This window comes from Athalia rosae, chromosome 4 (assembly GCF_917208135.1).
Source record: "Athalia rosae chromosome 4, iyAthRosa1.1, whole genome shotgun sequence".
Taxonomy (NCBI): Eukaryota; Metazoa; Arthropoda; class Insecta; order Hymenoptera; family Athaliidae; genus Athalia; species Athalia rosae.
Genome location: NC_064029.1, coordinates 15876853 through 16323479, shown reverse-complemented (window position 1 = coordinate 16323479; position 446627 = coordinate 15876853). Strand labels below are relative to the sequence as shown.

At 39.0% G+C, this 446627-nt stretch overlaps 23 protein-coding genes and 3 long non-coding RNA genes across 59 annotated transcripts; 17 read left to right on the top strand and 9 right to left on the bottom strand.

Annotated features, from left to right (window-relative positions):
- Positions 1 to 63973: 63973 nt before the first annotated feature.
- Positions 63974 to 82540, top strand: LOC105689999. The gene is made up of 15 exons (XM_048653635.1): positions 63974 to 64217; positions 65081 to 65245; positions 65642 to 65769; positions 65840 to 66077; positions 66149 to 66265; positions 68395 to 68624; positions 68902 to 69111; positions 69959 to 70172; positions 71122 to 71396; positions 71499 to 71826; positions 71929 to 72399; positions 73515 to 73645; positions 77802 to 77959; positions 80388 to 80647; positions 80746 to 82540. Exons 2-15 carry the CDS (start codon positions 65107 to 65109, stop codon positions 81249 to 81251), a joined length of 3405 nt encoding a protein of 1134 aa, XP_048509592.1. The 5' UTR covers positions 63974 to 64217; positions 65081 to 65106; the 3' UTR covers positions 81252 to 82540.
- A 126-nt stretch (positions 82541 to 82666) lies between these two features.
- Positions 82667 to 84447, top strand: LOC105689998 (major royal jelly protein 2-like). The gene is made up of 5 exons (XM_012407464.2): positions 82667 to 82994; positions 83099 to 83262; positions 83351 to 83572; positions 83641 to 84069; positions 84150 to 84447. The coding sequence occupies exons 1-5, from the start codon at positions 82781 to 82783 to the stop codon at positions 84399 to 84401; spliced, it is 1281 nt and encodes a 426-aa protein (XP_012262887.2). The 5' UTR covers positions 82667 to 82780; the 3' UTR covers positions 84402 to 84447.
- Positions 84448 to 85663: 1216 nt separating this feature from the next.
- On the top strand, positions 85664 to 169629 carry LOC105689997. The gene is made up of 8 exons (XM_048654177.1): positions 85664 to 86495; positions 104905 to 105782; positions 113541 to 113640; positions 115042 to 115204; positions 160569 to 160751; positions 163822 to 164017; positions 164095 to 164402; positions 164490 to 169629. The coding sequence occupies exons 2-8, from the start codon at positions 105497 to 105499 to the stop codon at positions 165066 to 165068; spliced, it is 1815 nt and encodes a 604-aa protein (XP_048510134.1). The 5' UTR covers positions 85664 to 86495; positions 104905 to 105496; the 3' UTR covers positions 165069 to 169629.
- On the bottom strand, positions 109093 to 111785 carry LOC105690046. Of its 2 annotated transcripts, XM_048654180.1 has the most exons (4): positions 110956 to 111785; positions 110450 to 110738; positions 109768 to 110201; positions 109093 to 109662 (listed from the first exon to the last, which is right to left on the bottom strand). In XM_048654180.1, exons 1-2 carry the CDS (start codon positions 111701 to 111703, stop codon positions 110470 to 110472), a joined length of 1017 nt encoding a protein of 338 aa, XP_048510137.1. In that variant the 5' UTR covers positions 111704 to 111785; the 3' UTR covers positions 109093 to 109662; positions 109768 to 110201; positions 110450 to 110469. The 2 variants fall into 2 exon arrangements, with proteins under 2 accessions (XP_048510137.1, XP_048510136.1); XM_048654179.1 differs by having other exon boundaries at positions 109768 to 110738.
- On the bottom strand, positions 111976 to 112850 carry LOC125500651. The gene is made up of 3 exons (XR_007278086.1): positions 112679 to 112850; positions 112439 to 112576; positions 111976 to 112348 (listed from the first exon to the last, which is right to left on the bottom strand). It is a non-coding gene; the product is annotated as an uncharacterized LOC125500651 (long non-coding RNA).
- On the bottom strand, positions 119330 to 156147 carry LOC125500650. Of its 5 annotated transcripts, none has more exons than XR_007278085.1 (4): positions 150779 to 150988; positions 132553 to 133778; positions 132305 to 132430; positions 119330 to 132059 (listed from the first exon to the last, which is right to left on the bottom strand). It is a non-coding gene; the product is annotated as an uncharacterized LOC125500650 (long non-coding RNA). The 5 variants fall into 5 exon arrangements; XR_007278082.1 differs by having other exon boundaries at positions 119330 to 124034; positions 131811 to 132059; positions 132305 to 133778; positions 150779 to 150978; XR_007278084.1 differs by having other exon boundaries at positions 119330 to 123491; positions 123627 to 132059; positions 132305 to 133778; positions 150779 to 150971.
- LOC105689996 lies at positions 169300 to 217662 on the bottom strand. Its single transcript, XM_048654178.1, has 6 exons — positions 217625 to 217662; positions 217180 to 217235; positions 171851 to 171939; positions 171513 to 171762; positions 171301 to 171414; positions 169300 to 171226 (listed from the first exon to the last, which is right to left on the bottom strand). The coding sequence occupies exons 3-6, from the start codon at positions 171937 to 171939 to the stop codon at positions 170588 to 170590; spliced, it is 1092 nt and encodes a 363-aa protein (XP_048510135.1). The 5' UTR covers positions 217180 to 217235; positions 217625 to 217662; the 3' UTR covers positions 169300 to 170587.
- An 829-nt stretch (positions 217663 to 218491) lies between these two features.
- Positions 218492 to 295158, top strand: LOC105690004 (broad-complex core protein). Of its 21 annotated transcripts, XR_007278077.1 has the most exons (10): positions 232390 to 233538; positions 236646 to 236847; positions 236993 to 237184; positions 238232 to 238814; positions 239816 to 239875; positions 277196 to 277459; positions 291909 to 291966; positions 293342 to 293449; positions 294659 to 294761; positions 295055 to 295158. XR_007278077.1 is itself a non-coding variant. In XM_048654171.1 (7 exons), the coding sequence occupies exons 2-6, from the start codon at positions 236662 to 236664 to the stop codon at positions 274707 to 274709; spliced, it is 1275 nt and encodes a 424-aa protein (XP_048510128.1). In that variant the 5' UTR covers positions 232370 to 233538; positions 236646 to 236661; the 3' UTR covers positions 274710 to 274722; positions 277196 to 277332. The 21 variants fall into 21 exon arrangements, 17 of the variants coding, with proteins under 17 accessions (XP_048510118.1, XP_048510121.1, XP_048510117.1 ...); XR_007278078.1 differs by lacking the exon at positions 291909 to 291966 and having other exon boundaries at positions 232391 to 233538; positions 295055 to 295154; XR_007278080.1 differs by lacking the exons at positions 277196 to 277459; positions 291909 to 291966 and having other exon boundaries at positions 232410 to 233538; positions 239828 to 239875; positions 295055 to 295148.
- Positions 295159 to 295632: 474 nt separating this feature from the next.
- LOC125500775 lies at positions 295633 to 298113 on the bottom strand. The gene is made up of 3 exons (XR_007278232.1): positions 297561 to 298113; positions 296658 to 296777; positions 295633 to 295778 (listed from the first exon to the last, which is right to left on the bottom strand). It is a non-coding gene; the product is annotated as an uncharacterized LOC125500775 (long non-coding RNA).
- A 13585-nt stretch (positions 298114 to 311698) lies between these two features.
- On the top strand, positions 311699 to 313160 carry LOC125500696. The gene has a single exon (XM_048654308.1). The coding sequence runs from the start codon at positions 311699 to 311701 to the stop codon at positions 312953 to 312955; it is 1257 nt and encodes a 418-aa protein (XP_048510265.1). The 3' UTR covers positions 312956 to 313160.
- A 1112-nt stretch (positions 313161 to 314272) lies between these two features.
- Positions 314273 to 315771, top strand: LOC125500695. Its single transcript, XM_048654307.1, has 2 exons — positions 314273 to 314906; positions 314981 to 315771. The coding sequence occupies exons 1-2, from the start codon at positions 314273 to 314275 to the stop codon at positions 315769 to 315771; spliced, it is 1425 nt and encodes a 474-aa protein (XP_048510264.1).
- A 449-nt stretch (positions 315772 to 316220) lies between these two features.
- LOC125500773 lies at positions 316221 to 319081 on the top strand. Its single transcript, XM_048654843.1, has 2 exons — positions 316221 to 318193; positions 318269 to 319081. Exons 1-2 carry the CDS (start codon positions 317086 to 317088, stop codon positions 319057 to 319059), a joined length of 1899 nt encoding a protein of 632 aa, XP_048510800.1. The 5' UTR covers positions 316221 to 317085; the 3' UTR covers positions 319060 to 319081.
- A 1017-nt stretch (positions 319082 to 320098) lies between these two features.
- LOC110117219 lies at positions 320099 to 322357 on the top strand. The gene is made up of 2 exons (XM_020854644.2): positions 320099 to 321253; positions 321324 to 322357. The coding sequence occupies exons 1-2, from the start codon at positions 320143 to 320145 to the stop codon at positions 322151 to 322153; spliced, it is 1941 nt and encodes a 646-aa protein (XP_020710303.2). The 5' UTR covers positions 320099 to 320142; the 3' UTR covers positions 322154 to 322357.
- Positions 322358 to 327657: 5300 nt separating this feature from the next.
- On the top strand, positions 327658 to 330179 carry LOC125500774. The gene is made up of 2 exons (XM_048654844.1): positions 327658 to 329271; positions 329349 to 330179. Exons 1-2 carry the CDS (start codon positions 328167 to 328169, stop codon positions 330128 to 330130), a joined length of 1887 nt encoding a protein of 628 aa, XP_048510801.1. The 5' UTR covers positions 327658 to 328166; the 3' UTR covers positions 330131 to 330179.
- Positions 330180 to 333874: 3695 nt separating this feature from the next.
- On the bottom strand, positions 333875 to 336585 carry LOC105690003 (syntenin-1-like). Its single transcript, XM_012407468.3, has 8 exons — positions 336333 to 336585; positions 335351 to 335416; positions 335007 to 335204; positions 334813 to 334926; positions 334488 to 334723; positions 334226 to 334379; positions 334010 to 334119; positions 333875 to 333933 (listed from the first exon to the last, which is right to left on the bottom strand). The coding sequence occupies exons 2-8, from the start codon at positions 335399 to 335401 to the stop codon at positions 333879 to 333881; spliced, it is 918 nt and encodes a 305-aa protein (XP_012262891.2). The 5' UTR covers positions 335402 to 335416; positions 336333 to 336585; the 3' UTR covers positions 333875 to 333878.
- On the bottom strand, positions 336333 to 392820 carry LOC105690041 (potassium voltage-gated channel subfamily H member 8). Of its 8 annotated transcripts, XM_048654840.1 has the most exons (18): positions 392670 to 392820; positions 392407 to 392573; positions 392101 to 392324; positions 378339 to 378449; positions 356413 to 356646; positions 354585 to 354716; positions 353231 to 353358; positions 351041 to 351269; positions 348418 to 348581; positions 346550 to 346763; positions 344258 to 344437; positions 343753 to 343961; positions 342374 to 342623; positions 341997 to 342265; positions 341712 to 341866; positions 341459 to 341624; positions 341015 to 341375; positions 336333 to 340923 (listed from the first exon to the last, which is right to left on the bottom strand). In XM_048654840.1, exons 4-18 carry the CDS (start codon positions 378412 to 378414, stop codon positions 340673 to 340675), a joined length of 3018 nt encoding a protein of 1005 aa, XP_048510797.1. In that variant the 5' UTR covers positions 378415 to 378449; positions 392101 to 392324; positions 392407 to 392573; positions 392670 to 392820; the 3' UTR covers positions 336333 to 340672. The 8 variants fall into 8 exon arrangements, with proteins under 8 accessions (XP_048510797.1, XP_020710306.1, XP_048510798.1 ...); XM_020854647.2 differs by having other exon boundaries at positions 392101 to 392573; XM_048654841.1 differs by lacking the exon at positions 392101 to 392324.
- Positions 392821 to 397640: 4820 nt separating this feature from the next.
- On the bottom strand, positions 397641 to 403185 carry LOC105690024 (protein kintoun). The gene is made up of 3 exons (XM_025746025.2): positions 400526 to 403185; positions 399301 to 399704; positions 397641 to 399167 (listed from the first exon to the last, which is right to left on the bottom strand). The coding sequence occupies exons 1-3, from the start codon at positions 402230 to 402232 to the stop codon at positions 398786 to 398788; spliced, it is 2493 nt and encodes an 830-aa protein (XP_025601810.2). The 5' UTR covers positions 402233 to 403185; the 3' UTR covers positions 397641 to 398785.
- Positions 403186 to 403197: 12 nt separating this feature from the next.
- Positions 403198 to 406702, top strand: LOC105690029 (uronyl 2-sulfotransferase-like). The gene is made up of 6 exons (XM_012407505.4): positions 403198 to 403769; positions 403866 to 404075; positions 405115 to 405275; positions 405345 to 405419; positions 406050 to 406210; positions 406294 to 406702. The coding sequence occupies exons 1-6, from the start codon at positions 403548 to 403550 to the stop codon at positions 406440 to 406442; spliced, it is 978 nt and encodes a 325-aa protein (XP_012262928.2). The 5' UTR covers positions 403198 to 403547; the 3' UTR covers positions 406443 to 406702.
- A 617-nt stretch (positions 406703 to 407319) lies between these two features.
- LOC105690031 lies at positions 407320 to 409461 on the top strand. The gene is made up of 5 exons (XM_048654306.1): positions 407320 to 407564; positions 407663 to 407726; positions 407801 to 408200; positions 408461 to 408780; positions 408892 to 409461. Exons 1-5 carry the CDS (start codon positions 407417 to 407419, stop codon positions 409289 to 409291), a joined length of 1332 nt encoding a protein of 443 aa, XP_048510263.1. The 5' UTR covers positions 407320 to 407416; the 3' UTR covers positions 409292 to 409461.
- A 642-nt stretch (positions 409462 to 410103) lies between these two features.
- Positions 410104 to 411719, top strand: LOC105690025. The gene is made up of 2 exons (XM_012407501.3): positions 410104 to 410263; positions 410370 to 411719. The coding sequence occupies exons 1-2, from the start codon at positions 410199 to 410201 to the stop codon at positions 411469 to 411471; spliced, it is 1167 nt and encodes a 388-aa protein (XP_012262924.2). The 5' UTR covers positions 410104 to 410198; the 3' UTR covers positions 411472 to 411719.
- Positions 411720 to 412628: 909 nt separating this feature from the next.
- Positions 412629 to 414251, top strand: LOC105690026. Its single transcript, XM_012407502.3, has 2 exons — positions 412629 to 412788; positions 412934 to 414251. The coding sequence occupies exons 1-2, from the start codon at positions 412724 to 412726 to the stop codon at positions 414027 to 414029; spliced, it is 1161 nt and encodes a 386-aa protein (XP_012262925.2). The 5' UTR covers positions 412629 to 412723; the 3' UTR covers positions 414030 to 414251.
- A 722-nt stretch (positions 414252 to 414973) lies between these two features.
- On the top strand, positions 414974 to 416476 carry LOC105690028. The gene is made up of 2 exons (XM_012407503.3): positions 414974 to 415143; positions 415263 to 416476. The coding sequence occupies exons 1-2, from the start codon at positions 415079 to 415081 to the stop codon at positions 416335 to 416337; spliced, it is 1140 nt and encodes a 379-aa protein (XP_012262926.2). The 5' UTR covers positions 414974 to 415078; the 3' UTR covers positions 416338 to 416476.
- Positions 416477 to 417497: 1021 nt separating this feature from the next.
- On the top strand, positions 417498 to 419177 carry LOC125500706. Of its 2 annotated transcripts, XM_048654386.1 has the most exons (3): positions 417498 to 417895; positions 417936 to 418357; positions 418509 to 419177. In XM_048654386.1, the coding sequence occupies exons 1-3, from the start codon at positions 417887 to 417889 to the stop codon at positions 419086 to 419088; spliced, it is 1011 nt and encodes a 336-aa protein (XP_048510343.1). In that variant the 5' UTR covers positions 417498 to 417886; the 3' UTR covers positions 419089 to 419177. The 2 variants fall into 2 exon arrangements, with proteins under 2 accessions (XP_048510343.1, XP_048510344.1); XM_048654387.1 differs by lacking the exon at positions 417498 to 417895 and having other exon boundaries at positions 417902 to 418357.
- A 306-nt stretch (positions 419178 to 419483) lies between these two features.
- LOC105690043 lies at positions 419484 to 421159 on the top strand. Its single transcript, XM_012407533.3, has 2 exons — positions 419484 to 419645; positions 419939 to 421159. The coding sequence occupies exons 1-2, from the start codon at positions 419581 to 419583 to the stop codon at positions 420951 to 420953; spliced, it is 1080 nt and encodes a 359-aa protein (XP_012262956.2). The 5' UTR covers positions 419484 to 419580; the 3' UTR covers positions 420954 to 421159.
- A 1282-nt stretch (positions 421160 to 422441) lies between these two features.
- LOC105690013 (hemolymph lipopolysaccharide-binding protein-like) lies at positions 422442 to 423327 on the top strand. Its single transcript, XM_012407484.4, has 2 exons — positions 422442 to 422618; positions 422763 to 423327. Exons 1-2 carry the CDS (start codon positions 422482 to 422484, stop codon positions 423178 to 423180), a joined length of 555 nt encoding a protein of 184 aa, XP_012262907.3. The 5' UTR covers positions 422442 to 422481; the 3' UTR covers positions 423181 to 423327.
- Positions 423328 to 424462: 1135 nt separating this feature from the next.
- On the bottom strand, positions 424463 to 445231 carry LOC105690033 (obg-like ATPase 1). The gene is made up of 11 exons (XM_012407511.3): positions 445076 to 445231; positions 442742 to 442923; positions 436315 to 436375; positions 434881 to 435008; positions 433157 to 433332; positions 430647 to 430724; positions 429903 to 430000; positions 428632 to 428772; positions 425500 to 425596; positions 425104 to 425226; positions 424463 to 425016 (listed from the first exon to the last, which is right to left on the bottom strand). Exons 2-11 carry the CDS (start codon positions 442920 to 442922, stop codon positions 424906 to 424908), a joined length of 1194 nt encoding a protein of 397 aa, XP_012262934.1. The 5' UTR covers position 442923; positions 445076 to 445231; the 3' UTR covers positions 424463 to 424905.
- Positions 445232 to 446627: the final 1396 nt, after the last annotated feature.

The following is a 446627-nucleotide window of genomic DNA, read 5'->3' as shown; positions in this document are numbered from 1 at the left end:
AAGCTTTGATCTTCAAAATGCTAATTTTTTCAACTTTCTGCCTCAACTTCTCGAGCAGTTATGAGGCTTCAAAATCGGTCGTTTTTCAGAGCGAAAATAAGGTGGTCCGCTAATTTTTGTAAGTAGTGTATAAACTCGAAAAAATAACTCACGCTTCACTCATCATCCGAATGCCTAAGCGATTAATTGAAGTCTAAAGTGAATAAAAATTTTCCAAAAGTTGTACAGTGCCCGAAATTTTTTAATCGTGTAAATGATGAAGGTCGCTTGATGGTTTTTTACCGATTTTGAATTACATACAATCAATCTTTAAACTACTTTACTTTTGGCCCGAAAATCGATTTTTTTTTTTTAGGTTTTTCAAGAGTAATCTCACATATAATCAGCTCAGGTATTCGAATCTGAAAGCTAAAATCATCTACTCATGCAATCGATCAAGTAATCATCAATTATTCGCTGTTAGGAACAAAAAAATTGTAAGACACATCGAGTGGTTTTAGTCGTAGACCCACTTTGCTTCGTCGCATCTATGCATGGAGCGAAATATTCGAATTTCTCAATTCTCCAGCAAACCCGAGCTTAGCTGGAGTCAGGTAGCCCCACGGGCGAGCGGTTTGTTTTGGGGCGTCACCTCTGCTCAGCCCCCAAGGTGACGTCTCACAACAAACCGCTCGGGATATTATCCGTTCGAGCCGGGATATTATCCGTGTTTGAGGATACGGACGGTGTATCGACCAATAGGAATTCACGGCGAACCCTCGTTTCGGTGTGAATATTATAATGTTCGGCAAAGTTCTGCGGCCACAACTTCGTCGATGGTAATCAACGTCCGACCCACTCGGTATCGCTGACAGTGTCGATAGGCAATTTCGAAATAAGAATCTCTACGAGAAAATCGTAAGGGGTACCCGTTGGAAAAATCTCAAATTTTAGCCAAAAATTTTTATTTTTTAAAATTGATCGTAAGGCACTTTTCTTATGTATTTTGACCTCAGGAACGCGAATCCGTTGTCCGAATTGAGCCATGATTTTTTCCCTTTGAGATATCATCAAATTTATATCAAAAAATGCGAAAAAATTGGGATAACTCGGTCAATTTTAGAGATAGATCAATTTGGCTTCCAGATTCGAATTTCTGAGATCGAAATACATGAGAATAGCATGGGAAACCCACGAAAATAAAATATTTATTTTCGACCCAAAAATCGATAAATTTGCACGGGTTCAAATCCCTTCGGGAATTTTTGGGGCAATTTTTTTTTTTTCTTGCGAATTGATCGTATGACACTGTTCTCATGTATTTTGACCTCAGGAATCCGATTCTGGAAGCAAAATTGATCTATCTCTGAAATTGACCGAGTGATCGCCAGTTTCCAGCTTTTCGGGATCGAGAATAAAAAATTCATTTTATCGTCTATTTTAATGTAGTTCGTATCCAGGAATTTGAATCTGAGAGAATGAGAATTGATCGTATAGCACTTTTCCCATGTATTTTGACCTCAGGAACACAAATCCGTTGTCCAAATTGAGCTACGATCTTTTCCCTCCGAGATATCCTCAAATTTAAGCCAAAAAATGCGAAAAAATTGGGATAACTCGGTCAATATTAGAGATAGATCAATTTAGCTTTCAGATTTGAATTTCTGAGATCGAAATACATGAGAAAAGCATGGGAAACCCAAGAAAATAAAATGTTGATTTTCGACCCAAAAATCGATAAAATGCGCGGGTTCAAATCCCTTTGGGGATTTTTGGGGCAAATTTTTTTTTTTCTTGCGAATTGATCCTATGACACTGTTCTCATGTATTTTGACCTCAGGAATCCGATTCTGAAAGAAAAATTGATCTATCTCTGAAATTGACCGAGTGATCGCCAATTTTCAGCTCTTCGGGATCGAGATTAAAAAATTCATTTTATCGTCTATTTTAATGTAATTCGTACGCAGGAATTTGACTAAGAATTGATCGTATGGCACTTCTCTAATGTATTTTGACCTCAGGAACACGAATCCGTTGTCCAAATTGAGCTACGATTTTTTCCCTTCGAGATATCCTCAAATTTAAGCTAAAAAATGCGAAAAAATTGGGATAACTCGGTCAATTTTAGAGATAGATCAATTTGGCTTCCAGATTCGGATTTCTGAGATCGAAATACATGAGAAAAGCATGGGAAACCCAAGAAAATAAAATGTTGATTTTCGACCCAAAAATCGATAAAATGCGCGGGTTCGAATCCCTTTGGGGATTTTTGGGGCAAATTTTTTTTTTTCTTGCGAATTGATCCTATGACACTGTTCTCATGTATTTTGACCTCAGGAATCCGATTCTGAAAGAAAAATTGATCTATCTCTGAAATTGACCGAGTGATCGCCAATTTTCAGCTCTTCGGGATCGAGAAGAAAAAATTCATTTTATCGTCTATTTTAATGTAATTCGTACGCAGGAATTTGAATAAGAATTGATCGTATAGCACTTCTCTAATGTATTTTGACCTCAGGAACACGAATCCGTTGTCCAAATTAAGCTACGATCTTTTCCCTCCGAGATATCCTCAAATTTAAGCCAAAAAATGCGAAAAAATTGGGATAACTCGGTCAATATTAGAGATAGATCAATTTAGCTTTCAGATTTGAATTTCTGAGATCGAAATACATGAGAAAAGCATGGGAAACCCAAGAAAATAGAATGTTGATTTTCGACCCAAAAATCGATAGAATGCGCGGGTTCAAATCCCTTTGGGGATTTTTGGGGCAAATTTTTTTTTTTCTTGCGAATTTATCGTATGACACTGTTCTCATGTATTTTGACCTCAGGATTCCGATTCTGAAAGAAAAATTGATCTATCTCTGAAATTGACCGAGTGATTGCCAATTTTCAGCACTTCGGGATCGAGATTAAAAAATTCATTTTATCGTCTATTTTAATGTAATTCGTACGCAGGAATTTGAATGAGAATTGATCGTATGGCACTTCTCTAATGTATTTTGACCTCAGGAACGGAAATCCGTTGTCCAAATTGAGCTACGATTTTTTCCCTCCGAGATATCCTCAAATTTAAGCCAAAAAATGCGAAAAAATTGGGATAACTCGGTCAATTTTAGAGATAGATCAATTTGGCTTCCAGATTCGGATTTCTGAGATCGAAATACATGAGAAAAGTATGGGAAACCCAAGAAAATAAAATGTTGATTTTCGACCCAAAAATCGATAAAATGCGCGGGTTCAAATCCCTTTGGGGATTTTTGGGGCAAATTTTTTTTTTTCTTGCGAATTGATCCTATGACACTGTTCTCATGTATTTTGACCTCAGGATTCCGATTCTGAAAGAAAAATTGATCTATCTCTGAAATTGACCGAGTGATCGCCAATTTTCAGCACTTCGGGATCGAGAAGAGAAAATTCATTTTATCGTCTATTTTAATGTAATTCGTACGCAGGAATTTGAATAAGAATTGATTGTATGGCACTTCTCTGATGTATTTTGACCTCAGGAACACGAATCCGTTGTCCAAATTGAGCTACGATCTTTTCCCTCCGAGATATCCTCAAATTTAAGCCAAAAAATGCGAAAAAATTGGGATAACTCGGTCAATATTAGAGATAGATCAATTTAGCTTTCAGATTTGAATTTCTGAGATCGAAATACATGAGAAAAGCATGGGAAACCCAAGAAAATAGAATGTTGATTTTCGACCCAAAAATCGATAGAATGCGCGGGTTCAAATCCCTTTGGGGATTTTTGGGGCAAATTTTTTTTTTTCTTGCGAATTTATCGTATGACACTGTTCTCATGTATTTTGACCTCAGGATTCCGATTCTGAAAGAAAAATTGATCTATCTCTGAAATTGACCGAGTGATCGCCAATTTTCAGCACTTCGGGATCGAGATTAAAAAATTCATTTTATCGTCTATTTTAATGTAATTCGTACGCAGGAATTTGAATAAGAATTGATCGTATGGCACTTCTCTAATGTATTTTGACCTCAGGAACACGAATCCGTTGTCCAAATTGAGCTACGATTTTTTCCCTCCGAGATATCCTCAAATTTAAGCCAAAAAATGCGAAAAAATTGGGATAACTCGGTCAATTTTAGAGATAGATCAATTTGGCTTCCAGATTCGGATTTCGGAGATCGAAATACATGAGAAAAGCATGGGAAACCCAAGGAAATAAAATGTTGATTTTCGACCCAAAAATCGATAAAATGCGCGGGTTCAAATCCCTTTGGGGATTTTTGGGGCAAATTTTTTTTTTTCTTGCAAATTGATCCTCTGACACTGTTCTCATGTATTTTGACCTCAGGATTCCGATTCTGAAAGAAAAATTGATCTATCTCTGAAATTGACCAAGTGATTGCCAATTTTCAGCACTTCGGGATCGAGATTAAAAAATTCATTTTATCGTCTATTTTAATGTAATTCGTACGCAGGAATTTGAATAAGAATTGATTGTATGGCACTTCTCTAATGTATTTTGACCTCAGGAACACGAATCCGTTGTCCAAATTAAGCTACGATCTTTTCCCTCCGAGATATCCTCAAATTTAAGCCAAAAAATGCGAAAAAATCGGGATAACTCGGTCAATTTTAGAGATAGATCAATTTGGCTTCCAGATTCGGATTTCTGAGATCGAAATACATGAGAAAATCATGGGAAACCCAAGAAAATAAAATGTTGATTTTCGACCCAAAAATCGATAGAATGCGCGGGTTCAAATCCCTTTGGGGATTTTTGGGCCGAATTTTTTTTTTTCTTGCGAATTGATCGTATGACACTCTTCTCATGTATTTTGACCTCAGGAATCCGATTCTGAAAGAAAAATTGATCTATCTCTGAAATTGACCGAGTGATCGCCAATTTTCAGCTCTTCGGGATCGAGATTAAAAAATTCATTTTATCGTCTATTTTAATGTAATTCGTACCCAGGAATTTGAATAAGAATTGATCGTATGGCACTTCTCTAATGTAATTTGACCTCAGGAACACGAATCCGTTGTCCAAATTGAGCTACGATTTTTTCCCTCCGAGATATCTTCAAATTTAAGCCAAAAAATGCGAAAAAATTGGGATAACTCGGTCAATATTAGAGATAGATCAATTTAGCTTTCAGATTTGAATTTCTGAGATCGAAATACATGAGAAAAGCATAGGAAACCCAAGAAAATAAAATGTTGATTTTCGACCCAAAAATCGATAAAATGCGCGGGTTCAAATCCCTTTGGGGATTTTTGGGCCGAATTTTTTTTTTTCGTGCGAATTGATCGTATGACACTGTTCTCATGTATTTTGACCTCAGGAACACGAATCCGTTGTCCAAATTGAGCTACGATTCTTTCCTTCTGAGATATCCTGAAATTCGAGCCAAATAATGCGAAAAAATTGGGATGACTCGGTCATTTTTGCAGATGGATGAATTTTTTTTCTCAGATTCGGATTTTTGAAATCCCTTCAGATTCGCTTAACTCGTGTAAAAAAAATGGTACGAAAAATTTGAAGAACTGTTTCGATGGGGACACTTCAACTTCCAAAATGACATCAGAAAAATTCAAATCCAACGACTGAGGTACCCGGTGCACCTTCTCAAAGTCAAAAGTTGACTTCACGTTTTCGACGTGACTTGAATCAGGAGGGTGTAACTAGTGAACACAGGTAGGTAATCCAAATCGGCAAAAAGCATCTGAAAGGTGAAGCTTTGATCTTCAAAATGCTAATTTTTTCAACTTTCTGCCTCAACTTCTCGAGCAGTTATGAGGCTTCAAAATCGGTCGTTTTTCAGAGCGAAAATAAGGTGGTCCGCTAATTTTTGTAAGTAGTGTATAAACTCGAAAAAATAACTCACGCTTCACTCATCATCCGAATGCCTAAGCGATTAATTGAAGTCTAAAGTGAATAAAAATTTTCCAAAAGTTGTACAGTGCCCGAAATTTTTTAATCGTGTAAATGATGAAGGTCGCTTGATGGTTTTTTACCGATTTTGAATTACATACAATCAATCTTTAAACTACTTTACTTTTGGCCCGAAAATCGATTTTTTTTTTTTAGGTTTTTCAAGAGTAATCTCACATATAATCAGCTCAGGTATTCGAATCTGAAAGCTAAAATCATTTACTCATGCAATCGATCAAGTAATCATCAATTATTCGCTGTTAGGAACAAAAAAATTGTAAGACACATCGAGTGGTTTTAGTCGTAGACCCACTTTGCTTCGTCGCATCTATGCATGGAGCGAAATATTCGAATTTCTCAATTCTCCAGCAAACCCGAGCTTAGCTGGAGTCAGGTAGCCCCACGGGCGAGCGGTTTGTTTTGGGGCGTCACCTCTGCTCAGCCCCCAAGGTGACGTCTCACAACAAACCGCTCGGGATATTATCCGTTCGAGCCGGGATATTATCCGTGTTTGAGGATACGGACGGTGTATCGACCAATAGGAATTCACGGCGAACCCTCGTTTCGGTGTGAATATTATAATGTTCGGCAAAGTTCTGCGGCCACAACTTCGTCGATGGTAATCAACGTCCGACCCACTCGGTATCGCTGACAGTGTCGATAGGCAATTTCGAAATAAGAATCTCTACGAGAAAATCGTAAGGGGTACCCGTTGGAAAAATCTCAAATTTTAGCCAAAAATTTTTATTTTTTAAAATTGATCGTAAGGCACTTTTCTTATGTATTTTGACCTCAGGAACGCGAATCCGTTGTCCGAATTGAGCCATGATTTTTTCCCTTTGAGATATCATCAAATTTATATCAAAAAATGCGAAAAAATTGGGATAACTCGGTCAATTTTAGAGATAGATCAATTTGGCTTCCAGATTCGAATTTCTGAGATCGAAATACATGAGAATAGCATGGGAAACCCACGAAAATAAAATATTTATTTTCGACCCAAAAATCGATAAATTTGCACGGGTTCAAATCCCTTCGGGAATTTTTGGGGCAATTTTTTTTTTTTCTTGCGAATTGATCGTATGACACTGTTCTCATGTATTTTGACCTCAGGAATCCGATTCTGGAAGCAAAATTGATCTATCTCTGAAATTGACCGAGTGATCGCCAGTTTCCAGCTTTTCGGGATCGAGAATAAAAAATTCATTTTATCGTCTATTTTAATGTAGTTCGTATCCAGGAATTTGAATCTGAGAGAATGAGAATTGATCGTATAGCACTTTTCCCATGTATTTTGACCTCAGGAACACAAATCCGTTGTCCAAATTGAGCTACGATCTTTTCCCTCCGAGATATCCTCAAATTTAAGCCAAAAAATGCGAAAAAATTGGGATAACTCGGTCAATATTAGAGATAGATCAATTTAGCTTTCAGATTTGAATTTCTGAGATCGAAATACATGAGAAAAGCATGGGAAACCCAAGAGAATAGAATGTTGATTTTCGACCCAAAAATCGATAGAATGCGCGGGTTCAAATCCCTTTGGGGATTTTTGGGGCAAATTTTTTTTTTTCTTGCGAATTGATCGTATGACACTGATCTCATGTATTTTGACCTCAGGAATCCGATTCTGAAATAAAAATTGATCTATCTCTGAAATTGACCGAGTGATCGCCAATTTTCAGCTCTTCGGGATCGAGAGAAAAAAATTCATTTTATCGTCTATTTTAATGTAATTCGTACGCAGGAATTTGAATAAGAATTGATCGTATAGCAATTCTCTAATGTATTTTGACCTCAGGAACACGAATCCGTTGTCCAAATCGAGCTACGATTTTTTCCCTCCGAGATATCCTCAAATTTAAGCCAAAAAATGCGAAAAAATTGGGATAACTCGGTCAATTTTAGAGATAGATCAATTCGGCTTTCAGATTCGAATTTCTTAGATCGAAATACATGAGAAAAGCATGGGAAACCCAAGAAAATAAAATGTTGATTTTCGACCCAAAAATCGATAAAATGCGCGGGTTCAAATCCCTTTGGGGATTTTTGGGGCAAATTTTTTTTTTTCTTGCGAATTGATCCTATGACACTGTTCTCATGTATTTTGACCTCAGGAATCCGATTCTGAAAGAAAAATTGATCTATCTCTGAAATTGACCGAGTGATCGCCAATTTTCAGCTCTTCGGGATCGAGATTAAAAAATTCATTTTATCGTCTATTTTAATGTAATTCGTACCCAGGAATTTGACTAAAAATTGATCGTATGGCACTTCTCTAATGTATTTTGACCTCAGGAACACGAATCCGTTGTCCAAATTGAGCCATGATTTTTTCCCTTTGAGATATCATCAAATTTATATCAAAAAATGCGAAAAAATTGGGATAACTCGGTCAATTTTAGAGATAGATCAATTTGGCTTCCAGATTCGAATTTCTGAGATCGAAATACATGAGAATAGCATGGGAAACCCACGAAAATAAAATATTTATTTTCGACCCAAAAATCGATAAATTTGCACGGGTTCAAATCCCTTCGGGAATTTTTGGGGCAATTTTTTTTTTTTCTTGCGAATTGATCGTATGACACTGTTCTCATGTATTTTGACCTCAGGAATCCGATTCTGGAAGCAAAATTGATCTATCTCTGAAATTGACCGAGTGATCGCCAGTTTCCAGCTTTTCGGGATCGAGAATAAAAAATTCATTTTATCGTCTATTTTAATGTAGTTCGTATCCAGGAATTTGAATCTGAGAGAATGAGAATTGATCGTATAGCACTTTTCCCATGTATTTTGACCTCAGGAACACAAATCCGTTGTCCAAATTGAGCTACGATCTTTTCCCTCCGAGATATCCTCAAATTTAAGCCAAAAAATGCGAAAAAATTGGGATAACTCGGTCAATATTAGAGATAGATCAATTTAGCTTTCAGATTTGAATTTCTGAGATCGAAATACATGAGAAAAGCATGGGAAACCCAAGAAAATAAAATGTTGATTTTCGACCCAAAAATCGATAGAATGCGCGGGTTCAAATCCCTTTGGGGATTTTTGGGGCAAATTTTTTTTTTTCTTGCGAATTGATCGTATGACACTGATCTCATGTATTTTGACCTCAGGAATCCGATTCTGAAATAAAAATTGATCTATCTCTGAAATTGACCGAGTGATCGCCAATTTTCAGCTCTTCGGGATCGAGAAGAAAAAATTCATTTTATCGTCTATTTTAATGTAATTCGTACGCAGGAATTTGAATAAGAATTGATCGTATAGCAATTCTCTAATGTATTTTGACCTCAGGAACACGAATCCGTTGTCCAAATCGAGCTACGATTTTTTCCCTCCGAGATATCCTCAAATTTAAGCCAAAAAATGCGAAAAAATTGGGATAACTCGGTCAATTTTAGAGATAGATCAATTCGGCTTTCAGATTCGAATTTCTTAGATCGAAATACATGAGAAAAGCATGAGAAACCCAAGAAAATAAAATGTTGATTTTCGACCCAAAAATCGATAAAATGCGCGGGTTCAAATCCCTTTGGGGATTTTTGGGGCAAATTTTTTTTTTTCTTGCGAATTGATCGTATGACACTGTTCTCATGTATTTTGACCTCAGGAATCCGATTCTGGAAGAAAAATTGATCTATCTCTGAAATTGACCGAGTGATCGCCAGTTTCCAGCTTTTCGGGATCGAGAATAAAAAATTCATTTTATCGTCTATTTTAATGTAGTTCGTATCCAGGAATTTGAATCTGAGAGAATGAGAATTGATCGTATAGCACTTCTCTAATGTATTTTGACCTCAGGAACACGATTCCGTTGTCCAAATTGAGCTACGATCTTTTTCCTCCGAGATATCCTCAAATTGAGGCCAAAAAATGCGAAAAAATTGGGATAACTCGGTCAATATTAGAGATAGATCAATTTAGCTTTCAGATTCGAATTTCCTAGATTGAAATACATGAGAAAAGCATGGGAAACCCAAGAAAATAAAATGTTGATTTTCGACCCAAAAATCGATAAAATGCGCGGGTTCAAATCCCTTTGGGGATTTTTGGGGCAAATTTTTTTTTTTCTTGCGAATTGATCCTATGACACTGTTCTCATGTATTTTGACCTCAGAAATCCGATTCTGAAAGAAAAATTGATCTATCTCTGAAATTGACCGAGTGATCGCCAATTTTCAGCTCTTCGGGATCGAGAAGATAAAATTCATTTTATCGTCTATTTTAATGTAATTCGTACCCAGGAATTTGAATAAGAATTGATCGTATAGCACTTTTCCCATGTATTTCGACCTCAGGAACACAAATCCGTTGTCCAAATTGAGCTACGATCTTTTCCCTCCGAGATATCCTCAAATTTAAGCCAAAAAATGCGAAAAAATTGGGATAACTCGGTCAATATTAGAGATAGATCAATTTAGCTTTCAGATTTGAATTTCTGAGATCGAAATACATGAGAAAAGCATGGAAAACCCAAGAAAATAAAATGTTGATTTTCGACCCAAAAATCGATAGAATGCGCGGGTTCAAATCCCTTTGGGGATTTTTGGGGCAAATTTTTTTTTTTCTTGCGAATTGATCGTATGACACTGATCTCATGTATTTTGACCTCAGGAATCCGATTCTGAAAGAAAAATTGATCTATCTCTGAAATTGACCGAGTGATCGCCAATTTTCAGCTCTTCGGGATCGAGATTAAAAAATTCATTTTATCGTCTATTTTAATGTAATTCGTACCCAGGAATTTGAATAAGAATTGATCGTATGGCACTTCTCTAATGTAATTTGACCTCAGGAACACGAATCCGTTGTCCAAATTGAGCTACGATTTTTTCCCTCCGAGATATCTTCAAATTTAAGCCAAAAAATGCGAAAAAATTGGGATAACTCGGTCAATATTAGAGATAGATCAATTTAGCTTTCAGATTTGAATTTCTGAGATCGAAATACATGAGAAAAGCATAGGAAACCCAAGAAAATAAAATGTTGATTTTCGACCCAAAAATCGATAAAATGCGCGGGTTCAAATCCCTTTGGGGATTTTTGGGGCAAATTTTTTTTTTTCTTGCGAATTGATCCTATGACACTGTTCTCATGTATTTTGACCTCAGGAATCCGATTCTGAAAGAAAAATTGATCTATCTCTGAAATTGACCGAGTGATCGCCAATTTTCAGCTCTTCGGGATCGAGATTAAAAAATTCATTTTATCGTCTATTTTAATGTAATTCGTACCCAGGAATTTGACTAAGAATTGATCGTATGGCACTTCTCTAATGTATTTTGACCTCAGGAACACGAATCCGTTGTCCAAATTGAGCCATGATTTTTTCCCTTTGAGATATCATCAAATTTATATCAAAAAATGCGAAAAAATTGGGATAACTCGGTCAATTTTAGAGATAGATCAATTTGGCTTCCAGATTCGAATTTCTGAGATCGAAATACATGAGAATAGCATGGGAAACCCACGAAAATAAAATATTTATTTTCGACCCAAAAATCGATAAATTTGCACGGGTTCAAATCCCTTCGGGAATTTTTGGGGCAATTTTTTTTTTTCTTGCGAATTGATCGTATGACACTGTTCTCATGTATTTTGACCTCAGGAATCCGATTCTGGAAGCAAAATTGATCTATCTCTGAAATTGACCGAGTGATCGCCAGTTTCCAGCTTTTCGGGATCGAGAATAAAAAATTCATTTTATCGTCTATTTTAATGTAGTTCGTATCCAGGAATTTGAATCTGAGAGAATGAGAATTGATCGTATAGCACTTTTCCCATGTATTTTGACCTCAGGAACACAAATCCGTTGTCCAAATTGAGCTACGATCTTTTCCCTCCGAGATATCCTCAAATTTAAGCCAAAAAATGCGAAAAAATTGGGATAACTCGGTCAATATTAGAGATAGATCAATTTAGCTTTCAGATTTGAATTTCTGAGATCGAAATACATGAGAAAAGCATGGGAAACCCAAGAAAATAAAATGTTGATTTTCGACCCAAAAATCGATAGAATGCGCGGGTTCAAATCCCTTTGGGGATTTTTGGGGCAAATTTTTTTTTTTCTTGCGAATTGATCGTATGACACTGATCTCATGTATTTTGACCTCAGGAATCCGATTCTGAAATAAAAATTGATCTATCTCTGAAATTGACCGAGTGATCGCCAATTTTCAGCTCTTCGGGATCGAGAAGAAAAAATTCATTTTATCGTCTATTTTAATGTAATTCGTACGCAGGAATTTGAATAAGAATTGATCGTATAGCAATTCTCTAATGTATTTTGACCTCAGGAACACGAATCCGTTGTCCAAATCGAGCTACGATTTTTTCCCTCCGAGATATCCTCAAATTTAAGCCAAAAAATGCGAAAAAATTGGGATAACTCGGTCAATTTTAGAGATAGATCAATTCGGCTTTCAGATTCGAATTTCTTAGATCGAAATACATGAGAAAAGCATGAGAAACCCAAGAAAATAAAATGTTGATTTTCGACCCAAAAATCGATAAAATGCGCGGGTTCAAATCCCTTTGGGGATTTTTGGGGCAAATTTTTTTTTTTCTTGCGAATTGATCGTATGACACTGTTCTCATGTATTTTGACCTCAGGAATCCGATTCTGGAAGAAAAATTGATCTATCTCTGAAATTGACCGAGTGATCGCCAGTTTCCAGCTTTTCGGGATCGAGAATAAAAAATTCATTTTATCGTCTATTTTAATGTAGTTCGTATCCAGGAATTTGAATCTGAGAGAATGAGAATTGATCGTATAGCACTTCTCTAATGTATTTTGACCTCAGGAACACGATTCCGTTGTCCAAATTGAGCTACGATCTTTTTCCTCCGAGATATCCTCAAATTGAGGCCAAAAAATGCGAAAAAATTGGGATAACTCGGTCAATATTAGAGATAGATCAATTTAGCTTTCAGATTCGAATTTCCTAGATTGAAATACATGAGAAAAGCATGGGAAACCCAAGAAAATAAAATGTTGATTTTCGACCCAAAAATCGATAAAATGCGCGGGTTCAAATCCCTTTGGGGATTTTTGGGGCAAATTTTTTTTTTTCTTGCGAATTGATCCTATGACACTGTTCTCATGTATTTTGACCTCAGAAATCCGATTCTGAAAGAAAAATTGATCTATCTCTGAAATTGACCGAGTGATCGCCAATTTTCAGCTCTTCGGGATCGAGAAGATAAAATTCATTTTATCGTCTATTTTAATGTAATTCGTACCCAGGAATTTGAATAAGAATTGATCGTATGGCACTTCTCTAATGTATTTTGACCTCAGGAACACGAATCCGTTGTCCAAATTGAGCTACGATTTTTTCCCTCCGAGATATCCTCAAATTGAGGCCAAAAAATGCGAAAAAATTGGGATAACTCGGTCAATTTTAGAGATAGATCAATTTGGCTTCCAGATTCGAATTTCTGAGATCGAAATACATGAGAAAAGCATGGGAAACCCAAGAAAATAAAATGTTGATTTTCGACCCAAAAATCGATAAATTTGCACGGGTTCAAATCCCTTCGGGAATTTTTGGGGCAATTTTTTTTTTTTCTTGCGAATTGATCGTATGACACTGTTCTCATGTATTTTGACCTCAGGAATCCGATTCTGGAAGCAAAATTGATCTATCTCTGAAATTGACCGAGTGATCGCCAGTTTCCAGCTTTTCGGGATCGAGAATAAAAAATTCATTTTATCGTCTATTTTAATGTAGTTCGTATCCAGGAATTTGAATCTGAGAGAATGAGAATTGATCGTATAGCACTTTTCCCATGTATTTTGACCTCAGGAACACAAATCCGTTGTCCAAATTGAGCTACGATCTTTTCCCTCCGAGATATCCTCAAATTTAAGCCAAAAAATGCGAAAAAATTGGGATAACTCGGTCAATATTAGAGATAGATCAATTTAGCTTTCAGATTTGAATTTCTGAGATCGAAATACATGAGAAAAGCATGGAAAACCCAAGAAAATAAAATGTTGATTTTCGACCCAAAAATCGATAGAATGCGCGGGTTCAAATCCCTTTGGGGATTTTTGGGGCAAATTTTTTTTTTTCTTGCGAATTGATCGTATGACACTGATCTCATGTATTTTGACCTCAGGAATCCGATTCTGAAAGAAAAATTGATCTATCTCTGAAATTGACCGAGTGATCGCCAATTTTCAGCTCTTCGGGATCGAGATTAAAAAATTCATTTTATCGTCTATTTTAATGTAATTCGTACCCAGGAATTTGACTAAGAATTGATCGTATGGCACTTTCCTAATGTAATTTGACCTCAGGAACACGAATCCGTTGTCCAAATTGAGCTACGATTTTTTCCCTCCGAGATATCTTCAAATTTAAGCCAAAAAATGCGAAAAAATTGGGATAACTCGGTCAATATTAGAGATAGATCAATTTAGCTTTCAGATTTGAATTTCTGAGATCGAAATACATGAGAAAAGCATAGGAAACCCAAGAAAATAAAATGTTGATTTTCGACCCAAAAATCGATAAAATGCGCGGGTTCAAATCCCTTTGGGGATTTTTGGGCCGAATTTTTTTTTTTCGTGCGAATTGATCGTATGACACTGTTCTCATGTATTTTGACCTCAGGAACACGAATCCGTTGTCCAAATTGAGCTACGATTCTTTCCTTCTGAGATATCCTGAAATTCGAGCCAAATAATGCGAAAAAATTGGGATGACTCGGTCATTTTTGCAGATGGATGAATTTTTTTTCTCAGATTCGGATTTTTGAAATCCCTTCAGATTCGCTTAACTCGTGTAAAAAAAATGGTACGAAAAATTTGAAGAACTGTTTCGATGGGGACACTTCAACTTCCAAAATGACATCAGAAAAATTCAAATCCAACGACTGAGGTACCCGGTGCACCTTCTCAAAGTCAAAAGTTGACTTCACGTTTTCGACGTGACTTGAATCAGGAGGGTGTAACTAGTGAACACAGGTAGGTAATCCAAATCGGCAAAAAGCATCTGAAAGGTGAAGCTTTGATCTTCAAAATGCTAATTTTTTCAACTTTCTGCCTCAACTTCTCGAGCAGTTATGAGGCTTCAAAATCGGTCGTTTTTCAGAGCGAAAATAAGGTGGTCCGCTAATTTTTGTAAGTAGTGTATAAACTCGAAAAAATAACTCACGCTTCACTCATCATCCGAATGCCTAAGCGATTAATTGAAGTCTAAAGTGAATAAAAATTTTCCAAAAGTTGTACAGTGCCCGAAATTTTTTAATCGTGTAAATGATGAAGGTCGCTTGATGGTTTTTTACCGATTTTGAATTACATACAATCAATCTTTAAACTACTTTACTTTTGGCCCGAAAATCGATTTTTTTTTTTTAGGTTTTTCAAGAGTAATCTCACATATAATCAGCTCAGGTATTCGAATCTGAAAGCTAAAATCATTTACTCATGCAATCGATCAAGTAATCATCAATTATTCGCTGTTAGGAACAAAAAAATTGTAAGACACATCGAGTGGTTTTAGTCGTCGACCCACTTTGCTTCGTCGCATCTATGCATGGAGCGAAATATTCGAATTTCTCAATTCTCCAGCAAACCCGAGCTTAGCTGGAGTCAGGTAGCCCCACGGGCGAGCGGTTTGTTTTGGGGCGTCACCTCTGCTCAGCCCCCAAGGTGACGTCTCACAACAAACCGCTCGGGATATTATCCGTTCGAGCCGGGATATTATCCGTGTTTGAGGATACGGACGGTGTATCGACCAATAGGAATTCACGGCGAACCCTCGTTTCGGTGTGAATATTATAATGTTCGGCAAAGTTCTGCGGCCACAACTTCGTCGATGGTAATCAACGTCCGACCCACTCGGTATCGCTGACAGTGTCGATAGGCAATTTCGAAATAAGAATCTCTACGAGAAAATCGTAAGGGGTACCCGTTGGAAAAATCTCAAATTTTAGCCAAAAATTTTTATTTTTTAAAATTGATCGTAAGGCACTTTTCTTATGTATTTTGACCTCAGGAACGCGAATCCGTTGTCCGAATTGAGCCATGATTTTTTCCCTTTGAGATATCATCAAATTTATATCAAAAAATGCGAAAAAATTGGGATAACTCGGTCAATTTTAGAGATAGATCAATTTGGCTTCCAGATTCGAATTTCTGAGATCGAAATACATGAGAATAGCATGGGAAACCCACGAAAATAAAATATTTATTTTCGACCCAAAAATCGATAAATTTGCACGGGTTCAAATCCCTTCGGGAATTTTTGGGGCAATTTTTTTTTTTTCTTGCGAATTGATCGTATGACACTGTTCTCATGTATTTTGACCTCAGGAATCCGATTCTGGAAGCAAAATTGATCTATCTCTGAAATTGACCGAGTGATCGCCAGTTTCCAGCTTTTCGGGATCGAGAATAAAAAATTCATTTTATCGTCTATTTTAATGTAGTTCGTATCCAGGAATTTGAATCTGAGAGAATGAGAATTGATCGTATAGCACTTTTCCCATGTATTTTGACCTCAGGAACACAAATCCGTTGTCCAAATTGAGCTACGATCTTTTCCCTCCGAGATATCCTCAAATTTAAGCCAAAAAATGCGAAAAAATTGGGATAACTCGGTCAATATTAGAGATAGATCAATTTAGCTTTCAGATTTGAATTTCTGAGATCGAAATACATGAGAAAAGCATGGGAAACCCAAGAGAATAGAATGTTGATTTTCGACCCAAAAATCGATAGAATGCGCGGGTTCAAATCCCTTTGGGGATTTTTGGGGCAAATTTTTTTTTTTCTTGCGAATTGATCGTATGACACTGATCTCATGTATTTTGACCTCAGGAATCCGATTCTGAAATAAAAATTGATCTATCTCTGAAATTGACCGAGTGATCGCCAATTTTCAGCTCTTCGGGATCGAGAAGAAAAAATTCATTTTATCGTCTATTTTAATGTAATTCGTACGCAGGAATTTGAATAAGAATTGATCGTATAGCAATTCTCTAATGTATTTTGACCTCAGGAACACGAATCCGTTGTCCAAATCGAGCTACGATTTTTTCCCTCCGAGATATCCTCAAATTTAAGCCAAAAAATGCGAAAAAATTGGGATAACTCGGTCAATTTTAGAGATAGATCAATTCGGCTTTCAGATTCGAATTTCTTAGATCGAAATACATGAGAAAAGCATGGGAAACCCAAGAAAATAAAATGTTGATTTTCGACCCAAAAATCGATAAAATGCGCGGGTTCAAATCCCTTTGGGGATTTTTGGGGCAAATTTTTTTTTTTCTTGCGAATTGATCCTATGACACTGTTCTCATGTATTTTGACCTCAGGAATCCGATTCTGAAAGAAAAATTGATCTATCTCTGAAATTGACCGAGTGATCGCCAATTTTCAGCTCTTCGGGATCGAGATTAAAAAATTCATTTTATCGTCTATTTTAATGTAATTCGTACCCAGGAATTTGACTAAGAATTGATCGTATGGCACTTCTCTAATGTATTTTGACCTCAGGAACACGAATCCGTTGTCCAAATTGAGCCATGATTTTTTCCCTTTGAGATATCATCAAATTTATATCAAAAAATGCGAAAAAATTGGGATAACTCGGTCAATTTTAGAGATAGATCAATTTGGCTTCCAGATTCGAATTTCTGAGATCGAAATACATGAGAATAGCATGGGAAACCCACGAAAATAAAATATTTATTTTCGACCCAAAAATCGATAAATTTGCACGGGTTCAAATCCCTTCGGGAATTTTTGGGGCAATTTTTTTTTTTTCTTGCGAATTGATCGTATGACACTGTTCTCATGTATTTTGACCTCAGGAATCCGATTCTGGAAGCAAAATTGATCTATCTCTGAAATTGACCGAGTGATCGCCAGTTTCCAGCTTTTCGGGATCGAGAATAAAAAATTCATTTTATCGTCTATTTTAATGTAGTTCGTATCCAGGAATTTGAATCTGAGAGAATGAAAATTGATCGTATAGCACTTTTCCCATGTATTTTGACCTCAGGAACACAAATCCGTTGTCCAAATTGAGCTACGATCTTTTCCCTCCGAGATATCCTCAAATTTAAGCCAAAAAATGCGAAAAAATTGGGATAACTCGGTCAATATTAGAGATAGATCAATTTAGCTTTCAGATTTGAATTTCTGAGATCGAAATACATGAGAAAAGCATGGGAAACCCAAGAAAATAAAATGTTGATTTTCGACCCAAAAATCGATAGAATGCGCGGGTTCAAATCCCTTTGGGGATTTTTGGGGCAAATTTTTTTTTTTCTTGCGAATTGATCGTATGACACTGATCTCATGTATTTTGACCTCAGGAATCCGATTCTGAAATAAAAATTGATCTATCTCTGAAATTGACCGAGTGATCGCCAATTTTCAGCTCTTCGGGATCGAGAAGAAAAAATTCATTTTATCGTCTATTTTAATGTAATTCGTACGCAGGAATTTGAATAAGAATTGATCGTATAGCAATTCTCTAATGTATTTTGACCTCAGGAACACGAATCCGTTGTCCAAATCGAGCTACGATTTTTTCCCTCCGAGATATCCTCAAATTTAAGCCAAAAAATGCGAAAAAATTGGGATAACTCGGTCAATTTTAGAGATAGATCAATTCGGCTTTCAGATTCGAATTTCTTAGATCGAAATACATGAGAAAAGCATGAGAAACCCAAGAAAATAAAATGTTGATTTTCGACCCAAAAATCGATAAAATGCGCGGGTTCAAATCCCTTTGGGGATTTTTGGGGCAAATTTTTTTTTTTCTTGCGAATTGATCGTATGACACTGTTCTCATGTATTTTGACCTCAGGAATCCGATTCTGGAAGAAAAATTGATCTATCTCTGAAATTGACCGAGTGATCGCCAGTTTCCAGCTTTTCGGGATCGAGAATAAAAAATTCATTTTATCGTCTATTTTAATGTAGTTCGTATCCAGGAATTTGAATCTGAGAGAATGAGAATTGATCGTATAGCACTTCTCTAATGTATTTTGACCTCAGGAACACGATTCCGTTGTCCAAATTGAGCTACGATCTTTTTCCTCCGAGATATCCTCAAATTGAGGCCAAAAAATGCGAAAAAATTGGGATAACTCGGTCAATATTAGAGATAGATCAATTTAGCTTTCAGATTCGAATTTCCTAGATTGAAATACATGAGAAAAGCATGGGAAACCCAAGAAAATAAAATGTTGATTTTCGACCCAAAAATCGATAAAATGCGCGGGTTCAAATCCCTTTGGGGATTTTTGGGGCAAATTTTTTTTTTTCTTGCGAATTGATCCTATGACACTGTTCTCATGTATTTTGACCTCAGAAATCCGATTCTGAAAGAAAAATTGATCTATCTCTGAAATTGACCGAGTGATCGCCAATTTTCAGCTCTTCGGGATCGAGAAGATAAAATTCATTTTATCGTCTATTTTAATGTAATTCGTACCCAGGAATTTGAATAAGAATTGATCGTATGGCACTTCTCTAATGTATTTTGACCTCAGGAACACGAATCCGTTGTCCAAATTGAGCTACGATTTTTTCCCTCCGAGATATCCTCAAATTGAGGCCAAAAAATGCGAAAAAATTGGGATAACTCGGTCAATTTTAGAGATAGATCAATTTAGCTTCCAGATTCGAATTTCTGAGATCGAAATACATGAGAAAAGCATGGGAAACCCAAGAAAATAAAATGTTGATTTTCGACCCAAAAATCGATAAAATGCGCGGGTTCAAATCCCTTTGGGGATTTTTGGGGCAAATTTTTTTTTTCCTTGCGAATTGATCCTATGACACTGTTCTCATGTATTTTGACCTCAGGAATCCGATTCTGAAAGAAAAATTGATCTATCTCTGAAATTGACCGAGTGATCGCCAATTTTCAGCTCTTCGGGATCGAGATTAAAAAATTCATTTTATCGTCTATTTTAATGTAATTCGTACCCAGGAATTTGACTAAGAATTGATCGTATGGCACTTTCCTAATGTATTTTGACCTCAGGAACACGAATCCGTTGTCCAAATTGAGCTACGATTTTTTCCCTCCGAGATATCCTCAAATTTAAGCCAAAAAATGCGAAAAAATTGGGATAACTCGGTCAATATTAGAGATAGATCAATTTAGCTTTCAGATTCGAATTTCTGAGATCGAAATACATGAGAAAAGCATAGGAAACCCAAGAAAATAAAATGTTGATTTTCGACCCAAAAATCGATAAAATGCGCGGGTTCAAATCCCTTTGGGGATTTTTGGGCCGAATTTTTTTTTTCTTGCGAATTGATCGTATGACACTGTTCTCATGTATTTTGACCTCAGGAATCCGATTCTGAAAGAAAAATTGATCTATCTCTGAAATTGACCGAGTGATCGCCAATTTTCAGCTCTTCGGGATCGAGATTAAAAAATTCATTTTATCGTCTATTTTAATGTAATTCGTACCCAGGAATTTGAATAAGAATTGATCGTATGGCACTTCTCTAATGTATTTTGACCTCAGGAACACGAATCCGTTGTCCAAATTGAGCTACGATTTTTTCCCTCCGAGATATCCTCAAATTGAGGCCAAAAAATGCGAAAAAATTGGGATAACTCGGTCAATTTTAGAGATAGATCAATTTAGCTTCCAGATTCGAATTTCTGAGATCGAAATACATGAGAAAAGCATGGGAAACCCAAGAAAATAAAATGTTGATTTTCGACCCAAAAATCGATAAAATGCGCGGGTTCAAATCCCTTTGGGGATTTTTGGGGCAAATTTTTTTTTTCCTTGCGAATTGATCCTATGACACTGTTCTCATGTATTTTGACCTCAGGAATCCGATTCTGAAAGAAAAATTGATCTATCTCTGAAATTGACCGAGTGATCGCCAATTTTCAGCTCTTCGGGATCGAGATTAAAAAATTCATTTTATCGTCTATTTTAATGTAATTCGTACCCAGGAATTTGACTAAGAATTGATCGTATGGCACTTTCCTAATGTAATTTGACCTCAGGAACACGAATCCGTTGTCCAAATTGAGCTACGATTTTTTCCCTCCGAGATATCTTCAAATTTAAGCCAAAAAATGCGAAAAAATTGGGATAACTCGGTCAATATTAGAGATAGATCAATTTAGCTTTCAGATTTGAATTTCTGAGATCGAAATACATGAGAAAAGCATAGGAAACCCAAGAAAATAAAATGTTGATTTTCGACCCAAAAATCGATAAAATGCGCGGGTTCAAATCCCTTTGGGGATTTTTGGGCCGAATTTTTTTTTTTCTTGCGAATTGATCGTATGACACTGTTCTCATGTATTTTGACCTCAGGAACACGAATCCGTTGTCCAAATTGAGCTACGATTCTTTCCTTCTGAGATATCCTGAAATTCGAGCCAAATAATGCGAAAAAATTGGGATGACTCGGTCATTTTTGCAGATGGATGAATTTTTTTTCTCAGATTCGGATTTTTGAAATCCCTTCAGATTCGCTTAACTCGTGTAAAAAAAATGGTACGAAAAATTTGAAGAACTGTTTCGATGGGGACACTTCAACTTCCAAAATGACATCAGAAAAATTCAAATCCAACGACTGAGGTACCCGGTGCACCTTCTCAAAGTCAAAAGTTGACTTCACGTTTTCGACGTGACTTGAATCAGGAGGGTGTAACTAGTGAACACAGGTAGGTAATCCAAATCGGCAAAAAGCATCTGAAAGGTGAAGCTTTGATCTTCAAAATGCTAATTTTTTCAACTTTCTGCCTCAACTTCTCGAGCAGTTATGAGGCTTCAAAATCGGTCGTTTTTCAGAGCGAAAATAAGGTGGTCCGCTAATTTTTGTAAGTAGTGTATAAACTCGAAAAAATAACTCACGCTTCACTCATCATCCGAATGCCTAAGCGATTAATTGAAGTCTAAAGTGAATAAAAATTTTCCAAAAGTTGTACAGTGCCCGAAATTTTTTAATCGTGTAAATGATGAAGGTCGCTTGATGGTTTTTTACCGATTTTGAATTACATACAATCAATCTTTAAACTACTTTACTTTTGGCCCGAAAATCGATTTTTTTTTTTTAGGTTTTTCAAGAGTAATCTCACATATAATCAGCTCAGGTATTCGAATCTGAAAGCTAAAATCATTTACTCATGCAATCGATCAAGTAATCATCAATTATTCGCTGTTAGGAACAAAAAAATTGTAAGACACATCGAGTGGTTTTAGTCGTAGACCCACTTTGCTTCGTCGCATCTATGCATGGAGCGAAATATTCGAATTTCTCAATTCTCCAGCAAACCCGAGCTTAGCTGGAGTCAGGTAGCCCCACGGGCGAGCGGTTTGTTTTGGGGCGTCACCTCTGCTCAGCCCCCAAGGTGACGTCTCACAACAAACCGCTCGGGATATTATCCGTTCGAGCCGGGATATTATCCGTGTTTGAGGATACGGACGGTGTATCGACCAATAGGAATTCACGGCGAACCCTCGTTTCGGTGTGAATATTATAATGTTCGGCAAAGTTCTGCGGCCACAACTTCGTCGATGGTAATCAACGTCCGACCCACTCGGTATCGCTGACAGTGTCGATAGGCAATTTCGAAATAAGAATCTCTACGAGAAAATCGTAAGGGGTACCCGTTGGAAAAATCTCAAATTTTAGCCAAAAATTTTTATTTTTTAAAATTGATCGTAAGGCACTTTTCTTATGTATTTTGACCTCAGGAACGCGAATCCGTTGTCCGAATTGAGCCATGATTTTTTCCCTTTGAGATATCATCAAATTTATATCAAAAAATGCGAAAAAATTGGGATAACTCGGTCAATTTTAGAGATAGATCAATTTGGCTTCCAGATTCGAATTTCTGAGATCGAAATACATGAGAATAGCATGGGAAACCCACGAAAATAAAATATTTATTTTCGACCCAAAAATCGATAAATTTGCACGGGTTCAAATCCCTTCGGGAATTTTTGGGGCAATTTTTTTTTTTTCTTGCGAATTGATCGTATGACACTGTTCTCATGTATTTTGACCTCAGGAATCCGATTCTGGAAGCAAAATTGATCTATCTCTGAAATTGACCGAGTGATCGCCAGTTTCCAGCTTTTCGGGATCGAGAATAAAAAATTCATTTTATCGTCTATTTTAATGTAGTTCGTATCCAGGAATTTGAATCTGAGAGAATGAGAATTGATCGTATAGCACTTTTCCCATGTATTTTGACCTCAGGAACACAAATCCGTTGTCCAAATTGAGCTACGATCTTTTCCCTCCGAGATATCCTCAAATTTAAGCCAAAAAATGCGAAAAAATTGGGATAACTCGGTCAATATTAGAGATAGATCAATTTAGCTTTCAGATTTGAATTTCTGAGATCGAAATACATGAGAAAAGCATGGGAAACCCAAGAGAATAGAATGTTGATTTTCGACCCAAAAATCGATAGAATGCGCGGGTTCAAATCCCTTTGGGGATTTTTGGGGCAAATTTTTTTTTTTCTTGCGAATTGATCGTATGACACTGATCTCATGTATTTTGACCTCAGGAATCCGATTCTGAAATAAAAATTGATCTATCTCTGAAATTGACCGAGTGATCGCCAATTTTCAGCTCTTCGGGATCGAGAAGAAAAAATTCATTTTATCGTCTATTTTAATGTAATTCGTACGCAGGAATTTGAATAAGAATTGATCGTATAGCAATTCTCTAATGTATTTTGACCTCAGGAACACGAATCCGTTGTCCAAATCGAGCTACGATTTTTTCCCTCCGAGATATCCTCAAATTTAAGCCAAAAAATGCGAAAAAATTGGGATAACTCGGTCAATTTTAGAGATAGATCAATTCGGCTTTCAGATTCGAATTTCTTAGATCGAAATACATGAGAAAAGCATGGGAAACCCAAGAAAATAAAATGTTGATTTTCGACCCAAAAATCGATAAAATGCGCGGGTTCAAATCCCTTTGGGGATTTTTGGGGCAAATTTTTTTTTTTCTTGCGAATTGATCCTATGACACTGTTCTCATGTATTTTGACCTCAGGAATCCGATTCTGAAAGAAAAATTGATCTATCTCTGAAATTGACCGAGTGATCGCCAATTTTCAGCTCTTCGGGATCGAGATTAAAAAATTCATTTTATCGTCTATTTTAATGTAATTCGTACCCAGGAATTTGACTAAGAATTGATCGTATGGCACTTCTCTAATGTATTTTGACCTCAGGAACACGAATCCGTTGTCCAAATTGAGCTACGATTTTTTCCCTTCGAGATATCCTCAAATTTAAGCTAAAAAATGCAAAAAAATTGGGATAACTCGGTCAATTTTAGAGATAGATCAATTTGGCTTCCAGATTCGGATTTCTGAGATCGAAATACATGAGAAAAGCATGGGAAACCCAAGAAAATAAAATGTTGATTTTCGACCCAAAAATCGATAAAATGCGCGGGTTCGAATCCCTTTGGGGATTTTTGGGGCAAATTTTTTTTTTTCTTGCGAATTGATCCTATGACACTGTTCTCATGTATTTTGACCTCAGGAATCCGATTCTGAAAGAAAAATTGATCTATCTCTGAAATTGACCGAGTGATCGCCAATTTTCAGCTCTTCGGGATCGAGAATTAAAAATTCATTTTATCGTCTATTTTAATGTAATTCGTACCCAGGAATTTGAATAAGAATCGATCGTATGGCACTTCTCTAATGTATTTTGACCTCAGGAACACGAATCCGTTGTCCAAATTGAGCTACGATCTTTTCCCTCCGAGATATCCTCTAATTTAAGCCAAAAAATGCGAAAAAATTGGGATAACTCGGTCAATATTAGAGATAGATCAATTTAGCTTTCAGATTTGAATTTCTGAGATCGAAATACATGAGAAAAGCATGGGAAACCCAAGAAAATAGAATGTTGATTTTCGACCCAAAAATCGATAGAATGCGCGGGTTCAAATCCCTTTGGGGATTTTTGGGGCAAATTTTTTTTTTTCTTGCGAATTTATCGTATGACACTGTTCTCATGTATTTTGACCTCAGGATTCCGATTCTGAAAGAAAAATTGATCTATCTCTGAAATTGACCGAGTGATTGCCAATTTTCAGCACTTCGGGATCGAGATTAAAAAATTCATTTTATCGTCTATTTTAATGTAATTCGTACGCAGGAATTTGAATGAGAATTGATCGTATGGCACTTCTCTAATGTATTTTGACCTCAGGAACGGAAATCCGTTGTCCAAATTGAGCTACGATTTTTTCCCTCCGAGATATCCTCAAATTTAAGCCAAAAAATGCGAAAAAATTGGGATAACTCGGTCAATTTTAGAGATAGATCAATTTGGCTTCCAGATTCGGATTTCTGAGATCGAAATACATGAGAAAAGTATGGGAAACCCAAGAAAATAAAATGTTGATTTTCGACCCAAAAATCGATAAAATGCGCGGGTTCAAATCCCTTTGGGGATTTTTGGGGCAAATTTTTTTTTTTCTTGCGAATTGATCCTATGACACTGTTCTCATGTATTTTGACCTCAGGATTCCGATTCTGAAAGAAAAATTGATCTATCTCTGAAATTGACCGAGTGATCGCCAATTTTCAGCACTTCGGGATCGAGAAGAGAAAATTCATTTTATCGTCTATTTTAATGTAATTCGTACGCAGGAATTTGAATAAGAATTGATTGTATGGCACTTCTCTGATGTATTTTGACCTCAGGAACACGAATCCGTTGTCCAAATTGAGCTACGATCTTTTCCCTCCGAGATATCCTCAAATTTAAGCCAAAAAATGCGAAAAAATTGGGATAACTCGGTCAATATTAGAGATAGATCAATTTAGCTTTCAGATTTGAATTTCTGAGATCGAAATACATGAGAAAAGCATGGGAAACCCAAGAAAATAGAATGTTGATTTTCGACCCAAAAATCGATAGAATGCGCGGGTTCAAATCCCTTTGGGGATTTTTGGGGCAAATTTTTTTTTTTCTTGCGAATTTATCGTATGACACTGTTTTCATGTATTTTGACCTCAGGATTCCGATTCTGAAAGAAAAATTGATCTATCTCTGAAATTGACCGAGTGATCGCCAATTTTCAGCACTTCGGGATCGAGATTAAAAAATTCATTTTATCGTCTATTTTAATGTAATTCGTACGCAGGAATTTGAATAAGAATTGATCGTATGGCACTTCTCTAATGTATTTTGACCTCAGGAACACGAATCCGTTGTCCAAATTGAGCTACGATTTTTTCCCTCCGAGATATCCTCAAATTTAAGCCAAAAAATGCGAAAAAATTGGGATAACTCGGTCAATTTTAGAGATAGATCAATTTGGCTTCCAGATTCGGATTTCGGAGATCGAAATACATGAGAAAAGCATGGGAAACCCAAGGAAATAAAATGTTGATTTTCGACCCAAAAATCGATAAAATGCGCGGGTTCAAATCCCTTTGGGGATTTTTGGGGCAAATTTTTTTTTTTCTTGCAAATTGATCCTCTGACACTGTTCTCATGTATTTTGACCTCAGGATTCCGATTCTGAAAGAAAAATTGATCTATCTCTGGAATTGACCAAGTGATTGCCAATTTTCAGCACTTCGGGATCGAGATTAAAAAATTCATTTTATCGTCTATTTTAATGTAATTCGTACGCAGGAATTTGAATAAGAATTGATTGTATGGCACTTCTCTAATGTATTTTGACCTCAGGAACACGAATCCGTTGTCCAAATTAAGCTACGATCTTTTCCCTCCGAGATATCCTCAAATTTAAGCCAAAAAATGCGAAAAAATTGGGATAACTCGGTCAATTTTAGAGATAGATCAATTTGGCTTCCAGATTCGGATTTCTGAGATCGAAATACATGAGAAAATCATGGGAAACCCAAGAAAATAAAATGTTGATTTTCGACCCAAAAATCGATAGAATGCGCGGGTTCAAATCCCTTTGGGGATTTTTGGGCCGAATTTTTTTTTTTCTTGCGAATTGATCGTATGACACTCTTCTCATGTATTTTGACCTCAGGAATCCGATTCTGAAAGAAAAATTGATCTATCTCTGAAATTGACCGAGTGATCGCCAATTTTCAGCTCTTCGGGATCGAGATTAAAAAATTCATTTTATCGTCTATTTTAATGTAATTCGTACCCAGGAATTTGAATAAGAATTGATCGTATGGCACTTCTCTAATGTAATTTGACCTCAGGAACACGAATCCGTTGTCCAAATTGAGCTACGATTTTTTCCCTCCGAGATATCTTCAAATTTAAGCCAAAAAATGCGAAAAAATTGGGATAACTCGGTCAATATTAGAGATAGATCAATTTAGCTTTCAGATTTGAATTTCTGAGATCGAAATACATGAGAAAAGCATAGGAAACCCAAGAAAATAAAATGTTGATTTTCGACCCAAAAATCGATAAAATGCGCGGGTTCAAATCCCTTTGGGGATTTTTGGGCCGAATTTTTTTTTTTCGTGCGAATTGATCGTATGACACTGTTCTCATGTATTTTGACCTCAGGAACACGAATCCGTTGTCCAAATTGAGCTACGATTCTTTCCTTCTGAGATATCCTGAAATTCGAGCCAAATAATGCGAAAAAATTGGGATGACTCGGTCATTTTTGCAGATGGATGAATTTTTTTTCTCAGATTCGGATTTTTGAAATCCCTTCAGATTCGCTTAACTCGTGTAAAAAAAAATGGTACGAAAAATTTGAAGAACTGTTCCGATGGGGACACTTCAACTTCCAAAATGACATCAGAAAAATTCAAATCCAACGACTGAGGTACCCGGTGCACCTTCTCAAAGTCAAAAGTTGACTTCACGTTTTCGACGTGACTTGAATCAGGAGGGTGTAACTAGTGAACACAGGTAGGTAATCCAAATCGGCAAAAAGCATCTGAAAGGTGAAGCTTTGATCTTCAAAATGCTAATTTTTTCAACTTTCTGCCTCAACTTCTCGAGCAGTTATGAGGCTTCAAAATCGGTCGTTTTTCAGAGCGAAAATAAGGTGGTCCGCTAATTTTTGTAAGTAGTGTATAAACTCGAAAAAATAACTCACGCTTCACTCATCATCCGAATGCCTAAGCGATTAATTGAAGTCTAAAGTGAATAAAAATTTTCCAAAAGTTGTACAGTGCCCGAAATTTTTTAATCGTGTAAATGATGAAGGTCGCTTGATGGTTTTTTACCGATTTTGAATTACATACAATCAATCTTTAAACTACTTTACTTTTGGCCCGAAAATCGATTTTTTTTTTTTAGGTTTTTCAAGAGTAATCTCACATATAATCAGCTCAGGTATTCGAATCTGAAAGCTAAAATCATTTACTCATGCAATCGATCAAGTAATCATCAATTATTCGCTGTTAGGAACAAAAAAATTGTAAGACACATCGAGTGGTTTTAGTCGTAGACCCACTTTGCTTCGTCGCATCTATGCATGGAGCGAAATATTCGAATTTCTCAATTCTCCAGCAAACCCGAGCTTAGCTGGAGTCAGGTAGCCCCACGGGCGAGCGGTTTGTTTTGGGGCGTCACCTCTGCTCAGCCCCCAAGGTGACGTCTCACAACAAACCGCTCGGGATATTATCCGTTCGAGCCGGGATATTATCCGTGTTTGAGGATACGGACGGTGTATCGACCAATAGGAATTCACGGCGAACCCTCGTTTCGGTGTGAATATTATAATGTTCGGCAAAGTTCTGCGGCCACAACTTCGTCGATGGTAATCAACGTCCGACCCACTCGGTATCGCTGACAGTGTCGATAGGCAATTTCGAAATAAGAATCTCTACGAGAAAATCGTAAGGGGTACCCGTTGGAAAAATCTCAAATTTTAGCCAAAAATTTTTATTTTTTAAAATTGATCGTAAGGCACTTTTCTTATGTATTTTGACCTCAGGAACGCGAATCCGTTGTCCGAATTGAGCCATGATTTTTTCCCTTTGAGATATCATCAAATTTATATCAAAAAATGCGAAAAAATTGGGATAACTCGGTCAATTTTAGAGATAGATCAATTTGGCTTCCAGATTCGAATTTCTGAGATCGAAATACATGAGAATAGCATGGGAAACCCACGAAAATAAAATATTTATTTTCGACCCAAAAATCGATAAATTTGCACGGGTTCAAATCCCTTCGGGAATTTTTGGGGCAATTTTTTTTTTTTCTTGCGAATTGATCGTATGACACTGTTCTCATGTATTTTGACCTCAGAATTCCGATTCTGGAAGCAAAATTGATCTATCTCTGAAATTGACCGAGTGATCGCCAGTTTCCAGCTTTTCGGGATCGAGAATAAAAAATTCATTTTATCGTCTATTTTAATGTAGTTCGTATCCAGGAATTTGAATCTGAGAGAATGAGAATTGATCGTATAGCACTTTTCCCATGTATTTTGACCTCAGGAACACAAATCCGTTGTCCAAATTGAGCTACGATCTTTTCCCTCCGAGATATCCTCAAATTTAAGCCAAAAAATGCGAAAAAATTGGGATAACTCGGTCAATATTAGAGATAGATCAATTTAGCTTTCAGATTTGAATTTCTGAGATCGAAATACATGAGAAAAGCATGGGAAACCCAAGAGAATAGAATGTTGATTTTCGACCCAAAAATCGATAGAATGCGCGGGTTCAAATCCCTTTGGGGATTTTTGGGGCAAATTTTTTTTTTTCTTGCGAATTGATCGTATGACACTGATCTCATGTATTTTGACCTCAGGAATCCGATTCTGAAATAAAAATTGATCTATCTCTGAAATTGACCGAGTGATCGCCAATTTTCAGCTCTTCGGGATCGAGAAGAAAAAATTCATTTTATCGTCTATTTTAATGTAATTCGTACGCAGGAATTTGAATAAGAATTGATCGTATAGCAATTCTCTAATGTATTTTGACCTCAGGAACACGAATCCGTTGTCCAAATCGAGCTACGATTTTTTCCCTCCGAGATATCCTCAAATTTAAGCCAAAAAATGCGAAAAAATTGGGATAACTCGGTCAATTTTAGAGATAGATCAATTCGGCTTTCAGATTCGAATTTCTTAGATCGAAATACATGAGAAAAGCATGGGAAACCCAAGAAAATAAAATGTTGATTTTCGACCCAAAAATCGATAAAATGCGCGGGTTCAAATCCCTTTGGGGATTTTTGGGGCAAATTTTTTTTTTTCTTGCGAATTGATCCTATGACACTGTTCTCATGTATTTTGACCTCAGGAATCCGATTCTGAAAGAAAAATTGATCTATCTCTGAAATTGACCGAGTGATCGCCAATTTTCAGCTCTTCGGGATCGAGATTAAAAAATTCATGTTATCGTCTATTTTAATGTAATTCGTACCCAGGAATTTGACTAAGAATTGATCGTATGGCACTTCTCTAATGTATTTTGACCTCAGGAACACGAATCCGTTGTCCAAATTGAGCCATGATTTTTTCCCTTTGAGATATCATCAAATTTATATCAAAAAATGCGAAAAAATTGGGATAACTCGGTCAATTTTAGAGATAGATCAATTTGGCTTCCAGATTCGAATTTCTGAGATCGAAATACATGAGAATAGCATGGGAAACCCACGAAAATAAAATATTTATTTTCGACCCAAAAATCGATAAATTTGCACGGGTTCAAATCCCTTCGGGAATTTTTGGGGCAATTTTTTTTTTTTCTTGCGAATTGATCGTATGACACTGTTCTCATGTATTTTGACCTCAGGAATCCGATTCTGGAAGCAAAATTGATCTATCTCTGAAATTGACCGAGTGATCGCCAGTTTCCAGCTTTTCGGGATCGAGAATAAAAAATTCATTTTATCGTCTATTTTAATGTAGTTCGTATCCAGGAATTTGAATCTGAGAGAATGAGAATTGATCGTATAGCACTTTTCCCATGTATTTTGACCTCAGGAACACAAATCCGTTGTCCAAATTGAGCTACGATCTTTTCCCTCCGAGATATCCTCAAATTTAAGCCAAAAAATGCGAAAAAATTGGGATAACTCGGTCAATATTAGAGATAGATCAATTTAGCTTTCAGATTTGAATTTCTGAGATCGAAATACATGAGAAAAGCATGGGAAACCCAAGAAAATAAAATGTTGATTTTCGACCCAAAAATCGATAGAATGCGCGGGTTCAAATCCCTTTGGGGATTTTTGGGGCAAATTTTTTTTTTTCTTGCGAATTGATCGTATGACACTGATCTCATGTATTTTGACCTCAGGAATCCGATTCTGAAATAAAAATTGATCTATCTCTGAAATTGACCGAGTGATCGCCAATTTTCAGCTCTTCGGGATCGAGAAGAAAAAATTCATTTTATCGTCTATTTTAATGTAATTCGTACGCAGGAATTTGAATAAGAATTGATCGTATAGCAATTCTCTAATGTATTTTGACCTCAGGAACACGAATCCGTTGTCCAAATCGAGCTACGATTTTTTCCCTCCGAGATATCCTCAAATTTAAGCCAAAAAATGCGAAAAAATTGGGATAACTCGGTCAATTTTAGAGATAGATCAATTCGGCTTTCAGATTCGAATTTCTTAGATCGAAATACATGAGAAAAGCATGAGAAACCCAAGAAAATAAAATGTTGATTTTCGACCCAAAAATCGATAAAATGCGCGGGTTCAAATCCCTTTGGGGATTTTTGGGGCAAATTTTTTTTTTTCTTGCGAATTGATCGTATGACACTGTTCTCATGTATTTTGACCTCAGGAATCCGATTCTGGAAGAAAAATTGATCTATCTCTGAAATTGACCGAGTGATCGCCAGTTTCCAGCTTTTCGGGATCGAGAATAAAAAATTCATTTTATCGTCTATTTTAATGTAGTTCGTATCCAGGAATTTGAATCTGAGAGAATGAGAATTGATCGTATAGCACTTCTCTAATGTATTTTGACCTCAGGAACACGATTCCGTTGTCCAAATTGAGCTACGATCTTTTTCCTCCGAGATATCCTCAAATTGAGGCCAAAAAATGCGAAAAAATTGGGATAACTCGGTCAATATTAGAGATAGATCAATTTAGCTTTCAGATTCGAATTTCCTAGATTGAAATACATGAGAAAAGCATGGGAAACCCAAGAAAATAAAATGTTGATTTTCGACCCAAAAATCGATAAAATGCGCGGGTTCAAATCCCTTTGGGGATTTTTGGGGCAAATTTTTTTTTTTCTTGCGAATTGATCCTATGACACTGTTCTCATGTATTTTGACCTCAGAAATCCGATTCTGAAAGAAAAATTGATCTATCTCTGAAATTGACCGAGTGATCGCCAATTTTCAGCTCTTCGGGATCGAGAAGATAAAATTCATTTTATCGTCTATTTTAATGTAATTCGTACCCAGGAATTTGAATAAGAATTGATCGTATGGCACTTCTCTAATGTATTTTGACCTCAGGAACACGAATCCGTTGTCCAAATTGAGCTACGATTTTTTCCCTCCGAGATATCCTCAAATTGAGGCCAAAAAATGCGAAAAAATTGGGATAACTCGGTCAATTTTAGAGATAGATCAATTTGGCTTCCAGATTCGAATTTCTGAGATCGAAATACATGAGAAAAGCATGGGAAACCCAAGAAAATAAAATGTTGATTTTCGACCCAAAAATCGATAAAATGCGCGGGTTCAAATCCCTTTGGGGATTTTTGGGCCGAATTTTTTTTTTCTTGCGAATTGATCGTATGACACTGTTCTCATGTATTTTGACCTCAGGAATCCGATTCTGAAAGAAAAATTGATCTATCTCTGAAATTGACCGAGTGATCGCCAATTTTCAGCTCTTCGGGATCGAGATTAAAAAATTCATTTTATCGTCTATTTTAATGTAATTCGTACCCAGGAATTTGAATAAGAATTGATCGTATGGCACTTCTTTAATGTATTTTGACCTCAGGAACACGAATCCGTTGTCCAAATTGAGCTACGATTTTTTCCCTCCGAGATATCCTCAAATTTAAGCCAAAAAATGCGAAAAAATTGGGATAACTCGGTCAATTTTAGAGATAGATCAATTTGGCTTCCAGATTCGGATTTCTGAGATCGAAATACATGAGAAAAGCATGAGAAACCCAAGAAAATAGAATGTTGATTTACGACCCAAAAATCGATAGAATGCGCGGGTTCAAATCCCTTTGGGGATTTTTGGGCCGAATTTTTTTTTTTCTTGCGAATTGATCGTATGACACTCTTCTCATGTATTTTGACCTCAGGAATCCGATTCTGGAAGAAAAATTGATCCATCTCTGAAATTGACCGAGTGATCGCCAATTTTCAGCTCTTCGGGATCGAGAAGATAAAATTCGTTTTATCGTCTATTTTAATGTAATTCGTACGCAGGAATTTGAATAAGAATTGATCGTATAGCACTTCTCTAATGTATTTTGACCTCAGGAACACGAATCCGTTGTCCAAATTGAGCTACGATCTTTTCCCTCCGAGATATCCTCAAATTTAAGCCAAAAAATGCGAAAAAATTGGGATTACTCGGTCAATTTTAGAGATAGATCAATTTGGCTTCCAGATTCGAATTTCTGAGATCGAAATGCATGAGAAAAGCATGGGAAACCCAAGAAAATAAAATGTTGATTTTCGACCCAAAAATCGATAAAATGCGCGGGTTCAAATCCCTTTGGGGATTTTTGGGCCGAATTTTTTTTTTCTTGCGAATTGATCGTATGACACTGTTCTCATGTATTTTGACCTCAGGAATCCGATTCTGAAAGAAAAATTGATCTATCTCTGAAATTGACCGAGTGATCGCCAATTTTCAGCTCTTCGGGATCGAGATTAAAAAATTCATTTTATCGTCTAATTTAATGTAATTCGTACCCAGGAATTTGAATAAGAATTGATCGTATGGCACTTCTTTAATGTATTTTGACCTCAGGAACACGAATCCGTTGTCCAAATTGAGCTACGATTTTTTCCCTCCGAGATATCCTCAAATTTAAGCCAAAAAATGCGAAAAAATTGGGATAACTCGGTCAATTTTAGAGATAGATCAATTTGGCTTCCAGATTCGGATTTCTGAGATCGAAATACATGAGAAAAGCATGGGAAACCCAAGAAAATAGAATGTTGATTTACGACCCAAAAATCGATAGAATGCGCGGGTTCAAATCCCTTTGGGGATTTTTGGGCCGAATTTTTTTTTTTCTTGCGAATTGATCGTATGACACTCTTCTCATGTATTTTGACCTCAGGAATCCGATTCTGGAAGAAAAATTGATCTATCTCTGAAATTGACCGAGTGATCGCCAATTTTCAGCTCTTCGGGATCGAGAAGATAAAATTCGTTTTATCGTCTATTTTAATGTAATTCGTACGCAGGAATTTGAATAAGAATTGATCGTATAGCACTTCTCTAATGTATTTTGACCTCAGGAACACGAATCCGTTGTCCAAATTGAGCTACGATCTTTTCCCTCCGAGATATCCTCAAATTTAAGCCAAAAAATGCGAAAAAATTGGGATTACTCGGTCAATTTTAGAGATAGATCAATTTGGCTTCCAGATTCGAATTTCTGAGATCGAAATGCATGAGAAAAGCATGGGAAACCCAAGAAAATAAAATGTTGATTTTTGACCCAAAAATCGATAAAATGCGCGGGTTCAAATCCCTTTGAGGATTTTTGGGGCAAATTTTTTTTTTTCTTGCGAATTGATCCTATGACACTGTTTTCATGTATTTTGACTTCAGAAATCCGATTCTAAAAGAAAAATTAATCTATCTCTGAAATTGACCGAGTGATCGCCAATTTTCAGCTCTTCGGGATCGAGAAGATAAAATTCGTTTTATCGTCTATTTTAATGTAATTCGTACGCAGGAATTTGAATAAGAATTGATCGTATAGCACTTCTCTAATGTATTTTGACCTCAGGAACACGAATCCGTTGTCCAAATTGAGCTACGATTTTTTCCCTCCGAGATATCCTCAAATTGAGGCCAAAAAATGCGAAAAAATTGGGATAACTCGGTCAATTTTAGAGATAGATCAATTTGGCTTCCAGATTCGAATTTCTGAGATCGAAATACATGAGAAAAGCATGGGAAACCCAAGAAAATAAAATGTTGATTTTCGACCCAAAAATCGATAAAATGCGCGGGTTCAAATCCCTTTGGGGATTTTTGGGGCAAATTTTTTTTTTTCTTGCGAATTGATCCTATGACACTGTTCTCATGTATTTTGACCTCAGGAATCCGATTCTGAAAGAAAAATTGATCTATCTCTGAAATTGACCGAGTGATCGCCAATTTTCAGCTCTTCGGGATCGAGATTAAAAAATTCATTTTATCGTCTATTTTAATGTAATTCGTACCCAGGAATTTGAATAAGAATTGATCGTATGGCACTTCTTTAATGTATTTTGACCTCAGGAACACGAATCCGTTGTCCAAATTGAGCTACGATTTTTTCCCTCCGAGATATCCTCAAATTTAAGCCAAAAAATGCGAAAAAATTGGGATAACTCGGTCAATTTTCGAGATAGATCAATTTGGCTTCCAGATTCGGATTTCTGAGATCGAAATACATGAGAAAAGCACGGGAAACCCAAGAAAATAGAATGTTGATTTTCGACCCAAAAATCGATAGAATGCGCGGGTTCAAATCCCTTTGGGGATTTTTGGGCCGAATTTTTTTTTTTCTTGCGAATTGATCGTATGACACTCTTCTCATGTATTTTGACCTCAGGAATCCGATTCTGAAAGAAAAATTGATCTATCTCTGAAATTGACCGAGTGATCGCCAATTTTCAGCTCTTCGGGATCGAGATTAAAAAATTCATTTTATCGTCTATTTTAATGTAATTCGTACCCAGGAATTTGAATAGGAATTGATCGTATGGCACTTCTCTAATGTAATTTGACCTCAGGAACACGAATCCGTTGTCCAAATTGAGCTACGATTTTTTCCCTCCGAGATATCCTCAAATTTAAGCGAAAAAATGCGAAAAAATTGGGATAACTCGGTCAATATTAGAGATAGATCAATTTAGCTTTCAGATTCGAATTTCTGAGATCGAAATACATGAGAAAAGCATAGGAAACCCAAGAAAATAAAATGTTGATTTTCGACCCAAAAATCGATAGAATGCGCGGGTTCAAATCCCTTTGGGGATTTTTGGGGCGAATTTTTTTTTTTCTTGCAAATTGATCGTATGACACTGTTCTCATGTATTTTGACCTCAGGAATCCGATTCTGAAAGAAAAATTGATCTATCTCTGAAATTGACCGAGTGATCGCCAATTTTCAGCTCTTCGGGATCGAGATTAAAAAATTCATTTTATCGTCTATTTTAATGTAATTCGTACCCAGGAATTTGAATAAGAATTGATCGTATGGCACTTCTCTAATGTATTTTGACCTCAGGAACACGAATCCGTTGTCCAAATTGAGCTACCATTTTTTCCCTCCGAGATATCCTCAAATTTAAGCCAAAAAATGCGCAAAAATTGGGATAACTCGGTCAATATTAGAGATAGATCAATTTAGCTTCCAGATTCGAATTTCTGACATCGAAATACATGAGAAAAGCATGGGAAACCCATGAAAATGAAATGTTGATTTTCGACCCAAAAATCGATAAAATGCGCGGGTTCAAATCCCTTTGGGGATTTTTGGGGCAAATTTTTTTTTTTCTTGCGAATTGATCCTATGACACTGTTCTCATGTATTTTGACCTCAGGAATCCGATTCTGAAAGAAAAATTGATCTATCTCTGAAATTGACCGAGTGATCGCCAATTTTCAGCTCTTCGGGATCGAGAAGATAAAATTCGTTTTATCGTCTATTTTAATGTAATTCGTACCCAGGAATTTGAATAAGAATTGATCGTATGGCACTTCTTTAATGTATTTTGACCTCAGGAACACGAATCCGTTGTCCAAATTGAGCTACGATTTTTTCCCTCCGAGATATCCTCAAATTTAAGCCAAAAAATGCGCAAAAATTGGGATAACTCGGTCAATTTTGGAGAGAGATCAATTTGGCTTCCAGATTCGGATTTCTGAGATCGAAATACATGAGAAAAGCATGGGAAACCCAAGAAAATAAAATGTTGATTTTCGACCCAAAAATCGATAAAATGCGCGGGTTCAAATCCCTTTGGGGATTTTTGGGCCGAATTTTTTTTTTTCTTGCGAATTGATCGTATGACACTGTTCTCATGTATTTTGACCTCAGGAATCCGATTCTGAAAGAAAAATTGATCTATCTCTGAAATTGACCGAGTGATCGCCAATTTTCAGCACTTCGGGATCGAGAAGAGAAAATTCATTTTATCGTCTATTTTAATGTAATTCGTACCCAGGAATTTGAATAAGAATTGATCGTATGGCACTTCTCTAATGTATTTTGACCTCAGGAACACGAATCCGTTGTCCAAATTGAGCTACCATTTTTTCCCTCCGAGATATCCTCTAATTTAAGCCAAAAAATGCGAAAAAATTGGGATAACTCGGTCAATATTAGAGATAGATCAATTTAGCTTCCAGATTCGAATTTCTGACATCGAAATACATGAGAAAAGCATGGGAAACCCATGAAAATGAAATGTTGATTTTCGACCCAAAAATCGATAAAATGCGCGGGTTCAAATCCCTTTGGGGATTTTTGGGGCAAATTTTTTTTTTTCTTGCGAATTGATCCTATGACACTGTTCTCATGTATTTTGACCTCAGGAATCCGATTCTGAAAGAAAAATTGATCTATCTCTGAAATTGACCGAGTGATCGCCAATTTTCAGCTCTTCGGGATCGAGAAGATAAAATTCGTTTTATCGTCTATTTTAATGTAATTCGTACGCAGGAATTTGAATAAGAATTGATCGTATAGCACTTCTCTGATGTATTTTGACCTCAGGAACACGAATCCGTTGTCCAAATTGAGCTACGATCTTTTCCCTCCGAAATATCCTCAAATTTAAGCCAAAAAATGCGAAAAAATTGGGATAACTCGGTCAATATTAGAGATAGATCAATTTAGCTTCCAGATTCGAATTTCTGACATCGAAATACATGAGAAAAGCATGGGAAACCCATGAAAATGAAATGTTGATTTTCGACCCAAAAATCGATAAAATGCGCGGGTTCAAATCCCTTTGGGGATTTTTGGGGCAAATTTTTTTTTTTCTTGCGAATTGATCCTATGACACTGTTCTCATGTATTTTGACCTCAGGAATCCGATTCTGAAAGAAAAATTGATCTATCTCTGAAATTGACCGAGTGATCGCCAATTTTCAGCTCTTCGGGATCGAGAAGATAAAATTCGTTTTATCGTCTATTTTAATGTAATTCGTACGCAGGAATTTGAATAAGAATTGATCGTATAGCACTTCTCTGATGTATTTTGACCTCAGGAACACGAATCCGTTGTCCAAATTGAGCTACGATCTTTTCCCTCCGAGATATCCTCAAATTGAGGCCAAAAAATGCGAAAAAATTGGGATAACTCGGTCAATTTTAGAGATAGATCAATTTGGCTTCCAGATTCGAATTTCTGAGATCGAAATACATGAGAAAAGCATGGGAAACCCAAGAAAATAAAATGTTGATTTTCGACCCAAAAATCGATAAAATGCGCGGGTTCAAATCCCTTTGGGGATTTTTGGGGCAAATTTTTTTTTTTCTTGCGAATTGATCCTATGACACTGTTCTCATGTATTTTGACCTCAGGAATCCGATTCTGAAAGAAAAATTGATCTATCTCTGAAATTGACCGAGTGATCGCCAATTTTCAGCTCTTCGGGATCGAGAAGATAAAATTCGTTTTATCGTCTATTTTAATGTAATTCGTACCCAGGAATTTGAATAAGAATTGATCGTATGGCACTTCTTTAATGTATTTTGACCTCAGGAACACGAATCCGTTGTCCAAATTGAGCTACGATTTTTTCCCTCCGAGATATCCTCAAATTTAAGCCGAAAAATGCGCAAAAATTGGGATAACTCGGTCAATTTTGGAGAGAGATCAATTTGGCTTCCAGATTCGGATTTCTGAGATCGAAATACATGAGAAAAGCATGGGAAACCCAAGAAAATAGAATGTTGATTTTCGACCCAAAAATCGATAGAATGCGCGGGTTCAAATCCCTTTGGGGATTTTTGGGGCAAATTTTTTTTTTTCTTGCGAATTTATCGTATGACACTGTTCTCATGTATTTTGACCTCAGGATTCCGATTCTGAATGAAAAATTGATCTATCTCTGAAATTGACCGAGTGATCGCCAATTTTCAGCTCTTCGGGATCGAGATTAAAAAATTCATTTTATCGTCTATTTTAATGTAATTCGTACCCAGGAATTTGAATAAGAATTGATCGTATGGCACTTCTTTAATGTATTTTGACCTCAGGAACACGAATCCGTTGTCCAAATTGAGCTACGATTTTTTCCCTCCGAGATATCCTCAAATTTAAGCGAAAAAATGCGAAAAAATTGGGATAACTCGGTCAATTTTCGAGATAGATCAATTTAGCTTTCAGATTCGAATTTCTGAGATCGAAATACATGAGAAAAGCATAGGAAACCCAAGAAAATAAAATGTTGATTTTCGACCCAAAAATCGATAGAATGCGCGGGTTCAAATCCCTTTGGGGATTTTTGGGGCGAATTTTTTTTTTTCTTGCGAATTGATCGTATGACACTGTTCTCATGTATTTTGACCTCAGGAATCCGATTCTGAAAGAAAAATTGATCTATCTCTGAAATTGACCGAGTGATCGCCAATTTTCAGCTCTTCGGGATCGAGATTAAAAAATTCATTTTATCGTCTATTTTAATGTAATTCGTACCCAGGAATTTGAATAAGAATTGATCGTATGGCACTTCTCTAATGTATTTTGACCTCAGGAACACGAATCCGTTGTCCAAATTGAGCTACCATTTTTTCCCTCCGAGATATCCTCTAATTTAAGCCAAAAAATGCGAAAAAATTTGGATAACTCGGTCAATATTAGAGATAGATCAATTTAGCTTCCAGATTCGAATTTCTGACATCGAAATACATGAGAAAAGCATGGGAAACCCATGAAAATGAAATGTTGATTTTCGACCCAAAAATCGATAAAATGCGCGGGTTCAAATCCCTTTGGGGATTTTTGGGGCAAATTTTTTTTTTTCTTGCGAATTGATCCTATGACACTGTTCTCATGTATTTTGACCTCAGGAATCCGATTCTGAAAGAAAAATTGATCTATCTCTGAAATTGACCGAGTGATCGCCAATTTTCAGCTCTTCGGGATCGAGAAGATAAAATTCGTTTTATCGTCTATTTTAATGTAATTCGTACGCAGGAATTTGAATAAGAATTGATCGTATAGCACTTCTCTGATGTATTTTGACCTCAGGAACACGAATCCGTTGTCCAAATTGAGCTACGATCTTTTCCCTCCGAGATATCCTCAAATTTAAGCCAAAAAATGCGCAAAAATTGGGATAACTCGGTCAATTTTGGAGAGAGATCAATTTGGCTTCCAGATTCGGATTTCTGAGATCGAAATACATGAGAAAAGCATGGGAAACCCAAGAAAATAGAATGTTGATTTTCGACCCAAAAATCGATAGAATGCGCGGGTTCAAATCCCTTTGGGGATTTTTGGGGCAAATTTTTTTTTTTCTTGCGAATTTATCGTATGACACTGTTCTCATGTATTTTGACCTCAGGATTCCGATTCTGAATGAAAAATTGATCTATCTCTGAAATTGACCGAGTGATCGCCAATTTTCAGCTCTTCGGGATCGAGATTAAAAAATTCATTTTATCGTCTATTTTAATGTAATTCGTACCCAGGAATTTGAATAAGAATTGATCGTATGGCACTTCTTTAATGTATTTTGACCTCAGGAACACGAATCCGTTGTCCAAATTGAGCTACGATTTTTTCCCTCCGAGATATCCTCAAATTTAAGCGAAAAAATGCGAAAAAATTGGGATAACTCGGTCAATTTTCGAGATAGATCAATTTAGCTTTCAGATTCGAATTTCTGAGATCGAAATACATGAGAAAAGCATAGGAAACCCAAGAAAATAAAATGTTGATTTTCGACCCAAAAATCGATAGAATGCGCGGGTTCAAATCCCTTTGGGGATTTTTGGGGCGAATTTTTTTTTTTCTTGCGAATTGATCGTATGACACTGTTCTCATGTATTTTGACCTCAGGAATCCGATTCTGAAAGAAAAATTGATCTATCTCTGAAATTGACCGAGTGATCGCCAATTTTCAGCTCTTCGGGATCGAGATTAAAAAATTCATTTTATCGTCTATTTTAATGTAATTCGTACCCAGGAATTTGAATAAGAATTGATCGTATGGCACTTCTCTAATGTATTTTGACCTCAGGAACACGAATCCGTTGTCCAAATTGAGCTACCATTTTTTCCCTCCGAGATATCCTCTAATTTAAGCCAAAAAATGCGAAAAAATTTGGATAACTCGGTCAATATTAGAGATAGATCAATTTAGCTTCCAGATTCGAATTTCTGACATCGAAATACATGAGAAAAGCATGGGAAACCCATGAAAATGAAATGTTGATTTTCGACCCAAAAATCGATAAAATGCGCGGGTTCAAATCCCTTTGGGGATTTTTGGGGCAAATTTTTTTTTTTCTTGCGAATTGATCCTATGACACTGTTCTCATGTATTTTGACCTCAGGAATCCGATTCTGAAAGAAAAATTGATCTATCTCTGAAATTGACCGAGTGATCGCCAATTTTCAGCTCTTCGGGATCGAGAAGATAAAATTCGTTTTATCGTCTATTTTAATGTAATTCGTACGCAGGAATTTGAATAAGAATTGATCGTATAGCACTTCTCTGATGTATTTTGACCTCAGGAACACGAATCCGTTGTCCAAATTGAGCTACGATCTTTTCCCTCCGAGATATCCTCAAATTTAAGCCAAAAAATGCGAAAAAATTGGGATAACTCGGTCAATTTTGGAGAGAGATCAATTTGGCTTCCAGATTCGGATTTCTGAGATCGAAATACATGAGAAAAGCATGGGAAACCCAAGAAAATAGAATGTTGATTTTCGACCCAAAAATCGATAGAATGCGCGGGTTCAAATCCCTTTGGGGATTTTTGGGGCAAATTTTTTTTTTTCTTGCGAATTTATCGTATGACACTGTTCTCATGTATTTTGACCTCAGGATTCCGATTCTGAATGAAAAATTGATCTATCTCTGAAATTGACCGAGTGATCGCCAATTTTCAGCTCTTCGGGATCGAGATTAAAAAATTCATTTTATCGTCTATTTTAATGTAATTCGTACCCAGGAATTTGAATAAGAATTGATCGTATGGCACTTCTTTAATGTATTTTGACCTCAGGAACACGAATCCGTTGTCCAAATTGAGCTACGATTTTTTCCCTCCGAGATATCCTCAAATTTAAGCGAAAAAATGCGAAAAAATTGGGATAACTCGGTCAATTTTCGAGATAGATCAATTTAGCTTTCAGATTCGAATTTCTGAGATCGAAATACATGAGAAAAGCATAGGAAACCCAAGAAAATAAAATGTTGATTTTCGACCCAAAAATCGATAGAATGCGCGGGTTCAAATCCCTTTGGGGATTTTTGGGGCGAATTTTTTTTTTTCTTGCGAATTGATCGTATGACACTGTTCTCATGTATTTTGACCTCAGGAATCCGATTCTGAAAGAAAAATTGATCTATCTCTGAAATTGACCGAGTGATCGCCAATTTTCAGCTCTTCGGGATCGAGATTAAAAAATTCATTTTATCGTCTATTTTAATGTAATTCGTACCCAGGAATTTGAATAAGAATTGATCGTATGGCACTTCTCTAATGTATTTTGACCTCAGGAACACGAATCCGTTGTCCAAATTGAGCTACCATTTTTTCCCTCCGAGATATCCTCTAATTTAAGCCAAAAAATGCGAAAAAATTTGGATAACTCGGTCAATATTAGAGATAGATCAATTTAGCTTCCAGATTCGAATTTCTGACATCGAAATACATGAGAAAAGCATGGGAAACCCATGAAAATGAAATGTTGATTTTCGACCCAAAAATCGATAAAATGCGCGGGTTCAAATCCCTTTGGGGATTTTTGGGGCAAATTTTTTTTTTTCTTGCGAATTGATCCTATGACACTGTTCTCATGTATTTTGACCTCAGGAATCCGATTCTGAAAGAAAAATTGATCTATCTCTGAAATTGACCGAGTGATCGCCAATTTTCAGCTCTTCGGGATCGAGAAGATAAAATTCGTTTTATCGTCTATTTTAATGTAATTCGTACGCAGGAATTTGAATAAGAATTGATCGTATAGCACTTCTCTGATGTATTTTGACCTCAGGAACACGAATCCGTTGTCCAAATTGAGCTACGATCTTTTCCCTCCGAGATATCCTCAAATTTAAGCCAAAAAATGCGAAAAAATTGGGATAACTCGGTCAATATTAGAGATAGATCAATTTAGCTTCCAGATTCGAATTTCTGACATCGAAATACATGAGAAAAGCATGGGAAACCCATGAAAATGAAATGTTGATTTTCGACCCAAAAATCGATAAAATGCGCGGGTTCAAATCCCTTTGGGGATTTTTGGGGCAAATTTTTTTTTTTCTTGCGAATTGATCCTATGACACTGTTCTCATGTATTTTGACCTCAGGAATCCGATTCTGAAAGAAAAATTGATCTATCTCTGAAATTGACCGAGTGATCGCCAATTTTCAGCTCTTCGGGATCGAGAAGATAAAATTCGTTTTATCGTCTATTTTAATGTAATTCGTACGCAGGAATTTGAATAAGAATTGATCGTATAGCACTTCTCTGATGTATTTTGACCTCAGGAACACGAATCCGTTGTCCAAATTGAGCTACGATCTTTTCCCTCCGAGATATCCTCAAATTGAGGCCAAAAAATGCGAAAAAATTGGGATAACTCGGTCAATTTTAGAGATAGATCAATTTGGCTTCCAGATTCGAATTTCTGAGATCGAAATACATGAGAAAAGCATGGGAAACCCAAGAAAATAAAATGTTGATTTTCGACCCAAAAATCGATAAAATGCGCGGGTTCAAATCCCTTTGGGGATTTTTGGGGCAAATTTTTTTTTTTCTTGCGAATTGATCCTATGACACTGTTCTCATGTATTTTGACCTCAGGAATCCGATTCTGAAAGAAAAATTGATCTATCTCTGAAATTGACCGAGTGATCGCCAATTTTCAGCTCTTCGGGATCGAGAAGATAAAATTCGTTTTATCGTCTATTTTAATGTAATTCGTACCCAGGAATTTGAATAAGAATTGATCGTATGGCACTTCTTTAATGTATTTTGACCTCAGGAACACGAATCCGTTGTCCAAATTGAGCTACGATTTTTTCCCTCCGAGATATCCTCAAATTTAAGCCAAAAAATGCGAAAAAATTGGGATAACTCGGTCAATATTAGAGATAGATCAATTTAGCTTTCAGATTTGAATTTCTGAGATCGAAATACATGAGAAAAGCATGGGAAACCCAAGAAAATAGAATGTTGATTTTCGACCCAAAAATCGATAGAATGCGCGGGTTCAAATCCCTTTGGGGATTTTTGGGGCAAATTTTTTTTTTTCTTGCGAATTGATCGTATGACACTGTTCTCATGTATTTTGACCTCAGGAATCCGATTCTGAAAGAAAAATTGATCTATCTCTGAAATTGACCGAGTGATCGCCAATTTTCAGCACTTCGGGATCAAGATTAAAAAATTCATTTTATCGTCTATTTTAATGTAATTCGTACGCAAAAATTTGAATGAGAATTTATCGTATGGCACTTCTCTAATGTATTTTGACCTCAGGAACACGAATCCGTTGTCCAAATTAAGCTACGATCTTTTCCCTCCGAGATATCCTCAAATTTAAGCCAAAAAATGCGAAAAAATTGGGATAACTCGGTCAATTTTAGAGATAGATCAATTTGGCTTCCAGATTCGGATTTCTGAGATCGAAATACATGAGAAAAGCATGGGAAACCCAAGAAAATAAAATGTTGATTTTCGACCCAAAAATCGATAAAATGCGCGGGTTCAAATCCCTTTGGGGATTTTTGGGCCGAATTTTTTTTTTTCTTGCGAATTGATCCTATGACACTGTTCTCATGTATTTTGACCTCAGGAATCCGATTCTGAAAGAAAAATTGATCTATCTCTGAAATTGACCGAGTGATCGCCAATTTTCAGCTCTTCGGGATCGAGAAGATAAAATTCATTTTATCGTCTATTTTAATGTAATTCGTACCCAGGAATTTAAATAAGAATTGATCGTATGGCACTTCTCTAATGTATTTTGACCTCAGGAACACGAATCCGTTGTCCAAATTGAGCTACGATTTTTTCGCTCCGAGATATCCTCAAATTGAGGCCAAAAAATGCGAAAAAATTGGGATAACTCGGTCAATTTTAGAGATAGATCAATTTGGCTTCCAGATTCGAATTTCTGAGATCGAAATACATGAGAAAAGCATGGGAAACCCAAGAAAATAAAATGTTGATTTTCGACCCAAAAATCGATAAAATGCGCGGGTTCAAATCCCTTTGGGGATTTTTGGGGCAAATTTTTTTTTTTCTTGCGAATTGATCCTATGACACTGTTCTCATGTATTTTGACCTCAGGAATCCGATTCTGAATGAAAAATTGATCTATCTCTGAAATTGACCGAGTGATCGCCAATTTTCAGCTCTTCGGGATCGAGAAGATAAAATTCGTTTTATCGTCTATTTTAATGTAATTCGTACGCAGGAATTTGAATAAGAATTGATCGTATAGCACTTCTCTAATGTATTTTGACCTCAGAAACACGAATCCGTTGTCCAAATTGAGCTACGATCTTTTCCCTCCGAGATATCCTCAAATTTAAGCCAAAAAATGCGAAAAAATTGGGATTACTCGGTCAATTTTAGAGATAGATCAATTTGGCTTCCAGATTTGAATTTCTGAGATCGAAATACATGAGAAAAGCATGGGAAACCCAAGAAAATAAAATGTTGATTTTTGACCCAAAAATCGATAAAATGCGCGGGTTCAAATCCCTTTGAGGATTTTTGGGGCAAATTTTTTTTTTCTTGCGAATTGATCCTATGACACTGTTCTCATGTATTTTGACCTCAGGAATCCGATTCTGAAAGAAAAATTGATCTATCTCTGAAATTGACCGAGTGATCGCCAATTTTCAGCTCTTCGGGATCGAGAAGATAAAATTCGTTTTATCGTCTATTTTAATGTAATTCGTACGCAGGAATTTGAATAAGGATTGATCGTATAGCACTTCTCTAATGTATTTTGACCTCAGAAACACGAATCCGTTGTCCAAATTGAGCTACGATTTTTTCCCTCCGAGATATCCTCAAATTTAAGCCCAAAAATGCGAAAAAATTGGGATAACTCGGTCAATTTTAGAGATAGATCAATTTGGCTTCCAGATTCGAATTTCTGAGATCGAAATACATGAGAAAAGCATGGGAAACCCAAGAAAATAAAATGTTGATTTTCGACCCAAAAATCGATAAAATGCGCGGGTTCAAATCCCTTTGGGGATTTTTAGGGCAAATTTTTTTTTTCTTGCGAATTGATCCTATGACACTGTTCTCATGTATTTTGACCTCAGGAATCCGATTCTGAAAGAAAAATTGATCTATCTCTGAAATTGACCGAGTGATCGCCAATTTTCAGCTCTTCGGGATCGAGAAGATAAAATTCGTTTTATCGTCTATTTTAATGTAATTCGTACGCAGGAATTTGAATAAGAATTGATCGTATGGCACTTCTTTAATGTATTTTAACCTCAGGAACACGAATCCGTTGTCCAAATTGAGCTACGATTTTTTCCCTCCGAGATATCCTCAAATTTAAGCCAAAAAATGCGAAAAAAAATGGGATAACTCGGTCAATTTTAGAGATAGATCAATTTGGCTTCCAGATTCGGATTTCTGAGATCGAAATACATGAGAAAAGCATGGGAAACCCAAGAAAATAGAATGTTGATTTTCGACCCAAAAATCGATAGAATGCGCGGGTTCAAATCCCTTTGGGGATTTTTGGGCCGAATTTTTTTTTTTCTTGCGAATTGATCGTATGACACTCTTCTCATGTATTTTGACCTCAGAAATCCGAATCTAAAAGAAAAATTGATCTATCTCTGAAATTGACCGAAAGATCGCCAATTTTCAGCTCTTCGGGATCGAGAAGATAAAATTCGTTTTATCGTCTATTTTAATGTAATTCGTACGCAGGAATTTGAATAAGAATTGATCGTATAGCACTTTTCTAATGTATTTTGACCTCAGGAACACGAATCCGTTGTCCAAATTGAGCTACGATTTTTTCCCTCCGAGATATCCTCAAATTGAGGCCAAAAAATGCGAAAAAATTGGGATAACTCGGTCAATTTTAGAGATAGATCAATTTGGCTTCCAGATTCGAATTTCTGAGATCGAAATACATGAGAAAAGCATGGGAAACCCAAGAAAATAAAATGTTGATTTTCGACCCAAAAATCGATAAAATGCGCGGGTTCAAATCCCTTTGGGGATTTTTGGGGCAAATTTTTTTTTTTCTTGCGAATTGATCCTATGACACTGTTCTCATGTATTTTGACCTCAGGAATCCGATTCTGAAAGAAAAATTGATCTATCTCTGAAATTGACCGAGTGATCGCCAATTTTCAGCTCTTCGGGATCGAGATTAAAAAATTCATATTATCGTCTATTTTAATGTAATTCGTACCCAGGAATTTGAATAAGAATTGATCGTATGGCACTTCTTTAATGTATTTTGACCTCAGGAACACGAATCCGTTGTCCAAATTGAGCTACGATTTTTTCCCTCCGAGATATCCTCAAATTGAGGCCAAAAAATGCGAAAAAATTGGGATAACTCGGTCAATTTTAGAGATAGATCAATTTGGCTTCCAGATTCGAATTTCTGAGATCGAAATACATGAGAAAAGCATGGGAAACCCAAGAAATAAAATGTTGATTTTCGACCCAAAAATCGATAAAATGCGCGGGTTCAAATCCCTTTGGGGATTTTTGGGGCAAATTTTTTTTTTTCTTGCGAATTGATCCTATGACACTGTTCTCATGTATTTTGACCTCAGGAATCCGATTCTGAAAGAAAAATTGATCTATCTCTGAAATTGACCGAGTGATCGCCAATTTTCAGCTCTTCGGGATCGAGATTAAAAAATTCATTTTATCGTCTATTTTAATGTAATTCGTACCCAGGAATTTGAATAAGAATCGATCGTATGGCACTTCTTTAATGTATTTTGACCTCAGGAACACGAATCCGTTGTCCAAATTGAGCTACGATTTTTTCCCTCCGAGATATCCTCAAATTTAAGCCAAAAAATGCGCAAAAATTGGGATAACTCGGTCAATTTTAGAGATAGATCAATTTGGCTTCCAGATTCGGATTTCTGAGATCGAAATACATGAGAAAAGCATGGGAAACCCAAGAAAATAGAATGTTGATTTTCGACCCAAAAATCGATAGAATGCGCGGGTTCAAATCCCTTTGGGGATTTTTGGGCCGAATTTTTTTTTTTCTTGCGAATTGATCGTATGACACTCTTTTCATGTATTTTGACCTCAGGAATCCGATTCTGAAAGAAAAATTGATCTATCTCTGAAATTGACCGAGTGATCGCCAATTTTCAGCTCTTCGGGATCGAGATTAAAAAATTCATTTTATCGTCTATTTTAATGTAATTCGTACCCAGGAATTTGAATAAGAATTGATCGTATGGCACTTCTTTAATGTATTTTGACCTCAGGAACACGAATCCGTTGTCCAAATTGAGCTACGATTTTTCCCTCCGAGATATCCTCAAATTTAAGCCAAAAAATGCGAAAAAATTGGGATAACTCGGTCAATATTAGAGATAGATCAATTTAGCTTTCAGATTCGAATTTCTGAGATCGAAATACATGAGAAAAGCATAGGAAACCCAAGAAAATAAAATGTTGATTTTCGACCCAAAAATCGATAAAATGCGCGGGTTCAAATCCCTTTGGGGATTTTTGGGCCGAATTTTTTTTTTTCTTGCGAATTGATCGTATGACACTGTTCTCATGTATTTTGACCTCAGGAATCCGATTCTGAAAGAAAAATTGATCTATCTCTGAAATTGACCGAGTGATCGCCAATTTTCAGCTCTTCGGGATCGAGAATTAAAAATTCATTTTATCGTCTATTTTAATGTAATTCGTACCCAGGAATTTGAATAAGAATCGATCGTATGGCACTTCTCTAATGTATTTTGACCTCAGGAACACGAATCCGTTGTCCAAATTGAGCTACGATCTTTTCCCTCCGAGATATCCTCTAATTTAAGCCAAAAAATGCGAAAAAATTGGGATAACTCGGTCAATATTAGAGATAGATCAATTTAGCTTCCAGATTCGAATTTCTGACATCGAAATACATGAGAAAAGCATGGGAAACCCATGAAAATGAAATGTTGATTTTCGACCCAAAAATCGATAAAATGCGCGGGTTCAAATCCCTTTGGGGATTTTTGGGGCAAATTTTTTTTTTGCGAATTGATCCTATGACACTGTTCTCATGTATTTTGACCTCAGGAATCCGATTCTGAAAGAAAAATTGATCTATCTCTGAAATTGACCGAGTGATCGCCAATTTTCAGCTCTTCGGGATCGAGAAGATAAAATTCGTTTTATCGTCTATTTTAATGTAATTCGTACGCAGGAATTTGAATAAGAATTGATCGTATAGCACATCTTTAATGTATTTTGACCTCAGGAACACGAATCCGTTGTCCAAATTGAGCTACGATCTTTTCCCTCCGAGATATCCTCAAATTTAAGCCCAAAAATGCGAAAAAATTGGGATAACTCGGTCAATTTTAGAGATAGATCAATTTGGCTTCCAGATTCGAATTTCTGAGATCGAAATACATGAGAAAAGCATGGGAAACCCAAGAAAATAAAATGTTGATTTTCGACCCAAAAATCGATAAAATGCGCGGGTTCAAATCCCTTTGGGGATTTTTGGGGCAAATTTTTTTTTTTCTTGCGAATTGATCCTATGACACTGTTCTCATGTATTTTGACTTCAGAAATCCGATTCTAAAAGAAAAATTGATCTATCTCTGAAATTGACCGAGTGATCGCCAATTTTCAGCTCTTCGGGATCGAGAAGATAAAATTCGTTTTATCGTCTATTTTAATGTAATTCGTACGCAGGAATTTGAATAAGAATTGATCGTATGGCACTTTTCTAATGTATTTTGACCTCAGGAACACGAATCCGTTGTCCAAATTGAGCTACGATTTTTTCCCTCCGAGATATCCTCAAATTGAGGCCAAAAAATGCGAAAAAATTGGGATAACTCGGTCAATTTTAGAGATAGATCAATTTGGCTTCCAGATACGAATTTCTGAGATCGAAATACATGAGAAAAGCATAGGAAACCCAAGAAAATAAAATGTTGATTTTCAACCCAAAAATCGATAAAATGCGCGGGTTCAAATCCCTTTGGGGATTTTTGGGGCAAATTTTTTTTTTTCTTGTGAATTGATCCTATGACACTGTTCTCATGTATTTTGACCTCAGGAATCCGATTCTGAAAGAAAAATTGATCTATCTCTGAAATTGACCGAGTGATCGCCAATTTTCAGCTCTTCGGGATCGAGATTAAAAAATTCATTTTATCGTCTATTTTAATGTAATTCGTACCCAGGAATTTGAATAAGAATTGATCGTATGGCACTTCTTTGATGTATTTTGACCTCAGGAACACGAATCCGTTGTCCAAATTGAGCTACGATTTTTTCCCTCCGAGATATCCTCAAATTTAAGCCAAAAAATGCGCAAAAATTGGGATGACTCGGTCAATTTTAGAGATAGATCAATTTGGCTTCCAGATTCGGATTTCTGAGATCGAAATACATGAGAAAAGCATGGGAAACCCAAGAAAATAGAATGTTGATTTTCGACCCAAAAATCGATAGAATGCGCGGGTTCAAATCCCTTTGGGGATTTTTGGGGCGAATTTTTTTTTTTCTTGCGAATTGATCGTATGACACTCTTCTCATGTATTTTGACCTCAGGAATCCGATTCTGAAAGAAAAATTGATCTATCTCCGAAATTGACCGAGTGATCGCCAATTTTCAGCTCTTCGGGATCGAGATTAAAAAATTCATTTTATCGTCTATTTTAATGTAATTCGTACCCAGGAATTTGACTAAGAATTAATCGTATGGCACTTTCCTAATGTATTTTGACCTCAGGAACACGAATCCGTTGTCCAAATTGAGCTACGATTTTTTCCCTCCGAGATATCCTCGAATTTAAGCCAAAAAATGCGAAAAAATTGGGATAACTCGGTCAATTTTCGAGATAGATCAATTTAGCTTTCAGATTCGAATTTCTGAGATCGAAATACATGAGAAAAGCATAGGAAACCCAAGAAAATAAAATGTTGATTTTCGACCCAAAAATCGATAGAATGCGCGGGTTCAAATCCCTTTGGGGATTTTTGGGGCGAATTTTTTTTTTTCTTGCGAATTGATCGTATGACACTGTTCTCATGTATTTTGACCTCAGAAATCCGATTCTGAAAGAAAAATTGATCTATCTCCGAAATTGACCGAGTGATCGCCAATTTTCAGCTCTTCGGGATCGAGATTAAAAAATTCATTTTATCGTCTATTTTAATGTAATTCGTACCCAGGAATTTGACTGAGAATTAATCGTATGGCACTTCTCTAATGTATTTTGACCTCAGGAACACGAATCCGTTGTCCAAATTGAGCTACGATTTTTTCCCTCCGAGATATCCTCAAATTTAAGCCAAAAAATGCGAAAAAATTGGGATAACTCGGTCAATATTAGAGATAGATCAATTTAGCTTTCAGATTCGAATTTCTGAGATCGAAATACATGAGAAAAGCATAGGAAACCCAAGAAAATAAAATGTTGATTTAGGACCCAAAAATCGATAAAATGCGCGGGTTCAAATCCCTTTGGGGATTTTTGGGCCGAATTTTTTTTTTTCTTGCGAATTGATCGTATGACACTGTTCTCATGTATTTTGACCTCAGGAATCCGATTCTGAAAGAAAAATTGATCTATCTCTGAAATTGACCGAGTGATCGCCAATTTTCAGCTCTTCGGGATCGAGATTAAAAAATTCATTTTATCGTCTATTTTAATGTAATTCGTACCCAGGAATTTGAATAAGAATTGATCGTATGGCACTTCTCTAATGTATTTTGACCTCAGGAACACGAATCCGTTGTCCAAATTGAGCTACGATTTTTTTCCTCCGAGATATCCTCAAATTTAAGCCAAAAAATGCGAAAAAATTGGGATAACTCGGTCAATTTTAGAGATAGATCAATTTGGCTTCCAGATTCGAATTTCTGAGATCGAAATACATGAGAAAAGCATGGGAAACCCAAGAAAATAAAATGTTGATTTTCGACCCAAAAATCGATAAAATGCGCGGGTTCAAATCCCTTTGGGGATTTTTGGGCCGAATTTTTTTTTTTCTTGCGAATTGATCGTATGACACTGTTCTCATGTATTTTGACCTCAGGAATCCGATTCTGAAAGAAAAATTGATCTATCTCTGAAATTGACCGAGTGATCGCCAATTTTCAGCTCTTCGGGATCGAGAAGAAAAAATTCATTTTATCGTCTATTTTAATGTAATTCGTACGCAGGAATTTGAATAAGAATTAATTGTATGGCACTTCTCTAATGTATTTTGACCTCAGGAACACGAATCCGTTGTCCAAATTGAGCTACGATTTTTTCCCTCCGAGATATCTTCAAATTTAAGCCAAAAAATGCGAAAAAATTGGGATAACTCGGTCAATATTAGAGATAGATCAATTTAGCTTTCAGATTCGAATTTCTGAGATCGAAATACATGAGAAAAGCATGGGAAACCCAAGAAAATAAAATGTTGATTTTCGACCCAAAAATCGATAGAATGCGCGGGTTCAAATCCCTTTGGGGATTTTTGGGCCGAATTTTTTTTTTTCTTGCGAATTGATCGTATGACACTGTTCTCATGTATTTTGACCTCAGGAATCCGATTCTGAAAGAAAAATTGATCTATCTCTGAAATTGACCGAGTGATCGCCAATTTTCAGCTCTTCGGGATCGAGATTAAAAAATTCATTTTATCGTCTATTTTAATGTAATTCGTACCCAGGAATTTGAATAAGAATTGATCGTATGGCACTTCTCTATTGTATTTTGACCTCAGGAACACGAATCCGTTGTCCAAATTGAGCTACGATTTTTTCCCTCCGAGATATCCTCAAATTTAAGCCAAGAAATGCGAAAAAATTGGGATAACTCGGTCAATATTAGAGATAGATCAATTTAGCTTTCAGATTCGAATTTCTGAGATCGAAATACATGAGAAAAGCATGGGAAACCCAAGAAAATAAAATGTTGATTTTCGACCCAAAAATCGATAAAATGCGCGGGTTCAAATCCCTTTGGGGATTTTTGGGGCAAATTTTTTTTTTTCTTGCGAATTGATCCTATGACACTGTTCTCATGTATTTTGACTTCAGAAATCCGATTCTAAAAGAAAAATTGATCTATCTCTGAAATTGACCGAGTGATCGCCAATTTTCAGCTCTTCGGGATCGAGAAGATAAAATTCGTTTTATCGTCTATTTTAATGTAATTCGTACGCAGGAATTTGAATAAGAATTGATCGTATGGCACTTCTCTAATGTATTCTGACCTCAGGAACACGAATCCGTTGTCCAAATTGAGCTACGATCTTTTCCCTCCGAGATATCCTCAAATTTAAGCCAAAAAATGCGAAAAAATTGGGATAACTCGGTCAATTTTAGAGATAGATCAATTTAGCTTCCAGATTCGGATTTCTGAGATCGAAATACATGAGAAAAGCATGGGAAACCCAAGAAAATAAAATGTTGATTTTCGACCCAAAAATCGATAAAATGCGCGGGTTCAAATCCCTTTGGGGATTTTTGGGGCAAATTTTTTTTTTTCTTGCGAATTGATCCTATGACACTGTTCTCATGTATTTTGACTTCAGAAATCCGATTCTAAAAGAAAAATTGATCTATCTCTGAAATTGACCGAGTGATCGCCAATTTTCAGCTCTTCGGGATCGAGAAGATAAAATTCGTTTTATCGTCTATTTTAATGTAATTCGTACGCAGGAATTTGAATCAGAATTGATCGTATAGCACTTTTCTAATGTATTTTGACCTCAGGAACACGAATCCGTTGTCCAAATTGAGCTACGATCTTTTCCCTCCGAGATATCCTCAAATTTAAGCCAAAAAATGCGAAAAAATTTGGATAACTCGGTCAATATTAGAGATAGATCAATTTAGCTTTCTGATTCGGATTTCTGAGATCGAAATACATGAGAAAAGCATGGGAAACCCAAGAAAATAAAATGTTGATTTTCGACCCAAAAATCGATAGAATGCGCGGGTTCAAATCCCCTTGGGGATTTTTGGGCCGAATTTTTTTTTTTCTTGCGAATTGATCGTATGACACTGTTCTCATGTATTTTGACCTCAGGAATCCGATTCTGAAAGAAAAATTGATCTATCTCTGAAATTGACCGAGTGATCGCCAATTTTCAGCTCTTCGGGATCGAGAAGATAAAATTCGTTTTATCGTCTATTTTAATGTAATTCGTACGCAGGAATTTGAATAAGAATTGATCGTATAGCACTTTTCTAATGTATTTTGACCTCAGGAACACGAATCCGTTGTCCAAATTGAGCTACGATTTTTTCCCTCCGAGATATCCTCAAATTGAGGCCAAAAAAATGCGAAAAAATTGGGATAACTCGGTCAATTTTAGAGATAGATCAATTTGGCTTCCAGATTCGAATTTCTGAGATCGAAATACATGAGAAAAGCATGGGAAACCCAAGAAAATAAAATGTTGATTTTCGACCCAAAAATCGATAAAATGCGCGGGTTCAAATCCCTTTGGGGATTTTTGGGGCAAATTTTTTTTTTTCTTGCGAATTGATCCTATGACACTGTTCTCATGTATTTTGACCTCAGGAATCCGATTCTGAAAGAAAAATTGATCTATCTCTGAAATTGACCGAGTGATCGCCAATTTTCAGCTCTTCGGGATCGAGATTAAAAAATTCATATTATCGTCTATTTTAATGTAATTCGTACCCAGGAATTTGAATATGAATTGATCGTATGGCACTTCCTAATTGTATTTTGACCTCAGGAACACGAATCCGTTGTCCAAATTGAGCTACGATCTTTTCCCTCCGAGATATCCCCAAATTTAAGCCAAAAAATGCGAAAAAAATTGGGATAACTCGGTCAATTTTAGAGATAGATCAATTTGGCTTCCAGATTCGGATTTCTGAGATCGAAATACATGAGAAAAGCATGGGAAACCCAAGAAAATAAAATGTTGATTTTCGACCCAAAAATCGATAAAATGCGCGGGTTCAAATCCCTTTGGGGATTATTGGGGCAAATTTTTTTTCTTCTTGCGAATTGATCCTATGACACTGTTCTCATGTATTTTGACTTCAGGAATCCGATTCTGAAAGAAAAATTGATCTATCTCTGAAATTGACCGAGTGATCGCCAATTTTCAGCTCTTCGGGATCGAGATTAAAAAATTCATTTTATCGTCTATTTTAATGTAATTCGTACCCAGGAATTTGAATATGAATTGATCGTATGGCACTTCCTAATTGTATTTTGACCTCAGGAACACGAATCCGTTGTCCAAATTGAGCTACGATCTTTTCCCTCCGAGATATCCCCAAATTTAAGCCAAAAAATGCGAAGAAATTGGGATAACTCGGTCAATTTTAGAGATAGATCAATTTGGCTTCCAGATTCGGATTTCTGAGATCGAAATACATGAGAAAAGCATGGGAAACCCAAGAAAATAAAATGTTGATTTTCGACCCAAAAATCGATAAAATGCGCGGGTTCAAATCCCTTTGGGGATTATTGGGGCAAATTTTTTTTTTTTCTTGCGAATTGATCCTATGACACTGTTCTCATGTATTTTGACCTCAGGAATCCGATTCTGAAAGAAAAATTGATCTATCTCTGAAATTGACCGAGTGATCGCCAATTTTCAGCTCTTCGGGATCGAGAAGATAAAATTCGTTTTATCGTCTATTTTAATGTAATTCGTACGCAGGAATTTGAATCAGAATTGATCGTATAGCACTTTTCTAATGTATTTTGACCTCAGGAACACGAATCCGTTGTCCAAATTGAGCTACGATCTTTTCCCTCCGAGATATCCTCAAATTTAAGCCAAAAAATGCGAAAAAATTTGGATAACTCGGTCAATATTAGAGATAGATCAATTTAGCTTTTAGATTCGGATTTCTGAGATCGAAATACATGAGAAAAGCATGGGAAACCCAAAAAAATGAAATGTTGATTTTCGACCCAAAAATCGATAAAATGCGCGGGTTCAAATCCCCTTGGGGATTTTTGGGCTGAATTTTTTTTTTTCGTGCGAATTGATCGTATGACACTGTTCTCATGTATTTTGACCTCAGGAATCCGATTCTGAAAGAAAAATTGATCTATCTCTGAAATTGACCGAGTGATCGCCAATTTTCAGCTCTTCGGGATCGAGATTAAAAAATTCATTTTATCGTCTATTTTAATGTAATTCGTACCCAGGAATTTGAATAAGAATTGATCGTATGGCACTTCTCTAATGTATTTTGACCTCAGGAACACGAATCCGTTGTCCAAATTGAGCTACGATCTTTTCCCTCCGAGATATCCTCAAATTTAAGCCAAAAAATGCGAAAAAATCTGGATAACTCGGTCAATATTAGAGATAGATCAATTTAGCTTTCTGATTCGGATTTCTGAGATCGAAATACATGAGAAAAGCATGGGAAACCCAAGAAAATAAAATGTTGATTTTCGACCCAAAAATCGATAAAATGCGCGGGTTCAAATCCCTTTGGGGATTATTGGGGCAAATTTTTTTTTTTCTCGCGAATTGATCCTATGACACTGTTCTCATGTATTTTGACCTCAGGAATCCGATTCTGAAAGAAAAATTGATCTATCTCTGAAATTGACCGAGTGATCGCCAATTGTCAGCTCTTCGGGATCGAGAAGATAAAATTCGTTTTATCCTCTATTTTAATGTAATTCGTACGCAGGAATTTGAATCAGAATTGATCGTATGGCACTTTTTTAATGTATTTTGACCTCAGGAACACGAATCCGTTGTCCAAATTGAGCTACGATCTTTCACCTCCGAGATATCCTCAAATTTAAGCCAAAAAATGCGAAAAAATTGGGATAACTCGGTCAATTTTAGAGATAGATCAATTTGGCTTTCAGATTCGAATTTCTGAGATCGAAATACATGAGAAAAGCATGGGAAACCCAAGAAAATAAAATGTTGATTTAGGACCCAAAAATCGATAAAATGCGCGGGTTCAAATCCCTTTGGGGATTTTTGGGCCGAATTTTTTTTTTTTCTTGCGAATTGATCCTATGACACTGTTCTCATGTATTTTGACCTCAGGAATCCGATTCTGAAAGAAAAATTGATCTATCTCTGAAATTGACCGAGTGATCGCCAATTTTCAGCTCTTCGGGATCGAGATTAAAAAATTCATTTTATCGTCTATTTTAATGTAATTCGTACCCAGGAATTTGAATAAGAATTGATCGTATGGCACTTCTCTAATGTATTTTGACCTCAGGAACACGAATCCGTTGTCCAAATTGAGCTACGATTTTTTTCCTCCGAGATATCCTCAAATTTAAGCCAAAAAATGCGAAAAAATTGGGATAACTCGGTCAATTTTAGAGATAGATCAATTTGGCTTCCAGATTCGAATTTCTGAGATCGAAATACATGAGAAAAGCATGGGAAACCCAAGAAAATAAAATGTTGATTTTCGACCCAAAAATCGATAAAATGCGCGGGTTCAAATCCCTTTGGGGATTTTTGGGCCGAATTTTTTTTTTTCTTGCGAATTGATCGTATGACACTGTTCTCATGTATTTTGACCTCAGGAATCCGATTCTGAAAGAAAAATTGATCTATCTCTGAAATTGACCGAGTGATCGCCAATTTTCAGCTCTTCGGGATCGAGATTAAAAAATTCATTTTATCGTCTATTTTAATGTAATTCGTACCCAGGAATTTGAATAAGAATTAATTGTATGGCACTTCTCTAATGTATTTTGACCTCAGGAACACGAATCCGTTGTCCAAATTGAGCTACGATTTTTTCCCTCCGAGATATCTTCAAATTTAAGCCAAAAAATGCGAAAAAATTGGGATAACTCGGTCAATATTAGAGATAGATCAATTTAGCTTTCAGATTCGAATTTCTGAGATCGAAATACATGAGAAAAGCATGGGAAACCCAAGAAAATAAAATGTTGATTTTCGACCCAAAAAATCGATAGAATGCGCGGGTTCAAATCCCTTTGGGGATTTTTGGGCCGAATTTTTTTTTTTCTTGCGAATTGATCGTATGACACTGTTCTCATGTATTTTGACCTCAGGAATCCGATTCTGAAAGAAAAATTGATCTATCTCTGAAATTGACCGAGTGATCGCCAATTTTCAGCTCTTCGGGATCGAGATTAAAAAATTCATTTTATCGTCTATTTTAATGTAATTCGTACCCAGGAATTTGAATATGAATTGATCGTATGGCACTTCCTAATTGTATTTTGACCTCAGGAACACGAATCCGTTGTCCAAATTGAGCTACGATCTTTTCCCTCCGAGATATCCCCAAATTTAAGCCAAAAAATGCGAAAAAATTGGGATAACTCGGTCAATTTTAGAGATAGATCAATTTGGCTTCCAGATTCGGATTTCTGAGATCGAAATACATGAGAAAAGCATGGGAAACCCAAGAAAATAAAATGTTGATTTTCGACCCAAAAATCGATAAAATGCGCGGGTTCAAATCCCTTTGGGGATTATTGGGGCAAATTTTTTTTTTTCTTGCGAATTGATCCTATGACACTGTTCTCATGTATTTTGACCTCAGGAATCCGATTCTGAAAGAAAAATTGATCTATCTCTGAAATTGACCGAGTGATCGCCAATTTTCAGCTCTTCGGGATCGAGAAGATAAAATTCGTTTTATCGTCTATTTTAATGTAATTCGTACGCAGGAATTTGAATCAGAATTGATCGTATAGCACTTTTCTAATGTATTTTGACCTCAGGAACACGAATCCGTTGTCCAAATTGAGCTACGATCTTTTCCCTCCGAGATATCCTCAAATTTAAGCCAAAAAATGCGAAAAAATTTGGATAACTCGGTCAATATTAGAGATAGATCAATTTAGCTTTTAGATTCGGATTTCTGAGATCGAAATACATGAGAAAAGCATGGGAAACCCAAAAAAATGAAATGTTGATTTTCGACCCAAAAATCGATAAAATGCGCGGGTTCAAATCCCCTTGGGGATTTTTGGGCTGAATTTTTTTTTTTCGTGCGAATTGATCGTATGACACTGTTCTCATGTATTTTGACCTCAGGAATCCGATTCTGAAAGAAAAATTGATCTATCTCTGAAATTGACCGAGTGATCGCCAATTTTCAGCTCTTCGGGATCGAGATTAAAAAATTCATTTTATCGTCTATTTTAATGTAATTCGTACGCAGGAATTTGAATAAGAATTGATCGTATGGCACTTCTTTAATGTATTTTGACCTCAGGAACACGAATCCGTTGTCCAAATTGAGCTACGATTCTTTCCCTCCGAGATATCCTCAAATTTAAGCCAAAAAATGCGAAAAAATTGGGATAACTCGGTCAATTTTAGAGATAGATCAATTTGGCTTCCAGATTCGGATTTCTGAGATCGAAATACATGAGAAAAGCATGGGAAACCCAAGAAAATAAAATGTTGATTTTCGACCCAAAAATCGATAAAATGCGCGGGTTCAAATCCCTTTGGGGATTATTGGGGCAAATTTTTTTTCTTCTTGCGAATTGATCCTATGACACTGTTCTCATGTATTTTGACTTCAGGAATCCGATTCTGAAAGAAAAATTGATCTATCTCTGAAATTGACCGAGTGATCGCCAATTTTCAGCTCTTCGGGATCGAGAAGATAAAATTCGTTTTATCGTCTATTTTAATGTAATTCGTACGCATGAATTTGAATAAGAATTGATCGTATAGCACTTTTCTAATGTATTTTGACCTCAGGAACACGAATCCGTTGTCCAAATTGAGCTACGATCTTTTCCCTCCGAGATATCCTCAAATTTAAGCCAAAAAATGCGAAAAAATCTGGATAACTCGGTCAATATTAGAGATAGATCAATTTAGCTTTCTGATTCGGATTTCTGAGATCGAAATACATGAGAAAAGCATGGGAAACCCAAGAAAATAAAATGTTGATTTTCGACCCAAAAATCGATAAAATGCGCGGGTTCAAATCCCTTTGGGGATTTTTGGGGCAAATTTTTTTTTTCCTTGCGAATTGATCGTATGACACTGTTCTCATGTATTTTGACCTCAGGAATCCAATTCTGAAAGAAAAATTGATCTATCTCTGAAATTGACCGAGTGATCGCCAATTTTCAGCTCTTCGGGATCGAGATTAAAAAATTCATTTTATCGTCTATTTTAATGTAATTCGTACGCAGGAATTTGAATAAGAATTGATCGTATGGCACTTTTTTAATGTATTTTGACCTCAGGAACACGAATCCGTTGTCCAAATTGAGCTACGATTCTTTCCCTCCGAGATATCCTCAAATTTAAGCCAAAAAATGCGAAAAAATTGGGATAACTCGGTCAATTTTAGAGATAGATCAATTTGGCTTCCAGATTCGGATTTCTGAGATCGAAATACATGAGAAAAGCATGGGAAACCCAAGAAAATAAAATGTTGATTTTCGACCCAAAAATCGATAAAATGCGCGGGTTCAAATCCCTTTGGGGATTATTGGGGCAAATTTTTTTTCTTCCTGCGAATTGATCCTATGACACTGTTCTCATGTATTTTGACCTCAGGAATCCGATTCTGAAAGAAAAATTGATCTATCTCTGAAATTGACCGAGTGATCGCCAATTTTCAGCTCTTTGGGATCGAGAAGATAAAATTCGTTTTATCGTCTATTTTAATGTAATTCGTACGCAGGAATTTGAATCAGAATTGATCGTATGGCACTTTTCTAATGTATTTTGACCTCAGGAACACGAATCCGTTGTCCAAATTGAGCTACGATTTTTTCCCTCCGAGATATCCTCAAATTTAAGCTAAAAAATGCGAAAAAATTGGGATAACTCGGTCAATTTTAGAGATAGATCAATTTGGCTCCCAGATTCAGATTTCTGAGATCGAAATACATGAGAAAAGCATGGGAAACCCAAGAAAATAAAATGTTGATTTTCGACCCAAAAATCGATAAAATGCGCGGGTTCAAATCCCTTTGGGGATTATTGGGGCAAATTTTTTTTTTTCTTGCGAATTGATCCTATGACACTGTTCTCATGTATTTTGACCTCAGGAATCCGATTCTGAAAGAAAAATTGATCTATCTCTGAAATTGACCGAGTGATCGCCAATTTTCAGCTCTTCGGGATCGAGAAGATAAAATTCGTTTTATCGTCTATTTTAATGTAATTCGTACGCAGGAATTTGAATCAGAATTGATCGTATAGCACTTTTCTAATGTATTTTGACCTCAGGAACACGAATCCGTTGTCCAAATTGAGCTACGATCTTTTCCCTCCGAGATATCCTCAAATTTAAGCCAAAAAATGCGAAAAAATTTGGATAACTCGGTCAATATTAGAGATAGATCAATTTAGCTTTTAGATTCGGATTTCTGAGATCGAAATACATGAGAAAAGCATGGGAAACCCAAAAAAATGAAATGTTGATTTTCGACCCAAAAATCGATAAAATGCGCGGGTTCAAATCCCCTTGGGGATTTTTGGGCTGAATTTTTTTTTTTCGTGCGAATTGATCGTATGACACTGTTCTCATGTATTTTGACCTCAGGAATCCGATTCTGAAAGAAAAATTGATCTATCTCTGAAATTGACCGAGTGATCGCCAATTTTCAGCTCTTCGGGATCGAGATTAAAAAATTCATTTTATCGTCTATTTTAATGTAATTCGTACGCAGGAATTTGAATAAGAATTGATCGTATGGCACTTCTTTAATGTATTTTGACCTCAGGAACACGAATCCGTTGTCCAAATTGAGCTACGATTCTTTCCCTCCGAGATATCCTCAAATTTAAGCCAAAAAATGCGAAAAAATTGGGATAACTCGGTCAATTTTAGAGATAGATCAATTTGGCTTCCAGATTCGGATTTCTGAGATCGAAATACATTAGAAAAGCATGGGAAACCCAAGAAAATAAAATGTTGATTTTCGACCCAAAAATCGATAAAATGCGCGGGTTCAAATCCCTTTGGGGATTATTGGGGCAAATTCTTTTTCTTCTTGCGAATTGATCCTATGACACTGTTCTCATGTATTTTGACTTCAGGAATCCGATTCTGAAAGAAAAATTGATCTATCTCTGAAATTGACCGAGTGATCGCCAATTTTCAGCTCTTCGGGATCGAGAAGATAAAATTCGTTTTATCGTCTATTTTAATGTAATTCGTACGCAGGAATTTGAATAAGAATTGATCGTATAGCACTTTTCTAATGTATTTTGACCTCAGGAACACGAATCCGTTGTCCAAATTGAGCTACGATCTTTTCCCTCCGAGATATCCTCAAATTTAAGCCAAAAAATGCGAAAAAATCTGGATAACTCGGTCAATATTAGAGATAGATCAATTTAGCTTTCTGATTCGGATTTCTGAGATCGAAATACATGAGAAAAGCATGGGAAACCCAAAAAAATGAAATGTTGATTTTCGACCCAAAAATCGATAGAATGCGCGGGTTCAAATCCCCTTGGGGATTTTTGGGCCGAATTTTTTTTTTTCTTGCGAATTGATCGTATGACACTGTTCTCATGTATTTTGACCTCAGGAACACGAATCCGTTGTCCAAATTGAGCTACGATTCTTTCCTTCTGAGATATCCTGAAATTCGAGCCAAAAAATGCGAAAAAATTGGGATGACTCGGTCATTTTTGCAGATGGATGAATTTTTTTTCTCAGATTCGGATTTTTGAGATCCCTTCAGATTCGCTTACCTCGTGTAAAAAAAATGGTACGAAAAATTTGAAAAACTGTTTTGATGGGGACACTTCAACTTCCAAAATGACATCAGAAAAATTCAAATCCAACTACTGAGACACCTGGTACACCCCCCGTCAAAGTCAAAAGTTGACTTTACGTTTTCGACGTGACTTGAATCAATAGGGTGTAACTAGTGAATACAGGTAGGTTATTCAAATCGGCAAAAATTATCTGAAAGGTGAAGCTTCGAGCTTCAAAATGCTATTCTTTGCAACTTTCTGCTTCAATTTCTCGAGCAGCTATGAGGCTTCGAAATCGCAGGTTTTTCAGAGCGAAAATAGGGTGGTCCGCCAATTTTTGAGCATGGTGTATATCAGACACGTTCAATACTCTACTTACATAGTATTGATGTCTCTCCATCTCATTTTTAATTGTTTCACTTTTATGTAGAAACTGCCTATAATTAATCGATATTTTTGAAAACAGTTACAGCTGATCGTTCTTTCGATTTTTTCAAGTCTGATATAGCTGGAAATAAAATCATTTTCAAGAAAAGTGCGGTCACGGTGAAAAATCTACGATTATTAGACGCTTTAACTCGATGTACAGTTTCTCGTAGCCAAGTATAATATCTGCTGCAAGCGAGCTATCCGTGCAACCGGAAGTAGACGTACGAACAATCGGAATCGGAAGTGATTCCGGTGCAGTGGCCGGAACCGTTGACGCATTGTTACGAAACAACTGTACGAATACCGGAGTAAATCTTGTCCATTTTTCACGGGTAAAAAACCGTTGATTTTCGGTCATTAAAAATACTCCAGAAAAACGATGACGGTATAGATTTACCTCGTAAAATTTTACCTATCAGTCTATCGCCTGTTTTTGCCTCGAAATGTTGACCTACAACTGTACGTGATCAGTTTTTAACAAAATCAAGTGAATTCCACGACTATAATCCGGCTGACAATTGCATCTCTTTTGTAGAATTGAATCCTCGTGTTGTTCGACGAATTGGCAGAAATTTTTTCAATTTTCTAAAGTTACAAATAATTTTCAAACGACGTGAAACGTATGTGAAAATAATCAAATCGCACGTGAAGTGAAGATTCTCCAGGGTGTGAGACAAGAAGGGTACAAACTTATTTATCTGTCATTTGAAATGACGCTTCGTAGGTTCGATAATTTTTATGTTCGGAGTTTACAGTGTCAGGAAATGTCTTTTACACCTCGATAGATTCAATTGTCAGATAAAAATCGGTCGATACTTAGCCACGGGAAAATTGAATCACTGTTCAAATCCAATGTCTAGGAATGAGTGAAAAAACGATTTCAATGGGGCTCGAATATCCCGGAGTCTTTTCAACTTTCTCGTTTTATACACGGGAGGAATTTGTTTCGTTTTTTTACCTCCTCTCGACTGGCTTTCAAATTGATTAATTTTATTGGCTCGGTCGCTTGGTATTACTTCCGATCAATTAGTCATTCCGAATTTGATAGCTGCTGATTGTGGCAGCAAGCCAACGCGGATTGTGCTGCATAAATCCGGGTGTAAAGAGCGAATGGATATTTTCTATTCCGTCGTAGGTATGCCGAGTAGGTACCCCCACGTACCGGGTGAACTCAATGAAACCGAAAATTTTCCTGCATTCCCAATTAAATATTATCTCACACGTAATTTTCCGTTGTTTTTTTCTTGCACTTTTGCACACGTTTCGCGAGCCACTAAAATTTTATTTCTATTCCATATTTATCTGTAGCGGACGATTTATTTGCAAGGGTAAAAAAGTTATACGCCATAAGATTTGTTACAGAACAAATGTATGAAGTAACTCAAAAGTAGACGAGAAAAGTCTAACGATATCGAGACGAACAAAAATAATCTATAACAATTATCTTCGTTTCGACGAACTCATCGACGTTGTTACGAATTTCCGCAACTTGTATTACCGGTTATTCGTCGAGTGCCATTACGAGCAACTTTATTATTCTCCTAGGTAGATATCGGGTTAAAATAATCAGGATGGGTTGCGCACCGAGTGGAATATCTGGGAAAGGAAGTCTTCGTCTGATGGCCACAAAGATCACATTTTCCAAGGAGCAGCTGGATACCCTGAACGTTCATTTTTCAAAATCTCTCGCTAATTCGATCCAAGAGAATGGTAGGCGAGCTTTTTTTCCCCCTCCTCTTTATCATTCGCATATTTCCCATCGATAACTCCGCACGATTCGCGATTATTCAATCACGGATTTTAAAAGCAACTTTTTTTCCGCCCTCTCACGCACCCGGTCTGCTCTGTTTCCTTTTGATTGAGTATCGGTATTTGTTAAATGACTCCGAGGTCGGTCAAGGGTACGAAATGTTTTTCACTTTTTTTTATTTTTTTTTTTTTCACAACTCCCACGAAGGGTTGGAAATGTATAAATATCGCAACGTTCGCCGATCCATCCGTCATCCGCAGTAAAATATCAACCCGAATACGCCTTACGAAATTCTTTACGGTGAATAAAATTTCCTCTGATTTTTTTTTTTCATCTCAATCACGTTATTCTCCCAGCCGATACCAAGGCTATCGAAGCAACGGTGGAAAGATTGGTACAACGTCTGTTGATCGGAGCAGGAAATATCGACAGTCGATTTTCGTCGATGTTTCTCATCTCCTTGAACGATCGAACTAGAATTAAGGTAATCCTTTCTCTTTCGTCGAACGGGGCGTTTGAAAACTACTGGAAAATTTTATTTCCTTTATTTTCAGCAATTAAAATTTGAGTACCTCATCCGACTCGACGCTCTTTCTTCGCCTGGGCTAACTTCGGAACAAATCGCGCCCGTCTGCGTAGAGGAAGACGCGTCGATGCCGGGATTCGCACGTGTCAATATACGGGGAACGGGGGCGGAATCGTGGGGGGAATTTCTCGGGCCGGGAGGTAGACTGCGTCGAGATTTGATAAAAGCGAAAATCGCCAACCTTCTGGCCGCAGCAACGAAACCCGGTGAGAAAATTATCCGAATTCGCCCCACGATTTCCCATTTTTTCTGCGAGCTCATAAATTTCTCATCACAGGGTCAACGAACGGCGCCGACGAGAGGCTCTGCTGGACCCCGGGGCAAGTGGTGGACCCCGAGGTCCTCGACAAAATTTTAAAACAGCCGGATCATTGCAGGGTGTTTTACGGACCAGGTAAAACGTAGACGATATTCTTGCGTAAAATTGCCCCTCGGTTCCTGAGCTCTTTTTTTTCTCTTCTTTTCTCATCCCTTTTTAGCGTTTCCTATTTCAAGGTGTTTTCAACGCTTCACGCAGTTATATATATTCACCGTTCGCTTACGTGCGATTCCTTGAAGGAGACTTCACAAGCAGATCATATTCTTTCGCAAGACACCGTAAATAAGAAACGTAACGAGTACCAGCTGCGTCATCCTTTCTCGTTAAAAACACCCCTTTTATATCCGTTATGTTTACCGACAGTAATATAATATTAGGTGTATCAGTTTTTACGTACAGAGAAATTCCAGACACAGGGTGACGTATTCAATTCGCGTGGTACGATTGAGAAAAATTAAGATATGCGGGTCAAAAGAGAAAAAAAGATTTTCACAAACCGTGCGAGAATTTCTTTCGAGTGGAAGACAAAAAATGGGGGGGGAGAATAAAAGCGAATGAAAAAAAAAAAATAATAAATAACATCCCGTAAGGTGGTTGGATTTTAACGTCTCACCCTGTGCATACAGCTGCGTTATTACGTAAGGGTACGAGTACGGCGCTCTATATTGCTTATTACCGGGTAAAGCAAGCCAATATTTCGGCCGCCCTGTTGTATTTTCGTTTTTTTTTTACTTCCTTACATCCAATTTTTTCACACGATTTTCTCACGGCGAAAGATCCACGTCGGAGGTGTTTTGCCGTGGAACAGACGCGCACACACTTTAATTGCGTTACATGCGTCGACTCGGTTATAACGTTGTTTAGACGACGACGACGACGTCGACGGCGTTGAATTCTGCAGCAGATCGTATATTATGCTAACGATGGAAGAAGCGGGAGATAAAGTTGGAAAAAAAAAAGTATCTCGCAAAACGTCGGTGGTAGTATAAATATAACGAGTAATTCGATACACCCGGTATAGGGTAGTCTCTTGTAAATCATTGCAACCGGCTATACGAAGAAGTTGGTTAATTGTACCTGACGGAGATTTAGAATTATGGTTCTTTGCAGCACGTGCGAAACAATAATTTGCTCTTTTCTTTATTCTGATGCCTTATTTATCCCGTACGTTATATACCTACGGTATACGTGTACACATAGCGGGTGAGAAATATTTCTTACGAAGAAAAAAAAAAACAAAAAATCCGCCTCTTTGTATCATGGGAAATATTCAAAGTGCAGCGTTAAAATTTTCTTTTCTTTTCTTCTTTGATTATTGTAAGAATAAATTCAGCTAGCCGAGTGGCTGCGAACATTTGATGAAAATCCGTCACTAATTGGATTCGATAAAGGGATAAAAATTGGAGATCGAAGTGACACGAGTATAATTCCTATTGAAATTCTCCGGATTCCGGATGAATGGTATGACGAAAAAAAAGAAAAAAAAAAAAAAAAAAAAAAAAAACCGAAGAAGGTGAAGAATGTTAGGGGAGGTTTGATAGAAACGGGAGAGTCATTAAAATTCATTTTAGTGTACCGTAGATCCCCCTTCCCCTGGTTGGAGTAACTTTTTTAATTTATCACCACCCTCAAGCACCGTCCACACCCTTCTCGGTTTTTCCGCCTGCAGTCGTTGTCTCTGAAGTTTCTTTATTTTGTTTCATTCTATTTTATTGTACTTTAGGGTGCTTCTTTTTTTCCCTCTCTTTTTTTTTTCCTTGACGTGATAAAATTTAGAATACAAAAAAAGCAACCGAAAAAACAAAAAACGAAAAATTCCGACGTATTTTACCGTGCAGTTGGATCATTAAATTTATTCACCGAAAATTATTCATATACACACAAACCATACGTATAAGAGACGTGACGTCGCTTTGATGTTGCGGAAACCTTTTTCCTCGGCAAAATTTGAAGAAGAACTTTTGACGTTTGATTGAAATGAAAGAATAATAAAGAAGACGGGGGGAAAAAAAAAATGTAATACAAAAAAGTGAAGTTACCTTACTCCACGTGTGCTAGAATCGGTGTATACGCTATACGTGTACATGTAACGTGTGTAACGAAAGAAAATTGGGGGAAAAAGGAAACACGCGGTAAAGTTAGTTGGTAAATGAAATTCAGGAATTTAAAGACCTTTGTAAACTCCCTTTTCGTTTTCCTTTCAGCATACTCGGATGCCATTTTGCCGGAGCCGAGGGATCATCGAGTTGCCCTTGTCGAAGACGCGACAGGAATTCTCTTGAGGATCGGTCTCAGCGGTTCGAAAAATCGGGAGGCAGAGGTCAGACTTTTGATCGGAGTTGCCGTTCCTTCTTGGTCTATTTTAGCCGACTACCCTCGAAGAATTCCCCTACACCATTGCGATGCTTTGCTACATCTTACGGCGGCGCAAACCGTAAGCCCTTCGCTTTATCATTCCTTAAATTTCTCGTTCCCCCCCTAACCCTCGCTAATTATCAGATGAAACGAAACCTCGAAACAGAGGAAAAAAGGGAGAGAAAGAAAAAACAATAAAAGATTCCTCACCCTTTTTCCAACGAGTCTTTTTAACCCGGGCAAATTTTCTAGTTTCGTTTGCTTCAATTCTACGCGTGTGAAACGTAATTTTGAATTTTTTGAAATAACAAAAATTCTCGAAATAACGGGTAACTCTGGATCCCTTTTGCTTCAAGGGCATGTACGTAGTCGCGGTGGGTCCTTATCCTGGCGCCCGTTGCGAGGATCGCGCGACACTTTGGAGGGTGCGTTTTCCAGCGGCTGAAAGTGTTATGCAACACCATTATCACGAAGATAGTGTTCCAGCTTCGACGACCGTAGTTCTTTGGGACATTCTCGATCAGTTGCGAAAAAGAAGACCTCTCAAAGTGCCCCTGAAAAACAAGGTAATGCAGCAGTTCACCGGGGATAATCCTGCGAAGTCTTGCGATTTTTACGACAGTCCTGTTTTCGATTGTTATCGAGATATGGAACGAAAAATGAAAAAAAAAAGAAAAGGGAAAACGCTTTTTAAATCAACGACGACCGGCCGACTGACTCGATTACTTTCAACTTATTCGGGGCGCGGTGTCGCGACAAAAAGCGAGCGAACTCAACTTGATCAAATCTCAAGGAATTAAAGAAAGAACGACAACGCCGACGGTTATTATAATAAGCTGTTGTGAACCGAGCGAAAAATGGCGTCAAAAGTTTCCCATTACGTATATAATGTACTTTACTTTACTTATTACTCTAAGGCATCTACGGACGGACTGCAGGTAGCTCGAGCAACAAAAAAAGGCCAAAAAGAGTTTATTATTTTTCGTCTTCCCCCCCCTTTTTTTTGTTTTGTTTTATCTGTTTTTCTTTGCGGTTGTGTCGAGGGCCCCGGCCCTGCGGAAGCACTTTATACCCCGGAGGGCGAACGAGCGGCGGGTGCTTCCACGGAGAAAAGGAGGGTCGGTTAAAATTTTTCGGCGTGAATTAAAGACGCCCGGTTTTTCGCACGTACAACCGCGCTCGAATACAGATAATGTAATTCCTTCCACATCACGTCATTTTTTTTAATGTAACTAGCATTGCACGCGTTCCACGTCGCGATCTTCCGTTGTCTCACGAATCTCAGTTTCATTTTCTGCCAAACTTTATACCCAACGCGATTTTCAATCATTAGAATTTTTTCTTCACATTTGATCGAAATCGGAAAATTTTGTCGGTCCGGAGACGGATAAAGAAATTTTTACCATTTTTCAGGACATGCTCAGAGTCGTTTCGAGACACACGTTGAAAACGATACACTGGTGGTCGTTGGAGAGGGCTGGACCGGATCCCCTGAGAAGTTGGGCACCCGGAACGCTCTCTCGTCACGTATTAACAATTTTGGACGAACTCGTCACATCTTTGAAATGCCAAAGTTTGCGATGTTATTTCTACCCAAGATGCAACGTCATGTTGCAGTGCGCCAAGGGTTCGTGAATTTTTTTCAACCTTAAAATCTCACTTCAAATTTCCAAAATCTTAGCCGGTTATTAAATAATTCCATTAGATGTACGGATGCATTATCAAAATCTCATCCAAGAGGTGTTCAAGAATTTAGATCGAAGAATTATAGTTTGTGGTTCTTACGCCAAGTAAACCGTGATCAAGTTTCTGACTCCGCATGTTATACATACGTGTATGTATATATATATATATGTATATCACAATGTGCTGAAGGGAAGAAGTTTGTCGGAGTGGATTAATTTTGACAGGATTATTATACGTGGAATATTCCTACCGAATAAGGTATTCTACCGCGGCGAATTTATTTCGCCTAGAAATATTATTTCCGTGGAGTAAACTTATGCGAGATATCCCGTTTGAATGTAAGAAAAATTGACTCGTGGTATCTGTTTTTTTTTCTTTTTTCTCTTCTTATTCCTATTTTTTTTCACACACGACTAGAATCGAACCTCGTAACATATTTCATGAGAATTGGAAATTTTTTTATATGATATTTCCTTCAGAGGATCGGCCGGAGATCCTCCGGATTACCGAAATGATTTATCATCCCAGGTAGGCGTGCGATTTTTTCATTTTTATCAGCATCACTTTCAGCGTAATATATTCGGCGCGAATTTATTTTTGGTGCAAAAAAAAAAAAAAAAAAAAAAAAAAAAAGAACAGAAAAAAATCGTCGGCGACGAGAAACTAGCGGCGGTTAAATGTCTGAATATATTTGCCACACACACACGCCACTCGAGGGAAGTTAGATTACTCTCGGAGACTTCGCGTTCGCTAGTTCAGAAAACGTGAATTTCTTCCGTTTACTTAACTTAGTTTACCCGCGCGAACGTTGCGCGTGTTTATGCATTTGCAATTTATGGTTTACGAGCGAACCGCGGGTGATCAACTACTCGGTACGATTGTGCAATCAGGTGGAATTCTTCATCACGAGGACTCGTATCTGTCGGATTCAAAACTGCTGGAATCTTATCTGGTCGCGTTGCATCAGAATTCGCTGAACGATACACCGGTGGAAATGGAACCGTCGGACATTTTGGAGAACGAGTTAATCGCGAGATGGAATCGCGTTATTACATCACTACCCCGTGGAACAATGGGCAGACATTGCGGCTACGGGGGAAAACAACTGGAATATCTCAGTCTGGTCGTCAGGGAAGTTCTCAAAGTGAAGAAAGTCATCCACAAGGTAAACTACGTACGAACATCCCTCTAATTATCCTCCGCCGATCGCTTCAACTCCTCCTCGATTACAAAAAAAAAGATCGAACGATATTTTTCTCACCGGCAGGGAGGCGACGATGACATTTTTCAAAATTTATCGAACTTCGAGAACGTCAACTGCAGTTTATCCGAGCCGACGGAAAATCTGATCCACCTCCTCACTCTGACGCTGAGACAGGCGAGGGATCAAATTTACGCGGCTACCGATCGGAGGCACCGCAAGGAAACGCGGCGCAAAATACTCGGTAGAAAATCGAACAACGCAGCGACCACTTACTTCGAAAATTCCGTCGACGTTCTCGTCGACATCGTGAGGAGGGACCGAGAAACCGCTTACCTCGATCTGGAGAACCACACGGTGCTCGCCAAGACGCTCGTCAAGTGGTTATACTTCGGTGAGAAAAAAATTGCCGGGGGTCTCTTCGCCCCTCGCGAGGAGACGAACGAATCGTTTCTTTCTTTCTTTTTTCTTCTTCATTTCCTCCCTTTTTTCCAAGGCATGGAGCACGACAAGAAAACTCTGGGCCCTATTCTCCGCCCCTATCTCGGCAACTTGTTCAACTCCTCCCACGAGAACGCCTGGCACGTGGAATCGTGGCGCAAACGGGACGAGATATTTAACACGGAAATGCGTTCGTTGTCACTGTTTTGCAAATTGGTCACCACGCAGGAGATATCGCCGGCGAACGGTGTGGTCGATTCATTCTCGAAGGGTTGGACGTGGGCTGAGAACGTCACGAAGATGATCGAACGTTCCGAAAATGGATTGAGGCTAGTCTTCCTCTCGGACAAGGTCGCCAGGTACAATCTCACCTTCGCGAACAACAAGGGACTGAACATGTACTCGACCTGGAGCAAAGCGCGGAACGTTAGCAACGCCGTGAAACGCACCACCCTCGCCAGGACCAACATGATCACCATGTCCAATCTACTGCCGAACGCTGATCCGGGAGAAAATCGCGTCCAAGGTAAAGGTGAAAAAAAAAACAAAAAAAAACAGGAGCTCACGATTTCCGGCGCATTTTCTTTCCAAAATCGAACTCAATTTTTTTCTTTTTCGCGGTGGTTGGTTTGGATATCGTGACAAACGTGTTACTGTAGAAGATGTGAAAATCTTTGACAAAGCTTAAGTTAGAAAAAAAAATCAAAAAAAAAAAAAAAAAAGAGTAAAAAGGTTTTGAAATTTCCGGGGAACATGCGCGTTTCTCCGCTTGGTGTGGGTGTGCGGTATCTGTGGAATTTTAGGATCTTGTGGCATAATCGCGTTCTCCAACACCGTGCGACGTGTCGGTCGTAAAATGACCCTGCAGGGCCACTATCCTCGGTACGCGGGCTCGTTATTTCTTTCGAAAGAGGTGTACATATATAGATATATATATATATATATATATATAAGAATGTATAGAGATAATATATACGCGTGCGATAAAACGAGCGCCTATGTATATATATAGGTATGTATTTCGAGAGGCCCTCGGAACTCTTGGATTCCGCGATCACCTCGTAGCCCTCGGTCCAACCCTCCCGCGCACTCTTACGTAGTACCCCGCACTACCCAACGCCGGAGTCCATACTCCTATCTATTCGATAAAGATTTACGCCCCGATATAACGCGTCTGAACATCGTCGAACATTACGCCGAAGAAATACCCTCCGCGTGACTACTCAACGCCGGAAATAACGCCGGAATTTTCACCCGAGTTCTCGCGAGAAGACGGAGAAGAAGAAGAAGAAAAAAAATCAAATTTCTCTTCGAAAGCATCGGTTTTCCAAAAATTTTCCGCAACATTCATTCGCTAAGGTTTCAGGGACACGTCGAGAGGGTGAAATAAAAAATGTGTTTCTCTTTCTTCCGATATTTTTCCGCCCTAATCAACGCGAAGACGTATTTTTTTTTCTCCCCGTCTCCGGATTCATTCGTCGTGTGTCTAATTTGATTTTCTTTTTGAGTTCGTTTTTTTTTTTGTTTTCTTCTTTCTTTCCTTTGGTGGTTTTTTTTCTCTTTTCGACGGCTTCGTTCTATCTCGTTACGTATTTACCGCGTGCGATATACTCGTTTCTGTTTTCTCATTGGACGATGCAGAATTGGCGGGTCACGTTGTCCTCCGAGAAATGAGTCCGTTGACGAGCGTCGTCTCCATGGGACGAAGACGAGGTCGTCAAAGGGGCCCGGGGGGCTTAGTTCCAGCTTTGGTAGCGCTCAACAAGTTCAGGGTAAGTCTTTATCTACGTTTATTGGGTACATTGGCTCGACATAATAATAACGGCGTCCCGATATTTCCCGAGTTATAGATGCTCTTCCGCTCCCTTCTTTCACTTCTTTCTTTCGTGAGATAGAAAAAAAAAACAAAAAACAAATAGATAAAAGAAAGTTGTCCGGCATAAAATTACCGCGGAAATGAGCGGCGTTTCTTCTCCTCTTTTTTCGCGTGCTGAATGAATATATATTTTTTTTTTGATAGTTCTGAGACGAGAAGAAATCCCGATGATCCGAACGACGTGTATCAGATCGTGTATGAATTATATACGGCCCGGCTACATATTTTTATATATTTCTCCCGTTTAGCTAACGTAAGGCAGATGTCCGCAAGCGCTGCTGCTTTCACTTCAAACGGTTTTCGTTGCCGGCAGAAAAACGTAAAGAATTAAAAATGAAAATGAAATAAAATAAATAAAACAGGTAAAGCTTAAAATAGTAAAAAAAACAAAAAGCTCCTTAATGAGATGTACCGAGCACTACCTGCTACAAGGAATTTCAAAGTAACCTCAGCGATACGCGACGCGATGGGCTATAATTACGTCGTCAGCCCTGCAGCATCTATGCGAATAGGTGTGCCTGTTCCAATTTCAACGGATAAATGTTACCTGAGTTACACGCGAATCATTGAGACGGTTAAACTATTTCTACGGGGTGATTCTGATCGTGCTTTTTTGCCTTCTCGAAGAAAAAAAAAGAAAATTCTCATATCTTCGGCCAAAATTTATTTCAAATTATTTTTTTCCCCAAACGATTCGTTTGATTACATTTTTTTTTTTTTTTATATCTTTCGATTTCTAATTCACCGACACGGATCACGAAACGGTCAAAGAAATTTTCAAATTCAGCTGGATTGGGGCGGAATGAAATTTCCGACGGAGGAGATCGGGGCGAATCGATCATGGCGAAGGGGTGCTGGCTCGTTAATTCGCATCCCCGATCGTTCGAAACGAATATAAAACAAATCATCTCTTCATCATTTCGAAACGAGGGAATCTACATCTCCACGATGTTAGTTTTGCGGCGTACAGAAACGAGCGTTTGACCCTACGTAAGATTGGGACATTATCTTAAACGTAACAGAACCCGACTGATTGTGAGTCAAGTTGTTCGTACAAGAAGTTTAGGGTCCGACCAAACGGTTCTGCTTAATTTCACCGAACTGTAATTTAAGTTCACGGTTATGTACCTCGGTTAGTCGCTGACCCAGATATTAACCTGATGACACTTATCACCAACTGATCCTCATAGTTGACACCACCTAATTACCGAATCGAGAAACTTCCCTGCGATATTTTTTTTTTCCGCTCCTTTTTGTCGATTGGAGGGTCGCGACCCCCGAAAAGTGATCGGATTCGAAACGATAGTTGAAAACACGGACATTTCATCGGAAAGTGAGAAGCTCTTGGCAATTTTTGGAAAAAAGAAAACTTCAAAACTCGAGCGTTTCTTTGGAGATAAAAATTTGCGAGGGTTATTTGACAACCCGAATATCCGCGGTGGGGTGTACAGTCGAATCCGTGGAGTGGAATTGCAAATTTTTGTAGCCCGTGTATCATTTTAAATACTCGCATAGTTTGCGTTTAATTTCACCAAGATATAATAAAGCGGTGCGACGCTCAGCTAGATTTTCTAAAGGGTTAAGATAAAAATAATTTATTCCTCTATCTTTATTGCTACATTATACTTATCCATCTAACGAGTGCGCTGAAATGTTCCGAGAATAGGATGTTGAGCTTTTAAAATGGCGTTTTAATTACCCAAGGTTCTAAATGTTGCCAGCCACCACTTTCACTTCCGCCTCGCGTTAATATCGCGCCTAATTTGCGCTTTATTTATCCTCGCGTACCTGTGCGGGAAAACTTCAACGATTATTTGACGGTCGAATTATACGTCACGAGAGCTTTTAAAGTTAGCGTAAATACGCATCGCTCGTTAAAACGATAATGAGTAAAAGAAAGGACATTGATAGATGGATGAATTCGAAATAAAATCGACAAGGTGCGATAACACGCGGATCATATGCGTCTCCTTCTTTTTGTTGATGAAAAATTGTTCGTTAGCCATTTTTACCGGCGCTTTGGTACAATAACTGTTCAGAGAACATCTACGACGATTACATTTTAACGAGGTGTAGACGTACGTAGGGATACCTATCTATCTCTGGTTACCTTTCGCATTTTACATTTTACCCCCTTTTAATCTGTGGGGTGTCGATTTGGGGTTGAATCGATTACTTTCGTTTCATACGGTTTTTTTTTTATCACCGTAATAATTTTAATTTTTTCGCTTTCATTCGCCGCGAGTAATTCTCAACAAAAAAAAAAAAAAAACGGACACGGAGTGAATACATTTTTTTTAATTCTTTTCAAGCGAAGGATTAAACCGAAAGCAAATTTTCTCCACCTCTTCGTTACGATTTCGCATCGAATTTTGAATAATTTAAAACCTGCGGGATTTCGCGATCGGCGGAAACGACGTAGAGTATGGAGAAAAAAACAAAAAATCAATCGGCTATCGTTTTCTCCGAAGGTTATTTTTGCGTCACCGAACATATTTTTTTCTCTCCTTTCGAAAGGCGGGGTGGTATATAAAAAAAAAATAAAAAATAAAATGAATTACGAGCGGAAATCTTCGTCCATCAAGCGACGTATACGACAAGCTCAGCGTTTCTTTCTTTCCCTATTGTTTTTCCACCTAGCTTTCCCATAGAAAAATTCACCCTCACGTTGACGCTCGTGTTGCAATGTTGCCCCTCCCAGCCCCCCCCCCCCCCCCCCTACCGCCACCCTTCATCGCGTTACATAGCTTTTGCGGTCGATACTAAAACAGCAACTATCCTACTTTCCAGGATACCTACCGTGTATTCCCACGGTTCGCTGAATTTTTCACTTATTCTGCCGTCTCAAAGGTCCTTCTAATCCGGCATCATTTTACGAACCGAGAATTACAATTTCAGGAACGAAAAAGTCGAGGGAAAAATTTCTTTTCTTCTCCCTCCCCCCTCCCTCCCTCCGAACGATCCCTCGGCGATTGACCCAATTTTGAGAAAAATTTCGACGCGAATCAGAGGTTGCGAAACTCAACCCTCTCTCGTTTTTCAAGCAGCCGGTTTATTGGTACCTATCGTATTCCCATCGGATCGCAAGTAACAATTACACGCATAGGATAGTTCATAACACGCGTCCGAAAAGGGGTACTTAAAACCATAAATATACAACACGGATAGCGGACGATATATTCATAAATTTTTTTTATCCGCCCTACGCGTCGCATTATTGGCGTCCCGAGTTGACGAATTAATGAATGCTGCCCGTGCAGTCGGGTTGTACAATCGCTGCACATGACACGGTCGAACGAGCAAATTCAAATTGCTATCTATACGGAATCTTGATGGATTTATTTTTTTCTATTTCTATTTATTATCAATTTTCATCGTTGCCCCGTTGATTACCTAGCACGCGGAGAATTTCATCCCGTGTACACGTGTACAGACGTAATTATTCAATTTATGGAGTTTTTTTTTTTTCTGCGAATTCGTTGAGGTGCGAATACATTTGCGCGAGGATAATTGAAAACCGTACGTACGTAAATATGTACACGTTGGATATCCAGCGGATCGTAATCATCGGAGAAAAATATTTTTCAACAAAGGAAATTCCCGTGACCGTGTACCAATATTATTTTTCAACCGTTGTACGTATACGTACGTATTACAATGTATGTGCAAGGGGCATTACGAAACACAACGGATCCGTCGAGTGCCTTGAAAAAAAAAAAAAAAAAAAAAAAACCGTTAAGATGTGCAAGAATTTCATCTCCGAACATCGAATATCAATGCCCCTCGCTATTTCAATTCCGATATAATACCGAAAGAACTTTGATGAAAAATATCTTTCGATTTATCCGCCGCCCACGCCGCTCTCTACACCGATGTGATACACGTGCACGGAGATTGCCAATATTCTTTCGAATTAATATTTACATCAACCGGAACGAGCGTCTCTTTCTCGTTCGCTTTCTTCGATTCTGACTGCGGAAAAAATTTCATCCGGGACGAGAAAAAAAAATAAAAGCCCGATCGTCTTCGGCCTTTTCTCATCTCGTTTCCAGGTCCTGCAGGAGGTAGCGGCCGTCTTACCTCACGACGAACGCATCGCGATGTTGGACGCTGTTCAACGCGTTGCGAGGGAGGCTTCGAGACGTTCGAGGAGAGCGAGCTGTCCGGATCCCTCGACTTCCGGTTCACCGAGACAAACTTATACCCCGAGGTGAGGAGGGGAGTTTGTTACCTCTTTTTTTTCAGTCTCCTCGATGTGACCGGACGTTACGTGCTCTCGTTCGTAGGTGTGAACTTAACCGGATGGAATTCGCCGGAACATTCGGCGTACACACCTATCCCGTCGTGGGTGTAAAATCCCCGGGGAATAATATCGCGGGAGGATTATGTAGCGAGCTTTCGGTTGACCCAATTATTACCGCAGGAATTATGGTCTTGTAACTGCAGATATAGCCGCTTGTAGAATACTGAAGATTACATCGTTCATTATCAAAGCGCATGTATGACGTAGTATCTATGTATATACACGTGCAGCTCGATTTTCACGATTTGTAGATAAAAGGAAAAGAAGAGGGCGAAAAGTTGAGTTTCGCGTCGCTTAAAATAGTGCCAAAAAAATGCCCGTTAATCGCGCGTCGATATTTTTTTCTCTCCTGGCATAAGACGCGATTTTGCCTTCTACGGGTTTTTCCACCTTTTTGTTCGGCACACTTTCTAGGGTTGCCAAAAATCCGAAACTGGATCTTCGGTCGCGCGTTAAAACGAATTCCATAAGTATGAGGAAAAATTTTTTTTTTCCACACAAGTGGTGAATGAAAATCGGGCATAACATTCGGTCAAGTTCGACGGCGTGCCGAAATTGAATTTTCAGCTTTGAATCGAAGCGCGGAGGCGGTAGGACGGATGCAACGGCGACGGCTTTGACGCAATTAAAAAAGTCGAGATTCGCGACTCAAATTTTTCTTTCAACGATGACAATTGCGTCGGTACGAGCATGCGGAAGGTGGTGTACGGTAGCGCGTTCGCTTTTATAAATTACCGAACCACTGTCTGCTTTTCAACTAGGAATTGACTGCGCCGACAATGAGCGTTGCATGAAGTTGGTACTCAAAACCGTTCGGGTACTCAACGCGATTGGAGCGTCGTCGCATCGCTCCCGTTAGCTACGTACCGACAGAATTATGGTGCACGTATACCCGCGCCACCGCCAGCAAAATCCATCAATTTACGAGGGTGGAAAATTTCTGCTTTTTTTTTTTTCTCCCTTCTTCTTTTTCCATCCTACGTTTTTTTTTTCTATTTTTGTAACCCGGTTATCGGAGCGATACGATACAACGTACGCGCGTCTGGAGCGATTGATAAAAGGAATGACCGACCGGAAGTGGGTATAAGCGATTGATTCGTTTCCTACGTCGTAAAGAATTTGGCCGGGGGATGTATATCCCCTGGTCGTTCGTTGCTCCGCTCGAATCGGATTAATTCTTACACCTTGTACACGCGAATCGAGAATAAAAGGGGATCAACGAGATAAGATCCGCTGCCCGATTAATTTCACCGCGTGGCCAGAAAAAAAAAGGGCTTTCGTTCCAACGGCGACGTGCAGCTTAATTTCGACAGAGTAGCTGCAGGGAGCGATGTAGATCTCGCGCGCGAATCGCTTCGTATTTCACTGTTGAGAATATCTGCTTTGACGATACACGTGAATTATAGGCTAATATGCGAAATGTCGTGTACGTCGCGAAGTCAAACGTGTCGGGTGGACTCGTTGGAAATTAGTTTGTTTCTATCCAATTACAAATGGTTCGACTGTTTCCTATAGGATTTAGTCAGATTTTCTGAACCACGACGCAAACTTCGAACTTGTCCTAACCGCCGTGTACGTATACACGTACATATAAAGTTGACTAATCCGATATCGTTGCAGAATATAATCTACGGTGACAATGAAAAAAGAAAAAAAAAAAAAATCATCTAGTATTGCAATCATTCGTCGTTTAAAATTTTGTCCTGTTATTTTTTTTTTTTTTCATCATATTCACACCATTATATTTTACTCACATGTTGAGAGTTTTTTTCTCTGCTCCAAAAACCGAAAGATCGGGGATGACTCGATTAACTTGGCTCTCAAATCCTGAGATCAAAATATTCAAGAATACCACAGGAAATGTTGGAAAAAATTTTTTCCTCATCGCGTTTCATTTTGCAAGTAAACTTTTTGGGAACAGGACTTAATTTTTAAAAATAGAATGCGCAATCCAGAGCTTACGTGTACCCAACGGGGACAATGAGTTTTTTTTCAATAATTTGCCGGAACAATAGAAATTCGGTTTAATAAATGTATTATTCAGAGTGGGGCGCGTTCGATATCGATCTGAAAAGCCCGATGGGGGTTGAACGCAGTTACGCGAATTCGGAAGTTTACGGACTTAGATACCTAATCTAGAGTGACTTTACCGGGTCGTAAACTAGTAATCTAATTGCTTACAGTGACTTCCTTTCGGTTATACGTATTAATAGGGATTCATGGCGATGCATAATTTCGTCATTTCTAAAATCGTTTTCCCTATTCCACGTTACCATATTATACCTTCATCAATGATGCGACCGAACTCTGCGTTCGATCATCCGAATCGATTCAGGTCGGAGTCGCATTTGGATTTGTTGCCGAATCCGCCCTTATCTCCGACGACTCGACAGCGGAGCATCATCGCCGAACATCAGAGGCAGCTTCACAGAGAAATGTTAGAAATGCACGACACAATGACGCGGGGTCTACGCCCCAGAGGGCATCTTCCTTCCTGGGATTCGGCATCCCTGGCCTCCTGGTCGTCGTCCGTCGGCTCCGTGGGAAGAAACAGACTGAGAATTAGCCGACCGTCGACGTGGGACAGCGTGAGAGGTAAGACGAAAAAAATAAAATAGTGAAAAAATAAGAAAAGTCGAGCGAAGTTCTTTGCGCATAAATTGGCGATCGATAAATAATATTTCGTATCTTAGGCCCGTCTCCGATCTGGGATAGCGTTAGCACGGACGGGAGTTTCGTAAAAACTCGATCGGAGGAGATGATAAGCCGAGAAGATTCACCGAAATGGAATACCTTGGAGCGCGGAAGTTGCTTGGGTGGTTTTCAAGGCGTTACAAATTTCGTTGAACAAGCTCGTTTACCGAGTTGGGAAAGCTTGGAGGCGACTCTGGACGAGAAGTTGTCAAAGTACGAGCCGTTCCCCGTGGAGCCGGATTCCCTGGAGATTCAGGAAAACAGAGACGTAGGAATCGACTATCTGCTGACCGCCAATCCGAGCAGGGAAATTCCGAGGGAAAATAATCGCGCTGACCAACGCAGAAATGATAAAATTCAAAGAAAAATAACGCCGTTAAAACGTAACGATGACGCGCCACTCAAACTCACCCTTGAAAAAGACGTTGCCGCAGCTATCGACCCCACTAAAAAAGGGAGAGACAAAAAAAATACCGCAAAAATGCACAGAGACAATTCCCGGTAGCATTCGCGGCGATAAATTTCATCAAACTTCTTTACCTGCATAATTTCTTCTTCTTCTTCTTCTTCTTCTCCCTCGAAAGTCTGATTATTATCCTTCTCTACGATTATAAAAAAAAAAGAGACGGACGCGTTTCCCATCGATTTCACACGTCTCTCTGGTTTTATCATCGTCGTTATAATTATTGTAATATATACGCAGGTGTATAAAACCGAGTATAAAACCCTCGGGATTTTATACGGGCGCATAAATGTTTTGCATAAATATATCGTCCCGTTCTTTTTTACGGTTTTTCTTTTTCGTTTCTTTGTTTGTTCTTTTTTTTTTTTTTTTATTTTGTTTATTTTTTTTTTTCGACGCTAATGCGGATTTACGAGTTTATGAAATATGAATTGCAGTTTCGAGCTGTTCTTTTTCGATTTATGACCGTAGCTCCGTTTGAAAATATTTCCTTACGATTTTTCACTCCCGAATTGACCGACCAACGAACCACTCAAATTACGCACTCGTTCACTATCTTCCCATTGAATTAAAAAAAAAAGAAACAAAAAAAATCCGTTCTCCGATTGACGGAAGACGGAAGAAAAAGAAAAACTCGGATCATATTGTGATACGTATAGGCACGCGATTTTGTGTTATGTCTGGGGTATAATTTCCAGTCGATCGAAGGCAAGTGATTATTCATATCTCATTGATCACCCTATAACAGTTATCACTTTTTGGCTATAACCATAATATACAGTATGCTGTAACAGTCAAGTTTCGAACAACTAAAGTAATATTCATAGACTCAAGTGCCGCCGCGGTGAACAAGTATTTACTAACGTCTATATGTTACATGTATGTACGTTAAACTCACGTGATCGAAATTACGCGTACGGTTGATCGAATCGGAAACAATGAAATTAGGTTGAAAAAATGGCGATCGTAATTTTCTTCGACCGTTGGAAATTGTTTTACTCGGGAAGGACGGAAATTCCAGCGATAATAGGATCGTCGATTCGTCGTTTATTTTCTCCTTCGACTCCCTACAGATTTTGAATTAAGCGAAAACGAATGATGTCGGTGGTCAGTGAATATCCCATCCGTGGAAAATTCGTTTTTCCGTATGGAACAAGTCACACCTAAATACGTTGCGTTGAATACGATTTGCATAAATTCTATAAACCGATCTACGAGTTAGCGCAAATCAACAGCTGATTCAACTGTACTTGTAAATTTAGTTCAAGACTGAATAAATAACGATATACTACGAACAAAAAAATCTTATTACTTTCGTCGTGAGGACAAATGCACTAATATCATGACCCCGTTAATTTTCTATCATAATCAACACCTGATCACTCATCGATTGCAATGACAATCATGGGTATATAAAATGTGTTCCCACACTGACACTTTCAGTAGCAAAAATTTTATCCAACCGCACACGCTAGTACCGATCATTCGTCTATTTTTTGTCTACTTAGTTTCCTCAAATTTATGCATGTATTTTCCTTTTTTCCACATTTTTGGAATATAAATTGAAAAACATGGCAATGAGGGGTATCGTTCTCCGAGGGATTTTTCTACTGCCGATTATTTTGAGTTTTTTCAATTTTCGCACCGCGGCCAAACTCCGCGTAATTCACAAATGGAAGTACATCGATTACCTGTGGGAAAGCGAGGGACAAAAACGAGCCTTTGTCCAGGAAAAAAAGTATGATTACAGGAAAATCATACCGACCGACAGTCAGGTTCTGCAAGGTGATGAAGGAAATTTTTGTATTCGGTTCAAAAATTGATCGGTCTTTAATTGAATTTTTGCCATTTTGTTTGTTTTTTTTTTTTTTTTCTCTCGTCTCCAACAGATGGTCGAACCGTGATAGCTACCCCGAAATATTTCGATAACCCAGCAAGTTTATCGACGGTATCATCGAAAACCGGAAATGGTGGTCCGCTTTTAATGCCCTACCCAAATTGGAATTGGCACAACGGAAGTTGCTCGGGTATATCGAGCGTTAGTAAATTAATGGTGAGTTTCCAGATGGAATCAGATGACAATGAGATACTTTTCTCGAGTATTTCATAACCAGGAATTTCACGCTATTGTATATTCGCAGTTGGACAAGTGCAACAGACTCTGGTTCATCGATACCGGTAAAATCGGCGACACCCACGTTTGCCCGCCTAGAATTCGAGCGTTTTCCTCAAAAAATGACGAACTCGTCAAGGACGTCCTTATTCCGTCTAAGTTTTCGAAGCAGATTGGGAGAACGGGTAAAGGAGGAAACTTCGAAATACAGGCTGTCGAAACCCACGGAGATTATTGCGATCAATTATGGGTTTGTTAATGTTTTTAATTTTCTATCGTATTCGAGATCAGGATCACCGATTTTTCCCCGATTCTCAGGTGTACTTTTCGGACGTGGAAAGCAACGTTCTGCTTATATTCAATGGGAAAAAAATCTGGAGGATCAGAAACTCGGTGTTCGCCGGTAACGACGAAGGATCGAACTTCGAGGTCGCTGGAGAGAGATTCTACCTAAAAAGAGGACTGTCAAAAAGTGCGATATCGCCGCCCGGATTTTTGAAAAATGATATTCTCCTGGTAGGCGCTTTTTCGTCTCAAAATGGATACGCCATAGAGCTCAAGGATCTACACGATTCCTGTACGGGCTCCGAACCCACTTATTACAAACTCACCTCTCTGAAAATGAACATCAGTCAAGGAATCGCTAAATATTGGTCCGAGAAAACCGGTGTATTCGTGGAAAGTTATGCTTCCGAATCCATGATCGCGTGTTGGAATATAGAAAATTATCTCGAGGCTTCTAATGTCGTGAGTGTACTTCGGGAGAATGATTTTCCAAAGATTCGAAAACGATTGAAATACTTTAACGATTTTTCGAACGATTTCAGGGAATCCTGGCCCAGAATTCGACGACGCTTCAATTTGTTACGAGCGTCAAGATCGTCAAGGATCCGTACCGTGACACCGAAAGGCTGGTGGTGCTTTCCAACAGGTTTCAAAAGTACATTCTGGGCACCATGAACTTCGACGAAATCAATTACAGAATATTATCCGGCGATTTCTCTACGCTGATCAAGGGAACCGTCTGCGAACCGAATTTACCGAGTATCGTAGAAAAAGGATTCACACCCGACAACTGAATTTCAAATTTTCAAAATAAATTCCGCGAACTCGGAGTAAAATTTTTATTTTTCTAGCTTTCGAAACCTTCCTTTTCGTACCGACTCTCCGAATTTTTTTCCTCCGCAGCAGATCCTTCATAGGTCAGTTTTTCGATACCTCATGTTTTGGGAGAACGTTTTTCCCTGCACAAGTTTTCACACTCGAAGGGTTGTAAGTTTGAAGTTTCTCTCCCCCCGCACGAGTCGTGCTGCTTTTTCACTATTTATATATACATATGTGCACGGTTATGTACACCGCGTGTACATGGATCCTCGCAACTCATGTATTTACACTTTATAGTCAAACAGGCCGGTCGCTCGCAGCGGTAGACGGAAACTCTACAGTAGGTTCATATGCACTTTCTCTATCAAATATACTCGTAACCTCAGGTTATTACACGACGTTCCTCGGATATCAAAAATATATAACAGCTGATATTAGCGTAATTTCAACCGGAGGTTCCTACGGATGTCGACAAAAAAACGAGAAAAAAACAGGAAAAAAAAAAAAAACAGGAAGAAAACTGAGGAGAAAATGAGATACGAAACGAGGTAAAAAAAAAAAGGATCGGTAGATACGAGTACAAGTGCGGGACAGGTACAACGGTAATGAAAGACATTTATTAGAACCGCCATACCTATGTACCTACCTACCCTAGATCTCGTATGATTGCAGCCTTAAGCTACTTTAGTTCAACTTTTTCAGTGTGTCCAGTTATAAAAGTGTCGTGAAAACTGCTACTTCATACGTCAGGGTCAGAGCTCATTATGACCAGCTTTACTTTTATCTCCGAGTTTAATATTTTCTTTTTTCAAATTTTCCACCTTCCTTTTTTCGCACGTTCCGTTGCGACGTTCGTATCTAATTCTTTGATCTATTTTATGTTTAGCAAAAATGAAGAAAAAAAAAAATTTATATATATATATTCTACAATCAAACGAATGACTCGAAAAAGCGGTGTTTTTGACTTTTCTTTGATTCTCGGGGCTGATTTGACACCGGCGGACCGTCACCACATTATCACATCCACATTCTGCGAAGTTGCAGGATGTGGAAAAAGAAAGAAGAAGAAAAAAACAGAAAAAACCTTTTTTTCATCCTTTTGGTTGACTCTTGTTTTTTTTTTTCTCTACGTTTTCCTTTTTCATCCCCGGTACGGGGTTGCTCGGTAGCGAGGGAAAATTGCGCGCGCAGTGGCGCCGACGTCGAGGCTCAGTCTCACAGCCTCCCTTTCGTGGTCCATATCCTCGCACAGCGAGAGGCGTGTCATCCGGGTTTTCAACTACGCTGCGTTCCGTCGCAAGTTGTATTATAACGTTTTGCGTTCGGTTTTCGGCGAAGATCTCAAACTCACGATATACACATGTATACCGACGTACGCTACGTTTGCGTTAAACGTTCGCCTACGTTGCGTTGAGTGACGTACACTTCAATTGACGTATCTCATCATGTATCGATAATATCTACCATTGTATCGAAGTGCGGGCGGATATATCGTCGCACCTGAATTTTATGGTGATACGAAAAACGAATTTTTTTCATTTAAACTAAAAAAAAAAAAGAAGAAAATATCTTCGTCTGCTTACATCCACCCCTTTAACCGGGACCGATGAATTCTTCTTTTTGTTTCAGTTAGTTTTTTTCAACGCACACGCGCGTAATCTCGCAACGTTTACCGGTGATACGACGTGTAGATAGAAACACGCAATTTATGTAAGAGAAAAGACTTGAAGAAGTGTATTAAAAAAAAAACAAAAAAAAAAATTAGAGTCTTTTTTCTTTTTCTCTTTTTAGGGGCGATTCGTTAATTGTATATATAGAACGCAATCGTCGTCCTCGTTATGGGGGATTTAATATTTGATGAAAAAGTTTTCATTTCAACCATTGTCTCGTCTCGCAAAAGTTACGAGATCGGTAAGGAGCTTCCGTATTATGGATAATTGGTTTTTTTATACAAGAGAGAAAAAGTAAAGAAACTGACTAAAATTGAACACCGATAAACGGAGGAAGGATCTTTGTCAACTGTATTAATCGTCGATGAAAAAAGGGGAAAAATCACCTGCGGAAACACGGTGAGATGATTACGTTATTTATAATGTCGTTAAGTTTATCCATCTGGTTTTTAAAAAGTTTATTAGCCATCTGCGTTACATCTGGATGTGTAAAATGGCAACGAGAAAGAAAAAAAAAAAAAAAACAAGGGAATCATTCCGTGCACAGAGAGTCGAGAAAATAATCGGAGAAAGGTAATCCCCTTCCCAGGGAGATCCAGGGTCAAAAAAGAGATGTGAAGCTTTTTTTTTTTTTTTTCTTTATTTCCATCTGGGAATTACCGCGCTACGATTTATGTAATGAAATAAAAGAGTCGCATTATATCCACCGGCAGCTATAGTTTATGATCCTATTTGAGATTCGCGTGTTTGTTCGATCCGGTGGGATAATTTCTACATGAATTTTTTTCTTTCTTTCTTTTTTTCCAATCGTTCGATCGAAACTTCGAATGATTTTGTCCAACGTTGTGTAAGAACGTTATCGATCTGTACAATTTTAAACTGTTTGAAATTTGAAAAGGAGAAGAAAAACGAGAAGTTTGAAACGAAGCGAACGAAGAGATAAATTAATTTACTCGAAACTCGATCTGTATCTATACGTTGAAATTCGTGATGGGAATTTCGTTAATTAGGTTTACTACAGAGAGCGTAATTTTCTTCGAAAGGTTCTCGGAAGTTGGAGCCCTCGATTCGTGGAGGGTTTTTTTTTTTTACAGATATATCGTACACAGTACACAGATGCAGCTGCGGTTTTATCGAATTTTAAAATCACAGTAGATTTTCGAAAATAAAAAGCGCGGAATAGTCACCGTCACATTCACGCATTCGTTATCTTTTTCGTGGTATTTATCATACAGGTATTACACACGCATGAAGAGAATGCGAAAAAAAAGGAGGAAAGCTAGAGAGAAAGAGAAAAAGAATAAATGAAAACGAACCGGAAATGGAAGGCGCTTTTATCAACGGTAGAAAATTATGCAGGGGTACTTTCTGGGGTGCCCATAAGCTCGTTATTATTATACCCCATACAATCGTTTCGCCTCGGCCTTGTGTCCTCGCAATGTTATAAACACAAAAAACGATTATATCGTACATCCCTTTGTTTTCGTCGTTCCATTATGTAGACCGTGTTTTAAAGCATTAAAAAGAGATGAGAGACGAAAAACGAGAAACTAAAAATATCAAACCTGATTCGTCGTAAGCCGCGAATTTCGGAATTTCATTTTCTTCGCAAGTTTCTCGAAGACTCGGAGGAAGAGAAAACGTGCAGGGGAAACGCTCGCCGCGATGGGGGGGAAAAAAATGAAAGGCAAAAAAAAAAAAACCAGATTCTATTCCGATTTAATGATTTTTCTTCGTCGATCGAGTGTACCTATGACGTTCGTATATTTGCACCTTCTTTCCGTTTCCCATTTATATTTGATTCGTAGCTCCTTGTTACCTATTTTTCTCAGCAGAGAATCGTTCACTTCGCGAAAACGCGGGAGGTTGATGCAAAAATTTCCATTCAATTCCGATTTGAATGACAAAGGCTCTTCCCCGCGTCCGCGTTTGTGTCTGCTGCAGTCTGCGAAATAGTTGAATCTAAATCCTCTCGGTTATCGACAGATTTTTCGCCCGTTCGAAAGAGAAAAAATAACAAAATAAATAAATAAATTCACACGCAACGACCGATACGCGGTTGTTGGATTTTCCTAATTATCAACGATCGAATATGGTAATTATACCGCAACACCTCCGCGCGTCAACCGATTCGGGCGAGCACAATAATGCCGCCCTCGTTATCATGTACGTCCAATTAATTTTGGGCCTCCCCCCCCCCCCGCCCCGAATGTATTATTCTTATTCGCATCTCGCCTCCCGCTGTAATAGATCCGAAGATTCGGGATAGCTCGGATTAATTAAATCGAGAATTAAATGGGTGGAATCGGGCGGAAAATCGATAACGAGTTAAAGGTAACGCGCTAAATATGTGTACAGATGGAATTCGCGTATATTCCGTACACATTTATGTATAGATAATAATCGTCGAGTGTGAGTATTTTAGAATTGATTTCATTTAATTCGTAACGAATTACGTGAATAGGTATTATGTGATGAAAAGGAGAATCGTGAAAAGAAATGAAAATTATAAAAGGAAATGAAAACGTCGTCTTAATGGAAACGATCTTGCAATCAACGCTCCGATAACGATTATTATACCAAGAAATGCGATGGAGTAAGTCCTCAAATATTTCCGTTACTCAGAACATTTTAGACTAATTTACGGAAAGAAAGATTCTCGGCTTTTATCTGCAGCGTGTATGTTACAGTGATATACGAGTTATCGGTGTAAATTGTGCATTCGAACCTTCTTCCACCTGCTAGTGCAGAACTTCTTATTTCCTTTTTATCGACTATCGATTATCGACGAATTTTCTCTTTCCAGTTTCCACATCAAATTACCGTGCATATGCTGTGAAAAAATCTCCATAACCATTTTATAATTGAACATTATTCACAGGCCTAGCAAATTGGCCGGCAATTTCAGATGCTCTTATTTACTTTGATGAAAAAAAAAAAATCGTTTCGTCCACTCGAAAGAACCCGATGGCTTATTGCCAGTCTACAGATGAATAAACCGTTCGAAATGATCTCTTCTATTCCGCATATATTTACCCTCTTTTGAAAACCCCTCGATTTTTCTATTCCTCACCCATTTCACTATTTCTTTTACCTTCTCGCGCACCTGAACAATACTTCCGACAAATCTCCAGGAATTGAAAATTTATATACATAAAGAAAGAAACATTTCAAAACACAGCTGTCCTTGCAAAATACACCTTCATATTTTCAGGCTAAAAAAAAAAAAATAAAATTCCCCCGTCAATTTATTCATATCCGATTTTTATTTATTTCCTTTTCGTTCGTCAGGTGTGGAGAAATTCACGTGGGTCGGCGGATAGGGAGCGATATGAAGAGAAGAAACGTGAGGATTTTCCTTTTTTTTTTTTTTTTGTCCGTTAGGTTTTTCGCGAGGGTTTCTGCTTTTTCGCATGTACGTACGTACATGTGTGTACTTTTATTTTATTTGTCTTGTTTTGTTTTTTTTTTTCATACGTTTTCGCGATTTTCCTCGGGGCTGGCGTACGAGTAATACGTGGGTGTAACTCCGGCGATGAAAAACGACCGCCTATAGCAGTCGTGATTTTTGTGTCGCGACGACGTCGACCTTCTTCCAACTGACGTGTAAAAAGCAACTTCGAGGCGCCTGCCTGATTTCCCGACGTCAATATACACGCCCGCCGCACAAGTAAATACCGACTCCTTTTCCGAAGACACGCGAAAAAAATAACGAGGTCCGGACTTTCCTCCAATCTTCGCGTTCGTTAATTTTCTTCAAAAATAATCCTTCGCTCTCTCTTTAGTGTAACACTCGTAAATCAAAAAGGCGAGCCGTTCCCCCGCAGGACACTAATTGGAAAAATGTATTTCCCGTAATAAAGGCGAGAAAAATCGGGGACTAAAAAAATTCTACAACTTTTTCGTCATTCGAAAAAAAAAAAATACAAATACAAATAGACTAGAAGAGAAATAGACTCTTCGTTTTGAAATTTTGAAATTTATCCGCTCCCAAATCACTCGAGTAATTATATCCGTTCGAAAGGGTGCGACGGACGGGAGATGCAGTTTCTCTTCACCCCGCAACTTTTTTACCCTCGTTTTTTTTTTTTTTCCGCATATTTCTTCGAAGGCGCGAGATTAGCGCCGGGTATACATATTCTCTAGTGGATGATCGATACGGCATAACCGGCACGGAGAAACATACTACTCTCTTGTTTTTCAGCCACTCGGTTGATCCTTTGCTCGCTCCATTCACTACCCTTAACACCATCTTGAACCTCTCGGCGAAGTGGGAGCAGCTTCGCTACTGCACTTCTGGTATACAGGGGGGTGGGGGGAGGGTGAGGGGGTTGGGGGCCGCGTTACATGTACGTGTGCATAAGTAGACGGCCGTATATAAAACGATAGCTCGAAGTCGACGCGGCGTTTTCGTTCTCCGGAGTTTTCGGCGTCGCGACGCACCCGGGTCCCGTTCGCCTTCCCCAAAGGCGAACCCCACCGGCCGAATTCAGTTTAGTAGCGGATAGGTTGCACGAAGGTCGGCGACGCTTTGTGCCAACGGCACGTTGTACAGGCGATTTAACGTGCGCAGCGTCTTTGGATCGGCGGATTTTCGATTCAGCGTAGCTTTATTTCGTGCGCCGAAACTCCCCGGGGGCAGACAAATACGCGAAACACGAGCGTTCGTTCTCCTGTTTTCAATCCCGATATTCGGATCGTCGATCTCTAATCCTTTCCAAATTTATACGCCTCTGTTTACGCGATATACGCGAAGGTTTGGAGTAAAGTGTCCGAAATTTTTTCTTTACTTCTATTTTTCCTCTTGCTTCGTCTCGCGAGGTTAAGTGGAATGTAAATCCTCGCCGATCCAAATCCGAAATCGACTCGTCCGAGGAGGGAAAAGTAGAGAGAGAGAGAGGAAATCCGGAGGACTTTCTTAAGGGAGGGAAAAAAGAATATCTCGCGCCCCGGATTCATATATGTATTATATTCGATCGGATTTATGTGTGCCGATCGGTCGTATGTATTGGCCATGTATTTCCGATTTCGATTTATTGCGGATAACGTGGAGGGGGGAGGTAGAAGAAATCAGAAATGGTGTCGAAATGCAACGCGAGGGTGTCGGGATCACATGCATTATGAATGCGTTCACTCCTGTAACTTCGACCCGAGGGAAACTCTGCGGCTTGTTCAAGGTTCAGGAATATATATTCAGGCATCGCTGTACACCCTGCGGTATATGGGGTGTATACATATACATGTATATATGTGTGTGTGTACATATATGTACACGTATCTTCTCCAAGGAGGATTATCCCAGAGGTTGCCTCCGAATAGATCAGCAGCGTCATTTACTAAACCTGAATAGTACGGGACGACGGGATGGCAAATTGCAGGATAAACTTGTACCACGTTTGGTTCGGTGAAAATTGTCAAATTGCGCCGAACTCGTCGCTGAAAATTTGGAATTTTATATTGCTTTTTTTTCAACAACGTCGATTCGATTGAATTTTCAGAATTAAAAGGATCGTCTCCCTCTTCTATTCTTTGACGATACGGAGGTTCGAATTCGTAGTAGGTAGTACGGATAGTCTGCGAGTTCATTTGACCACCTTTTTTGCAAAGCTTTATTTCCTTTCGCCCCCCCTGGTCCACCGGAGTTGCGAAAAGCCCATTTTTCAAGCGTTATCATATCTTCGGATCGGAGAAAGATATCTTAAAGTTTAAAAAACGAGATAAAAACGGCATTCTTCTGCTTTCCAACAAAAGAAAAGTTCAATGAAATTGATCGGCCCCCCCCCCCCTCCCCTCTTCAAAACGGTTTTACCACCGATCGTTCCATTCGAGCTTTTTTGTCCGCATCGATCCCCCGTGAAAAATGAAGCCAAAAAAAGGAGAAAAAAAAAAAAAATTTAACTCAACGGTGTTCGTTGGAACGGATTGAGACGTTGTCCGGAAGACGAGCTTTTCAAGCTCATCCTCCAACGACGACATCGTGACGGACAGCAATTAGAAACTAACTCAATTAGACGTGTACAGATTGATCAGGTATATTTTTTACGTCGATAAAAACAAAAAAAAAAAAAGGAGAAATAAAAATCGTTACCAGGAGCCGCGGCGTCACAGGATTTTGCAACATGTTCGTTCGGATTTTGCGATAAAACTTGATATATCGCGACATTTAGCCGCCGCTATTCCCTCGGAGTGCAGTAGCGGGTTACAAGCTTCGATTCTGAAAGCTTTCACTTTGTTAGCGAAGAAAGAGAAAATAGAATGGAAAAAAAATAAGAATCAATAAATAAAATAAAAATGAAAAGGAAATAAAGAGCGATCATGTGTGCCCCGGTATATACTTCGTATGTACTCGTTTGTGTACACACGTATTCTGTTCATGCATACGAACCGAGAACAGGGTGAAAAATGAGGGAGAGAAACTAAGAGGAAGCAAAAAAAAAAAAAAAAATGAACAAACGAACAAATAAAACGTTCGATAAATCTCCGGGTATTTTTAACACGAAATTTCCCGTGATAAGTAGGATTATACGAGGCACATATCTTCGTACTTTCGGTACAATAAATTCCGTTATCGGATTCATTTTTGGTATATTAGGGTACCGTGGGGTTATATACACGAGGATCTCGCAAGCGCGCGTGAGCTTATCTCCTTGATTTTGTTTCTCCGTTCGTTCGTTCGTTCGAGTTTTTGTTTCATTTTTTTTTCTTCCATCCGTTTCGATTCTTTCGTTCCTTTTTCTTCTTGTCTATTTTTTTATTTCAAGCCCTTTGCTCTCTAAATCTTGGCTTAATTATTCGGTAAAGTTAATTAACGTCGCGAAGCCCGCGGCGGTACACCGCGTACGTCGCCTTAAACAAACTTGTCTCATGGGGAAAACGGTCGCCTCTACTATTTTACATATATGCCCGAAGAGTTACACGCGAAACACGTATCGTACATACCTGTGAGTGTAACACGAGTAAGAATATTTCGAGTTGGAATTTTCGAGTTTCGAGGGCGCGGCGCGTGCGTGATACGCGGTCTCTGAATTCAACCCCCGTATTCTCTTGTCTCTTAAGATAAAATTGCCGCGAAACTTTACCACTCTGTTTTACAGGTAATACAACCATCTGCTTTTCGCTGGATCGAATTTTTCACTTTTCCACGACTACGCGTGTACGATAACTGGGAGAATACGTGGCGAAGTTAGACCGCGCGACGTACCTGGGCGAAAAAAAAATAAAAATAAAACAACATAATTTATATATTCGTTTATTCGCCGGGGCAAATATCGCCGAATATCCTTCTTTTTTTTCCTCCCATTTTTCTTCGTCCTCTTCTCTTTCGCGACGTGAATTTCAAATGCACGTACATCTCGTATCCAGATGTATTATGCATCGAGGAAAAAAAACCAGAAAAAAACAACAAAAAAAAAAAAAACGATGAACTAAAGCTCGAATGAAAAGTTGGGAAAATTTCTCTCCCTCCGATTTACAAAACTGTAATTGCAGATACGTAACTTTGTGTAAAATTAACGCAAAGTTTTTTTCCATTCTCTTCATTTCAGATATTGAAAAAAAAAAGAAAAATATCCGTTCTTTTTTTTTCAACGAACACAAAACTGACGCGACGGGTTCGGCTTACGTGTAGGTGCACGGTGTTATACATACGTCGTGACTCTTTTCGTTTTACAATTTTTGTTAATTTTATTTTCTCCATTTTTTTTTTTTTTCTTCCATTCTTCGTTTTCATTTTAATTCAAATATCGCGCACGGTCATCTCTGTGTACGCGGGGTGTAGGTATATTCAGGTATAATATAACAAAGAAAAACCGGTGTATTGCCTCACCGAATGAGAATCACATTCGCGTTGGATATGAATTCAAATTAGACGCGCCGGTCGGTCCGATGGGAAACTGGCACGCAACATTTTTAACCCCCTTCCTCCATAAGTGTATGTACGTATATGTATGTATTTTGCGGATCTGGTTCTATAATATCAACGGTTACCTAATTGAAATGGGAACTTCGCAATGCTCGGTATTATAATTACATTTTTATCATCCCTCTGCCCCCTCCCCCCCCGTGTTCACCGTGCAATTTTTCCGTTCCGTACAACGCAGGCGGTCAAATTAAATCCGAATCAATTTTCAGAATCAAAGAAAAATAAAATGAAATAAAATAAAATAAAATAGATAATCCAGCTGAAGCTTTCACGCTATAAAAATCTATCCCGTTCGTTGTCCCCGCGAATCGGAAAAGAATGGAAATAATATTTCCATATTCAAAACTGCAATTAGTGGAATCTTGATAACGGCGGCGATGCACCGACAATAGGGAATTTGATTGGAGGTCGATTCGTAGTTCGGACAACTGTTAGATTGTTCCGGTTGCAGGGAGTATGGGTACGCCTTAGACTCGACCGTACACATTTCCATAATTCATTATGGTCACCGTGGAGACTAGACGGAGAGAGAGAGAGAGAGAGAGAGAGAGAGGGCTGGAGAATTACTCTCCTCGGTATTACGTGTAGCAACAAATATGCTCGCAAGACAGGTTGCTACTTCTGTAAACCACCTCCGACCACCGTGTACCTACTTTCAAACATTGTCCAACACCGCGCATTGTGACGATGTACGAGTTGTAACCCCTTCCTTCTCTGCACAGAATTCAGCGCCCTTCTACCCGCACCCCCGGATTACGCCGCAGATCCCCGCAATCGAAACATTTTTAATAACATGCGTTTCGTTTACCGGAAAAATTTTCACTACAGTTTTTCATATACAAAAAAAAAAAATGAACGAACGAAAAAACAAACTTGCCGAACGAATACCATCTCTCTTTCCACTCGTCCGATATGAGCCTAGATTTTATTAGGAAAGTTTTTCTGTCGGGAGCGTATACCACGTTGCAAAACGAAAAAAAAAAAAAAAGAAAAAAAGTTCCACCCGAATCAAGGTGCGCTTTTTCGATTTTCATCAATCAGCGTTCCGATTGTATTCGCGTCTTTCGGCAGCCCGCGTAATTTTCGCTCTTTTTTTTATATCGTTCGTTCGTATCGACAACTGGAAAATCTATATGGAAATATTTTTCACTCTCCGGTCCTCGAAATCAGAGTTGAAAATCGAGGGTTGAAACTCCGAGGAGGTGGAGACACTTAGCTCCGGCTTGTGACGCTCGGTGTGCCGTACGGTGCTGCATGAAGGTGTCGTTTCAAGTTGGGACTCGAGACTCCGAAAGCTCGAACGCGCGCGCGTACGTAGGTGTGCCAGGTGGTAACAGAGGTGACGTTCCGTACACATAGCTGAAATGTAAAAAGGAATCGCGGGGCGGTACGGGCAAATATCCGTACATATGTGTGTGAGGCGGGCGTGTACGTAGGTAACTCGGTACCTGTACAGCCACTGATCCAGGGGGACCCCCTTAAGTGTCCTAATTTAAAGCAAAGTACACCATATTCCTTTATGAAGGCACTTCGTCTTTACCTTCAGGAGGCACCCAAAGCTCTTTCACCGTACGATGACGTTGTAAAACGTTATACCTATGTGTAATGAAACTACATCTATACATATACAGTATGTACGGGGTTCGGAAACTTTGTCAAGATAAACGCGTACCGGGTAACTCCCTACTTTTTTCTTGCAAAAAATAATTGGCGTTTTTTGAATATTTTTTGTTTTGCTTCCAACTATTTCCAAAGATCATTTTTCAAAAAAACTCGCATCTCCGGGATCGATGGAAATCTTTCTCTTTCTTTTTCTCCTGAATTCCGATCGCGAAAACTTTTTCAAATTTCGAAAAATCGATCGTCACTTTCCCGGAGCTGAAACAGAAAATATCCACCGGCATTGAGCTTGATTTCTCCGGACGTTTCGGTGACGCGAAGAAAGCTCCAACTTTTTCGCCCCGTGGGCGGAGGGATGCTAGTGGAATTTAAGCGTTCGCAGTCCACCCTTACGTACGTGTGCAGAAGCGTTTGGAAAATTGAGTGAGGCGGTATACGGCGAACGGAAGTTCAGGGACGATCTCGGGGTCGATCGTATCGAAAGAAAAGATCCTATTTGGCGAATATTATACGGAAATCGGGAGTCGCCTCATCTGATTCTCGCCCCCCGTATTCCCGTACACGTTACGCCGCGAAGGCCGAGCGAAGAAATACGCGCATCCGTGCAGGAGCTTAACGTTAGGGTTTTAGTAGGTATAAATATATATAGATATATATATATATATATATATATATATATATATATATATATATATATATATATGTGTACATAGGTACGGGGGTATCTCAGCGCACGGGTTTTCGCCGGTCGGTAGTTTCCGAGGGATTTCGAACGTCTACTCGATCGCTACACGATTCTTCCCTTCAGCCCCCGAGTCACCCCGCACTCGGTCCAAGCACCCCCGTTTCCTGCGCTCCTTAAACGTCTTATATATATATACATATGTAGAGTGTGTCCATGTTATATACATTTACGTATATAATATACTTCTCGCCGTTCGTCCGGACGGGAATTTGCCTGTTGGGAAATTGAATGTATCTTTCAGTTTCTGAGCGCGCCGTATAATTTTATTCGGTAATTACGATGAGCTTGCAAGCTCAAAGATCTCAAATTGTTAATACCGTCTAAGGTCGCTTCGTAAGACGCAAAGAATAATTTCAACAAACGAGACCATAATTTTATTCAGAACGAAACGAGAATGAAAAAAAAAAAAATTGAACAGAAGAAATTCTACGATCAGAGCTTTTTACGGAAGAGTTCGGAGGGAAGTTTTTATTTCCCATCCGAATCATGGATGAGAATGATGTCGAATTCTGATGGAAAAAAAGGAAAAAAATCGCCAGCCCACGTGATTCGGACAACCGTTTTACAGATGTTGTCCGCGTATAGGTGTATAATTATATCGCACACGTCGTAAATTGTTTACAGTGGTTTACTCCCTCGGGATAAAATACATATATATGTACGTATATGTAACCACTCCACGCAACCTTCGCAGGTATACAGATGAGATATTTGAATTATACTGCAGGAGGATATACTCTGGGGTGGTCTTGTTATACAATTTTAACGGGTTAGATCGATTCGTCAATTAATCTAAAGGGGATGATTTACACGGTTTCGTGTTTCGCATAGATTTCGCCCGGCCGAATAACATGACGTCCGTTCAACGTATAGTGAAATCCCGGCGATTCGATTATAACGAGAATACGCTTTTTTTTTCTCATCTTTACCTTTCGCCTTTTTTTTTTTTCTCTTTCTTTTTTTTCCGGCAAATAGAACGGGATAAAGAGACGTGTAAATACACTTAACGTAAGTTGGAACGTTTGGGTTTTGTTTAACACCCAAACAGTATGAGCGGGGATATGATTAAGACGGCTGGAAGATTCGGTTTAATTATTTTCTCCTTTGTTTAAACCCCCCCCCCGGTATAAATCTTTACCGCTTACTCGCAGAATAACGAATTTATAATTCCTCGATGCTCAAGTCCGACTAATTTCACTTAAAACGAGCTGCTCACTTCCTTCCGATACCAACCCAACCTTTGCACAGAGTACACGTTGTACATAGATGTTATTTTATGTACAGAACACGCTGTTCACGACACCCCCCTCCGCGGATATTAATTATCGCATTTAAATAATTAAGAATTATTATTCAGTAGCCGAAGGTAGTGCGGCTACTGTAATCCATATTACGAAGGGTGGTGATTCATCAATTTTATGATAATAAAAATTCTTCGATCCGAAATCACGTGGGGGATTATTATTTCCCTTTACATTTTCGATTTCTAGAAACATGAGATTCGAGTCTAACTTCCGGTCTAAACATCCTGAAATTCGCGGATATTTGATTGCGGATAGTTTGGACCGATGATATCCACGTTATTAACGAGCTATATATATATATATATATATATATATATATATATATATATATATACATGTATACAGGGTGTGCCGATTATTAAACATTCCGCTGCAGTTCAACCTGGCGTAGTTAATTAGAACAAACAGATGATATTGCCGGAGGGATTCCAGCTTGATGGTTTACAGAAGCATCCAAACCTCAGTAATTCCAACCCACAAACGCTCGAATTTTCATCATTTTGTTTTATCGTCTATTTAATTTTTTGATTCCGCATCGATTTTCGAAAATACATAATTCTCCAGACGAGATACAAATATTTCCGGATCGAACACAATATCGGTAACAATACCAACCCTGGGAATTTTTCTCATTTTTTACTACAACCCCCGTACGTTGGAATTCGTGCGGGAGAAATAATTGCGGTGAGACATCCACGTGAATGAATGGTGTGCAGCGGCAATTTTTTTGAGTGCTTTTTTCACGCTCTCGCCTGGGTCCTCGTTCCCCATATATATATACGTGCGTATAGTGAGATGGAATTAATATATCAAGGGTGTATATAGCGTTCTTAGAAGTATCCCTCCGGGACGTGATTAAAACCAAACCCCCCTCCTCCCCCTTCTAACACCGCGTCGGGTGGGACGTTTTCGTATTTTCTGTAGACGATAGGCGAAAGTTTTTCACCAAAGTTCACACGATAATTTTTGATTTTTGGTTCTTTTCGTTTCGCATTTTCCGAACGAAAAACGGTGTAAGATTTACGTCGTCAGTTTCGGGGCGTGAAAATATAGAAAAAAGAGACGGAAGAAAAAGAAGATGAAAAGACTCCGATAAATAGAAATTCGTAATTTTATTTCTACGTTTAAGCTGATTCGAATTGTTGAAAAGACGACGTTTGTAAGAGCGTCGTGACTTTGCTCCTCTTTACAATTCTCATTGTTCAGAATCTCTCGCTCGATTGACTTCGACTTGTTATCGTCATCTAATTCGTTTTTTTTTTTTTTTTTCAATTTCTCATCTCTGTTTTTCTCCCTCAACTGCAATATCTTTCCGGTCAAAGCTCGTCGCTTAAGCTTTCCATTTTTATGTTCTGTCCTTTTGTTCATCTTTTTGTTCGACATCTTCAGTTATTCATTACTTCTTCTTTTTTTTCTTTTTTTTTGTTCCAATGGAATCCAAAGCGGGACTAAAAGTTTACTTTGATCTCTCGCTATGCGTTATAATGTAAATGAAAAGTGAAGCAAGTTGTCGTTCAATTTTTCTTTCACTTTTCCTTTCTCTCTCTCGTTTTCTCTTAAAAATCTAACGGCGCACGAATGCGTTACTTTATTCACGGGTACACACCCCATCGGATATTGTATCTTCGAGAGTGCCGTGAAGAAAAGAAAAAAAAAAAATAAACAAATAAAAAAATCGAGAAAGAGGGAGGAAAAAAAATTCACGTCACATATACGTAACGTGAGAAAGCGAGTGTGGAAAATTAGGTGATAAAAAAAATTTCGCCCACGCCGTAAGGTATACGAAAATGGAAAAACATAAGGAAGAAAAAAAAAGCGTCGCGAGTGTCACTTTTATACTCGAGAAAGTTTACATACTTATATATTTTTTTCGTTTCAAATTTTTTCCCCACCCTTCTCTCCTCTTGGCATTTTGTGTATAATATTTTTTCTTCAACTCGTATGGTTTTTCGAAAAAAAAAAAAAATTGAGATTCTCGTTCGCGAGACGTAGAATCGGATGAAATTTCATACGCGATCCGAAGGGAATCCGGTAATTGATTAGGTACTTATTGGGTCGCTGCAGAGGCCGCGTTATAGTGTTTTTTTTTTTCTTCTTTTCTTTTTTTTGGAACTCAAGCGTCGCTCTCAATCTCCGGTTTTATCGACAACGGCGTATATAAATCTATAGATACCGCAGCAACCCTCTAAGAGGCTTGGGTTTCACTTTAGTAACTATAATGCCTGTTTTCTAAGATTAACAGCAAACATTTCACACCGGATATCGTTACTCCCTTCGATACTATGCCGTGTTCACATTTGTAAGAAAATACTTTTTTTTCACCCTACCCCTGAAACCTCCGCCCCTCAAACGGGGGGTCGTTGTTCGGAAAATTAGTTGAAGAAAATGGCAGAAAAGGATCGAGATAAAAATCGTTCGTTGAGACGTTCGATTTCCAGTCAAATTCGGTGAAAAATAGGGGTGAATTTTTCGATTTTCTTTTTCTTCTCTCTTCACATTTTGTATTTTTTTTTTTCTTTTTAATTTTAAGAGGCACGTCGCGAAACGTTGCCGAAATATCAATTAATAAACTTCACCTATACGTATTCTAGTGATTAATAAAGCACACGCCGCGGTTAGGCGGGAAACTTAATTTTAATTAGCAATTACTCAGGTTACCCTTTGACTGCAGTGAGGAGGCCGAGGGTGCTCGACAATTGAAATAATTATTTCTTAGATTCCATTAGAATTCATATTCCCCAGGTGGATATTATTGCGAAAATTTGTCAACATATCCCCATGCCCTCAGCGGGGTTCCTCCAAATTATTTCATCCTCGGCTTGATTACCTCCTTCCGTTTACCACGTACGCCACGTACCTCGGTTCCTCGGCCGAAAAAAAAACTTTTCCGAATCACGTGCGCGTGCGAAAAAAATTTATCGCCCGGCGGAAAAACGAAGAGAAAGGAAAATTTCTTCGTTATCTCGAAACGGATCGTTACGGATTTGTTTTTTTTCATCATCATCTCGTTTTTTCGTCATCTTCCCGTGTCGCGTGCGCATAAATATTGCGCGAACATCTGTGTACCGTGGATGTGCCGAGCTAACTGGTAGTTCATGACGTAAAACCGCGACACGTAATGGAAAACGGAACAAAAGATGTCACTTTATGGGCGGTCGCGAGTCCCTCGCTCTCTTCCTCTTTAGCTTTTCTCGCGCAGTAAAAGCATTGTTTTCCACCCTTCCGAGAACCCCTTTCCGGTAGCGGGGTAACTTTTCAACTCGGTAAACTCGGAGGTTTGTTCGGCAAAACCCAAGTGCTATCGATCACACAGAGTTTGACATACGAAGTTAAAACCAGCCCCCCGGCTGGTTCATTATTTCTACCGAAAATATTTCGATCGCTATTTATTATCGTTGAATTTATTTATCCTTTTTTTTTTTCTTTTTGGTGTCTCTCTCTCAGTTTCCACTCGCAATTTTCCAACCAACCGAGATCGACGGACGGTCGCTTCCTTTTCTTTTTTTTTTCCCCGTCAATTTTTCTACGCGCGGAACACCAAGTTTCGAATTTACGACACAGCGTTACCAAAAATTGCGCGGAGGGATCGATAACCGTAGAATTTTTTTTGGACGGGGGCGTTTCGCGTCCGCTCGTACATAAATATAAAGGGCGAATCGCGTCGCGGTCTCTACGAGACGAGGGTAGACAACGACGGGGGTAAAATAACGGTGACGGTAGCACAGCGAGGATGCGAGGAAGCTTTTGATATTGTCGCGGGTGGTTAGCCGCTCGGCGGGAAACATCGCTTACGGGGGATCGAACAGCGAACCGATTACACGTTCGGAGAAACGCGACCCACCCAAAGAGGACCGGGAGGGAATTCGGTGATTTTCGCCGCGCATAACTTTACCGTAGATAAAGCAACGATAATTAATTCAAGCGGGTGTAATGGATCGACAAAATTTCCGATTTCGCCGAGCTTTTACGTCCTTCTCCTTGACTCTGTCCGAGCGATTTTTTTTCTTCCGTCTCTCTTTTCGGTGACCATTTTTTTGTTCTTCGTTTTTTTTTTCTTTTTTTTTTTTTTCTTTTCTCGTTCGGCGCTTCCTAATTGTGGGTTCGTTAATACGTGTAGGGATGTCCGGAGTTTCATTAGGATGGATTCGTTAACTTCAATGGGCGTAAAAAGCTCTTGATTAATGCAGCAGATGCCACCCACCCGATGCTTTTTACGTACGTGCTTTGGAAGGAATTTCACGAATAATTAAAAGGCCAGATTATGCAAATTAAGACCTTTCAGCCGATGGCTACGGAGCTGCATGCAAAGGCGTCGGCCAATTTTTATCAACCCCCGGCCGACTACGCTCGCTAACTAACGCCTCGCGGCGGATATGATCTTTGGAATTTTTCACATTTTTTATATTCCGTACCACGGCTACCCCCGACCGACCTCCCTCCGTGTAGCTACACTTCAACCACTTCGGGCGCTAGCTCACCCCGCATCTAATCATTAAAAAGTTTTACGCTGGAAAAATTCCAAGTACGGGGCATTTCCACGTCGAATCAATCGTCTGCATTTTTTTTTCAAGCCGTTCGGTCCACACCCCGGTGACCAAAAAAAATGTTCGTTTCCGATTTAATCACATTTTTTTGAAATTGAATTTCATCCGGATCGGAGGGAACCGCTTTTTGGACATTTTGTATTTTGTAAAATTACGCGGAGGGGTAATTTTTTGGGTAAATTGAGATGCGGAAATATTTTCGGGATGATTAGAAATGATCGGCGTAGTGGTCGTTACGTAAATTCGAACGAATAATTTTCGGCCCTCCTTGTACGAGGTATTGTAAGTGCCGTTGGAATTGACGTGGAACTTGAATGAGACTAATGACAAACAACTCGAAAGACGCGGAGAGCTTTCGACAATGCGACTAATTTAGGAAAATTAATTTCGCGAAACGTACGTACTTACGTATCCCGTCGTATGAATACCCGACTGTGACGCGAGGACAGGCGAGAACAAATTGCTAATTACGTCAATTTAATCTCTTCGCTTCAATTCTTCACTTTCCGCCTCTCGTCACGTTTCCTGATTCGTTATATCCCCCCCCCCCCCCCCGCTAACCGAGAAACGCACGCGAAAAGGGTTACGTGTCAATTTCGAACGGAGAAAATCAACCCCCTGCGCCTCATCTCTCTCGTTCCGTAACCACAGTCATCTGTACCCCTGCCCTCCGGTATGTACGTGCGAAAACATACTAACGTATATGGTATTTTTATATACATAATTGAGTCGAGAGAAAATTAAAGCGTGTATACAAAAACCAGTTTTCCCAATTTTCGTGTTACATCAATCGACGCGCCAAAAAAAACAAAAAGGAAGTTAAATGACAAGGTGTGACGGTGGACAAAGTTCTTTTAGAAAATGGGCGAGAAAATCTCTGATTATCGAAAATCTGGTATAAAAAAAAAAAAAAAATCCTCAGAGCTTTCGACTCTCGGTGGTGTTTTTAATTACAATTTTCAAATGACACCGGGTAAACGGATCCGCGCGCCAATTTTCGCAGAGGTTCAAACGGGAGATTTGATTGCGGGTAGATTTTGGTAAGCATATCACGTGACTCGTAGAAGCGTCCCGGTGACACGTACTCGAATCCTCATCTCATCCCGGTGCGGAAACGTGCGGAGTTCGGACGGCCGAAGGGATCAATAATTTTGGTGACAATCGCCGCGCGATAATCCCGTCAAATCGGATCCCCGCATGTACGTATGTGCCGTACAAGGGTGGTCCGCAATGTAGACACCCGATCCGCGAACGGACGGCGGAAAAAATAATCGAAAGGACGTACAATGAGCGCGAATATTATTCGATTATGAGAAAAAAAGAATTCGACGCCCGGTCGGATCGCGTCAACTTTTTGACGGAGGGAAGCGTTTCGGATTTTCATCCGATCCGCGGACGTGCGGAATTTCCTTCCGAAGGTATTCCGTTCGATTTGAAGACGGGAGAGAGCAAGAAAAAAAAAAAAAAAAGGATCAACGTGCCACAATGTCGACATTCTGATCCCGATTATTTTCACACCGTATACGTTGTGCGCGATAAAAAAATATACGTGTGTTTCCTCGTAATATCGGGAAAGAACAGTGGAGTCCGATAGGAATAAAGAGAAAAAAGAAAGAAAGAAAAAAGAAAAGAGCAAAAAGAAAATGCAACAATGGCGGGGGTGCGGTGGGGGTTCTTCTCATCGTCGACGCATTTCAAAAGACTCTTTCATTCTCTTCTGTACATAGAAAGCAGATTTCATCTCGCTGTGTTACATGCCTACCATATATTTTTGTGTATATATATATATATAATTATTTTTCCTTATAGGTTTAGTTATGAGACTGGGTAAATCGGAGTAAATTGTATATACATATATATGATTCATCGGTCGCGTATGTGACGGTTCCTTGATAGCGTAATATATATATATATACATTACGGTATACAGCGATACGCGTACGGTGTACATATATACCTGTATAATAGTCGGGAAATCTGGTATATCTGGGGATAACAGCCAGGAACTTGAGTGATTGCGTGTTCACCCTACCGCGTTCTATGCCATATTGCCTGCAGGTGCCGTCGTAAAGCGAGAATTTCAAGACAAAGATGACAGTTTCGGTCTAGTTTGGAAAATGAGAATGTCATCTGAAAGCCTTTGCTTCTCAGACGTATTTCCAGATATCCAAGACACGAAACTTTATTCTACTTCTTTAATATTTTCAAAAAATCGTTCCTTCATCCCCATCGAGTTAACCTGCACTCGTATCAGGTTCTCGTTGCACGCGTTACGTCGGAGGGAAAATTTCAATCCGAATAAAAAAAAAAAAAAAAAAAAAAAACTTACGTACGACCTGGGAAAAGTGAGGAAGAAAATTTCAATCCTTTAATTGGTCGTTCGAATAATTTCTTCAACGCTGTTTTCTTCACCTACTTTTCTTTTTTTACGTCGACGTCTCCGTGATGGTGAATAAAATACGAGAGAACGCGACGAGGGATTTCAACAAAAATAAAATCCCGAAGCGTTTTTTCGAGTCGAGAAACGGAAAGCATGACAAGAAGATGAAAGTTGTACGAAAATGTACGAATTTTTCTTCTCTTTTTCTTTCGCAACTGTTCGTAGGATCTGGAAAGAAAAAAAGGCAAAAATTAATTCCGTTTCTATAAATTCGTTTTCTCTTCTTTGTTTCAGATTTCTGAAGAGCCTCCGTCGATTTTTTTTTTTTTGATTTTTTTTTCCTAATTAATTTGTTTGTTCGGTGAAACGAAATGCCGTACAGTGCGATGAATGAATATAAAATGTTAAATGTGTATTGAATAATGTTTTTCAATAATCCGAGCTAAAGAAATAATTAATTCACCTACACATCTTTATTTCTTCGATCGTCGGTGATGATTTTTTTACACCTTTTTTCATTCCTCTATTTTTCATTACCTCTTTTACAATAATCTAACCAGTGATAATTAGTTTTTGTTCTTCCCGTTTTTTGAAAAAATGTTCAGTGTTTGATTCGTACGATGTGAAAATTGGCAACAAAAAAAAAAAAGAAGAGGTAATTTCTTCAAGAGTTTTTCTAAATTTCGAAGAGAAAAACTAACAAAAAAATAAACGGTTGTGAATTTTTATAACTTCGTCAGAAGAAAAGAAGAGAAAAGTATAAAGAATAAATAAATGAAAATTAGTTGCAAACGTTGTTTTAAACAGTATAACATGCTGTACTAACGTGTAATCCGTCCGGAATCGAGAAATAGAAACTAAAAAAAAAAAAAGAGAAAAAGGAAAAATGCTGCTTCGACGTCTTTTGAGTAATTTCACAACGATCGAAATGGCGCAGCCTACGGAGGGGATGATTTTCTCGGCGTCTACATCGTCACCGTTGCCTTCGCCATCTCCAACGTCTCAAACACCGTCCCTTGTAACGGCGACCAACAACAATTCTGGTATCACCGCATACGCGGCTGATACCGTCATTTCATCGTTCAGTACAGCGATCACTGCAACCACTAGACCGGATCTTCACGTTTACAACGCTACTGGCTACGTGGCCGAACACGACGAACTCGATTACAGTACGTAAAAAATTCTCAAGATTTTCAATTCGATTTTAAATTAATTTTTTTAATTTTTTTTGTGTTGCATAAAAAACGGCACGACGATTTTTATTTTCATCTCTAACCGACCATGGCACGCTGTTAAAATTAAAAATTTGCTCAGTTTATTGATTTCAAGTTCCAATAGGTGATGGGAATGATTCTACAGCTAGTTACTTTTATTTATCAAAGAAACGGAAAACGAAATTTTTAAACTCCGCAATTTTTTAAACAGGAGACCGTTCGAGGAACGATCGCGAGAACTTCCTCAGAGCGAGGGAGAAGTTGGGTGAAAAATTTGTTTGGAGAAAAAGAAGGACAACGATCGAGAGAAAAGGGTTGAAGGAAAAGTGCGGATTGGCCGGGCTCGTAAATCAGTTTGAACGCGTATAGAGAAAGCTTATAGTCAATTTAGTTCTCGAGAATATATAAAGGATCGCCGGCGGCAATCGGTCGGATATATTCAACACGACCCTGTTCTAGGTTGTACGGGATTCTCGATGGATGATAAAAAAAAATTACTCCTACGTGCAGGGCCTGTCCGTTGTTCCATGTACGGCACGGAGGGAAATACCGTTGATCCCGATGCGCGTAACGATCACGATTTCCCCGACCGGATATCGGACGGGAATGAACGTTTTATACGCATACGTCAACCTTGGACGTTTTTTCGATCCATTGAACGTTGTTTTCCTACCTACCGATACCAGACATGCGGACGTAAGGAATTATTGTCATAGTTTTTTCTAAAAAATACTCTTCTCCTTTTTTGCCCCGAAAAGCAATCCGGATTTTTACGACCAGGCATATGATTCTCTGGAATGTAAAAAATAAGAAACAAGCTACTCGTTACTCTCGTTTATATCGTCGACGGAAATTTCGGGGCAACCGGCGCCTGCTGTTATCCGCGAAACGTCTCAAGGTTTTCGTCAAATTTCAACCGAGCAAGTTTTGAGAATTCCGGCAAATCTTTACCCTCGATCTCAAAAAGGACGACGGGTTTCTTATCGGTTGAAAGTTCTTCATATTTTCATCGCGTCTTTTTCTCTTATCTACCGCCCTTCAGGATCCTTCGAAAAATCCTTGCAGCGAAATCGGCGACGGAGAAGCGAGGAAGAACCGAGGACGTTATTTTTTTCCCTTAATTAAAAAAAAAAGATCGGAAAATCCACGCGATCGGCGGTTGCGAATTTCTTGTGTTTTTCGATACTATATTACACGTCCATAGTTCTCGAGGGCCCCTCGAACTTCGGAGTTAGCCCAGCGTAACAAATTTATTCCTAGCTCTTCCTCTGTACTCTTTACTCCTTTTATCCCCCCGAAATCTTCCCTCCTCCCGACGTTCCCTCTCCCTCCTAACTCCTTCCACTTCCATCATCCCCAGCCCACTTCCACCGGCGACGACCGTCTCTGGGCTCTTTTGTGCCTCGAGAGGAAATCTCTCCCTCTCTACATAGGTATCCTTGTCTGACCGCTCGCAGCCTACTCCACTGGCATACTAACGCGGTGACGCTGCCTGACTCCGCTTCGGCTTCTACTACTGACTTCGCGATCCGGTCGATAAGACGCTCGCCTCTACTACTGCGGCGAGGGCCGACAGAATTTTCGCCTCTACCACTGGAACTCGAACGGGTACGATTTTCGGTAATTTCTGGACGTGGATTTTTTTCGAAAAATTTGTTTTTCCAGTCAGAAAAATCCGGCGCACCGTACGCGCTTACAGGGACTTGGAACCAGAAGAACGTAACCCTCAAAGGGAGGGAAAATCAAACAAGGAAAAATTTATCGGAAATACGAAAGCGCGGTTTTTTGTTTTTCATTTCGTGAAATTAATCCTGATCCCGTATCCAGGATAAAATTGTATCACCGAAGAGAGAATGAAATTCTCTACCCGCTTCCCGTTTATTATGTTTTTGAAATTTATTTAATTCCGAGACATTTTTGTGCTCGCGTCTCTCACGTGAAACGCGCGGTCCCTTCCACTAACTAGACGGTAATAACGTAAAATTAATATGCAACGTAGCGACTGTCGTGTATTATGCATAAATTGAAGAGGTGCAGGAAATAAAATATATATCGTTTCCATCAGAGGAATGACGCGCCCGTTAACACAGCCATAATGTATATTCCCATGTACAGAATCCTGATCAAAGGGTTTATGGCGTGTGCTAGAAATGAGGTGCTTCGCATCCTTTGAATAGCTACTGTTAAGGATGACGCGGGGCGGTAGTGCTACGTAGAATAATTACTCTCAAGCTTTGTCGCCTCGTTCTAAATTCCAAGACAAATCCCCTCCGCAATGTGAAACACGTTTGCTCTGCTTCGCCCCTCAGGGGTTAAAGGCTAACTTCAGACTCCTTAGAATCTCTGGAACGACAGCTACTAATATTAACTAATACACACCAATTTCGAGATATCGTAATAACCGCTCTCCAGACCCGTACAAAAAGACGTCTGCGTCGCAAGGACGAACAGGACTTCCCACGAAATAATTGCCCGATCGATTTGATCCGAGACAATGCGGGACTTTTTCAGAAATTTTCCAAAATCGAAGCGTTCGAAGAAAGGATTTTTTTTTTCTTCATTCGTCGTTCGTTTCCGCAGATACATTGAAAATAATACCGTCGCTTCATTTTACTTCGTTTCCTTTTTCGTTCGACTCCCCGCACCTCGCGTTCACTTGGACAACCGTTTCAAGTTTCGTTGAACCGCCGGATTCACGAGAGACGGAAGTTTCCCCGATGTCCCGCTGCTCGTTCGTTGATCCGATTTTTTACCACCGCTCTGGATTCGGAATATTAACGAAGATTGAAAAGCCGATAATTACGGGGCGTTGGGATATCGAACTGGAAATTAGATAAGATCATCGATTTACGGGATAGGCGTTGCTCGGGCGATATTTCGACGTTGATTCGTCGGCGTTTATCAATCCAGATCTCGATCCGTTCGCGGAGGATAGATTCGTCAATTCCGGTAACGCGTCGAGCCTTTTACTTTCCGACGACGAATCTGAACGGACCATTTTCTGACGCTGTACGGAGTACGCGTCGTGTCATTGAAAAATTGGAGCGAAAAAATTTGTCGATCGAAACGTACGGGGTCTTTGAGTCTCTGGTCGGTGAGAATATCCTGGATTTTATTCCGCGCGATCACCGCCGAATCTATATCCATTTTTCTCAATTGGCAGGCGACGCTTTTTGCAAAAATTTCAAACTCGTCGTTCGGGCAAATTTTTTCTCTCGAGGATACGTTGCTTTCCCACTTCTCCGCCGAAGAGGTGCTCTGAGGATTATCCTGGAAAAGAGTTTTTAGAAAAGGACTTTAACTCCCGAAAGAAAGCAGAGAAAAAAAATCATACGCCGGTCACTTTTTTACTGCAGGTAGAACGCCTGCCAGATTCTTCATGATCCGTCTTCTTGTCGCAGATAATTGTGACGGAGGTAGACTTTTTCGAGTCAGTCGGTGACTCGCGATATATTTCACATCCGGTTTTAGTTTCATTTACGTCACGCTTGCATCGGACAACCTTGACTGCCGGACAACCTTTTACTTTTGATCTTAACGAATCTGTTTTACAGGGTGATATCGTAGAACTTTTCCTGTTGCAAGATGGACGACGGTAATCAGTCGACGAGGAATCAGCCGCTGAGGAGTCGCGAATATTCTTTCTAATCTGACCCTGTCTCTTTCCGCATCGTTCGGCGTTCTTCAACGCTTCCAAATTCGAGATCCGTTTTTTGTAATCCCTGCGGCAGGGTGCAGGGGGCGAATCCGATTCGACGAAATCCGAAGTATCCTCGTCTTCTTCGGAGTACTCGTCGTAGTCTTGGTAACACGAAGTTGCCGAGTCTTCGTTTCCCTAAATTCGTGTTTTTTTGGTTTTTTTTTTTTTGTGTTTGCATACGCTCGTTAATTTTTGGACAAATCAGAGGTTGGAATGACTTTTTTTTTTTCTGTCACTCACTTGGAGTTCCGCGGCTTCGTCGAAGTCCAAATGAGCGTAGAGAAAATCGTGCAGCGTTCGAAACCATTTCGGCTTCGGTTCGTATTTGTAGCCGGAATTTTTTGCCTTTAAAATCTTTTGCAATTCGTCGACGTAGTATCGTCTTATCTCTCTTATTTTTATCATAGTTTCGGTGAAGGTGACCTCCGGCATTTCCATGCCACGGTGAATTTCCGTGTAAGCCGAATGACGCGTCGAATTATCCATGTACGAAGGACTGTCCTTTTTCCACAGACAGGGGAATTTTTTGTACAAACAAACGAGCCTGAAAACATTATTTTCCGACCATTTATCCCCGACGCAAAGCTGCGGGGGTTGGTTAAAGAATCTCCTCCCATTGTACCGGCTCATTTCATCATCTTAAGAACTCCGGAGTTTTCTGGTATAATCTAAAACTAGCGAAGAACCTGCAGGATAATCTTTTCGCATACATCGTATATTATAGAAAATTCTTTTTCTTTCGCCGCCTTCCTTTCCACCCCTTCTTACGAACACTTTGTAAATTCTTCTTTCTAACCAAGATTATACACAACGAGGAAACGATATTTTTTATTAAAAAGAAGAAAAAAAAAGACCAAAAACAAACAGCTGCATTCGTACTCGAAGTTGAACATACATTTTCAGTTAATTTATCGATACTCACAATCGATAGTTTGCACTCCGCTAGAATTTGTTGCTTTTTTCGCTTCGCAGGGTCTGAGAGATAATTTCCTTCAACTTTTTCGCGCGTTGTTTTCCCATGGTTTTAAGAGAGGACGCGACCTCGGCCCCGAAATTATCGAATTCGGAAGATTCTCGATTTTTAAAATCCTCACCGATCACGCTCTGAGTAACGTATTTTCCCTTGTTGTACAATTTACCGGCCTCTCGCAGTTCCTTTTTGGCCTCGTTCAATATCGCGTCCGTACGATCCGAGGAGAATTTTCGCCCCACTGAATCATTTAGGGATATTCAAATGAAAGAAAATTAGATACTGACCTAAACAATCAGAGCGGCTTCTACCGACCCTAAGGGAAGAGAAAATTCACCCCGTAATTTTGATGCCAGGGACCCTTTCCCACCCTCCGCTATTCGACGACGGAAAACGGTATGGATTCCAAGGCGTTCCACGGAACGGAGAGAAAGAAAAAATATTTTTTACCCACTCACCCGAATCCTGACCTTCGATAGGATTGAAATAATTTTGAACCGGCGATTCCTCCGCCGTTTGATATCCGTCCGAATCGGTTTTGTCGTCTCCCGCCGAGGATTTCGTGTCGTTTTTAACGTTGTGACATTGACCGGCGTTATCCGAAGGTTTCGTTTCGTCGTCCAAAACGTAATATTTGACGGGTCTGGTGTCCGACGAGCAGGTATTGCAGGAGTGTGACGTTTTCGAAAAATTTTTCGAAGCTGCCGAGCATCCGCCGCTCGTGCATCCGGTTTCGATGGGGCAAATCTTTATGCTAGAATCTTCCAGAAGTTCTACGAAGTTATCGTCGAAAATTGTACCGTCCCCGAGGCAAACGACCTTGGGTGATTTCGAGCAGGGTTCAAAGTCAAGCGGGCCGTCGGTAGTTTCTTTGAAGAGGGGATCCTCCGGGCAGCAGCCGTAGCTTTTGAAATTCTTGGTATTCGTGGCCCGAGCGCAATCGATCGATTCGATAATTTTGTCCACCTCGTTTTCCGCCTCGATTTTTCCGACGTGGCTGGCCAGGCTGTTTCTCCCCCCGAAGGAAGCGATGCTGGTGAAACTGTTTCTCGGGGAATAGCTCGTCTCCAGTCTAGTCAGAGGACACGGTACGCCCAGATCTAGCATCGTCATCATGTCCCAGAACTCCGAATCGTTGTCACCTTTTTCGATCGACTGTAATTTTGATCCGTTCGCAGGAGCGTAGCCGGACTTCGATATGGTCATTTTTATATTTTTGAAACAGGGCGGCTTGTCCGTGGAACATCTTGGCCCTCGTAAATTTTTCTTGTAACATTTCTTGTCGCCGTTTATGCTCTGAAAAAATTTTCGTGCACTCAAAATTCGTGTTTTCGACACGCGGAATGACAGAGGATATCGAACGGGGAGGATTTAACTGAGAGAAAAAGTAGGAAGAAAAAATTTCCTAACTATTAACCAGACTCGTTGACCCGGAAAAATTCTCACCTCCGCTCTCAGATACTTTATCGAGACGTCCGACGAGGTCAGTTTGACGTCGAGTTGAAGCCGTTGTTCCGAATCGTCGAAATTTTGCCCGGCGCAATTTTCGTTTTCGCGGTGAGAATATTTCGCCGATTGAGCGGCCGAGTCTTGATTTTTCCTCGGTAGTTCGTAGGTGGTATTCATTTTCGTTGACCTCAGAACGGTCGGTGACCGTATGAAAAACGCTCGACTCTTTTTCGCCGCCTTTTTACGGGCGGGTCGGTCCATTTTTTTCATTGAACTTTTGGCAACCGGGTTCAGCGTCCTATCCGAATCGGATCTCGAGCCTAAGTTGGAATCGGAATTGCGATTTTCCGAACAGCGGACTTTCTCAAATTCGTACGACGACGCCGCGTCATCTTCGGAAGACTATTTTCGAAGGGAAAAAAGAAAAAAAAAAAGGATCAAGAGCGAACGAAAAATTAACGATACCTCGAGACGTCTTTTTGAGACACTGACCGAAAGATCGTTGATTTCTTCATCGGGATCGAAACGATCGTAAGAAAATTCGTTCATTGTTGAAAATCAATTGTATATATCGTTCCACGGAGGCATTCGTACTTCGTGAATTACTCAATTTTTTTGAACCGCGTGTATCTGGTGGATGAGAAAAATCGAATTGGTCAATTAGGTTATTAACCTGTCCTCAAAAAATCTCAATGAATTATTCTCTCGTTCGTTTCAGCTGATATTTCCTACGTTTTTCGATCATTATAACGATCGTTTTTCTCTCACAGTTGACGTCCTCCCAACAGAATATTCCCGTATCATTTTCATAAAGAATTTGTATCTCCTCTGTCACACGGAATAATTTTCAAACGATTTGACATCACGATACCTAACGTCAAACCAATTTCTTTTTTGTCTCTGAAATGACAGAAAAACAATTTGCCATCGCCGACCCCGAAATTTCACCCCGTATTCCGGGCGCTCTCGCAATCGAGGGTCGCTACGAAAGGCATGTGTGTTTTCTTTTTCGGCAAATTCTTCTTTTTTTTTTCTTCTTCATCTGTATTAAAAAAAAATAAAGAATTCTTCCCCCGGGGTTTGGGTCGGTCGCCGAAGGTCGTTTCTTAAGAGTCAACCGCACAATCATGCCGCAGGGAAACTAGGCAAAATCTTCTACTGGGGCTCACTAGAACTCCCGAAGGATATGCTTTTGTACCAACAGCTGTAGAAAGCTGAGTTTGCACAGGTCAATTCCTTCGGGAACGCTTGACCCCGGGATCGATAACGTCGCCGTACACCGTAGTCTTGCGTTCTTCTATGGGTGACCCTTTCAAGCGATGAGCATTAATTTCCATTCACCCTCGCGACGCCGTGACAAAGAAGAAGAAAAAATAAAACAAATGTAAAAAATAGAGTACGGGAAAAAAGCTCCCTTGAAAAAAAAAACGAAGGACAGAAACAGAAATAACGAGCTAGGGAACCTTTTACCAGCTCATTCTATCCCGCTTATAGTTTTTTTTTTTTTTTTTCTCTTCAAATTCTGCTTTTTTCATTCTATTCCATTTATTTGTCAACCTTTTCTTTTTTTTTTGATTCCTTCTTTTTGTTTCAGGTATATTGGCAGCCTTCTCCGACATGCAGACTGTGTTTCTAGCCTGCATTTGCACGCTGTTACCGCTGATAGTAGCATTGGGAATTGCATTCGGAGTCAGGTATGGTACTACAAGATTTTGCACTTTCCCGCATTCCCTGCGACAACGCCAATATATATATCGAAACGAGTCGGACGAATAGTTTTTCGAAAAACAATAACAAAAAAAATAAGTAAAAATAAATAAACAAATAATCAGAGCTTACGCAAAGCATAGAAAACGAGGCGGTGATCTTGTATTTGTATTTTTTGTTTTTCAAAATTTTTGAACATCTTACCGATCAAACGAAATGGCTGAAAAAAGGAGATCGGTTTTTTGGTTTCCTTTCCGATTGACGAGAAATAAACGCGGACATCCGCAGGAGTGGAAAAAAAGCAAGGGTGGTCATAAATTCGTTGACGTATCGGTCGAAATAATATCAACGTTACTCCGAGATGGCTACGACTGTATGACCAACCGTCCTACCGACCGATTCCCGTGCGGAAGGATTGACGTTGACAAATGTTGCAATTCAATGGGTAAAGCTCCCTCGACTTTCTCCTCGTCCTTTAGTCTTCAACTTCCAGAATTTTTCCTCGCGGAGATACATTTACCTTCACCTATATATATATGTACATATATATCAACGTTTCGGAATTCATTCTATTCCTTCTCACACCCGACTTCCTCAACACCTCGATCACTCATCCAAAGATACATTTCCCTGTGATCGATAGCGTCGCGCGACGCTCCGTTATTATGCGCCGTACGGTGTATACGTATTCGCACGTATACATGGGGAAAACGATGAATTTGCCCTCAAACCGACCTGCCCCGCGTTGGGATGGTTTTTTTTTTTAATTTTTTTTTTTGGAAAATTTTTTTGGTCACCATCCAACGGATTCCTTTCACCGGAAGTGTGCACAGATCGCCGAACGGGGAGAGGACGAGATTCAAATTTGCGCAGCGCTGTTTTCTTTTTTTTTTTTCTTTTCTTTCACTTTTTCTCGCATTTTTTGCACCTCGATGTAGAAGAGTTTTCGAACGTCGCCGGGTCGGATCAAAGTTCGTTCTTAAGTTTCGCGCGGGTTGCAACGTCCGCCTCTGGATATACATATATGTATCAGGTATGTACACAAGAGCTTGGGGTTCTGGCTTTTCTACTCTGCATTTAACTAGGTTTTCAAGGTAATTAGAGGCGCCTTGTTCCCGTTAAGTAACTGCCTCTCCCCCATCTCTGCCACTTTGTTATCGTTAGCCCTCTCTCTTCGGAAAACCCTGTTAACTTTTATACGAATTACTTCCCCTTCCGGTATATCGTTATAGAGGCGTTAAAATAACCATGCGTACGACCCGACTCTTTTGATACGACGATTCGTCGACGAAGATGAAAAATGAGCCGACGAAAAGAAAAGAAAAAAAAAATAAATAAAAGATAAATTCAAATTCCTCACGTATCATAACTACTCTGATTTATTTCAGGCACGTATGGAGAAAATATCGAAACAGACGTCACAGCTCCCGCGGGCTTCCTTGGTACAAAGGTGTTTGCTCGAGGGAAGACACCGTGGAATCTTTGCACCACAGACCGCATTCGGGAAGCGCAATTATTCAACCAGCCACAAGAGTACTTTCGGCGCAGGATGTGAGTTTTTTCCCCTCTCTCTCTCTCTCTCTCTTTCTCTCATCAAACCGGTGCGATCCCTTTTCTCTCTTTCTTTCTTTCTCTCGCCTCGTTTCGAACGATCGTTTCGATTCGAGGAAGGGAAAAAAAATTACGCTCCGCGTTAGAATCCCGTGCGAGGTGGTCGGTAAGATCGCCGCGCCTCGAGAAGGACTATTTCCCCGGGAATTTGGAAGCGGTAGGAGAAAGACAATGTCCGACGATGAAATTGGCTGAGTTGAGGAGGAGGCTCCCGGACCCCGAAGCGCAGATATACCTCGCCTCGGGTCTATTCAGAGATAACGAAATCTCAGCGCCATCTTATAGCGTACGTAGCCGCGGATTCCTTTCTCTTCGGTATGTATACATACGTATACCAAAGCGTCAAAGTTTCCTCGCGCCGCAATTGTTGTTTTTCTCTCCTCGACTTTTTATCGTCGGTGGAATGAATTAGCCGCAAAAGTTTCATCCTTTTGTATTCAGGGCTGAGAGGAGTGCGTCTCGGAATCGACGCTTTTTTGCGAAAATGAGAAAAAAAAAAGAAAAAAGGAAAAGGAAAACGCGGGGGGGATGAAAATTCCTCGGACACACCGGAGGTCGTCTAGCGTGCGAAATTTTCAATCTAGTTTCGCGAGAAGAAAAATCCTCCGGGGATTCGCGAATACATCGAAGTTTGAAGTTCGTTGCGGAAAAAGAATAGGGGGATTCGAAAATCCCGGAATACATTTTGTCCCCCCCAACGCCGTATAATTCTAGGTGGGGATGAAGTGGGAAGTTAGTTCCCTAGTTTCGTATGAAATTGGTTATACTTTAACGCGCGATAAAAGTTAGTTTCGATCGGTTTTTCGTTTCTCCCCGATACTCCGCGGGTAGCCGGGGGCCGGTCGTACAACGTTACTCCATTAACGCCCATACTGCAAAACAACCTCGCGGTCCCGCGCGATCCTCGACAAACTACAGTAAAAAACGAAATTTCCAACGATTCCCGAATAGAATTGAAAATAAGCAAAAATAAAAAAAATAAAGGATTTTCGAAAACCTGTCGGATAATTTTGAGCCACGCGTATCGGCGTACGAGCTTATATCCGCAACACCCTTCTCGTTCTCGCTTGGTTCAAATCTATGGGAAACAAAAAAGAGAAAAGAAAAAGTGAAAATACGAAAAAAAAAAAGAAAAAAAAACGCAAACGAGCCAGACTTAATTTGCTTTCCAATTCCCGGCTCTCGTAAATCATCTTAATCTTTGCTCCTCGGTAGCGGTTTTCCCTTCGTTTACAATTTGGGCGTGCGAGTCAGGTGGCTGCAAGGGGGGTACGGGATGTACACGGTTTGATATAATAATTACTCACGGTCGTAAGTAACCGTTTGCCTTCGGTTTAATCTAAGCCAACGGACGTTCGGACGGGTCCGCGTTTTCGTCCGCGGGATCGTTTATACCGCGGAGCCGTTCGGTCGTTCGGTCGTTCGGTCGTTCGGTCGTTCAGTCGGTCGGTCGGTCGGCCGGTTTTCCGTGGAATATGCGGAATGGGGGGATAAGGCGCGTAAGCCTCGAACCTCTGAGAAGGTCTTAATTTGCGGAATTGTGGTTAAGCCGGGAAAACGTATTTCGGGTTTGCCTAGCTTTACTACGGATTTGGTAGGAAAATTTTCAACCGTTGCTCCCGCCGGTCAAACTTTCGCGCAATTTTTTTTTGTTTTTTTCTCCATAACGTCACCTCGATACACCCGGCCGCCGCCCAACGACAGTTCTAACATTTTTACGCGACTGTAACTCCGATTGCCCGTATCCAGGCGAGACGAAAATATTTTCAAAAAAAGAACTCAGGTTTTGCTCAACGATTTTTCGATTCAACACTTGGAAAATTCGTACGCCATTTTTCATTGTTTCTACGTATACCACCACACGAGCCGCGATTCGACGAGCGATAGTTTCGCGCGTTCGTAACTATTGAAAAACACTGTTAAATTATTTCGCTAAATTGAATAAATTTTTTTCCCTCCCTTTTTGGAGAGGAATTTTTTTTTTTTGCTTTCTATTCTTTTTTGAATTAGGTATAGCGAGCCTTATTGTTGTCTCTACAATGTCCATTGTTCGAGTTTTGTATGCTTATGAATAACTTGATAATTGACATAGGAGCAAGAAAATTAAATACCTGTACTCTCCGAACAAAGAAACGAGCAAATGAACGCAGAATAGCAACGTCGGAGGAAGAAAAAAAAAAAAAAAAAAAAACATTCGCCAAAGTCTTCATCACGGATATTATCCTCCGAAATAAATCCTCGCGGATCTTATTCGCGTTTTTCCAAGATCCCTCCAAGATGGGGTTATAAAAAACGTTCAATTTTCTCATTTTACCTCCAAGGAAAATCGGTAAAATTGATTCGAAAAATATCAAAATTTGCAAAAACTAAAATCAAATAAGTCGAACAATTTTTGCCGCACGCATAGCGGTAAACGTTACACACGCAGAGGTATGTGTGTTACAAGTTCGCGTGACGTGTGTACAAGTTACACACACGTAAATATATGCGGGTGGAAAGCGTCTGCGAACAGGTTAAGCAAGTACATAGGGGGATGACAGCTGTCGATGGATAACGAAAAGGACTACGATCTTTACCAACAATTTTATATCCTCCTACCGCCTCAGGATCTCCAAAAGCGATGAAACTCAGCTCTTCGCTCGACTCTCCTAGGCACTTCTTTCCATCCCCCCTCCCAAGTTCGAAAAAAGAGAGATGAAAAAATGCAAGTAAAAAAGGAAGAAGCCACCGTCGGCGAGCTTGTAAACATACGGCCCCCGATATTTTCAATCCCATAGGGTTTATAAGCATACGTATATATCGTCGTTCTTTTACTGTCGTTCGATAAAACTTTTAGAGTACCTCGTAGTGTGCAGATTTTATATATATATACATACGTATCACACACACGTACGTGGATGCCCTAAGTACATACGAGATTTCAGGTGGAATTGAAGGAATTTGATTTCACTTTTCCGCGAACACGATGTGAATGCGAGGTACGGCTGCGCTATTGGCTTCTTCGTCTCGGAATACACGTGAGGCGTACGCACACCTACCTACGCGATATACGTTTGACATGTATATCTCCGATTTTTCATGCCGCGTGTGCGTCCAGGTGAAAATTTGAAAAAGAATTTTATCTCCGAGCTTCTCAAATTCGCGGTTGAATCGACGTTTCGCCGGTAGCCCTGCGTAGCTCTGAAGAAAAAAAAACAGAAATAAGGGATGAAAAAAAGCGCTAAAAATGAACAGATCAAACAAGGGCGATAAACGTTACCTGTGTCACAAGTGCCATTTGAATTTCAAACTTGTCCAATAAAACGTATACACACGTGTATAAATAAATGCGGACGACGACGGTATCGGATATCGTAATATTCGCTGCAATTTATCCCGGTTGTATGAAGGTATAAAAATTTTCTCCAACTAAAGAGACAAACAGCCCGGTATTTTGTTGGTACATATATACACGTACGTGCACGGTTGTACGTATGTGTAAATATTTCGCTTAAATTCTCAGCTTGCGTTACGGGAGATGAGGAATGTCGAGTAGTGTTTCTTCGCAGGTGCAGCACAATCGTCAGCAGTTCTTCTAATTAAACAATTAAGTAATACAACCTGGAAGTACACGTACCTTGTTGTGACACACGCGCATCGGCGTACGTGTACACCTATGTAAAATACACGTCGTTTCAACGTTTCTAACGAGAAAGAATATCTACGATATTTTCCTTTTTTTTTACCACGGATCGAACGATACTCAATAAATATACTCGTATAATTGCCTCGGCCAGTGGTTTTTTTCTTTCATTTATCTTTTTTTGTTTCATTTTCATTTCCCCGTTTTTTATCGTCCTGCTGCCGCTGCTGCTGCTGCAGAGGTGCAGCAACAGATAGTTCAAGCGTTAAAAGAAAGTGAGGTTTTGCGGTCGATTTATTAATATATAATCGGCAACTGCAGTAGGTTACACATTCACATGTGTATCTATACCTATACATATTTAAACCCGCATGTAAGTCTGGAGGCATATTATATATCAGAGGAAGTGAGTTTTAACCCAGTGAAAAATTACCAGACGGTTGTTTTGTCGTCGGATACTGACCTAATTTTAATTTAACGTATATAATCTCAATACATAGCTCGTTAGCGAAATGTATACCGTACGTGTGTACGTAAGTAGAAATTCGTCTTTTTTCGTTTCCGTTAACATAATTAGGATTATCATTATTTTTATCATTATCGTGGCAGGAACGAGACGCAGTTACACGCTCGGCTGTCCATTTTTTTTTGTGATTTTTAACTTTTGAGGGATTCGTATTTTCTCTTCTCAGTGTAATGGGAAATTTTTCCACCTCTCTTTTCGATGACAGTTTCCCTCAGATTTCTCGAATCCGGACAATCGAGAGACGGATCTTCGGAGAAATTATATTTCTGATACCGAGACATTTTTTTTTCCGACGACTCATACAAAGACGACGAGAACTCCGCCGAAGAGTGAGAAAGTGCTGCTTTTTATAAGAAATGAAAAAGCAAAGAAAAAACGAAAAAAATATAGAATTCCCTGGAAGTTATTTCCACGGTGTTACGGATCCGCGTCCAACCCTCTCTTAGCGGAATCCTTTCGCCCCTTTGGGCGTTCGAACGTCGTACGGAATATAGAAGAGAAAAAAAAAAAGAAAAAGGAAGAATCGGAGTAAGGAAGGGCGGGAAAGGGAGAAAAGATTCAACACCGTTCACTCGTTGACGACGAAAGGGTACTGATTTTCAAAATCCCCAAAAACATTTCACATGTTTTATATACCGGCTGCACCTTTTCACCGTACACGGTGTACATAAGGAGTACATGGGAAGTCATATTCATACATGGTGCACACCCCGGCACGGCGACTTTTGCGAAATTTCTATTCCGTTGACGCGGTGTGATCAGCGTTATATAACCCGTAGGAATTGCGTTTTGAATTTCAATTGATAAAAATTCAATTTATACGGTCGAACAACCCCCGCGTACTTTACTTCGCCATCACGTATGGATCATTTTTTGGTGCGAGGCGAGAAAAAACGAAAAGAGACAGACGAAAAAAAAAAAAAAAACTTCATTTCCCGAAGCCGCGAAAGAAATCAAACACTCTTTCTCTCGTTTCTTTCGTTTTTGTGCGCGCTTTTTTTTATTTTTTCTTGCTCCCCCAAAATTTATATCATATCTGTAACACTCTCTCGACGTACCTACCTACTTCGCGAGGGTCGAGTCAGTCGCAGCAGCTATTAAATACTTCACTGTCGGTCGCACCCTTCGCCGGATCTTCAGCCCGCAGGGTCCCAAAGCTCGCGGCGCAGAACCGCGCTTGTGTAAATAACAGCTTGGATCAAATGTGGAGCTTTCGACGCCGCGCAACTTCCTCAGCCGCGGGATACCGTCCCCACCGTATAAGAAAGAAGGGAGATGAAATAAAAAACAAAATCAATTGTGCGATTTTGAAAAAAACTCCTTGGTGTCCGACACGCGAATTTCGATTGTTCGAATTTGATGTCCTACTAGACACCAGATTCCAAACTTACCCCGCTCAGCGTTACCTTCGCAGGTTATTCCGTGTCAGAGGATTAAATTCGCGGGGATGAACGTGGACTGAAATAAAGGAGGGGGAGCCCGAGCTTTATCCGATATCGAAATCTAACTGGGCAGTAAATTCGACGCGTTCCGATGTTGCTCGTAAAACGGGTATAAGGAACGTGCGAATTTTCCGCACGTGTAGGAAACGTCAACCGGTGTTCAGCCGCGAAAACTTTCGCACCTTTTTTTCTTTCCCCGTTTTGCAGAAACGCCGAACGAAACCAGTTCTAATTGAGAGTGAAAGAAAATTCTACCAGCTGAGGTCCGACGAGACGCGGCAAAATCGTCTCGGTTACTCGCTGAATCCGCAAAATTTATCCGTCATATGCGGGAAAACTGGAAATGGATGGACGTCGGGCTGAATTGGCAAATTAAATTCGCGAACAAACGTCGCAGCTTCATCTACCTACGTATAGAACCGTGTACCGTACGTAGCAAATGGGAGCGCGGTGTGCGCTACTTCGACCTGCTTTATATAGAAATTCAGCGAACTAACTGCCGAGGATTACGTCGCGATTCCTCCCGGCGACCTTTGAACGTTCGTGGTTTCGAATCCTCGACAATCGCGATCCGGGTGACGCGACGTACGGTATAAAAAATTATTCGTCGCGCGAAAAAAAATTTCCTTCCGATATTTCCGATCCGAGTTCGACGAGATTTCGGGGCGATAATATAATTGGACGAAACGATCGACGGGGGATTAAAAATTCAACGATCCGTACGTTACGTGGTTCGCGTTGAACGGACGATTAGACCGCGAGTGTGAGTCAGACCTATCCATATTTGCGGAAGAATAAAATTACGCACACAGGACGGTACACGCACACGCGCGGATGTTACGAGATGGATTGGCGTCTCCGATGTACTCGTGACAAAAGAATCCATTCTCTCTTCGTTCCTTTTATTCTCAATCCGTTTTCGGTACAAAGAAATCTCCTGTCGTCTTTCCCTTTATTAAATTCGTTCCCGTTCGTTCGCGGTCCAATACAGAAATTCTGCGGTTTCGGTTCGTCTCGCCCTTAATAAGCGTCGGGAGGATATCTTCGATCGTTTTCATCCGTTATATGCTTCGCCTCGTTATCTAGAGCTCGTCACATATTTCCATTCCTCTAGAATCTTCTAGCGAGAAAAAAGAAATAATGCCACTTGACGTATGAAATTTTCTACAAAAAAGACTCACGCTAACGTCGACGGATCTGCTTCATTTTTCCCTATTTTTTTTTTCTTCAATTTATTCATTTCTACAGCTTGAATTTTGCATGTACGCTCACTACGGTATTTCACGTACAACGAATGATACGGGTAAAAAATATATTTTTTTTTCTCTCCTTTTCTCTTCTTTTCGTTTCTTTTCTTTCCTTTTTTTTTTTTTACAAGTGTTCGGTGGTGCGGTAAAATAGATCTGCAAGGGTGCGTAAAATGGTTGCGTATCAAAGCGTTTTCTTGTATACCTTATATCACTCTTTGTCCCGATCTATACGGCTATATATAGACACAGATATCAATTCACATGCTACACGGCTATTTTGCGGGGCTCGCAACAACCCTCGTACATATTTCTACACCACCTACGCCGAAGGGTGGGTGTAGCGGAGAAAAAATAAAAAACGAACGAGTTGTTCCGAAAAAAGTGCAGAGAATCAGAACAATTTTCACCCATATATGCACGTACGCAAATACGAATATGGTTGTTCGAATCGAGAGGGTCTTTTTTTTTCATTTTTCTTTCTTTCTCTCGTTGCAGTTGCATCGATTATTCTGCGGTGAGAACGAGAAAAAAAAGAAAAAAAAATAAAAAATAACAAATAAATGAATGAATAAAAAATTACTGCGCGTATACGCAATGTGTAATTTGACGTGATTAAATTGTTCGTTATTAAGTGCAACGATTTGTAACGGGGAATTGTTTTTTTTTTTTCCTTTTTTTTTTTCGCGGCGAAAAAAAAGTGCAGATTTAGTACTTCAACGTTTAATGTACGGTGCAACAGGACGGCGTACATCTTATCTCTCCAATAAACGAGTTTCACTCTGATAATTATGCCGGAAACAAGCTGTAAACATGCACATCTAATATCACTGAGTGCAGCAACGAAAAAGCTCGGAAAATCGCTCTTTTTATTTCTTTATTTTACGTTCGCTCAAAAACGATTCAATTACTAATGGCAGGTGAGGATTTTTTGAAACCAAAAAAAAGGATTGCAGGTCATGACAATTAGCTAATCTATCTCACCAGCCGTTTCGAAGAGGGGAATTTTAAATAAAAAAAAAAACCATCGATGGAATGAAAAAATAGGCTAGTCGACGTACGCGGAACACCCCGTACGCTGCATCGTTCGGGGCTGTCACTATAATACAACACGAGCTTCGTACGTTAATATAACTTGCATTATCATACTTGTTTGGAAGTCAGCTATTGTTGCTGTATTCGCATTTAACGCTGTAATATACTCACTCACCGTACATACGTACATAGAGATATACATATATATGTACACCTGTATGTACCTACGCGTATACGTATGTATGTTACATTATATGTATAACGTGCAGTTTTCGGTAGTCCAAACTGGCGGGTGCAGGGTCGATGTCCTCTCCGCAACTCCGAACCGTATCGCCCCATCGTGTGCATCGGCTGTCTTTCGAATGTTAATTACAGAAAATAACCAACTATTATAATCGAGTCATCAACCCGTAGGTACTGCACGGATGAAAATTAAACGAGCTGCGTAGATCTGTGAATTGATCAAAAAAAAAAAAAAAAAAACAATCACCTGCTTTTAAAATCGTTAATTTTTCATTAAACTCTAGCGAGAAAAGTGACGTCCTCGTCACAGCCACTCACGAACGGGTAGCGAGATTCTTCATTGAGCACCGCGCGAAATTGAAAACTAAAAAGAGAAAAAAAATTACGATCGAGTGTTCTAAAACGAACGCAGGAAAATATTGAAATTTCATTGTACGACGAGGTATGCACGGATAGGTGAGAGAGGTGCAGTAAATTCGTGAGGAGAATAACGAATCGTCGCGTCGGAGATGTTTCCTCTTCTACTTTACTTCTTTTTCCTTTTTCCTTTTTTTTTTTTTTGTTTTTTCTCTTCTGTCTTCCATCCATGCATTTTCGTCGGAGAAGAGATGCAAATTTGTCGCGTCCTTCGGGCCCACGCAGTGTTTGACTTTCTCTAAACAGAAAAGTAAGCTAAGCCCCGAAGATCGGTAAGAAGAAGACGAGAAGAAGACGGAGAAGAAGAGGGAGGAGAAGTTTCTCGCATCGGGACAAAGACGCATTAGGATATTTCTTCCGAACTGCGGTGCTCTGTAAATTTTGTCCATCAGGAATTTCTCACCGTACGTGAAACTCGTGCACTCGTGTGTGCAAGCTCGTGGTCTAGAGATACGGTCGACGATATTCGTGGTGTTAAAAAATTTTTTAGCGCGCAATGAAAATACGAGGGTTGAAATGTCAACACGAGAGCCAATGACGGTCTTTTTCTGGTTGTTTTTTTTTTCGTCGCTTTTTTTTTAATTTTTTTTTTCAAAGCACGTTTGTCCACGGACGTGTTAAGTGGTGGTGATCCGAAAGAGCCGCTTAACCGAAGCGACTAAATAATGCAATAACGTGCTGCCACTCCGATTTCTATTCAGTACGACTATAATATAATGAACAACGTCTGCTCTGTTCCAATCTTACCACACACGTGTCCTTGGGCGTATGAAAAATCGAGAATGAAAAATTGAAAATACACCCCGTGCAGCAGAATTATTGACATGAATTTTTTGTCGCCGATCCAAGAAACCGAAATAGAAATGAGAATAGATTTTTCTACTCCACGTACTTCGTTTTTTTCAGGCACAGAAAATAAAAGTTCAAATTAGTTAAATATCAAAGTATAGTTCACGTTATCACTCCGTTCGTTCGTGAGATTTGAAGTATGGATTATTGAGAATATTTATTGAAAAACAAAAATCTGTAGAAAGGTGTTTTTTTTTTTTCTCAATTCGAAAAGAATAATTTTTGAATTGGATAAGAACGAGTCACCGTAGTGTATAATTTCGCATCCGATGAAAAAAACAAGTTTTTTTAATCAATGGCGTTTATACGATGGTCTCGGGTGCATATCGGCGAGGTTTCGAATGACGATTAAATATTATATTATAATATGTCAATTTATTACGGTATATTTTTATATATCCTGAAAACAGAAATTTTTCTTTATTTTATTTGTCGTTGAGATGAGGTTTTTAAACTTTAACCGTATATTACGAGGGGGTCACGGCCGCCGTTCGGTGCATTAGGAATAACAAACAAATCGAAGTGTATTTTAAATAAATGTAAATTTTATACGAAATATAGACGTGCAGTACGAAAGCAGCGGGTGCGTATATATATACGTTGCGGATAACGACCTCAGCAGTCAAATTTTACTACAATTGAGCTATTTGCAATTATTGTAATGCGCGCCATGCGGACGACAATGAGCGAAATATGTTTATAAAGAATTCTGAAGAAAACGAGTTCATCGTTTTCTCTCCAAAAGTAGACACTCCGATTTCCGAATGATTTTTAACATCTCTCTTCTTCTTTTCCCAATTTCTTGTATTTTATGCCGCCGCGTTACGGTTCGCGCACATTTCACAAATATTTTCCAACCAATCGAATCACTTGTTTTGTTCTTTTCACTCGTTCCTCACTCCTTTTTTTCTCTCACACTTCAACGGTGAAAATTTGCGACAGCTTAAGTTTCCTCTCAACATTTAATTTGTCGATTTTCAACACTCCTACTGTATTACACCGAGCTTAGAATTTCAATCTTCTTATTTCAAGACTCACGTTTCACGTAGTTTCATATATCTCTGAAGTAAACTTTTAACGGAACCGGATATACACGTAGGTAACTCTCCTCGAGGAATAAAGCTATACAAGGTTTTCCGATTCCTAACGAACTGCAGACACGAAATATACCTACAAGCCACACTTTAAAACTTTTCACAATTAATTTCAATGGAGAAAAAGAGAGAAAACTTTTTTGCACGAAAAACCAAAATCTCAAATAGAATCGAAAAAGTCCGGTCGAACCGGAGTTGCGATGATTTCATTATCGAGAGACGTATAATGTTCAGGTGTAATAGGAAAATCGAAAAATTGCGATGCGAAAAAACGCGATGGAAACGGGGATAAAAAAAAAAAAAAAAAAAAAAATCAAGTAAATCAAAAGTATCGAGTACCGCAGCTGGAAAGCTCGTTCCACTGATCAAACTCGGACCACGCCATTCTCTTTGTTCGATTCCGCGATGCGCTGCGTACACTGTACGTTGAAATACTTTTTTACATCTGCAGCCTAGATTTTACGCTTTTTACTATTATGCAAAAACTAAAAAAAAAAAAATAGAAAAAAGCACCAAACACAAAATCAGAAAACGAACGGACGAACGTCACGGATGTGCATCCCTATCGTTCAGTTTTTAGTTTTTCATAAAAAATTCTCCGAACGGTGTCGAATTTTTTAGATTCAAAAGCAAGGGACGCAGAAGTTTCCGATTTCGTTCGACGCGATTTTTTATTCTCATTCGTCGAATAATGTAATTGGTATCAGGGGCGCGGTGTTACATTCGCTTCGGAATCAAAGGTGGAAAAAAAAAATATTTCTACGGACCGAATTTTTAATCCTCGCATGGACGTGGTTTTTAGGTGCGGTCATCAACCGCATAACACTTATATTGCACTGATTATTTTCATACGCCTTTCATAATTAGACCTCAATCGGCAGCAGGATATTTGCACTTTTTTCAGCTTTTATAGATTCATTTTATACACCGCCCACTGAATTTTGATAACGTAATGTACGCGAATTTTAATAAAGGCGTTTACAATGACGAGGGTAAAACGGAAATAGAAATATCATTCGACGCAACTGTACTGCGTCAATTTTTGAAAAAAAAGATGCCAATTTCATTTCACGCGTAAAATAGACGAACGATGCATCCGAAGCGAAATTTTTTTCGTTTCTCCCAACAAAAAAAAACAACCAACGACTGAACGAAATGAAAAATAAAAGAGAGACAATTGTTTGCACATGAAATTCTCGATGAATCACGTCCGAGGCGCGTCAGTTGCAGTGAAAGTGTTAAAATTTGTTTTTTTTTTTTTAATTTTATTTTGCAAAAATAATAACGGTAATAAATAAATGAATTGAAGAAAAAATCATCAACGGACACGTTCAAATCGTACGACTCGTGTCCGTGTAACTATTGCCACTCTCAATTATACGTGTGAGCGATGTAATTCGTTTTTCTCTCATTCCCTTCTTTTTTCCCATTTTTTTAAAGACGTATAAAAACGAACGATAGGCCGAGTGTTTTAATATTTTACGTTACATTCCCGACGTTGCACATATTCTTAATATTATTATGCACGTACTAAGGTACTACGTGTGTGTGTGTGCGCGCGTGTGTACACCACGTACGCATCTCGAGTCGTTGCAGAATCGTTTCTCGTATGTGTAGATGCAGTTTGAGCCGGGTTTTCTATAGTTATACGAAATAATTTCGCTGCAATTCTCGACACGCAAAGCTTACCATATAGAATTTCGTAAGTAGGACAGATGCATGCATGCCTCCGTACTTATACACTTGTACATAATATACATATGTATATATATATATATGTGTACATAATATATTTCGTTTATCCCGTCTCTATTCGGCGCATCGCGTCGCATCGCGTACCAACGTGTGCAATATAATACATGTACATATGCCAAAGTCAACCGCACCCCGCACCGTCGTCCTGTCGGGACGGTCCCTAGCCACAAAATATTCGCCAATTTTAAAACTCCCCTCCCCTCCCAGAAGGGAAAAAACAAAAAAGAAGAAAATTTTTAAGATAAAATCAATTTCGCTCGACTTTTGACGGTAGGGAAATGAGAAGAGTACGCGTCGTTGTGTAATCGATTTAATTGTATAATTTAAGTATTTTTTGTTTCTCTTCTTCGGTTTTCCGTCGATTTTTTAGAACGCGACGATTTTTCGGTTGGTTTGGTTGTTTTTTTTTTTTGTTTGGATTGTTTAAATTTGTTCTTTTTTGGCTTTTTTTTTTCTTTCTTTTCGTCGTTGTCGTCGTCGTTGTCGGCGAAGAATCGTAGAACTGCAGCACTAGACGTTTGAAGTATAGATAAACTGGCAAGTTCTCTATGCATTGCACAGTGGCGGCGGAAGGGGGCCCGCGCCTGGTCTTATAGCAGCTTGGTTTTTTTCAAAAGTTACACGTGGCCCCCACCCCGGTGTTTATCATCATCTCTTACTATCTCGAACGTACGAAGTGTCGTTTTCTCTTTCCTCGGTATTTCATCTCCCTCCGACTCGATGCTTCCGACTCGCTCGCGCTCCGGCTCGCCTGCAGCCCGGTTAAAACGCAGCGATGCAGAATTGCATGTATTTCCTTCCTCCTTTAACTCATTGGATAACATTAACGGTCTTGTTCCCTCTAGTCTCACCGCCGCTATATACATGCTAACCTGACTTTCGCATTGCTAGACTCGATCCATGCCAAGGCTGACCGGGTACATTAACCCCGACGCCCAACACGACGAGTTCGCCGCTGCTGCTGCTGCTGCTGCTGCTGCTGCAATTGCCTTAGACCGTTCTACTACCTCTGCCTCTGCCTCTGCCGCTGCTGTTGCCGTTTCGGTGCAGTGTGTGCTCAATTCCCGATTCTCAATTCCGACCGATACAAATATATAATATTAGATATACCCACGTAGCTTGCACACGCGAGCTTCGCAACGATTCGGGTTAAACCCACCGGACGAGCTCGCCGATCTTCGCCCATCCGAATCCGAAATGCGAAAAAACAATTTTTCATTTTTTACGTTTTTCCTTTTCCGGGTTTTCACCGATTCTGAAAATACCGATGTTCGAAAGAGGGGAAAATTTCATACTGCGCCCGATCGACGGTGGCCATAAAAAAATTTATCCAATTCGTTGATTTATTAATGTGTTTTTTTGGTTCCCTTCGATTATCGTGAAAATATCTGTCAACCGATGTCAAATATAGCTACCCCCGTATTGGATAGAATCTCAGCTACTTCGATCGAGCAGAATGTGGACGACGAAATTTGCGTGACATTTTATATAATCCAATCGAAAGAATCGCGCGATTATGTTGTCGTTCGATATCATAAAATTTTGATAATTCTCTTTCACATTTAGCGTCGATTCTCCCCCCCGGTGGGCCCCTCGCCACTCAAAAATTATTGATCGATTCAATTTATTCAACTGCACTTTTGACGGGTGCGTGTCAAATTCTTTGACACACGTCCACTCTGTACACGCTATGGAGCTAAAGAAATATGTATTTTCGAGGCACCATTCAAAACGCAGAGGACGTTGACACGCGTACGATAAACATTGGAAAATTTTTTTTCCAAAAAATTTTGCACGCGCCGCGGTGCAACGGGAATAATTGGAGCGCGAGGTATGTGCAAGGTACACAAAATAGTGCAGGTACGATTCGAGTTTACACGCTCGCGATTATTATTTGCCGCTTCTCATCTTGCGAGAAAAAGAGCGAGTCGAATAATCCAGCGCATATTGAAAAATCAAAAGAGAAGAGATGAAAAGAAAAAAAGAAAAAAAATTCTCTCATCTTTCGCACGCTTCGATCGGTATCCGTGTAACGTATACTCAACGAACGAGCGAATTAGAGAGAGAGATAAGAAAGAATAAAAAAGAAAAATGAGAAAAAAGAATAAGATGAAAGTATGTAGTTCCAGTAATTCTTTATCAGTTATTATTCTTATTAAGCTTGAAGATAAGAGCGTCTATTTGTATCGCATAGTCTCAACTGCAGCGAGATAAGTAGCGAGTTTAGACGCGATGTTGAGATGATTTTTCGCTAAATGCGTTGGAGTCTAAAATATGTTTTCTTACAGACGAAACACGCAATTTCCCGAACGCATTTTCTATTGGCTTACTGCCATTAACTGGAACTCTCAATTCGCTCTGGATATTTGGTTGTTTTAAATAGTTTTTCTGGTTTCTTTATTACTCCCGATGTATGAGACGCAGTATAAGTGCAATTTACACTCGAAAGAAATCAATTGCAATATAAATAACAATAAAAAAAGCGTTGACGGTATTTTCTTACACACTTGAGTTTAAAAACAGCGATCTAAACCCCCATCCGAATAGCTCGGAAGAAATATATAAAAATGGAAAAAAGATTGGCAAAGTTCCTCGGAGTGCAGTGCCGCTAACTCGTGTGAAATATGCATACACCTACACACGTAGATTTTCATTTTATTTAATTTTCTTTTTTGCATACGAAAAAAAAAAAATGCGTCTCCTATACCGAAAAGTCAAAAAGTATGTTTAAAAAATGGGAAATAAAATCAAATAAAACAATTAAAGAAAAAAAAGAAGTGTCATCAATTATTCGATCATTTGGAAAGTTACTCCTGACATCGAAAAGATCGAGGGGGGGAGGGGCAAGAAATGAAGAAAATAAAAAAAGGAATTGTAAAAGAATTCGTACGCGCGTTGATCTAATGTTAAATTGGGATTGATTGTATTTAAATCTGTTGACCTCCCTCGTTAAAAATGAAAGCCGAAATGAAAAGAGAAAAAGTTTTATAAATTAGCGATGCAACTTCCGTTTGCTTGACGAATTACGCGGGAATCACTATTATCATATAACGTGTACATGTGTTTCGAAATAAATTTTGCGCGCAAATACCTGCTTCTTACATTTGTCTGTTTTTGTATTTTATTTGATTTGATATGTATGATTTTTTTTTTTTTTTTTCCATTATGTTCACAATCATCAGGTGCACATATGTCGTATGTGCATAGAATATGTATGTTACCGTAAGCAAATATATATTTATTACAATTTGCATTTACCCACAAATCCGACGATCATTTTCGTACGTATAAATGAATATCGATTTCTCGCTTTCACTATATTACAATGACGTAAAGAAAAACTACGATGTTGATCGACAAATTTTTAAATTCGACTGCAGTCTTCTCTCTCCTTTCTTTGATTCTAATATTATTCGAAAATAAAGAGTGAAAAATTGAAGTTATAGAATGAAGAAAAGAAAAAAAAAAAAAAAACGACGTCGCGAGAAAAGAAAAAAATATTTTTATGATTTATTTAGTGTAAAATATTTCGGGTATAACGAGAAAAAAAAAATGAAATAAAATAAAATAAAACAATCAAAGGCGAGCAGAGTTTCAATTCCAAATTTATGTACATCGTTGCGAACTGCGTTCGTGCATAAAACTGGAATGAACGCGACTATGGAGTTATAAATGAAAGATAAATTGCTTATTCATATTTGTATGGAAATAAAAAATTCGTTATGGGAAAACAATCGCGCTGGATAGGTATAGTACATAATACCCACTATTTTCCGTGTCCATGTACACGATGAGGATTTTGAAAAAAAAATAATTTACATTCCGTACACGCGGCCGCACAGTTTCGAGCATTATGTGTATTACGACTTTGCGTTTGTACCGCACATAGTGCACGTATACCACGTTCTGAATATTCAATGTTCATTTACGAACGATATACATAAATAACCACCCCGTTTAAAATAATTATTCATTCAACCCTAGCGACGTCTTTTTTTGAACCTTGTTTTTTTTTTTTATAAAAAAAAAAAAATCTCGTCCAGCACCCAATTGCCGAAATTTTTTCTACGTCGAAAATAGGATGCGAAAATTTTCTCCCCGCAAAGATAGCAATTTTTATCAGCCACCCACGTTCATTTCGTTTAATTCTCTGATCGAACTGTACCAAAGTGTATATATAACGATGGCAGAAATGATGCAAGGCAGATGATGCTGCCAGCTGTGCAGCTCCTTAATAACAGTGACTCTCAAATAAGAAGAGAAGAAGAAAAAGAAGATACGAAAAATCGTAACGACGTTATTAATAAAATGGATACCGTATTTGCAGGGTGCGATGAATTTTCGCAAAGTATTCGAAGATCGATCCCAAATCCTCTGATTTCTGCTTGCGTCGGGGTATGTTCGATTCGAACGACGTTCGAACCCGCCATCGTGAGAGTTGCATCTCTCGCTTTTTGTCTCCCTCTCGTTTCGCTCGGTTCTTTTTTTTCCATCCTAATTTTTTCTTTCCGCTATTTGCATTGCGGCTAGTCCTGGCCAGACGCATCGAAACGAAACATCTGTGTCTATAATCAGCGAAAAAGAGCAAATGAGATAAGCGTCGCCTTTTAAATTTCACCAACTTGGCTTGCACAAACGTCACACGTTATTTTCTTAGACCTCGCGTGTTTTCTACCACACGAGAAAAATTTAATCAAAAATCATCCTATTTGCAAACGATAAAAAAAAAAATGAAGAATTTTTTGCAAATTTGCGAATACTCAAAGCTCGCAATTTACACAGGCGTTGGTATATAATTGATATACTTTACCTCTCTTCATTCCGTTGTTTCGTTTCCTGTTTGTCATATATATATATATTTTTTTTTTTTCTTCATTTGGCGCCGTCAGATTTGGCGTTGCAGAAGTTAGTACAGCGGAGAAATTCCGTTGTTGCTCTACTTACGGAAATAATGAAATATGGGTTAACGTTACGTATACACGGGGATATATAGCTACGTGTACGTGTATGTATAGGTTCGTAGCTCTCTCATTTCAAGGGAAGAAGAGCGACACCGACCATCTGTCTTGGAGCGACGGGGTTTCAGCCACAATTGCGGAGCTTTAGATTCCCACTGAAACGGGGTTCAACACATACGCGCGTACCATTTACGTTTTATAAATATACACGTGACGTGTGTACACGCCGGGGGAACATCCTAATGACGTGGAAATGCGTGAGAAATTTCTTCAAAAATTTTGCTTCGCACGTTACAATCGAGCGAGAAGACGCTACGCGCGACGTCGCTACGCAACGCGAGAGACATTTTCGTCTCCGTTATGACATGCGATATTAGAAAGTCAAAACCCAAAAACTACACTCAGCTGCCTACCTCCGCACCGACGTATATGAGTATTGAACAATATATGCGCGTAGCATAGACGTCATTATGCATTTTAGCCGGTGGTGCACTTCCCTGTGATGCGATGAAAAACTTTGAGTCGCACGAAATTCGCTCTGTGTTTTTTTTTTTTTTTTTTTTTTTCTCGTCCGTGCGGATGTAAAATTTTGTGTACATTTTCGACGGAGTGTCGGCGGAAAAAGAAGGAGAGAAAAAAAAAAAAAAACATAGAAGAAAATAAAGTGGGAAGAAAATCAGCCAAAATTATTACGCGACAATAATCATATTTAATTATTATCTCCGCATCAGCGGCAGGTGCATATCGTTTCATAAAACAGCGCAGGTGAGAGCTGGCGACGTAGAATAATTGTATTATAATTTTAATGATTATTGTTGTTATCGACGTAAGAGGAGAAAATCATACGAGCCAAGAAGAGAGCGGCGGTGTAACTCGTAATTTGCGATAAATTGTTAGAGTTCCAAAAAAAATTGGCAAATTATAACGAAAATCGATCGAGTGCATCGATTGCAACGGGAAATTGCCCATCGACGATCTGTAAAAAATATTTAGAAACCGGAGGCACATTCGATGCTTCCAAATCCAACACGTGTGATCGAGTATGTGTGTAACTTATGTAAAGGTAGTTAATGCGTATACCTTCCTCTATATACTCATGCTTAAAGTCCGGGCGACAGTCATCCGACATTTAAGTTCCATTTCAATCCTGATCCTCATCTCTATTCTTATTCTCATTCGTATTCTTATTCTGATCCTGCCGGTGCCGTAGAGTTTCGTCCTCATCTTTTCCATTGTCCCTTCTCCTCACCACCGAAGAAGCTCGAAGAAGCTCTCAAATCTTAAGTGTACGTATACGTTATACGACGTAGCCGGATCCCCGGTAATCTAGAAGAGAAAATAAAGAGAAAAAAAAAAATTAAACAAAATAAAATTCTACCTGCAACAGAAACGAAATGAGAATAAGAAATAAAGAAATAAAATATGCAATCTTATCGGCAAAAACGGGATGCAAAAAAAGAAGAAGAAGAATAAGAAGAAGAAGAAGAAGAAGAAGAGAGGAAAAAATAAAAAACGAAACATCGGGGCAACAGTAAAATCAAATGCATCTCCTTTCGGGTGTGGTCCGTATCGCGTAGGTATACATGCAATATATGTGTAGGGGTTTTGTACGTGTGGATAGAACTATGCGATGTATAAAGAAAGCGTGTCGAAGATATTCTTATCTCTCAGCGCCAGGCTGCGGAGATTTTTCTCTTACCTCTTCCAAGATGCTCTACGATATTTGAATTTATCGCAAAGCTCGCTGCAGTTACTATTCACAACGTACGTACATGGGACATTCCACGTCAAACGGGCCACTTATTTGCTAAATATTATTCGAACTTGACGAAACTTTTTTAGACGTCTTGGAGGGTCGCAGAAACTATGCTCGCACCATTCATTGAATACGTCAACCGAATTGAGCAACGAATTTTTCCCAACGGTTATCGTGAGTCAATGTTACTAACGAAAAGAAATAGCGCAGATAATAAAATTTGAGAGAAAAGATATTTTCTAGGGTAAATAAAATAATTTGACGGGGTGGAACCGAGCTTTTTCTATATTTTGCCAAATGAAAGAAAACAGAGGAGAAAAAAAAAGAAGTTATTATTTAGCTGCAGCTGTATGGATATGACAGAATTCCCGCGGGAAAAGGATGTATATTGCATGTACGTATACGCGGCTAGATATATAAAAGAAATTGTGGATGGTAAATCATATTTTTTGGCGGAGGGTGAAACTGGAATGAACTGTACAAAAAAATAACGAATCAGAGGGAGAGAGAAAAAATTTATAGAGCTCGAAAAAAAAGTAATAGAAAAAACTATCCTGGCCTTTGATAGAAGTGACGAATGATTACAGATATCACATATGTGTAACACGTATGCTTTTATGAAAATAAACGAACACGCGAAAACTGACGAAGAAAAAAATCAAAGGATTTAATTAAAACAAGTGGGATGTTATTAAACGAAAATTCTACGACCTGCGTCGGGGTGTTTTTATTATTTTCTTTATCTGGTAGAAATCGATCGATTCGAATTTCTTCTACTCTTCGATGTGATTGGAAATTATGCTCTCCTCTATGAACGGATGAGGTATGAAAATCTGGCACAGATTCGTTGAAAGATTTCCGTTCCACGTAGAAGAGAAGAAAAAAAAAAAAAGGAAGCATAGGAACTTGCAGGGGGTTACAGGAAGAAAAAAAGTACAATAGCTGCTGTTTTCTGCTCTGGATCACCCCGATACCTTATCATCATCATCATCATCATCATCATCATCATCATCGTCGTCGTAATCATTATCTCGTGTATCGGTTATCGTCCAACCCCGTTCGTCAATTTTTTATCTTCCCTTATCCATATTTCTTGGGCGTCCGGGCCACGTTACGTACGTAGTTTCTTCCCCGCTGATATTTCGTTTTCATCTGCTGCGTGCCGCGAATTTCAGCTGGCTATTTACCCTCCATCTATAAAAGTCTCCTAGATTTTACGCGTACGTCGTCGGACCCCGAATATGATGGCCGTGATAAACGAGGGCCGATTTCATTTCGCGGGATTTTTCATCCGACGAATTTTTCGACGTTCAACGATACCGCGCAGCGCTGATCCCCGAATAAATTGCGCGCTCCAAAACCATCGGAAAAAATGTCTACGCGACGTAACAAGATTTTTTTTTATTATTATTATTTTTTATTTTTTTTTTTTTCATCTCGATCGATCGATCACCGAACGTCTCAATAACGCCATTTTTTCGATCAAAGATCTTACGACGAGGCGATGGATTTCCTAAGATAAAAATTTTTTCTCATCCTTCGAGCGCGTTAAGATTTGTTTCTGTTGAAAATAAAAATTTCCGTCTACCCCGAGAATAATGAATGATTGTTTCGCGCTCGTACCTCCCGGTGCACCTTATCCTCCTTATAAATGACTACAAGGTAACAAGCCTCGCGTTAAAACGTCTCGTCAATCCTCACGTCAGATTCTTCCTCAACTTCAACGACGTCCTCCTCCTCCTCCTCTCATTCTTCTTCTTCTTTTCGGACTCGCGATTTTCGGATCCATCGCGGCGAGGCCCGGAGCAACCGAAATCCACGTAGTCCCTCCCGTTGCCGATGTACGATACAACGTCCGTTCTTCAACCGCGGGGTGGTTGACCCGCGAAAGGGTCGTTGCACCCGGGAGTCCTCTTTCATACCTCCCCTCGCCTCCCGATTTCCCTTCGCCGTCGGGTTCTCCTCTACACCTCCTCTAACAAACTCCTTCCAAAAGTTCTTGCGCCACTTCGTTCCTGTTCCTCCTGTACGTCGAGAGGCCGGCCGGCCGGCCGGCCGCCTGCCGCCGTTGCGGTCGTTTCTGCTCACTCTGTACAACGTGATTTTCTATACACCCGTAACACCGCCGCATCGCATGATCGTCTCTCCCTTCGACTTTTCGTACCTCCGGCACAACGCACGAACGTACACGGTGTTATCCTCGTGGATATACATATAATTGCGCACTTACATGTTACGAAGAGCGGACATCCTCGACGGCGAAGTACACGCCTCTCGTGGACCTTTCGCAACCCCAAAATATCACGACGTGCAACTTGGCCGCCTCCTTCGTTCGCCGACTCGACGACGAATAACGAGGGAAAAGTCGAAGATCGTTGAAAAAATAACGGAGGTCGTTGCGGCTAATCGAATTTGTGTAGGAATAATTTTTTTCTTTCCGTACGAACGGGACGCTCGGAAACGCGAAGTTGCGGAGGGATACCTGTATACATATACACAGTCGAGAGTAGAATGGGGAATTCAAATGTCAAAGCAGTGAAACTGCCCCCGTAACGGAACCGTGACAAATGGCCTGTACTTTTTCCACTTTTCTTTCTACCCCGATACTCCGACTCCGGAGGAATCGATGACGAAACGCGACAGACTCGAAACAAAACTCACGTATATCTCGAGTACCCGTTAATAAATATATGCATGATTAAAAGAAAAAATAGAAAAACATTTTTACGATTTATCATCCGGTACCAAAAATTACAAGTTCATCTCGAACGCCCTGAATCCTGATCATCGAATGAAATCGTCTGGAAAAAATTCGTCGACATTTTTTATCCGTCCTTTTAACTCTTCTACTTTTTCATATCCCTTACGTGCGTATTTATCGTCATTATATACATTATTTACAACCGGACGACACGCAGATTACTTCGCATCGCGCACACGCTTTTAAGAATACAATTCGTACGTAACGTATCTTTGACACGTTCGTTCGATTATTATCGTAACTTGAATGAACGAACACCCCAACGTATATGCTGTCGTAATTTTTACACTCATTCATTCGCGTCGTGTAACATCGACGTATCACGTGGTGTCGAAGGAGCTTTTCGAAGGAGAGAAAAATCTTCGTGCTTCTAATCGTTACAAATACGTACCGCGGACCTGATCCGATAAAAATTGAAGTTAGAAAAAAGAAAGCAGAGTCACAAGGTGTGACAATTTTTCTAGTGTTTCAGGATGTCCGAAGAAAAAAAAAATAAACAGTAACAAACGATCATGGGAGAGAAGAATTGCGATACATGAGATAACGTTATTTCAATTCTTTTGTGCCGAAAAATGTACGGCACTTATATTGCCCAGCGCATAATGAAAGTCGCGATGATGGGGTAGGGGGGGGAGGGAGTATCTACTCAAGCGTTCGAATTTTCATGGTGTACGGGCACCGCAACGTGTAATAAACTGTGACAGGACTGTGATCAATGTTTTTTGGTTCGTTGGTCAGGCCTACAAGAAAGGCCCTTCGTATTTCGCTGCAGTTCCTGCAATTCGTTTTTCCCTCTCTTTTTTTCCCCATCGTCCCACTCTTTCCTTTCCACCTCAATCCGGAGAGTTCGCCAAATCTTTTTTGCGGGGGGGGGGGGGGAGAGGGAAATTTCGCGCTACCGATATTTCGATCGCTTATTTCAAATTTCGATTCGCGATAACGCCCTCGTCGGACGAATCTCATTGGAAATTGGGAAAAAAGTCTCGTTGGCCATCGACGTCGTGTTGTCTACGAAAAACGGGCGGACGATAATTTTCGATCACAGGCGTTCGCGCGATATTAATTTTTCAGCATCGGCCAACGAGCGAGAGAGGAGAAATCGCGTGTACGTTATTATACCCGAGAGTGTGCGAGCTTTCGAAAGTGCAGCTTGATCGGTTAGCGATTATTTACACTTTCTGTAATCCGCACGATATATCCTTGCAACGTATCGATAATCGTCTCGAAATCGACCGACTCCCCCCGGGAAGTAATTCGGCTCGAAAAACGAGGGGAAAAAAAATAAAAATAAATATCAACTCGAACGAACTTCCGAAGCCCATGAGAATTAGGGAACGAGAATTCCGACGATCGATTCCGATCTATAATTCATCCGGCGAAACGAAGGGTGAAAAAATCCCAAGGAGTACACCGACGATATCTGCGTACCCTACGTAAAATCTATCGACTCCCCTCGTTCGAATTTAAAATCCCTGCACTTCCTCGATAGCGCGCATAATCGTTTAAAGGCTGTGAGTTTAGCCGGTGCCGGTGCCGGTGGTGGTGGTGCTGTTGCGTTGCACCGGCAGAACTGGTATATCAACTGGCTTTGGACGAGGTAAAAAGGCGTATAAAAATTAAGCGAAAAAAAAGCGAGAGAGAGATGAAGATGAAGAAGAGGAAGAAGAAGAAGAAGAAGAAGAAAAAGAACGGCGAAGGGAAACGGTAAACGTTACGTATACCGAATGGGTTATGTATATGTATAATACATAAATATATATATATACACGTAACGAACTCGGGGGAAATATGAAAGAAATTTATCATCAATTCTCGCTGCATCAACTGCACAGCCCAAAAGAATAAGGAGAAAGAGGAGGAGGAGGAGGAGGAGGAGGAGATTCGCGAGATCGGTCTTAGCTCCATCTTCCTAATTTGTTTCCTTGTAGGCAGCGGTTGTTCTTAATCTTTTTATTTCTCCTCCTTTTGATTCATTTCACTGCACACTTGTCTTTCATTTCATATTACACCGCGCTTGTGCATTTCGGTTCTTTTTCCCCCCTCTCTCTATCGCTCTCTCACTCAATTTTTTACTCTAATAACTAAAAAAAACTTTTCACGCTGCTCTCACATTGTTTTGAGAAGTAATTTTTACTTCCTGATCGCTGTTTTTTTTTCCCTTTCTTTCTTTTCTTTCGCTAAGATTCGAAGGATCTTAATTTCCATTTCTCGTATGTACGTATCCCCAATCTCATGTCATAGCTGTGCGTGAATTTTTTCTTCTCATTCAAATTCAATTTAATTGTAACGGCTGTTGGAATACAGAAGAAGTGAGGAAAAAATTGTAAGAAAGAAAAAAAAAAATCGAACGAAACGAAAAGAACGTAATTAGGGAAAAGAGAGAGAGAAAGAAAGAATAAGAATGAAAGGAAAGGAACGAAGTCCGTTAGATCGTATCTAGAATATCATTTAGAATTGTAAGAGGTGGCCGCATGTGCACACAACGAATGTAGGTACACGTACAATGAGTAATACTATGATCACAGTTAGGTCAAAAGGTAAATGAAAGATAAGTGCGATGACCCATCCGAGCTTATTTCCATATGTACGTATAATATTTATCGCGAGATGAGGACGACGACGATCGTTTCGTCGATCGATGTGTGTGCGCGTAACGTGAAATTAAAATGATTAAAAACGAAGAAATGAATCGAAAGAGTTGAGTGGAAAAATAAAATGATGTAGAATTTTGATCGAGTCCCCGAAAAACTTACACATTCGAAAAAAAAACTAAAAAGAAAGAACGCGCACACGTACGTACATGCAAACCATATATGCAACGTAAATTTGTCGTTGGGAGAATTCGTTTGACCTCATAGCAGCCGGATATATAAATCTATCTAAAAATTCAGAGTGTTTTAACCAAAGCCGGGTTAGCTAGATGTTATTGGACGTCGTCCACTTCAAAACCTGCAGCTGAAAAAGTTTTCAACCTAACCCAACACGATGGATGGTGTAGCGTATAACCAGCTTGAATGCTGTAACGGCACTTTGCATAAGTGTGCGTTCGTACGTATGCGGTACGTGTGTGAGATTTTTTCATTTCTTTTTTTTTTCTTTTTTTTTTTTGTTTTTTTTCTTTTTTCAAAGTGGAGGTGAAACCGCTGAAGACCAACGGAGAAAACAGCGCGACGTAGCACATACGCTGAATATTTTAGAATATTCGAAAAATATAATATTCATCTCACTCGAGGATTCTAAATTTTTTAACATCGAAATCGCTTCGCTTTTCTGGTTTCCAATTTTACGAGAGATCTTCAATTTGTCCCAAGTTTTTCCAAGGGACCTTCTTCCTCTTTTGTTCGAATCTAATATACGCGACGACGCTGCGGAGACACACAGAATAACGAAAAAACTGAAAACGGAAACAGGAGTCAAGGAGAGAAAATCATTACCGAGGTGGTCTAGGGTCTTTAACGGAGAAAAAGGATTTCGACCGCCATATTCTCTGCGAATACGATTCGGATGATATTCGCATGAAATTAACGGTGATTCCGATAAGAATCCGGTCTCCTAATTAATTGAGTGGTGGCATACGTGATTCGATATCGATACGTTGAATCGAATAATCGAGTGTTAAATATATTCTTAAACATCCTACGTCCAGTTATAGTTATTATGGCTCTTTCAGCTCCTTTTCGAGTGCCACGCGACTGAAAAGAGATGATTATCTCGCGATACCTTATGCATGTATGCTTCGGTAGCGGGCAACCGTGGCTAAATTTATTCATTTATTTATCTATTTATTTTTGTTTTTGATTTTTTTTTCTACAACCTAAATTGCTACCGTTTACGAACAATCGATTGCAAATAGTGAGAGAAGGGGAGCGAAACGATGAGAATTAATATTGATACGTCGTCGATGAAATTTTTGTAGATCGTACAGATAGAAGATATGAATGACAACTCTGAAAAATCGTACACAGGGTGGTCCAAAAATGAAATTCGACCGATTCTTAAATCTTCGTTAAAACTGAGCATTTTCTTTTTCGTAGGAACTGAAGAACGAGGTTTTTATTTCGTTGTCAAATTGAAGAAAAAAAAATGATAAAAAAGCGCGAAATTGATAGGCAATTGCGTCGAACGTTCGTTGTGGTCGTCTGGCGTTGAATTTTCGGGAATAATTCATTCCCAAGTTCGATTTCGACCACCGTGTACATTGCTTAGTCGAATTATTAATGAAAATAACCGCATGCGCGCCGTCGAATATGAATAAATGTAATATAATTAATATCTGCGTAATTCAGGTGCGCGGGATGTGAACAAAAAAAAAAAAATATACGTTTAAAAGAATCTCAACACACAAAACATGTACGATGCCCACTCGAGCTTTTCTTTTTACTCGAATTTCGAAAGTTTTTTTTTTCTCTTCTTTTTCTTCCTTCTTCTTAATATTTTTTTCATTTTTCACCGGAGAGCAGTCGTTTATTATCTTTCTCATTCCTTTTTTTATTCTTAACCGTGAACATGACCAGAATATGAGACGACCTTGACTCCGATTCTCTGAGAGTAAAATAATTTTGTACATAATGTACTCAATTATTTTGCGTATACATATATGTACACCTGTATGAACACACACAGAAGCACGTACATAGCACACAGCCACACAACGTATAATTACATATCTATAGAAAAGATTGAGTGTAATTTCGCCGTAGATTTGCACACCGAGCTTCTAGTGTCTGCGAGTAGATTAGGTACGGTTTAACGCAGTTCACGGTTCGCGGTAGCTTGAACACGATGGCTATTATCGCAGAGCGAATTAATACCGATTTAATTTTGCGAAAAAAAGAATAGAAAAGAGAACAAAAAAAAAAAGAACGAACCGAGAATGAAAAATGAGAAAAAAAAAAAAAAATAGTAAAAATGGAAGAGAGTTACGTAACGCCGTGTACAATATCACAATGGTTTACACGTATGATCCACACCTGCGTGGAATAAAAATAAATGTGTAACAAAATCACATTTCATCCGGTGATTCCGGGTAACTCACACTTCTTTTTCCGTACAACACACGTTGTACAACACGTACACGCGTTATTATAAACGTGATAAACTAACGCGGTGAAAATTTTCCATTGGCCGAACAAAACGTACGAATTTTCTTTTTTTTTTTTCTCATCAAAACCAAATTGGGAATTCACGACGAAAAGAAGTAAAACAGTTAAACGAAACAGAAAGAAAAAAAAAAAACGATTCACAATCCGTTACGGTTTTCCAAATTGACGGTTCCATTTTCACGGTCGCTTTTCAGTCTGCTACGAAATGGAAAATCAAATTTGACGGGTTTCGAAAAATTTGCACGTGCGCTACTCTCCTCGATAAAACATCACATCGTATCGATGAAATTTCGCAATGTTCGTGAATAATTTATTTATTTATTCAGTTTTTCCTTCGTCCGATTCTGTGCAGAAATATTGAACAACTGTCCAACTTATTCGTGAGAATTTTATTCATTTCCCACAAGTTGAATCGCCCTAATTTTTATTACGACTTTTCAATAAAAATCGCGTATCCACAGATCGCAGTGGGGTAGGTAAGGATATACGTGTAGCGGTAAATTGGATGAAAATAAAAAAAAAAAAATCGGAAGGAAAAAAAAAATGGAAAACTCAATAAATAAAACAAACGATCAATGAAGGAAATAAATTTCTTCTAATTAGCGCTTAATAACGGCAAATTAATCTGTCATATACGTACGAATAGCTAATTAGTTTACCTCTTTTTGTCATTCGATCTGGTTCCCCGTTTCGCAATACGATTATAAGTTCGATTTACGCCTCGTTCGAACTATATCACGTCGTATCTATTCGATGTGTTTTTAAAAAAAAAAAAATCTCCGATGATCGCATACCGTTAAAAAAGTATGGAGCCTAAAAGATCGTTGAAACAAAATGAGTAGTTTCTTTTTGCCTCATGCTTTTTGAATAAATTTTCTGTTTTCGCGGACGATAACCTCGGGTATCTCTGATCGTTAATCATGACTGGTATTCCACATGCCAAATCACATTCGTCCAATCAACGATCATCAATATATTAGACTAGTATTATCCCAGAATAATTTCTCATGATCGCTGTCAAAATTTTTTATAATGGACGACCACTCATCCTCCCGAATATTTTACACGTAATCTTCGTCGCATCGTCACGATTTAGGTACCTATAGTAGGTACGTACAGAGAAACTAATCACTGTAATTGTCATAAAATTTATACCTCACATATTTTTGACAACCTTACAGTCAACAACGCTTTTAATCTTTGACCAAATTACCACCTTACTTTTCCCCAATTTTTCATCTTTCCAGTCCAGATTCGAGCGACGAATTTCGGGGGAGAAAGGGGGTAGGCAATCGATGCAAAATTTCGTGATCAATCGTTCGACAAAATGGCGGAAGAAGAGAAAAAAAAAAATCGCACGAAAAGCTCCGAGCTTTTCGAGCCAGCTGCACCGACGAACTCCCTAATAACAAACGAAGTCGGTCAAGTTCAAGAGAAATCGTTAGACCTAGTTACGCTTTTAAAGATCCTCGGGGCCATCGCGGCAAATATAATAGGTAGGTTAATGTCACGGAAAGCGAGCGTTAGAAATCCACATGACGAGCTCGGAGAGGCCATCGAACTCTGGACATAATACGTACACTTATGTATACGCAAGTATTATACATAAAACGAGAGGAGAACCGCGAGTTAAACCGGGTCAACTAATGAGTTGATTTTTGAATACATTTAAAACCAAAAAAAAAAAAAAAAAAAAATTGCTCCTTTTTTTTCTTTTTCTCTGTTCACCGTAGGTATTTAAATTTGTCGCTGCCTCCTAATTGCGAAACGAAAATAAATAAATATATAAATAAATATATAAATAAATGAAATATACGATAATCAATTCAACCGAACGAGCTATTTGAGTTATGGAAAAATTTAAGACAAGTCGTATAGATATTGATGCACACTTCAATTTTGGGCTAAATGCGCCTTAAAGCGATTAGCATAGATCCTAAGTTATTTTAACATATCCGTGGGAGTTGGCGCGCGAACATATTCGCGAAACGTTGTAAGCTTAAATGGGTGGTACACACATACGTACAGAGGTGTACACTTATAAATACCTGCAAATTATGTTAATCTTACTGCAGTATATCGAGTGTACTTATAAGACTCAAGTACATACGTATTTACAGATATGTATAAAAGTAAATATATTTATGCTAATTTTTTTTCGAAGCCCGATGGCTCCTAGTATTGAAATATATATAGAAATATGTGCACACCCATATAATAGTTCTCTCGTAGGTCTTCCGGTCGATCAAACACCGTGTCGAGTTATCCTTGAAAAAAGTGTGCCGATTTCACATAACTTGTTAGTCGATTTCGATTCAAAAGAAAACGAGCAAAAAAAAATTGTTCAATTTCAAACAAAGATAATGTAGGTGCATGCTGGAAATAAAAAAAAAAAAAAAACTCTCCTTTTACCAAATTTTAATCCAATGTACCGATAATTATGATTCGGTTCTAAAAACCGAAGGTTATGAGTAAGACGCTTCAAAAATTATCCGATTCTCTATCACTCTCGATTTCGTTGTAACAATTTTTTTACTTTTTGTTTGGAAGAAACTTTCTAATTCTAACGGCTCCGCGCCGTTCGGCTAACCCGGCGAAATCGAGAGTGTAATTAATCATTTGAATTGAATTTCAATTTCTAGAACAATTTTATTTTTTCTCTCTTCCTTTTTTCGAACCCGAGCAGCTGAATTTTGTTTTATCTCTTCTCGTCCTTTTATTCTCCCAGAATTCAATTCCCCTTGTTCCTCCAAGGCCGCGAATTTTTGTCGACGCGGATCGAATTATAGGTGGCACATAACGCGATATGTACACGTATTTACGTGATCGGGATTGATCGATCGACTGTGTTTCGTAGGTAGATAAATTTGCTAAAGACCGGTAACCAGCGGGTGACGAATTGGAAGTAATCAAACTCGCAGCCGGATCTTTGTACCCCGAAAGACAAAAAGAAGTGAAATAAAAAGAGCGCGTAAAGTGGAGACGTACACAACGGACAAATGGCGATACAGTTGGTACATAGCATGTCCAGCGATGAGTGTGTATAAAAATGAGACGAGCCGGCACACGGCAAATGAAAAATTAATGTTACAACTGAAATCGGGGTTGCGGACATTGAACGAATGGAATTTTACGGATTGATCAGCGAAACCTGATTGGTCGTGAGGGGCAAAACGAAAAAAAAAGAAACACCAAAGTAGATATCAACCCAAGTGACATTACGGTCTTACCACGTTATTTGCTTAATCCAAAACTCATCTAGCCACGCACGCAATTTCGAATATGAGTTTGTCAATTTCCATTTACTCGAAAAAAAAATTTCTTCATTTATTTTTCTTTCTTTCAAGTTTTCTACTTTTTTTTCTCTTCTCATTTATTCATACGTTCGTTTCCTTTTTTTTTTTTTCCTCTTTCCCCCCCATTTCATCCGGTGTACGGTGAACGCGGTGACCGAATGGACCGCGGATAAAATGTGCCATAGGTGTATAGCTACCTTTTAGCAAAGGAATATATTGCGGGTGGGTGGGGATAGGTCATGGTCGGAATAGTTTATCAACGCTGGATGTTACGTGCGCGTGAATCATCATCGACGAATTAAACGATCCGCGTATTTTCGATTTACCGTTAGAAGTTTTTTTTTTTCTCTCATTTATTCGAAACTCGGTTAATTCTAAGGTTAACATCGTCGCACACTCGCGCGACCGTTTAACAGTGTTAAAATAGAAAGCCCCCCCCCGCAACAGACGAACACCTACTAAACGTATTTAAACTTTGAATGGCACGTCGTCGTACAGTGAGGCGACCTCGATTTAATATAAATCTTGACCTGCCTCAAGCCATTTCGTATTAACAAAAATATACCTACTCCCATCATCACTCGTTAGAGAATGTATACGAAATTTATGATTATAATTATCATTATTATCATCATCATTATAATCCTCATGGCCAGAACGAAATCGGGGACACACATAACATTACGAACGTTCTAACCGGTTGAATAAATTAAATTGAAAGAAAAAAGAAACGAGAGAAAAAAGAACAGAGAAAAAAAGAATCAACTCGAATTTGTTGAGCTGGATTCATAACGAATCTTATTCGGCATTTATCACGTGCAACGTGGATTGAAATTTTTATTTAATATTTATCTCCTCGATCCTAGAAAAATATATTATTTTTTTTTTTTTGTTCGTCGCAAGGAAATATACGAATCGTGCGTCGGCACGGTGACTCTATATCTTACGACACGAAGAAATTTTTGACTTTTTCATCACGTTCGCGTTTTGAATTTTGTTTGGTTTTTTTTTTTTTTCTTTCGTTTTTTATCGTTCATTATTGCCTTACTTTACTCCGGTGATATAGTTCACCTGGGGTATTCTAAACGTGAGACTCGAACTACGTCTAGGTTGCCTCGGTATATTACATATAATATTCATGGGTGTGTATACGGAGGTACATATGTATCTTCGAGAGACCATTTTTCGTCCCTGTAAAATTGCTGTCACGCCACTATACGTGACGCGGTTCAAGGATCGCCTTGTTCGATCGCCTTTGTATTTCTTATATATATATATAAGTGTGTTTAGAAAAATATATATGTATGTGCATACGTACATCGCGGTATATACTTAGAACGAACATATCCTATCCTGACCTGGTCCAGTTCACTGGACCCTGTTAACGAGAGATTTATTTCATTGTCTTCGAAAAATGAAGTGAAAAAAAAAAAATTGTTAAAAAAACAAAAATAAATAAATAAATAAGTAATGATAATGATGATAATGATAATTATATTCTGCGGTATTCCTTCCTGGAACTTTTAACCACGTATATTTCATACCGTCACGATGATATTTAGTAATAATTAGCGTGGCTGTCGATCTTTTTCTAACCATCATTATAATACGTTATTATATTTATCATAAAAGCTTCTCTACAGACCAGATACCGTGTACATACGAGAACAACAATTCCTGCGGGCGGTTTTTTAAAATCAACTTGTGGTCACTGACCTCGAAATTCGCGCTTTGTGTGCAACGTATATAACTATGTACGCAATTATTCTCTGTCTTTGAGAATTGCGGCTTTAACGCTTCCCACGTCCTCCTCTTTCCCTCTCCTTTTTTTCTCCCTCATCTTCTCCGTCTCTTCCCTTCTCCTCTCTGGAATTTTCGTGCACACTATCGCTCCTGCCTAGTATAAGGTACGCAACAAAATTACCATCCACCGGGGGGGTTGTCTTTTGCGCATACATATGCACGTCAAAAACTTCATTCTATTGCCACGCGAAACCGCAACGTTAACTGCAGCCATCAACGAAACTTACGGCCAAAAAGCATTTTGCACGATACAACTTCCGGTATCTTGTACATTACGTTCGTCTCTCGATTTTCGTTGAAATTGTATGGACAATTTTCCCGAACCTGTTCATTCGAATTCAACAGCGAAGGGATGAAAAATGCGACAGAAATCCGCGCAAATTTTACCGTTTCCGATCGGTTATTAGGTTGGTTCTTGATCTGCGAAATTTTTTTAATTTTCCGTTACACTTCACGGTGTCATGGGTGATAGAAGATGCAAAAATTGAATTACGAGATGCCTTTTTTTTTCTCACAGTTTTCCGCTTCTTCGGGGGTGCGAAAATTTCACTTTATCCAGAGGAACGAAAATCACCCTGCGTGAAAATCGATTTTCAATTTTCCCCATTGCGTTTTTTGTTGCCTATAATCTCAGTGGTACGAAAATCAGGTGGAACCGTTGCCTGCGCAACTCGCGATACCGTGTGTTACGTCACGTTGCGATTTTAGCCTCGGCGATGGTCCGGTCTATCTTGACCTTGGTGAATTTTATCTTCATCCTTTTTTCATTCTTTCCTTTTCTAGTCTGGCCTCGGAGTTCGTCTAGCATTCTAACGCGGTCGTATTTTTTTATACTTACAGCGTACATTATAAGGTAGGTAACATTATAAAGAGACCTTGACGTGGGTCGAATTACTGTACCTGAAATTTCCCCCCGCCCCCCTCCTCTTGTCATACATCACCTTACGTAATTACATTTACTATTACAGGCGCACGTTATTCACACTATTGTACAATAAATAAAATCTTTTGAAAAAATTCCAAATAATTTTCGCTCCAATTTACGATACTTCTTCATTTTTGCGTTTCCTCCCCCCGATCGTGGTAAAAAATATAAAACAAAAAAAAACAAAAAACTACCTTCATAAATCGTCGATCCAGTTGAAAAAAAATTTACGGACTTCGTCATGGTCAGCTGGATACAATATTCGAAAAAACTATTTCATTTTGCCTTTAGAATATTTTTCGTTCCTCTTTTATCAATCGTTTTTCCACATTCACCATTTTTTTTTTGGGTTTAACTCAATTCGATTCGATGGTTATTATTAAAGTTTACAATTATAATTCCTATCATCGCACACAAGGCGGAATATACCTAAGAGTGTGAAAAAAATTGCTTTTTATTTTTGATACGTGCGGTAAAAAAGCAAACGAAAAATACGAACGAAAATTTTCATTCTCAGCGACGATTTCGTTAAGAGCAGAAAATACCGCAAAAATGTTTCATAATTCAGCAAAATAATCATGATATTCGACTTAGATAATATCCGCGCGAGAGACTAGAACATAGAAAAAAGAAATAGTAGAAGAAGTAGAAAAAAAAAAGTAGGTAATGAACAATTTTTCTGGCGTGCCATTAGAAGAGAATGAAGGTTAACCGGCTGTGTCTATAGACTGTGGGTTACGTTGGGTATGGTTAGGTGTGTTTCGACTGTTAGATAATACGTAAAATAAGAAATAAACCAAAGATGCTAAGATTAACGATTACGTAAGAGTGGTAACGTCGAAAAAGGAAGACGCGATGCTTAGATGTTCGATTAGAATTCTCCGGTCCGCGCAGCACATCTCGAGCTACGAATTCGAATTGAAAAAGGTAAAAAACGGAGTGAGAACGAGAGAAAAAAACGAAAGAATCAAGACGAAATATAATTGACGCGACGGTTACGTGTGTTAGACTGAAAATGTCAAGGATAAAAACACCTTGATTTCGCACCGCCTATGCCTCTGATCCACATAATGCCCGTGATTGATTACTGTCTTATGTCAATCCGTCACGTTTTGACCGTCTGCCACCTCTAACGGTCTTTAAAAGATCATTGCCTTGAAACTTTGCTGACTAATCCCGGTAATTATCATTTACCGCGAACCCGATCGACGCGAGAAATCACTATTATATTTTCTCAGCATTTTTTTTTTTTCCTCATCTCGTGTTCGAAAAAAACAGAAACCCATTTCTGGTATCATATAGTTCGGACTATCCCAACCGGACGATGACGTGATACTTCTAATGAAACGCGACATCGAATATATTTGCAACGTACGATTTCCCTTTTTTTTTCTAGTGGAAATAAAGAAGTTTTTTAATCCATAAATCTATTCGATGATCGATACGCTGTATTTAGAGATTGAAAAAAAATGCCCTCTGATATAAACTGCAATTCTGCAGCGTCGGGGATCAGAGGTAAAAAAAATCAAACCTATCTTTGAAAAAAATAAATCAAAAAAGTAACGCCAAATTTCGAAATAGAGAGAATTCGCATCGCGACGTACCGTGTACGACGTACATATATATTCGTCAAACCGCGTTACTAACCTACGCTCACGTAGTCACGTGTTGTTTGCATTTTTATACGGCGTTTTTTTTTTTTTTTTCTTTTTTCTCTTCATTTTATTCATTTCGTTTTATTTCGGTATGCAGTTTTTTTTTTTGATTTTTTTTTTTTTTTATTTTCCTCTACTTGTTTTCAGTATGCTAATGACTACGGATAAATAACCTCCGGAGCGAAGACGCGATACGATTCTATCTCTATGATGGAAATTCTCTATGAATTTGTTGAATGTGTTTTACATAGAAATTTTGGACACACATCATCGGTGTGTGTCGCACCGCAAGTAAATTAAGTCCGATGAGCTCCGTACGAAAAGCTGCTGAATAAATTGTACGATGAAAGTTCTTTTTTTCTCTTTTTTTCCATTTTTCTAACTCTTGATTCGACATACGCGTAACCTTCTCCGGTGTCACTAACCCAGGCTTGCGGTTGCTATGCAGAAACGTTCTAACAGCCTGCGATTTACACTCGAATAATCCGAGCCGGAATTCTTTCTCTTTAAAAAGGCCGGATGAAGAGGGGAGAAGAAGCTCTAATCGCCACATCGTCAAACATGAGGCCAGAAAAATTCCGACTCGATAGCTACACAGAAATGCATGTACTTATCCGAATGACGTCTACGATCGGTTTTCGAATCTCCATTTTCAATGCCTCTACCTTTTTTTCCCCTCCATTGTTCTTTTCCTTCATTTTTCCAGGATCTTTGATCCGGTTGAAGAAAATTGAAGAAAATTTCGGAGCTTTTTTGAGCCTCGATTTGGCTGAGATTTCGTCGCTATCGGCTGAAAAAAAAGCTCGCGAGCTTTTCAGGGCAAGAACGGAGCATTTCGAAGACTTACTTTTTTCTTTCGATCGTTTTTGCCCACACCCGATCGGTTTCGGATGAAATTTTACGTATTTTATCGGGTGGGCGATCGTAACACGTTGTGTATATTTATTTGAGCTGCGGTTGAGTCATACTTGACGCCTGAATTTTCTATAATTACGCGTGAAATTCGTTAGCCTTGTAATGTCACTAACCTATGTTACCGTGCAACAGAGAGACCAGTCTAACAGCCGGCAAATCTAACCAGAGGCAACACCAGCCGCGACCACTTCGACTGGTTCCTTCGACCAATTCTCGTTCGTTCGCTCGCTCGTTCGTTCGTTTGCTTACGTTCTCTCCAAGCAATGTTATTCTAAACACATGAGCCAGACTTCCGTCTCGAATAACCTTGAACTAACGCGACATCAGACGGTTCGCATATTTCGTAGCGAGAGCTGAGACGAGCTTTTATAATATCGAACACCTTATCGTATACGCAGATTATAATTATCGTCAAATATGTTACGCGTGTTTACACACCTCGCGTTTTATAAGTGAGGAATGATTTTTATTCGTCGCGAGAAACCACCTACATATTATATTCCAAATTCTTTCGCATTCGAGTTGACAAAATTTAAGTTTTTTCACAAATCATTTCGATGACCTTTGCAATGTTATCTAATACTTTGGATGCTCGGCTTGAAGATTTTCTTTTTTCTTCAAAATCAACCCATTTTTTTTGTTCATTTCGCAGAGAAGAGGAAAATCTTCAATCTCCAGTCTGAGCTTGATGAAAAATTCATTTTCCCCCAAAAAAATGAATAAAATTATCCCAAACTCGAGGGTTTTCTCGTGACGTTCTTCAATTTATTTTGACATTGAATATTAACGCGGACGGTAAGATATACACAGGTAGACCTGGTGGCGCACATGAGATACATGACCTACCGTATTTCGAGGAACGTTTCTTTTAACTACCAAATTTTTTACCTCTTTATGCTTTTGGTTTTTAATTAGCTCAGATATGATGTTATTATATATTCAAACTAAAATTGTGCCAAGGTTAACTGCTATGACTTAAAACGAAAAAAAAAAGGAAAAGAAAAAGAAGCAATTTCGGTTACACATGCGAAAATGTATAGAAGGGGAAAAAATTGATTTGTACGAATTTTTTGGGGGAATCGGATAATAACGATACATCGCAATGAATCAAAGTTCCACGTTATTGTACGGAGTTGTCGCGGTTATAACGCGTTGGGAAAAGAATCTATCGCCGTTATATTGCGTGGAATGCATTCCGCGGAGTGCGAATAAGTATATAATGTAGTTTATATATCTATAGATAGATGTGTACGTATAGTCGGGCGGGAGGAGATAAGAATTGCAGGCTGTGTCTAGCCGGCGCAGGAAGTATTGCAGACGTGTTTAGATTACTTTGATAGTTTAATTCTGATACGCGATGTTTGCGCCACACAATATATGACTTGTATATCTGTATAGAAAATACGTACGCGTACGTACGCGCGACAATCCATACCTAGAGTGGCTATATCTCGACCGATGTGCAAGTGCAAATATATATTTTATTTTTTCATTTCATTTTATTTCATTTTGTTTTTTATTTTTTATTTTTATTTTTTTTTTTTTCGTTCATTACGGACGCGATTGTACACGTCCACACGCGAGTACCTCGTGTTAGGTAAATCGGAGCTGCACACACGTAGAACCATAAAGTCGATACAATAAGTGACGAAATACTTTTGACATTATTGTACGTCCTTACGGATTTATTTATCGCGATAATATGTCATCGTTGCTCTACCATCGCTCGTTATTGATATCCCATTTGGTGTTATTTAAAAAAAACTTTTCGTTCCTCCGTACCTTCCGGATTATTTTTATAAAGTCGTCCTTTCGGCGAACGGTCATGTTTATTCATAGGCGCGAGATATTTTTAATATCATTATCCGCCGAAATTCCTATTCCAGGTTCAAGATCTTCGGCAAATAACCGGTTCTCCGGTTTTTTACATTCTAAGTCAGATTTTTTAGGTGAATTTTTCATCACGGGCGCCACTCGGAATAACGAACTCAATCTGGTCTTCGGAGAGAAGGATGAGAGTTTATCCCTCCGATCGATTGAAAATCTGAAAAATTCGTACTTTTTTTTTTCTCGGTACAAAAAAACCGTGGGAATACAGTTCCACGATCGGCGGATCAAAAAACTGACTTCATTTTTTATTTATCAATATTCTTGTCACAAACTCAAAAAAAAATAATGTTAACGAGATATACGCTCTCTGAATAATACTAATCTCAGAGAACTCGAGTTGAAGAAGTTTACTTTCGAGTTGAATATTTCAATCCCGAAATAATATGTTACTACGATGCGGTTAGTAATAACTCTTGATGTCTCCACGGTTCATTTTCGAAACAATTAATTTTTGCCTAAAACTTTCAGCCGTTTAACAAAACTTTCCACGTCTCATCTTCGAGAGAGAAGTAGAATCGGCTTTGAACATTGAGAAAAATTTTCGGGAATCTTTAGAAATTGTCGCGATCGATCGATCTACTTTCGAGGTTCAAAAATCATGGGAGTTAGTCGAGCATCACATGCGGTTTATTGTGTAGAATTATTCGAGTTCCATCTTTAATGCGCGATACGTATAACGAGCGGTAATCGAAACTCGATAATCTTATCGGACGTCGCATTAAGGTTGACAGTAAGTGAGCATTACGGGTATGCGTGATCGGGAGTAACTTTTAGTTCTCCATGAACTTTATATGTATATAGACATATATTTACACACGTACACACGACAACGATATCGTATTTAATTTATTTATTTATTTATTTTTTTTTTCGTCTCTTCATGCACCGCATTTGGTCCTCGGTATTCGAAATTTTGCAAGGTGAAAGGCCTAAGAAATATAGGACAGCGCTACACCGAGCAGCATCACCATCGGCATCGGCATCGGGATCGGCATCGGCGGCACGATCAATTCGCGTGAGATTTCTTTGTGGGTAGCCAGAAACTACATGTAGTTCGCAAACCACGCGGCCGTCCGGCCGGCCTCTTACCTACCTCCTCTGTCTCCCGGTCCACCAGCCGACGTCATGACTCGCGGGCGTGTATATCGCGACTTGGCGTCGCGTCGCCCTGGCGTCTCTTCTTTTCAAAGGATATTAAATACGCGTTCCACCGTACACGTACGTTTTTGCCACGTATTGTATTCAACTCCGCGAGATAACGCGCTTACTGAGAATTTTTCTAATAGGAATTAACCGCGCGAAAATCACCCCCGTTTACCGGAAGCAACGCGACGTTGTACAGGAATGGAGGAACCTTTTTTGTCCTAGAACGACAAATTCCGTTATCATCGACATTTTCGCTATTGTACGGAAAATCATCTGCGATGATTAAAAATGAGGCGAAGGAACTGGATTACGAAAAGCTTGAAAAATTTCTTGGTCAAATATTTGACCGGTGAACGAAAGAATGTTTTTTATCTTCCGGAGAAAGTTTTTGATACACCTAACTAAAAATTGAAATTAAGTCGTGGGTTATGAGATTTCACTTTTTCAGATTGATCAATAAAACTCCGGAGAGTTCAATTATAATTGGACGAAACCAGTAATTTTCTCATTCGAATTTCAAGCTTCCTCAGAAATTAAAATATCGTTTCACTTCAACGTGATGTTACAAATAACTACGACAAGTAAATTTCAAATACATTTCTTTTTTCCCTATCCTCTTTGGTACGAATTTCTTTTTTACTGCAGGTCAATAAGATAGAATGAAAACCGTGTTCTAAAGATTTCTCTCCAGAAGTCCGGAGATCGTTTTGTACTCGGTTAGAAAAAAAGATGAAGAAATTTGAACACGATCATCACCGGAAGGTCAAAAAACTTGCTCGTTAATATCTGGACAAAAATCAAAGGAACGAACGAATCAAATAAACCAATTAAATCGAATTGGAATAAAGTAAAACACACGAGCGACACACAAAACCCCGCCGGACAAATCGGATACCGGTTCCGATATCATGTTTGCGGTTAGAAAAAAAAAAATCAAAAAATCCGGACGAAGCAGGAAATTTCATAATATAGTATAAAATTATTACAAATCTCTTGACATCCGACAATCACACCCGTTTCGCATAAAAATTAATCAAAAAATCAAAAAAATAATAACGAACGAACGAAACGATATAAGATACATCTAATGATCCGATGATTTTTTTTCCTTCAAAAAGTCCAGAGAATCGAAAAATAGAAAAGAGAAAAAGAATGAAACAGTACAATCGTCGAATCATGAGAATGATTTTTCGCTAACGCGTTGAAATTTTTCTCTACTCGATGAAATTTTTTCGGGCTTGGTATCAACGCGGTGGTAGAGGTGTTCTCCGATCGTTCGTGGATCTAACAGAGTTCTTCTCTCTGGACAGGAGCAACGTCCCTCGAATGCGCGGTCAGGGTCATCAGCCTCTGGCACGAAGTTTCGTACGTTTTATACACTTACGCGTAGATATAGGTATACGGTACACCTAGCCACGAAGCGCACGCGGGTCAGAAAAAAAAAGCAAAAAGAAAAAGGAAAAAGAAAAAAAAAAATACATTATTCCGGTTGCGTGTCATACGGGTAAAAGGATGCGGTGTATATGAAGTATATTATATAGTAGTATATATAGTTTATGTGTTGCGGATCTTATAGTTAGTCGCGCCTTAAAGACAATCAAAAAGTTGAACATTTTAAATAATGGAACTTCACGCCGGGCAACTTCCATATACGGTTCCTCTTTTCTTTTTATTCTTATCTTGCTTTTTGCAAACATCACTTCTCCACCTCTTCTTTTTCTCCGCTCAAACGTACGTACAACGATGCTACGGATGTAACAGATTCGCGTTGAAAATCTATAAGTCCCAAAGGTCGACAAAAAAAACAAAAAAAAAAAACAGACAAATCTCGAAGTTATCCCGCAGCATCGTTTTTAAGAACAGAAAAAGAGAGAAGTCGATCCGAATTACCGAAATTTCTTTTATTAAATGGTCAGTTGAAATGGCCGTAATGCACAGGTGATTCGACGGCAAAAAAAAATAAGCGGAATGAGAAAAAAAAAAAACCGATAATTCGGTGTCCCCGACGTGTTGGAAATGAGTTAGAATTACCACGTATTATATCGCTCGATGACTTGGCGTTAAAAGTTCCTCGCCTCGAACTTGGTTTCGATAACCTTGTATTCCAGATATACGTACGGAGTCAGTCAGTAGAACGAACGAGGCTATCGCGTCTAGCGTATCCGAGCGTTGTCTAACAACCGTCTAGAATTTGTCTAGCGACTGTCTGGCGCTAGACCTACAGACCGGTTCCACAGCGAGAAGTGAAAGGAATAACTTACGCCGCAAACACCGTTCAAACGCAACTTAACCAGACTCTGGTCAAGGTCTCTCTGTAGCTCGGATCGTCTCGCCACGCGAAATACACACCGAGTTCCTATTACCGCAACCTATTACAATATACCATACTTTGACTACTTCTATCATGGAACGACTATTTTTCGTTTTTTTCTTTTTCTCCCCGTTCTTTTTTCTTCTTATTCACGCTAACCAAATTGTCTTTCGTCTCGTGATTTCTGTTCTTATGTCACTGCACCTCTATTACATCTCTATGGAATTTTCTGAGCGTTCTTCCTTTTTTTTTTTTAATTTATCTTTTTACTTCGTCCACTTTTTCTAATGATTTTCGCTGCACGAATAAGGTGCAGGGTAGGAGAAGAAATATGTATATTTCTACGTCTCGTTTTCATCACTCATTTTCCACGTCTTTTCTTTCGATCCACGTGAATCGGGGTAACTTTTAACGAATGAAAAAAAAAAAAATGAGAACAGAAAGAGAGAGGGGATGAATTTTTCAGACAGTTTTTGGACTGAACTATTTTTTCCCCCTGATTTTTATTAATTTTTTGGGAGGCAACTGTACGTAACCAACGAACGAACTGAATTAATGGAAGTTTTTTTGTCGGTTACGCCCTTCTGGTTGCTACTCTTAGATTGGAATCATGAATTTTTTGATGTGATCTAGCAGGATGAAAATTCGGTGTCACGGTGTGTGCACCGGTGGAAAAATACAAAATTGCACCGCGAACGCGGGTGAAGGAAAAAAAAAGAAAAGAAAAAAAAGGAAGAATAAACGAATGAAAATAATTAATTAATTCAAAACAGCCGTGACTATCGACTCGTTAGCACTTAATGAAACTGTAAATTACCTCTGGTCATATTTAAAGCCGTGCATAGCGTGGAACAAATTGAATCAAGTAACATGCGCGCATGAGAATCGCGTCGTTGATCATCATCATCATCATCATCATCATCATCATCTTGACTATACATGGACCAATCTTTCTATTTTTCGTCATGCGGCTCAAGCTTTTATCCGAGATTAACGGACGCGGAAGGCAACGAGAATATTAAAAAAAGAATTCAAAAAAAAAAGAAAAACTTGAAAACATAGTTTAATTAAAAATAAATTTCAATATATGTACACCACACGTAGGTGTTACGTACTATCGTTCTGTTCGCTTAAGAAAAAAAAAAAATATCTATATATTTATGTATAAGTAATATATTTTTTAGAATACGTCTCACGTTATACGGTCCTTTGCTGTACTAATTAAAAAATAATTTCGATCAACGGGTCTATTCTGTAATAATGACGATGATAGATGAGAAATGAATTCCGTGTACATGGTAGAAAATAGAAGAAATTGAGTATTGTTAATTTTTTTTAGTTTCAATATCTTTCCGCATAGTTATTTATTTTGTTTCTTTCACTCCCGGTATTCTCCATCTCGGTTCGTCATCTACGCGCGCTTCGCAAATACCGTCAGAATTTTAAACGTCGAGCCGGACCACTCTCAACTTATTTATAACATGTATATACATGCGTACAATACGTATAGGTATTTGAACGGTTCAGAAGTAGGCGATACTTTCTGTTACCCACCTCTGTCTATCTTACCTGTACCGAAATTCAGGCTCACACATTATCATCTATAACGTACCCACACGCAAGCGATTCGAGAAAATGTCCAAGTATTAGATATCCAGACAGTCGTTGACCGCCGACAAGACGAAATACATTCTGCACATCTCGCGGCTTAGATTACATCATCTTCATCGGTCAACCATCATATTCGTGCACGGACTATACCCAGATGTCCGGTTGTATCGGGCTCAGGTATAACCGAACTGGGAGAAAAGGAATAATTTTTCAAAAATTCCATAGATCATGTCGTCGTCGTTTTTTTTCTTTTTCGCAACTTTACGAAGATATTCGTTCGGTTCACCTCTCCGTGAAATGGAAAATAGAAAAAAGAAAAAAAAAACGAAATAGAAAAAGCGATTAATATCGCGCTACCGACTGGAGTTCGAAAATTTTAGCTCATGAATAAAATAGCGATACGAATACACGCTGTGTAATAGACAGTTGAAATAAAGAGAATCGGGTAAACTTGCGAGTGGGGGCGAATGGAACGCGCGTAGTTTATGGAGAGAAATAAAAAGTAGAATGGAATAAAAACGTGAAACAATTTCTAGCTGTTTTATTTAGCTCGTAGTTTGTACACCACGTGTACATACGGTACGTAGATGCCGTAGAGACGTACACGGGAAGAATAAAAGTACACAGGGTTACGCGCATGTACGTAACTCCGTTGGTACGTACGTCGGTCCTGGATATCGGAACAAACAAAACTGTACCTTGGAGGAGGATGCGGTACATGTAATGTTCGGGATATTTGGAAAAACGCCATAAGAAACAGCTTCCGAACTGTGCTGTACCGTACCGTATTCGATTACGTTGGCGGCCAGACTTTGCTCCGTATACATGTTTGAGGAAAAAGGTAAAAGAAGAAAATTGAAAGAAGCCGAAGGAAGTATCGAACTATCCTGACGATATTAGCTGCACAGGACTCTCCTATAGATATAGACGTTACTCGATATGGCCGTCGAGTAAAGTTTCAGTTTAAATTGCCAATTTCTCTCTTTTCTCCTCCCCCACCCCGTTATCTGCCTTCCTCATTTTTACCCTCCACCCACATACACTGCCCCATATTATTACAGATTCGAAGATAACCCCCGTAGAAATTTGCCACGATCGATTTTCAAGTCAAAATCAATTCGCACCTCGCTCGGTTTCTTTTTTTTTTTTCTTCTATTCCTTTTTTCACTCATCCGTAGATTTTCGACGGTCATTAGAGACTGTCGTTGAAAATTGTTCGTTATTATTCAGAAACTAGCGCGGAAAAGGGTGAAATAGTTATAATTAAAACGGTGCGCTTTTATTTTCCACCAACCGCAGCGGGGATCCGTCGCCGACCGTATAGTTTCGTGCGGTAAAAGTTTTTAATTGAATTTCACTCGAATCGGCTAATTCTTTGGGTATACACGCACACGTATAACGAATACAATTTGAAATTTTGTCGGTATATCGAGCGAAAAGGCGAAGTCGCTGGCAAACAATGACACGAGTCCGTCGTTTTTTTTTTTTAGTTTTTTAGTTTTTTTTCTAGTTTTTTGATTCATTAACAGGTATTCGTGGAATAGAAACTCGCTAGGAGGCAAGAATATTCGCGAGATATCTCGGCTCGCTTTTGAGTTTATTTTATTCGAAAGTATTCTTACCTCAGTTTTCTTTCAAAAAATATGTACCGAGAAGCTTTCGTATATATACGTAAAATTTTCATACGCGAGTTTGTTACACATGCGTCTTCGTGGAACGTTTAAAGTTCGACGCGAAAATACGCGGGTGTATGAGTTAAAAGCTAGGGAGAGAAATTCCTCCAACTATTTCTCTTTCAGTTCGTTTTTTTTTTTTTTCTTTGTTCCTGAAAATTTTCTCTCTTGCTCCGTGTTCTAAAATGGTGTAAAGTCACTCGCTTCTTACGGTATGTATATATGTATATACCAGACCGTACTTTGAAAGAAACTTTGAATATCAAATACCTAGAGAAGCATCTGCTGGGATTTCTTAAGGGTAGGTAACCGACGCCCCGAGCAAAAACGAAGGCCAAAAAAAAAAAAAAAATCACGCTGATTCAATTCGGCTTTTGATAATGCAGAATTTATTCGGATATATGTATATAATGTACGTTAGTTTTCGAAAAGCTTTTTCGGTCGCCAAGCATACTGAAGAAAATAATCAACGAACCGAAACTGCAGAAATTCGGTTTTGACTGACCGTCAAATTTACGCATCAAACGAAATATTTGTACGCCCTTTCAACCCCAAGAACAAAATAAATATCGTAAACTTTAATTTTTTTTTAAATGTTCCCGAACGATTTTTCATTTATTTAATTCTTTTTATTCTCACTTCCTCACTCAATTATCTGAGCTTCGCCGTCGGTAGAAGACGGTGCGAACTTTTTAGTTATCTCGAATGGGGGAAAAAAGTAGAAAAAAAAAAAACTTTGCCACACCACGAGTTATAAATCACAACAGATACCGATGTACGTGACGGTACACCTACCTAGTACAATTCTTTTGCCGAAAGAATTGAGAAGTAGGTAAGATTTTTCGGCCGCATCGCGCGGCTCACGTCGCCTCCATTTTCTTCAATTATTTTTCTTTTCATTCTCGTTTTTTCTCCCGTACGATATTTGTATCCGACCTATTCTTCTTCATCTCCAGCCTCTTCGGACTCGTCAGACAATGGCTGATACGACGGCGAAGAAGCGATGCGACGGGGAAATAGGGGGGGTCAATAATTTTCTGCGCAAATATCGAAGTTTGTTAACTTAGGATGTGGAGTGTTTCGAGATATTTCGGCACCCTCGAGCGCCGTGTTCCTTCATCTTTTTATTTTCCATCACCTGCGTCCTTTTTTTACCTTGTTCCTTTTTTGTTCCGTACACCTTGTTTCTCCGACGCACAGGATCACGGTGGAAATTTTGAGTCGCTTTTCCGTCCTCTGATAAATTTAACTCTTTTTATTGTGCACTTTCAGCTGGTCAACGGTATCGACGGGAACAGATACATATGCGAAACCGAAGTAATGGAGGAAATCGTTCTCGGTAACAGTACGGATTACAACTCCCCCGGGAATCACGCGGTGAAAAATGCCAACGGTAACATCATAACTCTAACGCTGAAGAATAATCACCTGATCGTCGAGACGGAGGAAAGAGGGGTAAGCATTCGATGTAATTCTGAAAATTTCGAAATCCAAAATCCACCAAAAAAAAAAAAAAAAAAAGGGAGCCGCGAATCGAAAAGCAAACGCATCCTTTCGATAACCAAGTGGATCGGGAGGATAGCGATAGCGAAAAAGAAAGAAAAAAAAAAAAGGGGAAACGAATCTCGTATTCCCCGAAGCTAGAATTGAGTGCCTTATCTAACCTAATGTAATATCGAGCGTGTCAATTCACCTTTGACATCGGTCGGACAAGCTCGCACTTATTGAACTCCATTGAGCCGAGAAAGGTCAACGGTTACCAACCAATTTCGCGGGCTAACGTTCCGCCTTGGAGAGCAAAGTTATCTGTATCAACGCGCCGAAAATTCATTCCCTTAACCCGACCCTCTTCCGTTGGGATAACCCTTAAAAATGTCGAAACAATGAAACGTTGGGACGGTAGAGATTGAAATACTCCAACCCTCGGACGAAGGAAGGAAACGCCGTTTCTCAATCAATATCGTTTTCAATCGATACAACCGGGTGTACCTTATAAGTTGTCCGGAGCAATTAACCGCGGGAAGCCGAAGAAAATTTTCAGAAACTCCAAGAGTTGAACTCTCGAGCTTTTTTCAAAGTACATATATATATATAATATATACATGTATATATATAATCCGCGTGGCAAACCGCCAAAGTACCAGCGTCCTCTTAAAACTTGACCTTTACCTCTTCACCTTCCTTTTTCGTCGAATCGGAAAAAAATATCTCCACGGAAGAAGTGAGGGGTACGAAACCCTCCTAATCGTAAGTCTGGCGAAAAAAGAGGCATCGGTAATTGATTATTTTTTTTTTCTCTTCGCGCCCTTTCTTTTTTTTTTGGCTCGGAGCCGTTTCGGAAGGAGAAACGCGACGTGGCCGTTGGTGCCCAACAAGTTTGAAGTCTTCTTGTTGGCAGTTATCAAAAACCGTTATCACGGCGTCTTCTGCTGTATCGCGTCGTGCTTCTAATCTAATTCCAGAGTCGCTTTCGCCGGGGTCTTCCATCTCCCCCCTCCTTTTGTCCCATGCACGTGTCTACCACCCCCGTACCGCGTCCGTCCCCTCTTTTCCCCGCGCTGTGTGTGTGTGTACGCCCGCAAAAGCTGTGGTTAGGTTAGTCGAATGTTCCAGCGGGATGTTGCACTAATGAAAGCCCTCTCACCGCTACTCCGGCGGAGAGGTTAAAGTCAACCACCGTTTTCCCCGAGGTCTGAAAGCGGCGTAGCTCCACCTTTACCTAGTTTACTAAGATTTACATAACGATCCTACGACCCCGATACCCGCCGCGTCATCGGGCCCCCCCCCCCCCCCCCCCCCCCCGCTACGAAATCACTCCGGGGCATTCGTTAGCGAGGATTACGAAGGGCGTGAAACGTCTTCCGAGGAAAATGAAAAGAGAGAAAAAAAAAACAAAAAAAACACCCGACGTCCCGCGAGTATCGCGATATCGAATAATCGCCGACGATCGGCTCGGGTGTCGAGACTCCTCTCCATTTCGACAGCGACGAATTTCTCGACGCGTTGCGTCGACGCTCACCTCGTCCGGTTATTTCCTCGATGAATTTTCATCCCCCGCAGCTCGCGTGACGTGAGGTTTCCTCCGCCCGTCGGCGAATCTCGACTCCGTTTTCTTCCACTCGTTAATTCGAATGGACGTAATGAAAATCTCGTGGGTCTCCTCGGCTCGGCTACGATCTCACGCCCGTCGGTAGCGGTGGATACCCGTCCACACGGATCAACCGGACAGCACCATCGGGTTAATTAGGCCGATCAAATTAGCAGATTAATCTCGACGCTCGGAGCGATAAACCGGAACTACCCCCATCGCAACTGCGGTACAATGTATCAAACCGATCGTGTGATACGCATTTCGGACCGCGGGGATACTCGGAGGTTTCGGTATACCGAAAGTGAAAAGCTCGGTAGAGAATTTTTGGGAAAAAACGGGGAGCTTTCGCTCGTTGGTTTATTCCTCGAACCTCGAGCGCACCGCACACAATGGGCCGATAAAAGTTCTGCTAATTAGATATACGCGAACCACCCCGTAGAAAGTGCGGGAGTTTTGTCTCCCGTTACTCATCGCCGTAACCGAAGTTTCAACTAGATATTACACATCTCGTAATTATATGGTGCACAAGTTTTAATGAGGTTAATGAAGATGTTTTCTTCTATTTTAGTTGTTTCCGTTTGTGTATCTACGGTGTGGTAGTACCCGGTCGTTCGCGTAGCGTCGGTTGAAAGGGTGCAGATGGAACCCCGTTCAAGTACACGTCTGGTATATATGGTACCTCTATACGTGCGCTACGTACGAGTAGTTCTGAAATTTTACTACTTCACTCTATAAAGTGACACTTGCAGAGGTACGCGTACGGTACCTACGTAGAGAACGGCTCTACCGCTCTCGAGGCTTTCAACAATTCCGTTAATTCGATGACACTAGACTCCGCGTTCAAAGGAAATTCGATTAGCCTAGCCCCGCTCGCTGCCATTTCGCACACCTTATCGCGAGTCCGTTTGAAATTCTTCAGAGTTGGTAGTTCCATTCCGTTCCCGAAAGAAAAAACAACAAAAAAAAAAAAAAAACACGAATCAAATAAAGTGGAATGAAAATTAATCTTCGCTCCGGAAATATCGCTCTCACGTTTTTTGCGGTAACGCCGCCACGTATAGTCCGCGTACACGGTGATCAAAACTTAATGTTCCATACCCTTTTTTATCGAGCATACGTTCGCCGCGTAACGGAGGAGGAGGAGGGAGGAGCGGAGGGGTTGAACTTTTACCGTTTCGACGATAAGAAAAGTCGTCACGACGCATCATTATCGCTTACGACCTTCTAACGACCTCGAGATGCTCCGTATTCACCTCAACCTTTCCTTAACTCAGTCGTCGCAACTATTCGTGAAAAGGAGAAGAAGAAAACTCGACTCCCACGATTGTGGGGATTTTCGAGATGAGAAAAAAAATCATCCAACCACGCTCTATTCGCTTCTCATCGTTTTCATTTTTCATTTCCATTTCGGTTTTGCTTTTCTCGCGATTCCAGGTCACGATGGAGGACGCGAATAACCACAAATACGACGACGGCGGCTGTTCCTTCGTCGTCGAAGTTCAACCCGAGTATCAAAGCGACGAAGCGGACGCCACCAAGGGGTCCACCGACGACGTCAGACCCGATTTGACGGACCAACAAGCCCTCGTTCACCGGGAGGAAGTTCCCGACGACCGCGCCGAGGCCACAGGTAGATCGACGGGATGACCGGATTCCCTTTTTTTCCTTTGGAACGAGTTTTCGAACGATTTTTTTCTTAATTTTCAGGCTTCGACAACACGAAATTGTTCGGCAGCACGAACACGGGTCTGTCTCAATCGGATCTCTCGGTGTCCAGTCCGGGATCGGCGAACCCCAGTTATTGCTATGGAAACCAGTTGGAGTATCAGGCGGGTCATTTCGGCTACCCGGTTTACGCCGGCTACGAGACGGACGATCCTTCCAACAAGCTCGAACTAGAGGGCGGCTCGAAATGGGTGGAATTCGACAAATCCCCGGACACCGACGGGACCCTGATGCCCGACACCAAATCTTCAAGTTTCGAGAAGAACGGCGAATTCGACGAACAGCTGAGCGTAAGTCGGAAGAGGAATTCGATCGCTCGACAATTAACGGACGTTCGGAAAAAAAGAGAAAATTTTTTTCCCCCAATTTGTTTCCAGGTCCAGATTCCCGACAAACTGGAGAGCCTGCGAACGGAGTACTCCGGATGTTCGGCTAGTTCGTCGATGGAACATCAGGATTCAACGGACGCGAGTAATTCGACGGACACGGTAAAGTCGAATCCGAATCTCCAGGTGAACGGTTCGACGCCGAACAAATTAGAGATAATGGAGCAGAAGGCGTTGTCCCAAGAATTTTACAAATCGGAGGCAACGAAGCCCGTGATAACCGGCGCCATTTTGAAGGACGACACGGCGCAGGAGGATACTTTTCAAGAACAACAACGGAAATTAGGTAACGGTACCCTGACACCGGAGCACAAAAAGGAGAGAGAATTCCAGTGTAAATCGTTGACGGAGGGCAATTGTCCGACCACAACGTTCGTACCTTGTCACAGACGTTCCGGCAGCATACCGCCGAGATTGATTGAGGAAAATCTGGAACTCGACAGAAAGAAATCCCTCGATATCTACAGTCAGATAAAAACAACCACCAAGAGCATCCTGCCGGGTCTGAGTCCGAAGTTCGAAATATTGAAAAACGAGGTGAGTCCGATCGAGGAAAAAAGAGAAAGTTAATGTCAAGGCGTTGACTGATAAAATTATGACGACCGAACGGTGATTCGTAAGAACCGACAACGACAAAAAAAAAAAAACAAGGAATCCTACAACAAAGTGAAACAAAAAACTAGAAAGTATGTGAAAAATGAGAGAGAAGAAACAAAAAAAAAAAACTTACAGACGTAATACAAAATGGACCAACTTTATCGTGATCTAAATTTAACGGATTACCCATACCCAGGATTTCAGACTAGTCAAATTTTCTGAAAATTCATTCGAGTCCCGCCGAGGCGATACGAAGAAATAAAAACTACGATAAAAGCAAAAAAAAATAGCACAAAGTTTCCCCCGCAGGACCGACAATGCATGTTAATGACTGAACCGGAGCTTTTAATGCGCCCCAGCAAAGTCTCTCGCAGTTCCGACTGGCATCGGACACAACCGACGAAAAGTCGACCGTCTCTACACAGGTATGTGTACACTTACATCGTACATACCTGTATAAATTTTCGTTGCTCCACGAGAACAATTGCGAGCTAACGAACGTAAAACGCGAGTTGACGCCTTTCTAACGTCTCTATACTGAATACTGCACAAATTTTCGTTGTTATAAGTCACGTCTGCGAGCGTGTTTTTTTCGCTCAATTTTCAAAGTGAACGAAAGGGAGAAACAAAAACCTCCAACCAAAAGCCCGTGCGGTCCGATAAATTTCAAATTGTAGAAATGTACACGCGATATCAAATCTTACGAATAATTACGTTGTACGCCTCAACAGAAAAAAAATAAGAAGTTATCAACTAAACACCGGAGACGAATGGACAAAAGATAATAATCAAAAGACGAAGATGAAGAAGAAGGTTTTCATCTTGCTTCATTTTCAATTCTTCCTTTTACTTGCCGCAATTAACGATAATTATACACACGTACGATCGCGTGTACATTACACGAATACATGAAATGCACCGAGTTTTATCAGACAAGAATTTTATAGCACAAGAGGAAATAACAGGGGGGGGGGGGGGGGGGGAATGCGGTAAAAACTGGCGAAACTATACGATAATAAAATAATTAGGGGGTAAGAATAAATCGAAGAGGGGCAGGTGTCTGTCTGTCCAGGGTGTCCCATTCGAAGGAACGCATGAAAACATCGACGAATAAAGAACAAAAGGTCGCTCCAAGTCCAGGGTAAAGATGTAGAGGAGAAATAATGAGGCACAGAAATTGATGATTCCAATTCGGCGTAATTGCAAGCTTAGGCATTGCAGATGTTAAGAAATATTTCTAATTGCGATTCGTTAATTTTCTCACCTTGAACGTACCTCGATAATGACGCTGATATTATACAATTGAAACCGCGTTCGCATGGCCGAGAGTCGACAGGGCGTCGAAGATCGTCATTCCCTCCGTGGATCACCTCCGAGACGCTCCGAATACGACAATAATTTTCACTCACAGATTTTAATAACTCAGATTTTATTACACACGTCTCAACCACTCCGGCCTAATTCTTAGAGAGAACTGAGGAATCGACCGGTCGTCGAAACTTGTAGGTATACTGTTTACGTGATTGTTAGACGTGAAACGGAGCTAACGTTGGAAAATCCTCGTCTCGTGACCCGGCAGAGGTGAAACTATGTAAACATACGACGCGCTCCCTTCGTTCCGTATTGACGACCGTCGGACATAGGCGTTGTACCGGAGAAAAGAAAGTTTTTCGATGAAAAATTTATTCTCAATATCGACTCGATATCAATTTTTTGTTTTTTTTTTTTTTTTTCTTCCTCTCCACTCTTTTCGATTGGACTCTTTGGGTAAATCTCGAAATAATAATAAACTAACAGTATTAAGACTATCTAAGATAATTACTCGTAAGAAATTACTAGATGATACGGAAAAAAAGAAAAAAAACTCTCAAAAAACTCAAAAAATAAACCATGAAATCGATATTAATTGATTGATCGGGTCGTATTATAATTATATAGTATTATCACTACGTAAAACGCAGGCTTAAGATAAAACACGGCGTGGATTCTAGTGCCAAAATAGTTCCTTAAGATTAAAAATTAAAGAAAAAAAAAAAACAACTAATAACACGATAACATATATTATTGTAAAATACTACTATCATTGAATAGTTGCTGTTGTTATTAATTTCTATAATTATTGTCGTCGATTTTTGTTCTCTTCCTATTATCATAAATTATTATATATTAGTTAACTAAGTACGCGTTATGAAAAATTTCAAATTTTATACACTCTATATTATATCTATATACATGTTATATGATTACGTTGAATATTATTGTATAATATTAACATACTGTCGTTGTTATTGATATATATATATATATTTATGTGTATATACACCTCGTGTATATTTCTCTCGATTAACGATCGTTGAAAGTTATTTGATCCTGACTATAGAAAAATAGGACATTTCGTTGTAGATTTTGTTTCGAATGTCTTTATAATTAATACGAAATGTAATTATTTCTTTCCCCCATCTTCTTTTCATTTCGCGTGAAAAAGAGAGAAAAAAATGGCTGTTCAAATTCCTAGTTTGCAACGATGGTGATCATCCGTTCCTTATAAATTAGAGAAAGAAAAGCAGCAGATTCGTCATAAGACTTAGCTCAGATAATTGTACGTTAATAGAAAAAAGAAAAACGAAGAAAAAAAAAATTTATCGAGTTACGAAAAAATTCAAACCTTATCTTTTACCCTCCGCACCATTTTACGGGTTATCCTTTCCGTTGTAATATTTTTTCGATAAGTTTTTCCTTTTATTTCTTTTCAATTTTGTCACTTAAACTTTTCTTTTGCTTTCTTTTTACTTGATGATTATGGTTATTTGAAATGGTGGTAAACGTATAATAAAATGACACTACTAATGCGTATGTACATCTATCATAGTAGCCTGTAAAACTGAAAAAAGCAAAAATAACCCAAAAAAAAAGAAAAAAAAAGCACTAACTAGAAAAAAAATTGAATTTATCGTGTGTTTCGATCACTCACACATTATATAAGCTGTGAAATATCATTATATGTATATTATAAATTTAGTAAAATCTTTTTGTCTGTAATTAGGTGGAATCATAAGAATATGATAGTATAATGATAATCGTGGCGAGCGATTAAAAATACATATTATCCCTATTTATATTAATACAAATATAATCTGTGTGTGTCCGAGTGCAGTTCGAATAGTAGATTTTTATATGCAAAAAATCATGAGAATAATCATGCTCAATTTCATTTATACAAATTTTTTGTCTTCAAGATTTGAGATTAATTTTTGTTCTTCTTTTTAATTTACCGCTGTTTTGAAAATATGTCACTCAATTCACAATTACACACGCACATATGTACATAAAACTACATGCACATTGAATTATATTATCTACGTAATTATCGAATCATAATTTTCTTCTTTGGTTGAAAAGAAAAAATGAAAATTTAATTTTCATCATCGCCAACTCATCGAGAAATCTTGGATACTTTTAATGAAATCATAGACCTCGTCTAGAATAGTTGAGAAAAAATGTGATGCGAGGTTGGAAGAACGAGAACGAATTAATAGAGAAAAAAAAATATAAACTGAAAAAAAAATTAATGGATAAATAATCAAAATGTGAAGTTCAGATCGAACGTAAATTTTTTCCCCCATTAATTGCTTCAATTTTATGGGCGCGATGATAATTTGGATAAAAAAAGAGGAGGAATAAAAAAGCAGGGGTGTAAAAATAAAAAAGAAAAACAGAACAAATAAAAAGGATAAGAAAATTAAGAGAAAATTAGAAAATATAAAATTCACAAACCCCCTCGTATAATTTGACGAAAATTTTTCTTTCGTTGTCCACCATTTAAAGTACAGCAGAGTCGAAAATCAAATTAATGTGAAATATGAATAGTAATAGAGAAGTACCTATAAATCCCATAGACGGGTGTGGATAGTAGATAGCCGTAAAGGGGTAATATAATCTATCGACCTATAGTCGATATAGGCATGAACCTATAAACATCGTAAAACAATTATACTTCGAAAACTAGATAATATATATTACTAGTAATTATGTCATTTAATTGTTAGCCTGAAGGGGGCTGGCCGTACGCTAATTTATCATATTATGCTGTAATAATGAAACAATGCACGTATATACCTATATAAGATATTACATATACTAATTATATGGATATTGTAAGATGATCATTACGATTGATATTATTATTACTATTATTTTTACTGTCATTATTATTATTATTATTATTATTATTGTAATTCAAGTGGGTAAACGTGTAACTTGATACATAAATTATAATATAACATAACATAGTTCGTAATTAAATTTTAAGCAACAGAGCTTAACCGCTCTATCACTCAACCGTTCCATATGATGATCAATTAATTGCAATCTTAGTTAGTATGTTTAGTAAAGTGGGTTTAGTGTGAGTTACTACCTATGAAATTTTCCCCGTCAGAATCACGGGCTTAAATTTTTGCGGTAATTCACATTAACAATTAGTCTGTAAGCTCCAACATTTATACGAAGGAAAGAGAGAAAAGGGGGGGGGGGGGGGGGGGGGGAAACCAAAAACTGCATGAGGTAACGTTTCAATTAATCGTTAAAACTAACAGAAATATTACGATTATGTCGTATCCGCATATATTCTATGGATATGAATGAAAAGAAAATTTGAAAAACCCCACCAGGATTTTTACTATCAAAGAATTCTGTGCAGTAAGAATTCGGTGAATAAGATAAAAGCTGTGGAAGCTCTATCTTGTTGTAATCTAACAATTGGAATGTAATAATTTAATTTTTCGACATTTTTTTCGGACTAAAGTCGGGATGAAAATACCCCACATTTATTCCGTTACTATGAAAAATAGGGAATGAATGAGAAGATTGGGGTTAACTTTTGCTAGTGAGTTTTCCCAAATATGTCGAATAACTATACAAGCATAAATATATTATAAAATATAAATTTATAAAATTTACAGGCTTTTAGCTATAATGTTTTTCAATGTTTTGGAAAATTTGTAATTTTACGTTTGATTTTTATTTCAATTTTTCTATCGTTTTTTTCAGTCAATCGTCGTTCTATGAATTTTTTTTCTCTTTCATTTCATTCCTATCTTCGTTTCGAAGCAGGTAAAAAATGGAACGAAAAACGAAAGTAATATTGTTGTCGTGCTATATTATTACACTATTATAGTAATTGGGAAAAACGAAAAAACCATTGTAAAAAGACGAAAAAAAGAATTCTTAAAAAAAAGGAGATCATTAATTTCTGCTATTTGAAAACGGTACGGTGTCATATACATATGTCAATTTATTTTGCAAAATAAATGACTTAATATCATTCCCGTTGAAAAATATCCACTCACCTTCCCATTGATCATAAGCGTACACCGATTGTTCCTGGATGTGTAAAAAGAAACAGAAAAAAAAAAGGTGAGAAATTTATTATTCATGTAACTGGATTAAGAATGGCAAAACAATTTTTGAGTATATTTTTTTTTTTTTTGTTCATTTTATTGTCGAATCACTTTTGATTTGATATAACCAACCGATCTATCGTTCGTCGTACAATCGTCTAGATCTTCTACGATAGCCGAATGCAATATGCGGTATATTTCGAATTCGGCGTCGGCCCGTTTTCTGGGATTTTTAATCTTCCTTAATTTATTGGCGACTATCCGCCCGAAGAGATCCTCGTCGGACTCTTCGAGCGAATCGCGCTGGTAGTCCATCACGGTCGGCTGTTGCGGCGCATCTGCTTCCGTTTTACGAGTCTGATTTTTGTCGGCTGAAATCGTTCGATTTCTCTTCCTATTGTTCGATAATTCCGTCGATGTCGCCGTTACGCTTAGCGGGGAGTTCGCCCTATTTTCTTCCTCCTCCCGATCACCCTCGTCCTCCGCGTCCTCGTCGTATTTAACCTCGCTCACCGTTTCGGAGTATTCGGAAACCTGCTCAGACTCCGATTCTTCCGGTTCCGGCTCTATCTCCGTTTTTACGAACGTCGTAGGTGCACCTTCTATCCCGAACTTCCAAGGATCTTCGCTCTCTTCCTTTTTCTCGCACGCGTTGTCGTAGTAAGTTTCGTCCTTGTCCATAAAACAATCACCGGAAACGCTCGCTTGGTCCTCCCAACGCGTTTGATTTGACTCCTGGTTGGAAACGATCGATGAATCACACAGAGAAAAAAAGAGGGAAAATTGATTAGGAAAATTTTTTTTTGTACCCTGAACTGCCGGGAATTCGATGATTTTTTTTGCTTCTGACCGGACGATTTTTGACGATAATATCCTTCCACGAATTTAATATAATCCAAAAACCAAAGTCTCGATACGTGAACCTGTTGCAAAAAAAAAAAAAATGGTGAAACTCGTATTTGAGTTATTGCTGAAAACTTCAGCTTCGACAAATTTTTTTAATTCGGATCCTTTTCACTACCCTTCCATCTTCTTCTGTTTTCCTTGCTTTAGCTAATTCCGCCTGATACTGTGTCCTCAAAATGTTAAATTTCAATGTCACGTCCATTCCGGTGGTGTGAGGTCGAATTTGAGATAAGATTTTCGCTATTTCATCGAGTGCCTGTTGGCGCGCCTTCTTATTTCGATGGTCCACGTGTCTGGGATCGTAGAGGCACTCTCTTCTTTTGTACTCTTGCAGCATCTTTATTATTTCCGTTTGCGCCCAATTTCTGCGATGGAAAAAATTGCGAGAAACGTGAAGAATCCGAGGCGATACGGGGCGTCTAAAAATCTGGGAAACTTCATCGAACGTCCTACCTGCTCCCGAGAAGACCAACTTTTTCAGCCTGTTTCAGGGACTTCGGTGTTTTTCGCGTATACTTCGTTGAGTTCGTCTTTTCCGCCATCTGTTGGACCAAAATTCGATGGAAATCACAACGATAATTGTAACGACATTAATAATGACGAAATAAACGAGTCTCGGTCCAACAAAGTTCGCCCATTTTCTATCCAAGTCCAACATCCCTAAAAAATAAACCCTCGAACTAGGTACTCACGATGTAGGTCTCAAGTTCGCCTCTATCGGAATAAAATGGAGCCAAATATTCGCCGAAGCTCACTGTGACCGGCAAAAACTTGACGAAAAAAAAAAAAGACGAGAATATGCAACGAAAAAACAAATTCCAAATTACTGGCTTCGGCAATTTCAGATTCTATTTGATATCAAGCCGACCATTTCGTCGAACAACAACTGACCAAGTTTGTCACATTTTCCGACACTATGCGACGAATGTTGGCCAAAATATCGCGTCGATCTACGGAAAATTTTGGAACAATTTCGTTCAAGTTACGGCTACATCTGTTGGGTGGAATCGAAACGAGGAGACCCTCGCCATCCCTTACCAAGGTACGTGATTTCCGTCCCTCTACGCAGGGTAAGTCTTATAACGCGCCCTCGTCATCCCTTACCGCGGATCGATGTGGGGTAGGAATATGCCTATCGCGGAGTTGCCGACGACGGAGACAAAGGGATGACGATATTTTCGGGGGTCGAAAGTATCGCGTTTCGCTCAGCGGGGGTTGAAACTGAGGTTTCATTTTTCTCTACCCTTCGTTGTCGTTCGCGGGGTAGTTAGAGGGCCCGAGACATCTGACGGTGAATTTTTACAACCCCGTTAATTCGAAACCTACCCCCCTGCTGCCGACATCTGGTGGTGCGGAAATATTCGCTCGGCAAAATTTCCCCTGAATTATGCATGCGCGTTTTTAATTCGGTAATCAATATTGTAAAAACCGCCCCCAGATATCCTTGCGCCCACCTATTTTTACCTCCGGATATACAAAATGGGAGCGGCCGGACGGCTCCCCGGAAGAGAAATGGAACCGGAAAAAGAATCGCGTGTTTTGGCTGTACGATTCGCTCTCATCGGTGCCAATGAAAAAATTTCCACGAGATGCGATAGAGAAGATAAAAAGTCGGATGAACGAGAGAAATAGTTTGTGAAAAACGTACATTTTTTTTTATCTTTTTCTTTTTCCTTTTGTTAGTAAAAAAAAAAAAAAAAACAACGTTGCGGTAGGAAATTGATCGGACTACTCCGAAATAGTGTAAATCGTTGCAAGTACGATGGTAATGACAATCCTGTATCGGAGGTTGACAATAGTGCGATGACGTTATCGATCGGTAAATAAACGAAGAGTAACTCGAAACCGTGCGTACGACACGCGTAACGCGAGTAATAAATTTGCCGCCTAAACACCTTATCAATAACGATCGATGGTACCGAACATCGGTGTGTATGTACGTAAAAATGAGCACGTATGAGGTATGTACGAGTATCGCGAATTTTGCAGTATCGGGTAAAGCGGTAATAGGAGATCGTCGTACGGTTGCGCCGCGTTGTTGGAAACTAAAGTTTTTGCGATGAACGCGACGCGTTCCGTTTGCACGGGTTATTAAAATACAAACAAATCCAAAGGTAAAAATAGTTACGATTAATGGCTTGTTAAAAATCCAGAAATAATCGCGCTTCACTCGATCCGCATATCGTGACGCTGAAATTAGTCACGTGGTATGTAACGGCGTAACAAAAATGGTACGAAATTATACCCGTGATTTGTAAAATTTTCGCGCACGTCAAAAAATGGTCGAACATATGTTGACTCCGTTCTTTTTTTCTCCCTTTTTTATTTCCGGTAGCGTATGAGCCTTGCGGAAGACACGAGGATAATCCTATTTCCGGCTAATGATCTGTTAGAGACGGTGTTCCTAACGAACCTATACCCAGCTTTTATTTCCCGAATCTGACGGGGAGATGGTGAGAAAAAAATAGTCACGAGAATCCAGTGGGAGGAGAGAAAAATAGAAAAATAGCGATGAAATAGAAAAAAATAAAATAGCATGGTTAGCATGCTGTTGACACTGTACCACATTAACGGAACGTACATTTCTGATTTTTAAAAAACTTTTCTCAGCGGCGAAAAAAATGAGAAAACGGTGAGAGTGGAAATTCAATGGGCGATTTTCCAAAGTCCTCTGGAAGAGCGAGAGTTTTTTTTTTTTTTTTGGCAACGTTGAATATTCCGCCGTGACGTTAAATGCGGTAGAGCAGCGTGCGTGTAATATAGAAATGTGCGGAATCGTTGGGCGGGTGGTGGTGGTGGCGATTGGTCGACGAAGGGGGGAGGGCAGACGTCGCGGCGGAGGTAAAGGTACAGATACAACATTATGAAAACACGAATGTACTTTTAAATCAATACCTTACCCATCGCATTGTGGAATAGTAGTGGGGAGGGCCACCCCGGAATGGAATAACTCGCGTATAGGAGTAGCAGCAGCAGCAGCAGGAGCAGGAGCAGGAGCAGGAGCAGAAACAGGAGCAGGAGCCACGGGATCTATAGCCGCGGAGAGCGTCGGCGGAGGCTTCCGCCGTTAGTAGAATGAGGAGGACGAGTATGATAAAGAGAAAGAGGAAAAGAGAAAGGTGGAACGAGGAGGAAATAGGCTGCGGGAGGAGAGAAGAATAAAGAGGGGTGGAAAAGTGCGCGGGGGATGGATTTGAACGATGGAACACGGGGGGGAGAGAGGATGAACGGGAAGTGAGGCGGAGGGGTGTAACGGGGTGAGTAGGGGGGTGAGGGAGGGGGGGGGGCGGCTGGTTACATTTCATAACATTAACGAATGCCTAAAGTCCGTAAGGCTTTTATTGTCGGCGCCATCTTTCATTATGAAATATTAAAGCTCTATCGACATTTTAACGTTTCTTTTTACGACATTATATGCAGGGATCTCGGCGATATTAGAAACGTTAACACGTGAAAGGACGGTAGTCCATTTACGATCGGAATAAAGATAATGTCGTTATCGATGAACTCCTCGATCTTCGATCCCCACTACCACCCCCACCACTACCACCCCCACCCCCGCCGTTATTACCGTAGGTAAGCCGCTGCCTCATTTATCTATTTTTCTATTACAACTTCGTTTTATTTTACGAACAATCTATCGCACATTCGAACTCTGGAAAAACAAAATTGGCGAAACGCGGCTCCAGGCTTTGCGAAAATTGCTTACCTATCGCGATCTCGCCGGATGTTAATCCGCTCCGTAAAAATTGTTTTTAATTTTTATTAATTCAAACTTTATGAGATCGTGTACACCGCCGAACGTCGAGAGACGTGACGTTAAACCTCGTTTGATGGACGTTTCGGAAAAGCAACAAAAAAAAAAAAAGAAAAAAAGAAAGAAAAAAAGACAGAAAAAGACGAGAGTCAACGATAAGCGAAATGGGATAAAAAAATATGCGGGTTGAACAGAATCGTTGCGAGTGAAAATGCGAAAAATCGTCAGAGAAAAGTTTAACCGAAATTTCGAAACATTTTCCAGGGGTACCACGCTGCATTTCAAACATACATGTCGTACGGTTCGTCGTAAAAACTCGTTTTTTTTCTCCCGCTCTGCAGTATGGCCGAAATACAGGGGGGGTAGGTGGGTACTTGTCGCTCGTTATTCGTAGAGCTTTGGTTCTCATTTAGATTTTTCTTTATTCCCTTACCTTTTAATCCTCATCTCCTCTCTTCTCACTCGCTTCTATACTTTCTTTGACTCATTTTCCCCGCTTCACTTTTTCCATTAATAGGCGTGCGTGAAGCGCTGTACACGTATAATGAATTTCGAGTTTATTTTTTGCTCCCACTTTCTTTTATTCAATTTTTTTGGTTAATTCCTTCTCTTTTTTCTCAACTCAGCTTGTTATCCTTCGAGGGTCCTGAGCAATTAGGGAAAATGCAGTACATGCTTCGTTAACTTTTGATTTCAATTTTTCCGTTTTAATTATTTTTCGTTTCAATTTGTTTAATCACATATATTTTTTTGCTCTTTGAATTGTCGTTTTTTTTTTCTCGTTCATTTTCTTCTTTTTTTTTTTTCATATTTCGCTTCATTTCCCGATGTTTTTCAGTTTGTCAATTATATATACCTACACGTGCAGCGCGAGCGGGTAGATATCGCGTACACGTTGAATAAATATTTTAGAAAGATTTATTATTTCGAGGATCGCAAAATGTACATAGATATATACATAACAGTCGATTCGCTAATGGCTCCTCTCACTCATATCTTCTGGCCCCCCGGCCCCACCCCCACCTTCCTCCCTCCCTCCCTCCCTCCCTCCCTCCCGCCGCCCTTACCCGATCTGAATAAATACACGTTTTACATCAATAACATCATCCCCCCCGTGTGCCGCGTTCAAAGAAATAATGAGGAAGTTACAATTTTATTTCCTGATTTCTTCAACACAACAAGCTTGTTTACATCTCAAACAGAAATTTACGTACACACACACGCGTATACACGGACGCGGATACATGTACGATGATTGCATACGGCGGGAAACCGAAGATCCTTGGAGCCTCAGTCATCCCTTATTTTTCCTTTTATCTGACGTTTCACTTTCCACTTTCCCTCCTCTTTTGGCGCGAGCTAGATGTTTTTTTTTTCTTTCTCTCCGCCTCTTTTTCCTCTTTTCCTCTCCGTGAAAACGTTTCTCTTCTTCTTTTTTTTTTCTCCATCTATTCCTATTTCACGAACGAGCTTTTTCTCCACCGTTCGTCGACGTCATTCCGTTTCAGTTCAACTCCCGCTGCGCTTTGCAAGATAGAATTCGAAAGTCATCTAGTTTCGGTTAATAGAGACAGTTTTTTTTTTTGGTTTTCGAAAGTCGTAAGGCATCGGAATTTTTCTTCTATCGGTTGGAGTCGATTCTGTGGGGAGGGAAAAAAATAAGAAAACAGAATCAGGGTCGCCTCCCCGGGTGGGTATGCAAAGGTCACGAGAGCGAAGAAAAAAGCGTCGAGAGAGAGAGAGAGAGGGAAAAGCTTTTCCTCCGAGTTATCGGGGGCCGTTCGGAATCGTCCGGGAATCCGGGAGGGTAATTTTGAGGTTCGGAAGATTGAGAGGTTCGCTTGACGATGAAAATGAGGGGTTCGATGTCTCTGCGGAGGCTGTGGCCGCGCGCGCGCTACACACACGTACACAACATGTGACGGGTAATTGGTGTAATCAAAGGAAAAAGTATAATAATAAGTAGCACAAATGATTTCCCGGATGCCTCGGACCCGCGATCTCCGGGTGGGTAACAAGCTTGTTTACATCTCGAAGTACCGCTGAGAAGCGATGCGTACAGGAAAAGAAGGAGGCTGGAAGGAGGCGGACGAGGACCACTTCCGATTCCTGACATCTTTCTCCCTTCGGCTTCGCATTCCGCGCGCCTCGCCCCCTTCGACGGAGTCGCCTTTGGCACGCTCCGGATCCTCCACCTTCTCCCTCCTCTTCATCTACTTCCTCGCTTCCCGTTCTTCTATTTTCTCTTTCTCTTCTCCTTCGCGGTCCTCCTCGCTCTCGAGCACCCCCCCCCCCCCTCCCGCTCTTTATCTTACTCACTTTACGTCTCGCCGCCACTTTTCTCTCTCGCTCTCTCTCTCTTTCTCCGAGAAGCTCGCGTCGGGTTTTCCGATACGTGCCGCCCGACGGCACGCTTTCGCCCCTGTGTCTCCCTCGCCCGCCATCTTAACCGATAATACCCTCGCAGCCGCCCCTTGCCTTCGTGTTTGTAAACATATGCCCGCAACCCGCAACCCGCACCCGACAGACCCGAGACCCCGAGGCTCTCCTCTACCCAGACCCATCGCGGCGCGACGTCGCTCGCTCCGGAGGTGGAGGAAGAGAAAGAGGAAAGAGGAAAGTGGGGTGAAACGGGAGGATGAGGAGGAGGAGGAGGAGTAGATTGTGTTGGAGGCGGACGACGACGGCCACCTGTATGCTTCGCCGTCCGACCGTACCTTACCTGTTACACCACGCTTTGCTGATACGTACGTATGTATACATAATACATACGTATATATATGTATGTATATATATATCAGCCATCGCGTATATAGGTGTATCCGAAGCGAGCCGTCGTGCCGTAGAGGAGGAAAATAGATGAGGGAAGGGAGGGAGCCCGGTTGCAGGGAAAGGCGCGACGGAGGATCCCGACGGAGAATTTCCGGTTCCGGTTAACGAGTAGGGTCATCTAATTACGAGAGATGACGCGTCTGGATTAATTTTACCGCCACTTCGCCGTAAGGGCGAATGAGACGTCAGATTTATCAGAAAATTCATCAACCGATCGTCGCTTCGAATTATTGCGCCGAAAGGTCGTCGTTCGTTTTCCCTTATGTTTTTTTTTTTTCTTTTTTCTGCCCGCACCCTCAAGAATTTTTCTCCCACATGAACGGCGCTCTCCCAATTTTTCACCCATAAATTATCCAATTTTCATTTCTCTCTCTCTCTCTCTCTCTTATCGTCGAAACGAATCGAATGGAGACGGTGGGTGGTCTCGGTTCGGTGAACGGGATCGATTTTCCCGCCCCTTTTTGACTTTTGCCAATTTTCTAACGGATTCCTAATTAACTCGAGAACCCTTTGAGAATGGTAATACGTGTACCGGGGACTCCCGACGTTCGTACCTCGCCGCGTCATAACCCGTTCTACGTAATAATCGTGTTTACGAATATTATGACTCGAAGAATATCGGAGTTACCTCCTCGGTCTTTCAAGACTTTCACCCTCCGCCGAGGATCTCTACGCTTTATAGTTTGCGCGCCCCGACATCTTTTGAGGGAGAACTTATGAATCTCCGGAGTTGGATGTTACGTGCACATATACACGAGCGCGTCCGCGTACGCGTGATACTTCTCTCTGTGTATATGTATGAGCACTTGCGTGCACGTGTGTGTAACAACCTCACTATATTCTATCTCAGCTCCGAAGTTATTGTCGGTGACTCTGCAGCCGCAGCCACCGTCGAGTAGGTACCTACCCCGGTTTGCTCCCGGCAGAATTCACGTTGAGTAGATATCGCGGGGTAGAGCGCGAGAGGAGCTTTGAAAACTTTGGAAAGCTTCCCCCCCTCTGCCCCGCCGCCCCGCTGCCCCCGCATTTTCCACCACCACCACCCCCCCCCCCGCTTTGTCTATTTAACATGTAACCGGTACTACGGTAGGATGAGCCCCTTTTTACCCTCCGATCGTACCGCGACGTTCTCGAAATCAAAAGCCAGAATTTTCCAGGGACGAAAAACGCGCGGGGAAGGGATGAAATTTATTTTCAGAGAAACACGGCTGCTGGGCGAAAAGAGAAAAAAATGAATTACAAACGGTGAAACAGTTCCAGAAATAATTTCCCTCGAAAATGCGGTACTTCGGAAAAAGTACAAATTTCGAAGCAGATATCGCACTAGTCTTCTTATTTTTTCAAAAATCCTTACCGAAACAAAAACTGTCCGACGAGTAACGTGTCGGATCTGCACAGCTGCGGTGGCAACAGGTGAGAAATTGGTTGCGGTGGAGCTTGGTGTGGTCGGAATCGGGTTTTACGAGAACGATCTGCTGCCGAAAAAAATCCGTTGGAAACGTAAGAGATATGGAAAAGTATGTGGAAAAATTTGTCCGTAAGTAAGATAATACGGAGAACGTATGTGATGTACGTTCGGTTACATACTTATGTACGTACATTTCATCATATATATATATATGTATTATATATGTGAAGAGGCATGACGCGGCGAAAAGTTACGGCCCTCAATAAAACGACGCTGTTTTCTGTAACATCTGCACCCGTGGCAAATCCGAGGGAATAAAAGTTCTCCCGCGCAAGAGAAAAAAAAAAGGAAAGAAAAAAACGGAGCGAGAGAGGATCTTTTATTTCGAGTAGGTAGCCGCCCTACGAACTAGGGATGAAAAATTCTTGAATATATATTCTTATTAATGAAACAAAGCGATCGAAGGAAAACGTGAAGTTGTCGAGTTTCGATAATCATGGTTACATAACGTCGATCGTTTTATCAAAAATTGAACGTCAGGAAAAAGAGGATCGCGGAGGTATTCTTATCTGCTCCGATATTCAGGGGTAGCAGACGACGACGTAGTGAAAATATTCCATGTCCGAGAATGTCAGTGGGTGAAAAATTCGTTGTAGAAATCGAGAGTGGAGAGGAGAGAGAGAGGAAAAAAAAGAAAAAGGAAAGGGAGAAAAAGATACTTCCGTAAATTAGCGGGATATTTCCACCGCGCCGGAAGATAATACAGCACAATAAGGATATACCTGCGTCCCGAATGGACCCGAATACAAAGCTTAAAAACTTCCGGGTGATGCTTTGTGGCGTAGTTTCCACCCCTCCCAAAACCACCATCTTTTTTTCGTCCTTCTTTCTATTTTTTTTTTTTTTTTGTTTCGTTCATTTTTTTAAGAAGGTTTTTTTATTCTTCGTTTTAATGTATTCTCTTTTCTTTCCCTTTCTTTCCTTTTCCCTTTCCTTTTCTTCTTCTTTTTCTTTTTCCTTTTTTTTTTTCATTACTCTGCGCGGATCAAAAGGTCTCGAGCACGCCTCCGGCGATCGTGTAAAACTGTTTATATTTCATTTTCTTAACGAACACACATATATACTCCCACCAGGTACCTGTAACTACATAACGTACAATCGTATGTACGTGTACGTACGGTAGCCAACTTTTTTTCCCCATTTTTTCTGTTTCTTTTTTTTTTGTTTTATTTCTGCCCCGTGAATTATAAAGAGTTAGCAATTATAATTTGGGGAAAAGAAGGAATAAAATAATTCGTTCCCATGGTGGAAAAAAAGGAAAGTGGAAATAACGGTAACGACGATAATGCTTTTCGGTTATCGGACGAATCGCGTTCGAGAACGAGAGTTTACGCGAGAGTGAAAATGAAAAGAGGAGCAAAAATTTGAGATCTGTGGATTTCGTGATACGATGGCGCGCTGAGGTAGCGATACTATTTAAAAAACAGTTTCCGTATAACGGGAGGAGGGTGCCCAGGGGGGGGTTAAAAAGCGAGAGGACTCTAGGGCTGGATGGTTAGAGGGCAGAGGGCGGAGGGCGGAGGGCGGAGGGTTTCGGCTGATGAGGGTGGTGTTTCTGGTGGGGTCGCCAGGCACGTGGTGCTACTATTGATTTTAATTTTAGTGAAAGGGTGGAAAAATTAGAAGAGCGCGACGCGGCAGGGTGGTGGTGCTGGGGGAGGAATCGGGGCTTGGGGGGGGAGGGGTTCGGGGTTCGGGGAATTCTGCCGAACAGTTTCGCTTTCATTTCCCTCTTTGCTCGAAGGTCTGCACAGAGCGCGGCTTGACGAAGCTTTGGTGGGGTGCGGTGCGCCATGGGTAGATTCGCGGGGGCGGAGGTGGGGCGCGGGGGTAGGGGGGTATGGGGGTGGGTTTGTGAAAAGGGGAAAGTCCAGGGGTGACGGGAAAATGGGGAAAGAGAACCGGGGGGGCCGGGGGGAGGAGATTGTGAAAAAGAGGGGAACGAACCCTCGACTATGTAAAACACAGAGCTCGCGGTACGCGGAGTCCGCATTAAAAACCGGGCCTTGCCGCCGCCGCCGCCGCTCTTCCTCCACCTCTTTCATCCTTTCACTCGCCTCCCCCTCCCCCCGTCCACCACCGCCGCCTCTCTCTCTCTCTCACCTACCACCCACCTCTTTTCATCCCGACCCCTCTCGTTCCTCCCTTCGCTTTTCCCCCTTTTTCCACGAGCCCACCGCCACCGCCAACAACCACCCCCCGCGAACTACCTACCCTCTTTTTCGCTTTTTTCTCTGTCCCGCGATAATTCGCATTGTCGCAAGGCCCCGCCGCCCGTTCTTCTAAATGTTAGGTATACGTACATATATATAACACGATGTTATAATGTACACCAGCCGCTTTTCCATCAACCAAATATTCGATATGTATGTAGGTATTATGTGTATCGCATATATTTACAATACGGCGGATCTGACACTTCTACGAGTGATAAATGCGCACGACGAAAATGTATTGGCCGAACGAAGGTACACAACATACGTACATAGAAATGTATATGTGATACATCGTTATATAGAACCGCAGGATTTTATTTTACTCGTGTCAGTAACTCGATATCGATATTACTATTATTACACTCGTGCCCGGAAGACGGGTTTTCCGGTTGTTTCCGGTACGAAGAGAGAAGAAAAAACGAAAAAAAAAAAAAAAGGCCGAACGAAGAAAGGGAGAAAAAACGTTGTGTATCGCGGCCGTGGTTTCCCTGTTCGTTTTTTCCTCCTTTTTTTTCTTCCTTTTTTTTTTCCGTTCTTTTTTTTGTTCACCTCGACAGCACGAAGGAAATCAACAGGCGCTTTTCTCTAAAAAAAAAAGAAAGCCGCGTACGCCGCTCGAGATTCCGTGAGGAAATATTCAAATCTATTCGACGCTTTTGATTTCCGATCTACCCTCGGTAGGGTTTATATATATAGGTGGAGCATTCCTCCGCGTCAAGAAACCCGCGGACGGGTTATCAACTCAATTAGAATCCGGGCAGACGCCGATGCCCGCCACGCGGTTATATCAAGGGGTGGACTCGCAAACCCCCCGCAACCGAGTAGTAGCCCGTAAAAGGGTCACGCGACACTGACCTCCTATTCACGGATAAGAATTACAACGCCCTTCGTCGTGTTTTCATTCGGATCTTTCTACCTCGCCTATACACAGCGATCTCCGCAAATTCGACAAACTGGAATAATTTTCTCAATTTTTACCAAGTAGTTTTTGGTGCGTTTCGTATTTTTGGATTATACCGAATTTTTACGAAACGATCGAACGAACGAAGTTTGAAAAATCCCAAAAATGAAAGAAGCTGAAAAAAAAAAAATGATTGGAACAAAATTGCGTGTGCAAAAAAAAAAAAAAAAAAAAAAAGTTGGAGAGAAAAAAAAAACCAGAACCAACAGCCGGGCGGTTGAAAAATTAATGCGGCCAAAAACTCATTCGGTCCTCGTCATTACTCTCATTGGCCGACACCGAAAAAATCCCATCGAATCAGCTGCGAGATGAGGCTAGCAATTAAAACGCGGAATGGCCGAAGGGGAGTAATAAAACGTACGCATTGCGCAGAATTAGTTGATTAAAATATAAAAGAAGAAGTCTAGATGGTGGGGATGGATGGATGGATAGGCGAGGGAGGTAAAGGGGGGGGTCGGGGCTGGTTGTACCAGAGCTAGAAGGTGGCTTCAGCCTCCCTCCCGTTCATCCCCCTTTTCTCTTTCTCTGTTTCTGCGATGTCTTCCCTTCTTCTTCTTCTCCTTCTCGGTGCGTTCGTCTCGCTCGCTCCCGCGTTTCCGCAGCCCTCGGTGAGGCACCCCCGGTTTCGGTCCTCCACCATCATCCGCCCTCGGAAGGGGGGACTGCGTAGGGACGCGGAGAGTAAAAGCGAGACGGATAGAGGAGAAGGAAGGATGGAAAAAGATAAAGAGAAAGCGAGAAAGATAGAAACCGGTTAGAGAGAGAGAGAGAGAGAGAGAAAAAGGAGAAAGAGAGAGAAAAGCAGCCCGGGAAAAGAAATAATCTGCGAGCTGTATTGACGTTTCTAGTCTAACTCTGATTGAATTATGCATGAGCACACCAGTGTTGCTGAAGTTGTAGCTGCTGCTGTTGCGAACGCGACCTCATCCCACCCTCTCGTCCTCCCTACCTCCCTCCCTCCCTCCCTCCCTCCCATCCCCCTCACCACCTCTGTACACCCTCTTTCCTCTACGCGAAGTATAATTCCCTCCATCTCTTTTTATTCCGATCACTTTTCTCTCGCCAGCGTTACACACCTGTACACACGTCGTCGTTATCGTTACGATTATTATTATTATCATCATCATCGTCGTCGTCATTGTTATTATTATTATTATTATTATTATTGTTGTTGTTGTTATTATTACCGATGTATATCGCCAGGGTGGTCGGATAATCGCGGACCTAATCGCGTGTCCGTTTCACCTCATTCAATTTATCCCCAGTCGCACTCGAAATTGGTGGTATATACGTACTGTATTCCTTGACCCTCTTGGTTCCTGAGATGGGAAAAAAAATCAGTCGATATTTCGTTTCGCGGTGTGGAGCGAAAAAAAAAATGTAAAGAAACCGATCTCGACACGACGCAGACCGAAATCGCGAGAAAATTTCAATAAATAAAAAAAAAAAAAAACGTTTGAATCGGTCGGGATTAGCTGCGAGGAGAGATGAAGGCATTGAAGAGAAAAGATAGGATGAGGAGTAGATTGATCAATCGTAAGGGGGTGGAGGTGGGCCACGGTTTGTGTGACGGATTAATTGAAAGGTTATTCGCGTAATGAAAATATGAAAGAATAGAGAGCGTAAAAGAGAGAAAAAAAAGGGACAACGAAGGAAGGAAGAAAGGAAGATTTTTGGTGGTGTTTTTTGTTTTTTTTTTCTTTTATTTCTCGTTCTGATAAATCAAAAAAGAAGAACGAAGAAAGTGAAATGAAGAAAAAAAAAAGAAAAAGAGTGAAATCGTAGGGGCGGTAGCGGGGGAAATTCTTTAATTACTTGTACAGATGAGAGGAAGAGATCAAGGCACTCGAGATCAATAGTAGGTATATATATATATATGGTCGAACGTTTGAGAGAGCGGAAGGACGTCGGGGGGCACGATCTTGACTTTCTTTTGTCCCTTAACCAAGATCAAAAGTCTCACTTGGAAATGATTAATACACATTTCCTCTCACGAGGAATCGTTGTACGTGTACTCGCCACCGACGGTGGGTACACACAACCGCTCAAAGGATGACGCGAATATTTTTGTTTATTTATTATTTGGTTGTTTCTTTTTTTTTTTTTTCTTCTTCTTCGTTTCTCATTAGTCTCGTTATTTTACTCGATGTACGCACGTACAGCAATTTGTTCATCGTAATGGGTATGGCGGTGTACGGGAAAACGAATAAATGAAAGAAAAATTTACACGTACAAGAGAGGGTGAGGATTGCCGTGCGAGAGAAGAAATCAATTTGCGAAAACGAAACGAGATACCGAAACCTTTGGCATTTTTTTTTTTTTTACTTTTTGAACCTCATCCTCAGATCACGTATCGCGTCGTCGTAAAACACACTCCGATGTGGATAACGAATGCTCTCATAATCGCGGAAACTGAGTAACCTAAGAATCGGTGCCCAAAAGACAAAAAAAAAAAGAAAAAAGGAAAACGAACGATGTTCGGATTCCAGGCTTTTTCATTCGTTCCTTCGTCGAAAAAAGGTCAAAACTCAGAGTCGGGAAAATTCCAACGCCTAACATTCTTTCCAGATTTTATTCAGATCGATCAAAAATTCCAATCACCCTAATCCTTTCGACGAATCATGGGTGCGAAAAAGAAGTGGATATCAACGCCGGAAACGCCGATTGCAGCTAACGTCCTTGTTCCTGAGATGTTGTGACGGTAAAAGTGGAGTACGTAGTGTGGAGTAAAGTAGGTGGCGGGTTCGTGGGATCTTTAGGGGCGCGGGGCCGTCGACCAGAGGGTTGATAGCTGCCGGTGCTGCTTCCAGCACGCATAAACAAGGTGGGCGGTTGGGAAAACGGGGGGGGGGGGGTTCAGGTTAACGTTGCCAGTAACGTACAGGGGGTGAAAGGGAAGGTGGGGCGGAAGGGGGACGCATAGGGATACCACCGACGGTGAAACAGACCAACAACGTCTTTATGTGCGCGATAATGATTCACTTGTTTGCTCGATGAAGCCATTTTTTTTTCCCCGATTTTTTCTCTCCTGTCCGTTTCTATCTCCGTATTTTCTTCTTCGCACCGTTCCCCCCTCGCCTCCGCCTCTACGCGCTTCGGGCTTCTCGGTATCATGGCCGGAAGAACGTAAAAATGCAAATTCCAAATACCTGTGGATGGGCACAGATTTTTTTTTTGTTTTTTTTATTAAAAAAGGAAATTAAGAATATGAAGGATTTTTTGTTTTTCAATTTAGCTTGCGAAAGATTCGAGATTCGCTGTGAACGGGATAAAAGATTTCTCGATATAAATGAGGGGCAAAATTTGCGAGGATATTTTTCTCTCGTTTTTTTCAAAATTCAATCCTTTCAGGGAGCCGAGAAGTGCTTCGTTTTTTCCGAGTCTGACGTTTCGCGCGTGATACCCGAAGACCGAGAAGATCCGAAACTTGAGAATTTTCTCGAACCGTCCGAATTGTACGGCGCTAGGTAAGATTTCCCCGTTGCGCAAATATACCGATGATAATTTCGAGCTGTTTATCGGGCTAATTGAAACCTTCGCTCTCGTACCCCGGTCAAATATTCATTGACACAAGCTGTGCAGGTTAGGGCAAATAATGAATTTTGTACGAGTCCAATGTCCCCGGAACAAGCTCTCCCTCCGACGGGTCGAACGTACCCACCTGCCGAATACAACCTACGCCATTTCGCGAAAGAAAAATCTGAAGAGAGGGGACAGCAAAATGCAAAAATTTCACCCTATCCATCGGTCGGGAAATTGGCGCACCCCCGAACGATGTTTCAGTGATATCCGCAGAGAAACCGAACCCGAAGAAAATTCTCCTCTCGAAAAAAAATAAAAAAAAGCGAAAAAAAGAGGAAAGAAGAAAATTTTTGCCGAGAAAATGAAATAAATTGAAATAAAGGAAATAATAATAACTATATCTTGCCATTAGTAGTCACAGCGGGCGCGGGAAGCGACGGATGGCAGCGTCGAAGGGGAAATCCTGGGAAAAAGAGGAACGGGAACCCCTCGGCCCTTAGTCCTCTCGACCACCCTAATCCTCCTCCTCCTCCTCCTCCTGCTCCTCCTCCCCCTCCTCCTTCTCTTCCGCACACCCCATCCCGTGACCTATCCCTACCCCACCAGGCTCTTTTATATTTTCATAACTAATCTGCGCGGTGCGTACTATTACGCACTCTGCACATTTTATAACTGTATGGATTTTTCTATGGTCCTTATCCCCGCCCGCGACCCGAGCCCTTGCCAAGGTACAAGTTATACCGTATACCTATATATACATGGGGCTAAGTTAACCCTGGATATTACCGGGCGTACAATTTAAAAAAAGAATTAAAAAAAACAAAAAAAAAAGAGTGTATATTACAATTAATATTATACCGTATCGGACAATGTATTGTACACTTTTCAACGAAACCGGATAACGTTTTAACATTTTCGCGTTTTTATCTTTTTCGAGTTTTTAAAAATTCTAATTTTTCGAAAACGAAACGCGTCACGCACATATATGCGTGTACGTGACGACGTCGCGATGGAATTCCTCGGTAACGGAGGCGTTGCGTCGATGGAAAAATGATTTTTTTCTTCCAATTTTCTACTCTCGCAATTCCAGCTCGATTATTCTCCTGCGGTTTTCATCGTTCGTCCAAAAAACATGTAAAATGTCTTTCCGGTTACTCCCACGATATACATGAGATTAGGTATGCACGTACATCGGAGCGTTCATCTCCGTGAGTGAAGTTAGAATAACGAATACTTTTCTTTCGATTTTTTTTCCTCCCGTCTTCCGACTCTGTCGATCTTTTTTTTTTTTTTACCGTTGCCTTTTCATTTTTACTTGTTCTTTTCATTTCTTCCGCTACCCCCACGTCCACTTTTTCTCAAATGATATGTTCGTATCTCGACGTATCTGTATTTCTTTTTTTACCCACAATAATCCAGCGTGTATATACACGTTCGGAGATCGTTTCTGTTTTTGTGGTATCTTTATTTTTATCATTTTCTTTCGATTTTTATATGTTTTTTCAACATGTATCGACGAAGAGAAAGAAGAACGAGATGGGAAAAACAAACAAACAAAATTTATCGAAAGCATACAGCGGGAGAAAAAAAATTTCCCGATACCTTGTACTCCGGAAAATGAACCGTAGCTCGGTCATACCCGGGTTATTATTTTACAACGTTATTATTTTCTCAAAATTTTCATTCGAGGAAGGAGAGAAAAAAAAACAGGAAAATTCATTTTTCTCCCTCAATTTATTTCTGTCTCTTATTTTTCCATGAATGAAACAATCTCTCTGCAGCGTTCGGAAAAATAACCGGATGTACAATTCTGAAAATATCCAAATGAATGAATAAAAATCAACTTCAGAAAATTACTGATAGTTTTTTCTGTATTTTTTACTTCTTGTTTTTCCAAATTATGCCGCGCATCTGAAAATTCCCCGTACACCGAGTACTCGCGAGGGAAGGAAAAATTTTTAACTCTAATTTGAGAAAGAAAAAAAAAAATCATTCGAAATTAAAAGAAAATAAAAATCGCCAAGAAATTTGCATAGAGATGAGGCTATGCGAAATTACTTTTTGCTATTAATAGAAAGCGGTGTGTATATAAATATATTCGCGGAGCATGTGTATATATATATATATATATGTAAAAATAAAGGTTGCAGGAAAAAAAAAAAAAATAAAAAAGATGGGGATGTGTAGCGCTCGACAGTCAACAGTGCGTACGTTTCCAGAGTGTTTTGTACACGTATATATATAATATATGTACACATATATACTCCATGTACATGTACATAGATGGGAGAATGACGTAAGGGTGTATCTACTATATGCGTGTACACCGAGAGGAGCGTGTAAGTGGGGTGGTGGTATGTACCGGTACGGAGTCCTGGATCCTGGCTATAACTGCGGGATGGGGTGAGTTTAGACGTATATAAATATGCATATATACACACACACAGACATAGAAATGTGTACGTGCACAAGGGGTACACGTACAACCTGAATAGGTGTACGGACGCATACAGTGGTGCGAGCCTTTCGTATAATGTACAGAGAAAACCCTCGGGCACCGAGAAGCGAGAGAGCAAACGAGAGACTGAAAGCTGCAGGATCTGGGCGGGAGGGTTACGGGGGACGGGAAAAGGGGGTTGAAGCTCGGAGGAGCGAGAGGTGGACGGGATTCCATATCCCCCCTTTTGCACGCGTCCGAAGAATCACGGTGAAAAAAAATCTTGTCCGCTAATTTCCTATTTCCCAGCTTCGCGATCCAATTAAATCTCCAGTCGTATACATGTGTATACCGTATCCCCGTGCCCCCGGTTGTTTCATTCCGAAAGATCATTCGCAAAATTATTCAAAATGTCCTCCCTTTTCACGTTGATTTCGTTCGTTTTTCGAATGATCGGTTTTTTTTCTCGAAACCCCCGGCGAACACCCCGCGTCTGCCCGACGTATATAAACCTATAGCGTAACCACGTACGTTTATGCGATACATAAAATAATTTACATACTCCGACGCGTCCCGTTTCCGGCACGGCCGCATCGGAGTTCGTGAGTAAAATGAGGAGTGAAAGAATTATTTGCAGAGTACTTTCCCTTTCGTTTCTACGTACCCGTTATGTACGTGTACTATTTTCACATCCCTCGAGCACACGTACACGGTATATACGGGTGTATGAAATTATTATTTAAAATTCTTTTTTTTCTCATTCGTTTCTTTTTTTTTCTTTTTTTTTTGTTTTGGTTTCATTTCTTTGAAGAATGTGGAATTTTTCGTCAGCGATGAAAAAAAAAAATATCAATAAACGCGTGTACGTATAGAAAATATATATATATTTTATCCCCTTCTCTTTCATTAGGGTCTGATGTAGGGAGGAGGTGCGGGTGCGGGTGGGGGGCGGGGGAGGGGGAGGGGGATCGTTAATTAAAACTAATTATCCTCTGGGAGTGTGTCGAAATGTGTTCTTTGATGTATAAAATTCTAGGTATATAAAGGAAATGCTTGAGTTTTGTATATGCTGCGGAATTTTGTTTCATCAATTTGGATAATTGGACTTACTTTTTAGTAGATTGACTTCCCGGAAAATATTTGTACGCATTTGTAAATTTAAAACATCGAAAACAGGAGCGAATAAAAAGGAAAACCAAATTATCAAACAAAATAGTAATGATCGTAGTCCTTTTTTCCTCTTCTTCCTCCCTTTGAGCATGTTATTCAAAAATGTGAAATCCGATGGGCGGTAAATTTTTTCAACCAAAAATCAAAGCTTCGTTACATGAAAAAGAGAAAAAAGCAAACTCCATGTGCGTGGGATTTTCGTAGTTTTTTTTGGTCGTTTTTAGATAAATAAAAAAGAAATGAGGTTGAAAAACGTTTTGAAAATTATGAATTTATGTAATATCGATTCGCTAGAATTATCGTCGGTATACTTTGAAGCAGCGCGTGATGTTGAATAAAAACGTACTTCAGACCCTCTGATTCTTTCCTGAAGAACTTTATTATGCATTTACGCACTTATACATCCCGTATTATATACATATAGATTTATGCGTCTATATATGTGACCACGCGTAGCACCGTCGTTCGAACGGGGGTAGAATATCCCCCACCGCAACACCGAACAAAACCACCCTCCCCACCACCATCGAGGCACGCATCTAGTGCTAAAAACTGGGATCGATACCAAAATGCTTTAAAATCGTGGATTTTATATCTAACGGGGGTGGCCTTCCTAGCCAGCACACTCTGCCGGAGGTGAAAAGGGCCGTCAGATCAAGGGATGGAACCCTCCCTTTCTACAACGCGCGGTCCTTTGAAATCTTTTACACTCTAAATTCAAAATGTTTTTTAGGTATTTTTTTTTTTCCTCCGCGATTTTTTCGTTTCGCTTCTTATCTTATTTTTTATTTTTTTTCCCATCTCCCCTCCATCATAGAATACGCATGATTTTTTCATCCCTTTTTTTTACAGGTAAAATCTGCAAAACCTTTCCTTTTTTTTCGTTCTCTCTTTTTTGCCCTTTATTTTTGCGTTTTCAGAGTGTAAGGGATGCATTCGATCGGCTACGGAGTGAATGAGTACACGGTCGACACGATAAGCAACGCGATCCATAGGAAAAAAAAAAAAAAAAACAGGATGCTGCTCTGTGAGGGCGTATCCATAAAAAATTGCGTCAGTTTTATCGGAGGACACGAGTTTTTTTTTTCCAATTTTAGATCTGTTCTTAATGATTTTGATATTTTGCAATTTGATAAAATACGTGGGTGCAGCCACGGAAAATTTGCGGGTTACGACCTTCTGGTTCGTTGTCGAACGTGATCAGTTTCGAAAGGTACATATAACGTTCGATTCGGCGAGAGCCGGCGAGGAAGCGTTTCATCCCCGTTGCCCATTGTCTTATTTTTCCTCTTCCCGTGTATCGATGACGAAGATCTGGCTTTCGACTGTGACGCCCGTAATCCGGAGTCCTGATCCTGATCCTGATCGTCGTACCATCGTCGCGACGGCCCTGACAGACGGCACGGAGGACCACTCGAAAGAGAGAGAGAGAGAGAGAGAGATCTGCAGGGGGTCGCTCGCGCGAGGTAGGTAGGTAGGTAGGTACACAACATTCTCCCTCGCCTGGAGCAGGGGATGCTGTCGCTACCCTCCCTCTACCTCTACCTCTCGCTTTCCATTTTCCCTTTTCCCTTTTCCCTTTTTCCTTTTTCCCCCAGGATCCCTACCTCCGCGTTCGCCCCCTCCGTTCCTCCCGGTCCGCCTGGCTTCATTCCGCTTTTTAATAAGGGCCTCGTTTCGTACTCTAGGCTTTAAATAGATCAATACCTACGCACTTCATCCCTGGCAACCACTCACCCCGTCTCTTTTTACCCCGCGGTATTCACCCAGCCACCACCCCCTTTCCACTTTCCTCCTCTTTTTCACCCTCCAACCGCCCGCCTACGCCCCCTACATTTTCTCTTTCCCTCTGGCTCTCTTTCTCTCACTCCCTCTCTCTCTCTCTCTCCTCCATCCCCGCCAGTTTCGCCGCAGCTATACACTATCCTGCATATATATATATATTGTATACGTATATATACATGCATGGTACATACGTCTGTAGATATATTGTAGATATATATACATGCACCTTTATATTTGTATATGAAAACGAGTGACCGTGGTGCGCGACGTCCCGTTCTTTCATCATTATTATTGTTATTGTAATTTTATTTTTAATCCATCTTTTTTTTACGAACATTCTTTTTCGTTTCACCGTTCTCGCTTTTTTCGTACCGCGTGTATTTTTTTTTTTTCCTCCATTTTTATTCCCTGCTCTATGAGTCTCTTTTTTTTCGGTTTTTAGTTTCTTTTCGTTTTTTTTATTTTTTTTAAACATTTTTTTTAAACATTTTTTCTCTCTTTTTTCGACAATTTTTTTTTTTTCAGCTACGCTGACTCGTGTGAATGGGTGGAATGTAGGTAGAGAGCAGATTTCGCTTTCTATACAACCAACGACCCCGGGAAAAGCGAGAGTCACGTTTTGTAGCGGAACGCCACACACAACTACCCCCCAACCAAACCGTGCAAAGGTGGTGCGGTCGCGTGGCCACGAACAAGATCAACTCCGGGGGGTCGTAGGGTAGAAGGGGGGGAGGGGGGGACGGGGGGACGGGGGGGTCTTCAAGCGAACGAATAAGATCACTCGTTTTCTTCTTTTCTCCCTTTTTTTTTTTATTTTTTTTTTTGATTTCTTTTTTCAACAAGACACTCCGCCTCGCGCTAAAGATAAAAAATCCAACGATCGAGTAGATTATTACATCCGCACAACTACATTATACGGTGATTTTCGCAAACCGGGACGATTCTCCATTTTCTTCCTTCTTCTCTCTGACATTTTTTTTTTTTTCTCTCATCAACCTTCCCTTCTGCCCAAAAAAAAAAATTGCATCCCGAATCTTCGTTGACGGAAAACAACGTTCGAGGAGCTGATTTTGGATTATCAAATTTTTAGGGAAGAATCGTACATGCGGTGAGCGGAAATCCGAGAAATCTGCATCGGAATTTTAAGGATTGGTCGATCGAGCCGCCCGCCGAATCAACTATGCATATTCGTTCCCTTTCCCCCCCCCCCCCCCTCATTTACACGGTGGTAAGGATCTTCAAACATCGGATGATCATTAAGATAATAATAATAATGATAATCGAACAGTCAGCGAACCCGCGATAATTTTCAGCTTTTTTTCCGCGCAAAAGAGGCCGGAAGTTGTGCTGATGCAGCGCACACGTTATTCCCGTATCCAAATATGTTTGTATAATAAAAAGCTCGTACAAATATTCGCCAAACTTTCCGACTATTTTCTTTCGCAGTTTTATTCTTGTTAGCTACAACCAATTCGAGAATCGTGAAAAATGGAAACCTTTTTTTTTTCTCTTCTTTGAATTCTCGTAAAATCGGAAAACGGGGGTTAAATATTTTTCACATCGATCAGTCAGCCATTTTGATGTTCTTAGATGCTGATTGTCATCGAAAGAAATATTCAAAAAAATTATTTAATCGTCCAATCACATTTTGGGCAGATTCTTGAAGGGAAGAAAAAAAAAAAAAAACTCGCTGAAGGAAACGAGAACGCAAAGAAACCAGAAAAAAAAAATCTGATAGCTGGCGACAATTAGAGTAAATTTTAACCGTTACGGAAGTGGCTAATCGATTCCTGAAGGGGGGGATGGATGTGGCGGAAACGTGCGACGCCTGTGGACATATATACCCTATACTTACGTAGGTATTTGGTATAGATATATGGATACGTCTTTAGTACATTAGCGTATAAATAGCATAAACGTCACGCGTTGCTGGTGAAGAGGGGCGAGGGAAAGTGTGATGGGAATCGATTGGATTGAAATTTATTTATCCCTCCTCCTTTTTTGGGTTTTCGTCGACTCTCTCTCGCTTTTTCTCTGTTTCGCTTATTTCGTTAATTTTATCTCCTCATTTCGGGAGATGAATAAAAAGAACGAAAAAATACAAAAAAAAAAAAAGAAAAAAAAAAGCAAACTCGAACGAAGGGACAAAGAGAGAAATACAAATCGTTCGTGAGTCACGCACGCGATACTTGAAACAATAGGTGAATTTAAGCCGGGGCGGGGGGGGGGGGGGGGGGGTCGGGTCGAGTTAGGTCGACAAAATATGTACGGTACCTACGTAGGTATGTATTACGATTCGTATTTTAACACACGTGAAATTTAGCACCCGGTCGCAGACGATAAGAACAAAGCAGTCGATCGGTGTTGTTTTTTCTCCTTTGTTTTTTTTTATACTTTCCTTTCTTTTTTCTTTTTTTTTTACCAGGGGCGTTCGCTTGGAAAAGGGTGATTTGTCAACGCACACTTTAAACGCGAAAGCGCACCCGTACCTCCACCTACGCGACGCCAAGAATCGTGGGAGCGCCCTTGACCTATTGACGCCGCGACGCTACCGACGCCGACCGCCGGAAATATCCCTTCAAGCTTTTCGTCCCACCGTAGCCGGTCATACCCCGTCCAAAGATCTCAGCTACCCGCCGTACGACCCGCGACGGCTCCTTCTCCATTCAACCTGTATTCTTATCACATATCCAGATTCGCGTATTCCGACATCCCGTACGCCGGAAGAGAAAGCCCCTTTTGTTTTTTTTTTTTTTTACTCCATCTTATTTCACTTCTTTTTTTTCTCACATCGATTCGAAGACCCGAGGGATCATTGTACTTTCCGTGCAAGTTTGAATAACGAAAAAATTAAGACAACGAAAAATTTGAAAGATTAATTTCTTTTCGAAAATGAGCGCTGGAATTTCGGGGGTTTGAGAAGTCGACTCGTCGTTGGATTCGCGTGGCGTCGCGTGGCGCGGTTTCGATCGCTCGAGAATCTGGTGGTTTTACGCGCTGTGATCCCGAACTTCTTGCGGTTTCTTCGTTGTCCTAATTGACTGAGGGAGATAAACGCCACCCCCCCCCCGTGTTAATCTGGCAACCGCCTCGACAACATCTTATCGTCTGTTAATCACTCGCTCGGCGAAACACTCGAAATCCGTGCAGTAACAACGACGGAGATCGGCAGAGAAAGATCGACGATTCGATTCATTTGAAAAAAATTCATTTTTCTATCATACCGAGATTCGGCACTCGTGTCGAACATTGCGCGATTGCGTGCGCGGTGATCTTGTGATTTAACACCTGATTAGTCGGGTCTGAAAGGGTTTGACCGTTTCAACGAACCCTTTCGATTACCCGCGAACCCTGTCGAGATCCTTTGGCCGCTTGTTCGAGCGATCAAGTTTATCGAAAATACCGAAAATCATCCCATCATGATCCCAAAAGTATACGTGGAATCAAAAATATCCATCTTTTTTTTTTCCTCTCATTTCTTCCTACCGTCTTACAGGATATCTCGCGACTAATCGATCGATCTCGAACGAATATCGAGGGCGAAAAAGGATTAAAAAAAAATTCAGACAAAATTTCAAAACGGGGCGTACGCCAGAGAGTTCGTGCAAAAACGGGTATAGCACCGCAGCCGGATTTAGTTCCCGTGCATATTTTAGGGTGGCGTAATTTTCGTCGGCTCCCACATAAAATCAATAAAAGAAACATTACATCGGTCGCGGGCCAACGGCAGCGTATGCCTTTTACACGATATATATATATATATATATATACACCTCAAGGGTCGACCCTACGTGGTTCTCAAACGAGCCCTATCTTTTCGCGAAATTTCGCCGGCGATAAAAAAATAAGAATCTCCTTCCCTCCTTTTTTTTTTTTTTTGTCATATTTTGAGCTTGAAAAAAATTGGGGTTGGCGGTGTAAACGCTACCCGAGACCCGTTTTGCAACCCATTTTTTTTCACGTTCGCTGCAGTTTTAACGCCGGTAGTTCGAATTTCTGGCTCGGGCGATATCGCGGATGCCCGGCCTCAGGCTCCGTATAGGTGGTGGTAGGGTGCGTTATAGGTATAGATCGGGCCGCCCAGAAGTGCTATAAAATATTGGAACAAGATGGGAAGAAAAGTAAGAGAGCGCAAGCGTTATACGGCTAGACTCGGAAAGGACCGAAAGGAACCGCAGCAGCGGTAGAAATATGGCGAACAACGAACTACATCGCCAAAGTCTTATGAAATATGGCCTCCTTAAGGAAGGAGATGGATTCTGCACACTGCGGAGGAGAATCGCGGCGCGGGGGGCGAGGGGGAGGTATGGGGGGGAGGGGGATGGGGGGAGAAGGGGATGGGGGGGGAAACGGCGGGGACGGGGGATGAAAAGCGGCGGGAGGGATACGGTGTCGTTCGGGAAGAGGAAGAGGAAGGAGGAGACGCCGGTTCAGAGAAGGAAAAACCGGGGATCTATAAACCCTCTCCGTATCTCCGCAAGCCTCTTAATATAATATTCATGAAAAAGCTTGAAAAGAAAATACACTCATCGTCTTTTACAGAGTCTGAAATATTTTTACCAAACAGAAGAAAAAAAAAAAATTTTTTTTTTCCCAACCATTCGTCCCTGCGTCGTCGTCACCCTTCTTCTTTTTCCCATCTTCCACGTGAAACGGCGCGCGCGATCCACCGGATCCAAATTTTTCGATCGGAATTGAGAATAGAAAAAAAAAAGTAGTCTCAATTAACGGAGATAAGGCCGATACGTAACGCCGTGAAACGAATTCGATATTTTTACCTTTTCTTGTCGACCTTCCCGTCCGTAAACCGCGCGAGAAGTTGCGCCACGCGCTTGCCCCGCACCCTCCGAACCCCGTCGTGTTTACGTAACAATTTATTCCCTACGACCGAAGTTTGCGTGATCGTGTAGCATGCGGACTCAACAAGTGCGGGACAACGTCGTCGTCGTCGTCGTCGTGGTATGTCTACCTTCCTTTTTTTTTTTTTTTTCCGTACGTAAAAATAGGTTGAGTATTTTCGGTGTTGAGGACGATCGTTCGCGCCGAACGGAAATCGTTCGAATCGAAAGCGTGAAGGGGTGCAAAAAAAAAAAAAAGAAAAGAATCGGTTTGCAGGATCGATCGATTTACTATGTTTAGCGTTACAAGGGAGTGAGGAGTACAAATGTTTTATTTGTTTTGTTTTTTTTTTTATTTTTCTGTTCAATCTATAGAATTCAATTGAGATTGCAGTCCTGCAGGGACTGCAGCACGGGTAGTGGAACGTGACCGGGTTTAGTCACATTACAAACAACGTTTCACGACGCATGTAATACATCTTTTAACGATACGACTATTTCTGGCGTCTCCGTTAAGCTTCCGGTCTGATGAAAACGAATTTCGTTCCCTTTCACGTAAATTTATCGTAACAGAATTCGTTCGATCGGCGATAAAGAAGACACTCGTCGCCCGGATTATAATACATTTGTGACGAACTTCGACGCGTTCGTCGCGATGCAATTTCCCTTCGAAGAAAATCTGCAACGCATCCCGTGCACGCCACACGAATCGGACGAACGATATACATATATATATATGTATATATATATATATACTAATATCACATAACGCGGACGAACGTGTTCCTGGCATTTTAATTGATTACGATGTACGTAAAAATGATTGGTATCTACCCACAAAACGAGCCAGTTTATAAATAGACCACAATACCATATTTCAGACGTAATTAAGTCTAGTTTCATTGGAGATGTATACGCGTATTGTGTACCTACGTATTTCGAAAATCACGTGGGCACGCGGTACACGGACGTTTACATAATTAGCCAACTTTCAATTATTAAATCGGCTTCGATCACGCGAATCTCCAAGGGTGGATAAATTTGAAACAGAGGCACCTTGCGAGCAGCGATTTTTCGTTACGCTTATTGTTAGCGAATTTCCCCCGCGCTCGAAGGTCGCTCGGATCCTCGCCGAATTCGGACACATCGACGTACGCTGTTTTCGTTCCTTTTTCTCGTTCGTTAATTCCTTCTACTTTTCTCATTTATTCGATTTTATTTCGCTCGTCTCCGCGACCTCCGGAACGAGGAGGCGAGGGTTGTTTTCGGGCCGACAAGAACCTCTCGATAAAAATCTGCGCCCCTCTTTGCGCGCCCCTCGCACACTCGTTCGCGCGTAAACACAGTGAAAAGTGCCACTTGATGATAATCTGACACGGTAGCTCGCACGCACGTCCGAATAAGAAACGAGCACGTTTGTCGGACGGATCAAAGATGGCCGGCTCTCCGCCGTTATCGCTTCGTTATTCGTGTCGATTCTCCAAATCTCGACGGTCGGCGATGCGTTTCCTCGTCGATCGCCCTTCAAATATTCGATTTTCTATCTTCGGGATCCGATCCCGCGATCGGATCTGATTTCGATCCACCGATCGTTGCGGAGGACCCGATGATCCTGGTGACAGGAAGTCCTCGTAAAAGCGTAACGAAAAATCGGCGAAGGAAGTAGGTGAAAAAAGAAACATCTCAACAACAGGAAGGAAGGAATGGCTAAGAACTCCTCGAAGGGCGAACGTATAGCAATTTGTAAGAGACGGTGAAAGCCGCCGGGGGAGAGTTTCGTCGAATATTCGTTGTTCTCGCTCGGCCTACACCCTTCCCGTTCGGTCATCCCTCGAGCGCTTGTCACGTGCAGCGCGTTGAAAGCTCCTCCGATCTCCGATCGTTCGCTAGTTCCGAACGCTTGAAATTCTCAAGGTTCTATTTTTACTTCCGATCGAAGAAGTGACTTATCTGTACAAAAATCACTAGTTCTGAAAAATGTCATAGCAAAAATGAGGGAAGGAATTTTTTCAAGGGAGTACGACGGAGTGACGTAACGTCGGAGGTGATCGAAACGTGTTTTCGGCTGTCTCGTGGTCGGTCGTTTATTTCAGTATATATTTATTCGCTCGGTCGGTCGGGTTTCGTTATCGCCGGAGTTTATCCCAGTGTGAATCAGAGATAACACCGTCATTGCGACCGTCCGCTACGCTTGGGAACAATGCACTTTTTATCGCGCACGGGACTCTTGGACGCGAGCGACGATAGGCGACGGCGCAATTACGAACTGCAGTTACACTGCGAACGCGTACAATAGCGTATCCAGCCGAAGCAGTAAGCGAGTTCAAACCGACGACCGCATGCTCGACTTAGAGACACGTCCTTCCGGTGGTTCGCTCCGTATACGTGTACGAGAAACTTACACATCCACCTACTCCGTACTCTACAGATCGTTACACGGATACCCACGACTTTTTACGTACTCCCTTTTTTTCCGCCCCCTCCCCTCACCGATACCCCCCTTATTTTTTTCATCCGTCGATCGTTGTTTCGCTATTAAATATGTGTATTTTTTTTCTCTTTTTTCTCTTACCCTATACCTTATAATATATATATATCGCGACCAGACGCCGATGCCTCTTCTACAAGCGATATCGAAAGAAGCCTCATTACGTCTGGCATATCGAAGCCAAATACCTTTGGCTTCCGCCATATGATCGCGTTTATTAAGAAAAGGATCCTGGGAACGTGTCATTCAAGGCGAATCACTTTCACTTAACCGTCTACCCCATTTTTTTTTTTTTGTTTTTTTTGTTTTTTTCCAAGCTCTTTTTATTGCAATTTTGCATCTACAACGTAGGTATTCTTTGCTCGCGATACGCCAAATTTAATTTAACACAAGAAAAAAAAAAAAATAACAAATTCCAAACCGTCCCCATATAAAATTCATCGACCGGTGATAATCTACCCTTTTCCTAAGGAATATTTATAATCTGGACAAAAAAAGTTCGTTCCTTCGTTTTTTCGTTGTTTTTTTTCCTTTCGATCGTTTCGCACGCGACACGTGTACAGCAACGATTTTATCGAGTCGAGGTTAGATAGAAGATTTGATAGATCTACTTACGGGGAATCGAGCTCGCTCCGACTTTCCCATACGAAAATAAAGGTCCCTCCCCCTCCCTCGACAGAATTTGGATGTAACCGATGCAGCTCGGCATCGGCAGAAGCTGGACGAGGGAGAAGGAGAACGAGACGGAGCGGTAGAAACGGCAGGCTGTGAATAAAGAGAAAAGTAACGTACACTCTCCGATACCGCTGGCGTAACATCATCTCCAGCATCACTCAACCATTTCGGCCCCGAGAGCCTACTCCGCTTCGAGAAGTCGTGCTCAAGCTGATTTTCGTACAGAAAATCCCCGGGTCGCTCTCGTACGGCCGATTTTTCCCCCGGTTTCGGGGCGCCCGTACGATTTCTCGAAAGTTCAACGTCTGTCGGTGTACAGAGGAATGGAGAGCGATCGGACCGATTCCGGTGAAAAAGCTCGGTAGAGTCGAGTGAGGGGGTGGGGGGAAAAAAAAAAAAGGAAAAATTGCGAGAAGGAATCATCGGGTTTTTATTTCTATTCGCGAAAGTTGACCCAGTGCATGTGTACGCGAAATTTGCGAACCACTGAAACTAGTTGCGGCTGAGCCGAAACTCCGACGGACGAAGGAGTCGAAAACCTCCGTTGAACCCTACTTACCCCCCACCCAGGTAAATTTTTCGTACGGGGGCCAGCTTCTCAACCTGTATGCACCTAAATGCATGCTAGGTCCCTTTTCCCCCCTTCCGAACTTCCCTCTGCCCGCGGCCCAGGCGTTGCTAGGCGTCTTCTTCTCGTTGCTAGGGCCCCCCTTTCGTTTCGCCGTCGATCTCCCTCCCTCCCTCCATTCCTCCCTCCCTCCCCCCCGAATACCGCCACCCCCTTTCTCCCGACGCCAACGATCGTCTCACTTCCATCGGGCGAACGGACCGGCTAGTCCCAAAATGCATCGCGTACCCGCTCGCTTACCCCCCTAAAACCCCATTTGGCGAGCGATGCATGCCACGATTCCCCCCCCCCCCGATCTCTTCTTCGTCTTCTTCTTCTTTTTATTCTTTTTACTCTTCCCTCCGCTCACTCCTACTCCCTCTTCTCATATATTTTGTCTTGTTCCTATACTCGACGCCGTGACGAAAAAACATCAGCAGCGACGTAACCAACGTATAGGGCGGAAAGGATGAGACCTGTAACTACGATTCATGGATGAGGAGGAAATTTTTTCTTTCTCTCACAACGAATCTTGGATTATTTCGTTATCTGGAAAATTTTGACGATAACGAGTATCACGCGTGTACCGAGTACTCGGACGATAATTGATTCCTTTTTCTTTTTTTTTTTTTCTCCTTTTTTAACTAGATGCGTTCGCTTTAGAGCGCAGGACTTTCGAGGAGGGGAAAACGTGGCGTGTTTTTTTCTTTTTTTTTTTTTCATTTCAATGCCACGTTGGCATAATCGGGCACTTTGAAATACGTATAGTTATACGACGTTGTAAAATATCGTTCACATATCCAGCAGCTTTCTCTCTTTTTTTTTTTTTCCTCTCTTTTTCTCTTTCTTTTTCTTCACTCTTGGCCAATCTTGGCGCTCCGCCCTCTAGTTGCTAGGTGCAGTTGGCCACTTTTTCCCTTTTTTTTTTTAAATTTTTTTTTCTCTCTCTTCATCTCTTCCCTTTTTTTCTTGTAATAGACATGCGGAGATATCGGTGGGACCGGTGGGCCCCGATCCCCCTTACATGCACCATCCTTACGATTCATTCTTCTCCCCCAGGGGAGGCTCGCGTTCTCCGCGTCCCACCGCGTCACGTCCTCCTTCTCTTCTTTCTACTTGTTTCTGTTTTTTTTTTTTTTTTTTTTTATCATTCCCTCCTTTCTTTCCTAACTCTCCAACTGCAACTGAAACTGCAACTGCAACTGCAACGGTTCGAAAGACGATTCTTTACACCGCGCTGCAATTCGATGCACTTCGTTCCCAATTCTCTGTCTATACTATATGTATACATAATACCGTAACGAGAAGTTTACCGATACATCGCAGTGATTTTTTTTTTAATTTTTTCTTCTTCATCATTCTCCCCTCGTTATCGAGCGCAATTCACGGTTGTATTTCAGAATGAAACGAGTGTAAAAATATGTTTGCTCGTTTGTCGCGATATTCGAGCGATTAGATAACGCGCGTGTATCGCGGCGAGTTTCACGGTACCAAGTGCGCGCGTACCGCGCGATGCATCGGATCGGTGAAAGAAGTAACGTTACGTGGTTACGAATAATTCGCGGAACTCGTTTTGCCAATAATTTCACTCGCAGCCCTCCGCGGCGGCGGCGGCAACGGCGACGGTAGCATCGGGCGCGCAATTACTCGATTTTATTGAACCAACGCCCGGTTTCTACTACGTGTTAAAACTCCACGAACCCTGCAGACGGCACCGCGAGTCATTGAAAAAAACCGAGAGTCTAAATCGACTCGGCGCAGACATTCGATCTACACAGATATATATATATGTATATATGATATCATAAACGTTGCACTCTCCGCTAACTCACCGTTTAATCATCGCCGCGATTGCCATGCAACCGCGTGCAAGTGCGCCAGATAAAAAAAAGAAGAAAAAGAGAAAAAAAAACAAAAAAAACCTCGCGCGAGTCCGTCACTCTCCTGCAGCGCGACCGGCGCGTAGAAGAATTTTTTCTCCCCTTCCGTTTTTTTTCCCTAGTTTTCGCGCGGGACTTGGAAAATGGTAGCGGAATAAGCAAAGAAAGGAAAATAATCGAATTCGAACAAACTCGAGGAACGGCGGGGCCGAGGAATTTCGACGTACCGGACTGTCGAAAATAATGGAAGAAAAAAAGGAGATGAATATAAAAATGGAGTTGGGAAGCTGACGCAAGGTACGATGCGGTTTTAAGCCGTCCCTGCCTCATTGCTAGAACCCCTTCGTTCCCTCACCTCGGCGAAAGAGTTTCGGTCCCATGATGGCCCTCCCGCGAAACTGCAGCACCTAAATACGCTCTCTCTTGTTTCCCCCCCCCGTATCACTCCTCTCTCGCCTCACCCCCGTAACCGTGAGGAGAGTGCGTTCCCTCGATTCCGTCTCCGCGATTCCCGCAACACACCCCTCTCGAAAAACCGAACCATCTCCGATATGTATATGTATTATGTATACGTGTACGTACAGCACCCGCCGGTACCTCTCTGGCTATTCCTCCTATTTGGGCCCCCCCCCCCCTCCCTTTCCCTCTATACGCCATTATATCGTGTGTATACTATATACCCACCGGAAAGTGCAACGGCCTAAATTCGTGGAGGAGAAGTTGTGCAGGGGCCTTGGACGCCCCCACCCGGGGACCGGTGCAACAACCTAATTTCTAGGCCCGTCTCCTGTCTCTCCCTCTTCTCCCCTTTTCCCTCCGCCCCTTTTCCTCTTTCTCCTCTCAACCCTCCCTCCCCTACCCCTCCCCTCCCCCCGTAAAACCCTCCCAGCCTTTGCAGCAGGCTGCAACAACCATCATGGTAGATTCTACTTAATGCAATCGCTAGGCGGTTTTCGGCGCTTTGTACACGTATATATACTCGTATATACCGAGGACGTATGCTCCTCTGATCCGTCTTACATTTTTATTCCAACCATTTTCCGCGTCTACGCATTTTTTCTTTTTTTTTTTTTTGGTTTTTCCTCTTTTCTTTTTTCGTTCCACACTTCGCGCACGTTACGATCGAACCGATTATTTTCCTCGCATCAGTTCCGTGACGACTCGTTCATCGATTATTCTTTCAAATTTTCTTTTCCATACCCTTGTCCGTATTTCTCTATTTTATTTTTTTTTCCTCTCTCTCTCTTTCTTTCGCGACGTTTTTTATTCTTGTTTTAACTCATTTTTCTGCATTCGTCTCCGCTTACTTATAAACTAGACGCGACGACGGATGGAACTTGAGACGTTTTTGCAGCGGGCAGGCAGCCAGGCGGAGTGGTGCACACCGAATGTATGCGACGAAGAGACGAAGAAGCCCCGCGCGCGCGTTCGTAACGTTCTTCATCATTATTGGGTATTCACGTAGTCCGATCTGTAGGTATACGTAGTACACCCGAACTGCCTGTAACGCGTAATAATCCACCTCGCGAACCGATAAGCTATTACCCGATCGTTATTCGAAACGATTTCCCCTTTTTTTTTTTTCTTCTTCACTCTCCAACGTCAACGCGATCGATCGTCGAAACTTGGAATCGGACGCAATCGGACGTGGACAGACATCAACGTCCTAAGCAACAATTTTGAAAAAACCGTTCGAATACAAAAATCTTTCGTTACGCGAGTCGCAGACTCCTATTTTTCTCACCGCTCACCATTCTGTCTAAAAAGAGAAGTCTCGAGTTTGCAGATGACGTGTCTATTGGAAAATATTTGATCAATCGATTGTTCGCAAAATAATTGTACAAATAATTGGGGAAATACCCGGCCGCGTTGAGCCGTCCACCGCGATGGTCCGACCGCCAAATAATATATATACATATTTGACAATGAACGAATTTCAGGGACAGAGAAATCTCCTGGACTCGACAATTTTTTTCCCGGTCTCCGGTTTTCCTTTTAAACGCCACTTGTTCCTTAATTTTTATTTTTTCTATTTTTTTGCCAAATTTCTCAGTCGCGAAAAAATGAGACGAGACGTGGGCCCCGACCGATTTTTCGATCGTTCGGACGGCGTGGTTACGTACGTTCGGATCCGGCGATCCGCGTTACGGGGTACGAGGTTTTTCGCCTGAGATCCGCGGAGCTCCCGGCAAAGGATCAACGCCCTGCAAAAGTTCTTTGAGCCGAAGTTTGTTGCAGTGGGCCCACCTGCCGTAGCGTCCCTTTACCCCGCCCTTCGCCTTCTTCTTATTCTTATTCTTCGACGGTTTCTGCCGTTGCTGCTTCTGCTTCTTCCTCGTGCCTCCGTGCGCGATCGAGGGCCCTCGCAGAAGCTGTGTAGGTGCATTGCCCCCCCCCCCCCCCCACCCTCGGTCTGACTTAGGATGCATTTTGGCACGAATTTTACCGCACGTTCGAAGTCGCGGGGGTTGATCGCGCGCCCCCGACTTCACGTTACGCACACTGTGACGGGTGAACTTCGATTTATTCGCAAAGGAAAATAATAATAATAATGAAAGAAAATATCTGAGGAAATAAAATAAAAATAACTTTTGTAACAATGAGATGCACTCGACGTGTGCGCGCGCGTGTATGTACTCGGGCGGTGTACACGCACGTGCACCCGAAACGGTATATGTTATATATAAATATTTGTATCGTGCGTGCGTAACTCGAAAAATCACGCGAGAGTCAAAAGAAGTGCAATTATTGTACGGTGGAGAAGGTACGTATACGTATATATGTATGTATAAGCGGGGTATATATGTGCGTAAAATAATACCGTGTATAATGTTTTATAACCATAGCGGTGGGTTATATGTGTGCGTTACAGCCTTGCAGCTAAAAATCAAAATGAAAAAATTTATGGCTTACACGTAGGTGTATTAATACCTGTACGTTTCACGTGTGTAATATACGAAGAAATAAGACGGTAGGTACTCCACAGGTATTATAATAGCTATTCCGAGAAGCTTTTCGACGAAAACACGCTACTATCTTTCGCTAATACCTCCCACTGACAAAACTTGCAAATATACAAATGCATACGCGTGACGTGTATATGCAAGGAAATGTGCATATTAGACCGGTTTGAGAAAATGATAAAAATTCAAATCCTTCCAATCGGCGAGAATTCGGTCGGCGTTTTTTTGCTGCGAGAAAAAAAGCTTTCCGAAAATCTCGGGGCTGCGAGGAAATCGCGGATTCAGAATTTGGGATCTTAGAGCGAAAGCTCGGGCGTGGAAGGTATGAAATTCCGAAAATTTCGATTTCTTTCTCAACCAGCGACAGAATTCAGACGAAACTATATTTGGAACGATTATTATCGCGTTTGGAAATTTCCGAAAAATGAATGGCTTCCCATCGAATTTAATCGCTCGCGAGAGCGTTGTTGAAAAAAAGTTGTTTTTCGGTTTCTCGCATCTGTGACTGTTCTCCTCGAGGACGAATATCAGCGGGCGAAATTTCGACGATGAGCGATAAATTGAAAGGCGAATAATAAAAGCGAAAAAAAAAATCTGAAACTCCAACATTTTTTTCCCTAACCGGTCTACGATATAAAGTATTGTATATACATATATATGTTTGTGCGCGAAATGCAGCTCGTCAAGCGTCCCTGAACTCGTGAACTCCGAAAATACGATAACAAAACAATTGTCAAAAAACTTTTCGCGTATTATGTTTTATGCAAGTCTCGCGTTTCCGAGGTGTAATTATAGGCGTTTCGGAAACGCGTTAACTGAAATTGTCAAATCCGCCGCCGATTAAAATCCCGGATTAAAATCGCGGTTTTCAAAGACGTCGCGGAAAAACAACGCCAATTCAAGAAAAAGAATAAACCAAATTTCGGCGTTTCTCGAATTTTCGAAATACACCAAACTGCGACTCTCCCTGAAAAAATTCTCATCCCTCGTCGGTTCCGGATCCCCTCAAATATCATCTGTCCTCAAGTTTTTCGCTGATTCGGTCCACCCGAAATTTCTCATGGCTAGCTCAAACGACTTCGGACTTTAGACTGCGGTCCCCAGAATTCGTCGCTGCACCGTGCCGTGCGTCTACATACCTATGTATTTACTTATATATATATATACTCGCGTGAAATACACGTGCAAAGAGCGACGAGTAGTTGGGGACCGTAGCAAGAAGACCGGAGGGCCCGGTGCAACGTCCTTAATCTTTGCCTACGTGCACACGGAGTATACGGCGCATAGAGGGCCAAAAAGTTTCGCTTTTCCGTTTCAGATTCGCCGCCAGACTTCGCATGTATTTCATGCATTATCATAGTTCTAAGCGATCGCGTTAAACCGCACGGTAGTTCGAGATGCGTATCGCACCACGTCGTGTACCGCGGGTAGGAGTTAAAAGAAACAAAAAAAAAGAAGAAAAAAAAAAAGAGGAGAAAGAACATAACAAGCCGCGCAGCGGTGCAGGGAGCAGAGAAAAAGGGGTGAATATAGAATACCAAAAAATTTATTTCCAGAGCGTTTGATTTACGGTGGAGAAGAAAAAAAAAAAAAAAAATAGTGAGAGAGAGAAAGGAAAAGAAATACAAACGTCTTTCCGCCGATTCGTTTGTGGAAAAAAGTTTAGCGTGTAATGTAATGTAAACTTGGTGAATTTTAGGAGGTTCTTGCACCGCGAGTTAGGGGTCTTTGAATCGAAGGTTTTGATACACGTCACGTTTCTGCGATCCTTCCTTTTTCATCACACATTTTTCTCCATTTTTCTATTTCCGTTCTTTTTTTTTTTTCTATTTTCGTTGAATACGTCGTAAAAAGGCGCCGGCGCTGGTACGTCGAGTTCCTAAGTTGCAAATCGTATATAGGTATACGTATACGTGGAAAAGATTTTAATCACGAATCGTTGTAATTACCGTACGTACGTTGTAACTCATACCGACTTGTTAAATGTTATTTATTTTTTTCGCTCATCTTCTCTTCAAATTATAATTAAAGATCGTTATTTCCGATTTACGCGATTGTACGCATCGCTTTATATACATGGTATAAGTGAAATACCATGTTTGGGCTACGAAACGACGCGGTTGCCTTGATAAGTGAGGTAAAAAAATTCAAAATTTCCTAAACAATGCACGTCACGTGTACAGCCTTAATTTATAGAGAAAATTTTTAGATCGTATCGCTGAAATAACCGCGAGTACAACTCGCCGTTATAAAACTATAAGAGAACGTCGTCAAACAGAAAAAAACGAAAAGAATTTAACCAAAAATTGAAAAACGATGGAAAATGGGTGACAGAATTTCGTCATCGCATTTCCTCTATGGTACAAGTGTTCGATCATAATTAACGATATCAAAACGCGTTGCATTTATAATGCGGTCAATAAATATGGATATGAGACACTCTATAAGAGGGATGAAAATTTAAAGATCTCGTCAAACCTCTTTAACATATTTAGCGTTAAGTGGGTTGAAAAAATTGAGAAACTCTGTTCGTTTTCTCCCCAATCAAAGGAACGTACATTTTAATTGAAAAAATCTCATTACCGGTGGTCGAAAATCGTGCTAAATAAGAATTGTATCAATCGATAGACGAACCGCGAGGCCGTTCGGCGATAAAAAGAAGAAGAGCGAGCTAGAAAATTATTCGACCGATCGCCCTCGCTCTCTCGCTCTCGCCTATTTCTACGGTCATCGGAGAGACAAACGAGCCATGTGCAGAATGCTTGTACATAGAAACGCGTACACCTACCTACAAATGCCGCGGTGCTCGAATCGCTGACACCCGAATAAATGCAATGGCTATACGTACGACGCGACAGTGCACGCGTGTGCGCGTACCGTACGTATGTTAAAACTCGACTTTGAACGCGTGCGACGATGTCACCTGAATTACAAACGAGATGACGGTCATTCAACACGCGATATCCCCATGCATGCCACTTTAAAATACATAGGTATATACACAGAGTTAAAACAAACCTCAGAATGATATTCTCAACGACTAAAATACTCGACGTGTGCACCGGCTCTTATAATAAACGTATACATAGGCTACATACGCCTATATACCTACGAAGTAAATACGTATACGCACCATTACACATTGTCTTTCATTTATTACCTCGTATACAACGTTCGCATACGACTGCGACACACAACGTACAAACGACACGTTTCGTTCAACGATGACGAGTTCATATTTATTGTACTTTTCATCTTTCCTTTTTTGTTTTTTTCTTTTTTGTTTTTTGAATTTTTATTTTTTCAATTTATAGACGTATGCAAATCGACTCCCCCCCCCCTCCCCCCCCTTCCTGCCACCCCCGCGGGTTTTATTATTAGAATTTTTACGCATAAATTTTAAACAAAAGCTTTTGTTCGTTTAATTTATTTTTAAGAATATTTCAATGAGATTCGATCATTTTATCTAATATACGGAAATAAATTATACATGTGAGGCCCAAATATTGGATACATGGGTATTCGTCAGGTGTGTATTTGCTTTTGAGATTATTTTTTTCTTTGATTTTGAAGCGAAAAACGAAAGATCTTTTTTTTAGCCCAGGGACACGATCGGGATGATTAGCGTCGACATCGTTGATAAATTAGAAGGAAAAGTAGGATAGAGAAAAGAGGAGGGAGAGTAACGAGAATAACTTCGCTTAAAATTCGGTTCAAATATGTTAAGAAATCACGCGGGTGGAACAACGTTCCGGATTCGCTACTACGAAAATTGCATAATGCAACCGACAATATATGCACATAATATGCACCGTATAACTGGATCCAAGCGCTAATTTTAAAAAATATTCAATGCACCATATAATTATAACCATTGTGAGAACGACGTTGCGTGTTTTGGGACCGGAATGCATTTTTTTACGTTATTTAAGTTTTTCTCTTATTTCTTTTTTTTTCGCTTCTCCGACTCGCAGCTCCCAAAAATCTCGTAACTCTTCGCTGGAAGTCGGTCTTAATTTCTTCGGAGGGGGGGTGAAAAAACGAGGCTAATTATCGGACTTGTAGCTCGAGCGATCGATCGTCACAAAAATGATGCTTAGAAAACAAAAAGAAGAAAAATTGAAAAAATGCCGCATTCGATTTCGCACATGCACATAATAACGCGGGTGTGAATATCGATGCCGAAAATTGCACGGTCGTAACCGCGCTCTTATTATTCTCCATCGCGTTCACGTGTGAGCGACGTATTTTACTCGTGTGTGTGCGTGCGCGTTCAACGTGGACGTATAAACGCCGCCAAAAATTGGAAGGATATTCACATGGGTAAACTGCTTATTGCTAGACTCAATGCAGGTCTAATTATAACTATCTTCAATCTGGAAACCCATATTATTAAAGCCAAAATGTATCCGCCGGTCGAATCTGCATCGACCGCTACGTACGTACACCACCTCTCTCTACGCGTAACACACGCGCGTCCGCTGCGCGTATTTTACGCGAAAGACGGTTGCACCCTTTTCAACACCGAATGTGTACGAAGTCCTCCTTTCTCTCTTCCTTTTTTTCTCTCTCCTTCGCTCGTTTGTACTCGATTCTTCCGCCCCCGACCCTCGCCGCTCGCAGTTCGTTTCCCCGGCCGTACCTGGTGGTCCGTTTTTTATTTATTTATTTACTTTATTTATTTATTTTTTCTTTCAAATTTCCTTCTTTTCATTGTCCTATCTCTTCTCGTCGTACTGCACATGTGCGTGAGTACCTTTACGTAAGTTGCGTGTGTCGTGCGAGGTATGTGTATCGTTTGTACGTAACGTACGTACATACCTACGTACGTAGGTACACGTATTTGCGCGTTTGACATTGCAACGCTTTGTCGCACAAGCCGGTGCATATTAGGGACGAAGTGACGGTCAGCGGGTCAATACGAAGACCGACAAAAATTATCGCACATCGCTATATAATTTATTCACCTCGATACAGAGGTATTTATATCATTATATTTCATACGTGTATAAAATTTGGTTATCTTTTTTTTCCCTTTTTTTTTGTAGAAAAAAAAAAAAAAAAAACGATACCGTTGTTAAATTACATCAAAGTGTGGAATTGTATTAACTTTTTTTTTACCGAAACAACAAGTTTCTCCTTTCAATAAAAAAGAGATTCATTGTTCGACACCATAATATTCGTATGTGCAACGCTTACGTGAATATGATTAATTTCGTTGAAAATATCGACGATGCATAATTTTATCGGATGAATCAAAAGTTTGAATAACAAATTTCTTTTTTTTTCTTCTCTCTCTTCCGTTAAAGTCGAACAGTTATATAATAAAAAAATAACTTTGTCGGCGGTTAAATTTTGAAAAAATATCATTCGTCGTTGCACGATGAAATCTGGAGAGAATTTTTTTTTCTTTTTCTCTTCAATTCTTTCAAATTCGTTTTATCGGTGTACGCGATATTACACAGTTTTGCGATCGTTGTTATAAATCGCGATCTATTCGGTGGTAAATGTGACACGAATCGCCCACGCTTGTCCGCGAATCCAAACGTCATGCGGACATCGAAAAATGTGTAACGTGCCTATGCCGTATGCACTTTACTCTTACGTAATATTAAACACTGTACTCTATATTATTCATTTAGCTGTACACACGTAACGTTACGAAACAGATTTTTCCCTCTTCTTTTTCGATCGATTTTTTATTCACCTCTTTTCTCCCCTTGTTATTGCGAATTCGTTACCGTATTCTATTTTTTTGTTTCTTTTTTAATTGTATGCAAATTCCGTCGATCGCGTCACGTCGATATATTTGTGTAACGACCGCAATTATTCTATCAGATCCGAAGAAAAAAAAAACAGAAATTGATACGAAAATTATGTAATTAGGAAAAAGGGAAGGAAAAAAGAAATTTCGTTGTATATCGAGACACTTTGGCCCGTGGGAATAACGAAATTTCAAAATGACCCAATTATGACGGGGAGCGCCCTGAATTGTAGATTTACAAATGTGTTGCACGTGCACGTACAACACCGTAGAGGCCTGTATACCTTCGTCGTTTGCTTATTAAATTTATTATTTATTTCGTAAGGGAAAACGATATCGCGTGTGCCTCTAGCGGGTTATACAGTGAAAGCGATGGGCAACTCCGCGGATCCCGAACCTCAAATATAAAAGAAGGTGCATTTCCGCTCTGTCATTACGTCGTGTAGTCAGTGCTTTGGGGTTCGCCATTTGCCGTTCCCGTTCGCCGTAACCCGATACTTTGCGACGACGTGCAGGTTTCCGTTGAGTCGATTATTCGTCCACCAAAAAAATATAAAAATAAAAAATAAAAGATAAAAAAAAAAACAAACCAAAAAAATATGAGAGAAGACGGGAAAAAATTGAACGAGAAAAGGACGATGACGGTTAGCAGGATTTCATTCGAAAAGATACTTTTTTGGAATTTGAATAGAAAATGAATTTAAGTCCTTTGCCGATGATTAACATCGACCGGATTGGAAAATGCGAAAGGGTAAAATGGGGAAGACGAAGAAGGATGAGAAGAAAAAGTAAAAGAAACGGAGATGAACTTTTTTCTTTTCCTCTACCGAGCACCGAGTATGAGTATATGGAATTTAAATAATAATATGTAATATATAAATAATGGCAAATGCGAAACGTGTAATAAAGTGTCACACGCTATACGCTCATCAGCACTTGTTAAATTAGTTCGTGTAATAATAAAACGCGATACAACGTTGCCCTACTTGAGAGAAGCTTTCCAACAGCTTTGATGATGAATTAAAAAATATTCGATTCGAAGATCTCGTTTCTTTTTCAATTTTCTTTCCGTCTCTTTTTCCTGATTCAAAGCAGCGAATCCATCGTAGGAAAGTGACGAAATAGGATGTCAGTAAAATGATTGCTGACGATTTATTTCTAGACAATTTTTTTACTTCAACAAACCGTGGAGTTTTTTTTTCTTTCTTTCTTCTTTTTCAACTACTAGACAAATTTTTGTTTTCTCTACGGTTTTTTTTTTTTTTTTTCTTTCTTCTATACCAATGACACACATTGCATGTATTTCATTACGCAAAAATAACTCGATCAAATTCCGCTGATGTGCGGTATTTTATTGCAATCGGTGCACGCCGGCAATGTCATCATCGGGATATAAAATTTGACGAAAAAAAAAAAACAGATGGAAAATTTGAACAATGCAAATTTATAATTAGCAAAATAATCGGCATACATTCGGATACGAATGCATATCAAACGATTGTAATAAATGAGATTATTTTTGTAGAATTTTTCACGTATTTAAACAAGAGGTGAAAAAAATGCTTAGTAATGTGTGCCTAATTACAATGCAAATATAGCTGCAACACCTGAATTTATATTATAGTGATAATTATTTTTTTCTTTTCGTAAGGAAAAAAAATCGACGCTTCACTCGCTGCAGTTACTTTGCTCGGGATTCTCTGCACAAAAAACGTATCATCGGTCGATGGTCGACAAATGCTTTTTGATTAGCTAGAAAAATTGAGAATACTGACAGAAAGAGAAAAGAAGTAAATGTTTCTAGAAAAGTGAAAAATCAAAGAAGAAATTTGTACATATAGTTTGAATTTTGTGGGATATGTCTTTCTGTCTGCTCAGAAAAAAGCTGCTCACGCCCATCCGGAGATCCTTATCCCTCGATATGGATAGTGAAAATAAAAAAAAAAAAAAACAAACCGAAGAAGCAGAAGAAGAAGAATGATTCCGAAAACAGGACGATGACGTTCGCTGTTTTGCGGTTTAAAATATCTTTGAGGAATTCGCGAATCGCTCGAGGCACTGAGATTTTTAACGCCGGTATAGAGATTACCTAATACCCCTTCTTTCGGGGTGTTGGCTCTTAGGTTATATCTCCCCCTCCGCTAGTTCGCCTTATTTTATTTTATTTCTTCACCGCGAACCGCGTACGCGTGTGCGTGTGTGTGCGCGTGTGCGGTGGCACACGAGATCGAGGACGTTCTCGAGGTACGGGGTACCCCGAAGGGATATCCTGCAAAGCCTCCAAAGCCATAGGTACCACTCAACGCGCACCTACACGCCCTCGGATGCCTACGACTTCGCTCGCACGTACGAGGCGAAAATATTCGCGTGCGAAATAAAAGTAAAAAAGAGAGAAGGGAAAGAAAGAGAAAAGGAGAGAGGGAGGGAGGGAGGGAGGGAGAAAAATAGCCCTCGTCACGGCCCTTGACGGGGTACGGAGGGCCAGGGGATAGGCAGCAACGAAAAGACGAAAAGAGACGCAGAAGGGAGGAGTGGTTGCCCACGTGGAGGTGAACGTCCAAGGGGGCAACCTGTTTCGGGGTTCATGGCCCTCAGACGGCTAGCCCATGGACCCATCCTGGATGTACTCGAATATCTGCAGCTAGCCAAAAGTCCAAGAGCGTCTCTCTCTCTCCCTCCTCAGGGCCGCAATGCCGAAAATATTTTCAATCTCACGACCGAACTCATCGACTCCGACCCATCGACCGATACGAGGATTGGAAATGATCGCTCACGGAATGAGAGATTGAATAAAAATTTCCAATTTGGAAATCACGTCGCGAACGCTCGATTTCTACCGCAAATTTCCTCCTCTCATAACCGAAAATAGCGCTTCGCATCGAGGGGGGAAAATAATGTTGACGCTCGTTGAAAATCGAATACATCGCTTTCCAAGGTTTCCTCTTTTTTTTCGAGGACAAAAATTTTGAGCAGAATTAATTTCTGGAGCTCGGTGTAGATTTGCCACGGTTCGTCCCGATAGGCGAGCGAGGTACGCAGGACCGGGATAAGCGAATTCGTTGATGGCAAATATAATTGCAAAGCCTCGGCTTCGGGAACCAGTTTCTTATAAGGTCGGTGCTGCATAACCGCGTGTGCCTTGCAGCTCTCCTGTCTTGGCAGGACACACTATTCTATTATCCCGTTGTCCTTAGAAATTTATTTTTAGAGAATCAGAACAGCTCCGGCCTATGCGTGTGCCTCACGCGTACAACTCCTATATTCTCTCATACCGTAAATTTTGACCGTTGAAATTTTACAGACCCGTATGTATAAGGCGCGCAAAGAATATATACCCACGTGCAACTTTTATGAAGCCATTTTTTAGCGGAGAAGGAGAAAAAAAAAAAGGAGAAATAAGAAATGCGCAAGAATTCCTATCCCGACCAGATCACTACGGTGCGATCGGGACTACGAGGATCATCGACTCCAAAAAATACTGACAAAGTTTCAACGAACGAAAGAAAGAAAAAAAAAAAAGTTCTCCACGGTCGAAAATTAGAAAATTCGAAGCAGGAAAATTCTATTTTCTCCGCGCTTATCGAACAAGGATGTGTTACCGTACTGCACCCGACCAGCGGTTATAGTTGCGTCCGGATTTTTTCTCGAGAACGGAGGTTGATTTTTTAGATTTATTCGATTATTTGTTAATTTTCTGTTTTCCTTGTCTCGCGAATATCGCGTTAACTCCGCGCATCGCTGTACTATTCCAGCTTTTTATCAACCGCACCGGATCCACGATTTCGTTTCGCTATGCGGTCAACGACGACGTTCTAGACTCCGTTTAATTTTACATGACAAATAATGACAAAGTGTAGAATTCTAACACCGCCGATACATCACGTTGCGGAAAGTATTATTATAACATTTCGTTCGCCGATGCGATGCGATGTTCGGCGAGCGACGAAAAACCGAAAAACAAAAAATTGAAAAAAAAAAGGAAGAAAGATAAACGTATTCTCGTACGTTGCACTTCGGCTAATCCCTGTGCACTTGCCAAATACATACTCTCGGCTACGTTCCCGTGTTATATCTGTACACCGCGTATAACTGCGACGTAAAAATTTCGGTATACGAGAAGAATTTTTGCGGGCTGCACCGCGGAACGAGCGTATATTGTTTTTCTCGATCTATGCATACGTATATTTGCGACTCTCGCACGCGTGCACAGGTGCATAGGTGTATGTCTCGTGAAACGTAGATCACCAAATTGCGATGCGACTAACGACTAGTTTAAATAAAAAAAAAAATTTTTCCGCTCGACGTTCTTCTTTATTACCCGAATCGAGTAGGAATTGCGCAGTTTCTGCGGTATCGTTGAATCGATCTCCTCGCATCCGCGAGACTTTATCCGAGGAAATCGCCGCTGAAAAATTATCTAAAAAAATGATCAGGCCGTCCGAAGACTCCGAAAATTCCTCTATCGAGGAAAAAAACATCTGGGTGCGCGTCTGCAGTTGACCGTGCGGGTCGAATAATCGTCGTGACTAAACCGCGCGAGGACGAGTCAAAACGTCGGACTTTATTTTCCGCGTTAATAACCCCATCGGCAGAGAGCGTTTTAATTTTTTGCTCCTTCGAAGGTTCCCTTCAAATTTTCGGCCAAAGTTTCGAGCGGAAGTTTTACGCCCGTTTGTCTCCGTTTCGCGCGTCGATTCAACGTGAAAAGCTTCGTTGCACCCCCTTCGTGAATGGTGCAGTTGCAGCTGATTTCTCTTTTTAACCCGGCCACCGAACCACTCTACGGAACGGGGGTGGTGGCAACAGGTATTCGAACTTCACCTTGATCTCGTAACGTTCCACAGCAGCAGCAGCAGCAGCAGCAGCACGTGGTGCGCTCGTGGACGGAATAAAATAATGTTTGACGAACGGAATGGGACGAATAAAAGTGCGATAAATAAATCAACGAGAGATTCCGCCTTCGACATCTTTCGATTTTTCGAATGACCTCAACGTCGTTTCTCGTCCTTCCTTTTTTTGCTCCGATTATTTTTTTTTTTTTGCAACCCGTACACCCAGTTTAGGGGTGCGGAAATTATCCGCACCGAAGTCACGAGGAGATGGAATTTTTTATTCGAAAAGAAAAGAAAAGATCGCGAGAAGAAAAAAAATGACACTATTCGAACGTTCCACTTAATAACCTGATTATGTATTTTCCAACGAATAATTATCCAGCGCGAATATTGCAACGTTTATGTACGTTTGTATATACGCATAGGTGTGTGCATACCGTATGCTGCATAACGCACTGTATGACCTCGAGAAAAAATCCTGCAACGAACGGATACGTAAATCGGAAAGATTTTGCAAAAACATACAACGCGAGGTGGGGAAGGCGTATTAGCGGAATTTTTTTCCGAAAAGATACAGGTAGCTCCGTAATACCGTAAATTGATATCAGCTGCGTTATACGATATGCAAAATTCGTACGCAGCTGCATCGTGAAATGGTGGAAGAAAAAAAAAAATAAAAAAAAAAAACTATAAAATATATACATATAAAATTGTGATATAAAATGAAAAAGTAAGAAATGATCGTAAAAGGATGAAAAAAAAAAAAAAAAAAAGAAACATATATGTGAGCAACGATTCTGTTTTGCGAGGAAAAATCTTCCCTTCCCTTTTACTTTTCCCCGATTTGTTTTTCTCGATCCCGAATTTCTTATTACACATTTAAACACTGTATTCGATGGAAACGAAAAAATTGACGAATTTTTAAATCAACTTATCTACGCCTTTAGTTTTTAATCTCTTCAATTTCTTTATCTTTCCATTCAACATGGTCGATGGCCTTGAATCTATTTGCGCGTGTCTCTCCGTGTTCGAAGTACGTTTGGATGTTGACGCGCGCTATAGGGATCCGCAGCACATGAGATGAGTCAGTTTGGACGCCCACGTAACCTTAATAGCGCGATGCCGCGATGCGACTGCACGGGAGAGGTGAAGGCCGAATTTGCGAAAAACAAAAGGAAACGAAGGAGAAAAATACCAAAAAAAATAATAAAACGAAAGTAGATGAGCGAAACGCAAACAGGCGAGGCTCGTCTTCGCTCGGTTATCTATTCGAAAATTACGTCGCCGCATTTTTGGCATATTTTGCAAAGAACCCAAATCGAACACCCGGAAACTGAGCGTCTCTCCCAATTTTGATTTCATATCTCGGTGCGGATGAATTTCCTTATCACATTATCAGCTAGTGAACATATTTTCTTTTACTTTTTTCTCGCGCTCTCCTAGCTCGTTTTAGTTCTAATTCGGTATCGTGTATCCTGGAAATTGCGACAGGAAGTGTCCAACAGGCACGGGTCATACGAGGAAAAAAAGCCCACTACTACTAATAATAATAATAGAAGAAATAAAAATAATAATCGTTTGACTCACAGCGTGCGTTTGACCGAGTCTGCAAAGATAATATAAAATAGCGAGCTTCCAGAATTCTAAAACATAAAAATTGATAAAATTCCTTTAGACGAAAAACAGGGAGTGAGGTTCTTTCTTTTTTTTTTCTATTATTTTTGATAAATAAAATGGACAAAATTTCTTGTACCATTGAGTGTATAACGAAAACCTGTCCGTTTCAAATCACGCGGATGAATCGAGTCGGTTGTCTATACCATCGTCGTCGTCGTCGTCGTCGTCGTTGTTGGGAGCGGTATGCGACGTAGAAGGATAAAAACAACAAAAAAAAAAAAAAATGGAATGAAATAGAATGAACTAGAATAAAATGAGAATAAAAAAAAAAAAAATGGTCAGAAAACAGAAAACAAGGAGAGCCACCGCTGCAGCGGAGTAGCAGCGGCGAGAGGAGAATACGAGAATCACCAACCGGAGGCAGCAGAAGTAAAAATTGTTGGGACTATTTGATGCGCAGCTAACTGTACGTAAGTTTTGGCTATGCACAGGCTAAATGCCCGTCCTACGGGCGGAGGGGGAGGGGCGGGGGGGGAGGGAGGGAGGGGGCGTAAAAAGCAGGAGTAAGAGGAACGACGAGTGGGGGAGGAGGAGAGTGAGTTTGATCCATAGAAAGAGAGTGAGGCGAGTGGGACGCTATACTCGCACGCAGAGGGTGGGCCGACGTGTGAGAGAAAGAGAAAAATAAGGAGGGAGCGAGGAAGAGCGAGAATTTCGGGGGTGGGTGGGAAGGAGCGAAAAAATTTCCAAAGGGGGAGGGAGGGAAGAGTTTGGCGATAAAGGAGTAGTAGTAGTTGCAGTAGTAGTATAGCGGCGAGTAGTACGGCATAGGATGTCGGGGCGGGGGAGGAGGAAGCGTCGTAAGAAGAAGAAGAAGAAGAAGCAGCAGCGGAATCAGAAGCAGAAGAAGAAGAAGAAGAGGAGGAGGAGGAGGAGGACGTCGATGGGGATGGGTGGTTGGGGTAGGAGGAGAGAAAGAATTGGCGCGCGGAGGACCGGCGAGAACGGGATAACGGAGGGAGGCAGAGGAAGAAGGACGGGGCGGGGGGGAGGGGGGGGGGGAGGGGGCCAAGCCCTCGCGGTTCGGCGTTTTCCGGGGGAGGGATGGTAGCGAGGAGTAAAACGGAGGAAGGGGTACGTCGAAACTCCCCTGAATCCCCTCCGTTACTCCCGTGAACTCCCCGCGCTATCCCCCTTGCCGCAGCGTTAAAGTCCCCTCTCTTTTAGAGGTTCCTATGAATTTTGCGACACTCAATAAAAAGTGGTTCCACAGGGTTACCATTTCGGTAACTATACTTTTGCCCGGCTCACCAACACAGGCGAAAACTAAAAACTGCATGGGAGAGGCGCGTTTTGCCGCTGCCGCCGCTGCTGCTGCTGTTCCTGCTGCCGCTGCCGCTGCCGCTGCTGCTGCTGCTTGCTTGCCTGCTTTGCTGGCTTGTTTCTGCCGCTGCTGCTTTGGCAGGCCAACCCGCGCGCGGACCCAACGATTTGCCCAGTTGCGTTCCCAATCATTCTACGACTAGGTAGTCCCGCCGTGTCCAAGCTGAGCCACAAGGTTGGCTGGTGTCATCGAAAAATATCGGCGCTAAGAACTAACGTTCATTCAAAGTTTTCTTCAACAATTTACCCACGCATTTTTATCGATTTAATCTAAACATTAACGCATACATATATATATGTATATATAAATACATATATCTATATACACGTTGTATATACATCCTATATACGCATATGTATTATATATATGGACCCCGTGAACACGCGTTTAAAAAATATAAAATACTCTACGATCAAGAACGAATGTAATTCAACGTATGAAAAAATCAAAAAATCATCAAAAATCGATCGACAGCTGTATAAAAAGAAAAATTGAACAAACAACTTTTTTTTAAACGTTATTAAACATATCTATAAAATTTTAATCAAATAAATAAATAAATAAATAAATAATAATTTTACTTGCGAGTTAATAAAAATTAAGTACACCATACGCTACGACTGAAATAAGAAAAATATTTTCCCAACAACAAATATAAATCAAACAACGAACACGTTTAATTCCGGACTTGCGCGTAGCGCTTTACTGCACATGTATAAACTTGCTATATAATACGTACATATATACATGTGTTTAAACATATATATGTATTTTCTGCAGCACGTCACATCTGTGCCAAAGTCATACCGTATTACGTACATGTATGTATCTAACGTACGTGTACACAAAAATTGCCGGTTTCATTTCAATCCGTTGACGAATAACCGTTCATTATTGTTGTTATAATTAATATATTATCATTATTATCATTATTAATGTTATCTTCGTTAACGTCATCGAATTTGTTTCGTCGTTCGGTTACTTTATACTATAATTAAAAATAATAATTGTTCGAGAAGAAAAAGAAAAAAAAGTTTTTAAATAAATATAAAAACAGAGTAAGAGATAATCAAATGTTAATACAATATCGAGGCAGAGTAATGAAATAAAATAAACGAGAGATATGAATCGGTAGGTGAAAAAACGTTACGCGAAAATAACAGTATCCAAGGACGAGGAAGTGGAAGAGCGGAGAGTTGTGCGGAAGAATAATAAGACTAGAAGAAAGATTTCCACGTTGTAACTGTGCAGCGGGGAGCGAGATAGACGCGAAAAAGAAAAAAAAAAAAAGGAGAAAGAAGAAGAGATAAAGGGAGAGAAAGAGTTGGAGATACGAAACGGAGCGGAAACTGTGATGCTGGAACGATCGTCGGTTGAGCAAAAACAAGAAAAACGAAACAAATCTAATTACAATAACTGCATCGATGATCTTTCATAACTGCACATGAAGTTGCACGGTGTTGCAAAGTTGGCTGATAAAAGAAGGAAGGAAAAAATAAACCAGAAAAAATATCAAAGACACAATTCAACGATAAACTGAGTGAAGTAAAAATAAGAAGAATAAAATCGAAACGCATATGAAAACGGATCTAATGTGCACACTGATGATAAAAAGTAAAATAGATTATTCGTAAAAGATTTTCAAACAAAACTTCGTCGCAAGGAACGGTTGGAGATTTTTTTCCACTTTCCTTTCGTATTTCTGTTTTTTGTTTTTTGTTTTTTTTTCAAATTTGGCACACTCCACGTTTTCTCTGTAAAACGCGAAACGAAAAAAGCGACAAAAAATAGGAAAAAAAAAAACGGATTCAAACGATAATAAAAACTAAACAAAATTAAAAAAGCAAGTAAAGTTTGGCCATGGGCGGACAACCGGAATCTCGAGTAGTGGTTAGACCGCCGCAGATGCTGCACAAGTGATGCCTAGATCGTAGTTATAATACGTCTAGGATTTTGAAGATAGCAAAACAAAAAAAATAAATAAATAAATTAACAATTTTTAACAACAAATGACAAAGTGTGCCGAATCTTCTATTTCCCTGGAGTTACATCGTTGCATTGGAACATCGAGGACCGACTACTACACCCATGAATTACTTATCTGGTAATAGTAACGATAGTAAAAATAATAAAGATAACGGGGCACTGATTATGAATAAATTCATCTTGTGCGAGGAATTGTCGTAGAGGAAAGAAACGAGAAAAAAAAAAAAAATCAGTAAAACTAAAGAAGAGAAAGAAGGAAAAATATCGAGCCGGATTAAATAATCGAAGAAATAAGGAAATTTTTGCTTAAGGACAAAGAAAGAAAACAAAGTTTTATCCGCAAACAAGAAGAAGAGAAGCTAGAGAAGCTGGTACCGCGTTGCAAGGACACAATTTGTAGTTCGCTAGGAGGATTTCTCGAAGTCTGCAGCTAGGAGAGCAAGGTACGTTTGAGAAAAAAATAATAATTATTATTACAATAACAACGATGTGATTTAAAAAACTGAATGAAAAAAACGAACGAAAATGAGAAGAAAGAAAAAAAAAACTTGCGTACGTACAAGTGTACGTACACCGATATACTTGGACTATGGATATATATTCATACGTTATAACCCGCGTGGCCTTCGAGACTTTTGTAAGAATGCGAATTTAACGTCGTCGCGAACGACGTTGCTTCGCGGAGACGCGAAACACTCCTAACGCGACTTTCGGTCACGATAAACTCGTCTGCACGTATATATAATTATTCGAGTTGCACGTTATTCGACCCATAAAAAAGGGGGCGAAAAAAAACCTCCCAAATACCGATCTAGTTCCTCCAAGGAATAAAGAAAAAAAAACATTTCTCGTTCCTTCGCGCACAAAAAAAAAACAACCAAGGATAACTCTCGACGACAAACGAGGATAAGAATCGTTCGTTCGTTATCCTTGCGGCGAGAATCTGTCCTTTTTCTTATCCTTTTTTAATTTCCTCCTCAATCGTATCGCACGGTTAATACTCACGAGTGATTGAAAAAAAAAAAAGAAAAAAGAAAAAACGGTAGTGGTGTATCGGCCGTGGACGTGGATATAAGGAGCGTAAGTAAACGGGGGAATATTTTAATACAAAAGCGTTGAAGAAGGCGAGTTTGTTAGGTGGCGGATATATACGTACGTACGTAGCGTAGCGGTAGTGCAGTCTACGTAGTAGTTTTTTAGTAGTAATAGTGCCGGTTGCTCCGGCCCCGGCTTGGTTGTAGTAGTAAGTAGAAACGGCGTAAAGCGAAAGGCAGTCAGGGCGGACGGAGAAGGAGAAATAGACGGCAGAGAGACGGACAGATGGCCAACGCACCGAGAGGTAGAGGGGGTGGGGGGGGGCACCAGCGCTAGTAGTAGAGACCCGTACGGGCTAGACGATCGCTAGACGATCGCTAGACAAGGTGAATGTCGCTGTTACGCGCGCCTTTTTGTAACGCCTTCCTTCCTCAACGCTCACAAGGCTCGCTCCACTCATCACTCGCCACTATATCTGCAGCTATTACGACGTTGAGCGGTTTCTCTGCGGATTTCCCTCTCTCTGCAATTCGACTATGCCGTCCGCCGGTTTGATACGCCTCACTTTTCTGTTTTTTTTTTTTTTTTTTTATTTTTCATTTTTGTTCCCGTCGCGTTTCGCCAGGATTACACGGTGGGCTCGACCGACGCGCGTTAGAACTCGGGAGAGGAACTCCGAAAACGTGAGCCTTTTTTTTTTCTTTTCTTGGTTCGTTTATTGATTAATTTTTTTTCTATTCGACTATCCGTTTTATATATATATGTATATATAATAGAGCTGGGCGATCTCGTCGTCGACACTCGGTGAATATAAACGATTACGTAAACATCATCGTCGTATATAAAGGAGGAGATTGCGTCCCCGCGGATTCGGAGTATATAATATCCCACACTGTGTGTTCATGTGTGAAATAAAAATTTATATAAAATAGATACGTTGTACACTAATGTTGAGGTGTGTATATATATATATATATCATTCAAATTACTGTATGTTGTACAGATTAGATTAGACGCATAGTAACTAGATTATAAAATATATATATATATATGTATGTACATATCGCATTTTTTTGCTATGACGTTATCGTCGAATTTCACACGCTCAGATCGTGTATATAATTATCGAATTAAACTTCATCTATTAGATTAACTTTTCGGATGAACGGTTATTATTTATCAAACATTGCGTAAAATACATCGACAGCGTTCCATCCGACCCGAATTCGAGAGTTTCAAATCAGGAATAAAATTTCACCAAAGGTTTTACCAGTTTTTGATTCTCTCCGCGCGAAGTGGGATGGTCCCGAAATCGGTGGTTTTTTTTTTTTCTTTTTTTTTTATTTTACCTTTTTTTTTTCCCGTCACCTTGACGAGAAATCTTTTATTATGCAAATTACAAACCGACTGCAGCGTGCCATCGATCAAGGTCCATCTGGTTTGTCGACTTCCTACCGAAAATTTACGAGAATTAAGACTCGAGACGAAATTGAAACGTCAGCGATTTTCTCTGTATACCAGACGATCAATTTAACGCACGTTTTCCGTGTTCAGTGGGAAAAATTGCGAAACCAATCGAGTTCGACGAGTCGTCGATAGACTTTGTCCCGCTGCATAGGGTAAAATAGAAGGAAATAAAATAGTCCTGACGATCCTCCTTTGTCGTCGATTATTCTGCGGTATCGCGCGTCGCAACGCTATAGATACAGGCATAACATTCCTGCAAGTATAAATTAGAGACTCGTATAAATATATATATATATATATATATCGCCTTTATAGTGTGCGGGTGACCCTCACTGCACGAATAAAATATGCAACCGCATCACCGATGAGCCATAAATGACGGGGCCGTAGCCGAAGCTCCTTCGGCTACCGTTCGGTGCGGTGCACAGCGCGTGCATCGCTGCAGTGACGTAATTTTCGGCTATATATATATATGTATACATACGTACGTACATTATATGCATTTACGTACATACGTACGTACTTACATATGTTATTGCAGTGCATGTGTACGAGTGGTATACATACACGTACCCTATGCCGCACAGTGCGAGGAGGGCATGCACTCGCCTGGTGCACCGTCTATTCGCTGTCTGCATCGTAATTATAAAATTATATGCCAATGACCCATTTTCAACGCGACGCCGTTTATTTCGGTTTCTTTTTTAGGTTGACATTATTATCGTCGACCGAACGGCCAACTATTGTTCCTTCCAGCTGTTCGATTTTTTTTTATCGCGTCGATTCGACGCTAGTTAAACACCGTGAGGAATTTCATTCTTCTCGATCACTAAATCCGAATATAAATGCGAAGAGAAAAGAAAGATACAATTTTTGAAAAGACTTTCTACGTTCGAATTACTTTAAACTCGAAATGAAAAGAGAGCAAAAAAAAAACAAAGATCAAAGATCAAAATCAGACGAAGCGTCTTACGATGCAGGTACGACAGTAGTGTGTCCCCGCTACCGGTCAGACGCCGAGGAACCTGAACCGGGAGCGAAGATTTGAAAACGATTTGATTTTTTCTTAATGACGACGACGAAAGGAAAGAAAAAACGAAAGTAAGCAAGTGTTCTCTTGAACATTCGATTCTTTGGGGGCGTGAAAAATTAGAAACCAAAAAATCCCGACTTCAGGTCCCAAAGTATTTTTCGGATAATTTTTTTCTCCTCGTTTTCTACTCTACGATATCCCCGTATCGGTTTCCGAGCAAATTTTTTCAAAAGTTTAACCCACGCGTCGGTAGCGACAGAGCGGAATCGAGCATCGGGCAGCGTCGCGAGTGTAAAAAAGAATGGGGGAAAAAAAAAAAAAACCATCGAAAAAGAAACGGATGTTAAACGGAAAGAAATGTATTTCAGGATCTCCTTCTTCGCGGCGAAAAAATATTTCTAGCTCTCAGCTATACCGATATGTACTTTCAACCTACTACACCCGGGCTCCGATTTCGCGGGGAGCGAGAGGAACCAAAAAAAAAAAAAAAAATCATCGCTACTCACACCGGACGAACTCGGGTCAAATTTTGATCACGCATATTTGCATAGCTCCGTTTGTTTTTTTTTTCTTTCTTTCTCTCTCTCTCTCTTTTTCTCTGGAGACGGAAAATCCTCAATCTCGTCTTGGAGAATTCGTCCACTTATCGTACGCGTCGGAGTTCCGTTTTTTTTTTTTTTTTTCGGGGCCACCACAGGCGATTAGGTGGCGTGTACACGTGTCCTCTGTATACCTGTAGGAGGTACGTAAGGTACAAAAGAGAGAACGATGTTTCGTATGTTAGCGTCGGTTACGACGACGACGACGACTACGTCGAGAAGAATAGCGGCCAGAAGTTAAGCTAGCTCGGAGTTGGTTGTTTGGCAGTTGGCGGGTTGGCCCCATGAGGTCAACGGCCACCGAATGTTTGCGAATGCAGGCGCACGAGGAGGAGAGACGGGGCGCGGGTACGAGCGGCGGGGGGCGTCGCGATGCAGTAGCCGATGTTGGTAGCCCGGTCCCCCCTTTTTTTTTTTTTTTATATTCTTTTCTTTTTTTTTAATTTTATTTTCACTCGTTTTTTCGACTCGAATATATGATGCCATCGCCGCGCGGTACATGTGTGCGAGCCGTTTACCGATCGCCGGCCAGAGGTCTCCAGCTCGTTAATATCCCATTTTTTATGTTTCGACATTTTTTCGAAAAGATTCTTCGTCGATAGGTGGAAATGAAAAACTGTTTCTCCCTTGGGGTTTTCCGTTGGCCGAGGTTGGACAAAAATTTTCTCCCGATTGTCCTGATTATCGCAATCAATGGAAGACAAATTTCCACGTGCTTCGGTAGGATTTGTTTCGACCGGCGTCGCTGGCTTTCGAGAGACTCGCTGCAAATCGTGCGTTCGTCGGTTGGGTGTATTTCCGTGAATAAAGGATAGCCACCCTTACGTGATTACACGCGTATACCTGTAAGCCGGTAGACATCTTGTCACGTAATGGTGGTTATTCCTTTGTAACAACGGTATCATAGATCCGACCTTCGTTATACGCTGGTTTACATACATATAGAAAATCTAATTACAATAGAATTTCCGCCCTTCGAGTCAATTTCCTCGATGAGATTGATTCGAAAAAATTTTTCATTCTTCTAATCGTAAGAAAGCATTCTTCGCCCTCTCGCGGTATACTGCCGCGCGGTAAAAAATGCCTTCGATAAAATTGATTTCGGTTCGAGTGGAGAAAAAAAACGACAAAAAGAAAAAAAAAGAAAAAAAATCAAATCGTATTACAGGCGGATACATGTGTTATTCGTATTCATGCTATAAAAATACGCGAAGATTCTTTTTTTAGATCGTTCCTCGGTGTTTGTGGCGTGCGTGCGTGCGTGTTAAAATCCGTGCGCTGTGCACACGGTGAAAATAAAGAGTGACGGGGTGCGGGGCTCTGGAAGAAAAAAAGGATGCTGCGAGTCGCCGGAGGGAGGGGAGGTGAAAAAAACATCCGCACCATGGTCTCAATTTTAGTGATAATAAACTTTCGATTTACGTTATTTACGCGAACATCGGGAGTGGGTATATATATATATATATATATATATATACACACAGACACACGTATACACGCGTATAAATAAATATGCACGTATGCGATAATTTTTCTATTTCCTTTTTCGTTTTTTTTTCTTCTTCTTCTTCTTTTCGCCGCGTCCGCACACCCCGTGTCTTTAAGTGTAATTATACATTTCCATGTAAGATAAACACACGTTGTAACGTACGGTAACGCGCATAGCTCGATTCCGCGGCAATGAATTTGCATTATTTCGTTCGTCAACAGATTTCCATATCCAGTTACTCCTACCTATACACGTGCAACGTGTTCGGCTTATCACGATATACGTTAATCGCAAACTACCGTACACGAGCGATAATTTCTTTCTTTCCTACGATTTCATCGCAGATCGGCCATCTCCGTCAAAAAATTTCCCATCCCCGCTTACGTAGCCTTTCGAGTAGACGAAGCTCGAAAAGAGACTCAGAGAAAAAATTCGGAGTCGCGGCTACCGTCTCGCCGCTCGCGGTTCTATATCGGCGAATAAGTTTCGCTGGAAATTTACCAGGTCCCGCTTTAAAATGCAGTTTCGTAAAAATTCTTATTTTAGCTAGAGCCCGGCTATATAACACGCCGCAATTATTCTAGCTGCGCCGCCTCCGTTGATCCCGTTGCTGCACCGGGACACGCTGCACACCACCCGCGGGGCGGGGGGAGTTTAGGGGTCGTGCGACGTGGGCAGGGAAAAAAAGGAGGCTTTATTGGCCGCTGTCGGTCGGTGTGCCGTTGAATTTTTCGCGCTATCGTTGCGCGGAGAAAAAAGAAAAAAATCGCACAATTTTACATATTTGCAACGTTAATTCGGTCGCTGCGCTACGTTACGTGTACGTCCTACAAGGAAGGACGCGCGGTTCGGCGTAGCGAAAAGAAAAAAAAAAAAAAAACGAGGAGATTTATTCAACAAAACGCATCGTAGAAAATTGCTCGTCAAGAGCCCGGAGTTATTATTGCATTATTGTATGTACATCTGTGTGTACCGCGTTTCGGAGGACGTGAGAGAGATCGTGAGGAGTAGGAGGAATTACAACGCGAAACTTTTTTTAACGCGTAGAAATAAATACGCGGTGCGGTGTGTGTAGCCGAAAAAAAGCATCGGAAAATAAGTGAGCGAATGGTAATGTGTGGGTGAGTGTGCGTGCGATGGGAGGGTCTAAAAATCGCGCGTAGAAACAAACCGCTGGTATATATATATATATGTATATGTATATGTATACATATATATATACGTAGCGGTGCACTGCAGATTGCGGTTTTACGATACACCCAACCTCGTGTGCACGCTACGTACTGCGTACATTTTTAACTCCGACCGAAAAAAATTAGCGTTACTCTCGAGATGAATTATTCGGTTTCGTTTATTTATTTGATTTATCTATTTTTACCGCGTTTCGAAAAACATGGAAAAAATAATAGATGAGACTCGTAACGTGAAACGAAATTATTCGATACGCGAGAATAATGAAACGTCGATGTGGGAGAAAAAAGTACAAAAGAGGTAAAAGTAAGAATGACGTATGAATAAATGACGAATTAACGAGGAAGCGAGGCATCGCGATCCCTCCCTATTTAACTGCAGTATAAATATTCCGCGATGTATGGCGTATGTAACGTATACCTCGGACGAAGCGAACCCTCTTTTCGGCAAAATTATTGTACAACCGTTTATACCCACCGTTGTATCTCCGCAGGTAATACATAAATACGCACGTACAATGAGTGAGGTATATAATCGTAGATCCGTAGAAGCGTCGCGTAGCGTTTCCTCACTATTCTCTAACCAAAAAGTAGTCACGCGACGAGTGAAAAAACCTCCTCACGTTTCTCTTCCCTCTGCTTTTTTTTTTTTTTCCCGTTCCGTTCCGTCTACAAATCGCCGAATATCGTACAAACGCCACGTCCGATTCGCGGATCAATTATAGATGTATGCGAGCGTACGGGATTGTATAATGATACAGTTGTACAGTTTCGCCGTTTTCTGCACCCCCCCCAAAAACCTGGAAATACACGCGCTTCCTCAGGCGTGTACACGTATAGCGAAGGACCTCCGTCGAGGCACCCCCGGCTAGACCACCTCGAGAAAGTAACATTTTTATCGATTCAGAGTCCCGTATTACGGTATACGTGTACGCGTACCCATATACACGACGCTACCCGTAGTACCGTACAATACGCCTACCTACCTACAACGTACGTATACGCAGGTGTATACGCGTGTGCGAGTGTACCGGGTTTCATTTTAATGCAAACGCGAATATGATAAACACGTGCGGGCCACTGGTTGGCGTGCAGAAGTAGGGGTACTTCTGCGGTCCCGCCGACGCGCGACGTAGGGAAACGCGAGAGGAGGATCGAGCGTAGCAGGAGTAGGAAGAGGAAAAGGAAGAGGAAGAGGAAGAGGAAAAAGGCGGGCGGCGATTCCACGGGGGTGAAGAGAGGAGGGCGGCGTAGCGAGTACGGGGGGATGGAACCGGAGGAAAAGAGAGGAGAATGCAGAAAAGGGGTTGGTTACGAAACGGCACGCCGTGCTCCGGTGTCGCGAGCTGTATAGGGGGGGGGTGGCGAGGTCGGGGGGGAGGGGTTGTCGGGGTCGTCGGGAAGCGAGATATCGGCGGAAAGCGAGAAAGAGATGAGAGGAGAGGAGAGGGACGCGTATCCGCGGTGTATACGTCATAGATGAATCCCGTAGAGAGGGGGTATATCCGCCGCGGGAGCACGCGGGGTGGAAAAGAGAGACGAAAATTTTGCGCGGATATGTACGTGTAATACGTGTACAGAAATACGCGTACACCGCGGGGTAGGAGGGACGCGGCGTGCGTAACCCGGGGGGGGTAACCGGAAGGCGGTATAAACCACGGTGGGGTAGTAGGGGGGAAAATTCGTAGAGCCCGTCGTTCCGTTAAGGGGGGTAGCCTTGAACCCAGGAGTGATGCCCACCAAACCGCGAGCTTACAGGTATACGCACACACCTTTTTCTCTCTTTTTGCCGGCAACAATTTTTCCGCTCTTACTTTTTATCCGTATGGTTTTTTTTTTCTTTCTCTTCACCTTTGCTTTCTTTCTACTTTCCTTTCGTTTTTCATATCGCGAATTTCTACTCTTCAACGTTTTGTCATTCTCATTTCGCATTTCCATTTACATTTTTCACATAATTTTTAACCCCCCGCCCCCGCCCCTCCCTTCCGCGTCTCCCTTTTCGGCGATATGGACCGGATGGATTAAAAAATCCGCAAACTGAGGCGAAGGGAATCGGATGGAATAGAAAACTTCGCGTCCCGTTTTTTTCCTTCCTTTGAAATTTCACTTTCTCGATTCTCATCTTCTTCTGACCGCTGCGTACGAGCGCGCAACTCCGTTTTATTTGCATTCAAGGACGTGTTTGACTCATATACCGAAACGGCAGCGAGACCGCCAACGACATAGAAAACATCCTAATTGCATCGTCGACCAAAGATTGTTTTGATCAAAAGAAGTGCGTCGTCTAAAAATTTTTCAATCCGGTACCTACCACCGAATGTGCACGTGCATATATGCATACACACGCCGCTTTATACATATGTGCGAAGATACACGTTCGCTGCACCGAAAATTATCACAACAATACACGCCCGTGTGCGTGTGCGTGTTTGTGTGTGTAAACACAGAGGCGAACGATTCCCATGTATACTCGCGATCATTACCCGTTCAAATTTCAAGGACAATCGGATCTGGTCAGGGACGTCCGTGACCCTTGCGTCATCATCTCCGCACGGCTTCAGCAAAGCGTTCGTTGCAGCGATGCAACTGGAAGTTTGAAAAACTCGCGGTACCGCAGCGATACACCCGTACCGTTTCACGGATGCCCATTTCGCCCGACGATTCTCTCAATTCTACAATGTGGAAAAATTTTTTTTTCTTTCCTCTCTCGCGTACTTCAATTCTCACGTGCGCGCGTGTGTACGACGCGTTACGCATCTATCGCGTTTCACACACGCACACGCGATTGCAAATGAAACGTACGATGCAACCTTGTGCATTCCCCGACAACACTTCTTTCTCACTCTTACTTATTTTGTCGTCGGTCGTTTCTTCCCTCGGTTTTTTCCTTTTTTTTTTTTTTCTTCTTCTCTTTATTAACAATTTGCTTTTTCTTGTTTACGCACACGCAACTTATTCCGTTATATATATATATATATATCTATCTTCCTACGCGAAGATAGCGAAATGTGGAAATTCCTTTTTTTTGGTGCTTCCGATTTCGCGGACTCGTTCAGCTCATTTTCGTCGATGATCGTTAGTTTTCGAATTTTCTACGCCCTGTGGTATCGAAGAAATATCGAGACGGTACGCGCGGTTTTTCCCTCATCGTTACTTTTGTCGCATTATCAATTCCGCGTCAACACTTTCCTCCCGATGAATGGAGAAAGAGGAGGTGGAGTTTATTTCTCCTTTTATCCTTTTTTCATCTATCTGCACGTGTGCGTACAGTACAGCGCACATGTACAAGGGTGTTTGTATCTGGCCGCGTGAAATTCAGCTGGTTTTTTTTTTTTTTTTACCACCTCCCCTCCATCGATATGCAGCAGCAGCAAGGATGATTCACGACGAACGATGTTTCACGCTATGCGGCGATGCATGTGTAGACGAAAAGTTTTCTTCGCTTTTTTATCGGGATATAACGTAGACACGTTTATTAGTTGCTTATAAAGCCATCGCTGTCTCTTTAGTTAATTTTCAAGGCCCCTCGTAATTCGTCTACCATATTTACGTTGACGCATATCCTAGCAATCGTCTATAACGCACACACATACACACGATACGTTCGCGTATACGCGAGAGTGTGTATAATTAGCTCCATTGTAAGTTCGACAAAAAGAAGAAGGAACGGAAGGAAAATTTTTTTTTTTCTTTTTTTTTTTTCTTTCTTTATATCAGAAACTCTGCATTTGATATTTTGATATGTTCGTGCATGCAGCAAATATTGTTATTAATTAAATATTGAATTTGGTTGTATTTTATCGGATCATGCAACGCATGAGGAATTAAATAAGCAGAAAATTGAATAAAAAATTGAAGGAAAAAAAGCTCGACGAGTTTAATTCGTCGCACGCATATACGTGCAATCTACGTAGAATAACATTTGTATATATATGTGAATGTATATATATTTATATAGCAAAATTGACATCATACCAGGGAGCTATGCATAATATTATATTAACAGCTGGTTCTGCCGTTGAGACGATAATAAATAAATAGAAAAATTTCGTTCAATATTGCCACTGTGTTATACATCTATACGCCGGTATAGTTTGTGCAAAGGTTCCTAAGGAATAAGAGGAGAGCCGATATCATTCGTAGCGAATCCAATCAATAAATATTACAAAGGAACCCCTTGGAGCGGGCGAAAGGGGGGAATGGGGATGTGCAAGGGAGTCGCGGATCGTGACGGGAGGGGGGGGGGGCGAGGGGGGTAGGAGGGTTAAGGAATACGGGACTCCGCGGGTCGCGGCAAGGAATGGGGTGGTGGTCCTGCGTCTTGCGATCAGGTCTTCGCGGCTGCGATGTCTATGCTATTTATATATTGCTTTTCTAGTAGCGAATTAAAATCCCGTTCATGCGCAGCCCGCAGAAGGGCGTAATGATTTTTTGAGGGGCGAATCTCGCCTCCTCCGGTTCCCTCTCTGTCATAGTGGGGGAAAAGCGCGAAGCAAACCTCGAAACTGGAGGGGGCAGATCGCTCTCATTAGCCTACGGGATATGCTATTTTCTATCGCGCTTCGCCCGGAGGGCCGGATAAAGAAAGTCAAAGAGAGTTAGGGGTAAAAGAGGGAGGGATCGAGGGGGGGGGAGGGAAAAAGTGCGGGATGAATAAAAAAAAAAAAAAACCACCACCACCAGCACCGGGAAGAGGAGAGAAAGAAAAAAGTAAACGAAATAAAACAGAATGAAAATGTATAAACCGAGGGAGGAAGAGAGGAGATAGAAAAAGTGGTGCGAGGAAATATAACGAGGAAAAATGTTGTACGGAAAAAGGAGGAAATCGGAGAAGGCGAAAGTGCGTGAAAGAAGGAGAGGTGGTGGCGGCGGCGGTGGCGGCGGCGGCGGCGGCGGCGGAGGAGAAAGAGGACGTAGGGGAGAAAGAGGAGGAGGATCGATTGGAAAGAACGGGAGTCGCGGGAGAACCGTGCGGGGGATTTAAATTCAACTCTATTTTTAATTGGAACTCGTTAGCTTTGCGCATTTTCATCTCGAGGGGGGCCCGCGGAGGCACCCGGCACAGTCCGGAGGCACCGCCCCCACCACCTCCGCATACTCTGCTTTGCTCCTCTGCGTACGCACTATTTTTTAGTCCGCACTTATTACGACAGATGTCTCATGTGCCGATAAAGAATAACCGTAGGCCGTAGTCCTAACTCGCGGTGTGCTCAGTCAGTGCTGTTATACATTTTTTCGCCAGTCGGGTGAATATTTTTTAACCTCCGACTTTACCTCTCGGCGACTACTCAACAACGGTACGGGACCCCGACGTATTAGAATAATAAGAAACACGAATTAAGAAGAAAATAAGGAACTGAAATTAAAATTAACAACAACAATAACAATAACAACAATAACATTAATTAAAAAAAATAAAAATTAAAAAATTAAAAAAAATTTCAATCAAAAAGGAGTAGTTGGGATGATAAATCGGAAATTTTCTTTTTTGTTGTTATTTATTTTCGATTATATCGTTTAATGTAAGAATAACATTGAGATGAACGGGTAAAAAAAATGGAGAGAAATTGAAGAGGAGAGAAGAGGGAAAATTATATATTCAACACGCGATTAAATCTACGAACTTTTAAACAAGGATAATCGGAAAGTTTGTACCATTATTTGGTGAACTTTAAAAATTATCTCTGACATTAACTACCCGTGTTCTTTTTATATCGAACAATTTGGTATTTTTTTACACCGATTTGAAAAAAACTACAACTACTACCCCCTCGTGACAATCGGTAGTTAACTATTTTGTATTTCGCGGCGCGCCAAACACTCTGACAACTCTCCGCTCGTCCCCACGTATCTCTGAACTGTTTGTTGCTCGCTGCTCCTGCTGCTTGGGCTCTTGCTGGTGCTGCTGGTGGTGTTAAGAGCTGCGAGTGCCGATACCGCTGCTGCTGCTGCTGCTGCTATTGCGGCCCCCCCGAAACGTTTTTTGGCAACTCAGCTGCCCGCCGTTATTGCTGCTGTTGCTGCGATACTTATACTGAAATGTACGCGCTAGCTCATCGCCGGACGAAGTGCAACTTTATTGTTATTGAGTAATGGTGGTTTAACAACAATCCGCGCACATGAGCGAGTTCGGCAGGTGTCATAAGGTAAATTAACACATTGTATGAATAAACACGCGGGATATTTCTTTGTGTATTTGTATTAATTTTTTTTTTTTTAAATAGATTTTCAAGATTTTTATATGCAATTTTTTTGAATCTCTCGTCATCAACCGCGTCACGTGAATCCGTGCGATCCGTTTGTACCGGCGCGAAATTAAGGAAAAATCAAATAAATCATGTCCTGAGAATGAAAGTAAGAGAATAATACTTGACAAACTTGAAAAATTGTTAAAATGAAGAAACCACGTACGATGTCCTTTCGGAATGTCTCGAGATATTTGAAATTTGAAAGTGTTCTTGAACTCTTGGCCGACAGGGTTGACGAACAGAGGGTTGCGTTGCGTGGGAATATTTGAGGGGTTAGTTTCTCGAAGCGAAGCATGCTCGGTGCCCTGCATGCTCCTGCGATCTAGTGAGAGTGAGTGACTGACAGGCGTCGTAGTCGTGCAAAACGTGAGAGTTGAGAGAGAAGAGCGAGAGAATACAAACGTGCCAGAAATCAGAAGCCGCAGACGCGAGAATATACCTTTGTTGTTGCGAAATTTTTTAGTACGGTTAATTTTTTGATGATTTGTGCGAGGTTTTTCGAATCAGTTCGCTGTTTTCTTCTAGTTATTCCCGTCTATTTCGCGTGTCTGTCGCCATTTTAAGGTGTCAAAAAAAAAAAAAAAACAAAGATTCGCAAAAAGAGAAAAAATACATTTTATTTACCTGTCTATTTTTTGAATTGTTTATGAACAGTGTTATTGTTGAACTTGATTTTGGTACGAGAACATTAACGAGTACAAAGTTTCGATAGTGTGCCGGCTAGTAAACTGACGTTTCGACGTATTTTCGTAATTTTTCTTATTTTCACAAAATTACTCGTGACCGGCGTCACCGAATTAGCTTTAACGGAGTACAATAATTATTTGGTTGTTTGACGTTGAAAATTGGGCTACTGACAGTGAATTTATTATATTCGTTTAATCAAGTGTTAAATTCTCGGCATTAATATGCCCTTCGATTCCGGAGTGACTCTACATGAATTTGAGGTTATTGTTCCTTCCCTAAACTCTGATAAAAGTCATCTGTCAAATCTAGCAGACTACGTTATATTTGTTGTTAGAAGCAGAATTCTTTGTCAGCTGTCTGTCAGAATTATCAAGCTTGCACCAATGGATTACGCAATTCTTTATTTTCTCTTTCTTTCTTTGCTAAACGTTTCCAACGTAATTCATCATAAAATGATAATAAAGAAAATAATGATTTATAATTTAACTTATGATTATTCGTGATATTAAAAGAAATCTTTGTTGTGAATTCATTAGGAATAATTCTTTAACATATTGATTTGAAGTTTGCTCATCCAATCATGCTCATTTAAAATATAACAATTTTGATTTCACAATGCAATATCACTTGTGTACAGTCATACTTTCTACGTGTCTAGACGCAAGCAATAATAATAATGCCGATACAAATGCCAGGATTTCCTAATAGGTGCTAGGCTGAGTCCGTGGAAGCTTAGAGTAACTATAGCTGTAGTTGAAAAAAAAAGCTTGCAAATTAATTCTAAGAATTCTTTTATCGTTGCTCTAAGATAGCACTATCAGTATTTTAATGCCTGCACTTTTTATGTGTATGTAGTAGGTATGTAAGTATTATACGTTATAAGTAATGGAGAATTATTTAATCTGACTCTCTGGAGTCTGGCTTGGCTCCAATGTGACGACCTAATTTTCTTCAACGTAAAATAAAAAGGAGCTAGGGCCGATGCAGTTTTTAGCACAAGCTAAACCATCTCACCCTACCCCTACCCCTCTTGCAATGTAATCAAGTTTACATTATCGTACACCAAATTACAAGCATAACGTCATTTCACTATTTTTAGGATTTATTTTCGCAGTTGTCAGGCATTTACTTGTGCTCAAATAAGTCTAAACTATAATTATTACTTGAATAAGTTGTCATCTAGACATACAGTCTGCATAAAATATTCCTCATATTAGAGCCTAATCTTTATGTTCCTTATGGTGAAAGCTTATTTGGACTTTGGGTAAATTATTAGGCATAGTTATTGTAGAGTAGGAATTGCAATCTCATAAGCAGCAGTTTATTTAAAATATATGTTATCTTAATTTATCAGCGCCTCTACCAGCTTATCAGGATTTGTCAGACGCTTAGAGAAATTGAGCAAATGTCAAATGACCTTTATTGTGCGCACTCGACTTTCAATAAATATTTCTAGCTGCAGGAGAATTGCAACCTGTAATATAAATCTGATTTATCAGAGCAGTGTAGCATTCACAAAGATTTTATCAAGTTCACTATACTTTGCCATTGCTGTAAAATAAAAAGGTTTAATCACTAGCTTGAAATAATTGAAATTGAATGAGCTTTTTAAATTTGGCAAACATGGTCTGCTGATTTGAGTCGTTGTAATTGAGAGCTGGGTCTCTCTACAGTCTACTAACTTCGTGATTGTATGCTATCTCGAACGAACTTCACAGATGAATGTTTGTGATGTAAAGTTCTTTGACATTAATGCAAGTTCATGGGATTGGGAGCGATAAATTTTTTTTCATACTTTCATCGCTTCAATTCAATTAACGAAAATAAATCTCGACAACGATATAAAATCTTGAATCATTTGGCATAATTGAACTTTATTAGCCGCTTTAACTCTAAGTAACTGTGATGGAAATAATAAACAGCCAGGCTTCCGCCCCTGAGGATAGCAAAAGGAGGGGCATGCGGGCATCTAAAGTTCAGAAACCACCAATCTTTGATACATACTTCAACTCAAAGAGTCGTGCTCGTGGAAAGGTCAGCGGTCCTCTTCGTGTCTTGAACTGCCTATAAATTGTCGAATATTACTTTAAAATGTCTTGAAGTATTAAATAGTCTATCGTTGCTATGTATTATGTGATTATAACAGAATGAGAATTTTTTTTTTTTTTTCGCCCCAAAATGCTTATAATAGATTAATCAGGAAAGAAACGATTTCAATCGATATTGAGGATGATTTTGCAGATGTGATAACTAAGTTGTTGATTAGTGTAAGCCTTCCAAACGATTGTGTGTGTAATTTTTGTGTATTCTGTTTCTAGGTGAACAGTCAGAACGATGGTAGATACGCAACACTTTTGCCTGCGATGGAACAATTACCAGAGCAGCATAACGTCAGCCTTTGAAAATTTGCGAGATGATGAAGACTTTGTGGACGTCACATTGGCCTGCGATGGCAAGAGTCTCAAGGCGCATCGCGTCGTACTCTCTGCCTGCAGCCCATACTTCCGAGAGTTGCTCAAGGTGCGTTTACAAGGATTTTCTTTATTATTCAAACTCGATAAAAATCAATTCAAGGTCAACCGGAAATAATTGTGCTCCATTCCGCTTACTCCACGTGAAAATTGTCCGATTTTAATTGAAAATTTTCTTATCTTTCTCATTACAGAGCACACCATGCAAACACCCGGTGATAGTGCTTCAAGATGTGGCGTTTAGCGACCTGCACGCCCTTGTTGAGTTTATTTACCATGGTGAAGTCAACGTGCATCAACGTTCGCTCAGCAGTTTTCTCAAAACTGCCGAAGTGCTCAGGGTATCTGGTCTCACGCAGCAATCCGATCAGACTGATAGGGATGAGGTGAGTTTATTTTAATTTCAATTTTATTGCGAGAGTAAAAGGATATTTCGTTTAGAGAAGATACTCTACGCATATTTTACTACGCGAACGTTTAGATTATTTGCCGAGCAATCTCTCATTTGTCGTTGGAGATGAGATTTGGGTGAAATAGTTTCGCCTCGTGGGCGTTGACCAAAAAGTCATGTGATTTCCGTCAAGAGTTTCTGAATCCGCCTAGCAAAGTCGAAGTTTTACGATCTAGGCTATCAAAACATTATCTTGGGAGAGCTTAAGTAACTTATTTTTTCTTATCTTGATACAGTGCACCTTCCCGTATCTCGATTCTTTTCGGTGATTGTCATAGGTCAAGCAAACAATGATAATGCACGCCACTTATAATCTTTTACCAAGCAAAACTTATGTTGAATTATTTACGAGTAGAAAAGAAAAATAACGAAAAAAAGTGGGATGACGTTAAAGTAAAAAAAAAAATTGAATACCCTTGCGGATAGATGATCAGAATTATCCCGAAAAAGTAATTACAGTTATTCAAATTTAACAAGTAAAAAGTTATTGAGAACTCCTCGTGAAATTTTTATACGTCTGACCGAATCTGTGAGCATTAATTTTAATTTGCAATTTGCAAATAATTTCTTGCAATAGGTTTTTAAACTAAATTCATATCCAGTTACGTCGCACACCAAAATAGCATTGCTATTGATTATTATTAGGTAGAATGTAGAATTTCCATGTATAATCAGCTGATTAAATGCAACTGCGCATCACCGATCAGGATTGAATTGAGGCTACTTAAACGTGCACCGTCCAATGATGTCTGCCGAGAAGAGATTGTCACTGGCAGATACGCAAAGATTTAGAAATTTTTAATCAACCGATAGAATAAAATTACGCAACGATTCGGTTTCATTTTTTTTCTGTGAAAACAATTTTTCGCTGACATTGTTTTCCAGACGAAGCGAACGAGATTTTTCTACGTCTCTCACAGACGTAGTCGATTGTAAATAATTTCGGATCTCACAGCGGTATTTTTGTGCTTTTGATGCGCAGCTATCGCACGTTCGAGCGCTTGCAGCGGGTAATCATGTTCCCTCGCACGAAAAGTTGCCGGACGAAGGTTTCCCCAGTGGTAACTCACCCCCGCCAACCCCAGCAACGCCGGTATCGACAACGATGCAACAATTGTTTCGTAGATCTCAGATCCGTAAAAGCGAAGCGCATACCTTCGAACCACATAACGAGAACGTGAAAAGACCAAGACTGCCATCACCTCCTTTGAACAACAATGACGCTACACCTACAGACTTCTCAATGATGAAGAGCAACCACTTGTCTAGTAAAATTGAGGGAAATGGATTGAACGAAGACAGCAGTCACATAGAAGAAAATATTAAGTGTGAACCCCTCGAATTAACGGGGGGCAATGGAGGTGCTGGAGGAAATCACGACGACTCGTCTGATTCCGGTGCCGCTGCCTCAGACCGACCCCCAGCATCCGCCAGCAGCAACGAACACGACCCAGAACCAGAACATGCACCGACACCTAACTTCCTTACGCCGGAGAGTAAATTGTTCACCCCTGGAGCTTACAATTTCAGCATGCATGCGTTAACCGATCATTCATCCATGTCAGGTGAGCAACGCATTCAAATTATCCTTCAAAGGCCTGTACGCACAGACCAATTTAATTATTCAATCATTCGAAAACACCGTACTTTTTTCTGTTTTGCGATTTTATTTCAATACTTTCCAACGATTCTTTTTATTCTACTTGAGAATCGAGTTCTTATTAGGTAGATTTTTTTTGGATCTTGTTTCTTACGTGGTCTTTCGCAAAATAACATTTTACAAACAATCCATTTCGAAAAGTTCTTTCCGAAAATGCAATGGGATTTTTCTCTGAGGAGGCTGCTGGCTCCGATCGATCGGGTATCTATTAATTTTCTTGACTGGTTCACGACGATACCGCAAAACGATTATAAAAAAAAAAAATGAAAAAAAAATAAATTGGCCCGATTATTAATTGAGGTGGGTTGAAACTTTGAGCGAGTGATCGAAAGTGGTTGTTTCTTCGTCCACATGCAGATTGGAAGCGTAGAGTCTTCCAACTCTAATGACAGTACTGATATTGTTATCTGCAGATAATTTTGGAGCTATGATACGCAAGCACTAAAACTGTAACGAGCAGCTCTCAGCTAGCAGCCGCCGAAGGTCAAATCAAAAATTAGCTTACATAAGAGAAAGACAGAGAAAGAGAGGGGAAAAAATGACTCTCATACTCTCCTGATAGTATATTCTTCGGCTGATTGAAGAAAGTTCAAAATCAATCTTCGAATATTCTTCAAATCTGGTTGAAATACGAGCAATAAAATTTTCCCTCACGTTCATTTACGGACTCCTAATTGCTGGGGGTGAAATGCATTTGCAATCTACGAAGTTTCTCTGAAAAGTTCCGAACTCGAGGTGGAAAACTATCACGTTATTCGAAACTAGATGAGAAAGAAAAAAAATCGAGATACCTGATATAGACGATTCTCTAGATTGGCTTGTCAGATAATTAATATAATTGAGAAATTGCGTACAGGCCGATGATTGGTGATCAATAATAGGACGATTAGCCACGCGTAACTATAGTGAAATTTCCAGGCTTGGGACACGGGCTTCAAACACCGGACCTGGCGGGAACTTCACAAGGTAAGAAAAACTCCTATTCAATTTCCGCCCATGAAGAAAAATAAAAAATCAAACGAACCATCGACAATATCGTTCGGTTACGTGTGTCATTATTCTCTCCCAATCGTGGATGTGTCAAATTTATTGTTGATCGAGTTCTTTTGATTTTTATTTGAACCGGGCAACTTTATCTTTGCTGTACTCTTATTGTCATTTTCTCTATATTAACGGCTGATACATTAATGTCCGGTGGATTTTTAATGTGGACGCTCGCCCGTCTAATGAAAAAAAATATATTCATATATATATAAAAAGACAAATTAATAATATATATTGCCATGTATGCATATTTCATATATAAACATATGTATATATGCATATGAATATATAATGAAAGAAAAAAAGAAACTTGTGCAGTTATATCAAACTAACCAACCACAAATAAGAATTTTATTACTGGTTACGGTGAAAGAGCACTTACTATACATATAATTATCTGCTTGAAAAATGTAACTTCTTCTAATTGGCATGTGTTTCCAAATCATTGAAATCATCATACTATTTTTCAAAATCATTCAAATCGCTTACACATTATATATCATGAATTTCATAAAACAATAACCGAAACGAAAAAAAAAAAAAAAAAATTACTTAAAATATCGCGATTCTCTTTTGATGCGGATTAATTGGTTCAAAAGAAAACATATCGATCGGTGAATATGAAACCAAAAAAAAAAAAAATTGTCATCCTTGAACAAGCGGGTATATTATAAAAATAAAAGTTTGGCATTACTGTACAATTACGGGATAATACATATGGTATATATATTTGCTATTTAGAATCACCTTCCCCATGTATCCCCAACGGTGATTATCATTATTACCACATTACGAGGGTGAATTATACTTGTGGCAGGTGCAGGTAGAACGTAGATTCCGTGTTGTAATTATTCATTTATTCTTTTTATTATTTTATTTATTTTTTTTTTTTCTCAAATCTCATTTGAAAAAAATACGTACACATATTTTTCTTTCGATTTTCGATTAGCTTCCACTAAATTTGATCAATAATTTTCATTTGATACGTGTACAAATTTACATTGATTATTCATATATATGCCGTGCTCGTACCGTCCAATTTGTCAGTTTTGTATCAGTGTTGTTGTCGTCCTGTTATTTTTTGGTTTTTATTTTAATAAACGATGTATAGTATAACGATTACAAAATTCGAACGTACTTGTGATATATTATTCATTTATTTATTGTATTTTTTTTCTTCGCTCAATTTTTGTCTCTCACATATATATCCCCGTCGTTATTTTATCGAATATATATCCACCCACATAATAGTATGAACCTTACGAATATATACGATATGGAAATTATTATTTAATTAATTTTTTCCCCCCCTTCATTATCTCTGTCACAATTCAATGTTGTGTGGAATTTTATATATATATATATATACGTTAGGAATTTATGGCTATATAGTTACTCATCACACATATATCGACGTATTATGTACCTGAAATATCTATATACCGTTATGTATATACCTTATAGATTTACACTTATTACGAATGAAATATTCGTCCCGCCCATTTATTATACATCGATACAAATCGTATACATCTATACATTATATTAACGTAAGTTTGCCTGCGTTACGGAACTTCTGAACATGCTACATATTTGTTCCGAGCTCACAAAAGGATGTGATAGGGCGTAGTTATCACATTTTTTCTTATACTCTTTTTTTTTTCAATTATTTTTTTTTTATATAAATTTTTTTTTTTTCTCATTTCGCTTCCCTTCTACCGATTTATTGTTATGTGACCCATATGACAATAATATTATAAATATATTATCGCTGTACACATATAATTACGTTATGTTTTATTATTGTATAAGAAATGATTTTCTTTCGTTCGATATAATTATTATATTATTTTCAGTCCTGTTTGTTTGTTTTTTTTTTCTTCTTTATTGAATTTTTCTCTCCTTCGCATTCAATTCACATGTAACTGAACAATATCACCGACGTATTTTTATGATACTAAAGTTCGCGATTCTCGCGTTAGCTCACTATTTTATATCATACCTACGTACGTACGGTATATATCCATACAGAATGTTACTGTGTTCGGTAATACGACCCACGACGGTTCTCTCTCAATATTTTTTTTTTCGTTGCTCTTCTTCCCCATTAGTTCAATAATTCTGTTACTTTTTTCCCATCTAACATTGCAAGTGAATTTATCAAACGGATTTTATCCTCGACCACAAGCGCGCGTATATATAAGGAAAGTGTTGTAACGAGGAACCTTCGTTTGAAGTTGAAACAACGACTTCTTTTCTCTTTCTCTTGATTTTTTTTTTCTTTCTTTCTTTTTTTTTTAATCATGAAGAAACGTCACGCGTTCGATAAAAATAGCCAAAGATTACTCTATATGACAGACGGTAGAAAAATATACATTACTCATAGCCTCGTTCTTTGAATAAATATAATGCTAATATGCAGCAGATTACGATTTATATATGTTCACATTAATAATAATAACAACAACAATTATTATTATTATCATTGTTCTTATTAATTTCTTTTTTCTTTTGCATTAGAGTCGCCAGTGCGATATAGGTACATGTACTCTCGATGTACGTACACATGTGCAGGATGCGATAATCTCTGAAAGAAATAAATTAGTTGCGATAATAATTTTGAACAAAAAAGTAATAAAAAATAAAAAGGACAAGAATAAGAGAGAAAAAAACTAATTACGATACGTACGAATAGTATGCGTTTGTAATATTTCGAATTCGTACGAAGAAAGGAAAGAGTGAAAAAAAAATGTCGATCAAGTTACTTTAGTTGGAAAAAGTGACTTTTATTTCATTTCGTTATTTTTTTTTTTCTTTTTCTTTCAATGTGCATGATACGCTGAGATTCCGCGATATTTCTTTTCATATGTGTGTATATTATGCGTGTATAATATGCGTGTATGTACAGCAGATCCTCGTTAAAATGATAACGTCGTAGAACGTAATTGACGAGCGAACACCGCGAGACTAGCTGCTGGTATACATAGGCGTTCATGTATCGCGCGTGTATGTATTCAGTAACAACCGGTATGTGTAGTATTAATAATGGAATATAACTAGGTATAAAAAAAAAAAGATAATGAAATAATCCGTCCTTTGTAAAATTCAGTCTGAGAGAATCAATAGAAGATTCGCAGATAATGTATGTAATATACATACATATATCTACATGGACCATCCAATGTACACGTACGATATTCTATAATTGAATGTCAATGACGTGTCTATCGGTTTTTTTCTTCTTTCATTTGTTGTTGCGTTTTTAGCATCTCGTCTTTTTCCGTTGCGTCAAATTTTTCAAAAATCACGCATTTGATGTGGCATGCGTGATCGTTGGTCGGGGAGAAGGGTTGAAAAAAAGGGTGGAAAAAAGCTCGAATTACGAAGTAGATTCTTCTTTATTCTTTGCCCCTTTCTTTCGAATGTAGAGAAAAAAAAATAAAGAGGAATTGAAATGAAAAATTTTCGTCACCTCGCGGAGATGCGTTAATTTAATTCACGCCTTATGCTAGGTTAGTACTTGAAGAGTTATCAGAGGCCGACGATAAGCCCGCAGATGTTATCCTCTAAATTCAAGGTCCTCCTATCTCGAACGAATGTCGTCAACCAAACATTGGCCCAACTAAAAATACGGTGACCTTGTCTTGACACTCACATTCCTTTATGCTGCACTGTGAATTATTAGATATATTTTTCATTATTTGCTATGTCAATCTTGCGCCTCGCAACCGTTTTCGTACGATACGATCGCTACGAGTGAAGTGAAAAAAATTTTTTGCAAAAATTTTAAAGAAGCTTTAATAAAATTGACGTTGAAACGAAAAATTTTTTTTTTTTTTTTTTTCACAGATAACGCGCGCACCATTTTTTTAATTTAATTTTATTTACTTTTTTTTATCAAATAAACTATAATTAATGCACAAACACAAACACCCGCCACACACACACACGTGCGTGCATAATTTAATTACACATACACACGCATGCATACAACATACGTGTACGTGGAATATTTTCGTTACCCCGAAAAAAAAAATGGAACAAAAAAAAATTCGAGAAAAAATTTATGTACGTACACCACCTACTCTGCCACGTAATCAAATATGTTGTGCAACTATATAGTAGATGGCTCTGCGAATTAATTCGCGACGTCGTTATTGTAGGTGTATTTGAAATAGTATGATATACCAATTTTTTTTCCGTCTCTCTTTTCCTCTTCGTTTTTGGAAATTGAAAAATTTGCCGAAAATACTATACCGTGTATCATTTATTTATAAAAAAAAAATTTCTCGATCGGTGAAATAAAATCGCGAAGAAGTGGAAAAACGGGGAGGAAAGAGAGTGAGAAAATGAAAAGAAAAAATGGAAAACTCGATCCATTTTTCGCGTACGTGAGAAAATTCGAGCGAAAATTAATCGTCGATAAAATGCTAATTTTCACATCCCCCTCCCTTCGGAGCGGCTAATCACTCGGTTCTCTGCATGAACAGATATACGTGTATATATATATAGGTACGCGTGCAATTTATGTATATTCGCATGAAATTTATACCTCGTGAGTTAGAGAGCGATAGCTAGAGAAATTTTCTGCGCACTTGTATTTATACTTTCATTATGCGCTACAGACTGCGTATGTCTCTAATGTACAATGTACGCACTTGACGTAAGAAAAGGACGCGGGGGTTGAAAGGGGGATGCGCTTAATCGATGCAGATAGCGATGAAATTTAACTGCACGTATCGATACATAGGTGTGTGTGTACGTACGTACGTACGTATACCTATGTATACATATACGCATATGTTGTACTCGCGTACAATTGCGAGAGAGCAAAGAGACCGCGGAGAGACAGATGTTTCTAAATAAATATAAAACGTGTTCAGTGAATTTTTATCCTGCACACACGTAGGTATTGTATAGTGTGTCGAAATTTTATGGATATAGGGGGAAAAAAAAAAAATAATCGCACCGCAAAATCATATTTGTGCATACGCGTATATAACGTATGTACATGTGAATAACGTATCTTTGATTGAATTATGTATGTACTCTGCGAGATTTCTTACGAAATTTCTTTTGTCTCTTCAAACCGTAGTTTGGTACATATGTGTATACGAAGTGTGTAGAGACATGTATGCCGTTATTTTATGTGTTGCAATTACGATACATTGCTGTAGGGACTTTCCCGATCTTTCTCTATACCACTTCCGACTGCACGCGCCTATTCATCCACATTTATTTATAAGAGACCCGTACACTTTGATTAGAATCTCCAGCTCGACGTGTTCTATCATAGAACATCTCTTGTGTGAAGGAAAAAAAATTCCCATTTTTTATCTTCTCTAGTTTTTTATCTAGAAATGGTAGATTATGGTGACCTGAAAGTAGGTATGACTAAAGTACGATGAGCATTTTTTTGATTGATAAAAAAAATTCAACAAATTAACGATAAAAAGATGGAATCGAAATTTTTCGAAACGCATGATGCACGCGAACATGCAGTTCTCGTTTTTTCTTTCTCCATTTTTTTGTTTTTTTCTCTCTTTCTTCACTTCAATTCCGTTGATACACATCGTATTATCAGAGACAAATAAGTCGCGCCCTCGTTCGGGTCTCATATTTTAACGCTATTGAAAAATAAGTTTTCTTTTTTTTTCAACTCTCTGTTTCTCTTCGATCACAGTTTTCGTTCATTCCGCTATCACTCGCTCTCTCATTTCGGAGAGGGGAAAAAGAGATGATTTTTTTTTTATTTCTTCTCCCAACAATTCGCTCAGGTCACCAACCTTTTTATAATTCATCGATATGATTTCATACATGAAAGTACACGTCAATTCTCTTATAAATATGTACACCGATACGCTCACACCTAATAATGTCTACAATTTGAAATGAAGAAAAGAAAAGAAAAAAAGGATTCCTCATCGCCTTGGTTAATATCTTCTTTTTTCTTTTCAAATTCTCGATTGACTTTTTCTCCTCATTATGTTCTGCAGCACTTGAAATAGTGAAATCATTAAATATAAATGCATGTAGAATGTATAATTTTTTCTCCAAATTTTTTTTTCTCTTCTCTTCTTTTTTTGAAGACCAAAAACCTCGGTGTGTCATTCGGTATTTACGTGTATACCTGTGCATACATATACACGTATGTACGTACGTCGATGATAGTAGTAGGTAAAGTTAGAACAGCTTGTGCGATTCTTTTCGGTTCCCTTGCAGCTCTTTTTGCAATTCTTCGTAAATATATATAAATTTTTTCTCTTTTTTTTTTTTTTTCTTTCTCTCTCTCTTCTGCTCTGCAAAAGTTGCATACGACGAAACGTTCCGCGCGCGCGTCGTTATAACCTGTTGTATACGAAGTAGAATATAAAAATAGCACAAACGCACTACTTTTCGCGCGCTATATCAGCAAAGCCGCGACGTTACCCGTCGCGACGTCGTCGTCGTCGTCGTCAACGTCGTCAGACTCCAAGCATACGGTTGGGCGCACTTTCTTGATGCAATTCCCTCAAATATTTACTCCCGCGAGTCTATACTTTACGTAAATACATATGTTGTATATAAGTAAAAATATATATATATATATACGTTCGGTATTTCGTTTACTTAACGCTTTTCTACCTATACGTCATTTTTATTTATCGCAATATCGACGTCGTTTTCTCAAATTGCAACGATCCAATCGCGCCAACAAAAATAAGTCTCGTGATCAGCCATGAAAAATGTCGAACCGCCGCGACTGCAACCTTCGTATAATTATTTTTCTTTTTTTTCTCTCTCCGGAAAACAAAAAGGCTGACACTCTCCGATTTTTGGACTATGAAATCGTTCGCGAGACTAGAGTAGAAACCGTTCGCTGTCGACGTGGAAAAATACTCTATTACCCGCTAGCGAAACCTAGTCACGATCCGGACCTGTCGCCGATCTCAACTTTCGTTGACTCATTCTGACTAATTTTTGCGCTCCACACCGAGGTGCGAGGAGAATGAAATTGCTGCAGTTCTACCGCGAAACGCGTACACAGAGACACCCGCAATCGTAGACGTAAAAAAGATAAGAGGTAATAAAACGTCGAAAAAATCGACGAGCCGACCGTTGTCTGGGTGATTTTTTTTTTTTCATTAATTTTCACAAACTCCTTCGATTCGACTATTCTCATTTTGCGGAGATTGTTGTCAAAGGTCAGTGATTCTTTCGAAGCCTTGAACATTCTCAATGGGACGTATCGCGAAATTGCGAATTACATATACGGCTGTCGATATAATTCATCCGCTCCGCGATATATTCGTAACTCGTAACTCACACACGTTTATCCAACCGTCCGCAGCTTACGTGCGAACTCGTCGTACCCACGTACGTCTCTTTTTGGAATTATACGCATTTTTTAATTCGTTCGAATTTCTTTTTTTTTCTTTATTAGATTTTTTTCTTTCTCTTTTTTTTTCTTTTTTATTATCTGTAACACAAGCGCGTACACTTATCGTAGCTGGCGGTTCTAGTTCGTTGTTTTTCGCCTTCGCTATTATCGATGATGAACTTGGGGCGACCTTAAAAACTGCGCACAACAGTTTTATATGTATATATTGTACACATATATTTGAACAAAAAAAAAAATAAAATAAAATAAAAAATAAAATAAAAAATAAATTATATTATATGTATGCATACGTACGTGAGTGTGAACGTGTTACGGGAGAGGTGTGTGCGCTCTCCGCCGCGGCTGTATAATCAGTTCACTCTCGCTAACTTTATTTGTACACATATACGTACGTATAATTAATACGAGCGGTCCAAATCGCGAAATGCAATGTTTCTAGCTTGATAACGATTACGACGATGATGAAATAAAGAGAAAAAAAAAAAAAAATTCACCGCAATTAAAAATAAAACGAATAATTCAGCGACGATCTCGTCTTTGGGGACGAGATAGCGTTATATAAAAATGCAACGCGGATGGAAACTTTCACATCGGTATTAACGATTTAACTTTTTTTTCTACTAATGCATCGTGCATCCGATACCCACCAGTCGGCGACACCGTCCGATACGCTAATTTTTTGGTAGCTTTTTTTTTTCTTTTTACCTTTTTTTCAAACGGGTCTCGATTTGGTTAATTTTCTTTTCACTCCCCGCAATCGTGGCGCAAATGTCGACGGTTTCTGAATTTGATTTCAAATTTCGGGCGATTTTCGCGGAGGAAAAAAATTAAATAACGACGATCGATGTTGTATTCTGAATAGGGAGGAAAAACTTGAGTTTCTTTTCTTCTAATTTCAATTTTTTGATACATTTCGGATATTAACACGTGGTTTTGCTCGCCGGTGCTTCAGGTTGTGTAAAATGTGAAAGTTTATATATATATATATCCGTTTTTTACGCACCGTTAATCGGATCTCACGCGCGGCTATATTGTTAAAGCCTTATAGCCAGCCAGCCAGCCATAAGAACCTTATAGCGTTATAGCCTATCAACCGTTCCCTACGCTCGTATACGATATGAAACCGATCCCTTCGAATCCAACGTAAAATGGAAACAGTTGCAAAGTAATTGCCCGTTTTATTAGGAATATCAAAACTTCGCCTACCGTATATACAGCGGCCATGAAGGTTCGCGTACCCTAAAAGAAACAAAATTAAAAAAAGAAATGAGAAAGAGGAAAAAGAGGAAAAATTTTAGCACGCCATTTCCCTTTTTTTTCTTTTCCTTTCGTTTCTTTTTTTCTTTTTTTTCTTTTTTTATAGAAAATTCAGAACGTACATAACAACGCACTCTTGCCCGTGTGCGAAGTAATTTTGAAAATCCCGTGATTACGTATTATATCAGAAAATATAGGCGCGTACGTGATAAAATCCCTACGTATAACTTCGCGTTATTATACCGACGAGATTTTTTTCATCCCCTATTTTTGTTTCGCTCTTTTGTATTTCTCGACAATAATTATCTCCTCACTCCTCCTACTCATCCCCTCCTCACGCATGACGAACCCTTTTGGTTGTACAGATATACAGATATATATATAGATACGCGGACACATGTGACGTCGTCGAAGGGGGTGCGAAACGCGTGGCTAATCCGTTGGCGTCGGTCTAACCGCGTAACGTTTCGCGAGAGTCCGGTCAGAGGAACGAGGTCAGGTCAGACGTGTTGTATACAAGTAGATATGTACTCTCTCTCTATATATATACATAATACGATGGCCGCAGGGTGGGCTAGGGGGTGGAGTGAGGGGGTTGCTCGCCCGTACAACGTACAGGACCTTCCTCACTGTGGCCCGAAGTGACCCTCGACAAAGGGTTGCGCCCTTATTTATCGGTAAGAAACTTCCTCGAGGAATTCTAACCCCGCGTAGCTCCGGCCGTTGATCGCTCTGACGTACGCAATACCCTTCAACTGATTTGCATAGCATCGAAGAATCGCTCGTGGTTCGTCACAGGTTGGAACGGGGACGTTATTTTTATTTATTTTTTATTTTTTTTGATTGTATAATTAAAGACGAAAAAGGGACAGTGATTTTTTATATTTTATATCGTTTGTTTATTCAGTTTTTTCATGGGTTGATTTCGCCAGGCAGCGGCGGTTGTAAAGTACAGCTATATCACCTTATATTACGGGGTATACACGTACACCCCGTACCTCGGCATCTCTTTTCGCCCGGGGTCTAATCTCGGACATAAAATACGAAACTTTATTAACATCTCCAGTAAAACATGTAACTATCCTATCAAACGAGGGGAGCGACCGTCGCAGGAGGATATCGCCCTTATTTCGCTCCTCATATTCCACCCCGTTTCGTCCCCGCGCGCGCGCGCTCTCTCTCTCTCTCTTCATCTTCTCCGCAGCTTCCTGTTTTTTCGTTTATTTATTTTCGCGTTATTTTATCCATCGTTGTTCGTTTATATATTTAGCGAGGATATACAGGTACGACGTAAGAGGGGAGGCGATAGATGGATTTTAAGAGCGGAGTAACCAATCCGGAAGGCACTCGTGTGTTTTTATTATTATTATTATTATAGTTATTATTACGACTATTATTATTTTTCCTTTTTAGTCGTTGGCTGAGAGGCGCGTATTATCGATCGCGCAGGCCCGACTGTGTCGGGACACAGCTTCAGAAGTTTCGCTCCCGCAAGCTCTGCAGATGAGAGAAAGGAGAGCGAGCGGGAGGAGACCCGCGCTCAGAAACGACATCAGTCATAACAGCGCGCGCTACCCCCATACCGGGGAGGGTTATTAAGAATAATACGCATCCTAGGCCACCCTCATACCCGAAACAACTTCCCCTCCCTTTTATACCAACCCTCGAAAAGCTCTTCGCTCCTCGCACTATATCTTTATTTCTCTCTCCCGTTATTTTATTTTTTTTTTTTTTTCTATTTTATTTTGTTTATTTTATCCTTTTTTTTTTTCTTTTTCATTTATGCGTCCCCCCGCTCACTCCCACCCCTAAAAATATCCTACTTTCGTACTCCCCTGCTCGCGACAACCAACGGTTACTTCGCGTGCCACCTTTATACCTAAACCGAACTACGTTGTGTCGTTCCCTCGACGCAACCCTCCTCGCGGCTTTCCGATGGGGGTTGTACGACGTTGCCTAGGTAACCGGCCGGGTAAAACCCGCAAAAAAGCCGAGGACCTCGCGTATTTCGCGTTACCGGGTTTCCCCTACCTACTTTCTACTCCGGTTTCTTCTTCCTCTTCTTCTCCTTGTTCATCCTCTTTTCCGGCTGCTCCTACTCGGTCCTCCCTCCCTCCCTCCCGCCCTCCCTCCCTCCCTGTATTGACATCCCATCTGCCAACGTTATACAACCTTTTATGAGTGTAGTATAGACGCCAGCTTCCTTCTACCTGCTACCAACCCCATCCCCATCCGCATCCCCCTCGCCGTCTTACAAACTTCCAGTTTCCCTCGCCCAGACTATGATTTAACAACCACCAATACTACTTACCCTCTTTTTTTCTTTACTCTCCTCTCTCCCCGTATTCTGGAGGAAAATATTCTTTAAACACTCCCACCCCCCCCCCTGAGGAACTTTATACGTATAAATGCTCGACTCCAATGGAATATGTTATCGCAAAAGTCGTTTCTTCGTTGCTTCAGTAACGTAAATTTTTTAGTTGAAAATTTTCGGTCTCGCGTTCCGATCACTCGATTCGTTAACCTCGTCCGATGGATCTTAATTTTTTTCTTTTCTTTTTTTTTTTACGTACCTAAAATTAGCTGTATTTTTTTTTTTCTTTTTCTTCTGGCGAGATGTAGTTGGATTCAGCCCCCCTCCTCTTTGGTTGCAGACCAGGAGGTCGCTGAGGAGGACGGGGGCTGGAATGATGATGATGATGATGATGATGATGATGATGAATCCGGTCCGACAACTTACCGCAAGAACAGTAGCGGAGAAAAATCTACAACTGAGATAATAAATGTTCCCACTTCTTCTTCCTCCTCTTCTTCTTCTCATTCCTCTCCCGATGGTTTGAAAAAGCGAATCGAAACCGTATCCGCTAATTTTCGCGAAAATACCGACGACAAGAATTTGAACAACGTTAACAATTCTCCGGTAACCGACGAATTTCCGATGATAGATTTATTGGACGATATAAACGATCGTATGGAGATCGTTTTTAAAAGCGAAAGGACGTCGCCGAAAATCGAAAGCGTCGACGAGTTGGAGTCCTGTCTCATGGGACGTGGCAATGATTTTGAAAAATTGAATACCGAGCAATTGCGATCTACCGATAAAAATTCGCTAGGGATTTCGTGCGATCGAGACAGAGTTTGCAGCGGCGATACCGATAATCGGGGACTTCCGAGTCTGCGCGAAGTAAGGCGAAGACCCGTTGAACCGGATGTCGTGATTAACGCGAAATCGGCGACCCCCTCGACAGCTGGTACCTATTGCAGTTTTTGTCAGAAGACATTCTCGAGGGCCTGGTCGTTGCAGAGGCATTTGGCCGACACTCATTTTTACGTTCCTCAGTCACTCTCGTGCGATCAATGCGGCAGGAGTTACAAATCAAGGAACAGTCTCGTCAGCCATAAAAGTCAGTATCACGCCAAACGGGACAGAAAGGACGTCGAAGGACATTGCGAAATTTCTTACTAACCTCGCGAGTCCTCGATTCTCTTGACGGCGAAGCGAAAAACGAACGAAAAAAATTAACCGATGAAAAGAGAGAAGAAAAATTTTGGCGGTGTTCAAAAATCACTCGACTCCCCGAAACTAATTCGAGCTTCTTTCGTTAAGGCTCGCGTTTCGAGAAGGCTGTGAAACGGGAGGGGAAAAAATTCCGCAAATCAGTTCTGAGGGGAATTATCGTTTTTGGTGGAAAGAGTTGGGAAATTATGTGATCGGAAGTCGGCCACAAATCGCACTTAATTAATTCCAAGAGTATCGTCTCGCGCGATGATTGGTCATTTTTAATCACTTCTTCCTTTTTTTCCCTCTTTATTTTGCTCATGCTCAATCATTTTTTCGCCCTCTCTGTCCCGTGCGATTCGATTGTAATTAAAACGTGACATAATTACGCGCGCACGTTACATATCGACGATGAGTTTACAGCCGGCTGTGAGCCGATACGTCATATTTCAGCACTTTGATGTTTCCTTATCTCGACTCAATTAACGGACATTACGTTATATCGCGCGCGTGCCTTTTACCTCAATCTCCTTCGCGCTACACAAGGCTGTTCGTTGACCCGACTTCTCTCGCCCCATTGATCCCTCGCCGAGGCACATTTTCCGTTCGCTCTATACCTAGGAAATATCTTCTGTATGTGTGTGTGTGTACGGAACGCGGAGTCGCGCGATTCTGAATGAAAAGCTCGAGGCACACCGACGTACGATTACGAGCCGCACCGAACAGAATTTTGAGAAAATAAATGTTCAGTTTTTTTTGCTTTCGTCGATTGACGAATTATTTAGCTGTCATTTCTTTGGTTGTCATCACGATTATGAATATCATTTTATTTTTTTTTTAATTTTTTTTCTCTTTTCTTTTGGCCGCAAATTTACACACTGCACATTTGATAGAATTACAGAGTACCCGGCGTATGTAGACTAATAAAAAGGCATTTATTTTCTCTGTTCTGGGTGGTGGTGATTTCGGAAAATGATTATACCCCGCGGGCGAATCGAAATAGGAAAAAGGATATCTCAGTTCGACCCTGAGGTATTGCAGACGACCGTCCGATTATCCGGTGGAAACGTAAAACCGAAATTGGAAATATTCCCCGTCGCTGGAACGAGCGTCCACGGCAACGTTAACACCCTGAATCCCACCGGTTCAGGAAATAACAATTATCCACAGTCGTTTAATAACGTTTTAGAAAAAATTCTTCATCCGGATAACAATTCTGTTAACGCCGTAACGGTTTTCGGTAACGCGGCTGGCGCGTCGTCCTCGGGGGTCGGGAGTAGTTTGAATTCTAACGTGGGCGAAGCTGCGACTTCCGGTTATTTCGAAGGTCGCAATAATCTCGAATTAACGACGGCGAAAAATCAGAACGCGGACGCGGCGAGCGCGAGCGCGGGATTTATCGATAATCCGAACAGTTTTCCCACCCCGTCTTTCGACACACTGATAAACCCGGCGACGGTTCCCTTCGATGTTAATTTCTTACCGGACACCGCGCCCTCCGATTGGTTCGCCAACGTACCGCCGGAGTTCAGGAACGCGAACACGGAGTCCATGCAAGGGCTGCCCTGCACACATTGCGGCAAATGGTTGAGGAATAAAATAACGTTGAAACGTCACATTCAGGATTTACATTGCGCTCAAAGCGAGGAATTCAGATGCAACATATGCGATAAAGTTTACAGAACTAAAAATAGCCTCGTCGTTCACAATTGCAATTATCACGGTAATAACAAAAAAATTCATCACGGTAAATTGTTCGTTGGACAGGGAATTCAATTCTAGGGTTTCTTTTTTTTTTTTTTTTTTATAATTCGTACACCAAAATCGGGAGTCGGAAATTTTTCATTGACGAAAAGAAGAGAAGAGACAGCCCCGAGTTGAACGAAACCGGAAATTCGGATGAATTGGGTCAAACGATCTCATCTTTTTTTTTTCAAATTTTTTTCCGGGTTATATTAAGGAAATATATTCGCATTGACTGCGTTTTTAAAGTTACCTCACGCAAAAGAAATGATTACACTAATAATTATGCATAACAATAACCAATATACAAATGAAAAACTAATAGTCGTTCACGCTTTGTATGCATAAAAATATATACTATACATGACTATTATATTGTATATATAAAAAACGAATTAGAAAAGGAAAAAATTATATATATATATATATAAACAATATTTATACATGTATATTATAGATGAAGTACATATAGAATTGAATGTATAATGATATTTAAATAAGGCTGTATACCTATTGTCATTGACTTGAAAAAGTTAATGTATTATATACGTGAAAATTTTGACGGAACTGGCGATATATGATATAATTGAAAAGGAGAATAAATACATTGGTGCGCCAATAATACATATATATGCGTGTTATCATTGATTCGACAAACAAGAATGAAAAAAATTCTATTTTATTTATTCATTCGTTGGAAATATTGGGTGGGAAAATTATGGAAGATCTGATTGTGAGGTATCGAAAATTTATTTCGATAACTGGATCATCGACGGTATATGAGAGTTGTGAGAATTGATAAGGTCGTTATTTTATTTTATAATATATAAAAATGAAACGCATCGGAAAAGAAAAATAATTTACCATAGAAAAAATAAGCCCCCGCATCATCGTCATCAAATCATTAAAATCAATCACATCTGTAAATATATATACTACATATATATACATGAAATATATATGTGTATACATCTACATACTGCACCACTATATACCTGCTGTAAATAATTATATATATTTACTTATATTACCACGCATCAACATCTGGAAAATCTCCATCTTGGTGATCTGAACAAACACTAACCTCATCGCACAGAATCAATCGTTATATGGACTCTTGGATCGCTTGGCATTCTACTATAATGCGCTGCTATTACATACATACCTATAAAAACAGGAAAAAAGAAAAAATTCAAATCTTAAAACTCAACTATAAATTTTTATTCTTTTATCTGTTATACTTGTTACTACAGTTTTATTATATCACAGACGAAATGAATATACTCCTTTACTTTTTTTATTTTCTCTTCCTGAAATTTATCATCGGTGATAAAATTTTGGAATAATTTTGATCGAAAGAACAAGAAAAAGAAAGATCTTTCGTTTTTTTATTCACAATTTATTACAGTATTTTGGTTGTTCTTTTCATTATCCATTCGTAGGTTCAGATAATGTGTTCTTCTATTTTTCTTTCTCATAATTGATAAATATTCAATTCGTCTTCAATTAAAAATGTCACACGTAATTTCGCTGAAACAATTAGCGAATGTTACGTGCATTTAAACTGTAAAAAAAAGGCACATCTTTAAATAATTATACATTACGCATATAACTAAGTACGTGGGCACGGCTTGTCAGGTGATGGTGGCAAAAACAAACAAAAAAAAAAAAACCAAAAATAATTCAATAAATTAAACATAATTCAAAAAATGAAAAAAAAACAAGAAACAAGACACACGGTTTTCAAGAAAAAAAAAAATCAATCATATCTGAATCATTTGAGAGAAAAAAAACAGAAACAAATCAAACTGAAAAAAGAAATTCAAAATACGAGGTGCAGGCGCGTGCAATTATTTTGTCGCGGTTTGAGAAAAAAAGAAAAAGAGAAAAAAAATTTTTTGGATATCGTGTAGAATCGAATTTTGAATTGAGAAGTAAGAAAAAAAAAAAAGGAAAAAAAAAAGAATTCAATAAATAATTAATAAATGATAATGATGATAGTTCGAGTCAGAAAGTAGAAGAAAAAAAACAAAAAAAAAAAAGTAACCCTGTGTCTGGTTCTGCCGCCAGGTCTGTTGGCCGGCAGCAGCGTGACCGATGAATTTCGATGCGAGCCTTGCAACAAAAACCTGACATCGCTAACACGGTTGAAGCGGCACATTCAGAACGTTCACACGAGACCGAGTAAGGAGCCGATCTGCAACATCTGTAAGAGAGTTTACTCCAGTCTTAACAGCCTGAGGAATCACAAGAGCATCTATCATCGACAGCACAGCAAAAATGAACAACAAAGGAAAGAGGAGGAACAACGTAACGCGGCCGCAGCCCATGCGGGACGTGATATCATAGAAAGAAGAGAACAATTGCAATTAGAACGTTCGTTCTCTCATCGTAACGGATAAAATGAAATGAGCCATATAGAGAGAGAGAGAGAGAGAGAGAGAAAGAAAAAAAGAAAGGAAAAGAAAAACCTTAATAAACAAATAAACAAATAAAATAAAAAAATTTATCAACCACAATAGTGAGCGCAGGAAGTAATCGTGACGATGTATGGATACTATTGATCGACCGATATACGTGTAAAGAAATTGCAGAAATTTTCGGAAAATCTACGTCGTTCAATTTCAATAAAATCGGACGATTGATCATCGTAATTATCGTTACTATTAATATTATTTTATTAATAACATTAAAAGCAATTTTATTTTTTTATTCTCATCGAAGAGTCGATGTAATACAATTACAATATTTTCTGAACAAATGGAAATTACACAAGTGGAGTGATATATATATACATACATATTTACTCGTAGATGAGAGGAAGAGAGAAATTGAATTAAAATAAATTAATTTGAGTTAAATAATGATAATAATGATAATAATTGGTGAGGGATAATCGATACACGGTTCAAGTGAATAATTTATATACATATACATATACATATATAATACGATATACTATATATGTATAAAAACTCGGAACAACTATAGTTACCCCCATTTTGTTTTTATTTTTTTACACTTTTTATATTTTATTCTCATTTTCTTTCCTACCTCCACATTTTTACAATATACTGATGATATAAAAGTTAGAAAACTAAAAGAAGAAAACTAAAAAAAAAAAAGATAAATTCACCAATCATACCTACTTGTATACCTATAGTTACGGTTATCGAGGAACACGAAACTGGATGTCAATTTGTTCAGTTGTATGAAAGAAAAAAAAAAGACACAGCACTATGGCGAGTGCGTTGATAAACTTTGCTCGTAATTTTTTTTCACTTCTCCTTATCATCTATTTGGTAATTATTGCAATTTGCCAATAATTTGTACACCTATGTATAGAAGAGCTGTGCTGATTACAAGGCTTATACTATTTTATTTAATTTCATTCAATTTCATTTGTAAATCGATTTTTTTTCAACCAGAGTGTCCTGATTGTGTGAAAGTTCAATGAATCTTTAACGTTAAGAATTATTTTCAATTATAATTTCGATTATAATTATTGATAATATTTATGATTTATTAATGTTACAATTTTTATGAATAGGTATACCGATAATTTAATTATTATTAATTATAAAATTTATTATCAATATTTTTAGATTTACTATGATTGTGATTATCATTACTATAATCTTCGTTTTCCGACAATTACTTCATTATTTTTATGTACGTATTTAAATTCATTCAGTCACGAGGTATGGATCAACGTATTGTGGTAGCGGTGCGTCGGTGTGCCATTCCGTTTTTTTCTTCCCTTTTTTTTTTCAAATTATTCGTATAATTATTACAATTTTTTTTTTTTTCTTTTTATTGACGAGGTTGTAGAAGATTGATTTTTGGAACAATATACAATTTTAATATAATTTGCGAAGTGAGCAGCATAGAAAAGAAATAGACGATGATTTATCGATTGATTGATTGATCTGAAAAAAGAATAACGTTGGATCAAATTAAGAGAAAATATTCATATACATATATATGATTGAGAATCGGAGGGCATTCAAATTATCGAGATGATATTATTTCACCAAGCAGGAAATATATAATTAATATATTATAACGTCGATTGAAGGGAAAACCATTAAGCCCAAGTGATGCTATATTATAATATACATAATGTGGAGAAAAACTAGTACAAACAACTGAACTGAATACAAAATAATTTAGTTTTTATATGCATAATATTTGCTGAATGTGAAATACGTACATGTATATTATACATAGTACATATGTATTCTCTATGTGCACATAGTAGATATGTATGCATCATACATAAATGAATACATGCAGAAAAAGGTGTGAAAAATATTATAGAGCTTTTTTTCTTTTTTTTTTTTGGGATGAAGTAACGCGTACGAAAATCTCTGAATATTCAGAAGGTATAATTTTATAAACAGTTCATTGATAATTGCATGTCTTTGGCAATTCGTAAGTTTTATTTTTCATTTTTATTTAATGTTAATAATTGATAGAAGGAAAGAAAAGAGGGGAAGAAAAATTAGTAACCAATAATTGAATGATGAGGTTGAAAAAAAATTAAATAATTCAAACGTTGGTTGGGTCTTGTGATTGTGAATATGGGTTGACGGAAGACTGAAAATTTTTATGAGATTTTAGCTGGCTTGTGATTTTTATTTCTATAAAATTTCAATACTTAAACAAAATTAAAATTCGCAATTTGTTCTTCTCTCCTTCTTTTCAATCTATCAATAACTTGGTTAGTTTTTAATTTTATTGTGAGAATTTTTTTTCATCGAAGAATCATCGATCTTGATCTGTTGAATATACGTTTTTTACTATGATTTATAATTAAAGTTGTAACGAAGTATTTGCAAAAACAAAAATGAAAAAGAGGAATCATTCATAAAGATAGTTGATGCAGGTAACTACGCTATGAATTACAATTCAACAAAGGATAACGGAAATAGAATTGAAAAAAAGATAATTTATTCAACATTTTACTGGTAATTTTTATTAATTATAACGTAATTACTACTATTATCTTTAATTTTATCATTAATATTAATCATATTCATATTTTATGTTTGCTAAACTATCGTACACCATTTTGTCTCTTTGGCGTGAGAAGAAAAGAAATTCTGTGATGAAAATATAAGAAACAAAAACGTGAAAAGCAACAAAAAAAAAACAAAAAAAAACGAAGGAATTGTGATATTATTGAAATTTTTATTCGATACGGTTGAGTATTTCTGTGATTGAAATTCGTTAATATATCGTTAGTAACTATATACAAGTATATATTTTATTCTATAGGAAATATAAAAATTATTTCAACCGAATTTTCACGATGCAGAATTTGAAAAGGACGCATTGGAACGTTTGAAAAATAAATTAAGCTAAAAATAGTGACACGAGATCGATTCTTACTTGATTTTAATTTTTTTTAGGGGATGAAAATCAAACCCCACTCGCAGGAATTAAAGTTGAACCATACGTAATGTAGAAACTAATAAAACTTCCAGCGCAAATTTCCACGTAAAATTGAATTACGACGTTGAATATTAAGTCGTAGAAAGACGTTGGATCTGAAATCAATACCTGTAGTAAACATTTCCGTTTTGACCTTTCGTGTTTACCTCGTTACACACATACGCAAATCTCTACGGTATTCCTCTACATTCTTCAGTTCTACGCGGTACTTAGAGCGGGCCGGTTGTTCCATTGAATTTTATAGTAGTAGAGAAGTGATGCATCGGTTGGTGATCAGGTGGCGAACAAAAAAATCTTTGAGTGCATTTCGGGGTGAATTTAATTCTTGTGCGATCCGTGAACTCGTTTTCTTTTTTTCGAAAGTATTGATCTCGTTATTTCTTCATTCTCCGTGGCAATTTCATCGGATTTTGGGGACGCGAATTTTGAACGAAGATAAAAATTTGATCGGTGATAGAAAAACGTGCTCGAAATCCCACCAAACGTCTGATATAAAAATGTATACTTTTTTGACGAAATACAATCGAAAAATTTATCCAACGCGGTATTAACGAGTGAAAAAATGTAAACGAATCGAGCGTCGCTATAATCTGCGTTCTAACATCAAACTACGCATCATTCGGTACGCCAGTCTAGCAGGGCAAGCCACTAGTTTCGGAATTTTTCCATTCTTCGGTGAGTAAAAGTTACTCTTCTCACGTATGGTTGAATTTTCGTCACTGCGATATCTGAAACAAAAAATCAATCGAGATGGAAATTAAGTAGTCGACGTATGTTACTCTCAGAACCACGAATGAATTGTTGTTCATCTGAAAAACATTTTGCAATCGTAGCAAATCACCCCTTCGGTTTTCGAATGATTCTATAATGCGTTCCTTCAAATTCGACATTCTGTATTTTTTTGAATTTTAATTTTTTGAACTTTTAAATTTTATTCTTTTTTATTTTTCACGATACTATTTTAATCGTAAGTACAGGGCGCGTATACGATGATTGAACGTTGTAAATAATTAAACAAATAAATGGAGAGATATTATAAATCTCAGTGTAGAGAACATAGCGTAGGTGCATAGTTATAATTTGTAAATAAATTTCTTCCTTTTTTTTATACCTGAGTTTACAGTATATAATATTAATATAATACGCACACACGGTTAATATATAGATATATATTTTTTAATATCGATACATGCTATACCTAGATACACACATGTATGCACACATATAAATACGATTATTGATATGAATTTTAAAGGGTCAGGGTAAAACATTTCCATTGTACTCACACGCATTATGTTTTCATTATTTATGAATAAACGCATTTTTTTATATCGACAATACGACCATATTTATATGAACAATTATTTATGTTTCTAATGAATATGACGATGATGATAATGATGACGATGATGTTGATGATGGCGGTATATTGCTCACAAAGGAGAGGGGGGAAGTTCCGCAACTGTGGCGTGAATTTTAAATTCGGGTAACCGAACATATATTTTTCCACAAAAATTCTTTGAAAAAAAAGAAAAAATGTGTTCATCCCCCAAACGCGATGTGTACAAATGTGAGCTGCATGGATCCTCACTATTTGTTTAACGAAACGTACGAATGAATTTCTAATAAAAATCTTCGCGTCCATAGAGGAAATATAATGGACGCACTGCAAAACACATTGATCTACTATAATTCGATCATCCGATTCGATTATAGTTTTTTTTTCTTCTCTTCTGTCTTTATTTATTTTCCAATAAATTACGATTCCGGTTCTCTATGCGATTAGTAGAGCAACATCATATTACATTTTCCCCCCATTAGGCTCATCCACGTCCGGGGAAGCATTGAGAATGGTATGTTGGAACAATTTTTCGTTTAAAGTTTACCTACCTCTTGTTCTACGTTTGTTGTATGCAACCAAATAATTTTATTGAAAAGTAATATTTTATATCATACATTTAACTGATAATAATATAATATTAACATATCTGCAGTTATGTATTCTGAACTGTTTGAAAAATATAGATATACACCAGTATACCTATTGTCTGTATAAAAATTATTAGAAGAGAGAAAAAAGAAACTTTTAATTTTGTCAATTTTGAAAAATGTATATCAGTTCAGAATATATATTACGGTAGATCCCATGTGTCGCTCAAAATCATTACGAGACATTTTATACAAGAAGAGAAGTAAAAAAAAAAAAAAAAAATGAAAATAGTGAAAGAAAGAAAAAAAATCTTTAATGATTATTTAAAAACTTATCATATACCATTTTTAATGTATATCTAATATATATATATGATAAATCGGTGAAATAACGATTGCGATTGGTTATCGCCCCGTATGTATGTATATATATATATATATCCTAATAAATAATATATATATACATAGTTAACTGAATAAATCAAATTACCATAATCAATGACAAACCAGAGCCCCGAGCCTTTTTCTCATTAGCTTTTGCAATATGAACGTGTCAGCAGGCAAAAAAAGTAATAGAAAGATGCAAAAAGAAAAGTTAGTAAAAATTAGAAGAGAAAATTACATAACATGATCGAAACCCATGCTCCTGTATAGAATTACTAGTATCGTACTAATGTGTCCACAATACAATATTAATGGCAGCCGTATCTCTGTTCTTCTTTGTTCCCGGTCCCGCTCGGCTATGTGCTCTGGTTCGTCATTGTTCTCTGTGTGTACCCAACTTCACTCACGGACTTGCTGGGGATCCGTCCGCACGTGGGTCTTGTCTGCACCTTCCATTGGTTCGTAACGGATGTTTTTATGATTTTTTTTGATTTTTTTTTTCCTTCTCTTCATTCTGATAATATTCATCATTTTGTTATATTAAAAAAAAAAAAAACGAATCTTTTTTTTTTGTGTTCTTTGATTTTTTTTTTTGTTTATCGTTCGATTCGGTATGTGAAAAATGATGATTTTCGGACATAATTTCCCCGCGTTTATGCTAAACCAAAGGCCCGCCATCAGCGATTCTTGCTATGAGGTTATCTCACCCTTTGCACGGTAGTCTGTTACCACCGGGCGTATGTTATACTTGCGACGTATGCGGTAAAACCCTCTCGACAAAATTAACCCTCAAGAGGCACAAGGAACAACAACATTTTCAACCGTTGAACAGCGCGGTTTGCGCCCTTTGTCACAAAGTCTTTAGAACACTCAATAGTCTCAACAATCACAAAAGCATTTACCACCGTCGACAGAAATGAAGAAAATCAAAAATAAGAAAAAGAAAGAGAGAAAAAAAAATGAACAGAAAACGAGTTAATGAACATTAATGTTATACCTAATTAACGAGGCAACAAAAAAAATTTATACATAATATTATACATATATATATAAGTATATATATGCTCTTAATATATATTATTATATATACACGTTGTTTTTTTTTTATTTTTTTTCCGATCGCATACCGTATGAACTGTTTGGTGAATAAGCGTATCGTTGTATAATCATCGATTTCATTGTACAGAATTTGATAGATCGAGAGATCAATTTTTTTCTCTTCGCGTTAATTGATCGGGTAATTCATTTATTTCTTTATTCATTCGCAATTGACGATTGTTGGATATTTTTTTATCTATCTGCGTGAAACTGCGTTATCGATATCGCGTTTCTCCGTATATTGCGGAACTTTGTTTGATTTATCGAAAAAGAGTCATTGAACGATTGCATTGGAAATGACGATGTGAACTTGATCAAATTTTCAATCGACATTCGCGTTCCACTTCTCTCTTTTCAATTATTTAGATTCGTGTGCGGTGCTTCCAGAAAAATGCGTACGTACGTGCGTATATGTAAAATTATTAGACATATTTTTATTATCCAATGAATACGATGATTATACGTGAAATTTTATTTCGAAAGAAAAAGAACAAAAAATTTTGACCGATTAATAAATATATGCGTATATATTTGTATGACAGTAGAAGAAGGGAAAAAAAACAAAATAACTTCATTCAATTATGATAAATTAAACGTGTATCAGACTTTATTGATTAAGGTGCGTATAAGTATATTACATACATAATTATAAATCGAAAGCTTAGATAGACTGCGGCGCGGACATTTTGCGAAATAATAGAAGAATGAATTTATTATATTTGAGATAATTAACATCTGATGATCACGATGATAACTTCATTAATAGTTCATCGGTTGTTAATTGAATTGAGGAATGAGAAAACTATCAGGAAGAAGAAAAAAAGAAAAGAATACCTTTACTCGTGTGTTAAATATTAACACTCCGAAGACGAGAAATAAAAAAATTAATGAGTAATTTAAAAGATAGTCAGGTTTCAAAGATAGGGAAATTTTAGGAGGAGAATAGGAACATTGCGAAGTGATCGAAAAATTTTTTGTTTTAAAAAATTGCAAATCGCGCCACCGCTAAAACGTTAATCAATACAAGAACTGCAGGTTGAATTAATGTAATCTCTATAATTTATTATTATCGTTATTAATAAAAATTCTGATACACGCGTAAATATCTGTATACACTGCAGAGTATAACGGTAATGATAATAATATTAATAATAATATAATTAATAATATCATAATAAATATTGTAAATAAAATCAGAATAATATATAATAATGATAATACGATACGATTATGCGGTAATTAATAATTGAGGGACGGGGAATCGTGCGTACTAAATAAACTATATAATTATATATTATTTATATAGTTATCGAGGGCTAATAGAACACTTCCAGGCGTAAGACGCCAATCGTCCAACTAATTATAGGAGGAAAACATTTAATGTTAAAAGACTGTACGAACGTATATAAATATATATATATTATAATAATTAAATAACTAAATAACTAAATACTGCAAGACTCAGATTTATTGTTTCAATTCAAACTTACGATTAAAATTGTAATACAATATACATACATATTATATATATCGTAACACGTACATGCATCCATCATAAGAAGAATTAACAAAATGAATAAAAAATTGATGAAAGAATTTTGAAAAGAAGTCAGAAAAGAACCATAAAATAATGCCCGCGAAATCACATGCCTCGGTAACATATTATTACGGCGCAAATATTTGTAGATACCGTTTCTTCTATCGTTCTAAATTATTTCTTTTTTTCAATTTCACATCCCAAAGTTGTGTGTCTCTTCTGCAAGTATTTTTTTATTCTCTGGGTGAATCGAAATAAATCTGAATAATAGTTACCGAGGCAGATGTAATACACCTTATGTATACCATAAATATGTTCGCGGTGCGAAGATGCAATGATGATATAATACATAATATATTTTATCTTAATATATTCATTCCATAATTAAAAATATAATATTGATGAAGAAAAGAAGTAAAAAAAAAAAAATGATGAAAAAAAACAGGAAAAATGAAATGAAAAAAAAATAAATTAAATTAAATTGCTTTACGGGGTACCTTTGCATAGACACGCGCGTTCATTACATATTGTTTTTTAGTTGTTCATATGCACCGGGCTTTACATAAAGTACCTTATATATATATTTATATATTATTTTTATATATTATAATACATGTATGTATTTATATGTATATATATAAATACTTAACTTAAAAACGTCTAGCACCCTGCAATTTTAATTTTACGTAATGCAAATTGATAGTTTTTCTTCTATTTATTTCTTTCTTATTTTAGAAACGCGTGTATATAAAGTCTGATTTAAAATACTCAAGTGCAACGCGTGTAAGAACTATAGATTTTTCTTTGTTCTCTTTATGAATGATAATCTTTCGATTTTTTTCATTATGTCGGTAATACATGCACATATTTCGAATGTACAATAGAGTCTCGATGAACAACAGGATCGATATTACCGTTTTCATAAATATATCCGACAAACAAATTATTAATTATATCGTACACAATGCCCTATGCCCTTGTTGTACGTACAGTATACACGAAGTAACTATTATAAAAAAAAAAAAAACCGGCAATTCAAAATTTATGTTACAATTACGGCACACAAAAACGCGTTTTCGATGTGACCATATATATATATATATATATATGTATAAATACGTATACGTTGAACCGATACATAGTCGTGCGGTTGAAAATTTATTTATTGCAAAGCAAAGGAAAAAAAATAAAGAAAAAATATGGGGGATGAAAATTAGAAATTAATAATATGATACAATAACTAAAAATCTAAAGTATAAAAGAATTAACGTTATGAAATACGGTATGAGATATATTGTGATCGGGACTATAAATTTAAAAAAAGAAAAAATGAATCGTTCGTACGCATAAAATATACTCGTATGAATTGAAAATTTAGACTGCAGGTGCTGATGAATTAACATTACATAATTATCGTAAGATTGATTAGGAAGAAAGAAATGTAGAATTAAAATTTAATTCAATTCAAGTTGGAGAGATTTTGAGTGAATGAAAATGAACGCGATTTTTTTTTTCCTTGTTACATTATAAATATAAATAGCATTCATACCAGTTCAACAATTGATACATATTTAATAATTATAATAATATTAATAATGCTAATAGTAACAACAACAGCAACAGCAACAAAAACATAATATCACATTATATACATATACGGTCAACGATAAGCGCTATAAACAAATAGAAAATAGTAAAAAAAAATGAGAGAAAAATAAGAAAAAGAAATGAAAAAAAATACACGCACACCCTCCTACACACACACACACACACACACGTCACATTATGTACTGAATAATAATTAATTCATTGATTAATTAGCCACATTACACAATATATTAGTCGACTATAAATAAAATATACATAATGTCTTATAAATACGTATATATATACATATTATATGCATATATATGTATATAAATATATTTTAGTAGAACTTTGATAAAACATATTACAAAAGAACAAAAAAAAAAGCTAAATAACTAAAATAAAAAAATAAATAATTATTGAATAAATAAAAATCTTCTTGAATATATTCATTCGGTTTTCATTATTCTCTAGCATACGAGTTTTTTTCTAAATCCACCAGCATAAATCGTCTTTTCGATTGCATGAACTTTTGAAATAGATTTTATTTGATAATTAAGATACGAGAAATAAATTATATATTTTTTGTTTCTCTTCCTCTCGTATAAATTAACTCGATGCTTGCGCTCAAACAGATCGGATTAATTGAATTTCTGTCAATCTCGCTGCAGTTGCTTTTATCTGAGGCTGAAAATTTCTCATCTTCAACACTAGACGAGCAAAATATCGATGATTCGTATATAATAATTCTAATAATATTCATAGTAATAGTGATAATAATTATAATTAACATATTTGTAGTAACAATAATTTATCCGATATACTTGAACTATAGTGAATGGTTTTTATTCAGATAAAAAAATAATGAAAAAAAAACGACTGTAAATAACGAGTATCTCAAGAAGATTTTTATAGTTTTGATTCAGAAAAAACGTATATATTATTAAAGTTATATATATACATGTGTATATATGTATGTATATATATATTAATACTCACATAGGAAACTAGATTCTATATGGGGAGAAAGAAAAAAAAAAATCACCCGATCAAATAGTACGTATACGTTGTCGCTGGAAGTATGTATGAAAAATAACTTCAACAAAAAAACAAACTAAGGTTACATAAACGATAGAATAATAATGTTTTATAGTAGCTGTATATGTATATATATTATTTATACGTATATATATATATATACATATATTTATATGATACAACTTGAAATTGAAAAGAGAAAGGAAAAAATACAATTAACTGATTAAACAAACACAAAATACCCATACACCGATATAGCTAGGCTATGATATAGAATAATATGTATATTTCTCTGAGCGAATGATATTTTTAAGGGCCCGGTCGATTTTTCATTCTTTTCATTTTTTGGTTTTTTCTTACATTTCATCCGCGTATGATTTTTGCCGTAAAAAAATTCATGTACGGTAAAAAAAGGAAACAAAAAAAGGAGAAAGATGGAAAATGGAAACTCAAGTAGATGAGAATAGCGAAATTTCCACCCTCGACTCTATTTCGAAAAATGAAAGTTTCTGTCTTCGGTTAATTAGATAGAAATTCAGGAAGTAATTACGTCAAGATGCACGCGTGTCATCCCTTAGAAATATTGATTCAGGTCTCAGTTTCGAGTGATTTCTTGATCGATAAATATTATTGAAAAATCTAGAAGAATAAAAAACGAATCAACCGCACCAACAGACTCATGAGATAACAGAAGAGAAAAAGAGAAAGAAATAGGGAAAAGAAAGAAATAGTTATTTAGAAGAGAATATTTGGGAAAATTAATATTAAAAAAAAGAACGAAGCTTTAAATTTATGAAAATAAATAAGATTAAAAAAGAAAAAAAGAAAAAAAAATGAAGAAAAAGTTAACAATTTTATAGTAGTCACACGAAAGAACTGATATTGATAATATTTAAATATGTATAGACTACTCAATAAATTGACTTATATATGACTACTGTAAAAATGGCCAAATACGCAAATGGTGGTACCCACCCCCAACAATCGTGGAGGGGAGGGGTCAAGTATATTATGGAAATAATAAATTATTAATAAAAAAATTAATATAAATTGAGGAATATTTAATTATGCAAATGACATAGAATAGTGGATTTTATTTGATTTTTTTTTTAGTTTTTCTTTCTATTCCAATCAAATTCCATCATTACATAACGTTCGTAACATTGATACGATAATTTTTTAATATTATCATACAAATATTTTCTTTTCGTCATCTATGTCGTTACGATTTAACTTCTCTGATTCATCTTGTTTTTAATGAGTTAGAAAAATTGTATTTCTTTTTTTTACTTTAATTTTTTTCTTGTACATTTTTATCACGTCTTAATTGGTGTTATTAATTATCAAGCATGGCGCTATGATGATTGTTATCTATTGATTTAATCGAACGGTTGAAAAATATGAAAGAAACAGAATAAAAACTAAAATAAGTAAATTAATAAACGAACGAATAAAATGAGTAGAGTACAGAAGACGGAAGACAAATTGAATAAATAATCAAAAAACAAATTAGATAACGAGGATAAATAAAAAAAAATAATTAACCTCCTGTTAAAATTGGCCTGTGATATGACAGAATTGTTGCATTATGTTTTCTTAAAATTTAACAACTGAATAAAAAGAAAGAAAAAACATTGAATAAATTAATGAAAAATAAAAAGACTGAGAGTAAAAATCGCATCGGTTACGGTCGAAATATGACATTAAAGATGTCGTTTTGTGAACCACTATTGCAATCAAACAGGATAGAAAAAAAAAAGAGAGGAATTTTTTTTGTATAATATACGTGAATCAATTATCAAAAATGAATGTAATTAATATGCTCTGTCAGATAACTTTGAGACTGTAAATAATCCTGCCTTGTTGGCGAATAGAAATTTTTTAATTTTTTTTTTTATACATAAAAATATATATTATACCTTTTCATGTACAATTAAATAATCGTCTGTTGGAAAAATTGAGAAAAAAAATCAATGGTTTGAAAATATTCAGACGATTAATGAATTGAGAGATAGAAAGAAAGAGAAAAAATCTCCAATTTGAAAATATTGCGTTAAACAAATATTGAGATACCGTAGAAAAGGGAATTGGTGATTAGTTTATAAAACAGAAGCGATAAAAAAAGCAAACGTTTTTATCTATCACGGTAATTAAAACGTAAATTTTATGTAAAATTGTAAAAGCTTTATTATTTATTCGACCGCAACAAATGTTGGTATCAGACTGAATTGAACTGATTTGTCTCATTATTTTTACATATATTTACATATATATATATCTACTTAATTAGTCGACTTTATATATTGGACTGATTTTACTATGTTGACTGATGTTACCAAACTGTTAATTAAAGAAGAAAAGAGAAAAAAAAAACGATGAAAAAGGAATTCGAATACCCTTTAATGATTAAGTTGAAGAAAAAAATATATAATAATATTTTGAAGCTTTTCCATTAAAAAAAAAAAGTTAAACAAACTAAACAAATTGAAATCCAAATTTACACCCATTGCGATTAAAATTGAGGGATAAAAAAATTAGGGTGTCGTAGGAAAAAAGAAAAGAAAATACAAAATTAAAACTATAGGAGGAGCAATTCAAAATTGACAGACGCAACTCAAAAATATAAAGCCTTTTTAAAGTTTAACTGCAAATTTGGAACATAGGTATCTAAAAAAATGAAAGAAGAAATGTTTTCACGGATATTTCGTTATTTATTATAACTATTTTTTTTTCAGTCTATTTTTATATTGCCCTTTTATTTTTAATGAAGCACAAACGATTATGTATATGCATACATACACTTGTATACATACATATATGTAACGCTATTTTATATATTTTAAAGTACACATTTTTTATGTATAGATAAATGGTCGAGGGTTCTAATATATAATATATACACACATATACATAAGTCTATAGCTTTACATATTTTTTCTTTCTTTCACATATATTAAAAAAAATATCAAACAATCATTGAATGAAAAACGATAGATTCATGCGTAAAAGAGAAGAAATGAGAAAAATAAAATATGAGGGAGCGAATTAAACGATACGGAAATATCCAATTTACAAATTAGGTAATTAAATATACGATACATTATAACTCTATGATACGTAGAATAGTTTGTACCTGCGCAAATAACTGAAAATCGAATCAAATTCTGAGGGTGGATTCCACCGAAATGTCAGAGAAAATTGAATTGTTATCGGTTTTTTGAACGATTCAAGGATGTGCAGGAGTCGAAAAATGTCTCCTACGATTTTTGGATGCGACGAAAGTTTTATGAGCGTAAAAATTTTAAAGATGAGTTTCTCGATTCCACCGGTGTGGTAATTTCAACAAATCGAAAATCGACTTTCTCGACTATTTCAATATACTCTACCCTTCAACGGACTGAAAATTATATCGGATTTAAATAGATTGGGAAGCGTACTTTTAGGTTTGCACGCATTTTAAAAGTAGAGTCGTCGGAGAGAAAAAAGAAAGAGGAAACCAACAAATTTCGTAATCGTGTTCGCGCATAATTTTTGTTATTTCTTTATTTCTTGCGTCCTTTTTATTATAAATATTTATAATACCGATGAAACTGAAGACGAATATAAATAATTAATAAAAAAACAAAAAAATAGAATTTAAAGTTGAACAAACGATTAAAGAAAAAAAACTAACATATTACGTTACGATATTCTGAATGAAAAATAATTACGATAATGATTAAAAAAAAAGCCCTAAAGTAAAAAGGAAAAAGAAAATTAAAAAAAAAGTTCAACGTAGTTATGTTATATTGCTTACTTATTATTTGTTATCTGCCAAGGTGTTCTGGTAATAGTATATATTTATTGATTATTATATTATTATCCTTGTTTAAGGCTATATCAAATGCATTTTAATATATTTTCATTTTTATATTATATAATTATATATACGAAAATGTATAACTATTTGGTTCAAATAATTCGGTTGTATTTTTCATTTATTGTTTTCTACATGGTTACCTATCACATCCTCGTCGATAAATGATGATCGTTCAGATATATAATATCGATAATGATATTATACAGAAATATTTTACAATTTCATCCCCTCACTCGAGTCACGATCTATATATTATATTATAATTCGTATGATTTCCAATATACATATAGGTACGTAAAGAAACACACAAAAAAAAATACAAGAGAAGCAATTTTTTATATTCGCTTTGTTTCAGCTGGAAGGTAAGTTTAATGCTAATTGTGTAATGACCTAATTGTTGATGCGTTGTTTCTATTGTGACGTCAAAGCCATAAAATCCTAACAGTCATGTCCGGCGTATATATAAAACATTATTGTTATTTATTATTATATTATCTATTTTTTTTTTATTATTATACATATAGTTTCGCAGGACATTTCCAATCTATTATCGTGTATATCAACATGTATCATCGTTATTATTACTGTTATCATTATTATTATTATGTTACAGTATATTTTCATCAGATATTCAGCGTGTTTCATATCAAACTAATGTCTCCTCCCCCACCCCCAACCCCATATGTCAATATGTACTCACCTAGAGATGTGTATGTATAGGTTTTTGTATACATACACAAAATAATTGAAATTTTCATTAACTTTGTATTGAAAAAAAAAGATATACACTTACATATTACATCGTGGGACGTTGAGTCGAATGTGTGATTAGAAATAATTTTTGAGGAATCGATCGAAAAGCTTTGGCTATTCGGAAGGGGGCGGGGTGAATGAATTAAGAAAATTAATTAGAATTTTCGTTCATGTTTCAAACAGCCTGTTGAGGAATTAAATGTTGTGGAAGATCTAGACTATTGCCACGAATTTTTTTTTAGAGGGCTAAAACATGCTGAATTGATTGAATTGAAAGTTTTATACCAGACGTGTCTGCGTTGCGGATGATATTTCTAAATGTTGCTCCATTCAGTTGCTGATACATGAAAAACATAGAAAACCAAAACCCAGAACCAAAAACAAAAAGAGGAAACAATGAACAAATGATTATGATGAATTATAAAATGCATGCTTTAAATGTATCCCAGAATGCTCAGTGTCTTCCTTCATCGTCTTCTGTTGAATTTTATTTTATATACATACGTATATGTATATTCATTATTGGTAGTATATATTGTTATATAAACGCATTATATACGTATACATATATATTGCCAGAGAGGAAAAACAGCCAATAAGGACGCAGTTTTTACTCGTTGATTCATTTCGTTCACTTTCATTTGAGGTTGATGTTACATTTTTTGATTCAGTATATCCTCGGTTTCATTTATTACTTGAAATTTTCTTTGAAAAACGAAATTCTGTTTTTACTTATTTACTCCCTTCGTTTATGATGAATCATTATTTGAATTATCGACCCTCTGCCCCCCTTAACCCCCCTTTTCGGCCCCCACATACACTACTGCAACATATTTTTCTTTTTAGTTGATCTTTTTTTTCGCCTGAAAGTTTAATGAGACACGGGACTCGAGAAATTGGATAAAAAGCAATTTTAAAAGGATAATGAATAGGTCCCTCATCGTTTGCCTCGGTTTTCTTGACGGTTAGAAAAGAGACAAAATTAAAATGAAAATAAAAATTGAAAGAAAAAGAACAAAATTGTTTGTATAAAGAGAGAAGAAAAAAAAAAAAATTAAAGAAAGAAAGAAAGAGATGATCATTATGGCACGCGCCATTCCAAGTGCGCTACCTTCTTTTAATTAATGAGAAGCGTGTGGGTAAATGGAGTTTCTATATCCCCCTTTTTATGTAATATACATGTTACATATATACATATACATTTATATGTATGCAATATGTATCTGTATGTATTGACGTTTAATTCATTTCTATACGTACGTACGGAGTAATTATTATTTTTTTATTCACTTGTTGTTACCTTACCTTCGTTAAAAATTACAAATGAACGTTTTATTTTTACATACATATAAATATATGTGTTCTATACCATCGTGTAGCTATGTATGTTCATTTATTATATAGTATATACGTTTTTTTATTCATTCTTTCTTTCTCCCTATTTAAAAGAAGATGAAAAAAGTAAAAGAAAAAACGAGAGAGATCCTCTCAAATTTATAATAAACACATCTCGGCAGCAAACACTCCAGGATGAGGTGTTTATATAGAATTTGTTGTAATTATTATATTTCATTTTATTAATATGAACGGCAGTCAACACAAAACGAACAACCCCCTTCTCTTATTCAATTATAAAATAAGTATAGAATCAAAGTTATATTTTTACAGGGGACAAAGTAGAGGGACAGAAACGGGAAATGTAAAGGGGTGGATTTTAATAAAACGAAATTCACATTCGTTGTATGAAACATCTTTACATAGAAATCTCACTGCACATGTACACATTTTATTCAATTCGATCGTTGATTCGTGAGTAATGACAATAATGATATCAACAACAATTATTATTATTGTTGTATCTGGTCATGCAATTAAAAAAATTTCGATCAATTAAAAATTGAATGCATTTGAAATATATAATATTTATCAATTATTTATTCACTGTTATTTACTTTTGTCTCTTTATCAACTGGGATATTACATTTGGTGAGACGTTTTGTTTATTCATATCATTTTGTTACAATCATTTTTTTTACTCGAACGAAACGAATTGCTTTGAACCGCTTTATTATCTACCTGTTGTTGAATTGTCAGGTGGTGGGTTTTTTTTTTAATTTTACTTTTATATATATAATTTTTTTTATCTTCCCACCTACAATCCTTCCCCTTTTTGCCCCTGAGATAAAATTACGACAGTGATTAACCGCGGTACAGATATAGGTACTACAATCAACACTGCTTCACAATGATGTGCAATTGTCGTTTTATTTATTAATATTTTTTTTTTTTATGAATAAATAAAACAAAAAAAAAATCCTCGAAGTGTCTAACAACCACCTGTACCTACATGTTCGCCATAAAAAACAAATACCTCATCCTGATGTGCGCAGATGTATTAATTTTGAAGAATACCACAAATGAATTGAAAAAAGGGAATGCGTAAATCGATTCGCGTAAAAGAAGAAAGAAAAGAAAAATCTAAAACGAAACCAAATGAACTTTTCTAGCTGAAAAGAACGAACGAAAGAGATGTCTTTCGAATTCTTTCCCTCCCTTCTAATTCTTTTTTCTCTTATATTACATATTTTTCTAGTATCCGATACACACACATCCTGTTGAGTTATACCCTGTCAAAATTATTACAGACCCTTTGAGCCCTGAGCTAGACCAAAAAAAAATTGGTTAAAGGAAGAAGAAAAAAAATTAATCTGCCCCAATACATGATTTGATTAAGACTGTTGAGGAACAAAACTGAGAGAATAAAAAACCTATTAAAAAGTTTAAAAAATAAAAACCAAACAAGAAAGATAAAATAGATAGAATATTAGGGTAATTATTGGAGAAAAAAAAAAGGGAAGACAGGTAAAGAAGAGTGGAGAGAAAGGAGAGGAAGAGGGAAAAAGAGGAGATGTGGCGGTATAGGGGGTTACGTGTGGGGAGCTGCATGAGGTGCGTTGTTGTGTTTCAGTGCTCGCCTCCATGCCTGGACTGACCCTGGTGAACTCCCTGAGTGCACCGTCTACTAAGAAGTTGTTCACCTGCCAGCTGTGTAGCAAGGTGCTATGCAGCAAAGCGTCGTTGAAACGTCACGTGGCTGACAAGCATGCCGAACGCCAGGAGGAATACCGATGTGTCATCTGCGAAAGGGTCTACTGCTCGCGAAACTCCTTGATGACCCATATCTATACCTATCATAAGAGCAGACCCGGCGACATTGACATTAAGTTCTATTGAAGGTTTAGATAAGGTAGGGCCATGTTAAGAAACTTACAAAAATTTCAAACGTTCTTTTCAATTTCCATTTAATTTTCTTTTATTTTATATTATTTGATTTTTCGATTTGTTAAGTTTCTATTTTTTTTTTTTTTTTTTTTTTTTACTCTTAGTTTTTTACACTTCTTACTTTCATTCTGTTAATCGTATCTTTCAATTCGGACCCTACAGACGCGTCGTTTGTCACGATAATTGTTAATATATTTATTTTGCAAATACCAGAAAAAGAATCTGAAATTAAAATTTTCTATCATAAGATTCATTTTTACTTTACTCTCATCCTATACTGACATAAGAATTTCCAATCGAGAATTTCATTTGAATTTTCTTTTCTTATTTTTAGTTTTTATTTTCTGATCGCGTAGTTGGAATAATTTTAGATAAAATTTTCGAACAAAAAATTATAATTATGTATGGTGTAAGACGAGGATGTATGAGTTTTTTTTTCCGATTTTTTCTCTTATTTTATTTTCTTCGTACAAAAGACAAACCACATGTCTGTTATCAAAAATTTACTCAGTTTTTTTTTTTCCTAGTTTTTTAATTTTCTTGATTTTTCTTATATCTATATTATAATACTCTGTATAAAGCACATAATTATAATAAGCTAGTAGGAAATTAGGGTTCTCTACCAGTCACACAAATATTATTATGCTTCAGGTCCCCACTAACCCAACCTACTAAAATGCATAATGCAAAAAAATTATGAAATAATCGGAAGCAGAAAAAAAAATTCCCCAGCCTCAGTTTATGCGTTCTCCTGTAATTTGTCTCTTTGTTGTTTCTGTTAGTATTTTTTTCATCTGATTTTTTTTTTTTGTTAATTAACAAATTTTTTTTTCAATTTTTGTTTAATTCTTGTTCTGTTTTGTTCGCTTTCAATGTTCGATGTTGTATGCATGATCGATGTTGCTTATATTGAATATTTATTTATTTCAGCTTATGGGATGAAATACATACTCAAATATTCCATTGTTACAATAAATTATAACACACACTTATATATATATATATGCCATTTTTTATCACACTATAGCCGATGGACATTGAAATACGTCGATGTTTTTTTTTACTTTTTTTCAAAATTCATATTCATTTTGGTTCTAGAGACTCACAATCAGTTTCATTTCATTTCATCTTTTTCAAATACATTACCAATTTTTTTCTAAGTTTGCGACTTTATCGTTTGAAAGGGAATAAATTTTGGAAAAATTATTATAAATTTCTTTAATATTTTTTATTCTCATCGCCTTACGACATTTGAGCAGTTATCATATGTATCGAATATGCATGGCGATATAGATATCGTGTTCATTTTATTTTATTTTTTCCAAATTTCTATGCTTTCTCGTTATGTTAAAAAAATTAAATTCCTTCACCTTTCATATAAGAATGCTATCATATTTTTTTACATTCATGTCTTTGAGATTTGATATATTTCGTTCAATTGCAATTTAAAGTGCATGATGTATATTTTCATACATATTTTTTTTAAATACATGAATACATATGTAATAAACTGATATTCACATACGTTACACGTTACCTGTTTTTATATATATTAAAAAATTTTGATTTCGCTTCTAAATTGGTAAAAAATCTGATTGAATTCTGCAAAACCTTTTATCTTTTTTTTCTATTCTATTATGTTAATTTTATCATTGTTAATAATATTATTACGACTATTACTTCACTTCGTTTTTCTCGCCTGTTAAAATTATCTAAGAAATAACACAATTTTACAATTAATCATCGTCCGACCGTTTATGACTGCAGAAAACAAAAATAATAAATGTATTCGGATCATTTTCTATCATACCACAGTTTCCCGGTTTTACAGAAAATAATTTATCGATTCATCTACACGCTATGAAAATAGAAAACGAAAAGGGGCAAGAAATGGAAAAGCATCTTTGTTGCATTGACTAACAATGTTTTATGAATAATTCGATGCATGCAAGCAAATTAAATTCACTCCTTGAATGAAAAGATCAGAAAAATAAAAGAAACAAAAACGTTCAAAAACTATATAACACTGTCGTATAAATAGTAATGAAAACTGGAAACAACAATTCATTGAGGAAATATAATTTATAATCTAACATACAATTAGTACCTACATATCTACATACATACATATAAGTAATATCTACATAATTCTGCTATATACGTATAAGTGTAAAAATAATTCAACGATTAAGAGGTGAAAATACTCGACTAATTAGAGTAGCGATTTGCATGGAAAATTTTTTTATTCTATAACTATAACTAACGGAATTATTAGCAGCACTTGACTAATTATTTTTTTGTTCCGAACCGCCAGTCGTCGCGTATTTAAGCCTCATAGTCGTTCGCGAGTAAAAAAGAAAGAATCTTTTTTACCTCACGTTTTTTTCTCTCTCTTTATGAAAATAGAAATTACATGAGAAAAACTGAAATTTTTTCAGGTACGGGCAACGGGATGCAAACGCCAACAACGCTTCCCTCTGCCGTGTACCGGATGCCACCACCGACTGCAGGTGGTATAAACGAACCCCAAGAATGTCCTTACTGCCGTCGTACATTTTCCTGTTACTATTCGTTGAAACGTCACTTCCAGGACAAACATGAACAATCGGATACATTATACGTATGTGAATTTTGCAATCGACGTTATCGTACGAAAAATTCATTGACGACACACAAAAGTCTACAACACCGTGGTTCTAGTGGTATGTTGAAAAGATTATTAAAAACTTCAGCGATTAAAAATGTATTAGCGCAACATCCCCAAATACCGCAACAACCGCAATGAAAATGGTGGTATCATCATAATTTTCTTACTTTCGACCACTACCAAGGAAATTATGAAACAACCGGTGATAACAATCCACTAAGTTTAACTGCATATCAGAAATAGTTCGTCTTGTTACACTTGCGAAAAGAAAAAAACGAAGGAAAGAAAGGAAAAAGAATGAAATTCCTTATTATTATTTTCATTATTATTATTATATTGCCTTGATTTTCTTTAAAATTTATCATATTAATAATATTATTGATATTGTTGTTGTTTATTATTATCACTATTATTATTCTTCTAATTATTATCACTTTTATTCTTATTATTATTAATATCGATATCAATTGCATATATATCATAGGTTTTATTTATGTGCGGTATTAAATATAATCATACATAATTATCCAAGAAATCTGTCCATATTATTATTATTATGAGAAAACAAGAAAAAGTTAAAAGTAAGGACAAGAGATAAATCTGCAGATCGAAGGTAGAAAAAGATAGAAGAGAAAAAGAACTGTTAAATGATGATAGAAGATAAAACTTTGGGATATAATGTGAAGTCGCGTACACATATCAATCGTTAATTTTTTTTTTCTTGGGATATTAGATTTTTTATACAATTCTATTAATGGCCCACATAATAATAATCTATTATACATGCAGATTTGGTTTTTTTTTTTTGTTTGAATTCAAATTTTTTTTTTCGTGAAGACTGCGTATAATCCAAAGAAGAGGGTATAAGATCGACTGAGAAAATTATATCAAATTTATTTTTTAAGTTAGAAAAGGAGACAAAAAATATTGAAAAAAAAATCTAAGAAAAACGAAAACTTGAAAAATAGCAGAACTTACATTAGAGAAAAGCCAATTGATTGGGTAATGAGAGAAGACAAAAAATAAGAAATGAAGAAGGAAGGAAAAAACACATTTACATTATATCTACACACGTACACGAAACATTCCATTATTAAATTTTTATACTGTCTTATTATGAATTATCAAAATTTAATTTTGAAGGAACGTATCTAACGAAACAGAAGACGAAAGAAAAAAAAAACACATTATTGAGGAGACTGCAATTACAAAGATATACAATATTATATAGACGAGTATAATATACGTATAGTACTGTAAAAGTTTTAACGTTAGTTAATTAATTAATCGGACTATTAATCAAATTGAACTGTTTATTTTATGCGTTGATCTACGATAATGTCGTGAATAGACAGTCTCTTTTTCAACGGCTTTAAGTTGATTTTAATTTGTTCCTTTCTTTTTGAATTCTCTTTTTCATTTGAAATATTTTTATGAATTTGAAAACTCAGTAAAAAATAGGGGGACAAAACAAGAATATCGCATATCCAGCGATATTAAGGATTATACACATCAAAGCTCTACTGCATCTGATCGCTTCCATCATTATTCTTAATGTAAACGACTTGAACTTATATCAACGTAAATCAAACATAGTATAGCACGCTCTATTATACGTAATATGAGAAATCATTTGATTTTGATTTTTTATTTCTCCTAAAATGATTGAAGGATTATTTAAAATGGTATATGAATTCATCATTTCAATGGAAAAAATGCACGAGAAGGACGGAGGAGAAGATGAAAATCGAGGCGGGAAGGACAAAATAAAATTAAAATAGAAGAAAAAGAAAAAAAAAAAACACGAAAACGGTTATACGATAATTATATACGGTACAGCTGGCATAATGTAATTAAATGTAAAAATTAAGTATAGCCAGCGAAAACACAGGTATTACGATATACAATATGTGTAAGAATCCAGAGAATAAGGAAAAAGTCGAAGAGTAAGAAGAAGAGGGTAAAGTGAAAAAAGAAATCTATAAATATAATATTCATATTTGTAGTTAAGCGAAAGGAAAAACAAAAATATAAAAATAATTTTAAAGAAATGAAATGAAATGAGAAACAGAAAAAGAAAATTAATTAAATAAAAATGAATTAGGGGATACAGTTATTTTGTCTTAGGCCTAAATGAAGAATGTATAAGAGTAAGAAGAATAAGAGTGAAAAAAAGAAGAGAAATTGATGATATATAGTATAAAGAAATAAATTCAATTACAAAAAAAAAAGACAAGAAATGAAAAAAAAAAACAAATTAAACATGCTCAAATTCAACAAAAGTCTCACAAATCGAATACACAATAAAGTTATAACGTAATTATAATATTACGGGCTTAAAAGTCTAGGTCCACCACGCGCGCAAATTACAGACTATATTTTTAACTCTTTGAAATAATAATATTTTGAACTGTACATATTCATAATAATATTAGTAAAAAAAGAAAGAAAAAAAAAACGAAAAAAAAAAACAACAATCTTCTCTTATTCAGGTTTTTATAAATAATAGCACAACACTTCGACATAGTTTTATAGATAGCAGTCGACGAGATGGACAGTGAATTTATTGATTGAATTTATTCGTGTGATTGAATGTTAAACGTTGGCAAAGTGCAATATTACGTGTTTAAGGAGAAATAACCTTCTTTTTCCTCTTTCTTTTTCGTTCTAAATTTTGTTACGATCGTTTTGAGATTATCGTTTAAATATTCATGGAAATTCTTTCGGTTTTTATTCTAGTTTTTCAACGACCTACAATTTTCGTTGGATAGATTCAGCGGAAATTCGATCGATCATTTTAAATGGTAAAACTCGTTGCGAAGATTTCATGAATTCAACACGAATGATAATTGGTAACTTCATTGTCCAAACGTATATATATATATATCTTACAACAACCAATGTAGGAATAAAAAATAAAAAGAGAAAAAAAACAACAAATTGTTCATCGCAACATATTCAGGTCTGAAACTCAGTGTAAACAGAAGTAATAATGAAACAAAACAAAAAAATACACAAAAGAATAAGTGAATAAAAAAAAATTTAATGTTTTATTAATGATATATTAAGCGTATAAAAAGAAATGCCATTATAACTAACACGCAAGTACAAATTATTGAGAAATAACAATTTACGTCTATATTAGATTGCGTAGTAAGAGAAAGATGACGAAAATTGAAGGGTGAAAGAAAAAATGAAATTACAAAATTTGAAAAGAAAACAAAAACAAAAAAAAATGATATGAATAAATACAATGTCTTCAAATTTATTTATATGTATAATGTATATATATGTAATAAATTTCTATACATATATATATATATCGTATATATATATATATATTATATATAGCTGCGATTAAGAGGGAAAAGAGTTTTTAAACATATCTTCTAAACAATGTATACAGTTAAATTATACGATTTTAGGATTAGATATATATACATATATATATATATGATATGTCTCTTTAATGAAGCTGCTCTCGGCTCTATAGAATTCAATGTCGAATGAATTTTTAAATGTCGTGTTAAAAAGAGTAAATTGAAAGGAAAGAAAAACAAAAAAAACAAAAAAACAAAAAAAAAGAATTAAATGGGATAAATACTTATAGTGTAACAACCAAATTTTTCAGTGACATATGGTTAATACATAATGTGGAACGCAACGAAGTCAAATTCAAAAATCTCGTTAATAAATTTGATTTTTCGGACTATAACTTGAAATAATGTAATATTAAGAATTCGTACTAATGATGTACGGCGCTGCGAAATTTTCAAATCCGCAGCGACAATGAACGATGGAGATTTTTTACTTTACGTTTTTTTTTCTTTTTTTTTTTGATTGTAAATTTAAATTTTTTAATGAATTTATTATTCCTCTTCTCGTTATATTGGAAGGAAAGAATTGAAATGAAATGATGAAGAAAATTAACGAATTAATTTTCATAGTGAAATTAAACCTAGTCATATTTTAAATTTTTGGATACTTCTGTGATTCTGTGATATAGGGAGCGAAAAAGATAATTAAATATACTTAAAATTAAATGAGTAAATTATTACGCACGTTAAATCCACATTATGATGACCGTCACACGTCACTAATCATCATTATCATTATCATTATCATTATTATCATTATTATTATTAATATTATTATTACATCTATATTGAGGAAGAAATAAAATAAAATAAAATAAAATAATAATTAAAAATTAATTAATTATAATCAATTAATATATTGGGAAATTCTGTGATGTTTTTCAGTTGGTATACTACTAAAATGGATAAAGGAAGAAAGAATTTGAAAAGTAAAAAAATAACCAAAACGAAGCAAAAAAAAACAAAACAAAAAATATTAATCAATTAATTGATAAAATTAATCTAGAATTATGGAAACGTATACGGAATTACGTCGATGTTTAGTGTTGTGAAATTGAAAAAAAAAGAAAGAAAGAGAAGAACAAAACTGCATGAGATCTTTTTATCGATGAGATCAATTTTGTTTCGATATTCACTTATAAGAGTGTCATCGATGATGGCTAAATGTGAGATAAAAGATGTCACAGTCACTTCTCTTGTGAATTCCGAAAAATTGAATAGGTACATTTGAAATAATTAATTCTTAATTGGTAAGTCTCAGTTTATCTTCGCATATGGACTATTTTTTCGAAAATTTAGTATCTACAGCGAATTAGATTTTTGTTCTCTGATTTTTGAAGTTCTTTTTTCTCTAACACATCTAGCGATCATTGTTGAATTTTGTAGTTAACGTTACAGGATTTCAGCGACATATCTTTCCAGGGTATATAAAACTCACGATATATGATTACTCACTCTATTACCTACTGTATACTTATGTACCATCCGTATTTTGAATGTAGAATTCTAAAATTGAATTTACCCGCGGGAGCGAGTGAAAATGAACGTAATAAATAATAAATGATAAAAAAAAAAAAGCAAAAAGGAATGAATAAATAATAATAATGGTAATAATAATCTATTCTGCTGTGCCAACATTCTATGAAAACATGAAAGAAAATAAATAAATAATTGAATAAATAAATAAATAAATAATAAATATTAGGTCTTTTACTATTTACATACAAAACTGAATGGAAAAAAATTAATAGTTCAAAAAAAGAAAAAAAAATTCTTAGATAGAAATTCGTCATATCTTCTATTGAAAATATCACCAATATATATACATATGTGCACACATATATTGTAACATTATCATTACATTACATTATTATTACGTTAATTATATTACTAATATTATGTTACTACTATTATTATTATTATCATCATCATCTCATCATCATCATCATCATTATTATTATTATTATTATTATTATTGTGATAATTATTTCCATTACGATTATAATTATGATAATTATTATTGTTGTTGTTATTATTATTATTATTGCTTTTTTATCAACATCAAATATTACTACTATTTTAATTATTATCATTATTGTAATTATTGATAAAATTATAGTGGCGACTAAAACGATTATTATTATACGTACGTATGTATATGTATACATACGAATATTATGAATGAAAAAAGAGAAAGAATTAAAAAAAAAATTAAAAACATTTTTTTGCTTTTGAATTTCAACCACAAACTTTGTTCTTCTGTCTCTTGTATAAATAAATAATCAGAATGTGTGGATGTAACAAAATTCGAGAAGAGACTAAGGGAAAACTGATTAGATAGTTGAGGGAACGTAATGCAACTTACAGTAAAAGATAGAAAATGATACAATTATTTGAATTTATAATAAATTTTTTGTTGTCGTTCTACTCGTATTCTTGATGAATGATAGGTAGTACATATACATATATATGTGTACTGATAAGTAAGGAGCAGAAAATAATCTGAAAAATTCACATCAGATATCGTAGGTCGGAACGTGGTTATATAATTAATATGAATATGATATGAATATATGTTTTTTTTCACGTGATAATTATATAAATACGGCGATTGCAATTGAGATCGTGATTATTTAGTATTTATACATATTACGTCATTACTTTTTATCGTTCAGCAAAATCGTGTAAGCAAATCTAAAAGATATATGAGAAAATTATCTAGAAAAAAGTATATTCATGTATGTAATATCTGGATCGGGATCTTTGCGCAATTTCATATTAATTAAAAGGATATGTATGTCGTTTACATCTGTATACGAATGCACGCGTCGATTATTGTAACGAAATAGAGACTTATATTATTATAATGATTAATTATTGCTATTCTTTCTATTACTATTCAATGTGATTTCGATAATTATGTTATTTGCGAGACTTTATTTGAGTTCAAAGCATAGAAGAAAGACAAGAAGTTGTTCGTTTGTGATGACTTTTGATTTTTTTTTTCTGCAATTTTTGTCCTCCCATTTTATAAGACGAAAGTTCAGGGCAATGAGAACTTACAGATTCATGCATATTCATCGTTTATTAATATTCGAGCTTTAGTGGGATTTTCTTAAAAATCTTGTTCGCTTTAACTACAAGTGTTTCACGTAACGTATACGTCGATATATAGAATGTTCGAATAATTATTATCAAAGAATGAGAATACTTAATTATTCGCTGATAATAATTATCGTAGTTTTTATTGTGGTAAAACTTACATAGAAACAGGGATAATTATATTTCATTATTTTCGATTATTGATTCTAATTTAATCTAATGTATGTACATTATATATATGATAACGGATATGCTCACACATTACATATATATGAAAAATATACATGCATATACATACATTTTTGATAAAATATATTAAATGTCTAATAATTTTTTTGGGCGCTGTTACGAAATATCTTCGGTAAAAAATTTTTCTTGTGTCATTCTCTTTTTTTTAATTATCATTTTTTGGAAAGGCTGATTTTCATAATTTTAGATATCAGTTATTAAGTGAATTTTTTTCTCTTTCCTTATGACGTCAGGTGTTTCATTTTTTTCTCATCATTTTTTTCTCTTCCTCCTTTCTCATTTGATTATTTCGTAATTTAGGTGAAATCGACTGATTAGATTGTTCCATTGGTTTATATTGTCGATTTTCTTACTTTTGTTTTGTCATGTGATATTGATTGATACCAAAGATCGGAAACCCATTATCAGAAAATGAGAAATTGAAATTAAAATTAAAATTCCAAAGGTTTGAAATACTTTGAAACTAACGTAAATGTACATGCCATTTATTTGATTTCATCAATTGAATGAAAATAAAAAAAGAAAAATCGCCATTAATCATTCGTTGTTTTTTTCACTTTGAAGAGAAAAAAAATTATGAAACAAATCAATTAAATTAAAAAGAAGAAAAATGAAAAATTCATAAAAAGAATGAATAAGAAAAAAGCTAAATTCTTAGAGTAAGTCAGGACGACGTGCGCGGGATAAGGGAGAGTGGTGGCAACGTAATACGATTATAATAATTGAAAAAAAAAAAATAGAAACTAAGATAAAAAACGAGTGGGAGTAGGATGTGTGTGTAATTATACGACGAGACGTTTAAGGCAAAAAAAAAGAAAAGAAAAGAGAAAAAAACTTCGACGAACATAGGAGAAAGACTACTTAGATTTATTTTTATTATGTCTTCAAAAAGACTTTAAATATAATATTTATATTGTGCCATAATTAATATTAATGAACCTTAAGTATAAATTAATTGTTACGGAACGAGAGGATAAAAAAAAAAAAACTACAACCACGACAGCAAAATACAAAACGAAAGAAAAACCGTTCTTCAATTTTGTTAAAATTCGAACGAAATAAAAATTTTCCAACGACAGTTGAAACAAATTCAAACTAACGTTGATAAAAAATGCAGAGAAAAAAATTAAGCTAGAATTAACATTTGATAATTTACAAAGTAAATAAAAATCGAAAAATAAAATGAATTAAATTAATAATACAACAGCAACAATATATATGAATATGTAGACATACATATATGTATGTATATCATTACAATAACAATTTTCATATCATATTTTTATTATACCGAAGTATAAAAGAATAGATGTAAAACATCCACATTCATATTTATGTATATACACAAATATAAATGATATATGATACATAAAATATATATTCACTTAAAGCGGTATATAGAAAATTTTCAATCACGCATCGCATATTAAAAAAGCACACACCGAACGTTAAATACAATCCATTTCACACATATTATATATATACATATATAATATAATAATGAAGATGAATAATAATAATGATAATAGTAATGGTAAATAATTCTATTAATAATAGTAACAGTAATAATAACGATAATATTAATGTTAACGATAGTAATAAATATCAATAATAATAATGATAATAATAACAATGTTATTAATAATAATGATGATAACATTATTGAAAAACTAGTAAAATAGATATCGCGTTTTTTTCCAGTTTATTTATTTATTTATTTATTTTATTTCATTTTTCTTTTTAATTTCTCGTTCCAACTTTGAACAAGTTTGGAAAATTCTATACTTTCTGGAGGATGGACCAAGAATAGCTGCTATCGAATGAAGATAAAAATTTTAGCTAAGTGTTTTATGTATTGGTTGGTCTTTATCTATTAATTATTACGTCGGGGGTAATGAGATGATAATAATAGAGATACGATGGTAACGATAACTATGCAGAAAAAAAAAAACTAAAGAAAATGAATAGAAAATGAAAAGTAGACAAAAAAGAAGAAAAAACAAAATAAAATTGACACGAAAAGAAGATATTGAGTTCTATAATATACTATATATGTATACATATATATGTATATATATAAATTTTACTTGAAAAATGATGATGAGGTGATTAAGTACATGTAAAAAGACAAAAAAGTATACTTCTTAACAATATGTATACGTGTGCCAGCGGATATAGGATCCTTTTTATTGTAGTATAATCTAAGTTTTTTGGATCAGAATTTTCAAAGAGGATAGGAAAAACCCTTAAAATAAATAAATTATACGATAAACGGGTTTATAGAATTGGATCCTTGACGTTGAGCTTATATGACACAATTGTATCACGAAAGATATACATATACATGTATAATATGAATAACATAGTTCTTATCTTCAGAGAACATTGTTATATTTAATATTATATTATACATACGTGTACGTATATTGATAAAAAAAAAAAAAAAAAACAATTAAAAGTAAAGTAATAAAAACGCATCAGTTTTTAAGAGATTAAACAAGTAGATGAGGGAAGAAAATGAGAAGGATTAAAAAGAAGATGAATGCGATTTACGATAACGGTAAATGTAAGGTAATAATAATTTTCATCATTCTGATGATGAATGAAATACAATAGAAATAGAGATTATATCCCGAATATGATAAATTAATTAATGAAACGTGAGCATATTGAATAATAAATTTAAATAAAATGAGAGTAAGGGGAGCCAGATGTCGCGAGTAAAATATAAAAAAATTCAAGAGTTTGCGTGTGTGCGTCTGTTTGTGAAGTTGTATGATCTATGAAAGGATACGAAGATTGATATATATGTATATAGAAATACTATATACATTAATTACACAAATACATACATCATACATAACTTCGGATATATATATATATATATATATATTAAGTAAGAAATAACAGGACTTTGCAATATATTTGTAATATAAAATTTTCGGTTTTCTTTACTTTTCTTTTTTCTAATTTCTTAATTTTATAATTTTGAATAAAAGTTTATGATGGTTCGAATGTTTTTTCGTTCTCACCGTTCGTTTAGTTTGAATTATAATATATCGATTATACGCCGAATAATAATAATAATTATTATAGACAAGGGCTGTTTTTTTTTTTTTTCAATGTAGAAGAAAAATAAAAAACAGAAACTGTTTGTTACTCATTTTACGCGTACAACTCGTTGATGAATCTTTTTATTGTATTATAATCGTACATAATTGCTTCCATACATTCTATAAATTATAAAGATATAGACGAGAGCATATAAAGAAAAAAAAAATGAGAAAGAAAAACCCATGAAAATACATTTCTTATGGTAAAATAAAACAATCATAACTTTTAAAGAAAAAGAAAAGGAAGAAATGAAGAGATAGAAAAATTCGTTTTTTGACAGAATAAATATTAGACAATGCGATATGCAAGACATAGTAAAAACAGACAAATATAATATGTATAAATATTATGTAGACGAGAACTTTTTTCAAGAATATTCTTCTTTTATAAATTTGTAGCTCGTCGATGATTGATTCGTGAAATTTTGACGAATGAAAATTGATTTATAAAAATTATCGTTGTACTGTAAAGCTACAAATTTATAAAACCACCATCATTTAATATTAATAACTTCCCACTTAACTTTTGTACGATATATTTCATCTCACTGTAGACCACCATACACACAGAGGAAAGAAAAAAAGAAAGAAAAACACAAAAAAAAGATACGGAAAGAAATCATCGTTCATTTATTTTTAATTATTATAATCTTTAATAATATGTATAAATTAATTGGGGGCTGACCCTTGTCTGGTAATTATAATATTTGGCATATCCTCGTTGTCAATCTTGTTATCAAGCCAAGGAATGGTTCGGTTTTATATAGCTAGTTGATATATTGATTACGATATATCTAGATATCAAAATCGATCGCACGTTACGTTTTTTTTTTTATGTAAATACTTCTATACATATACATATATACACTATACCTATACAAGCATATAAATATTATAAATAATAGGCCTAATTTTCGAGGCACCTTTCTGCCTACCTAAATACCTTTTCCATTTTCCCCGACCCCCCTAATCTTTCCCACGATTCTTTATCGATTTTCAAAAACTACCACGTCAGTTTCCATTGTTAAAAACATCATGCGGTAAAATTGTAACGAGATAGAGAACTATTGATTAATTATTTTACGATATTTATGTTCGTTTGAAAGTTTTATAATTCTAATAACGACACACACGTACGTATAATATATACACATATGTTGGAACACATATGATTCTACGAACACATACATTTATACCTACATAGGATATAATACAATACATAGGTATTGGAATTTTTATCGAGGCAATAGACAAAATAAACGAAACATGAAAATGGATGAAAATATCTGGATATATGTGAACATATATATATTTTGAAAAAACTCATTCATATCATACCAAAAGTAGTAGTTGGGACTCATGATCGGTATTCAGTGGATTTGTAAATTTTTTATTGTATCTGTACAAAAGAATAACAAAAAGGAAGTAGCTAAACGAAAAACCAGATGGCGAAAATTACTATTACTCTTATTTGTTACTATTATTACAAAAGCAGAATAAAAATATCTGAAAAAAATACAAAAACAATTATATAACGATAAAACGAAACGAAAGAGATTCGCAATTCAAAAACTCAAACAGGAGACCATATAAAGTCGACAGGTTCAGGGCCGATAATTTTCAAGCGTCAATCAGCGATTATTTCCCCTGAAAAATGGGAAAAAAAAGGAAGTGGAACAACTAAGAATAAAATACATCGAGAAAATCTTGAACACGGTGCGAAAAATTTTTGCATAATAGCATTATAAACTTTGCTGATTGTTTTTTCCCTTTTTGTTTTCTCATTAGATAATTGACGCTTGGATATTTTGAAGCTTGTCATACGAATCCGAAATAGGAAAAAAATAAAAAACAGGATGAATAAATGAACGAAAAAAACACAGAAAAGAAAATTGACAGGAGTGAATAAAATATTAATAATGAAAATAATAATAATAATAATGCTAATAAAATAAAATTTATAATAATAATATAAAGTAACAAAGTGCAACTCGCTGCCTTGCTGAACAGTACAAGTACAAAACGAATACAAATACATAAAACATATGTCTTCGATTTTTGAAATTCTGGTAGATAAGATTATGCAAACGAAATAAAGAAAAAAAAAGGAGAAGAATAATAAAAAATAAAGACAAAAAAGAAAGAAATAAGTAAATAAGGATACAAAAAGAAAAAATAAAATAAATAAGAGAAAAAAACAATTATTGTTATAATGATAAGAAACAAATCTCTGGGTAGTAAACGCCGTTATTACTTTTCGGCAAAAAATACACAACATTGCAAATACCTCATATTTGCCGATGCTTCAGTCTTTTATATGCATTTTCTAGAACAGAGAAGATGAAGAAAAATGAGAAAAGCAAATTTTCCAATTTTTCTCTTTCCCTCATAAACTCCGTTATAATTATTTAGTTTCCTATTCTCAATGATCATACCGATGCTCTCATACTAACGTCGAAATTCGTCGATTACTTTCTTCCATTATACCTCCACGTTCGCCACAGAAAAATAATGCAAGAGGGAACCTCTGAGGGAAAATGAATTGACAAAAAAAGGAACTTACATATCGATTGTAGTTGTATTTCTCAACCCTTTACGATAAATATAAACATAAAACACTGCCATATATAAACGCATTCAGTGAACATGGAGGTACATATTTATAAAATTTTTTTTATATCATTCCGTTAAATTATTTCGATATTATTTCGACGATTTCTCTTCCGCTTTGTTTCTACGTTGAATAGCTAGTACTAGATGAAAAAAGAATGTACAAATAAAAGACTGGAGTTCGGCAATAAATAACAGATTTTCAACTATAAGCTACAATAGTTGTTGTACTTACTTCTTGTATTTTATCAATAAAAGGAAAAAAAAAAAACGAAAAAAAAAACAAAAAGAATGAATAAATAATAAATAATTAATAATTTACGTAGTGTCTGGGCAGATATATTGACATGAGTGGTTGACATGCAATTGTTCAGGTTTTTCAAAGATGATACATGAGAATTTTGTACGTTATTTTTTTTTTTTTGTTCCCTTCTCTTCATCTAACGCATAGTTCTTCCGATGTATGTAACGTATATTCGATTCGCCCGAATTTATTGCATGTAAACTGTGGAGTACAACAGTCGCCATATTATTATTATCATTATATTTTACAGAATATATTATTACATATAAATATATTGTTCCGTTATATAACAGTTACATTAAATATCTCTCGTCTAACGTACATGTAATTTTTATGCAGAAAACAAAAAAACAAATACAATTAATCAAAATAAAAATCTGCAATTATCACTATTACATTACTTACGCACACAACCCGCCGAGGTTCTTAATTGCCGAGCTTGAAAGAAAGAGAAAAAACAAGATGTACATGAAATAAAATAACAACAATAAATTCGAAAAAAGAAAATCTTATTTGCCATTTTGTCATCGTTATTCCACTGTGCAAAACGAACAGTAAATATGGTATCGTGAAACGAGATGATATAAAATTAATCCATTCACTTATCATCACTTTTTGATACGACCTGGTTAATCTTTTAAAATATTACGGTGATCTATACGTATATAGGTATACATATGTAATCTATAAGTGCAGATTTCGAATGTTTCAATATCATTAAACTAAAGAAATGATTAAGTTGATCGTAATGTTATAAATTCCTATCAACGTATACTTCGTATGCTTGCTATGATTTTTTTTTTTATTTCTAATTTTCTTTCTCCAATTGTTTATTGTGTCTCTTCTTGTTATCTCCATTTTTAATTGAACGTATAGTCATACGATCGCTGTCGAGCATTCCAAATAGTTATGGTGAAAATCAGTGGAGGAAAAGTAACGTTAATGTGTTAAATAAATGAGAAAAATGAATGAGAAAATAAAAAGTCTTATACCTACGCATATATCGATATGTTATAACGAAGAAATATTATAATAGGTATAAATATGGCGATATTTGAAAAGGAATAAAAATGAAAGAATAAGAAAAAGAAATAATTAAAACGATACAAATACAAAAACAAAATCGGCATTTCTTATAACGTGCATTGCATCTTTCTAGGCTATTATCAAGATATTAATTATACAACATTAAAATTAATTAATATATATGATTTTGTCTTTATCATTATTATTATCATTATTATTATTATTATTATTATCAAATAAGTGTTTATTCGCATTTTTAATATGATAAGGGAATTATTATTATAAAAATTCAATAATAGTTGTTGGTGTAATATTATGAAATAAATCTTTACGATAGTATCCATGCAGATTTAAAAAAAAAAAAATGAGAAAAATATAAAAAAAATACAAACAAAACCCGAGGAAAAAAAAATTTAATTCATATAAACCTTCTTCTCTCATCATCGATCCAATACAGCAATCCCTATCCGAGTCTATTTTCATTAAAGTAATATACCTAATTATTACTGGTGATGAACAATATTTTATATTCGTTTCTGAGGCCTACGATTAGTTCGTTTTCATTAGATATTATCTGTTGAATAGATACGATAGTCAGTGATTGACTAGGATCGTTATTCGCGGTCCTTTTTTTGTCGTCGTTAGAATTTTTTTTGATCGATTAGAAAATTTTCCGGTAAATTAGGATTACCTGAACTAACAGGGTTTTTGATGTCGTTTCAGACGGATAAATCCCTGCAGACGGAATTCAGGAATCAGGAAACGATGGAAAATGTTTTTGGTGAGATACACAGCTACTTCATATAGTTGAATGGAGCGTATATGCGTTTTTATGCAATTTGAATCTTTCACATAGGTAAATTAAGGTTTTTCCAGACCTCAGGAGAACTTAGGTAGTTAGGGAGGTAATTTTTAATAAAGCAACGCGATTCTCTTTCAATTCCTCTTATTTCATACATCGAGAAAATTTTTATTAATAAATTAGCTTATCGGGGCCCCAGGAGCTGATGCCACCCCGCGGATTGTTGATGAACTGATGGGGTTGCAAACATAAGTGCAGCTAACGTTGCATACAACCAGGCGCCGTCAAGGGATGAAATCGGGATATGGATGAATTGATTTGTCTGGTACGAAAAAAAAATCAATTTTTGGCGCCAGAAATCGCATGAAACCGAAAACTTTCACCCTTGATTTCTTTTGACGTTAAGGCTTAATGTCGCCATAGCGACATCTTCTTCAGTCTTCGGTATTCTCGTATTTTTGAGATCAGTAACACGAATCCATCGAGGACGTTGCGCTGCAAATGAAATACTTCAATTTTTCAGATCGTGAAAGCAGTTTCTTGGATCACAATATCATTTGAATTCTGAAGCTGCGGCCGATCGGTTTTCGTAAGAACGGTCTCTTGGCTCACAATATGGCTATGAGATCTGAAAACTGGTCGGCACACTTTTTTTTTTAATGTTTTCTCGGTTTCTTCTTCATTTCTCGCTTCGAGTCATTACGTTATAAATTCTGTAGATTAAAAAAGCCGAGTATTCAGTCGATAACAAATAATTCAGTACGTCAATGAATTATCAATTGAATTTCACACGTTAAATTTGGGCTCTGAATTTTTGGATTGATGACGATTGATTGCAAAGTTTAATTCGGGCTTGACGCATTGCTGTGAAAATCTAAGGGATCGCAACCAATATTGAAACGATTAATCGCGGGGGTTTAGTTACGCATTCGGTCGGCCTGTCGTATTATAGATTTCTCGTAGTTTTTCGGAAACGGCAGTGGAACTGCAGCAGCAGAAGCGACAACATCGGCAGCGACAACATCCTCGGAACAGGGGAGGGGAAATTGAGGTATCACATCGTCATTTGCTACGAAACATAATGTACCGTGTATATGTTTATTTCGTCGTTTCTTTTTCCTCGGAACGTTAGGATCTCGATACTCCATAGGTATTTGTTCGATCCACTGCTATGCAATAATATGCATTTGGAGAATCCTATAATCGCATACGTATTCAACGAGAATATTTAAACGGAGTGAATATTTTTCCAACTATTGAATTAAAAAAGTTATAGTCTGATTTCGGTTCGAGAATGTTCTTGTTCGATTTGATAATTGTACTGTGTTTCTTAGATAACATTTTCTTTTTTCAGGTTGATAATCGATGGTCATGCAGTTTGCCTAGTTCAACGCAGTATTCATCCAACTTTGGACTGGAATACATGCGGAGCAGTTACGTCGCATCGGGGAACATTTCAAAGGTATTTACACCTATCGTTTTTCTTCCTTTTCTATTTCACTCTCGGCTAGTATGACATGCCTAATGCATACCTGTTGCAAGCTGCGAAAAGATCCCTTCTCAATTACTGCTTACCTGAAAGCGTGTTGGCCGGTCTTGAAAATTCCTTGAAGCAATGCTACCTCATTCTAGTCTATTATTCTCGTCGTATTAGTTTATTGTTAGATTATTCCCCGCCCGGCCTTTAATAGCTGTATGCGTTGTTGATCAAGCGTATAAAAGATGAAGATTAGCTTTTAGCCATTGCTAGCTGGAATTAATCGACGTCTTCGTGTTCGTTGCGCATTTTAACGTAAGGTAAGCGTCCTGGACTCATCCGAACGAATACTTTATCTTATGCCTCAAGAAAACTCCGAGCTCAGGGTATCACTCAAGATCTTAAATCAGAATTACGAGTCGCGAAGCAATCGTCGCGTCTATCATTGTAGACTGTTTTAGCAATCAACCGATTAATTATCATGGATAGTATTTCAAAGAATTAAATAATTCACCAGTATTTTTAAACCATTTATTCATTTATTCATTCAGTCATTTATTTATCATTTATTAATTAAGTAAGTCAAGTATATATTCAATCTTCGAATTATGAATTTACACGTGATGCCTATATACTCTCAACGCGAAGCAATCGTCGCGTTTATTATTGCAGACTCTCTCAGTAATCAAACAATTCATTATGATGAATAGTATTTCAAACTATTTAATAATTCACCAGTATTTCTGAAGCATTTATTCATTTATTCATTCATACATTCATTTATTTATTCAAATATCAAATGTATCTCAGATCTTTATATGAATTTAAGGCTATATGCTTACCGTTTTTTCTTGGTAGGGAAGATCCGGTAACCGGTATTCAAATTCACTCGTATGTCGAATAGAAAGAGTTAGCGTCGTAACTTTGGGCCAGTCCTTTGTTGTCGCAATTTCAAATAATCAGGCATAAATAATTACACCTTCATGAACTCTTACATCAGTAATTATTCAGTGATAATGTTCTCAACTGCGAGATAGTGCAACCTATTTTCAACGACTATAATGCGTTCATCTATAGGATTTGGGAATTCATCATAGGTTTAGAAATAATCTTCGCTGTTATATTTTGAGCGAATTTATTCATATATTTTAGTCTACAATTTTACTTTATTTCTTATCGGACATTTTTTTTCAGGCTTTCAATCAGTCACCACGGCGGTTCATTCGTCGCAGAACTCATTCAACTTCCAACCACGAAGGGCAGGAGTTATACATGGCATCGTTTAATTCATTCACAGGTATGATATAATTATCAGTCAGTATGATATATAAGTTAGTGTATTATAAAAATATATTCAATTTCATATATTATAACGTCACATTGGTAGAAATATGTTCTTACATTATGTCTTTATTAATGCACTTTAAAAATATATTCAATTTGATATATTATAACATCACATTGGCAGTAATATATTAACATATAATATAATATAACATAGAATTAATATATTGACATAGAATATAATATTGGTAATAATTTATTCTTATATTACACGTCATTATTAATTCACTTCTCGTATGTTTTTAGGTATCCAAAGATGCTGCCGCCGTAGCTGCTGTTTGACCGGACTCCCCCTGTTCATCAGGGGGAGTCCACCGTCCCCTGGGACTGCGCGGCCTCCCACCGCCCCCGGGGTCCCAGGGGACCCGGTCCCCGAGGACATGTCTTCGGGGATGCGGTATCCCCGCTGGAGGGGATGCCATATCCCGAGGGACATGTCCTCGGGAACTGGTCTTCGGGGACACGTGTCCCCCCAGGGACACGTCCCCGGGGATGCGGTATCCCCGCTGGAGGGGATGCCGGGTCCTTGGGGGCGTGGCCTTGGGGGAATACGAGTCCTCGAAAATCCCGGGAAAAGGAGGTCCCAAGCGGTCACTCGTTTTCTTGATTTCTCAAGAGAAACGAAAAACAAAGTGTCCGCTTGGGACCTCCTTTTCCCGGGATTTTCGAGGACTCGTATTCCCCCAAGGCCACGCCCCCAAGGACCCGGCATCCCCTCCAGCGGGGATACCGCATCCCCGGGGGCGTGTCCCTGGGGGGACACGTGTCCCCGAAGACCAGTTCCCGAGGACATGTCCCTCGGGATATGGCATCCCCTCCAGCGGGGATACCGCATCCCCGAAGACATGTCCTCGGGGACCGGGTCCCCTGGGACCCCGGGGGCGGTGGGAGGCCGCGCAGTCCCAGGGGACGGTGGACTCCCCCTGATGAACAGGGGGAGTCCGGTCAATGATGTTGGAGGAACTGCGACCTGTAACACAAATAACAAAAAAATAATTAGTTAACGCAATACATGACCTAATGTATGACCTATCATGTCACCTAATGTATAACTTATTTTATGACTCAATATATAAGTATATAAGACATTTGAATTATAATAAATTGTACCAAGTTATGTGATAATAAATTATTGTCTAGCCTTATTGGCGTGTCTGATGAGTTATATTGCGAGGGTGCATGAATTTACCAAGTCCAATGGGTAATACTGGGCGATCTGATTTTATGAGAAGGATTTTGAAAATCTTTTTCAAGGGGGTGCAATTTATATCAGATGTAAAATTCGAGTCATGATGTAACAATCACTTATATTTATATTATTTTTGTATCCATGAATAAGATCAATAAATTTTTCCGTATCTCATTAATAGAAGAAATTGAGTGAATCATTGAAAAACCATCCCGCAAATCCCGAGGAATTTTTCAGGTGCTGCATTGAGTGCATTTGCATTACGTCCTCTCGCCGAGATCATAATAGAGAACGTTATCAAATTACAATGGAAAACAGCCGCTCGAGCGATTTGAGGAATGCTACATTGACGGCCCAAAAATATCAAAAAATTTTTTTGTATAGATAGTTGATTGGAAATAATAGCTGTATCCAATTTGTATTAGTTAAATATATCAATTGATCATCTCAAAATACTAGAAAATAAAATGAAACGCGTATGATTCAATTGAAGAGTCATCTCTCGGAATTTCAAAGGATTGTTGAGAACCCGGGCGAGTATATTTATAACGACTGATTTTAGTATAATGAGTCGGAAGCGCGTGATTAAAATGGAAATGAAAAGTTGGCGCAAGCGATTTAAACAATATTTAACTAAATCGTGCACGAAAGCTTGCTCACCGTTTCCTCTCGCCATCGTCGCTCTGAGGAAACTGCGTTGCTACTGATGTCGCTCCTGATGTCGCCGCTTCTGTCGCTGAAGCTGAACTGCCGTTGTATCCAAATTCCAAGGCGAAAAATCTACGACATACATGTACTCTGTTAACCATATACCAAATTACACGTCCCCGATCGAATGTTTCGTAATTGGCTGCAATGGACATACCCATTAATTCGTAATTTAATTTATTATTAAATACTTGGGGGTAATTCAATGAATAGATGAATAAAGAAATAAATTAATTAATTGATGAATTAATGAATGAATGAATGAATGAATGAATGAATGAATAAATGACTGAATGAATGAATGAATAAATAATGAAATTAATGAATAAATAAATGCTTCATAAATACTGGTGAATGATTGAATAGTTTGAAATACTATTCATCATAATGAATTGTTTGATTACTGAGAGGATCTGCAATAATAGACACGACGATTGCTCTGTGTTGAGAGTATATAGGCATCACGTGTAAATTCATAATTCGAAGATTGAATATATAGTTGACTTACTAGATGCATGAATGGATGAATGAATAAACGAATGAATGAATAAATAAAAGAATGAATGAATGAATAGATGAATGAATGAATAATTGAATTAATGAATGAATGCTTTATAAATACTAATGAATAATTGAATAGTTTGAAATACTATTTATCATAATGAATTGCTTGATTACTGAGAGAGTCTGCAATGATAGACGCGACGATTGCATCACGTGAGAGTCTATAATTCCATGAATAAATGAATAGTTGACTTCCTAAATAAATGAATCGATGGATAAATGAATGAATGAATGAATAAACGAACACAGAAATTAATGAATAAGGAAATAAATAAATAAATAAATTATCACATGAATTTGGGTATTTCCAGATCGCGACCGGAAAAACTTCGACAACTGATGAACTATGGCTCAGCACTAACTGCGTACTAAAATTCACCGCAATGTATTTATTTCCCATTCTCCCACCTCGATGCTTTTTTTTTTTGCTTTTTCAAGGATATACGCGCTACCATCGATGTCGCACCTGACAACGTGTGACGACGCTTCGGCTGCTACGGCTATACTGCCGTTGCTTCGGAAGAAGAGGATCTACGTACGTGATGCTCTGACGACCGAATACCGAATTGCAATGAAGTTTCCTTGCGACAGGAGTTGCGTCTGACAATAAGGGACAATCATTCCGTGATGTTATTTGAACGTTGGAATGAGCAACGAACACGGAAACGACGTTCAAGTTTAGCGAGTGATGAAGCCAGTCGATATATCTTCAATTTTTAACATCATAAATCGATAAATTGGCGATATTATGTTCAATTCAAGATGATGAATTATTTGAAAAATTTCGATAACTCAAAATCCCTAAGAATCGTTCGGATTTGCAGCACAAAATAAAGTCTCTGATGTTTTAGGACCCCTCAATATGCCAAAGTCGCAAGAATGATGAGCGAAGACTATAGTCTTGGGTGATTTTTGACTCCGAAATCTTCTAAAATCCCTCGAAAAATGAGCAAAGACTATAAACTTTGGTGTTTTTTGACTCCGGAATCTCCCGAAATCCCTTGAAAAATAAGCAAAGACTATAGTCTTTGGTGTTTTTTGACTCCGAAATCTTCCAAAATCCTTCGAAAAATGAGGCAAGACTATAGTCTTTGGTGTTTTCACCGTCAAAAAATGTGTAAAGACTATAGTCTTCGGTGTTTTTTGACTCCGAAATCTTCCAAAATCCCTCGAAAAATGAGCAAAGACTATAGTCTTTGGTGTTTTCTGACTCCGGAATCTTCTAAAATCCCTCGAAAAATAAGCAAAGACTATAGTCTTTGGTGTTTTTTAACTCCGAAATCTTCCAAAATCCCTCGAAAAATGAGCAAAGACTATAGTCTTTGGTGTTTTTTGACTCCGGAATCTCCCAAATTCCCTTGAAAAAAGAGCAAAGACTATAGTCTTTGGTGTTTTTTGACTCCGAAATCTTCCAAAATCCTTCGAAAAATGAGGCAAGACTATAGTCTTTGGTGTTTTCAGCGTCCAAAAATGTGCAGGACTATAGTCTTTGGTGTTTTCAGCGTCAGAAAATGTGCAGAAACTATAGTCTTTGGTGTTTTTTGACTCCGGAATCTTCTAAAATCCCTCGAAACATAAGCAAAGACTATAGTCTTTGGTGTTTTCACCGTCAAAAAATGTGCAAAGACTATAGTCTTCGGTGTTTTTTGACTCCGAAATCTTCCAAAATCCTCCGAAAAATGTGCAAAGACTATAGTCTTTGGTGTTTTCACCGTCAAAAAATGTGCAAAGACTATAGTCTTCGGTGTTTTTTGACTCCGAAATCTTCCAAAATCCCTCGAAAAATGAGCAAAGACTATAGTCTTTGGTGTTTTCTGACTCCGGAATCTTCTAAAATCCCTCGAAAAATAAGCAAAGACTATAGTCTTTGGTGTTTTTTGACTCCGGAATCTCCCAAAATCCCTTGAAAAATGAGCAAAGACTATAGTCTTTGGTGTTTTTTGACTCCGAAATCTTCCAAAATCCTTCGAAAAATGAGGCAAGACTATAGTCTTTGGTGTTTTCAGCGTCCAAAAATGTGCAGGACTATAGTCTTTGGTGTTTTCAGCGTCAGAAAATGTGCAAAGACTATAGTCTTTGGTGTTTTTTGACTCCGGAATCTTCTAAAATCCCTCGAAACATAAGCAAAGACTATAGTCTTTGGTGTTTTCACCGTCAAAAAATGTGCAAAGACTATAGTCTTCGGTGTTTTTTGACTCCGAAATCTTCCAAAATCCCTCGAAAAATGAGCAAAGACTATAGTCTTTGGTGTTTTTTGACTCCGGAATCTCCCAAAATCCCTTGAAAAATGAGCAAAGACTATAGTCTTTGGTGTTTTTTGACTCCGAAATCTTCCAAAATCCTTCGAAAAATGAGGCAAGACTATAGTCTTTGGTGTTTTCAGCGTCCAAAAATGTGCAGGACTATAGTCTTTGGTGTTTTCAGCGTCCGAAAATGTGCAAAGACTATAGTCTTTGGTGTTTTTTGACTCCAAAATCTTCCAAAATCCTCCGAAAAATGTGCAAAGACTATAGTCTTTAGTGTTTTCAGCGTCCGAAAATGTGCAAAGACTATAGTCTTCGGTGTTTTTTGACTCCAAAATCTTCGAAAATCCCTCGAAAAATGAGCAGAGGCTATAGTCTTTGGTGTTTTCAGCGTCCAAAAATGTGCAAAGACTATAGTCTTCGGTGTTTTTTGTCTCCAAAATCTTCCAAAATCCCTCGAAAAATGAGCAAAGACTATAGTCTTTGGTGTTTTTTGACTCCGGAATCTCCCGAAATCCCTTGAAAAATAAGCAAAGACTATAGTCTTTGGTGTTTTTTGACTCCGAAATCTTCCAAAATCCTTCGAAAAATGAGGCAAGACTATAGTCTTTGGTGTTTTCACCGTCAAAAAATGTGTAAAGACTATAGTCTTCGGTGTTTTTTGACTCCGAAATCTTCCAAAATCCCTCGAAAAATGAGCAAAGACTATAGTCTTTGGTGTTTTCAGCGTCCAAAAATGTGCAAAAACTATAGTCTTTGGTGTTTTCAGCGTCCAAAAATGTGCAAAGACTATAGTCTTCGGTGTTTTTTGACTCCAAAATCTTCCAAAATCCCTCTGAAAATGAGCAGAGTCTATAGTCTTTGGTGTCTTTTGACTCCGGAATCTTCTAAAAACCCTCGAAAAATGATCAAAGACTATAGTTTTTGGTGTTTTTTAACTCCGAAATCTTCCAAAATCCCTCGAAAAATGATCAAAGACTATAGTCTTTGGTGTTTTTTGACTCCGAAATCTCCCAAAATCCCTTGAAAAATGAGCAAAGACTATAGTCTTTGGTGTTTTTTGACTCCGGAATCTTCCAAAATCCTTCGAAAAATGAGGCAAGACTATAGTCTTTGGTGTTTTCAGCGTCGAAAAATGTGCAAAGACTATAGTCTTTGGTGTTTTCAGCGTCCGAAAATGTGCAAAGACTATAGTCTTCGGTGTTTTTTGACTCCGAAATCTTCCAAAATCCTCCGAAAAATGTGCAAAGACTATAGTCTTTAGTGTTTTTAGCGTCCGAAAATGTGCAAAGACTATAGTCTTTGGTGTTTTCAGCGTCCAAAAATGTGCAAAGACTATAGTCTTTGGTATTTTCAGCGTCCAAAAATGTGCAAAGACGATGATCTTTCGTGTTTTCAGCGTCCAAAAATGTGCAAAGACGATGATCTTTTGTGTTTTCAGCGTCCAAAAATGTGCAAAGACATCGATCTTTCGTGTTTTCAGCGTCCAAAAATGAACAAAGACTATAGTCTTTGGTGTTTTTCGACTTCGAAATCTTCCAAAATCCCTCGAAAAATGAGCAAAGACCACAGTCTTCGGTGTTTTTCGACTCCGAAATCTTTCAAAAACCCTCGAAAAATGAGCAAAGACTATAGTCTTTGGTGTTTTTCGACTCCGAAATCTTCCAGAATTCCTCGAAAAATGAGCAAAGACTATAGTCTTTGGTGTTTTTTGACTCCGAAATCTCTCGAAATCCCTCAGAAATGAGCGAAGACTGTAGTCTTTGGTGTTTTCTGACTCCGGAATCGTCTGAAATCCCTCGAAAAATGAGCAAAGACTAAAGTCTTTGGTGTTTTTTAACTCCGAAATCTTCCAAAATCCCTCGAAAAATGAGCAAAGACTATAGTCTTTGGTGTTTTTTGACTTCGGAATCTCCCAAAATCCCTTGAAAAATGAGCAAAGACTATAGTCTTTGGTGTTTTTTGACTCCGGAATCTCCCAAAATTCCTTAAAAAACGAGGCAAGACGATAGTCTTTCGTGTTTTCAGCGTCCAAAAATGTACAAAGACTATAGTCTTAGGTGTTTTCAGCGTCCAAAAATGTGCAAAGACTATAGTCTTTGGTGTTTTCAGCGTCCAAAAATGTGCAAAGACTATAGTCTTTGGTGTTCTCAGCGTCCAAAAATGTGCAAAGACTATAGTCTTTGGTGTTTTCAGCGTCCAAAAATGTGCAAAGACTTTAGTCTTTGGTGTTTTCAGCGTCCAAAAATGTGCAAAGACGATAGTCTTTGGCGTTTTCAGCGTCGAAAAATGTGCAAAGACTATAGTCTTTGGTGTTTTCAGCGTCCAAAAATGTGCAAAGACGATAGTCTTCCGTGTTTTCAGCGTCCAAAAATGTACAAAGACTATAGTCTTAGGTGTTTTCAGCGTCCAAAAATGTGCAAAGACTATAGTCTTTGGTGTTTTCAGCGTCCAAAAATGTGCAAAGACTATAGTCTTTGGTGTTTTCAGCGTCCAAAAACGTGCAAAGACTATAGTCTTTGGTGTTTTTAGCGTCCAAAAATGTGCAGAGACGATGATCTTTCGTGTTTTCAGCGTCCAAAAATGTGCAAAGACTATAGTCTTTGGTGTTTTCAGCGTCCAAAAATGTGCAAAGACCATAGTCTTTGGTGTTTTCAGCGTCCAAAAACGTGCAAAGACTATAGTCTTTGGTGTTTTCAGCGTCCAAAAATGTGCAAAGACGATGATCTTTCGTGTTTTCAGCGTCCAAAAATGTGCAAAGACGATGATCTTTCGTGTTTTCAGCGTCCGAAAATGTACAAAGACTATAGTTTTTGGTGTTTTCAGCGTCCAAAAATGTGCGAAGACTATAGTCTTTGGTGTTTTCAGCGTCCAAAAATGTACAAAGACTATAGTCTTTGGTGTTTTCAGCGTCCAAAAATGTGCAAAGACTATAGTCTTCGGTGTTCTTTGACTCTGAAATCTTCCAAAATCCCTCGAAAAATGAGCAAAGACTATAGTCTTTGGTGTTTTTTGACTCCGGAATCTTCTGAAATCCCTCGAAAAATGATCAAAGACTATAGTCTTTGGTGTTTTTCAACTCTGAAATCTTCCAAAATCCCTCGAAAAATGAGCAAAGACTATAGTCTTTGGTGTTTTTTGACTCCGGAATCTCCCAAAATCCCTTGAAAAATGAGGCAAGACTATAGTGTTTGGTGTTTTCAGCGTCCAAAAATGTGCAAAGACTATAGTCTTTGGTGTTTTCAGCGTCCAAAAATGTGCAAAGACTATAGTCTTTGGTGTTCTCAGCGTCCAAAAATGTGCAAAGACTATAGTCTTTGGTATTTTCAGCGTCCAAAAATGTGCAAAGACGATGATCTTTCGTGTTTTCAGCGTCCAAAAATGTGCAAAGACGATGATCTTTCGTGTTTTCAGCGTCCAAAAATGTGCAAAGACGATGATCTTTCGTGTTTTCAGCGTCCAAAAATGAACAAAGACTATAGTCTTTGGTGTTTTTCGACTTCGAAATCTTCCAAAATCCCTCGAAAAATGAGCGAAGACTACAGTCTTCGGTGTTTTTCGACTCCGAAATCTTTCAAAAACCCTCGGAAAATGAGCAAAGACTATAGTCTTTGGTGTTTTTCGACTCCGAAATCTTCCAGAATTCCTCGAAAAATGAGCAAAGACTATAGTCTTTTGCCTTTTAGACTCCGAAATCTCTCAAAATCCCTCAGAAATGAGCGAAGACTGTAGTCTTTGGTGTTTTCTGACTCCGGAATCGTCTAAAATCCCTCGAAAAATGAGCAAAGACTATAGTCTTTGGTGTTTTCACCGTCAAAAAATGTGTAAAGACTATAGTCTTCGGTGTTTTTTGACTCCGAAATCTTCCAAAATCCCTCGAAAAATGAGCAAAGACTATAGTCTTTGGTGTTTTCTGACTCCGGAATCTTCTAAAATCCCTCGAAAAATAAGCAAAGACTATAGTCTTTGGTGTTTTTTAACTCCGAAATCTTCCAAAATCCCTCGAAAAATGAGCAAAGACTATAGTCTTTGGTGTTTTTTGACTCCGGAATCTCCCAAATTCCCTTGAAAAAAGAGCAAAGACTATAGTCTTTGGTGTTTTTTGACTCCGAAATCTTCCAAAATCCTTCGAAAAATGAGGCAAGACTATAGTCTTTGGTGTTTTCAGCGTCCAAAAATGTGCAGGACTATAGTCTTTGGTGTTTTCAGCGTCAGAAAATGTGCAAAGACTATAGTCTTTGGTGTTTTTTGACTCCGGAATCTTCTAAAATCCCTCGAAACATAAGCAAAGACTATAGTCTTTGGTGTTTTCACCGTCAAAAAATGTGCAAAGACTATAGTCTTCGGTGTTTTTTGACTCCGAAATCTTCCAAAATCCTCCGAAAAATGTGCAAAGACTATAGTCTTTGGTGTTTTCACCGTCAAAAAATGTGCAAAGACTATAGTCTTCGGTGTTTTTTGACTCCGAAATCTTCCAAAATCCCTCGAAAAATGAGCAAAGACTATAGTCTTTGGTGTTTTCTGACTCCGGAATCTTCTAAAATCCCTCGAAAAATAAGCAAAGACTATAGTCTTTGGTGTTTTTTGACTCCGGAATCTCCCAAAATCCCTTGAAAAATGAGCAAAGACTATAGTCTTTGGTGTTTTTTGACTCCGAAATCTTCCAAAATCCTTCGAAAAATGAGGCAAGACTATAGTCTTTGGTGTTTTCAGCGTCCAAAAATGTGCAGGACTATAGTCTTTGGTGTTTTCAGCGTCAGAAAATGTGCAAAGACTATAGTCTTTGGTGTTTTTTGACTCCGGAATCTTCTAAAATCCCTCGAAACATAAGCAAAGACTATAGTCTTTGGTGTTTTCACCGTCAAAAAATGTGCAAAGACTATAGTCTTCGGTGTTTTTTGACTCCGAAATCTTCCAAAATCCCTCGAAAAATGAGCAAAGACTATAGTCTTTGGTGTTTTTTGACTCCGGAATCTCCCAAAATCCCTTGAAAAATGAGCAAAGACTATAGTCTTTGGTGTTTTTTGACTCCGAAATCTTCCAAAATCCTTCGAAAAATGAGGCAAGACTATAGTCTTTGGTGTTTTCAGCGTCCAAAAATGTGCAGGACTATAGTCTTTGGTGTTTTCAGCGTCCGAAAATGTGCAAAGACTATAGTCTTTGGTGTTTTTTGACTCCAAAATCTTCCAAAATCCTCCGAAAAATGTGCAAAGACTATAGTCTTTAGTGTTTTCAGCGTCCGAAAATGTGCAAAGACTATAGTCTTCGGTGTTTTTTGACTCCAAAATCTTCGAAAATCCCTCGAAAAATGAGCAGAGGCTATAGTCTTCGGTGTTTTCAGCGTCCAAAAATGTGCAAAGACTATAGTCTTCGGTGTTTTTTGTCTCCAAAATCTTCCAAAATCCCTCGAAAAATGAGCAAAGACTATAGTCTTTGGTGTTTTTTGACTCCGGAATCTCCCGAAATCCCTTGAAAAATAAGCAAAGACTATAGTCTTTGGTGTTTTTTGACTCCGAAATCTTCCAAAATCCTTCGAAAAATGAGGCAAGACTATAGTCTTTGGTGTTTTCACCGTCAAAAAATGTGTAAAGACTATAGTCTTCGGTGTTTTTTGACTCCGAAATCTTCCAAAATCCCTCGAAAAATGAGCAAAGACTATAGTCTTTGGTGTTTTCAGCGTCCAAAAATGTGCAAAAACTATAGTCTTTGGTGTTTTCAGCGTCCAAAAATGTGCAAAGACTATAGTCTTCGGTGTTTTTTGACTCCAAAATCTTCCAAAATCCCTCTGAAAATGAGCAGAGTCTATAGTCTTTGGTGTCTTTTGACTCCGGAATCTTCTAAAAACCCTCGAAAAATGATCAAAGACTATAGTTTTTGGTGTTTTTTAACTCCGAAATCTTCCAAAATCCCTCGAAAAATGATCAAAGACTATAGTCTTTGGTGTTTTTTGACTCCGAAATCTCCCAAAATCCCTTGAAAAATGAGCAAAGACTATAGTCTTTGGTGTTTTTTGACTCCGGAATCTTCCAAAATCCTTCGAAAAATGAGGCAAGACTATAGTCTTTGGTGTTTTCAGCGTCGAAAAATGTGCAAAGACTATAGTCTTTGGTGTTTTCAGCGTCCGAAAATGTGCAAAGACTATAGTCTTCGGTGTTTTTTGACTCCGAAATCTTCCAAAATCCTCCGAAAAATGTGCAAAGACTATAGTCTTTAGTGTTTTTAGCGTCCGAAAATGTGCAAAGACTATAGTCTTTGGTGTTTTCAGCGTCCAAAAATGTGCAAAGACTATAGTCTTTGGTATTTTCAGCGTCCAAAAATGTGCAAAGACGATGATCTTTCGTGTTTTCAGCGTCCAAAAATGTGCAAAGACGATGATCTTTTGTGTTTTCAGCGTCCAAAAATGTGCAAAGACAATGATCTTTCGTGTTTTCAGCGTCCAAAAATGAACAAAGACTATAGTCTTTGGTGTTTTTCGACTTCGAAATCTTCCAAAATCCCTCGAAAAATGAGCAAAGACCACAGTCTTCGGTGTTTTTCGACTCCGAAATCTTTCAAAAACCCTCGAAAAATGAGCAAAGACTATAGTCTTTGGTGTTTTTCGACTCCGAAATCTTCCAGAATTCCTCGAAAAATGAGCAAAGACTATAGTCTTTGGTGTTTTTTGACTCCGAAATCTCTCGAAATCCCTCAGAAATGAGCGAAGACTGTAGTCTTTGGTGTTTTCTGACTCCGGAATCGTCTGAAATCCCTCGAAAAATGAGCAAAGACTAAAGTCTTTGGTGTTTTTTAACTCCGAAATCTTCCAAAATCCCTCGAAAAATGAGCAAAGACTATAGTCTTTGGTGTTTTTTGACTTCGGAATCTCCCAAAATCCCTTGAAAAATGAGCAAAGACTATAGTCTTTGGTGTTTTTTGACTCCGGAATCTCCCAAAATTCCTTAAAAAACGAGGCAAGACGATAGTCTTTCGTGTTTTCAGCGTCCAAAAATGTACAAAGACTATAGTCTTAGGTGTTTTCAGCGTCCAAAAATGTGCAAAGACTATAGTCTTTGGTGTTTTCAGCGTCCAAAAATGTGCAAAGACTATAGTCTTTGGTGTTCTCAGCGTCCAAAAATGTGCAAAGACTATAGTCTTTGGTGTTTTCAGCGTCCAAAAATGTGCAAAGACTTTAGTCTTTGGTGTTTTCAGCGTCCAAAAATGTGCAAAGACGATAGTCTTTGGCGTTTTCAGCGTCGAAAAATGTGCAAAGACTATAGTCTTTGGTGTTTTCAGCGTCCAAAAATGTGCAAAGACGATAGTCTTCCGTGTTTTCAGCGTCCAAAAATGTACAAAGACTATAGTCTTAGGTGTTTTCAGCGTCCAAAAATGTGCAAAGACTATAGTCTTTGGTGTTTTCAGCGTCCAAAAATGTGCAAAGACTATAGTCTTTGGTGTTTTCAGCGTCCAAAAACGTGCAAAGACTATAGTCTTTGGTGTTTTTAGCGTCCAAAAATGTGCAGAGACGATGATCTTTCGTGTTTTCAGCGTCCAAAAATGTGCAAAGACTATAGTCTTTGGTGTTTTCAGCGTCCAAAAATGTGCAAAGACCATAGTCTTTGGTGTTTTCAGCGTCCAAAAACGTGCAAAGACTATAGTCTTTGGTGTTTTCAGCGTCCAAAAATGTGCAAAGACGATGATCTTTCGTGTTTTCAGCGTCCAAAAATGTGCAAAGACGATGATCTTTCGTGTTTTCAGCGTCCGAAAATGTACAAAGACTATAGTTTTTGGTGTTTTCAGCGTCCAAAAATGTGCGAAGACTATAGTCTTTGGTGTTTTCAGCGTCCAAAAATGTACAAAGACTATAGTCTTTGGTGTTTTCAGCGTCCAAAAATGTGCAAAGACTATAGTCTTCGGTGTTCTTTGACTCTGAAATCTTCCAAAATCCCTCGAAAAATGAGCAAAGACTATAGTCTTTGGTGTTTTTTGACTCCGGAATCTTCTGAAATCCCTCGAAAAATGATCAAAGACTATAGTCTTTGGTGTTTTTCAACTCTGAAATCTTCCAAAATCCCTCGAAAAATGAGCAAAGACTATAGTCTTTGGTGTTTTTTGACTCCGGAATCTCCCAAAATCCCTTGAAAAATGAGGCAAGACTATAGTGTTTGGTGTTTTCAGCGTCCAAAAATGTGCAAAGACTATAGTCTTTGGTGTTTTCAGCGTCCAAAAATGTGCAAAGACTATAGTCTTTGGTGTTCTCAGCGTCCAAAAATGTGCAAAGACTATAGTCTTTGGTATTTTCAGCGTCCAAAAATGTGCAAAGACGATGATCTTTCGTGTTTTCAGCGTCCAAAAATGTGCAAAGACGATGATCTTTCGTGTTTTCAGCGTCCAAAAATGTGCAAAGACGATGATCTTTCGTGTTTTCAGCGTCCAAAAATGAACAAAGACTATAGTCTTTGGTGTTTTTCGACTTCGAAATCTTCCAAAATCCCTCGAAAAATGAGCGAAGACTACAGTCTTCGGTGTTTTTCGACTCCGAAATCTTTCAAAAACCCTCGGAAAATGAGCAAAGACTATAGTCTTTGGTGTTTTTCGACTCCGAAATCTTCCAGAATTCCTCGAAAAATGAGCAAAGACTATAGTCTTTTGCCTTTTAGACTCCGAAATCTCTCAAAATCCCTCAGAAATGAGCGAAGACTGTAGTCTTTGGTGTTTTCTGACTCCGGAATCGTCTAAAATCCCTCGAAAAATGAGCAAAGACTAAAGTCTTTGGTGTTTTTTAACTCCGAAATCTTCCAAAATCCCTCGAAAAATGAGCAAAGACTATAGTCTTTGGTGTTTTTTGACTTCGGAATCTCCCAAAATCCCTTGAAAAATGAGCAAAGACTATAGTCTTTGGTGTTTTTTGACTCCGAAATCTTCCAAAATCCTTCGAAAAATGAGGCAAGACCATAGTTTTTGGCGTTTTCAGCGTCAAAAAATGTGCAAAGACTATAGTCTTTGGTGTTTTCAGCGTCCAAAAATGTGCAAAGACTATAGTCTTTGGTGTTTTCAGCGTTCAAAAATGTGCAAAGACTATAGTCTTCGCTGTTTTTTGACTCCGAAATCTTCAAAAATCCCTCGAAAAATGAGCAAAGACTATAGTCTTTGGTGTTTTTTGACTCCGGAATCTCCCAAAATTCCTTAAAAAACGAGGCAAGACTATAGTCTTTGGCGTTTTCAGCGTCGAAAAATGTGCAAAGACTATAGTCTTTGGTGTTTTCAGCGTCCAAAAATGTGCAAAGACGATAGTCTTTCGTGTTTTCAGCGTCCAAAAATGTACAAAGACTATAGTCTTAGGTGTTTTCAGCGTCCAAAAATGTGCAAAGACTATAGTCTTTGGTGTTTTCAGCGTCCAAAAATGTGCAAAGACTATGGTCTTTGGTGTTTTCAGCGTCCAAAAACGTGCAAAGACTATAGTCTTTGGTGTTTTTAGCGTCCAAAAATGTGCAGAGACGATGATCTTTCGTGTTTTCAGCGTCCAAAAATGTGCAAAGACTATAGTCTTTGGTGTTTTCAGCGTCCAAAAATGTGCAAAGACTATAGTCTTAGGTGTTTTCAGCGTCCAAAAACGTGCAAAGACTATAGTCTTTGGATTTTTCAGCGTCCAAAAATGTGCAAAGACGATGATCTTTCGTGTTTTCAGCGTCCAAAAATGTGCAAAGACGATGATCTTTCGTGTTTTCAGCGTCCAAAAATGTACAAAGACTATAGTCTTTGGTGTTTTCAGCGTCCAAAAATGTGCAAAGACTATAGTCTTTGGTGTTTTCAGCGTCCAAAAATGTACAAAGACTATAGTTTTTGGTGTTTTCAGCGTCCAAAAATGTGCAAAGACTATAGTCTTTGGTGTTCTTCGACTCTGAAATCTTCCAAAATCCCTCGAAAAATGAGCAAAGACTATAGTCTTTGGTGTTTTTTGACTCCGGAATCTTCTAAAATCCCTCGAAAAATGATCAAAGACTATAGTCTTTGGTGTTTTTCAACTCTGAAATCTTCCAAAATCCCTCGAAAAATGAGCAAAGAATATAGTCTTTGGTGTTTTTTGACTCCGGAATCTCCCAAAATCCCTTGAAAAATGAGGCAAGACTATAGTGTTTGGTGTTTTCAGCGTCCAAAAATGTGCAAAGACTATAGTCTTTGGTGTTTTTAGCGTCCAAAAATGTGCAAAGACGATAGTCTTTCGTGTTTTCAGCGTCCAAAAATGTACAAAGACTATAGTCTTTGGTGTTTTCAGCGTCCAAAAATGTGCAAAGACTATAGTCTTTGGTGTTTTCAGCGTCCAAAAATGTGCAAAGACTATAGTCTTTGGTGTTTTTTAACTCCGAAATCTTCCAAAATCCCTCGAAAAATGAGCAAAGACTATAGTCTTTGGTGTTTTTCGACTCCGGAATCTCCCAAAATCCCATGAAAAATGAGCAAAGACTATAGTCTTTGGTGTTTTTTAACTCCGAAATCTTCCAAAATCCTTCGAAAAATGAGGCAAGACTATAGTCTTAGGTGTTTTCAGCGTCCAAAAATGTGCAAAGACTGTAGTCTTTGGTGTTCTCAGCGTCCAAAAATGTGCAAAGACGATGATCTTTCGTGTTTTCAGCGTCCAAAAATGTGCAAAGACGATGATCTTTCGTGTTTCCAGCGTCCAAAAATGTACGAAGACTATAGTCTTTGGTGTTTTCAGCGTCCAAAAATGTGCAAAGACTAAAGTCTTTGGTGTTCTTTGACTCTGAAATCTTCCAAAATCCCTCGAAAAATGAGCAAAGACTATAGTCTTTGGTGTTTTTTGACTCCGGAATCTTCTAAAATCCCTCGAAAAATGATCAAAGACTATAGTCTTTGGTGTTTTTCAACTCTGAAATCTTCCAAAATCCCTCGAAAAATGAGCAAAGACTATAATCTTTTGTGTTTTCAGCGTCCAAAAATGTGCAAAGACTATAGTCTTTGGTGTTTTCAGCGTCCGAAAATGTGCAAAGACTATAGTCTTTGGTGTTTTTTGACTTCGAAATCTTTCAAATACGCTTGAAAAATGAGCAAAGACTGTCTTTGGTGTTATGACAACCCTAATTTTACCGAAATCCCTTGAGAAATGAGCGAATTTCTTTTTCATTCTTGATTGTATGTCAATATCTTCCAAACCGCGGTTGAACTCAAAACCTCTTTCTTCAATCCGCTATCTCTGAAGATTTATTCTCTCGAAGAGGTTTAGAAAAAAGTGGTATGCAGTACGCGTTAAAAAATAATATGAACCATTTTTCTACCATGCAGTAAGGAATGTAAAACCGCATCGTATCGTCAACCTTATATCGATCGGCACCTATGTCAGATTGTAATTTCGTATGATAACATGAGTAGTTATGAAGATGAATGACAAATATCGCACAAGTGACCCAACGCGATGCTATTTCACGATAACTGCATAAGTTAAGCACGCAGGTTTCATGGGAAAAGATCGACCTGCCCTTTCAGTTTTGTATCAGCGCAATATCAACTAGATCTGAAGAGCTAGTAAATAAAAAAGAATCACTTCGAAAATTCGCGGTGTGATAAAAAAAAAGTGACTATATCCTCGTGATGCAATTTTCAAGATTAATCGTACTGCAGTGTTTTTGTTATTTCGTATCCGGAGATTTTACATCGATCAACCAAACTCTCTTTAATCGCAGCTATTCAAACGGGAGAGAAAATATCCTAGAAATATTTTTTATAAATTTGAAAAAAGTTTACCTGAATAAAATTAAACCTCGGTTAATAACGATCACCGGTGTCGAATCGAGTAAAAATATCGAAAGTTTCAACCCCTTGTTAAAAAGTTATCCTCATATAGTGACGTCTAAGGAATACGATCATTTTTTCCATTCCGAACAACTGAGCCCGGGAAATTTTGTCATCGTTTATTTAGCGGATTTAAGCAGAGAGACGTTTCGAAAGAATAAGAACATCCTCTCGCGATGTTTCAACTGCAGAGTTCTCTTCGTATCGGATAATCGATCTATCAAACCACCCGAAATTTCACTACTTTTCACCCTGACCGGAGAACAAAGTATCGGACATGCAGAATTCGCGTTGATAAGCGATAGGAATAGAGTCGACATTTTCAGCCGCTTCGTAACGAGCAACTGCTCGATAGAAATAAGATCAAGAATTTTCTGGGAACCGGGATCGAAGGCTAACGATATGAAAGACTGGGCGTTCCAAGATCGCAATTTGAACGGTTGTCCAGTTTTCGTGAGTATTTCGAGTTTCGTGCCGAAAATGATGATAGAAACTAGCAAAAACGGTTCGCTAAAAATAGCCGGTGGGATAGAGGGTGAGCTCGTGCTGGCTATCGCCGATAAACTGAACTTCACTTTGGCGTTGAGATCTCCGTCGGCGTCGGAGAGGCTAAAATATTCCCGAAAAGCGTCGATACTGAACGACGTTCTTTCAGGGACAGCGGAAATCGGAATCGGTCGATTGCGTCCCACTAACGATATGGAAGGAAAAGTCGTACGCTCCGTGATGTACGACACCGAATGCATAACCTGGGGTGTCCCGAGGATCGTTAGGTGGTCGAACAACGTCGTATGGGTGGAATTTACCCCGAAAGTTTGGGCGATCGTCGGAATGATATTCGCGATCGGTTGCGCGACCGGCTACGCGTCCCACAGAATCGACTCGTCGGCCGGAGTAAAAAGGGGAACGGGAATCGCCGCCACTGTTTTCGACGTCGTTTCGATCCACCTAGGAAATACGGTCGCCAAGGTCCCGATCTCCTTGGGCGGAAGATTCATGCTGATGGCTTATCTCTACTACGCAACGGTCCTGACCACCGCGTACAAAACTTCGCTCGCCTCGATTCTGACTACGGAAAAAGGAACGCCGATGGTCGTCGACATGCACGACATATTGAAGTTGAATTTAAGCATCGGGGGTTCCCGCTACGATTTTGACATACTCAGGGATCAAGAAAACGGCAGCGAAGTGATCTCGAGACTCGTCGAACGTTTCGTCGTTAATAACAACGACTCGGCAACCCTGAGGAGACTGAAGATGGAGAACAATTTCGCGTTTCTTGCGAGAGGTTCATCGCTCGACGACGAGAGAGGGAAGAGCGTAAGGAGCAACGGGTCGGTAACGTTTGACGTTTTCAATACTTGCGTTTTGTCGTATCACACGGTAATGGTAATCAGAAAGGAGTCATTTTTGAGGGAACCGATAAATCGCGTTATTCGAAGACTGTCGGAAGCTGGAATACTGAAGCATTGGGATATCGACAAGTTCGACGTTGATCAAATAATAAAACGAAGGAGTGCAGAGAAATTTTTTGAGGAACGCGCCGGAGAGAAATTTCAAAATATATTCTTACTCTATTCAATTTTTATCGGATTTTGCGCCCTCATTTTTTTGATAGAAATATCCATCCCGATAATAATCGATCCGCGAAAAAAATAATGCAACGTCTAATTAAAATGGATATATAACGATCAACTCTGTCGTCGGACACCCGTTTGGAAGACTATTATTTCGGACTCGACAAGTATCAATTAATCATCTCGGATTTATTATTCCCATCGATAAATTATTTACGGAAACACTGTTTCCTGTATTTTTCGCTCTACGTCACAGCCATTTCAGTACATATATATATATATGTATTTACTCACCTATACCCGTCGTACCAGTTGTAAAGTTTTATCGCGATAGCTATTTCTCATCGGTCCTTCCGTTCGGATTCCGAAGGATAAAATAAATGTTGCACGTCCTCGACGGACATCTGGAATAAGAAAAAAGAGAGAAATAAAAAAAAAATCGAATGTGATTAGGTATTTCCGATGGTCATCAGGTGTTTGAAATCATCTGGATTCGTTAGCTTTACGAGTAGCAGACATACACCAATAAAAATTGATTTTCAAGTACTCGATTCGATTCGAACTTTTTTCGATCAACCAACTTGGTAAATTACAGCAAACTTGGTCTCACGGAAAATATCACGCGGGCAGAGGGATCACAATCAATCTAGACACTGGTACGTGACACATGTGCATAATTTAAGTCGATTGTCTCCGACGGAAGGTGAGGTGAATAAATTTTTTTCTAATAAAATAACATGTAAACTTGTAAATGTGATGCCCTTTCACGATAACGAAAATATAAAAGTCACATGTACCTGCGGACTGTAATGTGCGAATACCACGAGGTACTTCGCGTACGTCGGGAGATCACGTTTGATATTCGTTCGAAAAATAAGAAAATCATAAAATCAAAGAACAGAGGAAGAAAATGAACGAGATGAAAATCGTGGAGACAAAAATTCTAAAATTCCACTGCCTGTTCCTGTTAATAATTTCCGACCAAGTGTCAAGTTCGTTGAAAATATCCTACTTGGAGAACTACGCGGTGGATATGTATGAAAAAAACGAAAGGAATATGATAGAAGAATTTTTTATGGATTTAAAAAATGTTCTATTCGAGAGATACGAACCGCATCAGATGATAATTACCGGTGCGTCGAGAAACGATTACATCGAACGAGCGCTCAATCCCTTTCGAAAAAATTACCCCAAGCTGATATGCACGGAGATCGACGTGTGCGAGTATCGAAAAATATTTGGCGACGGACATTTCGCCGTGATATTTCTCGAGGATTTAACCGTGGAGACATTCGAGAAGAATATGAACATCATATCGCTATGCAGGAAGTGCAGGATCCTTTTTTTTTGCGACGGAATAATCGCGAACGATGACGTACAGTTGATATTCGATCTAGCCATGAAAGAAAATCTCACGTTCAGCGAACTCGCGCATTTCGACGGTGACGGTATCGGTCTGTACAGTAAATTTTACGGAAAAAACTGCACCATAGAGGCTCGCCTGGTGGACATTTGGAGGCCGGGAACCGGTAGGGAGAAGATAAACGAGTGGGCGTACAAATTTCACCACCACGGTGGTTGTCCCGTGGTGATAAGCTCGCTCACTTTCACCCCAAAAATGATGGTAAAGAATTACAAAAACGGTTCGCGAAAAATAATCGGTGGACGAGAGGGTAAGTTGATACTGGAGGCGGCGCAACGATTGAATTTCAGCATAGTGTTAACTTATCCATCGATCGACGACCGTATGAGATTCTCACTCAAATCGGCCATACTGGTCGACATTATTTTTGAGAGAGCGGATATCGGAATCGGCAGTTTACTGCGGACTAATTACTTCAGCGGGTTAACAGAGTTCTCAGTCCCGTACGACGACGAATGCGTGACGTGGGGAGTACCGCGGATAATGAGCTGGTCGAACGACGTCGTGTTCGTCGAATTTTCCGGACTGGTTTGGATAGCGGTCACGTTGATGTTCATCGTCATTTGCCTCATGGGAAACGTCGATCGAAAATTCACTCTAACCAAAGCCGGTGAGTTTCGCAAAAAGTCACCAAAACGTTCCGAATCACCTTCACTTGTTAGAGTATGAAATTTCTGTTTCCAGGTGATAAAAAAATCTACGGAATAATCTCGGTCACTTGCGACGTATTCGCACTTCACCTGGGCAATCCGGTACTCTGGATAACATCGTCCCCTAGCGGAAGAGTTCTGTTAATCGTATGTTTGTGTTACTCAACGGTGATAACGACCGCTTACAAAACTTCCCTGGCGTCGATTTTGGCGACGGACAAAGGTACGTCGGCGATCGTCGACGCCCAGGGAATTTTAATGGAGAATTTGAGCGTCGGAGGATCGCTTTACGAATGGAATATACTTAGGGATCAGGTGAACGAGAGCGAACTGACCGCTGAATTATTCGAAAGATTCGTAGTTGATAACGACGACGTGGCGACGAGGGATCGTTTGAAATTTGACCACGATTACGCGTTTCTGGCGAGCCGTTCGTGGCTGAGTTACGAGAGACAAAAAATGGTGAGAAACAACGAAGCTGTTACATTCGATGTTTTTGATACCTGTGTACTGGCGTATCACACGGTGGTGAGTTTTCCGAAGAAATCGTTACTGAGGAAACCGATGGATCGTATTATACAGCGATTGACGGAATCCGGAATTTTCAATCATTGGGATCTCGAGAATGAAATAGACGCGAATTCGGTATCGGCCAATGCAAATGACCAGGAAAACCAGAACCACGGCGCCGCTTACAAATTTCAAAATATATTCGTCGTTTATCTAACTTGCATTACATTATCTCTTTTCGTTTTTATAAGCGAACTTCTCGTAGCAAAATTGCAATCTAAGAAAGGTCAAGACGTTATTATTCAATATTTTTGAGTGTTTTCAAAATTAAATGAAACTCCTTCAGAAACAGAGAAGAATGTAGCTTGCGCCTCATCTTTGCACCCCGTGCGATAATCTTGAAATATGATTAATATTTCAGTATTATCCTGATTATTTAGAATTTTTTATTTCGGGATAAAAATCATAGGTATATTCTGCCATCATTACCTCTGCGAATCTTGGGTATTTAACCCCCTCGAAAACCGCGCAAACAATTAATTATTATTTGCACACGATTAAATTTTTCAATCGATCTGTTGACGTTTCAGAAAAAAACGCGATTTCAAGATTAACGTACGTCGATTAATCATTATAGATTTAAAGTTTAGATTCATCAATGAATAAATAAATACTACTTCCTGTGGTTTCTCTGTACGCAAAAAACTTATCCACAATTTGCCAGATTATTGTATTTTACTGTGTACCCAACCACCTACCTACTATGTTAATCGTTATTATTAACCTCGGCGTTCGGATTTTAAACGATAGAATAAATGTTTTATGTCTTCAACACACTTCGATAATTCTCACTATTGCCATACTTTTCGAAAAGAAAAAAAATTAGAATAAAATTAAAATAAAATAAAAATCGAAAACTAAAAAAACGGAATGTGATATCCTGTCCCAATCCTTCCGTCCATTTGTAAATGTCATTTTTTTTCTCGAACAAACTTGAGTCACCATGATGTATGCGACTGTGTAGTTTTGTGATATCGGGTGAAATTTTGCACGTAAAGTGAAATGATAAAACCGGGAATAACTTTTGAAAAACTATAATCCGCAACGCGTGCGTCACGATCGGCGATATTCGTTTGAATTTTTGATTCGAATTAAGAATGCCATCGATATAAATCTGTGGGTATGATGTTTTTCTCTTTCAGCAGTGTCCTTAGGACTGAATCGTATATAATTAACGCCGTACGCATATGATTTATATTTATTGTCTTCGACGAAGGGGTATAATTTTTTCGTGATAAAATAAAACACAATGATGTGTCAATAAGGTACCAGGTAAACTCATGAACGCGATGGAGTGTGAAGATAATACAATTGTAAAACTCACATATTTGCCATCTACGATGTACTTATAGTAGTGAGTTTTTTTATTTTTTTTTGTTTGACTTTTTTCTGCATTTTTTAATTTTCTTTTTTGTAATTTCCCCGACCACTTGACGACGACAGTGCGGTAATGGGAACCCTACTCCGCGTACATTGAACGATTCCCCTGCCCAGACTTTGGGAGACAAAAGAAAATAAAAAGATAAAGGGAGATGAGTGCGAAGAGATACGACGAATAGGACGAGCATCATGCGGGGATTATCGCCGAAATCGTTGTGTCTGTTTATTTTGATGATTTGTGACCAAGTTTTGAGTTCGCTGGAAAAACCGTACTCGAAAAATCACACGCTGAAAGAACGTGCGAAGGACGAAAGGAATATTATCGAGGATTTTTTTTTGGATTTAAAAAATAGTAAAGACTTTGTAAAATATAAACCACGTCTGGTAACGATTGCCGGTGTTTCGCGAAACGACGACGTTCAAAGAGCCCTCAAACCGTTGTTTCGAAATTACCCTTACATCATTTGCACGAATGGCGAGAAATGCGAATATCCCGAGATATTTAGCCGAGGAAATTTCGCCGTAATTTTTCTGAACAATTTGACCGAAACGACATTCATGCAAAATATAAAAATCATTTCGCGCTGCAGAAAATGCAGAGTTCTGTTTTTATGCGGTGGAATAATTGAGAGCGACGATGTACAGCTGATATTCAATCTAGCTCTGAAACAGAACGTAGCCCACACCGAATTAGCGCATTTTAATCCGCAAAGCATCGACCTGTACAGTAAAATTTTGGGAGAAAATTGCACGATGGAGGCCGGTCTGATAGACGTTTGGAGACCGGGAACCGGTTTGGAAAAAATCAACCGATGGGCCTACAGATATTACGACCGTAAGGGTTGTCCCGTGGTGGTCAGTTCGATGAACTTCGCCCCGAAAATGATAATAGAGGAGTACAAAAATGGTTCGCGAAAAATAGTCGGGGGACTGGAGGGTAATTTAATATTGGAAGCAGCGCGTCGGTTGAACTTCACTGTTGTGTTGAAACACCCTTCGGTGGTCGACCGGATGAAATATTCTCAAAAATCGGCTATAATGATCGACATCGTATTTGAAAACGCGGAAATCGGTATCGGTAGATTGAGAGAGAACAATTTTCTTCTCACAATTATGGATTTCTCAGTGCCGTTCGACAGCGAATGCGTGACATGGGGTGTGCCCCGGATAATGAGCTGGTCCGATGACATAGTTTTTGTCGAATTTTCAAAACTGGTTTGGGCAGCGGTCACGATAATGTTCGTCTTCATATGTCTAATAGGATACGTTCATCGACAGTCGACTCTAATCGAAGCCGGTGAGTGTCTCGATAATCCTTGCGAATTTCTGAATCAATTTTTTTTTTTTTCAACAGCAAAATTTCTGTTTCCAGACGATAAAAATATCTTTAGGATGGTATCGGTCACCTGCGACGTCTTCGCGCTCCACCTGGGCAATTCGGTACTTTGGGTGACCTCCTCCCCCGGGGGAAGAGTCTTGTTGATGACGTGTTTGTGTTACGCTACGGTGATGACAACCGCGTACAAAACTTCGCTGGCGTCGATTTTGGCGACGGATAAAGGTACGTCGACGATCGTCGACGCCCAGGGTATCATCAGGGAAAATTTGAGCGTCGGAGGGGCGTTCTACGATTGGAATATCCTGAAGGATCAAGTGAACGAGAGCGAAATCAGCGCCGAACTGTTCAGACGATTTGTCATTAACAACGACGATTCGGAGTCGAAACGTAGGCTGATACACGATCACGATTTTGGCTTTTTGGCGAGCCGTTCGTGGCTCAGTTACGAGAGACAAGAAATCGTGAGAGCCCACGAATCCGTAACGTTCGACGTTTTCGATACGTGTGTACTGGCCCATCCTACGGTGGTCAGTTTTCCGAACAAATCGTTACTGAGAAAACCGATGAATCGAATCATTCGGCAATTGACGGAATCCGGAATCTTCAACCATTGGGACCTCGGTAGTGAAATAAATGCCGACATAATGTTATCGCGTGAGAACGACCAGAATAATATCGATTACAGCGCTGCTCAAAAATTTCAAAATTTATTCATCATGTATTCGGTTTGCATTTTTTTCTGTCTCCTCGTCTTCGTTATAGAACTTGTCGTCCCGAAGGTACGATCGGAAAACCGACGAGACACTGGCAATAAATATTTGTAACTGTACGAAGTTCAGAAAAAAAAAAAAACCAACCCTTGAATCAGAAAAATATAATCGCCTGCTTTCGAATACTGAAATATCAATAAATACGAGATAATTCATCATCGATTTTTAAAAAACTTATTCACCGATCCTCGCGATGCACCAACGGAAATTTATTTTTCTTCTAATTAACGATAACCACGAGTCATGGCTCACAATTGGAATCCACACGCGACTTCGTTTCCATTGATCGACGTTCGTATAAAAAAAAAAAAAGCGAAAATCAATCGCTTTTAACGCTCTTCGCATTTATATATCACCTGAGTTACCACATGCTCATGATTTTCGAATTAAGGTTCATGAGAAAGAAAAATTTGAAAGCACCGATCGTGAGATCCGATCAGAAACCTAAACTATAAGTCGCTCATTTTTTTTGCCTCAATTTTTTTCTTTTGCTTCTTATAAAAATAATCCAACGCTCGTATCGTTTCGCACGAAGGATAATCGAGCGTCGTCGACTAATTGCGAATCGTTGTAACAATTAAATATTATACATAAGTTTACTCTTTTCGCAACATCCTGAGATCAGCAAGATAGGATTCGCACCTTGGATACCGCGCGTTTCATACGATCTGTACGGAGAAACGTTGGTTGATTTTCAATGCGTTTTGTCGATTTCGTAGATATAGATATCAGTTAGCAAAGTTTTTCGAGTAATTTGTGCAAATCTTTGGAAAAACTCTCTCCAGATCGGAAAGCGCGTTTGTATCGATTACATTGAACCATGCGGCGAGGTGTAATTTTTAATAATAAAAATGATGTGTCAAAGGTCAATAAGGTACGAAGCTAATAAACCCGATGCAATACGAAGATAGGAAAAGTGTGAAAGCTCCACATTATCCGCGCGTTGATTAAAGTTGACCTTCGCTTGCCCGATACAATCACAGTTGTTTGTTGACTGTTGGAGCGGTTCGTCACGTTTCATTCAGCGTTTGTACCCCCGAGCTTTGGGAAAAAGGAAAAGCTTCGACGCGCGATTGGAAAGAAAGAAAGAGAGAAAAAAAAAAAGTATAGAATAAAAAAAAAAATAGAGCGATCGCCATGCATATGCAATTATTGAAATTACTGTGCTTATCCGTCTCGATGATTTGTGAGCGAGTGACAAGTTTATCGAGTGGTTCGTTTTTGAAAAATAATACGTCGGGGAATAACGAGGGAAGCAAATGGAACGTGCTCGAAGAATTTTTTGCCGATTTCAACGAAGCTTATTTAAAAAAATACGAACCACGTCAGATAACGATTACCAGTGTCCCGACCAACGGGGAAATTCAACGGGCTTTCGATTTGTTCTATCGCAATTGGCCCTACATAGTTTGCCCTGATACCGAAAATTGCAAATACCCACGCAACATATTCAACAACGGAAATTTCGTCATTATTTTCTTGCGAAATTTGACCGAGGAAATATTCATGGAAAACGCTAAAATAATATCGCTGTGCAAAGAGTGCAGGGTGCTATTTTTGTCCGATGGAATAATTCAGAGGGACGACGTACGAATGATATTCGAACTCGCGGTACAGGCGAACATATCGTCGAGCGAGTTGGCGCATTTGACCGAGGACGGTGTCGGTCTGTACAGCGAGATGTTGGGTGACGAATGCACCATGGAAGCCTATCTGATAGACTTTTGGAAACCGGGAGTCAGTTCGGAACGGATAAACCGATGGGCCTTCAAATACCACGATTGCAAGGGTTGCCCCTACGTGGTAAGCTCGATGACGTTTAAACCGAAAATGATAATGGCCGGCTACAAAAATGGCACGCGAAGTATAGTAGGCGGACTGGAGGGTAAATTATTGCTCGAAGCGGCTAAGCAGATGAACTTCACCATAGTAATGAGACATCCGTCCATAGTCGACCGTATGAAATATTCTCGAAAATCTTCCATACTGAAAGACGTTACCATCGAAAATGCGGAAATCGGAATCGGTAGATTACTGCAGACCAACTACATGCGCGATCTCGTTGAATTCTCGGTACCGTACGACGTCGAATGCGTGACATGGGGAGTACCGCGGATAATGAGCTGGTCCAGCGACATAGTTTTCGTCGAATTTTCAAAACTAGTCTGGGCAGCGGTAATGGTAATGTTCGTCGTCATTTGCATCGTGGCTTACGTTCACCGTCAATCGATTTTACCGAAATTAGCCGGTGAGCGTCTTGATTATCTCCCGATCAGCAACGTACACGATTTCCACGTCTAATTAATCCATCTTTTCAGACACCGACAAAAAAACCGGCGCGATCATCGTCATTTGCGACATCTTCACTCTTCATCTGGGCAACTCGGTACTCTGGGTAACGTCCTCGCAAGGGAGTAAATACTTTCTCTTGTCGTTGCTGTATTACGCGACGGTGATAACGACCGCCTACAAAACATCGTTGGCGTCGATTTTAGCGACGGATAAAGGTACCTCGGCTATCGTCGACGGAGAAGGAATAATAAAGGCGAATTTGAGCGTAGGCGGAACATTTTTCGACTGGTGGATACTCAGGGATCAGGTGAACGACAGTAAAGTGAATCGTAAGTTACTGAATCGATTCATCGTCAATAACGACGATGACGAATTGAAAGTTCGTCTGAAAACCGAAGGTAATTTTGCATTTTTGGCGAGCCGTTCGTGGCTGAGTTACGAAAGAGAGACGTCCGTCCGGGCTCACGAGCCGGTTACTTTCGATATATTCGATGTGTGCGTAATGGCGTATCCGACCGTAGTCAGTTTTCAGAAAAGATCGTTGCTCAGGAAACCTATGAATCGTATCATTCAACGTTTGACGGAATCCGGAATATTCATTCATTGGGATCTCGAGAACGAACTTGGCTCCAAATTGGTATCGGCCAGCGAAAAAGATCAAGATTTGCTCGGCGATCACTCTGCTCATAAATTTCGAAATCTGTTCATCGTCTACTCGATCTGCATATTCTTTTGTCTATTGGCTTTCGCTGTTGAACTGTTTGTCGCGAGGGTTCAAGCAAAAAAACGACAAGAAGCAGCTCGCAATCGCATAAATTATGACATTCAGTTGAAAAATAAAATGAAAATCAAATAACCAGTTCGTAAATGAGAGAGGATTCTAGCTTAAACTCCACCCTAGCACCACCTGAGATTTTATCTGTTCCCCAATGCTGTCGATAAATCGCAAAATTCGTAATAATTAGTAATCAATCAATATTGAAAATATACCGATTGTCAAATTGGATGTAATGTGTACTATTTTCATTTCCGTATCTGATAATAAATTTTCATTATTCATAGTTAAACAAACACCTGTAGTTCGTTATTCGCCTATCGTAATTGCCACGGTTGATCCCGTTGTCATTTTTAGAGCATCGATTAATCATTTCATAAATTTTTCAAAAACCACGTTAATAAATGAACACCACCCGTTTCCCGAGTAGTCTGCTTTTCCATCACTGATATTCCACGATTTACCAGATTCGTGTATTTTAATGCCTACTTAACCTAACCTAACCTATGTAAAATATTATTATTGCCAACGTTGCTTACCCTCGCGTTTAGATCTGAGATGATAAGATGAATATTGTATGTCTCCTGACCCGACCTCGGCCGCACGTGTCGCACGTGCAACGTCTACTTGCACTTTTCAAGCCTCATCTGAAATCATAGGGAAATACGATGTGTAATCAATTTCCAATTTCATGCATATATGCTGAAAAGTATGTCGACTAATTAACACGAAAAAATTAACGAAGGTGGAAAGTTTTTTTTTTTTGTCGCCTCGTGCGATTCTTCGGAATTGAAAAATTATCAAATTTCGATTCAAAACGCACCCGTCGGGATCCTTTTCTTTTACTGCGGATTTAGACCGAATAATTTCAGCGTTGTAATTTGAAGAGAAGAATTTTTTGCGAAAGTTCTTTTACAGGAGCTTGCATAGAAGTTGTAACAGGTGCATAATTTACCATCGATTGTTTATGAAGTATGTAATTGTATTTGTAAAAAAAATAACACGTTTAGGGTCAATAAGGTAGGAAGCGAACTCGCGAGTACGATTCCGTTCGAAGATAACAAAATTGTAAAAGTCGCATATATCACATCTGCGGTCTATGACGTGCCTATTAGTATAGGGCTTTTCTTTACCACCTACGGCGACCTAACGACAGTTTTACAATAGAAGCCCTTCGGCGGCGTTTGATCGGACAGGAGGGTGATATTAGTGCACGAGAAGATTGTAGATACAGTTCGACAATCATGCGTCTAAAATTACTGAAATTATTCTACCTATTTATTACGATGATCGGCGACAATCAGTTGTCAAGTTCGACGAAAATATCTTATCTGCAAAATCGAACGTTGGAAAAGTATGGAAAAACGGATAGGAAGATAGTCGAGGAATTTTTTTCGGATTTTAAAAAAGTTTACTTCGAAAAGTACGAGCCACGTCAGGTGACGATTACCGGTGTATCGAAAAACTACGACATTCAACGAGCCCTTGAACCATTTCTCCTAAGTTATCCTCACATGATTTGCTCCGACACGGACGAATGCGAGTACCCAAAAATATTCAGTCAAGGAAACTTCGTCATTATATTTCTGGACGATTTAACGGAAGAAACATTCATGAAGAATATAAACATCATTTCGCGCTGCCGAAAATGCAAAGTCCTATTTCTATGCGACGGAATAATTCGGAACAACGACGTCCTCCTCATGTTCACCCTTGCCACGGAGCAGAACGTGCCCTACATCGAATTGGCCCATCTCGACGGTGACGGGATCGGTCTGTACAGCGAATTTTTGGGAAAGAATTGCACGCTCGAGGCCCGTCTGGTGGACATTTGGAGACCGGGAATCGGTTTGGAAAAAATCAACCGATGGGCCTACAGATATTACGACCGCAAGGGTTGTCCGGTGGTGATCAGTTCGCTCACTTTCACCCCAAAAATGATGATAGAGGACCGGGAAGACAGTCTGCCGAAAATAGTCGGCGGTAGGGAGGGCAATTTGATTCTGGAAGCGGCGCGGCAATTGAACTTCAGCATATCGTTGAAACACCCCTCGGTGATGGACCGGATGAAGTATTCGCGAAAAGCCGCTATAATGATGGACGTTGCATCCGGGAATGCGGATATCGGAATCGGCAGACTACGTCAAAGTACGTATCTTCGCGAATCTATATTGTTCTCGGTCCCATACGACGAGGAATGCGTCACGTGGGGAGTACCGCGTATAATGAGCTGGTCGAACGACATCGTGTTCGTTGAATTTTCCGGACTTGTTTGGGCCTCGTTCACCCTGATATTCGGCTTCATTTGCCTCGCGGGATACGTTCACCGGAAATTCGCCGCAATGGAAGACGGTAGGTGTTCAAAATCGAGAAAAATATTCGGACAAAAAAAACCCTCGAAAACCGACGGAATTTTTTTTTCGTTTCAGACGACAAAGGGAACTTCGGGATAATACCGATTCTTTGCGAAGTCTTCGCCCTCCATCTTGGTAACCCGGTGCTCTGGGTGACCTCCTCTCCCGGGGGAAGATATTTATTGATATCTTGCTTGTACTACGCGACGGTGATAACGACCGCTTACAAAACTTCCCTGGCGTCGATTTTGGCGACGGACAAAGGTACGTCGGCGATCGTCGACGCCCAGGGAATCTTAATGGCTAATTTGAGCGCCGGGGGATCGCTTTACGATTGGTATATCCTCAAGGATCAGGTGAACGACAGTCAACTGAACGCTAAATTGTTTAAAAAATTTATCGTCAACAACAACGACATCGAGACGTGGCATAGGCTCAAGTGTCATCGCGATTACGCATTTTTGGCACGCCGATCGTGGCTGAGCTACGAGAGACAGAAAATCGTCAGAGCTCACGAGTCGGTGACATTCGATATATTTCACAGATGCGTGTTGGCCTATCACACGGTTATAAGTTTTCCGAAGAAATCGTTGTTGAGAAAACCGATAGATCGTATTATTCAAAGATTGGTGGAATCCGGTATTCTCAACCACTGGGATCTCACGAATGAGATAGACGCCGACGCGGTACTGGCCCGTAAAAGTGACCAGGACTACATCGACCATCGAGCTACGGACAAATTTCAAAATATATTCATCGTGTACCTGGTTTGCGTTACTTTGTCACTCTTCGTTTTTATGAGCGAACTTTTGGTATCAAAAATAAAATCGATAAAACGAAGGAACGCCAAAAAATGAATGTATCAGAGAAATTTATAGCTCGTATCACCTCCCACCTCTTTGCACTCTCTACGTGAATTTTTTCCCGATTCCTCGATTCTCTGAATTGTAATAAATATTGGCAATGAATCTGGAAGTTCGGATGAATTATTGTACCCATACGTATACGTCATTGATTTTCGACTCGCATTTATGCGCAGGCTGATTGTGAATGAAAATAACGCTATAAAAAAGCTTTCAATTCCAGAAAGTAAACGAACAGATTTGTCATTTCGATAACTACTATACCATCCGTTCGTATGGATTAATAAACACGTTCTTACATACTATGCCTTCCTTTATTCACCACGTGTTCGCTGTTCAACCATAAAAAATAAAACCATTTCACCGCGAGTATCTAGATATGTATTATCCAGTGACGATGATAACGTTGTGTTTCTGCTTTAATCAGCCGGTTATAAGTTCAGATCTAATTTTACGTAATCGGGTGATATCCGAGAACGAAATGACGCTGAATATGTTGGAGAAGTTTTTCACATATTTCGAAGAAACTTACTTGTCCATCCGTAAGCCTCGTCACGTAACGATCGTGGGTGCGAATTCGGACGGTATACACGAAGTGCGAACGATAACGAAAAACTACCCTTGCGTCGCGTGTCGAAAGCCCGACGAATGCGGTTACGCGGAAAATTTCAGCCGCGGAAGTTTCGCGATCATTTTTCTCGACGATTTGAAAAAAGCAACGTTCGAACAGAACTCGAAAGTTATCTCCCGGTGCAAAAAATGTCGCGTTCTTTTCGTGTCCGACGGAATAATATCCACCGAAGATATACGACAACTATTCGAGTGGTCTTTGGAAAAAAGTGTCGCTCACGCGGAATACGCTCATCTCACCAACGAATCGGTGGAACTTTACAGCGAAATAATCGGGCCCAATTGTACGTTGGAAATCCAATTGACCGACGTTTGGCGCCCCGGCGTTCGTCTGGACAAAATCGCATCCTGGGCATTCCGATTGCACGATTTCAATTCATGTCCGGTTACGGTGAGCTCGTTGACTTTCAGACCAAAAATGATGATAAACGAAGACGAGAACGGCTCGCTCACGATAGCCGGAGGACGAGAGGGTGAGCTGTTGTCGGCCATTGCCCGCAAACTGAACTTCAAATTGGATTTAAAATACCCCTCGGTTGTCGACCGGATGAAATTTTCACGAAAAATGTCTATAGAGAACGACGTAGTTTCCGGTGCCGCCGAAATCGGGATCGGTAGATTGCGTCCCACTAACAACCTAAGCAGTCATCTAACGATTTCAATTCCTTACGACGAGGAATGCGTGACTTGGGTCGTTCCACGATTAATTACTTGGCCGAACGATATACTCCTCGTGGAATTTTCTTGGCAAGTGTGGGTCTGCGTCTACATCCTATTCGTCGTTATTTGCCTCGTCGGATATGGTCATCATCGTTTCGTTCCATCGTCAAAAAATAATGGTAATTCAAGCGACTCATGAATCTAATCAAGGTGATTGCCACGAGTAAATTTTCTCTCCTTTCTCTTTTAGGAAAACGTGATTCACGAGTTGGATTCATCGCGATTGTTTTCGACGTATTATCATTCCACCTTGGAAACCCCGTAGCGCACATTTACTTCTCTTCAGGAAGTAGACTGATGCTAATGATGTGTCTTTCTTACGCGACGGTTTTATCAACCGCTTACAAGACTTCTTTAGCCTCAATTTTAGCGACCGACGTGGGTATTTCCAAGATTCTGAAACCCGAGGACATAATCGAAGGAGATTTTACCGTCGGCGGTTCGCTCTACGACTACAATATCCTAAAAGACCAAATGAACGACAGGGAAATCATCGCGAATCTGATGAAAGGATTCGTAGTAATCAACGACGACAACGAGTCGTGGCTCAGGTTAAAAAACACAAGGGATTTCGTTTTCGTTGGTCGTCGTTCGTGGATGAATTATCAGACTCAGGAATCGATGAGAGCTCGTGAAACGATCTCTTTCAACGCTCTGGATAGTTGTGTACTCAACTATCCCGCGGTTATAGTTTTCGCAAAATCGTCGTTCCTCCGACACCCGATAAATAAAATAATACGTCGACTGTCCGAAGCCGGAATTCTCGCTTATTGGGACCTCGCGGTAGTCAACGCGAACATGATATCGAAGAACATACTTTCGGATCAACAACTCGGAAAACAAATTTCTTACAAATTTCGCTACATATTCAATATGTACCTTATTCTCATCAGTTTTTCATTCGCTATTTTTCTCATCGAGATATTTACCGCTTGGATAGTTTCCGCACGCAAAGCGGACAACACCAGCCAATCGCGCAACGATGATGTTACGATTATCAATCACTAATTTATAGGTAAGAGAAGAATCGTTAGTTCTGATTGAATTCCGAATCTGAATAAATTCTGTGTACCCGTATTTTCAATGTACTCGATGATAAAAAAAAAAATATTTTCGGAATAAAAATTCCGCTGACAATTTTACACGAAGATTATCTCGAAGGGTGATTCGGAGCAAGGTTGATATCGATCTTGTATTAAAAAGAAAAATGAAAAATGAAAAAAACGAAAGAAAAAAAATACATGTCAACGGTCAATAAGATACACGATGCTTATAAACGCGATGCAGTGTGAAGATAACTAAAGTTGTAAAAGTCACATATTACTCACGCGTATATTAAAATTGACCTTTGCCAACTTGTTCCGACGACACAATGTCATGGTTGTTTGTCGAATGTCGAAGCCCTTCGTTAAAGTTTGTTCGGTGCGGTTGCGTTCGCGGGTGTTGGAGGAATAATTTATTCATTTTTTTAAACAGAACAAGAGAGACTTCGTTCGTTGGGTGAAATAAAACTGTAGCGACGGCGCCATGAATGCAAAATTATTGAAAGCACTGTGCTTATTCGTCTCGATGATTTCTGACAGAGTGACAAGTTCGCCGAGAATATCATATTTGCATAATCACACGTTGAGGAAAGACGAGGGTAACAAATGGGATATGGTCGGAAAATTTTTCGCCGATTTCAACGAAGCTTATTTAAAAAAATACGAACCGCGACAGATCACGATAACCGGTGTTCCGAAACACGAGAATATTCAAAAAGCTCTGAAACCGTTCCTGAAAAGTTACCCCCACATCATCTGCACGGAGACCAGAGACTGCGGTTATTCAAAAATCTTCAGCGATGGAAATTTCGTCATTATATTTCTGGATGATCTCACCGAAGAAACGTTCATGAAAAACTCACGAATAATATCTCGCTGCGAAAAGTGCAAGCTCCTATTTTTATGCGATGGTAAAATTCAAAATAACGGTGTCCGTTTGATGTTCGCACTCGCCACGAAGCAAAACGTACCCTACAGCGAATTGGCCTACCTAAACGCGGACGGTATCGGTCTGTACAGTGAATTTTTGGGGATAAACTGCACCATGGAGGCCCGTTTGGTGGAAATTTGGAGACCGGGTACCGATTTGGACAGAATAAATCAATGGGCGTACAAATTTCACGATCTGAACGGGTGTCCGGTGACGGTGAGCTCGTTGAATTTCACTCCGAAAATGATGATCGAAGAGTACAAGAACGGAACGGTGAAAATCGTCGGAGGACGTGAGGGTAAACTGATGCTGGAGGCGGCGGAGAAATTCAACTTCAGTTTGACGTTAAAATATCCGACGATGACGGACCGTCTGAGGTATTCTCAGAGAGCGGCTATAATGAAGGACGTTGCTTCGGGTGTCGCGGAAATTGGAATCGGCAGATTGCGTCCGAGCGATCATTTTCGCGATCGCGTATCGATGTCGGTAGCTTACGACAACGATTGTCTCACCTGGGGAGTGCCGCGTTTCGTAAACCGTGCGAACGACGTTATATTCGTTGAATTTTCCGGAATGGTATGGGCCATGATCACCCTGATATTCGGGGTTGCTTGCGTCGCGGGATATCTTCACCGTTACTTCACCTCTCTAAAAGCTGGTGAATTTTTGAACCTCCTCGCCACGTTATACGACAAATCGATATCCCTTCTATTTTCCATGAAATTCTTTTTCCAGGCAATCGAAAGAACCTCGGATTGATACCCATCGTATTCGAGGTGTTCGCACTCCACCTGGGCAATCCGGTGATATCGGTAACTTCTTCGCCGGGAGGGAGATCTTTTTTGATAGCGAGCTTGTACTACGCGATGGTGATAACGACCGCGTACAAAACGTCGTTGGCTTCGATACTGGCGACGGAAATCGACACCGCTACCATCGTCGACGCCGAGGGTATAATAAAGTCGAATCTGAGCGTCATCGGATCGCTCTACGACTGGAATATCCTCAAGGATCAAGCTAACGAGAGCGAAATCACCAGTAAATTACTCGAACGATTCACGATCAACAACAACGACATGAAGACGTGGAATAACTTTTTGTCCGACAACAATTACGCCTTTTTGGCGCGTCGTTCTTGGCTAAGTTATCAAAGACAGAAGATCGTGAAAGCTCACGAGTCCGTTACGTTCGACGTGTTCGATACTTGCGTGTTGACTTATCACACGGTGATAAATTATCAGAAAAAATCGATCCTCAGAAAGCCTATAGATCGCCTCATCCAACGACTGACGGAATCTGGTATTCTGAAACACTGGGATATCAACGACGAAATAGACGCCGACGTAGCGTTGGCCCGTAAAAGTTATCTAGATTACGTAAACCATCGCGCCGCTCATAAATTTCGAAATATATTCGTACTGTATTTCATTTGCATTACATTATCCCTCGTCGCTTTTGTTCTGGAACTTCTTTGCGCTAAAGTGCAATCAAAAATACGACCTAACGATGACATTTAACGTCCGAAGTCGCGAAATTGCGATACATATGTGTAACATATACGGTCTGATAAATAAAAATGATCTATATAGAAATAAATTAGACTAGAGTTTTTTTGTTTTGACCCTACATTTGCACCCCGAGCGATCCCATCAATTTGTGGATATATGATATTGTACCTCGTACGATGTACAATAATATCAATAAATCTAAATATGTTTAGATAAATCACATTAAGTATGATTGCTTTTGAAATCGCTTATCGTCGCAGAAATGCAACGAAATATTTTCATGGTTGAATAAAAATGAATTTATTTGAAGAAGCTTTCGAACAGGCAGAGTTGACAGTTGCGTTACATGTGAACACGTGCGCGAAATCTTATGCTCTCGATTTTCATTGCAACCGTGTTCCCTATTCGACTGGGTATAAAAAATTGATCAAAATCGAATTTGAAAAATAAAACTTCAACGATGAACAATTTTACCCTGATAATAATGACTTTGTATATTTACTTCGGAGAACCAGCAAGTTCGTCAAGTTCGAAGTTATTTTTGAATAATCGCGTGTCGTTATACGACGAAATGGAATTCAAGATTTTGGGTAATTTTTTGAACGATTTCAGCAGAGCTTATTTGAGAGTCGAAAGACCTCGGCATGTAACCATCGTAGGTGCTACCTCGGAGGAGTTGAGAGGAGCGCAAACGTTACTCGACAGCTACCCTTACATCGTGTGTGAAAATACAAGCGAATGTGGTTACACGCGACGTTTTAGTCCCGGAAGTTTCGTGATTATATTTCTCGACGATTTAACGAAAACGGCGTTCGAACAGAACTCGAACGTCATTAACCGATGCAAAAATTGTCGCGTTCTTTTCGTGTCCGAGGGAATAATATCCACCGAAGAAATACGACAACTTTTCGAGTGGTCCTTGCAAAAGAATGTCGCTTACGCGGAATACGCTCACCTCACCAACAAATCGGTGGAACTTTACAGCGAAATAATCGGGCCCAATTGTACGTTGGAAATCCAATTGACCGACGTTTGGCGCCCCGGCGTTCGTCTGGACAAAATCGCATCCTGGGCATTCCGATTGCACGATTTTAATTCATGTCCGGTTACGGTGAGCTCGTTGACTTTCCTACCGAAAATGATGATAAACGAAGACGAGAACGGTTCGCTCACGATAGCCGGTGGACGAGAGGGTGAGCTGTTGTTGGCCATTGCCCGAAAACTCAACTTCAAATTGGATTTGAAATATCCGTCGGTTGTCGACCGTATGAAATTTTCACGAAAAATGTCTATAGTGAACGATGTGATTTCCGGTACCGTTGAAATCGGAATCGGTAGATTACGTCCGACTAATAGCCTTCGCAAAGAGCTTGCTGTCTCAATTCCTTACGACGAGGAATGCGTTACTTGGATCGTCCCGAAGCTAATTACTTGGCCAAACGATATGATATCGATAGAATTTTCTTGGCAAGTATGGGTCTGCGTTTTCATCCTATTCGTCGTTATTTGCCTCCTCGGATACAGTAATCGACGTTTCACGGAGTCGCAAAAAGATGGTATAATCAATCGTCATCCAAAGTAATAACGCGTGATCATGTATCATGAATGCTGATTTAAAATTTTCCTCTGTTTTTTGCAGGACGTTCTCCAAAAGTTGGATTAATCGCAATAATTATTGACGTAATATCGTTTCACCTGGGAAACCCCATGGTTCACGTCCCGAAATCAAGAGGAGGTAGATTGATGTTGATGATGAGTCTTTTCTACGCTACAGTTTTGACGACCGCTTACAAGTCGTCATTGGCTTCAATCATGGCAACTTACGTTGGTGTCCCTAGAATATCAAACGCAGATGATATAATTACGGGAAACTTTATGGTCGGAGGTTCTCTTTACGACTACAATATATTGCTGGATCAAAAAAACGACAGCGCAGTGAACGTAAAGCTTTTGGATAGATTCGTTATCGATAACGACGATAGCGTATCTTGGGGAAAACTGAAGTACACGCGTAACTTCGTTTTCATAGGTCGACGTTCGTCGATGGATTATCAAAAACGAAGATCAATCAAAGCTAAAGAGATCATTACTTTCGACGGTCTGAATAACTGTGTGCTCAATTATCACGTGGTTATGGTTTTTGGAAAATCATCGTTTCTCCGTGAACCAACGGATCGTATAATAAGTCAATTAACAGAGAGCGGAATTCTCAACTATTGGGATCTTCATGAAATGAACGCGCATACGATATCGAAGCACAGAACTGTTGAAAAAACTTTCAACAGACGAACCTCTCATAAATTTTCACATATATGCAAACTATACGTTTGTTGCATCGGTTTTTCTATCGCAATTTTTTTTATTGAGATATTCACTGCTTGGATCGTTTCTAGCAGAAAAAAACTCACTATTGGACGTGTACGAAGTAAAAAAGAAAGATTCATTCAATTCAGTATCAGGAAAGGAATACAAATTTTTCATAAGTGATCGGGTACAGTCGGGGAGTTCAGGATCTGCAGTTCGATGGTGTTTCTCGTCCGGACGTCTGGAGAGCCTTGGTTGTTTCTCTTCTTTTTTTTTTCGTTTAATATACATGATATTTTTTATTAGAATATATGTATACAGGTCAGTTTGTGTTTGACTATTGAAAATACATATTTCTAAAGGTATACTCTGAATAAATTGTGTGTATACATATATGCTATATTTTTTCATTTCGTTCATATAGTGGCACTAGAGAATCATGAAGAAAGTAACAAATTATATATAAACAAGATATATCTTATACCTATATACGACGGCACTAAGGAGATTCGTAACTCTATTAGTAACTGTTATACATAAGTTTTGGTAATAAAATATCATATAGTAATAAGTTTATAGATATTGTATAATATACGTAGTAGTTGAATAATTTTAATCTGGAAGATAGCTAATACTATAGTAATAACTAGACATCATGGTACTAAAAATTTCACGATTACATATCATGTACTTTTGCAATACGAAATCCTGGTGAACGAGGATTCGCTTCGGAGGGGATGAAAAAGAGGGAAAGAGGGAAAGAGGGAAAGAGGGACATACGACTAACTTTGTAAAACCACGATTGAACAACAAATCGCAAACAGGTATCGAGCAAATATCACTTGGGCATCCACCGATTCTGAATTACTTTGAAATCGGAACGCAGCAATTATATAAGGCAGCTAATAACCATATCACAAAATATCCGATCGCATTAATTATACGACTCTCATGCTGCCGATCACCTGTCTACGAATTGTGTACACCAATTCTTTCCCTTTAATGAGTTAAGATTGTTGGGCTCAGTAATTTCGGTAAGAAATCACTCTCCTTTCTAATGCACTTCGCCGTCATAACTTAGTGGGAGGGCTTAATAATTACTCTATTATTTTCATCCAACACATATAAAAAAGTGCGTGAACGAATAAGGCAATGGCGTTTGGGCGTTTTCGTGTCAAAAACGTTAGACACAAATATACGGCGATATAAAAACACGTACGTTACTAATTCGGGGTTACTAATCCACGGTACCGAAGAGGAATCTATATACGCAACTTATCCGAATTGAAGATTAAAAAATAAAAAAAAATTAACGTATGATCAGATGATTAATGATCGTAATTAATATGAATAAGTATTTCAGCTGTTCTTGATAATTCACATGAAACTTGGATGGATCGATATTGAAAAGAAAAAAAAAAACATTTGGCGAATTACCTTCAGCTTTTCTGCTCTAAAGATTTGGCACTGAATGGTCCATCGCTGATTTCAGTAGGCTTCCGGACATTCTGGAACAGAAAGTGAAAAAAATATCATCGCAATGCAAGGAAACAGATCTTTTCGTGGGGTCCGCATGAAACATACTTCTTGATCATGTGATCGTAGATATACGAGGGAATGATTGTAATCGTGATGATATCGCCACCCTTTTCGATTTCGGCACCGATTTCTTTGTCCTTCAATCCAACCACGTTCTGGAAAAGAAAAAAATAAAAACACATTTTTTGGTAAAATCAGTAGCACTTATGTTCGATAAAAAATTCTAAAGTGAACACGAAATGCGAGAGAGTTATTCAATACCTTGCCGTTAACTTCGAGGAGCTGATGATCGGTCAATAATCCATTCCTAGCAGCCGAAGAATCTTTTACCAAAGCTGTAATCTTCCCATTTTTGAACTGGAACCCGATGTGTCCAACACTGTCCTTGTGCAATGTGATGCTTCTTTCGAATGGTCTGTGTAACGACAACATAAATATTCATTCGTCACACAAACCTGATGCCAAACCTTTTCATCAGATGATCTTAAAGAATAAAAAATAATATCCACCAGTCATAACGTACCTATCTCTGACAACGACTCTGATTCCATTCTCAGGAGCTTTACGTAATATTTTGTGCACCTGATCCATGGAATAGCCAGCTACGGTGATTCCGTTGATTTCCAAGATTTGATCACCGAAACGTAGCCCTGCCATTACAGCTGGGGAATCCGGGCTCACGAGACAAACGAAAATTCCGTTATTTACCGGATGTACTCTAAGGCCAATTTTTCCATCCTTGTCTTTGCAAAGGATTAACTAGATGAGAATAAGACACAATCACAGCATATGGCAATGTATTTATAACTGAAGATTATCATGATCGTGTACTGAGCAAAAATACTCACTTCTCGAATACCATTAGTAACATGCCCTTTGTGTAAGCCAACTGAATTCCCAGAGAGTGGGGCAATCATGCCTGATAATCCTCCGGTTGATGAAGGCAGAGGTGCTACGGCTGTCTGTAAAAAATCGTTAGCGGATTATAATAATTACTGTACATTCTGGCAAGAGAAAATCAGACTCACAAGAAATAACATACCGATTGTCTGTTGACTAATGCATACTCAGGCATATTTTGAGCTATTACATCCTCGCTGAGTTCCAATCCCATATAATCACCAAGAGATGGGTATAAAATATGATGTGCAGGTGCAGAAGGAGTTCCTGTGTTTGGAATGGGAGCTGACTGCACCGGTGTAGGGTGAGGAGTATATTGTTGCTCTGCTTGAAGTTGAGCCTAGAGACAAAGACATGGGGGTAGATACAATGGGTATAAGCAACCCCTATTGATTGGACAAGATACATGAATTATTGACAATCATATGCTGTGGAAAACACGCAAAGAATAGTCAAAGAGTCAGAGTTCAAAGTACATTCACCTACCTTAATCATATGGTCGACTTTCATGTCTTCTAAAGATGGATACAGCGACATTTTGATATAGTTTTTCTGGAAAAAACGAAAGTAAATGGTAATTACCATTCTATCAAATGTATGGTGTAAATATATGATCACAGTTTATCTATAATTTTGTTGGATAACAGAACAAATAGTGAATATACATTGTTTAAAAAATATAGTGAACTTATAAATTTAGAGATATACCAGATATACAGAATGGTAAGACTAGTTATGCTAAACCTCAAACTTAACAAAAAATGATTCGGTCTAATGACCAAAAACCTAGTAGCTGGAGGCCACATGGGAATTGCGCAATGTGTCATTCCACGAAAAATAAATCTACTTCCCTGATGAATCAGTGTTATTTATTTCGTCATGCACATGTATGTATATGGGATGTGGTAGAAACTTATGTGATAGCGAAATGATCCCTGCTAGCAGGTTCTCTTATCTTATTCACACAGTTCTTGATTAGTTGAATGGACGATTCAACACATTTCAAATAACAAAGTCGAGCCACTAGTTCTAAATAAGGTAAATTACAAATGCAGTTTTGAGTATAAATGATTTTTGAACACAAGTATGAGTCGTGATAACGAATGCTGATAATTATAGAGATAGTGGAGAAATAAACCCAGAAAAACCAGCCCCATTAAATGGAAAATCTCGTCTTTGTTATCTTGCACTTCTTTGACATTCTTATGACATTAGCAAACGATATTTATAAATACATATATAGTTCGATTATTATACAGGTTATCGTTTCAATTCAGAAAAATAGCAGAGACGTGATCGATAAAAAAACTGCTGTAATTTAATTCCGATAAATCTCGATACGTCATAACACTGGATATGTGACTCATGGAAATAGCCCGGCTAATTAAGCAATACGTCAGAAGATTTGACTAACTAACCCACAAGATATAGTAAAGTTTTTCGTTTGAAGAATTCAACCTGTACTCACTTTGAAACGCCTTTATAGTTCTATAAATAAACGGACACCACCACACCCTGTGTCGGGCAACTCCAAAGGGATCGTTAGACTAATATGTCTAATAACTAACAACAAAAGCAAGAAGACACTTGTCGCACACTTGACGCACCAACGCGTACTGTCAAACTAACCACACGCTCACGTCTTCTTTCCCAAGCCGTTAACTACACAATGAGTATACCCGTCTCACAATTCAGGAAATCAAACTCATTGATATCCGCGTACCTCGAGGGGTATAAAGCGACTGAAAATGTGCGTGTGGTGCTGGGACTGTAGTAGTAACAGATTTAGTACCTACTACTACTGCTCTCTTGTGTCATTTATTCACACTGATCGCGGGCGATTTCAAATACGGTTCGTATTAATTTTTATCGCTCTGAACGCCTGAGACTTTGAATTTCGAGATATCAATTTTTGGGGATTTTAGAGAATATGTATTATTCAAAATTGAATCAGTTTCTTCTTCGATATATTTTCTTTCATTTCTGGTATACTATAATCTATAAATGTCTGTCGCCTTTGATGGTGAGTCATGTTCTCTAGGCGGTAGACCAACAGAAAGAATTTTCTCGGGGTTATTACACCTATAAATTATTATTGCAGCATCACGATGGTGCAGCTGCGCGTAGGTGAATCAGACACCCTTTGAGAAAAAGAAAACTAAATTAAAGAAAAAAATTTTAAACGGTCGTTACTCCCTCTCTCCCTACTCCCAAATTACACCGAAGTAGACAATGAATTTCAACAATTGCTGAATCGCTGTGTTTCCCCTGCACTTGCAGAGTCCACGATCAATACTTTTATTCGAAAGACCGAAGTCAGAGAATATCAATTGGCAATATTTTCGAATTATATTTCGCTACTTTTTAGGATCATAACGACATTATATATAGGTACTTTAAATTTTCATCATCTTTATTATACATATCGTTAGTTTCAATTCACTCATAATTTGTTCATTCAACGAAAAAAACGAAGTAAATTAATGAATATAGTGTATGAACAGATATATGGATATTCACATCATAGTATGTATGTTCTTTGAAAATTTACACGAGAGCATATATCAATGTAATGATAGATCATCGATGGACAATTATATATTTAAAAAATAAATTTACCGAGTTTATCAATTATTATAATTTGATGAACAATAAAATCATGATAAACCAATGTGTACGTGGCTGTTATTTTGAGAAAAATTTCCTGAAGAACTTAATTTTCTATATCGTATATTTATTGTATATTATAGGTATATGTATATTATCTATTAACGTTCGAATTTCGATTCCATAATCAAGATATGTATGTTAAATCTGTATTACACTCTCGTGATACGAAGTTATAACTACATTTATTCATAATTAATAAGTGACCTGCACCTGTGAATTATTTTTTCCTCCGACTAATACATCCGTTTAATTTAAAATATCTCTTTTCGCATTGCGCACGATGTTAATGGTTTTCTAAAATTTCATCAACGTATCGCATCATATCGCACCGACAGTCGTCCATCATTTTTTATCGATCACACCGCACTGTTCCTAGGAAAATTACGACGATAAAAAATTTAAAATAAAATGAATGAAGAATAAATTTGCGTTGCAAATAATAATCAGTGCCATTTTTTTTTTTTCAAAATATATGTAACGTAAAAGCAGGTATTATTTCACTATACGGTGGACGATATTTGTTTCATTCATTTATTTTTATTGCTTCTCTACGACATTTGTGATTTTCAAATTATTATCCTATCACACCAGTTTATTTGGATATACATATAGGCAAAGATTTACCGATCGTAGACCGCGAATTATATTCCAACTCGAATGTAAAGAGAATGCAGAAAGAAAAACCAATTTGTTAGAATCAGATGGATGCGACGGAATGACAAAAAAGTCAAATTAAAGAAGGATTGATAATTGATCATGGATTATTGTTGTGAATTTACGATATAATTCGTGGTCTTTTTTCAGAATTGGAAAGCTTGACTAGAAGTGGTACTAATCAATGCGTTTAATATAGATATGTGAGTGACGTACTTCGTTCTTTTTCAACTTCCTTTGTGTCTTCGATTTTGAATAAATAATTTTTCTATCGTTCTAATTGTGAGATGTAGATATTACGTTATACATAAGCATATATAGTATCACTATAATTTATAATATTTGTGTACCAAACTTTAGAAATTTATCATAACTATAGGTACGTGAGCGTAAAAGATGGATAGATAAATATTATATTTCAATCGTAACGTAGAGAGCATAGAAATAGTATAACAAAATATATGAAATATTTATAAAATAGTATTACAATCACTGTAATTCATGAAATTTTTTTCTCTTCCAAAAAAAAGAATAGAAAAAAAAATGGCTAGGGATGAATTATCATAATCACCATCGTTCGGACGAACGTTGTTCAACGTTTGATCAGAAAATCAAAGAATTCTGATTTTTCAATGAGTTGAAATATTTTTTCCACAAGTTTTCGAGTTGAAGTAAAAAAAAAAAAACAAATCCCTCCGAGAGCCACTTTTCTTTAATTACAGTGACGATATTACCCACCCAATTGAACAAATAGAATCGTGCATGGCCAAAGCCGTGCCCTTATCACACGCGTTTTGAATATTACTTGTCCATTATTTACAAACATCAAGTAGCATTTAGTTAATTTATTACTTATGACGATTTATTAATTATTCTTCAGATTTATGTTTACCGTATATTCTCATTTATATATATAACATTCTCATTGTGTCTCGTCAAACTAATTATACGATGTTTTTTATGAGCTTTCTATCTATTCAATATAATATAATAATGCAACTTCTACAGCAATAGATATTTCCAAAGATTTCATTATGGATGTATAGGCTGATTACGTACAAGTTGTTAATATTTTTCTTCTTCTTTTTTTTCCTCCTTAATTATTACATTAAAACGATGATTTTTATCAGCGCGATTACTATGTTCACGATTTAATTAGAACATTCACATCGAAGAGGTCTTCGTGAATAAAATCGTAGTTTTGTAACTATATGAATTTTCTAGCTACTCGCAAAAGAATGTGTCGATAAAATATCTATTTCATGCGTGAATAAGAGTTAAAACAGAAGAGAACCTTTGCAGTATTAGCAAAAAAAAACAGTTGGAATGATTTTTTAATTCACACTTTCCTGTACAGAAAATAAAAATATTTCAAAGACTGCTAAAAATTTTTTACCGATGGTTTTCGAACTAATCATTGATTGGGGATTATCGATATTTCTGCAAAATGGAATGATCGAAGTATTAAACTAATTTAATTTCAAGCTGTTGAAGAAAAAAAAAACTGTGTGCGACAAATTCCTAAGAATCTCTTTTCCAAAATTTTCTTTTTCATCGGAGAATGATAAATGATTGGTTTAAGTATACACGCTAGTCTACTTGATAATCTATACATGTATAATAATATTATTCGTATTGACTATCATTAATATAAGGTTTACATATAGAATATTTTCTTGACTTAAATATACCAACAGCTTATCAACACTTACTTGATAAAATTGATTGCATTTTACTTGTTCCGCGTGAGAACATTTTTGTGTGTTTCCGGTGGTTAGGCACTACTATAAAAATGAAATTTACGAATAAAATCATGTATTACTATATTTTCAAGGGAAATATATACGGCCGTTCCACCTGATATGCTTAATTAATTATTTACATATAAATAATCCATATTCACATCAATACCGGCGTAGCTTCATTCAGGTTTCGCCGCAGTCCTTCAATTTTGCATATTGATAATCCGGAGTTCGGTAATATTTCTCGACTGAATCTCCGAGTTTTATCCGCTCACGAATCGGTATACTCACGTATTAATTTAAATAATTTTTTTTTTTGTACAATTTATGAATAAAATTACTTATCTTTCTTTCCTTTTTTTGTTTTTTTTTCTGTGTCTGAAGCAAATTCGCGCGATAGATCCCTCGGAATACGTATGATACGGACCTTTTTTCTTTTCTTCGGCGGGCAGAAAGCCCTGCAGGGTTTCTCAGCGATAGCTCATACAAAGGGATCATAAGTCTCTTGATCTCTAATCCTGTCTCTTCATACTTTGACTTTGAATTTCATTCGTTTTACTCCTTCGCCACTTGCGCTTTCTTGCTTTTTCTTCTTTTTTTTCTTTCGCTATTTCTTTCTTTTCGTTTCTCGTTTCCCCCGGTCAGCATCGCGTCGTAATATCCGTCGGTACATCACAGCAGCCTTCTTCCAAGGGCGAATTTAACCGATTTTCAACCCGGAAATTACCCCCTACGTTTCAGTTCAACTATCGAAAGGATCGAACTTCAGCGATCTCGACTCGGGCAAACGATGGAGTGAATTGAACGCCTGATAATGAGGCGACGAATTATCGGCGTCGCCCGCGCTAAAACGATGCGACAATTTACTACGATGATCCCAGCACCGTTGTTGCTGTTGTTGTTGCAACGTTGACGGTTGCTGACAACCACCCCTCGACGTAACAACTTCGTTCGTATCTTCTCGATTATTGTTGAACGCGTAATTGTTATTACCTAAATGAATTCGATAAAAAAATGTTTTTTCTTTCTTTCTAGATCGATGATTATCTGAAAATGGTGAGATCAAAACTACCCTCGTTTTTACCTGGCGATTGAGGCGGTGAAGTTGGAATCGGAGAGAGCGGTTCGTAGGGTGGCGGGGGTGGCGACGAAGGTGAAGGGGTAGGAGAGCGCGGCGTTGCCCCCAATATGACATCGGGATCGAGTCCTAAAATCCTTAAAACTCTATGGGAATTCGCCAAGACCCACGCCTCGAACATATCGACCGGCCAGTCCGTCTGCGTTATCGCGTTCGACAGTCTGGGTGGATCCCAACAAAGTGCATCGGGAGGATGGGACGAACTTCTCGCCAAATATCCGCTACCGCGTCCCGATGGTGCTGGTAAATTTGGGTTGCTCTGAGGCGAACTCGCGAACATTTGCAACGCCTGAATGGCGTTTCGAACCTTCGATAATTAAAGTAAAAATTTATTGAGTAACATTATCGAACACCCTCGATTTTCTTTCGATCCATCAAATCTATAAACACCTCGTAACTGAGCGTCGCCACGTCCTGATGGAGAGTCGAAACCTGAGTGTCCAGCCTCTCCACCGATCCCCTGATGTGTTCTTCTACGGATTCCTGAGCTATCACGGCAGCCCTTCCTCTGACCAAAGCGCCCCTTGTCACTCGTCTATTTTCTTTATACTCATCTCTGAAAGCGTTGTACATTACGATTGCGTGAAAAACCAGATCGATCGCTGTTCGGAATAACATTTTTTTATTCGAATATATTCTCTACCTAAACTTGGCGTGCCTTGGACTGGAGCCCGCGTGTAGCGGAGATTTATTGGGTGGAGAAAGTGGCGAGGTTTCACCCTCCTCGGGAATGTTTTCATCGTCTTCGCTGATCGATGGAAGCGTCAATGACGGAACACCGTTCATGTCACCCTCTTGCTGAAATTTTACAGAGCGAAAGCGAAAAATTTTAAGTAAAATGGGGAGATCGAGGAGTGAAAAAAAGTAAAATGGAAAAAATCGGTTGATGTGAAACTGCTGTTCTTTCGCGACGATATTCAGAAATTACCTCGGCTTCGTAACCTTCGCGAAGATTGTAGGTGAGATCGTGCTGAATATCGTGAGCGAACTCGTGTTGATATTCAGGATATAGACGAAGAACGTCAACAAGTCCTTGCATATTGATGCACTTAAGATCGCAGTAAGTAAGAGCTTTCACATCACAGCTAGATTTTACCACAACATCCGTAGGCACTGATCCTCCACCCCCCGTTCCACCCCCGTTACTTCCATTGTGAAGATGTATGCTCATATCACAGCCGACCAAATCTCCTTTCCCTTCACATGAAAAAAAAAACATATGTATATTCAAAAAAAGGGACCATCAGAATTTGGAAAAGTTTACTAAGAAAGCCGCAATTGTGAAATTTGATGAATATTATTTACCCAAAATGGCGACTACCATACTGTTTTGTACGACCTCCATGGATCCGTTACAGAGGTAGTAAATATACGAAAGAGCGTCACCTTTGTGAATGAGAAATTCACCTGGGGCGCAAAAATTACTTCTAATATGAAGTGATAATAATTTTAAGCAGCCCTGAGAAGCCGCCTCAAATATTGGTAAGCTCAAAATTTCTCGGTGAAGATGCATCGACACATCGCCGCGAAGTTCTTCGGGAAACTCCTTGAGGGTCTGTGAAACAAATTCATTACTTGTTACTGATAAAATCTTTCAGAATCTCAAAACTTTCTGTACAGTATTTCATAAAAGGTGCGTTCATTAGTCATTTGTTATACCGATTAGTTATAAAAATAAATTTCACAATCCGAAATACGGTTAATCACATTTTTCTTTTTTCTTTTCTTCAACTAACACAGTTTAGTAAACATAATTTTACTACGTAACAAATAATACATGTAACAAATACAACCATAAAGGAGGGTTTAGTGTAAGCAAGCGGGCGGCTGCAAAGATTTATGAGTATGTAATAAGAATAGTCCGTTTGAAAATTTCGAGGCCATCGCGTTGGAAAAAATAACAAAAAGTGAATGGGGGAACGTTTAATTGACACGAGGAGGGAGGGAAACAAAATAATCGTCTGTTCGGTATTAATCGTATGCATATTTATTCTCAATTATAATATGATCAGAGTAATCCTGAAAATGAATAAAAGAAAAAGGGAAAGAGAGGGGAGAGGAGAAGACAAAGAGAACGGGCAATTTGTCGAGCATGTAAATACCGAATCAACGGTGATCAAATGAATTTTGGGAATGCATTTTATCCGTTCCATATTCAGTACCGTAACGGCCATGGGTATGGAGCTTTCATCCCCGATAGGGTATTTCTGTTTTACGAAGCTTACGTTCGATCTCACGTTCGATCGGTCTGTGTTTGTTCAAATGTGTTAAGCTGCCGCCTGAATAAGTGGATTAAATATATACGCACGCGTAGACTAGGTACATATAAATGTTGTACGTATATTAGGGTGGTCCTTAACAGGGTTGTTTTCGAATTTCGATGCTCTCAGGGGCTTAAATTCTTTAAAGAAACATTTAAAAAGATTCCTTGAAAATCTGAGCTTTTAATATCAACTTGTAAGATAGTCCATGACTATCTTAGAGTCTATATCAAAAGCTCAGATTTTCAGGGAATCTCTTTAAATTCATTTGGAAGCGTCCAAGCCCCTGAGAGCATCGAAATTCGAAAACAACCCCGTTAAGGACCACCCTGATGCATATGGACGTACAAAATAACAAATGACAAACGAGAAGCCAAGGGTGCGATTAGGTATTAGGTACACGAAGACATACTCGTTACACACCTCCCTCACCTCGTGAATGTCGATGCCGTGATTAAGCGACCACATAGTCTGAAAATAATCTTGCATTCTCTGCTTTAACTCATCCGGTATCTGATGCAATGCCAAAAAGTCTTCTAAATCTCTCCATTTAGTTTGATACAGAGAACGGCGTGAATACATTCTCTGTATTATAGCGGTTACGTTACCAAATACAACCGCGTGCATCAGAGCTATAAAAATAATTAGAAACACATCAGCTGCGCGTACATTTCATGATTAACAAAATTGCTCAGATCACAAATCGCATGAAATGTTTGTAACGCCGATATACCTGAAGTCAAAATTTTTGTTGGTATACCGCCAAAAATCACAAAAGAAATTAAATTAAGGAAAATCATATTTTCATTACAATCTACTTCGTCTGTTATTATTTCAACAACTTGTTTTAAGTATCCAACTGTAACGTGACAAAAAAAAAAAAAGGGAATGGAATCCCAAGAGTTAATAAAAGATCAATTCACCATACCTCCGATCAGCATGATACATATGGAACATATTTTCTCCGACGATGTATTTGCGGAAACGTTTCCAAAACCGACTGATGTCAAACTACTGCATGTGAAATATAATGCAGTTACATAACTTTCTGTGAGCGTGACGTTTTGCACGGATATCTTCAATCTGTCGGCCAACGTATGAATCCAACCTGAATGAGAGGGGGGCAAAAAAAAAAAGAAAATAATTTAACAAACCGACATAACGTTACGGCGTGTAAACGGCTGCTGGGATATTCAAATTCTCACTTCGTTTTCACGTACATATATTGGAAGTATTATAATATTTCTGTAAGGGTAGAGATATATGTGTAATGTACGTTACAGTGATATGCCTATATCCGCAGCATCCGGTACGCGGTACATTCGGTTATAGATGAGATTCGATCACAAGATGCGCGTAGATACACGACATGAATTTCGAGATATCTGATACATGCGTACATACTCGTTCAAATATATCATATACAGAGAGAGAAGAGATAAATACATGTACATGAGTAGCGGAGGTACATACACGTACATACGTGATACGTATTTTGAAATAAAAAATATCCTCACAGGTGAATCCCCCGCATCTCTGAGACATATAGAAATATACGTCTGTATGAAGATTTATCAATTTCTTGTCACCAGACGAAGTGGAAAACCGAGTGAATAAATAAAACAGCAATATCGCACCGTTGAAATTTTTCCAGACATCTTATACGCGTCTAATATAAGATTTGAGAATCTATTACCTTGTATTGAAACAATCAATATATCATTTTCAAACTCTGGGGTAACGGAAAATAAGAATTGCTTTCTCCGAAGCAATTCTTGCTTCGAAAAATAATTTCGGTGCTCAAACCGAACTTCAAATCCACATCCCGCGCATAATTTCTGACGAAGATTCCTGTGATCAAAATACAGAAGAATAACCTTTGAAAAAAAGGGTGATTTTTGAAGAAAAATCGTTTCTATTTTGAAAAATATTCTTATTCCTTTTTCATTTTCGCATACAAGTCGGTCACAGCAGTTTCGTGTGTCCCATGGATTGAAAAACTCGCGTAAAACTTGACGAAAAACGTTCGGTGCATGTATAGTAGATGTACGCGAAAAAATATGAAAAGAAAAATGACGAAAAACTCATCACATCACGATACAGTATATCTAGCTAAGGAAACCAATTTCCGTTTTTTATCAAACTTATCGCACTCTGCAATCTATAGTCAATTTTTTTTTCCCCCCCCATTTTCATTTTACGGAGAGTTATGAAGATTCGAAAATATCGATGATTATAGAAAAAAATTCAAGACCAATGAACCCAATGAGTTGAATAAAGAACGAAAGCTCGATAGTCATCAGGAGAATATTGCGATAGGAGTTTTGCATCGAATACATAATAATTGAAAAAACAAACCTAAGAAAAAGGAAAGAGAAAAGCAAAAAGAAAAGGAAAATCTGAATTCATTAAACACTGGGTACGTTTATGTGACGGAAGAAGAAAAAAACTAAAATAATAATTTGTAAATGTCCTTTGAAATTCGCGTCTCCGCGAAAGTGAGCCTTTCCACAATTGAAGATTGAAGAGAATGGAAGGGAATGAAAGTATTTTTTATTTTTTTCACGTCCCTTTTCTTTTTCTCTTCTCCTGCTTCTTACGTATCTCTCAGATCGTCCTCCCGGGCAATTCAATCCGGACCCCCCTGAACGCGTACGATATATTCTCTCCCCCTTTTTTCTTTTCTTTCATTCCTTTTCTTTTTTATTTTTTTTTATTCTCTAACCCCCAAAATCTTCCGCTGCCTCGAGCTACTCGCCAAAAAATTCTCAATTGACGTATAATAATTTCTAAATCTAATAAGAAGATCTCTTTCTTAAATTGAGGGCTCAAGTAGCTCGGTGCACGACGAATATTTATATCCATGTGGGTGTCTATGACAGACATCGTACACGGTTTTTTTTTTCTCTCGTTCATATCTTTAAATCATTTTACACGACAAAAACCAAAAAATAAAAAACAAGAAAAATGGAGATACTCATACAGGTATCCAGCACGAAATCGCAATCTTTTTTTTCTTTCTCTTTCTGTACGTAATATTCATATAAATATACAATATTTATTTCTGGATGGAACTGGGGATGGAAATCCGGTGAGAGCGCCCCGAGATGTGGCCGGCGAACTTTATTTACAGAGATCTAAGGATTTCGTCGAACTCATCGTCGACTAATTACGGTTAATTTAAGAGGCAATTATACCCGTGGTACGTAACCAAACTTACCAAGATCCCATTCCTTGTCGTTTCTTAGTCTTTCCTTTTCGGCTATCACGTACCAGATGCAAGCTAGCCAATGGGCGACTAACGTAAACGACAGCATCAGCAACGTCAGTATCATCGTACTGTACTGCGAGTACCTGTCCATCTTCTGCAGTAAACGCGCCAATCTCAAGAGCCTCGTTAATTTCACCAGGTGAATGTGACTGTGTCCCGATTCCTGTACGATAATGAGAGAAGAAAAACAATAATTTGTTGAATTCATCCGTATCTTATCTCATCGTCCTGATATTATTTTTCAAATTCACGATGCGTAAAATTTACATATCTTGTCGAAGAAGAAGAAAAAAAAAAGAAAAAAAATGCGTGCACACGAGTATGCTTCATTTTAGATAAATTTGAAGGAAACGAGAGAACGATGTACAGTTACTTTCTGAAATACGAATCTGTTGAGAAAATAAAAAAAGAAAAATGGAGATTCGATGTTCGGTTTATACCATTCGGATAAAAAGTCACGTCCGCGATATATTCTGTAGCTTATACATATATGTGTGTGCGCGTTCCGCAGAACCCTTCGTGCGGCTGATTCCCACCCTTATTCCCGAGAGGGATGAGATTTGGGTGGAATTTTTTGGGTTTTCAATTTTTTCTAGAATATCCACCGAATAATATGGACTATACTTAATATAAGGCTTGCCGATACCTGCGCACCTTGAAATACGAAATGATATTAACGCTCTGAAAGTATATATACTACGCCCTTTCTCAAATAATCAAAGTTTTAACGTCAAGGATTACGATAAAAAAATCCTGCATCTCAACGGTGGCGAGCAAAATGAAATTGTCTCTACATTCGGAAGAGACCAAAGAAACAAAAAAAAAAAAAATGGTAAAGAAATGAACGATTATAATTTTCGGTCAATTTGGAGTATAATAAGCCAATAAGTATGTGAATTTCATCCGGTTATAAAAACCTTGAGTACGGGGTTCACTCATGAGAATGAAATTCGGACGTCTAAGAAAACCCAAAAGTTCGATCGCCAAATGAAGTCCATTCAAAGCCACTCATCTGATCCAGATGAATCGTTTTTTTTTTTTTCTTTTTTTCTGCGAAAATTTGGAATAAACTTGATCGAAAAGTCACGGGGCGTGTATAACAGGGATAGAACCGATGTATGGCGTACGTACATCTAATGGCGAAACGCGACCTCCATTTTCAAATACGCGAGTTGAATCTTTGAAATTTTAAATCTCCCACCACAGATTCTTTTTCATCCTCTTTTCTCCGGGAAGTCATAAATCAGAATATTGACCGAAAGTTTCCAAACGTTTCCCTCGGTTTCTTCGTGAAACAAAATATAAAAAACGAAATAAAAAAAAAAAATGGTTTTAAAAAAAGATACGTTAGTACAGGCGCAGGGTCACGTGCTGTTAAATTTCAAGCAGTAAACCGTACTCTGGTTTCTGTATGCTAATGATCCAAAAACAGGCTGCCGCTTTGTCGTACTAACTCTGAAAACTTTTGCTTCACGGGTTTAGGGATGAAACTTAAACAAAAACTAGCCATTTTGTCGTTAACATACGAGAAAAAAAAAAACTGCGCGTGTACACATGTATGAATAAAAGTTTGGCAAACCAAAAAAGTCCTCCCTTTTGGTTTTTCAATAAAATCTAAGATTTTCAACCTTGTCGTCGATGGTATTTGAAAATTCGTGTCCCCGTCGAGGTGATAATTAACGCAAAATTTTAATGCCGGTAATCAGTCATCGCTATTTCTGGGATTAAGTTTGCTCGCGGGCTATAAGGTTGTTAATTAAAATGAGAATAATTTAGGAAAAACATGTCTTATTGGAGTCAAAGGCATAAACACTGACCTCACCACTGTAAACGTCGGAGGCGTAGAGTAGATCAAAAGGTAATGCTGCCACCAGATCAACCAGAAACCAGCCTTTTAAGTAGTTCAAAGCGATACTCTTACTGTTGCTAACCACTTCGCCCTTTCGACTAACGTAAGTCGTTCTAAAGTTGAGGATTATGTCTGAAATTCGTAAAAAATTCGTCAGATCTCCGGAGCTTGCTACTGTCTCAAAGAAAAAGAAAGAAGGAAATTTGAATTTGCAAAAATCGTTCAAAACTTTCAACGAAACGTTAGAACGGTTATTTTTGCTTTTGCCTGTTTTTTTTCGTTCAAATCATTGAAAACACGAGAACTTTTTTGTCTCAGCTTTTCGAAACTTTAGAACCCGGTTGAATCACTTTCGAGCCATTTGGGATAAGAGGTGATAAGTACCGAACGAAAAAATTGGGAGGCCATGAGAAGAGATAAAAAAAAAAAAAAACCATCAAAATATCAGACACGTTTCATGGTTTTCGGATGGGCACGATAACGCGAGTGATTTCGCGATTTCGATCAGCCTGAGTGGAGTGAAGAAATGCAAGATGAAAAAAGAAGAAGTAAAAAAAAAAATATCGTGATCGTCACGGAGACTCGTAGGGTGGCGAACCGGATGGGCGCTGTGTATAATGTTGATGATTAAAATTCTTTTCGCTGCAAATGATCGAATGGAAATTCTTTCAATATTTATTCCGTCAATATTTAATTGTAGGTTCTCGATAAAACGTGTCAATTATTTCATCGTACTGGTTGATTTCCCGACAATGGGTGTGTTCGTCGTTCCCCTCGCGAATCGCGCATTGTTCATCCAGGTGTCTCATAAGATTCGGTTTTCGACGTCACCCTTTGTCCATCGGTTCTCCTCCTCACGATCTATTCTCGGAGTTTCACGCGGCTACGTCAATACGGATGAATTCAAATTAATCGTAGGGTCCGCAGCTGGTCTCTTGAGAACGGAAGTGCGACTTTAATTCAATTCAATCTTTGATCCCAAAAGATCTCCGAGGCGGATTCGAGATGAACTTTTTTTCAGACTAAATTAACCCAAAAAGTATTCATCGTGTATCAAAAATTCTTACTAGCTTTGGAATATTACCGATGTAATCTTTTGACTTTTTACACGTGGAAAATAAAGAAAAAAAAAAAAAAAGGACCATCAACGTAATGAAAAAGTCTTTGTAAACTCTGGTTCTAAGGAGATTGGTGATCATTTTCATGGAATGGAAAGAGAAATAAAAAGGATTTCTGAAAAATGTATCAACTGGTCAATAATTTGGTTGTACAGAACGGACGGAATAAAAAATTCTATGTGAATGTTTATCCAAAATGTGAGATAACTCCAGTTTTTTTTTTGGTTTCCAATTATCCATGTTTTTTTTTTTATCCCAGAAATCAACTTGATTAATTCTAATCGACGATTAACCCTCCTCGTTATCACGACACAAAGAAAACGAAAGGAAAAAACGAAGTTTTATGGTTAAAGTTTTCAATCAAAATCTGTGCAATGTACAACCGGACACCGAGTGTATGAAGGATTTTTGTTGCTGCAAGAAGTTTTTGTTTTTTCATGTTTATTTTTTAATAAAATGCAGACCAAGGTAAAATGTTCCTTTTGGTTCTTAAGAGATTGCCCAGTGAGCCTCGGAAACCACAAGAGTGTTTTGCCAATCGCGTAGCTGGTTGAAATTCCGCTATATTCAAGGTATACGAGGTGTATTAGGTGGTGTTGGTTCCTTCATAGTTTTCATCCTATCTTCTTCACCTCGTTGATATGAACAAGATCTACATATACTTCGTTTCACTTTACATCAACGAGTACAACTACGTCACACGTAACTTGTACATTCACACCCACCGACACGAAATCCTCGACTAAAAATTTTTCTCGCGTGAGATAGAAAAAACAGAAGACAAAATGTAACGAAAAGGAGAAAAAAAAAAAAAATATACCTGCATAATTCCCATTTTATATACAAGAATATTCTTTTACTTCTTGTTATTTTTATCCAACAGCCGTTTCTTCCTGCTTCTATTTTTTCATTTTTTGCTTTTATCAAAGTATACGGGAACAGAAAACGGCCAATATATGTCTAGTCAAGGTATGCGAAAAGTGGACGAAGAATGAAATTTTTTCCCCAATTTGAAAAAAACTTTTCTACCAACTTTTTGAGCTTTCTATCGCGAATCTCATATGCATATGGATGATGAAAATTTGAAAAAACGTGTTTTACAACTACAGTTATTTATTTATTTTTTTTTTTCATTTGAAAATTGCCCCGGGATATAATAGAAAATAGAGTTCACTGGTTAATTATTCGCGGCTGAAGCTTTCTCTGATTTCCGGGCCTGAATTGTTTGAGCGAGGCAGAGTAGCTTCGCGGGTGATGTTTAACCAAGCGGCAGATAGAGGTATATATAGTTGTATAATAAGGGGTTGGTTTGTATCGATTGGCGAGGGCAAATACACCGGATGGTTTCTCTAACAATCAGACTTTAAAATTAGTACGGAGGTTAATTTGAAGCGTGCGATATTTTATCTTCCGCAATTTTTCAACTCATTCTCGTTTCTTCCCAGTTGTACCGGACGTGTGTGGTATACTGACCAATAATGAAGAGAGCTTCCACGACGACGTCGCTGACCATTGTCGGCCTGTCTGTGTTAACAAAACTTGCGTTATAAGGTACGACAATTGCTACGTAAAAAGTCGCGATGAGAATCAACCAATCCCAGCATGATTTGAAAAGTCCGTAATGGCTCAGTATGAATCTGGATTTTTTTATCGCGGACGTTTTGTACTCCGGAAGTGGTGCTGCTGTGGAATGAAGAAGTGTCTGAAAAAAAGAAGAAGAACAAACGAACGATTGGAATTATTTCATCTCGCGATAATCGAAACGAAAACATATTGTATATAGGCACGTGAAAGTGTATAATAATTTCGATTCTATTTACTATCGAAATTATTCTATCATATTTGATATCGAATGTTTCGCGTAAGCTACCAATAAAAAGAGAATGAAATCTGCTTCGGAACTTTGGCAATAACCTACCGGGGCTATCGCAGCTAAAACTTGTGGATGTATATATATATATATATACATAGAACAAATGTTATACGCCGCGGAAAATGATGAGGGACGAGAACGTGGGTGAAAAGGCGAAGAAAAATTCCGTAGGGGGGAAAAAATCGTGAAGGAAGGAAAGAAAAAAAAGAACGAGAAAAAATTGTCGCGATCTTTGCACAGACGTATTTTTCGCAACGACGATGTACTTTTGGCGAGAAATAAATTTTCGGAGTGTAACTCGACTCGTTGTTCGTCTAACGAAATTAGTTTCGTTGGAAAAATTTATTTTCGCTCTACAGTCGATGATCCAGTTGTCAAAATTTATTATGCACGGTGATGTGAAGGAGTACGCGTAAGAGTAGTGAAAGAAAAATTTCTCGTACATCTTTTCTACTCTCTTGTATAACCGATTGCAGAATTCAATCTGTTCACGAATCGACTTTTGATTCGAAGAAACATTTCGCAATAGTTTTCAAGTGTATTGTACATCCGTCCGTAATTCAGCGAGCAAAAGTTCTGTTGTATAAGAGTCCGTTCAACTTCAGACTAAGTTGGTGATTTTATTATTTGCGTATAGAATCTCTCAGCGAGTCTCTATCCGAAGTTTTCGCGATTTTCTGTCTCTATTACAATCAAAGGAACTTGAGATCGATACGACGTAAATCAATCAGGAACAAAAATCCGAAAAATAATGGAAAAATTTCGAGTATCCCGGCGACGACTTCTGAGAGATGTAAATGTAAAGGATAAAGGGCTTATGATGCTAAGACCCGTGAAATTTTTCATCGGTATTCGCGAATATGTCCAATTAATTCAAAAGGGATTTTCGAAACTCTTTGTGAAATAATCAGTTGTTGATTCTTTTCGAGCAAACACAGATGACTGTACGACCCTCGACGCAATACATAAGTTAATATTTGCACATGCCTATACATAAGTACATACATTGTATACCCATGTAAAATTCAACTGAGAGCAAACACCGCGATTACAGGTACGTACGTCCGATGTAACTCAACAAGGAATTATTTGGGCAATTCAAAAGTGACGGAAAAATTATCTAAAAATCGAAAGACAGTTTTACTGTTTTTTCTACATTTTTCACGTCTATAATCTGGAGTTCTATCATACCGATGTAAATCTGACGTATTCAAATTCTAAATTTTATTCTATTCCTTTCTATCGTTCGTTCAATTTTTCCTCTTCGCGTTTAAATTTTTTATTCATCATTTTTGTTCGGAGCTATCTTCAGTTGAAGAAAATAATGGCGGAGAATGGAATAAATGTAGGGTGGTGCATCAGCTGGTATCGGTAGATCGTTGGAACGCGTTTACCCAGTCATACGGTAGATGCAGAGGGTGATCGAGACACAATGGTAAATTCGCCACTTGATCCAGGTCACGGGAGTACAGGGCGGATGATAAGCCATAATAACGATGAACTTTCCTATTCAGTTGAAACTCGATAACGTATCGTCAAATTTTTTATTTGCACGGCGTGAATATCACCCTGTTAGGTGAATTCTGCGACACCTTTTCATTTTCGGGTCAACGAACTTGGAACCGATTCGATGTCGATCACTTTTTTTGAAAAACTGATGAATTCGATCGCTCTTGATTCCGAAGATCTGACTACGGGTCAAAATTTATCGTCCAAAATTTTGGAAACTTAATTCCACGAATATGACAAGATATTTTTTGAGTTTGATAAAAACGATTCTTAATACTCACGTTATTTATTTTCAACTTATGTTTGTTGTCCTGTTTATAATGTCCAGACAGTTGATAAAGGACTGCCCTACTTCTTCTTCTCCCATAATTCGCCGGCGGAGCTTCCGGATCCAGATTACCGTTCGCGTCTGAAATGAGAATGCTGAATAGATTTTTTTTTTCACAACTACATCTCGTCACACACACGTTCACATAACTTTTGTAATCATTAATCTCAACGATAAAGAAAACTTAACCCTCATCATTTCAAGTTACGAAAATCTTTGACAAAAATTTCATCGATTCGAATTCCCGCGATTGAAGAATCGGCTAAATGACGCACTCCATTTTTGTAGGGAATTGTTTTTTTTTATGTCTTCTCGTTTTATTCTGAAATAAAATTTACATTCACTCGTTTGTCTGTGTCATAAGCTGATTATCCGTAATATAATAAATGGATAGCGATGAACTAAGGGTATAGCAAAGGTGAAAAAAACTAAGAAAGAATAAATAAAGCTGGACTCTGCATGTATAGGTAATTTTAGCTATTGAGAGGGTTGCTTTTTCACGTCTGAATATGAATAAGTCAAAGCATTAGACACACCCTATTGATTTCAAACGTGAACTATGAACCCACGTATACCATAGGAACGTTTCAATGATCACAGGATCAAATAACGTGGAGAAATATAGAAAATAGAAGGAAAAAAAATTTCGTCCTGCGAAAAGTTATGGACCCGTATATATTATGCATATCTAAAGTCGTCCGTTGACGTGGAATATAAATTTATTTCTCATATTATTCTGTAAGAAAAAAAAAAAGGAAAAAAATTTTCTCAAAAAAACTTCTCACAAGTATTTCAACCAGCACTACCGATAAGTAAAAGTTTCACGGCTGCATCTGAGAGCTTTATGATCGTTGTACAAACTTATGGAAATATGTAGTGTAACGATTCAACCTGGAAATGAAATTTTCCGTTTGAACGAAAACTAGATAAATATTATTCCAGCGGATCTCAAGTTTAACGCGATTAACTAAAACTAATATCTAATTATTCATGCTACGTTATGTGGGCGTTTAAACATGAAATTTATATATTCCTAATTAAAACTAGAGTAAAAACGAATAAATAAATACCAACCTACTTGTGTTGAAAGTGTGTCGCATATATGTACGTGCATAAATCTACCATTTTCTAGTTTTTTTTTTTCATCTTATTTCATTCAAACTTATATCAATGGTTGCTTGCTCGCTTGCTTACCGACATGCAAATTGTTGAACTGATTATAAATAAATATTAATTAAAATTTCTCGACATAATTTATGAATTTTTTCTCTAATTTTGTTATTAGCGAAGCGTTAGTGCGCACTCACCACTATCATACAACTCACAAAGTTGAAGATCCTTCGTGTGCGTGATATCCTTGTGGGATGCGAGAAATAACACAACATCTCCTTTTTCATTCTTAATAGGCACGATGTCCAGAAGGCAGTTGAACGGCGTACCTGTATTATGTCAACAAAATTATTATGATCGCGATTTGTCGAAGGTATTTCTTTCTTTGTTTTCTCATCGAGACTTAACGATCAATTGATCGTATAACACGTTCAAAAGTATACGCGAGTCGATCGAACGAAAAGATAAATAGAAAAAAAAAAGAAAAAAAACAACTCAACGAAGCGAGTGAAAAGAAAAAAGAATTAACCGCAGTGATGCATGAAACACGTCAAAGAGTTAATCAAAATCGAATGAACCACTTAAATTTATGACGGTTATAAAATTATGCCTTGTAGAACAAAATTTTAATACGACTTTGATCAGCTGCTTATAAAACCGTGACGAATATTTTCCGATATACCTAACCAATATACCCTGGGATATACATCGCAGCTAATATATAAAATTATATCAAGCGTAAATATCTTTGCGAATCAAACGAAATCTAGCTTATACATATATGTGATATGATCGATTTTCAAACGATATGTATACGTAAAAATAATCGGAGCAAATATAATCGTCCGAATATTTGATTTCCTATCTTTCTTTTACCCGAAGAGAGAATAAAATTAGTTAAAGCTCACGACGAAAGTGAGGTTCTTGTGATATACAGGCGATCTTGAATAACAAAATTACGATTACAAAATGACTCTATACTTTACAAAAACAAAGTTTCAGGCACGCGTATTATTAAGGAGAAGAAAATTTCACTCGCAAACCGTAATCATTTTCCGCGGCGTACTTTATATAGCTTTCGTTACTTCATTTTGCATTCGAACTAAGTTAAGAAAAAAAGAAAGAACGCAGACTTTATCTTTGAGATTTTATCGAACTTTGACTCAAAAGGAAATGATGAAAGGAAGAAAAGATGAAAATAAATGAAGAAAATAAAATTTGGTACGCTGACCCCTGTCGGTTGTAACTTCTGTAATTCATTCAATTGGCAATTTGATTATTACTCGCGAATAATGATAGAAAAAAAAAAATTAATAAACATCTCAAATTGGGTCCACCTTGATCTCGATTTCCTTTTTCTTTTCTCTCGTCTTTTATTATAAGAAATTTGTCTGAAGACTGAATTGTATGAAATGCTTTCTTGCGTGTACGTAATGTAACACGTGTTACATACAATAATGGGATCTGAAAGAAAATCTGGGACAAAAGTTGTATTTCATATCACATACACGAGCGTATACGTATGTTTTATAATATGGAGTCACCGGAGCAAGTTTCTCAAAGAAATTTCCGATTCGAGTCAAGCGTTATCGACATACGTATGGTACATACCGTACTCTATACCTATCGCTGTACGTACCGTACACTCATACATGGCGAAAAGTTCGACGAGCGCTCGAGAATAAAACCAATTACGTAGTCACGACGGAGCAACTATAGTTATTATAATACGGAAAATAGTTTTGTGCGACGAGTTAATTAGTCGAGGAATATATATATACATGTATATTCTCATATACGTGTTCCTGCAGCTGCTTTTCCGCATCGTTATAAGTAAGGGTAATTGCATAATTGCCCGAAGACTTGTATACTAGAATAATTTTTCTTCAATTATTGAAGTTTCTTTCTTTTCACATGTAAAACGAGTTGAAGGTACAGGCGAGAATGTTAATGAGTATTAGGATTGAATTTGGGGGGTAAAAATCGGGGGGAAAAGACTGAACAATAACGACATTGTGGTCGTACCGTTTTTCTTGTAGAAGACGACCTCCATTTTGAGTTCGGTTTTACTCTCGAGGCTTTTGTCTATCATCGCCTTCTCATCCTCCTTCGTATCTGGTCCGTAGAGGAACTTGCATGCGCAACCTTTTTGCATGATTTGCGCTCGCGCAAATCCTGTCAGCTCGCAAAATCCATCGGAACAGTAAACGATCGGATATATCGATGGAACTTGGGCGTTCCCAAGAACGAAATTGCTGTCTGTAATCAAAAATGAGAAATATTAGTTTTTTTTTTTTGTTCTAATCATCGATCTTCAGATTTAAATATTGTTCTAACAAAATATTTTTATTTTTTCGATGGATTAATTTATTTGTTTTCGCTTCATTCAATGATTTTTTTTTTTTTTCTATACTTTGCACAAGAATTTATCTCTATAGGTAATGGAAAAATTTTGTGTCTTTCTCTGCTTTGCCAAAGCTGCGTTGCAGAGGTGATTAAAAAAAATTAAAACTCCCCCAGTGTACGAGACTTGATTTATAATATAAACACGAATTTTGATTACGTCCATTTACAGGTCCTGGTCAATGCAGTATATACATAGGTATACATACACTTGAAACGCTAAAACAAGAAGAACCATTTTTTTTCTCTTCTTTATTTATTCGTTCGTTTTTTAATGTGATTGAACAATTAGTGAGTCGTTTATTTTATTTCGATGAGTTGATACGATTTGGTGTTCAAATATTCGTTAGCATATAGCGAAGGCGCGGCAGGTAGCAGATGAAATTCTGATGATCCTCAATTATTTGGAGGTGTTAAATTCTTACAGACGTAGATGAAACATCAGCGAGTATTTCGACGACTGTGAATTAGAACGTCAATTTTCTTTCATTTTCTTCACGTTATTTTTTTGATTTTCGGATGGTATAAATGGAGTCAGCTTTTCAATTAGACCCTTTTCAGTTTCTGGGGGTTTCAGGGCGATGTTATATCGACCCAACTTACGCAGAAAAGTTTTAGACCGTGTTGAATTGATTTTAGCAATTACTGAGACGTAAATAATTTATATAATTCTGTTTATTCAACGTTAACTTTGCCTGAAAATCGACGAATCGCTTTTTCGCAACACACTTTCCATCGGATCAATTAGCGTCACGGACGTCCTTTATTAATAAAATTTTCAATCGGGATATCAAGATTACGTATTATTTCAAGCGTCACTCAATCAACTTCTAAAAACGCACACTCCTACGCAATAAATGATATGAAAAAAAAAAGAAAATGCTGAAATTTCCCACCCGAAAATGAAAACTATCTGAATGGTAACATTTCGATATGATCCACAGATCCACGAAGGGGTATACAGGCATAGAAAATCGCATGTCGTCAAACCGAGAAGAACTCGTACATAAACGTACCGAGAGCGAGATTCGGAGTGAGGCGGAGTGGCGTAACCAAAATTTTTTTACTTCATTTAATTGAATCTAATTTTTTTTCGCTACTCTTGCTCGGATATCATTAATTACCGCGCCGTTGATTATAGGCTGAACATTGCCAAGGTGGAAAGAGACTCGCAGAGGATCTCTAATTAAACCTTTATTCCCGTCAGTCAGTCAGTCAGTCAGTCAGTCAGTCGTTAGATAAATTCAGCACAAGTCTCCCTCCGTGAGATTCTAGGTTCTCCAAGGCTCACCTTCATATAACGTAAGGACGCACGTTCCCGTGTCCAACAAAATGGCGAACTTTTTTTTTATTAACTATGCTGAAGAGAGATTAAAAAAAAAAAAAAATGGCTTTTGCATTTATCGATACAAGTATAGGCGGCTTAGCGGAGTAACACGGAGTTAAACTTTTGACTTTGTTTCAAATACTGTGATATGGCGTGGGAGCAAATTCCTAATCCATAGATTACAGAATATCGTACAGTTGAACATAATCTTCGTGACTTAATTGTGAGAAAATTTGAATTCCAGTATAAAATCGACGAGAGAAAAATGTGTGTACGATCAAAATCATTTAACCGCGTAATCGCGTACCTGTTGCAATTACACCCCTTTTATCGTACGACGCAAATCCGATTAAATTCACACACCGACACGATAAAAAAACACAACTTCTAAATCACCGATGATATTTCACTGCGTCGAATTTTGAACATTTCTTTTCAACGAAAAATTATTGCTCGATCATTTTGAAACAAATAAAAAAATTCTCCTCACAGAAATTTTTTTTTTCTTCAAAACCGTTTTATCTTCCTTCTTCCTGTGATCCTCGAATTTTTTCGATGAGCAAAAATTGTTTTATTTTTATCGCCACGTTTTTGGGTAAGAGTAAAAAAAATTTTTCACCATTGCTTCGTCAAAAATTCTCTGTCCGCGACGATAAAAGCACGTTATCTAAATATAATGTGTACGGAAGAAAAATTACGATGCGTAAAATATTCGAGCGTAGTATCGGTATGTATAAGCGAACGGTTAATATCGCAGGTGTATCTTCTAGAAAATCTAATTTTGTACCCCTTTTGTTATCCACTGATCAGGTGGGTAGGTATAGGTACACCGACTTTGCATATGATCGCGTTTACCGCCTGATCATCATCGGGTTAAGGTTACTCATTTTTTTTTTTTTTTTCTTTTTTCATCTTCTTTTTCCAATTAGCATATGCGTGCGATGTTCACTATCCGTATTTAAAAGGGGTTAAAATCGATACGGTAACGAACTGACCCTAGCAACTGTGGGAAATGAGATATCTGAACCGTTACAGGTGACACACCTGCACCTGACCTAGTGTCGTACGAAACAACTGAAAGTTACGCGTGATTAAATTCAGGGCGCAGGTGACGACGGCCTTCTTCCCGGTGTTCCGTGTAACAATATCTCGTAATAATTATCTAATAATGTAGCGAGGCTTATATCAAGTTATCCAAGACCCTCGTCATGTTCCAGCGGTCAATCAAAGTCTCGTATACTTTATTAGCTTCCGATTTCCTCTGGGTGTAATGGATATAATCGATTAAATTAAGTTCGTGACTAGGTGCGATGATATTAAAGCGAATATCTTACCTCGCTAGTTTTCCCGATTACTCTACACGTGATACGAAGTTACAAAGATCGAGGATATTCCAATATTTATCTGGTCGCATATTTATTTCAAATAAATATTCCTTTCGACATCTGTATTATATTCATTACCCAACGGCGGAGAGCGAGATGGATGTATTTTGTGGACCGTTTTCATAAAATCCAACGGGCGTAAAAAAAATTTCTCAAAATAACGTCAAATCAAAGCAGGTTATTTACGTCAGCTTTGACACTGTCCTATGTCAACCCTCATTATATGGCTTCCGAAATATACCGAGATGTTGTTTGCGCGACGGTAAAAATGTTTAAACAAAATTTCAAATTTAAAAGAGAAAAAAAAAAAAAACGAGTCATATGAATCTACAATTTGGATCGTTTGAAAATTCCTTCCAGCACGTTCGTAGGTTCGAAGGTCTTTAATCACTCAATCTGCAAGACCCTCGTTATCAGGGCTGTCCATCTCGAGGTGAGAAATAGCAGAGGCTTCGGACGAACGCACTTTACTTTCGATGCGTGACAGGAATCCAATTTTTCATTTCAAACATAGAATTTCGTTTCCATAAGAAATTGAATTTTTGAGAACAGCGAAGGTATTAGATGGATGAATTTACCGTACGGAATTCCAAACATTTTTGATCCTCGAATTTTTTACACTTCAGATTCTCACCGCGACGATGATCAATCGATGCAGGGGAATGCGATAGCAACTTCTTTCATTTCTCCTCGAATTAAAGCAAATACCCACGATCTTGTTGAATTTTATTTGTACGTAATTAGTCGAAACGATTGCAACGTGAAGATGAAAAAGAGCGATTATTTTAATTCGATAGATAATTAAGTATCTTTTTTAAAAATCATTGAGACTTGATTCGAAATTAACATAATCCATCTACCTTTTCGTTTACAAATCGTGACAATTATTTCACTTTTGAGGAGCAACGCTCGACCAGGTTTTATCAGTAGATAAAACCGACAGAAGTAGTTATACAGATAAGAGAGAAAGGGAAAATGAATGTTTTATTCATCATTTGTTAGAGGGTGACATCAGTCCGCCCTTATCATTCCTAATCCAAGATATATAGCGGTAAAAGAGTCAGGAAATAAAGGAGGGAATAACATTAACGAAAGTTGAACAAAGAGAAAAGAAAAACGAGAATTAAAGCAAAAGCAATAATCATTCTCTCAAAAATCTGCCATAAAGTGTGAACTAATTTGTATTCACGTAACGAGATGTTGCAGTAACGAATAACCGTTTACAGTGGAATAAAATTTTTTCTACAACTGCATAAAGTACATAAACTCTCTACATAACTGATTCACGAGTTGAAAATTGCATCAAAGAATTTCTATCATTACCTCAAAGAGAGGGTGAGAAAGCAAATAAAATGTAAGTGAGCGTGTTGAAGTAGGTACATAGCTGCATGACATTTGTTGAAATGGCAAAATTTCCGCCTTTCAAACTTTGACAGTAATGCATAAAACTATATGGAAATAACCCGATCTGTAGTTGACTTTATATTCAAGAACGTTAAACGCGTACACGTACACCTCTTTCAACTTGGGTGTCATCATTTTTTGCGAGGGACATCAAACCCGCGAATAGAATATATTTCCTAACGAATAACTTCAGCTCCGTCTCATCTGTTCGTTGAACCAAAAAAAGAAAAAAGGAATCGAGTAGCAAAAATATTTTTCCATTAAATAAACTTCGCAGAACCTCGTCGAAAGTTTTTTTTTTTTTCTCATATTCGATTAGGTAATTTTATTTCTCGCCCAGAAAATTCAACTCGATAGACCAAATGTAACGCGGGGTGAGTCTTATCCTGAGCGATTCAAATTATGGATTTTAAAATTATTGTGTAATAACGCGGTTGTTTCCCCATAGCCAATTACATAAAATTAATCTTGGCGTAATTCGCCATCCCAGATAACCTGAGATAAACCCCCTTTACTTAATCTTTGCCCGCGGTATCTCTCCACCTTGAATTATTAAATCGAAACGATTTCCTTCCAAATCCTGGCAAGGGGATAACTGAGACGGCCACGTGTCTTCTTAATTGGAAAAAAAGAAAAATGGAGAGAAATTTTTTTTCCACCACTTACTTTCACCTGACCAAGCTGACTCGCGCAAGCTGCGGAAACCGTAAATAAAACTTCACCGATAGAAAATACGGTACGCATCGCAACAGCAACCGTCTTTCTCTTTCTCTTATTTTTCCTCCGTCTATATCACTCTTTAATCCGTAATCTCCCGTAATGGCAATTAGCGGTGTACGTACAACGATTTCTGAAAAAAATAAATAACTGACTAAAACAATAAAAAAAAACCCACAAACAATCGGCCAAACCTTTTCTGACCGCATGTGGTATACGAATCACAGGGTAGGGGTGTCGTACACATGGTTTATCCCATCGGAATGGCATTGCTTAATTGGATTTTGACGAACAGATTTTTGGAGCAAAAAAATTGCAACGATCTTTTGAATTTAACTAGCTATACAGAGGTTATGGGATTTTTTTTTTTTTTTTACAGAGGATCACGTGTTAGATTCAAAGTGGAAACGAATTATATTTAATTAACGAATTTGAAATTTGATGGGTTTTGGAGTGAAAATTTGAAAAAATTATTTCGATTAAAAATTAGCAAATTCAAACGAAAAATTACTATTTAAAAATGAAAAAAAAAAAAAGAAGTTTTCTCTTCCAATTCAAATGTACATTATAGCATTAAATATTGTAATCGGGGTGTTAAAATTGAAAATTAAAATACTATATGCCGCTGTAATAGCCAATTAGTTTTGAAGTGAACTTTTATTTTAATTACCGTTACGTAATTCATGGAGCTAATCGACGGATTTCCTTCACCCTGAATACAGTTATTATAATTTCAATCTCTACGGATTAACTCCACCAGCAGCACCCATCAAACTCCTGGCCTAATTATTATGTTCGAGCAATTATGAATATTGATGTAACGAAAAAGTAGAAAAAAATATTCAAATAAAATAGCAATAGCAATTGAATCAACGAGTTTATAGCAAAAAAAAAAAAAAAAAACAAAGAGAGAGAAAACAACAGAACAAACAAAAAGGGTTTGTGTCTCTATTAAACTTTCTCATGTTTGCCACACCGCACGGGGAGGAACAATTTATAAATTTTCTTTCGCTTCAGAAGGCAGAAAATGTACGAAAAATACTCAATACCTAAACCAATGTCTTCCACAGGGTAAATGCGTACTACATAGGATTTTCTCAAAGAAACTTTTCAGGATTAGTGGCCTGGGTATTCCGAAACTACATTTTTTCTTTTTCACTCTCTTTTTTTTTCGTGTTTTTTCTTTCTACCGGTGATTCATTTCTTATCCAACTTTTTCCAGAACTTTTTCTTTATTTTTCCTCTGTTTTCTTTTTTTTATTTTCTTTCTTAAACAACCCCTTTTATAACTGTGCCCGCGGTAAGATTGCGCGATGATCAGTGAGAAAGAGGAAAAAAAGAAAAAAAAATTGAATCAAACGAAGAAATTGGAAAGACAATACTACATTTATATATCCTAGTTACGAAATGCGTAAACTGGATACCGAAAGGTGGTTCTGATCCTCCTAAGGGTGTTACGAAATCGAAAAGAGAGAGAAAAAAAGCAGAGCATGGAAAAATGGAAATTGGAAGAAAGAAGAAATTAATTAATCTCTCCAGGAATTGTGCAAAAATATTGTAAAAATCATCCATTCGGCATTATCTATATCCTGCGCGATGTAGCGAAAAAAAAAAAAACTACCGGCTACTGTACTTCGCGAAAGTTCAGATGGTTATTAGTTAAAGTAGGTAGTTTTGAGATTATCTTTTTCGTTTCATTTTTCTTTTTACCTTTATTTCAACCGAACTCGATAGTTATATTCTTACAACTGTGCATACCTACCGTATTAACTAATAACTTTGTACTTTAGTTAGCGCGGTAGGTACGTACGTACCGTACCACGCATACCCCGGATATCTAGATATAATGCAACCGCAGGAGCTTGCAGCCGCCACTCAAAAGTTTGACAAGTTTTAATGAGAAGATCATGCGCGTGTTGCAGCGAATGTTTCAGGATAGGAACGAACCACGTATGCACATGTTAGAAAGGCGTGTATCATCGACGACAGGAGAGAGAACTTGGATTCTTTCAAAATTAGGTGACAATTATACTTTTTCGGAATCAAAATTTGGAAGTGCGTTTTCAAAGAAAAATCTCAGCCCACCGAAACCTTATCTCCCTGTCAATTCGGTCCACGGGACGAAAATAGTGGGAGTAAAATAGAAGAGAGATAATTTCAAAATTACGTACTGTGAAAATCCGACGATTAATCGGTAGAATTTTCCGAGCAAATTCACGGCGATTCTCTCGGATAATTTCAACCCTTCTATCCATCCACAATTACGTGTACAATTATACATGTCAGATGTGAATATAGATGTGTTACAAAAGACCGTAAATTTCGGTTCAAGCTGTGTGTTTGATAAATAGACGGTTTAACTTGGATTAATATTACGGTGACAGAGGATCCGTACGCAACGTAGTTAGCGCTAAATTCTAGTCAGAATTCCATCTTCCCAAAATGTAAAATACAACATAGGTACAATATACCAGTCATATAGGTCAACTGAACTATCCCTTCGTCCTAATTCCTTCTACCCGCGATTAATCAAACGCGAAATTCATCCCCCGTTTCGGCAAATTATTCGCTACAGATTTCGCGAGGAATGAAGGATGAAATAAAACCACAATTCGAGACGAGATAGGGAGCGTGCTGATGAAAAGAAAAAAAATAAATAAATAAATAAATGGGTCAAGCCCTCCACATTTCTACATAATCTGTACCGTCCTTGTCCGTCGTGACTGTGTATTAAGGTTAGTACGTGATGTTTTCCCAAAGATGAGTGAGATATATTTAAAAACGTACGTGCCTCGTGTATGTACATTGCACATGTGCGGAATCTCCCCGTTGTAAAATTTATAATAATCGCGTTAGTTTCGCGTGGAATCCAAATGTCTACACGCACGATAGGTGGGATATTAGCATCGGAAGCGACTACGCGTCACGTGTACTTTAATAATGCTCAATCACGCGTAAAAATTCCTAGAGCAAGAAAGATCCCACTTCGGTTGATTCGATTGATCGGTTTATTGTATTTTCCGCTGTTCCACGAGAGTACATAAATCCACAGGACATCGTCATTCGCCGCGATCTTTGCACTAGCAGCACGGCGGTTAACGGCAGAATAAACGGCAATGCCATCGACTCCGCAACAACAGATATCTCAATGATCAAACCAGACTCTAGTCAACAGTTCGTAATTTGTTTGCATCGGTAAACATCCCCTGTATATACACCGTAAAATGTGAATTGAGGAACGACGCTATTTTAACAAGCAGAAAAAAAAACCTATACCTAACGTAAAACCACCACTCCCCACTCGTATTTTCTTACGCCTTTTTCCTTCTACCTGTCTCTCTACTTTTTCGCCAGACTCGCGTCTTGCGACGAGTACAGGTAGGTATATGCAGAGAAAAAATAAGAAAGAGATGAAAAAAATAAATAAAACAACCAATTATGTTTTTCGTCCACTTGAAGAAAAGAGACCAGAGGAGATTCGAGATTTTTGAAATACGAGTAAACACGCGCATACCTCTGTTTGAGATTTTTCGTACTACCGAAAAAAAAAAAAAAGGGAAAGGGAGAAGAGAAAAAAAACGAAACGAAGCTTTCGAAATTAACGCGGACGATTTGAAAGTGCATCCTACGTCACGGTAGCCATGGCAACCTGACCGTAGGCAAGCAGTGGGTAGGTACTATAAGTGAATTTCATTACACTAGGTAATTTCGGCTGAACGGTGTTGGTAAGGGTGATGTACGTGAACTTAGATTCTCCACGGTGGTAGTAGCGGCGTTTTCTGGTTACCGCGAGAACTTGCTACCCACGTGGATGTTATATTAACTCAAGTCGGGCGGAACACCCCCGTACAGGTATACACAATATACACCGCGTATACGCGCACGAGGGAAAGATTACGGCGGGTGTACCGAGAAGAAGAATTAGAAATATAAAATCTCTGAGATCGCGTCGCCTTCCGACGATTCCCTTTTCACATTTCACTTCGGCTTCTCTCTGCAGCGAATGGGGTTTGATCTCGAGATGTCCTCACGGTTATTCGCGTCAAATTTCGTTACGGGGCGTATCTCGCGGTTGAAGCTACACAAGCGAAACTTGGACGATTTACCGTTTCATGTACATCGGATGTACTACGCTATTTCTGCGGACTGATTGCTGGCACAAAGTTCGACCAACGTCGGTCCGGCGATGCGAACCAAACGTCTATACATGTATGTGTAAGCCTCCCATTCAACTCCTCGAAGCATCGATTCGGTGCATCGCTCTATTCAAACGGATTCGTTAATAAATTACTTCCTTGCACAGCACCAGTTATTGTTATACGTTCGATCGAATAGACGATTCTTTTTTTTTCCTCTTCATATTTTCAAATTTTTCAACTCTCCATTTCTAGCTGTACGTATAGGAGGAGAAAGAAAATGCACGCTCTGCGGATATCTGGTCGAAAATTCTCTCTTTTTTTTTATTACCACGAGCAGGGGTGGGGGTAAATTTTTTGGAAAGAAATATTGTGGGAAGAAAAACGACTAGATTCCATTGTTCTCGGCAGAATGATTTTGAGTCGGTTCCCCCTTTTCCGCGGTAATATGGTAAAAATTTTCCGGAGATTTTTCTGCACCGGGAGGTGAAGGCATTCTTTTAGTTGGTTGTTAAAGTGTCAGGAGTTTCGTTGTTATACGAGCGACTGGCGCCGGTAGGAGGTATATCCGTACCACCTGTGCAGTATAACCGCAAACACGATCCCAACGCGATAATGCTCTAGAACCGTTTGAATTTTTTTTTTCACATTTTTCCATTTTTCTTTTCCCCCCTCGTTCGTTTGTGCCACTGATTTCGATCTCGCCACATAAGCAATCCACCGATTGATTTATGTTATTTATTCACTCGATCCTCAGTTTCAATGAGAAAATTAAAAAAAATCAAAAAAACAGAGCAAAGATTATAAATATCAACAGACTTCGAATCTACACGATCTGGATATAGATCGTGGAAAGCGGGACGTTTAGACGATTACAAAATTACTGAAAGCCAGAAATCAAATGGCACAGAAAACTTGAAAAATTTTCGCTTCAAATTGCCACACTCAAACGTAGTGTGGATGGATGAAAGCGGTTCAAAAAAAAAAAAAGAAAAAAAGGGAGGAAATAAACTACAGGCATATAATTCATGTGAGGGGTGATTCTGAAGGAAGTGGTGGTTTTGTACGGTGGTTAGAGTCGTTAAGGGATTCTCTTAAGCGAGAAAAACAGAGTCCTGAAGGGTAGGTACGTACGTACGCGCGGTGAAAATTGCTTCTCTGTTCACGGGGACAACGATAGCGTCTTTTACGGCTAACACATGCGAAACATCCCCAAAAGCTCGGGGTACCCGTAGCAGCCCCACGTCTCTCCAATTTAACCGTTAAAAAGCGAGCGATTGATTTCAATTTTTGATTATCGATCACGCGTGTGTGGAAGCCGGTTAATAATTTCCTTTTTCTTCTTTTTTTTTTTCTCTCCTTTCCGTCGAAGGGTTTCACGTGTAACAATTTCGACCTTTAAACGCTGGGAGTCACAATCGAACTCGTTTGAAGAATCGCGAAGGGCGTAGCGGAGGATGAAATCCCGAAGAGACGAATAAAATGGAGGATAATTACGATGAAAAGCGAGGCTAAAAGAAGATAGGCGCGAACAGAAACCGCGTGAATCGGATACTCGAAATTTTGTGGGGAAAATCGGAACCCCGTAAAGGTATCAATGATGTTCGATTGTAAAAATTTCAGGAGTCACGAAAGATCGAGATTGGAAGGATTTTGAAAAATAATACGACCACGTTGACACGGGTATTCGTGGCTTCGAACTAAAACACCTGTATAAATATACATACGTAATAGCGCGCGGAGCTTTCAGGTCGTTATTCAATAGTGTCAATTATTGGCAAAATTTAACGGAGTACACATGACATAACTTGGCCGATAATTGAGCGTGCGAATGCTCCCGTGGTCACGGTAGTCCGCTATAGGTGTTATATTATTCTCATAACGAGTCATTTCGTCGTTAAACCGCACCGTATAACAGCATCTGTTTTAATAAAGCTTTCAACCAACATCCAGACGCGTATATAAGATCCATACGTGGGATAAAGTAAACGTATAATGAAAAATTATGAACTATGAAGATCGTTGAAATAGAGCAAGTCGTACGCGAAGCCGTAAATGACAGCAGTGAACGTGTTTTATCCGTGCGCTCAGAGTACCGTATCGCAAAATTTACTCCACATATATTTCCATACGGTTTGAACGTACGCGAGTTTTCGAAATCGCATATACGACCTTATATTTTCTCGTTCGAAAGAATTGGGCGTTACTTTCATTTTTCAAATTAAATTTCGAATAAATAACTTGGTGTAAAGCCAAAATTTTCCGTTCGTTTTCCATTTTTTGAATGGAAAAATGCACTACTTTAATCGAATACACGAAAATTAGCGTAGCCATAAATGAATTTTTGCAACTCGCAGGAATACAACGGCGGAGATCAGGATTTACGAATAAGTGTCGGATATAATTCAGGACAATTATACTAGAAGGATAATAAAATTCAGCGTAAAGTTTTACACCCATACATCAGCTGGCACAAGGTAGAACAATCTTCGTAACAACGGGACCACGTAATCAAATTTTCACGTCACATTCGTTTATCGATTTAACCAAACCATTATGATCCTGAAATATTATGTTTACCAAGAATTTATTCAACACCATTTCATACGTATAATTTTCACAAACGATTCCTTCTTTCGAAAAAACTTCTTTGAGAAAAAAAAAAAAAAAAAAAAAAAACTAAAAGAAAATAATTGTAATTGGTATTTCGTCTGGCGAGTCGTCGCTCCAAACCAAAGTGGTCTCAATTTTTCCCGGTATCTAGTAAAGTAAGTTTTACACGTACGCAGAGCTACCGACGTCGAGACGCCTCGGGGGCACGTTTGTGAACGAATCTAAAGGTGGAGGATTTTGATAAAAATTACCATACTTTTTTTTTTTCTTTTCGTTTCGTTTCGTTTTTTTTCCAGAGGGCGAGATGAAACTTTTTTTTTTTTTTCTCTCTCCCTCTCATTTTTTTTCCCACCCCTCAACCTAATGCGTTTTTCACGCCATCATCTGCTCGGCTGAATAATGCGAATAAACGAAAACGAGAAAAAAAAAAACTCAAAGAATTTAATGAGGGATGGAGAGAAAAAGTATATTGAAAGAAAAAAAAACGTGATCAAGCCGTTCGGCAGTTTCGTCGACTACCTACCCACGACATGTCTGACCCTTCAAGGATTATTATCATCTCCGAAAAATCCTGTTGATCCGTAAATCCTGATTTTGGGGGGAAAGAAATGTACAGTGTTTTTCGAAAAATATGTCAATCGATGGGAAAACATGTTATACTTTGTAGAAAAGAGAAAAAAAATGTGCTCTGAGCCGGTAATAAAAAACAATTAAGAAAACGTCGGTGAAAATTGTGGAATTTTCGATTTTTATGTACAACCGCGACGGCGTGAAAAAAAAAAAATTGGGGTAGTCCGCCTTACTAGCTTAGTGTATAAACGGGAGATATATGTGAATAAATCGATGATGAATGGAGAGATATAAATTTAAACCTCATTCAATAGATACGTTTATTAAAGCCACGCCACATAAACGATTGTTATTTATTGCCGACACACCACTACGAATAATCCCTGGCGAACGAATGTACGTACATCGCGAACCGCGGATTTGAGAGTAAATAACGAATAGGTTAGTCACACACACCTTATACGTATAATACATTCCGCGGGTAGGTGTCTGGCAACAGGTGCTTTTTAGGATATCATATAAATCCTCGTGAAGGAACACCGGAGTAAAAAAGGTCTGGGTAACTTAAATAATATGCACCCTGAATTTCGGCAAAGTAGGTACAAACGTGTAGGTATACGTATAGCTGTATCATCAAGTCGCATGAATATTAAATGAGATCGGAAAAATATATGCTCTTTCAGGACAGAAAAAGCAAAAAGAAGGGAAACGTACCGAAAATAGTTGCGAACGTTGAAGTGAAATTTTTCCACCGTTTTCCCCATACCGCGATTAACGGTGACAAAATTTGTTGTACAAAATTTTGTAAAAGGTGAAAGAAAAAAAAAAACCAAGAAAACTTTTGGTAACGATAAAAAATTATTCTTGCTGCTTCGTCTCGGTAATTGGGACGTTCTTCGTCTATGTTAAGATAATGAGAACATCAGGTATTTTCAAGGGCAGGTATACACGAAGTCAGTCAGCGAGTTAGATTTCGTCGTTAATTTCGTTGGTAGGTAAAGAAATTGTTGAATTAATAGCGACCCACCCGTGAATTACAAACACGCCATCTAATTACTCGCCGTGTTATACAGCGAATTCTTGGCACGTTTTCCCCGTTCCAATTCGCGGTCATTTACGTATAACGTGCAGGCTACGTGTGTATTACATGTTTACACATATCTCTACTCCGGTGAGCAAAAACTGTAAGTGCGGTATGACCGTGTGTGCCAGCTGCAAATATCGCGAGGTAGGACGATAAACTAGTTTTAACGTCGAAAATAAATAAGTAACGAGAGAAAAAAAAAAGAAATCAATTCTTCCCGACAATTGTCGGGGGGGGGGGGGGGGGGGGAGAAAAAACGAGCATACTTCATGTGAAGAACACTCAAAAGTTTAGATTTATGTAAATTTACCGTCGTTTGTCATTCTCATCTCGCTGAGCGGTAGGAGGGATTCACAAACCGACTTCTCTGCAATAACGAAATTTTCAACGTAGCTAAAAGGGATAATAAGTACCCGGGCTTCGCAAACTGTATGTGCATTAGACGTCGTATGCATAGACTCTCAGAATTACAAGCGGCTCCATCTTCAAAGGAATATTATTCGTGAGGGAAAGTATTCTTTTTTTTCCTTCATTTTTGTTGGGTTTTTTTTTTTCCCCCTCGTTCCCCGAACAACTCGCTGAAATATTTTCCTCAAATTATTACCGTAAAATGATTCTGTCGGGTAATATTTTTTATCTACCTCCGACGCGTTCGTCCCGTCTTCCTTTTTGGGATAGGAGGAAAAAGAGTAAAGAATAGACGAGAAAGGGACGGAAAATAAAAAATCAAATAAATAACAAACTCACTCCCGTGGTGTACGGAGAGTATGGACGAACTGTTTCTCAATTCGATTTGAAAAAGCGAAGAGATTCGATACTTCGAAAATTAAATAAAGAAACGGATGATTCATACGTACAATTCTGAAAAGACGGTGATTCATATTTTTCAGCGTAGATATTTAATCGAAGTCACGAGACTTGGAAATAAAATTTCAGTGTGATTAAGGAACGCGAAAAGGTGCATATGGAGGCGGATCGTTTCGACGAGGTGAAGTAATCTGCTCCGCACAACGGTTCAAGGTTATTTGAAGTTTAGAGCTCGCGCGGTGTCACGAAGATTCCTTTGACATCAGAAAAGAAAAGTCTTCGGTCCTTCTATTTGTCAAACGCGCGTGAATGCAGACGTACAAAGATCAACGCCGGAGGAATTTTCATCCCCCTGCGTAGTATGTAGACAAATTTCTGTAGTATTTTCAGACTCTATCTGCGTACCAATTTTCCTCATATACACGAAAAAGGAAATTCCCATTAAACGAGAAAAAAAAAAATAATAAAAATGAAATAAAATAAAATAACAGAATCCAAAAAAAATTTTTCACACCGCGTACGTCTTCTTCTATTTCTTCAACAGAACTTAGGAATTCCTATAGTTCACTCAATTTTCCGAGGAAAAAGCTCTCCGCATAATTTGAACTCGATCGGAATACGTACAACCTACCCTTTGAAATTAAAGGTTACGGGTCCCGATTGAAAAAAAAAAAAGGTAAACATGGAAAATATTTTCGTAACGTTTTGTTATTCGAAAGGTGAGCCGAGAGTATCTAGTTCTTTTCTCGTTGTATCAGTATTCCATATTCGTGTGTAGTTTCGGATTTGATATTCTGTATCAATCCGAAAGGGATATATCTCCAGATATTACTGGGTGAAATTTTCCCTTTTTTTTTTTTCTCCTTCTTATTTTTTGTTCGTCTCATCCTCGTTTTTTTTTTTTTTTTTTTTTCTTTTTTATTCTTCAACCCCTGGGAACGTACGCACACAGGCCTGTAGGTGTAAGTAAAGCTCCTCGACGAAACTGTAGCCATTCACGGCAAAAGTTCCAAACAAATTTAACGAAGCCAACAAATTCCGAGGGACATCTAGATGCCACCTGTACACGTACTAACACACACGACGTATACCGAACTTTTCTTTTCATGCGGCGGACAGGGAAACCTTTTTCGTATGTAACTAAGTACATATTCATACTACACACACGCTATAGTACATATGCACACGTATCAATGTAATGTACACCGAGCACCCGTCGACAAACGTTCGATACATATATATATATATATACCTGTGCAGGTACATAACACAGATCGTCTCATGTATTAAATCCTTATCTCTACCGTAACCACGAACCGGGGTACATGGTACAAAAGCCACGATGTTGGCGATCGCATCGTGAAAGAAAATTTCAAAAAAAAAGCTCAAAGTAAAAACCGCACTATTCGAGGGGATCCTTTTTCCCATCTTCTACTTTTTTTTTTTTCATTCACCTATCGTGCAAGCTTCGAAAGTAGGAACTCGTAAGAGTATCTTAGTCGGTATACATATCTTATCTTCATTCACTGTAAGTTACGCGACAATTTTTTCGTTTATATTTTTTCGAGAATTTCAGAAATCTGCAGATTAAGTCGATCGAATACTCTTTTTTGTTACACAAGGACGTACGACGTGCAGGTTGAAGACAATTCGATGTAGAGTACGTAATTGTATCTGTTTGATATGATAATGAAGAAAAAGGGGAGTACGGGGGATAAATCAATTTATCTCAATCGTTTGACCCCTGCTGCTGCGCTTACTTGAAAATGACATCAAGTTCAGTGGAGAGGATCGATTTTAGCTGAAATTAATTTCCCGAGCGACCGCAAAGCGAAGCGTACAATTCGGTGCTTGAAACCCTTTACCCTGTATAAGACATTGACGGAACATCCCCTGAGGAGAAACTATTAACCTTAACACACCTGAACGTCTAGTTCAGCGAGAAGCTTTGAGATTTATATATCAACCCCTTCGAGATACTGTAAAGTCCAGTCGACTTGAAATTTTTCATTTCTATATTTTTCCCTTCCATTTTTTCACCCTTTATTCGACCCGATCCTTGATCAGCGAGAGTTCGAGTTTCGTATTTTTTCCTTCTTTCCGACCCACCCTTTTTTTTTTCTCGGCTCTCCCGTTCTTTTTATTTCAAATAAATAGGATTTCGCAATCAGCTGTGTGTCAAGCTTTTCGAAACGCCTCGAGACGAAGTACGTTGTATATATATATATATACGTATACGTCACACGGACCCTTTTAGCCATTCCTTGGTACATAGATTTATTGGATAAGATCAAAGGACGTTTGTGAATAGGTATATGTACCATATAAATAGTACATAGTCCGACGTAACTACGCGACATTCTTTTAATAAAGAACAACAAAAAAAAAAGAGAAGAAAATACAATTCCTTAGTTTTCTATATCTCCCTTTTTTTCGTCCTTTTTTTCCTTTCTCACGCAATATAGCTGCGTGTATACACCGGAGAGTCGACGTTGGATTTGAGAAAAAAAAAAAAAAAAAGAAGGCAATGGAGAAAAAATCGTTGGGTACCATCGAACGCCGGGCGAGTATAATATTTTGACGTGGGTAAATTTAAGGGTGTAATTTAAGTGGAGAAATAAAATAATAGCCTATATTTAACGGGGTAGTAATTAAATCTCACGCTTTTGTATATTATTACCTCATTACATCACCGCACGTTTCAGTCGTTACTGCAGTTTTGCCATTAGATTGTTTTTCGTCCTTTTTCCGTCCTTCGTACAGCTCTTCGACCGTATATTGGATAATATAATCCACATATTATTCCTCACGATGTAGTTTTATGATCAATTACCGTTTAATCGCCCGTACGATATATATATATATATACGATCTACTTGTGTGCGTATATTTATTAGACGGACTTCTCACCACGCACACTCCGCGTGATTCGCGTGCGTTGCATTATATCGCATCGCATTGCATTGCATTGAAAGTATTAGATTTCTACACGTACACAAATGCGTACGCTCTCGCGTATATACCGTAGAAAATAATATAGGTCAGGAAACCCAAGAGCGGAAATACCGGCTGGATGTTCTCAATTTATCATATCCCGTAGGGTGTATTAATGCATCGGGAAAAAGTGGAGGTCGTGGAACGCGTTTCTAACCTCCGCTTGCACCGGTAATCTCGAGTGAGAAGAAATTAAAAAAGAAAAAAAAAGCAATATCAAAAATTAAAAAATAAGAAACATCCGGATGATATCGAATCGAGAGCGTGGACGCTCTCGCGATAGAAAAATTTTTGTCTTCGCAATTTTCAACGATAATTACGGGGGTGGAGTAAAATCGCGAAAATATATTGGCTATTCGAAAAGGCGTAGGTAAAAAGAACACAAATTCGCCGTGCTGCGGTGTCAGCATATTTTATAACGATCTACATCGGATATCGCAGGGGCAGCGGTGCATATCGCGCAAAATTTCGGCTGAGCTGGTCGTTCATTTTCCCAATACAACAACGAACGTTGCAAAAAAATTCGCGCGCGCGCCCTGCTTAGTTTTTTTTCTTCCGTCGTTTTTCTCGTTTTATTTCACACACGCACCTTGAGAAAAAAAAAAAAAAAAAACGACGGAGGAGCGTGAAAAAAAGGAATGGAGACAATAAAAAATCCCTATATATATATGAGGAAGAATTGGGAATAGGGCAACACACGTATACATATACCCAATATCAACCCCATTACGGTACGGATCGCTTCTTTCAACCCCTGCAAAGTTACATATATATATACACCTAGATAAATATGTAGGTATACAACTGTCTCTATGTATCGGTGTATACATGGGGCCCGTATCTTTAACGCATTCGATCAATCTTCGCTCCAATTTCGCGATTTGTTCGAGCCCGTCGAATGTAACGCCGTTTTACTACCGGATGAGGCTAGTTCGGACGTAGGGTCGATCGCGCGATCAAATTCGTTTCCGCGGTAACTTCTTGTCCAGATATAGTTTTCACGTGCGAAATTTTGAGCACGAATCGCGCGACTAATCGTAGATCGTCGCAGAAGTAGCAGTTTTTTTTTTTCTATCCGAATCGATATACCAGGTGATTTTTTCTTTTCTCTATTGGGTTTTTATTTTGTTCGCGATACTCAGCTCGGAATTTTCGTTTCTCGTACGTATTTTATCCCCCGAGAATACTGGATGTGCTTATATATTATTTATATACTTTAACGGGATAGGTAAGCAGCTGATGTTGCGATGCTGTTTTATTATTACGCCTATAAAGGGGGCTCCCCGAAAACCCTTTAAGGTCCTTTGAGGTATCAAATACAAGGAGGATGTTGTGTATAACATCTATAAGATTCTGTATGTGGGCAACCTGTAACAAGCACCTTATCCAACATCGTTCCGAACCATAAACGTCCGTATCTATTAGTCTGACACGCGAATGGGGGAACTAAATTTTTATAACTGTACTTAATATGGGAAAAAACGAAGCGCGAAACGGTACGGCGAACCGTGGAATTTTCCTCAGATATGATCTGAGATATTTAACGAGCATAAAAATTTGCGCGCACAACATAAAAACGGTCGCACGATTTTTCGATGATTTATTTTTCATTCATTTCCAAAACGCGGCTCAATTAAAATGTCAGAATATGATCGCAAGTTCGACGAATTTTTTCATTATTTTGAGGGTCCGTCAACGCCCTTCTGATTTCTATGACCGGATCCGATCTATGGGCGACTATTTTTCGTTGGATATATTTTTAAATATTTGATTCTCGAGAACCCGATTGCGAGGCGTAGGTACGTAGATGAAGTGTAGCGCGCGTTGCGGTTTGCAGCAGTGATAATAAGGAGCTTTTGCCTTGTTCCTAATGACGGTTATATGGAAGGTAGAGAACCCTTTCTTCAGTTTGTGGCCATTCTTCGAACCTTCTTGAACCTCCTCGAGCCTTTCTAAGCCGCATACAGATGAAAGATACTTTCCCATATAATGTATATATAGTTACTAAAACTCGAGATGCCAGACGGCGATGGTTACATGTATTTATATACCTATCCACAGATATGAACACCGCGGATATTCGATAGAAACAAGAGGAAACCGAAGATCAACTGCAGCTCCCGGAAAATTGTTAATTATAACGTTTGACAGATGCTTACAAATATCGGTAAACCTAGTGAATCCTATGACGCAAGAATTGTATGATACGGTTATATAACCGATCGAGTTATCGTTCAAAATTCAAGATTACCGGTCATGAATTTTATTTTCCATCTGATAAATTTCATCGAAATGTCCAGGAGACAAACCGAAATTCTTCTTTGTTTTATCTCTTCAACAAAACGGCGAAAAACTCGACTCACCATTGCAAGATCTCATGTATTTCTCAAGCAAGTAATATAAAAATCATAAAAAAATGATTTCTGAAGTTGAAACCAAAGAAAAAAAAAAAAGAAAAGAAATAACTAAGAATTTGAAGAATTTCCTCGATCAAAGTACGTTGTACACGGGTATTCACCGTGCACTTTCCTTTGAGAAGGCGTAAGAACGATAATTAAGAATAAAGCGTTAGAGAGTACAAGGGGAAAGTTGTAAATCCGGAGTTGAGTAAAAAATGAAGAAAATAAAAAGAAAAAATTGGGGGAAGAAGCAGAAAATTTTAAACGAAGGGTTCGGGAGAGGAGCATATAAAGGTAAGGATTTGCATCGCCGTTTTTATTTCCTTCACGCGCAATTTCCGCTTTTTCTTCTCCGTTTTCTTCCCGTTCCCTTGCGGAATAAAATTAGCAAGTGAAATAACTCGTAATTATGGCCGCTTCACTTGAAAAACAATTAAAAACAACGATAAGCAAAAGAAAAAAGAAAGAATGAAAAAGGAAACAGTAAGTCTTGTCGTTGAATTAACAGTATACTCCGAATATTCATGCAAATCTCTATTTAACCGTCCCTCCTAACTCTCATTTTTGATACGGAGCCGATGGAAATCACCTTCAGTAAAATCGTATCGACTAACCGAATGTTATATGTAATATTCCGACGTTTACTTTTTTTTTGACTCACGTTTTTTCCAGTACTTCGTTGGGACTTTCAGTTGAACGTGACGTCGTGAAAAAAAGAAAAGAAAAAATCCGAGGGAAAGTCATCTTTGAAAAAAAAAAAAAAAATTCACACGGATAATGTGATTGTTTTTCAACGCTATGCCGTTTGATCGAATCGTGAACGAATTGATTTGTCGGTGTTGTTTTTTTTTTTTTTTGCACCATTTTCATCTTTCGCGCCATACGAAAACGAATAAACCACCGCGCGCCGTTAAAACGACGTTAATTCATTCGGATTAGAGGCGACCGGGTCGATTTATACACATCCATATATATAAATGTGTGTGTACCACATCGTGTAGGCGTAAAAGCCGTAGCACCAGGGGGTTAGTTTTGTTTCTCGTTTCGCGAATTTTCTCCGCAATTTCCTTCAGTTTCCTGCACCGGTGCGGTCCACCACGTACACGCACACGCGCGTGTCTGTGCGAAGTGATTTTGCGAAAATCAGAGAAAAAAAAAAAAAAAAAAAACTAAAAAATATCAACGGTAATAATAAATATGAGTTGACAGAAATGAGAGAAATAATCCTCAATATTCTAACTGATGGAGACAGCCCTGAGGTTGGACGGTCTCCGAATCTTTTTATCCAATTTTTTTTTTTCTTCTCTTCTTTCGTTTGTTGTCTTCGTTTTTCAAGGACTTTCATTACCCTTCCTGATCGGAGATTCACTTTATTGTAGGCCTCGGATAAGACCGAAGATGTCTTTTTCCCCAAAAGCCTCGAATCACAGATGGAATAAGAGCTCAGCATTTTTTTATTATACCTAATTTTGTGAAATCGAAAATACCCAGATACGTTATTACTATGATAAGTATCTGAAGAAAGGTAATCGAAAGCGAGAGGGTAATTAAAAGCGTTCGACTAAAAACTAAACAAATTTTCACGAGCTACTGTAATAATATGCATATAATTTGTGTTGTATTTACATGTAAAGTTGGCAGCAAGTTTCTCATACACATACACCATAACTCACTTCATTCTCACTGAATCAATATAATATATACTATATACGTATAGTACATAGTATATAATATTGGGGTGTAACTTTGAGCGGTAGTTTTAGGCAAAACTGTCGAACGACCCTTATTTTCAATATGATTAATTATAGTTCCACCCTCTCTTAAATTTCGAGTAGAGATAATTTATGTTCAAACAATAAATATTTATTGATTTCTTTTTGCCCTCACGCTCTTATAGGTTCGATGGAAGAGAGATAAAATAAAAGGACAGTTTTAAAATTTTTATAAATTACGAGTTTCTCACATCCTCAAACTTTCTTTCGGCTCGAAGGCGCATCTGACGTCTCGGGGTACATCGGAACTCGCATTTCCGTTTCATTCATTACTTACGAGTACAATTAAAGTTTTTCAGCTCAAAAATCGTATGATTGATGTAAAAAATTTTGTACTCACGGGTTCCATCGAATCGCGTAGCGATGGTATCGAGAAAAGTATTCTGGGGGGCGAGGAGGCCCTTCCTGGCCGGCATTGGGGCCGCCCCGCCGCGCCTTGTGGCGCCCGGACCTGAAACAGAAAATTTTTATCTCTTGAGAAGTGCCTCTCCATCTTGGCCCTTTTTTCCCGTTCATTTAAAGGGAAAGGAAAACGAAAATTCGATTTGCAGAGCTAATTAAATTAATTAGATAATCAAAATATTATCTCATCCGAAACCAGAGAATGTAATAATATTATGAGGTATGATTCGAAACACTCGAGTTCGCGATTCTCAATTGTATCAATATTTTTTTACATCCATATCCCATTTTTCAAAAGCCTTTGATGTCTTCGTTGAGTATCGCGTGGGGTTGAATAAACCTCTTTTATAGAAAATTATTATACTGAAACTTGCGCCGGGCGATATACGCGGTTGTACGTAAGCTGCACTTTCTACAAGGTGCATTGATAAATAAATACGATATCAAACGATATTTAGCATAGCGTCAAGAAAGATCAAAGAATCTTTCATTTCTCTACGTTGCGCGTATAGGTATATCATCTACGTGAAGACTTGCACCTCAGAAGTAGTAGGAATAAAATGAAAATATGTATACCGATCATGATGATCGCGTATAGCTATAGTTCGAGTTTGAAGGTGTACCAAAAATAATTTTTATTGCCAGAAGATGTATGTATAAGTCGGAGAAACGTGAAGCCGGAAAGGTGAGTCTGACCATAAGTAAATAATATTTCGACTTTTCGAACCCTCCAGATAATAAATCTACCCACATGTATATATATACAGTGGGTACGTAATAACGTATTTATCGATAACACTCGTTTTTATATGGGTATGTTCGATTGAAAACTCGTCAACGTTTCGCTTGCAGCTGCGGTACGCGGGTGATGAAAAAGAAAAATTGAACACCCGAGATAATATAATCAAAAAAAGAGAAACCAAAAATATGGAAGAGAGAGAGAAAGAAAGAAAAATCAACATCATCGGGGAGCCTCGTTTTTGGTGAAAAAAAAAAAACAAAAAAAACTTTTACCAATAACCAAATGAATTTCTTTTTTTTTCAATTTCACAATACCGTACGTACGTACGTTATATGTGGATATAACTTTCAACTTGAGTAAATTTACGAACGTGACCGAAAAGCTTCGTGTTGTTATATCATCGTTTCTGCGCACCGTAGGGTTGTAAATTTTCAATGAATATTCATGATAATATATACAAAGGTATGTGTATACACACAGATTCATTTTTCTTTTCCGTTTAGCCAGCAATTAACATCCCTCGGATATTCTATTCGCGATACGTAAGACTGGGAAATTTTCAAATTTTCAATAATTCGTGGCAAAAAAATATAAAAATATTGTTTCCTCAGAAGAATTTTGACGCGTATGATGTAAAGCGTTTCCCCTCGTTTTCCAAGTAAATGTACAGGTGCTTTAGATTCTCATATCCGAAGGAGATTAAATTTTTATAAATATAGATTTTGATTGATGAAATGTTTGACATATTTATTATGTGATATTGTTAATCGACGTCGGCTACGCGCTAGCGTGACTGGATCTATAAACAAAAATTTCATATTCTGAGGGCGTTCGAAAAATCCAAAAGCTACGGCGCGCGAATCAGTCATTATGAAGGCGATTAATAATTTTTATTGATCAATGGTTTTTCAATTTTTCTCTCTCGATTCTCTGCTCCGCTTTTATCAACGCGCCGTCTGATCTACCCGGATACCTCTTCAACCCTGGAAATACCGCAAGCTCTTCGGGTAAACGACGTCGGAAATCTGGCGCGTCGAAAAAAAAGAAAAATTGAGAGAGAAAAAAAAGGGAAGATACAAATTCGACGCGATATCGCACAGGCCTGTGCCGACGCGAACTGTGCGAGGTAACAATTTAGCGAATTTAAACATGTTGCGCGAATGAAATCAGCAAATTTTTCAAGCGAGTAAAAAGTCAAAGTATAAAGTAAAAAATGGAAATACGTTATTGTATAAAAACGCATTTTGATAAACGTCACATTCTATATTTGGGACACTGCGTAAACTTTGGATATTCATTTTTTAACGGCATGAAAAATATGTGTATTACACACGCGCTATTATAGAGATGATAAATTTGTGCACTGCTAGAAAAATTCATCTATGTATAAAATTTCTATGGATCGGTATTAAACTGTTTATATCAATAAATATTGTCGGTTCCGAAAAGTCTTGCTTCATGGAATGGATTTATTTTTCTTTGCAAAAATAAAAAAGTCTGCCCGATATTAACTTCTCGTTTAATATCTATCTATACCACCTATAAGTGTGTTCCAACAGATTGAAAAAAGAAAATAATATGAAATACCAAAAGAAAAGTGAATGAAAAGTTTTTCTCATCAAGTTTTCATCTCGCGAGTGATAAAAATTATATCAAATAAGAGGGACGAACAATGCTAACGACAATTTCTATGATGATGTATATTTATTTAATTATAGAGATTCAATTCGATCGATAAAAGACCCATGACCAGATATATTCAAATAACTTTATATTCCGATGTTCAAAATATCAGGTGTAACGTTATAATAAGAGATCACCTGTTCATTATTGGGTGACAGGTGACGCGATAGATTTCGCGTGAAAAAAAAAACGTTTGAAAATTTTCGATGTTATGACAGGGTGATCAAATTTGCGTATTCAAAAATTCTACTCATTTTTCGTTCGTCGATTTTGCCTTTTTTTCTTCCTTCAATTTGATGCGTACTAACGTCCTTCGAACAGGAATTACAGTATTTTATTTCACTCGCAGTGGTCACGTAATATAGGTCAGTCGTCTGGAGAGAAAAATAAAAAAGATAAAAACGAAAAAAAAAAAAATTCAAATTCCGGGCTATCTTGCTGGAGGAAATTGTCCCGCGGAATCAAATCGCGAACGAGAAGAGTAGGAGAAAAAAAAAAGTATGTGACAGAGTTTAAATTTGAGACGTTATTATATTGCTTATTGCGAAGCCACCGAGTTATAATTGGCCTTAGGCCAAAGACCGCCAGTTTTTCCATCAAATCAGCTGTCTTTCACGGGTTATTACTTTGTTTTTGTTGTTGCGATAAATTTTTCAATTTTTCGTCTCCAACTTATGCTTCATAGAAAAATTCTCATAGATATGGAGTGCTTTACTGTCTGGACAAAACTATTGAGTAGGTACGACACAACTTTAATTCTGGTCTAGACTCCACTCCAATAGGTGAGTTTGCCACTTGAAAAATTTTGTTTTCCATTAATTCCTATCCTTTTTTTCAGATCAAAAACTGGGAGAACAAATCTTCAAAAATAAGTGTAGTTAAGTGATGAAAAAATATATTCCATCTTCGATTACAAAGTGCAGATTCCTTTTCTTTTTTTTTAATATAAATTCAATTTATAGGTTCATTATAAATCTATGAATACATATGCACATTCATGCGATCAACGAACTAAAATTCACTACGGTCATTCATTTTTCGGAAATAAAAAATCCTTGTGTTAGGTTATTTTATAGTTAAAATATTACGCGTGTTCAGAGTTTCCAGAAAATAAGTTGTACAGCTTCTGGTTAAATGGGTTCAATATTTTAAAACGATAATAAAAAAAAAAAAAAGGGCACAACAAAAATCCAATAAAAATTCAAGCGAAAAAGTGGTAAAATAATCCAGTAGGCTTTAGATATGAAAATATATGCTGCTGAATTTTAGGTCAACGATAAGAAAACGTGTTATTACATTAAATTACATTGATGTACGAATTTATAAACTGAATATTATCGTTCATTTTTCGTTATTATTATTCATGAAAAAAAAAAGATCCCGGAATATTTATAAGTTTTCCTACGATTTTGTATGCCAATAATTTTTTATTCTATATCGTATTATACAATGATGAGAATATTAATTTCACGATTTTTCCACACATTCAGATATGAGCGTGATGCATATAAATATACCCTGAATACCAAAAGAATATTCGATAAATGATAATAATAATAAAAGAATAATGATAATATTAACGACTGATATTCGGTCCAGCCAGCTGCGTAAAAATTTTTTTTTTTTTCTCTAATTTCTTTTCTTGTTTTTTCATCCATTTTTTTCCCTCTTTTTAAAATTCCCGAATATTATACGAACACCAACGAAATAACATGACCGCAAATTATACGTACTCATTCCACCAATTGTGTGCTTAAAATAACCACCAAATGAAGTTGAAATGAAATTACCGAAGAAATAAAGAGGAAAAAAAAGAAAAAGAAAAGAAAAGCTCAACATGGTATATCAACTCCGAAAATATGAATATACCGTGTATACGGTCTGTTGTAAGCAGTATACAGTTCATGCGGTGAACAACGTATCTCCGAATTAATTAAAAATTAGGTACACAGTACATGCGGGTGGGTACATGGAAATTCATCAGTTTAAGGCATGTCGAAAACTTGCACAATCGCGTGTCTGACAATGGAACTATGGATTCGCGATGTAGGTATCCAGCGGAATACCCGGGGTATAGATCTCTATATTGTCCCGAGGTGAAGAACGAAGTGAGCGAAAAAAAGAATCAGATAATAAAGGGAAAAAAAAAAAGAAGAGGAGAAAAAGAATAAAAATCAACGAACCACTCGCGAGCGCTTAGAATCCACACCTGTCCACCTGATCTTCTACATCGTAGGAACATAGATATATATATAGTACGCATGATACAACCTATGTGACATGCATTACAATCGACCGCCCCTATAGCTTATCCGAGTTATCCTTCCCCGTTCGTTTCAAGATTTTATCCCTCTTTTACTTCAGTTTCATATTTTTTTTCTATTTTTTTTTTTTTAGCTCCAACATTCCCTTTCCTCATTTACATCCGTAATACGTGTTTCACATGTTTCGAACGTCGTGATCTTACTCTGTAAAGCTAAAGTTGGAAAATTGAATAATTACTTCGAAACTTATATACAATTAGTCGCAATTTGTGAGAGAAAAAAAAAAATTTAAACTCAACTCGGCTTACCATTTTTCTTGGCGAACATTATTACAACTACTATTACTATTGATTATATATACGTTTTGTCGCACCCTGTACGATTGACTTCACATTTCTAAACTCATGAAATTTAGCACACTTTACGCACTCCGCAGTTTATTTTATTTTATTTTTTTTTTTTTCAATTATATTTTTACTTCGTTCCTTCCTTCTTCTACCCCATCAAAGTGTTCCCGTGTATCCGAGCAGAGTGAATGAAAAGCGAGGAAATAAAAACAAATCAAATATTACTGAATCGAACGCACAGCACTATTCTTCCATGAACATCTAACCGGGTTTTTGACACCGTATGGTTTAATCTTCACCGTGGTCGAGCTGGTGATTTTGTGAAACGAAAAATGGAAGTTAATCAATAAATGAAAGCTCATTCCGAACGGAGCGTGGTGGAGGGGGTTGGTGTACAAGTACGCTCTAAACGTACACGAGTAACACCCATAGCTATCTTATCAAAGTTTCCGATACGTGTATTTTATATTTTCCTGTTGTGTTTTTTTTTTTCTTTTTTCTTTTTTTTGCCGCATGAAATTAAAGAAGAGCGTTCGTTTGACCGGTGCACAAAGCGACCACGTGAGGGGGCCGGGCAGGGGGTAGGGGGTTAGAGGAAGGGGGTGTGAAAATCAGTACAAGTGAACACGATGTACGTATACGTTGTGTACATGTAAAAGTTTCTCTCGGGGGAGAAAATGTGAAAAATTGTAGAAAAATGGGGAGAAGAGAGATTGGAAAAAAAAAATGACGGTAAAATTGGATGAAACGGAAAATAGGCGCGAAAATCTTGTCGGATGGGGCGGCTAGGGCAGCGATTTCATTGTAAGAAACTCACATTTGAAAACTTCCATTTCGCACGAAAGTCACGGCACTACTGATCAAATCACTGAATATCGTATGAAGCTTATACTGGTACAGCTAGCTACTGCTGCTGCTGCTGCTGCTGCCTGCTGCTGCTGCTGCTCGCAGACTTTCTTAGTCTTTACGTTCTTGTCCCAAATTACATGTACAAATAAAAATAGAGAACGCTATATGTACCATGGTATATAAGTAGAGTCGCGACCAACGGTGCAGCCTCGGCTACCGTACCGTACAATCCGCGCTCCGTAGCGTTAACAAACCAAAAACGAAAGAAACGAAATAGAAAATCACGTATCTTTTTCTACGCGTAAATAAACGAAGCAATCATTTCGCAGATCTCGGCGACTGGATTTCGCATCAATCGTCGCTTTCAGCTTGAGTATATAAATTGGTTATGAAAAATATGTGTGAAATTCAATACCTGTTCGAATAACGATGATTACTGGAATTTGAAAAACGAAAAAAGGGAACACAATCGTCATCACCCCCTCGAGAGCGGGACGATTTTCGAGCGTTTGTATCGAGGCCATTAATCATTCGATCGAATAATTCCATCAAAATTCATGCCCTCTCCTTCATTTTGGTATTTTGCTGAGGACACGTTGAGGAAAATTCTAATGGGTTATTATTATTATTATTTTTTATTCACGATTATTAATCGCAAAGTAGAACATATGTGGGCATCGGGTATAAAAACCCCGCTGAACTCTGACCCTTGGATGAAAATTCCAGTATTTCAAGAGGCACTCTAAATCTCTACATGTATACGTAATACTCGCGGACTGCGCGTGGATTTAACCGCCAAGATTGGTAAAAAATTTACCGTCCGAGTCGAGAAGCGGGTATGAAAAATTTCAGTGGAATGTATAATTTCTCGTGAAATTATAAGGTCGTAAAGTAGAGCGGCAACTAGAAATTTCGATAACGAGACTCAAGGAGTGAATCAAAAATTAAATTTCTGATCTTTAACGGTTCAAAAATTCAACACCGACGGTGTCAACTGTTGATCTCAGGTTCGTTCCGTTGAAATCCTGGAAGAACGATCATTTTTCGCTAGACGAATCGGCAATCGAGCGGTTCGGATTAAAATCATTGAAAAATACATATAAAATTTCCTCGATAAAATTCAAGTGAAGATTGAAAAAAATGAAGCAGACATTCAAGTATGGAAGAATTAAAGTACACGAACCTTATCGAATGATCTAGAACCTCACTGGTCCAGCATATCGATCTACGGTCACAACACTTGTCACTGATACGAATCTTTCGATTATTTTCTCCTCGATTTATTCGATTATCAATTATTCAATTAATTTGTTTCTTCGTCGTTTCAAAAAATCTCCCTGCCAAGGGTATGCAATGTAATCCCCGCACGTATCCTCCACTGACCGAAATTTGCAATACGTATCTGGACGCACTCGCGATCGCGCGTTTATTAAAATTGAAACTCCGGAGTAAATAATTCGAAAAACGATTCCTAGTCGAATACGGCAAAAAGAAGCAGGTGAGGGAAGATCGAGGAAATTGAACCAACCGACACGGTTGCAACTCAAGCACGTACAATACGCACTTGAAATTTTAGTCGATTACATTACTATTCGTTCCGTTCGTCTACTTCTTTGTCTCCTTTTTTCTTTTGTATTTTTGTATTTCTTTTTCTTCTATTCCCGTGGGTGAATCGGTTGAAATCGTACGACGTACCGGTCGCTGTGGTACCCGCGTAACTAACCGAGCAACCGGGGGAGAGCGACGTTCGGGCTGGTGGTGGTGGTGGTCTGTCCTCCTGATGTCCCGGGCACTCCTGGCAGACTTGCGCCCCGTGAGGTACGCGCAACATGTGGGAAAACCGTGGAGGGATTTTAAGGGGAGAAATGGAAGAAGAGAGCGTCGAATAGAGGGTAGTACGACGGGGTGGATATGCCAGCAGCTATCGTCCGCGTATAGCCGGGTTACTCCTCCAACTATGTATAAGTATACACCTACACTATGTATATATATATAAGCACAGATGTACGCATACACAAATGCGCCGCTAAGGGGGTGGTTGAAATTTCGCCTTTCGGAGACTTCGGGGACTCGATGAGGTCAAAGAACGCCCGTGACAAGGGATGAAGCTAAAAAGTGAATGCCGCATCACATCCGGGAGCTTTCTCTACTGATCCCCATAAAATAACGCCGTCGAGCCTCGGCTCTTCGCAACCGTTTTACGTGCACCCTACACCCCCGTACACAGGTGCACAAGTTCCGTACGTCCCCGTTAAACATTGATACGCGTAGGGCGAGAGGTTAATTCCTCGCATGATAATTTCCAAAATTTATAAACTCTTCTCTCCCTTTTCACATTTTCCCGTACTTTACGTACTACACGGTACACGGGTGTAAGTAAGATTATGAAATGGTTAAAGCTGACGAGTTTTTATCATACGAACAGGAATTACGCGAATTATAATAATGCGACATCGTGATACGCGCCGTGGAAGATTTTTTTTTTTTTTTTCTTCCATTTTCAAAAGCCTCGCTTTTTTTTCACCAGCCGAGAAATAATGGGGAACGATTTTTTATTATCTCCCACGAACCCCAGATGTATTCTCCCAATCTCGAGGACGGATTTTATTTCGGCGAACCTTTTTTGGAAATCGCCAAAATTAATATCACGAGATACCTTCCATTATAACAAACTGCTATAGGTACCTCTACGAATGTAACAAGAAGAGGAATTACCCCGTCCAAGAGTATAAAGCGAACATAATTCTACGACGAATAGTAAGGGGTAACGTGGGTATAAGGACCCGATACAGGTTACCCATGTATGGAATATATATAAGCCGTCTCTTAAACGGGTTGCAATCCACCCGTTCGAAGAAGTATAGAAGGAGCCCTGCTTTTTACTCGTATCGATTAATAAAAGCAGATCTGCACGACGTCGTGTCATAATTATTACTTTTATTTTCTACTTATTTTTTTTCTCGTTTTTTAGTTTCCCAATCACCTTACGTAGCGAGCTTTCGGATCGGGAAGCTTCGTTACTTCGATAAAACCCATGAGAGATGAAAAAAAAATATATCAGAACGATCAAAAAATAATATTATTTCGCGAAACGAGCGACAGCCTTATTCGTTTCGAGTTTTTTCGTGCATCTACGGAGAGTGTGAAAAAAATTCTGCGAGAGTCTAAATTTTTTTTCCGCGCAATGAGATAATATTTGTAAATTCAGCGTTATCAAGGTACACTTGATTTTGGGGTGGATTTATATCTACAATGACGATGCAGATAAAGCTCCGTATCGGTAGGAGTAATATGAAGATTGAAATATGATAGGAAAAGCTTCATAATTTGATCGAGGAAGTTACGTATGGGTGGAGGTAGGTACGTATAGTTACGCGAGTTGGAACGACGGTAGAAGACCTGAACTACTTCTTGATATCGTGACTTTTCATGCGCTCAAAGTCGAGGGAAGAACAAACGGGCTGCAGCCGATGGTATCAGAAAATAATATATCGATCAAACGATACGTTGTACACCTTGTATTACCTATTATACATATATCGGGGGCTATGCAAGTTTGCAACGTCATCCGATCTCGTGTAATACGAAAAATTGCGCCTCACGTTACAGCGAAAAAGATCGAACAAACGGATATGCAAAAGTGCAGAGGAAGCAGCCGGAAAAAAGAAATTGAAGAAATAAGAGAAACCGAAATTGATTTCGAATCTTCGATCATACGTAAAATCGGCCTACCGTGGATTTGGAGAAATTCACGCGACTTTACACCAACGTAAATCGTCGGTAAATCAGCGTCTGTTTACCACGTGAAATACACCCGCCGTCGAGCGGAGCATAGGTAACCATATAATCTATCAATTAGCGAATAATTTGTCAGGTGAGAAAATTAATCAAAACTTGGTGACGCGAAAGGGTGACAAAACGAGCTATGCGATGGGATCCGAGTCGCGGTACAAGTTTTCGCAGAACTATACGTATATAACGTGTAGTAATATTTTATATAACGGGGACGACTGTTATCGAAATTTTTCGCGACAAAGATTTTTAGCGATCGAACCGATCGCACGGACGAAAGATTTTCCGTTGGTTAATTTCGGTGCTATGATCCCCTCGATCTCCGTGTGATGTGCAGTTAGAGAACATTGCACTTTTGGCCTCTATTATAAACCTTAGTCGTGATGTTCCTAGAAACTTTACCGGACACAAATAGCTCGTTGAGGCTTCCAAACATAACTAACCGCCAATACTTGGAAAAGCTCGTTTTACGTACACGAAATAACAAACGATTCACTGCATCTTAATAATGTCCCTCATATGCTCGAGATAATATCAAGACGGCGAAGTTGCATCTGCTCAATTTTACCGCGCAGTTATAGGCTAAATAAAACCTTGGGGAGGGTCAGTTTAACGTCAACCAACTTTGCACATTTATCAATGTAACGTTGGAATAATAAAAAGCAAAAGCAAAAAAAAAAAAATACCAAAAATACTTTTGCACAATTTCACTACTCGTATCTGGTGTAGAAGTTTTCAGGATTGGAAATTTTCCATCCCTAGGAGAGAAATTCAATTTTATTTCTCCTCGAAATCTAAATTTTTTCTCCTGTACTTTTTTTTTCTTCAAAATATGGGTGTGCATTCACAATGATATCCAACTACACGTTCAACGTCGTGTTATTATTCCATCTCTTCCGTAATCGTTAAAACACTGCTCATTGTCAGTTCATTTGTTAGGAGATCGAGTTCGTTTTAAACATTAAGCAGAGAAGTTTTCAATGTTACGTATTGACGACCAGATGCACGAATATCCGCGTCGAGACGTCAAGCGTCGTTTCTGAAATATGTTCGACCTACAACGATTTTCCGAACGGTCGTACGCGAACAATAATTATGTAACTCGTAATGTTGCGAGCAACGAATACCTGTTCAAAAATATCCGGAGATGAAAAATTTTGCTTCCACCTTCTTTAAATTTTCTCAGATTAAAAAAACGTGACGCGAATTAATTAAACTATTCGAGTCCCACCCCTTCGGCGAATGAGTGCGAAAAATGAACGGAGAATCGTCACAAAATATTACAAGACCAGGTAAAAATTAAAGTTAATCCGTCACTCCGGACGCAGGGTCCTCTAAAATTACGAAGGGGGGAAAAAAATTATAGGAGATGTTTAATTGTTCAATTATGCAACGGCCGAAATGTCACGATTATTTATAGAACGTCTTCAAAAGAGGGGAAGAGAAAAAAAAAGAAGTTTTCTAAGCAAATGAAAGAAAAAAGTAGGTATACCGCAGTAGCACAGGTGACGTGAATTGTCTATGGTGAAACTGCACGTTTGAATTTGATCGTTAATAATAATTCTAAAAATAAATTATAAAGCAAATGTTGCAATAATCGGTACTTGGCACGACGATGACTTCGGGGGATGGAGAGGGAACGGGGGGAGGGAAATGAATGGAACAAAAAGAGAAAAAAAAAAGAATACGAAAAATAAAAAAATAAAAAACAAGAAGAAACGAAGAAGAGAAGGAAGCGGGAACCGCGGGAACCGAACTCTGGAAACGTGTAGAGCGGAGGCGTATACCATATTATCGATTATACGAGAGAAACCGCGAGATGCAGAGCGCTGGGGCTTTCGTTTCTACACCCGTCGCCTCGAGCCATCAACCATCATCCTCGCAATCACGTACAAATGTTACAAATGTCCGAAGGTATGTACCGACGCTTGTGAAACCAGATCGGAATGAACTATCGGAAGAAATACGACTTCCTAAGGTGAACCCCGAAGGGACTTTTTTACACGTCATTCCCCGCAACACAGCCCCCGGACGTGATATTTTGCGTCAAAATTGATTCGGATCAAACGTGAACGCGTTACCTCATATCTCGATATTTTTAATCATTTCTTTTTTCCATACTTTATTGTTCAAAAAATAACTAAAGCCGTAAAGAATTTTCTCACTGCCCTCCAGCCTGGGAGCTTTCACTTCGTTGTTTTATGGCAGCTTATGTAACGCCATTAACGTTTTTCCTCCACTATGATATTACCTCACCGAGACGCGAGAAGAAAAAAAAACAAAATGAAAATAATAAGGGGAAAGTTTTTTTCCTAAATTTGAGAAGCAAAAATTAGATAACGTATCGTCGAAAAAAAGGACGAACCGAAAATATGAAACGTATTTAAAAAAATTTCATTCGAAAAGAATAGAAGGTGTTCGATATCTGTACAACCTGAGACGAAAATATTGCGTAGTAAAAGGTAATCAAACTCATTCGTTGAAAAAATAATATCAATGCATAAGAAATATCGACACAATGGGCATTTAATGACATCCGTTACGTGAAAGCTACGGGGGGGGGGGGGGGGGTGCAGATACCGGAAGCATTCACATACGACTTGGTTGTACGGTGGTACAACTAGCGTGTGATGTAAACGATACGTAAAGGGAATCTACAGGGTTGAGTGAAGCGGCGCGCTTGGGTATACTACACATTTCTACGTATACATTATAACTATAAGTAACGTATAAAGTTTCGTAAATCCCATTAAAACCGTTAATCGAATGTGACGCCAACCCCTTTCACTATACTCCGTTGTACAACTGAAAAGGGGTAGAAGCCACGGGGAATTCAAAACTGCTTTCACCCCACGTTATTTACAACTATGAGGTATTGCGTGGCGTGAAACTTTCTCACGTGCGGGAACGTATAATTTTCTGGACTAGGCGTACCTTTAATTGCGCCCGAAAAAAAAACAAAACTGATTCCAAATTTTTATGAAAACGATTCCTTCGCTCCGAAAAATGCCCGAGGCCAGCGGGGAGAGGGAAAAGAAATTGGAATAGGTATGAAATAAATCAATGATCCCGAGGCGCGCGATTAACGAAGAGGTATAATGATTCGGCGGTAAAAGGGACACGCGGATTTATCCCAGTAACCCGGCACCGCGAAAAGGGGAGCAGTTAACGCCGCCGAGCGTTTGGGGGGAGGGGGATGAAAGCGTCTGGAATTGAGGGAACGCTCATTCGTCTGACTTCGGGTTATACAGCGAATTAACCGGTTGAAATTGCATCGTTCGAGTATAACGTGGGTGAAATGTGTACAGGTGAAAAATACCGTGGAAAAAAAAGGTCGGCGTAACGCTGGCCAAAATTTTTATTTTCCCCGTATTGTACTCCTCAGGTTTCTCGTCCCTCGAAAGGTTTTTTCCGTCATCATTTTTCACCCACGATCATTCTTTCGCGGTGTAACAATCGTTCGCATCAGATCGACGTATCTATACGGATTCGAGCAATCTTAAGCGCACGAAAAATGGTAAGGAAATAATGGCAGCCTTAATCAAGGGCTGCAGAGTTATCGATTTATCATCTGAAGTAGGTATAGGTAGACGAGGTTTGTCAGGGAAATTCCTGCTGGTAGGTATAGATGGAAAAGAAAAAAAAACGAAAAAAAAAAAAAATGAGGGGAGAACTCGGCTGCGCGTTTTTACTTTTTTACTCCGATGCTGATCTGGCAGCTTTGATTTCCGGCGCTGATATAACTTTACACGGAATGAGAGATAAAGAGAGAAGAGCGGAAGAGAGAATGAAAAAAAAAAAAAAATTATTCATATCCGTCGCGGTATTAATGTGATATCGAAAAAAAAAAAAAAAAAAAAAAATAGAATAATATCGGCGACAAATTTTTTTTTTACTCCATCGCAAGAAGTGAGAGCAAAAACAATGGAGATCGTAGCGCGAGAATAAATGAACGGCGGTGAAATGCGTTTCGAAAATTCAGAGAGCAGAATAGAAGAAGTGGAAAAATAGGTCGTAACTTACTAATTGAAGTTGATTTTCATCGTCGGATTGGTTTTATTCGAAGGTCATCATCTTGTGCATCTGGGTACTCGAGGTTTTGCGGAGAAGCCGTGAAGAGAATCCATATTTTCCTCGCTGCGCCATCACCCAGTTTCTCAGGTGCTTTTCAGGGCCTATTGTCTGTAGATTCGAGGCGTTGTTTGTTCGCTGATGTTTGTTCTCCGCCCTCGGATCATCGATAGTCGCTGGGGTGGTGGTGGTGGTACGTCGAGTATCGTATGCATACAGCTAGTGCTAATGAAATTAATAATTGAAAGGTTCTCTCACCTACTCCACCTTTTTTTCCCGAAGTATCCGAATCCCCGTGAAAGCGTACGCCGCGTTGTGTGTACCGAACTCTATTGTATACCGCGCGTTACCTCCGACCGTCTTTGTTTGCTTCGAATTATACGTGACGACGATCATCTACGCCGCGGCGTGCGGCTTCAAAAAATCTGCAATGACAGAAAACGTAAAAAGAAAAACGACAAACTACACGTCCGATCGAATCACATCGAAACGTGATACATCTAACGCTTTAATGAACGCACAATAATTACGCGTGTAACGATCGTTCGATCACCAGCTCCGCATCCCCGCATGTTCACTACTGATCGACGTTTCTCCTAGCGAGTCACCACACCGAATGGGGCTCTATCCTCGGCTCGTTATAATCCGTTCAGCCTTTGACCACCGCGTGATGACCTCCGGTATACGGATCAAAACAACCGTCGGGTAAACACAACGGGCGTCCAAATAATTCCAAGAATAATACGAAAGTGGTCCGTAAGCGTTCCCTAGTTATTGCAGATAAGTTTTTTTCTCTCGCTATAACAGTTAACGAACGTTCATTCGTCGCAATTGATTGTTAACAATCTAAGAGTTTCGACGACGGAAACGCGAAAGTGGAGAAATTTCGTCAGCTTCTAAGATAACTCGTGTTCTCACCACCTCAATGGGGATTCGTGTGACGCAGTATTTTGATGTTTTTTTTCTTTTTTTTTTTTTTTATAATTCGATGGACAAAATTTGGGAGCATCTTTTTTTATTTCCGCGATGCTGCGTTACACTGTGCACTACACACATATATACGTATATATACCTAGTTACTAGGATTTTCCATCTCTGGCGACAAACATCGCTTCTTCGGCCACCTCCTGGTTATCTACATTTTTTTTTGTTTTTTTTCTTTTCGTATCATCTTTGGAGAAAATGGAATCACCGGACTTTCTTCCCTGTGTGTATACACGTCCAGCCATCAGCTGGGGGCACTCAAAACGCGTCTCTCATCCACCCCACACCTCGCGGATATATAACTACATCCCTCCGATCCGCGCTCTAAGTGAAAAGCAGCAGAAGGCAGAGCGTGGAAAAAAAACGGCAAAAATATAACGCATGAAAATCTAGGGGTATGAGGGAAAGCTCACTTTTTGCGGGGTGAAAGGAAGATGGAAGAGGTGACCGAGAGATGAGACATTGCCCCATTTTTGGGGTATGTACCACGTTATAGGTAGATACGTACGTCGCACGTCGAAAGTAAATGGAAAAAGGAAAAATAACGCCCTGATTCTGGTTAGCTGCGAGTATCGGCGATCCAGAAGTAAGTTACAAAGTGAATGAAAAAAATCTATGGACCTAAGGAGGAAGCGAGAAGGGAGAAAAAAATTTACTTCCATATATGGGATACTTCGAGACTGGAGACGCGAGTTCAACGCAGGGTTATTGGATTCAACGATAGCGGGGAGCGCGTTAACCCTTAACCTCGCAGTAACCTACCCCATGTAGACGACAGCCGTGTACAGCGAGTATATCTGAAAGGGAAGGATGTGTATTGGGTGGCATGAAAATGAGATAAACTACTCTCTGTACAGAGTTTTGAAACCCGGAGAGGCTGGCGAATGAAAAATTAGGTCAAAATAATTAGAGTAATCATTAGGATATTGTGATGTTTGGACAGAAACTAGATCCTTCGATTTCTAGGGCGAATGAAAAAAATTCGAGAAAGCGGAAAGGGTGAAAAATTTTAATAAATTTTAATTATCGTTATATCACAACTGGTTTTTCACCATTTTGTTTTATATCTCCTATTCAACAGATGAAAAGCACCGGCGCAGTCGGGGGTTGAAGGAAACGAGAGAAAAAAATATACCTGGATATATAAACGTTTATTCTCTCTCTGGCTATTGTTTTCGAATTGTTTCGCATCGTAAAATTTGGCATTATTATATATATACATGTGAAGAACGGAAAAAAAAAGCTATACATTATTCCGATGTCAAAGAAATATACGCAGGGACAAAAGAGAGAAAAAATAGTATAAATAAAATGTAAAATGATAAGAAGAAAAGAGGAAATTTTTGATTAACCCGCGAGTGATTTTGAAGTATCAGTTACAAGTGGGTCTGAAACGAATTTAATTATATCTCGTGATAGAGTCGAGGAGTTTCGAGAAAATAACCGACGCGTACACGTCCGCAGAAGCGAGTAGGTTTCCTTTATAATTCGTATCCCGTTTCTCAGACTCCGCGTTTTAATTGTTCCTTGGCCGTCGCGGTCTCACGGGGTCGTGACTTTTCGAGGACCTTCCTTAATCCTCCTCTCCTTTTGGCGTCCACTCGCAGGAACCTCTGTAAATCAAAAGATACGCGACGGTGTCCGGTGGTAACCTGCTCAAAGAAGAAGAAAATCGAATGAACAAAAAAAAATCGCTACAGTATTCCCGGCGTACCGCGAATCGTCGCGGGCTCCAGCAGCAGATACTCGGGCGGCGGAAAAACCTATGCGGGGGTGGAAAAGAATGAGAATAAAATAAACGGCGGGGTAGGAAAAAAATTCTTGGATCTCAACGATCGGAGTTGAACAAATCGAGCGCAGAGATCGCTATCGTGGCGTTGCCCCGTCGACGGGGCGATACGTGTTGTACGTTAGTTAGCCGGCGTTTCAACCCGTTCGTTGTAACACTCTGACCTATAACTGCAGCACTCGGCAGGAAGTAAAACTATGCCGCATTGCCGGTGTCGTGTGGTTCGTTCCCAGAATCCCGTGCATATAACTACTCTTTATACCTGGAAGGCCTCGAGTACACTTTGAGGGTGGACGACTTATCGACCTGACGTAGGCGACCCAACAACCCCGATCCGCCGCCACGTCGGTTTCCTCATTCGTGCGGGGTTCCTACCCTGGTACGGGCTTCCGTCTGGCAGATATTAATTTCTGATCGGACTCCGTTCACGAGTTTTTTTTTTTTTCTTTTCTTTTCTCAAAGAGAAACGAGAGATAAAAATACGTTCTCGTCGTATTACGTACCACTCGGACTATGACACGATCGGGGTGGATAGTGCGCAAAGTTTTCGTTCTTTTTTTTTAGTTTAGAGTTTCGAAAAACTTATGGATCGCTCGTGAGTAACTTTACCGAGTTTTATCGATGACCGAGAGCGATCGTTGTCTCAAAAAAAAAAAAAGAAAGAAAGGAAAACTTACCGTACCGAAGGCTCGAGTATTTATTACATTTCGGAAGGGCTTGTAACAAAGAGAGTAACGGGAGAAAGAATTTTCAGAGTGAGAATGAACTCTGGAAATTTTACCGTAGGGCATTTGAAATACTTTCGACTGTTCGTGAGTATTGAGATGGTTTTCGAACTTCGAGGGTTTGTCCATGCGTAGCAGCGATTATGGGATTGTAACGAGGTCGAGTCTTGGATTTTTCGACGTCTCTCCGATCCCCGGCAAAGCCCGCGAGAAACGAAGAAAAAAAAAATGAAGAAAATAGATCATCGATTTTCGTAACGAACCAGCGTAGGCTTTACAAAATGCAGCGAATAGTTTTTTCGTATGCTCTACGACGGATTCGTATCGTTTCGGTGATTACGGCGAGTGATAATTTCATCTCGCGTAGATCCATTCGGACAGCTAACATACGGCGAGTATCGAGATGTGATTTTAAGACGCCGGTAGTTAAAAGCCGCAAATTTTCCTCGGCGTACATTATAAATATAGTTTCCGCAGAATTTTGTTTACCAAAGTTTGCGTAAACCACGGTGATTGATGTTACAAGTGCGTGAGAGTTGAACGTCAATCATTGTTATGGCTAACATAAACCTCCGCAGACCTACGGATGGAAATAATATTCTTTATTCTTCGATATTAATATACATTTTTATCTCGCTCTTACGTTTTCTGTACAAAAAACCACGATCCGTGCTGCAGCTCGTAATTCGAATAACGTAAATCCCCCGTGATTCGCAATCGAGATAACAAACGAACGGGGTAAAAATGTTTTCATGCGGCACAATCGTTTCCCATATCGCATGTACATGTACTCGGCAAAGCCGCGGCTGAAACTCTCGTGAAAAAATTATACAAGTCTCGCTGGAGGTGCATTCGTTCTATTTTTTTTTTTTTTTTTCTCTTCTTTTCTATTCTACGATTTCGTGAAAGATATGAGCGGGATTCTAATAAAAAAAGCTTTTGTATCTTCGTTCCAAATAAATTTTCTTTGTTATTCGAGTTTTTCTCTTCGTTTCGATTTTTTCAGCTTTACATCTACGGTGCGATTTACGATTCCGAGTGGCGGTCGGAGTAACGATATTAATACGGCAATAATACAGCAATTTCTACATCGAATCCAGAGCGTGCTTATTGTATATCTAAAGCGACGACTGACTAGTTTCCCCTACGAACACGAGGGCGAGGGTAACGACCCCCAAGAGGGATCGATGTATCTCACCCCAGCCTACCTCGCGGCTGCACCAGACTGCCGGTACTACCCCGTGAACTGCCACCTATAACTTTCGATGGATTCTCACGTGCTCGTTTATGATTTTCTATACATATACGATAATTACTATAGGTTCAATAGATATACATGCTACTACGTAATTTTTATTTCTTTATCTACGAATTCGAACGTAGCTCTTTCCTGAATCGTGTTCATTTTATCGTCTCGAATTTTTATTTATAATTAGATTGCGCATTCGCCGTACGTGCGAATTTATTGAAAAGAGACAATGAAACTACGTACTCCGAATGATTACATAATATTTATTGTCATTCGTGCGAATTGCGATTAACATGTTCAATTGAATTTCAATGATCACGTCGGCTGACATGATTTTATACGAAATGGTTCGTTGCGTATGATCGAATATAGAATACGATAGAACCGAATTTTTGATTAAATTTGATATCGAAGTTGGAAAAGTTCTGTTTTCAAGTATTTTCACATAGCTCGTAAAATGTGATTGAAAAATACGCCGGTCAGAGCTACATATTTGTATTGAATGAAATATGAATATGGGCGTTCTTTGGTAGGATAGGAAAAACTGAAATAGTCGTAAGAAGCTTTTGATCGGCTGAAACCCCCGTAGATTTATTCGTAGATCCTGGTAGCGACCTCCCCTAGACAGCGAAATAACTATCTTTGCCGCAGAGATACACGCAGCAGATGTATTTCGAATTTTCAGAGTAAAACTGAGGTGTCTGGGTTTCGGTATTGCCGATTGATTGAATGTGAACTTTTGCTGTTTAACATCAATTTTCATCTTTATTAGTAATTCCATGTCATGCATCATTACATTAGCAAATATTCTTTCGAATCAAGGCTATCATTTCTCTCTAGACAATGCATATAAATGTATAATACGTTCAATGTGTGATTTCCTTAATTCCGTGCCCGCATTAAAAGTACGTGAATTAAATAAAATCTCGCATTAGCATAATCGAGAATCTATCACCTCTGTTTCGTACTACGTAAGGTTGAATACGGTTACAAAGTTAACAGTCGATATGTCGCCAAGTAGAAGACCATAAATTGTCCATTGAGCAAAGGTGGTAAACGGTTCCTCTCAAGATTAATCCCTTCGTTCCAATAATTGTCATATTGTCGACTTGCGGATAACTTTATTTTAATAAAGTCTGTTATCGGCAATAATTTGATTATATATTTTAATAAAAAAATTGATAGATTTTTTTTTCTTTTCTCTTTTTGTTTGTTTGTTCTCTTTTTCCCCACCCGTACAACATGCAGTAGTGTAAAATTCGTGTAAAAACCCAATAAACTATTAAAATTTTTTTTTCACCCTATAAAATATTATCATTAGATTCATTGTATTTTACCTATTATATGTGTATAATTTTTTATTCAATCTTTTTTATTTTGTATTTAAATTCTTTCAACAAATCTAACACCTAGCCTAACAGTCTGTTAGTGAGCTACGAGTATGTGCAATTTTTCGTGTTTTATTTGATATTGATTTTTCTTTTCTTTTTCAATACAATCCTGCGTACGATATAAACAGGTACGTTGGTTGTTCATCCGCGATTAGCTATACGTAAAAAATTTTTATATTATCTATTTGCAATTCATGATTTGTACAATTTTCGGAATTAAGTAGACCGTCATCGTGGTGTTTAACTAGAAGTATTGATTGTTGCATCAACACAGATATCGTAAACCGTATTCTTCCCTCTAAATTCGTGTTTGATTATTAAAGCTACTTTGAGATATTACCTAATGTAACTAAAGTATAGTTTCTATAATTGTAACCGTTCTGAAAAATAATCATAACGCCATTTAGTTATTCAAGAATCATCAGAACGAGTTATCACATAATTGCGTTGGGTATATTATAGGATAATAAATCGGAAATTAAAATAATACCGAATACATTCAAATATCTAAATCAAAAATCAAATCATTTTTGAAAACTTCTTTAACGATGTTAGCTTCGTTTTCGTGATCGTTATCCCAAGAAGTTTTGTCTACACGGTCATCGTTTTCTTTACTCGTATGCGAGTTGTGCTTATTTTTATTATCGATATCAATGTGCTCAGATTTATTTTGTATCATTGATTTTTCGCTATTTAATATAGGCTTCACGGTCTCGTGGGTATCAATTTCATTCGATTCATTTTTATGCCTAATTTTGTACTTATCCCGCTCGTCGGTTTCGGAATTTTCACTTTCGCTTGTTCGCCGATCGTGAGCTCGCTTTTTATTCCGTAATTTACGCTGATTCTTCTTCCGTTGTCCTAGGATACTAGAGTTGGATCTGTAAACATACGGAGAGCAGATGCTTAACGCTAGGTGTTTAAACACTAATACCTCCCCATGAAAAGCGAGTCTTCACGTTTATTCTTTAACAACGAAAGCGTAAACGTTCAAGTGAGAGCAAAGTGAATTACCTGTACAGTTGCCGAGCGACAACGTTGTTGAAACGTACAGTCTTTTTTAAGCTCGAACCCCCGGACTCGGAATTTATTTCTGGAATTGAGTCGGAATGGAAGTCTATGGAAGAAGCAAGCATAGAACTATCGTCTACGCTTGATTCTGAAAAGGAACGTGCCCCAAGATAATTACGACGCGATTTTAATATGCCCTTAGATCTGCTTGGAGTACCCCGGGTATGATTCAATTCATCCCCACTACTTTCTGAAATCGATCTACGATCGTCGCAACGCGAAGAGTCTGTATCTTCTTGCTCAACTTCGTCATCTGAATCCAAATGAGTCGGTGTTATGTTTATCACCATATCATCCCCTTCTGCAACAACTTCAACTTTTTTCTCGGTTTCAGACTGCGGTTGGATCTGAAACATTGAATAATCGAACCGTGGTTATTCGTTCTAGCGTATCGAACTTGCGAACGAATGGATTCTTTAGATCGGCAAAAGCGACCATGAATTAACTGGCTTATTAGCGTTAAACTAATATCTGTACAGGTGTAACATACATGCATCAATAACATTTGTTCTACATTTTAAACAACAAAAGTCGAGTGGCTGTGAATTTTTTAGAGCCAATAACAGAGAATAATAGGTACTCGAGATCCAAAAATAGGAGTACGAATTATGTACGTATATGATCATTACTCAACACAAAGAGGGTGACGAATCAGATAGATGAAATGATGTATAGATATATCTGTTTGTTATCAAATGACATTGTAACGTGGCTAAATTGAGGAATCGAATAACAAAATTAAAAATACAGATGTAAAAATTCATAACAAGCATTATTCATCAATTTTTGGTTCGTATCGCACGATCTAATATACCACTGATTGTAAGCTATGTTATTTTTAAAAACATCGAGCAGGTGAGATTTTTAGTAGGAGACTAATCGATAGATAAGCGAATTAGATTCCGCGAATCTTTCAAGATTGATAATAAACGTTATTTGATAAGGATGCAATCATCGGATGCATTATATTCTATTTACTGTTAATGTTGTGGCAAATGCTGGATGATAATTTTTTTATCGGTGAGTTGATAAGCGGTAACTAGGTCATCTACAGAGGACAATTTTAAAAACTCTGAATTGGATTTCTGTTATGTAAAAAGTGGATATAATTATATATTATTATAATTATATGCCACTGAATATTTTCATGCCATTGAGTGCTCATTACCATAAGTTCTTTAAGTTTATTCGTGATCGATACTGCAGTGGGCAGGTTTTTGAGCTCCATGAATTCCTCATCGATTCCAACATAATATTGGGTGAGCTCTTTACTGCTATCTACAGCAACTGTAAGGATGACATTGTTGTCCCAAGGTTCAATAGTCAGAGATTCTGGCTTGATTGATTCCCCTGAAGGAGTCTTAAAGCACAGGGAATAATACACAGGGAAAAATCCAGCGCCAACAGAAGTGAGAATTAGATGCACTCCACAATTCTGTTCCAAAGTTCTGTGCTGTATAGACGCAGGATCAACATTCTTAAGATGAATAGTAAAAGCGATGATCTTATCATATAAATTACAGGTAAAGGCAGGAATAGAATATTTAATGTTAGGGTTCATAAAAGGCATGTTTTCGAATGGAATTTCTGTTTTAGTTCTTAACGCCGTATCTTCAACTTCACTAACAGCACTTTTCTTGTCATCGATTAACTCGACAAGAGATTTTTTGGAGCTAGCTTCAGCTTCATCCGCGGATCCAGCCGACGGACTGCCATGATCGCTGTCAACACCACTATCCTCCTTGTTGAGGTCACCTAGAGGTATGACTCCCCTGATGACCGGCAGAGTAATTGTCAGCTTTTTAGTCTTGGGGTCAAATTTAGCATTACCGCTATCAGGATCGACATTGTAGGGCAAGGGAAGTTGGAGGTCATATTTAGCTGGCTTTTCACTCTTGAGAAGAACAAGGCGTTCCTGGACATCGAGAGAAGCATCGTTTGCAGTTTTAAGTAAAGGCAGGTCAATAACGACTACAAGCTTCTTGGGAATGGCAGTATGCAGCTTTGCATTTTTGTGGTTTTGAAAGTCTTCTATCTCCACGTCATTTTGGTGTTTTATGCAAAACTTTGGGGTAGTGTATGCAGACTTTTCGTTCTCTAATTTTGGCTTGTCCTTGTAGAACTTAGTTGGAGGTGCTGGTCTCTGAGGTTTCTCACATTTGTGTCTCAGGTGTTGAGCCCTGCTATCATCATAGCTGGTCATGAGTTTCTGGTAAATCTCTGGCTCTAAATCTAGAGGAGTTTCCGATTCTGTACGCGGTTTTTCGCATGTTTTCCGGATAACTGTAGGCTGACTTACACCCTTGAAACCGAGCTTTGGGAACTTGATGTTTTTGCGGTCAAGTTTCACCTTGAAATTATTCTCGACACCATCCAAGGCTGTTTGGTTAACAGTATCTCGAAATTTCGAGTTCCTGGTGGCAAGGTGGATTGTGTCGGGGTGAAATACCACATCAAACACTATGCAGCGAGTTTTTTTTTTATCAAGGTCATCTCTTGGAGGTGCTAGAGTGTAAGGAATTGACCACTGTAAACCTTTGTTGCCGCCCTCGTAGGTGGGATGGCAAGTGGGTTTTTCAACCGTTGAACTTTTACTTATATTGACAAAACACTTTTTGCTTCCGTCAACACTGGTCTTTATTACGTAACCCGGCTCAGGGTTAATGAACGTGACATCGACGCCTCGTTCCTTCTCCAATTGGGTTATTTCTTTTTCGTACAATTTCTTGTTTTCTGGGTTGGTCACCTCCTCGGCGTATTCGAATAATAGTTTACGGAATTCTTCTTTCTTCAAGCAATCTGTTAAAGTGTCTAATTCCTCTTTAGTAACATCCAAATCCTCCCAATTCTTTCTTCCCGAATCGTACACGGCCATCTTCTAGGTGAAACTGTTTTGGAAATAAACCAGAAGTTTCTAACATATCTGCGCATTACCACGTGGACCAACGAGATACGCGCAGCTCTGCCGGCCGGCTGGTGGATAAACAATCTACTAAAAATTCGAACTCGAGCGGGATGCCGACATTTCATTTTACCACATTTTTCTCTGATACTTATGCACGCAATGATATGATTTATGCAAATAGCTGACCAGCATGCAAATAAGCGTTGCATAATTAAAATCTTTCGCTTACGTCTCTGCTGTTATCTGTCAATTTAACATTACGAGTCAGATGCGCTTTTCTGAATCGTTAGAAACGTCATAGACGTGTAATATATTAGCAATAAATATAAAGAATCTGCGGAGAAAGCTGAAATTTTTGAATTACGATCATGTCACGGTAAATACTACCGACTACCGACTACCGATGGTAAAATTATGGCCTCTGTTACAAGTTACAAAGTTTACTATGACCAGAATTATATTTGTACTCGTTAGATTAGAATTGTCAGTTAGAAAGTTTCTTCCAGGATACTGAGAACCATTATATTCACATTAAATTAAACACTATTAGGTACCTGATCGTTTATTTCCTACAAAGTTTGATCTCATCTCTGAAACCGGCTACTATTATTATTCTCGTAGCTCTTTACTCTTATTGTAGATGCGAGTATAGTCCACAATGCAATACGGATAGCTGCCTATAAATTCGATTACAAAATTGCCCCCGGGGCATGCGTGCGATCAACAATGAGTTGTTTTCACAATCGAATAACACGATTACAATCCACACAAAACTTACAACATGATCTTGCAATGACATTTTTCGTGGAGAATACATATAATCCTAATTATACAAGTGACAAAAAAAAAACCCAAATTTATTCCATCTCCAGGTAATACAAATTTATGCGTGGGAATTAAAATCAGATAGAAAGCTAAGATATACGCTTTCCATGGGTTATCCATACCGATCATGTCCTCGAAGAAAATTCATTTTTCATTAGATATGCGATGCTGTAAGTGTCTAGGCAAAACGCGTGTGTCTGATCGTGGCAGCGATACGTATATCTGAAACGAAAATGGTACAGTTGAAACAGAATGGTACTCTATGGGGATTTCATGATTTATTCTTGGTGGGGATCTCGAAGCTGATTCCCTCTTTGGAAGAACAAGATGTGGGGGATTACTAGCTGAGAAGTCTGTGACCCACTGACATTCTCTCCAGTAACGCGGCAGACTTAAACGTTGGAAATTGAACGCTTCAATTGTGAATAAGTGGAAATAAAACGTACTTTGAAATTCGGAAATGGGCGTAAGAAAAAGCACGTTGATGCGACGATGCAACAGTTTGGTAACGAGCATAATCGGATGCTTGACAATCGCGTTCTTTGTTCTGAATAAAATATTAACGACGGAACCGGAATCAGAAGACTTGCATCTAAAAATGACCAGAGTGGGCGTTACGACTACGCCGTCGTGGGATTTAAAGCGTGAAAAGAACCTGGATAACAGCGATGCGAAGTATCAGGTAAACGAGATTTTAAACGTTCGGGGACCATGTGAAAAAAGTGTCGAAATTTTCAATTCTCGCCATGTTTTTTCATATACCAATTTATGCCTTCAGACCCATCGTTTCGTCACCCCATCCCTCGCGGAAATAGGTGGTCGTCGAAGCATACCGGAGATGAATGATCACACGCTGATGATAACGAGACTTCCGGGTGCTGGGTCGGAGCTATTGGTTCTGATTTTGCAGCGTCTTCAGGGCTTGAATGCTTTTAAACACATAAGATTGCCCCCGGGCGACGAGAATCTTCTCACAACTCTTCAGCAGGTCAGTTTTACGAACTCTCATTAATCGACGTGTGTGTTGTATATCATCACGTTACGCGATATACGTTCATTACGACATTTTTATTACACGAGTGTTTGGCGATCCCACAAGTTCAAGTTCGATACTCATTCTAATTTACATTCACCGACTGTGACGCCTTGTTTTTTTTTTTCTTTTTTTTTTTTGTGAAAAATACATCATATTCACTTATATTTTATTCTCTCAATTTTTACTCTGCGACGACGCATAGAAAATCCGATAACAGAGATGAGAAAAAATATGGGACGTAAGTAGAGCGTATAGGTGGATTCGTGTTCGTACATACGTTAGATATTCCGAACAGTAATTATATATATTGGTCAATAGTTAAAGAGGGAAAGCTGCTGCGATGGATAAAGCCATTTACCGTTGTATATGGATATCCAGTCTGCTCTGGTATGGTCAGTTTTAACAGTTGATCGGTCGGTTATCATCTTCGTAACAATTATTCGGTTCAACATTCAAATCTTCAATTAATAAAATAATACGATTCCGTTAATGATTCGTAAAACTTTGCGCAATTATTACTTTATTGCAATTTGACTATTTCGTTCTTTCAAATCATCCAGTCTACGAACAATGAATTTTTATTATTCAGCTATTAAATCTGCGGTGCTGTAGCAATGACTATCAATTTCTTCTGTCTTACTCAGCTGCTTTTTTTGTGTCAATAAAATAAACCTTCGTCAGGACCGCTACGATATACGAATAGTGTAATAACCTTGGGAAATTTTGTAACGTAATTGTTATTAATTCGATGATGTTTTCCTTCAATACACCACCGGTTCAATTTCATCGATGTATAGCATGACTACACTCTTCGTCGTAAATTTTTTTTTTTTTTTTTTACCCTGACATTTACCAAGTGTAGATACAATATCACGGTGAATTATCCTTCAGCGCAATATAATGATCATATTCACGTGTCGCCTATCTTCAATGACTCTTTTTTATTACACGTCATTCTTACTATAATAAACGAACAATATTTCTCATGCAGGAGCTTCTCGTCGAGGACATCACGATTATAATGAAACGAGAGGCTGTGCCGTTGACCTTTGACGCTGATTTGAGATTCCTCAATTTCTCGGCATTCGGTCGGCAAGCTCCAACTTTTATTTCCATGGCCAGAAACCCTCTCGACCCGAAAATATTGAAGCGGTGAGTTTTAGGGGATCGTCTCATCGGCGACAGGCACTAAATAACGTTTTTTGCTTTTCGTTATCTCAGGTACAATGGGAAGGGTGTGAATCCAACGTATTGCGGATCGATCGCTTACTTTTGTGGACAGGATCCCAGATGCACGTAAGCACAGTGTCTGCAATAAAACATCCTCCAATAGCGTCTTGATTGATTTTTTTTCTTTTTTTTTGTTCTTAATATTTTTTCACCGTAACGCCGAGTTCGTTGAGTTTCGAGTTCGAGACGGCTTAGCTTTTGCGTGAGGTCAGACGACGTTACGTAAATCTGCACATAGGTATTCAGGTGTGCGCATTCGTGGGAATAAATGGGACGATGTGTTTCACAGCAGTTATAATATATAATGTTTTACATGCACAAAAATATACGGACCGCGCATTCCTCACCGCCGACTCGTGGAGTCTTTTTGTTTCTCCATTTTGCGATTATCTCGTTTCTATTTCGTTGCATAACGACCTATAAGGAACTCATCGCGAACGAAGAGATCATTGAAACAATGTACCAAGTTCAATATCCGCGACCCGCTTCCCACACGATTTGTTCGTGTTATACTACTAACATGGGTAGATCACCTTTCACGCGGTGTATGGATTACGCAATTACGATTATACCTCGTGTGTACCGATGAACTTTCTTTTCGGCAATTATTGCGCGTTCCATTGCATGTAGCGGTTAGTATATAGCGGCGTTTTCGTTTTTAAATTTTGTCTTTTAATTTTTTTTTTTTTTCCACAGACACGAAAATCGTACCTGGGCCATGATGGAAGCTCAGGCTAACATCGAACGCTGGTATCCAGTGGTTGGTTTACTGGAACACGTCGAAGTTACCTTGAAAATTTTGGAAAAAACTTTTCCATACTTTTTCAAGGGGGCTTCGGAAGTCTACTCGAAATTCCGTGAGTTCTTTTCTACTTTCTTCCGGACGTAAAAAAGTTATTTATCGTTTGAATTAACGTGTTTTCATTCGCGATTGTTTCAGATGTGAAGAAAAGAATACCCAACAAAGTTAAGGAACCGAAAACAGCATCCGGGGAAGAAAAAATTTCCACGGAATATCTGGCTAAGGAAGTAGAATTTTATTTGTGGCTGAAATCACGTCTGTTTCACCCGAAATCTGACAACGGTTGAGGAAATCACTTTCAACCTTCGGTACGGAAAAGGATTTCGAACACCAAAGAAAGAAAAACGAAAATTAAATAAAAAAAACGCAGTAATGAAACGCGGTTTTACTATCCCGGCCTACGATAAATCGAACGACGATGAAGTTGCGTTATATGTAAGTTGTCAAAAGCACAGCGTGTAAAAATTTTGCGGAATTACGCAGCTCACTGTACATCGATGTATATTCGATCGAATTCATTGTAATAAATTTGAAACGGTTTCTAAGATACACGCAATTTAATATTCCTCGAGATTCTCTTTTGTATTATCATGGTCCTCCGCGTATTGTATTGTAAAAAAAAACATATCAAACGTGCGAGATGAGTGAATGTTAATTATCTGTACTCGATGAGATTTGAATAGATTATAGAATCGTATGAATTGAAGAAATATCAACGAAGAATCATCGCCGGGAATCCCGGGACTTCCCAATCGGATACCGAAAAATCCGCGTACCTTAACGTGACTCAATGACGATAATCGGCAATTTTCAAACGCTGAGACGATTGCGAAAACTCGATGTCTCACAATACTCACGATCAATCGAATTTTCGGTCTTTCAGTGGCCTCGAATTCGTCATCGTCAAATTATCATTTTCCCACATAATTTTCAATCCGAAACGTCGAAATAGCGTAGGTGTGTTAATTGCTCTGCGAAAGGTGTGCCTTATCTGAGGCAAATGATAATAGTTCGTCGCAATTGATTGCAAGGAGAAGAAAATCCGTAATAAAATAGATAAAGCGTAATCGCGGAAATTCTTCGACGTAAGATGTTCGCTCCGCAAATAATAAATAACGAAGGAGAAGAGAAAAGACCGGGGGATTACCAGCCAGTACGATAACTGCGTATAAATTCCAAGGTCTCATCGGATGATTTCAGTCTCACTCGATCAGCTCAACGGAGACGGGAGTATCTGCGTTGTACACTCCGTTCGTAAAACATGGCTAAAGTGAAACTAATCATCGTTATAGTTCAACTGTCGGTTGCTTCGCTGACGATGGCAAATCAAATGCAATCACCCATCAGATCAGCAGGTATGTCGATATTCAATATGTCGATCTTCAATGGTCCATTCGGTGGAGGCCTGGGTGAGTTTCTCGGTACCCTCGTTCCTGAAATAATTATCTTTGGTCGAACCACGTCATCCTTGATATCGAAGAACTAAATTTTGTCCTTTTTGTTTCAGCCTACTTTGCCGGACCTCCTTGCTTTTTGTACGGCCTGGTTCTTCAGAGACGAGACGATTACACGTAAGAGAATAATGCTTGAATTAGAAAATTTCTTGCTAATGATGTTTCATTGTCTTTGTTTTCAATACCGTCAGATACACGCCGGGAATCGGAGGTCACAAACTGCACACCAGAGCAGTACCTTGGAACGAGGCCCGATTGACCTGCGAAGAGGAGGGCGGCTACTTGACGATCATCAATTCGATCGCTGAGGCGAACGCGGTGACCGAAATCCTCAAGAATTCGGAGCCCATCACCGGTTCGCCGCATCCGGATTTCGCCGCCATCGGTTTTCACGATCTTTATCACGAGGGTCAGTTCGTGACCGTTCACGGTCAGTCATTGGCGAAGGCTGGATTCACGGGATTCGCGGGCGGTCAACCGGACAACGCCGGAGGCGCGGAGAACTGCGGATCGATTCACAAGTCCGGCAAACTGAACGATATCAATTGCGGGACGCGATTCGGATTCATATGCGAGATACCTTACACCCCTTGAAATAACGTGAAATTATCGGCGTGGAATAACGAGTATTGAAATTTTCGTTTCACACCAGAGTAATTATAAGAGGACTTCGTAGACTCCGCGATACGTATTACGTGGAGTTTAGAGCGAAGCGATAACAGCCCCATCGGGTCAACAAGTTTAACAAAAATACAAACGAAGCGATATGACGTAAGGCGACGGGGGAAAAACTCACTCGCTTCGGATCGCATCGTTGGTACATAAATTATAAATAGAAAATCTTGTAAATAAAAGTATCAGCCTTCTTTGTAAAACCGAACCGAGAAGATCTCTGGAAACTTTCTCAGCGCGTCATGAAATCCTCGGCGTCGTTTATTATTCCCTTGTTGATCTTCCTCTCCCTGGAGACAGAAGCGCAACAATTTCACGACACTCAGGACTTTGTCTGGTCGTACCTCATAACCCCGGGTAAGCTGAGTACGAATCCTCAAAACGCAATCGACCGAACAATAAAAGAGAAATTTTTCATTCCAGTTCGTAACTGGTCCCAGCCTATTCTTCCTCCGTGTCTATTGCGTAGCCAACCGGTTTTCACGCGCGACGATTACACGTGAGTAGAGAAAATTCTCCGTACCAATTGTTCGATTTTGAATTTGGTTGTTTTTTTTTTTTTTTCTGGTTTTTCTCAATTTCTCAACGGCATTTTGCAACGGATCTGCAGATACACGTCCGGAATCGGCGGACACAAACTTCATACCAGAGCACTCACGTGGAACGAAGCGCGACACACTTGCGAAGAGGAGGGCGGTCATTTGGCTATCGTGAATTCGATCGCCGAAGCGAACGCTATCTTCGATATGTGGAAAAAATCACCCCCTATTTCGGGCACGCATAATCGCGATCTCGCGTTTATAGGTTTTCACGATCTTTGGCAGCAAGGTGAATATTTAACCATTCACGGTCAGACACTGGCGAAGGCTGGTTACACCGTATGGGCGCCTGGTCAGCCGGATTATTCCCATAGCGCGGAGAGATGCGGATCTTTGTACAAAGACGGTGGCCTCAACGACCTCAACTGCGGTTTGAAATATGGATTCATATGCGAGGTGGCGATCGCCTGATCTTCATCGATCCCATTTACAAAGAAAAAAGAGATGTCGCGTCAATCTTTGCAAAGTGTAACTGGAAATGTCATTTTCAAATGAATCATCTGCGGTACCTTGATACCCGACCTTGTCCAATCCCGAGATTGCGGAATGTTATCAATAAATATTGAAAATTGCAACACGAACGCATCAGCATTAATTAAAGGACATTAGTTAGCACTTTGGGATCAAAATCGTGTCCAATTTTATTATTCGATACGATAACGATGTCAACATTTACGTTGGCATAGTTTCACATCGAATAGCTTTAGGTATGAAGAAAAAAAAAAAAAAAAAAATGAAAATTATCACTCGGATGAATTTTTCCTGTTTATTCGAGTTATCGTCAATCAAATTGAACGAGATCGCAATTACTGTACGTAGCGATGCACCGATTTATTGGAGATGAATTTCGGCCGATCTCTTAATTCCCTGCTATCGTAACGTACACTCACAATAACAGAAACTAAATGAGAACGACGATCGATACACGTCCCGGAGTTGCTCGGCCTTCCCAATGACCTTCGAATTTCCATTTTACTTTGCTTCCGATTAGCGAAAAATTCCGAATCCACTTCGACAGCAGCAAACAAAGATCATTCCCTCACAAGACTGATTGGTAGCGAACATTCTATTTTTCTAATACATCCCTCCTCGTTACATAAGCGTGGCAATAGCATATAGACGGTGACGGTCACTGGGGTCATCTTTATTACTTTTTCACGGAACGAAAACAAACAGAGATTTTATATAATGCTAATTAAGATACCGTCACGGAGTCAGTGGGTCGTGCAACTTGAAGGGGTCAATTTCTTCTGTATATAAAGTCGAGATCGCAGCCTCGCGTTATGCAGAGTTAATCGTGCATTTCGATCGATCGATAATGTTTACTCCGTTAATCCTCCTCTTACTCGGACAAGCCTATATTCTGGGCGCGGATCCGATACCGTAAGTTATACACACAGTCCAATTTCCACCCTCGCTTTGTCACTCTCAATTCGTCGACGATCGTTGTTGTCTCAATGTGTTGTTTTTTTTGTTATTTTTTTTGCAGGCAAACCGAAGAACCGCACAACGCTTTTTGGTGGGTGGAACATGTGGTCGTGGCGACCGACCCGAACGAGGATATGGCATGGCTGAGGGAGTTGTTGGAGACCGATCACGATTCGGCGGCACGGTGGATAAGAAAAGCTCTCGAGGACACGCAGAAAGCGATAAGCTTGTTCGAAACATGGTTCGCGAATCGTACCGTGGCTTTGAACGAGCTGAGGGACGAAACGGCGGTCGAGTCCTGGTACATAGCACAGGCGCTGACTCCCGACCAGGACGCCGAAACGTGGGAGAGCTTGAAGGCGGGTAGAAATGACACGGAAATCGCCATACAGTCGTTGAGAGAAACCTTGACGAACGATACCCAGGAAATAACATCGTCTATCGTCGAGTTGGACGAGGATATGGAAGAGGTGGAATTTTTCCTGAGACTCTTGATGATGCTGGCGTCAACGGCCGACGACAGTAGCGACGTTAGCGACGACGATTCCTCGTCGGAATCGATCGAGGAAAGATCCTTGTGGAAGAAAGTGACCAAGGCGCGATCGAACGATCCCCACAACGCTCTTTGGTGGACGAAACAGGCATTGCTCACCGACACCGAAAACGAGACGCGCTGGTTGCGAGAGGAGCTGGTGAAAAATCCCGAGTCGGCGACCGAATGGATAAAAGGAGCGCTAGGTAACATTCGCGATACCCTGGGCGCCATGAAAACGGCGCTGGTGAACGAAACCGACGCGCTCAACGAACTGGAAAATGAGACCAGAGACGAGTTGTGGTACGTTAATCAGGCACTCGACGAGGATCAGGACGCTGAAACTTGGGATAAACTGAAATCGGAAAGAAACGATACGGAAAAGGCAGTCGGTTGGATGAGGAGCAGTTTGACGAACACCACTCAAGAGATACTTACCTGGTTCAGAGGATTGGTTACGGAGGATTTCGACGAACCCGAATCTTTCCTCAGATTGATTTTGGAGGCGGTCGATTCGGATGAAAATGAAACGGCACCGTCGTCGGAAGAAATGGAAGATCCTGCCTTCTGGTCGAAACTTTTTGACGCGAAGAACAAACAGAATACGCCCGTAACGGCGGCGGTGGCTTAAAATACAAAAAAACAAAAAAAAAAAATAAAAAAAGATTCGGCTACTTTTTTCAGTCACATTTTTACATGATTTTTTTTCGTGAGAATAAGAGAGACAAAATAACGTGTGCTGAAATGAAAAAAAGAATGGTTAGATAATTGAAAAAATATTCAGTTCGTTCGTCACAACGATCTTCAAAACTGAATCCTTCACCTGAATTTGTACAAATAGAATTAAGAAATAAAAATTGAATAATTCTCGCAACAGAATCAGGCTCTGACATTTTATTGATCTTGTCCCCGTCGTTCAAAGTCCATATCAATCGAGGGTCAAACGCAATGTGATGTTCGCATCGATTTATCCAGAGTTATCCGATACGTTTGACAGCAATGAAAATTTTATTACTTTACGAAGGATTCCGAATCAAAATAGTTCCCCATTGACGGTGGAGAATACAAAAATCTGACATCATTTTTTCGAGCCGATTGTGGCGTGAAAATTGCTGCGATTGCAGGTTTTTTTTCCTGTCACGTTGATAGAAAAATATGCACAGTGTTGATATGGACGTCCCCACGTCTGTCTCGTCATTGGAATTAATTATCGTTTTGTAATCAATCATTCGATCGGGGGGTTAAAATATCATGACGCAGGTCACGGTAACATAAAATCGTGTGAAAAAACAACCCCGCAGGGACACTTGTGATGGAATATTTCATAAACAAGCCCACGGTCAACGTTATGGACACACGTAAAGAATATAGATAAATGAAAAAAAGAAAAAAAATGAGCTCGCCTCAGAATTACGCCGTCAGAAATGGAGAAAAGGAACTAGAATCCTTCGAGGTAAAAAGATCTGCGGGTTGGCGACAGAATTTTTCATATAATATAGTAATTTCGAAGAAAACATTGATTCTTTCCGATTTTCCTCTTTTGTGTTCGATCGATCGACCTTCGATCGTTTTTCTGGTATTTAAAATTGTGCAAAATTTTTTCAGCAGTCAACGAAGATCGATACGAAAATCAGTCGATCCGGGCTGTGCAGCATTCCGTAGTTGCATCATTTCGGAGTAAAATAAGAATGTGCGTAACGATGGTCGTCGGATTCTGCATAAAACTCAGATAAGAGAAACTGAGAGCGATTCTGTTACATAATTTTAGTGATGTTCGTACCCGTAAGTTCGTGAAAAATTAACTCTCGTCGAACATATAAACGTTGTGATGTGCCGTTTGTTGTGCAGAATCCGTCGAGCTATCCAATAGCACGCAATATATCATGTGGTCTCCGTTGATCTTCATCCTACTTTGTCAAGGATATCTGACGGCAACCGATCCGATACCGTGAGTCATTTCGTTCGAAAATTTTCCACATCAATTTGCAATTTTTTTTCACCATTGCGTGACGAACGATTCAACGACATCCGATACGTTTGAGTTGAGTTAAAAAATTCTTCTAATTCTGACACGTTTTTCATTGTTTTATTAGAAGCGTCGAAGAGCCCCACAACGCTTTTCGGTGGCTGAAGGAAAATGTCATCTCGAACGACGTGAATCCGGAAACATCGTGGCTGAGGGAGTTGATGGCGAACGATCCTCAGGCGGCCGATTCTTGGATAAGAGAGGGTCTGACGGGTGTGCAAAATGTGATGAAACGATTGGTAGCCTGGTTCGAAGACGACCCGGTGATGCTGCCGAAAGTGAGGATAATGACCGCCGAAGAAAGATGGTGGATAGGTCAAATACTGGACGCGAATCAGGACGCGGAAACTTGGGAGAGATCGTTGGCGGGCAGGAATGACACCGCGGAAGCCGTAATTTCGCTGAGAGATCTTCTGAGAAACGAGACCCAGACGTACGTGAAAGGCTTCGAATATATGCCGGACGAAGTGTTCGAGAGAGCCGCAAATTTCACGAGAACGCGACTGGAGTTAACGTCGGCGGAGGACACGGTGGACGACGAAACACCCAGTACGAACGACACTTGGTGGTTGAGGGTAGCCAAGGCACGAACGAACGGACCCCACAACGCACTTTGGTGGGTGAAACAAGCTGTGCTGAACGGTACCGATAACGAAACCGAATGGTTGAGAGAGGGTTTGAGAAAGCATCGCGAATCGGCTACGGAGTGGATAAAACAAGCGCTTCGCAATACTCGAGAAACCGTCGCGGTTATCAACGAAGCTATAAAGAACGAAACAGGATCGAGTGGTACGGAAATAGTTGAAGAGAATTATTTGTGGTACGTAGATCAGGCGCTCGACGACAACCAGGATACTCGAACTTGGAAAGCACTGAAGGCGGGTAGGAACGATACGGAGAGAGCTATGGTTTGGTTCAGAGGAGCGCTGACCAATCAGACTCAAGAAATTTTAGCGTGGATGAGAGATTTGGTGAGCGAGGGACCTCAAGACACGGAATCCATCAGGACGAGAATACTCATGGCGGCGCTTGCGGCCGAATCGGATGAAGATGTAGCTAGTCCTTCGTCGGATGAAGAAGTTGACGCTATATGGACGAAACTTGTCAAAGCGAAAAATGACGACGAGGCGACGCATCCGAACTCACCTACGTCGGAAGCATAGATAAATTCTCCGCAGCTCTTCTTCGACGTGATTTTCATCTCATCTGTACGATGGTAACGAAGAGGAAAGAAGAATACGCGATCCGATGAGGATTCCACCGTCTGACGGGACTCGCCATCTTCATTCGTATAAATTACAAAAATTTATTGTTCGCAATGAAAATGTCACTACGAATCTTTTATTTCTTTGTAGGAATAGAATAAAACATGATCGAACGTTAAACTGGTTGTGAGTCCGGATACCCGAAGAAAATTCTTCCGATTAATTTAGATGAACAATTTATTTCAGCTAAGGGCCGCTTTTACGCCCAAAAGAAAAACTGGAATCAGCTCTCGATTGGGCAAATTCACACGGATGACATTCTTAAAAAAAAAAAGAACGTGCGACCGACATATTTTCACGACGTGTGCGAGGCGCTTTACGTTTTCGCAATGCTTTGAAAAAAAAAAATAATTTTTGTCGGTTGAGACGTTTTTGCTTCTGTCCAATCACGGGTCAAATTAACGGGGTGAGATGTTCGATGTTATTGAAGATATCGTAACTATTGGCGACGAATAAATTTTTTTGCGAATTCAAACAAGGCCGGTCTACGATAAGACTTTCAAATTTCACCCGGGGTACTCAATGACACGGCGGAGGACGAACATAAAAATAAGAGAGGTCATTGATAAAGAAGATCCAAAGGTCTCGGATGGACCGAGATCTTCACTGTATCGTAGGGTAGTAGATAATTTTTGCGAACAGGATTGTTTTTTTTTTTTTTTTTCTCTCCAAACTTTTAATAGAAACTTTCCTAAACGAATTTGTGGTATGTGGTCTCTTTTTTTCGGTACGATTATCCGAAGTCCGTTTCCGATTAACTTCTATCTCTTGTATAACGGCAGATAAGTTACTCAATTTCTGCAGTATATTTTGAGCGTCACCAGAGCACCAGCTGCGATCGTCGTTGTCAGGTCACCGGGCGATAACGAATGTCCTATTAATTCCGCGTATAAAATCGCGATCGATCACCGGGTGTACAGATCGCTTCGCGAATTCAACCGATCAACATGCGGACGACGTTGATTTTTCTCTTCGTTGGGCAAGCTTGTCTGCTGAACGCGGACCCGCTACCGTAAGTTACTTAAACGTCGTCAGACGATCGTTGCACCCCGCTACCGATTCAACGTCCACTTTATTTTTTTTCATCGTCGGTCGCGTTCTCACCTCAACAATTTTCTTTCACCTCCGCAGAAAAGCCGAGGAACCTCGCAACGCTTTTTCGTGGTTGCGACACGAAGTCGTCGAAAGGGACACTAGCGAGGATTCGCTGTGGCTGAGACAGTGGCTGGTAAACGAGCCGGACGCGGCTACCGCGTGGATCAGAAAGACTCTGAACAACACTCAAAACGCCCTGAGGATATGCAAAACTTGGTTCGCTAACAACAGCGAAATTCTCGACTCGCTGATCGGAGAAACGGCGATCGAATCGTGGTACGTCGATCAAGCCCTCGACGAAAATCAGGACGCCGCGACTTGGGAGAGTTTGAAAGCGGGCAGAAACGACACCGAGTTCGCTATAAAAGAACTGAGGGAAACATTGACGAACGAAAGCGCTTTGTTCGTAGAAGCGATCAACGAATGGCCGGCTGAGGAAGACAACGACGGAGCTCCGAAATTTTTACTTCTTCTGATGGCGGCGATAGCGAGCGGCGACGAGGATGACTCCACCTCCGACGACGACGAAGGTGAATCTCTGTGGAAGAAACTCTCCCAAGCCGATTCTAACGAACCGCGTAACGCTCTCACGTGGGTGAAACGTGTGGTTCTGTCCGGTACCGGTGACGAAACGGCCTGGCTGAGGGACGCGTTGGTGAAAGATCCCGAGGGAGCCACCGGATGGATAAAACAAGCGCTTCGTAACACCAAGGAGTGCATGGCTGCGATAAAATTGGCGCTCAAGAACGAGACTCAAGCGATCAATGTGGTGGAAAGTGAGACTCGAAGCGGACTGTGGTACGTCGATCAGGCGCTCGACGAACACCAAGACGCCGAAACTTGGGATAAACTGAAATCGGAAAGAAACGATACGGAAACGGCAGCGCGTTGGATAAGGGGCAATTTGGCCAACAGTACTCAAGAGGTTCTGTCGTGGTTGAAAGAAGTTCTATCGAACGAAAACGAGGAGGCCAGATTCGTACTGTCTTTCCTTTTCGTCTCACCTGAAACGGACGATAACTCGTCACTTTCGCTATCGGTTGAAGAGGACGACGAAGATTTCTGGTCGAAACTCCTCGAAGCCAAGACCAGCAAGAATACGGTAGCATAGGCGATCTGCGCATTTTTTTTTCAACTACATTCCTCCACGAATTTTAGAAAAGTAAAAACGTTGTGATAAAAAAAAAGATTGCTTTGCGCTAAATGTACAAGTTCGAATTGGATGAAAAATAAAGAAAAATTTCAAAGTACATAAAGAATCGATGGAATTTGATCCGCTAACGATCACGAGGTTGAAATATTCCTCGTATCGAGTGATGTCTGCGTACGTAATGAATAATATTTACAGTTAAGTTTAGTACAAGTATACGCCAATCACTCATAATTCACATTATCAGTTAATAATACATCGCGTAAAGCGCGGAATTCGATAAATCGTAAATGAAGCAGCGGCTATATAAACCCGAGAGCGAAATTCTTCCCGCACGTAGTTGATTCGCTTTCGTATTCGAGCATAGAACAATAATGACGACTGCGTTGACGTGGATCGTACTCGGTTACGCCAATTCGTTGGGAGGTGACAATCGGCCGGTGGGACCGAATCCTTATTCACCTCTTTCCCTGAATCTGGGCCTGCTTCAACTTCAAGCTCAGCGTTACGGTTACACGTGAGAAATTCGATTCGCAGCAAATAAAACCCGACGATCCTTGAAAATATAAATTTTTTAAGCCAGTGGACCGTGGAGTAAATCGCTCGATTTTCTTCCCCCAGATACACGCCTGAAATCGGTGCGCACAAGGTTCACACACAGGCGAAAAGTTGGAACATGGCGCGTCGCGCTTGCGAAGACGAGGGTGCTCATCTCGCGGTGATAAATTCGCAAGCGGAAGCCGAAGTGGTCGGTCAACTTCTCAGACAATCGGGACAACATCGTGACTCGAGAGACTCGAACTTCGCGAGCCTCGGATTCCACAATTTTTACGGGCGTGACGATTGGGTGACGATATTCGGTGAATCTCTGACGAAAGCTGGATACGACGTGTGGCTACCCGGTGAACCGAACAGTCTTGGAAACAACGAGAATTGCGGTTCGATTTTCGTCGACGGAAAATTGAATGACGGAAACTGCGATAATCCCGCTGGATTCGTTTGCGAATTACCCTACACACCTACGTACACGTTGCAATATCAGATGCAACAGCCTGTTCAGCTTGTTACGGAACGAACGGAAATCGGCAGGGTCGATGCGAATTGAACGTCTCTCCGTTTCGTGGCGCGTTCTAACGACCGAGGTGAATGAAAAAATTTGGCGGAACGTTAAGGGGGGGGGGAGCACCTTTCACGGATGAAATTTTGAAGTTGGAATATATTTTTTTGTTTTAACGCAATGTTTGGAAAAATCGATATTTTGCATTGAGATGTGGTTTCAACTCTACGCGGTAGGAATGATGAAGTAATATAGAAAACAAAAATGCAGTGACAGCGCTTTCCGAGGAACGGCAACGGTGAGGTCAGAGGGTGAAGATGCGATATTCCGCATTACAATTTGCGAAAAGTAAAGAATCACGAGGCAATACTGAATCAGCGTAATTCCAAACCGTCTCGTTAATTTCAACGTCATCGACTGGTACATTATTTGTCAAACTAATTTTGGCTCGATATGAAAAAGTCCGACTAGAAAGAGCGCATGTAATTCATCAACTTTTCACTCCTTCTCGCGCTTCATTCAACCCGCTCGCTATATTATTAACTCTTATCTCGTATCGTCATGTTTTCAATTTGTGAAAATTACCAGCTTAACGATTGGAGCATTCGAAAGCCAGTATCTGGCGCTACTTCAATGTAATATTACATCATTTCAGAAAATAAAAAGTAACATTAATGGACGCCAGGGTCACTATTTAACGAAGATTACAGATACCAACAACAATTTTATTATGTATACCGTATCGAAAGCGATAACGATATGCACAACGACTGCGGACGAGAAGAGTAATTCCGTCGAATATATAGTCAATATCATACTGATCTCCGTACAGAATCGATTTGGAATCTTATTAAGCACTATGTGGTCTCCGTTCATCTTCTTGCTTCTCGTACAAGGATACCTGACAACCGCTGATCCGATACCGTAAGTCATTCTGTTCCAGATTTTTTGATATCGGTAGGAATTTCGTTTCTATATATGTTCGGGCCAGATAATCGACGTGCGATTCGGCAACGTTCAAAATTTAGTCTCATTCCGATTTCGTTTTTTTTTTTTTCTCTTTTTTTTGCGACAGAAGCGTCGATGAACCCTACAACGCTTTTCGGTGGGTAAAAGAAGCGCTGCTAACCGACTCAAATAACGAAACGAGATGGTTGAGAAAAGGATTGGAGGACAATTCGGCAGCGACTTCGGCGTGGATAAAACAGGCGCTAGTCAACACTCGGGATATCTATTCGAACATGACTGAAGCCATTAAAAACGTGACCTATTCTCGTGTTAAATTGGTAGACGATGAATATTTGTGGTACGTCGATCAAGCACTGGACGATAATCAGGATGCTGAAACATGGAAAAGACTGCAGGCCGGAAGAAACGATACCGAAGAAGCTTTGGAATGGTTCAGAGGAGCTCTGACCAACGAAACTCAAGAAATTCTTACGTGGGCGAAAGCTCTGGTAGACGACACCTCGCAGGGTATTTTTTCATTCCGAGGATCCATACTGACGTTAGCGATGGATGCTTACGGCAGAACGTCGTCGGAGGAATCGAGTGAAATCAGTTCTCCGGATGACAAGTTGGCCACAACGTTGTGGGGAAGATTTTTGCAACTCAAGAACGAGTTGATAAAGGAAGGTGCGATGAGCGCGGACTGAATTTCAACGAATCACGCGACTTTCTTATAAAATAATGCGATTCACGAAATGTTGCGATCCAATGTTGAAATAAAATGAAAATTATTTTATCCCCGTTTATCGTCACTCGTCCAAAACGAAACCGCATCCCCACGATCGTTACGCAGTCCCGATATTGGAATAAAAAAAGCTTCGATTCTCGAAAATACGTCCGAGTAAGGCTGATTCGAGGTCGTATTCGATTTCCGATTAAAGATATTCGAGTAAACGTTCCGTCGTGTAATTGCGTTACTTAATTTCAACTGGAATATTAGCCGTAGCCAAAGATGGCGAGTGACACTAAGGTCACTTGTTATCGGTTTCACACACCGATCGTACCGTACTTGTAAATACGATAACAACTATTTTACATTCAGTAGGTAGTAAAGCTCGCAGGGGTCACCTAGTCCCGTATATAAAGTCGAGATCAGCCCTATACGGTGCAGAGTTAATCGTTGTTTCGACCGATCAACGATGTGGACGCCTTTGATTTTTCTCTTACTCGGACAAGCTTATCTACTGGGTGCAGACCCGATACCGTAAGTGATCGTCTCGATTTACCAAGTTTCCACGATGAAGATCTCGATTTTATTCTTTTCCCCAATCCTAATCGAGTCATTCCGCATGGAGCCAATCGCTCAGATTCGATTGAAATTCGAAGCATTTTGTGTTCATTCTCGTCAAAAACTGCTCAATTCAATCGAACGTCAAGCAACTAAGAATCTTCGAGTATACGAGTGCTAAAATACGAACGGTAGAACCTTATGGTCAAGTGTTACCTGGATCTCCGTCTCCTTTTTTTATCTCGATTCTTCCTTTTTTTTTCCAACAGGGTAGTCGAGGGTCCCCACAATGCTCTTCGGTGGATAGAGGAAGAAGTGGTCGCAGCCGACAAGAGCGATCAACTGTTATGGCTGAGAGAGTTGTTGAAGAACGACCACGGAGCGGCTAGTTCGTGGATAAAGGACACTCTTAACGACACTCGACACGTGGTGACGTTACTCGATACATGGTTCGCCGCAAATCCCGAAATCGTCGCGGAACTGAGACGAGAAATGGCGATCGAATCGTGGTACATCGATCAAGCGCTGGACGAAAATCAGGACGCCGCGACTTGGGAGAGTTTGAAAGCGGGCAGAAACGACACCGAGTACGTGATCGGAGAACTTAGAGAGACCTTGTCGAACGATACTCTGATATACACAATAGCCATCAAAGAGTTAGAATCCAAGGGATTCGATGAAAGTGAAATTGTACCAAGAGTTTTAGCGATATTGGCAGCGGCGGCGTTGTCCGAGGACGATCATTCCGTTGTCCACAATGCTTCTTGGTGGGTGAAACAGATCCTACTGACCGACACCAGTGACAAAACGTCATGGCTGAGGGACGAACTGTTGGAAAATCCCGAAACTGCTTCGATCTGGTTGAAAGAAGCACTTCGTAACACACGGGATACCGTCGCCACAGTGAGCGAAGGAGTCAAACGGTGGCCGGAGATCGCCACCAAGTTGGCGCAAAATACCGAGAACGCGTTATGGTACATAAATCAGGCGTTGGAAGAAAACCAACAAGCCGGAACTTGGTACCAACGAAAATCGACGAGGGACGACACGGAAGAGGCTGTCGCCTGGATCAGAGAAACCGTGACCAACAGTACTCAGGAGGCTCTCACATGGTTCCAGAGATTGGCCAAAAATCAGCCCGGAGAAGCTGCTAGGTATTTGCGTTTTATACTCGTAGGTGAGCCGGGGTTGTACGATTTCGATCCGGCGACCGAAGGTCCTCCGTTTTGGTTGAAACTCATCGAAACGAAGAGCAAGCACGACCCTTATCCCTTCGATCTGTGAATAGATGAATATACTTCACGTGTTTCTTCCGATATGGTTTTCATCTGAATCTACTAACTAGTACAGGAGAGGTAAAGTTATACGACTAACTTCGAGCGGGAGCCGCCATTGGGTCAAAAGTGACAACTGCTGGGATGAATGTGATTCTAGACGTTGTCTGTTTTCTGTAATATCGATCCGTGTAATAAACGAAATGAAAATTGAAACGTTTGTGTAAACTTACTGTTTTTGATTGTCGTCAAACGAACGTCCACAGCCCGTAATTCGCTCGCGGTATCTTCGTGACCGAACGCTGATTACGCGGTTGCTCTGTTGAAACTAGAAATAAAATAGGAGCAAATTTGTAGCCAATAATTTTTTGCGACTTCGTTTTCATTTGACTTCTATCACGCGAACCAGAGCGACGAAATAACTCCACTGGACCCACCGTCAAAACTGGATAAGGAGTGGATGAAATTTTTATGCCATCGGATGTCGAGCTTTATGTAGAGGTAGCTGAATTGGGTTCAATTATTGGCACGGTTCGATGGAATTTTAAGATCACTTCGAGTCTTCTCCGTACAGTGATATCGAGGGGCGAGGATATGGTAGATATTTTTAAGACGCCTTTCAACTTCCGATGGAGGCTAAAGTGGCCCCATTGATTTCAAATTCAATAAATTACGTCAATTTTCAGGTGAAATTACAATGTTCTTGTATCGGATGAGAAACTACACTGTTCGTTTTTTATTTGATGAAATTGGAGTTCGCTGATGATAAAAAAAAAAATCAAAAGCGAAATTCTTAATCAAAAGTAATTGAGATTTGATGGGCTGGGCGACATTGGGAATTCAGGCTTTCCGAATTCTCATCGTCATCTCTGTCGTGTAAAAATCGCCCCAACATTTTCAGAATTCGTGTTGCAATGAGAAAATTAGAAGTGCACTTGTCGAGAATGCGTCGATGCACGAATTAAATCTTGGCTCCTGTCAATTATAATTAGCGATGTTGAAATTATGTAACGTTTCACTGACGTATCATAGACAAGATAATGATTAACGAGCTTTTCTTCCTCTTTTGCAATGCTGGTTAGATTTTTTTTCACATTACACGACGAGCTATAGCCCGCGCGCACAGATCTGATGAGTAGTTTTTTTATTCATAAAATATAGCCAGTGGATTTTTTTTTTTTTTTTCATAGACGAAAAAAACTGCTTCGTTTGAAATTTTTTTACAAGTGGCGGGGGGGAGGGGGTGGGGGGGGGGAGAGGCGAGGCGGAGGGTCATGTGTTCTCAAGATAGCTACGATCGCTTCGCTTTTGCAAGTTGAAAAAGTCGATTATTATATAATGTGAAAAAAAAAAAATATTGAGTTGGCCAATTAAAAGAAACGAATTTGCTCCGGCGAACAAATCGACAAGTTGAAAAAATTTGACACACATATAACCACGGCAGCTGTAATCTTGGGGGTCACGATTTTCAACTATAAAAGCCCGTACCAGTTCCTTCGGTACGTACAGTTTCTTGTATTACTTCGAACACTGCAACGATGTTGTCCCCATTCGCGTTCGCTCTCTTCGGGAACTTTTGTCTCCTGACACCGAACTTTACCGCACCCCAAATAGCCGCCTTGCCCAGGCAAGAGTTGAAGTCTTGTCTGCCTCCGGTCAGACGCCCCGACTACACGTAAGTGAAATGAATTTCCTATCGTCAATTTTCAACGTTCTTTGTCAGCTCCTTCGAAATGCGAAAGATCTTGGCAATTGTTTCGACGTTGAAATAAAGCCGGTTAACGTTTGTTTTTATTTATTTTTTTTTTCTCCTTCGAAGATACGTCGAGGGCATCGGTGCCTACAAGCTCCATACCACAGCGGGTATTTGGCAGACCGCCAGAAGGACGTGCATTGCCGAAGGTGGTCAGTTGCTGGTAGTAAATTCGGACGCTGAAGCCGAAGCAGTCAAGGCACTTTGGGTAGGAAAGGAAAGCCACAAGGGTTCGGCCAACTCGTTTTACGCTCACTGTGGTTTCCACGAGCTCCACAGCAAAGGCGACTACGTTACCGTCCACGGCGACCCGTTGAACAAAACAGGATGGCTGAAATGGGGCCCTGGTGAGCCTAGTATCGTCAATGAGAACTGTGGTTCAATCACGAAAGCCGGATTCTACAATGATATCGACTGCTTCGGAATGTACGGTTTCATTTGCGAACAACCTTGGGAATACGTCTCGTTTCCAACGGGAGCTTGAGTTAATCTCAATAATATCCTAGCGAACTACAGTGGTCGAAAATGCCTCGTGCACCTTTCGATATATTTTCGGAATTATACTGTAAATTGTACGTTAAATTTTGTATCCATTGTGAGGAGCGTTCGCAATAAATGAAATTTCAACGAATATTCAGCTGTTGTGGTTTACCATTCTGAGTTATTTTTTATGAAATCATACGCAAAAACTAATCACATTTCAAAGAATCGTCAAAAACTGAATAAGGGAGGTACAGTACTTACTTTGAGGCAAATTTGATAATTTCGCGAATGATTTGAAAATCCGTAACGTTTGCCAATTGTGCTGCTTCAATCACGATTAATTTGCATCACGTTTCGCGGCGATCGTAATTTCAATTGTGAGAAGAATAACTGGACTATGAGTTCATCTGATCCTGACTGCAAACCACTTGCGGTCAGGGTATCGCTGTTTCCGCTCAAAGATTACCAGAAACGAGCTTCCGAGACAAGTTTTCGCGTAGTTCTAACTCTCATACGTCTAATAGCGCTACGATCATGACATCGGCACTGACACTACTGGTTCTCGGACACGCTTATATTCTCGGTTCGGAGACGGATAATTCTACCCAATTGACTAAATCGGATTCGATTCAGCTTCCGGTAGACAACCGAGAGCCGTTTCAGCTTCTGATGAATCGCTACAACTACACGTGAGTCGATACCCTCGCAACTTTGCGATGTGAATTTTTGAGAAATTCGTTAAAAAAACGCAATCCTTCGACAGATACACGCCCGGAATCGGTGCCCACAAAGTTCACAGTCAAGCTACAACTTGGAACAAAGCGAGGCGCACGTGCGAACAAGAAGGCGGTCATTTGGCGATTATAAATTCGATCGGCGAATCGGAGGTGATAAGCGATTTGCACAAAAAGTCACAGCCGCATTCTGGCTCGTGGGATCGGAGACGTGCACACGTTGGTTTTCACGAATTGTACGCGGATGGTGAGTGGACGACGATTCACGGCGATTCATTGGCGAAGACGGGATACGATATTTGGCAATTTGGCGAACCAGATCGTGTTAACGGTACAGATCATTGCGGTTCCGTACTCGATAATGGAAAACTTAACGACGTTAACTGCAAAGCTTATTGTGCATTTATTTGCGAATTACCTGTAGATCACTCTTCTTCGGTGATACAAGATCTGCAGTTGCAGTTTTCCCAAAGTAGAAGCTCTTCAGAGATCGTAGCACCAAATACTGTTTAGAGATTATTGAAAAACCATTTATTATTTATAATTATGTAATCGGTTATAGCATAAAATTTATTCAACGATCGTTCAAATAAATACAGTAAAGTATAAATAAATGCTAGTTTCTTTTTCGTTTTTGATGAATATTATTTTTTTTTTTTTATTTCACTCTCGTCCACTCTAGTTCGCTTTCATCGAGACCAGGGAAGTCATTTTGGTGTAATTCATAATTATATGAAATAATCGTCGATTGAGGTGTCGTCACTCTTCGACGTTCAAATCGCAGTTGACAAATTTGGAAGCGCGACAGGAATTTTTATTTTTAATTGCGTAATCAGTTGTCAGATACATGCATAGAAAAAGGGCATATTTTAACGGCGAATCGTATCGGCAAACGGTGACGTCTTGCAACAATTTTATATCCCGATTCAGGACCCGTTGCGACGTAGAGATGAACCAGCAGCGCGTACATGATAATGAAAGAAAGTACGCCATCACTTCTTCTTCGCGTCTTTTAAACCGGCACCTGCGTTAAATTTGAAAAATATTATGTCGCCATCCTCCACGACATAATTTCGACCCTGTTGTCTGTACTTTCCGGCTGCCTGTATCGAATTAAAAATATTGGCGAGATATTTTCATTTGCCCATGATAAAATAGAAAATTAGAAACTCGAACGGAGAAGAATCTACCTTGACCGCAGATTCCGACCCTTCGTTTTTAAAATCGTCGAACTTCATCACCTCGGCCATGATGAAACCTTTTTCAAAATCCGTATGGATCCTACCGGCGGCCTGTGGCGCCTTGGCTCCTTTCTGAAATGCGATTTTAGCAAAAAAAAAAAAAAAAATAAAAAATAACAACAACGTCAATAATAATTCGAGGGCTCTCGCAGCTTTTGGTAACCGCGCGACTGGTGGAAACTGAAAGTTGGGAAGCTTCTGCGGGTAAATATATTTCATCGATCCCAAGGACTGTAGTCAAGGTAGAGAGCTGCAGAAAACAGCCCTTGGGGGATCGCGGAGCGTCGAACGTATTTGAAATGTGTGAGAATTACGAAAGCGAAATACGAAAGACAGATAACTCACAGGAATCGTCCAAGCCTTGACCTCGTCGGGACCAGCGGTGAAGAAATATTGGAGCTGTAACGCTTTGTATCCCTGGACGATAATCTTGTCCAACGCACTGGGAAAGGAAAAAAGCAAAATCAAGCTACGAAAATTCAGAGGAGTGAAGAATTGGATTCATTTTTTTTTTTTTTTTTTTCTGTGATCGCTATTCTAGACTGAGGAGTAAAGTAAAAATCTCCGAGGTCAAACGACGAGAGTCGTGGACCACATTCCGTCACATCGAATCGCTCGACTATACGATAATCGAGGGTCACGTTCTTATGAAATAAATATAATTCGGCGATCGAAAAATACATGATGCTGCGAAGAGGAACGAGCCGAACTCGTGTAAGAGAGAGAGAGAGAGAGAGAGAGAGAGAGAGAGAGAGACCGAGTGTGATGAACGGGGAGGATGGGGGAGAAGGGGTTCGAAGAAGGGGAGGAAAAAAAGAGATGGGGTCCACGGAACGTGATTGTCTCGAGCCAAATATCTCCTAATGACGGGGTAGACGCGCCTAGAAGCTGTATTCTGCAGTGAGCTGAGCCCCAGACTTCACGGAATACACATAAAGCCGGACGAGCCAACGGCGCAATTTTATCATTCGAAGACCCATTCTTTAAATCCCGCGATTTGTGACCTGGAAATAAAATCGTGGCAACCCGCCCTCTGATTGCCGAGTAGTCTTCCGACGCCCCCCCCCCTCCCCCCCCCCCGATCATGACCACAAAAATTATCCTTCCTCCCGCACTCCCTGCACCTCCACGCGCGGAGTTCAGAAATCACCCGTTCGTCTAGTCGTTGGGTTTTTTTATTTCTCCGTTTTTTATTCTCCAAATTAAATTTTAGATTCAATTTGACATTACAGCGCGAGCATTGTGTGGATATAATTTCACGTCGCTACGATTTCGGTAAATTAAGCAGATGTAACGCGAATTCGTGACGACGAAACTTATTTTTACCCGCTACACAATTTCTTGACGTTCACCAGCTACACATGCCCAATCGGCGCCGTCGTCCTGTGTACTTATTATATTTATTTTTATTATTTTTCTCCAATAAATCAAAATCGCTGTCCCGTAATCATAGATATAAGACACCCAATCCCGCGTAGCGGGAGGGTGTACGAAAGAACATTGGGACAGGAGGGAGGAAAAGATGGCCGAAGCATCGGTTTCACTATTGTGATTTCGTTAAAATTACACACATTAGGGGACATTACGTCATCGCTAATAGACTCGAGAAATGGCTACGCGAACCACCGCGCCCCCGAATACCGACAGATACGAAACCATGATTTTTTTAACGGGACAGAAATTCCCTCGCCGATCGACAACGCCGATTCGGAGTCTTCGGGTCGCGACAAGTCATCTGGTTCACATCTCGGAGTGTCGCGCGATTTTGCGGATCCCAAAAAAAAAAAAAGGAGAAGAAGAAGAAGAAGAAGGAGAGATACTTTGTTTTTTTATCAGCGCTACGTAGCCGCGGAGATTTCAATTCGAAAGGGTGTAACCGCGGAATTAATAAATCCCGTGGATCGTGTGGGTATGCCGATTCAAAGTTGTGGGCGCGTCGGGTATTCGTTTACCGTTTCAGGTCGGTTCGCGGTCGACCGGTCGTCTGTATAGGTATGCACGGTACACAATACAGATTGAGTATAGCGGCAACGCGTGTACCGGAATTACTACAATTTGAGGAGGCAGGAAAAATAGAAGAGACTACTCTTCGGTGGTGCGGGTTGGGGGTTATTTAAGCGTTCGAGACTATTGATGAAAAAGTAATCGTTAAAGTACCGGTTACCGTGGTTGGCGCGGATTTGAAAGGGGGCGTGTAGTAATACCATAGGGCTGAGACTTTACTTGGCACTGGAATCACCAACGGCGGCAACGGCAACGGCAACGGCAGCAGCTGGGCCGCTCTGGGTCCGTACGTACGTACGTACAAATTGCGATAACCGATCGACGACAGAGAGACACGCGCGGCCCGTACGATTCACGGACCCGACGTACGCAAAAGTCCGGGAAAAAATCCGACGCCGAATCAATGCGAAATCAATGCGGAATTACAGGCTTTCGACGCGACTCCTCGATTTTCGTTTAAATTTTTTATACCCCATTGAAAAATTCATGTGGTATCCAAACGGTCGCGTGTATTCGGTGTGTACGTGTACACCGTCTCTGTATGTGGGAGAGAGGAGCGAAGAAGGAGTGAAGTAACGCGGGAATCGTGAAGCGAAATATTTCTCGAGAGCTGAGCGAATGACGCGCGATGGCTGGGGGGCGTAAAATTTAAGAAAATGTCGGAGCTTAAAGAATTCGGTAAAAGCAAGTATTACGAGAAACCCCCCCTGTGGCTAAGAGTGACCCTGCGAGTTCGACGCTCGTTTACTTCCCCATACCCCCGTATCTTCGTCGTTGCGAAACGACGCGACTCAGATTATACGGTGCGGGGCGGCTTCGGCGGAGAGCGGGTCCGAAACAGTTTTTTTTAACGCAATTTTGCAAGAATTTGAATAGCCCGTTCGTAAAAAATATAATGAGCCAGGACTAACGGCCATAGTTATACTTTTATAGTTCTATAGAATATACGGCAGCGTACGTGCGGCAAGAATATAAAAAAGGGCCATATGTATATACGTATACAAGTCTAGGTCCTCCGGAAAAAGTCCTCCGTTATTATATACCTAAGCTCATGGGATTTCGACTTCCAGCCTAATACTCGGTCGCGGGGTTAGGACCTTGCGAACTGCACATATAACGCTACCACGAACGTTGTTTCGCCAACTTTCGAATCATCAAAGAACTAAAATCCAACACCGCGTTTACGATCTTCTCTCTGGTAGAAACAGAAAAAAAAAAAAAAAAAACAGAAGACAACAGAAACCCCGCGGGTCTCAATTCATTTAGTAATAATACAACCCTAATCTAATTATGGGAATCATGTGAGTTACGTGAGATACACAATATAATTTTTAGCCAAGATTCTGCAAAATTTTTATCCCACGGTTTTGACCGTGTAACTTGCTTCGCAGGGACTCTAATATAGTTGGCGGTGTATGAAAATTCGTTCAATTTTTTTTTTCTCTTTTATCGCATCGCTATCTCCTTTCTTACCTGGTCACTTTGTTCTCCTCAAAGTATTTAGCACGTTCCGCGTCATCCATGTCGACTATCTTGTTTTCGAATACACCGCTGAACGGGATAAGTACGGCACCGGGATCATTCTTATCCACCCATTCTTTGATCTTGATCAACCTGAAAAAATCAATTAATTCCCTTTTTTTTTTTTTCAAGAAGAAACGAGCACCTTTTCGTCGTTGATAGCCGCTAATACCAGAACTAGTTAAAAGAAAAATATATAATGTATATCCCTAAACAGGCCATAGAATTCAGATATTTTTCTCCTGCAAAAAAAAAAAAAAAATGTCCCATTTCCAAACCGATTTCAAGAATCAAAAGATCCGTTCATCTAATGCATTGCTTTAAATTTTCCCTAATCGTAAAACAGTGAATCTGCGCCGGCAGGAAAATATCGCGACTTTTTACAATCAAAACGTGGTGAAATAAAAAGATTCAAGCTTCATTTTGCTTTGGAATTCGTCAATTTGAGTACATTTTTTGAAAAGTTACGGGCGTTTGAAAGCGCAGGAGCAGTCGGGGTGTCGCTCCGTACCCGACGCACCCTTACGAATGCATCGATGAACGACCGGCACCGGCCAATCAACGTTTACTACAAACTTCTACTACTACTACTCGTGGTACTGGTGAAAATACACGAGTCGTAGGTACCAGACGAGTGAAATTGTGCTTCGAATCGTTCGCACGAGATACCCTTATCAAAAAAAATTTACATAAGCGTATGAAAATTGAGCGTTTTCGTTCGAGATCGAGGCGCGAAAAAACTGATTACATTTTTCACGATACGTCGCGGATCGGTCCCGGTATAAATAAAATTGTTGTCCTCGTTATTCGTGATACGAGGGAAATCTGAACGATCGACCTATACGCGATTGGTCATCGTACGTACATACGTACATACATATATGCATAGCGGCAATTCACTCCTCCACGCGACATACACAGAACGTTTAATTTTCAACTGTCCTATTCCCACGGCATTATCTCAACCGGATGGATACCTATAAATCGCATTTGAATAATACATCCGCTAATGCGCGACTATAAACGTCTATACGTACGCACGTATATTTTCATTAGGTTGGTGAACACGCGGTTTAATTGCCCCTGCGGATGAACGAAAAAAAAAAAGGAAGAAATTTACATAAAACCGTTTTCAATTTTCATTAATTAGAATCTTCGTCTAATCAAACGCGCGTCGTTGATTAACGGATAATTGTACCAAGGGAATAGAGAAAAAAACTCACCATTTATTTTTCTTGCGGATATAATCTTTTTCGGATAAATTGACCAGATAGATAACTGGTTTGGAAGTAAGAAATAGGTACTTGTTGAGTACTTCGATCTGTAAAAAGAATGAAATCATCACCTGCTGGATAAATTACTGATAATTTTTCATTATACCTTCTACAATAACCGTAGATGTAATATTTTACACCTTAATGCCGAGAGCCAACACGTTTACAGAGATTCGCATGGATAGATTTAAAAAAATTTACAACTTTTTATTTCAATTTATAAGTTTAGCGAGAACAATTTTGTTCTCGGTATGTTTTCATGGAACTTGAATATCCACTCCTAGACTTCTGCGGGAATTTTTTCAATTTAATTTCCTCCACTTTATTTTCCCTTTTTTTCTTTTTCCTTTTTATAACAGCTCTCGCTGCGGTGCCTCGGTACGATTTAGCAAGAAGTCAATTTAAATTTACTGCTACGTTGTACTTATCGTGTTTTTAAAATAGTCAATTGGCTATGTGTATCAGCTGCAGCATGGTGTACAGGAAAAGGGAAAACTTAAATTGGTTACGCTAATTTTTTCCTTTTTTTATACCGGCCGTTTACATCGCGTGCAAAAACACCCTTTCATGTCCATGTGCGCTAACGAAATTGCGGAAGTAAAAACGCTCCGAAATCATTATATCCGACAAAACAAGAAAAAAAAAAACAACAAAGAAGAAAAGAAAAAGAAAAAACCAGAACGCAATACTCACGTCATTCGCGCTCCAATCTGCGAACCTTATGTGCCTCTTGTCGTCCACCAGAGTAGTTTTAACCTTGAGCAAGGTCTCCTGTAGGGGCGAAAATTATTCAATCAGTTATTCGAAATTGCAGAATGAAGCGGAGAGGATCGTTTCAAAAAATGAAACGGTCCGAGCGGTGTCGTGAGCAAATTATGTGCCGTACGATTTTTCATATTACAGACGTTGTTTAAAGCTCAACCGATCGTCGCATATAACCGCAGTTCAATTCTTATATTACTGTTATTTTCCTCAGAAGCGCTCCATTAAACCATCCGCGAAGACTCTTACGTACCTACACACGTACACGCGAAGGTTACTTTTTACACGAATTTACTCCGAGCGCCAAAAAAAAAAAAAAGAAAAAAAAAATTGCTGCGCAGGCTACTTACATTTCGCGCTCGTTCCACCGAATCACCTAGCGAAATTGTATAGATCGATAGCTTGGAGCGGTGTAATTTCCGAGGTGCGGTATACATATATATATCTACGTGCTTTCAGTTTTCAAAATTTCTGCACACATTTTTCTTTACACAGATACATATATGATAGGATTTACACGTGACAACTAAAAACTCAATTCTACTTCGTATTCGTCAAACTAGCTTTTTGCTAACATCGCAACTCCTGACTTTTTCGTGGGTTACGCCCTTCTGTTTCTCTTATCTCTGCGCGAGGAAATAAAACTACGGTGGTGTAGCGCGTGAAGCGAGTTATACGGCTGCAGGAGGTAATTTTCCTAGAAGAAATCAATCGGCAAACTAACGGGCTGAAACCACCCCCCCTTTACTCAGAAACCTCGGCAGTTTAGAGTTCTTCCGCACAATCGGTTGAAAGTTTTTACAATTTTTTTTTTTCTTTTATTTTCAAATACAGGCAGAGCTACGCGTGGATGTATTACGAGTGAACCGGTGGCGCGGCAAGGATCGGAGGAAAACGAAGCCGCAGCCGCGTTTGCAGCCGATTGGCATCTTGACCGTAAAAATTTCTTCAATTGCGTTCGCACTAATTGGTTACCCGTACACGCGTACAGAGTTTCGTCAAGGAACACGGTTGTTCTCATTTATTCGTTAACTGCATCGACGTATCGGACATTCGCTCGTCGTTTCGAAGGAATAATGGAATCGATTTTCGTTCATCGATCAGCTGATCGTCGGATTTGTTTGTGGGGTAAAATAGAGAAAATTTAAAAAATGCGGCTGCGATGGAAAATGCGTTCGAGTCGCGGGCATATATATCTATAAACCTACGGGGTGTGCACGCAATCGATCTCCATTTGCGGGCATATTTACGTAGGTATATATATACATATCCAGGGAGAACTATCATCACGAGTCGTTCACTTTACGAAAATTGAATGCTACGTGAAAAAAAAAAAAATTTATTCACCCTTTTATTTTTTTTCTCTCTATCTCTCTCTCTCTCTCTGAAGCTCCAAGACACGACGCGATAACCCGTTCTTCCGCGATGCAATTTACGCACCGCGAGATACCGTATCTCAGATCGGATCGATGGGAGCAGCGAAATTGTTATACATTACATTATTTTTCAAATGACAATAACAAGCTTTGTATATATAAAGCGCAAGTTTATTTTATCGCGCGTATGTAAACGAAAACCAAACGTATGTATACACATATATGTGCAACCGCTACGAATCGATGGAAATTGATATCCGTAGTATACCGAAAATAAAAAAAAAAAAAAAACAAAAAAAAGAAAGGAAAGGAAAAGCGATCGATAAAATTCCATCATCTTGCGGGACGTACGCGTTTGGTGTTCGGGAATTTTTAACAAGCGATAATAGGATCGGGTGCCCCGGCCGGGGTACCGGTGAAATCTCAGCATGGCGTCTTGTCGGGACTTCGTTTTGTATTATATATTATCTTTTAGACGAGCTTTCTACCGAGGTGTCCGCAAGTCACGCCTCCCGCCGCGTTCGTGAACTGCAACATTTACCAAACGTGTATATGTATATATATACAATACAACAATTCCTGCAGGCCGTCGTATTAGGCCGTTTAACTTCGATCTGCGTAATTTGTTTTGTTTTTTTTTTTCTCCTCTCTCTCATTAAAAAATATCAAATAATATTTCGAGCTTCATCCCCCGTAGAATTTATTTGGCAAACGGTCGTCGTTCGGTTGTTCGTTGATTCGTCGAGGAATAGCGAATAAAAATCGGACGACGATTGGCCGTAAATTCTGTTTGCGGTAGAGATCGTTTCACGAGATATACGAGGAGATCGGTTATGAGATATAACGACGATATTTTACGTCTCGGTGGAGCGCGTGTATAATTTGAACAATGTAAATGCGGTGGTGGTGGGAGTATCGAGGCGAACATTGAGGTGAACAATAGACGATGAGATGACACGTTTTTCTCTCTCTCTCTCTCGTGGATCGTTTAGGTGTATCGGACCGTAGAGGAATCACTTACTCGGTTACATGGGATGAAAAACAATGCAGATTAGTGATACTTACATATTCAGGCTTTAATTTCTTGTCGTTCCCTCTGACGACTAATTTCTCTAGTTTCTCTAGGTGGGCGTTGAGAAACTCGATGTCTTTGAGCCTGAGCTCCTCGCTGATGATATCGAAATCTCTCACGGGATTAACCTCGCCCTCTATATGAGTGACGTCGTCGTCCTCGAAGGCTCCTGCAATTCAAACGCAACGTAGTGTTCGACGCGACGCGAGATCCTACGGATCTCCATTATTTCGATATTAAGCGGAAACAATTAAGGGCGTTTATTTTTTTCCATCGATTGAGCGATCACGGGGTTCTTGTGACCCGTTCGTCGTTCCCGCGTTTCGTTTAATGCCGAATAAGGTATGCGGTAAGTAAGACGCGAGAAAGTGCGTCGGAGGGAGAATATATATATATACATACGTATACGGGAGAGAAAATATCAGATAAAGTTGATAGGGTGAAATAACGTGAATTACAGCACCTGAGAAATACGTATTTTTCACCACGCGTTACCTGGTGCGATATACTCGCATTCGCTAATGGCAAGAAATTTCGTCATTACTTATTCAATCGCCTACCGCGTTTGTGCGCTGGATTCGAATGAGAAAAAAGAAGAGTGAACAAAAAAATTACACCTCGGTTCAACTTCGGCAAAAATGACCGATGCAGTGGAAACAATTATCTCGTTTCCATTATAATTGTATCCCTGCATTCCCGTATAGCTTCGCATAATGGATATCGTCGGACGAAGAAAAATAATAATAATAGGAATCAATCGAGAAGAATATGATCCGATAGATCGATAGAAACGTCGAATTATTTTCATAACTCATTTCCAAGTACACTGACGACCTTATGCTGTACACGTATCTTGTTATTTTACGTAATTACTATTAATTTGTTTGTTATACATAAATTATAAAGATATTACGATGACGCAAACACGGTGTCATTATAAAATTAAACTCGCGATGTTGTGTAAGCTGTGTATATATCGGTCGATCAGACATTGCGGACTCGTATTATATGCTAATAGCAAAAAATGGGTGTGCCGTTTGTAATACGAGCGACTCCGTACTACTATATTTCGAGTTCGAGGAGCGCGCAACATACCTGACATACCTATTATAGGTGGACGTCTCTTAGCATTGTCTAATGAAGGGCCTGCGACACGGGAAAACATGCTTGAATATTCAGCCATGCTTTCATATTTTTTCTTTTCTCTCTTTTCTCTTTTTTTTTTTTTTTTTTCTTTAGTACGTAACTCCTAGGCGCCACGTCTTTCATTTCCATATCCTTTATTTCTCTCTCTATCTGTTCCTTTTGTCTCTTACCTTTCTTTTTCTTATTATCTTTATTTAACCTTTACACTCGTACACGGGATAGCTTTGCGGAAGACCTCGAGGATAATTCTAGGAGTGTAGACTGAAATTGTGCAGGGTATAGATTATCGTTATACTTCGTGGGTTGCGCAAAAGCGAAATGAAAAATTCATCCGCCGAAAATTGCATAGCTGCTGTTTTGAGAAGAAACTTTGCGTTTAATTCCGTTCAGTTTTTCTTTACCGTACGTAGCTCTTTTTTTTCCCCGAAGTACCGGAGACATTTTTGCATAAAATATTGACGGAGGAAATTTTTCCTTTTTTCTTTTTTTACCGAATTGACGGACGCACCCATAAAATATAGTATAACCCGTATAAATCCGAATGTTCGAATTAATTTGAAAATCGACTTACGACATAGATGAAAAATTGCATCGCAGGCGCTGATGTGGGAGAGAAAAGCGTTTCCCAAACCCTGACCCTCAGCCGCACCCTTAACGAGTCCAGCGATATCGACGACGTTGAGAAATCCCGGGACTTTGCTAAATATTGAAGAAAATTTTGTTGGTTTTTTTTTTTTTTCTTTCTTTCATTCATAAAATTCCAAACTTTTCTCCGCACATTCCACAAAAGCAACGGAGACGGTTTCGTGCGGACAGCGTGAAAATCGCACGTCATCCGTTGCTCGCGTGGACTGCGGGATCAAAGGGGCAAACGTCGGCGCGTATTAACGCTCGTCGGGTACAAAAGCTCAATAGAGAGAAGGAGACGGTGATGCAGGAGGGGAGAGGAGAGCAAATAGAGTAGGGAGAATATAAACGACCCCCACGGGTGACAATGAGGTGTATTTAAATGCTAATCTTGGTCTCATTAAACAATTAGCCTTTGAAGAGAGGCGTGTGGGCCATGAAGGGCACATTAGTTGGGGCTTTCATCACAGTCTGGCGACTTCGGTAGACACGTGCCGAGCGCGAACGCCATCCCCCCCTTTCACCCCCTGCCAGAGCCCTACGATGGCTGCGAACGACGCCCGGCGCCGCACCCGCGCTACCAAAACCTCCGCGCTTTTCTCGTTTCTTCGTACGGGTGCGGCCGATGCGATATAATTCCAACCCGGCGTACTGCACGCGATTGCCAATTTCGCACATGGTGGCTGAATCGTAATACGAAAACTTCGCGTTTTTAACGAATTTTCTAACTTACATCGAATCCTGGTAAATTGATAAAAAAAAAAAAAAATTATTTGAAAATAATTTAGATCTGGTAGACGGAACTACTCCTCGTTCGACTATAAATCTCTGGGTAACGAGGAGTCGGAATATTGCGCTGGGGTTTCGAGCTTTTTGAACGATAAAAAGCAGCGATGTCGAGCGAAGAAGAAGAAGAAGAAAAAAAAAACGAAAGTAAGGAGGAAACGCGTGGAATCTATAAAAATCGACTGCCGAGTTTAGTCGCGGCTCGAGTCGGCGGTTATATATTTGTATAAAGGCGAGCGCGTTGCGAGAGTCGAGGGGGGGGGAGGGTTGGATGTATTTTGGGGTGCGTCAGTATTTCAGCGGCGAAATCCGGTTCATCTGCATTGCAGATCACGTGTCCCGGTACTACCGTCGGTCGAATATAAAGGACAAGACGTATGGAAATTTCACCAGTTATTCCGAATGGTTTCCTCGACGAGAGAGGGCTTGCGGACGTAAAATTTCTCAACCTCCCCCTCCCCCCGGAAAACCGAACCGAACCGCGCGCCCAACCGCTCTCGTAGCGCGCTACCGTAACGCGATTCGTCGGGGTAAAATGGATGTGGAATTTAATTAGCGATTATCATCGTTTTTTTTTACTTGATTCACTCACCTCAGGGGCTTGAAGTACTCGCACAAATAATCGAAACGAGCATCCGGTACTGGCACACGACTTGCTTTAACAAAATAAAAAATGGTCAGAAGCACCGTGAAAATGAAGAGGAGAAAAAAAAATAAATAAATAAACAAAAAGGTTTTCCGCACGTCTAGAAAAATACCCATATTTCATGCAATTACTTCACACAGATTGTTATTCGCCGTAGTAGGATCTGTGGCTGAATTCCCCGAGTTCAAAGTACGGCGTCGAGGAGGAAGCTAGGGACCGATCGGGGGTCAGGGAAGCCGAGGAGGTTCGACGAGGTGCGGAGCAGCGGGGTGGGATTCTGTCGCACGGGGGGAATGAGACGAATGGGTTGATAATTTTTTTCGCGTTACGAATCGCGGTATCGATTATGCGTCGTCTGGCGTCCAAGCGTCTCCGAACTTCCTCGTAGACCGCCGACTCGTTCGGATCGGCATCGGTGTTGTGAATTTTGAGGTAAACGCCGACGCGGATCGCCGCCGATACCTCGGGTGTCATGCCGGGCAATTTGTCGCGCGATTTTCCCACCTCGTTAACGGCGCGAACAACCAACGCGGCCACGGTTTGCTCGAGAAAACCGAGATTCGGGAGATTCTTCACTTTCAGCGGTGGCAAACTGTTGGTGAATTTCATCTCGACTTCGGCGTACTTCGTTGGCTGGCTGAGAAATTTGTCGCGACATCGGGACGTGCAGAACAGGTAGAGCCCGTTTTTGAACATAACGCCGAGCGTTTCCAGGCCCCGAACGACACGTCGCCGGGGAAGGTCGTCCACGTAGTCCACGGGGCAAAATCCCGAAGCCTTGAGTCTCCTCGACAAACAGGCGTGATTCGCGTCGATTTTCCGGTCGACAATCTCCGGCCGAAATTCGAGCAACTCGACGTTCTTCAGCGACGATAGAATCGCGGACGGATCTTCGAAAAACTGGTCAAGGTGAGAGTCGCAGACCCAGTAATAATGCTCCCCGTACTGCACCATACCTCGGTGGTCCGGAAGAACGCCGGACGTCGCGAGGACTTTATCGGAGGACAGGCAAACCGGACAGTAAGCTTCGCATATCCCTTGTCTTTCCCTGAACTCGTAGGGAGAGACGCACAGGTAGGTCAACGAGTGAGCCTTCTCGAAGTCGGCTTCGCGAATGTATTTTTTCACGCGTTCAAATCTCGAGCAAACTTCATCGTTCGCCCGTAACCAGACGGCCAATTTTTGAGCCGTCGCGTCGACGGGCACCACATTCTGGGAGTACTTGCCCAACCATTGGCGAAAATTTTCAGCCCCCTCTTCCCACTCTTCGTAACGGTGAGAAAGATAGCGGGGCGAATAACGGGGAGGTTTGCTCAACGCTTGATGATCCAGAGCCGAACAGCTGAGACAAAAATCGAGATCCGCTCTCAAGTCCACCACGATCATCGGCTGAATACCGAGCATAGCGAGCTCCTCGAATTCGGATCGATTCTCCGGGAAACCGTCGAAAACGCAGCCCTGAGACGCGCCACGAGAATCCATAGCGCCGATTTCCACGGCTCTGGCGATCGATTCGTCAGGGGCGGTGTGACCACCTCGGAGATGAGCGAGTGTCAGAGTCGCCAGTTCCGTCCAGCCGAAATTTTTCAGCACATCTCTGAGCGCTCGACCCCTAGTGATGGACGTCATGCCGTAGGCGCGAGCGAAACGATCGGCCAGAGTAGTTTTGCCGCACTTTGGCGGACCGATGATCGCGACGCGAGCTGGAATCAGAGGGGAGGACGAGTCCCGGCTGAGGTATTTCAAAGGGTCATCCAGAAAGGCGTCCAATCTGTACTTTCCGTTTACGAAATAAACGTAGTCGCGGTGTACCACCGGGTGGATCTGACCGGCTTCTTCGGCCGGTAAGTACATTTGAAAGGGTATTCTGGCCTCGTACATTTGCACGGGACAATAACGGCCGAACGTGCTCAGAAAGTAGTAGCCGCAGTCCAAGAGTTTTTCCGCGGTTTCCGGATCGACCTCGTGGGCGAACTCGAGAGCGGAAGCGTTCCGGAAGAAATAAGGATCGAGGAGTTTCAACGCGGATGTTAGTACGGAGGATTCGTTTCCCTCGGCGTCTAGTTCTATCCAAGGTATGGAACGTTCCTCGAAAACGGCTCGAGCACCGACTAATTTTTTCACGCCCGAATCGTAATCCGCATCGACTTCTCGCCGTATACGCTCTTCGACTACATCGGGATCTTCCCAATCGTCGAATTTCACGGGGTCTGGAAAAATGGCCAAAGATTTTTCCAGAAGCTCCAATCGGTCTTCTTCAGCTTCGGTATCATCCGGTTCATTTCGTATAGAATCACCGGATCCACTGGAGTCGACGAACATTTTTTTTCCCCCAATCGAAGAATCTCGTAAAATTGAGCTACCGTTCGAAGAGGAGTCTCGTTCCCTCGTCCCCTCCTCCTTCTCCGCTTCCGCATCTTTGTCGTTAAGATTTTCATCGGAGGAGAGCGAATTATCTCGTCTCTGTCTCCTGTGCCGTTCCATCATTTTGGCGACCCAATTTTCCCTCTTTTCTGTAACGTCTCGCACCTCGGCCGCGAACTTCTCCTCTTCGCAGCGCTTCCTCTCTTCCCGTTCCTTCCGCCAAGCGTCGAACAATTTCGCGGTCTCTCTGCTCCGCGATTCTTCGACGCTGCAGACGAGTTCGATGACCACTTCGGGTACCGCGAAATTTTCGCAAGCCGCCTCGGAGTCGTACGAGCTAGCGGGAAAATTATCCAACACCAAACCGACGGAGCTGTAAACGGGTTGAAAAAAGTCCAGCAAACATTCCTCGAGGATTTTTTTCGGCAGCGATGCGCCCTCCGTTTTATATTTTCTAACGAACGATCGAACGATCGATTCGTCTTCGACGTCGTCAGCTTCTTCTCCATTTTCAAAAACACCTTCGTGATTTTTCGGGTCTTTCAGGTACCGATCCAATCGTTCCCGAACGTCAACGTGGACCAGGCCGTATTCCCTGCTGATTCCGTTGGCCAAAGTAGATTTTCCGGCGCCGGTTGGTCCGACCACGGAAACCTTGAGGGGGGGAACGGAGTCCAGAGGCTTCGTGATCGGCAAAAATTCACGGGGATCGGCTACGAAATCCTCCAGAGCGTTTTGGCTGGATAGAAGATAAATTTTGTCCATGTAGACAGCGGAGAATTCTTCTTTTCCTCTCCACAGAACGTTGTGACGACCAAGTGCTACAGGGCAATACGCTCCGGTATCGCCGTACCGACTATGGTCTCTCGACGGCAAGGAGCTCCTCGCCGTTTTTTCTTCTTCCTCTTCGTCGAGTTCCTCGCCGAATTCGGATTCGTAGACGTATTCAGCTTCTCTTTCCTTCTCTTCGTCGGTCATAATCGTAGCGCCGGGGCGATAGTGGTCTTCGATTTTTTGTTTCGCGTAATTTTCGAGGTCAAATTTTGCGGTCGAAAGTTTCAAGTCGATGATTCTCAATCCAAATTCACGAGCTTTGTCGATCATCGCTTTCGAATCGGCGTCGAATCGCCGAATCGTTTCCAAGTAGTTCGCGAGCTCGACTTCCTCCGATTCCGATGGGATCGGAGAATGAGAGGAAATACTTTCGGCATCGTCGCCAACGTCATCTTCTTCGTCGTCAGCGGAATCTTCTGCGAATCTGGCGCGATGATACCGCCGCCACTTTTCGGTCAAATGAGCGTACGGTTCGTCCTCGCGGATGACGAGAATCTCTTCGATTTTCACGTTCTTCTCCAAGAGTTTCTCTAGGAAGTCGACGTCCGCGTACATCCCGTCGACTACCCATCCCGATTCTTCGAGTCCGAATAAATTCGGCGCCGTTTGCGCGGCGTTCAAATTCGCCGCTAGTAATTGGCTCGTTTCTTCGGCGTTGAGTTCGATCGCCGATTGTCGCGCTTCTCGAGTTCGTTCCATTAAAATTTCAGCAACTTCCGGGTGATGCTCGGTCACTTCGGGAATAGGTGGTTCTACCGATTTTAATTCTGTTGGCGCAAAGTCCGTCAGAATATTTTCGTCGCGAGAGACGCGATCGCGCAATTCCGGATCGAGGCACAAGGGCGTTAGATCGTAGGTCTCTATCTCGTCCCGTAGTTCTTCGATTCGTTTCTCGATCACTTCGGGATCGTTTTCGAAAATGTGAAATAGCTTTTTGGCTACCGATCGAGCCTCGCGACGCCACGTTTCGAGGCAAGCGATTCTCGTCGCTTCCCGAGCTTCTCTCCTGGCCTCCATATCGTCGGTTACTTCCTCGATAACGTCGTCCACCGCGTCGTCGATCGCGTTGCGGATCAATCGATTACGCCGGAAATCGATTTCCCGATTTTCTATGGCGCGCGGATCGAGAACCCTGCCTCCGTAAGTCTGTCCCAAAAATTCTGCCAGCCGCGATTTTCCGGAATACTTTGGACCGCAGACGAGTATCTTGCAAATCGGTTTCGGATTGGGCGACGTGAGAAAAGGTCGCGGATTTTCTATGAAAATTTCGGCAGCCCCGAAACTCGACAGAAAATACAACCTGCTCATGAATCTGACCGCGTGTCTCGCGCTCCCCTCGATTTTTCTACCTCCGGTCAGAGCCACCGGGCAAAAAAATTTCCACCGAGACAATCTCCACGGATATTTCTGAGCCACGACTCCTGCGTTCGATAATTTTTTGAAAGCCTCCTCGTTGCTCATACCGTCGTAAAGTTCGTCTTCGTCGAAAGAAACGGGAGTATCCTCGCCGCTGATCGACGAACCTGGGCCAAGGTCCGACATTTTTTTCGGTAAAATAACTCTGGGCAACGGCAAAGTTCGCAGTCGAGTTCGAACGACTTGAAACATTTTCACAGCGGACGTCCTCCCGTCGACGCGGATCACATTTTGGGGGTTGTGATCGAGCACGCGGCTCTCTATGCGCGGAAGAGCGTATTTTTCGAATATCTTGCATTGGATTTCTACGTTCCTTCGCATGTCCGACACTCGGGTGACCAGATGCTTTCTCGCATCTCCTTGGACGAGGCTTTCCTCGTCGATTATTTCCTGCCACAGCTCCCGCCACTCGGTTTCATCTCCTTTCATCCCCGAGGGGTCCTCGGAGGAAGCAGCGCGTAACCGCGTCCCGTTTACACTACCCTGCAAAAGGCCGGAGTCGATTGTTACCCCGTTTCGGGGGTCGAGCCGGAACTGACCACGCCTGCGGACGACATCCGGTTCCGGACAAATCGCGTATACGATAACGCTCGGTTTTATCGGCCAATTGGTGAACATCTCGTCTATCTGGTTACCGATATCCCATTGATAATCGTCGCGGAGTATCATGCGGAGGGAATCGGTAGCGAACGGGTTTCTGGCCAGGTCGTAACTTTTCGAACTTCCGGAACCGATCGATCGTACCGATCCTTCGCTCGTCTCGTCGTCGTCGGAGGTATCGCTCGTCAGACTCGGATCGCTCCTCTTCGTTCTTTCGTCATCGTCGTCGACCGAACGTTTGCCGATGTCGAACGAATCCGCCGAACCACAGGGGGTGGTGACGTCGCGGTCCGACGGTGCTACGGGATAAGCGGAATAATCGAGTTCCGGATCGTTCGGGATAAGCGGTATACCTTCGACGACGTATCCTCTGTGCGAAACGTCCCTGGCGCCGAGTCGGGACTCTATCAAATTCATGATGATTTCGGGACCGAGGCTTCGCCCCGTTCTAAGAACCTCCTTCATCCAACGACCCTTGTCGGTCTTGGCGTCGATTTCTTCGCGCAGTAAAATCTCCGGGGAAACGATTACGCACTTCCAATGATCGGCTATCAATTTCGCGAGTCTGGTGGTGTTCAGGCCCGGCTTACCGAATATCGCGAAGCAGGCTGGCTCGGTTTCCACTTGTTTGTACCTCGCCTCGTCTCCGCCGTAAGGATCGCGGACGACGAAAGGATCCGAAGGGGCGGGAAAATGAGGCTCGACGTTTTCAGGAGTCGCGCAATCGCACGCGCCGTCGGCTAGCTCGGAAACGCGAGTGAAAGGATTCGCGTCCTCGTTGAAAGCGTAATAGATATTCGCCTTAGGACACCGATTCAGTTTAGGCGGTGGCCAGGACGAAGCGGAACTCGCGACGGTCGGGTAACCTCTGATTTTGTTGAGATACTTTTTATTGGTGATCACCAAACTGTTGGTGGAAAATTTTTCGTCCTCCTCGGACTTGGGGAAAAATTTCCCCCGCTTCGATTCAACGTCGCACATTGTTCGGGGGAGAAATAATTACACGAAGGTGTCGAGACGAAATTTTTGAGATCGTAATCGGTTTTGAATGTCGGAAACAAAGAAAATACCACAGATTCTTTTTCATTTGTCTTCTATGAGAATAATTTATGTATCGGGATTCGTATATGTATAATATATGAGGCAAGAGAATACTTATTTTCATTTGGATCGATGGTACAAAACGGGAAATTTTCAGCAGCGGCTTGACTCTTCGTCAGGACGTTGAAGAACGTCGATTTTCCGACGTTCGGTATCCCGACGATCCCAACCTTCAGATTGGTACCGACACGTCCGATCAATGGCTTCTTCTCCGGTTCCTCGACCTTCTTCGGTGCCATTCTGAGAACATCGGATTCGAATTCAGCGAATCGGAAATAAGGATTTTGTTCAGAAAAGAAAAAATAGATCCTCGATGCTAAAGTAATTAGGATCGTTTTTTCCGCGGTGATCGTGTACACAAAATTTCGCATCGAAGGATGGATCGAACGAACGGCCGGTGTTTATAATTCTATCGATTTACGAATTTATTCTGTTTAATTCCAGCCAACATTCCTGCTGTCCGCGGTTGAACGCACCGCGGGCACGGAGGAGTCCCCTTGTCATTAGAGGCAAATTGGCTGGAGAATCGTTTCCGTGGTAGTCGCGGCATTTAGAATCCGTTTGCCCCGGCGTTGCAAGGGCGTCCCTCTCCCCGACGAAGATATACATATCCCCCACCCCTCTCTCGATTTTCTCTTCCTGAATATCGCTGTGCGCTTACCCCCGCGTGCCAACAAAATCACATGTAAATGATGATCGCGCGGCCCCCACCCCGTACACCACATCTGTGTATTACGGACGATGATCCTCGAAGAATAAGTTGAAGTAAAAAAATACAAAAGGAAGAAAAAAGAAAAGAAGAAAAAAGGAAAAACAAGGAGTTTCGAGCGGTACGCGAAGTGCTCGAGGCGACGATCATCGCAGTCGTCCGTTCGCCGGCTCATCATTCGCTCGCAGCTAGCTCGCGGTAAATAATTATATTAATACGGGCGCGGCATCAACGAATTCCTGTATTTATGCGCGAGATTGCAGCCGCGTTGTTACAAACTCGGAGCCGCGTTATGGTCCGTGATATCAAAACGATGAAACTGCGTAAGGAGCGAATAGGAGGCGAAGCTGTTACGGGGTCCCGGGCGAGCGCGAGGAGGAGAGAATCGCCCCTAAAGGCTTTTATAGCTGCCGGTTGCCGCTGCTGCTGCCGTTGCTGTTACTTCGTCGAAATAGCGGACGGGGTCTTCGGCGATGATGGGGGCGGAATATGGCGGGCAAGAGTAACCGATTACTGGGCATCACGCTCACGAATCACCGGCATCACGCCGTGAATCCGCAACCGTGCCCGAGGCCGCCAATCCCGCCGTCAAGTTCTCGTCCGAGGAGTTGTAAACTCCCTCTGTGTGTAACGCCGTTTTCGTACTCGATTCAGGATACCCGGAGTCTTCGTCTCGGTGGTACGCGTCCTACGGAGCTCGGTATCCTCTTCGCGGTTCTTGGCCGCGCCTCGAGGAGCGGTTAAAATGTGGACAACTTTTTTTTCTTCTTCTTCTTCTTCCTCTTCTTCTTTATTCTTCTCCGCAGACTTACGGCGTGTATATATACGTATATTCTCTTCTTCGCCTTTTACTCTATACCTATACGTATATTATTTCTTACCGCGGCAAAAACACTCGGAGATCTTTGAATTATAATAATGGCCGTCGTCATCCTTCCTTCGCGCAAAAAAAAAAGAGAAGGAAAATATTCTCGATGGTGATCGTTATGTTAATATTCTCGAATAAATATGAAGAAAAAAAAATATATATATCAACAGAATAAAGATTTTCATCTTCGTTTGAATTTCGTCTAATAAACCGTTTGATGAAATTAAAATTATTCACAAACGTAAAACATATATACATCTATCGAAACTCATTCACAATTTATTGAATAAAAATTTGGAGATGAGATGAAATATTCAGAAAAAAAAAAAAAAAAAAAAAAAATTCTCTCCCATTCAGTGCGGGATTCGAACCCGCGACGTTGGGGGGGGGACACATCCCGGATTTCGATGGAGCAGAGGGAGGCTGATATTGTGGAATGTCGTAGCGTGCTGCCATCGTACGACTTGTACGATAAACGACGTCGAAAATACGTGGTCTGCTCGATGCATTTTTAACCTAAACACAATCTAACCTACAATATCAACCTACTGCAATTTATTTGTGTCAAATGATCCTTGGACAGTTTTAATTAATTTTACAGATTAGGTGGGAGCCTCGCATCTAATTTTGCCTCATCTAAAAATAGCGTATTCGCTCAGCAGAACGTCGAGGACAGATTTAGCCCTTGGTCTACGAACCTCCACATATTTTAGAGAAATATTAATTTCCCACGGCTCAAAATTAATGGGCTTTCAAATTTGGAGATAGCGAGATTTTTAAGGATTTTAAAATTGGTTGAGAAAATTATTAAATACCTGGTATCTGGTTCCCAGTGAGCCGGCTTCTGCGAATGTATTCGGTAGAAAGTCGCACAACGTGCCTCACGTCGATGGGCAGACAGAAAATTTTACTTCACCAAGCATCTGACGTCACGAGCCGTAGTTGTCGGCTTTAAATCCCCAGCCCAGATGAACCACAGTTGCTAAATTATCGACCGAATCCTGCAGCGCGGTCTTATTTAATTTATTTTTCGAAAATGCTCGATACAACCCTTCCCTCATCATTTCCGATATCGATCCTCATTCGGCCTATTCATACGATGATTTCCCATTCGAAATATCATTTCGCTGATTTTAGGTAGAAAGAACTTTCAAATTTCCAAAATTTCGAAGTACATTCTATTGGAATTGCTTCAGATTTTCAAAATTCCATAAAACTAAGCGATATCTAATGAGATTTTATGAATAGAGAAATTAATGGGGTTGAAAGAACTTCATCGGACTCTAAGAAGATTTCGAGGGATCGGGAACACAGGACTTTTTCAAGGACCCTCCCCCACTCGTATAGACTCAGATAAATTTTATGGAAGATTTAGAAAAATGGTCCATGGTCGTTCGAAAGATCACACGATCAGATGGATGAAAATAGATGAAAATATGAATAATCTATAATAATTCAGGGGATCCTACGTACTCGTGGATATGAGTTCATGTTAAATTTATAAACAGGTAGTATGTACATTATGCACTTGTGTAGATGCCCAGATGTTAAAGGTTTCCTCTATATGCCTACATCAGGATGACCAGCAAGTATGTTTTCCAACGTCACGTATCGTATTATGTAATACCGATATGTCAGAACGTATGTATACGTATGTACCGTACATCGTATATACCTAGACCTAGGCTATATACACATATATATATATATACTTATATCCGCCTATATGCAGAACACGGATATTATAGTCATCCACAAGGTACAATATCGCATCGAGCTGTCATTACAAGCAGCTACACAACTGACATGATATCCCAAGCAGTCGTGTACGACGTACGTACATGAATACATTACCGCCCTGTCCTCTATATTATCCGAGTGTATAAATGCGTTAGCGGATGCGGATTCGATGACCGAATGAGAACGTCTCAACGATTTCCATCACTCGTATTCGTTCCCCGTAGTTTCGCTAGAAAGAAAAAAAAAAAAAAAATACCCGAAACTGCAGCTACGTGGTAATTAAATCAGTGATTTCCACCTCCGTATTCGTGGGTGTTGTATATTATCTGCATGGTAATAACCCACGTCTAGGATCAAAGCTATACAGGCTTCGCCTCGTATGAATTTACAGTTTCAAATTCGAGTCAGGACCGCTCCGGTATATAATTCGAGGATCTAGGGATGCAGCGGTAGGTGAAGAAGTCAGATATACGCGTTACCTATCTGTGTATGTACTTTACACATAGTTTCGGAATAGCAGATGCAGGTTTTATATACATGTGGAGTCGCGTACAACGTACCATATAGCCACGTGTAATGTGTGGACCGAATCGGAGATTCGAGTCGTTGTTGGGGTGGTGGGAAGGG

Excerpts from the sequence above, each read along its gene's own strand:
- LOC125500695 (XM_048654307.1), top strand. The coding sequence starts at position 314,273 with ATGAAAGAAAATCTCACGTTCAGCGAACTCGCGCATTTCGACGGTGAC. Across the intron at positions 314,907-314,980 it reads ATTCACTCTAACCAAAGCCG|GTGATAAAAAAATCTACGGA; the intron begins GTGAGTTTCGCA and ends TTCTGTTTCCAG.
- LOC105689999 (XM_048653635.1), top strand. The coding sequence starts at position 65,107 with ATGGGTTGCGCACCGAGTGGAATATCTGGGAAAGGAAGTCTTCGTCTG. Across the intron at positions 69,112-69,958 it reads AAGTGCCCCTGAAAAACAAG|GACATGCTCAGAGTCGTTTC; the intron begins GTAATGCAGCAG and ends ACCATTTTTCAG. Across the intron at positions 77,960-80,387 it reads AGACAAACTTATACCCCGAG|GTCGGAGTCGCATTTGGATT; the intron begins GTGAGGAGGGGA and ends GAATCGATTCAG.
- LOC105690041 (XM_020854645.2), bottom strand. Across the intron at positions 351,270-353,230 it reads ATAAGTTGAAAATAAATAAC|ACACTTCTTCATTCCACAGC; the intron begins GTGAGTATTAAG and ends TCTTTTTTTCAG. Across the intron at positions 343,962-344,257 it reads ATGTATCATGCTGATCGGAG|CTCTGATGCACGCGGTTGTA; the intron begins GTATGGTGAATT and ends TTATTTTTATAG.
- LOC125500774 (XM_048654844.1), top strand. The coding sequence starts at position 328,167 with ATGAATGCAAAATTATTGAAAGCACTGTGCTTATTCGTCTCGATGATT. Across the intron at positions 329,272-329,348 it reads CTTCACCTCTCTAAAAGCTG|GCAATCGAAAGAACCTCGGA; the intron begins GTGAATTTTTGA and ends TTCTTTTTCCAG.
- LOC105689997 (XM_048654177.1), top strand. The coding sequence starts at position 105,497 with ATGCTGCTTCGACGTCTTTTGAGTAATTTCACAACGATCGAAATGGCG. Across the intron at positions 105,783-113,540 it reads ACACGACGAACTCGATTACA|GTATATTGGCAGCCTTCTCC; the intron begins GTACGTAAAAAA and ends TTTTTGTTTCAG. Across the intron at positions 164,403-164,489 it reads AATTCGACGAACAGCTGAGC|GTCCAGATTCCCGACAAACT; the intron begins GTAAGTCGGAAG and ends ATTTGTTTCCAG.
- LOC105690043 (XM_012407533.3), top strand. The coding sequence starts at position 419,581 with ATGTGGACGCCTTTGATTTTTCTCTTACTCGGACAAGCTTATCTACTG. Across the intron at positions 419,646-419,938 it reads CTGGGTGCAGACCCGATACC|GGTAGTCGAGGGTCCCCACA; the intron begins GTAAGTGATCGT and ends TTTTTCCAACAG.
- LOC105690046 (XM_048654179.1), bottom strand. The coding sequence starts at position 111,703 with ATGACCATATCGAAGTCCGGCTACGCTCCTGCGAACGGATCAAAATTA. Across the intron at positions 110,739-110,955 it reads TATCGAAGGTCAGGATTCGG|TGGGGCGAAAATTCTCCTCG; the intron begins GTGAGTGGGTAA and ends TAAATGATTCAG.
- LOC125500706 (XM_048654386.1), top strand. Across the intron at positions 418,358-418,508 it reads ACAACCGCTGATCCGATACC|AAGCGTCGATGAACCCTACA; the intron begins GTAAGTCATTCT and ends TTTTTGCGACAG.
- LOC125500773 (XM_048654843.1), top strand. The coding sequence starts at position 317,086 with ATGCGGGGATTATCGCCGAAATCGTTGTGTCTGTTTATTTTGATGATT. Across the intron at positions 318,194-318,268 it reads GTCGACTCTAATCGAAGCCG|ACGATAAAAATATCTTTAGG; the intron begins GTGAGTGTCTCG and ends TTCTGTTTCCAG.
- LOC125500696 (XM_048654308.1), top strand. The coding sequence starts at position 311,699 with ATGAAAGACTGGGCGTTCCAAGATCGCAATTTGAACGGTTGTCCAGTT.
- LOC105690028 (XM_012407503.3), top strand. The coding sequence starts at position 415,079 with ATGCGGACGACGTTGATTTTTCTCTTCGTTGGGCAAGCTTGTCTGCTG. Across the intron at positions 415,144-415,262 it reads CTGAACGCGGACCCGCTACC|AAAAGCCGAGGAACCTCGCA; the intron begins GTAAGTTACTTA and ends TCACCTCCGCAG.
- LOC105690004 (XM_048654162.1), top strand. The coding sequence starts at position 236,662 with ATGGTAGATACGCAACACTTTTGCCTGCGATGGAACAATTACCAGAGC. Across the intron at positions 236,848-236,992 it reads ACTTCCGAGAGTTGCTCAAG|AGCACACCATGCAAACACCC; the intron begins GTGCGTTTACAA and ends TTCTCATTACAG. Across the intron at positions 238,815-239,815 it reads CGATCATTCATCCATGTCAG|TGAAATTTCCAGGCTTGGGA; the intron begins GTGAGCAACGCA and ends GCGTAACTATAG.
- LOC105690025 (XM_012407501.3), top strand. The coding sequence starts at position 410,199 with ATGTTTACTCCGTTAATCCTCCTCTTACTCGGACAAGCCTATATTCTG. Across the intron at positions 410,264-410,369 it reads CTGGGCGCGGATCCGATACC|GCAAACCGAAGAACCGCACA; the intron begins GTAAGTTATACA and ends TTTTTTTTGCAG.
- LOC105690026 (XM_012407502.3), top strand. The coding sequence starts at position 412,724 with ATGTGGTCTCCGTTGATCTTCATCCTACTTTGTCAAGGATATCTGACG. Across the intron at positions 412,789-412,933 it reads ACGGCAACCGATCCGATACC|AAGCGTCGAAGAGCCCCACA; the intron begins GTGAGTCATTTC and ends TTGTTTTATTAG.
- LOC105690033 (XM_012407511.3), bottom strand. The coding sequence starts at position 442,922 with ATGGCACCGAAGAAGGTCGAGGAACCGGAGAAGAAGCCATTGATCGGA. Across the intron at positions 428,773-429,902 it reads ATCCGCAAGAAAAATAAATG|GTTGATCAAGATCAAAGAAT; the intron begins GTGAGTTTTTTT and ends TGATTTTTTCAG. Across the intron at positions 425,227-425,499 it reads TCAAGGCTTGGACGATTCCT|AAAGGAGCCAAGGCGCCACA; the intron begins GTGAGTTATCTG and ends ATCGCATTTCAG.
- LOC105689998 (XM_012407464.2), top strand. The coding sequence starts at position 82,781 with ATGGCAATGAGGGGTATCGTTCTCCGAGGGATTTTTCTACTGCCGATT. Across the intron at positions 82,995-83,098 it reads CGACAGTCAGGTTCTGCAAG|ATGGTCGAACCGTGATAGCT; the intron begins GTGATGAAGGAA and ends CGTCTCCAACAG. Across the intron at positions 83,263-83,350 it reads CGAGCGTTAGTAAATTAATG|TTGGACAAGTGCAACAGACT; the intron begins GTGAGTTTCCAG and ends GTATATTCGCAG.
- LOC110117219 (XM_020854644.2), top strand. The coding sequence starts at position 320,143 with ATGCATATGCAATTATTGAAATTACTGTGCTTATCCGTCTCGATGATT. Across the intron at positions 321,254-321,323 it reads GATTTTACCGAAATTAGCCG|ACACCGACAAAAAAACCGGC; the intron begins GTGAGCGTCTTG and ends CCATCTTTTCAG.
- LOC105690024 (XM_025746025.2), bottom strand. The coding sequence starts at position 402,232 with ATGGCCGTGTACGATTCGGGAAGAAAGAATTGGGAGGATTTGGATGTT. Across the intron at positions 399,705-400,525 it reads ATAAACTTAAAGAACTTATG|ATCCAACCGCAGTCTGAAAC; the intron begins GTAATGAGCACT and ends TCAATGTTTCAG. Across the intron at positions 399,168-399,300 it reads GTCGCTCGGCAACTGTACAG|ATCCAACTCTAGTATCCTAG; the intron begins GTAATTCACTTT and ends GTATGTTTACAG.
- LOC105689996 (XM_048654178.1), bottom strand. The coding sequence starts at position 171,939 with ATGGCGGAAAAGACGAACTCAACGAAGTATACGCGAAAAACACCGAAG. Across the intron at positions 171,763-171,850 it reads GTTGGTCTTCTCGGGAGCAG|AAATTGGGCGCAAACGGAAA; the intron begins GTAGGACGTTCG and ends TTTCCATCGCAG. Across the intron at positions 171,227-171,300 it reads CGAATTCCCGGCAGTTCAGG|GAGTCAAATCAAACGCGTTG; the intron begins GTACAAAAAAAA and ends GTTTCCAACCAG.
- LOC105690013 (XM_012407484.4), top strand. The coding sequence starts at position 422,482 with ATGTTGTCCCCATTCGCGTTCGCTCTCTTCGGGAACTTTTGTCTCCTG. Across the intron at positions 422,619-422,762 it reads GTCAGACGCCCCGACTACAC|ATACGTCGAGGGCATCGGTG; the intron begins GTAAGTGAAATG and ends TCTCCTTCGAAG.
- LOC105690003 (XM_012407468.3), bottom strand. The coding sequence starts at position 335,401 with ATGTCGCTGTATCCATCTTTAGAAGACATGAAAGTCGACCATATGATT. Across the intron at positions 334,380-334,487 it reads AGAGTCGTTGTCAGAGATAG|ACCATTCGAAAGAAGCATCA; the intron begins GTACGTTATGAC and ends GTCGTTACACAG. Across the intron at positions 333,934-334,009 it reads TACGATCACATGATCAAGAA|AATGTCCGGAAGCCTACTGA; the intron begins GTATGTTTCATG and ends TTTCTGTTCCAG.
- LOC105690029 (XM_012407505.4), top strand. The coding sequence starts at position 403,548 with ATGGGCGTAAGAAAAAGCACGTTGATGCGACGATGCAACAGTTTGGTA. Across the intron at positions 403,770-403,865 it reads ACAGCGATGCGAAGTATCAG|ACCCATCGTTTCGTCACCCC; the intron begins GTAAACGAGATT and ends TTATGCCTTCAG. Across the intron at positions 404,076-405,114 it reads TTCTCACAACTCTTCAGCAG|GAGCTTCTCGTCGAGGACAT; the intron begins GTCAGTTTTACG and ends TTTCTCATGCAG.
- LOC105690031 (XM_048654306.1), top strand. The coding sequence starts at position 407,417 with ATGGCTAAAGTGAAACTAATCATCGTTATAGTTCAACTGTCGGTTGCT. Across the intron at positions 407,565-407,662 it reads TCCATTCGGTGGAGGCCTGG|CCTACTTTGCCGGACCTCCT; the intron begins GTGAGTTTCTCG and ends TTTTTGTTTCAG. Across the intron at positions 407,727-407,800 it reads CAGAGACGAGACGATTACAC|ATACACGCCGGGAATCGGAG; the intron begins GTAAGAGAATAA and ends CAATACCGTCAG.